Source organism: Pyrgilauda ruficollis, unplaced genomic scaffold (assembly GCF_017590135.1).
Source record: "Pyrgilauda ruficollis isolate IOZ18807 unplaced genomic scaffold, ASM1759013v1 scaffold3, whole genome shotgun sequence".
Classification (NCBI taxonomy): Eukaryota; Metazoa; Chordata; class Aves; order Passeriformes; family Passeridae; genus Pyrgilauda; species Pyrgilauda ruficollis.
This window is the reverse complement of record NW_024524377.1, coordinates 4,927,575-5,504,290: the sequence shown is the minus strand read 5'-3', so window position 1 is coordinate 5,504,290 and position 576,716 is coordinate 4,927,575. Positions and strand designations below refer to the sequence as shown.

The following is a 576,716-nucleotide window of genomic DNA, read 5'->3' as shown; positions in this document are numbered from 1 at the left end:
CATTGTGATATCTCGTCCTGACAATAAGCTGCAGGGAAAGTACAGTCAGTATTTGACAGGAATGAAAGAGAGAAAGCAGGCTGAGTTTCATCTGTGCAGGAAGTTTCAAAGGCAATCCCATAAACTCTCTTCAGCAGTGCTGGAGCCTAACAATACCAGCGGCTGGAAATGCTCATCACTTTGCAGAAACCCCTAGCTCCAGGTGCAGTTCCCACTAAACCACATCAGAAGAACAGCAGCTTTAACAGCTCTGACAATAGTGTCACTGGCCAAGCGTCCCTGTGCTGTAGGGTTGGGGGTGAGCCTGAAGTGAAAACCAGAAACTTTCGGGCAGAAATAGAAAGCAGCATGTAACTGGGACCCCCTACTGAGCACAGCAGCCCCATGGGTGGCCACCACACTGCCCAGCCACACTCATTAATGGCCCAGGGAGGGCAAATTCAGATGCAGCAGGAAAAATTTCAAGGGCTTGGCAGCCTGGATAACAGAGAGTGAAATGTCCATTTGCCAAATCCACTGAGAGGCCACTAGCACTTCACTTTCAATATTTCTGAAGCTTGGATTAATCTGACTCCCAGACTAGATATTTTGAACTATGAAGATAGTTTTAATATTGGTTCTTTTTGTATTGTCCTATCCCAATTACTACTTGCAACTGCATGGAAATCTCCCAGAAATTTTGCAAACGACTGATGGTTTGAAAATATCTGAGATATTTTATCCACAGAGATGCCCCTTATACTGGAGGAAATGAGAACCTTGCATTAAACACTTGGGAAATATTCATTATTCATGCAATCAACACCCAGTCTTGGTCTCTGTTTATATACTTTGTCAAAAACTTTTCCACTCCCCTTACAAGTATCAGAGCCTGCCTTTTTGATGCTAAAGTTTCACATCCTTACTGAAATTCAGGCTTCCAGCAGCTTAGAGCCCCCCTGCACCAGAACCAAGTATTAAATCTATGCTGAGATCAAAAAGCAGTTGGTGTTATTCTGAAATATTCAATCTCTTTCCCCAGATCCCTTACATAGTTATCCACATAAAGCAAACATGCAAGCCTGGTACTTTATTTTCACACCGATATTTCTCACAGAATGGTTTTCCCTCATGCAGGAAAATTTTTACCCCTGAGAAAATTTATATTCTGGAGCTTCTGAAAGTGGGTGCTTAGGCAGAGGCACCCGCACCCTCAGCTGGTTCAGAAAGCAGAGCATAAGCCACGTAAAGCAGCACTAACAAGCACAAGAATTTGCCTTGCTTGGGGCACTTCAGAGTGCTTGGGGAGAATTGTAGTTGCAGCTGACCCCATGTAATACACAGAAAAAGATCATTCCCCCTGAAAGCATCTCTGACTCTGCTGACTGCAGAGATCCCAGTGCAATTACCTTTCTAACCTGGATGCCTCAAGCAGGGTAAATCCATACTCCTTTTGTGTAGTCTTAGCACTAAAATGCCTTGAATTGCTGCTGTTTTCCCTTAACCTTCATCCCCTTCCCCTGTGTTGCCACATGTCTGCAGAAGGCATCTGGTCCTTCTCATTCAGTCCTCTAAAAACGAAACTTTATATTGATATCATTTGTTTCTGACCTTCCAGAAAGTAAAAAACAGAAAAGTAACACAGGTTTCAAATTCAGAATAGATAGAATAAGTAGCTACAAATATTTTCTTTATGAATGGCAAATAATGACATAGAGAACACCAAAATACATTTTTTGAGATATTTCCTAGCTGGAGGGAGAAATAAATTAAAATGTGCAATAAAAATTTTATAGCAGTTAGTGATTTCACTTTGGAAAACCTGCTAGGAGAAAAGTTAATGGCATAATAAATTCTTTTTTTTGGGTGAGAAATGATTATTTGGAGTATTTAAGCTTTGACAATTTCTTGTAAATCTAATCAGTCAGCTAGCAATTAATAATATTAAATTGCTTTATGTCTTTCATGCTGTACCAAGGCAGAGCACTGAATGCTCAAGTTTCTCTTACAGGTAGGTTCACATCAGCTGCATGCACACAGAAGAAAAGATTCTGAAATGTGTTAAATAACTATCAGCAGAAACTCAGGGCAAGGGATCAGAGGGCACAAGATTTCTCCCAGTGTGGTTGGAAGACTATTTTATTTTGGATTCTGCCCAGTGTATCTTTAGTATTTCATTTTAACTCCAAGGAAGAAGCAGGAAATTTGGGTCTGACAAGTCTCAAATCAACACTCAAACCCCTGACATACTGTGTTTTTATCTATTACGCTTTTGATCCTTGAAGAGACTGAAATCTGTTTGAACCAAATTATTTTTCAGCACTGTGGATGACACTACAATTTTTAGCCACAAACTCAGTTCAAATGAGGAACGAGGAGCTGCCAAAACGTCAAAGCCAGGGAGCTGGAGATGGCTTTGGTACTTTTGTTAATTTGGATCCAAGATGATATACAGGACCACAGGGCACAAAAAAGAGTTTGTGCTTGAAATAAACATTGAAAAGATAAGTGGGATAACCAGAGTTCAAACACAAAATTCAAAGTGTCCATTCCATCACACACCCCACCTTCAGAGTTTTGCTTTAAAACTGAACTCAACCAGAGTTTAATGGCAAGAGATGATGTGAAGCTGCATCAGTAGCTGGCAGCCTGAAGAGAAAATTCATAGCACCACTGCACAAGAAAAGAGGCAGAGCTGAGCTGGTGAGACTTAAAATTTATATTTGTCCATTATAATACTTTTTCTAAGTTATTACATATCCCTAAGAAAAATGAATGTGCTACAGTGGGTTTATTTAAACCTCAGTGGAGTTTGAAGTTATTTGTATTTGTCTTTGAGCAATTTCATCTATTGCTCTTCATGTCTCCAGTCAGCAGACACATAAGCCAAAATCCTTTTACAAAATCAAGTAGCTTTTCGTCTTAAAATGTTAATTATCACAAAGTCTTTGTGAAGCTGATAAGCATCACTACCCTCCATTCCTCAAAGGAGACAGGCAGCAGCAAAGCAGCTTTCCTGAAACCACAGAGAAACCATTCCAGAGCCCGAAATGTGATTTAACTTCTGTGCTTTCCTAAATGAGCAGTGGCAGGGACAGTGCCTTCGTGATGAGTGTCACTGGACACTATGTCAGCAAACACTTTAAATCAATCTTTTGAAAGTCTGCAGAAGTGAAAAAACATCCTCATGGCAGAGCCACTGCAGGAGCTTGCCCCATGCAATTCCACAGATACTTAGCTCAGGCAAAACTTTCTCCAGGCTCATCCCTACAGGCACATGTGGAGGCAACGGATCAGCCCAAGGCAGAAACTGCAGGAAAATGTTAGTAATAATATGATTCCAAGAAAGGCAGAGCAGATCTTCACCTCTGCACATGATCTAACATCACATATGTGAGGGAGCAGGAATCCTGTGCTCCCCTCACTCATTTGGTTTCAGTCCTTCTCTCCCAGCTGGAGCAAAACCTGTTCTCATCACAGCAGTTCCCTTTACTTCCCGTTTGATGTATTTGTTGGGATTCTTATTAGGCCATGGAGAAAAGGCATCAGAATAAATGAATTCCATTTTTCAGGAGCTCTTTTGAAGAACTAGCCCTTAACCATAATTTCCTTTCTTCAATTAAGCAGAAGGTTTATGACATTTGGTGCAGCCTGGGTGTTCCTCAGGACAGAGCCTTTATCTGCCTGTCCACAGGAACTTGTGGAACAAGCTCCATATCCTTGGCCAAAGCTTTTCACATCTCACCACAATATAAATCCTGCTCTAAGCACAAAGTACATCACTTTTATCAGAAGTCTCTCACTTCAAAGGGAAACTGCAGTGGAACAGAGCATTAAACAGATCCATGGGGCTCATAAGCATTTATAAGCCTCCTAAAAGCAAAACTCTTACAGTTCATCTTCTCAGTAAAAAAAAAGACTCTTTTTTTTTTTTTTTTTTTTTTTTTTTTTTTTTTTTTACTGCCCTCCCCCAGCCCAAACCTCAGCACGGAGGGCAGGGACTCTCTCAGCCCTGAGCCTCCAGGCAGCCACACCTCGGGCTGTCCCCACTGCTGCACACAGCTCCCTGCGCAGAGGACATGGAGCTGGGAGATTTCACTGGCTGTGGGCTCTCCACAAATGCTTATTATGGGATAATTAATGACAAGCACTGATTGTCACTCTTCCTTTGCTGTGAAGTGCAATGTGCTGGTCCTGCATGAACAAGCTGTGTAAGGTTGGCAAAGCCAGAGGGTCAGGGCCAAACACAACCAAAACCCATCACATGGCACAGCAGGCACATAGTGAAGCATCACACACTCCCTCACACTCCATCCCTCCTTATTCCCTTGGTTTTTGTCTTTTCCTTTAAAAAATGAATACAATTAGGCTTTTAAAATTTCATATTACAAGTGAGGAATTTGATAGTGAAGAATGTGGTTCATGCAAAACTCAGGGTATTTATTCCTTCAAAAATAATGTGTGAAAATTTCCACTCGATTAGTGCTGCCAGTATAAATTGTTTTCACTAGAAATGATGTGATAAAATGTTACACAGCAGGTGGGAGCTCCATTACTAAATGCCCAGAAGGAAATCAGATGGATTTTTTTTTTTTGTCTGCTGAGAATTGACCATTATTGTAATTGAATAACTTTTTTTTTAAAAGAGGTACTGAGCAAAGTTTTCATGACCTTAATTGCTTCACATAACTTCCCACATCACATGCTATTGTTGTTCATATCCTAAGTGTCACTTGATATTCATGACAATTCATAAAGACTATCATTTGTGATAATTGATGTCATTAATATACAATCTTTGAAGGCCTTTCTGTAATCATTAGCTAAACCATACAGGATGTAAAATCAATGATCTGAACTATGTCATTAATAATAATAAGTTAGGTGTGAGTGAGTTTTTCCACAAAATACAAATTCTTTAGGTTATTTAATTTCTGTTATCACTCTAGAGAAACAGTAACCTTGACATAAACCAAAGTTTCCATATGACCCAAGACATTTATGTAATGCCAGCTCCTTTTTTCCTTAAGTTGGAGAAAAGTTGAAATTATTTTCTATACACTGTGTAAAACATTAGTCACAGATAAATTAAGATTTCACAGCGGAAATGCTGAGGGCAAAATCTGCTCTAGTGTAATTACTTAAATAAAGTGTCTGAGTACTGAAAAAAATTCTGTGGTCTGAGAGAGAATGAAACTAGTAAAATTTTGCCACTAACTTCATGGATATTGCAGTATTTCCCTAATTTCCTCCTCTTTTCCATAAAACTCTGGGGGACTTTGCACCCTGCCTGCTGTTCTCTGCAGAAGGTTCAAACATCAAGGAGAAATAGTAGAAAGGAAATCATGCAACATCCTCATTTGTTTTGCTGTCTCTTCTAGTACCCTTTCTCCCATAAATCAAATCACAGATGGGCTTTACCTGTTTTCCATACTCTCACTTGGCAGGGAGGAAAGAGATCACTGATTCACCGGGTTTAACTCCAGCTACCAACAGTGGGAAGGGGACTCCTTCCCAGGGCTGTACCTGGGTCTCATAGAGGTGAGACACCACAGATGCTGCCCAAAGCAGCACCAAAAGGCAGCCCAGGACATCACACCTGCTAAATGCCCCTCATGAGCTGCCTGACCTCCACTCTGAAGCTGGTTCAGAGCTTCTTCTTTAAACAGAATCTGGTTTGGGTTTTTTTTTTTTTTTTGGGGTTTTTTTTGCACCTGAGAGAATAGATGCACCCAGAAGGCAGAGGTTTCCTGGCTAAATACTGCCTGGAAGTATAAAAAGAGCGTAAGTGCTATTTTCTCCTGTGAACGCTGAGCCTGTTGAGCTGTCCTGCCCTGGGTCACGCCGGTGTTTTAGGTTTCAGCTGAGGAGGGCAGTGTGTCATCAGCGCACCCAGAGCCAGCAGCACACATCGGGCACACAGAGCCAGCACAGCTCACAGCTCCTGGGGAAGCACAGCACAGGAGGACATGGAAACTTCACCCTGAGCAGCAGCAAGCAGCAGTTACAGGGCATGGTCCTGGGAGAGGTGTTCTCCAGGAGACACTCTAGGGAAGGTGATCTGTCTTAGGGAGACCTCTCTGGGCACCCTTCTGCCTGCCCAAGGCTGGATCCATCAGCCCAGCCCTTGTGGGTGCAGCAGGAAGGAAAGCAGCTCTGAGAAAGCAAAGGGAAAACTCTGACTCTGCCCTATCTTAGCAGGAGGTGCTAACATGTCCCAGTCAAGGGTGCAGAGTATTCTTGGCAGTCATTTTATCCCCATCCATATATTACATGCAGATCCCAAGCTCTGATTTCTAATGCCTCTTCTCCTCTTGACTGAAAACTCCCCAGAATGACAGCTTTATAAGAAAGATGTTGCTGAAGACAAGATCTGACTGACAACATCTTTACAAATGAGGGGCTGTCAGGCAGAATGCATCTTGATTTGTGGATTTGCAGAGAAAAATGTTTAAAATGTTTACTCCTAAACTCAGCAGATTTGCAACAAAGAAATGAAAAGATATTAAATCCTAGGAAAGTTTAGTGCAATTTTATGAGAACTACTTTAAAGAATATTACCTCATTACACAAATAAGAGTTTGCTGTTTAAGACTGAATAATTACCAGTGGCAAAAGCAGCAGTGCGGCTGAGAATGCCTGAAAAATCACTGACATCAACACCAGTGACAGAGAATGTGTCTGCTTTTGCCTTGGAGGAATACACTAGTAAAGCCCATTTTTGGGCTTTTTTATATTTTTGTTGTTCAGTTGCTTCAGAATACTAAAATTTGTCCAGGGAAGCTTCTCCTGAAGAAATGCAGTTTCTCAACAGAAAGTTTGTGTTTCAGAACAGTTTCTAATGAAAGAAACAGTTGTTCATGGAAATCTGGCCTTTGCCATGGGTTTATTACATCACCAGGGGCGCGGGGATTTCTCTTTGCAGTTCCCCATCCATTAAAGTATTACTCCTGAGCATTTCCCCTGCCCCATGTGCCCCAGGGGGGCCCCTTGCTGCCTCCTGGGCTTTCATGCACACTCCCAGAGCTGGACACTCGCCAGCACAGGGTGACAGAGGGACGCTGAGGCTGAAATTGGGGCGCTTGAATTTCCGTATTTCATTTCCTTCAACACGGTGCAGAGTTTGTGTTTCCATCAGAGATCAAGATAACTTGATCAGGCTATTTTTATTGTGTAATACATTTTTCATTGCTGCATGATTCCCTCTTCTTGCCTTGAACTGAACCACAATGAGTTATCTCCCTGTTTTCAATCATCAATTCTTTGGGGAAAAAGAAAACAAGGCAATCACACAGCAGGGACAAGAGCATCTTTTTTTATATATATATAATAAAGATCTTCTGCATGTTTTTCTGTGAGACTGGTTTTATTCTCGTCCCTTAGTGAGAAGCAGAGGAACATTCTCAGGAGGCTGAAGTGGCATTTGGGCACCTATCAAATTTGGATTTCACTAAAACTCATTTCCTCGCAGTCTCCTTGAATTAATTCTGGTGGCTGACACATGACTGTCCCCACTCACTACAAAGTCCATTTCAAACCTCATAGAAACTGCATTCCTGGATCCTTCTTGAAAGCATAATTGTGTTCATTCTAAATTTAATTATTTTAATTGCCAGCCAAAAGAACTTTCTTTCATTACACTCACATAAAGCTTATCATTTCCCCCCTCCTACAGTCACTAACCAACTTGCATAAAAGAAAATACATTAAATTGATTTTCTTCCATAAGAAATGCATCAAGGAATGGAGAGGATTGATTTCCCTCCATAGGAAACAAGACATAAATGTTTTTAATCCAGGTGCTGCATTCAGTTACCATGTACAGTATGAAAAACTGGGCCATAAAAATGAAATTAAACGCATAATAGCATGGGAAAATCTTCCCTCATATTATCTTAAAGTATCCATTTTTTTGGCAGGACACAAAATAAACCTTTAAGCATTACCTACACACATCTATTTTCTAGTGGGTTCTAGTACTTATTTATGCACCTTTCTGGGATGCTTTTTGGAAAGGACCATGTTTCATCATCTCTCTCTAATTTCAGTGAGCAGACTTGCAATGCAATGTACTCACTAAATTTGAGTAAGAGTGACAAATCTCACCCTGTGCTGTGGCAGACTGCACTCTTCCATCAAGTATCAATCTCATGAAGATTTATAACTGAGGATATAATTCACAGCCTCCTTTAAAGTTTGGATCTCAAGGCTGTACCATCCTTGATGTTAAAATCATCCATGCAGATTTTACAGGTCAAAGCTGTAATTACATAAAATTTTCATAAATCTTGTGGCCTGTATAAGGCAAAAAGAAGGCAAAGTTAGAAATACCAAATTCAAATATTGCAGTTTCCAGCTCAACTATTCATTAAATCTTGGACTTATCCTTAATGAAAATGCATTAGTTATTATGTCCTTCTGAGATCATTTTCATGGACATGCTGTTGTTGAACAGAAGGATTTCCCCATATTTTCTGTTCAAAAATAATTCCCAGCAGCTTTTCTCTTCTGCACTGCAGGCACAAGAGGACAACCCAGTGTTCTATGATCTGCATGCCCACAGGATGTGCTGAGTGCTATACAAGGGGTGTTGTGTGTTCATGCAGACAGGATCCATGTGCCATCACACCCTCACTCTGGGCAGGCAGCAGGAGCCAGGGATATGCAGCAAGAATGGCCTGTGCACCCATGTTCCCAGTAAAGGAGGGATATTCACTTGCTGCTGACTGGTTCACTTCTGAGCCTTCTGTTGCCCTGAACACAGCATTTACATTTCTCTTTCTCTTCAAGCCCATTTCCCTGGTTAATAAACCCTAGATCTTCTTTGATCAGTATTTAGTAAAAGCCATGCAGATGTGATCTTTTTGATTGGCATTTTCTATATCTGTAAACAAAATATCAGTAAGAGGTTGGCTCTGTTCTCTCTGCCAGAGAGGGACCCTGTTATTGACCTGGATGTTAGGCTGCCATTTTACTGAAAGACTGATTATCTTTGTGTCTAAATTGGCAGAGAATATCAATAAGAAACTTCCTGTGTTAGCATAGATGCAGGCAGGTCCTCTTTCCAGGGTAGCGTGTTGACCAACAGCAGTCATGATTTCCTTCATGGCTCTTTAATAGTCATTTTCTGCCATTATAAAATAGAGATCATTATAAAATAGAGATCAGTTTTAGATCAATAGTTCTGAAGTCATACACATGCAGTGCCATAACTGAAACTGGAGATCAAATGCAATTTCTAGGGTCCCAGTTTTAATTGTCCAACAAAATATGCAATCCTAATTTTTCTAATTGTCTTGTGCCATTAGTCTACCAGAAGTGCCCACAGGTCACTGTCTCTGGTTTTGATTTCAGAGAGTGACAGAACCACAGAATTGTCAGGTTGGAAGGGAGCACAGTGGATCATCTGGTCCAACTTCCATGCTCAAGCAAGGTCAACCCAGAGCACATTGCCTGGGATTGCTTGCTTTAGCTGTGCATTTACCATATCTAAGTTGTGCAGATGGCGGGAAGAAAAAGCCGCACCAAGGTCAGAAGTAATCTTTGAGCTCTGGTGTAAAGAGAACCAGAAATGTTGGTGACAATTCATGTGTAGCTAGTTTGTGCTCCCTGTATCAGTGTGCGACTCCCAAATATGCAGATAGCTGGGCAGGCTCTGCAAAGCTTTTCCTCATTCTTATAGCCCCTAGACTAGTTTTACTACCTTGCCCAGAGTTTTAATCATCTGCCTTTCTAACGTTTTCTCAAAGATTTTGACCGCCTTTGCATTTTTTACCAGAGCTCAAATGGGCTCCTTGACAGACTTTAATGACAGCTACTCAAGAGGTGGTGGTTGAGTCTGCTACAAGAGTACTGCTCCCATTTGATGTTCATTTATAGACCAAAGGGTAAATAAATCCACAAGATGCATTCAGGGAGGCACTGTCATCCACGCTGGTGAAATATTCCAATCTCATGCTGGAAGATTTCCACACTTATATTGGCAAGATCTCCCATAAAAGAGAAGAACTACTCTGAAAATAAGAAAATGCCTTTTGCCTAAGATTTTTTATGTCCCTAGGTCTACAGGGATACACAAGATCCAGCCACAGTTCCAAAACTTGCTCCTTCTTTCTAGTTAATGGTTTGTTTCTGCGGGCAGAAAGCCAGACCCAGGGCATTTGTCAGACCACAGTACATTAAGACATCTTTCACCTGTCTGTGCTGCTGGCCAGGAGACGCTGCATGTCTCCCTGAGCTCAGTTCAAAGGAACAGACTAATTTCTTTAATTGATTCCTAATCTGAAAGATGCCTTCCTAGGAGTAATGAAGGGAAACAGTGCTTACGCCACACCTGCTTGGTTTATGGTCTCCTATTCAATATCTCCACAGAAAGAAAATGTAACAACACTTGAATTCTCTTGCCAATGAGACATGGATGATAAATTCTCTATTCCTGCAAGAATTTCAACACATCAGTGAGAATCAAACAGTTAAAGCTGAATTCACAAGAGGAGGGAGTTACACCACTGGAAAGCAAAAAGAATTGCAAAATGCTTGCAGACTTCACCCCTCCTGTTGTGGTTGATGCCCAGCATGGTCCCATTCCTGTCACACAGCAGAAGCAGTAGCTTGTAGTTTGTATAAGCCCCTGTAGACTAGAATTCCATTTATCAGATAGTGTCTCACTCCTTTGTTAGACACATTCCTGTCTGTGCAACAGTGCAACATTTTAACTGGACATGTAGCTATTGATACCCAGGACAGGAAGGCAGGACACAAAGGAATGAGACTTTCTGGATGCTCCTCATTCTCCAGTGTCTTTTCAGAAAGTGCCCTTATCCTAACCTTCAAGTTATCAGTGGCTTTGCTTATCCTAGAGATTTCCCATAGCAGCAGGATTAAGGTTATGGTCAAAATGTGCTTTGCAGGTGACAAGACACCTCATGTCACACAGGCTCTCTGACCAAGCGGCAGCACTTCCTCACTGACCTGAGCAAGATATTTCACTGCATAAAAGCCTCTCTGTCAAATAGAGGCCAAGAATAAGGTTTTGGCCATCATTTTTGTGTATATAACATAGGGACTACAGAGCAAAACCACATGCAAAACTTACAATGAGCTGTTTAATGGTAAAATATCATTGCACTGTTGAGAACAATTCCTGGTAAAGCTGTCACGAGCTGCTGTCAGCTTGTCTGTGTGATCTATTAATCTGTTACTGCTGCAAATGTGACCCTTATTTCCTTGTTTTTCACATGTGGCATCTTGTTATAAACTTTGTCCAATCTGTCAGCAAAACAGTAATTATCTTCAGTTATTCACTGTGGCATAAAAGGTCCTGACCCTCTGATGAGGATCTCCAGCCATGGCTCACTTTTAAATAAATGTAAATTCAAAGAACTTAAAGCCATTAAGAAGAAAGACAAAGTTTGCTTATTTTGCTATGGGTACTTATACTGCCTGTGTTCATTTCTAGAAATAACATTACTGCTTTATAGTTCAGAGGAGGCTGTAAATTAACCAGCACTGCACTGGATATACGCACAGTTACCATTTGCCATTGCCAACCATGTATAGATTTCCAATAAACAGGTCTCATTCATTGCAAAAATTAGATAATTGAAACTATCTATTTGCTTCAAGGCTGTGGTCTCAGAGGTGATGCTTCTGTGTTGCCACGACAAGAGGGAGACAGCAGCCATAATTCACTTCTACAATACTCTTTGCCCATTTTTTTGGTAACTAATAAACACATTTTATGAAATACTGGAGATTATGAGTTGACTTCTGCCCACAGCTCTTCTGACTGAGGAGCTCCCCTTTTCCCCCTTTTACCATCCCTTACCTCAGTAGAAGAATTTGAAAATGGTAAGAGAATAGAATCTTGTCAGAAACTGCAATCTCAAACTACTCTATTATCTTTTCCATGCTGCAGATTGTTAACTGTTGATTATTATATAGAATCTGAAATAAATGCATTTGTGTTGGTGAGAAATATATAGCAAACACTGCCAAACAAATTTTCAATCAGCCCTTTCCATTGAAGAGTAACTTAGCTACTGAATACTAATTAAGTATCTTTGCCTGTCTGATTAAAATCTTAGGGTTGAAAACGTGTATTTTGTGTTAGACTGCAGTAAAGTAGAAGAGGTAGAGAAAGGTTCAGCTCATGTAAAATGCTTGCATCACCATCAAGAAATAAATAGCCTTAAGTGTATATCTCCACATTAAACAGAAAAAAAAAATCAGAAATGAGAAGTTTCCCATTTACAAAATGTCTCTGATTTTCTCATAATAATTTTCATCCAATGCTACAACATATTAAGTGACTTCTTGTTACAGTAAAAGTCCACTCAGTAATTTTAACAAACCCATATTCATCATGAGGAAATGTGGGATGGACTTGCACTTGGAACTTTGTTAATTTTTTTTCAGGACAGTGATTGAGATTACATGTTCCCTAACTGAAAATCAGTCAAATATATCCCCTGATAATTCAGGGAGTTGGTGAGTGGATGATCCATCATCTATTTCCCAGGCACAGAGCTATTCCTGAGCCACTGCACCTTGTCATCTGACAGACTGCTGCTCACATCCCTGTGAGGCAGTTTATAAAATCTTATGGAGTCACTTTTCTACTTCATGAAACAATGTGGAGATATCAGACATTATTTATACCACATATCACTAGCTTGAAACCAAAATAAATCTGCAACAAAATTACATCTGCATTTTTCTCAGAAAAATTAAAACAGAGCTGGTCAGGAATATATAAGGGAAAACTCTTCTCTTGTTTTAATGCATGAATTGCTGGCAGCTGGATGTGTCTTGTATTTGTAAACCAAGGAGCAGAAGTAACTGGTTTGTGTTCCTGTGCTACCTGAGCCTTTTCCCACATCCTCGGGAAGCTCCATAATCACAGAGATAACAGAAATTTTGGATTGGATGTTTGGCTCAACCATTTTCACATAAAGGAGAGTTTCAGCCTAATGCAGAAATGCCTTCAGAAGTATTAGATTCCCTCAGATTTCTGTGTCTTGAGAAGCAGTTTTCTTGTACTATGGTGAGAAAATGAGTTTAAACCCCAACATCTTTGCTGAGCTGGTTTTTTTCTGGTGTTCCCACAAGCAGCCTTTTCTCAGCACTGGTTACATAACCAGAGCTTTGCAGGAAAAACATGCCAAAACCAAGCAAAATGGCAGGAGGCAAGTGTGGAGAAGACTGAATTTTGTCCCTTCTAGTGAAGGACCTGCTGCTGAGGCACCCCTAAGAGAAGCTCACCTCCACTGCACTCAGAGGGAACAGAATTTTATGCAATCTGTTAATAAATATGGCTGCTTCAAAGGAATACTTTACCTATAATCATTTCTAGTCCCAAAGGAAGAGGCTAAATGAGGGTAATGCTGGCAACTGCCCAGGCTAAAAGGGCAATATCACTCAAGAGATGTCATCAACAGCTACAGGAGGAATATTTGACTGAGTAACTCAGAAGCATCAAGGCCTTTACCCTTAAAATTATGCTATACTTCATATATCATTTCCAGCCATGTTCTGCATCATTCCCTTCATGACTGAAAATGATCTTTTTATTCTTACTAACAATGTTTAAACCAAGATGTACCTGCAGGGAAATACCTGATTGCTCTGCGAGAGAGCACTTCAAATATTGAAATTGGCAAGTCCTTTATCCATAAGCCAAGAGATATGTTGCACTTGTTGCAACTGAAATATGCAATACTGAAAAAGAAGGATATGACTATAATTTATGGAGAGAGTATTCAGTAAACAGTGTGATTCAAGTTGTTTGTATGTGCTTCTTTAAATAGCCATTCTTCTGCATGAAAAACTCTGAGCTCAAACAGAACAAATGAAGAACTGGAATTCAAGTTGGTGTTTTATTCCATATAATGACCATTCAAATAGAAAAATCTCTACTGATTGCATTCATTTATGGGCCTTGGTAAGCATAAGAAAGTATTTTAGCTAATTTATGAAGATTAGAATAGTCATGACTTATAGGAAACAATTTATACAAGCAGTGCTAAAATATACTTTTAGATTAGGAAAGAGCTAAAATTCTGGCAGTGGCCAAATTAGCAAAGAGAAGACACACAATAGTATTGATTAAAATTTGCATAATATCTGCTTAATTAAAAAAGCCGTGTTATATATTGCAGCCAATAGATTAATCCACTTTTCAACAAGTTTTAAAAGAATAACGTAATTGTAGATCAGAAATATTTTTTCCTACAAGCAATTTAGCCAAATAAGGGGCTAAAATGTAAAATATTTTTTCCATTAGTTTTAGGTAATTGAAATGCAAAGTGCTAAGCACTTAATCTTTCCAGGCAGGAAAAGCTGCCTGCTGTCAGATTTTATTAAGTCTTTTTGCTGCTCTTTGTATAGTCAATAACAAGTGTCTAAACCCAGGAAATGATGTAGAGGTTGTGTTCAAAGGTAAGGATATGATAAGGTGGTGTTTGCATTCAGGATAATATGAAAAAGTCCAACATGTACACAAGAAGATTATTCTCCATGTCAACTAATTAGCATGTTTATTGGAAGCATTAATTATTCTGACAACCAAAGAGATTTTTAAGTGTGTTAACTCTTCATGTGCTCATTTCTACATGCCTTTCTAGGAAGACTCTTTATATGTTTATATTAATAAAGTTAAAAGTTCTTTCTAATATGTGCTAGTAAGTAAAAATAAATTCTACCAGGAATAAATGAGTTTCAAAACAAATCCAAGACAAATAAAATTCTGACAAAAATTAGAAAATCCTTGTCGCCTTCCAGGATGTGGCCTCCCATTTGAGCTCATGATGCTATCTGTGCCTTAGAAAAACCATTTATATTTAAACCTACAGCTGAAAACACAGTGGCTTACAAGATCTCAGATATCAAAGCAACCACTAAACACAGGTGCAGGTCCATGCCCACTTGACAAATAAACAATGCAACTTCCTGATGTGTCCCAAAAGGCAGCTCCTGGAAACCCAAAATCCCACTTGCAGTCTGGTTGCAGTTCCTCTCTCACAGAGATGGGGTCCTGCAGCATCTCCTGTACTTTGGCTCTGGGGCTGGGACCTGCTTCCAAAAGCCTCCTGCCAAAACCTGTGCTGCCACAAAGCACAGCTGGGATTGAAAAAAGTGATGGGGAGGGTTTGGGAGCTGAAGAAAAGCTAAGGTCTGAGCAGATAAATAAAAGCATTGTCAGGTTTGATGATGGAATCCCAATGCAACACTTAAGAGTTTGGTGTCAGATCTGTTCATAAATTAAATAATTTGGCATGTAGCTTTTCTGCTTAGCTATATGCATTGCCACTGCATTGCCAGGACCACACTCTCCCACCAGCCTCTTCCCCAGTGCCATTCTTGCAAACACTGAAATTTTTAGAGGCAAATAATTATTTTCACTGTTCCCAAAAGCACTGTTCAGAGCCATATTTTCCCATCTCAATCTCACAAATCTGTTCTCTGCAGAAGGAAAAAGGAATTCTTTATGTTTTTCTAGTCTTTGTAGTGTGCCAGTACACAGCTTTTTGAGAGCAACACAAATATGCCCTATTTTCTCCTATCTTTCTTCTTTCCCATTATTTTCTTTCAACTTTCTTTGCAATTTTTCTTTCTTTCATTTCCTCTAGTGTTATTTTCCCTGCCTACCTTTCTTGTACTTTAACCATCCTATTCTCAGTTCCATCTCTTTACACCCATATCTGAGTCAATCTTTCTTTCCTGACTTCTCCTCACTTTCCCTTGCCACTTCTCTCATCTCCAGCTTTTCCCTTCACCTTTATCTCTGCACTGAGGCCTTTCAGTACACACTGCACACCTCCCTCTGCTACATACATGCATCAGATTATCTGCTATTGAATGCATATGCAATGAAAACTGGGTGTTTATCAATAGCTCAGTTTCTGACCACTGAGGATTTTTTTGCATCACATTTAGTGTTTTTTCTTAATATTTCTTCCTGTTACTTCTGTGTCTACATTACAAAAAGCAAGAGAGGGACCTTTGTCTATAACATACTGAAAAACCTCATATCTAGGGCCATCATGTAGCCTTTCTTTTTCTCCTATCAGCTTCTCCTGGTTTTCTCTTTCTTTGACAAACTAAATAGATACAGATCTAATTACCAGTATCTCAGGCCATCATTAGCAAAGTAGACACAGAGTGAATTGAATATCCCTTCAGGGAGATCATTACTTGAACAATTCCACAAAACCCTTTAATATGCCTTGCTTTGAAACTGCACCTCCAAGCATTTTGTGAGAACTCAGTAATACACTTGTGAGGCTGAAAAATTTGGGGTACCAACAGAGAATTCAAGAATCTGCATACAAAATTTAAAAAAAAACAAACCTAAATCAAGATATAACCCAGAGAACAGCAAAGTGGCTGTGGGTGAGCTGATAATAGTTTCTATCAAGAAACAAAATCTGACAGAGGTACGCAGCTCTGCACTTCAAAGCAGCTCCAGACCTGGCACAAGGTGAACAGCACTCCAGTGACTTTAGTTATCTGTAAAAAGCTACAACTCAAGTGCCATAGTTTTATAACTGTTTAGGGATATAGGAACAAACGTAACTTTAGTTAACTACTAGAGACTTATCTGCCCTTCTAGGTGTATCAAAATCTACATTATTTAGATATAATGATATTATATCTAATATTAAATCTGATAGTAAATCTACCAGTGTCACATACTGAATACAGAAAGCATTGGTTATGACATTGTATGGTTTTCAGACATGTTCCAAACACAATTTTTTGTGATAGCAAAATCAGTCCAAAAGGAAAAAATAACTGAAACAAGTGGTTTTAAAAAAGAGGAACAAAGTTTAAGAAGATGATAAGTGAAAATCTCATAGAATAACAAACAGAGAACTTGCTGGTAGATTTCTTACTATTATGATTGATTTACTTTATTTTTAGCACTAAAATATACCTTTTGTATGAGACAACTGTTAAATGTGAGACACACAGCAGGTTCCTTCCCATGGGAAGAAAGGAGGATCCAAGCCAACAGTGGAGAACTTCAGCCAAAATACTATTTCACAAAATACTAGAAAAATCAAAGGATAAAATAAATTGCTTAAAAAAATTACTGGATTGATATTTAAAACTGCTGAGCTTCTGCAAGTCCCCTTTAAGTCACAGGGAGCTAAAACCATTGACCACCATTGTGGAGAAGTGGCAGGACCAATAACAAGCCAGGCTTACCAAAGAGATTTCATAAGCTAATGATGTGAAATAAGAGCTCTCACTTGAGCTTAGTGGCAAAAGAAAATAATACAGCTTAACAAGAAAGCTCTCAGAATCCATGATACAAACATTTACCATTTTTTTGAGTGTTTTCTTTTTACAGACGACTCATTTTCTCTGTCATGTTTCTGATAAGGAAAGCATTTCAATGACAAGTACAGGATTATAAGCAAACCAAACCTGTACAAACAAATCAGTATTCAAGAGAAATTTTAGTGAGAATATATATGTGTCAAAGCTTGCCTCAGTGTTTTACTTTTAGCTTTGTTTTTTTTCAAGAATGTACTGAAAATAAAGAGGGAAAAAAGCCTCTTCAGAGTCCTTTGACACTGACATGCTTAGAGTTACAAAAATAAGGGAGCATCATATAATTTTCTACTGGATGGTACCATCCAAGGTGTCTGAACATCTCTTTGCACCCAGGTTATAATATTTTCACTTTTCTGGATATCTCTCAGCACAGATTTAGTGAAGAAGAAACTGCTAAAATCTTTGGGCACAGTGAAGTAATAGTTAAGTATTTCAGTGCTGTCTGAAATTAAATCCAAGACAACTGCTTTGAAAATCCTTGTAGCCTTGGAAAGAGTAAAAATTATATCAGGAGCATTCATCAATGTGTTCAATTTCTTTTAATGCCACATAGGCCACTGCAAATGATTGTGTGTTTTGTCATTGGATGCATTGAGAACATCTGACTATTGAGATGCCATTAAATTAGAACTATTCACGTTGAAAAGTGTCTCAAATTGGCCTTTATTTTTAGTAAGGAGAAAGAAATGTTTTTGTTCCTTCCTGTAATTTGTCAGAGCCACAAAAATCTATTACATGGCTTGACACATTTTTGAACAGTAATTTCTGAAAGAACTCATAAGAGAAAGATGAATCCACATTTCAAGACATAGAGGCATTTCTGTGAAATATTGTGCAGATCATCCTCTGTACATGCAAAATTAAGTGAACATTTGGCTTGCTGCTATACAAATGATTTGTACCACTTTTCCACTGTTTCCCATTCCCAGACCCCTTGGAAGAACCCTCGAGGGGAGAGGAGGATTTGCTGCTACCAGCCACAGGTTCTCCAGAAAACCTACCCAGGTCACCCTCCTCCAAATACTCTGGGGGATGCCTGGAAAGGGAGAGATCAGGCAGCCTCAGGTACAAGATAGAGTTTTCAGAAATGACTCTCTGACTGCAGAAAATCCTGGGAAAATGAGGACTGAGTCACTTGCTGACCAACAGATTAGAAATCTTCACCTTCAGTGAAGCAGTGTAAGGCACCTGAACTGAGGGGAATGATCCCTCTAAGCACTCTGTATGCCCTGGATCAGTATTTTTCACGTCAACAATTAAAAAGAAAGAGAAACACATTCCAGCAAGCTGGCAGCACTAACCTGGCTTCAGTGGTGAGCACCCAGGCACAACACATGGGTCTGTGAAACTGATTGAAAGAGCTCCATCTCCAGTACACATCAAAACCTCCATGGGAAAACCTTAATTCAGCTGGAGCCTGATAATTTTTTGACCACTTTTCTGATAGGTCTGAAATATATTGAATAGGGAGAGAACCAGGGAAATTTTTAATGTGCCACAGTTGTTGTCTGCTGTTACATTTTCTAAGGTATAAAGTTGGGTTTCTATGTTATAAAGCAGGGTGATCTAGGCCTCACCCATTATTTTATCACCACCTTCCACATCTCCAAGAATTTCAAATGTTCAAGGTAAACTCACCTTGGGTATATGATGTTTTTCAAGCCCTGAATGCTCCTGATTTTCTTCCTTCCAAGTACAGGCTGATTTTCTTGCACCAAACTTACTATGTTGACCATGACTCCAGTGTTTGTCATCACAGTATCACTCACTTCACACTCCAGTGGTGATGCTGTGCAGTCATACCACAGTAGGAAAGGTCAAAATCTGACCACTCTGTGTTAAAGAGGTTTTACTTTCCCTTCTCCCTTTCTGGTTAGCTAAATACATGTTTCCAGTGTAGTTAGGAGGAGTCCAATAAAATTTAACACTCTAAATTTCAGTGGAAAGTATGATTCATAATGTAATATAGTCCTAAAACTCTTCTTTTTTTTCCTTCTCATTTGCAGTTCTCTGAAGTCCCCTTCACCTTTGGTTTCCAAAACACCATGTAAATACAGGAAATTCAACTAAGGTCCTCCACAGATTAACATGGGTTTTATGGTGCCATTTTCTTTTTCGTAAGGATATCTTCAACTTAGACAACTGCAAGAGGGAAGAAAACAATGAGGAATTAAAACATTAATGCAGTAAATCATCTTTTCTCCTCGGAAGGAGGAACACAGTATTTTTCTGTGATGTCTCCACTAACTTTTACTGTTTTCTCACCTCAGGTCCTCTTCATCTAGTTCAAGGTCAAGTGGGACCAAAATCCAAAGCAGAACTTCCTCAAATGGCTCTTGCACTTGGGCTAGAATTTCTGGCTGAGTTAGGAAACATATTTTAGAGGAAAATACCTACAGGAAGAAGAAGGAAGTTTTGCTTATAAACAGTTTAGCTCAATGGGGCCTCTGATCTCCAATGAAGCCTTGAGTGCTTTGTCATGCAATTAAGAAGCTAATTATCCTCATGCAGACATGTCATTTTTAGGACACTGAGCCTTTCTCCAATGATGTGATAATTTCTCTTTTCAGATTAAGATGTAAACACTTTCATGGATATAAATATTTGTACAAAAGAATTGCTTTTATGTAAACACTTCACTGGTGAAAGTCACAGAAACCTATTGATGCACAACATTTAGCACATATTTCCAGTGCTAGTCAGGTGTTTGTTACATCTTGAGCGCACAAACCAGGGGTAATGAGGAGCATTCTGATTTTGATCCTTTTATATTCTGTGATGTGTCTTGTCTGCTTTATTCACATATCAAACACCAGTCACTGTACTATAGAGAAGCTGCTAAGCTGCAGAAACAGGCTGTAATGAGCTTTTCAAGCACCTGATGTGGAAAAACAGAATACTTGTTTATATATTCTGGGAAGTTTTGGAAATGTGAGTTAAACATGCAGTATCCATAAGATGCAGAACATTTTATTTTACAACACCAGCAATTACAACAGTGTGAGAATTTTTACTTTACTTTGTATCATGGCAACTAATGAAGCCATTACTTTTTTCTGAATTCAGCTCACTAATAGTTTCAGTGGAAAACTTATTCAAAACACTTCACCAGAGACATCCCTAATGTTCTGCCAGTAAATAACATATTTCATTTATAAACCTGTTTTCCGTCCCACTTGGCTGGTCCTTTAGAAGCCTGTCAATAGACCAGGGAAATCCAATTTTCGAACTCAGCTAAATCTCATTTTCAAAAGTGACTTCAGTGCTCAGAGCTTGTCCTCACTTCAGTCAAAGATATGATTGTAATTCAGATAGGCATCTCAGCACCAAATAACTGTGCAAGGTATGATCCTGATACTCCTGACACAGCACAAGGGCCACATGGGAGGACTTGCAGTAAATCCTGGATGGGTTTGTGACCCCTGCCTGGGCTGCCATGGTTATATTGCTATTTCTGCTCTAACACTGTCTTTGGTCTCACTGTGCAAGTTGGTGTCTGAGTTCAGCCGTTCAGACAGGGTGTCCACGTGCATGATTTTACATTGATATGTTTTATCTCATGCTTGCAGTGGGCTAGAAGTTTTTACATAGCTATGACCCCATGGAAAGTCAATAAAATCTGACTTCTAGGCCCATTTTAAAAACATTAAACAAAAAACATTAGCACAATCTTAATTTCAAACATATTTCATAATGTACATTTAAAAACTGGACAGCTTAAAATAGTACTATTGTGTAAAAGGCAGGAAGAATTCAACTAATCACTCAACAATGCTAAATCAAACACACTTCTAGCACATATGGAGAATATTTTGCCTTTTAGTAGGGGTGTTAAGCACTGAGCTGAGCTGAGCTGCCTTGCAAAAGCCACTGCAATGCAAGGTAACCCCCTCACAGCTGGTGGGTTTAGTGCCTCTGGGTAAAGCTTGACCTGGTTCACTAAGTCCTGAATATGAGTAGGTGTTAATACTTGCAGCAATTTGTAGAAGGGAAAAGAGCATATAGGATACAAATCACACTTCATTTTATTTAGCGAAATATTTAAACCCTTGAGGCTCCAGTGGGAGTGCCAAGGAAATTTTTTCTCATTTAGCAACTGCAAAGTTTTAAAGAAATCTAAAATTTTATATGAAGAAATAATAAGTCATGAGGGAAAAAAAAATCTGCAACTTGCATAGTTTTATCTGGAGCATGTTAGCAATTCAAAAAGAGCTTGTTGCACATACAAGACCACAAGAATGAGCAAATGCAACTGCTTGGAAGAATTGTGTAAATAAATAGATCTCACAAAAAGCCATCTCATGGCATTTTCTGTACTTGGCAAAGAATATTCAGCCAATTAAGCCATTGAAATTGACTTCTGATTTAATTACTTGAATTTCTGACTCTCAGAACATTCACTCCTACACACAGTAAAATGACCTTATGACTGAGCATTAAGACAGAATGGTATCACATCTAAAAAAAGCTGTAGCACTTTACCATGCTAGGGACTGCTTTCTGGAATGAGAAAACAGTAAAATAACGAAGTTGTTTGGGGAATACTCACTGATAATACATACAGCCAACTTCTTCTCTTCTGCCAGGCTTTAAATTACACTGTCTAGGTGTTACATGTTCCCACATTTTTAAATACATTTTCTCCCAGCTTTGTTTCTAAAACTCACTGTAAGTCAGCTGCTTCCCTAGCTTAGTATTAGTATTTTTAGAGTTTAATTATGTGCATGTGAATGACTTATTACTGTAGGATTGCTCATAAGTACAGGTTGACACTTAGGATTCTTCCCAAGTTTATGAAATAACTTGATTTCAACTCCAAAATGTTCAATATACTGCCAATTTTAAAACTTGTACATCCTCTTATCTGAGGTGTTTGACACAAGCAATCAATTCTAGCATTTTCTTTTATATATGTATATATATTCTACAAAGCAATAAGGAAAGGTCAAACTGGTGACTATTAAAGCTTCTATTAAGAAATGTCATGAGGTTATTACATTTTAATCACTGTACAAAAGAAGTACCTCTCAGAAAATCCTTTTCCAATCAAGGAAAATTTGCAATTCTCAAACAAGGGAAAACTTCACATAAGTCTAGTAGTTATAAAACTTCATCTGCTTTGATCTTTTCAGGAAGAAGGTGTTATGGGAAAGTGTGTTCCCCTCTATTCTGTTTGATAGCCCCAGTCTTGGCAGAAGCTCTTATATTTTCTTTGGATCCATTTCAATATGCTGAAAATCTCCCTCCATGGAGAAAACTTCATCACTTCATTCAGCCTTTTAAGAATAAATATGTCAACATGCAGTATATTGTAATGAGCTAAAGGGAAGCACAAAAGCAGCTGAAGGTTTGAAAATATTGTGTTGAAGTTGTTCATTGTGGTATTGAACCAGAAAAGGCTGGACTATTCTAACTCCCAGTGTCTTTCCCCCTAAAATCTAAACATTAGCTCTTAACAAAGGGCATAAGACCTTACTCAAGGCCTTATGACTTGGCTCAGGGCTTTGAACACGAAAAACCTGGCTGAGGCACACTGTTCTTAGATTATTGAAACTTTGGGGTCACAGTCTGCCGTTAATATGTGATGCTTGCTTTGATTTTTATGATCAGAGGGGATATATTCATTTATACTCCTTTGACTGTCTTAGAAATAGCATCAGAATTGCCAAGAGAATTAGGTCAGACTTCTTTGGGAAAACTCAGTGCCCATTATAAGAATGACAAGAAACAGAATACTGTCCAGTGAATCCTATTCAACGTAAATTGAGAGGAACAACATGCTGAAATGATACTCAGCATTGTGTCTGAACTCTACAGCATCAAATTATAAAATAAAGTTAACTTCTCTTAGTGTTCACCTTTGATGTGCCTCATTCATGACAAAGGGAGTTCAACACAAGGACAATTTAGATGCAATCCAGACACCAGGGATGCAAACTAACAGCTTTTGCAACTGGCAGTTTTCTACAGAGACTTCTAAGAGAGTCAGTGTTACCTTCAGTGAACATGTTTTGGTATCTAAAGCGTTCAAATTTCCATGGGTTTCAGCTGTGAACACTTCCAGTTTGGAAGTTCCACCAAACTGACCCGTGAAGACTCTGGAGAGCCCTACAAGCTCTGAAACGCTGATGTAAACTGCTTACAGCAAAGTCCTGAACAGAGAACTGCTTTGCAGCTATCTGCAGGGTTACATTTGTAGCTGCTTTGGCTATAGGACCCCTCTTCCTACAGAGGGGTCCTGTGCTGGACATCCTGCAAAGCAGAGAGGAGTGAGACGCACCAAGGTCTGTGCTGCGAACACCAAGGCCAGAGAAGGAAAGGGAGAAAGAAGGAGCTCCAGGCTCTGGAGCTGGAATTTCCCTGCAGCCTGTGGTGAGGACTGCCCTGGAGCAGATATCTACACTTCCCATGGAGAACCCCAGGCCAGAGCAGGTGTTCCTGAGAGGTACTGCACCCCAGCTCCAGATTAAATTAATTTTCCACAAATTGAGTCTGTTGGCTCATGTCAGTAATTGGTGAGTGATACCCCCATTTTTATTTGAGCCCAGGAGCATTTTTATCCTATCTTCTCCCTGGCCATCTGAGGAGGGACAGTAGAAAAGCAGCTGAGAGGAGTTTGACAGCCAGCCAAGGTACCAAGCCACCACAACTCTATCCCAGCTAATTCAGATCTTTGATTTTTGAGGACACCATGCTCCCTAAATATAACAAGAACACCCTGTGTGCATTCCTGGATGCTTTCTTTTTTAAAGGGAGACTGAAAGAGGAGTTAGAATGTGTCAGGTAGAGTAATGGGACTAAGCCTTGGAAATAAATTATTAAAAGATTTGTAGTTTTTATGGTCTTGCCCTCCGAGGAGGATAATTCTTCTGTTTCATTGAATAGTCAATATGTTGCTTTCCAGAAGTGTTTATGCGTTAGCATTTCAGAATGATGTAAATAAAATGTAAAGAAAATGGGAGTTGAGACCTGCTTTTTCTGATAACCAACAATTTGTTTCAGCATTTAGGAAGGCTGCAACATATCATGTGGAGCCAAATACTTCTGAATCTGACAGCTACTTCCCACTAATTTCTTTAGTTTGCTTTTAGAAGCTTCAGAATTCACCTAGCAATTCTTTCACTGGGCAGACTTTCTCTGACCTTAAAGACCTGGAGTACATTAAACTGCAAAAAGCACCTATTTACAAAGTAAATGTATTTTCACTTACTCAAAAGGGACAAGAATCAGAATGTACAGTCTGATGGGAACCATGGAAAGATAGCAGGAAATCTAATGAAACAAGGTGGAGGTAAAGAAAGAACTGTTAATTTGAAATTTCAAGGCTTTGTGTATGCAGAAGAATAATTGTAATGGAAAGTCCAAAAGATTATTTAACATTTATTTTAAGGTGTATGGAACAGAGACAAAAATGTAAGAGACACTTTTACTGAACCTGTAAAGTACCAAGTCCAACTCTCCCTTCAACCATTGCCCAAAAAATCTTGTCCTGGGGACACAAGGACAACAAAACTTTGCAAATGTCTTCTATCTAAAAGTTGTAATGTCAGCCTCTTCATCAAATTTCATTCCAATAATTATGGAACACATGAGCTGAGAATTGCCATGTATGGAACACAGTTGGAGCAGCATAACAAAGGGGTTGTGTTTCTCACTCAGAGTATGACCAGCACTGCCACATGCCTGCTCCTTCCCCAAAATTTAAATGAGACACTCGGGTCATTCCAAGTGGCTTCTCATGTTCCCTGTCCTAGCTGCAGTTCCCAAAGAGCAAGGCAAGGAAGTGAGCAAGGAGGAAGACAAGAAGGGCATGCAGAGCTTGTCCTGGAGCCCTGCCCAGCTGCAAAACTCAGGTTCTGACCAAGGTGAGGATGTCCTGCTAAAAAGCCAGTGAAGTCAGTGGGTGCCACAAAGAGCATTTCTGTCTTAGAGAAGTGGGGGTTTGGGGGAGGGGAAGGTGTTTGTTTTGCTTTGTTGCCTTTTTTATGAATTCCCTTCATTCTGCTGTCCCATTCTTTCTTCTTATCTCTGGAATTCATGTAGCCTGTTTCACAGTGCTGTTGCTGGTGGAAAAAGGGAAAAATCTGGAATGGAAATGGTTCAATTTGCTTCTGCTGGGATGTTTATTATTTTCACATGACATTAGTCCAGTGGTGGACTGTACAATACAGCCGAGCAAAATACAAAAATTTTCTAATTGTGAATTAGCTACCACTGGAAAGACTGGAGTCTGTTACCCAAATAATTATATTTTTTAATATTATTTAAAAAAACCTGAATGAAAATTCATAGTATTTTATACATTTGCAATACTTACACTAGTATGGAGTAATTTTCATCTTCAAATTGAACATTATTTTAAGATAAAATGGCCATTTTGACATTTAGAAAACAATACAAAAATTAATCTGAAAAGCCAAAAGCCTGGATGTACAGCAGGACACTGATTTTCTTCAATTCACAGCTAAGAACTCCAATTTCTTTATGATAGTGAAATTGTCATGAACAATATTTGCGTTGTTTTATTCTACAATATTTCAACCAGAAATAACTTCAGTTTTTTATTAACTGCAAGACTGAGTCCTATTCATCAGTTAGGCAGGTGTATTGCCTGATAATGCAATAAGCTTTCCTGGATGTATGAGTTGTTTTATTTCTTTTATACCAGCAATCAGCCATTTCTTTTATACCAAGAGCATAATAAAAACAAAAGGCTTATTTCTTTCTTACTGGTAGGAGAGTTATAAATTATCATCCATCAGCAATAACTGTTGCCATTTAATAAAAAAATAAACCTTTCCTAAATCTCTCATGGAATATAATAGATAAGAATAAACAATGATATTAAAGTTGGTGCCAAAATGAAGGATTGCTGCAAGTGAGGGTGTGCAGTGAAGTTTATACAGATAACACAGTCTGGCAACCAAAAGGAACTAATTCAGTTGTAATAAAACAGATAATCCAAACTTTTCTGAAATCTAAATAATCATAAATTGTAATAATCCTAACTTGTTGTTCAAGTATTTCAAAGACAAAAAATTAGTCAGAAACACAAACTAATTTAAAAACAACAACAACAATCAAGGCAGAATGTTCTAAATATTTCACCTGCAAAGTACCTATAAGATCACCTGAGGATCTTCAATGAAAAGTTCCTCTTTCAGTCCTGTCCTGCTTAGCTCAGACCATCAGTCCAAAGTTGGTGGTTTTTTCTAGATTTTCTATAACTAAATATCAGCTTTAAATAACCAACATGGAGATTGCTACTTCAGAAACTCTAGAGATCTTGTAGCCAGATATGCACCGTATTTTTAAAATTGCATTCCAGATGAAAAATTACCGTCTTGTGTAGCTGAAAAAAATCAACAAGTCTGAAAAGCCCGGTTTTCAAACACAGTGAGCAAGCACTATTGGATGTGAACCTCTCTGCAGGACACAGCTTGCATTTAGATGGAGTGACCACATGCTTCATCAAGAAAACCTGCACAGAATCTCTAGGAATAGGCAGAAGAAAAACAATGAAAGGTGTTAACCAAAATCACAGTTTCTCCTCTTGCTCCAGTCATGTTGCCCATTTCAATGCTCTATCCTGGCACAGAACACCCCTCAGCTTCTCTCAGCTAAAGCACTTTTGTGCATTATTTAACCACTTTCAAATTTTAACAAATTCTAAATGACAAGCACCATATTTTTTTGCCATATTTGTTTGCAATGCATGGTGAGTCTATAAATATCTCCCATTCTCTCACCACTCTTATTCTCTGCTCACACAACACAGTGCACAGTATGTATTCCTGTGGAGGGCACTTCTAACACCTCAGCTGCAGAGCCCTCTCCCAGGTGCTCACTCTGTGCCTCACACTCAGAGGCTGCAGCAGGACACAGTGATCAGCAGCTCAATAAATCAGCAATATCAGTGTATGAAGTGGAGATCATGTTCCTGAAAAAACTGATTTGTGGATAGAGTTATTGTCTTCCCACCTGTTGTCCTGAGAAGATGATCAGTCATCTTCCATCTTTCATCTGGGCAAAAATTCTCTTTCCCATTTGCACAATGGCCATTTGGTGACTGGATCATCACTGCTGTCCTTCTGGAGAAAGGAAGACACTTCTCCAGTTGAAGCAGGGCAGAGAGGGAAGCACAACCCCATGGGAAGCTCCTTCACCTTGGGATGGAGGAAGCAGAGTGTAAAATGAGACAATGCTGAGGAGCACTCACCAGATGAATGCTGCCTGCCCCAGAAACCCTATCCAGGTGTACAGCTGCAAGCTGATGTTGGAAGGACAGTACTCACAGCTTCCTATAAACCCTGAAACTCAATACTGGCTTCTTTAAATTTAGATATGTTAACTACAAGGAAGATAAATTATGACCTAGCAATAAAATTCATAGGGTTGTCTTTTTTTTTTTTTTTTTGCTTAAAGTTTGAAAATGGAAAATATCATTCCATTATCTCTTTCCTTGATATATAACCTTTATAAATCACTGGCACTCTATTAGTCTACACTGGGAAACCAATTTATATGAGCAAATAATGATGTGATTCCCTTCCTTTTTATTTCCACACACACCTTACCAACCTGGGGCTAAGGAGGATGCAGTTATGGGACTCCACAGAGTGGAGAATAAACACACATGGATCAGAGGGGATGGCAGAAGAGGAAACACAGGGCATTCTACAGCAGAGAAGCAGGCTCACAGGGCATGGATTAATATCCACTCATTTCCAGGCACCAGCCAGGATGGAGCATTAGAACAAGCCATCTGTGAGAAAGGGTTGCATGACAAAATTTTAATAGGAGAGAAAATTCTTTACTTCCTATCCCTAATCACTCAATATGGATTAGTGTTAAATTTTGGGAAGTCACATCTCACTTCACTGGCAAAAGTTCTCTTACTGACAGTTGTCCCTTCCAGCCATTCTGAAATAACTTTTTTCTCTCATTCCTTCTTTCGCATTCTCCTTCTCTACTCTCAGTCTCTGGCAGCCCAAGTACACATCAGCTCTGTCCCTTTGCCCTTTAGGATTCATCCTAAGGGGGAAGTTATGCTGGAGGCTCATTCCTGAGATTTCATCAGAGCCCAGGGATAGCCCAGGGTCTCATATGAGCACCTCCAAATACGAGCACCCATATGAGCACCATTCTTTGACATGGATGGCCAAAGAAAAATTTTTAGGGAAAAATAACCTTACTGCAAATATATTTTAAGGACCAGGTACATTTGATCTCTGCAAAAAGGGTCAAAACTTCTTTCCTAAGGGGCCTTTCAAGAAACAGTGTAATGTACAAAAGAATCAACTGGTATTAAGAAGAGGGGAAATTGATTGCAAACATTTGTAGAAAAATGAATTCAGCAAGACATCCAGGGTAACGTTATAGGCTTTAGCATTTGGGCATGAAAAGCCATCCTTCATGAACTCATTCATTGCACATCCTAAGAAAATCATGACTTTTTTACTGGAGATGGAGAAGGGAGAGAATTTGTTAAATAGCCTCTGAAAATGATGCTGTATGCTTCAAAGATTAACAACATAAAACTTCCTTCATATGAACTGCAGCAATTCCTCTGTGTTTTAATAGTTTAACAAATATACTTAGGAATATTACAATAAAGAGAAAGCAATAAGGCAATTATTTACTACCCACAAAAAGCTGTGAAACTATTTATTCGATATACCATCTAAATTACACATTAGGTTAACAGGTTGTAAATGATAATCTAGCACAAACCTCAAATGATGGCTTTTGCTTCCCAGAGTGATAACATTATTCCCAGCTAGAAGGGAATAAAAATACAAATTATTTTTTCATTGTGACCGTGAAAACTTTCCAGTTACAATTCACATGCGGTTCAATATTTTATGCACAAGTGAAGAAAGCAAGCAACATTTACATGACAGAGTTATCAGTCTTTTTTTTATATTGCAGCTGTTTGGAAAGCCACAGGGCAAAGGCATTTATATATGAGATAAGCTCAGTCTGTAGAACAAATTAATGCTGGATTGTGCATTAAATGCCCTGTCTTTGGACAGCTAATTAGCTTTGTGCTGCTCAATTAAGCTTTGAAAGGACATGTTGTGTTTCTTGATGGAAGAGCAAACATTTCCAGACTATTTCACATTCTCAGTGTTTTCTGTTTCTATGACTGAGAAGTCCAAGAAGAAAAAGCAAATCCAGCAGCCTTACCAAAAGGTATCAAAGGCTAACCTACAAAGAAGGCAACAAAGTTATTTTCAATAGTCCTAAAAAACTTTGATTTTATGTCAAACAGCTTAAAAATGTAAGCTGGCTTGGAATAGGAAGGAAGTATAAATCCGTGTCTTCAATGCTTCTTAAACTAGAAAAGTAGCCGGACCTCTCCAAGGAGAGGAGAGAAACCATGTATAACAACTCCCAATGATTTGTTAATATTGCCTCTTTATTGAGTTAGTCAGAATTTTCCACCTTTTTTCTTCCTGGCTAGTATCCTAAGCATGAGCATTGAGCAAGAAACACTCAAGTGTCTTTGGTTTCCTCAGTCTGTCGGATGAAGGAGACATTAAAGTCTTAAGTCTGATGTTTCTCTCGTTATCCAAACCCTTTGACACTTAAGCAGTGAGGCAAAACCTTCCAAGACCAGGTTTCTCACAAGAACTTCAATACTTGATCTTTTCTTTTTCCTGCTGGTAGTAACTAGAGAGCTGACTTCTGCCTTCTCTTTTTCTGCTTCCCAGCCTTAGAGTACAAAAGCCTGGTTAAATTGCCATGGAGAGGGGGTAAAACTAAAGGAGATTCCAGGAAAGGAGTGATGGTTTTCAAATCTAAGCCCATGGTTGTTCAGGTGCATTGAGCTCTAGCAGTGGGATATCTTGTAGGGTTGGCAATCAAATTCTCTTTCCCAGTCAAATTTTCATTGCTCTACACATTAATCTACTGTTGAGCTGCAAGTGGCACATGCAGAGTATTTATTCAATGTCAGCCAATAACAAACAAAAGGAAAAAACCTGTCATTAAATGCTGCCTTTGGCATTGTGAACTTCAAGGATCAGTTTCTTATCAGATTTCTGTATTGGGGTATTTTCTTCAGCTTGAATCTTAAAGATAAGAGCATTTACACTTTGGATTGTGAAGTAAACAGACATCAGAAATTTCTGTCACAGATCATTGATGAACACACTAACAAAGAGGGTAAAAAATCAGAAAATTCTGAAGCTATTAAAAGGTTTTCATCTTCAGTTGCCAGCATTATTTATTGTACTTTTCCAAGAAAATTCTGACTTTCAGAAACTGCACCTCAGAGGCAGATGTGGAAATCCATCCCAAGGAAGGACTGTCATCTACCAACCTGCAGGAGTGAGTATATATTTTGCATGATAATATACATTTGTGTTTATATATATCTACATGCATAAGTATTACATATAGTGTTAAAGTGGGCCCACACAAACCTGCATATTATCCTGGCACCTCAGAAAGGTTCCCTTATCAGAAACAGATGGAACAGCTGTGCATCAAGACTTTTTTTTTATAGCTCTATTTTTAAAGGTTTTTACTTCCAAAGCCCCAATTTAGTATACAATGCTATACAAGTATATAAATACATGTATTCTGCACATAAAAATATGACATGTACACTCATCTGTAAGACCATTACAGAAAAACCCTTTTAAATATGAGCACATTTTGTGCTTTATTTTTTTGCTTCAATCTGTTTTCTCTGGAGAAAACATTCAGTATTCCCGCTCTTGCAATTCCTGTTTGTGAAGGAAAGAAAAATTCTTCATGGTTAAGCAGGAAAGTCTTTGAAATCAGAAGTTAAATCCACAGGTAGCAATACTGAGAAAGCAGTACTTTTTATGAGCTCAAATGAAAACTTATCTAGAAGTCACAAGGAAACATTAACACTAATTTAGAAATCGTTCTCAAAGTGATGTTTGGAATTTGTTGTACAGCAATTGCTTACAGATATTCCAGTAGAGACAACCTTTAAAATTTAAGATGAATGTGCCTTTAAGGGCTTCATTAAGGCATTCCTCAAATGTTAACATGAATTAGCTCATGATGCTTCTCTTGGAGGAAGAAAACGAAATGGCAGCAGGTGCAGCTGGAAGGCACAACTTCCCACAAGGATGGAAAACTTCAGTGCACAAACAGACCTAAGAAACCTGTTCTCCACATAGAGAAACCAGCCTGAGTGCATCACTGCCTGGCACTGAAAACAGCTCTCCCATAAATATACTATTACTTCCCCAAAACCATATTTTCAGTTTAGAAACCTGAGATATTTTTCAGGTGTCAGTAGCAAAACCAACCACTTCTTTATTTAAATATCAAAAAAGAGAAAAAACCCCAACATTTTTAATCACTGCTCTTCTATGAGCTGCACCTCTGTGACAATCAAAGGTTCAGCATCCTCAAAGCCAGACAGAATTTTTAGATTTGCAGTTATGCCTGCTTGCACAATGTTTAAAATGTTCAAAGCACACAAGTGGTCTTGAAAATCTTAACAGTTATAGCTACTAAGAAAATATCTTCAATTCCTTGGTTACTCTCATTTTCCATCTTTTTTTTTTCCTTTATTTTAAAGACAGAGTTAGTTTTATTTCTGCCTGTTTTTTTCCCTCAACATTCATACTTCCACATTTAATTAAGCAGACTGCAAACTCGGAACACACTTTGGATATGCCAGGCCTCATACACCTGTATATAAGACAGAAGTGCTTCCTCTAGAAAGCTGTCAGAGAAACAACATTGGTCTGAGCTGTATTTAATGTTCACGGAGTCAATCTGATGCTCTGTTGAGAGTGAGGAATTAGCAAGAGCCCACCATGAAAGGAAGAGAGCTTGCTTTGTTCTGAGTCCAAGAAAACCAGCATCACCACTTCCTAGATTGTATATGAATCCTGCCCCACTTTGTTTTTCAAAACCTTTAATATCATGGGTTTGAACCACAGAGAGTTCAAAATGCACCAGACTAGATCTGCTGATTAAATAAATTATTAAATATTATGCTGTATTACCCCTGCAAATTCTGCAGTGCTAGTTCCCAAACTAACCCCCTGAAGCCAGCACAGAGGGAAGCAGTAGGTCCTTGAGGCATTGGTTTCTAAGACTTTGTATAAACCAAAGTCACATGAAGGAAACCAACAGGCCCAGAAAGGAAAAGCAGGTGGAAGAGTTAAACAGAAAATGCACAATAACTGAAACCAAACAATGTGTTCTGGGAGAAACAGGAAACAAACCTTTTATGTAACAGGAGAAACAACAGCAGGTGAAATTCTTCTTCCAGAAGTGTTTGTCAGCCTCCAAACACGTGGCCAGCCTGGCTAAGGGCACCCCTAGGGCAGCAGAGACGTCCCTGTGCCCTGCAGACAGCAGGAGAGCCTCAGTGATTCCTGTAACTGAGCCTGGACCAGTGGTTCCTGCAGCTGAGCTGGGCTGAGAGCAGAACTGCTGCTCTCCTTTCCTCCCTCCCAGCAAAGCCCCCTTGGAGCTCAGAAACCACCCTCGATGGGAAGCACAGGGCTCGGGGTAAGTGCTGAAAGACATTTCCACCTCAGCAGCCTGTGAACAAAGATTCATGTCAGCAGAACCCCAGATAAAAGCTTGACTGTGTTGAATGCCAGAAATATTCCTTATTTCCCCTTTCATTATGAAAAATTATTTTATCTTGACTTTTCAGAAATACAGCATGATTGCTCTCTCAATTAACTTACTGTTCTGTTTTCCATTAGTACATACAGAATAACTATAACCCATCATACTGTCCCAGGGCTTTTTTCAAAGATGCTGATTTACAACAGAAAAGGGATTTTGTGTTTCTTGCCAGTTATAAAATTGCTAAGGTAAAGCCAGGAAGCAGACATGTTAGCATTCATTTCATCTCCAGCTCCTTCTATTTCCCCAAGAAGGCAGCAGGCAGTTCAACATAAAAGAAAGTTATTAAAAATTCCACACCCTTGAAGCAATCTTCATGAAACTGATACAAAATTCAATTTTCAAATTGCTTAATACAGCCTTCTCTTGACTAACACAGTTATCCTAACTTAAGGACCTTTTAAACTAATGACCTGGAAGGAATAGAAACTATTTCATTTGAAGCTGTGCAAAATTTGAGGAAATGCTCTGTACTCTGATTTTTTGCATCTCTTAGTACCATTAGTAGTCCCTGAGCATCCTTCTCTGCCATGGAAACTTACAGGAAAGAACAGGGTGATTCATAATGCAACACAAGTGATTAAGTACATTTCAACTCAGAAATATTAATAAGTTGCTGGTCATATATTTAAAACAAAGTCATGAATACATAATGTCTTACAAGTTTCATTCAAATATTACAGTAGTTTAAATAATGAAAGTTTACTTAACTAAACCACCTAGGAGCAGAACATATAATAAATTAATTTTGGACTTTGTTTTTGAATTTGAGTTATGATAATTTAGATCTTATAGACCTTTTTCAAACACAACACTTGAATAAAAAAACTTTTAAAACAACTTTAGTGGCATGAATCTACATTAAAAACTAGATTCCTAAATTTGTCTAGCCTAGTGAATATCAGTTATACCACTAAGAAGATTTCCTGAAAGTTTCTTAAAAGTTTCCCTACATAAGACAGTAGACATAAATCAGTCTGCAGTAGCCTAAGAATCGCACAGAAGTTGAACATTTGTTTCTGTCAGCCCCTTTAGAGGAAGTGGCCCAGATTTCTAAAGGCTTTGTGCAGAGCAGCCATGCAGAGGTGCAGAGATCTGTCCTGTGAGGTGCTGGGTGATGACACAGACCCGAGTGGCACCTGCAGCCCCCTGCTCCCAATCCCAGCTCATTCCTGGCACAGCCCTGAGCAAACAGGAGTGCAGACCTCCAGCTAAACCAGCACCTTATCAGCTGCTGGTGTATTCCACAGTCTTCACTGGCCCACAGAGTCAATAAAATAATTCCCTCCAGCCAGACTTTCCCTCAGCAGAGAGACACCAACTCTGCAGATGGTGCTTGGACAAGTGTGAGTGACAATCCGTGCTCCTGACCTGCAGCTTAATGGGATGGTTTCACATCCCCCCAGTTTTCCTGACACTCAGATCCTGCTGTAGCACTTGCCGACAGAGTTTAAATGCCTGCACCCTGACAGGGGGATGGCCTGTTTTGTGAGGAAGCATGAGCAGTTTAAGACAAACATGAGAAAAGGTAATATTTTGCAGCAGAGTGCTCCCACAGTTCCCATCAAAGCCTCTGCGCTTCTCACAGGACTGAATCCTCCTTCTACACACCATGACTATTTCTTTTGAACTTCTGCTGGGGTTTAGCTCTGATTTGAGAGCAAGATTGTGTATTGATTAGCAAGAGAAAGAGAAAAATCTGGCTTTGAAACAGTTCTTTTGAAGATATTTTCTTCCAGCTTCATGTAAATATCCAATGAATTTGGGAAATATTTGCAATGGCATTCAGGTAGCAGGAAAAAATCTTGACACATGTGGAAGTTTCTGGTCTGATATACTGAGTGCTGCAGAGATTTGGATGAGTGGGTATCCACTTGGATGAGCGAGTACCCACTTGGACTCACATGCTATCTCCAAAAGGTACTTTTTAAAGCCAATTATCTGATCAAAATTAATTTGTATTAAACAACTGCAGAAATTCGTTTCTTTCAAGTACTTGCTTTTATAAATTGCAGATGCAGCTTCATTATCTGATGAAGTCCAGTGCATGTTGTCAAATCCATGAAGTGGCACACTCACACAGTAACTGAGCACATATTTGTGAATAGCATTCATGACATCTTAAATTTTAATGTGAACCATAGGGACATAAGCTAATATCTGGAGAACTTTTGAGATTTCTGAAGACGGATGCTTTGATTATTTGGGCTTAAGAGCACTGTATGTGTACACTGTATGTGTACAACCAAGCCTCTGTCACACCTGGGAAAAAAGATCCAGCAGCTCACATAGACACAGTAACACCACTTCAGAGCCTGACAAACAAATGAGAGGAAAAAGTCTTAACCCCACTTGACAGAGAACTTAATCCCAAGCAAGGTGCAGGAGGCAAATCTCCCCCAGAGCAGGGAACTGAGTCAGCTCCTTGTGAAGCCCCGTCCAGTACGGGCTCAGCAGTAACACTGTCCTGGCTCCAAGTGCCCCTTGGTGCCACATGGATATCCCATTGGAGAAGTGCTTATTGTTGACCTCTGCCTGCTGCTTGTAAAGTCAATGGCAAAGCTCCTACTGGAGGCAATGCCAGCACAGGCAGCCGAGGGGAAGAGGCTTTTTAGTCATTCCCCATAATATGCACAGTGAGAAAACAACTTTACTTGCACCATTGGTTTGAACAAAGCATTATCATGCTTTGAGCACACCTATTTTCTGGTGAGCTACAGTGGTTGTTAGAGCATAAGCACAATCTGCCATCACATAATAAAGTCAACACATTACGCTTAAATTGGATGGAGTCATTTACTCAGTAGTAACAGGGACTGAGAAGCAAAACATAGCTCCTCATTTTCTTTAATCTATAACCAGATGCTTTCACTGCAGGGATAAAGGGTATATGCCTCACTCACCTCTTATTTGTCTTTGTGTTTTGCCAGGTAATTTAAGAAACATTTACAAAAAAACCCCACTGTTTTCAGAGATTGAGTCATTCAGTAATGCAGCTGCTTGCAGGGGAGTCAATCTGCACAGGAGTGCAGGAGGAGCTCCAACAACTTTTGCAAAGCTGCAAAATCTCTGGATAGAGAAAGCAACAACCCAAAAGATAAAAGAACTCCTTTTCCAGAAGAAATGCCTCGGTGATGCAAAATACAGCTTCATTTAGTGCACTGGCAAAGACTCCAAAATGTTTTGAGATTTTATTGTAGGAAGAGAAAATTAAGTGTATAAGAAATTCATTATTTTCAGCAAGCTTTTTCCCAAATTAAATCTCAGTATGTATTTAATGTATTTTCTGGATGCATTTCATTCTAAATGAAACTTTATAACCTTTTAACCACACCTTACTAATTCCCCCTTGCTGTCTTGATTAGCACTAATCAGATGAAACATTTGACTGGATAAATATTGTAATGGTTTTTCTTCAGTTGCAAACATGCACTGTTGGTACCATTGTGCCAACATCAAACACAACTTCCAAACATGGAACTGCTGTCCAATTCCATCTTCCCAATAAACTATGGATGATTTTAGAAAATAAATTTTAACCATTGACAAACCTGATTCATTACCAAATGTAATAAGTATTTCCATAAATTCTATGGCATAATTCATCTGAATCTCATAATTATGTTTTTCCCCTCCCAGTGTTAGTGGAAGGGCTTGTTTTCCAGCAACAGCAAATACTGCTCCACAGTGCAGGCAATGCAAAAACACAGACACCAACGTGAGAATATCTATCATTAGAAGAGTAGAAATTCAGCATAAGCTGCTTCTTTTAAAAAGCTGCCGTTGTTTAAAGTTTCATCTTCATCTATAATTTTATCTCTTTCATATCTTTCACTCCTCTTTCTCTTCAAGATATATTTTGAACACAATTCTATTGTATTATACATCCCTGAGCAATCTGTTCAATTTTTGCATTACCAATTCTTTGAATAGACTGAGTTAATAAAAGCTTTTACTCTGTTTACTTCTATCTACTTCAAAACAGATACATCTAAAAGCTTTCTTTTTTTTTTTTTTTTTTTTTTTTTTTGAGTCAATGTAGTTATAAGCAGTATTCTGGGTATTTTTATCTATATAATTTATTTCAATAAACATATTTACACAATATTCTTCTACCTTCACTAAGGCAATTTCTTCTAAATGCATATTTCTATGTAACAGAAAGAAAACCCTACAGACAGCTCATATGACATTCTCTGGGTATATGGCACAAGATTGTACCAGTAAAAATCATCCTTTAAAAGCAGTGTCAGGTTCCACAAAGCAAAGATGTTCCTTCCAATTGCACTGGGCCTCTCATCATCACCATCATCACTGGAGGGAAAAAATGGCACTGAGACACTGTGTGGGAGCTGCTGTACACACATGATGTCCATATGTTAAACATGACTGAGACGCATGATACTGGGAATGCAAACCAAACTTAAGCTCTAATTTTGAAATTGAGAAAATCTTCCTAACAAGTCTAGAACTGACTGCTCCAACTGCAAATAAGGACACTTAATTTTTTTTCTTACTTTTGCAAGTTACAAAAGAACTGAAATACGCTCAGTGTATCATGAAGCATATGTTGCTCCATGTTACACATGGAAAATCATTAAATAATGCCTTTACAGGGATAGCAAATACTGTAGTCTAATTTCAAGGTGAAATGTCTCCAACTAACTTGAAATACAGAACAAAAATTGGAATGACCAAGTCATACCTCATTAATTGTCTTGAATAAAAATTAGTTAGTAGTTCAAAGAAAGGGCCTGGAAGTTTGTGACATGCCTTTCTCTCTAAATTTTTGAAGAAAATCCACCTGCGTTTAGAATTAGCAATTACAATAAACTGATTTCGTTTTCCAAGAGATAGTGGCAAAGAGATAATAGTGGCAGTATTGCCTTCCAAACTAACAAAATGGTGCAGATAGCCTTGATATCAATTACTGCCTTTGCAGTAATTAAGACTTCTTGTCATTGTGGAAGAGGCTCATGTAATGTTCCAGAGCCAGTTAAGACCCAACAAGGTCAGTGTAGTCACTCCAATCTCTCCTCCCTCTGGTCTGTGGTGACTTTTCAGATTTTCAACATTCCACTTCAGTGCCTAAAGTCCTATGGGAGGCATCCAGACCAAGCACTGCAGTAGTTTTTTACTGTGCTACAAAGTGCTTCTGTAAAACCTGCCTTGGTCTGTGACAAAATTTGACATGCTTGAGTGAATGCACAGCAAGAAATGGGGGAACATAATCTCCAATTTCCCACTCTGGGGAACCTCCTCCATTACCAGGACCACAATCAAAGGAGACTAAATTTGCCAAAAATATTCCTTTTAACAGAAAGTCCATGTCCCAAATACCTGACTAAGCCCTAGGTCCAAAGTGTTTCTCTAAACACAAATAAGAGAAATGGGGTAATGGTACTTCATAATTATGTACAAAATATCTTCTTTGAGTGTATACAACCCTGTGAAATCTGACAAAAACTTGTTCTTTAACATTAGCTCTGTGATTTACTGGGGAGAATTCTTTTCTGGAAAAAGTTATTATGTGTTTTCTCATTTTTAATTCCTGTATGATTGTTGACAGAACTTTCATGGACATTTACCTGCAATAACCAGTTACTGTAAGAGGCAGGTCAAGAGAAAAGGTGGGGTCTTACAACTCTGCTCTTAGTACAGTGGAGACAAGGAAGTAGGGACACCAAAATTTTCTCTCTACCCATCCCCATTGCCTCCTACATGGGTAGTGCAGGAACTTGCTCATCCCACTGTGGTTTCCTGCTTGTAGCACATAATGTGAGAGGAGTAATAGCCCAGGCCAACTTGCCAGTCCAGTGGTAGCTGCCCTTTGTACCCACCAGAGGCTGGGAATGCCCAGAAGCTGCCTGGGGCTGAGCAGCCACAGCTACACAGCCTTCTTGCAAGGCTGCAAATGTGCAAAGGCAACATCAGGATTTCTTTATTCCAGCACTTGCCAAAATTATGTTTTGGATGCTTAGCAAATCTAGGCTCAAGCATTCACCCCCAGTCAGAGACAAAACCTCTTGTTTTTCAGAGTATCCTCTGCCACTCAGGCAGTGTCATTCTTATTCCTTTGCCATTGTCCCATGCTGACATTGCTGTGATAACACAACTCAGTCTTCTTCGCAAACTAAATATTCCTGCACATCTCTCTTATTATCCCTCTAAATGAAAGCACCAAAGTAAATATGAGTTAAGATTAGGCTGAGTGTACTCTGGTTTTAATTAAGAATATTGTAGAAGTTTTAGTGAGATCCAGTGCTTTCCTTACCCTTATTAATCCACTTAATAGCTTTTCCATGGCACAGACAGGCTGCTAGATGACCTTATCCTGGTAATAAGGGAGATCAGGCCCTGCCCATTTCTAAAGGACAAGTTTAAAAAATGCCTCCCGAGCTTCTGGTATGGTCTCAGTTGCTGCTGGAAAATCAAGTATCTACCACAGCCAAGGCAACTTTCTCCCAGCTGAGGTCACCTGAAGGCCTGGCACCTCTTCTCACAAAGGAAGACCAAGTAAAATAAACACATAGGCTTTTAGCATCTTAAAACCAGTCTATATTAAATCCTGGAGGACTGACCTTGGAGAACTTGGTAGCCCACATGATAAGCAGTATGAATCTGTTTCCTTCTGGTTCCCAAATGACTCAAGATTTTGGTTTTATCAAAGCCCTAGCTTACCCTCACACCTCTCTATTTCCTGGCAGCACAACTGCTGGGGCTGCAGTTGAGCTCATCAACTGAGCATTTTCAGTATGAAAAAAGCCAAATGTTCTCCTTTAGAGTCCTTGACATTTGAAATTTATATTTACTCACTCCCTTATGAACCAGAGACGAATAAACCTTCAAGGCACTCTTGGCCACTTGGCACTTTAAGGCCAAATGTAGATTTACACCACTGCCCTAAGACAGACTAGAGTGGAGGGAAGCTGAACAGCAATTTTGGGAACTATTTTGATGCATTTGTAGAGAGCTATTTGATTTAGGGTAGGATTTAAGAAGAATTAATAAAGGTCTGGTCTTTATTGAATTTCAGAGATTTTTCCAAGACATGCATGGTGTTGGATTTTTTATAAAGTAATCCAAATAAATGCATAAAATATTGATCTTGCCCAGCAAGGCCAAAATAATGCAGATGTTAAAGTTCCTTGCTCTCCATGCACATCAAAATCAGTAAAAACTAAAGCAAAACACTACAATTAAATGTATAGGTTTGTGTCTTTCATACCAATATCCCTCAGGTCCTGAAGTCCTGCAAACATTTTCCCCAGCTCTGCTGCACAGGGATATGCATTATTTATGCACTGTGCGTACTTAAAAAAGGCAAGCTCTTTGCCATTCTCAGGTAGTCTCAGAATAACACATAAAAGTACTGGGTTGCTCAGAGCAGCCCTAACTCAAGCTCTACAGAGGTTCTTCACTTGCCACTCTCTAACAAACTATAACCCAGGGATGTGCTGGGAATGCAGCTGCTGGAAAGGCCGTGGCAGGAGTGAGCAGCTTCTCAAGCTCTGCTCTCAGCAGACAGTGGTGGCCCAAGACACACAGTCCTGCCACAGTGAATAATCAGAGTGTGGCTGAACACTCAAAGACATTTTAATCCCTCTCCCTAGGCTGCACTTTCTGTACTTTTCCTCCTATACACTACAAAATCCTGCCTGTGGTTTGCTAAATACCTGGAAGTAAAGCAGGATAAGAAGCACTGCAGAATGTGGAGTGTTATAGCTCCACACGTGTCAGACAGAAGAGATGCAATCCCTTTTAGTGACCCAGCATAACCAAGGCTGACAGGAAAACAGGTTACCTTCACTCATCCTCACCAGCTAAGTGCTGCCAGTGCTAACGCTGCACACAAGCCCTTCCCAGTGTGGCTGACCCTGGCTCTGGTCCCTTGGGCTGGCTGCTCTCCAAACAGAGAGCCATGTTTGTCAGAACGTGAGTCAGCATGGGCTAAAGCCTTTAGCAGAAGGACAGGACGGGCTGGGGAAAAGCCCCTTCCATACTCAAGCAGCTTCAGACATGGGGACAATCTCATGCCTGACTGAGCTGGTGTCACCCAGGGGATGGGATCAACATGGTTCTGGCATTTGGCAGGTAGCAAGGGCAGTCTGAAAAAACAGCTGGCACATCTGGAAACAGGGACAGCATTCAGGTGGATCCACCCTAGGTATGATGGAATGATGTGGTGGTTTCAATTCAAAACAGGGTGGAAACACCAATTTCGTGTAGTGGTAACCCAAGTGCTTCCTCCTCCTTGGTTAGGTAACAAAGGAAGTGTTCAGGACTGTAATATTTTTCCCTGCTCCCACACTGCAGTTCACGTGTGTGGAGATTGAGAGACATGGACCATGCTGTGCAAGCAAAGCCAGTTTATTACACTGGTCACTAGCATTTATAGCTGTCTAAGTTCCGTGCAAAATTTTCCACTCAGACCCCTTTGCCCCTGTTCCTGTAGCAACACAATCTTTTCAGGTATCAAGTCCTTGTTACATCTTCTTTCATCAGAGCAGTTAGAGTGACCAGACATGAGGTCTTCACTTTTGTTCTTGCCTTGAGTTCATCCCTCCCACAGCTTCCACTGTACCAGGAACAAGAGGTTGGCAGCACTACCCAGCTCAGCTTCTGTAGCTGTCTGATCTTCCACACACATGGAGTGCACTGAATAAAGATTTTCCATGAGATTGGGAAAGGCTTATCTCTATCAGGCTGGTATTAATTAAGAATATTGTAGAAGTTGTAGTAAGATCCAACCACTAGTTTTTCTTCACATTTTATATTCCCAGGACAGATACTGTTTGTGATCTTGTTTGCATGTTACTACACATTTTTATTACAGTTGTTTTATTTGTTGTATATCTTAATTAGGGCTGTCAAGCATTTTCTGAATTTACTGCTTTTAAACACTTGGTTTCATGAGTTACTTTTGCCCCCTGGTTATTGCTGGAAGACAGAGGATTACTAACTACTATGTAATTTTATGTAAAATTAAATGCAATAGAAGTTTGAAAATATAGAATAACCAGTTATGCAGCCATAGCTTGATTCTTGTTAGCCTGCAGCAATTTCACTTAAAACTTGTGCCATCAAGTTGCCTATTACTTGCTTTTTAAAAATAAAATACAAACCATCTTTCCAGAGAGGTGATTGAAACCACATATTAAAAATGCAAGTCGTAGTGCCTTCAGGATACACCGTTTCTCAAAAGGCCTTTGCTCAGTTAATCAGACATAAAGGGCTTGGCAGTATTACAATCTGTATGTTGGTGTCAAGGACATCACCCATGTGTCACCTCTGTAATCAACCCAATTTGCTAAGCTCTCAAGTTCCTTGCCACAGCCTTTAGATGGAAATAAAGCTCACTTGTTAATCACAAAGATAATGGATTTTGCAGTAATTGACAGTGACAGAAGTAAAAACAAGTTGACTTGGGTAAACAAAGAACTACCAAAAGCCTCAGCAGCAGCCAGCTATGATCTGCATTTCTGAATAACAAAAGCTGTCCAAATAATGCCTAAAGTCAGAGGCAGTGGGAGATGTGTGTACTTCCCAGTATTTCCATATGCATCCTATGCCACATGCAACATACAGCAGCAGGAATCCTGTCCCGCAAGTTAAGACCTGGTAAGATCAGGTTGGGACAGAGTGAAAAGCAAGTTGTCCAGAACACCACTGCTAAAGTGCCCTCTCCTCAAATGTCTGTATTTGGAATATTCAGCTACTCAATGCACTACTCTTTTATCATAACTTAAGGTATTCATATCTCTCTAAAGGTGAAGGAGGAAAAGCATTTTCAGTTAGAGTTGTGTTCCATAAAACTGTAGTAATAATTTAGGTCAACACTATTTAAATTGTAAATGCTGATGGTTCAGAAATGTAAAGGCCAGAATTTACAAGCAAAACTTATCTAGAAAAAAGCTTAATAATGGTCATTTTTATTTGCACCCTGCTGTCACTCCAGTGGGTTCAGTCCAACAACAGATCTCTGTTTTGATATCCATCCCTATTTTAGGATTATTAAAAAAGTACCCAATTCATCATAACATTTCAGAAAAACATATCAATTTCAGAGATAGCAGCTCCCTGGTTATGGATCACGGATTTAAAGGACTACTGGGAGAATAGGATGAGGAAATTTACTTTGGAAAGATTGTACATTCTGACTTAGCAATGAAATACAGTCATCAGAAAGCAGGATGTGCTTGGTAATAAGTGTGGATTTCCAGCCTTATAGTTGGCCTGGGAGGTGGGGAAGGTGCTTACTGTTTCCAGACATAACTTTTCCTTTGTCAGCCTGCCACACAGCATTGCTGCATTGTGAAAACAAGATTGCATTTATACTGTAGTTATCAGAAGACTTCATTTAGTTTGGCTTCTCTGGGCACCCACAGGAGGCAGAGGATTTCACATGCACTTTGCAGAAGACCAAATTGAGTCATTGTGAAATCAGCCTTCTAAACTTCAGGAAATAAGTGAAATTACAAGACCCCATATGCCATATTAGAGCTCCTTAATATACTGGAGTTCCTAATACCACAGCAGAAAATATTCTGGACAGTGCTCAGTTTCACAGCACATGTCATACAGCTAGACATGACAAATCACTCATTCTTTTGCAATATCAGTGATGTATTTCTCAAAACATGTTCCAGGTACAAAGGAAAAATTAACACATTGACAGACATCATTAACACTGATACTGTGCTACCAGTCCATTACCCCTCACATTTCTGAATCTTCCACATTTAAGAGGTTCTCTGTAACAAATATGGGAAGTTTTATTAGTGTTCTAACCTTTCCTAGGTTTCTTTTTTCTTCATAACTTTTTCCACTAGAAGTGTTGTGGACAACACATTGGCAGCTCTGACACACTGCAAAGCACTTGTGCTCACTTCACAACATTTGTCACATGCCCTCACTGGTCCAATGTCTCACAAGCTGCCCTTATACATATTATATGCACAATATGAATTCTGAGGACCTGTTGTCAAAGCATTATAAAAACCCTTTAGAGCCAAGTTCTTTAAACATTTATGGCTAACTGCTATTCAAGTCAAGTGCACTGTTTGTATTACCAAATGTCATATCTAATTCCCTGTTATGAACCCTTGAAATAAAATTATGTGATAATTACACAATCTGTTTGAAACCTGACAAATATATTCCCAGTACAAATGATTTATGAAGATAATGCGTTGCTATAGCGTCATGGTACTTCTTAATGGAAGCAGTAAAGCTGTTTCCTATGCTCCGATAACCACAGTGATTTCTTACACAACTACTGATTAAGCAATAGATAATGTAGGCATTTTGGAAAATATACACACCACAGATTTATTTCAGGCTGCTCAGAAGTTATGGCCTGCCTATCTAAATGGCCTGTTAGCAAGGTATGAACTTCAGTTGGGCTGTTTTACTCGCTCCTACCCAATTTAGTGCCACTGCATTAGATTTATGTTTAGAGCAATGCACAGTTTAGTCTCTTTTTGTAAGAACTGCTGTTAATCAGAAAATTAATGACTTGGCTGGTGTGGTGTGAGACATTAGTAATGCCAACCCTGCTCTCCTGGAAGGGACTCTGGGCTGGTATCTGGTGAGCAGGAAACTCCCCCATGTGGGAAAGGCTCATGGCCCTGCTGCTCTGAGGGCACCACCAGTGACAGTGACTGAGGCACAGCCTCAGTGCAGGCCTGTGGCATTTCCTGTGTGTCCTCCCCTTGCTCCTCTTCCTTCCACCAAGAGGAACAAGGGATGCTCAAGAGGGAAAGCAATTCAATACATTAGCAACTGCATATTACATTACTTTCCTATCTCCTTTTCCCACCAAATGAGAAGTCCATTCTCAACTGTTTCATCATCATTATAATTAGTATGTATGGCAGATGATCAAATTAATTGTTTCTTGGGTTCAAATCTAGTACTGGTAAGATGTTAACAATTTAAATGAGACCATCAATTTTCTACACATTTCTGCAGAGAGTTTAGTAATTGCTTTAGCTTTGTTCATTCTGCCAATCCATGCTTCAGAACACTGATTTCATTAATGAGCAGCTAAACATGACTGCCCTGCTGATGATTTGTTCCCATGCTACCTGGGAAATGTCATTTGAAATGGTCTAAGCTCAGTAAAAGGGCACGGAAAAAATTTAAGTGGCAGCACTTTGTTTTACTCCAAATTGCTACAAGTAGAAGAAAAATTGCATCTTACACAGCCATTTCCAAAAGCATATCCAGAAATGATTGGTGCAACTTGCAAAATCATGTCTGGTGTGAAGATGAAAACTCTCACGATAAAGATTTTTCTGAGCTTTAATTATCAGAAATGTATATTCTTCAAGAACATCAGTGCTAGAATTATAGTCTATAATTAAGAAGGACCTCTAATCTGGTTTATTCTTGTCTTCACTCTAATTTTTCAGTAACACAACATCCATACAGCATGAACATTTAATGCCAAGTGGACATGATGAAAGTAAGACTGAAAAAAATGTATCCTTTCTTCCTTAGCACCATTCAGTATTTTTCTGTGCTTAGCTGAGAGCTTCTGGTTTTGTGCTTTCAGGTAGGCAGAGGACTATCAGTTAAGGGAGCAGAATAGTGTTGCAGACACGTTTCTTGCTAATTTAATGAATATGTATCCCTATCAATGTAAACCTTTTGGATCTTTTGTTATGTGAGTTTATACATGCTCAGGACAGCAGAAGGGAAGCCAAGTACTCCACTGCAAAAATCAATTCACTGAAATCCTGGGAAGGTTTGTGATTTAACTGGGATTTGCTTCAGTACCACCCCTGCTACTGACTGGGGTTAGATCTCTTCACATAAAAGGTTGACCTTTTCAGTTCCCTGTTGCCTGCAAATGACCAAGAAGTCTGCTAACACTGCTAAAAATTGTTGTAAGACCATTTTTATCATCAACAATTGATGGCTTTTTCTTAGACTTTGTTGTGATTCAACAATTTCAGCTGAAACATTCATAAGCAAAATATGTCCAAGGATTAGAATATGGATAAAGGTATAAGTAACTGAAAGGATGGTCCTAAGGAAAAAAGCAAACATACAACCAGGCACTGTTACCTGTACTGCCAAAGCAAGGATTAGCCCTAAGAGAAGCATCAGCAAATTACTGTCCTCATGAATAATTTTAAGGCAGTTATTTAAATTAGAAGTAGAGCAGGTGTTAGATACTAATGTGTTTTGCAAAGTAATTACATTAGTTGTATGCAATGTAATTGCAAATGAGTGCAACAGGCATTGAAGTAGGGGGGAGATAAGAGTAACAAGGGTAAAAGCCTGCAACTACACAGGTGAACTCCATGCATTTATGGAGGAGGTAGAAATGGGAACTTTCATTAGTTCTGGTGGGCTTGTGGTATACCATGGCCAAGCAGAGTTACCAGAGTGCAGCAGAAAGGATGATGCCAACTATGCACCAGTTTTCTGCTCTCCACAGCATTTAAAAGAGCAGTTTGAAAAATGCAAACAGATTTTTCAGCATCTCTGCAGTATTGCCATCAGGGAATAAAGTTCAGTGATATTTTGAGGCACTCATAGATGTGAGAAGGGAACCACAAAGAGTTTGATTTGATTCAACTGCTGCCTGCCTGCTTCCCTTTCCACTGCTTTTCATGCGCATGCTGGACATCTCCCCCTTCACCCCAGCTCAGCTTGTTGATGGCAAGGTTGCATGTGTCCCAAGAGAGGAGCTGGCTCACCAGAAGGCCACTCTGCAACCTGCCTGCAGGACAAGGCAGGTCCATCAATAACTCTGGGCAGCTTAGGAGAGCAGAGAGATGGACCCACTGAGCAGTTGTAGGCAACATGTGAAATGTGTGAGAATATCCCCAGCAGAAAGTGGTTGTTGGGAGGAAAGGGTCTGAGGGAGCCAAGATTAACTTCACAGGAATGCAAAAAAATGCATTTTAGGCTGGGGAAACAGACTGAGGTGGTTTGAGGCTGAGACAGGCCAGAGAGCAGGGAAGGAAGGAGAGGAGGTTTTCAAAAATCCCATATACTGTGTATAATATCAGGGCACTCTGTAGAAAGCAGGGTGAAAAGTATTGAAGACCATTACAATTTAGCAATATGGTTTAAATTCACAGGATCAAAGGCAAATCTCCTGGCGAGGATTTCCTGAGTACATCACACCTAAGAAACTCAAGATGAACATTGCCACCAGCAGAGAACCAGTGCCCAGAACACCAACCCTTCATGACGTTCCCTGCACATTTGGGGTGCTTCTCCACAGCCAGACACTTCTCCTGGCCTTTCCTTCACAGACACCTCACAGGCACCTCGCACTCACAGAGTGCTTCAGCTGCAATCAGAGCTCCAGGGACCAAAACCCAAGTCCCAAGGGTTCCCTGGTAAATCCCTGGTTCAGGCCACAGACCAGCACAAATGCTCTGAAATTCTGCATCCATCCAAGACAAGCCACAATCCCAGGTCTGTTCTAGCTTCACATGGAATAGCATGGTTTCTGTGAAGCTTGGTTTTTCTAACTGGAACAAAATGTTCTAAAGGCTGGAGAAGGAACAGCTTTGTTACAAGGAAGAAGCTGGGGGGGATTTTTTAATGCAGACAATTGACCTGTAGATAACCGTTCTTAAAATCAGAGCAAGGGAAAAGATTTTTCTCCACATTTTGTAGCTATCAGCGTCCAAAAAACAAAACATTTGACTTCTGAGTGGTTTTGGTTGTTTTTTTTTAATTCTCCAAGAATCTTGATGTGATGATTAGATCAATTCCTGTCCATTAGAATTTGAAATGAATCTGTTTTGCAACCAGTGAGTGCCCTTCTAGTATTTCACTGAGCATTTTTGATAGATGGGTGATTTTAAATAGAACAAAAATGTATCTGATAACGATGTCATTATGCTTTTTCTGATTTAATCAGAATATTTGTACCATATAAGTCCATTAGAATATCAATGAGATGATTCATATCACACTTCTTCAGGGAAATAACAAGCATTTTTAAAAATTTTCTACTTCCAGCAGTGAGACTTTGTCCTCACAACCATCCACTTTGCACAAAGCTTTGGTGTGTTCATGGTGCATCTCTGCAGCCTTGTGATCAATGCTTTCAATGTTTTTTTTCAAAAAGGTGCCATCCTTTAGAAGGTGTCATATGAAGAAAAACATTTTACCTTTAACAGGTATTCACAATTCAGGTGAATGCCTTGAGGCAAGTGAGTAAAGGTACATCTAACAGAGCTTCTAGGGAAAATCTCCTGTTTCTCAGTCACATAAGGAGGGCCAGGAGCAGGCAAGGGCCAGGAGCAAGGCACTGTCAGTGCTGCAGGACAACAGAGCCATGCCCACCAGGAGTCCCCCAGGTATTAATGGCAGTGTCTGAGGACAGGTTGTTTATGCCCATTTACTAAATACAAGCTACACCTACTTTTGGGGCTTTTAGTGTCCCAACCCAGAAAACTGTGGGGCCATTCCTCTTCCCAGCTCCAATAGATGACCCCATGACCCCAATATAATCCAATGATACAAATCTGCTGCTGGGCTTTCCCACCTTCTTATCCCTGACCTCTGTTAATGAGGTGTAGAAATCAAAGATGCAACTGAGCACATTCATGAAAATTCATCTTTATCTCAAGCCCCTTTATTGCCAGGCACAAAAAACCACTGTGAGAAATAAAAGACCTTGAGTCAAGCACAGTCCAGCAGTGGTTAAAACATTGGTGTCTTATCAACACTCTTTTAATCATCAATTCAAAGCTCAGAACCATACAGGCTCCCATGAAGTAAAGTGACTTTTTGGGTAAATGAGGCATTAGCAAGATGCTCATAACTAACTGCTGTTTTTCAGGCAGTTTTCAATCAAAATTTTTAGTCTACATGTTTTATTTCACATCCCTACCCATACAGACCATTATAACAAGCCATTGACATCATTAAACTTTAGCACATATTTCTAATTACATCCTAAATATCTAAATGTCTAAAAAATGTCCTGAGTTTCAGTCAGGCTCTACATGTTAGTATATATGATATGAAGATACGTCTCACTAGGTAAGACACTTGAAGGAAGGACTTGGGAAATAAAAATTTCAGCTTCAGCTCATCACAGATTTCAACCCAATCCAGGCTAGAAACCATGACAAACCTGAGGATAACAGAGCAATGAAACTTGCAAATGGCCCTTTAGAAATAGGTGTAAAAACCTCAGTGTTACGGTGGTTTTAAGTTTCACGGATACTTATTTTTAAATTAGAATTGTTTTTTGCTTCTTTGTCAAGTATGAGTTTAATTTTCATGTTTGGCTGGAGTTAATAAGGAAATAAGAACATTTTCCTTGCTCCTCCATGTTATTCAGCCCTGCTGAATCTCACATACAGAGGGATTGGTGAAAGTTTCAGAGGCAGTAAAGCTCATTTAACTATTCGTGAACACAATATAGAGGGGAAAAGCACACAACAAGGACCCCAATCCCCCATTCCTGGTGATGGGTGTCATGTCTGAAATCTGCATTCCTGAGCTCATGCACTTGGGCTTCCCCCACCCAAGGCACCCGAATGTGTTTCAGCTCAGCACTGAGCTACTCAACATCCATTTTACACCTGTGAAAGCCAGATCAGGTAAAGATTAGTTTTTCATCCATTTCCATGTCTTAGGCTGTAAAACACTCCTCTGTTTTTCACATCCCTCCCATGACAACTGAAGTAGCACCAGCCCATCTGGAGGTTCTGAGTGCATTGAAACATTAACGTTTTGATGAAAGGCCTGTTCCCCCTCTGATGGATATTTCCCTTCCAATCATTCTCTTTTTCCAACTGCAATTCCACCAAAGCTGCATTTCCTCTAAGTTGTTATTTATTGCTCGACAACTACTCACATAACAACAGGTGAGTTATTGGCTGATACCAAACACAACCTTCTCTGTCAGTTGTGCAACCTGCACAAAGCATTCCAGGAGTAAGGCAGGAGAGCAGAGGAGGAGATACTGCGTGGCACATGAGCACATCAAGTCCAAATGCACAACTCCTCCTAAGAAACCAGTTCACAGCCAGGAGAATTGGTCTTGGGGGATTGTTTTCTGGAGGCCTGAAAAGCCCTCTCAGTGTTGAGGGACCTTTCAGAAAGAATTCCTCCCCTAAGCATTTTTAGACTTAAAACCTGCTTTCAGGAAAAAAAATTGTCACATGAAAAGTTTCATGAAGTCAAACTCTTTTTCTTCCTATGGATGGATCAACCTTAATTGCAAGACAAGGCCTTCAGAAACCCACAAGTTGTGAAGACATCAAATAAACTATGCTGACAAGATTTAGTTAAAATTCTCTATGCTTTTACTAAATATAAACTTACCTTTCCTCCACATTTCTGAGTATCACTTAAGACCAGTTGCTCTTGTAAGCCAGGTTTCAGGCTCTCAGCTATCCTTTTTATTTACATAGGCCAGGTGATAAGAATCAGTGAGATTCCAATCAATCTAATTCAAGAGATATAGTCTGCAAGATTGCTATCTCTACATGCTGCACAACTCTAAACTCACAAAGCATTATCCAAAGTAGCTCAATAAAACTCTCTGCTCCAGGCACAGCAATGGTCAAAAAAATCTAATCAAACAATTGGATGCCTAGAAAACATGATAGAAAATAGTGAAATTATAATAATGTCTTCAGATCACTATTACTTATTCAGAATGTAAATAAAGACTGCGCACAAGAGCGGCAAAGGTGAAGTTATAAACTTCAATTCTTACTGCTTCTACAGAAGGGCATAGGGCTTGCAGAAAAATGGCAAATTGGTAGTGCCCTGATTTTAAAACCACTTGGTCCCCTCATTACAGCAATCAGTGTGAATGTACGTGAGGAACACGAACCCGAGGCTCTGTCAGCATCTGCACGCTCTACTCCTGCTCTCAATCTTACAGCCAGAACACTTTATGGCTCAAGCTGTCTGAAATAGATACTGTGGACAGCAGCACAAATGCTGAATTTGTCAAGAGAGCTGACACTGCATTCAGCACATCTGTAATTGCAATCTGGCCCCTAGCAGAAGTAATTCCAAGCAACCACTTAGGAACAATATTTTTTCTCTCCCCTCCCTTTCTGTTTTTAAATAAACTCAGAGAAAGTCTCTGAGATGACTCAGTGCTTCTCATTCCTGCATCCTGCGGACTGGGAACTAACCTCTGTGTGCACGTGCACCCACACAGCAGTGGAAAATCCAAACAGCTGCTGGATAAGTGGGGTCCTCTCAATCTCTTCTGAAGAATATTCACTTGGTGAATAACTTCAGAAGGAAAAGTCTTTTCCTGCAGCAATGTGGTAAACTCCTCTTCCCGCTGCAATCCCATTAGCATCCCACCTTCCCAGGACTGCTGCAGCACCAGAAAAACCCTAACTGCTTGACAGCCAGAAGGAGCTACAGAGACTCTCAGGGAGTGCTGATACCTAGGCCATCACTTTCATTAAAATCACAAAATAAAAGCATTTACAGCTAAATTTATCTACAGTCTCTGAAAGCACAAAGAGGAAATGACAGAAGGTTTTTCTCTCTAGAAATGCTTTTAGATGAATACACCATTTTCACTGAAGGAAGAACAGTCTTACAGAGAAAACTGCTTTTGCTATCACACCCAGTTAGCACAAAATGCACATTTATCTGTTAAGATATGGTCAAGAGGGAATTTTGGTATGGGTAACATAATCACCACGTTACTGATAGAAAGGCAATTCAAGGCTGTTAAAGCTCACAGCAGGTGCCTGCGAGCTCCCAGTATGTGCTTAAATCCTGCAGTGCTCAGTGGCAGGTAGAGGTGTTTGCAGAATTGACATCCTCAGAGTAATGGCATTCAGATGGTAGCAGGCCTGAAACACTCCTATTCATTTTAAAATAGCATATGTAAAACTTTGGGTACCTTAAACATGAAATCTGTGCTTCCCTTAAGCAAATGAAATCATAATTTATAGCTTTCACATCTAGATTCACGGACTCTAAAACTTGATTTTATTATTATGCATCTTCACACTGGTTTCTGTTCAAAACTTAGTTTAGCACCCCTCTGCACAGGACCAGAAATGAAGCTAAAGCAAAAGCTTGATCAAAGCTGAAGATGCTTTGTAGATAGTGTCAAGAACACTTAGAGAAAGAAAACATTTAAGAAAAAGTTGCCCAGCTAAAGAAAACAAAAAGGTATAAGCTAGTAAGCTGTTACCAACTATATGATTTTCTATTTGAATGGCATTTGTTTTCTCCAGCTGTAGGAAACAAATTGCTGCCCTGGTCTCTGCTGAACTGGAGCTACACTGCAGGCACTCAGAACTAAAACTCCTTTTACCACAGTTGCCACAATACCATAGGAAAAAACCCTAATATTTTTAAGGGAATAGTTTTGACAACATTTTTGTTTTTAAACAAATATTGTAAGTTTTTAAAATACAGAAATCAGTGGCTGTTAAAATGATTTTCACAATAGCAATTCCAATGCCAAGAAATAATTATGGCTTTAATAAAACACTTCCTATTTTACTGGAAATGTCCAGACTGATGATAAATGGTTACACTACTCAGTCTGGATGCTAGACCACATCCAACATTAGAAAAAGTTATGAGTTTAATTAAACTAGCTGTGATAACAAGCAATCTCCTTCCATATAATGGTACCATCTTCCCCATGAAAAAACAGGAAATATCTGAAAGGGTTGATTCTGTACAATTATTAAATAAATTAAGGCTCAAATTTTCCCACAGGCAAATTTGAATTTTAAAAGAGTTAATTTCAACCTTTCAGCCATATTTTTCCCACAGACAATTTAACTGTGCATCTTTTATAATCATGGACAAGCATATTTGGCTGACAAAGATATTCTTGAATTTTTCATGGCCTTTTATTTTTTTTTTGGGAATATGGACTATCATCAGTAAGAAACACTCCAGTTTGTTCAAGTTGTGAAGAAGTTGAGCAAGCTTAAAGTAATTGCCTCTGCCAAGACAATCAAGCTTTTCTATAACATAGAGATCCACCTGAAAGAAGGGGTAGAGTGAAAAATGTCACTTTTGGCCCTGGGGATGATCAGGGCCTCACCCTGAGGGGCAGCTGGGGAAGGAGACCCTGAGATCCCCTCAGGCCCTAGTGTGGCTGTGAAAGAAATGTTCCTTCTCTAAACTCAGTTCCTAGAGAAAAGGGAGGATGTGAATCACCAAATAATTAAATATACTGGAGGAAAAAGTAAAAAACATAATAAAAATTTACTTACAGCACAGGACGGGGAGGTGGGGGCCTGTGGGGCCTTGCTCCTGGCAGCCGCCGGCTGTCGGCTCTCTCGCTCACCCCTCACTCTCTATTTCTGTGTGTTTAGGAATAAAGGGTCAAATGTTTTAGTCAAGCCTTGGACTGGGTGTTTGTGTGCAAGTGCTGCCTGTGAGGGCTCCTCTGTGAGGAGATTCCCACAGGAATTCTCTGCCACAGCCCCACGGCTGGGCACAGCGACACCACTCTCAGTAATGCCACCCACAGCAGCGCCACTCTCAGCAGTGCCACCCTCAGTAATGCCACCCTCAGCAACGCCATCCTCAGCAATGCCATCCTCAGCAACACCACCCTCAGCCCTGCCACCGACACCCCCAGAAAATCACATTTCAGAAAGCAGTTTTGTGGTGAAACTGAGGAGCACATCCCTTGTAGTGTTTCAGTGGACTGGGGATCTTTTCTCACATCAGCAGCCCTGGCAGATTTTTAGGGAATTCAGTGCTGTTAAATAATGCATTTCTGAGATCAGGGTCAAGAAACAGCTCGTGCCACAAACTGGCCAAGTTTAATCAGAGATATTCATCAGAGACAGCTATGGCCATGGAGGCTGAATTATTCCTCTCTAAACATCTTGAGCTCAGATCAGGACTTTTGCCGAATCTTTGCCTGGCTCACAGAGTAGGGCTGATTTCCAGGCAAACCTTGCCAGAATCCTTAGATCTGAGCCAGATCTGCCACAAGGCAGATTTCCTCTGAAAAGGAATGCTCTCTCCAAGTCCCATCAGCTTTTCCCATCAGCTTTTTTTTTTTTTTTAATTTCTGCCCTATACTCTGGAAAATGGCCTTCCAGCACTGCAAATTAGAAAGTCCCACAAGTGCTGAACGGATTTGGGCTCCAACAGCTTCCAAATTCTTGCTGCAGAAGTGGAATTGAGGATAGAAAAGAGCATCCTTTATTTGGATGTTTGGATCTTCTCCTCAAATTTCCGGTTGAAAGTTTGCTCTTGGAATTGAAACCACATATCAAACCCACACAGGCAGAAAAAACCCTGGCAAATGTCTGCCTAATCTGCCCTTTAAACCTCAGCAATGGAAATCCTACAGCCTTTTTCACTGTGGTTCAAAAGAGAGAGACATGGAAGAAGAAAATCCTTGCCTATGGCTCCTTCACCAAGGGAGAGTGGCAGATTAGCTAGTTCCCATTCTGAGAAGTGCTGATTCGGGCTGCATTTTAACACACCATGATGTGTTTTGAGAATCCTCATAGAATCAGAGTGTCCTTGTGCTTAGCTAGCCCAGAACTACAAACATCTTATAATGCCTGTCCTGCTCGTTGCAAGTACAGTACTTCTTCCTTTACCTGTCATAGTCATGGAAACAGTTTCTTTCTCTGCACATTTTTTTTTTAGCTACATTTTAGGCCTGAGGTGTTTCAATGGTGCTCTCCTCTTCAGGACACAGCTACAGCACATCACTCTTTTCTCATATATCTCACTTTTGATAGCCCTGTACTGCCTGGACAGATCCACTTCATGTTACAGAGACCAGTGGCATGAACACCAGTGACCCTTCCTGGAGTGCTGTACACAAATCACTTCAAACATTTCAAATGCCACACTGCTCCTTACATATTGCAGTATCAGGAGGGAAGAGATGTGCAAGAGTGTAATGTTCATGATTCTCCTGATAGCTGGAGGATAATTGTGTGTGATTCAAAGGTCCTTTTTGTAAACATCATTTGTCACCGGCATTCCACTTTTTATAACAATTCATTTTAGAATTTCAGGCCACTAAAAAGCTGACAGTTCAACTTCCAACCCAATCTCCACAGCACAATACTTTGCTTTCAAATTCTTTAATAAACAGCAAAGCCTTTGGAATACCTTTTCTTTGTAGATTTGTTTTCCTTGTGAAAATCTTACCAGTTATTGGAGAGAATCAGAATGTACTGTCCTTATTACCTTTTCCTGCTTCACCTCCCCAAGAACACTTTCATGATCGTGATTTTTAAAAAGTGTCTTTCACCATCCTTTCCTCAGTAAGTGCTGTGCTGATCAGGTCAAAGCCGCACAATTCTTTTTCCCTGCTTTCTCTGCTTCTCTGTCCAAAGTCGTATCCAGGTTTCTTCTGGAACCTCTGCCTGTGTCCCTGAGCAGTCTGTTCCCTCCCATAAAGTGTCTCATCATGTCCAGTCTTCCCTTCAGACAAGGTTATTTGCTGTTGTTGAGGTCTCAGCCATGTGATGATTACCTTGGCCCCTATAACTGGCATCCTCATCCTTCATTCCTTTCATCTCCAGCCAGGGACTTTAAAATGGTTTTATTGCTCATCACTTTCTGGACCTCGAAGTAGTTATACAGCTCCCTCCTTCCCTGTGCTGTACATTGTCATGTTCACATGACCACCCCTCTTCCTGTCATGTCTTTTTTCAAGGATCAGCTTTTCACTCACAAATCTCATTTACTATTTACCAATTTTACAACCAAAGATACTCTTCCTATCATTTATAATTCAGACCATCTTTTCATTTTCACATCATCTTTTTTCCACAGGTTGAACCACTCTACTCTAGATAATTGATGGAAGGGGGCAGGTTCTCATAAATAAGTTGTTTAGCAAAATGCAAATAATCACAGTGGTTTGGAACCAAAAGAACTTAATTTAATACTTCCTGGCTTTTGAATGTTAATGAAGTATAGAAAACATGTATATGTATAGAAAGTGACTTGTACCAAAAGAACTTAATTTAATACTTCCTGGCTTTTGAATGTTAATGGAGTAAGTATAGAAAACATGTATATGTATAAAAAGTGACTTGTGTGTATGTATAGAGATAAACAGAGCTATAAATTTACAGATTCAAAAACTTGTTCAATATCAGTCTCTATACTGTTCTTTTCCTTTGGCTTTATTACAGATGAACTTTCTTTAGATCAAAGTCTAGCTTCCTGGAAGCATGTTTTCATAATTTATTAGTTACAGAAAACAAAATCCAAAAATACTGCAAAACGCCATATGCTTATCCCATGGCAGTTATTTTGAATACATAAGAACAGATGCTGCTGACCTTGTGGCAGTAGAACGCCCACTCAATGAGGTTACATTTTTGCTCAGGGAAGAATAGCAGGTTTCAGTCCGCAGTGGTATTTGGTTTGATTTTTAGAGATTGTTTTCTGCAGAGTTTTACAGTGAAGATGATTTCCACAATGCAAAGCTATGCAAACATTTTAATCAGCTTGCAGGTGGACACATCTCAATCACAGAAAATGTTTAATTAAGACTAAGAAAGCATCATGCAATGCCAAGAGCATTGAATGTTTTAAGGGAAGCGGGACAGTGAAGAAAGGCAAAAAACAAGAAATTCATTTTTAAGCTGCTGTAACACCTTCTTCATTTTGACTACATAGAAAATAGTTTCAGAAATCATGTTTTGTAATCGAAGAATTTATTCTCATGCTATGGCCCACCCCGATGCTGTAAATAGAAAGACTCCAAGTCTCATATGCAGCTGAAACCTCATACACACTAGTGGCTACTTAGATCAAATAACCCAAAAGCCAATGCTCAGTGCTGCTAATGGGGCTCTGCATGACTGAGACTCTGCAGGAGCCCAAAAGCCTCCAGGAGCTGCTCCCCAGCTCTGCAGAGCACTTGCACACAGGTACCCCTGGCCACGCAGCTGGAACTGCTGCCACATCTCACTTGGTTCCAAAAAAATGAGCGCACACCAGAAGCTCATCAAAAAAATGAGCCTCCCTTGAAAGTCACATGAATTACCAGGGTCTGGATGCTTTGCATGACCAGGGTGAGGTCTGCAAACACTACAGGATCTGCAGGACCAGGATGAGATCTATAATTGCTACAGGAGTCAGCCAGATTGAACAGCTGAGAATGTCAGGGTATTTGAATAGGAGGAGATTTTTCTCATCATTTGATAGGAAATCTCTCTTCTCGGTAACTGCAGGCATTATGTTGGGGCTTGGCAAACTGTTTGTGTCTTGGCCTGGACCAGAGAACAGAAACAAAATCCTGGCAAGGACTGGAAGGCAGCATCAGCTCAAGCCACATTCGAGGAGTTAATGAACTCCAGGAGTGAAGCTCTTAAAGGAATGAATATCCCCAAATTAATAAAATTTTTCATTTCATTAGGAAGTGAATACTCTTTATTTTTACTCTACATCATTGAAACCATAAAGACAGCCCCTATGGAAATGGAAGATTCATCTGAAAAACTGATTTCATCTTTATCCATTATCTTTCTAAATGCAGCATCTTAGTGCCTGTGCTTTGAGTGTTCTCCAGAGAGCCAATGGGATTTCTTAATGGACTCTGTGCCAGGCTCTGTGTAGCTTCACCTAACAATATAAATGTAGCAATTCTGCTGAGGAATGATGGAATGAAGAATGATTGTCAGTTATAGCCTTGTATGTGGGAATCTCTGTTTTTCAGTGCATTTGTGTGCATTTCCTGCCAGAGAGAATTTCAGTCCAAATTTCTGTGCAATATTTAAAACATAATTGTGTTTAACAAACCCAGAAAAAAGTGGCAAGCAATGCAACAGTGAGAAAAAGCCCAGACTTGTTTCCAAACAATTCCCGGGCTTGCTGAGCCAGGCAGCTCTCAAGAACTGTGCTCAAGGGTGCGTCCAGCAGGATGGGATGCCATGGGGAGCCACAGAGCAGCTACAGGAGGTGTGAGGGGCCTTGCAGGGTTGGGAGGGACCTGTGGAGATCACTCAGTCTAACCCACCCTGCGCAAGCAGGGCCACCTGGAGCAGGGGATGCAGGAACTTGTCCAGGTGGGTTTGGAACACTCCCAGAGAGGGAGACTCCACACCCTCCCTGAGTGCTCTGCCACTTCTAAGGTAAAGAAGTTCTTCCTCATGCTGAGGTGAAACTTCTTGGCCATTGCTCGTCATCCTGTCCCTGGCACCACTGAAAGGATTCTGGCACCATTTTGTTCAGCTGAAGACGCCCACTCTGGGCTGAAGACAACTGGTCACAATTTGAAACACTGGGAGACTGTTAATCAGCTACATCATTTTATATTTTTTTCCAGTAATTAATCATCCTTACTGCCAAAAACTGTGCTAGATTTCTCATTTGAATGTATTTGGCTTCAGCATTCTGTTATTCCTTTTTATTATACCTTTCTTTAACCTGAGCCACTTAATTGTATAAACCACTACTCTTTCCCGGTGGATTTCCAGGGTAATCAAGTTACCTCTCCATTTCCTTTTTGATGATTTAAAAAATTTAAACTCCTTAATGCTGCCACTTTCAGATGGAGCCTAAACCAACTCTGCAGACTGAAATCCTGTGTACAGTCTTTTTTTTCTGTATCCCCAATAGTGTTCTTCAACATCCTTTTTAAAATATCAGTCTCATTAAAACCAGATTAAAATGCATTTTGCCCAAATAAGCCCTGCCTCCCAAGTGATCTGCATGACTTTAATAAGATTTCCCCTTCCCCATGTTAGTTCTTACTTTGTACCAGTCACGGGTTTGCAATCCAAGTTGTTATATTTGCTTTGGTGGAGTGCAGCAGTGTCAGGGGGGCTCCTCTCTGACCCCAGAGCCACCTGGGGCAGGTGGCAGCTCCTGTAATGTTGTAAATGTAATTGTTGCACTCTAATCAGATCTCAGCATTTTTCCCAGCTGATTCTGCCAAATGCAGACCTGTCCCTCCCGTGGCAGTGAGCTGGGCTGTCCCTGACCCGCAGGGTGCAGCTGGCTGGACCAGGGGAACTGTGGCCCCTGCACCCCTCTGGACCAGCTCCAGCCATCCCTCCTCTCTCACAAGTGTAGTGCAATGTCTTCACTCTCCTCTACATTTGTTGAGGCTTTTTCTCTGCAGGCAGCATGATAAGTAAAACAAGCAAGGCAGGCAACCCAGGCTTTTGCTGATGTCTGGTGCAGTCAGAGCTCCCACTGCTGTGTTCCAGCACCCATTTGCCCACGGGGAGGTGTGAAATGAGCAATTGTGAAGCTGAGACCAACTTCAGCTGCTCAACATTTTACAAAGCTCCTTTTTTGAACCACCATATGTGCCATATTTTTTTCCTCACAGAACTTCTACATGTGCCTTATCTTTTTTTTTCTTTCCAGTAGTGTTGGTAAGACCAGCCTTTTCAAAACAAAAGGCTTGTAAAATACTTCCTTGATTAATTCTAGTAGCTTAAATAACATTGTTCTTTACAACCAGGTGCTCTTTGCAGGAGGGGTGGCAGCAAAAGCACTGCTCTCTGCCACCTGTCTTTCACCCCTACCACCTCGTGCAACCCATCCCACTGCACCAGAGCCGTGGGCTTTGCAGAGCCAGCGGTGGCCACAGCCACAAGCCTGACCTTCTGGACTTCAACTACATAAAAGTGATGTGGATTCCACACCCTGATGTCTGTGGGTCTGCAGACACAATCCCACCGTTGTTGGTATGTATAATTCAATGGAGTTTTGATTGTCTCTGGGGGAATTAAGGAAAATGGGGTTACAATGAAAGATCTGTTTGCATTTTCAAAATGTGCCTTGTGAAATCCCTCACAAGATTCACCTTAATGCATTTCCTGAGTCAGAAGTGAGTAATGTGATTTAGCTTCTACATTTTATGGGATCTGAAGCTGTAGAATTAGAAAACAGAGACAAAATGAATAATAAAAATAAAACAAGTGCCAGAGAGACACAATTGCCATTCTAAGCAGAAGGCAGCTCCCGTAAATGGGAGTGTCAGGTAGAACCTGCTGGGCTTCCTTAGGGAAATAACAGGACAGCATCTTTCCATCACTGAACTCATCTGGGAAACAGCCTCTGTACGAAGTTCTCTAGAGCTGCTTGTTTCTCATGTTGTCTCATGTTAGGTCAGCCATTACTCAGGGACTTGCCACCGATTATAATCTGGCAAATAAAGCTTTGTGTGTGCCAATCCAGGAGTGAATACGGCAAGAGTGAAAATGGGCAGCGGTGGCTAGTTTCTGGTTTGGGTATCTTAGAGCAAGCCCTGGCAGGTGCTGGGTTTGTCCCTGCCCTGGGCTGGCCGCTGTCATTGCTGTCATTGCTGTCATTGCTGTCATTGCGGTGATCGCTGTCCGCGGCTCCATCGCTCCCCCGGCCAGAGCACAGCACCAGGGGCTGCACAAACAGCCAGCCCAGACCAAGCAATGTTAAAGCACATCTCTGCAGCACCCTGCAGCATGAACACATTTAAACTCTCTTCCTTCCCTTCTCTCCCCCTCCAACTACCCATCTGCAATGATTTTGCCTTTCTATTTGCTAATGAAGCCGAAGCGCCCGGGAGCAGCAGCTTTAATGCCGGATGAAACTCCCCTCCCTGGAGTGCCGAGTGTGCGACACCGCAGGGGGAGAGCTGCATGTCGGGTTGGTCTTTCTGTGAGGTACCTGTGCAGCGAACTTGACATCCTCATCTAGATAGATAATATATTTCCTTTTCCCTATCACTTAGCAGTGCAAGTCTGAACATTTTTAGTCTTTCAAATACGAATGAAACAAATGTTTTTAACAGTTTGCAAACGTCTTGCTGACTTTATTCCTTTTCTTTTCTGTCTGGTACTCACCAGAATCGATTTTTAATTGAAATCACTCCACCTCTAGGTCAGCCTGAAAGGTGCAACCATTACATTTCTGTCTTCTCAAGTTTGGAACATATTTTTCATTTTGCAGCTATAGAAATTAGCTCTCTTTGCTTCCAAAAGAGCAGCAGTTACAAGAAATGCACAACTTGAGCAGCCAAAAACCAAAAAGAGGCAATAAACCAAGTCCTGTCAGAAAGCCTGGGGAGTGCACAGGTGCCCCACTGCTGTGTTTTGGGGCAGCTCATTTGTTCATAGCTAATTGGGCCAAAACGCAGGGAGCCCCCTGGGACTGGGAACATATCTGGGCTGAGGGGGAAACAGTCTGTAAAGGTGCAGCCACACAGCAGAGACACCAATTTGCTGTAATTTCCCTTTGGATGCAATGATCAGATTCATACTTTAATGTGTTTTGGCAGGTACCACTTCTGGGGTTTTTAAGGTTTGTTTTGTTGGATTTTTTCATCCAGTTAATTTTCCATGAAAATCTGATTTCCATTTGGGATGAAAATTTACATTTCTTATCAGTTATACTGAACTGATGAACTTAGAGTTTGCCATTTATTTTATTTTTCAATGTGGCCAGAGCTCTGCCTCTCCAAATACTGTGGGCTTTGTCCTGTCTAGCTTCCATTTAATTTTCTGCCTTTGTGCATGCTGTTCACCTTTCACATTTTGGAAATTGCTTTAGATGCAAATACGTGCATTTGTGACTCCTCACTCAAGATTTTAGAAGTTACTAGAAAATTCAAAGTAACATACAACAGATCTGAGCCTCTGCTGCTGATTCGCATAATTGGTTTTAGGGATTTTGGGTTTTCCATTTTCTTCTTTTATTAACAGATGTTCTCTTCCATTTTAAAGGGCTTGAAAATGTTAATTGTTTAAAATATCAAGTCTGATCATTCTTTATCCTCTCTGTGTTTTTCAGCTTTTTCTTTCTGCAAGATCACCAAGCAGCACTCAGCACATTTAATTCACTCTGCAGACCTCAGTTACAGATTAGAAGACTCATTCCCTTCACACAGCACACTAGGATTTACAGAAATAAAAGTAAGCAGAAAACACTGGACTTTGTAAACAGGGTCATAGACACAAAAACAATTTACCTGGCTTGGAAAGTTTAAAAGGAGCAGCTGGGCTTCAGGAAATGGCTATGTCCTTGCTTTTAGCATGGCTCAAACAGGAATATGTTGATTTAGTTTTGTCAGGAACATGGAAGGATGAGAGAAGTCCACCTGTCTGGTATTTCCAGTGGTCCAAACCATGCACACAAAGAGGTACATCTCAGGTTTGCTACGGCAACTTTCTTCATTTGTGGTCCCATTTTGCTGCCCTTGAGCCCCACATTGTCACTGACTCAGAATATTTTGGATGGGCTGTAGGGAACATTGTCTGAGTTTTGTTTCATTATTAAATACACATTTGTGCTTGAGCTTCCTGTAGGTTTCTAGGCAGGTGGGCACTTCCAAGCTTAGTGACCACCTGGTCCTGGCTCCAAAACGTGCCTCCAACAACAAAGTCCAAAGCCCCAGGGCACTTTGTCTAACATAGAGTGATGGGCAGGTATCTGCTTTTGAAAAAGGAAAACATCTTCATTCCCCAGTTACCCTTTCCAGACCCATTCACAAGGGCCAGAGCACAGCAAAGGAGAGTCCTCAGGGTAGCAGCTACAAAGACATCAGCTTCTTCTCTAAATATTCAGAAATCATATGAAGAATTACTCTGGCCATTGAAAACCGCTGAAGGTGGTCCAGTGATCAGGCAGCAGCAATGATGCATTGCCTCTGTTTCCCCCTGCTGTCTTTCCTGCTCCTTGGACAAGTCTGTCACACACTGTTGGAAATTGAAGGGGGTTTTCTTACCCCTGTGGGCCCGATTTTTTGGTCTCAGATAAAGGTTTTGCAAGACTTTCATGGAAAGCACTAGAGAAATTCAACATCCTGTCGGAGCAGGGGCACAGGCTGACTGAGGAGATGACACACAGCCCCAGGGCTGCCTCAGGGAAGGGTTTCTTGTGCCCTCATTCCTGTTTCTATCCATCTTGCAGCTCCAGCAAAGAGCTCTGGATAAACACAACTTGGGCCTTTAATAGTGTACAGCTTACAGAGAACAAGACAGCAATCTTGTGTGTCTTCTCCTTTTCAAAGGGTGCTTCTCTGTTTCCCCCATCAAGGCAAGGGCCAGAGGCAGGTTTAACACTTCCCTGGCTGACAGCAGGAGGGCTTGGTGATGAAGAGGGGAGCACAAAGGTCCTGGGGACAGCCAGAGGGACATCAGACAGGGAGAGGAGATGGCACAGAGAGGCTTGAACCTGCCCCCTTCTGTTCTGTCAGTAATTCACCACTCCTGTTTCAGAGCAAACAGATCCACCACATGATGCACAGGCGAGTTGTTATCTCAGGAGGCTGCTCCACCCAGCAAGGATGCCAAGGGCTCCCTGCAGTTGCCTGAAGTGCCACCTGAGGGGTGACTTGAGGATATCAGAAGGGTATCTGAGACCTCCTTGAGGCAGATGTGAAGCGTAGCAAGGTGCCCATGGGGATCTCAAATGGCACCAGATCCCTGTGTTTATCAGCTGCCTTGCAGGCCCCTGCACCACTGGACTGTGAGATGGGAGCACAGCTGCCAAAAATGCACATTTCGTACTTTAACATCATTCCAAAGTCATGTTGGGTTACAAATTACAGATCCAAGTGCTGACTTTGCCTGTCACAATTCCCAGCAAGACACTTCAGCTGGGCCAATTAAGACTCAGTCTGGTAACTTTCTGTAAGTTGTTTCTTTTAGGATTTCAGCAATGGGCCTGGCTGCCAAGTGACATTTCTGATCACTTTGTTCTAAGCTGAGGCAGCCTCTGATGATCCAAGCCACCCTGTGAAGACATGAGCAGTAATCCCTTCAAAGACAAAACTCTCCTTTTCCTCTGAAATGCCGTTGGCAGTTTGTTCCTTTCTGAAGGAAAGCAGCAAGTCCTACAACATGATATATAGTTTATTGCTATTAATTTTCGGGCGTGTTATTTCTGAGCATATCCTATCTCTTTAAGTTTTTTATTAGCTGGAATAATTTTCCTATTTAAGGGAATTTGCCTGTAGAATTGTGGGGTTTTCTTTCTTAATTAAACTCCAAGTGAATGTCACTGTTGATTTTCCCGATATCCATTTGCTCAGTACAAATAAGTGGAACAAATGTCCTGTCAGCATTTTCCTACTGCAACAATATACGCACAGATTCCTCACAAGCTCATTCCTGTGAGGATGGGAGATATCCACAAGAGGATATGTCTGAGTGACTGAAGCCAGAAGCCTTCACAAGCTGTCCCAAATCACCAGCACTGTGCTCACTCAGTGCAGTGCTGGGAAGGAGGCAGATGAAAAGGAGAAGAGGAATTACCTAAGACCTGTGGTCACAGTTCAGGTCTTCCTTGAGCAAAGATTTCTCTTCATGCATAGTTTTCTATATCACCTTCTCAAATAATTGGGAAAGACCAATGAAACTGCTTAGAGGAGAGCCCCGGAAGCAGAGCAAGAATAATTAAAATGCCATGCCCTGCACCTAGGTCAGCCCACACAACAGGCACTGGAGTCAAAGGCTACAGTCACTGCTTGGGATTTTCTGGATGTATTTTATATGTCGGGGGTGGGGGGGGGGGGGGGGGGGGGGGGGGGGTGGTTCAGAGAGATTTCCAAATTCTGGAGGTGATCAGCTATGAAGTTTAAATCTGCTTCATATTTGGAATAGGCCATAACAATATACTGCTTTATAGATAATTCTGCATAACATTGTTTTTCTATCTCATTCTGTCAGCTGCAGCATCTCTCTCCATTCTTACCACAGCCCAAGAAATCCTCACATTAAATCTTCCCCCACCAGTCTTGTCTGTCACATCTACACCAACCTACATGTTATTGTCTCTTTAATTCTGCTAGGCAGGACTTCATCATGCCTTACACCATCCTACACATGGTTCTCATACTATCCTCTAATTTTATTTCACATCCTTTATTTTGTATTTCCAGGCACTTGCCATTTCTCTTAGTCCTGTTTTTTTACATTATTCTCCTGACCTCCTATTTTTCATATGAACACATTTCACTTTCTGCTTTCCCCAATTCTGATCAGTTTTCATTTATTTTGCTGGCAAGGCTTTGGTGTCAATTAACCAATTAATTCTTGCTGTCACCATATGCTTTTAATATGGATTAGGTGACTATGGACTTTTGATAACCTGAGCCCTAATTTCCAGCAATTTTAAGGGAGGACAAGTAGCTCAGGGCTGACCTACCTGTTTGGGAGCCCAGATGTCTTCAAAGGATGGCTGTACTGGACCAGACAGCAAAAATCTGCAGTATCTCACATGAGGAAAAGAGAGAAAAGAGGAAACGTCTCATGTTTATTACAGCAGTAATGATATCACAGTGGGGGTGTGTTGCCTTATTCCAGATTTATAGCTAGGATCTGTAAATGTCCCAGGGCTCAGCATGCAATCCCAAAGACACTCTATTTGCATGTACTCCACATTCAATAAATAAAAAATGAAAGTGTCAGAGACACATTTTAAAACACTCTGTTATTAAGCAGTTGCCAGCAGATCTTGTGCTTTTTGGTCATTACTCTCCCACAAGCCCTCCCTGGATGTTGTGATGAGCTGGAGATGTTCAAGCTTTACTGCCAGGCTGAGAACCAAAGCAAAGGGGGAAAAAAAGGAGGAGGGAAAAGTTATGTTTAAATCTGTATCTTAAGATAAAATCCTGTCTGCAGACAGCCCAGGCTGGCAGAAGGAGTGATGACTAAGCCCCATGTCCTTCTGTGAGCAGCCACTTCGCTGACAACTTCAGCCAGCAGCCCTACACACCAAGGGACACTGATGGGCCATGAAATTTGAGTCTGTGTCAACGATCTGTTTAACTTCCCATCCTTCACTCCAGTTCCAGAGACAGACATCATTCATAAAGGACAGGTTTTGCAGTTACCAACTAGAAACAAAAGCAGTGTAAACACAAAGGTCAATTTTTTACCAATCCACTCTTTTTCTGCAGATTCAGGATCTGAGAGGTGATTAAAGCCACACAAGATTATTACTTGGAATGAAAGCATGAAGGTATTCCTTTCCTCTGAGGTGCAAAGCATGCAGAGGGAAGAGTGAGACCTTCAAGATCTCTGAGCAGGGCCCTCTTTCACACCTCCACCTCTTTCCAAGCTGTCTGTTCCCTCCCCGGCCCACTTAGCTCACACCTCTAGTGAGGGAGATACAGGACTGCCATTCCTGCAGCACATCCCTTCTTCCCCAAATCCCTGTGTGAGTGGGCAGACCATCAGATCTCACTCCTACATGACCCCAGCAAAACTGAAGCTTAACTTTCATCTTGGCTGCCAGCCTGGAGGAAAAAAACAGTGTCTTGAGAGAGGTCCCTGCATCCTCACCAACGTCCTCCCCATGGTTACCTGTCCCCTGAAGGTGTCCACTCTCAGCACCTGTCCTCTACTTGGCTGTCCCCTTTTTCTGCTCATTTCTCCCTTTCCAGAACCTTCTGTTTTCACTTCTGGGCATCACACAGGCTCATGTCAACAGCATAACCCCAGGATATATGGTGTATTTAACCACTGCAGTCAGCTCCCTTAATTTCACCCTCTAGAACATAACCTTTTTTTTCTTTCCAGCACAAGGCAACTCATTGCCATGCAATCACCTCTTAAAGATTAATAACTTTATAGCTGTTCCACCCTTGCAAAGGCAAAATTTTAATTTACTTTTCTCAAGCAGGACTTTTCCTACTCCATTATATTGTCACTTACCCACTGCCAAAGCTTTACATACTGCATGACGTGAAAGAAAGTCACAGGGAATAAAATAATTTGTGCTGCAATGTACCTCAGCCATTTGGTAGTTAATCTGAATTATTTTTGGTTTTGGGCTGGAGGAGGTGGAAGGGTGAGTTCCACCTCAATGAGAGCTGGGTGTTTCTTGCCCCAGATGTTCTGCCAATGCTTGCAGATATTTCCCCACTAAGTTCCACACCTGGCCCCTACACAGGTGACAATGAACACAAGCTGAGGTCGCTCACCTCCCCCACCAGCTCTGCCAGGTTTGGTGACTTGGTTGAGATCTTGTTCTTTACCCAGTGCCTTAAAGCCATGGCCCCCAAAGTGAAGGTGTCTGGTGGATCCTACCATATGCAAAACTACCTGTGCCCACATTAACATTTTCCTGAATTACTGTTTGGTCATCCCAAAAAAAGCAGCATCACAGAAGACACTGAAAGTTTGAAATTCGCTGGCTTGGACTTTTTGATTATTATTCTGCTTCCTCTGTGAGAGATGAACTGTACTCCCAGTCTTGTGTTCTCTATTTGCAGGTGATTTTGACTTAACTGCACTATTGATCCCAAGATGGATAGGAAGCCCAGCAGCTTAAGCCCTGTCCCTGAAGGTGTGAAAGCTTCATTAGATTTATGAAATCTCCAGGGTATACTGGGGCTCTGCAGTCTACCTAGCAAAAATGTTTTACATTTTACTCACATTCCCATGATTTGTATTCCTGGTTGAATTATTATTTTTATTATTATTATTTGGCCTCAAGATTTCTCCTCTAGCTCAACTGCACAAGAAATGTAGTCAATTAGTAGGTGGGGAGGCGAGCAGTCCATTCCCCATGAGTCTCAGATATCCCATCTCCTACCACTATCTTCTCCCCTTCACATCCTTTTTATCAGGCAGGACAGATTTTTCTCTGAGGGAACTAATGAGGCTTTATGATTTCCTCTTGTTTTCACCTGGGATAAACAAGAACATCTTTAGAAAGGGTCAGATAAAACCAAGAAGCAATTGCCTTACAGGTATGTCCCAGTTTTGGCTGGGATAGAGTAATTTTTTTTTCATGGTAAGGCGTGTGTTTTGTATTTTTTTTGTGGAACCAGTGCTGATAACTCAGGGATGCTTTCCTTTTCCCTGGGCAGTGCATTCACAGGGCTCAGGCCTTTTCTGCTCCTCATCCTGCCCCACCAACGAGGAGACTGGGAGTACACAGGGAGTTGGGAGGGACAGGACAGCTGAGCCCAACTGAGCCAAGGGATATCCCAGACATGTATCTTGGTTTGAAAAGACAGCTGTCAAGGAAGGCAGGAGTCCACCTTGAAATGGAAAATGTAAATCCCCTCCCTCCAAATTATTATAATTTTAAATTAAGGGGCTCTCAGGCAAAGATATGAGAATAGAAATAACAGTTCTTTACTAGGAAAATTAATGTGCATTAATACACCAAAAAAACCCAAAAAACAACACTGACAGATTCAGAATATAACCTGTTGGTCAAGGTGTAGGTACTAGTTTGATTAAATGGTGGCTGCAATCCTTCTGGACAGGTGTGGTACTGTTGAAGACATGATCCTGCAGAAAGGAGCAGTTCTCCTCCTAAGGTCTGGTGGTGGTGCACATGGGTCCAGTCTTCCTCTGAGAATCCAGTGGGAAAAGGCTGCTGGGGCGTTCCAAATCTCAGATTCTATCCAGGTAGGAATGCTTGGCTCCTCCCCCTGGGCAGAGCACCTTGCAATGGGATGATGGAATTTTATCAGTCATGCAGTGACACTCACTGGCACACGAACAGAAGAGATCTCCTGGAAGGAGGATGAATCTTGGGAAGAGATAAAGAAAATTGCCCCACCTGGTTTTAGCAGCTGGCTCATTAACAGAAGATAACTGCCCCATCTGGTTTTAACAGGTGGTGATAGAACAACACTTTTGGTTATATCTTGCATTGCAACCTAAGACCACAGGGCATCAAGCTCAGCAAACAGATCTGGGGGAAGGAGGAGGAAGGGGAGGATATTTGAAGGAGTGGTGTTTGCCTTCTCAAGTCTCCTCCTCTGTGTGTGATGGAGCCTGGCTTTCCTGGCGATGGCTGAACACCCTCCTGCCCACGGGAAGTGGAGAATGAATTCCCTGGTTTGATTTTCTTGAGGGAACAGCTTTTGTTTCACCTATTGAGCTGTCTTTATCTCAGCCCACTACTTTTTTCACTTCCACTCTTCCAATTCCCTCCCTCATCCCATTCTGTGGGAGTGAGTGAGCAGCTGAGTGGGGCTGAGTTGTCACCTGGGGTTAAACCACAACAAGATGCAAATGAAACCTGGCATCCCCTTCTGACTCAGAGCAGGAACATCACCCAGCCGTGGGGACAGAGCCCTGAGGCAGCACACTGCACACCAGCTCCATGGCTAAAGTGGCACTGGGGCACCAAGGGGACCACTTAGGGACAGAATTTTTTAATAACTTCCCTCACCATGTGTCATGGGGAGTTAGTGGCAGATCCCTGACATTTGTAGAACAGACTAATTCAGAGGCTGAGAAGTCCAGAGAGGATAATGAAGTTAGACAGGTATTATCTAAATGAGAGAAGAAAAAGGCCACCTTGTGTATATATAGAAAATACAATCCAAAATGTGGACTTTTTATTCAGGAAGAGAATGAAGCTTTGAAAGCAACAAAACAGAAGTAGCCCAAGAACAGACAATAAATCTGGTGAGTGTAAGGTGAGCAGAAACTGGTAAATATAATCAAAATGTGACCATGGCTCAGGGCTGTTCCCTGCAATTGCCACAGGTTCTGCTGCTCCAGAGGGAATAGAGGCAGGCAGTACACTGGATACACTGGCATGATTGGTAGGAGGACAGCAAGGACTGCTGAGGATCAGGAAGAAGGAGACATGACAGCTACACACTTGAGGATTTTGCAAAATGGCAACATCCAAAGAAATGCAAGCAGGTTTCAATAGAGCTGTGTGTGGAGAGAATGTGAATCAGCCTGCTGGAAGAGCAGGGAACCCTCCCTGACAGCCAGATCCAGCTGCCTGTGAAGTGCCACAGATTCCAGAGGCAGGATGGGAGCATCCTGCACCCAGCCTGGACCAGCACAAGACAACTTTCCCCAGACCCTGGTAGCCAGCCACAGCCACAGTCCTGGCCCAGCCACCTCCTCTGGGCTGCCCCAGAAAAAACCTCCCACCCCAGCAAGGCATTGCTGCTCTAGCAGTTTCCCACTTAACTAAAGATAAAATAGAAACATTCCTGAGTGATCTTTTCTGCAGTTTTGGTGAAGCTTCAGCATTACAAACAGGAATGACATCTTTTTATGCCCTTCTAGCTTTTGTGCGTAGCAAGAAAACACACTTTTCTTCCCATGAAATAGTGACTGTTCTCACCATTAGATGGCTGTTTGGATTTTTGTTACATTTTCTACTTGCAAAAACCCTTGGACATGGGCATTATTTTAAGCTAGCTCTAGCAATGTTGAAGTCATAACAAAAATGGAGCTTTAAAAGACCCTTTATAGCTCTGATTTTCCTCACTTCTGCCAGGAGAGCATCCACATTTTTACTTCCTTGTTCAAGGCAGTATTACTGAGGATATAATACACTTATGGTATATTTTTAAAAAGATATTTCACAAACAACCTGCCCAGATTACAAGCAGTACCCCTTTTTTACAGGTGTATTTTTGGCTGTACCTGGTGGTAGCCTGGGATCACAGGGATTGCCACCCAGCCAGGGCATTCGGATGTGACAAGCAAAACTCCTGTGCCATTATCAGCCCTCGATGGGCTGCAACCTCATGAACAAAATCCTTTGTGCTCTCTTAAAGTCTCTTTGCTAAATGGTGGCAGTGCACCAGTCTGGAGCAGGCAGCAGGTTTGGTTTGTTTTGTTGGGTGGGGAGTTCCCCCACTTCCTCTGACAGAAGAACCAGGGGATGCACGAAGTGTCACTGTAATTAAAACCCCACTGTGCTGAAAAACAATTGCACCAGGCAGCCCTGTGCCAAACAAGTGCTTTGAGCTCCCAGGCTCCACACACAGTCCTGGCTGACCTTTACAGAGCATTTCTGCTGTGCCATTAATTTTCACAGGTCCCTTAGGTGGGCAGTTCAGAGAGTCTTCCCTCGCTTTGCACGCTGCAGTTCCAGGGTTATGGCATTTTCAGACACACCAGCCAAAGACCCAGGCAGGCTTATTTTATTTAATGGGTATTTTTATATACCCTTTAATCAAATATTTGGCTGCTGCAATCATCTTGGCTAATGAATGTGAGCAGGATCCCTCTGTGTTCAATGCCTGGGTCCTTCTCTTCATTTCACACCCACATCACACCATTCCTCCCCTAATATAGGGGCATGGGTATAGGGCATCTTGTCAGAATCTAATTTATAACTTCTAAGCATTACTGGAATCTGTTTCTTCCTCTTGAACTAGAATCCGAAACAGTGAATTAGTTTCCTATAAGATAGGCCACCTAAATGATTAAACCTGTGACCATGTTGCTAATTTAAATACGCTGTTTTTAAAAGCTATTGAAAAAGGTCCACTAGTCAAAACCATTTTTCAAGATCTTTATTTAAAAGCAGAGCCCTCATAAAAAACACCTCTGAATGCAACCACTTAAACATATTTTAAGCTGTCCAAGAGTTACTTGGGCAGATTTACCAATGTCTGTGCATTACAGATAATGAAGGCAAACACTGCAGTGACAAAGGGAGGCCAGACAGCGTAAGGTCCTGCTTTCAGAAATCACATCCCAAGTAGCAGTCGCTGCCCCAGAAGAGCTCCCAGTAATTACAGCCCACAAGAAGCATAATGGGATGTAACACAGAGCAGTTTATGAAGTTCAAAGTGCACCTGTGGTGCATCCCGATTCTACAAACAACCACGACAAACATTATATAGCTTTCCTTTGGGGATGAGTGAAAATTACACACAGAGGGACTGGAAATCTATTAAGCCATTCAGCAGGTAATAATTCCTGCCAAATCAGGCAGTAATGTTAGCTGCTTATTAGCTCTATTAGGTACCCGCAGACAGAAGGCATCCGGCACCGTTCTGTGGCACAGCATTAGCCCTTGATTTGTTTCAGGCCACTTGTATTTGTCACCCTCCCCCTCAGGAAGCCAAAGCCACCACCTGGCGTCAGTTAGCTGGAGGCTTCCCTCTGTAAATTGATCTTTGTGAATTAAGGCAGCAGAAGCTGTGGGCTGAATTACACCCAGCTGCGTGCAGGGTTGTTTTAAGAGGAGATTGTGTTTTCAGCTCTTTTCAGCTCAGGTGAGCCAAGGAAGTGATGAGCAAGTTTTGCTGCTCCAGTAAATCATACACTGAAGGCTTTGTGGTTTTCCCCAAAACACAGCAGCACACAGACCAAGGGCTCTAGCAGCACTATTCCCACCTGTACCCAACATCAGACTTAACAACAAAATGATCAGTGCTCCTGCAAGAAAAGAGGAGAGAGAAAATGCATCAACAGATATTTAATAGGCATAAAGTGTAACAATTTGATTAGTTATGTGACTCCTTGACCAATTGTTGGGTAATAATCTTGGAGAGCAATCTAATTTAAATTTCTTTTTACTGTTATTATATTACAGCTGCTAAGAACAAGAGCCTGTGAGTCCTTCCCCTCCTTTTTTCCTGACTGCCTTCACCTTTTTACTGTGGAGCTGCTTATCCAAAACCCCACTGGAGCACACAGGCAGTAACCCCTGGGGCAAAGGGCTCCACACTGCAGGGGTACCATCCCCACTGGTGTTCAGAGAGCTCAGGCACCTCAGGGCCATAAGTGACCCATCCCTCTGTCATGTAACTTACTCAAAAAACACACCAGATTTTAATTATCACATTATTTCCATGTAATACCTAAAAATCATGGCAGAGGGGCACCATATAAAAATATCCAGTAAGTCACTCAAGACTTGCACTCATCATATAAAGACCTGGCTGTTAAATGGTCTTTCCTATCACATTTTAATTGTTTAATTTTAAAGGGCAGATTTGGAGTTTTCTGAGCCACTTCTGTCTAAAGTCTAATAATATCCATGACAGCTTCACAGTGTGTGATCCAGCTGTGAATGAGTAAAATGCCTTTTCAATATTGCCTGTGCACATCAATATAAAGACAATATTGAAAAGTCAGTTGTGTTTACCAAGTTAACGTGCACATTCTACCTGCTCACTTAGGCCAGTGCACTGTGTCAGTGGCAAGCCAAGGCTGTTAAGGCAAATACAAATACTATAAAAACTGAATTAAGTTTTTCTATATCTTTGCAGTTGCCTCTTATTTTATATTCTCCTGCTCCTTTTTTTATTCCCTATGTGAAGCTGAGCACCATCCCCCTGCTGAAATGCTGACACCTCCAGTCATAACTTCACTGCAGCAGAAAACCCTCAGGAAGATGAGTCTGGATCCTGCTGCCAGAGCCTGGGCGAGGGGTGGAAGGTGATGGAGGTCTCCAGGCTGGGCCATGGTGCTGCCCAAAAGCTCCAGGCTTGAAGCAAGGAATCTCCCAGCCCTGCAGCTCCGTTCTTCTGCTTCTTCACCAGGTATGGATTGTTTATCATGTATTGGAGAAGTGCCTTTCCTCATCCACCACCCCAGACAGTGAGAGGAGCCCCTGTACCATCGTTACCTTCCTCTTTGTGTCCAGATATTTGTCCTGCCTTAGGAATGTCCAGTCCCTCTCTCTTCTCCTCTGCTGCTCAAACACACCCAAAATGAAGTATGTGAAGTTATCCTTATGCTGAACAACGGGAAAAAAAACCTCAAATGGTATTTGGGGTGAATCAGGGCTTAAATGCAGAGAAATTTAAATCCTGCATTGTCATTAATACCCACGAAGAGGAAAATATTTTTTTTTTCTTTGGGCTGCTCAAACACACCCAAAATGAAGTATGTGAAGTTATCCTTATGCTGAACAATGGGAAAAAAAAACCTCAAATGGTATTTGAGGTGAATCACAGCTTAAATGCAGAGAGACAATTTAAATCCTGCCTTGTCATTAATACCCATGAAGAGGAATTTTTTTTTTCCTTTGGCAAAGATAGCAAACAAAGCAGCAAAGAGACTTATATCACTTTTCTGGCTTTGGCTGCAGCAGCAGGTGGGAGGGGTCGCACATCTGAGGAGACTCAGGGGATGCACCAGGGGATGATTCACAGCAGCCCTACATCCCACAGTCCTGCAGCAGCAGCACCTCCTCCTCTGCCAGGATCAGGGCTGAGCAGCTGCCAGCACTGCCCACCAGGAGAGGAAAACCCTGCAGATAGGATCAGACTGGTGCAAATATTTTCTGGCAAGAAAATTTCACATTTCCAGTGTGTTTTGAATGAAACTTTTAAAAGCAATTTCTTATGCCAATGAATTTCCCCTCAGATGTTTTTATTTAAGCTACTCTGACCTGCTTGAGTTTCTGCAGAGCAAGAACTCTGAAAATGAATAAATTGCTACACAGCTATGTATTTAACAAAAATTCCATTTCTGTGACCAACAGCCTGTGTACCCAGCAAGAGGCATGCATGTGGTCACAAAAGCTGTCAGGGAAGATGCTTGGATGGGCTAAGGAGCAGGCAAAGAAAGCTGCCCCTTCTTCCCAGCCCAGCTCTGGATGCCCACCTGCAATGATCTGCAGGATTCAGCGCTGTGCAAGCTCTCTGTCCAGGTTCTTAACCTTGCTCTAAATGCTGGAGCCAGCCACATTTCTCATTTAAAGGATAATTAACCTTCCAAGTGAAAGTCAGGGCTCCAGGCTGCACGGAGGTGCTGCAAGAAGGAAAACCATGGAGACCCCAGCTGCTGGTCTGTCCGTTCAAACCCCACCTCTTGCCCTACACAAGGTGTGTTTTATCTGTCCCTCTGTACACCCATTTATAACATGGTTAAACTCTTAGGGGATTGGAAAATTAGTGTGCTATTTGGTTTCCTGTCTGTTGGAGGCTGGAAAAGCAGCTGCTGCAATTCTCATCAGGGGCTAGGGGATTGGAAAATTAGTGTGCTATTTGGTTTCCCTGTCTCTTGGAGGCTGGAAAATTCTCATCAGGGTTAGAGTGGGTCACAGCACTGGGCCCTGACAGCCATCACCTGCAGAAAGCAGCTAACCACTGCTATCCAGCAGGTTCCTCAGCTGGGAGGAGGTGGGAGCAGGCATGAAGGGGAAGGCTGTGTCCAGGCAGCACACCTGAACCATGACCACGGTCTGGACACCACCACCATGGCACAGAGTCCCCCAGTCCCCATGCCATCTCTGGCTTCCCAGCCTGGTGCTCAGCTCTGCTGCCATTGCCACAGCAAACACACCCCATTCATTAGGGGAATTATGGACATAATGGAATAAGGAAAAAAGAAAAAGAGAACAGCAGTTGCAGAGCGCTGCAAAATGAGACATTGACCCCACAGGTCAGAGAGCATTGTCTCCTGCCCTCTCTTTGATCATTAGTTTTGATCTACTTAGCTCTGTAGGGCACAGACAACATATGAGAAACCTTTCCAGAGTACAACAGGAGGAGGATGGGGAGCAAGGGACCAGAGGTATTTGGTGGGCAGTATTTGTGCCAGCGAAGACCTGCCATCACCACACAGATTCCCAGCACAGGTGCTCAGAGGCTTTTCCACATCCATGCAGTGAGGAGCTGAAGCATCAATTGACCAAGTCCACCACCAGAACAACCCCAGGAACCTCAATTTCACCTGGCAAAACACACGGGCTGTGCTGTGGGATGCACCTCCCATTCCCCTGCCCCATAACCCATGCTCAGCCCCTCTGGCTCAGCCCCTGATGCATCAGGCACTGTCTCTCCTTTACCTTGCAGACAGCTCCATGTTTATCTGACTTGGACAGGTTTTAGCAGCTGCCAGGGTTCTGCAGGGCACGCAGGGGTAAGAGAGTGAAAGGACGTGAGTTAGAGGTGACTGCCCAAGCAGAACAAAATCATCCCCTCCCTCAGGGTGTTTTACAGCTGAGGAAAGGTGTATCTGCCCCTTTTGAGCTCATTGTCAGCTTGCACATTGGGCAGATAAACCACGTTAGACATTTTGTAGGTCAGATGAGTTAATGGAGGTGAAAGAGGAGCAGAAGGTTGGCAGGTCATGACTTCATGAAATCAGTGCATTAGCAATAATTAGACAAGTTCTTCTATACAGGTCAGATGAGTTAATGGAGGTGAAAGAGGAGCAGAAGGTTGGCAGGTCATGACTTCATGAAATCAAAGTGCATTAGCAATAATTAGAGGAGTTCCTCTATAAATACTCATAGCTCTGCAAAATACAAAAGGCACACACAGCTGCTGCCCAGCTCCAGCCCAGGACCACTTCCAGGGTGTCTGCTTGGGCTGAACACTGTGATTACACCAAAGCAGCCTGGTTGTGGCTCAGCTCCCCAAAACAATGTAAAAACTTTCCTCTTCCCCAAATTAACCTTCAGGTAACAGCGCAATTTGCTCAGAAATGCCTGGTAAGCCATACTGAGGGCAGTGCTGAGACATCTGTGCAGGATCACCACAGCAGGGTAAGATTATCATTACCCACACTTGTGGGGGACAAGCTCAGCACATTAGAAAACCAATCTCTCTCAGGACCACGACAAGCAGAGCTCTCCCTGCCTTTATCTCTGCCTATGGGTTGGGTGCATGCTCCTGCCATCTCCTGTGCACTCCCTACAACCAGGAGCAAGGAAAGGTTGAGGTAATTCAGAACTGAATTGCAATGAGAGTGCAGAAATCTCCCCGCAGTTATCCCTGAAGGGGTGTCACATCCTGCAAGTGACATCAATTCCCTTTCAGTGCCCCTCCAGGACTCCCTGTGCTGAGGGACTCGGTCCTGCTCAGCACCCACAGGCGAGCTCACACCACTCCTGGCTGGAGCAGCTGCAGGGAGACATGGATTCCTTGGCTCCAGATAGAAAGTTAAGGCTCTAATCCTCCTACCTTGCCGTGACTACAAGGCACCAGCCTTTCCGGGAAGGTTTGCCATCAGATGCTTTCAGTCAGCTGCGTTTTCCCAGGCAGGTTGTGCTGAGGGGTTTTCCAGGCTGCAGCCGCTCAGGATGTCTTGTAGGAAAATGCCATCGTGTGGCCAAGCGTGAAACCCTGCCTGCACACTCCTGCCGGGCAAAGCCTCTCTCAACTAAAATACACACTGCAATAAGGCAAATTGCAGCAATATTATTGCAAATGCGCAATTGCAATAAAAATATTGCAAACGCGCTGCAATAAGGCCAATTCCCCCTCCCCTCCCCACAGTGCTTCAGCTGCAAGTCTGCATTACAACAGATTCGTGCATGTTCCTGATTTTCTGGGTTCATTGGGAGATGGAACAGTTGCTTCATATTTGTTATTATTGTTTGGGGCACAACTTTTAGTATTTTTTCACCATTAACACAGTCTGGCTAAATCAGAGCTGGGAAACTGGAGAAGAAAATAAAACCAACCCACAAGTAAAAACCACCTTTGGGGGTTGCATCTCAGAGCAGTCCCTGCTGACAGAGCCTTTGCCACGTCAGCCTTGGGCTCTGCAACAAGTCAGGGATGGGGAGATCCAAACAAGACCAGGGGTAAATTTCCCATACAGTTGAATAGCCAGGGAATTTAGCTGGGAAGGACAGATGTATTTAAACCCCTGCTCCAGGTAAAGTTCATTTATTTTAAAAAATTGGAACAATTCCAAGATGGTAAAAGAGATTAGTCCTGGGTGTTCATGTTGGTCAACTTCTGGGCTTTCATGAATGGCTCCTTCTGTGCCAGACTACCTTTTAAACAAAACATCTTTCTTGATCTTTGAATTCATGAAAAGAAGAAAAAAAACCCAAGCTTATTTCTCAGCTGTATCAGTGTTACATTCTTCATACCAAGCACTACATTTTCAGCTCCTATAAACTAATTGCTGCTGTGCTCTCTGGGCCTCCCTCCAGCATGAAATGCATTTATACTAAAAATATATATTCATATATATTATACTGTAGCTTTGGGGGGAAAACCTACAGCCACAGTGCTTTCTACTGCCCAGACACAGAGGGGGGCATTGCTTCTCATGGAGACGAGGGACACCTGCAGCCAGCACGGGCCAAGCTCAGGCCCCCTTTGGCAACCCAGCTTCTGATAAAAATGCTGAGAGGAAAAAGACATCTGCAACATCCACACGAGAGCTGGGAATCTCTGTCCTGTTTAAAATAGGAAACTTACAGGCATGTACTCACAGAACAGGGGACTGGCACTTGGAGCTGATTATTCCAGCACTTTGCCTCTGTGGGGGAAATAAATTTAAAAAAGAAACAAAACAACAAAAACTAAGTGACACTAACAATGCATTTCTCTTAATTTTACTGCCACAGGAGTTTCAGCCTCACAGAGAACACCAGTTATCAGGCAGGGAGGCTGCACAGCACCAGCCCACAGCTGGCAGGAGCTCAGCCAGCCCAGAGTCACCTCCAGGCAGCTTTTCAAGTGGTAACTCATCCATCCCAACAATACCTCACATTTGGTACAAACATTTGCACAAAATGAAGAGATGAGCCTAAACTTACTTGGCAGTGACCTTTGATTTATTCCAAGCTCAGCTGCGTGAAACTACCAGCTTTTAAGCCAATTAAACCTGGAGTCCTACCTCATCTACTGGAATAAAATCAAACTCCTGGAGAAGGATAAAGTAAGCCAAGTTTGGGCAGGCCAGACTGCAGCTGTTCAGTGCTTTTTGCTATTTTCTGTGCACAACCAGCACTGCTCCCAACCATCCTGCAGGCAGCAGGACAGTAGAAGTGTAAGTCTCCTTTATAGAGACCATATACTGTAAAATCAGTAAGTTGGAAATGAGCACCTCAGCTTGCAGCAGATGGGGGACAGCTCCTGTATCTTTTGAGATTTCCTTCTTGAAGAAGGTCCAGCCTGCCTGGATTCCTCTGCCCTTCAGGATGGTTTCCTAAGGGATCCTGTCAGCCAGTGTCATATATAGGACACAAAGCTATGCTGTGACATCAATCCCATTAAATCCTCCTACATGGGTTTAAAACTGCCTTCATGTAACCACCTCAGTAACAAGCATTTGGAGAAAAAAATGTCATTTCATTCCGTGTGGGTTTTTTTAAACACTTGCCTTTGCAATGAACCTTTTGGATGCTTTAAGCCCAACCCCACACAGAACAATGGGAAAATCCACATTTCAAGACTACAGAGGGTTTTCCTGGAATTGCCTGTGTTCCACATTGTACAGTGTGTGCTTTACACAATCCCTGGGGTGACTGACCCACAGGCGGGGCTCAGCCCTGCACCACTCACCAGCAGACCTGATTTGGATCTGGTGTTACAGGTGCAGAACACTGATGTGAGCCATTTCCAGACAGTTATTCCCATTGTACAAGACCAAATTTACCATTATGTTAGGTGTGTTTAAGTATTGATGACTCTCCCTGCAGTCCATGTCATTAACAGGAGTGGCTCATACTTTTTTTAGTTCTTTTAACACACTCAAAATCAGCTGTGGCTGTGTAACTTCCCCAAAAGTACATCTACAGTATTTAAAAAAAAAAAAATCTCCCAGTTACTTCATTCTATGAGAAAATTAACATAATTTTAGATCACGGCAACCAAAAAAAAAAAAGAAAAAATCAATGATTATGTAAGGGTATGGTTGCCTTCTATTCTCTTCTTCACAAACAAGAAGCTTAGAGCAGCTTCCCTGGGCCTCAGGAAGATGAACCCAGAATTGGTGTAACACTCCAGGTCTCCCTACAGCTGTGTGTGACAGGAAGAGGAATTCACTCCCTCTCTTTGCACTTGCTCAGTTATGTCTGTGTGTGTCAGGAATTTAAGTTTTTCAAGTGAATTTTTAAGACTTTTTTTCTAGAGAGGAAAAAGATCCTTGCTTTATCTTCACACCACTGCAGTGTATCAAAATATCCTGTCACTAGAGTATGATACAGTGGCAGAACCAGGACTGCTGGAAAAGCATAACTCTAACTTCATTTTTCATATATTTGTCCTATTGGTCTTCCTTAGCACATGAATCAGTCTATAGTTATGACTCAAATGGAGTTTAAAAGTGACTTATAAAAAACTGAAATACTGCATCACTGTTAGGGAGATGTCACTAACGGTTTTGTAACAAAATTGTTCAAAATTTTGTTGTTTGCATCATGTTCTGTTTGATTCCAGCATGTAAATTTTTTACAATGCTTGCTGTAAAAACACTTTCCCACATTTATCCTTGTTTTGGAGTCACATTTACCAAGTTTTGAAGCTCTGGCAATAGATAAGCTTCTCTGATGAAAATGTGAGGCACCTCTGCAACTCAGAAGAAACCGGGCTATCTCCCTCTTGTGGTTTTCCATGCAAACAGCCTCAACTCCCTCTGTGGGCTCAGAAGTGCCTAAAGAAGTGTTTTCTCTCAAATATCAACAAATTGTAAGCAATTCCAGTCACTACAGAAAGTGTTCTTCCTAGAAAGAATGAGAAAGAGATTGTTTTCACTTTATTTTTATCTACATGGTATTTTCTTGCAGAAAAACCACAGAGATTGAAAACGCAGTGCTGACTCCTGAATAGCACCACCTGCAAGAAAGTGGGGGGAAAAAAGTTACAGAACAAAGTAGATGAACAAACCCAACAGTGGAGGAGCTGTCAGGCTTCTCTAGGTAAGTGCTAGCTAGCTGAACACACAAACTGCAGCTCTAAAATGCTCACACTTGAGTTACACAAAGCACATTACATCTCTACCTCACAGACCAACCTCACTCCTCAAAAGCCACAGCGGATATGTAGGGACCCATGCTCAGAACTTCCCATGTCATGAGATTAACAAGTCTGACACCAACATAAAAAGAAATTTTGTGCCTTTATTGGAATGGTGTTAGGCTTTAAATACACCAAATTTTGATAACCTGATTATTTGGTTTAATTAGAAATGACACTACAGAACTGCAATACTGGTCCAACAGTCTTGTCTTTACTTCTTTTTTTTTTTTTCTTTTAAAGCAAGAGATAGTATGAAAATGCACCAAGTAATCAGAAAGCACTAGCAGGCATTGGTTAATCCAAGATAGTAGCTTCTTAGTTCCAAAAGCACTCGCATTGTATGGAACCCAGGATTTAGACTGGTCATGATTTGCAAGAGCTAGTTGCACGAGTCATGACTTTTTTCTTTTTTTTTTAATTTACTTTCAAGTTGGTCACTGGTAAATTTTTTTCCTCAAATATTACAGTTTCTTTTATTCATATTTTTCCTCAAAGTATAAAAAAGTATGAAATATAAACAAGCTCCTGTATTGCACCCATGAAGGGGTACAATGGAAGCATTAGAGAGCTGACTATCTACACACCATCAAATCCCATCAAATCTTGGATAATTCATTAATATACAAAATATCAGGGCACAGAAAGAACTAAAATCCACTTTTTTTTTGTTTTGTTACGCACAGGTTCAAATAATCAATCTAAAGAAAAAACGTGATCATTTTGGCTTTCCACTACATCCGCATGTTGAGACACTTATTAAAATGATCCTGCTTAATTGTGTTTGGTCTTTTTCTTATTGTCAAGTCATGTTTGTTATCTTAATACCAGCCATCAGACAAACAAGTAATCAGAAAGACTTTTCCTCCTCCCCACTTCCCCAACCCTGACCCCTGCAGGGTCAGCTTTAAGACATGACTCCAAACACAGGGTTGTGACGACAGATGCTAGGGCCAATCTCTTCATAATCTTTTTTGGTATGGCATACTTGGTAGAATTCAGGCTGTAAAGGGAAGGGAAAAAACATTAATGTATGGTATAGGCATCTTATTTTAAGAATATTAACTTTTATGTAGTCAGTGGTAAAAAACAAAGCACAGAAATCCTAAAATTAACTTACATCATGCGTGGCTAAACACCAATGCAAAGAATATATTCTGCCACAAAACTAACATTGCACTATTTAACAACTCACACAAAGCTTTCATTGAGCTTTGTTTTGCTCTTCAAAGTCTTTAAAGTCTAATGCAAAAACGGGGAAGATATATTTACCACCTGAAGCCTATCAGAAATTCCCCAATCACATTTAATATACAGTGAAGGTGAGATGAGAGCTCCAAAAGCCCAGTCAGAATGGCTCAAACATGCCCAGCTTTGCAGCTAAACTCACTGTGGAAGCCAGCATTGATCCTCCAAACCAGACTGCATATCTCTGCATATGGTGTGTAATGACTTGGACATCAATGGGCTTCGGCTGCAGAAAAGAGGAAAGAAAAGCAACACATTAAAAGTCACTTCTGCTGGTAAGAAACAGATCTAGTTTTAAAGGAGTATATATACCAAGCTTAATTTTAATAAATGAATATTTTCATAAATGTTGTGCATGTAAATTTACATTTATGGCACCAGACTTCCCCTTGTACAATGAAGAGTAAGAAACAGCTCCTGCTTATGGATAAGTTACCTCCTTTATCAGACAGGGATACTTTCATTCACACCCATTTTTTCACACTATGTTCTGATTAATTTCTTGATGGACTATTTATGCATTTATAAGCACTGACCCATACTACCTAAACTTTTTTAAAAACACACACTTTAGGAAGGTAATTTCCAAGTTTCATGTGATTATTCTAACAAAGCATCAGTTGCAGATTGGAAGTTTATCCAGGATCAATACAGTCAGTCATGCTTTTCTGAACTGCAGCACTCATTCCAGTCAGCCATTCCCTTTTCCCCCCATAGGCACACAAGCAATTCCTTACTGTGCCAATCAAAACTGCCAGTGTAAAAGTTTCACAATTCATTTTTTCAGCCCAATCTGCAGAAATTTGAAACAGTATCTAAAAATGTTCTGTAACACCTTTGCAAAACTCCAGCCAGTGATTCTTTGCCATGCCTGGTACTTAGAATAGAAGAAGAATCACACCCCATTTCCTTACTCAGATTCTGCCTCCTTACAAAGGGGTCCAAGTCTAGTGAAGAAAACAGACATTAAATGATGCTTCTTGGGCCACAGAATTGTGTATTACTGAAATTTAAGAGTTCTCTACACAAGATATTATAAAGCTCTGCTGGGATTTTAAAGGATTGTTTGAGCTCACCTAGCTAGATTGCTACTACAAAATAAATGAGGAAAATCAATTTCCTTTAAAAGGAAAAGAAAACACTTTTTTTTTTCTCTGCTGGTCTTTTCTTCATGCAGAGACAAGAGAAAGATGCAACAGTTAGGTCAGAGGTCTGCAGTGGAAAGAGCACAAATTAAGGATGATGCAGTTTAGTAAAAACATGAAGTCCCTTTTAGGATAGTAAGATAATTGAGGTGGGAAGGGACCACATCATGCCTCTAGACTAGCCTGCTGAAGGCAGGGTAAGCTACAAAGCCAGAGGAAGGTATTCAGGGTTTTATCCAGCTGAACCTCAGTATCAGTAATCTCCCCACATGTACTGAGGCACTATCAGGCATCCAAAGCCCTCCCTTCTCTAATCAAGGCTCATTCCTCACAGGACACGTGCTCCTGACTCTCCTGGTGGCTCAACAATGAGCTCAATTCATTTCTCTTATCTTCAAGCTCAAGAGACTGAGCACAATGAGCTGCAACTGATCAATAAACACCAAGCACAAAGACAGCTGGAGTGGCCTACTGCTGGTATGTGACCAGTGTAATGGATGAACCTCTGAAAAGCCTCTATAAGAACACCAAATAAGATAAAGACATTTCAACAAAGACCACGGTCGTTGCAAGATGTTATTTGCACATTTTCCAGGTAACAGATGCTTGTTAGGTGCAGGAGCTGCACAAACCAACCTTCAGTCTGCCACCACTAAGTTCTTCACTAAGTTTCAGCCTGGCATCGACAGTCCTTTTCAAGTCTCGCTGTAAACGGCGCCCGAAGTCCCTGAACATGGTTGAGCCTCCAGAGAGGACAATATTCTGTTTTTAATAAAAAAATTTGTTAGCCATGTCTGAAAATGCAAGTCTTCACACTACCCAGTTCCTAAATTCTAACTATCTAAATACAGTTTTAAAAGTTAGTTAGCAGGTATGCTTTCACTGTAAATTACCTAGCATACAAGCATGACACAACATGAACTCACCAAGAGTTTGCCACATTAAAATTGTCTTTAAAATCCATTTATATCTTATTACATCTCACCATTTTTGCTCAGTTTTTTGTTTCCCTAATGAAAAAGCGCATTCTGAAAATGTCTAAGTGAACAACAAACCCTTCTTCATATCGGATTCATTTCTAGGAAAATGGTTAATTATGCTCATTTGGGATTGGTTTTTAAGATTTTCAAACATGTACCTTGATAAAAATCACAATTCTTCTAAAACCCATATATAAAACATAAACATTATAGCTACTGACCTTATATAGAGGACGTCTAACATCAATGGGACAATTCTGAATAACTTCATCTACTACTTCTGAGATTGGTTGTGTGAAATCAGGATTAGCAAACTGCAATCAGGAATAAAATCAAGTCAAGTCACTGTGAAGGACCACACATTGCAAAGGAAAAGAGGGAAAGAGGAAAATAAGGAAAGAACCATTATGTTATACTGGAGGTGTCATGAAAACCAATAATGGAAACAGTTGTGAAATTTTTTTGCTGCCATTTTAGGTGCTTTGTGTATCAACCTGGATTTGTACCAAGATTAACAGCAATCAAGAAGCAAAGCACACTGACTTACAACAACAGCCGGTATCTATTTATGAATATGAAGAAAAATAAGTAAAGATAACCACTTCTTTACAATTTTGCAAATAGGATTTCTCTCCTATCATCTAAAACAAAGTCTAGACAATTCAAGTCAACTTACCTCAGGATGGAAGAAAATCTCTGGCCCCAGGAATCTCTCGTAACCAACATCAATGGTAAATTCTTTCTTTGAGATAGCATTAATTCCAGTATATTGTTTAATCCACTTTGTACCATCTGTGTCATACTTGTTAAATTCTTTTACTAAGTCAGGGCAAACATAACTAAAGCGCTCCTGAAAATTGAATAGATACAGTTAGAACTAGCTAAAGTATAGAAAACTGGTAAGAAATTTTTAAAAATATAGTAATTTAAACTTTTAAGAATAAGTATTAAATTGGCAGATAAAGAATAGGCCTTAAAACAGCTGAACTGACGTTTACTGTACACAGGTAGATAATGGCTCTGCTACTACAGATCATTTCTGTGCAGTACTGAAGACTCTGGCTGAGCTAAATTACTTTCCTTCTGCTTTTCCCCTAAACTTCCAAGATCGTAAGAAATTAATTCTGAAATACATTGAAGAACTGCCAGAGAAACAAAACTGAAGTGTACTTTAAGCTGAATGTCTTTCAGAATAGCTTTGTTCTCTATGTAATGTGTATTACAAAAAAGAACACATTAATATTCAGAAAGAACACAAGAGCAATTACAGCTCTTTATATGACACATCCAGCCAACAGTATTTCCTACAGAACACTGCAATAATAATAGCAACAGGATAATAACAACAATAATGATAATGGAAGAGAAGAGAAAGGGGAGACAACAGGTGAAGAGTGAAATTCCAGGCCAGACTGAGCGAGTATAACCCAACTGTAAACCCTGTTATTTCATGTTATTACATTAACACACTTTTACATTACTTACAATCAGAGCCCCGTTGCTCAGAAGTACAATTACTTTCCGACAGTCTTGTACTTTAAAACCAGATACCAAGTTGTGATATAAAAGAACTTTAAGATCTGCAATGTTCACATTACCTTCACTGCTTTAGCTGTTTCCAAGGATTGTTCAGGAGGAATTCCTACTTCTCTCTCCCTCAGCAACTGCTGAATGAAGTATGTGATATCTCTGCCAGCAATTGGAATGTGTTTGATACAGCTGCCAATCACATATCCTTCAGCCTGTACACAAAATTAATGGGACAAAGGTACTGATAAGAACTATTTTCACCAAAGCTCAGAGGGAGAAAGGCATGGAGTCTAAATTCCTACTTACTACCTGTGATTCTCAGGCTAACGCTCTTGAAAACTGGCTCAGTTAATTACCACAAATCCAATTCTTCACAGTATAGTCTTACTTTACTTTGCATGGCATTGGTTCATAATTCTTACAAGGTTAGAAGGAACAGAAAGGTCACTAGTACATAAGGCAGACAAATCACTATACTCACTATTCCTTGGCCTTTATTTTCTCTTCAAAATGAGGTTACTCTTACCAAAAAGGTCAAGGAACCTTTTTTGGTGAAATATTATTTTAGAATAACTGATGTGGCCCTGCAGTCACAGCCACTGATGTAAGACGTTACAATCCACATGAACCAAAATTAATTTTCTGAAAGCAGGGAGAAAATGCATCATTTCAGGACATTAATTGAGGCTGCTCAGAACATCAGACTGGCCCATCCTCATCCATCAACCTACCCTTACAAGTCACACTCATCCTGGGGACCAGTATCAATGCATTAAAAACATCTGGTCTAAACAAAGAAGCCAAGTGTACAAGGTTGGCCTTCAGCCCTATCAGACCTCCTAAATCCAAAGAGATATCACAATCATAAAATGCTTGAATTTTCCTGTCTCATGTTCATACAAAAATGTCTTACTAACACAGAAAATAGTGTCATTTTAAAAAAAAATACCTACCACTACTTCACTATAGAGAAGTGTTTGTTAATTCCTTTTTATCTCTTTTATAACAGAAATGGTAGAACATTGTGGATAATTTGTTCAAGATGTTTAAAAATTTCAGAAGTAAATGACATTCTGCAAAAGAGGTTCATGCTTCAAATGATATAGACTACCTACTCTTATTTCAACTAAAAAAAAATCTAACCCACAAATCAGGAAAAGTTCAACTCTTTTAAACAATAATTGTCAACTACTAAGTAAAAATTTAAAAGTTTACCTATAGAAGGTCTGAGATGTCAATTGTTTCCTAAGTCTTATTAAAAATACACTAACTTGGATGAACAGTATGAACAAAAATTTAGCCACTATATTCCCCCAAAGTTAGTAAAATTGCTACATGACAGTGCGTGTTAGACCACCATCAATGCTACTGATTTAAAAAATTGATGTTACTGTGGCATGATAAAGCTTTGTACAGATTTTTGTCTTAAAAACTGTAATCTAACTTCATTCTAAAAATACAAATATATCTGGTACATAGACAAGAATTTAATTCCCCCAGGGAAGATGGGCAATAGTTTGACAGTAAGGAAAATTACTGCAACTCTAGGTGTTCATTATTTAACAAAACATCACATAATCATCCAAGTTTCTGCTTTAGCAACTTGATGTATTGGAACAGATATTTAACACTAAACAACCCTAGGGGTTGTTTTCTTCCAGTCAAGCAGGAACTTTGCCTTTGCTTGTATGGCTGAAGCACTACTAAATACTGGGGACAGATGAAGAAAAACTATAAACAATACTACATCTGCCCTCTAATACTTTGTATTATTTCTACTTTATATATAACAGACTGAGCTAAATGAAAATAAGAAGTCAAACTTTTTGTACTGACTAATGTAAAGAGCCTATTCATTCTTACCAGCAAGCCAAAATGCAAATGTGCTAAAGCAATTTCACTCATCACTTAGCATGGCCTTGGCAATTCACCTTTTAAGGTAAGTCACTGAGACAATTAGCCCTGCCAAACTCAGGGTTACAGAGAAGTTCAAGAGTTTCTGCACTACAAAATTAACCAAAACTCACACCCACAGCCCTGGGAATTATCTGACATTTTTGAAGACTCCTGTCTATAATTCAGTGTGTGTAGGTGGACACTTCAGAGAACTTAGAGGACAAGTAATTCTCCACTGAAGCTGTGGTGTAGCTCTGAGACACACTTACCACAGGAATAACATGAGTGACACCATCTCCACTGTCTATAACTGTGCCAGTCAGTGTTCGCTCTCCTACTTGCCTCGATGTCCAAGATGCAGCTAAGGCAAGGACAGCCTTGGAAAAAAACCACACTAAAATCAAATACTGGCAAAACATCTACCTGCAGACCTCATTTTCCACCACTCCTCCCAAGGACAGACTGGCACCCCCATGGTAATTTACAGCATGGAAACTGATTTAATAATATTATATATGTCTATACAACAGCTTAGAAAAAAGAGGCTGCAAAATGTAATTTATGACACTTGCCTGGTATTTTTTCAGCCATGCTCAAACATAGTTTTTCATTACTTCATAATGAAAGGGATTCAGTTCTTGGATTAATAGAGTTATTATGATGTGGTGTGGTTTTTTTATTTACTTATGATGCAACAGATATCATACTCTGCTGCTCAAAAGCCTGCAGAGGTAACAGAGGAACAGTATCCAGTAACCACCCACAGAATCAAAGCATGTCAAACATGCAGTGCTGGAACTGCCAACCAGAAGGACATAAACATAATCCAAACACCACTTACACAGTTTTTTCACAGTGAAATTAGTTTTAGCCCAAGGAAAAATACTGCAGCTGTGACTTTCAACAGCCCACCCCTTACCTGAACAGCAATATATAGCCCTGGAACGTTGAAAGACTCAAACATGATTTCAGCAGTATATTCTCTATTTTCTGGAGTATTTAATGGAGGCTCAGCTTGTGAGACAAAAAAAAAAAAAAAAAAAAAAACCACACACACAAAAAATAAAAAATGTTTAACTTACATTCAAACCAAACATTTGACTTTAAAAAAAAAGAACCACCAACTCCTAAGTTTTAAGATGAATCATTCAACAACAATAGCATATAAAAATAGTAATGGACCAAGGGTGCTTTGAAGAATTTATGCAAATTGCATTAAAAGAAAGAAAAACAAAAGGGCAATAAAAACTACATCAGTTACTGCTTAAGAATTTACATCCAAGACCCCCTCTGTGGGTTGGTTAGCACATTACAACTTTTGATTTCACTTGAAAGAATCAAGGACTATCAAAATATGTCAAAGGATGCAGTTTAGCACATTCAAAGACATTTTTTAGATTTCTCAGTGAAAAGAGCTGTTTTCCTTCAGAAGGCAGCAGTGTAACACAAGTTGATATGCTCAGCTATAGGAATGTACTCAAGTGAGAAAAGCCGAACATAAACCGTACCACAATAGTGTCCTACAGCTTTCATTGAAATATCAAACATACTCAAGGCTCTACTCTGAAGGAGAGTTTTAGATAATGCTACAGAATACTTGAGAAAATAAAACATCATTCTTCCATTGCAGCAACTGTGTAACAGGATAGTAAAAAGAGGAAGGAATCAGATTCCTCACAAAGGTGTTGGGACAAGGAGCCAGGGACACAACTCAACTTGGGAAATCCTAAGTAGGTATTAGAAAGAAAAAAGGTAATTTAAAGGGGGTCAAATGCTGGAAAGGGGCCCAAGTTGTAATGGCATTTTGATCCTTGGAAATAGTCACAGCTTGGCTGGACACAGCCTTGAGCAACTGGACCTAATTATTGCTTCAAGAAGATGGAGGCATTTAAACAGGCATGGCCAACACCCCTAATTCCAAACTTGGTCTGTAAATATCACACTAAACCAAACTGCCTATTTCTATGATCCTAAATAAAATACTAAGGAATAGCAGATGCTTCAGAGTAACATTGACCTTAATTGAGAGCTAATCAGCCCAAATATGACAATCAACCCCTCCAGTTTCACAGAAAATAAAAGACAGAAATTTACTCTCTAGATACTTCATCCAGATGGCAGTACTGTAAAAACAAAATAATTGCAATTATGCAAAGTCAAAACACAAGTATTGTTTTTATCTCAAACATATAAACTTGAGATTATTGAATCCAGTGGAAAAGGAAAATAAAGTGATGAATCAGACAATTTGGAGGGAAATGACAAGAGAACAGAAAAATGTTTCCTGTTCATACACGCTGGCATTTTTAGAAAATTAAAGAACCTGGATGGCTTAAGGCAGGTCAAGAAAGCTCCAGGTAATTTATTTACTTTTGCTTTCAGAACATGCATATTTACATTTAAGAATTTACATAAAACAACACATTGTTATTCATCGTACAGAATTTCTCAAGCAAGGCATAAATTTACCTACCAAAAGAAAATAATGGTCCTCAGGTTCTGCCCTTAAATACTTAAAGATTACTTGCTCCATAAACCTCTCCATCAAGTCCCAGTCTTCAACTATACCATGGCGGATAGGCCACTGTTGGAGAAAAATATCAAATTATAATTGGAAACAAAAAGAAAAAAAAGAAACAAACCCCAGAACCAAATAAAAAAATCTGTTTTCAACTGCATTAAAAGTATATGATCTACATAGGCAATAAACCTCGATTTAGGCTTCCCCTATTCCTATATGACACCTATTCAAAATTCTGATTCCAACCCTGAGTAGCAGAGACAAAACATTGCATTTTTCCCAGTACAGCAGAATGGTGGCACTGGGATAAACCAAAAGTTCCCCCAGCCCAGTGTCCCACTCGGATGCTGCTGACAGAAGCTGCCAAGGAACAAGGGAATGTGGCATTTCCATTTAACACCCTCTCAGCCTCCTTTCACTTATGAAGGAATATATATATATATAAAACAGTGTTTTGCAAATTCCCACAGGCTCCCCAAGGTCAACAAAACTTATACCAAAGCTTATTTTCTATTTAAACAGAATTAATAAATAAATAATATTTAAGTTATTCTTAAAAAAGCATTCTTAACATTATATTTACTGTACACGTGATGCTTGCTAAACAGGACTGAAAAATGATTTTTAAAATTTTTCTTAATACCTTGGTTGCATAAGTTGGTTTTTCTATTGCTTCGTCCCCAATGAAGAAGTCTAAATCATCCACACCTTTCAAAACCCTCCTTTGTGCTTGATCCACCACTTTTGCTGATTCTTTGATAGCAATACCTTCAACAGAGAACACAAACATTATTTTAGGTCATATATCCTACAGTAAAAAAAGAAAACCTACACTGGAAAAACAGACACACTGATCACAATCATCCTTTGTTTCAAGTGTAATTCAGAAAAGCTACATAGAACACAGATAATTTGACTTCCAGTCATGGGTAAGCATGGTAAGGACTTAAAACGTAACATAGTAACAGACTTAAATACAAATTTAATTGTTAAACACCCAACATGCAATCAGAAAGATAAAATATACTCTGAAACACTAAAATAGGATATCCCTACACATCTCTTTTTATTCAACAAACATGTCGTTTTCCGAACACTCCAATAACAACAACCATTTTAAGTATTATTATTAGTGTTATTCTTTTTTAAAGAATCACTCCCCAACCATCAGGGCTGCAGCTCCAGCAATATCTGCTGTATTTTTTCAAATCTTTAAAATAGAATCCTTTACACAGATGAGGAAATTCATATATCCAAGCAGCATTAATCCAGCCTCAACTGTCCTAAGGCTGTGCTCCAAAAGCTTTTTCAACAGCAGAAGTTATTTTTCTAGTTCTCAGCTTCAGCAAGAAGTTATGTTTGCTCACAACTAAGATTTAAAGTTATGAAAACAGCTGCAGTCTCAAGCCCAGCAGCCAGGGCAGCACAGCTACAGGACCTGGAAATCAGCAGCTGGCTAAGGGGTAAAGCACCCCAAGCTCACGGATCCTCCTCCCTTCCCACGCTGAGCAACACAGGCAGAGCCAGAGGAACCAACAAGCTGCGTGTTGTGAAAGTCTGAACAGGATGGAACAGAAGTCATTATTTTGAGCTCTTCAGGAAGAAAACTGAATCATACTGCAACTTCTGTAGCTGCTTACAGGAGGGCAGAGAGGAAGCAGAAGGCTGGGGGAAGCCAAACAGAAGGGGGGCAGATGGGAAGCAGAAGCTAAAATCACAGGGAAGGAAATGTCGCAAGGCAGGTGCTTGCTGCAAGTGAAGAGAGGAACCTTGACAAATATTTTCAGGTGATTGTTACAAAGCTCACACATCTGGGGGAATTATTCCGTCCAGATGTGTCTTATCCTCAAGAACTTTCAAGTAAAATCCACCACTTGCCACAGGATTATACCAACTTTCAAACCCAACTGTTTTTACCCTGTTACAAGCCTAAAACAAGATGGGAGGTTTCCAATATTTTGCTTCCCTCGAGGCCAGCTTGTTCAGCCCTGCTTTTGAAACATAGAAACTAGGAGTAAACAACCTGAATCACATCCTGAAAATACAAACAAGAAAATAAATCTTGCTGAAACCTCAGCTGATGTGCCTGAGGATGGGCAGCACCCCAGCAATATTCGAAGCACTTGCCTTTGGTTTGCTTGGCACAAGAATTAAGAGCTTTTAGGGGGGAAAAAAACAACATCCTTGCATTGAATCAATTTTTGTGCTGACACTACTCAAGCCAGTTTTTTCTTTTAGAAATGAAGTAAAAGCCAGCAGCTATCACAGATAAACTGAAATAATGAAAAATCGAGGGAACTACTGGGTAATGGAAAGAAGGTGACTCCCATTTTAACAAACAGCAGGAAAAACCTGCTTAAGTGAATAAAAATCAAACAAAATTAATGATCTAAGATCTAAAAAGCAGCCAGGGAAGAAAGTAGTGAACCCAAGCCGCATCAAAAAATTGGCTCAGTATATTCTCATTTACTTCATTTTCATGTAAGCATTTATCATCCCTACAGAAGCATATTCAGAATAAAATCAAGAACACCTCATAAGGAGATAAAAATTTGTTAAGAGCAGGAGTGAATAAGATAAGCTACAAGTGAACAAGGCACAAGGAATGCTGCTCAGACCTGTTTAACAGCAAACATTAATTTTAGAGAATCAAACTGATAAAATGCCACTGCTGGAAGTTCAAGGAGAAACCAAACCATTCTTCCACAGGGAGTAACATTAAGGAAATTATAGACACCAAAGTGCTTTTTCATAACATTTTACTTTGAAACTAGGTACTGCTGTACCCTATTTTTGTTTATTTAATGTGGATTAACCCAGTGCTATTTTTTTTTCACTCCAGGCAGAGGATTAACACAAACTCATGCCGTTACTGTAATTATCTGGTTTGGACTGCAGCACAAATGAGAAAAATGCCTTTTTTATTGAGAGAATTGCAGTCAAGGGTCATTTCAGCTGCAGGAGCATCTAGACTGAGCATCCTTATTTCCATACCCCACACTGCATCAAAAGGCCATCAAAAAAACCTCATTTCATCTCTTTCTCTTCAACTTTAATAGCATCCCTGCTGGACAAATTTCTCTGCTTAATGATCTGACAGGTCATTTCATTTCCAATGTTTAAAATATCATCTTTCTTCTTTTTTGGAAGAAGAAAGTGGTTTTCAAATGAAATAGCCAAATCTAAAGATGCAGAAAAAGCATGTAAACACTTTGTTTCTGAAATTAAATAACCACTTACCCATTTATATTTCAACAAGTGCTACAAAGTTTAAAGACCACTGTAAGCATTTTTTCAATTTTTAGAAACTTTTAGTATCTAATCTTAAACTCGCTTTTGTGTGAAAAGCAAAACTGCAGTGTTTTATATGACACTGAAATAAACTTAATGAAGTTAATTTGGAAAACCAAATCTAAGAAATACTTATTAGAAGTCAAAATAGAAGATACAGAATGAACTCTCTGAATGCATTCCCCTGTTCTCATACAATTAGCCTTATCTTTCCATGAAAATTACTTTTTGAAGCATGTTTCCTTGGAAAATCAGCACAGAGCCTGAACTTCCAAGTTTATTTCACAGCGACTGTGCTGAAGTAGTATTACTCTTCCTTTGTATTTGCAAGGAAAACTGGGTGTGCTAATTATTCCTTTTCACCAGGATGTAATCCATGATTACTTTGGCACAGATGAACAATGAGGAACTGCCAAGTGGTGTGGGAGGTCAAAAGGTGAAGCATTTCTAAGGGAAGCTGAGTGAGCTCCGCTCTCTGGAGCAGAACTGTATCTCTTCAAGTGGGAGAAACAGTTCAGGAGCCAGGGAGCAAATAAATAAGATGTGCTACGTGGGGGGAAAAACTGACATGGTTTCTTGTTACATTTGCAAAATGCAGTAAATTAACATAGCTGTAATACTGACAACTTCCAGGCAAGCAGAACATTTTAAACCCTAGAGATATTAAATCATATTTAATTTTAATTTTTTTCCAGTTATAATCAACTCAACGTTTTACTACATAAATCACTAAACGGGGAAAAAACCTCCTAAAAGGTAAATGTAGCCATGCTACTGGATTTTTACATTATTTCAATGTCCAAAAAAAATCAGCTTCAACTATTAGTATCCTTTTTTAGTAAATGTATCTTTCTAAACTGAGTATCTGTAGCAAAACAAAAAAGCCACAGTATTATTCTGTGTCATCACTCAGAGATCAAGTAATTCTCTTTTAATATTGTTTTTTTCTGTTTGGTTTTTTTTTTTTGGCTGGTTGGTTTTTTATGGCATGTTTACAGAATGCTTTAGCATTGATACACAAGTAACAAATACTTACATGAAGGGATAATGAACTGGGGCTCAGTATTACCCGCATATCCAAGCTTTGTATACCTGTTGAGACAAAAAACATTTGGTTGCAATATTTAATACCACAAATAACAAAGATACCTGCTTTTTTAATGAACAGACCCCTCTTCCCACATCAGAAGGACACCACACTGATTCTTCTATAAAAATAAATAAGGCAAAGTAAGAATTTCTCTCTTTTAAAGCATAAAACAATGCTCCCTGCCACAGATCAAGCATCACTGCTAACTTCCACTCCAACAACATTTTACTAAGGAACACAAAGCATGTAATTCAATCTCTCAATGTTTAGGAGTGGAATTTTTGTTCCTCCCTGCTCAGCAGCGAGCACCTCCATTGAAATATTTTCATATAGCTAATGCTAGTGGTAGAAGTGTTTTTGTAATAGGGGGAAAAGCTGCCCGGCCCATGGACTGCCAGCAGGGCATGAGGCAGGCTGGTCATCCTCATGTCACAAGCAGCTGACAATGCCAAGTCCTAGCAAAAGCCATTCCATTTCACAAATGGAAAACAGTGTCAAAATGTGTCCTATAAGGGTACAGAAAGCAAGGGGAAAATAACTACATGCCTTCACCCAGTCTCCAGAATGTGCTATGGATATATGCATTATCTTCATTATCACAATGCAAGAAAACTGAAGAAATTCACAAGTATTCATGAACAATAACTTCAAAACTCTGGGCACCAAAACCAGCTGCTAGAAATGCTGTCACTAAAGCAGCACAGGCAAATTCTAAACCATGCAGACCAAAATGCACAGCTCCAGCTCAAGAGTTAGAGCTTACCCACATGTTTTTAACAAACACAGACGTGACAAAGTTCTCATTTTATTTGAGTGCAGCTGCACTGAATTAGCACCATCAGCAAAGGCATGAAGGCTGTAGTAGCACCTCTACAGCTTTCAGCACTCTGACGTAAAGCTGGAAGATCTTAGGAGGTGTAAGGCAGCAGTAACTCTCCCAAAGCATAAATTCATGGCAGTGGCACAGGAGGAGGCTGGGCTGCGCAGGCTGGGAGGGGAGTGCTGCTGCAGCAGCTCTGGGTGCCGGCTCACACAGCAGCGAGCAGCAACACCTACACAATTTCCATCACTGATGCTAACTGCACCCATCAGCGCCGGCCAAGAGACCAGATCCTCACAGGGAAGGTGGGTTCCTCTCTGAACAACAAAGTGTGAGCACAGGACCTCATCTAACACCACAAATACTTTGCAGGAGATGTATTTTCAAAGCTGTAAACCAAATCTTGTGTGTAACACACTGTAACAGTTGTGAGTAACCATGCACAGAAACTTGACTTCATACCAATCAACAGGAATGTTTCGTGACAAAGAAAACTTTGCAGGCAGAAGATGACAACGAAAAAAGCAACTAGATATCAGAAAGAACTTCACACCTCATGCAGACATTAGCCCTCATTATGTGCCTCAACTCAGGACACACAACTTGGATTTTGCTCACTGAAGTTTGATTTTCTTCTTAAAGATCTACTTCCCAAAAGAAATACCAAGAATTTCACAAACTGATGCTTCTTTAACCTATCACCCAGAGTACAACTGTCCACTGTATTTATAGTGTTTTAAGAGGCTTTTAGTGCCACAATAACTAAGTAATTTAGTAAATTTTAGTAAACCAGCAAATACTGACTCACTCCCTCTACCTTCCCCTGCAAACCAGAACTGTGGCATGGAGGTTTTAGAGCTAAATCCACACAAGAACTTTGGAGCATGAATGCTGCGTAAACCTACAACTAGATTAGAAGTGTTTTTTAACAGTTAAAAAAGTTAAAACTGTTTGATTATTAAACTCAGTATTTCAAAGAAAGCAGAAGCTCAACTGTTGCAGGTAACTGGCAGCTTAGTTGCTTGTGGGTGGGAGTTTGCCCAGCACACACACAGCCAGCAAGACTGAAAGAAAAATAATCTCATGAAAGATGCATTTTACATAAAAAGAGCGTATTCAGACATAAAATCAGCATATATAAAAATACTATGGCCTACTCAGCAAGAAGTGTACTGATTGAGGGGAAAAAAAAAGTACTGCATTTTTAGACTTCCAAGAAAAGAAAGGGGAAAAAAACCTGCATGATGTCTCTGAGAATTAGAGCATTGTACCAGCAAGTCTCCAGTGCAGTGTCCTACACAACACTTCACACCTCTCATGTACAAGACTTCCTTGCATCCCTGGAACTCCAGCATTGCTGGCACATGGGCCAGGCATGGGCCCACTGCTGCCCTGGGAGCCTCAGGCCCACAGCACAGCCAGGGACCACTGCACAACACATTACACAAGCACTAAACCTGATTTTCATAACTAAATGCATATAGGGATACTCTTTAGTTAAAATGGAGTCTAAAAATGTGATAGGTGAGGCAAAAAGCTATGGTAAAACTGAATGAAAGTCAAAAATCTTAAATAATAAATGCACTATCTAGTCACCATGGGGTTCTTTACTAATTAACTTTTACAGATATGAGACTTTATTCAGACTGAACAGACAGACTGTCACTTGAAACATTTAAATCACATGAAAAGAAGGATACTATAGGCAATCCAGATTCCACAAGTATACAGTCTCCATAAGGAGTTCCAACATAGCAACATGTGTCTGACTAATCAATGATTCACAGAGGAACAAGGCACACCCCAGCTTCTCCAGGACAGGAATTACTGCTGCTACAGAACAAGAATCCTGATAGTAGAGATACCATAAGGCAGTACCAACACTGGATTTTCTATAAATCACCCCTGGTCTTGCTACTCAGAACTCTAGAGTGGCAGAAGGGACTTGCATGGAGACAGGCAGGCACATTCCATTAATGAGACGTGGACTCAGCCTTCCCAGACTTCCCACATGGAATTTTGGGGCATTCAGCAGTAAGGGCACACAAGAGTGTAATGGTATAAACTGATTTCTATTAAAATCTGTAACACAGAACTGATTTACAAAATCCCAAAGGTGAAAGCCTGGATTGTTCGGGTGTTTCCCTCCTATTTCTCTGTGTTCATCTCCCTGAAGTGTTTCTGTAGGCCAAATAGCTCATTAAAAAAAAAAAAAATAGGAAGAAACAGGCAAAAAAATTTGTTGGAAAATCATGGCCTTTAACTTTAGTTCAGAAAATCAGCTACAGTGTATTAAAGAGCAGTACACATTCTCTACACATAAATGCATGTCTGTATATGGAGAACCATATACACCCCCTCCCACACACTCTCTCAGCATACAGTGTATATATATATATACAGACACATATATATTTACATTTTTGTAATGGACATTCACAGCCCAAACAGCTTTGGGAGAGCAAGTAATGAAGGTTCCTTCTAAGTTAACTCTACTAACCCCTCACCTATTAGTGAAGAAATATCTTGAGCATGTGATCACCCTCAAAAACTCACATCCTGAAACTGCACAGCAGCTCTGCACTCTCTGCCCAAAAGCTCCCTGGAAGGACAGCCAAAGGGCTTCCCACAATGTTCTCAGGAGCACTAATGGGATTTCTTACATGTGCTCTCTCACCTAGAATAGATGTTTCTGAGGCCATGACACAAAAGCAATGTCACTGGAAGGTTACTTGTGCATTAGTCACACGGACAAATTTAAAGCCAAGAGGAAACAGTGCTGAGGGTAAGAACTTGTAACAAGGATGTCATTACCAGAACCTCCATCTGCAAACCACAAACTATGACCACACGCCTTTGCCACCTGCTTTCCTGTTCACAACAGAAGTCATCCTCCCAAGTTATACACCCTAGTTCAAGCACAACTGCAATTCTAACAAAAGTGAGGAAGAGGGGGACAACTGCTTCATGGGCAATGCAGCTGTCCAGCTGCTCCTGAAGTACCACAGAGCTGGGGGGGTCCCACACAAATTGGGTCATTTCTCTGACAGCTCCACACAAATACAGGAGTTAACTGAGCACAAGCAGACAAGAGCACTCGAGGACAAGCATCACCTGATCTCCAACTCCTACAGCGAATCTGGGTTGCAGCCTATTCCTCAGCTGCTCTTAATGACCTGGGCTAACAGAAATGTCATGCATTCAAAATGCACATACAAACATAAGTAAGATGTACTGGCAATGTTGGTCCCACTGGAAAGATACAAAGCAACATGAAAAACAAACAAAAGAAAAAAGAAACATTTTTCTGTGGGAAAAGTAAAGCAAGTGGGAGTAAAAAACCCAAAACTGAAGGAAATCAAAACGTGCTGGTTTTAGCTTCAAGGTTCATCATTAGCAAAACAAGGGCATTTTGTTCAGAGAGCTATTTTTTTCCTGCTGTTCAAACTGCTCTCTTCATGATGGTTCTGAATTACTGTTCACCATCGGAGCCACAGTCCTGTGCAAGTTCTCCCTCCAAATATCTGTACCTCACCCTGCAGATGCAATGGGTTTCCCAGGCACCACAGCCTGGACAGTACACACGTGTAACTGCTAAAATTCTGCTTTGGTGCGTGCCACAGCCCATACATCAAGCTCATCAAACATACCTCAACTCCTATGCAGAACACATCCAAGTGGTGATGCTCCAAGGAAGTCTAACATCCAGTGATTAGGCTTTACACAGTTAAATGCATTTATTCTTAAATGCAAGCTGATACTGCCTTTTTGCAAGGTGTCACACTTGCTCAGGCAGCAGCAGATCTCTGCTCCATATCCCCTTCCATGCAAATGGGTCTGGAGCCAATCTCCCATTTCTCTTGAGAGCTTCTTCCCTTGTGTTTATGAATTCTCCTAAGGCAGGAGTGCTCTGCATTTCTTTACTGAAACTATGTGGAAAAAAGATTCCAGGAAACAATGGCCAAAGACAAAAGCAAGAGGATCGCAACACTCATCATTCAACACTCGTTCATTGCTGGCTAAATGACCTTAACTCAAAAAATGATAATCAAGAAAAGCAGGGTATAGAAGGCACTAGAGAAAAGCTCAGGCTGTGGAGATTCTAAGGAGAACATGCACTGGTAATATATTCAAAAGGGCACAAAATAAATCTCATGGCAAAAACTCCAAGTTTTTAAACAGAATGGAAAGGGATTCTGCTCTTCAACACCAGCTCCTTACACATGGTCTGTCCATCAAAGACGTTATCAAAAAGGGCTTTCTTGTTTTAACTGGCATAGACAGGGATTAGAAGATAGATACCATGTTTTTACTGTCTGATGTCTTCTGTTGACAGCTGCCTTAAAAACAAGTGGAACATTTCTCAAACATGGATGAATTCCTTGTCTTCACACACAGAGCCTCATGTAACTGAAAAGCCTGAATAAGCCCTTCTGTTTTTATTTGTTGCTTTTCTTCTATGATCCTTCTTGTATCAGGACTGTTCTCCCATCCAGATGGGACTGAACTTCATATGGGAAGTATTTACTTTTCAAATCTTGTAAAGAGAAATTATGAGAAAATTCCAGTGAAAGAGGAAAGCTGTCTTTGCCCTTTAAAAAAGATCCCAGCTCTAGCATCAGGTGCAAATTGGTCAAGCAGCAGCAGAAGTCCCTGGAGGACTGATTACATTAGGAAAATGGGACTTGTATTAATAAATTAGTTTACTATCTCTTTTTAAATGTCCTTGATAAAACATAAGACAGCAAGATTTTGAAATTAGTCAAGTTTTCCATATTTTACATCTTTAGGTAATAGTTTACTATTCACATATTACTAGTTTACATTTTTAAATAGCAGCTGCTTCTGTCAAATTTTAAAACATTTTTGATCAACAAGTGTTTTAAGTAATTAGTAGTGGAAACCAAAGAATTTGCTCTATAAATGGAAAAAACCCACAAGATTAGAAGCATTCTCAGGTAAAGAAAACTTTCTTAAATTGTAGATAAGTCAAATGAAGGGATGGTAAAAGGGAGTATAGTATTTCAGTGACATATGGGACCTCCAGGTAACAGAGGTGTTAAAAATTTCACAGTCTACAAACTTGACCTTGGAATTAACTGTACTACTGTGTGTTTGAAACTATTATTTTACAGTATTTCCCTCCAAAAATATCAGCCCACTCAAGCAAGTGCCTTCACCTTGGCAACAAATACTTCTGTGCCACACACTGAAACTATCACAGTAAAACAAACCATAAGAAAATTGGTGCGCAATTTAATAAATGAGCTTAAAAGCAGCTTGAAAGAGAAGTGCTTCTAGCAAAGGTTTATCTCCTAAATAGATAAAAACTACCTTTCAAAAAAGGTGATTTATCTCCAAAGTCATCTATATTTTTGGGTGGAAATTTATCCAGTGCTGCTTTATCTCCAAAGGCATCTATATGTTTTGGTGGAAATTTATCCAGTGCTGCTTTTCATCAGCAGCTACCTTTACAACTCAGAGCACAGACAACTGTACTGCTTGCTAGTAAAATGCAGCTAAAATGGGGAGTGAAAACCACAAAGACGTGGCTGCACAGAGCCAGACCAGAATGACCAAGAGGAACATGGGGACAAAAGCAGCCTGTGCTGCACAGCACTCAGAATAAATTACACAAGCACTTCAACCCAGGTCTCCAGGTGACATTTTTAACACCAGTCTGGAGAACAGAGGAAGCTACTGCATTGTGCTGCTTCTAACTTTACTAACATTTGGATTGAGTAGAAGAGCAACAACTTTCAATTTTGCTTTATGTTTACTACCACCAAATCTTTGAAAATCAACCAACCCACCAAAAATGAACAATGTTGGTAAGCTGACTCTGGAAAAGTTCTCCTGAAAATAAAGAGGAAGAAAATATTCATTTATGTCCAAAAAAGTGGCTTATAATTGAGCCACGAAAAGCAGACTTGAAACCAGCCCATACTTAAGTGTTTTCAACTAACAAAATCCAAATTCTGGCATCCTGATGATACTACCACCTAAATTTGTAGTCTTTGTCAATTTTATCTGTATTTGTAAACCCATTTCTAATATTTATGCTGGCACATACTTTAACACAAAAGTTAAAGCTTTTCTCTGACTGCATTTTCCCCAAAATAAGAAGAGCAAATCGCTTTGGATATTATCTTTGTATAATGAGAGTAGAATAGTTTGTGTTGGCAAAGGCAAAATGCTCCCTTTCTACTCACTGCTTCCTTTGAGACTTCTAGACTAATTCATTTTAACAAGTGTCTTAACAGTGCCTCTGTGTTACACCACACCCACACAGCACTCACCTATACTGATAGGCTTTTTAATAAATTTGTATTCCATTTTTCCAGGCTTTCTGAGCATTTTTCACAGCCTGCCTACTCCATGCAGTATTTCCAAATACTGAGGAAAGAATGCCCAAAAGTTTGGCAGTCTTACATGAATAATTACTTAACAGTGTAAGTTATTTAGTATGAGGGGGAGATTTATTTGGCAACTTTCTACATCATTTACCCAAAATAAGCTGAACATCAGGAGTTGGACTCAATTACCTTTGTGGGTCCTTTCCAACTATATTCTAATACACTATGACTGCACAGACATTTATCGGAAAGAAAAAAACCCAAGAAAATAAATTAATTCCATATATTTTTCAGCAGATAAAGCAAAGAGGGATCAACTGAATGAACACATACATAACCTGCAAGTAAACAAAATCCTGCACTTGAAGAAATTAAACAGGTGAAATCCAAATCTTATGATGCAGAAAAAGCCTGACTTGAAAGTTTCTTCCAGCAAATGTAATAAGGGGCTAAAACTGTACAGTTCTTCCACATTTAAAAAATAAAAAAAAAGGAAAAAAGTTGAGCTTTTGTGCTTGCTGTTTGCACAGTTTCAGCACTTGAGAGCTCCAGCTTTGACCCAAGAGCTGTGCAGAGGGCAGGATGAGACTGAATGGCCTGGGAGAGCAGGGAAGGCAGGCAGGAGCACTCAGCAAGCACCACGGGATTGCCCCAGAATTCCCAATCTGCCCCACTACCACTTCAGCCTTTCAGCAGGTAACCAAATGCTCCATCAAGAGCAGACTTGCACTAAAGCACCAGATTACATATTTATCATGTTACATGACACTTGTAATAAAAGATTGTTTCGATTAGAAACAGTTGCTCGTAGAAAGAAAACTCAGCTGTGGACAAAAACACACCAGTAAATCTTGTTTAATATAAAAAGCAGATCTCATTTAAAAGGATCACAGAGATTCTGCAGGCTGACAGTAAATATGCAAGCAGTTGTATTGTGAAAGCTCCTGCAGATGATAAACAATGTTCTGTATCTAAGGCAAGTCATGACAAAAAAAATACTGATACTGAAAACCTAGATAATAGGTATGGTGATAAGAATTACAATCTGGATTCATCCATTGATAACATTTATTTATCAAAATAAACTATCAACCTCCTGTCTGCATCTTGCTCTCTACAGCCTGAGCATGCCAAAACACATCCTGTGAACAGCTGCAAACATTTGCACTGACCACAAGAGAATAATAAAGAGAAAAAGGAAATCCCAGAAAAAATTAAAACCGTACATTCATCTAGAGTTTTTCCGTCTAGTCTTAAAAATGCAAACCCATGATCAGAACAAAAATAAAAAGATATGAATCATATTATACCCTACATTAAGTCAGTGGCTAAAATTATGGATAAAATTATTATTTTTTCAATCTTGGATATAACTGAATAAACAAAACTCAGCAATACATCACTAGTAGCACTTGGAAAGGACTGATGCTTCATTCTGATGGTTAAATAATCATGCTATGGGCACTAACAAGTTTGCAATCCAATTGGTATTTTTAAACATCTACCCAAGGATGATTTCTATTAGACTGGTACACCTAAATGTATTTTAGTTCAGTGACCAAAACCAAAAATTAAAGATTAAAGCAATAGAGATTCCTTTTCTTACACAGAGCAGAAAAGAACCTGGAATTTCCTTGGGGACAAACTCAAGTATGTTTTTGGTTATTTTACCTTCAAAATTAACCTTGTCTCCCTAAAGTCTTCTAATTTTGGACTAGCATTCATATAAAGTTCTTTTAAAAGAAGTTTGTTTGAAATTGTTAAAACCTTTTAGCATGTCCCAAAGAAAGTCTGCAATGATGAAACTACATGTTGAGACATTATGTTGAAACTTTCCAATTGCATGAACTAACAGACCTACTGCAAATTTCTTAGATGTGCCTATAAAACAATACAGAGCATGGATTACTACTCAGAACTGGTGCAACATTTCTGAGCTCATAAAAACTGTATTTTCAATTAATTTAGACAAGTAAATATCCCTAGGAGTCATGCAGTCAACACACTTGCTGGGCAGAAAGTCCAAGCCAGGTACTAAAGAGACCAAGGGACAAGAAGGGAACCTGCCCATCCCAAGTACACCTCAAACCCTGCCCAAGCAGGAGCCCTGCAGTTTACACAAGGAGGTTCATTAATCGTTAACTTTACAGATCCAGCCCAGGGATGCAAGTGGGTTTGTCCTCTACCCTGAAATGCCACTGCCCCTTTTCCTCTGTATCGAGCACAAGTGAGACACAGGAAAAGAGGAGCAGAAACTGAAGGATTGCAAGGTGCCATGTATCTTGAATAGCTTCTGGAATGCACTAAATAAAATTTTTTAAAAGTGTGTGTCAGTAGAAATATATGTACTCCTAACTGAACTCCTATTATTCCTAATTATATTGCATACTCTGAGCCATTTGGTGTTGCAACACTGTGATGTATTAGAATCATCCAAGAGACACCACAGGTCATCATCAGCCTTCAAAGTGTCCTTGCAAAGGTTTCTTAAATGTATTAAATCAATTCTTCACCTAGTACAATTCCTTCTTCCACGTGAAGGATGAGACATTTTCCCCTCCCTCCCTAACCACACTTCAGCCACTGGCAAGCAAAAGATACTCTTAAAACCCTGGAAGAGGATTTTTTCCAAATGCCATCAAGGAAATATTTTTTCCATGCTTTCCATATTGAAAAATTACTTCTGGGATGACACAACACAGAGAAAATTCAGCCCAAAAGAGTAAATTTTCATGAAGACTGAAGCCCATAGAAGATTGTGACAAGATATCTAGTTGAAGTATAAACTGCAGAAATATCATGGTGCTGAAATCTTTATACTAAACATAAGTTAGGCTTGGAAAAACCTGCAGAAATAAACCATGTCTGGAACATTAGGAAAAAAAAATAATTTCAAGGCACAGTACAAGATACTAAAAAGTTCAAGAGCTCAAAAGAGACTGTTACTTCCCCCTACCTTGATTTTACAGCACTGGATTTCTCACCTCACAGATTTTGCTGTCTATGGAAGATTATTGCTTTTCATGGATCTTGTACTCATTTACACACTCAGGTCAAAACCCAGAAGAGAAACAGAACCACATTATCCTGTCATACCTTATCACATCAGAAGACAATGAAGCCATGAACACTTTGCTCTCCTTAAGAGCTACAGAGGTGTTGCATGAAGATTAACAAGAGCAGTAGGGTTTGTAGAGAATTTCCCCAAAGCAAAGCTCACTCCAGCCAGCTTCTGCTTCTCTAAGATTCAGTGTGCATAAATTTACTCTTCCTTCATTCACAGCACTGGTTAGAGAGACCAAATAGCCAAGAAACTCCCAGAGATATATGTGACTCATTCCAAATAACAGCTTGCAACTCCACATCAAGAAACCCTGGAAATCCTGAGCAGCCTCAATCCTCCTGGCTCTCAGCTCAGCAGGAACCCAGACTGCCAAGAGGTGTCCAAGAAATCCTGAGTTCCCATCAAGAACAGGAAATCTTTCTCCAGTCAACCCTAAAACCTTTAATTCACCCCTAGTACGCAAGAAAGAAGTTAAAAAAATACATCACTTTTTACAACCTGTGCATGGGAAATAAAAAGCTTGGCATAGGAGGAGGCAGAAAACAAGATCCATGACAACAGGTTGGATTTTTCCACACAATCACATAACCAATTTACTCAAGAAAAAGGTTACCAATAGACATGACCCTCCCAACAAAAGACTCTTGGGTACATTAGAGAAGCTGGCCACCACTGACACTCAAGTATCAAATGGATCTACCTGGCAGCCACTGAAAAATGGCACACAAACCTGCAGAAAACAAAGCTCAGGTATAGAAAATACAAGTAATATTCTGTAAATCCCTTTCAGTGCTATAATTAAGTTCTCATTTTAGAAGTGCAGTAGTTGCACAGCTACTTACAGCAGCTCAGCTGAAGAGTCATTAATTTGAACACTTGCAATTATCTGCCATCCCAAATGAGCTAATTCAGTGTTATACAAGTCACACTGAAGGAAAAAAGTGCATTCACACAGAAAGACACAGTTAAAATCTACTTGTCAACCTAATCAAGCTAAATTCCAAAGTGGCGTAGGAAGAGCTTTTAATCATGACTTGCAGGCAGTGCTGTGCTCGCCTGTAGAAGAGGCAGCAAGAACAATTCAAATACCCAAAAGGCACAGAGCAAAAGACAGCAGCCTACTGTGATTAAAAAATGACTAAGAGCCTTTTCCTTTCTTTGGTACATTGCTCACATACTTTATGGGAAGAACTCCATCTCATTTTTCTATTTTTAATTTTTGTTTTAAAATGCATGTATTTCTTAGATACACCAAAGTATGAAGTAGATCTCATTCACAGCATATCTATTGGCTTCAGGAAAATCAAAAATTTGCCAGTGTTCAAAGGATATAAACAGAACAGCACATAGGTGCTTAGCTTATTGCTCATGGACCTGATGCCTGTCTCTCGTGGAAAGGAGAGAAAGAGAGTGGCTCTCAGCAGCCAAGTGAAGTAAAATTCACTACTAACATGGACAAAAACTTCCTGACAATAAGGTCCTAAGGTGTTGTTCTACAGATTACCCAACAAAACAACAAAATACTTAAAACCAAACTAGACAAGGCTATCAGTTATAGAAATAAGTAATACTGGGGTTAGCAGTTATGTTAAACTAACTGGACTTTTCAGATTTTTCATATCATGCACAATTACTGGACAATTAAAAGGACAGTGCTTCAGACAAGCAGCTTCTAAAACCACAAGTATTTACTTGCTCTTACTAGCTATCAATTACCTTATTTTCTAGGTATCAAGTTTGCTTAAGCAAAGAATGCAAATTTGAGGGTACAAATGTAACACTGGAAGAATTTCAGCTGCATCTGATTGCCATGTCACTGATTAAACCCATTTCCCAGCTCCAGCTGTATGACACGTACTCAGATGACCCCTAAAAAGTTTGACTGAGCTGTTAAAACCTCAAGCAATAGTCATCATATTATCTCCCCAATCTCTTCTGTGTTTTTTGTCCCTTTATGCTTTGAAAGAAGTCCTTATCATTTGTATAATCTGATGCTGAAAAGCACAACTCTGCTGCCTTTCTCATCCCTCTGTCTTAGCCAGCAAAAATGCACACACATATTCAAAAAAAACCTAACCAAATTTACCACTCAGATAAACAAACTGAACTGTGGCTACAAGCACAAGACGTAGAAAGACACTCTTCAATACCACTTCTACACCTGCCCTTTTGCTGATTGAGGTAAATTCTCCTGACATTACAACCTATCAACCCTTTCCTCTAAAAAAAGCCTATTTAGTGGAAAACCAGTGCACATTTAAAGTCTGTTCTAAGCAAGGCAGCTCCTTTCACCCTGTCTGTTTTCAGCTGTATTTTCAAAACCTCTTTTCCTCTTTCTGGGGGCTATATTTAATTTGTCTGCTTTCTGTTATTTTGGCAGACAGGACAGAACACTGAAACCTCAGCTGATCTGGGCTGACACAGTTTGTGCTCTCACACAAAAAGTGAGATGGACTGGGAGGGCTATACCAAATAAAAAAAAAATCAAAGCCAAGAGCATGATCATGCTATCAAAACCCACTGCACTATTACCCACCTGTTTCTTATTCACCTAAACGATCATGTTTTTCGTTTGTAAATTCACCACTTTATATTTCTGTCTACTGAAATTATTGAATTCAAACCACCCCAACAATCTGTAACCTTTACAGTGCTACAAATCTTTGCCTCACTTTCTTGAAGCAGAATTTTACAGAAGAATAACCTTGGATAATGAAATGCACCTGAAATGAAAAGCCTGGAGAGTAAAATAGGATGGGCTGCATTAAAAAAATATATGGTGCATAATAAAACAGCATTTTAGAACATTTTTTAAAGATTTGTTGGGAAATAAATATAATAGGAGCAAGACTTGGATTACATTACATATTCAAGAACATTACAGAGTACACCACCTGAAGAGAAGTTGATTAATGGTGTACTTGCACACACATCTTCCCCAGGAACATTTGCTTTAACACTCATGTCCCTTGGTGCACCTCTCACATCAACACGACAAAATTATTTCTTACACTGCTCTGAGCTTGCATGCTGCTCCTGCGGGGCACTGCTGAAAGCCTTAAGCAAATTTCTAATCCAGTGGTCACAACCTGTACTTTACAAACCTATAAAGACATAATTATTGCCTTTAATGGGACTACCAGTGATACACAAACATGTGGGATGGGAAAAAGCCTCTGGTGGCATGTGGAAGAGCAGTTAGAGATCTTTTGCTCTGAAAGACAAAACAGCACATACACACATGTTAAACTCACATATACTTCTACTACACTCAGCTAAACACCCTCATTTCCACTGTGCTCACTTTCCTCCATCCCACAGAACTCAAGGTTTTAATTCTGCTTTCACTACAGGAGTGACTTTTTCATACAACTGTTAAGACATGCAGGTATCAGACACCCACATACATATACCTGCTCTTCCTAAAGACTGATTTATCAATGTCCTACACCAAACAGATTCTCTTGAGGGGATGATGAGCACGTGCTTTCAGAAACAACTGCTTAGGTTGCAGAAGAACACACACTTTCAAGAAAGCACGATAAATATCTGCATCTACAGAGCACTCACTGAAAATTTCCTTTATTTCTAGCAAGAGGGATGAGAAGTGAAACAAAAGTAAGAAACGAGTTAAAGAAGCAGCATGCCGTCAGTGGCAGCTGAAGAGCTCTGAAAACACAGCAGTGCCTTCCCTTCCCGTGAAAAACTGAGGCCCGACGGAGACGTTTCCTCTTTGCGACGGCCCCGCAGCCCGCGGGTCACAGCGCGATCCGCACTTCCCTGCGAGCGGCACGGCGGAGCCCGCCCGGCCCCGCTGCCCGCGGCACCTCCGGGGCTGCCGCCCTGCCCCAGCCCCCGGAGCCAGCCCGGCTCCCCGGGCCTCCTCCCGCACCGCTCCTGGTGCTGCGGAGCACTGGCACCGCGTTCCCTCCACCGCCTGGCAGCTGCTGAACGAAAAGAAGCGTTTCCAAAGCGGATTTGGTTCAGGTTTGACACTGAAAACTGCCTTATAAGGTATAAAAGCCCGAAAGCAGGAAGAGGCTTTGACAAAACTAAGGAAGTTCCTCTGCGCCTGCTCGATGGAAGGGGAGGGGTTTTTTTCTTCCACAGAGAGAAGTAACACAGAATAAATGACATTATCCGCACATTAAAACAAAAAATAAATACACACGATCCCCCCAGACGGCACCGGGCAGAGCGGCGACTCCCCCGAGCCGGGGCATCCCAGGGGCCCGGGGCAGCCGCGGGAGCCGCGTCCCCGCTCGCCTCCCCCGGCCCCGGCCGCCGCACAAGGTCCGCACCCCGGCCCGGGACCGATGGGGGCGGCCCCGACCGGCCCGAGAGCAGCGAGCGGGGCCGCGCCGGGACACGGCTCCTGCCGGGCGGAGAGCGAAGGACGGGGAAGGGAAGGCGGCAGGATGCTCCTCCCGGCCCAGCCCGGCCCGGTCCATCCCTCCCAGCACCGGCCCCGCGGCGGCTCGGGCGCTGCTGCCCGGCCCGGCAGCGCGACCCCCGCCGCCATCTGCAGCAGCATCGGCGGCGGAACCCGCCCGGCCCCGCCCCGGGCGGCCCCGAGCTGTCAGCGGCCGTGTCTCACCCCGTGCCGCAGTCCACCACGCAGGCCGGGAGCCGCCCTGCCATGCTGGTCGGTAGCGGCGGTGCTGGGGACGGCGGGCAGCCCTGGGCTCCGGCGGGGCTCGACGGGCTGCGCTCGGCGGCACCGAGGGACTTCCGCAGGGCGGGCGCTGCCTCCGCCCCCGCCCGCTCGCTCGCTGCCCGGCGAGCCCAAGATGGCTGACCCGCCCCGCCCCGTGACGTGCGGTGGCGCGGCCTCGCTCGCCGGGCGGAGCGGCCGAGCGCCCTCAGGGCGGCGGGAGCTGCTCGGTCACTGGTTGTCGTGGATATAGCACGGGGTCAGTCGGGCTGGAGAGCGCCCCCGAGGTCACCGGGTTCGACCAGTGGCCGCACAGCACCGTGTCAAACAGAGCATGTGCCACGTCCGGCCTTTCCTTAAACCCTTCCAGGGACGTGGCTCCACCACCCCCACGGGCAATCACAGAACTGTTAGGGTTGGAAGGGACCTGTGGAGATCATTTGGTCCATCCCCCATGCCCAGGCAGGGTCACCTGGAGCAGTGACACAGGAATGCATCCAGGTGGGCTCGGAATGTCTCCAGTGTGCGAGACTCCACACCCTCCCCAGGCAGCTGTTGCAGGGCTCTGCCACCTTCGATGTAAAGAAACTCTTCCTCAGGCTGAGGTGAAACTGGCCAGTGCTCTTCATCCTGTTGCTGGCACCACTGAAACGAGTCTGGCACCATCCTCTTGGCACCCGTCTTTGAGATATTTATATGCATTAATGAGATCCCCTCTCAGTCTTCTCCAGGCTAAACAGGCCCAGATCCCACAGTCCCTCCTTCCTTGTAAGAGAGAAGCAACAGACTCCCCCCATCATCTTTGTCCCAAAGAGGGCAGGAGACAATGCACTGTTGGGGTCAGATATTCAGGTGGACAAAATATAGTCTGTATTATTCTCTTTCTCTCTTTTTCTGCCTTCCACAACCCTTCAGGCTTTGAAGGACAGAGTGCTGAGCACACCAGGTCTGGCCCAGTCCTTGCCCTGTAGTGTACTGCAGCCACACACTACTTTTTGTTTGTTTTCAAAGTAGCTTCGTGTTTTAACAGTTCTCATATTGGCTATTTCAGGTATTTTCAGTCCTTTGCTTGCTGCTCCTGCCTTGGCAATGAGAAGATGTGAGCTTCATGGTATAATCGGATGTCAAGCTGTGAACAAATTTGGAAGTTGATCAGAATGAGTAATTGTCAGTGGATACTAATGGATCTTAATGGCTCTAATAAGCATCACCAGGGGTCTGCGCCCCACAGTCCTTGTCCCAAAGAACTGGAGACCCAGTTAAGCTAGCTCTGGCCCTTCAGATTTTGTCTGAGCTAAGCTGTCGGTCTGTGCTGTCCTCACCTTGCTTGCTGCCTTATTAGACTTGCCTTGTCCCTCTGGTAGCCTCCACACTGCTTCTAGTCCTGGTTTGACATCCTGACTTCACCTTGGAGCTGTGTGGCTGCAGGTGGCCCTGTGTCCCTTAGGGAACCCTCCAAGTATTGTCACAGCGGTCTTGCTTCCTTCTTCAAGCATGTTCTTCTCACCTGGTTTCAGCTATCTCTAATTAATGCCGTTATTCTGTTCTTTCTCATAATTAATAGCCTCTTAGCCCTTTTTCACTGGAGGGATAGACTAGGGTCAGTGCCAAAGCAAAGGAAGGACTCGGTAGATGCCCTTCAGGATGAGATAGGAGAGAGCAAAACCATCCCTTTCAGTAGCAGCAGCCAGGCAGTTCGTTTGGGAAGTTCAAGTCACCATCTGGCTTCTGTGGGCTGCCAGATCTTCCTGAGGAACATAAGCAAGGAAAGGAGATATTGAGAATATTAACATTTTTATTTTAATGTCAAAGCAAATTTTTACTAGAACATTATGAGACATTTTACAGATAATGAAAGGGATTTCTGCAGGATATTGTGTAGCTTGTGAGCTGTGCTGAGCTAGAATATTAAAGATGAGTATCTCTGAAAGCTTTTCAGAGAAAGTGCAAATAGCCCTTTCCTTTGTATGTGCTGCTGTGTGTGCATAGGTAAATATTTATCTAAAACAAATACAGTTAGGATATAAACTATCATGTGGACTTTTCACTCTCCTCTCAGTTTTATTACGTGGTAGTCAGGGTTATACATGCAGCGGGTTCAACTGGCTGCATCTGGCAGATGGAATCACGGAATGAGAGAGCAGCTTTGGGCTCCAGCTGCTGGAGTTAAAGTATCCTCCCAGAGGAGCACAAAATAAGGTCCAAAAACCTGGGGCATGTGGAAAGGATGGAGCTGGCAGGTCCTGTCCAGGCCATCCAGCACAGAGGGGATCAGGACCAGAGTTAATTTACCCAGCTGCAGTGAGATTTAAACAGAACAATCATTAGTGTTCCATTGCTGGCCAGCCTTTATTATCTAATATTTCCAAATAATGCTCTTGATTAGTCTTATTAACCTTAATAGCAAAGCCAAAGGGCAGAGAGTAGAACTGTAGGCTGTGATAGTGTGCTGGAGACTTTCTGCTAGCAGAAGCATCATTTCACTATAAAACTTTAAATCACACCCAAAAGCACTTAGTGTAATGCACTCTATAGAAAATATCCCGTTGCTGAATTTATCTTTTCCTCCCTGTGAGTACAAGTGTTTTCTGGGAAATGGCGGCACTGAGCAGAACAAAAGGGTTGAGCAGAACAAAAAAGTGCTTCAGGTCATACGGAAAGTGAAACAACTCTGTTAAGCAACTCCTTTGCAATCTCTTGCTATCAGTGTGTGTTCTTCCTGAGTCTGCATGAAGAATGGCATTGAAAAAGAGCAGTGCTGGTGCATTTTAATGTACTGAATTACAGTGGAATTTACATTTGAAGACCAAAAAGCATAGGATTTCTCTCAGTATCAAGGTGCCAAATGAATCACAGTTTTGCAAGGGAAGGGGTTGAAAGACCCTGGCCATGAGATCTCATGTTTCCTTTTATTAGCCTTGCCAGATGCAGTTTTCAGATGGCTGTGGACTCAGGCACCAGCCCAATAAAATAAAGGGGCAAGATTTCTCTTTAAGCAATATTATCTCACATTGTTGGACCATAAACACAAGTTTGATATATTAACTCATCCAAATTCAAATAGATCAATCTGGGTTTCAATACTGGCTACTGTATAGACCTTTTGTAGTTTTATGCATTGGCATCTAGATTATCTTGGTGGATATTTTTAGCACAGAAGTCTTGTGCTTAAATTACAAAATTGAGCTTATAAAGCTGAAATTCAGATAGATCCAGCAGGACTGCTGTGCTGATTGGCATATTTCTTTCATGGAAATATTTTCCAACCTTTACATCCAACCTTTTGGTACAAGAGCAGTAGAAAAGCCTACAGTCTGTTTTCATGGTGTAATTTTCTGAATCTTTTCATCCTTATTTGGCCAGAAGTCAGTTCCTGTTTTATGAAAAGCTTTTCATTGTTTCAGGGTGTACCAGAAACAACATTTTTAATGTGTAGAAGAAATGTCTTAGTATATTCTCAATCTTACCAATGGAATGGGAGTGAACAAAAGCCTGAATTGCCTTTATCTGGTGCCATCCGTGGAAGTGTTCAAAAAGCATGTGGATGTGGAACTTGTGGACATGGTTTAGCTGTGGGCATGGTGGTGCTGGGCTGGTCTTAGAGGTCTTTTCCAACCTTTATGATTCTGTGAAATCCTATACAGCACACATAATCCAGCAACAGCATCCTTCAATGATGCACCAAGTCCAGCATTTGTAAACGCAGTTGGATTGCAGGTGATCTTCTCCTAAACATCCATGATAACAGAAGTAATTACCACTGCAGAGCATCCTCCTTCTGTTGCCATCTGCCTCCAGGGAGTTTACAATGTAAACACAGAGCAAGGGAATGCAGATGAATACAAATGGATAAGGAATGAGAGGATTAAAGTCAGGAGGAAAGTATTTCTATTAATCAACAGGTAAACAGAGATGCAGTCTAACAGATTCAGATGGAAGGAATTTGCAGACAGTTTTCTGCAAGTGTTACACAAGTCAGTCGTGGGCCTCCAGAGTTTTCCAAGATGTTTTGTATGGTTTACCAGCTACAGCAATGCTAAGTGTTAAAATTTCACACAAGTACCTCAGTCTGAAGAGGTGTGTACCTAGACAAAAGCATTACAAATCCCTTGCTGAGCTGTGTGGGAAGCTTTTCAGCATCCTGCTCGCTCTGGATCGTTTTCATGCAGTTAATGGCCTGCCCTTGAACATGCAGAAAGAACAACACTGTGAATCCATATATAGATCCAGGCCTGGGAAGTGCAGTAAAGTGCAAGTGGGGAAAAAAAAAAAAAAAAAAAAAAAAAAAAAAAAAAAAAAAAAAAAAAAAAAAAAAAAAAAAAAAAAAGGAAGTTCCAGGGGTAGAAGGATTTTGGAAATGCCCAGGAAGGCTGAGAATCTGATGCCTGGATCAGCATGTTGCCATTCAGATTGGTATAAACTGAATTTAAAAGGCACCTTAATATCCAGTGTATCACACTGAAGAGCCCTTAAGCCCAGCTAAACATGACAATAAAAGCTAGAGAAACAGCCAAGACAAATCATGTCTAGGTTATCTGTTGGACAATATTGCTTTATTGTTAAGTATTTATTACACAGTACACTGCTTAATCACTTAACCATCATGTTCTGAGTATTTTAATATAAATAAGTTCTCCAGTAGTTGAGAGAATACTACAGAGAGCTAAAAATACCCAAAACATTTTATCTACCCAGATAAAGGATGTGTGTAGATTTCCTCCAAGAAGGGCCACAAGCAAGATTACAGTGTTATTGGTTGATTTTGGCATAGCTATAGCAACAGCCATATGGGAGGCATGTAATTTCATGGAGCTGCACATGGTGAAGTCATGGCAAATTACCAGGAACTCATTTGATGTGGCTGCTCTCCAAGAGTACAACGTAGATCAACTAAAACCATTAACTTTCAAAATATAATTAGTCCATATTTTTTTCTAAATGAAGGATGGGAAAAAACCCAGCTATAGTTCTTGGTACACTGAAACAAGGTGTGTAAGGAAGAGAGAAACTTATAAACTGGGGCTTGTTTATGTCCTTGGACTATAATGATGATAACATCACTATTGCTTGTTTTATTTGGTAGGAATAACGGCAAATTGTGTATCAAAAGACAAAGCTAGAAAAAGAATTTGTCTGAAAATATGATGCCTTAAGAACTTGATGTTCTGGGCTGAGGCAAAATCTGCAGAAATTGAGGGAAACTGCATTCCTATTTACAGCTTGCTTTTCCATTCAAAATTGGTTATCTGCATGCTGTTATTCTGTTCTTTCTCATAGCATCTTAATCCTTTATATTGCCACTGTAAGTGAACTAGCAGAAGGATGGCAGCAGAATCCCTACAACTGCAAAGCAGGGCACAAACCTCTGCCCTGGAGTTGCATCTGTACTGCACAGGCTCCACACAATCACACCTGGGAGCCAAGGAATAGCAGTGCATAGTTTGCCCATGATCAGAAAATCTGGGCTTCCTTGTGTAATAGAAACATTCTGATGTGTTCTCACTTGCACCTATTTACTTCCTTGGCTGGAACAAATGTGGATTGCTGCCTTTTTCGTGTGACTTATGCACTTCAACTGAACTGAGAACCTGAATCAATCACAGCTGTGCATGCCTGACCTGCATCAGCTTCCACTCTCACTGTGTCATGAACATTAATTTGGGTAAAAGCCATGATAACTCGAAAATCTGTGCAAAACCACCGTTTTTAATTTAGTAGTCCTTTATTTTTTTTTTTAATATGTCAGCAGTGTGCTAAATAAAACCAAATAAAACCAGTGTGTCACCAGTTTGCAGTTTAGCAGGTGTTTAACTGTTATGTGAGCTTTTCAGCAGAGCACAGAAGCCCACAAGGGTAAAACTGAGCCTTAAAACAGTGGCAAGTACCAGATCAAGAAAAACTGAACTGGAAAAGAGGATCAAAGTAAATGTAGTGGGTCATTTCACAAGAGAAGTAGCATGTAGAATCATAGAGAGTGCAATGGCACCATGGGTTTTTTTGCTACCCAACCATTTGAAACTGCAAGTAATTGAATGTGTGACAGGTAAACAAATGGGTTTCTGTTCTGAGACATTTTTCTGGCTTTCACCATTGCTTATCAACTTCTGAGAGGGTTTGGCTGCTAATATTTGACTTCTCATTCTTAATGGCTTTTCATAAGAGGATTGTTTAGAAACACTCATATTTTATGTGTTTGTATTTCTCCTTGGTGTGTGACTTTTGATAAAAATATATTCTCTTCAGCTGACCCAAACTGTTGACTCCTCAGATTAGCTTTCAGAAGACAATAGATGTGATAAGGTCATTATATCACATCTGTAGTTATTGTGCCACATTACTCTTATTGTATTTGCTTCAAGACAGTGAAGGGAGGATAGGAGGGCTAGGAGGAGAATTTGGAACTCACATGGACACGTGTCCTTCTCTGAATGTAGCAGGGTGCTGCTTGAATATATGGTATCAGTCAGCTGGATATTATAGCATCTACAGCTCTAGCAGAGAAGCATGGATAAGCACTCTCCAGTTGTCTCTAGACAAAATGGGACATAATTAAAAATACTCCTTCTGATGGGTTAATTTGTTTGGCTGCCTTCTTTCTAGCAGGATGGGGAATGTTCTTTCACAGAATAGGGAACGTTCCCTCCACCAGAGCTGGGGGAAGGCAGTGAACAGCTCGTGCAGCATCTTTTCCAATTATCACAGCTATCTGCAGTCCAAGCTTCTTATTAAGATGTATGATTTATTTAGAAACAATATACAATACCACTTAAGTTAGTCAGCAGTGGAACACTTTAAAAATACTGTGTTCTTCGATAAGTGTATAACTCAATCTATTTCTAGTGACAATGCTGCTTGCATACAAAATGGAAACAATTTCAAAGCATTATTTCTGAATGCTGGGTGCCTCCATACAGGGTTTATTGTTTCTGTTTGGCAGTATATAAAGAAACTGTTAACTCATTTCTGTAAAATTGCTTGTCCTGCTCAAAGACCGTAGGAAATTTTCCTGAAATAATACCTTAATGAATCACCAAAAAGTATAAAAGCTGATTTGCGGTTCTGCAGTGCTGTGTCTGACATTGATCATGTGGATGTCTTTGAAGAAGGCCACAGCCAATTTTTAATGATGTGGTCTTCACATGTCCAGTATCAAAAATATATCCAAACTAACACATTGTATCCAAGTGTTTCTCTCACACTGCTGCTTTAAAAAACAGTATTAAAAGCAAACATTCTGGTAAATTATGCTAATGATATGTAAATTGGATGAAATCTTCTAGACAAACAGATTACATTAATTATGTTAGTCCTTACTGTGAGAATAGGGGCATTAAAATCTCTGTTTGGAGCACTACATGCCTGTTCAATTTGGTGTGCCATCCTAACAAGCCAACAGACTTGACCTTTGTGAACAATACACTTTGAAACCTTTTGTTCTAAAAATAATGCACCAGCAAAGCCCCAAACCGGTAGCTCTATCCATGCAATTCCTCACCTGATAAAATTTCATTTTTGGTGCAGTTTAAGAGCATCTGCACTGAGAAGACCAGTGGTGTTAAATTTAGAAGATGTGAAAAACAAAACTTTCCCTCCTGTGTTTTCTTGCAGAACAGCTTCCAGTTTAATCCATTTGTGGGCTCTCTCTACAGAACCCACATATACTCAGGAGGTCTCCCTTGCTAATGGGGTAAGAATCCACGTGTGACACTGATTCCTTTGCTTCAGGCCCTTCCCAGAGAATCCCTGCCCTCTCTGGAGCATTATGCATTCCCAGCAAGGGATCAGTTCCCTATTGCCATATTGGGCAATGCTTCCATTCCCTTTGAATACCACCTTATGTTGCAATGTGCCTCCCTGAATCATTGTGATTATTCACCCAGGAATGTGCAAAAGCACAAATGTAAAAATCTGCTCCGTGTTCTGAACATGCGGGGTCACATTATCAGCAGCTCCATCTGGTTAGATTTGTGCTGAGAGAACTGCTTGACTTGACCTTTAGAAGAGTTGCTTTCATAGGGATATTCAGTGTAAATAAAATTCACTTTTGGCTCTCTGTTAAGGCCTGTTTGGTGTTTTTGGCTCACATCTCCAGCAGGACAGGTATTCATGCTCACACATGCATTTCTGCTAGCCCTGGGGTTCAAATGGCTCTGTGGTTGTCAACATGCATGAAGACTACACCTGCAGTCCACTCCTACATATGATTTCTCTCAATGGCATGGTAATTCACTAATTCAGAACACTTCCAAAAGGTTTACTTTCCATTTACTTTTTGGTTTGCTTGAATAGGTTTTCAAATGGTTTTTTAAATTGTCTTTTTTTTATAGCAATTAATGATCACAACTCATCTACCAAAAATAATTGAGTGATAGTAATGTAATAATTTTCAGTCTGGGAAATCCCATTGCCAATTAAGCTTCCTGTTTTCTTTCCTGTTATAAATCAGCAGAGTAAAGAGACTGAAGTTAGTGATGGCAAGTTCCCCAAACAAGTTGTTTTACTCATCTGTAATTTTATTACTAGCTAATATTTGCAAGTAATGTTCAGTAGGAAATAGAAAAAGCTCTCAGTTCCAATTAATTTTCTACAGCTATTAAAAGGAATGGTTGATAAAAAATTACAAAAATTATTGTGGTTTTTTCTGCTATTACATCTGCAGAGTAGCATTTTCCTGCAAGTACCAGTAGTTCTCAGAGTGAACAGCATAGATTTTATTCAAAATAATAAATTTTTAAGCACTAAGATTTCTTAGAGCCTTGTCATCAGGTAAAACATTAAGAAAACAGCCATGTAACAGCTCAGCAAGGTCAAAAGCACAAAATGTTTGTAAATACACAAAAAGGGACTTAGAACAGATTGGAAATTGTAACTTTTAACAGTCTAACTATATTTCATGTATTCATATGAATGTTTTCATTTCAGCCTCTCAAGAACTGGACCAGAAGGAGGGGAAGGCAGCGAGGATAATTGAGCAATAAAATCACTCCCTCAGTCACAAGAGGCTTCTTGCAAAGCTGGACTTAGGATGCGAGAACACCTCAAAGATAGCTGAGGACAAATATAAGACAGTTAAATCTCAAATAATGCAGAGAAGGTGAATTGGAACAAGAATTACTAGTTGTGTGACAAGGTCATTATCCAGTGGCCTAAACCCAAGCAAAACAAATTTTCTGTTCTGTCACAAGACTCTGCCTCAGTAAATCCATAACAGCTCTGGCATTCCTGGGTTCATGAAAGGGATTTGCCAAATTCATGGGTCCATCAGAGCTATTAAATGCATTGGCTGAATTACATCCTTCCAGGTAAGGATGCTGGTACCCATTTGTTTCTTAAAACTAGAAGGATGTGCCATGGAAACAAATACCAAAGCAGAGGTTGATCAAAACTGACTTTGTCACTTTGAATTTTTAATACAGTTTCTTCTGCTGCTTTGCCTTGTTCATCAACATGAACATTTTTTTCATCAAAGATTTGTTCCAAATCCTTTTGAAGGACATATTTCTCTAAAATAAGTAAATTCAATTCCTTTGTAGAGCTCTGAGACCAACATAGTATTAAATTTCATTCTTGGGATCTGATCTATTTCTTCCAAATCAGCTTTTATGTTCTTGTAAGTAGAACATATATGAGCAGAAACTAGATTCAAATTTTCTTGATAAGTGCAATTTAGAAGGTTTGCATGTTATGTGGATGTTTTATCTTATGAAAATATTACAGTGATGCTGGGAAATAGATAGAATTTTACTTTGCCTACAAAAATGCATGTAACTAAAATATTCACAGCAGGAAAAATAAATATGCAGTATGTGTACACTTTCAAGATACATATTGTTTTATTACATGTGTTTACTAAAATCTAATTCCTGAAAAAGTCTCAGTAAAAACAAAAGACAAATCATTCTTATAATAGTTTCATTCGTAGAAGACACATGATCATCACATGAATTTTACAATAGGAAACAAATTACTTAATCAAGAGCTAAAAATACAGAAGTCCTGTGATATTTTTAAGTGCAATAAGTACAAACTTCTGGGCTTTTGACAATGCTGACCTGTTTCTCTCAAAATTCCCCAGGAACCACAGTGTAAGTGCTTCATCTTGTGATGAAGAAATCTTGGTACTCCACCTGAAGGACAACAGTGCCCAGTCAAAATGCTTAAAATCAGAACCTTAACAAGGTGGATTTAACTGTGCTGCATATTGAGGTGCAAACTGCTGCATTGCCTCCTAAAGAAGAAAACTCATACACATGAGAGGCCACATGGAGCTACACCCAGAAAGCTGCTCCTAATTCAGGTGGGATTTCATGTGCTTTCCACTGTCAAAGGAGACTAAAGCATAAAAAGAGAGAAAATCTGCATATCACAGATATTTTGTCATCACTACTGCTGATCACTGTGGGAAAGCATTTTCCAGGGGCAGCAAACCAAGTTTTTTCTCTTAATCAGGTAAGATAGAAGAGCCTGGGAATCTCAACCTTCCCTGCTGCCTTATATATTTTCCCCATTCAAAAGCAGCAGGGTTTTTTTTAATATAAAACATTCCCCCCATTTCAATATAAATTATGTATAATATTTTTCAATATATTATTTAGTAAAGGCATTATTAGATATAGGAAAGTATTACATGCAGTTTCTCTGTCACAGTACTGTAGTCATAACTCTTTGGTTTTCTCTTCAAGTTTTGCTGCTGATGAACTGACTGACCTTGGATAAGCTGTGTAAGTTTACTGAGTCTCTGTATAAACACTAAACAAAGATCTGCTAGACCCAAGAATATTAGAGGCTGTGAGATGCATACAGGTTTTTTCTGTTACTTTGTATATATTTTTCAACTCTGAATTCCACAGAATACACCATTTCAAGAGGACTGCTTTTTCCTGAAGCTTTGTCTAAGAAATTCAGTTTACCTAAAATCTCTTTAGACAGTTGTAAAGTCACAATTCCATGTGAAAGCACCGTGTCGCACATTTTGGCAATTTCATTTTGGCCAGAAGAACAAATCAATACTTTATTTATAATATACACTCAGAGTACATCAAAAAAGGACAGTTTGAACTAAGAGTATAATTCACTGCATGTCCTTGTGCCATTTATGCTATAAATGCTTCGGGGTAGGGATTGTATCTTACTGCTTGTAACAACCAGTTTTATGGGGCATCAGACTTGTTGGATATCTCTTAGTGCTACTGTATGCAAATTAAAATACAGCTGGATTATGAAATTCAGGCTCACAAAAAAAGCCCAGAGCAGTTTCACACTAAAAGTTCTTCAAGTTTGGTTGTGGTTTTTTGTTTGTTTGTTTTTAAAGAAGTAACTTTTGTTTATCTACAGGAAATGACTCAAGCCCAACAGTAAAACTCACCCAGATATATGATGAGAAGCTATCACGTTTTTATAAGGGAGAGAATGGATTTTTTCAATCACTAACCTATAGGAAGGGTGAAATATCATGTTTGATTTCAACAGTTTGTAAGTGTGAGTAGCATTTAAAATAATTTCACAGCTATATCATGTATATCCCCTAAGAACAATTAAACACCCTTTTATTCATGTGTATACATTGCTTACTATTGTTTCCTAACAGTTTTTGCTGTAAAATTTCCAAAATATGTAATAGCTAAATTTTGCCAAAAGCTTTATTTCTGTTAGCAAGTGAAAACTGAATAATCTGCAAGATGTGACATACACCTAGTTGTCTTTAGGTTGGTACTGTGAGCTTAATTCTTAAATAGTAATCAACACTGACTACAGAGACTACTAACATATTTCCTGCAAAATCAAACCAAACAGGACTGGAATCTCATCTTGCAATTTTATCTAAGCCTATGAAAGTTCATTGAATTCAATATTTTTGATAGACTTCGTCTAGCATTTCCTTTTGCAGCTTGTTGGTCACTAACATACACATCTTGAAATTTTGCTTTAATTTACCTTGTATATCTAGACAATATCACTTTTTTATGCTCTTCAGTGTATTGATAGTGAATCAGACAACTATTAAAAAAATTTAATTAGTTGCCACTACTTTCAGGTCCTGTGAAATTTCGTATCACAGAGTGTAAAGATTATGGCAGCTATGAAACTAAGATTCTACCACCTCACTGCGTTTTAGGACATTTCTCAAGGGTCTTGCACACTTCGGCTTTGCTTCTTCCCCTTTTTTTTCTTTTTCTTTTGACAGACTAGTTTCGAGCTCCATCCCACTTCTCCATCTCTAGTTCTTCACTCCGTGCTCTCTTCCTCTGCCTTCTCTGTTCCTGCATATTTTAGTTTTTTGTGGATATTTTTTTGCGGGTGATTTTTTTTTTTTTTCTTGACTTGCTTATCTTACAGTTTTGGAAGAGGCTGTATAAGTGCCCGTGCCTCCGGAGCAAGCTCTGCTCCATCAGAGCTGTTCTGCCATTCCCTCCTTGGAGACGGTCGATCTCCTGGAGCGGGAGCCGCGGGGGGATGGCCCCGCTGCTGCCGGGCCCCCGCTGTGCCGAGCGCTCCCTCCGCGTCCCCGTTCCCCCGGGCAGGAGCCGGGAGCGGCCCCGGAGCCCTGCCCAGAGCGGGGCTTCCCGCCGGGACACGGCGCCGAGCGGGCACCGCAGCGCAGCCTTGGGGACGGGATGGGAACGGGGATGGGAACGGGGATACGGATAAGGACAAGGAAAGGGGAAGGGATTTGGCCTGGGATGGACATGGGGGCTGATAGGCTTGGGGTCGGTCATGGGGATGGGGATAGGGATGGAGACGGAGATGCGGACAGGGATCGGAATGGGGGCGGGCACGGGGACAGGGATAGGGATGGGGATGGAGACGGAGATGGGGACAGGGATGGTGATGTGGTGGGAACGGGGATGTGGACGGGGATGGTGACGGTGGCGGGAACAGGGATGAGGATGATGACGATGAGTGTGGTGGGGACAGGGATGTGGATGATGATGATGACGGTAGTGGGGACAGGGAAGTGGACGGGGATGGCGGTGGGGACAGGGATGTGGACGGAGACGGTTGTGGGACGGCGGCGGGGCCGGGGATGTGGACGGGGACGGCGGCGGGGCCGGGGATGTGGCCGGGGATGGCGGTGGGGCCGGGGATGTGGACGGGGACGGCGGCGGGGCCGGGATGTCTCCGCCGCCCTTCCCGGTGCCGCTCTCCCCCGCAGCCCCTCCCGCAGCCGGGCAGGGGGCGGGCAGCAGGACAGGGGTGTGGAGCTGCTGGCCGAGCGGGTCGATGGGGCCGGCCCGCGGGCGGGGCGGTCGCTCGCTCGCGGGCTCGGGGATGGATTGCGGGTGTCCGGCGCGGGCGGGCGGTGCCGCCGCCGGACGGAGCGCGGGGGGCGCCGGGCCCGGCGCGGCCTCAGGTACCGGGAACGGGAGCGGGGCCGGGAGCGGGCGGGTCCTGCCGCTGCCGGAGGTACCGCGGGCGAGAGGCCCCGCAGGGCTGAGCGGGGCCGAGCTCGGGAGGGAACTTTGTCCCTTCGTGCGGGCGGGGGGGCCGTGCCCGCCCGGGCCGGGGCTGTGCGAGTGCCCTGCGTCCCGCCGCCCCTCGGCCCCGGCCGCCCGTGACAGCGGTGTGGGGAACGCGCTCTCCGCTCCCCGCCCCGGGGGAGCTCCCCTGAGCGGGCTGGGGCTGCGTGGAGCTGTCCCCAGAGCGAGCCTGCAGCCGCGGTAGTGCGGGCAGCGCGACCGGGGAAGTGCCGGTGCCCCTGTGCTCGGCCCTGCGGGGCCGCGCCTCCGCTGCCGTGCCCGGGTCTGTGCGCTCGCTGCAGGAAAGACTTTGAGGCGCTGGAGCGTGTCCGGAGAAGGGCAGCGGAGCTGCTGAGGGGCGTGGAGCACAGGTCCACACTGCAAGCAGTGTCAGAGGGAGCTGAGGGAGTTTAGCCTGGAGTAAAGGAGGCTTTGGGGAGAGCTTGTTGCTCTGCACAGCTCCCTGACAGGAGCCAGGCGGGGTCGAGCTCCCAGGCAGCAGTGACAGGACAGGAGCGCACAGTGTTAAACTGTGCCAGGGGAGGTTCAGGTTGGAATTTCTGTATAGAGGGGGTGGTTAAATAATGAAATGGGCTGCCCGGGGGGTGGTGGAGTTGCCATCCCTGGAGGTGTTTAAGGAAAGCCTGTGCCATGGTCTGGTTGACATGGTGATGTTTGGTCATGGGTTGGATTCGATGATCTCAGAGCTCTTTTCCCACCTAACTGATTCAGTGATTCTGAGCTGGCACCATTGTCCTGCCGTGCTGGGGCTGTGAGGGGTACGTGCTTCCCCTGCTTGGGCAGCAGCTCCCGTTCCTTTCCCCCTGTTCTAGCTGTGAGTTTCTAGTCATCCTTCCTCCCCCGAGGTCCCCAGGGCTTGAGCCATGTATCTTTTCTCTTAGGCATTCACTTTTCTCTGAGTGCATTAAGACGACTTACTCATTTCCTTCTCTTCCTGCTACTTTTCCCCAAAGATATCTGTGGGCAGGAAGGAGACCCCTGCTCACTCCATGTGCTGTGATTTCGTGGATTTCTACCTTGCCTGGAAGACTCAGCTTCCAGCTGCCAGGGTGTCTCCCTGCAATCTGCCCTGCTGGTTCTTATCAGGAATCTGTGTCTGTATATCCAGTGACAAAGCACGATATGTTTAGTCCTTGCACTAGACAAGATTAGATCTGCAGCATGTGAAATGGATGTCATTTGTAATCCTTAGCTGATGTTAAATGTGGAGCTACTGGTGGCTGGGATTGCTTTGTACGTGGTGAAGCTTAGAGAGGCCTTGGCAGCTTGACATGGAGTTTTTTCTCCTAGTGTTGTTGGACAGGAATAACAAGGAGGTCAGTGTTGGTTCTGCTTGTCAGCTTTCACTCTGCCGACCTGAAACTGGGGTGTTTCTTCAGTCAGACTTCAAGTCCAGCAGGGTCACAGCCTTGCTGGGGGTGCTGCAGGACTAACTGAGGGCTGAGTGCTTGGATAGGCTGGTAGCTGGTAAGGACTCTGAGATAGAAAACAGATTAATACTCTGCACTACTAGTTCTATATAGGAAGATTTGTTTGAAGAGTTGTTTCATGAATTTTGAGTAAGTGCTGAATAGGAAGCTTTCATTTCATTCATGAAAGCATTCAAACATTCTTGTTCTTTTTATTCCTTAAATACCCATATCCAGCTGTGCCATGACAGTTTGACAGCATGACTGTTACATACCACCAGATTCCTAAAACATACCTTTGATTAAGCTAAATTCTCTTATTTTGGTAGTAAAATTAATGTATTTTCTGTGCAGACTTTGGTCTTGTGTAACTTCCTATGCAGATGCGAGCAGTGGTCTCTACTTGCAGAACACAGTACTGATATGGAAGACTTGGTTGCTTTTTTGGATCTTTTGCTTTGCTATATTCTAAGATTCTACAGGAAATGTTCTCTGAGTAAAAATGACAGGGCTGCAGTGAATGTAATAGTCATGTTGCATAAGGCTCACTTTTCCATCTCTTCTCAATATCCTTGCCTTTGCTGTGGTCTCATGGTACCCTTTGGAGGTTGAGTGGATGTCAGATTTGTGTTAGATTAATGTTGCTTTAATGTAGGCTTACAGATTGTGACATATAAATGTAAATCATTTCACTTTCAGGTTTTTTTTCTGGTTAAAGTGAAAGCAGTGGGTCTCTGTTTCTCTTATCTCAAAAGTAATCCAACATGAAACAAGAATCAGCTGATGACAGAACATGTTAAAAGGGGGAGGAGGTTGTATCCCAGAACTTGTAATGTTGGAGCAGCTGGTATAACTGGAAAAACTAAACCCGTTTACTTTGCCTGCAAGCCTTATCTTGATATGTTGTCTTTCACATTGTATATGAAATAATCTTGAGTAAATACAAGGAAGAATTTCCAGTTGACTTGCTTGCACCATGGCTTGTGACTGAGACGCTGTTCTGTGGCTTTTGGCATTCTTGCTATGTCCTTTTTTTCTATTTTTTGGTGGTGGAAGGGAGAGACAGGCTGCGTGTTTTCCTCCTGGAGCAGCCAGAACAGCAATACTTCTGTTTTGCAATGATTTGGCAATTCTTTGGCCTATAATGTTCTCTTCCCTAATTGTCAGTGCAGTAAAAGTTTGAGAATTTCACATGATTTTCTCTTCTTGGGCGGAGCTTGTAATGTGGAAATAATCTGCACAAAGAAATATTTGATGCTGTCCCAATAAGCTTGCACATGAAGTATCAATGGTGCAGTTTTATTTCCTGCCCTCAGAAGCTTCTTGTTGCATATTCAGAAGAGGAGAGTTGGATAGGCTGCTGAGCCTGTTGTCTTCAGTGCAGTCAGCTGTGTGAATGTACACTGTAGACTACACAGTGAGACTGCTTTTTATATATTTTGATATCATAAATTGAAGTGGTGGCTCTTCTTACGTGATCTAGGGTACTGGAGTGTTTTAAAATCAAAGTACAGTGTCATGATAAGAAAATTTTTAATGTTTGTTTTTCAGAAGATCTTCATGTAACTGGCTGAAAAATGGTTCTGCAAGATGACAGCACCAACTCTAAGACTGTTGGAATGGTAAATAAATTTTAAAAAGGAGACTTTAAAAGGTGTCAGTGTTGTTTGCTGAAAATTGTAATGATATTAAGAGAAGTCTTAAATTAATATTCTTTTAAATGTCAGATTTGAGCTTGTATGTTTAAAGTTACACTATGTGGAAAGCATATTTATTTCCTAATAATGGAAACAAAGGGCAAACATGTTTAAGTTTCTCTTCTATTAATAGAGTAGAATATGATATTTACTTTTAAACCATAATTTTAATTGCAGTCTCTGTGTATGCTGGTGGCTTAAATTTATCATAACTTTTTGCACTTGATAAATTAAATATTCTGTAAGAGTAAAGCCCTGCAATAATAATGCCAAGCTTGTGGCTGTAATCCCTGGGCCATTCACTTAAGACTTGGACTTTATGATCCTTGTGGGTTCCTTCCAACTCAAAATATTCTGTGATTTTGTGAGTAATTGCCTTGATGTGCAGAATCTACAGTGAGCATTGTCTTTGTGGAATAGAAGATGGATAATCATGTGCTTTTGTCTAAAGAAATGCATCTTCCAGTTTTTTGGGTCATCTTAAGCAGTTATGATCATGTGGTAAACTGTGGAAAAGGCTTGAACTTGCTGTGTGTAAATGTTGAGTTCAGTGGGGGCTTGTGGGATCCCTCTTAATGAGTTACCTCTTAATCAAAGAGGTGAAAAGCATGAATTTAGCTATTGCTCCCTGTTAACAGTGTACAGACTCTCAGCCATGCTTGACAGGTGATCAAAAGCTAATTTTGGGTAAGCATTTAATTCTGCCCTTGCTGCCACTTCTGTTGAGTATGCTAATTTGAGACTCCTAAGCATAGTGTGTGACTCCTGTTGATTCAGGATATCCCTAAAACAGAGCTTAGCAACATTTCACATTAATAATAATAATAATAAACATTCCATCACTTCCAGGCAATAAAAGTTATGGCTCTATTTTGTATAATGTTTCTTTTCCTGTATAACAGTGGATTTTATTGAATGTGTTTATAGGATCTGAGTTTAAAAATTATAAATAAGTTTTATGTAAGATGGATGTTTTGTTTTAATACAATAATAATGCTGTATCCATTTAAGGAAAGATACTGGGCTTTCACAAGACATAACATTGAGGTGCCTTATCTTTTGAGATTATTTTAAGGTCAACAAGCCTGTATGTTCTTCCATTACCTTCCTAGTTCTAATGTTTAAGTTCTTTCCTTAGGAATGTGCACTGAAGAAATAGTGCCTTTCTCTGCACAGCTTAGAAAATCAGAATTTAACATCATCAGGTTCTTGTTTCTCATGTGAACCTCCTATAGTCAGTTAATAAGGAAGGGGTTGTGTTCTTTGGCATATCAAAAGTAGGTAAGGATTCTGTTTTCTTGCAAGTCAGGGCTGCCCTGCTGGCATTTTTGATGCAGGCCAATTCTTAAGGTTTTAGATCTGTATGTCCCCAACACTTAGGACTTGAGCTGCAGAAGACACTTGTAGAACTTGAAATTTTAGACAGCATTTTGCAAAGATAAATGCTTAATATACCTATGCGCATGATGTTTCACACTTTGCTTTTTTTGGTTTTTTTTTAGGAGACTATCTTCACTTTGACATGAAGTGTGAAGTTTGTTAGTCACCACTTTTGTTTCTTTTTTACAGTTATTGTGGAAGGTAATATGAGAAAAGTCTTGTTCTTGTGTGTTCACTTCTATCAGAGCATATTACCCTCAATGTACAGAAGCCAAACGTAAACGTGTGGAATTGTATTTCATTCCAAGTTTATGAGTATTGTTAATAAGTGGAACAATGTCTAAAACTTCTCAGAGTAGTAGTTTCAATCTGTCTTTGCGTTTTTGCATTTTGTGTGATGTTTTACAGGGTTTTAATTTTGTCCTAAAACTTAGGATTTAGGTTTCAGTAGGCTTTTGAATTTCTCCTGAACTTTACAAGCATTTAAGTATTGCTGCTCGGTAGCTTTTTTAGCCAACTCTTAGCTTGAAGGTGATGGTGCTGCACTTCGTAGTTACCTTTTCTTGTTAAGCTTTTTGTCTTGTTAGGGAAGGATCAAGCAAATGCTAGATTAGGCACACAGAAATGTTAAACAGATACTTGGTAGTCAGATGAGAAAGTAATAGCTGCTCTTACTGCAACATATAAAAAATTTCAACTTCCAAGGCATAATTATTGGCTCTTTATTTAGAATTTTAGCATCTGCTTATCAAAGTTACAGAAGAAATGGTGTAAAATTCGCATAGACTGAATGACTTTATGTGTAACCTCTTATCTAAGAAGTGCTGGATGTTCCATCATCCTTTACTTTGCTCCTGTTGAAGAATTTTAAAGCAAAGGATTTGTTCAAGCCTAAAGTAGAGAAGCTGAGTACAAGATTAAACAGCTGCAGAACGTGAATGTTATCTGTGCATGATCTCTGTTCACAGAGTGTGCTTTGAAGCAGCCTGTGGTGAGAACAGCAGAGCTGTAGGTGTGAGGGAACATCTGATGTGGAGATGTCCAGTTGATCAGGCTGCTGCCATTCCCTCCTGTCTCCCCAGCTACCTCTCCCCTCCTGCCTGCAGCACAGACCTGGTGGAAGACTGCAGTGCTTTCTGTTTCTAGGAAAATTTCCCACTGTCCATGAGTTGTGCTATAGCCTGACAGGAATGAGATTTCTTCCTTCCAACTTGTCTGAACTGTTCCATGCCCAGCTTCCACATTAGCTGCATATTATGCAAACACACAAGCAATTTTTAGGCTATATATAATATAACTTCATGTAATGGCTTGTAGGCTTTTAGTCATAATAAAATGAAGGCAAAGTTTATAGAGTATAATATGTAGTATTTGTTAAACCAATTTCTAAAAACTGAAAAAACCTTTAAGCTTTCAAGCTTGAAAACCTTTATGGTAGTTTCTTCAAGTTTAAGATAATACATTTATTTGCTCTCTCTTTGAGAACTAATGTTTTCTCCTTTATTCTGTATCAAGTAGAAACTATAATTCCTTGCTGAGTCTTTCATAACTTTGCCTCTCTCTACTTAAAGATTTCTGCTTTCTTTGTCAGGCTTTATGGTAGTTTCTTCAAGTTTAAGATAATACATTTATTTGCTCTCTCTTTGAGAACTAATGTTTTCTCCTTTATTCTGTATCAAGTAGAAACTATAATTCCTTGCTGAGTCTTTCATAACTTTGCTCTCTCTACTTAAAGATTTCTGCTGTCTTTGTCAGTCCCACCATTTTATCAGAAAAGCAGAGTAATTATCCAGAGCTGATGCCCACACATGGAATATATTGGCATAGATCTAGTGGTATAATTATACTTCAGGAACTCTGCCTGTTCATTTTTCTTTTGAAAGAAGCCCTTTGAGAAATGGAGGAAAAAGTGTCAAGATTTGAACATGGCAGAGACTGTATAGAATATGAGTCAATGCAGAAAGCAGTGCTGTGATCTCCAGTGTGCTTGTGCATATCTGGGCATTTAAATCCTTAATCTGAGGAACAGGCTACTCTGGAAAAAAGGAATGTACCTTCCTCATTCACTGAGGACATTATTGCACTGTCTCTTTCATAAATCATTTGTAAATAATGAAAAGAAAGCAAGTATTTGTATGTTGACACGTGGAAAAAACAAAGTTCAATTTAAACTTAGCAGACCATATTAGCAAAGCAGATGACCTCTATTTACTGTGAAAGTCAGAAGCTGCTCTCTAAAGATGACTTAGATTGCAGTTCCTTGAACAGTTCTCTCAGATGGTGCTTGAGTTTATGGTATACTGTGCCATCTGTAGTTAATGAACTCTTAATAAATTGGTTCTTAAAATATATACATAAATAAATGAAAGTTAATGATAGAAATACTACATACATGTCTGGCTAACATAATGGATTCTAGTACAAGAATGAGCCATCAGTCTTTGTCAATTGTATTTTAAGCTTTTTAGTAATATAATTGAAAGTTTTCCTAAATTTAGGCCTTCCATAAATTTAGGCCATCCAATGGGCAACTGTAAAGCTGTGTCACAAATCTGAATTCCTTTGCAGTAGCATTAATGAATTTTTGATAGATTTTTCACTAGAATTGGTTTGTGCCTATATTTCATAAATTACCAAATAGGTATATAATTTTTTTAATACAACTACATGTTCAGTCTACTTTTTAAAGTTTACAATTAATTATTCTATTTTTTTTCTTGAATCACTTCTTGTTGTAAGGGTTTATAATTTACCCAAATGTTTTCCTATGTCTTCTGAAACATTTGTTGCATGCCTCTAAGTTTAAACATGTTTCTGACATTTGTCACAACACGTTAATCTAATTTATACTGTTTGCAGAACTTGTAGTGTAAATTCCAAATTGTGTTTTACCTACTTTTTTCTTACTTCATTCCTAAAGCAGATGATAAATTTTTGCAAAGTCAAGATTTACTTTCTAATTGTCCCTAATATCTCTGAAAATTTCCTGCCTGATCTGTCTAAGGTCTGCTTTTTGACAACACAGCTTTGTGTGTCCTTGCATATCAGGTCCTGTTCATATGTATGAAACAGTTGCACAATGTTTATTTTTTTTGTGTGTTACTGTAAGCTTTTGTGTTTTATTTCTGTGTCCCCCTTGCCCAGGTTCCAAATGGTGTGGGTTTTTATCATGAACCGGATGAGCTCCCAGAGCAGCTCATCTGCTCAGCGCAGGCGAATGGCTCTAGGAATTGTCATTCTCCTCCTGGTTGATGTCATCTGGGTGGCCTCTTCAGAACTCACTTCTGTGAGTATTGTTCCACACATTTTAAAGAGAAAATAAATGAGAAAATGCAGCAGAAACATAGTTATCAAACACTTGGTGCTTCACCAGCCTGAATCCACTAAATCTTACAGATAATTTCAATTCAGTGCCTGTTTCTTTTGAAGCAGAAGGTGTTACTGACGACTTTAAAATTAAACAGCATAAACTCATCACTGTGTACTGTAATCAGGGAGTTCATTTTGTTATTGCTGTATTGATTAAAATGCCCATATGGTTCCCAAAAATTTGTAAATGAGCTGTAACATGGCTGGCTGATTATGTAGTGAATTGTAGTTCAGAACATCCAGAAATTCAGGATGAAGGGGCTGAAGTCATAGAGTTAAACCCTGTAATTTCATCTAGTGCATATATTAACTATATTGAAACTGTCATGGTATTTATTTCATGTTAAGTTTTAGGACTTAAACCAGAGCTTTAGCAATGGAAATGAAGTATTTAATAAATTCCTAAATTCAGTTTTTTGAACTGGCATTATGTTGTATATCAGTTTTGAAACTAAGTATATACAAATGTTTGTCCTTATCATGTGATTTTAATAAAATATTTTTTGGAATGAGATGGTGGAGTCACTTTTGATACTGAAATGTTATTTAGCCAAAGTAATCCTCTCTAATTTATGATTAATGTTATTGCTTATAAAAGTGGTCTTCAATTTAGAAAATATTTGTATGTAAATGTATTTTCAGTGCTGTTTGAGTTTAGTAGCATATAAATGTGTTGCTTAATGAGATACAAGTAAAAAGTAGTTTTCCTTCTGTGGCATTGTTTCTTACAAAAACTCTCCTTTTTGTTGGCATTGGAGGTAGTTTGGGAGAGGGTTCCCTCAGAACGGGTAGGGCCACTTGGTTCCTTTGGTCATCCATTGCCAATACTCACAACTCTGGTATTTTGGGAACCAGACTGTTCTGGACTGTGTATTTACACCTGATCATTCATTTTGTGAACTTTTACCTATTTGGTAATTTTGGATACTGCAATTATTTTCTTTCCACAGTATGTTTTTACAAGGTACAACAAACCCTTTTTCAGTACATTTGCAAAAACATCCATGTTTGTTCTATACCTCTTGGGATTTATTGTTTGGAAGCCATGGAGGCAGCAATGTACTCGTGGGTTTCGTGGAAGGCATGCAGCTTTTGTAAGTATTGTAACTCTGTAGATGTTGTGATATTTGTCTAAGTTTGTACAGAAAAAAACCCCTTAAAATAGAGACTAGAGAAGAGCAAAGGTTGCATATTTGACATATAAACTGAATCATGCCACAGGAAGACATGGCAGCCATAACCATTGTCATGTGAAAGGATGAGGGCAAGAAAAAGCAATTTGAGATGTGTAAGGAGTTGTAAGAAATGCTCTGCTGGGCCAGACCATTGGTCCCTACAGCCTGGTTTTGTATCCTGGGCAATTGCAGAGGATAATTCCTCTTAACAAGAGCTTATGGAAGTCACTGTTGGCTCTTGGTTTCCTTTAACTTCCCCAACATCTGCAACCAATGGAATCAGAACTTGAACTTTGTAGCTGTTTTTTAGCACTGACTCTTTTTGTCTCTGGCACAACTATGAACTGTTTGCTGACTGCTTTGAGGGGCTTAAAGTTACATTTAGTAAGGGTGGTAGAATTATGTTTTTGTTATTGTTAATGTTGTTTTATATGGCTTTTATGTATGAGTGACCTTCTGATGCCCATTCCAGAGTTAGGCATAGTTTGTGCTACAACCTAAAATTGTTGTTATATGACAGAAATACTGGGTTTTTTTCCAAGAGATGCTGGGAAGAGCAGTTGTTCTGTGCCAGTGTTTCAAGATGCTGAACAGCAGCACTCAGGAAGCAGGAAGGCATTTGGCCTGATACTAATACCACATAAAAAAAAACCAGAAAATGTGATCCAAGAACATGCTGCTAATCAACATGTCTTTATAGAAAATAGCTTATGTGAAAGAAACTGACTTAAATTTTCTGGATATGTTAGACTTCACTGATAGTGACAGTTGCAGGCATAACATATTTAAAGTGTTACATGACTTTTATCTGAATTTTTTTTTAAGGAAAGACAAAGCACAAAGAACAACTGAAAAAATATCTTTTAAAAATAAATTCTTGAGTTAAACACATAGAGTGTTTAAAGTTGACTGATATCTTGATACAAATTTTCCTAGATCAGCCTTTAATACCAAGTGTTTGTGTGTAATATGGCATATGTTAGACTTGATGTTGTTCAGAATCTTCATAAGATAATTTGGGAATAAACAGAACTTAGTTTCTTTGCTAACAATAATGAAATATGAACTGGAAAGCAATGACTAAGAGTGCCCAGTCCGTCACATGTGGCACTCATGACACTGCTACTGGAATCCCATTATTTTTCCCTTTCAAAAGAACAGTGCACACAGTATTGTAATATGCTGTTAGAAAATTCCTTTCCCCTTCAAGGGGAAAATATTAAATAAATATTTAAAATATATTAAATAAATATAGGTTAAATATTCAACTCTGTAATTATCGCAAGTGCCTTTAAAGTGTCTTGTGTTTATTAGTCTGGACAACACACCCATTTATATGGTTTTATTTCAACGATTGCTTGGAGAAACACTCACACCTTACTGTTAAGTTCTCTTCCACATTAGAGGCTTTCTTTAACAGGTTTGCTACCATCATGGTAGAACAGCAAGCTGCAGGTCAGGAAATATGGGTTTGGTAAGGTGCAGAAAGGAGGAGGGAAAGGAACTTTGCCTCAATAAAATGAAGAAAGAAGCATCTTGTTGTTAACAGATGCACAATCATTTAGTGGTCATTGTGTCCCTAAGACTGAATTTTGCAGGTTTTCTGTACCTAAGACCCTTATCCTGCATTCATACCTGGGTAGTTGAATTCAGTGGTGTTCAAGAGGTACAAGGAAGTACTGAAATTTACTGAACTTGTAAGCCCTCTTGGTATTGAGGAGGAAGGCTGAGAGGAGAGAGGGAATTGTGACAGAATGATGGAAAAAGTAATAAAAAAACTTACTCTTCAAAAATTTCAGTTAATAACAACTTTGCCGTGGTAGTTTATTACATGAAAATTTCTGTAATTAGTTTGCAGATGCTGAAGGTTATTTTGCTGCTTGTACAACAGATACCACTGTGAACAGTTCTCTGGTAAGTGCCTTAATTTATAAAGGTCGATGCTTTACAATAACGTGGCACAACTGTCTTCACTTACTGTTTATAAAATATGGCAGTTTTAAATGCAGTAGGTTTTGTCAAAGGGGATTGGTAACTTACATGCTTATATGTTACTAATGAGTACTGCAAATAATGGTATTGCTTACTCTGAGAAATGTGGATTCTCAGCTCAATAAAGCACTTAATTGAATGCTTCTGTAGTAGTTTGTCAAAGAAATATTATCTTCTACAGAGAAAACCTTTACATAGTCAACTCAGTACCAAGTCTGTAATAGAGTGGGGGAAGGAATTGAGTATTGCAAATTACTGTATGGGTATTTTATACAGAATTACTTGAAGAGACATTTTTTTCAGATGTATTGTTCATTTAATTTTTTGGGAATTTTAAACTTTTTCTATCTGTGCTTAAGAATAAAATCTTCTTGACCTTCTCTGTTCATTAAGACCACGTGACTCTAGAAAATTGGGCAATTTTGCATTAATTTAAACATCCACCAAAATTTTTATCCTTAACAAGCCTAATGAAAATCCAGCTACCAGATCTTTTTAATGACTTCACTTTTACAGTTTATCAATTTAATCTAAACAAGTAGCTTAAGACTTGTCTTGTTAGCAGAAGTTTTAGTTGCTTGAAATACTTGTAAGTGCCTTATGTATTGTAGATATTTCTCAAAGTTTTTTGATGTTTAGGTCTAGGGAAGAAAATAAGGGCTTTTAGGGTCATGGGAAGAAAATGAGTACATGACTTTCTACATACAGTCTGTATTTCATTTTTCTAATTTGGACAGAAGCTATAGCTAATAAAATATCTGTAATATTGATGACTTATTTTGTAATTTTAAATCAGTAGGCTGGCCATAAGTTTTGTGTTCATGAGGATGCACACCAAAGGGTACAGGTCTCTTTTAGTAATGTGTTTTACCAATATGTGTAACATACAGGATGTATGAATCTACATGAATTTACAAGTTTATCCACTGTGTGCAGACCTGCTTTAAGTCTGATTCTCTTGCTATTCGCCAAGTTTTTCTTTATTTAGTTTTCTAATTTGCTAAATAAATTCTACTGGTAATAATTTAAATATCCTGCTTAACTATATTTTTACTTATACTGATTCATTGCAGAGTGAACCTTTATATGTTCCTGTAAAGTTTCATGATTTGCCAACTGAAAAAAATGGCAGTAATAGTAGTGATGCAGAGAAAAGTGAGTAAAGCCTTCTGGAATGCTGTAATGTTAGCTCTTTGGTGAAGGAGTTACTTTCCTTTCTGTTTTGTATAACTGCTGTCATGTTGCAGGATGTGCTTCCCCTTCCTCCCCTCTTTTTTTTTTTTTTTCCTTTTTCTCCTTTCTGAAATCTCTTATTGCATGAATTGCAGTCTCATATATTTACTTTCAGGTAGAGAAAACATAGGCCTGTCGTTCAGTTTACCTTTCTTGGTCACTACAGATGCAGCCTATGTTTATCTCAAGGGACCAACTGGGTTCAGTACTTGTGATTCTTTCCTTCTGGGCTTGTAAGACCAGCAGCAGTGGGTCAGCCTCTGGAAAAACAAGCTATTGTCCTTTTTAGAGCAGGAGCAAAGCAGTCAAAGTAAGAATTTTAACAGTCTATGTGCATTCTGGTTTTATTTAAGCCTCACTATCTTGTGATAGTACGTGAAACAGACCTAACTGTCCCAGACAATTTTGGAAAGGTTGCCTTCAGAACATCCAGTTAGCCAATCCTCAGCAAAAGAGTTCCTGCTTATCAAAGGGAAGCTCTCTTAATTTCTCCATGGTACACATTAGGAACCACTTTGGTAGGCTCTGCTTCCTGTGCAGCATCACTTCAGAATTGTTCCAGCTGCAGCTTTCCCTTTACTTTTTTTTAGGAAATTAGGTATTGTTTTGCATTCATTTAAGCTGATATTTGCCTGTAGTGTTTAGTGTAATGTTTTCTTTATGGAGGAAGCTAATGATACTAAAATAACCATCTAAATAAAACCAGATCCTAGTTTGCAAGATTAGTTAGAGAGTGGATTTCAAAGAGCAAGTGACTCTATGGTCTTTGCTAAGCTCTGAGGTCTGTTGGAATTTATTCTTCTATATGAAACATTGTCCTTGCAGTTAGGTATAATTGTGTGCAGGTGTTGGCTGTTTGGCTGTTGGACAATTAAGGAAAATCTTATATATATAGTGTTTTTTTAAGGTGGAATAATTCCTGTCTAAAACTGTGTTGTTACTTTTTGTTGATATTTTTGACAGGGAGCAGGGGTGGTGCTTTTCAGTGAGTTTTTCCTGTTGGACAACTTACTGATTGAAAACAGTAATTGTGCTTTGTCTTATTAGTGGCCTCCTGAATAGCAAAATATTAGTTTAATAAATCATGATGGCATGTCTTCTAATTGGATAAGAACCTGTTATTTGTGCAGTATTTTAATCAATGGTGTGTTACAATATCATCGTTTTATTTGCATATTGTGTTGGCTCCAAAACTTTAATTATAGTATGAATATTTTTCTTTTTTAAATTTTTTTTTCTGTTTTTTCTGCCTCTCAAGCACCCAAGAAGCCTCGTGTGAGGTTCAGTAACATCATGGAGATCCGGCAGCTGCCATCAAGCCATGCTTTGGAGGCAAAGCTGTCCCGCATGTCATATCCAACAGTGAAGGAGCAGGAATCCATCTTAAAAACTGTGGGAAAACTCACTGCAAGCCAAGTAGCAAAAATTAGCTTTTTCTTTTGCTTTGTGGTATGTGCTCCATTCTTTCAGAAAACTTGAGTAAAGATGCATTTCAAACTTGTGTAATAATAGTGAATAAGTATTGAGACGACTTGTATTCTTTAAACCTTATTTTATAAATGTACTATAAGAAGTAAAATTTTCCTTGTGCAAGATTTAATTATGGATTTGCTGGTACATGCTGTTGCTGCATCGTGCCTCAATTCTGGAGGGAGAGAGAGATTCCAGTGGCAGGATTTTTGAGACAGAAAAATATAGAGGGCAGATCAGTGATGCTTTCTCTAGAAGCACCTTTACTGATACTGCCAAATGGATTCTGTGTAGTGTGGACTCATCGTGGCTTTTCCTCAGGAAGTAGAGCTATTTAAGCATTATTGTTATTATTATTATCATCAACAATAATAGTACAACTGATGGATGTACCAGAAAATAGTGGCGTAATTTTTTCTGGGATAGTGTCCTCATGTCCAAAACAAATCCTGTTTATTCTGTTCATGGATGCTATACTGGCATGTACATGTATTTCTTCTTGGACTTTATGATAATCTTTCTACATAAGACTAGAGAGTGGTTACTTCCCTTAGAATATATCTGAGATCTTACTAGTGACATCTCAGTCAAGAAGTGAGAAAACATTTTTGCCATTTTATTCCTTTATGGAGGAATTAAGAAGCATTTTTTAGGCATTGAATGTAAGAGATGCTTGTTTTTAACAGTGGAGATGTGTGCTGGTTTTAAGTACTCTAAAAAAACCTCATTAGGCTGACTAATGTCACATCCATTACTGAAATTCTTTGCAGCCCTTGTGCAGTTATCACCTTGAAGCACTCCAAAACAAGTTTAAAGTACCTTTAGTTACTACAGACTAGCTATTATAATGTCATTTTAATTCTTTTTAAGTTCTGAAGTATGGTATTTCATTATTAAACATGTGGTTGGATGTTGGTTGGTTGAATGTGGTTGGTTTGAAGCAGTTCTAAGTTTGCTGCTGTGTTTTAATGTGTCTTCCACTTTAATAGAAGTTAGAAGTCTCTTTAAGCTAAAAATCTAGTTCTGATTTTATTTTTTATATAAATGGAGGATTTGTTTTGTTTTGTTTTTTTAAAGTAGAATTTTATTGCACTGAGAAACCTAAGCTGTGTTAACCATATAATAACAAAATTATTTTTCTTTTTCCCCAGTGGTTCTTGGCAAATTTCTCATACCAAGAAGCTCTGTCAGATACCCAAGTTGCCATAGTTAATATCTTGTCATCAACCTCTGGTAAGTTTTATTTACACCACCAGATGTGTGTTACAAGGCTGTTTGTAACATAGAAATCTTATTACAATGGATTTGTGTAACATTTTTACCTGTGGATTTGACCTAAAGGCATTGAATATGTATGTTTAGAAAATTCATTTTGTATTTGCAGAGGTTTTTTAAAGTACTTTCATATTTCTGCTTTATGTGTGTGTACTTTTGCAGCTACATCTGTACATTAAAGAAATATATTTGGAGTATAATAGCTTTGAAGCTGTGTAGTTTTCTGAGCAAAATACTGGCAAAACTTGGTTGTATAAACTCCTCTGAATTTCTCTTGCAGGGCTTTTTACTTTAATCTTAGCTGCAGTCTTTCCCAGTAACAGTGGAGATCGGTTTACCCTGTCCAAATTATTAGCTGTTATTTTAAGGTAAGATAATGGGAGGGAACATTTGGTTCAAAATTCCCTGGTACAGTGAGAGGACAACTGTACTTGCTGTACCTGTGCTATCTGTGACAATAAATGGTACCCATCACTTTTTAAAAATCCTTGTTTCACGGATGAATTGTGCAACTGAATTAAGGATTCTTAAATGCTTCATATCATGAACCATTTCCAAATCTCATTCTCCTGTAGAAAATTAGATTAATTTCTGTTGGAAATAGATTAACTTATTTTCTTGTTGTTTATTTGTGGTTTGTTTTATTTTTGTGTAATGGTGAAAAAGTTTGACACTCGTTGTCAGCCTGTTTCATTAAATGCCTTGTGCATTGTTCTGGGAAGTTAAAAGTGGGGTTGGTTGGTTTTAACTTGGGATCATGCCTTAGCAGTTGAGAACTCGTTTTGACATTCCAGAAGTGTGTTTTGGTTAACTAAAAATGCCTAAAGATAGAGCTATATTTGTTTTTCTCTTTTTTTAATCTGTTTTTGTAAAGAAATTCCTGAATTCAAGCAATGTTTTGCATTTCTTCTTTTTTTTTTTTGCTAGCATTGGTGGTGTGGTACTTGTTAACCTTTCTGGATCTGAAAAATCCGCTGGAAAAGATACAATAGGTATTTACTTACGGGTTTTAATCCTGGAATATGTAGTAATCAGTACCATCTTCTGACAGTACTAAGTAGTCATGTAGCAAGCTCGATATCTCTTATTCATGTAACATTTCAAACAATCTGGCTTTTTAATTTCAACTTCTAAAATTTGCCATTTATGATAATTTTCCACCCTCTGTGTATATTGGGAAAGTATTTATATTGTAGAGCTTTCTCCATTTTCCCATGTTTTTCATTTAGTAATGGATTCTGTCATCAACAGAGGTTTAGGAGAGTTGATCCTACTGTGCATAACATGTTTGGCATATCTCAAGGGAGTATTTTTTCCATTTTTCCAGGTTCCATTTGGTCTCTTGTAGGAGCAATGCTGTATGCTGTCTACATAGTCATGATAAAAAGGAAAGTAGATAGAGAAGATAAACTTGACATACCAATGTTCTTTGGTAAGACCAAAAGTAACTCTGTTGAAAGTTTTAATTCAATGTGTGATTATATGATATGCTTTCAGGCACTGAACTCTGAGTGGCAAAGGGGCTTAGAAAAGCCAAGGAAGTAGAGAAAAAGCCTCTTATTCCCATGGTTATGAATCCTTTAGAGACTGCTTGTGTGAATTTTTTCTTGTTTAGAGCCTTAACAAGAAGAACTTCCCTGTAGGTATGCAGACAGCACCACTGACTTAATGAAATTCCTAAGTTTCATTTTCTTTTAAATTTCAAACCTGTAAATATCTGATGCAAATTTAGTTTGTGAATTTCAGGTTGAACTTCTTACATTTGTTTCCTTTGAAAGATTTAAAATATTACTTCCTGGCTGCTTTTTTATGTGCATATTGTCAAAATAGCTGATTTTAGCTGAGATTTTGGTTATATTGAAGAAAATTTATTATGATGTACTTAATACTGTTTTTATATCCAGGTTTTGTAGGACTGTTTAATCTGTTGCTGCTGTGGCCAGGGTTCTTCCTGCTTCACTATACTGGGTTTGAAGCATTTGAGTTTCCCAATAAACTGATATGGATGTGCATTGTCATAAATGGCCTTATTGGAACAGTTTTGTCAGAGTTCCTCTGGCTGTGGTATGTACTCCATACATTGAATATATTTCACATGAATTATCTTTCCTATGTTGAGATGTAAAATTGTCTAGGTTGGGCTTTGTGCCCTTTTCTTTTTTCTTTTTTTCCTGTCCACATGTGCAGTTTTAGCCTTGTGTCACAATGTCCTGTTAAGACAACAACTAAATTTAAAAAGTAGCTGATGTGTGCTTGTAGTAATTAAAATCCTGTGTGCTTAGCTTATTGCAGAATTAACATTTGAGACAAAAAGACTTTGTGCTACAGAGTTGCAGTAGCAAAAGAGTATGAATTCTGTTGTAACAGTTCTGTGGCAGTACTGCAACAAAAGATCAAGGTGGAGTAGATGGAGCTCCACAAAAACCTTTTGGTTTTTTTAGGGGGTATGGATTTTTTGTTTGTTTTTTCAAGTCTAAGGTTATGTATGAATTTTAATATTTTTTTGTTTATTGGCAAACTTTTGTACCAGTCCTAGGTATAAATGCATTGTAGCATATGTTTCTTTGCAATTGAACTTGTTTGTTGATAGAATATTTTTGTGATGTTAATGCCATCCTGAAAGATTAAACTGCTGCTCAGTATCAGTTTAAGTGTAATTTTAATGTAGGCAAAATAACAAACAAATACATAAACCCCAAAAACCTCTAACATTGTCTCTTTCCCAAAATCAAGTATTAGCATAGGGTTAAGTACATGGGTGTGCACAGACATTTTTACTTACATGATATTTGTTTAATTACTCAGAATGATGTCCCAGTCAATTTAAGAGCAAGTTTTACTTCCAGTTCCTTTTCCCTAGAGTTTTGGACTGGGACTAATTACAGAGTTTGTGCTGATATCATTCTTTACCAGTCCAGTGTGCCACTAGTATAGTCTTCTTTACTTTTTTTGGAACTAAATATCATTTAACCTACTTGTTTACTCCACCCAAGCACATATTACCAACTAAATAATGTAGGGATAGATATGACTTTGGTTTTTTTTTTAACCTGCTGATAAATTTTTATGGGATTCTGTACCATTTATGCATTTACAGTTTTCTGTGGAGAGGTTGCTTGTAATTCAGAAGCAGTCTCTTATGCTCTAGAGAATCAGGGTATGGAAACAAAATGCAGATTTTTCTAGATGAAGTTAGTACATGTGAAATAGGGAAATTTCCATCATCTCAAAAAATTGATATGGGAATTAAACTGCAACCCAGAAGACATCCATTCCCTAGTTAAGAATTCTATGCACTGTCACAGATTTAGGATGGAGTGTGATGGTGTGAGTTAATTTTTGATTATTAAACAGTAATTAACAGTTCATCAAATGTCTTCCTCTTTGATGTATTACTTTGGTTGTCTTTTAACTTTTAAGTAAGGCCTCATTATTATAATTATTATTTATTGTCATTAAACTGTATAATTGTTATGATTTTATTGTCTTTTAGGGGCTGCTTTCTTACCTCATCACTGATAGGCACACTTGCCCTAAGCCTTACAATACCTCTGTCCATAATAGCTGACATGTGCATGCAAAAGGTAAGGTACTACTAAGTTTTGATAATTGCTTACAGAATTTCTTCTAATTAAATTCTTTTAGGCTTGTATTTGTTTCATTGGTACAATAAATTAGTCAAGTTTTGCACTTGGAATGTTTCCAGCCAAAAAGAAGCTTTGCTGTTCAATGCTTTTGCAAGCAAAGTGTAAATTGTAATGAGCACCTTTGGACTTCTGAAACTTTGTGCATGTAAAGATGAAGTAAAAAAAACCCAAACACAACTTGTATTTAGCGTTTGCTTCATGTCAGTGTGGATTTTGGAAAATAAGTCAGAAAAATAAAAGGATAAATATAAGAAAAGTCAAAAAGAGTCAGACCCTAATTAAATACTTTTGTAATGAACATGTGATAGGCATTATATTTTGTGTTCGTCTTACCTGCATATTCCAGCATGGAAATAAAGCAAACACTGCAGTGGGTCCAACAATAATAAAACTTTTGTTGGTAAGACAGTTGTATTTGTATTGCTCTTAAAGTATCCACAATACACATTTGAGACATAAATTGTTATGGGATGGTAAATAACTTGTGGTAACTAAATGAAACAAGGAATAAAACATCTGTAGACTCCTCCCCCAAAATCCACTTTCATGAGGTCAATACATGTGAGCTAATGCTGGTAGTAAAAAATAAGAATTTTCTATGTAGGTTTGTGTGTCAGTACACATTTTAGATATACACAGATGTGTGGGTGTGTGCAAATGCATTGGTAGAGGTGTATATATATAGTTACATATATCAATGTAGGAAAATTTTAGGTTGTCTTCTGAAGTGATTCATCTAAACATTTATCTGGGATGCACTGAAAAATGGACTATACTTTTCTGATTCCCAGTAAACAGCCTAATCTCTAGACTGTTTATTCTGAATAAACACAGAGTCCAGATCTTGTAAAATTAATTTAATCTTCATGTATTAATGCAATGTGGAGGCATTTCAAGTAGCAGAAACATCTCCCAAGCTCTGTTGGATGACTTTCAGCTGACATTGGTAACAAAAGGGCAGATTACTTTAACTCACGTTGTGGGAAGTAAATCCTTTCTGTCTTACATTTTAGAAAATAAATTACTAGTATTAGAAGCACAAGTGAGGGACCCTGATTAAAGGCAAAGTGCTGCAGACTTTGAGGATTTTTGCACAGGAGTATTTGTGCAAGTCTGTACTAAGCCAAGCCCTGTGCTCGCTGAAGTCTCAGGTGTCCACATCTCAGATGATCTGACAGAAATTTTAGCTGCTCTGCCTCTAGCCAGCCTTGTTTTTACTTAAAAGAACCCTGCACAAGAATGCCACTGGCATGGCTAATAATTATGGAATCCTAGAATGTGGTGAGTTGGAATGGGACCCGTCAGGATCACCCAGTGCAACTCCTGGCCCTGCACAGGACACCCCAAGAATCACACCATGTAGTGTAAAGATTAAAATACAAATACATTCAGCATTCATATGACTGTCAAATGGGATGGTAGTTATACAATATTCATAATTACTAACTTTCTGGGTATTTATTTTTCTTTAATTTTCTAACATAAATCTGAATCTTAGGAAATTACAACCAGGTTTGTAATGACTAAATCCTTTTGGCAACTTACGTGTTCTGAATTCCGTTAGAAATCAATTGTGAAACAGGGCTTAACAATTGCAGTTGAGATCTTTGAGGAGGATCATCAGTGCCAGGTGCCAAAGCTGAATTTGTGTTCTCCAAAGTCTTCAGTTTTGGATCTTTTCTCCACACGGGGGGGCTGTGCCCACGGCTCATGGCTCTGTCATCCTGAGAGGCAGGTCCCAGGCTTCCTGTCCTTGTGTCCTTGGTTTGGAGTTACAGAGCCATGGAATGGTTTGGGTTGGAGTGGGCTTTAAAGATCATTGCTTTCCAACCCATGGAATGTTTAGGAGACTTTCTTCTTGGTACCAGAAACACAATTAACAAACCTAAACCTGAGACTGTTTGAAAATAGCAGTCTTCATTCAGCTCCCAGTGCAAACAGAATATTCCACTCTTAAGAATGGATCAGTGGGACAGGTTATGCAGTTCTTAGAAGAACCAATAACTGTAGAAATTGTACAAAATAACTCACACTGTTTAAAATAACTCAAACTGTATCTCAAACTTAGAATAATAATCATTCCAAATATACAGCTATACAGCATGTCAACTCTTTTTTAAGTTATCTAGTGAATGATGTTTGTGTTTCAATTCCAGGTGCAGTTTTCCTGGTTATTTTTTGCAGGAGCAGTACCTGTATTTTTTTCATTTTTCATTGCAACTCTCTTGTGTCACTATAACAACTGGGATCCAGTAATGGTGGGAATCAGAAGAATTTTTGCCTTTATTTGTAGAAAACATCGAATTCAGAGGTAGGGCAGTCACAAACTATAATCCTGTCTCTTTAGCCTTTCCAATATCCTATAATCCTATAGTATTTTATAAGCCACAATACTCATGCTCTGTTTATTTTCACCTGATTTTATATGCAGGTGTACTAATTTCTTAATAGCAGTAGTTGCCAATCCATTCATACAATTAACTTATTCAATGCTCGGAAAATGGAAAGATGTGAAGTCTGTTTACCTTTTAAAAGAAGTTTTCTAGTGGTTGTCACAATTTTTTCCCTTAATGCATCTGTAATAATTTCTGTACCCAGCACATGCAGTGAAAATTGTGCAAATTTGAGTACACTTGATAAATTTAAGGGGTCTTTGTATGGTTTTAATGGCTAAAATTAAAACAGCTGCATACTATGTTGGCTTCATAACAACCAATTTAATATTACTGTATGACCTTAAATAAATGTCTTTCTTTTAAGAATGCCTGAAGAAAGTGAGCAGTGTGAAAGCCTCATCCCTATGCATAGTGTTTCACAGGATGGAGATGGCTGCTGTTCGTAGACAAAAGGTAAACCTTTAATAAACCTCAAACAATGCACAGAAAGGTGAGGATTGGTTTTTGTGGTGGCATTTGTGTTATGCAAGGACACTTTAAAGAGCATGCAGTCAGTCTTGTTCTGTATTGATGGGCAGAGTTTTGAAGTGTATCTCCAAAGTTATTATTACTACTTGTTGCCAAGCATTATTCTCACAGTTCTTGGTCAATGGTTTTGAAATGTAGTTTTTTACTAAAGAGTATTACGAAGTTCATCCAAAACTGGATGTGATTCAATACACCAGAAGAGCCATACAACTTCTTGGCATGGGTGGTGTGTTTGGAAGACACCTGAAGTAATTAATTCGCTCTTTAGTGCTGTTGGGGTCTCATTTTGGGCTGCTGCAGCTCATGAAAAACACCAGCCATTCAGGGAAGTTTAAAGAACACTAGACTTTATCATTACTGGTCCAGAAAGTGGAAAGGAGCCCTTGTGTTTGTGGATGACAAGAATTAAGTTGGTAAATTCCATGAAATATTAGACTAAATATTTCTCATGGTAAGTATAGGGAAAGTAGACTAGACTAGCTAAAGAGTTTGCAAAACATCCCACTTTTAATAGGAGGTTGCACAAATACTAAAAGGAACATTACATGTTTGTCAGTACCGGCCTGGAGCATTAAAGCAGACAAAGTTTAGAACTCTCCTAGCTCTGTGCTGCAGGGTTTTCAATAATGTGTGCAGAATTACTTGAGAACTTTATTTTTTATTTTCCAGTGTTGCTTTAATCTAATAATGAATTAAAAATATTGTAACCAAAACAGTAATTGTGGTGTCTTAAGACATGGGGTTATTTCCTTTGTTAGTAACATGGAAACAAATACTTATGGTAATTCCTCTTTGTAATCCTGAGTGATGCACCCCTGATAATTTTTTTCTTCTTCTTCTTAGTTTAAAAATGGAATGATGCCCAGCGAAGAGACAATCTTCTGGAAAACTCCCTAAGGAATCATATTTCAGTGCCTATTCTGAATTTGTAGTAAAAATAAGAAGTTTCAGTTCTTTTGAAACTCTAAACTTTTTCTCTTTCTTGCTTTCATCTGATTTTATAAATGAATAGATCTCTTCATGCCTGTCACCATGGGAGTCTTAGTCCATCTGAGCAACCAACCTGCCTTATAACACTTGAGCTGGTGACATTACTTGACAAAATCAAGAAAGCAAATGCTGTTAAGTGATTTCTTTCTTTTTTTAAGTCACAATTTTGTTAAATGCTGGACAATATTATTTTTAAAAGATACTTTAAAATGAGTTCTGTAAATAAGTTTGCAGGTCATCAAATCTTACAGGCTTTCAGATGAAAAGCTAAATAGATATGTTACCTGTAGTAGGTACAAATTAAATTTTTTATGTTGTATAAACTATTTGCATATTAATAGATGAAAATAGAAAAATAATTTATTAAGTGCATTCCTATAATTACTGAGGCAGGATCTTTGTACGGTCCTGGAACACTACATAGATAATGTCTTAGGCCATTTTGAGTAGCCTTGTAATGGCAATGGGTGCTGATGTTTAAAAATCAAAAAAATTGCCCAACAATCAGGAATGCCTAAAATTTCGGTGAATGGTAAAGTATTTCTAATTACAATACATTTGGGTATACATTCTTATACATGGTTTAAAACAGACTGGTTCTGTAACCCACTCTCAATCCCAGTTGTCTCTCAGACATGAAAATTTTCAGGTGTAGCTGCCACATTGTGAAAGAGATCAAATTAATTGTGAAAGTTTTCAGTCGGTGGTTTGGCACTACACTAATCTGCTAAGCAATATGAAGAGGAAAGGTGTTTGCATTGATTTTTCTTTCCCCCAAGCTGTATTAATAAATTTATTCTAAAACTGATAATTATCTTCCTTCCGCTGCAGTGTTTAATCCTTTTGAATCCAGAGAAGCTATTATAATTATATTCAGGAATATTTTAAATTAGTCAATGCCATTTTTCAGCTTCTGGCCTATAAGACACTTAGATCAAAGTTAATTTTGGCTTTTGATGGATTTGAGTTTTTTTATAATGAATATAAGATGTATTTTAGCCAGGAGTATTTTCTTCCACGTAACAAAGTTATTAATAATGTAGGGTATTTCTACTGTCCTTCTACACAAATACAGAAGGATGACATAGCAGAAATGCTTGTTCATGTTTTGGCACTCAGTAATGACCCTCCCAAAAGCAATTTTGGTGTTTTGGTAATAAAACTATTACTTAAGAGGTAATGCAGGAAAGCAACATGCTTAAGCTCTACATTTATAGAAGAATTCAAGCCAGCAGCTGGAATTTAATATAAGAAATATGTGTAGAGTAGGAAGACAAAATGAACCTGGGGCTATTCTGTTCACGTATTTTACCTTTATCAAGTTGTTCCTTCTTTCTTTTTAATACTGGATTGCACTACAGACTTTGGTGATCTGAGGCATGCCTTTAAGATGAGATAGTAAGTCATTTTTGGACCCTAAATAGGAATTTAAAAAATCCAAAAACAACCACAACAAAATCACAAACCCAAAAGAGACAAGAAAGTCAATTAAATGTCTCAGTTTAATTTCCAAACCCCACAAGCAGAGCGGTCGCAAATGCAGTATGTTGAACTAATTTTATTTTGGTAGCATTTTCAGGCAGTTTTTGATCAATGGAGTTTCCTTGGGTTTTGGATTTGTCCTTCAAAATTATGACAAAATTAGAGGATGTTTGCTTTAACATTTTTTCAAGAAGTATTATTAATGCCTGCTCACAGTAAAAAAAAAGTCTCTTTTCAGTTAGTGAAATGTTTCAATGAGATGCTGCAGAATATTTGATACCAGGCATTAACTCCAAATTTGAATCAGCTGGGACTTGTGGCATCAGTGCATTAAGCCTGGGAAAACTGAGTTTGCTTTCAGATGGGCAATGACAGTATTTGTAGCAAAATTTTCTAGGACTGTTTTTTGCAATTGGTCATGCAAACAGGATTGGATCTGTAATGTCAAATATGCAGTTGCTATTTATATTTGCCCTTATGTTCATGGCTTAAAGATCATCATAGCCTCCCATGTATATGACTGTTAATTTTCATTATTCATTAGTTTAAGAGGTTAAGAAAAGAAGTAGTAAGAGAATATTCTTCTGTCTCTGACCCCAGGAATGTTGAAGAACATTCAGTACATTCATAGTCAGGGCTTTCCAAATGTTTTTCACAAAAATGTGTTATTTTTTTTTAATAAGATATGAAATATTTTTATCTTGTGGCACTAGGTAGCTTAAGCTGTGTTTTTGCATTAAATTACAATTCTTTAAATAGTAGGAACAAAACAAACTGTCCTTGCTGAAAGGATTTTTAAACAGTGGTGCCCCTGTAGTTACAGGAAACGTGTTACACTTTTAATTACAGAAGCTATGACATATAACATTGTTCCTGCATTTAATAGAATGTGATGGAGTTTTTTCTACAAAACCTTGTGATTTTTAGTACAATGATATTTTATAAATATAAATGTCTGATTTGAAATGTAAATTGCATAGCTCTTTAATGGATGCTTGGTAAATGCACAAGAGATTTAGCTTTGATTCTCAGGTACCTCTGATGCAATGGAGACGTGCTGGGTTTTTCTTCCCTGTGACACAACTGGAATGTGAAGGAGTTCTCTCATGAATACTTTACCTCTGTGTGGTAGGGTATATAGTCATTGCTCTTACCGTTTCAATTTGGGAATGGCTTCATTCTTACTTCTTGTAGGAACCACATATGCTTTAGAAAAATAATGTTGAGCATTTCTCTGATTGTCACTCAGTGGTTAAGGAACAGTGATTTCCCAGGCCTGCAAAATGGGGAATGAATGCTACGTGTTGCTCTGTCAAACAGTTGAATTCATTCCTGTAATCCTTTGAGACAACAAACAATTTCTTCTGTGTGTAGTTGAGGTTTTGGGGCTGTTTGGTTTTTATATATGAAGGAAATTATGATAATTTGCCAAAAGCTACAGAGCATGCCTTTGCTTTTAGGGTTTTGGTGAGTCTTGCCTAGTTTGATAAGCAGTGTGCTGCACTTCAAAGGCAGGAAAGGATTTCAGTTTTTCTGGCCACTTTGTGTTGGGGTTCAGTCGTACTGAAAATGTGTTCCCTGCAAGGGGCTGCTGCAGATACAGTGCTGGTTCAGCAAGGGATGGAAATGCCACTTCTGTAACAAAGTCTGGGGCACATCAGTGCTCCTGAAGGCACTGAGGGTTGCTCTTTGGCTTTCCCGGTCTTTATTGTGTCCTGCTCATTGGCTTCTGGCCTCTGGGAATGCCTGTAGGGGCTGTAGGACAGGACTGGGCTGCAGGGTCTGCACACAGACTCAGAAGCTGGAGGCTGAGGCACAGCCTGGGTCCCTGTGGGTATCTGTGGACAATGGGTGTTGAGCAGGGCTGTTGTTCACCCAGGGAACTGCAGGGGATTCTTGGTCTATTCATGGCAGACCTCCTTGGAATGTACTAACAAAAACAGGAGGGCTTGCAAATTGCTTTTCTTGGTGTGTGCTGCTGTATTTTGTCATTCCTGTCACAATAGTCCTGCCTAGGTACTGCTATTCACAGCTGTGATGGCTTTAAATAAGGTGGCAAAATGATTTCTTTGTAATTCTTGGTTCCATTTTTCTTAATCTTGAGTGTTGTCTTTTCTATTCCCTACTGAAGATCCTCCTGTCTTAGGGAAATTATGTTACTGAGCTATCAGAGGACAGGGAAAACCAGTTAAATTTTGGGGATAGGCTGAGTTTGTGGACACACTTTGAATTTCATATGGAAATATGCCTCAGAAAGGCAGAGTGTAAAGAGAAGAACTGGCATGCTCAAAAATCAACAAATTCATGTTAATATCACAGTGTTGGCTTATATGTCTAACTGAAGGATGGTACTTTGAATCAGTTTCCTTTACTTGGCATAAGTTTTGAGTTAGTTACCATTTCTGTTCTGGGCTGTCACATGTAGCCTGTGATTTAATAGTTATAGCTCCACTAGCATTTATGTGATTCATAAACTGTTGTTACGCATTTTTTCCCTGTCTAATCCACAATTTCATTAATGTTGTATTTTGTTTTACGTGATCATTTCAGGGCATGATTTCTCAGGGAAATATGGATGATACCATATGTTGTGAGAGCCAATAACTAATTCCTGCTTTTAAAATCACTACAAACATTTCCAGGTTTCACTCAAAACATTTCACATCATGTAACTTCCATGCTGAATTTCCTTAGGCTTATCAGGTAAATCATGATGAGAATGTTAAGAGCATTTAAAGATGTCAATAAAATTTACTCTGCCCAACACTTTGTTACTCTTTGGAGAAACGTCCATTCTAAGGTGATGAAATGTGTGTGATTTTCTACTTAATTGTCCTCTTTGCCATAGAAATTAATAGTTACTCTGCTGATTTTGAAGCTGCATTTCTGGCATGACAGTGACATTAACTTTCAGGGTTAGGCAGTGCTGTAATAATACATAATCTGATTCTGGGATAGATCAGTATAAATCTCTAACATAAATATATTAATTTATATAATTAAATTTTTTAAAAGTCTCATCACTTTGGGGGATTTTTTTGTTTGTTTTTCCAGTAAAGTTACTTTGGCCAGAATGGGACCTGATCCAAAGCCCACAAGAGTCATAGACAGCATTAATAAAGTAAAACTTTATTGAAAAGAACTCTGCAGTCAGGTTGACCTTTATGCCTTTGCAGTATTTCTGCTTGCAGCATGTGTTTGGAGTGGTTTGCTTTAAGACCTCAGTAATATAAATGGAGGGTTTTAGTGCTGGTAAAGATGGTAAACACACTACTGTTGCTGGTCACAAAAGATATTTCCACATAGCCAGTATGCAGCTTAATTATTTAGAAGGTGAATTTGTCTTGGTAAGTGACTTTTGTTCAAAATCAGCAGCATGAGAAATATTAACCCCTGCACTTTGCTGTGTACTTCTTTTGTCCATAGTGAGAACATGTGATCATAGTCATCAGCCTTGAGCATCAGCTTCCTCTTGATGATTTCTGCTTTGACATTTCCATTTCCATGCCCTGTTGCATTCATTGCAAAGTGAATTTCCTCTCTAGGTAAAGCCAGTGTAATTGTATTTTGACTGCCCTAGTCCTCTGTGGTGTTAGAAATCTGACAGGAAACGTAAATCTGACATGTGATGTGACTACTTATAGATCTGTGTTCTCACTCTTGTCATTACATCTGGTGTTAGTAGGTAACCAGACTTTTTCTGGATATGCCTGTCATGATGTGGAATGCATCCAGAATTCCGTCTGGCTTTCACTTCCTACTTTTAAAAAGCATAAAGGGCTTTTCTCTGGGGATTTTTGTAGAAAGCAGCTGTTTAGTTCTACAAGTTCAGAGTCCTTTAACTGCATCTCAGTTTATGAAGTTACATCCAATATTCCCTTTCTTTTATTAATCAACTCTGAAGGTTTTTTCAGGAAAGATGCACAAACTTTCTTTATGTTCCACAAAGAAATATGACTGGATACTGAAATGGTCTTAGAAATAAAGAATCAGGGCTGTTTATTTTATAGTTCTTCACATAGGTTCCTTTTTTACCCACTTTTAAAAATTTATTTAAGAAATCCAACCAAATAAAACCAGTCAAAGCCCCATACTGATCAAGCTGAGGGGAATTAGCCATTTAGCACAGAACTGATTTTATTATATGCAAATGACTGTATTTTTATCAGTGATGCCAGTCAATGTGTTACTGATGTGGCCAGTCCACAAGTCTTCCTTGTCTGTGTCACAGGTGATGCTTCTCTTCTACCTAAATCTGACCTCTTGCATACCAATTAAGTTAGTTCTACTGCCAGAATGAGTAATTTCTAAAATATTTTAGAGTCTACTTTTTCCTCTTGCTAGGGGAACAGCAGAGGCTTTCCAACCACTGTCACTTTCCTATTGAAGAAAAAGAAGAAAAAACCTAAAAAAAAATTAAGACAGAAATGTTAATTGAAAATCAAGAATATTAAGAAAATAGGAAGCATATGCTGTAAAATAATTGGGGTGATTTCTTGCATAGCTAAATTCCACATAGGCAGTAGTTTATTGGATTTATCTCTGGCTGGGTATGTTAAATAATCATTTTGTATTGAAGCTGAAGGCTTAAATTAAACCCTGTGATTGTTAAAAAAAAAAAAAAAAAACAAAACAAAAAAGCATGGAAAACAATTGTATTTGGAGACTTAGGAGGTATTTTTTGTTTGTGGTTTGGTTTTTTTGAAGTCCATCCAGCGCAGTTACAAAGGAATGCTCTGTCAGTTGGCACTCATGAGAGGCTGTTTACACAAGGCTACGTGGAAAGTGCAGCCAGGTGTTAGAGTTGACATTACCTGAATGGAATTAGAGAAATGTACTCTGAGGTACAACTTCAGCATTGTAGAGCTGAAGGGGCGTTTGTTATGACTTAAAATTCGTGTAAGGTCTCTTTGGAGTAGATATTAGTAAAACAAAATTGTTTTTGAAACTTTGAGTTGTGAAACTCCTGACATCTGAGTGGGTGCACAAAACCAGTCGTAGTTTTGGTGGTTGTTCTGGTATTGCATTTTGTACTGACTTCCAGGGAATTCTCAGTTACACTTTTAAAGGGGAAGCTGCTTTAACTGAAGAGCTTTCACCTGAAGAAAACTTTTTTTCCCTGAAGTCTGTACAGTTTGCTGATAATTCTGGGAGATGTTCTGGGAGCACAGCAAGTTCCAGATATCCAAGTATCTATGAAACATCTTTATGCATCATCTTCTAACCATTTTCCTTAGTGAAAGCAGAACCTGAATTGCTGATGTGTATTGCATTTGCACTTGAAAACCTGATTTCAGAGTGTGTTAAACCTTGATCTATTTTTGATAAAAAAGAAATGTAGCATTTTAATCTAATTTCCATTTAATGGCAAGGATATTCATGCAGAGAAAAACATACATCAGGGTCTGATGCAGTGATTTTTAAGCCAAGAAAACAGCAGGATGGCAGTGGTAAATCTGAAATGGAGATGCATATCTCTTCAGAAACTCTGGTTTCCTCCTGCCCTCTTTATACCAAATTGTGTCTCCATTATTCCAGGATAATGCAGCTGAAGCAAGAACCAGAGGTTTTACCCTTTGTTCTCTAAAAGTGAACACTGGCTTTTGCCTGGGGTGTCTTTGTCCTGTCACTTCATTTTCTGATGGGAGGTCAGTTAAAAAAATATAGAATAAGTATTTTTAATTAAAATCAGATTTAAGCTATTAATTATTTTGAAATTCTCTATATTAGTAGAGATCTAATGAATGAAAATTGAAGTCCTATATTGCAAATACTGTGCTTATATATTTTTAACAAAACCAATATATATGAATATTTGAAACATGCATGAAGAAGGTGGAAATTGGAAGATTGTTTTTATGTTAAAAGGTTTATAAATTGAAATTCTTGATATCCAGTACCAAAACCCTATAAAAGGGCTAATGAAAAGAAAATGTAATGTATTCTGATTAACAGCCTGTGTAATACAATCAATGGGTGTGATGTTTTTGTTCTGTATTATATTTATTATATGTAAGTAAACAATAAAGATTATAAATCTTATTTTCTTAACAGGAATTGGTATTTGGTTGGGGTTACTGCTTAATGTGTTTTACATCATCAGTTAAGAAAAAATGGCCACTGGGGCTGGGGTTAAAGTGAGTTTTGGGATTGCTTGTGTTACCTGAAGTCAGCCAGGATGTGCAAGGTTGTAATTTGGTGTCAGCTTGGTGTGAGTGCAGCTTTTGACTGGGGCAGGGCTGATTTTCTTCCCCACGGCTGGTTTGGGTCTGTGCTGAGCACGGGGGGATAATGCAGAGACGTTTCTGCTGCTGCTGCTGAGCAGGGCTTGCACAGAGCCGGGGCCTTGCTGCTTTTCCTGCTGCTGCTCTGGGGTGGAGTTTGGGGTGCACGGGAGGGGACCCAGCTGGGAAGGGGGACCAGGGGACATTCCAGACCATGGGACGGCATGCTCAGTACCCAAAGTGAGGAAGTGCCACTGTTGGGAGGGATACACGACATACACACTTGTGTAGAGACAGCAATGGCTGCTTCTTTATTACAAGTTGTTCTTAAGTTTTTATACCCTTAACAAAGCGTGATCTTAAGTCATTAGCTACATCAAAAGAGCTCATTATATTCATTGGACAAAGCAACGGCTTATTGTGTTTTATTGGTATAAAGTAGTTAATGTCAATAATTAATTGGTGAGAATTTACAAGAAATTATTAAGGCACATACACTGCTCACTAAGGCATGTATCTTCTAACTGCCAGTACCTTTTATGTGTTTATTTTATCGGTTTCCATGCTAATGGCTTTGCTTTCTTCTTTGTTACAGATAAACTCGTATTTTATCAATCTCTGCTGCTGCTGCTCAGTTTGGCTTGCAGACTGGCTGTTAAGCCCGTCTATAGGAAGGAAGAAGAGGGGACATTGGGAGTGATGGTGTCTGTCCCCCCAAGTCCCGGTTCACTGGCAGGGCCCTGCTCTCCCGGCGATGGCCGAACTCCTGCCGTGCCGTGGGAGCCGGGAATTCCCGCCCGGTTTGTGCTTGCTGCCCCGCTTGGCTTTCCCTGTTTTCCTGCCTTTATCCCAGCCACGGGACTTCTCGCTTTTACCCTCCCCGATGCGGCTCTGGGGCTGCGTGGGGCTGGGTTGTTCGCTGCGGTTAAACCCCCACAGTGGATAATTTACGCGGTCAAACAGCGATTTTTGGTGTGTTTTGGCGGCCGCAGGTGGGTTTTATCTGAGAGCACCCGAATGGCAAAATGCGCCGAGCTGTGAGCAGCAGGGGGAGCTCCGGCCGTGCCCATCCCGCGGCTCCGGCTCGCAATTATCGTGTAAGTGGTGAAAAGATAATTAATTTACCTGTTTATCATCCCTGATTCCCGCAGTTAACCAGGGCTAGACATTGACCTTTCTTCTTGCAGCTGAACTTTCAGCGTCTTTAATAATTAAAACCTCGGGGATGATAGGCATTTGCCTAAATACTTCATCAAAAATAATTAAAAAAAAAATTGCACCGTAGGCTTTTCTGAGTTTTCTGGATTAACTACAGCTGAATTCTTCTTTACCGAGATTCTAAATATTACCGCACAGCTATAGCAAGAAGCAGTTTTTTGCACTAGAACAATGGGATACTTACTTTGCCACTAACTAATTAAGGAGTTAATCTCATATTCCCTGACAAGCAACAGGAATTCTGGAGCTCAAATGAAGAATTTGAAGCAACTTTACTTAGAAAGTTTCTATATACTTTCAAAGACAAGTTGGCAGAACAATCCTGTTCTTTTTCTAGTGTCCTTACTGATGGCTAGAATCCCAGTCATTGTGTGATTCCTCCCTTTTAAGTCGTAGAGATAAAGTAAAATGTGGAATAATTTTTGGCAGGTTCTGCCAAAAAACCCTAAAATGCATCACTTTCTTAGGCTCTGTCAGTACTTGATGACTTGTGCTGAGGGGACAGCTGGCTGCATAAATGACTGGGGCAGGTGATGACAGAAGCACAGGGAGTAGGTTTTGCAGTGGAGGCTTTGAAAGAGATGTGGGGGAGCCCAGGAGTTGTTTCCTGGGGAAACGACTGAGGTGAGAACTTGTTTTGTGGTTTGGATTTTTTTTGTTGTTGTTTTGTGGGTATTTGTTCGTTTGTTTTTCCTTATCCACAGTGTGAATCGATGTATTGTTATTCTGTTAGGCTGTTAAGATCTAAACTGCCCTCTGTGATATCCTGCCACCCGGTACTTCTCTGTATACAAAGGAATCAGTCAGGCTCTCTGGATTGCTTTCAGTCTTTAGGATGCAATTTGTTGACACATTATCTTGTTCTACTCTGTATGCTCTTCAGTTTTAGGAGACACATTTCATACATGAAACTGCCACTTGCCAGAAGCTCAGTGTCACTTGCTACAAGGTGATGTTTAAAGCTTCTGAGAAGGATGATTTAAACCCCATTTTCAGACTTCTTTTTCTATCAACAGTATGCATGTGGGAGACATTCTTGGGTTTTATTTATATCTGCAACACAAGTATATTCAGTTTATATTGATTTTCAAAAACTTGGACAAAACTTAAGGTTTCCAAAGAAACAATAGTTTACTACCTCAATGTGAGCTCTTCTTCCTCTTTCCCCCTCACTTTCTCCTCCTCTTGCCTACAGCCACTACTTCAAGATCATGTGAAAGAAAAGCCAGTTCTAGTTTGTGGCTTTGCAAGCTTTCAGGACTTTTTTTGGCAGTGTTACCTAATGTGTTATAATTTGCTGGGAGATTAAAATCTTCATATCATAAAGATTCCTTAATTATCTAAATAGGCTTTTCTTTGTGGGAGTCTTCCAGTGTTGGGGCATTTTCTAGCCTTCTTTGATTTAGCTGCTGGGGTCCTGCTGCTAATGGTGATAGAAAACTCTTGACTACATTGCAGAGTGTGCATTTACACAGCACTAGAGAAGCTGCATAAACATAAAGGAACATTCTGTCTATCTGTAATAGTGCTCCTACTTAGAAGCTCATCTGCCAGTAGATCTACTTTTTTTTCTTTTTTTTTTTTTTAATCTCTTTGGAAGAAAAAAAAAAAAGTTTAGTTATAAGCAGATGGCTTTTGTGGCTGTGGTATTGCAGGCAAACAGGAAAGTGAACCCATGAGAGGTTTCTGACCATGGAACACGTGGTGGTCTTAGAGCAAAGGGAGATAAAGAGGAAATCTGATGCAAGGACTATGATGGATGGGGGTGGGTCTCGTGCACACCTCTCCCCAAGTCCTCCTTGCCTTTTTATTTATTTCCCTCCTCACAGAGGAATGTACAGCAACTTTTCATTAATTGAGAGGTGTCATTAGTTCATAGTATAAATATTTAAAATATTATGGATATGTGTTAGTAATTTAGCACATGTCTTTTGTTAAAAACACATTTTGACAAAAGTGCTGAGACTGACTTCTACCTCCCCTTTCACTGTGAGGTAAAAGCTGATACAGCTCCATCTGTCACTCTTTTGCATGTGATGTTTTCCCCAGTGCTCAAAAATGGAGTTGGATTCATTACTCTTCCTACAGGAATGTGTTTGCCATAGTGAGTTTCAAGTGTAGGAAGAGAAGCTCCTGGAAAATGAGTTCCTAGGCTAAAACAGTGTCTCATTGAAATATTTTTCTCAAGGAAATGGTGATGGACTAAGCCAGTGTCCTCTCTGAGGTGCAAAGGGACAATCAGGACCAGCCTAACCTAGAGAAGAAAAGAACAAAAGGATGATCTGTCAGGAGCTGATGGAGAGCTATGGAAGGGAATGAGCAGCCCCTTGGAATTAGATGCATAATGGATTTCCAGTAAATGAGATGTACCTGAGCTCTTGCAAAAGGAGTCAGCCCTAGCTGAAATTATTCCTCTCCTTGTCTGCTCCTTTTGTACTCAAGGGTAGGGTAAGATGGTGAGTTCTTGTTAAAGCTTCAAGACAGAGCAATTTTGTGAGACCTTCAACTGTTCTGTGAATAGTGGATGAATCACCTTCAGATTGTCATGGATTAAAAGTTTGAAAACACCCAAAAACTGAAGTGTTTCATTATTGAAAAAAACACTAATTTGCTTTTAGGGGTCTAAATGATATAAAGGTTTGGTGACACATCAGGTCTGTCATGAAATAATAGTAATTTCATATTGGCATCCTGACAAAGTAATTCCTCAAAACACTTAGTAAATGTTTTTAATGATGTATCTCTGCTTTCTGGCTCTGGTCTGCCATTATACTTGCCAACCTACCTCCTCCCTTTGCAGATGATTTCTAAAACTGACACATTTATGTCTCCCTTTGTAAATTCTTCATTTTTTCCCCCTTTTTTCCCCCCCTCCTCTCACGGGTTTAAAAAAAGACAGTTCAATTCTAAATTGTTTGAAAAATTGGCAGCAGAGTCACCCTAGCAGAATAGCAAAGAGGCACAAGTACAGAGGAGTTGAGAATCCTGGTTTTGTGAATTTCTCTTCACATACTAGGCTATTTAAATCTAAAGTGTATGTTGGCCTTGAAGTGTATCTTCAAGAGAACTCTTTAACAAAGCTGCTTGTTCCACATAACAATATTTTGTTATATGTTTAGAAAACACTGTGCTTCTTGCTTGGCTTGGCTTTTCAGGAGAGGATGATAGTTTCAAGGTAAAGGTTGCTGGGTGTAAACTGAAAACAGAATGAACTATCAGGGAAACTGTAGACTCCAACAGTCAATTCCATCGTGTCCTTCTGAATCTGACCTGTTCCAAGGACCCAATCTTTTATGTGCTGCTTTGGGTGTTGTGAGTACACACAATATTGATCTACTTGGGAAAGTTCCTTCACCTTCCAGTGGTTTGAGTTTTCTCCCTCCTAAAATCATGGTAATGATTACAATTTCTTTTTTAGGAGGTGAAAACAAGACAACAAATTGTTGGCACAGTTGCTTCAGGGCCTGGACAGAAAGCTGTAGTTCCCAGTAAGAACTACAGTTCCTATTAAGAATTACTGCCTCAGTTCTTAAGGAAGCAATAGCTACAGCTTTCAGCCCAGGCCCTGCAGCAATTATTGCCATCTTATCTCCCATATTCCCTTAAATCTCCCTAATTCCTCCTGCCCTGCCTGTGCCACTTGAGCAGTCAGTTCACTTCCCAAAGTCCTTAACCAGTCCCCACTAAAGGTGCCAGCACTGAGAGATCAGTGCTGGGCCAGGACCTTTATTGTGGATGCCACCAGAGAGACACCAATGAAGATGAACTATTTGTTACATTTTTAAAGGAAATCTTCTAACAGTTTGAAAAAGAGTGTGTGGATTGCTCCAAACACCTAAAAATCTTTTTTTCTTTAATGTAACAAATGTCAGTTTGCCTCAATTGCTGCTGCTGAAGAAGCTGTGCCTGTATCAAAGGGTGCAGAGCCATCATAATGGAGATGTAGAAATGTTAGAAACTGTGGCTGAGATTCAGTATTTGAGGAACTGGCCCAGGCTCCCCAAAATTCACATCTGTAGGAGACCAGGGAAAGGACAAAGCCAAGAAGGAGAGAGGAGTAAGAAAAGAGTTAGTAAGAAGGTGGTGAAGGTTGTGCAAGTCCTCTCTCTCCATCTCCAGTTGTCCCCTTTAAGGTAGTTATCAGTAATTCCCAAAACTCTGGAAGATCAAACCTTTTCCATGTTTACTGTTCTCTGAGCTATTCCTTCTTTCAGCAGTGAAATAATTTTTATGTTCTGTCCCCTTAGACCAGGCATACCTTGCAGCATTGAAACACCCAAGAGATGTTTGCATATTTATTTTTCTGTCTTATAAAAATCTGTACATAGTGAAAAACATTTTGAAAACATCCTGCTAGAGATAATTTCATTACTCTCCACCCACAATCTATTGAGTCTGAACATTTACTTCCTCTGAGCCACCTCGCTGCCTCTAAACCTATTCATGGACCTCTAAAAATGCTTTTCCTGCATTCTGCAAATCCACCAAATTCAGGTTAGGTAGGAGAAAATTCTTCTACTGGTAAATGGGCTCTGCTGGTTAGTGGTACTCTGGTGTGCTTTTTCTTGGTTTTTAATCACCTGGTACTCCCACAAACCTACTGTGTTTTGCTTTTTCCCGTCTTTATATGCACCAAGTTACTCCTTGGAGATAGACTGGCTTCCAGAAACTGGGAGTCTGAAATGTGTGTCTGTTACAAAAAGTATACATACTTACATGTAAATTGTAACCCTCTGAAGAAAGATCTAAAACATTACCCCTTGCCCACATGTTCACTGTCCCACTGAGATGAGCTTTCTCTGTGCTTTATGGGCTTTAAATAAAGGGTGTCCCTTTCCCCCTTTTTAATTTGCTGCTGTATTGGAAGGGGTTTTTACCTTCCTTTGCAGACAAAGCAGCCTTTTGGAGAATTCAGGAGAGCTAAAACATCTCAGCAGGTGTGGTGTGAAACTGGGCTTGCTGTGAACACTGACTTACAACTTTTAGCTCGGAGGCATCCCACCGAGTCTCTGTTCAGGTGAACAAAATCCCACTTCTGAGACTGTTACAGGCTGGATCATCAACTGGGAGTCAAAGGCATGGCCCCATTTATTTGGATGGAGCTGTGCTAATTTACATCAATGAAAAAACCTGATTTTAATGGATAATCTGCAGTTAATCCCTACAGTGGGTAAATAACTGTCTCTAAATGCCATCCTTAGGGTGCTTATTTTCTGTTTAATTGATTTTGTAACTTTTCTGTAGATTTTTTGGTAGCAAATTGAAATGGATGTGACTAGAAGAGAGATACACCTGAGGCTTGTTACAGTAAAAGTGAGAGCAGGAACAACAGGAATGTCTTGCTCCTTGCTGATTGCATGAGCCAATGTGGATGACATGAATGAATTCTTTATATTTAATGCAACTTCTTTGTTGTCCCTCACCCTAAGAGCATTGCAGAGTTTTAAATTTTGTCTTTCCACTTCTCTCTTCGTTACTCTTCCGTTCTTCTCTGCACTGTACTTGGAATGGAGTTTTTAAATATTATGTCCAAAATTGTTTAGTCTTGGAATGATATTAATGTTATTACTAATAGTGACTAAAGTGCAGATCTTGATTTCATGGCTAGGTGCTGGTTATACATTTCTGGGTGGATTTTAACAAATTATGCCAAGAGAACAGAAGGGCAGACTGTCCTTGACCCTGTAATATTGATTTTCCTGAAGAGAGTTCTAGTCTCTAGTCTTGTCATTAGTCTTGATCCTTTTGCAAAGTACATCCTTGCTGCAATTTTCCATCTGCAGAACATCCTTTTAAGAATCAGTTATGTACACTGCAATAATTATTTACTCTTAATTAGTGTGATAGTTTTATTCATGGCTTCCTTTACTGGTCATCTGTTCTGCTATTTCAAATCCAGGTCTGGCAAAATTTCTTTGCCTGCAGTTGCTTGAGAGGAAGATTATACAACTAATTGAACTGCCTGGCTGTGGTCCATGGCCTGTGAATGCCCATCTTGCTCAAACAGCTGTATAGAATTTTCCAGACCAGCAGGCTGGTCTGGCATGCAGAGTCAAGTTTTATTCACCCAGTATGATTATCACTCATCCCAAGTAAAGAGAAGGTGAAGACACCTTCTGGGAAGGATGCTTCAAGAATTAGGAAGCTGATGCACTCTTCAGGGGCTTAATTATCAACGAGAGATCATGTTGTCAAATATAAACTGTATAAGTTATCTAATAGTAATATGGACAATTATTAAAATATCCAAATTATTAAAATATCCAGCCAATTGCACAATTAAAGCAGGAAGCTGAAGCTGATAGCTCCCACAATATCTGGTGTTCAGCTCAGTATTGCTCCTTAGTCTTACAGACATGGCCAGGGAGAAAGGGAGAGGATGCACATATTGCAATAATGGATCACCACACTGCAGTGTGTCATTCAAACTCACTTTAGGAAATAGGTTCAGGTGTGTAAGGTGCAATAACAAATAATCACATGTAATATTTACCGATGTTGAAAGACTTAAATGCACAGAATTTACAATTCTGCCTGGCATAATAGAAACTAAGCAAAATCATTATGGCAAAACCAGACTCCAGTGGGGGTATTTGTAGAGTTATCCCATACAGCCCTTAACTGCTAAAACCTGCCATCCTTTCTAATCCCCTCAGGCACTTAGTTCAGAGGAGCTCTTGCTGAATTCACACAGTTTTAGGGCTGTGTTCATCTCCTGGCTGACTTTGTACTATGTCCTCCTTTGCGAGCGCCTCCTCCTGCTGCTGCCCTCCCCAGGCACTCTCCAGGCTGTCCCCCTCTCCTGTCCCCTCAGCCCCTGGTGCCCTTGGCCCTTTCTGAGTGCCCCAGGAGTCACTGCTGGCCGAGCTGTGTGTGCGGCACAGAGGGAGCCCCGCAGCCCAGACACCAGCAGCAGGCAGCACAGCTCTGCGCTGTGCTCTGGGCTCTGTCTCTGGAGGATTTGGAGTCACCAGCTGTGCAGAGGGAGCCCTGGCAACTGTGCCTCAGGTGTCTGATGGCAGCAGGGCCAGGTGAGCACCAGGATCTCCTGTCAGGGGTCCTCAGGTGTGGGTGGGGTGTGGGTTCACAGCACAGTGTGGAGTGATGAGGCTGGGAAACCCATCAGATCAGCTCTCTTACTTTATTCTTTCCTCACAAAGGAGTGTCTCACCCTGTGTCTTTCCATAACCTTGTCCTCCAGTTGTCACTTCCCATGGGTTCTCATGGACACAGTGCTTTGCTGTTGCCCAAGTGACATGAAGTCTCTGGGAGCTGCCAAAATATGCCCTTGAAATCATAATCTTACTAACATAAGCTCATATTGGTGCTCTTTCATGCTGATCTACTTATGTGGTCTCCAGAGGCTGCTTTAACATTGACTTTGGTTCATCTGAACATTGCAGTGTGCCCTCCATAGGTGCCTGCTAAATTTGTCTTACCCCTGGCTTTAGCAGGGACAGAGCTGACCCCTGTGCCCCAAAACATGATCATGTAGACAAGGTCAGGAAAACGCTGCAGAGATTTCTGCTTTGGGTGCTTTGGCAGGCTGGGAGCTGCTCTGCTCCCACACATCCTGCAGTGCCTGGGCCATGGAGCAGCTCCTTGGCAGCTCCTCCTGCGGCTGGAGGTGGCAGGTTCCTTGGGAAACCTGAGAATTCACCCCCAGCACCTCCTGCTGTGCTGCTGACAGTTTTCTTGTCTTGGCCACGTGTTGGGTTGGGATTGTCCCTGTGCTGGGAAGACTTTGAGGCTCAGGCTGAAAGCTGCAGGTTGAGAGGTCGGCTCTGTCCCTGTCCAGCCTGAGCTGGGTTTGGGCAGTGACTCCTCAGGGGGTTCAGCTGCTTGCAGGGGTGTAGGAGGAAAGGTGTTGCCTCCACTCCTTCCCCAGCAATCAGCCTGAGCTTCCGTGAGCACAGGCAAATGGGTGACAGATCTGTCTGTCCTCTGCAGCTGCTCCTGCTGTCTGACTGTCTGGGCAGAGCTCCTGCCCAAAATCCTGCCTTTTTGGAGCAGCAGACAAGGTCTTCTTGTCTGCTGTGCTCTCTGATTTGAAATTCTGTGCACTGAATTTTAAAATTCAAAACCTTTATTGTCCTTTCTTGCAGGACATGGTGTTTTGCAAGCCAGGCCTGAGGTGATGGAATGTGATAGCACTTTGTGATTTTTGATGGAATAGGTGCACTCTGAAAGTGAAACAAACCTAATGGCTCCATGTTCCTAGTTTTCCAAGAGACCTTGGTTCTTTTGTATAAGCACAGCAAATTTTTACTCCCATAAAAAAATTTAAGATGTAGAATGGGGAGCTAAATAACCTGAAATATAAAGTATTAAATTAAAAAAAAAAATCAAACCAACAATAACATATGTAGTCAGTTCTATCCATCACATATGATAGTCTTTCAGATAGTACTAGTAGTAGTATAAACTGCTCTTCTGTATAATAAAGTAAGTAAATTCAAACAGCCAAAGTTGCTGTTTCCCCAAAAATTATCTTTTTTGAGAACTAAATAAAACATATAGAAAATAACAGGGGACAAAAAATTCCTTGTCTAGAGGTAATTTTTGCTTGCAGCCTGACAGCTGAAGAATTACGGCGACAGAAGATACCCTGAGCCACTCTGAGACTGCAAGTCTGCATGAGAGCCAGGCTGCTTTAAACTGCTGCTTTTGGAGCTCCTCTGCTGCCCTCAGCCCCCAAAGCCACTGGCTTAGCTGCCTAAGCCAGGTTCTCTTGGGAGAAAAGGGATAACAGTAAGGAGCAGTTTACAGAAGGAAAAGGAAACTTATCAGGGCCAGGATGCTATCAGGAATTACAGATCTTGCCTGGTGGTGTGTAGGAGTCTCAAGCTGATGGAGATAGTATTTCAGATTGCTTTATCTTTGCTTCTGTGTCTGGTCAGGATTTCTGCAAATGTGAGCTTGATGAGATCTGGGTGTTGTCCCACTATCTTGGGAGCCCTTGAGGAAGGCAAGTCAGGAGAAGCAGCAAATTGTTTTGATTTCTCCTTTATATGGGTGCCTGAAAAGATTGAACACAGTTACCCCAAAGTGATAGGTAAATAACCAACCACCACATCTAAATATTTATGAAGGATCTGGTTTTAGTCTCAGCATATCTTCTTTCACTGATTTTCTAGTTGATTCTTCTTTTGTTTTTTACTCATGATCAGAACACCCTTCTCTGTAATAGTTATTTGTTTGTATAAATTTAGACCAAATAATATTTTTGTAGTAAAAATTTGATGCTTTTATCATCACTGGCAGCTGACCCTTTGTGAGCTTTTTTCCTGTGCAAGAGCTATGTTGTTCAGGATCCCTTGAGGCCTGGTTGTGCAATTTTACCAAGAATGAAATTATGACCTCACTGAAGCCAGCAGGAAAACACCTTTTTTGGTGATGGAGATTAAAAAAAAAAAAAAACACTTTTGGGGAAATGCTGGACATCCATAAATATAAGTGCATCTATTATGTCTCTTTTTATACATCACTTTTAGATCTAAGATGCTCTCCACTAAAAGAGGCTAAAATACCTGTTATGTTCTCCTGGGATTTCTCCCTTTCCAGCTCCCATCATAGGGCCTTTTAGTAAGTTTTGGGATCTGTGGAAATTTCTGACTCCTGGAAGTGCTTTTACTTTTAATTTAAGACTTTGAAGTCTTAAATTTCTTACACTTTGTAATGTATTCTGCAGATAGACCATAAGAATTGTCAGGCACCCAATAATAAACACAAACCTGTACTTACTGTGGATGTCATACAAATAAATTAGCATGCACTTTTCATTCTCAAAGAGTGGGAACACAGCTTTCCTATATTTCTAAGATTTTTGCAAAATTTCATGATGGTCTTAATTATTCAGTACCTATTATGAGCCTCCAAGATGGGAATGAGAGCTGTGTTTCCTAGAAATGAAACATGGAAGTGTTCTCCAAGCTATTTTAATGCTAATTCTTCTTCACTTTTTCAGAGCCTGAGCTTTAAACACCACAACTGCGAAAAGATCAGACCGAAGTGGGAAATGTATTTTGGCCATAAACATGAAATTGTGAATTGGCATTTAATTGTGGGAAGTGATTCTGTAGTAGGTCGTTTTAGATCTTTCAATTGGTGTGAGTCAGAGAGCTTTTATGGCAACAAAATTGCACAGTAGGCTTTAATTGTGCATAATTATTGCACTGCATGGTGCAGATACTATACTGTAGGCATTCAGCTGCATTCTGTTAGATGCTTTTATTGAAATCTCTGAAGAAGTGTACCTGATGTTATTTAATATATGTTTGTTTAATGTGCTTGTGCTCTTTTTTGTCTTAGAAAAATGAAAAAATAATTATAATAGAAAATATTTCCTCCCTTCCCCCCATTTTCCAGGTGACTAATTATACTGTATGGGATACCTGTGGGCATCTGCTGAAATTAACTGGAGTCTTATTTCTGATTTCAGCTGCAAGAATCTTGCATAAGGTCTTTGGGTTTAGGAGTGTAACTTTAAATAATACAGACTAGGACAGGGTTCAGGGATTTTACATCCATCTGCACATTCTAAAGGCTGAATGATACTTGGTAGGCTTTCATCTTGTTACTTCTGTAATCTGCAGCTGTTTCCAATTTGATTATTTTTCTTCCTTGAGTGTTTTATGTCTGCTGGATCTGACAAATGCACCCACCTACAGCATGGCCTGTGCCTCGGGATTAGGAAAATTTTATTTCCTCCTCTACAAGTAAGTAAAACATTTTTATCACTAAGGACCTAGTGATTTGTGAAATCCTGTTGTACTTTCTTATTTCTCCTGCTGAGCTTTTAAGTTGTCAGCAGTGATCTGATTGTTTCCCACCGTTTCACCAACAATGGAGCCCAGGCCAGCACTCTGTTGCTCTCCTGAATTCAGTATCACAGCTCCCAGCCATCAAAAGGGCTTTGTGATGTTTCTAGGATGTCACATTTCTATGGAAAAAAAACAGCTTTGGGTTTGGAGCTTGGGTTTTTGGGGGATGAAAAAATAGAGTCTGATATTATTGTCATTATTCTGCCACAAGATTCTGCAGTTCTCCCGCCTCTCCAGGGATGAAAGTACCGTGGAACAAACAGTAGCTCCGGCAGATCCTTTTCCTGTCTGTGCTGATGAAGTTGCCATTGCTATAATGTAGATAACAAACCTCACAATAGCCCTCTTTCTTGTTAGCATCTTCCAGCACAGCAGCTTCTGGCCTCAAAGAGCAAGGGCCAGGAAGAATGAATGTTGATTGCACCACTGCAAAGCCTTTGATTCTTCTTGTTTGTATAGTAGGAGTGAAGTAGCAGGAAGAAACTCCATTTTTTTTTTTTAATGACTATCCTGTAGCCAAGACAATCTGAAGAATATTGTTTAAGGTGGGGTTAAGCCAGGAAGGGATTTTTCCCCTCTTCCAGGCTATTTCCTACAGTTATTCCTGGTGATCTATGCAATTCACAAAGAGCATGTTAAAAATTCTCTAAGAGTCTTACAGCTCTTTTCATAAGAGTGTGCATTCAGGAACCATTCACAATCACTGGCATCCCACCTACTCTGAATTTTACCAGGGAAGTGAACTTTAATCATTTCTGCTTCACTACTTGCATGAGTGGGAAATAACTGTACAAACACCATATCCTGTCTGACATCTGCCTTCCCACAGCCCAGAGGGCAGAGAACAGACACCTCTGTGGGAGCTGAGGGGTAACTGCTGATAGGAACTGTGAAAAGAAACATTTAAACACAATTTAAGCCCTTTCTCTTCTTCATAGGCCCTACCTGTTAAGTGGGGTCTGAACCTCAGTTAAATAAAGTGATTTTACAACATGGCAGGTTTAAATGTTTGTTTACTTCAAAATCCTTTGCACATCCAGAGATAATCAAGTCTTTGATAATGTGCCATAGAACTGTATCCACTGTAATGCTTCAGTCTTTTTTGTTTAGATTTTTCCTGTTTTGTATTTTTTTAGAGGTTGTTATTTTTAATTTTCTTTGTTTTCCTTGCTTCCTCCTTGCAGGAGGAAGAATGAGCAACAATAAAAGGAAAGAAATTCTCACTGATTATCTTACTGCCTTAAATGACAATTTGGATGTAGTCCCAGACTGTACATCTGCCCCTCTAATGTACATCTGAAATGATATTAATACCAAACCAGACATCTGTGTGCTGGATGTGTTCAGCTGCTTGGGAGAGTGCTGCTGCTGCATCTGCAGAGAGCAGCCTGAGCTCCTCCTGTGCTCAGCAAGGACCGGCACCAGGGAAGAGCAGCCCTGGTGCCCCAGCTCTCCACGGGGTTCAGAAAGCTCTGAAAATGGCATTTCACCCTTCAGTGTCCATCCTGCTTTCTCTAACTCCTGCAATGAGCTCCAGCTCATATCCAGAGGCAGGTTATGCTGTGGAATTACAGTGGCAATGGAAGAGAAAAGGTTTTCTCAGTCTGTTGTTAACTGGACAGACACCAGCACAGAGCTCCTGATGGGGTGGGCAAGGGCAGCCTTTCTGTGCAGGCTTGAGGCCTGAAATGGAGAAAACTGCAATGCCCTGGCTGTCCCAGCTACTCAGGCATCCTCCCCTGAGTGGCCTTATGGTTAAATTAACTAATTAATTAAACACTTGCACCTGCAAAAAGAGTGGAACATTTTTTCATCTCAGGTGAAGCTACAGGCCAGGCTAGGAGAGTAAAAAGGTCAGGACAGGGAAGAGGTTTTGCCATCCTTGTTTACTCATATACACATATTTATATTTTTGTATTTTGCTAATAATTCTAACTTTAAACTAGTCCCAGAGTGGAAATACCCATTTGCACTTGACATCTTTTGTGAAAGAGCTTCATTTACAATGTAGAAAGATGACTGATACTCAATAGGTCCCTTCTTCCAGGTTCCTTTTCCAAGGGCATCATTTATAGGTTGCCAGGTAACCATAAGTCTCTGACTTTTAAATAATACTTCATAGAGGTACAAAAACCAAGATTTTTTTTTCCAGAGCTGAAATGGCAAGAGCTATCTGAAATGAACAGTAGCCTTAGAAAACATGCATGGAGCTGACTGATATATACACACCAAAATGTGGAAAAAGCCATTTGTCAAACTCTTCTGTGGCCCTGTGGATCCAATCCCAAGCACAGACAGTGTGCATTTTCCTAACTGGTTATTAAATTGAATCTGCATATCCTTACTTAAGATCATATTGGTGTTCAATAGGTAAATAGTGTCCTTCATCACCTCCAGGAAAAGCAGGTGTCTGCTGCTCCCAGTCTGCTTCTGCTTCTCCACCGAGCTGGCTACAGTTTCTGCAATGTGGGAGAGAGGAATAAAAGAGATAAGAGTAATTAAAATTGTCAGCATTAACATAAGAAGCCAAATGTCCCTAGAGGACAGTGCCAGCTCTTCCTTTCTGCTTCTGCTTTAATCTGAGAGGAAGCTGAGTGCTGTGGAATGGCCAGGATCACTCCTGGAGCTGGAAGAAAGAGCTCAGTGATGGGTCTGCCACTTTTTCAGCCCTCTACAAGGCTGAGGCTCAGTCACCACCTAGGTAAGGTACCTTATTCTAAGAGTGTAACTCACTATAAGCCAGACCTAAACCTATGCCTATGACTGCCCTGTGCTAACCAGACCAGATGCAGTGATTTTGGTTTAACCCCTTGTTACCAAGGCACCCCAGTCCTGCCTGTGGGGCAGGAGAGCCCAGGCTGGGACTGGAGCCTGGGGAACAGGGTGGATCTCAAAAGCTTTTGGTGCTGCCAAGGGTGGAATCGACTTTCACAGCAGTTAAAGGAAGCTGTGACAATGTGGCCTGAAAAGCAGGAAGGTCATTGCTCCAACACTCCTCCTGCCCTAGCTGGCTTCCTGGTGAATCTTGCTCAAGAGCAGCTTTAGTCTGTGTCTTGCAGCGAGTCCAAGGGGCAGGGGATTGCCTCAGGTGATTGCCTCTGGTTCTTGCCTCTCTGATGTTTAGTGACAGGGCAGCAGCTCCAGCCCAGCCCTGTTGGCAGGGAGCTGCCTGGGCCAGGAGCTTGTGTCACAGGGTTTGCTGTTTGTCCCAGCGTGGCGGGGAATTTCAGTTCTTGCATGACTAGCTTTGAGTCTAAAATCTCCACACAACTTTCGTTTCCCCTTAAAGGCTGGCTTTTGAAGGTTGTCTTTTTCACAGTATTTTTACCTCTGAGGCCATTGAGGAATATCTTACTCAAACATTCAAGCCAAATGAGTTCTATTTCCAGACCTTCATCACGGCAGCAACGCGTTAGAACAACTTAATAAAATGTTTATACCAATGTCTGAAGTTCACAGTAATCTGAGAGTGTGCAATGACATCCCTAGGATAAACTGTACAGCTCAGCACTGAAACATGACCACAGTACAAAGATTGTTTGGAAATCTACTGTTAGACAAGAAATCCAGCTTTGCAATTTTGGCTTCAGAATTTATACTGACACTTCTTTATCATAAATGAAACACTTACATGGCATCCTTTTGGGCATTAGAGAATACTTCAGGATCAGAATTGGTGCTGAAAACACAGTCCACGTACCACTAAAACCAGACAGACTTTTCCTAGCAGTGTGCTCATGGTAACTTTTCTGATAAGGTAAAACTGATAACACATTTATTGTGTGATTTGCTAAGTCTGTGCTTCTGATGAAGAGCTCTGGAATTGCAGCATAAAGACTGCAGGCCTATTGCAGCAGAACATCAAAGTCTTAATCCTTTATTGCTGCAAAAGCAAACAACAGTCCTTATGAGCAGCCTAAGCCAGGACAACAGAGCTCAGAGAAGAATCCCTCCCCTTGTGCCTCAGTGTGTGTTTATTTATACAGACCTTGCTGGACTAGGAGGACTTTAGTAACACAAAGTAGAAATCTGGCATCTACAGCCTGCTTTTCTCTCTTTGCATTCCTACTAAACCCCAGGAAAACAGATTCACACATGCCCAAGTCGCAAAAAGCCTCCAGCACAGCTAACACACCAGTTTGCTCAAATTGCAAATGGAAGTGATTCATCTTTGCCACGCACTGGCTCCCTACTGTTAGGTCAGGAATAGTAAGGAGATGTGGGGGAACTGGAAGGCTCACCTCAGCAGCTTTCTTCATTCATAATTCACTTGGGGTTGGACCCAAACCTGTTGAAGAACTATTGCAGTTGCTTGCAGTAGGATTGTGGTATCCAGCCATTTGCTATGCAGGTAGATCATTGTAAATTTACTTTTCAGCAGAGCTTAGAAATTAAATACAGCCATGTGATACAATGGAATATTCCAGTCAAATCACAGCCTAATCCTTCACACCACACAAGTGTTAGGCTGTTTCCAGGTGAAGACAGCAAAATTGTCTGTAGTGATTCAGAAATGTTCAATGAAGTTTCTTGGTTGATATCACAGCAGGAAGATTTAAACAAAGCAGCAGACCTGGTTGTCTTGCACTCTACAAAACTGAAAAGAGGATTTTTTAAATGGCATCCACTGGCCTTGTGGTGCTCTTTTAAACTGATGAAATGTGGAGTAAAATATCTACTGTAATAGCATTTTCCAAAGATTTCAAAAACTTGACATGGGTAAGAAACTACACCCTCATCCTTATGTTGGCAAAATAATGGAAAAGTTAATAAGGAATTCAAATGATAGGGATTCAAGTAGACAGAGAAATATAACAAATGTTAATCAGCAGAGTTTTTCTGAAAAATATAGTTTAACAGGAAGCCTGATTTTGAATGAGATTACACATGCATTGATAATGGCTGTTGTATAGATATTGATAATATTTTTCTTATTGTTGAAAAATCTTGCATTCTGCAGCTTCATTGAAACATGCATTGAAAATGAGCTATCAGATCTCAAAAATGAGATATCATTGGCAATTATTCCAGAACTCTTAAACTGCTCCAGGGAGGTTGGCTGGGGGAACATTAAACAAAATGCAGCAGATCGACTGATGAGCTCGGGCTAATCACGGGCTGGAGCTGGGCATCCCCTCTGGGAAACAGGAAAACCTGGATCTATTTCAGACAGTTCAAACAGCATCTGAAACTACTGAACATTTTCATCAATGATCCAGCTGCAAGCACACAGATTAAAGCCTGGGGCAGTGGTCAGCATGAGGGCAGGGTATCCCAGTTTGCTCTACAGTTTATTCAATAAATCGGAGCCCATGCACAAAGTGCAACCAAAAGACAACCTGCAAGGGATGTTTCTGTAGAAGGGAGAATTCCCTGGAAAACAGCAGCTTGAAAGATGTTCTAGGAGATTAATTGAGACTCAGTGCCATTTGCCAAGGCGTTTCTGTAGCAGAAAGGATGAGGAGGAGGAAGAATGAAGCATTAGCTGAGAAATATCTGATAGGAATGGGAAGGTATCTCCCAGGTGTCCCACCCTGGTGTGGCCAAAGGCAGTAATGCCTTTCATGGGAAACCCTGACCTGGGAGGTGTAAAAGGCTGGATTCCAGGTGGAAAACAAACAAACATGACCAGGGCAGATATCTTGGTATAAGGAAGAAATAATCAGGAAGACCACACACAGGTGACAGTACATGGGTGACTGGAAGAGACTGTAAGTCCCTTCTTACGGCCTGTTTGACTTAAATTAGAGCCACAACAAGAGGTAGAGTCTGCAGGCAGGAATCAAACGAGTGCAAATAAGAAACTGTACTCACATTTTAAGGAACCACAAAAAAAAAATAAAAGATGATGCCTCCATCTCGAGGTCTCTGAGTGAAGAAGGGCACAGATATCTCAGCCAAACAGAAGCAAATGTGCTCACTGTGGGGGGACTGGGGGATTGTCATGGGATCTGACCAGCCTGTTCCCTTCTGGTCTTCAATGTAATGAGCCTAAGAGTGAAAAAGCACAGCTTTTATTGAAGGCAGTTAATTTTTGCCTAAAGAAGTTCTGCAGCATAATTCCAGGTTTTTGAAAATTGAACAAAGTTCTTGGTTCTGAATACAAATCTTGCCTTACAGTGTTGCTGTTTGCACACATCACAGAGTTCTTGAGCTATTTAATCCTCATTAGCGAAGCATTATTAATCCACAACACTGAAGGACAGAAGGTATAATTTAGAGAAATCCTTATGGGAAGGATCTCATAGGAGATAAAAAGGAATTAAAGTGTTTCCATGTAACTAGTAACACAAATCATGGCATTCCAATGCAGTTATTCTATTAATGTTGTAAATCTAAAATTCTGCACAAGAGTTTTGGGTTCCTATGGGTGCTATAAGGTTAGGGAATAAAGTTCCTTTTTAACCTGTGTTATATCTAACCCAGGTCTGTGGGATTCCCATCTTGTTTGCTCCTTGAGGCTTTCCAGTAGTGTAATGTGTTAGAGAACAGAACTGTTCAGCTTACTATCCTGGGATTATTTTCTTTTATACTCACTACCAGTTTAACCTGTCAAAAACAATTATTAAGCAATTTGTAACATAGTAGAGATGTAAATGGTCTCAAAAAGCATACGACTGAAAAAAAGAGCAACGTCTTGCTGGAGCTTGCATACTGTAGAAATCAGTAATAACTTGTTTCCCAAGGGTTGGACTACTTGAAAATATTTTGGAAGGTTAGAATAGTCGGGAATTATCAGTCTGGATAAAAGGGGGAAGAGCTTTACAGCCACCTGCTCAGGGAGAGGGAAATCTCCATGCTCATGGGAGGTGCTTCCTTCTGCTTCACACAGAGCAAAGAGGAGCAGTTCCCTCTTTGGGACACATCCCAAGTTCCCTGGGAAGGATGTGACACCCTCCATTTGAGAAGCTGGGTCTGTCATTTCTCACAGCTTCCAGGAAAGAGCTGCAATGCCTTGGAAACAGCAGTCTCCACAAGTGATGCTGCAATCAGAGAGGGAATGAAGCAATGGTGCTTTACACAGCACAGACAATGGGTGTGATACTCTATTCCAAAATGTTTCGGAGTGGGAGGCAAATTATCTCTGCCAGTAACAAAGGAAGCAAATAAAGGAGCTTGTATTTTCACTTAACAGAGCAAAATGGCTGTTTGGATCACAGGTAGTGGTTCCTCAGCTCCTTCTCACTGAATTCCTCACACAGTGGAGTTAAAGATGTAAAGTACTTAGATTTCAGACTGACATTTATATTTATGGTAGCACTACATAACTTGCAGAGCAGCAGTCCCCAGTCTGGGGCTTCCTACAAGCCCTGCAGTCAGGCTTGACCTCAGCCTTGGTGGAAGGAGACTTTGTCAATTCAGGGCCAAAAGAGGAGAGAGAAGCCTCAGCAGGCAGGAGTTTCTCACTGCATGGCTGTGGAGCCTGATCTAAATAAGAGAACAATTATCCTCTGGCACTCGCCAAGCCTCAGTCCTGTCTTGGTTTGCTCCCTCCTCATTTCCTTTCCTTTGCCAAGCTGTGTACATGTAGCCATGGAGGAGAGGAGGATGTTCATGAACCTGCACTCTCCTGCCCACTCCAGGTCTCCTGTGTGGAAGGTGCCCTTCAGCTCTGTCTCTCTAAGTGTATTCCTGGGTGCAGATCCTCTACCACGAATTTGTTTTGGAGACCAGTGCTGAGAATTGAAGTGGGGCCTGTTCTAAGTCCTGTGCAGCCTCCAGAGCTGCAGTGGAGCTGCAGTGGAGCTGTAGAGTTCCTGAGTCAGTCATCCACCTGCAGAGATCCAGGCAAGTCTCACACAGAGCTTGCAAATGCATTTTTAAACTTTGCTTATGTAGACAAGCAGATAAAACCCAAGACCAAGTCTAATCTTGCAAACACTTACACACTAAACATTGTCTAGAAGACCTTCCTGACTTATCGTCCCTTTAGGATTTTGGTTGATGTTTGACAGTTCCAGGTTTCTTTTTTTGCCCTAGAAAGCCTTTCCTTCCTATAGATAATACACAAGTTTGAGTTAAAACTTTATGTTTTTACAAATTCCAGTTCCTTCTTTCTGGGTAGCATCTGGAGAGACTATCTGTGGACTGTGGACAGTGTCTCCTCATAATTCTATTCCTTATCAAATGTTTATTTAGGAGGAAACCAGGCAAGTCCATTCTGGAAGAGTTATTTCCTTTGACCTAGACCTGAGTCCTTTATCCATCTGAATGGATGGCCTGTAATGACTCTTGAGCAATCTGTATTGCTAGCTGGCTTCTGCATGCAGTGATTCTTCCTGATGGCTCTTAAATCAAAGAGAAGTTAAGACTGGGAGCTACAATAACAAAGAAAAGTCACCCAACAGTTGGGCAATCAAAGAAACATTCACAAAATGTGTGGGATATGTCAGCTGATGCACTCACAAAGATTTTTACCTGCTGCCTCCATGCTGTGCTTGTGCTGGGAGCCTTTTTTGTCAACAGAGAAAAGAGAGACTCCCAGGGCAACAGGAACATTTTGAACATTTTCTTTAGGATGGCATCAATCAGGTCTTGGTTCCTGTGAGGAAGATCTTCAGTGCCAACAGGCAGTCCTGGGGTGACAGAGTCAGGTGCCACAACAGGCCTTGTGGCAGCAGGTTGGCACTTCCAGCTGTTCAAAGCATGTTTTCTTAGGAGGAATAGTATGGCATGGAGCAAAGATAGAAACTATTGTCAACAGGGGTGGGGATGAGGGGGAGAGAATTAGAGTTTCAGAGAGCAAAGAGAAAGAAAGGCTTCACTAAAATATTTTCACGTTAACTTGATAATTCATGCTTCAAAATTTATATAAAAGCACTCAGTTCGCTACAGACAAAGGTGTTTTTGTATTTTTCCCAAGCAGAAGAGCTCTACTTACCTGGTGTGTGGAGTCATAACAATTTATTGATCTTAGGTATGTCCTGTTGTGCTTAAACAACCACTTGCAGAGAACACAGGACCACATAAACGCAGGTGAAATAAACAGTTTGGGATCCCCTTTCCTGTTTTCCCTGTTCATCTTCAAGATTTAGATCTGTAGGACAGTGAGCAGCCACTTCCCATGTCATTGTTGAATAGAAGCATTTCCAGAGTAAAGGAAGTTACACAGATAAAGTGAGCATAAGTGCATGCCCAAAGCATAAATGAAGAGCCACACACAGACACTGTGCAGGGCCACCAGAAATAAGCACTGCAAGCAATACAAACCTTAACTCTGAGGTAAAGTGTGTGCTCTAAATTTAGATAACTCACTTGCACGTTTGTTTGTTTTATATTTTCCTTGCTTGACTTGCATTTCTCAATATAGTGCTAAATTGCCAAACAGTCCCATTACACTGTTAATATTTGCCTCTGCATTTCAATGACAGCTAAAATGCACTGAAGAAAAAATGCAATCCTCCATGTGTCAACACTGAGCTGGTGGTGATAGAATAACCTGGAGCCAAATTCACCTAATGTTTTTGCTGAGAACAAGAACTGAAGCCCTGCATTCTGGCCAAATTTAATCTCTGTAAGAATTTACGTTTTACTTAGAAACCTATGTGTGGCATCTCCTAGGTGCATAAATTACTGTATAATATTAATTTTTCTGCTGTATCCAGTGGTTGTTGCTACCTGTTGTAGCCCAGATCACAGCAACAGGTGAAACACTCTGCCTTTTTTTTCTTAAAAACTATTTAAAATTGAATTTGTTGATGTTTCTGTCAGGGAATGAACTACATAATGGTAAAACACAAGATCCTTAAAATGACAAGTTGGATATTTTGAATTATATGTATTGTGAATGAGAAGGAGCAGGGTGGCAGGACTGCCCTTGCTGTGCTGATGTACTGCTAGGATTCCTTAGAATCAGGTAAAAAAGCTGTCACTGATTTACTTCAGGCTAAACCTCATCAGCTGAGTTCTGAAAAGAGGCAAAATTATTCCATAATAGCTCAGCTGGGCACGTGAGTGCAAGTCCTGACAGTGACAAAATGGCAAGCACAAGGAGCAAGCAAGGAGATAATTTTTGCTTTTTTTTTTTTTTTCAATGATAAGGCTCAGTATTTCTGTAAAGAGAGAGTGCAAGTCCTGACAGTGACAAAATGGCAAGCACAAGGAGCAAGCAAGGAGATAATTTTTGCTTTTTTTTTTTTTTCAATGATAAGGCTTAGTGTTTCTGTAAAAACAGTCTCCTGTTTTTTCAGGAGACTGGGATTAAACCATCAACATTTTAAAGAAGATTCTCCATTGGTTTGGTAGAGAAAAAAGAAGCATGAGCTCTGAACTGCAGTGTTTTGGTACCTGCATGTGACAATAATTTCCATGGATTATCAACCTTGCAGATTTTTAAAAAAAATGATGGAGAATTCAGGGTGTGAGACACATTTTTCCAGAACTTCTCTCTGTCTTGTCACTTTCAGCAATGAGCCACATTTAGAGAAGGAAATCTCAAGATTTTTTCTAGGGCAGTAGCATAGCAGCATCTAAAAGTGTGAACCTCTGTTAAAAGTTGAACTGCAAAAGTAAACTGCACAGAAGAGTTTCACTTAAAATGTGGCATAAGGAAATGAGTATGCTCTTAAAAAGGAGCTTTGAATTGTATTTTGCAGCCATTAACATTTATTTGGACAAGGTGGCAGTTTAGAAGCTCCACAGAGAAGAATGGGATTTGATTCAGTGTGCTGGAGATTGTGCCCCAAAAGACTGAGATTTGTTGAACCAAATGTTGTGGATTGGTGCCACTGTGCTTCAGACAGAGGGAAGTCTGACTGATATTTCAGGATTTGAGTTCAACGCAGTTGATTTGTGATTACTGGGACCTGGGCTTAGTGCATGTATTCATTTTGGTTGTAAGTTACAGCTCCTTTGTCAGGCCTGGGATATAAATAAACTCATTTCCTTTGGTGCTTCATGCCCAAAGGATGCAAAAAGGACCCTCTCATTTCAGATTTACCTGCATTTTCCAGCCTGTCTAATCAGCTGCTCTCCATCTGGGGCCAGGACTGGTGGCCTCTCCTCAGCCTCCAACACCTCCTGCTGTGTCAAGGGACAGAGAAGGGCATCTCTTCCCTTACTCCAAGAATGGAACATTGACCCTTTCACTTCCTTGCCAGGCAAAGTGCTCTTCCACCTAATGACAGCAAAGCACAGACCTCCTGGTGCCTTTGGTTTACTTCAGACAGCATTGCAATTGAGTGAAGGCTTTGAACAGCTTTAATGCCTTTAATTTACCAGGGAGATCAGACAGCAGGTGGTGCATTGTTCAACAGTTCCAGATATGACTGTGTTATGTGTTTTGGTGCTGTACTCTTTAATTACCATGAATTAACATCAGTTAAAAGCACCAGAACAGCCAGTGAAGACCCGTGGAAGTGCATTTCTTGCTCAGCAGTCCAGGGGCTGCAGGTCATGTGAGGGAGTTAGCAGGAATCCAGTGTATTGATGAGGAGGCTCAGGTGTTGCACAGATTTTCTGTATCTTGGAGAAACCATTTATTCTCACTGTGCCCAGTTTCTTCTCATGTTGCTTGCCAATTTGTAAAATACACTGCAAGCAGAGAAGTGCTTCCATCTATTTATTTAGATGGAATTATTTGGAGCAGAGATCTTTTTCACTGTGTATCCTGGAAGCACTCTTGAAATCCCATCTCTATCCTCCAAATAAGCAAACACTCACAATACACTGCTCCAAGAGGATGGCATTACAGCAGGTAGCACTGCACTTGGCTGAATAAAAGGTGCCAGCTTTCCACGTGCCACCTTTGTAGAGGTAATCTACTTCCATTAGAATTCATTATGGATGTCCAGGTTACGTGGAAGATCCACTGCCCATCTCACATAACCCAGTCTCTTATGCTGCCAGAAGAAAAGGAGCCAAACAGTTAACAGCACAATGGTCATTAAACTGTTTCACCCAAACCCAAACTCACAGGGAAATTAATAAGAAATAAATTTCACAAAAAGATTGTATTTATTTATATTATTAACCATCAAAATAATCTTCCAAAGGAGAAAAATATTATTCAAGAATAGCTCACCAGAAGAATAGAAAGGGATCTTAAGGGTAAAGAGGCTTCTTAGATTCCAGAAAACAGAAAGAAGCCACAAGTTATCTGAGAGCTGTCTTTAATTATTTAAATTTCTAATGAAAAATCATTTACAAAGCCAACATGGACTGTCTTAAGCAAATTGATTTCTTAAAACATTTAAAATCACTCGGACATTTCACTTTTGTCTGTGTTGCTTCTTCCTTTCCTTTCCTGCAGCACTCTCCCCTCTGCCTGTGCAGATCAGAGTAGCTGTCACTGCAGAACAGCAATCTCATTTTGTTTACTTTGTGTTTCAAAGGGAATCGAACAAGCCCAGGATTCACTTTCTCTAAACAAATACTGGCAAGACAAAGGTATCACAGCTATTCTGGGGACAAGAGGTTCGCTGAGATGGGAAATGGTAAAGACTGGCAAGAAAAAAAACAGTCGATGTGTTTTTATCTGAAAAAAAAAGTTAATCCTTTTCACAGCCTCATTTTCTTTGCTTTTGAGATAGCTCTCCTTTTTCATTTAGGTTTTATAGTTTTTAAGCTAAGGGAAGCAAGAAACCGAGATATTTCCTTTGTTCCTGTCAAGTAGCTTGAACAGTTCGAGAACAGAAACCAGTCGGAGCAGTGTGATTAGCGTAGCCAATTAAGGTGGATTTGCATATTCACAACGCAGCCATCGAGAAATAATTCTGCAGAGGTAACGGGAGTGTGGCAGTGCCTGTGTGCCAGCCGGAGCAGCCTGGCTCTGTGCTGGGCGGTACTTGAGCAGCAACCAGGGTGATGCTGATGCTGCAGCAGCCCGGCGCAGCAGGGCAGGGAAGGGCTCTGGGCAGGCAGGAGCAGCCTGGCCCTGCACGCTGGAAAGGGTTAATCTGCAACCCGCTTACCCAAATGCAACAGCATCTGCCCAGCGGGTTTGTTTTTCCGACATTCATTCCAGCTAGGATTTTTTTGCTACCTGACAGTTTTTACCTCTCCAGGGGTTTGGGATGCCTGGTCCACGGGCACGGTGCGGGGCAAGGCGGTGGGTGAGCTTTGCAAGGTGCACAAGGGGAGCTTCACACAGTGGATAGATGGCAAAGCCCTGCTTTCTTTGCCCCAAAAGGCTGTTCACCATGGTGGTGTCCAAGGACCAGGCAAGAAAGCAAAACAGCCCTCTGAGAAACCTTGTACACTCTGCTGGGTAACAAACTGGGGCTGGCCATCACCGCAGCTTTGTTATCTCTGAAGGTGAAAAATCGCCTTTTGCACAACAGCAACAACAATCTGTGCTCCATCTCAGTGATTCTCTGTGCTCCGTTCTCAGTGACCTCTTACCAACAACTGCATCACTACAAACATTTGTGTGAGCATGGAGTGGCTGAGTGAGTGGCACGCAGAGCCAGCTGCAGCCCGAGCCCACGGGATCCGCATCCCCAGGAGGCTCAACTCTCTCACCAAGGGGCTGACAAGTGATTTTGGCAGTGTGCAGCATCCATGGGTGCTGATTTGGGAAGGAAATACAGTGGATTCTGTCCTTAATGCTCTTGCCTCCTCCTCCTCAGCAGCTGAAGTCGTGGTGTGCAATTGCAACAGATGAAGTCACTCCCTGGAGTGTTCTCCCAGGTACAACTCCAGATTCACCTTCAAACCTGCTATGGGAAAGGCAACAACACAGAAATTAACTCATGGTATTCACTACTACAAAATATCAAGGAAACTTAATGAAATGCCTAAGGTGGGACCATTACAAAAATCCTAAATTTATAAACTGGTATCACATCCACCAGGGTAAAGACTGTGAGCGCTGAACCTCCATGCCACAAAGAGGCATTAAGAATATTTAGTTGTGGAGAAATGCCTCTCTCCAGGAAGATATATCTTTCTGTAATCACCCACAATAGGCATTTTACTCTGCAATACTCACTCCTGGTTTATCTAGTCCAGTAACCCATGGAGGATTTTTTGATTTTTAATGGTCTCCATCTCTGATTATCCACAATTGTCTCTTTCCTTCCTATCCCCTTTGTGGCACCAGCTCTTTATTAGAAACTTAATAAACTTTTTGTATGTTCTAAAGATAATATTGAAAACGTAAAATTGTGTTCTGCATTTTATAATTGGTGTGGAAAAAAAGGGGGAGATCTAATCCTATTGGCCCTTCTCTTTTGCTCTCTCTCTCTCCCTTTTCCCTTTTGATGGCAAGCAGCAAATTTTAATTAGCTTCATTTCCACAATTCAGTCATGCATATGTAATCTTTGTTCACACTTTTATAAAGTAAAATTAAGTAAAAGAAATGGGGTAATAATAGAAAGCTTGTCTGAGCAGAACAAATGTGAATTATCAAACGTAAGGAAAGATGGCTGGGACTACACAGCTTGAAGTTCTGCCAGGCTTGAGGTGATTTTTTGGAAACAGAAGTGCATAAATGATGCATAGAAACAGGTGCTGATTATCCTGTTTGGGGCATCTTTTTGTTCATTGTGTACTTGGGCTGCTGAGGTACAGTGATAACCACTGGATGTGAGGAGACTTTTAATAAAAATTTCCTAATGTTTCTCTTTTATCATGAGCTGCAAGTGTCACATGAGCTTGTCTAGTTAATAAAAATCACTTTGTGAGCCCACTGCTCTTAGATTTGGCACTGGAGCAGATCACTGTACTGGGCCCCTCTCTATTACAGCTGCAAAAACTGTACTGTCATTTTGCATTGTAATTTAAAAGTTTCCTAATCTATATACACACCCTCTAATTAAATGTTTCCAGGAGTTACCTCGGGAGCCTTCAGTGCTATGGTTTGAAAATAAAACTAAAGACAGCATTAAATTCTTTCCCCCTGGGGTGAGACCCAGGAGGAGGAAGAACGTTTGCATCCTTGCTACTCCAGATTATTTGAAAGCATTGGCACAACTGGGATTACTGACTTGGTTATTTCTGTTATCTTACATGAGGAGATGGAAATTTGAAGAGAAACAATCCACGTGTCTAAATCTAGAACTCATCTTATTTTATAACTTCCAAGAAGCCTCTTTAGAGTCTGTCTAAGCAGTTATTTTAAGAAGCTACCTGTTCGTTAGCAGCAGCTGAAAACCAGAACCTCCTGTTGATGTAAATCAGTCTGTGGCTGCACAGGCTCTATAACCAGCACGGCAGATGCGAGGGCTTCATTAAAGGAAATGTGAAGTAGTGAAGCATGTGGGCAGTAACACACACAGCAGTGAAGTCTGAAGCCCAGGCAATGTTAAACTCATGAGGAGATACTTTCTCTTCAGCACCACTCACACACTCAGCCTGACAACCAAACCACAGTTTTGGGAGAAACACTTCTTCCTGTGAAAGGAAGTGACTTTCAGATAAGAGGGGCTTGCTTTTTTTATTTTTTTTCCCTCTCTCGAAACCTGCTGTGCTGTCAGTGACTAAGGATAGCCAAGATTTTGGTTAATGGTTAACAGAGTTAACCACACAGACTCTGACTTCTGCTGGGGCCAGCACCAAAAGCTGCTTTGCGTGCTGGGGAACAGGCGAGCGTGGAAAGCAGAGCAGCTCACACAGTGAAGGGCTGGAGAACAGAGGCTTCACCCTGTGGAGAAAGGAGGAGGAAAATCCGAAAAGAGCAAGAGGTGTTTGCCATAAAGAAAGGTAAGAGCTGAAACATTTTCCTGTTTAACTTACTGACTCAGAGGCTGTTGCTCACAAACCAACAAACCCCACAGGTGTGGCTGGTTGAGACACACTCGTTGGACCTGACTGCTCGGACATGTGTGGCTCGGGGAGAGGGGCAAGGTGAGGAAGGATCTGTTTGCTGTGAGCCTGAAACTTGGAGAGGCAAGGAGAGCACCTCCTCCACCCTGGGACTGCTCATGGCAGGAGAGACACCCGCTTCAGACTGTTCTCCTCTCATTGACCACAGCCACGTCCCGGAGTTTGAGGTGGCTCTGTGGGTCAAGATCACCTTGGCCTTAATCTACATCTGCATCTTTGTCGCGGGCCTCTTGGGCAACAGCATCACCATCAAAGTCACCAGGATCCTGCAGAGGAAAGGCTACCTGCAGAAGGAGGTCACTGACCACATGGTGAGCCTGGCCTGCTCCGACCTGCTGGTCATCCTGCTGGGCATGCCCGTGGAGTTCTTCAGTGCCATCTGGAGCCCCTTTTCCACCCCCAATGGCAACATTGCCTGCAAGCTCTACTACTTCCTCTTCGAGGCCTGCAGCTATGCCACCGTGCTGCACGTGGCCACGCTCAGCTTTGAGAGGTACGTGGCCATCTGCCACCCCTTCCGCTTCAAGGCCGTGTCCGGACCCCGCACGGTGAAGCTGCTCATCGCCTTTGTCTGGGGCACATCTCTCATCGTGGCTCTGCCCCTGCTCTTTGCCATGGGCACAGAGTACCCCCTGGAGATCATCGAGGGCTACCAGGGAACGAGTTCCTGTGTCAAACCTACTCCCAGGCACTACATTCCCGAGCTGAAGCACAACATGACCATCTGCACCTGCCTCTCCTCCAAGTGGACTCTGTTTCAAGCCAGCATCTTCAGCGCCTTCGCTGTGTACATCGTCGTGCTGGGCTCTGTCACCTTCATGTGCCACAGCATGATGAAAGCCCTGATGATCCACAAGAAGGGGACTGTGGCAGTGCAGGGTGGGCCAAAGCACCAGGAGCAGTACCTGAGGAAGAGTGAAAGTTCGGAGGGCAAGAGCTCCAGGAGACAGATCACTTTATTCCTGGGTAAGAGCCATGTCCTTCTCTGCCTCCCCTCCCTCCCCTACCCCCTTTCCACTTGGGAAGAAAGCCCAGAAACTTCAGGTTTTTTCTCACCAAGCTCTCCCAAAGGGTTTGAAAGTGGTACAAAATGAGGGATAATACTTTTGGTTGCGATGATACATTTCAAGAATCCTGATGTTTCTGTGTGTTTTTGGCTCTTTTTGTCATTAGAACAGGTGGGAGGGAAAAAGAAGGAAAAAATCCGCTTACTGTCTGCTATTTCTGTTGGATTTTATTACATGCCTACATGCAGCAATATGGGTGACAGGCTGTTGCAGCTTGACCTTTGGGGTAGCAATAGGCAACAGTTGCCTGGATATAAAGTAGCTCTACTTGGATGTTTTCCCACTAAATTACAAATATGAGTGTATTTAGTAAGGCTGCTGATGGGAGGGAGGGAAGACTGTCTTGCAAGATCTCAAGCTTGTCTCTCTCTGGAGGTATTTCCCTGCTAATTCAGGATGCTCCTTGGAGAGTTCTCAGCCTCAGCAGTTGTGGCTGTGTTGCATTTCAGCATTAAGGAGGCTGGACTGGAGAGCTGATTTGGTCTCACAAATTGCCATTGCCCTCTTTGAATTTTTTTTCCTCTGGTTTTATTTGAAGGCCTGTAACCCTGAAATTATGTTTGATTCTGATCTCTCTCGCCACATTCATCAGACAAAAAACTAATCGAGCTGTCATTCCACCAGCTTGGAATCTTTCTGGGCAGTGATCCATGCAGTCTCCACGTTTGTTGATAGTCTTACAGGCACCCTTAATCATGTCCTGGCTGCATTACTGTTAGTTCCTGTTTTGTTGGGTCGCTTATTATGATGCTGGATATAATAAATGAACCATCTAGGGTAGGAATGCACAGTAAACCAGTATTTCTGTGTTGCTTTTTGGTGCTCTGACTGATATGGCAGAGAGGGACTTGAAATTTGTGCATCTGTCCACTTCTACAACTTTAAGTAGATTATATTTTGTATTACTTTTTTCTCCTTTTTAGTATCGTTTTTTTCCCCTGAGGATCCTCTCCTTCCTCATCTAATCCTGCTTTTGCCATGGTCTGTGTCAGGCCATGAAGTGAAGAAATCATCTCCTCTCACAAGTGTGGAGAGGCCCCATCTGTGGTTTGTTAAGAGCTCTCTGTCCCTCACTCCAGTGTCAGGATGGATTTCTGGGGTTCAGGCTCAGCAGTGGAGCTGAACACTCCTGTGGCACAAAGCAGAAAAAGGGATCTGCTCTTGAAGTGCTGCCTGGGGGATCCTTAGATATGTGTGGATCTCCCTCCCCTTGAACATTACCACAGCAGCATTAAAGCCAAACCTAAGACCCAAATCCTGGCTAGGTTGAGAGGGGAAGGTAAATTGCCCTGACTTTTCCTCCCCTTCTTGATTATTCTTCCTGGTACTCCAGCATAGAATAGGAGATGCAGTGCTGCTTGCAAAAGTGCTGAATAAATGAAAGCAACTGGTTTGCCACCCTGTGTATCTGACACTTCCACTGTACTCTCAGTTTCTGGAGGCAGGAGATACTTGTGTGAATTCCCCAAAATTACTTCAGTGGCAAGACTCTTAATACAAGTCTTGCTAATTTACTTGGCTTGAGGAATAAATTAATATACTGAGGAGGAAGAAACTCTGGCATGCATTTCTGAGAACAATGCAAAGCAATTTAATTTGGAGATTTCATAACAGTGATGCTTTAGGGCAGTTTTAACCCAGAAGAAATGAACATATAAATTGTTTACAAATTGCTAAATTTAAATATTGTGATTTAGAAGTCCTCTTTGTTTTTCATTTAACAGATGGGTCAAATTAAAACCAATACTTGCACATTCACAGCATATTTCACTTTTAATGTGAAATGTAAATGACAGTGTATAGCATCGCGTCTTTGTACATCTAACAGCAATAAAAACAATTCAGCATTTTCTTCTGGTTGTTAAAAGTGATAAGTTCTATAAAACAGAGATTAAAATCATAAATCTGACTATGAGAAAAAGCTAAGTAGAGGATGACACCAGGAGGAACTAATGGTTTTTTAGTGTCATGTTATTGCGTGGCACTCGAGAACATTGATGGAAATTAATTGTAAATGTGGAAAGTGAAAGATTACTTGCCAGAGATGGCATTGATGCTTGCAGGAGGGGCTCTAGATGGGGTGACACCATTGCAGAAATTGGGTAGCTGAAATGTGTCTGAAAACACCTGGCTCTTTCATGAAATGCAAGCTTTTAACAGTGATTAAAACCTCTTGACCCACCCTGACAGGGATCAATTTAGTCTTTGTGGCTACCTGATCTTGTCTTTCTCCTATGGCCACCCAAATGGTGACAAGGTGCCACTGGGGACCTCTTGCTGCTCCAACACCTGAGCTAAGGCCCCTGAACTGTGGCAGAGAGCTCACAAGAAAGGGTAGATTTGGAGGGCATATATCTTATAATTATAAATGTTACAAGTGGATTGCAGCAAACACCGAAAGGGAATGTAAAGGAGGGATTCTGTAAAAATCAGCTCCAACTAGTGCAATAATTATAAATACTACAAAAAGAATACATCCATAGCTGAAAGTTAAGAATCTTTAGAAAAGTAAGTTAAGAATCTTTAGGAAAGTAAGTTAAGAGTCTTTAGGAAGTGCTGGAACTGGGAGAGGGGAGCAGTATGGGACGAGCCTCCACATGAGCTGCTGGAGGGAAAGCACCACCAGCAGAGCCCGGTCACTGGCCATGGCTACACCAACCTGGTCATTGCCCAGAAGCACATCTGTACAAAACCAGCTGTGTGGTTTGTTATCACACTGGGCCTGACTACAACAAAGTGAGTTCTGATGATCCCAGCTGAAAATGGGGTCGGCTCTAAAGCTTCAGTTTGAGCTTCTGCTAAAAGCCTTGATCATTTTGCATAAAGCAGCCTCAAGCCTACCACAGTACAGACATTGAAATAAGAGTCCATTTGTGCTGCTACATCCTCTTTCTTTGTATTATACACTTCCAACTGACCCTTTGGAGCAGCACTCCTCTGTTTCCACAGACCTGCTGAGTGGGGCTGCTGGGCTTGGTGGGTGCTTTGCCAGTTGACATCTGGGCAGCATTTTTTTTAATCTCCCATCTATGATGAAACATCTGTCCTTCCTGAGATGTTCCATCCAGAAAAGAGAAATATCCAAGTGATCTGGCAGCTATGGAAGTGTTGGTGGAGGTGCATTAAAGCAGTGCTGTAGCTGCATCAGTCTGCAGGAGCCAGAGCTGGTGCTGTACCTGCCCAGCTGGAGGCCCTGTTGGTACCATCCAGCACCATCAGCTCCTCTGGGACATGTGAGGCAGGAAATTCCCACTGCTCTTTCTTTCCCACCTCTACAGAACTGCAACTTTTCTGCTTTGGGACCATCTGATGTAGGATGAATTTTGCCTGGACAGCAGATATCCTAGAGCACTTTTAATAAACAGGCAAGGGAATTTGTTATAACCTACAGCAGTGCCTTCATCTGAGAAAGGCAGTGTAGTGGTGGTTTAAAAATTTTTTTTTAATGTGGTGTAATATGCTTAAATGTGTAAAATACACTGAGTGTCAACCTGAAGGCAGTGGCTGTGGTGTTTTCTGAGATGTGGGTGTGGTACAGACAGCTTCAGGGCAGGTCTGCTTTACAGGGCAACAGCAGCCAGAGGCTTTACTGACACTGGTGAGAGCCATGGAATGAAAGAGTGTCCCTCTCTCTAAGTGGAAGAAAAAAAAAGAAAAAGAAAAAGAAAAAGAAAAAGAAAAAGAAAAAGAAAAAGAAAAAGAAAAAGGGCAGAAGGGAAGGGCTGGAAAAGCTAGGCAGGAGGAAGTCAGACCTGAGCAAGGCCATGGCACTTTTTGGTGGCTGTTGTTGAAGCAATGCCAGGCTATTCTATAACAGCACCAAAGCCTCTGTAAACACCATGACCAGCTTTACTGAGCCATTAGCTGAATCTAGATGAAACCTTGACTCAGAGCTTCAAAGGATCTCTTAGAACTTCAGATGGAGCACCATTTTTCTTCCCATATACTGCTGGTGGCAGTTTAATGCTCTGCTCAGAATAAAGGTATTATGTGTAGGAATAGCCTCTCCAAAGATCACTGAAGAAGTGTACTTTGTAAGGCACTTGGCAAATTTCAGGAGGCAAATTACTTCAGAGTACTTCAAGTAGTCTTGAAAAATGCATGGTTGTCATCTAGATATGACTCAGGCACAGGGTAATTTGACAATAGACTTCTGTTACAGGAAAATTAGATGCTTCTTCATAGGCTGGAATTTGGCTGGGTTTTTCCCTACTGAAAAAGCTAAAGGTTAGGGATAGAACAAAAATGAAAAGAATAACCTAATTTATGAGATTCCAGAACACAGCTCCAGCCCACGTTCTTTAAATGCAGCTTCATTCACCTCTCTTGGTTCTTTTCTTTAATCATTCCATTGAGCTGCCTTTCTTCAGGCATCTTGTTGCAGACATGTCTGAAGATGAGTACACTGGATATGACTTTAATCTCTTTGTGTTTTGTATGGTCATTCCATCCATATGTTTTCCTGAGCAGGGCTTTGAATTCCACAAGTGCTCAGTGCACTGAAATGGGTGGACAGACCAACAGACAGGGCCTGACCACTCTGGTGTATGGGGCATCCACCCCCTGTAACTAGTAAGCTTTTTCTTTTAGGTCCTGATTCTTGGAAAAGTGATAAAAGCAAATTATTTTCCTGCTGGTGTTGGGTAAAATTTGTCTTCCTCTTCTCTGCAAAAGCATTAACCTGGTGTCAGTGGCAAAACCAATCAGTGCTGTTGAATGCTGGTAGCACAAAACTGAAGCTCAGCTATTCAACAAGTGACAATGGAAAGGCTGCATTGAGGGATGATGGCTTCTCAGGGCAATTGTGTACAAATAAGCTCCTCTGAAGAGAAGGGAAGTTTCTGTCAGTTAAAAAAAAAAAAAAAAAACACCAGGAAAAAAACCCCCACAGTAAAATAGACCCAATGCAAACTTCCAAAATCCAGACATCTGTATGTTCAGGTTTCCCACACAGCAATTTAAAAAGCAACATGGGGAGAGCCCAGCATAATTTTCCTCCCTATTGTACAGAAAGCAATTTATCTACTCCTGCTTTTAACTGGACTCATGTAATAGAAGATTGTGCTTTCAGCATAAGTGGACAGTTCCTTTCCTCCTACACTGAGGGATGGCAAAACAACACCAAGAGAAATAGAATTGAAGAATAGGGACTAATTGAGGCCAGCACCCCCAAGGTATTTAAGATTTTTGTAGTTTTAATGGAAAAATCAATGTGTGATTACACTTTACATTAGAGTACTTAAAAATTGCTTCAGCATGAAAAGTCTGCAGGTTTGAAAACAACCTCACCCTGCAAATACTGTAGTCAGAGGAGCAGATTCACCACTAATGTAATTCACATAATTCCCCTTATATGATAACTTGGCAGAGAGGATCTCTGGGGACACCTGAGTGCTGGTTTTGCCTGGGAAGCCCATGAGGACAAAAAGTGCTTTACTGGTGCTTTGTTAGAGTTGTGGCCACGCTTCTGTCTTTCACCTGATGCCTACAAGGAAGCTGGGATTCCACTGGTCTGAAGCTGGGATTCCACCTGGTCTGAAGCTGGGATTCCACCTGGTCTGAAGTTGGGATTTCACCTGGTCTGTAGGGACTTAACAGCTTTTGATTCTTTATGCTTCAGCATCTGTGTTGCCCAGATAATAAGTGCCCAACTAAGATTCCTGAAGTAATTCTGCCCTAAACTTACAGCTGCCCAGAGTCTTTAAGCCTCATTAAGGACCATTACCCGTGTTGGCCTTAATATTATTAATCTCTCTCTCTTTCTCTTACAAGCTATGGTTAATAAACCTAGTGGCCCTTGGTTCTTTTGGCACTCCTAGGTAAATGCTAAGAGAAGGAATCAGGGAAGTTCAGGCAACATCCCTCACTGTGCAAACTGAGCCAAGAAACAGGCAGGGGACTGCTGCCTTTGGAGTTGAGGACAGGCTGTGCCACCTCAGCTTCTGAAAAATACACTCTGTATCATGGCAAACTCCCCAAGACATGTTTTCTTACAAGTAGAAGCCTTGGGAAATGTCTTTTTCTTCAGAGTGGATAAGAAACCAGGAAGATTTATTTATCTCTAAGTGGAGTAACACAGATGTTGCTACAGCCATGAAGTGGATTGACTTCTACTGCCCTTATTCTTTGGTCAAGAGAATACTGTCTTAAGTATTAATTTCCTAGTTTCTCTCTGTTTTCTTGCTCTCTCTTCTGAGCAAGATGCTATCTCAAATGTAGATGGCTCTTGCAACTCCCCAGTTCCAGTAGGTAGGAGTTGTTTGTGGGAAGTTCACAGATAATTTATTGGAATCTTCACCTGTGAAAGCTAAATGCATTATCTAATCCTCTGTTGTTTCATATTCAAATTATACCACAGTTCCTGTAATTAAATCTTTTGTTTTCCTATCTGATGTTAGGGCCATTATCTTTTAACAATGATTGCAAGCCTCTGAATTTTAATGGGAAAGAACTTTAATATCTGTGCATTTGTTCGCGAAGCTTTCAATTTTGTGATTTATTATCTTAATGACACAGAGTGTCACACTGAGTGCACCCTCAGCACATCTGCAGGTGACACCAAGCTGACTGCTGTGGTTGACACACCTGGAGGACAGGATGCCTTCCAAAGGGACAAGTGTCCAAGGCCAGGTTAGACAGGGCTTGGAGCAGCCTGGTCTGATGGAATGTGTGCCTATCCATGGCAGGGGGTTGAAGCAAGATGAGCTTGACAGTCCCTTCCAGCCCAAATCATTCCATGATTCTGTGATTATCCCACATAACTTGGTTTACTGGAGGCAACATTTGTGTAAGAAACTGAGAACTGACCAGTATCTTAAAGATTTCTTCCCTTTCATTGTAGCAGGTGAGTTCCTAAACCATTGAAGATAAACAGACAAGATCTCAAATTCTATTTGGCACAATGTGCTGTAGCAGTTTTCCAGCCTTTTTTGAGGGTATCATAAGCTTATACTGCTTAGGTGAGAAAGCAGTTATCCTTCTGATCTCTGCTATTCATGGATGGTTAATATCAAGGCCAGAATATTATGGATTAAATTAGTCTGCCAAGAACCTTTTAATCTTATGAATTGTGACTTTCAAGGAAAGGTGAAACTGAGAAAGAGGTCTGGTACTGTGATGAGCTGACTTTTCCATATTTCCTCTTAAGCTGTCTGTAAGCTTCTCACTGTTGAATTAATTCCCTCTTAAAAGCACCCAGCATTTTTGTTCTTATCAATTTTTAGAATAAGGAATTTAAGTTGAAATGCAGATATGAGGTTTGAGTTGGGGATCCACCAGCAGGTGGATGTTGTTCCAGAAACATGCAGGGAGAGTTCTGTGAGTGCTCAGAAAGCACTTTACAACCACCTGCAAACAGGGGCACATGTGTAACAATTACCAGGAAACTAAACTTTAATCATCAGTATAAAAACAACAGGGGTTCATTAGAGGAGATAACATTTCTTAGCCATCCATCCTTGTCCTCAGTGTAAATGGCTTTTTTCCCCCTTGTTTGATTAGGCAGCATCTGCTCCAATCTCTAGCTGAACCTTGCAAAAGAGCTCAACCCCTTTCAGAGCGTAGTGTAAATATTCTGTCCCTGCTCATGCAGCATTTCTGCAAATCCACCTTGATTTGCTCCTCCATATATTATTGCCAGCTTGCTTTTTGTTCAGTGTAATGATTGTCTTACACAGCTAAATGAGCAGCCACTTCATGCCCAGACTTTTTGTGGTATGTCAGGTATGGTGCTGCTGAAGATGATTTTGATTTGAAGAAATATTAGAAGACTTTCTTGATTGCTCCTTCATACCCAAATCCCTGGAGTTCAGTATATACCTATGCCTTCTATTAGAGTGCTGTAACTGCAATTGTTATAGTCCTTTTACCCTAAGGCACAAAATTTAAATTGTGAAGCTCGCTGTTGTGGAAGCCAGATGTAAAAATGAGATCCTAAAAGAGGTTAAATATAACCTTGAAGGATAGTGCTGACAAGAACAAGATATAATCTCCACTCTAGAAACTCCTGATACTGCTGGCTACCAAGACCTTGTGTGAACAGAACAGGAAAATCCCTGGTTCCTTCTCCTGCAGATTTCTATGTGGGATCATCACAGAGAGAAATTAATGGGCAGATGAGTCCTAGGTCTGTCCCAGTATGTCTGCTTTCAATATGAAACTTTCTGTATATGCAAAACCAGGCGTGTAATCTGCCTGCCTTCAGCCAGGAACAGGAACATGAGCTTTTTAAGATGGTCGAACAAAATTTTTTAGTAGACAAGAGAAAAAAAAGAAACTGAAATCCTCTCCCTCAAATTTTGGTTATTTCTCCCCTCATCTTTCTGCCCCTAAAATGTAAACTTTTCCAGAAAAAAAGGTGTTAGTTTCTGGGTGTGTTACTTACCTCTGTTATGTGTATACCAAAATGTGTTTTGTTTGATAAACTCTAGTACTTGCTGATGCTGTAATTCCTGTGCCTCACATTGTCTCTCTCTCCAATGAAGACAACATTTGAGCTCCCTGAGTTTGAAAAGAACGCTGACATTTGTCCCATAAAGACACTGAGAATTAAGGTCCTCACCAGCTGAATCTCTTAGTAATGCTTAAAGATATGTATAGAGAAGAATTCTTAAATGTGCTGAGACTGAACTAAAAATCAGAATAAAACTTTGTAGGTAGCTAAAAGCTGCAGTATGTCAGCACCAGAGTACACAGATATTCAAACAGCCTTTCTTGTGAGCACAACTGCTAACATGTCGGGTTTTAACCATGAGATAAGAACCAGCACTGTGTGATGAAGGTCAAACAGAAGTCAAAAGCAAAGCACGCTGGTGCTTGCCCTTGTCCTTCAGACAGTGAAATTGCTAAAAGCCTTCTGACTTTCTGTCACAGGTTTACTCAACAGACCTTTCTGATTGCTTGAAAGAAATGCTTGTCTAAAATGGGTGAAATGGGTTGTCACAGGTGTTCATAAGATGGTGTTTAAGGGGTTGTTTTGTCTTGAAAGCCAAAATACCTAAGCCTTAGTGGTAGTAATGATGGCATCAGCTTTTGCCAAAGTGTGTAAAAGCATATATTGGCATTTTCAGACATACACAAACTTTTGAAATCTTAGATGATGATTCTAGAGGAGTAACTTAGCTACAGAAGTTTAATGGTTTAGAATAGATTTATTTTTAAACTTGAACTTTTGAAAAAATGCAATGTGTAACTACCCATATTGAGGTTGGAGGAAAAGAAGCTACCAAGGTGGCTGGAGAATGGAGAGACAGATCTTTCACAGAAGCTAAAAAGAGGTTGCATTCTTTAATGTAGCAATCAGAAGAGTACAGCTGGCTTATCTGTAAGTACAGGGGGGCAGTGAGTGCCAAGGAAAGAGGAAGATCTGGTTTGTACCCTGGTTTGAAAACCTTGCAAGAGGGATTCAGAAACAGCTGAGTGCAGAGTGACTCTGGGCACAATCAGCCTGATCTCACTGTGCAGTGGGTTAAGCCTGGCAGGCTAAGCATGCTCAGACACTGCCCAAGGAGCCCAGCCTGTTGAAGTCAGGTTGTGTCAAGCAGTTTGTAATTGCCTACAGCTGCAGAGCAAGAATGTTCCCTCCAGCCTGCACACCCCCCTCTTCAGCTTAGAGACTGGAGTCTGAAAGCTGTAGTACCCTTCATTAAGTCCACATTTAAAGAGCTTTAAATGCATGCTGACTATAGATTTGCTATAAAAAGAACCAACCAAAAAAATAGCAATAGAAGAGCAAAATGAGAAAGTTCTTCTGAAACTGCTGGTCTGGTGGGCACAAAGAGCCATCCCCTCTCAGCTGGAGCAGTGTCTGTGCAGGTTTGTGACTGTATTCCTCTTCTTGCCTCCAGTGCTTCCCTTGTGCCCTTTCTTGGAAATTTTTCCCCACCTGGTGCACTTGGAGGCAGCCTTGGGAACTCATTGTTTGAAGTTAATGTCTGGAGACTGAAGCTTTCCATTGGCTGGATTCCCTTCCCTTTCCCTGCCTCCTGCTCATACACACGTCTACTGAATTCTAAAAAGCTTTTTGATAGCGACTTGGAATTCAAATGTCCCCTTTCTATTTGTCTCCTGATCCAAGCCAACATCTGAATGCATTCTTTTCTATTACTAAAAACATATTGACAATTTAGGAAACATTGTCCTACAGTGCAAACACTCTGATATTACAAAATACTGCCATGTTCTCTGCATTGATCTAAATGAGAGCATTGGCACAAGAACTAATAGGTCTATAGGGGCCATGAATGAGTACAGACAGAAATGAGAAAATTTCTAATCATGAGAAGGACATGGCCAGGGACAGTTTTCCAAACAGAGACTGAGCCTGAACTCATTCAGTTTCTGGGGTACGGAATGTGATCATTTCTGCAGGTCTGTGGTGTGGTTGCCTGTGCTGGGAGTGGAGACACATTCTGGCCATAAAGCCAAGGACTCTGCTGGTTTGGAAGGAAAAGGTTGGAATGGAAAAGTCATGTTCGGTGCTCCTTGGTGTGGCCTGATTGACTCTGTATCCTCCTTTGAGAGACTGCTGAACTTGCAAGGTCTGGCAAGCCTAAGCAAGCTGAACATTTCAGATATCTTCCAAATACCTTTTGCCAAAAGGAAACTTTGAGAAAGGTGGCCTGGGACCACACAAGTCCCCCTTGGTGCACATCCAGATCTCTGCCTGTCGGTGAAGGAACCATTTCCTGCATGTTCTGGTCTCTGAACCAGGGGTAAGATATCCCTGTGCTGCTCCTCCTCTTGCTGCCCAGCTGCACTGTGCCAGGCTGCCCTGGTGCCCTCCTCCAAGCCCACGTGGCTGTCAGCCTCCCTGTGCCTGACGACTACCACTCAAAACCCTGCCTCTGAGCCCCTATCTCCACCAGAGAATTGCTTTAACCTTATCAAATGGAGGTGAAATTTGAAATGACTTAATGTTTATTTGCTGACAGGCAGGAATGTCCTCTAAATTGACTGTCATAGCTGGAACACAATGCTGTAGGACAAACTCACAAGCTCCTTCTGGCCTTCAATGAAACAATGTTAAGTTTGGGAAGTGGGGATATAATTTTGGCCCCCGTGGATATTAGGATAGCGTTCTCATTTTGAAGTTTTATACAATGAAGCTATATTTGATATTTGCATAATTCAAATAGATGAAATCCTCAAACAGGCACAGAAGACTAGATTTCATTAACTTGGGATGCAGCCATCCCCATCTTTCATGCAAATGGAAAATACCTTTCCTGTAAGTATGCTTTAAAGATTCATTTCTTTCTCTAATCAAGTGGTGAAATCCTACCCGTGGGAACCAGAATTGATTTCTTTTCCCTTCAGACTCGATATCATAGACCTTATTTGTGTTAAGTCCTGTCATGAAATTGAGGGTTAACCCTTCTGTGTGCTGCCAATCAGTTCCATGTGTTCCTGTTTTCTTCTCTGACATGCTGAAAATGCACATGGTGCAGTTGTCCTGCAAATGTAGCCGCCAGCTCAGGGAAGTTCTGCCTCTTGTCAGCAAGGATCTATTTCCACTGAATCCCTGACCTTGAGAGCTCGTTTTTAAATTTCCTCCTGGGCCTTGAATGCTGTAATTGATTACGGTTGTTTTGGTTTTAGTCTTTAACAATCAAGGTGAAGAATTGCTCCTGAATTTGTTAAGATGTCAGGAGGAAGGCAGCTTGCCCACACTGCGTGGCCAGTGTCAGGGAGCCACAGTGGGCCCCTGCAAGCCTGCCATGAAACACTGATCTTTCTGCTTGGCAGTGGAAATCACACAGGAATGCTCTGTTCTTGGAGCTGGCACTTGTGCCAGGGACCTCTTGGGGTATGAGACAGCTCCTCTGCATTAATTCAATTTAATAGGCATCAGTGGAAATTAGAGGTATTTGATGTTGGTCCAAGTAGTTTTAGGGAATAGTCCTTCTCATTATGTAGTCTGAGTCCCTGCTGGGACTCCTGTCCATGGCAGTGCTTAGGTGAATTTCCCTTTCTCCTTGCTACTGAATTTCCTGTATTTCTTTGTATGCTATTTTCTGGTTCACCTTCTTGGTAATAAAGCCCTGCATTTTATTTTCTGTCTTTCAGATATATCACTTTTCACTTGAATTGTCTTCTATTACTTGAAACTGATAGCCTGACCCCTTGGCCACTGGGCTTCATCCATAGCAGGATGCTCTGCTACATTATAATGAAAACTGCCTTAAAAATAACAAAAAAACCCCAAAATCTGAACCAAATGAAACCAAACGAATCAACCAAAACACAGGACCCCTCCACCCCCCCAAATTAAGAACCACAAAGACAAGAGGAAAATATGTATTTTTCTATTACATCTCTTGATGCTTCATTTTCTCATTCCCTTTGCCTTAGAACACAAAGCAGTCATTGGGAAGGGTTTCTTCTCACTCTGAAAGTGAATTTATGGTGTGTTCCTGTTTCTCCTGCCCACTAGCCTGTCCTGCAGAAGAAAGCAGTTGGTCAGAACGGAATGGCTCAAGAGAAGCCAAGATGACCTGAGTTTTCCCCTTATTGAAGGAATATTTTACTCTCTGATTGGCACTGATTAGCAAACACTCCCTTAAGTCTGTACATGTTGTGGTATTTGACCTTGGCATGCCTTAGGGTTCATGTGGCAACAAAATGTGACTTTTTGGCACCAGGGAGTGCTGAAATAGTCTGTGTCTTCAGATACCCCAGATGTGAGTATATGAACATATTTACATAATGTATTGCATATTTACATAATTTGACTCATTAGGAGTAGCCATTCTCACCAATTCCCTTGCCCTGTCTCAGGGCACGTTGCTCTCACTGAGCAGGAGGGTGGGTTTTTGGCTTGTTTGGTTTAGTCTTTAAGCAGAATCAGGCACCTTTTGGGAAGAGACCTGTCCAGCAAAAGCCCCAAGAGCCCAGGGAGTGGGGCAAACACGAGGCTTGCCAGTGTTCACTGGAGAGCATCACACTGAATTCAGTAGGGCTGAAAGCATTTCAGACTTTGGGTGACAAAAACCTTGCTGACTGAACTCTGCTGAACTCTGCTTTCAGGTCATTTCAGGTCAGGAATAATTGCCATCTTTACATCATGATTTTCAAATTCTTTATCCCTTGAAGCAGCACTGAGAAAACCAAGTGTCCCTAGGGTTCAAATCTTCTTTATTTAATTTTCCTGCTATTTTAATGTATCGATGGTTCTGATCATTTTTGCTCAATGTGGTTTTGAGGAGAAAATTCTGAGGCATGAAAAAATCTGTTTAAAGTGAAACATCATGCTTTTGATTCAAAGACTGATGTTCTATGGGAGGAATAGAAACAAAAGTCTCATGATAACCCTTCTGCTTTCCTGAAATAGAAAACCTGCCTAGTTAATGAATATAAATGAATGTATATTCACTTCCTTTTTTTTGAGGTTACTAAAGCTGATTAGCATTAGGGTACCACAATTTATTTAAAGCAGTTGAGTAATTATTCTGCTTTCTATCCTATGAACATGCAACTTATTTATTACTAAAAGTTTGGGGGCTTTTTAAGCATATCCTTGAAATAACATTGAGGACATATCTTTGTCATCATCTGAGTTTTAAATTAAGTTTTTTACAACAAGTAATTCTGGTATACAGGCAAAGAAGAAAAACTGGTCAATGCTATAGATATTCAATAGCCCGTGATGCATCGTCTTACAGGAAAGGACCTAAAATCCTTAGGCACGAAATAATGTATTGACAATTTGTGTTTACACAAGTAGAATTCAATATTCAGCATAATTAAATTAGAAATTGATAGCTCGAGCAAAACAAAACAGTTTTTCATATAAAATTTAACACGGGTGAAGCCACTTGGCTTTATAGTGACACCAGCTGGATCAGGGTGCTTTGGCTGGCAGTTATTGTCCAGCAGATCATCATGAAGTGACTTGTATGCTTTAGCCTTACCTGTTATGTTGGGCTAATGAGAATTTATTCCCCACTTGCCTGCAGAGGCTGTGCTGTTAGCAATGCCAAGCAGGTTAGGTTGCTCTCTCTAGGTCTATCCTTGCAAAAACTGCATCTTTTCTCTCCAACCACCCGTCCTCAGGGTGTGGAAAGAGGCAGAAAGGTGAGGTGACTCTGGCTGCAGTTGGAGGTGTTCAGGAGCTGTGAGGGTGTGGAGATTTTTCAGGCTTGTTCCTTGTTGTGCCTTCTTTAATAAGCTGGCTGTTGGACAGAAATACCTTTAACCTGGATAGAAGTTACTCACTAGGTTTACGTAATTTAAGGTATAACTGGAGTATTCTTTGGGCTGGGAGCACTTTATTTCCTCATGCTTGGTAGCTGTCCCTAAAGGCATGTAAAATTTTGTGTGGAGGAAAATAAACAATGAGATTCTTAAACACAATATTATTATTTTAAATGTAGTACCACCATTTAGTTAGTTAAATTAGTTTAGTTTAGTTAATCACTGAACTGATTAACTATCACTTCAGTGCAAAAATTCTATTTTGGGATTAATGACTAAAGGTAAAACAAATGAAACTGTTGATGTGAGCACCTAGCAGAGCAGAGTTTCAGTGTCAGGTTTACCTTCCCACAGGAACACACACACACAGCTTCTCATTAGTATTTGCAAGTTCTATGTAATACCCGGGGAGGAACATACACCACTTAAAAGCTGGGGGAAAATAAAAAAAGAATGTGCTCTGAAACGTCTCTGCTGATGCACTTGAACCTCATCTAAGGAGTATTATGGGACAGAAGAAGAAAAATTCTGCAGCTGGTGAACTTTATGGCAAAGTTGCATTTCATCCTCAGACCAGTTGTAAAAAGACAAGCTAAAATAAATCTTCTACATTCTGCAGGTGTGCAGAAAATTCATGAATAAAATTTAAATCTGCAAGCAACCTATTATGCCATAATAACAAGTTTAAAAAAATTCAAAGCACCTGTATGCTCCTCATTTAGAACCACCAGCTTCAGAGAACAATGACATCGGGCAGCCTCTCCTGAATTAGCAGGAGCAGTACTGAGTTATATAAATGTGAGTACTTCAGTGATGTAACTGAAGTTTATTTATCACAAAACAGTGTTTTGGAGCCCAGTCTGAGACCAGGGGCTGTCTATGCACTGTGCAGACAGGAACAAATAATTTCTGTGTCAAAATGAACAAAATCTACACAGAGCCAGAAAGAATGGTGAGAAGGAAATTTGACATATAAAGCTGATCTCCTCTAACGTTTATTAACAGAGCAGTTACATTTTAAGTGCATGTACCAAATATTTTGAAACTAGATAAGAAATGTTTATGTACAATAGAAAAGTGGCCCAGCTGCTTCTGAGAACCAGTGGCTCCATGACAACTGCGTAGCAAGTTTTAGCATTCCCTGAAAATGCACATGCAAGAATCTTCATTGTAACAACAATTATTTATGTTTGAAGAGTTCATGATTACCAGGAGCTCCAACATGTGTTGTTTTTAAGATGTTGATCATGGGTTACTGGATGAAAATGAGCTGCAGTAAGCTGTCAAAGGCAGATGGATTTGAGTAGCAAGAAATGCTGCTGGTAGACATTCATTGTCAGCCACCTCTGATGCTGGTGTTGGAAGATGAAGAGGATTATTTGCAGCAGCTTGTAGCTGCTCAGAGGAAAAATAACTTCTGTGTATTTGCAGATTAGACCAGACAAAGGCTTTGCTTCTCTGAAGAAAACTCCTTAATAGAACTTGCGCTGAGGCTCTGAAGTGCAGCCCGTTTGTATTTTTCCCTTGGCAGTGTTACAAAACCTCATCTCCCTGATCTGCATTTGAAGAGTCTTCATTTTTATCTCTTTTAGATATGGGACTTTTCCACTTTAAGCACTTCCTCTCTTTCATTTGAGCATGGAGCTGTTGGGAGGCTTTCTTTTTTCCATCTTGAGCCCAACTGTTTGCTTTATGGAGTCCCTGGTTTGTCATTGATGGGCAGTCGTATTTCCAGATGGACTGACTGCAGCTCTCCTGGGCGAGTCTGTTTTGTCTGACTGTGTCTTGGAGTAACACAGGGAGAGCCTGCAGCTTTGTTTGTTCATAGAGCTGCACATTCTGACACACTGGAACATTAAACTTGATGCATTTAGGAGGGTAAACATCCCGTGGCACATGGAGTGTAGGCCTTATGGAATCATAGAGTATCCTGAGCTGGATAATTTCTAATGTGCAGTTTCATGTGCAAAGGAACGTGATGGAATTAAGAGAGTGTAGAAACCACCCAGTTTAATTCAGGCACACCTCTCTCCACAGGTACAGCCACCTCTGGGAGTGATGTGTCACTTTAATGCTTGCTGCAGATATTTTGAACCTTTGAAAAGGCCGTCATCTGATGCTAATAGTGCAGGTTTTCTGAGCCCATGATATCCATATGTGAAGAAATTAAGCTGAAACCTCTCTCTCCTTTCCCCTCCTTTCTCTGTCTCCCACCAATATGCCAGTTCTGGGTCAATCAGCATGAACAAACACGTGGGATCTCTAAATGGGATAAAGGCATGCAGTTTACTCATGGCACTTGATTTGAGTCCAAAAATTAGTAATTAAACCGTTTTTGAAGACTGGTCTTCCTTTTTCCCTACCTGCACTCTATTTCTCCCCAGCTGGCTGAACAGCAGTGTATGGGTATGTACCTGAGATAATACAGGGAATTTCTTTGAAGTCTTCCTTGCCTTTAATTTAATAGTTTATTTGTGGAAAATGTGATTATATTGGCTGTGATTTCATAGAATTGTGGAATGTTTTGGGTTGTAATGGACCTTAAAGACAATCTCTCTTCAACTGTCTGCTATGGGCAGGGATACCCAGCATTAAACCAGGTTACAAAGAAAACCAAAATGCTTTGATTTTCTTTGTGCTTCTCCAGAATTGCTCCAAGAACTCCACATCATTCTGATTCTGGGGCCACAGAGCTCCAAGGGGGGTCCCAGGGGAGTGGAGTAGAGGGGCAGGATCACCTCCCTCACCCTGCTGCTCATGTTCCTTTTGATACAGCCCAGGATGTGGTTTGGGCTTTCTGGGACGGAAGTTCACATTTTGGGTAATTTTGAGCTTCTCATCAGCCAACTGACAGCCAACTCAATTTGACAGAGGTTGTTTTCCCCTTGGATGCTCATAAGACCAAAAGTGACTGCCACCACTTTATGCTTCAAAGACAGCATCCTCTTTGTAGCTTATAAAGCTCCATAAGCCAGGAATGTATTATGTGCATAAAATCTATGACTCTCTCTTACATCCCAGCCATAACAGGGTTTTTATGGCTCTTGTGCTCTTCCTCCAGCAGGCAGGACAGTTTCAGCAGGCTGAAAAAGCCCCAGGTCTGTTGACCAGAGGTGTGTGCACAGTGTGATTGAGGAAGGGCGAATATTGTCAGCACTCTGGTTTTGGAGCCCAGCCTAAGAGGAATTTTTAATTCTCTGGTTAGAGAAAGAGGTGCCAGCTTCATAAAGCTGTATTACTTCTAAAGGGTTACAGATGAAGATAATCTGAAACACAGTAAGTATTAAAGCATTGGACAGGAGAGGATTTTCTTTATGGGAAATAGCCCATCCACAGCATAGTAAAGATTTTATTCCTTTCATAAGTCTGGATCCTGAGTTCAACTAAAGCTTTTACAACCTCAGAGTTTTATCCTGCTGTCCAGCTGCCTCTGTTTCTTTTGGAGAACCAGTGAAGATTTTTCTTTTTAAAACACTTTTTCCATGCCTCACCACCACACACCAAAGTGTATGCATATATTTTGCTTACAGTATGGCCAGGCTTATTTTTTATTTAACTTGCTTGTAACTAGGGTTCTGAAATTATAGCTACTTTTAGCCCTTCACAGTTATGGAACAGCAGTTTTCTCACTGCTCAGTAGTAGCAAACTCTTTTCTTCCTCCTTCACCCAAAATAAAAGTAAATAGGATTAAATTTAATTCCCCCAGCCCCTACCTTAAGTTGTTCTGTCCCAATGACACCATCACTACAATTATATTTAACAATATAAGTTTTGCTCTTTACACCTGTGAAATAAACATGTTTCCTAGCAATAACTTTGCTAAATTTGTACCCCTTATACTCAGGGACTCTGCCCTCAGGTTCTCTGTGATTTTGCTATAGAAAAATTGAATGACAGCTTCAAATGGTTTAGCTGGAAAAAGAAGTACATTCCCAGTATCTTTTTCTTTTCTTTTAAAAAGCAGCAGAAATTATTTCAGTGGCACACAAAAAGATTTGTGTTGCAGAATAGCTGGAAAGCAGGTTTCCCTCCATTTGTATTCATGACAGCTTCTATATATTCAGCTATCAAAACCTATTATGAAGGGCTGTATTGTGGTGTAGATAGATTTTTATGCTTGTCATAATACAGATCTATAGGTAAATTTGTCAATGATTCACTGTCATATTGCTCTATTTCTTACAGAAAATATTCTTAATGATACCAAGCTATATATCTTTACCACATAAGAATGAATTTGTTTGGTTGCTCGGTTTTGAGAAGAATGTTTTAAATTAACAGGGGTTTTTCAGTTTGGAGCAAATTTAGAAACACCACATTTAAACCAAAAGTAATTTGCTGGGCTAGTTACTTTCTACATCCTGTTTTTTTAATAAGGTATGCACGGTCCAACAAGCTTCTTCCTATGACTTCCAGTGCTAGATTTTCCTTCTTCCCATTTATACCTGACTTGTACAAACCATGTAAGCAGCTTATTCTGGGATGGACTTTAACAGATTGATTTAAAAGTGGCCCTCCTTGATTCTTATTTAAGCTCTAGGCTTGAGCTCAAGGGCTGTCCTTAAAACCCAAAAAAGAAAAAAAAAATCTCTTTCTGTTTTTGGTAGAAAATCTCCAGGGGAAAGAAGTAATTTCTTCCATTTCTTCAGTGTTTTAGTTCTCATCCTGTCCTTCCTCCTGTGTTTCTCTATTCCCTGTTACTATCTGAAGTGGGGCTGAGTGTGGGGTGACCACGAATTTATAGAGAAGAAGCAGGAAGGAAAGGGATGGGAGGTGGGGAAGGAGTTTCTTTCCTCATCAAACAAGAGGTATTTATACCAACCATTTTGTTGTTTATTTATTTTGGTCACAAAGATTGGTCACAAAATAGTTCATCACTTGGGAAAAGGAAGCCTCAAGTATGTCAAGAAGATAAAGCCAAAAGGTATTTTCTCATCTGCAGAATCAACAGTGGAGGTGTGCCCTGCTCCTCCCACCCCATAAACAGCAAACACATCTAGGGCAGGGAGAAGGGAGAACTGAGGGCCCAGTTTTGGGACTCTCAGGGTTGTGGCACATCGGTGGTGACACATTTTAACTCCCACAAATACACAATAATGTCATTTCTCTGGTACCTGTGGGGTACCAGAAATCACTGCTGTGTTATCCTTGAGCTCTGACTAATTTCCTCTCCAAACATAAAAATTACATCAACCATTGACTGAGTGACAAACTCGGGGATGCCAAGAGGGAAAAGGCTGAAAGATGTCACACCCTCACAAGGAAAAGCCTGTGAGAGTGCTGGTGGTGCCCCAAGGACACCAGGAAACCTGAGTGTGTGCCAGCGGGGCAGCTCAGCCAGCACAGGCACTCACTGAGTGCTCTTTTGTCCTTGGCACGCCCAGAAAGTGCCTCTGTGGAGAGGGGAGATGAAGGAGAAGTTTTCCCAGCACTGGGGCAGGGTGACCTTCCAGTGCAGTGTCAGCCCTGGTTTCAACCAACACCTCTTGGTGCGCCTGAACCGAGCTGAGCTCTGGCGGCTGGCGCTGCCTGCCCCTCAGCAGGAGGCACCTGGGCAGCTTTGGCACCGGGGACTGGAGCTGCTCTCAGCCTGCTGCTTCTGTGACACTTCTGTGAGATCTCTGTGTCCATTTCTGGGTCCATTCCCCCCTCCTGATCACCCTCTTTGCAGGCTCCATCACTGCTTCTGGTCTAGGCTATGAGCACAGGCAAAAAAAACCCTACAAATTAGCTAATTTCTGAGCTAATTTCACAATCCATAGTTTCCCTGCTGAAGGTTTTGTGCTCTGAAGGAAAAGATACTAATCCAATCAGAGGAGCCTTTCTGATTCCATTTATCTGGGATTTTTCTGTGTTTCTTTTCCCAAATTGCCCTGCAGGTTAAACTACTACTCCACGTCCTCTGTTGTTCAGCTCCAAGTACAGCTCACATTATAGCAACAGCATTCAAGATGAACCCAAATTAGGTCTGTGTCTGCAAGGGAGACAAAATAAAAAGAGCTAACTAGTTTAATTACTCCCCATTCAGATGTAATTCAGTTGCATTGCACTAAGAAAAATAAACACTGCTGGGATGTTACGAGACAATTAGTAAGATAATGGAAAATAGTTAATACCCCTCATGTCTGTGAAAGAATGTTCTCCCCTCTGCTTCAGAGTAGCCTTGAATGTGTTTTCTGAATTGTATTTTCAAGCAAGAATATCTTCTCCCTCGGGAAATACTTACAAAATCCTGTCAGAGGACAAAATGGTTATTTACATTTTGGAAATCACAGAGTTCAAAGAAATCCCCTTGGTCCTGGGCCAGGCACCGGGTGCAGATGCAGGTGCTGTGAGGATGCCCCTCTGCTGGGAATGAGGAGTGACTGCTGTGCTTTCTCACTGGGCAGGTTTGGTTGTGCCCTGTGTGTCCTTGCAGGCCCATCCAAATGAATCCTTGGCCGCAGCAGCCATTCAAAATATTTCACTCAAAATGTGAGTGAAATAACATAACAAACATAAACAAACAAAACAAACAAACATAAAATAGTATATTTGTTTTTTATGTTCAAGATTGAGGTTTTCCCTCTTCCACTGCCACAGCAAAGTTAGAACAGTGAGTTTGGCAGTAACTTGCCAGCTTATCTTCCCAGCACATCCTGCCAGCCATAAATGCATTTGCCCTTGGCATCAGGGTCTGAGACTCAGGCTTTGATCCCAGCTCCTCTGTGGCCTCACTGAGTGACCTTCTTCAAGCTGTGCCTTCTCCCTGTGCCTCAGACACTTCCATGCCATCGTGATAATAATTTCAGACTTTTTGTAAGTGTGTTTTAGTTGCTCCAGTAGAGTCAATGACCCTGGATTTTGCCACTGTGTGAATCACCAGCTGCCAGCACCCATGGGCACAGCAGGGTGAGCCCGAGCACTTGTGTGGGCATTAATGCAGATTTCTTCATTTCTCATGGTTTGAAGTCCTTCCCTTGAGGTTAGGAGTTTGGGGATTTTTTTAGTCTCTTAGATGTGGAATTCCTATTAAAAGTCAACTGCCCTGCGCAACTCGATAAAAAAAAAAAAATCCAGTTTAATGTGAGATTAGTTTAGGCTTTTGTACTTGGTTTCCTTGGGACTCTAATGGCAGTCTGAAAAAGAAAATCACCCCTGAGAATGTCTGGGTTTCACATAAATGTAATCCAATTACCCCAGCCTAGGCCATGCAGAACTATTTGGTCTGAGGTATCCATCAATCTAGGAGAAGTACAATACACTGAGCTGAAAAGAAGGCAGATTGGGCATATTTCTTAATAGCATAACACAATGCAATTGCCAAAGGAAAGGCAGATGCTTCTGTCCCACATTACACAGAGCCTGGACTGAGTGATTTGGGAGGGAGGCGGGAGAGAGCGAAGTCCTTGCAGGAAGGGATTTTAGAGGTATCTTCCCTGGAGGCCACTTTTGTAAAGGCATACCATCTGGTGCATTCAAAATGCAAAAAGATTTGTTCTTCAGAAGTCTGAGCCAGGGATGAAAGTCCATCCCTGCCAGGGATGGCTTAGCAGTATCCAGAGAGGAGGATGAGTTTTATCACAAACAACGAGAGTCTCCTTTTCCTCCGCCCTTAACCTCTAATTCAAACATCAAACAGACTGATCTGACTGTAGCTGCTGCCTTCTGTAGTGGAAGTTTCTGATGTCCTTGCTTACTGTGAACTGAGCAATGAACTGTTTCATTACTATTTCTGCTTTGCTTCCAGGCACCTTCGTTTTACACAGAGGTCAGAAAGGGCTTAAATGCAAACGCTGACATTATCCCAGGCAAAGCCTGAGCCGGGGCTGCCTGCTCCTCCCTCCCTCGAATGCCTCCAGCAGCAGCCAGCCTGAGTTCTGGGCTGCAGGAGCTTGTGGCTGCTCAATTTTGGCACCTCCCAGCAACGATTGAGTCTCCTTGCAGAATTAAGCAGTTTCTGCCCCATGCCTCGCAGGGTGGATTGCAAATTTCCCGTTGGAGGAACGGGTGGATGTTTAGTTTGCCTTGGAGACCTCGGTGCATCACTGTCACCACTGCAGCTCTGCAGAGCCTGGGGGCCTGCAGGAGGCACCTGCTGGCTCATCCCCTGTTGCTCTTATTTTGTTTCTTCTCCTCCCGTTGACAGGAATAAGATGGGCAAGTCAGAAGCTGTGGCCAGTGTTAGAAAGTGTAGTCACACCCAGGTAAGCCCTTAACCAAGAAAACATCACAAAACTAGCGACAAAAGCTCTTATGCAAGAGCTCTTCAGGGCTTACGGTGCCCTTGGTGCCCCCACTGGGTGGGCTCAGGCTGGGCACAAACCGTCCAACAGATGTGCTGAATAAGTGCAAGCTAGGATTTTACAACAAAAGATGGCATAATCACTGAATAAGAAGACATTAGTGCTTCATGCCTGAATACTGGGAATGTGATCAAAATCCACTGCTCCTGGCATATCTCATGGCTGCAGGCTGAGTTTCCCTCTGGAAGCTGGGAGCCATAAGACAGCAATCTTGAATACTGAGAAATTATGCTAATCTTTAGCTATTAGTGCCATGTATATCTTTGCCTGCATGAAAGCAACAAAACCAGCACTGTGGGCTGCACGTGCTGCAGCTCAGCAGAGCAGATGCTGCTGGGCTCCCAGGTGCTGTGTGCACAGGGATGTTGTCCCCATGGACTGCACACCCACAGGTGGTTCTGGCAGCCCTGCTCCTCGCTGTGCATGTCTGCAGAGCTTTGAACTTGGCTTTATTTTGTTAAATTTAACATGCAGCCGATCGATGTGCTGCTGGTGAGATCCAAGCGCTGTCAAACCTCTTTCAGATGTGGCTTTTTGGTCTAATCAGGTGTAAAAGAAAAACTAGCTTTAATCAATTACTTTATTAAAAAACATGTCTTATATTGGTTTTTCTCACACTAGGAGAAAAATCCTGTCTGCCAGCTAGAAGGAGCCTTTACAACCTCCTCTTCCACAGGTACTTCTGCAGGAGAAAAACTCATAGGAAACAACTTCTACTCTATTCCTTTTAATTTCTCCTGCTCTTCCTCCAGATTTGTGAATAGACTTTCCCATGTCTTTGAAGCTTAATAGCTTTAACCTCATTCCAGTCTTCCTTCAATTTGGGCACCTGATGTGTAATATCATGGACCTCAGGAAGCAGTAACTCACTGGAAAGTTATTTGGGCATCTTCCTGATGCCCTGCAGTTAATGGGTGCTTCAGCCTTGAGGAGGCAGGCGGAGACCCAGTGGTGATACTTTGCTTTGTGTCCCCTTTATTTGCTCCTTATTGATCTCTGAAATGCATTTGCTGCACTGTCATTGGGTTCTAACAGCTCCCACATTAAATGTGCTTTTGTCACTAGTTTTGTGATGTTTTCTTGGTTAAGGACTACACCTTCTGACACTGGCCACAGCTTCTGGCTTGCCCATCTTATTCCTGTCAATGGAAGGAGAAGGGACAGCATCTGTTTTCTTTCTATGATAACTTATGTGATCAGGAAAATTAATTAAAAATAAATATATTACAGAGAGGCAGAAATAACAGAGCCCTTGCATTGTCCTTTGTGTGGCCATGGTAGGGCTGGCTGTTATGAACAAACCAAATCACTTAAACTGGGGCTTTCTCCTGGTGGGTCTTCCTTTCCTACATTCTCTGTTCTTTTTCTTGCTTGGAGAATCTTTGTGGACTTGATAGAGCTTGAGAGCTGAGGAAAGCTTATTCAAATATGACTTTTATGGTCGGGTTAAAGGGTGCTCTTTGCTTTCTCCATGTCTCTGTTCCCCTTCACCTGCCTCACCTGACAGAGCACGGTGTCAGCGAGGCCAAAGGAGCGTACTCACTATCACACTTGGAAAAATGTATTAAAACCCTCTGAAAACCTATTAAAGCTCAGGTTCGAAGCAGTGTTATTCTTCAACTGCCTATTCCTTCTAAGCTGTTTTCTAACCATCGATGTTGTAAATATCTCTGACCCAGAGGAGAGTTTCAGGTGGAAGCCAGAGCAAAACAAAAAATGTGGCTAAATTTAAAAGTCTTCCAGGGAAAAAAAATGTGTTGACCATTACAGAAAATGCCAAAGCATCATTAAATGCTGTAAATATCCCATTAATAAAACACAATTATTTAGAGTGGATGGCCTTCATTTGCCTTGCTGGGGGAAGGACATGTGATTTAAAACTTTCTTTTCCCTCTGTCACCTTGACTAAGGAGGACCTGGCGGATTAATGGTGAGCTGGTGAAGGGGAGAAAAGGAGAGAGAGGCTGTTGCTAGAATAAATTACCCTGAGCTTCCCACTTTAGAAGTCAGCACTGCTGCTCTTCCTTTTGCAGCACCCTTTCCTCCTTAGCACTAAGAAACCCTCCAGAGGTTCATTGAGGGCTCAGCTCCAAGAGTAATCTGCTTTTTACTCCTTTTTTTCCCCAGCCTCCTTTTGAGTGATATGAGGTCATTGAGTCATTTCAGCTGTGAGGGTCAAACTTCCCTTTTGTCTCTGGGGGTGCAACACTTCCAGAAGCCAGTGAAGTGTTGTTGGCGATAAGCAGGAGAGGTGTATGATGTTGTTGTGAGCAAATGCCAAGGCTGTAGTGATAAAGCTTCCCTTCTGTCTCATTCCTCCCTGGAAATGCTTGAGACAGGCAGGACATTTAAAGTGCGTGAGTAATTGAAGGCACTGAGCTTTTACTCGGTTCTGCCTCAATCAGTGGTCTCAAGCATATAGTCTCCTGCAATTATGTATGGCTCCATGCTTGATTTTATGGTTCTGCTACCATAAACTTGTGCTGGAGCTTTCTCAGGCATTAGAAAATTTGAAATGTGCAGATCATTAGAGGAAGTATTGAACCATTTGCTTGTAGAACAGACATAGATTAACTGGGAACGGATCAGTGTGCTTTTATCACAGAGCATCAATAGTAAGACTGAATCTTTGGGATAAAGGAAAAAAAATAATTGTTTGCATTTGCAAGGAGATGAAGGGCAGCTTGAGAGAGCATGGTGTGAGAGGTACAGCAGCCTGCATCCTCTAAACTGGAGGGAATATTTGAAAGCAGAGTTCAGTCCAAGTTTATGTGAAATTTCAGAAATACTCACTGAGGCAGTGCATTGGGAAAAGAAGCTGGCACTGAGCTGCTCTTTCCCTCTCACCTGCCCAGGCCCTGGTGACTTGCTCTCTGTCACCAAGTCTCTACCAAGGCCCAGTTTGGCGCAGGGAAGGAGTTTCCCTCCCCTCCTTCCTCTGTGCTGTAATGGCAGCAGGGATCAATTCAGAGGGAGAGTCCTCCAGCCCGTGTTTATTGAGCGGGTCAGATCAGGAGATTGTAGTGGTTCATTCTGCCTTTCTAATCTAATAACCTGCTTTTATCCAGTTACCCTCTGGACTTTATTTTGAGCTACTATTCGATCAGAGAGCAAACAAATGATAGAAACCCTCAATGACAGCATGCCAGAGGAAATGCTACAAAACCAGAATTAATTGGAAATATATATTCCAAGAGTGAGATATGGACCTTTTTTCTAATAGACTTAGACTTGGATATTATTACTGAAATACTGGCAAATTCACACATCAATGTAAATTGTCTCGCTGCATCTGTCAACAGGCACCTAAAGCAGTAATAAAGGCAGAATAGCTCCTCATAAATATCCAATATCCTAATTATCAGAGCTTGACTTAACCAATGGCAGGGTAATAAAAAATGAGATTTTTGGATCTTTTGCCATGACAAATGCATACTTTAGTCTTTGAAGACCGACTGCAGTGTCACAACTTTTGTGGCAAATAGAGCATGAAGCATATTGTCAAAAATATGGTTAGGGAATATGAAGCCACTAAATATTTTACCTTCCTGGCAATGTACTAGGAAAAAAGTATAAACCTTAAATCTATCAGGTTCCTCCTCCCATCTCCCAAACTGTTTTAATAATATAGAAATTCGAGTTCCAAGAGAAAAGCAATACATCCATTTTCCGGTGTGCTTTGATATAGTGAGTATTGTGAATTTTGTAGTGTTTGCACTGGGGTTTAAAATGTCATCAGCGTATATCTCAGAGCATTGTTTAGCAGTCTCATGTTATGAACACCCGATTTTTCCCTCTCTACTGATCAGTCACAATGGGCTGGTTGGGTGCAAACCCCTTCTGCCTGCGTGTGCCAGGGGTGCTGAGAGATGGGGGCCAGGAGGGGTCCCAGGGAGGGACAATCTGCTGTCAGAAAGTGACATCCCCCAGGGCAGGGTGAGGCCTCTGCACGCTGTCACCGAGTAAGCATTACACTTTGAAGGGAGATGGATGGAAGGACTCTAGCAGTAATGGGATCCATCCCATTTTTTTTCCTCACGTGGCCATTGCTGTGGTGGAGAACCCATGGCTGCTCAGTAAACTGGTGACAGTCAGTACTAAAACACCAAATCTATACTGAGCACCTGGATATGTGGTGTAGTTCACATTTAAGTTTACTTAATTTTTTAAAACAAGGCACCTTTTTTCATGGTAATCAGGATATCATCCTACGTGACAAGGATTCACTGTGCCCTTAGGACTGAGTGCTGACCCTTGTGAAAAAGTGCTGATGAGAAAGTCTCTGGGTCATAAAATAGTTTCTGCTGTTCATTCCTAGATAAGGGGAAATGGGCACATGTGTGCAGAGCTGTGTCATGTGAGGGCTCCAGTTACACAGCTGAAATCCCAAACTTTCTGCTCTCCAAGAGAACAGGATTTTTGTTACACCAGTGATACGGGGACAAAATATTTCAGGGTGCTAAGCAAATTCCTGCTTTATAAGTAGAAATCTTTAGACATAAATGCTTCCTTTTCTCTCCTTGCTTTCCTTGGAACAGCCAAATGGAAGTTTCCCAGCCTCACCCCACCTGTGGCTGCAGTCCCAGGCTGTGTCAGTGTGATGGGGAGGAGGGTGGCCTTCCTCCTGAGGTGATCATCCCCCTTACAGTCTCAGTGCAAAGTGTTTCACTCAAAGTGTCAAAATCCTGTGCATCCAATCATTTCTTGGGGAGATTTGGAAGCAGGAATACACCACATACAGATCTTTCTGGTGAACTCTGACCTTCTGGTGTAGAAATTTAAGTGCTCTGTATGATGGTGGTGGCATAAAAATGCTGCATTCACTACACCCTACATGGTCTGAAACAAAAAGGACTTTATAGTTATGTTTTGACAACAGTGCTTTTTGGGAAGCTTTGTAACAGGGAGTGTTACTTTTTGATGAAAAAAGCTTACAGATGAATGTGCATGAAGTAGGAGAGCCCAATTTTTCACAACTTAGGGAAAAAAGCCTCCTTCTCCTAACACATCACTCATGCTCCAAGTGCATTCACCTCTCTATTTTAAAGCACGGAATGCACAACAGGCAGGACAGCACTGAGAGTACATCCTTTAGAAAGGATAGTCTGTCATCTTGTCTCTGGCTTTATACTCCCTGTTGAACAAATCTGCCAACATGACACTGGATACTGATGAGCAATTTGTATGGTTATAAAAATATTGGCAGTGCTCCATTGTTTTGCTATTTAATTCTTAATTTACATTTTTAATGTGCTGTGTCCTCATTCATATTATAGGTTTTACTCTTCTGTGTACATCTATAATAGAATGATTTTTTTTCCCAAAAAATTAATTATGAATACTAAAGAGCTGTTACAATTGCACCATGTTTGAATTAAGGACTGTGCCTGTCTTTTAAGATATGCTTCCTTAGGAATGGAGTACTTTTGCAAGGGAAAATGAAGTAGGTACAGAATAGGTGTAATTTCAAGTGTTCTGCCTGAGCTACAGATTGTGTCCAGTACTCAGACTGGCAAAAAAAAAGTGTAATAAATGATGAGGACTGAAGACCCAAACTCTGAATGGCCTGTCTCAATGTATTTATTAGTTTTCCCTCCCTCCCTCCTCCTCATCCCCAGTTTTTGATGAGGAGGATGATGTGGATTTTTCCCAGCCCAAGGAAATAAAGGGCTTAGCAACAGTACCTTCACTCTCTGTATCCAAGCAATGTTTTTAAATTGCTGTGTCCAGTAAAACTTTTTTACTGGACTATGATTTGTGCTGGAACTGAACTGCTGGTAAATGGTTTGGTTTCCTCCTCCAGTACAGCTTTCCCACAGAAAAGTATCCTAATATGTGTGTATTTCTGTGCTGTGTTCCCACAACACATGGGCTGTTAGAGGAGGCAGGGAAATGCCAAATCTGCTGGTTGGAGCTGGGGCTGAGCAGTGGAAGGTTGGACCCCCTTCTCCTGTCCTACCCTGTCCTGCCCTCGGGAGCTGGGCTGCAGAGGCACCACTTGGAAGGGTGGAAAGCCTGGAAAAAGCCTGGAAAAGCAGAGGTGCAAGCTGCACAGAGAGAACTGTCTGCAGGCATTTCACTCCATCAAACAGACTGCCATTGCCAGTGATTAATGGCTTATGGAATAGCAATACAGTGAAATCATTGACAGTACGTTTAAAGTATAGTTTAAGGACTCTGAACCCAGAGAAATAACAGCAATCAAGTTTATGTGGCACAGGCTGATAAACCTGCTGCTGTGAGGAGCAAAACACGGGAAGAGAAAATGAGTTTGCACAGAACACCTCAGTGATCCTGTACCAGTGCTGTGCTTTGCCCTCAAAAACAGTGGGAAGGCTTCTTATTCCCAATGCTTTGCTCCAGCAGAAAGTTTTGCAGTTGCCATGAAACCTGGAAACTTTACGGCCCCTTTCAGGAGTGCCACCTTCCCTAGTGGGGACAGTGTGTGTGCCGGGGTGAGCACAGGGAGCAGCCCCAGAAGGTGCAGCAGAAGCAATCTGTGCTGTGTCATCACAGAGGGACTTGCAGGAACACGTGGAGGAATTCACCAAGAGCAGGAATTAGATTGGAAACAAGTTTTTACATACATGTGCAGACCCAGGCATTTTTATGGACTCCTAAAGTTGGGGTTGAGATAAAAGGGCTATAGGAATGGAAACTAGGTTATCCAGTGGAATTAAGACTGCATCCTGGGCAACCTTTCCTGGATCACTGGAGATCTGTGATGTACATCTTGGACTCTGTATGCTCATTGTATGGATTAATATTCTTAACTAATTGTTTAATGCTTTGCTTTCTTTTACAATGAGTAGTCACAATACTGCTAAAAATAAAACTATGTGTGGTTTATGTCCAGATTTGGACTTCCTCTCTTTTGGACTTCTCTTCTTCTTTCTCTTTCAGCTTTTTGAAGGCATTGGTGGGGACAGAACTGGGGGATCCCCTAACTCATAAGTCAGAGGAGTTTGCCATCTTGATGGCACTTTATTCTTATGGTTTTGTTCTAAACTTCTGTTTATGAAAAGACAAAAAGCCATTAACCAAGAGAAATTACTCAAGCCCAATGGAAGCCTGTTCTCTGCTACGTGATCTCACATAGTCATATTTTGCCCAGAAACATTAATAGATTGTTTTGGAATTTTTGAAAAGTGCCTCTTTCCTCTTGACAGCTGTGGAAGAGCACAGTGGGAGAAGAGCTCTCTGCAGAGCAGCTGCTTTAGGGCATTCCCAGGACTGGGATGGGGGCATTTCCATCCCACAAGGTGCTGTGGGCCCCCCTCCTTCCCAGCTGAGGGTTCTCCAGAGGCAGGTGGGTAAGGGAGCAGAGAAAGGGGAGGAGGCACAGAGCCTGTAAGGGGAGAGGTCCAGGGTGGGCAAGAGGCAGCAGCTCCTCCCCAGGCATCCTCCTGGAAGGCAGCCAGGGCTGCAGGGGGATCAGTGGGAATGGTTTATACCTGCTGCTTGTGCTTCCTCCAAGGAAATGGGTTGGAAATACCACCCTCGGCTCCCTGGACAAACACACTTTAGCTTCCTCAGAGCTGCATAGGGTGTAATAAACTCTTACTGCAGGGAGTCTACCCAGTGCTTTAGTTTTAATTCAAAAGATGTCTTTAATCTTCCTGTTGCTTTGTGTAAGTTGTAAATTACACAACCCTGCAGAAAATTATATGTAAAGTAGGATTATGATTCTCATTTTTATTTTGAAGCTGGCTCTGCATGGTAAAAACCGATTCTCACGGTCACTTAATTTTTCATTTACTCTCTGATTTGCATTTTGTGTATTAAATTCCTTCAAATCTAGGCGGATTATTGCAGTGTGGATATTCCAAATTTATTTACAAGCAAACTAGCTAAACAGATGCTGTAGACATGCACTATAAATGACCAAAACTGTTGGGCTGACATGCCAGAGGCTGTTCCTGTGCATGTGCTGTGCAGAGCCAGAGCTGCTGCAGGGCACCAGGGTGCTCAGTGCTACTGACAGACCACAGCAAGCGGCATCCCCACATCCCTCAGGGAGCTGGGCAGGGCTCAGGGAAGGTCAGGAGTCAGAATTTGAAGCAAAATTTTATGGAGAAGCTATACAGGGAGTGAAGAGAGCACAGCAACCCAGGGAGCATCTCAGAAACTTGAAATTGGCTGTAACACCTGCTGGTGGGGGCTGTGCTGGGACAGGGCAGTGGCTCGATAATGTTTAAACTTAATTTTGGTTCTTACTGAGCTCTGTATTTCTCTGCAGTTCATCCTCATGTTTACTCCTTTGGAGTTTGCAGTGGCCCTGCTGGGGGAAGGAGGATGTGCTGGGTGAGCTGAGGGGCAGAGGGCTTCCCTGAGGGGTGAGCCTGAGGTGGGAGTGGGAACAGGACACCAAAATTAGGGGAAGAAAAATTGAAATTCCTGAGAGGACATTGTCCCTGATGCTCCAAGATCCCTGCAGGCAGCAGTGTGTGGTTTGAGTGCTGCCCTGGCCAGCAGACACATCCCTGTGGAAAGCTCAGCCTCTCCCTGCTGTTGCTTTCCAGTGAGCATTGGAGTTACAGCACTAATGGGATCGTTTGTTTAAAATGAGCATAAAAACTCTCCATCACCAGGTACTGTGCAGTGACATTCAATTGCCAGCTCCGTGGGACTGCAGACAGAGCTGTTGAGTGTATCTTGAATGTTTCCTGATTATTAGGGATTTCTTTTTTCACCCTCCCCCATAGGTTGAAGGTTTTGTATTTAGTCTTTCCCTTTTCCCCCCGCCTTTTCTTTCTTCCTTTTTCACCTCTCCTTCCACCCTCCCCTTCTCTTTCTCTCTCTTTCTAATTTAAGCTAAATTGGTTCAGCTGTTTTTGATTTATGCAAGCATGGGGAAAATATGTTTTTCCCATAACTTCAGAATAAAATATGTGCACACTCATAAGCCTAAGCTGGCTGGAGCTAGCAATGTCAAATTAGCTTGTTTATAGCTCTCACTGGGGAGTTCCAAGTTTTTGGAGAAAATTGGTTCTGTGCTTTTGAGTTCTGAATGCTCTGGAAGTCAGCGCTTTCATGTACACACATTAGGTGGGGTTTGTTTGATTTTTCTTCTCCTTCCCCTGATGCTTTTAACCTGAATCAGCCTTTAAGCATGCATTGCTAGGAGACTCTTACATTCTGTTGAAGTGCTAAAGCACTTTGGTCACACATGGGTGCAGAGAGTAGCACGCTTTTCTTCCTTCTAAATAAATGTGTATAAGAACCAAAATGCAGAGGGGAATCTTGAATAATGCAAGCCTAGTGTTTCTAATGCAGTGTTAACCATGGGAAATGGTGAGTTTTCAGAAGGTTTGGACTTGTTTCAAAGACCTCTACCACAGTGTTTACAGCAGCTGCTAAATGTTGTTATGCTCTGTAGCACACGGTATCAAACAGGTGCACAGTAACCTGTAAGTGCTTTCAATGCAGTGATGCATTCCACCCTGTTGTGCCTGCATGATTTTGGGGAAACCCTGTGGGTACCAGCCCCCTGCCTGTCCCTGGGGCTGAATTTGTCCCTGCAGCAGCAGCAGCAGCTGTGGCCTCAGCAGCCTGGCCACAGCTCAGACCCTGCTGTTGGTACATATCCTGCTTTGGACAAGTATTGGCTGATGTTAACTCTGGGAGGGCTAAAAATAAGCAAATTAACCTAACTATAAATCCCCCATGCAGGTTTTTAGCATTTCCTGGCCTCCTTGCTTGCAAAGAGCTTTGCTGGGGTGAAGACCTGGTTCCTCCTGAGGCTGTGCTCTGCCCCTCCCAGCCAGCACTGCCTCTTCCAGAGGGATGACTGGACTTCAGGAGAACAATCTTCTGAATCTTAGCATCTCCTTATTTATGTCTGCACACATTATTTCCTCCTTCCTCTGTTTAAGCTGATCCCTGTCTGTGCTCCAGTGCAAGCAGGAGGTGGTACAAAATTTGATAGGGACCCCTAATGGCACAAAACAACTCAGAGCTGTTTTCACCAGAGAGGTGGCAAGCAAAGGAGCTGAAGGCTTTCTCTCTCTTCCTCACCTCACTACTCTGTGCCAGACACTGAGTGGAAGCCCTGATGCCTGGCCCTGCCCCTCTGCTCCCCAAAGGAAGGGGTGAGGAAAGAGGGGAGAATCACAGCTGGTAGAGGAAAAGGAATGCCAGGCTTGAGGCAGCTGATGAAAACCCCTGTAAGTGCAAAGACACATCCCAGGGAGGATGGGGCTCAGGATTTGAGGGGAACAGAGGGCATGCAACGGATGCTGGACAGCACAGCATGTCCCTGTCCATGCACACTTCAGCACCTGCTCCCAATCCCTGGGGAAACATCTTTATTCTGCAGAGTTTAACTCAAGTGACGGCATTTGCATGTCCAGAAAGTAATTTAATTTTGTGCTGTGTTAACGTGCTGCATCTCTAATGTGAAATCTGAGAGTTGAACTTTGGCTTGGAAAGATGTTTCTTGAAGTTGTGCTGGGTGTATTTGTCGTTATCACATAACAGCAGTTTTTGGTAGCACATAAACATCACCTGCTTCTGTGCAAAGTGACAAAGGACAGGTTTAGATTAGATATGAGGGAGAAGTTCTTCACTGGGAAGGGATGAGGCAGAGGCACAGGTTGCCCAGAGAGGCTGGGGATGCCCCATCCCTGGCTTCAAGGCCAGGTTTGATGGGACTTGGAGCACCCTGGTCTAGAGAAAGGTGCCCGCAGCAGGGGATTTGGAACACGATGATCTTTAAGGTCCTTTCCAACCCAAACCATCCTGTGATTCTGTGAAATGCATCCAAAATCACTCTCTATCATCGTTAACATTTATCATTGCTAATGAAATTACTTACTTAATCATTTTAACCTTGATGCTACCCTGGATAAAAGACCTACGATGTATCTGAAAGGAATAACTACGCATTTGATACAGTTGAAAAGATAGCACTAATTTATTTTAGTCTGATTTATGATTAGTGCTGCACTGTATGACGCACTCTGTGCTGCTCTGTACATCATTTAGGGCCCACAGGATAAATAATTGTTGTGCTCACCATCCCAGAAGCCGTGTGTGTGATGGCTTGATTTGAGTTTCCAAAAAATATGGGTGTGCTCCCACCATGGGAGATGCTGAGCCATGAAAGGCTGAGGGTGGAGAGAAGAAACCAAGGAATGCCAGGTTTCAGCTCCATCAGAACCACAGAAAAGGCTAAATCAGGATTTTACAGTTATTTTCTTTCAAGAGAAGTCACCTCCAGAATCTTTCCCTGTTGGCCACCAGAGTGAGAGCCCAGGGACAAGATTTCCCCAATAAAGGTGCTCAGGTTTAAAAGCTGCCTTTTTGCATTTGTGCTGGGCAGTGGTGATGGTGAAATGAGATACGCTGCATTATTTTTGGCTCTTAATTTCAATTTAGGATGGCTTTTTCAGCCATACCTTAATCACGTAGTGCATCTCTAATCTACAGAGAGGACTGGATCATTAGGATAATTAGCAGCCATTAGGAATATAGGATAATATCACTATAAAGCTGTGCAGATGTTCTGTATTTTTCAGGTCTCTGTCAAAGGAGGAAATTTAACATATGTCAAGTCCTATCTGTGATGTCTGCTTTATTCCTGTAGCATACAGGAAGCTTGGAGGGATTCATTAAGCCAGATTCAAAATATCTTTTCCTTCCTTGTTTTCAAGTAAAAAAATGTGTTTTCTTCTAAAAAATCAGTAATTTTTCTCTTGCTCCATTACCTCCTCCCAGCATTTGGACTCAGAGGTATAAAACCATGAGCTCTTGGCTGTTGTTATCTCTCACTGAATTTCAACTTGCCTTTTTGTCTCTTGCATTTATTCAGCCTGTGGTCATCAGTCCTGAATTACACAAGCCTGTCTAACCTGTCATATTTTACTCCAGGGAATGGCAGGGATGGCTCTGTGCAGCTGCTCCCCTGTGTGGTACCTGTGACACTGGGACTGGCCTTGTACACCCACACCTCCAGGCTGGGACAGCCGTCCCCACCACATGGTCACATTTTCAGTGAGAGTAATACCTGCATGACCCCTGATAGTTCTGAATAAATCTAGGTGCTGGGGATTTCATTCAGCACATTCAATGCAATTCTTGTTGGTTTTTTAAAAAGAATCATAGCTGCTTTGTCATGTTACAATACATAATTTCAGATTGCACTGTGTGGATTTTGCCTCCTTCTCTCAAAGGTATATTTTAAGGTTGTTGTCATTTTAGATAGCACCTCTGAAATAGATTTCCAGATGATTTGAATGGACACCAAAAGGTATTTTAAGTCTTAATGTTAGATTTAGTTCATATCTTTCACTCACTCTATCTCTGGCTTGAAAGATACTTTCAAAATGCAGAGCTCTCGTCCTATATCCCCATGATTGGCACAAAGATTTCATAATCTCTTTTGTCTTTATGGCAGTTCCATTTGTAGCAATTTAAGCATCAGTCTCCAGTGAGCCTGAGTAAAGAAATTTATTTAATATGAGCCAGCTAAATATAATTTCCCATTTCTTTGATCTCCACTATTTTAATTTGCTTCTTATCAGGTACCTGTAGGGCTAATAGATACAGTTGATAGTGTGCTGCTTACAGACAGATCTCATTCAAGCTCCATGGATTATTGTTGGTGAGATATTGCAATATTCCTCTCATTATGGCTGTGGTGGTGCAGGTTAGAGATGTTGTTGCTAACAAACAACCTGCAGCTGTTTTGGGTGAGGGTTTTGCTTCTGAATCTTCTTCCAGAAACTTCTGTGAAATGTAAGGAAAGGATTGGATGAACATCTAGAGCAAGTGCCTGTTGAGTAACACCAAGGGTGCCTCAGTCACCTTCACGTGGGTCTGGGGGTATTTGTGCTGTGTAGTCTCAGCTGTGAATTCAGACAGAGCATCCCTTCTTGAGCAGAGGAGATGAGGTAAGAACTGTGTGTGCCCATCAGGTATCCCAGCTGCCTGCTCTCACATGCCTGTCTCCTCAGCCAGGGCCACCTTTGCAAGCAAATTGCCTCCTGAAATGTCTTTCCTGGAGGCAGCTGGAGAAGAGGGGAGCACTGAAGCCTCCAGCTTTGCTTTTCTTTTGCTGCATCACGTGTTACTAAGAGCAGCAAGAAGCAAATAGTGCTTCAAAATCCCAGGAGGAAAGCACAGGAGGAGCAAGTGTGAAGAGCAGGATGGAAGGGCCAGGCTCAATCAATGTTTTTGTGGTATTGCCAGCACCCACTGGAGATTCAGCTGCCTGCCTGACTCACCCTTTGAGGATGAGTGTTGAGAACTGGTGAGGGTAGCTCAGTGCCTGTGTCCTCCTCACCCATGCAAGCCACCTGAGCAGGCCTTTGTAGAAGGAAAAAGCAGCTGCTCTTTCGTGCTGTGGATTTTGGTGCTTTTGTTCTGCAGTCTGGTAAGGACCTCGGTGCTCGTGAAGTAGAGATCAGGTGTGCACGTGCACAAGTACATTACACTAATTAGAGCCAATTTGAAAACCAAACTCTTCTGCACTATTTAAAACACAATAAACAGCTTTGCTCCCTAAGTGTTAATCATCTCCTGCTGTTCAGCCTCTGAAGCTAAACCCCTCTATTCACTTCAAAACACTCTCAGTAACCAAGTGTGACATTGTGAAAAGGATTTTGAGGACTTCAGTCTGGGAAATAGCAGATGTGTTTAGGAGAATTAAATCACCGAGGTCTTTGGAACTACAAAGAAACTGCAGGCAAGAGAAGGAGAAGAAATGAAAAAAACCACAACCCTAGTCCATGTAAGTGGACATGCTCTAAAATTAGCAGGAGGCGAGGGAGAGGAGGTCTGTGCGTGCTCTGAAGAGTGTCTGCAGCTCCTGCAGCTCCTGCAGCAGGGGATGAGGATGCTGCTGTGGCCTGGGACCCTCCCTGGGGTGAGGCTTGCAGGTGATATCCAGAGGCACAGGGAGCCATCCAGTCTCTCCCAGCCCTCTCAGCCACTCTGGAGCTCAGATTCTGCCACGCCATCAGCGCTGGGAGATGGAGTGTGTTATTAAGCTGAACCTAGGCATAAAGAAAGGGCTGAGAAATTGCTGCAATCGCTGACCCATGCATTTATTATAATTGAGTCCATTAGCCTTAATTTTATAATTTCTACATTAGCTCTTCAGGTTTACAAATGGCCTTAATTGCTTCATGGAGGGAGTTGGGCTTTAACAAAGCTAAATGCCTGAAAACTGTATCAGTTACATCAGAATCACTGGGTTCGTTTGTAACATAATGCCTCCAATTTAGATCAAGCAAATTGTTTAGAAAATGCATTGTTGAAGCATCAAAGTTACTTAAAGTGATTCTAGCTAGGAAGAAAAAACCCCAAACCTCAACTGGAAGTTTTCCCAGGCAGATTCCTCCCTATGCATGCTAAGCATTGATTTTAAGAACTATTTTAGTGCTTACAAAAGGTGTTAGCATGCAAACATCAAACCTGATATTATCTCTCTTGACTAAGAGTAGATTCTCTGTATCAAAGTTCTCATCCAGAATTTGGGGGTCATTCTCTGGAATTTTCATGGCAGTCTGTGAAGTTCAATATTGATATTATAATCTTTGTTGTAGCTTTCTTTTGGAGCTGATGGAAGGATGTTTCAGTTTCTATTCCCACATCCTGGCTGATGAGGGACGTCTAGATGGGACATGTTTAATCTAGAGGTGCATATTACAGGTTTTGGAAAACATGTTCTTAGGGGACATTGCTGGAAAGTACCAAATGCCTAATCTTTATTTATTTGTACAAATCTAGAGGACAGTTCCTCCAGTCCAATCAGAGATGTGAAGTGGTTCCAGAGGGCTGATGGGCTCTGCCTAGTGGAGACAGCTGTAAGGAAGTAGACAATGAAACCTCAGTTGTCTTTCAGCTCGTATTGTTGTGGGCTTTTTTGGTTTTGGTTTTTTGTTTTTAAATGCATAGAAATGCAAAAAGAAACCCCATCACTTTTAAAACCTTACTTTTCTTTTGAGTACATTACTGAGAGTTGGATTCAGTCCAGCTGGCACATTGCCTCAAACGGTTGTTGCTGGTGTCCATCTCCCAACAGGAATCTTTTCTGATTTTTTTCCTCATTATTGAGAAATGCCAGGCTCTGACACTGAAATGCCTTTGATGTTAATAGCTGCAAGGTGAATATTTTCCCTGCAATTTTGCTGTTTGGCCTCCTGCACAGGTAGCATTTCCTGAAGGCACTGTGGAGTTCACCAACAGTGTGCAGGGTGAGCTGCTGTGCTCATAAAATTCCTGCTGTGGTCAACTTCTTAGAGCGAGTTGTTAAGACTGAAATTTTACTTCTGAATGCTTTTATTCAAAGTAGGAAGGGACATGAATTAGAAGTTGTAGTTGTCTTATCTTTATCTAGAGGAAATAAATTGAGGGGAATAGAAAAACAAGGCTTGAAAAGTAATTTATTCAAAAGAAAAGAGAATTTTGCATATTTGGGGCTATTAATATGCAGCAGTAGTGTCTGTGCTTGAGAAGAAAGTGAACACAGTGACTTCAGCAGACAGCTCTGGTGCAGCACGTGACACTATGGTGTGTTTGATTGTCAGTAGTACCCCGTGACAGACGTGGAATTGGGACAGGAAGACCAAGTGACACATGTTTTTATGTGAACATTCCTTTTCAGACCTGGGTGCTTGATTGAAGCTTAGAAACTGAACTCAGTTCTAAAGCAGGCAGCAACATGAGGTGTAGCTGGATTAAAAGCCTTTTTGCCTTCTACCTTCTATTTCAAAATATCAGTGCTTTTCTCCTCTTCTGCACTAGGATGAGCTCTCTCCACATCCCCTCCCTTCTTACTCCCCTAAAAGAAACCCTCCTCTATGAATAATTTGATGTTGGGGGTATTGTTGAAGACAAACAGCAGAGGCTGTGACCTAGTCTGAACTCTCACATTATTGGCTATTTTGAGGTTGAGTCTCTCTGGCTACATCAGAAATTTCCCCTGTGACTGGACAATCTTTTCCTGGAGAAAGTTTCCTTTAAAACTATTCACATATTTCTATAAAAACTTACATTGAATGTATGCATTTGCCAAGGTCAGGAGAGGAGAAAACAGACCTCAGATAGAGAATCCTATGGAGTTCTGGTCCCTGTGGGGCCTAGGTTATTTTCAGAGAATGTGGATCTGTTTAATGTGATTTTTTTTATTATTATACTTTAAACAACTTATTTTGTTGCTTACTCAGTTAGCTACAAGTCTGAAATACCACTTTTTTTCCCCCCCAGAAATGGGAAAAAAGAAAAACCCAAATCCAGACCACCTCAGACAATGAATGTGTGGATATCAGACAATATTTCATAGAGTGGTGATTTTAAAGGTGTCACCCATGAATTGTAGCGTTCATGTGCAGGTGAGCTCTGCTGCCCTTCACATTTATGGGGCTGCATTACTAAAAACAGGGGGAGTGGAGGGAATCTTGCCAGGAGTACTGTCTCTGCTGTCACTGTACCAATTTCCACTGTCTAATCTTTCACCTCCACAGCCTCCATGAGAGGCTGCAGTCCCCTGAGGTGCAGCACAGCAGCTATTTCCCAGTGTGTGAGGATGTGGCCCAAACCCATTAAATCTTTCAGCTCAGTTTTTTCCTGTTTATCTGCTGGCCTGGAGGTTATAGCATAAATTTGTCCTAAGGCCACTGAAGGCCTCTTCAGTTACAAGCAGTGGAAGGAGTCAAAGAGTCCATTTAAACTGTGCATGACCCTTTTGTCTTGGTCACTGACTTCATCAAGCTTGGCTTTATTTTTGTAAAAGAGTGCAATGGTAGAAACTATAAATATTAAAGATTTAGAGAAAAGGGAAAGTGACAGAACACAAAGGGTTTCATTGAGGATGTGTAAAGACCAGAAAGGCAGTTTCCTCCTTTTTCCTTTTTTTTTCCCCTTTTCCCAGCAGGGAAATGAGCAATAAGAGTGAAGTTAGGTGGACTTCTTGAGGTTTTATAGTACTTCTCCGTGGAGTAAAAAACACATGCAGAATTACAGGAATCTCTGGGAGAGAAATGAATATAGGTGATAGTCGTGACAGGGCTGAAAACAGCCTGTTTGATTTGCAAGCAGTGGCAGTGCAGATGGTAATGCTCAGATTGGATGCTTTGATGGGATGATTTGTGCTGCATCCTTTGATGTCTGATAACAATCAACACCCTTTTATATCTAATAATACAGAAGCATCAGCCACAAGCTGTGATTGAATCCCGGTAAACAGGAGCCACAGGGCCAAGTCCATCCTCCTCCTCCTCCTCCTCCTCCTCCTGCAGCTCTCCTGCCCTGCTGGATCTCATCTGCCTAGTTTGTGTAGAAACTCAGCTTGGGAAGGTTTGTGTGTGGGTTTAGTTTCCCCACGGCAGTGCTGTGAGCTGGAAACCCCACAATTAACTGAGGGAACATCGTATCCCAGCCAGTCCTAGATCCACTGCACCACCAGGCCGAGGAGAAATGGTTTTACTGCAGTTCTTGATTTTTCCAAGTTCCCTTCACTGAGACCTGGAAAAATCTGGCACTGTGGTTTTTGAGGCACCAAGGGTTAGGTGTTCTTTGGTACTCACCTCCCTAAGAGGATTTTGAGTGAAAGGAAGAGCCCCATCCTGGATGCTGAAGGAAATGAGTCCCTGCATATGAGCCCAGTTAATTCCAGATTGGAGAGTCAAGGTGAACCCATGTGTGATGTCCCTTGGTGTCTCACCATGCCAGCTGAGCTTTGCAGCTCCTGTGCATTGAGTGATAGAGGCTTGAGAGGCCTTTACTTGCAGCTCTCCCAGGACTTTTTGGATAAAAGTCTGACAGACACAATCTTTGGGAATTAAAATTTTGGTTTTAAATGGAGCACTTGGTTCTTATACTGAGAAAATAGAGGGGTCCAAGACAAATATCTCTTCCAGAAACCCATGACTTGTAGAAGGTAGAATTGCAGATGAGCTTCCTAGAGCCTCAGGGGTTTCCTTCAGGCTTCTGAGCAATGAAGCAAACGTAATACAAGATGAGTGTTCCCAAGAAACTGTAAAAATGGTCACTTTTTGCAGCAGTGGGCTTTTCTCTGGAGTGTGGTAGTGACTTTGGGGGATTCAATAAACCAACCCCCATGGAAATGATGTCAGGGTGGACACAGTGATGGTTACACCAGAGCATCAGGACTGCCTCCATACTTATCCCAGCATAATGAAAGTGGAGAGGGGATGTGAACTGCTGTCTATAAATACATCAGAGAAGTAAACATCAGGGAGAGAAGGGAAAGGAGCTGGTTCAGCTAGAGGACAGTGCTGGCACGAGAACAAATTGGTAATAAACCGGCTGTGAATAAATTTGAGATGGAAATTAGAAGCAGCTTTCTAATCAGTTAAAAGGTGAGGTTCTGGAAAAGCCTTTCACTGCGATTTTGGGGGCAAAACCCTACCTATTTTGCAGATGGATCTTAATCAATGTATTAATGTGATTGTATGATGTGGTTGTCTCTGATATCAAGGGACAGGGCTCCTTGACCTGCACATCCCTTTAGTGCTGTGTTCCTCCATGTTATATTTAGTAATTCCTTCTGAATTGCCAATGTGCACTGAGCACAGAGAAATGCTGCATTCTTCTGATGCAATGCTATTTTTCAAAGAGCATATCAGACTGTAAAGGCACAGGGATGAGGACAGTGCTGGGTACCCTTTTATTTAACCTACTTTGAAATGAAACCCGGGTGCTAAACGGCTTTAGTCACTCAGAGGATATTGGCCATATCTCTCCACACTCCATTGCTAATTTAATTTCTGAAACTTGTGCTTCCAAAAAATATTGGCTGCTTAGGACTGGAAGTGGTAGAGGATATATAATATTCAAGGTTGCTCTATGATTAAGGACAGCAAGCTGCCATCACATACTCTAGGTGTTAGAAGAGCCTTGTCCACAAAAAGATCATTACTCTTCTACTTCCCATGGTGGTAGACACTTCAAGCAATAGAGAGAGCAATTTCTTACTTAAAAATTGGTATACTGGTTTTCCCTCTAGCACCTGGAACCGCCACTCTTGGATCCCTCCCTTCTGATGGGCTCTTTGACAATTGCAATGGAAAAAGGAGTTGGCTGGTAAAAAAAGCCCCAGACCCCTCTCCCTAGTTTTCTACTTGGGAATGTGAGTTTTAAAATGAATCCTCTGAGTCTGACTGAGTGTGATTGGCACCTGCCATGGATACAGTGAGGAGAGAAAAGACCTCAGTTCCCAACAGGAGAAAACCAACACCTTGCAAAAAGCTATTCTTTTCCCTTATTCATCATCTCTCAGACTTCTCAACAATAGCTAAATAACAGGAAACAAATTCTGTATTCTGAGGCTGCTTTCTGAAATGCCAAAAAGCAAATCAACAGCCTGGCTCTTCCTAGGGTAAGAAGTCTCAGAATTTAAGTCAGGCTATGATGAATATATCATAATGCTGAAATTCCAGCAATGATTACTGTGTAAACATTATAAACAACTATTCTGAGGGAGTCATTTTTTTTGTATTGTACAGAGTGCTTTGGTTGTGACTGTCAGCAGAGCCTAATACTGATCCCAAACCTCATTTTTATTTTAAAAAAAGGTGTAATAAGCAGATCAAAGAATGTGAGAGAAGAAAGAACTCTAAATAGAACCACACACAGGTTTAGAAAATATCCTCTGCACGGAGGATTTGCAGTTATGAAATGCAATTTGTTTGTGTAGGTTTTAAAGGATTCTGTGCAGCTTATTGACTTTTTTGTGTAACAAAGCATTTTGCATTTGATCACTGAATTCTGCTTTGCACCCCGGGGTGGTGGGAACACAGCGTGGCAAAGATCAGCCGGTGCTGGCAGGCGTGAAAGTGCGGGGGCAACGCTCCTACCAGTCAGATCTATTTTGTGTCTCCAGTTGATAATTGCCTCAAATTTTGACAGAGCTGTGATACATCAGGTTTGTGACACGTCTGCCAATTGCCTCTGTAGCATACACAGTGCAAGGGCTCTGCTCAGGTCAGGGGTTGCTGGGCTGGGGCTGTGCTGGCAGAGCATTCTGAATTAGCACTCCCATCAGCAGGAAGGAACAGTAATCTGCTGCAATGACTGGGGATTAGCCCCAGATTTCTATATGTTCTAGTCCCTTTAACCAAATTGTCATTTTTTGATGTTGGACTCTGTTTTCCTTCTAGCCACGGGGACGTGTTAGGAGGGAAAACCCAAATTAAATTGTTTTGCAGGACTTTAAATTTGGAGTACAGTTCCATCTGATGCTCTTATTCTCTGAACTGTAAGAATGACTTCACAAAATGTAGTTTGTTGAGTATAATATGCAAATGCTTTTTTGTTTTTGTTTTTTTAAGTCTCTGTTTTTCTAGCAGAAGAAAGGAAGTGCAGACTGATGCATGCTTAGGACCCAAAATGGAAAGTAATCTCTCAAACCATAAACATATCTTTTAATGTAGGCACATCTCATTTCATTACCTGCCAGAACAAATTAATGTGTTTGAGCATCTCTGTTTGGTGATGCTGATACTACTCTTGAGTCCTTCAGTATCTACTCTGTGCCCTTTGCAGCCTGGTGCTCCAACGACAGCAAACTGAGCTTGTGTAAGAGCCCAGCTGAGGGATTTTGACACAAGAAGTTATTTCTGAAAAACACAATGCTGAACTAATCTACCATGGAGCAGTCTCCTGCTGCAATGAACTTCCCTGTCCCTTGGCAGAGGCTCCTTAGGAAAAGGGAGAGAGAGGGTTTCAAAGCATTGCTTTGAGGGTGCTGCAGGGAGAGGTGCTGCTGCAGGATGGGGTAGGGAGAGGCACCACTGGGACCACAGCTCTGCTCTGCCCCACATCTGTAAATTCCCCAGTAAGGAGCCCATCCCAGAAAACTGTATTGGGTTTTTGATTTTCAGAGGGAGAGTGAGCAGAGAGGGGCTAAGATTTAACGTGGGCACAGGCCCCTGGAAATAAATGCTCAAGGATGACCAGCAAATGCTGTAAAGTATCTCTCCTTGGAGGCACAATCCTCTGGGTTGCTGTTGCTGTAGTTAAACCCACTTCCTTGGAGTATATGAATCCTGTTCTCATTTCAATGGTAAAAAGTGGCAGTATTACAAATGTGCAGCCCTGAAGCTCACAGCAGCCCTGGATGTATAATACCAGGTGCCATTTTGTAGGTATAATGATGAATTTTAAAAAGGAATGTAAGCAGCCGAATACTGCAGGAATTTCTGTAGGGATTTGAAAGATTTCTGGAGTAAGCTGAGTTTGGATTTGCAGATGGTAAGTGTGAGGAGATGCCTGGGACAGAGCAGGAATAGCTAATGAAAGCCAAGAAGAGTGGAAGGAAGCCAGAGGACAGGTGGGCTCCAAGGTCTCATTTGCTGCTGAGGAGTCAGTGTTGAGGAGGAGCAGAGTGCAAACTCTGTGCCAGCTTGGCATCCCCTCTCTCACCTGGTGGAAGGGAGAAGCACAGGGGAGAGGGGCAAGCTGCTCCATCTCAGCACCCCAGTACAAAGGTGTGTTGAGCTCTTGGGATGGATGCACACACAGCAGAGCAAGGTTTGCTGGGGCTGAAGAAGAAATGAGCACAGTGTGTGCTGCATGATGAGAGCTGGGGTCACAGGCAGTCAGGGAGGGTGAAGCTCAGGATGACCAGCCCTGCTGCAGGCAGGACAGACAGGAGGCTGAGCTACGGGCCAGGGAGATGGGCACTGAGGCAGCAGGTCTGGAAAAGATCAGGAAAAGGAGTGGTGGTGAGAGGGGGACTTCAATTTTTGCTCCATCCAAACTGCTCACAAGCTGACAGCTGGACATCCAGGTCGGGATCAGGGAGACAGGCTGAGCCTCTCACTGGGACTTACTGAGACAGGTCGGTGTTGGAGAGGCAGATCTGAGTTGTCAGCATGGAAATGGCAGCTAAATTTGTGCTGGCAGCAGAAGGGGGACCAAGCACCAATCTATTCACCAATCTGTGTGGTCCTAGAGGAAGGAGAGTGAAGAATTGTTCTGGTGATTAAATGAAGCAGGAAAAAAAATCCAAGAGGCTGACCTAATTGGGGGTGGGGAGCATTTTCCATTTTGCAAAACTTTGTAGGATTGAAAATATTAATTTTGCAATTTTGCATGCTTCAGATAACCAACAGCTTCACACTTGACATGAGGATACAGAATCCAAAAGGAGTGTGCAAACCTGAAAATACACCACCAAAGAGCCCTTTTCCATCATCAGCAAAAACAATATGGCACTGATAGAAGGGCTGTGGACAGAACTTCAAAACAGAACTGCAGAACAAATGTTTTCAGCTGATTTGTTGACACCAGCTCCTGTGATTGTTTATCTTCAGCTCACTCATGCCAGGGTGCCTGCAGCAAGCAAGCTTGGCAGGCTGCTTATGCCCTCTGGAGATTTTCTTTTCATATAGTGGGATCTGGAAAAGTGGAGGAGGAAAATACCGTGCTTGGTGAAACTCCCAACCATTACCCTATTGCAAATACTGCAGTCGAACATCAAAGCCTGTGGATGCATTACCAGGGAGGCAAGGATCACAGAGTTCTGCCAGACTGAACAGCAGCTGCATGCAAGCAGCCAGGCTGCTCCTCACAGAGCTCTGAGGTAAAAACCAGAGAAATGCCCCTGCAGTGACAGGAGGTACATTTGTCACCATTCTGTCGTGAGGAGGCTTTTAGCAGTGGTGTGTTGAGCTTGCAGCCCTTCAAGCCCTCCCAAAGCTTGTCTTGCTTAGGTCATGTCCCCCCACACCTGTACCCTGAGATCCTGCTGTGTTTGGCAGGGGAAGGACGGTGGGGAGCTGCAGTGTGCTGGGCTTCTCTGTGGGGTGTCGGGGTGCTCAACCCGTGCTGCACTCCCCCAGCAGAGATCCAGGGTGGAGGAGAGCACACAGCGAGGCAGGAGTGCTCCAGTGTCTCTGCAAAGTCCCACCAGCATTCCCAGACAAACAGGGCACATGGGTGGCCAGGCACCTGGGCTAGCAGGGCTGTGCCAGGACTGCTGGCTGAGCTGTGACTTCCTGATGCTGGGGTCCCCAAATCTGATGGGTGGAAAACACCATCGAAGGTGGGAAAACAGAGACCAAGACTGGCCAGAGGCTGCAAGCGAGTTTTAGGCCAAATCTCGTGTCTTTAGAGCATCGTTATCTTCTCAAAGCTATTTCTTAGAGGAAGGAATTCACAGAAACCCAGATGTTTGCATGCAAATCAGTCTGTCCCAGGAAATCAACAGGAAATAACAGATTTGCGTAGTGTTTTTCCTTCTGACTCTGTTTTTCTGTGCTGGCATGATTGTCTGGAAGGGCTGCAAAGTGCTCAGGTCTCCCTTGCCACAAAACCCAGCACGGTTGCCATATAATTAAACAGACTTGCAGCAAAAATGTTGCCAAATTACCTTGTGATCATTTGGTTTACAGAAGAGGGAGAGGACAAAAACCTGTGTACAGCAGTCACTTGAGCAGTGGTAAGAATTGTGGGTACAAGCAGAAAATGAATGAAACTTTCATTATAAACCTAATGGCTGCATAGCTAGAAGATTGCAGGGTTTTTTCTATAACAATGCCAACTGCTGTCTTTATTTACAGTATCTTAATTTTTCTATACCTCTTGTAATGTTCTCTTTTATAAAGACACATACGAGGCTCCCAGCAGCATTAGTTCAGGGACTGCTTTTTATATTTCTCATATGCAGTTGAAGACTGCCATGGAAACAATTCCTGGTCTAATTGGAGAACTTTTTTTTTTTTTTTAATAACTTTCTCCTGGGTCCTCAGTTATTTTTATTTTTTAAATATTTTCAAGTGTAGGAGAAATTTTTATAGAAAGTAGCAGCAATTGACTTTTGGAATGCAGTTTTAATTAAATAACAGAAACAATATCTTCTGCAGTACTAACAAACTATATTATCAAAGTCATAAAAGTGAAAGAAACAATTTATTGATGACAAAATAGAGGGAAGAGTGAGCAGGAAGACAGGTAATGAAAGGCAAGTAAGGGTTTGGCAGCCCTCTACAGGGCAGAGTGGAGCTGGCAAAAGTCCAGCTGGAGAGTACTCCCTAATTAACCTCAATTCTCGCGTTCAAATTCAAGCTGGATGGCGACATGACATTTCCCGTGCGTTCCCTTTGCCGAAAGGCTCCCGAGCAGCGATTTGGCACCGAATGGCGAGCGCGCAAAAAAAAAAAAAAAATAAATAAAGATAAACAAACCAAACTGCCACAAACCATTTCGCTTTTCAAGACTGCGGGATGTGCTCTTAATGCCCCTGTCGGAGCTGGGCGCTCAGCTGCGGGAAGTTCATTAAGGCGCTCATTAGCGCTGCGGGATTGAGTGGCGCAGCTTCTCCCGGGGAGCAGCAGCAGCCGGGGCTCCGGCAGATGTTCACAGCGCTGATGTCCCAGCATTTGCTGCTGCTGCTGCTGCTCCAGGAGGGAGACGCTAAAGTATCTGCGCCGACAGTAAAATATCTGCGCTTAAAAAGGAGGAAAAAAAAAAATACCAGTGCGATATAAAATAAAGCTATCAGCTCGGAATGTTTACAGTCGGTATTTATAGATTAGCGCAGTAAGTTGGAAAATCAAACACTGCTATGCACACACCAAGACCCATCCAATGAATTATTCAGGGGGAGCTGTTGTAAAGTGCTCTGCTGACAAGGAAAGCAAAGGAATGTCTCAGCGAGTGGCTCTGCCCCTCTGACCTGCCGGCCTGGCACCATCGGTAGCCCTGGCTGGCAGGAACACACTTTTCCACGGGCTCTCTGGGCACAAAGAAGGGGCAGCTGCACCTCGGGGCTCTGCTGGAAACCCCGAGAAAAGTCAGATAAATTGGCAACTTCTCCGAGAGCCAAGGGATGGATGAGCCCGGCTGCTCCGCCCCAAAACACACCGGGGTGGCTCCGCAGGGGCAGGTGTGGGAGGAATTTCGGGCGTTTGCTGCCCTGAAAGAAATGGCCAAAGTCAGCAGGAAAAGCAGCCTGTTCGTGTTTCAGCAGTGCTGGAGGCTTTGCAGGTTTGTGCATGTGTGTTGAATCCAGCTTGCCGGCAATTTCTGCATTTCCACCATGCAAGGTGAAACTGGGACCTGAGCTGATAGGAATGTTTAAATTTTCACCTGTTAGGCTGCTTTGTGTCCTTTTCCTGTGGCTTTAGGAGGTCCAGGTTTTTTCTGACTGGCTGGTGCCAGAAGAGTTTCTCTGCTCCTGTTTCCCACTCACTAAAATCACATCAATGTGGCATTAGCAAATTGTGCCTTTTTGGGACAGCTCTGCCACAGTAAATGCTCGTGGTGGTAGTAATGCTTGTGTAGTTCAAAAAGGAGTGTTGATTTTTAGTAAAAAGTTTTTGTATATGGTACTTTGTAAATGTAACTAAATTCTGGTCTGAAAGCTGGTCTCAGTGCCTCAGGACACTCATCATACTCAGATACTGTGTAATGGTCACCTCTCCACACATAAATAAGTGATATATTAATTTTGTATGAACTGCTTAAAGTTAAAATAGGTTTTCAGTCTCTTTGCCTGGTTGCAGTATTACCACCAGGCTTCTCTTATTCACATGGGATAAATCTTCACTTCTGGCCTTCAGTGCATGGTGGAACTTGTGAATTTTTCATGCTATTTACTGTGGGCTTGTTTTCCTGCTCATGGTCTCTGTTAAATACTGATACATTTTAAATTATTTTTTTAATCTGATAAAGCTTTAAGCTAATTTTATTAGAGCTAATAAGCAATTCACCCCTTAAAAGTGTGTTTTCAGATCTTTTATCTGGAATGCCTATCTCCATTGCAAATGCTGCTTTCTGCCGAGGCTTTGCACACCAAGATGATGTACAGCACAGCTGAGTGACTCCAGAATTGTAGACTTGAGAAGCGTTTGGTCCAGCACTGGGCAGTTTTTCCCCCCTCCATATCTTTGTATTTCACATTAGAATGTGTCATTGTTCTGTGTCGGTATCACGGTGTCACTGTGTACACACAGTCCTTTATTGCTGTAAGTGAAAGGTGCCCTTGAGGTCGTGGTGTGGTGACAAAATGCAAGCTTCCCTGCGGGATGTCAGGAGGACTGGAGGGAGAGGGGTGTGGAAAGCCTCAGCTCCTTCCTTTCATAAATTCACTCCTGGTCTGAGCATCACTTCACTTCCAACCTGTCAGGAGAGGGTTTGGCCAGAGGCAACCCTGACTGAGCCAACAGCAAATTCCCCGGCGACAGGGATGTGCTTTTACTGGCACCGGCTGAATGAGTTTGTTTAATGAAATTCACGGGGGCTTTCCTACTTACTTAACAAGGTAAAAGGCTCAGATCTCCCTCATCAGTCTTGCATGGACAATTCACCTCGTGCCACGGCTGCAAGCCCAGTTTGTGTGCATTTTCTTACAAAGAAGTGATATTATACATTTTCTTTTCTGTGCTCTGTAATTGCTAAGTTAAAACAAGGTCCAGGACTCCTTCTTGTGCCCCTGGAGCATTGGGAATATTCACCAGGGTGTATCGGGTGTGTGCTGACCTTTGCTCCTGAGGGGACCTGCCCAGGGGTTGGGGTGGCAAAGAGGGGCTGGGCTGGGTTCCCTGCCCCACCCTACACACACACAGCTCTGCCACAAACACCCTCTGACTGTGGCATGTCAGGAATTTCCTGCTGCTTCTGACACATCCTGGGACCCTGCATCCAAAGAGCATCATTGTGGAGCCGATTTTTACTGTGGAATCAAATCCCTTGGAAACTACTTTCTAATGGAAATGATAATGCAACTTTAATTATAACTGTGCTGCTCGGTTCCCTGAGCGTACACATCCCATTAGATGGTTTCTGTTAAGATAGTGACATCTTTCAAGTTAATTTCCAAGCATATTAAAAAAAAAAAAAAAAAAAGATGCTATTACCTGTGACGTTACAACTGTTGGTATTTTTTCTGAGTTTATTGAAATTTCATTAATTAGAGATGTGACCAGAGAGCAATGTAGTTCCTTGGGTTGTAGAATTGAACAGAAATACTTGCATGAGCCAGAAACATATTTTCGGATGAATTTTTATGTGTAAGTTGTAAGAAATTTTTCAGTACAGCAGAAGGGCTTGTACAGATCGCTGTTTGGGCAGCATGCAATCCAGGTTTTTATTCAGGTGATTAAGCATATTGTTCCCATGTGACTAGTAAAGGAAAAATACAGTGCAGTCTTTCCTCACTTACATCTGTATCATCATCTTATGCAATAATTTTGCAAAAAAGTGTATTTAACATATTTTTAACAGATGAGCCATTCCATTAGCTTCAGTTGCAGGCTCTGTGGGTAGGACTTGGCATTATTGCAACCTAGAAACATGCAGCTGGAACTAGATCACATTAACCTTTTTATGAATGAGATTATTTGTAGGGCAACTACAATCCCCAGTTCCTTTCTGCATGAGAAACTGAGCAGTTTAATGGTTTGTGGGCTGAATGCAGATCACTGGGTGTCATTATTTGTGTGACAAATAATGCAGGACAGTTCCAGGTGCTGGAATCTGATCTTTCCAAGCTTGTGCTCGGTGCCCACTGGTGACACCTTCTCCTTGGTGCTTTGGATATTGCAGGGGTGTGAGCGTGGAGCTGGCAGAGAGCAGGCAGGGGGGGATTCTTCTCTTCAGCCACAGCCCTTTGGGGGGTAAGCAGCTCAGGTGAGGTGGCCAGCAGTGATAAAAGAGCTCTGAGACAGACAGCTCTGTGCACTGCTGCTGGGCCGTGAGCAGGCAGGGCAGCCCAAGGCACTGTCTGCTCCCAGCACGTCTGTCTGTCCAGGGAGGTGCACGGTGGACTCTGGGCTTCAGAACACGAGTCTTTGTCCTTTTCTAGGTGGACTTGAAAAAGAATAGCAATAATGCTAATAATGAAGTCTTTCTGATGCTGCTAGCTGAGAGGGACAAGAGGGGCCTTTGCAGCATTACAACGCTGGAAAGTTCCAGACTTTTCACTGTTGATTTTTGAAAAGGGGAAGAAAAAAGGCACTCCAGTGCAGGGGAGTGTAAGAAAGTACAATGTTCTTAGTTTAAAATAGCCCCAGAAAGCAATTACTCTTCTTGTGGGAAGTGCAGCATTCCCGGGCACTTCTTAAGGCTGTCCTGCAGGTACAAATGTGCCTTTTAAAGTTTAACCTGCTCCGTGAATCCTGCTGGGAACCCTGTTTTCTTTCCTTGGCTTTGTTGCTGTATCTCCAGCTTGTCTGTGTGAGCGAGGCCAGACTGCAATAAAGAAAAGTTGACTTTACAACTCAGAACAAAACCTCCTTCCCTGTGCAATGCAAGGGGCTTGCTTTTCAGAGATAAGGTCAGCACCTTTGGCTCCAGCACTGCCTCTGAGCTAATGGTTATCATATCCCAGATGCAGAACCAGGGGAATGAGCATGGTGCCAGTAGGAGAAGACATGGGAGGGATGTGCTGCCTTTGCCATGACATCAGCTGTGAGCTGAGGCCAGCTCTGTTATTCAGTGCCCACAGCAGCCTCAGTGTTACTTTGAGCGCTATCCCTCTGCTTTCACTGCAGGATTTTGTTCCAGCCATTAATTTGTGTAAGATCTGGGGTGAGGAGAAACAAGGGAATGTAATTCAGCCCAAATACCTTGCTGTGGGGTCAGGCTTTTGTTCCTTGCTGCTAAGGAAAGTGACAGAGGACTGGACACACGAGCTGTGGAACACGGCAGTGTTTCCAGGTGTGTATTACCTGTTCAGTGTGTACTAAACCTAGCACATGAACAGTCCAGATCTTCTGTGTTAGGGAAAAAAAAAAAGTAAAAAAAAAAGAATAGAAGGAAAGAAAAAAGAGAGAAAGGGAAAAAAAAAATCTGTCTATAATGCTTATGAGAACATTTTAACATTTGGAATAGCCAACGTGTGCAGGTCATGTTCATCATCATCCTAATCAGCACTTTCCTTAATGAGCTAATTGGTGGCAACACGAAGTGGCTGTATGAATTTGGTGCAGCAGGCTGCTGCACAGTGGCTGCAACTGCTGAAACCATCCCAGGGCACAGCAGCCCATCCTCTCGAGGTCTCAGAGCCCTGCTCTGCTCCCTGTCTGTCATCCTGGGCTCCTGCAGCTCCAGGAGTGCTTTTCCCCCCTGAGGAGCACTCAGGGCACCATTGTGGCCTGGCTCCTTGCTGCCCCAGGCCCAGAAACCAGCAGCTGGCTCCCCTCAGTGCCTCTCATCTGCACAAGCAGCATAAAAGTCAGTGTGCTGTCCTTTTAGACAGAAAAAATATCTCCGTGCCTGACAGTCCGTGCACAATGGATTTTATGTCTGCACCGTCTCAGGAGTGGGGGGTTTTGTCATCTCCGTTGTTCCTCTGTGCAGAGGGAGATCCTGGGAGAGCAGAGATTCCCGGGAAGACCAGGAATTTGGGGAGAAGGGGCAGCTGCAGGGTCACGCTGGGGTGCAGCGGAGGTGCAAAGCAGATTGGCACACACCAGGTTCCTTCTGGCATTGCTTGTGCAGAGCCAAACCAGGAGAGGAACCGTGTCTGAACAGCACCAGGTGGGTCAGGAAGGAGAGGCACTAAATCAGAGAGGCTCAGAAGGGAAGAGATGCAAATTCCCCCTGCCTGCACGCGGGAGTTGCTGCAGCAGGGACTGTCCCATGCACTGGGGCAGCATGCAGGGCCAGAGGGGAATGGGGCAGGAGCTGGAGCACTGCCAGGAGGATAGGTGGCTGGCTCTGTGGGCTTTCAGAGCCCTTGATCCTCCCCTGTCACCCTTGCAGGGGTGACAGGCTGCAGGGGGGATGTCCCTGTGCAGTGCAGTCCCTGGCACAGAGCCTGTCCTGTGCTCCGTCCCCACACAGGCTTCCCTCTGGGAACACAGACTGATCCTGAATGAAAGCACTTTGTTACTTTATATATATTGGAGGACTTATCATTTAATAATTTTGTCCTTAACATGGTGCCGTTCATCTCTATTCATGATCTCTGGATTTCAAATGAACATGCCCTGTGGAGCACGAATTTACATGGAAATTCTTATAAATCTGGGGGGAAGTGCACTTTGTGTCTGCAGTTCAAATTTCTAGACCAGAAACTTTCTTCAAACATCAATCTGTTCAATTCCAGTAAAAAAAATGATTACCATGGCAGATGAATTTTGTTTTAAATTAGACTCTAAGGCCCAAGCTTTAGGATGGAGTCAGCCCAAGGTCTCAGTACCTGATGTTGTGAGCCTAAATCCACATTTCCACATTTACCCCTCCATAAGTCCCCCCATGTCCTGTCCTGCCCCACACACAGGCACCAGCTTTAAAAATGGCTTGGCACCAGCAGCATTCCTCCTCTTCAGGGAACAGCCTGAAACACAGAAAATCTCTGCAAAACAAAGTGCACATTTTATTATATAACCTCTAAATTGCAATTTGGAAAACAAACAGCTGCTTTTCTGGCTCCCTAAAGCCATTGTGAAGAGAGATATACTTTTTCTTACCAAGCCATCTACTGTTATCTGCAGTGTTTTTGTTTTCAGCTGGGGTGATAGTGTGGGATTAAAGGAGAAGAATTCCAGCCTATAGGTTAGGGAGTAAGCAGGGCAGAGCCACCCAGCTTTCCAGGGAGGCTCCATAGAGCAGGAACCTGATTTTAGGAGTACTGTGAAAGTGAAACCTGATGAACTGGAAGGACAACCAGATTACAGCGCAGGCAGGGCCAAGATTTTGAATGGAAAGTGTGTATTGGTGCACAAACAGATAAAAATAACAAAAGCCTCTTTATTTGAGGGCTTGCAGAGGAGTAATATCTTTCTAAGGTATGCTTTTATAAGCATTAAACAGTTTTTGGCACTTGTAATAATCACAAGGTCCAAAAAAATGAAGGTAGAAAATTGCCTTTTTCTGGGAAAGAGCAGTGTTAATATTGAAATCATTAAAGAAGCCAAACAGTGTGAAGGGCATCTTTATTCCCCTTTGGCATATCATGACTTCACTTCGATCAATGCAAGCTGCATCTCCACGGTTTTCTTTGTCTAAACCAGGTTTGATCAACTCAATTGCACAAATTTCTCCAGGCTCCTTCAGCAGTGAGGATGTGTGCCCTAGGCTGGTCACTGGCAACCTGTCCTTAGCCACATGATCTTTGTGATGAAGAAATAAGATTTAGAAATGAGATTTTCAGATGAAGAAATATCATTCAGATCTCGGTGGATCAGCAAAAGGAGGTGGTTGTGAATTGCTGCCTGTCCCTGGAGCTGCTGGGGCTGTTCCAGCCACTGGCACGGGGTGCCTGCTCCTTCACTGGCAAAATGTGGGAGCTTCACTCTTTGGAGAGGACGTCCATAAAGAAAGGACTGATGGGAGTTCTTTTAGTGATTGTGGGCTGAGCAGGCTGGGCAGCCCCGGGCAGGAGGGAGTGTCAGGGGCTGCTGTGAGCTGGGGCAGCAGCACCAGGCAAGAGACAGGTGGGTCTGTAACGGGGGCAAGAGGCACAAAACAGGCACAAAACCCCACCTGATTTTACGTGGGGGAGGTAGAGAGGAGGTTCAGCTTGGTTTTAATCTCCTCCTTGAACTGCTGGCTCTTCCTTTCCCTCGTTAATTCCTCTCCCCAGTGGGAGCGGGGTGCCTCTGTCCGGGTGGCCGTGCCGGAGGGGCAGCAGGGAAGGACACAGGAGACATAAAAACACTCTGGCATGCACACAGAGCAAATCAGGGTGTTAAACAAAACCTCTGCTCCCAGCTGGCTGCTGTTTCAAAGGAAAACATTTCAAACGCTGGGAGAGATGGTGCAGTTAGCCAGTGAGGCAATTACATGGCTGTAAGCTGCAGAAACTCTTTCAATGTGGCACATATTAAACCTTTCAGAGGTAGTGCTTTGATTTTTAATTTTACGCTGTTGGCAGGCAATCAGGGTCTTTAATAGTATGGGGGCCAGAGGGAAAATGTTTCAAAACAGCAAGGATCTTATCATAGTGTGCAATTAATGAATAATTATTAAAAACCAGAAATAGCTGGAAGAGCAGGCAAGAGCTGGCAATGCAATTCTCTGGTTTCAGGCCTATAATGAAATCTCAAGAGAGAGAAGTATGATATGAAGCTTTGTGCAATTAAAGCTGGGATTTTTCCCCCCTAGTTGAAAGATCAGTGATCTTGAAAAATACACCTGTCACTTGGGTTTGTTTTCCAGTCTTTTAATTGCTGTGGTAAAGTATTAACATACTACAAATATGGATACACTCTTCTGCAAACTATGGATTTTTGGGGTTCTTTCTCTCAAGCAGTAAGATTTTATTTTTTTTTTTAAGAAAAGTTTGAAAGGAAGATTTGTAGCCTAGTCTGAATGTGTTAATCAAGGCAAAGGGCTGAAGTAATGCTCTGCCATTGCTCTGGCTGGTAAATTTGTCCAGGAAGACAGCAGAGATGAGAAGAAAAGATTCCATGAGGACATCCACATCCGTTTGACACTCTGCCTCGGGACAGTGCTTCTCTGTGACGCTGAGGAAATCTTTTAACACCTGTAGCATCTTCCTATTTCAAATCCATTTAAAAAAAAGCAACCAAAAGGTGCAGCAGCTATCACTATGTGTTACAACTGGCCTTGTTTTTCTAATCAAAAGTGAGCTTAGAGTTTGCATTTTCACTTGAGCACTATAGGACCTTCCTGCTTGGAAGTGCGAACAACTGCTTTGCTTTTAAAGCTGTGTAACAAATCTAATATTTAAACGCGCAACACTCATGTTTTGGCACTGGAATCCATTAGCCTGTGGCACAGCAAGAGGGCTCTGCCATGCAGGCTCAAAGATGCATTTGCTTGAGCAGCCTCTTCTGAGTGCTGAGCCGCATTTGCTCACTGCTGTTTCATTATACGTGAATTAAACACAGCAAAAGTTATTTACAGCTATCAGGCATTGCTACACACAGTGCTGAGAGGGGTTTTTCCATGAGCTGTGAGCTAGAGCAGCTTGAATTGTGTGTGTGTGAGTGAGTGAGTGTTTCCTGGCTGCTCTCATCCCGCACTGCTGTCCCTGGTGTCACCCCGTGGGATTGGCACCCTGCAGGAGTGTAAGACTGGCACCCCCTGAGCAGTGCCTGCGCTCTGCTGCCTGACTGCTATTGACAAAAACAGACTGCCAGCGACTCCGAGCCGTGCTGAAAGGGGGAAAAAAGCTCTCTTGGTTCCTTGGAAGGCTTTCTGGCTTGAGCACGCTTTTGCATATTTATTGAGACACTTTGATTGCCACGGAGCATGGCAGCTCTAAAGAACTTCACGAGCTAGAAAGGGCTTCTTGAGAAACAATTAGATTTCCCAGACACATTGCACTGGGAACCAATGGCACTCTGTCAGGGGGGATGCCAAGTTGGCTGGTGCAGGCAAGTGAAACCCAGCACAAATGAGAGGTGGCATTTTCTTAAAACTGTTTCTCAGAGACAGAAGTCGATCCTCAGCACCGAGACTGGTTCCTTCCTTTGTGCTGGCGTTCTGTTTTCTGGCTTCAGGGTTTTATTGTGCTTTGGTTTTCTCCCAGCTCTGATGCTCCTTTGTTTCTGCAGGATGTTGTTAGCATGGTGTAAGTGTGTGAGAGAGACCCCCAGACCCCTGTCCTGGCTGGGGGGCAGGAACTTCCCAGGAGACGTGGGAGAGGGGATCCTTGCTGAGCTCTGCCAGCCAGCGGTGCAGGAAGCTGCTGCTCTGAATGGACAGCTGCAGACATTGGAAAATGGCTCTTTTTTGGAGCAGAGGTTTTGCAGTCCCTGTCCCTATTCCCAGGCAGGGTGGGTGGGTGCAGCAGGGTCCCAGCCAGTGCTGGATGCCCACTAGGGCTGAGGTACCAAGCAGGAGTGATGTGTGCTCCCATCCTCACATCGCTCAGTGCCAGCAGCTCCTCCTCATCCCAGGGAAATGCTCCGAGTCCTTTTGTTCCTGAAACACCTCCTGAAGGCAGCGGCTTTGTTTGCTCCTTTTCCCCCTAAAGCACGGAGGCAGACTGTGCACCAGTGGAGTTTGTTACGGTGTTGTACCTGCCTTTGGCTGCTGCCGATGGATAATCTTGCTGGATCTGCTCTAATGCAGTGCCAGCTCAGCAAGCTACAAGGAGCTCTTGGGTAAAGTGCTCTCCATTTTGAGACCATTGTTGGCAGCTTATCACTTGATTTATCTCCTATTTCCAGATGTGGAAATAAAGGTAAACTGTCACTGTAAATCACTAATTCAAGCAGAGTGAGTGAGCAGTGCACGGTTTGCATATTTCAATAACAATTAGGAAAAAAAATCCCTTGTTCTCTACAAATGTACAATGCAAATCCTTTCTCTTAGTGCTTCAGATGGGTAAAATGTTCTTTTGAGTCCCACATGTCTAACACTGCTGCTCATCTTGTTACAACAGAGTTTTAATTTTGTCCCTGGGACCAGATTGGGAAGGAGCTTTTTTTTAAACCCAACCCAGTATGTGTCTCAATCTGGGAAAGAATCCCTGCCTACTGCAGGCACATACACCAGCACTGACACCTCTTAACCCAGCTTTGAGCCTGCTGACCATACTTACTCATTTTATAATTAAAAAAGGCCTTTTGTCCTTGGTAATTGTGTAACTGCCCTTTTATGTCCCAGTAGTCCTAGATGAGGTTGAGCTGTGTGTCTTCCCTAAAGGTGTTCTCGTTTGACTCTTGCTCAAAACCCGCTTCCAACTACGATTTGTGCTTGTGCATGACTAGACCTTCTCCTCTACCCACCCTGATTTCCTTAAGCTACCTCCATGAAAAACAGGCTCATTTACTGGATCAGTGGGAATAACATTTTCTTGTGGCATGTCGCTTCAAAAAAATAAGACATTCTTGATACGATCACTGCCTTCAACCCTCCCCTCTTCCCATCCCCTCTCCCTTCTTCCATTACCCTTTACACTCCTGCTGCACTGCTGGATGGCTGCACATCCAGCACTTGCATCCTGTCCCTCCCTCTGCTCTTCATCTTGCCAGCCTAAATTGCTCCAGCAACCTCCTAATTTTGATCTGCAATCATTTTGCCCCAGTGGCTCATGGCAGTGCACAAACCAAGCACTCCCTTTCCTTTCAGGCAGGGCTGGCTCCTGGTGTGCTGATCTCAAAGTAACTCTGGAGCCGAGAGCTTTGTCAGGAGCCAGGTGCACCAAAAGGCAGATTAAAAATTAAAGCTGGAAGACAGAACATCCCTCTTAAGACACCATCCAGTGTTTTTTTCTTTCAGCACTGGCCAGGTGCTGTTTAAACATGAAGTTATAAAACCTCTATCCCATTATAAAAAAAAAAAAATATATCCTTTAGGAAAACAAACCAACAAACAACACCACCATCTTTTGATTTATTGGTGTGATATTTTTTTTTCCAAACAGGATTTCTGGCAGGTCCTTCTAACGTGGATAAAAAAAATGCATTGTACATAGGACTTTCTTGTTCAGATCAATTGGCTAAATTTTCATTTAGTTTCAAAGTGGTTCATTTTGTTGAGGCTTCATTTTGTGCAAACTTGCAACTCAAGAGGTTTCCTGTAGCTTAGAGAGATTGCTTTTGAATTGGTACATTATTCAGCCATGAATTGTTTCTTTAGTATATGAGCAGCTGAATGGGGCTTTTATTACAAATATGAATTTCAGTGCAGAACAACTACTATTTTTGCCAAAAAAGGAATGTAAACTTAAGCACAGGTCTTCATACTATGCTGAGATGCTTTTCCACACTGTGTCCATTGAGGTTTTTTTTTAAATACTTAGCAAAAAAATTCCATAGGGCACGTTCATATGATTGACTGCAAACAAGATTTAAAAAATAATACAGTTTAATGTAGAAATGTGGCTACAGCAGTGAGAATTGAAACACTTTTCCTATTATCTGGAGGTGCAAGTAAGTACATTTTGGTTTTTGTGATCAGCTGCTAATTAAACAGGTTTTCAGCTGCATTCAGCCCCTGATCCTGTTGTGAAGTTCCCAGTGAGTGTAGCAGGATTTCTGCAATCACAGAGGTAATGAGGTGGCTCAGGGTAGCAGAGCAAGTGCAATCCCAGTGTTATGCACCAGCCTTTTAAAATATGGTTTTCCTCTGTGTTGTTTCTTGTTGTTTACCAGAGTACATGATTGCTTTTACCTACCTGGAATTAGTTTCCATCTCTGCAGGATTTTTTGTCCAATAAATTAACTTGGGTGTATGGAAAGCAGTAGGACAGAAGTGCCTGGGTTTTGAAGATGCTGCCTCTGGATTTAGGGAGTCGCTGTAGATGGAATATTCTTGTAGCAAATCAGGTGACATTATTTACTTGGTGCTTGGGGTAAATTGGAGGCCTTTGTGTTCCAGCTGCCTTAGCAAAGAGGTGGAGGAGCCCATCAGTGCCCCAAAGCAGATCCCATGCTCTGTTTCACTCTAACAGGCTTTGAAGAGTTTTCCCTGACTGCAGAGGTGGGAGGCAGGGTTTGGAAGGGTCACCCACCTCACAGCTACCCAGGGAGCACCAAGTCCTGGCTCTTGGCTCTCTGACTTTGAGGAGAGAAGAGACCATTTTTGCTCTGGCGTTGTAGGAAAGAGCTGCTTGTCCTTTGATCTGTGACTTATTGGTTAAAGAAGTTTCTTGCCATATGGGAAGATGATTTATACATTTTGGGTTAATCTCTTGAATACTTTGAGAAAATTTAGCTCTATTCTTGGGAGTTAGGGTTTCACTCATTAGTTGGTAGAAACCTTACAAAGTTCAAAAGAAGGTATTTGAAAATGTCTTCCCAAGATGTCTTAGTTGGTAGGTCTCAGTAGAAAAACTTATTTCAAAGGAAAAGACCATTCTGGAAGGAGGACCAGAAATGAAAGTCCAGTGGCTATAGCTGTGTTAGGAGGGGCAGAGCAGCTACTAAATTATGTAGCAATGTCAGAAGCAATAGGATTATCTATTTCTGTCATGGTCTGGGTCAAACTGAAGACGAACAGTTGAACTTAAAGTGCTATGTAAATGCATAGGAAAGTTCTCAAATGCTTATAATCACCCTTTCAGTTGCTGTGGATTCTGATATTTAATGATCTTCTTTCTCTCTTTCACAGTCATATTTTTATTATATGTGAAAGGGTTACTGTAGAAGTCTTTTCTCATGGGTCCTGTGTGTCCACACTTGGAACCAGCTGCATGTGGCTAGAGGAAGAAATATATTTTGTAATCTACAGTAGGGTAGATTTAGTCCTTTGTAGAATCCTCTGTATCCTCACTATGTTCCAGAAAACACCATATTTATCACTGGATTCCAGAATTTATGTTAAAAATGGCATAATAGAATGCATTTCTACATCTTGATTCTTGTTATGTGTTTATAGAGTTTCCTTCAAAAAGCACCATTTCATTCCTTCATTTTCTGGAAGAGAGGGATAGAGCAAGCTGTTGGATACTTAAAGCTCAAGCTTAATTAGTTTTCTTGGGTCTGCAGTAATATCTTATGGCTCTTAGTGTTTCTTGGAAAGGTGCTACAAAAGATAGGGAGAGCTGCATGCTCCAGTTCCACCTGGAATGCTCTCATTAACTGTGGATTCACCCCAAGGAAATATATGAGAGTTAAAAAGCCAGCAAAATGTACCCTGTGGAGCTTGGATAAAAGAAAGGAGCATGCAGTGGTGTTTTTTCCAAACTTTAAATCATGATAAGGGGGGCTATTTCAAATAGATTACAGGCAGCAAAATGAGCTGACATCTTTTGCCATAGCTGAGCTACAGGGCTGAGGCTGGGTTTGTGGGGGAGAGGAAGAAGCACTGGCTGACATCTGCTGTGAGCTGCCCACCTGAGACATTTTGGAGGTCCCCAGCAGCTTCTGGAAGCAAAATGCAAATACCACAGCACAGACAGCAGGCTCTCAATCCAGATGGTGGCTGTGTGCTGGGCAAATCCATGTCCAGGTGTTTACCTGAATGCCATTTGCAGAGCACATTTGCCTTCTAACCTGGCATGGGAAACTTTGAATTAGGCTGCTGCCAAGGCTGTGTTGGGGGGAAGAATGCTCTTTATCTTTCATATGTATTCCTTGAAAATGCTTGAGAAAGGAGGTTTTGACAGGTTTGCATTCATTACAGTTCTCTGGACAGCTCCAAAATGTAAATAAAAGGAGATTCAGGTGTTAGCAGAGAAGAAACTTTGCTGCAATCAAAATACTACAGCTCCCTGAGTAGCCTTCTGGAGGGAAGCTGCAAACAAGCCATGTTTGCCTGGGATATTTTTCTTACAGTGATTTCAAGGAGCTTCGCCACTGCCCAGGGGTTTGATCCAAATAATCAAAGGTTAGGCCTAATTTAGAAAAGAAAGCTGCCTTGTTGCTTAGCATTTGCTTTGTTTCCCCCACTGACATGCTAGCCAGGACACAATTGAGAGTCAGACTGGAATTCAGCCCTGCAGGGCTGGGATTGCCACTGGAGATGGCTGAATCAGAGATTCCTCCTCTCCCCATCCTTTCCAAAGGTTCCTGTCTGCCACCACCACCCAGCTCATTTCCTCAGCCTCCTGCAGGTTATGATAATCACTGTTCTCAGGGACAGAGGAGAACAAAGAAGTGGCCTTCAGTCCGAAAGCTGAGCTGTCAGCCCCATGCCAGTGGTGCCACAGCTGCCTTGTGAATTTCTGCTCTCCCGTTCCCTGGCTCCTGCTTCCTGTTGCAGATTTTGGTTGGTGGAATTTGGATGACTACACGTGATTTTGATGGCAATTTGCTTTGGTTTCTCTTCTCACTTAGGCTGCTGAACATAAACTCCAATTGCATTTGTTTTTTAGAGCAGCTGGCAAGCATGATCGTGCTGCCATTTGTGCATCAATAATTTCATTTTCATCTCACTTGCTAAAATAGAGAAAGTTTTATTCATTTGCAGGTTTTTCGTACGAAAATCTGACTTGTGTATTGATAGTACATCTCTCATTTAGAGAGAGCTTTGCTGATCCCCCCATGATCATCAGTTCCATATAAAATATATTTAAAGCTTGTCTTTCTGGCAGAGCTCACTGAAGTATCTGATGTATCTGCAGAGCTAATAGAGCATCGTTCTGTATTTGTATTCTGCAGTTGATTGTTCAATGATTTCTCCTGCTGAATTGCAATAGATGAGCTGTTTAATGTTGCAACGGCTCATTTTGTAATGTAAAAACAAAAAACCTCTCAATTCCAAATTGTGTTTGCTAGTTAGAATGCAGAATTTAAATGAGATTTATATGGAAGATGTATTTCCCCCATTGTTTCGCCAGTGCAGAAGGAAAACAGGTCTTCAGTCTTTCTAAAAGAAAATCAAAGCAACCATGGTAAGAATTTGTTTTGCAAGGAAGAAGCATCAATAAAAACTAAACTTCTTCCCTTCTACACATTTCAGTCCATATTAGTGATTTTTAAAAATACTTTCTGAGTTCAAAAATAACAATTTCCAATAAGCATGTCTTTCCTGACAGCTGAAATGTTAAAATTTCAAAGTGAGCACTTTATATTTATTTTACCCTGTTATGTCTTCTGCTGCTGAGTCAATGAATATTTCCACAACATTCTTGATCTTCTTTTCACCAAAGTAGCCCTGATTTTAAAGGGGCTTTTATCTTTTACTGGCAAATTGTGCTTGTGAAGGGCAATGAATTGCTCAAAAGCAGATTTTGAGCTGGATTTTGTCTTTTGTTGACAAACTGCATGAGATGGGCACCTGAACGAAGAGTCAGCTCTCACTTCGAATGCCAAGTTGGTATTTATTGTCTGTGTATGATTGTTTACCCACCTCAGTGAGGGAAAGCACCCAAGAGGGCAAGGGAGCATTGGAAATTCTGCTTTTGGGGGCAGCCTTGGCTCTGTGCAGATGTGGGGTCCCAGGCAAAGGGCTGTGGGGTGTTGGTGAGTGACCTGAAAGACGAACCTGTTCTCAGGGCATGCAGTTTTATTAGAGATTACAGCATCATCTCTGTGTTGTGCACATTTAGGACTGAATTATAGCTGATGAGGAGTTTGATGTTGTAAGATTGGTGCTGAAGAGCAGGATAAACCTCCAGTGCCGGGTCCATCCTGGAGCCATTGGACGTGGGGGAAGCTTCTGGCAGCTTCTCACAGAAGCCACCTCTGCAGCCACCCACTGCCAAACCCTTGATGTGCAAATCCAACACAGAGCACTAAAACTGACATGATTCCTTCTGGTACTCCATGAGCATGTCTGGTTTTTAAAAGCATATCAAGACTTTAATAATTATTTCGCAAAACGTCTGCTGACGTTCAGTAACGATACTCCTGTCGTGAAACCTTTTGGGGTGTTTTTAGGCTTTTTCTGGTGTTTGTACTGCAAAATGACAGTATTTAAAAATATTTGAGAAGCAAAAATTGACCCTGCTAGGAACTGAAGATAATTGTCAGACATTTTAAATTGCTAAGAAGTAAAACTGTTAACACTTGTGTCCTCACTAATTATGTTCTGCATATCTGTGTTCCCCTGGCAACTTCTGGTGCCTCTGGTTCCACTCTAACTAAGGGCTGTGGGCTGTTAGATGATGGTGCAAAGTAAAAATAGCTTATTCTTCTAAAGAGCAATGATTGCCATTGCTTGTGGAGAAGTGTGTGATGGTATCCCCCTAAGTTATGTTCCAGTGCTGCAGCAAATATTTTGCTGTAGTGCCCTGCAACTCCCAGATGTGTGGATCAGTGATACACAGACCTGAAAATTTGTTTCAGCTCCTCTTGTAATCTTCCTGTTTAATGGCAGTGTTCGTGTTTCTCAACCCAATGTGCTATTATCAGCTGCAGAGAGCTGAAGTACAATGGACACTGAAGCATCATCAGCACCTCTGCAAGGAAGCTCTGGTGTTCTTCTGGCAGGTTCCTTCAGCACTGGCTTCTATTAAAGGTCAGGTTTCTGGAAACACAAAATTGGCCTTGCTCTTTGCCAGTCAGGCACTGTTGGGATGTTGCTGTGCTTCAGCCAGCCCAGAGCAGCTCTCTGTTGCCAGTCAAGAGAAGAAATGTGTGTGGCAGGGCAGGGAGAACCTGAATGGGGCAAACTGTTGGGTGATGCTGGGGTTTCAGGCAGAGAGAGGGATTGTGGGGATGTTTTTGTATCCCTGGTTTGGCTCCATGACACCACACTTGGCCAGAAGCTCTGAGAAGCCAGCTTGGTCTCAGTGATCTCATGGTGCCCTTAGGGGGATTTAAGGCAGGGAAGTTTGTCCAATCCAAGTGAGATTTTGGATTCTGCAGCATCTGCTGGGCCTCAGCAATGATTTACATGGTCACCTGTGAAATGAAGTGTCAAAAGCAGCAGCAGGTGATTTTCTGGTGCCATGGGGCAAATACTTGTGTGCAATTCTTCTTCATGTGCCTGACAACTCCAGTTACCTACAGAAGCTTTAAATAATATAAAAGGTAGACTCCCTGTGTTGTCACTGCCCCACACCTGAACACATCGCTGTTCTGAGCAGAGATTGACCCCTTACAGGAAGAATTTGTGCATCACTTCAGCATTTGGGATTTAGTGAGACTCTTAATGGTGGCTTCAGTTGGAAGAGACACAACCTTATGTGCAACAGAACAGCAATATATTTTTTAAAATCTTGCAGGTTTGGTTCATTTATTGCCCCAAGAGGCAGCTGGTTTTTCCTCAGTGCCTTTCACTTGTTGCACCAGTTCTTGGAACAGCGCTGTCCTGTCACCCAAGCGTGCTCGCTAATGAGACGTGGCCTCGTTGCACAGCACCCTTGGAGCTGGAGGAGAATAATGAGCATGAGATGGACCCAAATGCCTTTGAAGGCTGTGGGACTTGCTGGTCCATTGCTTTTTTGCTGGAAGCTGTTGATGGGATGTACATGGAGCTGGTTTCCAGCCGTTTCTCCCAGGCCATATGCTTAATCCTTCCAGCAGTATTCACCGCAATAACGAGTTTGTTGCTGGCCTCTGTTCAGTCCAAGCCCATTCTGAGAAGGGCTGTGGGGTGCTTGCCAGAGCCTCTCTGTGAACACTTAGAGATTTTCCTGCCTGTGCTGGTGACAAAGATGCTGTCTCACTCTCTCCTTTGCCCCTGGTTCCCCTGCAGAGCCAGCAGGGGCAGGGGGTTGACCTCAGTTTTGCTCTGCTTGTGGCACCCGTGTGTGGTCTGTCAGTGAGGTGGCTCCACAGCAAAGGCAGCGAGTTGCTGATGTGCAGCCATGAGCAAATCCCTGTTCTCTCAGGGGGCTGCCCACAGCAGCCAGCCCAGATCCGGTGTCAGAGCCCACAGGGAGCCTGAGGGTCTCCCTGGTGTTTAGAAAAACTGAACAGGAAATCCCTGGGAGACAGACACTGGCCATGTCTTCTCATTTTTTCTCCCTGTAGTTACTGCCTGAGTAGGGCTAGTTCACTTATTGCCTTCTTCTCTTACAGAGAAGGATTTATGAGAGTCAGTTCTGTGATTGTGAAAGTTGAGGATAAAAAAAAAAAAGAAGAGAGAGTTGCTGAATAACTTGAGCTTATAGAAAATGCGTGCAGCAATGCATGTATTGACTTGTTTCAGTGAATATCAAAATTTATTGTCCCTTGAACTAAATATTGATATGGACAAAGCAATATCAATATTTATCTCTCAGGTTAATACATTTTATATTCGCCTCAACCTACATCAATATATGCTTATTATTACGATAATATTTGTCCTTCAGCAGAAGAAACTTGTATGTGTTTGAGAGGGGCAAGGGAGAAGTTTGTATTAGTATTCTTTTCCTGTTTTTAATCTTTGTTAGAAGTTTATCCTGCCCATGGAGCACAGTGCAGCCCTCATTCAAGCAAAACCCTTACTGATGGTTGTGGCATTGTGCACTGAATACAGATTGGCTGGTGGGGTTTTGGGAAATGGGAGATTAATGGTCATGAGTATGCTGGTAAGGGCAGTGAAACCACCCCTTCTGTTTCAGAGCCTTGGTGGTGCTCCCTGCAGTGGCTCTGTGCCCAGGAGCTGCCTCACTGCCCACAGTGACAGGGACACAGAGCAGGGGACACGAGGGACGAGGCTGATCTGAGACCCAGCTGTGAATCTCTGCCTAGACAAGGATGCTGAAGTGTTGGACAGGGCACACAGCTGGATCAGATGGCAGGTTTATCTCACGCCCGTGTGACAAGTGTGAGTGTGTCTGCGGGCCAGCTGGAGCTGGATTTGTGGGCACTCTGGTGCCACAGAGAACTCAGCAGCCTGCTTGGGCCTTCTGCAGTTGTGTGTGGGCAAGAGATGTGTGGCCATTTCTCTGTGACTGGAGGATTATCCCTCAGATCTATCCCCTTCCCTTTTTTCCCTTATTCTGGATCTTAGAGAGCAGGGTAGAGGTTTCCTAGAGATGATGACAGGCTGTACAAGAAGGATGCAGGCATGACAGCACTGAATATCACAAGACTAATTTAGGATACACAAAGGCCTTCTAGCACATGATTTGTGCTATACAGACCCTTTTATGTGGAGATACCAGCTCTGGCAAAAACGCTGCAATTTCCACAGAAGCCTTGAAGAGACACTGCGGTTCCTCTGTGGAGCTTGCTTTTAAACTTTCTGCCCTTAAAAGCAAGGGAGATGATGGGGGAGGCAATGATGGGGCTGGGAGCAGAAGTAGAAGGTGTGTTCCTGTTTCCCACCCTCCTGTACACCCTTCTACTCATCAGCAGCCCATTGCTGTTGGTCAGAGACAGAGAGGGGGTCAGTCACTTTTTGGACAGCGGCTGACACCAGGAACTCACCAGGAGCTGTTAAAAGCTGCAGGCTTGGGTCTGAAATTCTATCCAGCTGCTGGAGGAGCAGAGAAACTGCTCCAAACTCTTCCCTGTCCAAAGAAGGAGCAGGAGGAGATCCTTGAGACTGGAGAGCATGGAAGACAGTCCCCTGCTTGGGGTGCTCCAGCCAGCCTGCCTCAGTTTCCCACGCCGAGGCAGAGCAGCCTGCGGTGCTGAGGGGCAGCTGCCATTCAGGCATCACTGCCTGCTTTCCTTGCTGCACTTACAGGCCAGACTTGCAGCAGTGTAAGTAACAGCTGTTTGTAAGCTGACATTTCAATGACAATTGTCAGGAGACAACAAGCATATGGCAGCGGACTCCTCACGTGCAGGGAGCTGCAGCAGCAGAGGCACCGAGCAGCTGCAGATGCTGGAAGACAGCACTGCATTGATCTGCAGCTGGGAAGGTCATCTCAGTGATTGAAGGCTGCATGCCCTGACTCTTCTTGGAAGCTAGAAAGACAATAAACTAGTGCCTTATGTCCTTAATTCTAACTTAAAGCAAGATTTTTGGTCCTGGTTAAAAGAAATGTAACACAAATACAAGCCAAAACCCCACCTCCAGAAAGTAGCATTCTTAATTAGTACTTCTGCCTTTGCTTTTTCTCCCTTCTCCTGAGTTATTAGTGGCTGATACTGAGACCATTGAGACCCTGATTAGTGGGAAGGTATCTTTGCACATTTTCAAAGCCTGTAGCAGAATCCAGTAGGGACCAAGTGCTTTTCTTGTAATTGGCATTGCTTTGTGATGGTAAACTTAATAATTAAAGGTTGTCTTTCTTCCTCTCTTGGGACTTCTTGGCACTTCTGATGCACTGTTTGAAGACTTTGTGACTAAGCATTAGTGTCATGTCGTGCCTTTGAGTACAGTCAGGCCAAGTACACAAAAGTGAAACCAACACACAAAAAAGCTCTTCCTGTGAACCAAGTGCATTTCTGCCTGCACTTGACTCACAGCTCAGTAACCATATGCTTATATTCCACTGACAATTGCCATTTAAATGTCAGTTTACAAGCAGGTGCTGAGAACCCGCCTTTGTGTCATTAATCAGATGCCAGAGAGGCAAACTTTGAGGTCTGCCTGTGCTTTGGGCTGGCTGGGACAGAGCAGCAGCAGAGTCTGGCAGACCTAGACCCAGCAGGATGGTCAGGGTTAAGTGCACAGGCAAAGGACTGTACCTGAGGTCACCAACAGCCTCAGCTAAGGGGCTGTGGCAGCCAAAGAAAAGCTGTTCTTGGCACTGTCTGGTAGCAGTTATGATCTTGTTGACAATTTCAGGCTTTTTGGGATGGCTGACAGCAGCCAGGATAGTGGCAAAGCACCGGCTTTTAAAAGGAGACAGATTTAAGTGCTTAGGTACAGAAAAAAAAGACAAAAATCTGTTTAACAGAAGAACAAGGGAAAGTACAGAAAAAGAAGCCCTCTCTACCAGACATCTGCACATATTTAAAATCTTTCCCAATAAAGTTCATAACGAATTTAATTCAGTCCCCTATGGCCCAGAGGAATTTTCTGAGTAATAAAAAAGTATTGCTAAGGGATAGATGACTGCCAAACTCCTATTCTCTGCCAGCAATGAATATTTATACTATTGGCACTTAAATGCTAGGTTTATTTTACTACATAAATGATCCTTTGTCACATATTAAGAATTAATACTGTGAGATTGACTTTTGGGAAGTTAGAATAATGATTCCCAAATTTAAAGTGTTGTTAAATTTGTATGCTTTGTTTGTAAAGAGGCTTGGGCTGGGTTTTTTTTTCAGATTCAAACAGTAGTAGAATGTGGTAATTCCTATTTTGGGATAAATTGTTTTGTGGCTTGTTTATGGTTTAACTTTATAATGTAGTTTTAGTCAAGGACCTTTTCATGTCTTTTGTTTTGTTTTGTTTGTTACCTTGAAATATCTAAATCAATGTTAAATGAATTCTAAGCTCCTGCTCTTACTTAAAGGTTGAGATGGTCTTACAGAAGGTAACACAAGGGCTCCTGGCTTCTACTGGCATTTTTCTAATGCCATTCTGATGATTAAACTGGAATAATTCAAATGTGAGTTGAAAATTTCAAGCACCAGTGATGCAGGTTGCAAAACCACAGCATTACTTTGTTTATAAACATTGTTATTCCATGGAAGATAAAGCTCTGCTCTGTGTCGCTTCTGTGCAGTGGTCAGGAAAACGGTGAAAAAGCAGAGCTACTGATCTTTCTAAGAGGGAGTGGAAGGCAAAGTTGGACATGAGCTGAAATGTGAAGAATTATTCCCATCAGGCAGCAAGCTCACAGGAAAAATACATTATTGCTGGTGTAAGATTCAGTGTGGTTTCCATTCTAGCTGGTTAAGGCTGCATAAGCACCTCTGGCACAGCAGCACAACACAAACTCCTGGAGCCCGAGCCCAGGCTCAGCCTGACAGCAGCAGAGTTGAGCTCAGAGGCTTCCCGAGGCTCTTCTGCTGTGCTTCCCTTTACTCCACACTGCCATGCCAAGTGTGAACGTTGGAAAAAAATATTGTGAGTCTGTCAGCATGTTTATTTGCATGGTGCATCTCCTTTGAATCAACAGGCATCTTCTCAATGTGTGAAAATGAACAATTAGTCATCCCTGGGAAACAAGAGTTTTGCAGATGTCCCTCCTGCTCCCCAAGAAACAAACCTCTCTGTGCTGCACAAGGGCACAAGCAGCTCATTTTTCACTTGCTGTACACACTACCAGATATTCACTTCTCCAGAACAAAAGCGTCTGAAAAATATAAGGGGGTATCTTAAGCACTTGGCAGTTTGAATTAAAAAGAAAGGTCAATGCCAAGGAATTCAGATAGAAGCAAAAAAATTCATCAGACATCTCAGAGTAGTGCAGTTGGGCTTTAAAAATGAATGCACACATTGTTTGCTCAGTTTTTCACAGCAGCATTCATAATTTAGGAAACTATTAATCAGCATGATGAAGCATCCTGTTTCTAACCAAGAACAAAAAAAAATAATTGTACAATACAGCTTATTTTCTTCTCAATTGGAAGAGATCTTCTGGTAAAATTTGATGAGAATTCCACAGATTTGGGCTTGTGAACTCTGTGTTTAAGTTGCACCAGAGAAAAAGCCCCAGTGAAACAATAGAATCTTTCCACTGTCTTTTGTAAGATTCATCACAAGTCACTGCTCAAGGGGCCTTATTTTCTTTTGGCCCATGCCAGGACTGACACCTATAGTTGTTGAGCTGACAGCAGGAAAAGAGCAATGAAGGCCTCAAACATTTGCAGGATTAATACAAAATTCAGATCACAGAGGCACAGCAGGTACTGAACAGTGAGGGAAGGTGGCAGGGGAAAAGCAGGGGCAGGAAGGGGACTGTGGGACTGAGAGCAAAGAAACAGTGGCTGGGGAGAGTTCTGGTAGGCAAAGAACTGAAAATGGCAAAGGTTTTGGCGATGGATTTACTACTGGCCTGCCAACAGCAGCCCTCCAGGGCTCTTAAGCCAGTGCTGTAGGTTTAAGATCTGCTAGTTCCCTATCCCAACAAAGTTATTGTGACAGAAGTGATTACAGAAGCAAGGGATCCAAAGGACAGCTTTTATTTGGTAGCTCATTCAGGGAGATAATAAATTCGTCAAAGTAATTATCCCTTTTATGAAGAAAAAAATTAAATTTCTTTTTTTAAAAGGCATTTCATACCTTTCGTTTGCTTGGGGGTGAGAACCTGGACAGAGCCTGATGAAGCTCTGGCGGTTTCAAAGTTATGAAACTTTCTTGTATTTCCTGCCTCCCTTCCCTGCTACATTCACATCCGCCTGCTAGTGAAACATGCTTTTCCTGGCTTCAAAACCCCGCTATTTCCAAATGGCATTGCTACAGTGACCTCTCCAGTGGGGGCAATCCGACTCAGCCCAGAGAAGTAAGAATTAAACAGCTTCTGTGCTGCTGTAGGGAGCAGAGGTCAGGCACTGGATGAGGTTAACAAGGTGACACACAGGATGAGAACTGCCCCACCAGGACACTCCTTGCCCCAGGCTGCAGCTTCTGCTCCCTCCAAAGTTCGTGTAAGGCACAGCTCCTGCACAGAGAGAAGCAGAGAGGGGACAGCAAACTGGAGGCTGCCCTGTGAGCCAGCACTGCTCGGCGCCGGGGGAGCAGCAGGAGGAGTGACTTTTTGTACCTGGCATGTCACACAAGGTGTGTGTGTGTGTGTGTGCGCAGGATTCCAGCGCTGGCACACAGGAGAAACAGAGGATGCCATGAGGTGCCTTGCTCCTGCTCCATGTCCTGCCTGGGAACAGCCAGCTCCAGTCACTGACAGGTTCCTGCACCCTGCGGAACACGCTCCATGCAGGCAGAATTGTCAGACATCCAACACTTCAGCCACCCCTTTTTAATGCCATTAGTGATGCAGCAACATGTATTTATATTTACATATAAATACAAAATGGTCAGATACCACATTTTAAAGCGTAATTTACAATCTGAAACTGCTTACACTTTCATGACTAGGCTTGGGTTTTTCTCATTTACATTCATCATTTAATTCCACTGGAATTTGATTTTTAAGAAAGCCCAACGTATCTTAATTACCGTAAAAAGATCCATACACATTTTACTTAAAAATAGCTTCTGTAAGAGGAAATCTACCAAAAATAACACGAAATATATTATTATGCATACATTTTCTTTTTTGTAAAGTACAAACAAGAATCTGATCTCTTCTGGGTATTGCCTGATCTAATATGGCTATAGGTTCTATTTATTGTGTTTGTTTTTCAAAGTAAAGGGAAAGACAGAAGAAATGTAAGAGCAGAAACCAAACTAAAACCATATTCTTTCCGAAGACACGTATGATCAGAGAAAGAACACTTTGAAAAGCAATAAATGACACCAGGTACAAAGAAACACCATCCAAGCACTGTGCAGTGTTTTGTCTGAGCATGTGCCGCAATGACCTTGTAACAGTTATTAAAAACAACAAACAAAAAAATGCTACCGGCAGAAAAAGCTGTCAAGCAAAACACTGAAAAATTGGTACCATTTCCTAACAAGTAAGTGCAGAACTGATAGTACTTTTTGTGTCTTCCCCCACGTATGCAGACCTCTTTCTTGCTCTCTCTGCCCGCAGGACTGATCGTCGCCACTCTGGCGGTTTGCTGGATGCCAAACCAGGTCAGGAGGATCATGGCCGCTGCCAAACCAAAGCAGGACTGGACCGTCCCCTACTTCAGAGCCTACATCACCCTCCTCCCCATCGCCGACATCTTCTTCTACCTCAGCTCGGTGGTGAACCCGCTGCTGTACAACATCTCCTCCCAGCAGTTCCGCAGCGTGTTCCTGCAGGTGCTGTGCTGCCGCCTCACCCTGCAGCACGCCAACAGGGAGAGGTTCCTCCGGGCCAACCAGAGCTCCGCGGCGCGGAGCAGCCGCTCCCTGCGCCCGCTGCTCTTCGTGTCCTCCAGGCGCGGGTCTTCCGCCAAGAGCAACGCCAAAGTTTTCCTGAGCACCTTCCAGAAGGAGCCCACGCCCAGCTGCAGCCCGCAGGAGACGGGTCCTGCACCCCCAGATCCCAGCCTGGAAGCGGCGCCCCTTGAAACCAGCTCAGAGCCCAGTCAGGGTGCACAGAACGGCTTTTGTGAACATCAAGTGTGACTTCCTAAGGCAAAGTTAATGCTTAGCAATGAGCTGAAAGACATGGCAATTGAAATGACCCAGGAAAGTGACAACATCGCAAAAGGAATAACACGGATGGATTTGTTTCCAGTTATGCAAAAGGAACAGGAGGTCTGTATCCTGCTGGGATTTTTAAGTGCACACTGGAAATTCAATCTGCTAACTGAACTCATTAGCTGACAAAAATATCAGCCCCTCTTCTCCACACAGCCACTGAACTTCCCTTGCTCTTGACAGGGATTTGGAAACAAACAGAAAATAATTGCAGCGTCTTTGAAGAAAGAAGGATGCAGAACAAATTGTGTCAGGGAAAAAACCAAACAAACAAACCAACTTGCTTGAAGTTTAGCAGTACAAAAACAACAGAGCAAATTTAAGGAGCAGAAGAGTGGTTGTCATGTGTGCCCTGGGCACCACAGCAGAATTCCCCCTCTTCTTGGGCCGGGGTCCATTGCAGAGGGGAGTGTTGCAGCAGCTGATGCAGACGGAGTTGACCTTGCCAGGGGAGCAGAAGGACTGGTAGCCGGCGGAGGCGATCAGACACGCGGCCGAGGAGGCGCAGGACTTGCGGTACATGATTCCTGTGACACACAACAAAGGTTACTGCGTTTGAGGGGAACGCTTCACAGCAGGATTCCTGCTCAGAAGCAGCTGCAAACCCAGCTCACATCCCCAAAGCACTGCTGGTGCTCAGGGCAGACCCCTCAGCAGTGACAGCACCAACAGCCCTGCGCTGCCGGGGCGCCACGGTCGCTCCGCCTGGGATTTCTCTGTAGTTCGATCCTGGTTGGAACCAAAAATATTACAGACTTAATTTGCATAATGCATATCAAATGATGCATTTTATAGCTGGAATTCTTCATCTTTCAGAATAAACTGTTTGAATAGCTATAACTGAAATGCAATTAGTGAGAAAATTAGTTTTGTTTCTATTGCTGAACATGTCTGAGTTAAGGTGTCTAAGTAATTACAGCTTTCTAGGCTCTTAATTTGTCTTTTGAGAATTTTTTTTCCTTTTCTTGTTCCTTTGCCACACACAGACAGGTAACTAGGAGTAAAAAGAGGATGATTATCAGCAAAACTTTCATCCTCCTCCCTCCCCTTTAAATTTTTTTTTTTGAAGAAGAATTAGAAGTACTTTTCCAGGTAATCTCAGTTCTTGCTTATCTTTGAAGTTTAATACCCTCAGTAACAAAAATTTCCATTTCTATAGAAACGTCTTTCTTGAGTTGAAAGTCTTCCCTTTTTGAATGTAATTTAAGGTAATTTTAATTAATAAGCTAATTTCTAATTTCTCAGATTGTTTTTAACTGAAAAAGTACATTCTGACGCATATACTTTTAGCTGCTATTTTAACATGGTTTATAAAGGCTTTGAAATACACAGTTGTATTTTCTTCTGTCACAGTGGAAAATGGTTATGGCAGTTCCCCATGCCATTACTCCAAAATTTTCCTGCAAGTGATACAGTAGAAATTTTGTCTTAGAAAAACACACACATAATAGAAATAGATAATGGATGCTCGCCTGCTTGTAGTTACAAACAGTAGTAGGGATATTCCTAAGTATGATAAAATCACTATTCTTTTTAAATACCAGATTTTCAAAAAGTTTTTAGTTTTTTCCTCCTGAAAAGCAAGGGAACAGGATTCCCTCAGAGAATGGTGCCTTTGCAACCTGTGGCATGGTCCCAAAATGTCTTTAAACGCACAGTGATTGAGACTTTTTTTGGAGGGATTGAGGAGGGAATATGACCCTGGTGCTGGATGTACAGTGCCTGCGGATATTTATTCAGTCCCCAGAGACTTAATAACCACTACAGCACCTCCAAAGTCCAGGGGAAATCTCTGTCATTTGGCATCAGCCACTGCACCTCTGAGTGCTGACAGTAGCAGCAGAACACCCTTTCTTTGGGCTGTGCTCAGAAAGAAGGATTTGCTGTCTTCAGAGACTTTTAATTAAAGCAATTCTTTTATACTGTCACAACACTGCTGCCATCCCAACAGTGCAGGGGTTTCCTGGTTTTGTGTTCTCCCCCTGCAAATCTCAACTCTGAAATGTGTTTTTAGGCTATCTATCTCGTTGAACTTATGAAGAGAAGCCCTCAAGTGAGTGTTAAATCTTCCTCTGTCTCCAGTGAGCTTCAATCAATCAACACAGCAGGTAGAGCCTTTTCTCAAGAAGGAAGAGGAGCTGTGGGCTGTTCTCCCTGTAACAGCAAAGGCACACAGATCAAGCAATGCAGTCTTTATTACTACAGTTTGCAAAAAGAGGGGAGTTCTGTCTCTGCTGACAAACCACTGCTGTCAAGGAGCCTCAGTGGTGCTGCCACTGATCAGCTTTACAATACCAAAATCTCAGCTGATGTTCCCCAAAAAGACCTGGTGCTTTGGCCATGTTCCTCCTGCAGTCTTCCCAGAGCAGAGGCAGATATGACCCTTCCCATGGCTACAATTAATGCTTTTCCTTCCCCTTCTCTCTTGAGAAAGGACTCCTATATTCAGTTAAACCAGGCACAATGGCCTGATCTCACATCTCCCCATCACAGATTATTTCCCTGAGCAACAAACACCCACCACACTCAGCCATTCCTCAGTCTTCCATATGAACAGCAGTGAATGTGACCTTCCCCTCAAAGACCAAGCCTCTGAAAAGCTTTTGACTCTGGCAGATTTCCTTTTCCCATCATTTTATGGATCACTCTCTTCCTGCTGTTTGCTTTTCACAGGTTTCCTGCAAAGCTCTGTTCACAACTTGAACTAGTGATTTATTAGTTTGGATAATTTATAGTGTGGAAATACCACACTTTGCACTTCTCCCATTGATTAGGAGACTAGAACTGTTCATTGCTGTGAGCAATTAGATGATGCCCTCTGAGGCATGGTTTTCACCAGACAACTCTAGGAAACCTCTCGTGCAAAAAAATCAAAGTCCTGCAGCTTAACTCCACACGTTTCCAACAGATCTGTTCTTCAGGATCAATCCCATGGAACAATCCTGAGCTCCTTTTGAAGTCAAAACACAGTATTTCAGCAGAGACTGAAATTTTACTACTCAGAGTTCCATAAACAGATGGCCCTTGTTCACACCTAAACAGGAAGAATAATCTGACTAGTAGCAAAATCCTCTTGTAACACTTCTCCAGTGGCTTTTCAGTAAATGCCTTACAATAGGAAATTTCACACCCAAATGATTGTTTATTCCCATTCCCTGTTCTAGTCATCTAAATTTTAGAGAGATTTTTTACTTAAAAAACTCAGCATTTCCATCAGGTTTTTAACAGCTCCTTTGCTAACAACATGCCCTTCACATCCAAGATTTTTTCCCTTTGAGTACTGATAGAGTCTCTTGATCTCACAAACCAGCTGCTGTCACACTAAGTGCTTTTTAAAAAGCATCAGGTATGAAGCAAACTTGCTCAGAATAGAAAGGCTGTGCTCTCTCTCTCTCTGGTTCTGCAGTATCTTGACAGGAAGACACAATGCAAACAGGCACAGAAGTTGGTGGGAAAAGAGGGGATGTTATCACTGCAGGTGTGACATTTTTAAAACACTTGTGCTGAGACTTCACTTACTCCTAAACCTTCTTCCTATCACAATTCTGGTAGGAAATACATGAGTACAACTGACTTTCGTGATCTGATGGCAGGGACACCATCTCCTCACTCCAGCAAACAGTTCAATGGCCCCCAGTAACTTCAGCTCACCCCCTGAGCTCAGCCAGGTCAGCAGCCTCCTCTCTGAGTGAAATCCTGAGATCTCTCCTCAAACTCCTCCTTTGCAGCATTGCTGAGCCAGTTCCAAAACGATCCCCAAGATCTCCCTGAATCATTTGCCACCAGCAGGCTGAACTGCAGACAGTTCTTCAAAGTGGTTATCTGCCTCATAAGACTCATACCACACACATAACTGCTAATTACTGGGTATTCTTGCCTGAGCAATCAGCCCGATGCCTTCATTAACATATCACCCACAAAAATAATTGCAAACCTTTCTGGAAGCTTTTCTTCTACCTCAGATTGTTCTGAGTCACTGGCTAAGCAAGAAAACTTCACTTTTTACACTCTGCTTTTGCTGGGATGGGGTCATTCCCAGCTACGCACCCTCAACAATTAAAACTAGTGATCAATTAGCCTATTTACGACTACTCAATTAGTATATTTGTTGCCCAATTACTTGATGGATGAATACAGAGTAATTTGTCCTTTTTCAGGGATTCAGCAGACCCCCAACAACAGTTTAGTTATTATAAGGATGTTTTACTGTAAAGGACCTACTACTGATTTTCCATGATTTTGGCTTCAAGGTTTGTGGGATGCAGATCAAGAAACTTCAAGAAAAGAGGGGACACAGCTGTGTGATAACGAGATTATATCCCACACTCTCTCCTGTCACATATACCTACAACAGGCATGTTTGTTTACAGGGTTTTTTTTAAAGCAGATTTGGGCTTAAATTTGGCATTGAAATTTTATTTCCAGACTAAGCAACTTGCCCATGGTTATGCCTCTCTCTGCCCCACAAGTCATCACATATTTAGACAGTGTCAAGGCCCAAACTTTTATTTCTGCCTTATTCCTTGCAATGAAGGGTGGGTGTAAATCTTTAGGCTTTTCTATAGTTCTTGCTTGCAATATTTATTTTCTCAGTTGGATCCAGTCTAATCCTGTGCATCTGCACCCTGGCACTGTTTTGTCCACACAAGTGCATTCTGTCTTGATTTTAACAAACTATTTGAGCAATAATTTATTCAAATCCAAAAGTGAGTGTTCTTTCCTCTACCCTGTCTGCACAGCCCAGTGCATTTCTCTTGATAACAGCTTAACTTGTTACTAGGACAACCAAAAAAGGTGACATCACACCTACTTCTTACACTGTGTTTGTGCAGATGGCACCAGAAGATCCAAGGTTTTTTCTCTTACTGATTGAAAAGAACCCTATTAGACACCTCTGAGTCTTCCGTTCTAGGAGGTGCAGACAAAAAAGGTGCTGTGTAAGCATGACTCTCCAACTTTTAAGAGCCAAGCACCATCCAAGCAGTGTGCAACTTCAGTTTGCACCTGTACTCTCAGGAGTGTCCTTCAGCAAAATGCAGAGCCAAGACAGGCAACCAGGGTTATCACCTCTGAGATCAGTGACCTAATTTCAAAAAAAAGCCACCTTCCCACTCCTATGATGACCCAACTGAATTTCTTTCTGCAAAGGCACAGCTCAGCAGGAAATCACAGCCCTGTCCTTCACCCCAGGACCTGGTGGCCACAAACCCCTGCTCTCTAAGCTTGCCTCAGTCAAGTGGGCAGTGTCACTGTGCCCAACACCGAGCTTTCCAAGCCACACGTTCTCTGATCTTGTGGGCTGTCACTGACACTCCACTTTTTTAAAGAAAGCTTTTTATAAACAGTTTTATTTGTGTATTTTCTATTTTATATGTATATAACCAATTTCACAGGCACAGGTGTGAAAGTCAGCCTGGTGCAGCTCACTCCACAAACAGTGCTTCAGCAAAACCCCCTGCACGTGCTCTGAGCAAAGCTGCCACATGAATCTTCTGGAGCTTAGAAAGAACTCTGTGTCCAGCTAGGGCCCAGCACTGAGGCATCCTTGAGCCTTCTCAAGGCTGCACCAGGTGCTGGAAGCAAAAAAAGAGCTGTAGAGAAGTTTTGTATCTTAAAGTAAGTGGCTGAGAAAGCCAGCAGGTAATCAAGACAAGTTTGAGGCGTACACTTACAATTTTGACAGAACCTCCACTCAGCTCTTTTAGATTGGGTGTTTAAACCTTGCCCATCTCTTCTAAGCAAAAGGTAGGAAATTGGCCAGCAGTGGATAATTCACAGTGTAGCACACAGAACTCAGGAGAAGCCCCCCAAGACTTGTCCTAGCTCTTGTATTAGCATAAATTGCACAGGATCTGTTTGGGTGTTCTCTTAATGTTGTTGCTCATAGAAAAAAGTTGATGACTGTGCTTATGTACCAATATTCCTTTATTTGAATATCCTGCATCGTTCCAACTGTCTTATTTCACCAAAACTTTCAGTTTTCTGCTCTTGATGAATCTGTGAATTTTCCCTTTCATTGTGCATAGACTTGATGTGTGCTCTGCTGAGCCACACTTGCTTTGTGATTTCATTCATATATTTAATTCTGTATTTTTTTTCCTTAAACTGTCCCTAGCTTACCCTGCACTCAAGCAAAATTCAGCACCCAGTAGGACTTACAAAAGCTCTTTTCTGATGTCTGCCAGGAAATAAAATGAGAACTTATACTTGTGCAAGAATAACATGTAAACAGGCGAACATCACCTTCTGTGGAACTTAAAATATAAATGTGATTACTTTTGCATTTCACTGTATCAGTAATGCTACAAAAATTTGGTTCAGTCTATACACAAATAGGTGTGCAAATTATGTTTTGTAATTTCCGTATTAGGTTTTATGCCCATCTCTTTATGGCTTCAGTGGTTCTGCTATGATAATTATCGGTTCCTCAGCTAGTACCTGTTCACATACATCAAACAGTGACAGACTCCAGAGGTCCTATTGTGATTTGCTCTTTTCTAGAGAAAGTGATTATAAATATTCTATCTAATAAGGTCCTAAAGATCGTAGAAAGTGGCTGAATATTGAAGAGCAATCAATCATTCATTGAGTTTGTGCTTCCCCAAAAAATTGCAGTTTTAGTAAGATCATGTTTTTATTGGTTTAAAGTATGAATTAAGCTTCCTCAGCACACAGACTTTCAGCTGTGGCTTTAAGTTCATTGTTACAAAAAACCCTCCCAAAAACCCAAAACCCCAAACAATTTGAGCAAATGTAAAATATAATCATATCCAACCATGTCCTGTTAAGTTTCACTTCACACTAATTCTTCTTATCCTTGTGAACTCCAGAGAGAAAGTTGACGAGACAAGTGGTTCAAATAATTTGCACCTTGCTAGAAATTGTATCACAAAATTTTCTAATCACCTTGTAAACAGCTACTTAAATACTGTGAGTTACCACGGTTGGTGTTTTCCAGACCAAAAACAACACCAAGGAACTACAAGTATGTGACTTGAAATCTGTTGCAAAGCTATGCACACACTTCCTGATTTTTAATCTTCTGTTTTAGGACTGCAGCTATTTCATCCTGGTCCTCCCTTTGATGCATTCCATAGACAAAACAAAAGCATATTCATGCCTTTAGGTTCTTAGAGAGTATACAAGTCTATTAAAAATAAAACAAACCCAGCCCTCTCTGCCCCCCTGCAAAATGGAAATAAACCACCTGGTTCACTTAGCATATTGCCATCACGATTGTGTATGAAAACCTAATATCATCACAAATCCTCCATACATTTGGCACTTTTAAAATGTCGCACATTTTTTCAGAAACTAACAGGAAGCTTTTGACAATGGAAGTCTGGCCTCATCACTCTCCTTGACTCTGACCCTGACATGACACCTTGCAGAAATGAAGTCAGCTCAGGAGAAAACTGGACAATTGCCGGCTGACAGAGGACAAGGGTTTAGATTACCCTGATATCTTTTTGTAAGTTGTGCCTTCTAATTCTGGTGCTGGAAACGTGACTCAAAATGGTGTTGTTAACAACAAAAATCAAATCACAAAAAAGTCTTTGTCACTGCTTGCAAAGCTGAAACATGGCATTAAAATGCTTAAAAATGCATAGGCTGGGAAAGTGAAGTACAGCTGCTAATGGTGGTGTTATCAAATATTTTTTAAAGCCACAGGAGGCTGCAAATGAGAGATCAAAGCTCAGCTTTCACCTGCATGTCTAATAATTCTTTGGTTTCCTACTGTTCTCATTCATTTCCCTGCTCACCAACGTGGATGTACAGTCAAGCACTCAGCACACAAACTTCCCAACAAAGCTGGCTCACAGTCTTCCATCCTCTCCTCTTAGCTGATACAAAGGAATCAAGATCTAAATGTTCTTTACCATCAAGACCTAAAGATACTTCATCTTGTAGAGGCAGAGGTGAACTTGGACTCATTGTTCACAATTCTGTATGAGGATTTTTCTTGACAACCCTTACATTCTGAGATGAAGGGAAGCCACAAGCCTTTCACCTTTACAAATGTTAAAGTCACAGAAATAATTTTACATGTGAATAGTCTGGCTGCATCCCTAATTAATGTCCTTACCAATTTCACTGGCATGGCTCAGATGTTGGCACTTGCATGCCAGAACTTTGGAAATTCATTCCACTCTTAAATCTTTAGCTATTTTTATGCTCAGGATTTTACAGCCTCTTCCACTTAGGAGTAGGATTTTCCTGGTTTTATATGGCTTTTTCCAGTTTCAAAGACTTACTGGTAAGCTGGCAAAATCCAGTTTTGTCAAGTTTCCCAAAAAAACCCCATCCAGACTACAAAGGAAAAATGGAAATGAAAACTGTTTGGATTAATTAAACTTACTTGCCAATGTTTTGATAAGGTCATCGGGAGCTAAGAGGAGTGACAGGGTCAGGCTTCAAAAGGGTTTGGAAACACAAACTCATTTGTGTGTGAAATGCAATAGGAAACTCTCAGGGGAGGTTTAAGAGACACAAGGCTGTGGGCACTGTATCATCACAAAATTCATTTGTATATCTTCCATACAAGCCTGAGAAATAAGATAACATAAAAAGCTATTGTCCACGTCCTGTGAAAGATGAAACTCGCTGGACCAGATACCCCATCTTCCTTAAAATAATTCAGCCTTCATCACTCCTGCACTCGCATCTTTGTCATGGCTTTCAAGTCATAAACTGCTTGAACTGTTAACTCCACTGCTGCTTTTCTTTATTGAAAGGCAGTCAGAACAGCAGCTGCTGAACACTCTCATAGCTTCTCCTTAGCTGACACACTCAAGTCAGTGCATTCCATAAGTGGCTGGAAGTTTTCTGAGAAACCCAAAGATTGGAAAAAATTTACAAGTGAGGAAATGGCTTTGACATTTGCGAAAAAGTGTTTCTGAATGGAAATGTATCCACAGATCCAAGTTTTCAACATACAGTACAAATAAACAATGTCCATTGCAGGTCTTCTATTCAATATCAAAAGTGAACTGTGCTTCCAATATCAACATTATGTCTTCATTTCACTGGTAGCACAATATGTGATGTTTTAGGTACCAACTGTCCCATGCAAAATTTTTATTTATCTTTAAATTATCTTTTAAAATTGCCAATAAAGATTTGTTCTATGCTTTGCTTTGATTAAAAAACAAACAAACTCCTCCCCCAACACCAACAAATTCTCTTATGTTGATATCCTTTGACCAAAAAGTGTAGAGGAAAAAAAAAAAAAAAACTAACAAATCAACCACCAATTTAGTAGATGTTTCTTACTGTTGCTAAATGGATACTGGGGATGCAACATCTTCCTATAAAGCTTTAATGCCTACAGTAATTCTGGCAACATTTAGCTTTGTTTACTGTTTTAATCACTTTGTCAATAATTCCCCCTTGATAGAAATATGCAATTAATATTAGTACTAATGGATTCTATACATGAACACAGAATAAAGTATGTGGTTCTGTAATCCTTGCAAACATGAACAACTCAGTCATGGCAAAACCAAGTAATAATTACAGGTAAAGAATTTACCATATCCCAACTCATCATGCAACACAGCCACTGATAAAACAAATTATGGGAAAACCAATACTGGAAAGAGTTCAAAGAAATAGATAAAGTTCTGATTCAACACTGAGATGCTGATCTTGCTCATGGTGTTTCCATGCACTACTTTTAAGCACACAATCACTGCAATTTCTTTAACTACACTGCAGAGTTATAGGCCAATTAAATACATTAAAAGGACCATAGTAAACCAAACAGACAAGCAAAATTTCTTATTGCAGATTATTACAATAATCTGATTGCTTCCCAAGTTGCTTGCAAAAGGAAAAATCCTTGATATTTTACTGGCATTGCTACAGTGAATAATTTTTTTTCCTTGCAAAAGTTAGTAAAAGTATGTTCACAAGTAGATTAGAACAGACAGTGTATTGTTCCAAACATGCTCGTGGGCAGGTTTACTTGCAGAGAGCTCCAAGAAACTGAGACTGGCTACCTCTCTGGGCTGGCTGTCTCATCCCTCCTGCTTTATCCCTCACTGATGTGTTCACATTGCAAGGTTCATTTTGCCTGAAGTAGGTTTTAGGTCAGCCTTTATGCTCAGATAACTCTTCCCCTCAGTAAAAGGCAAGACTACCATTACCAGTATGTTTTCTATGATATATAATATATGTAAAAGCATAAACACACTATACACTCATCTATAGATCACCAAGATGTTTCACTTGATCCCAACATACTGTGGGATTTCTTTGTTGCTACATATATTCTAAAAATGAAGGAGCACTGACATGTCTAATTTAAAAATCTGTAGACTGGAAAGAGAGGGGCAAGTGGGAGCAGGGAATCCACCACAGGTATTTCCACAAGGTATCTGCAAGTAGAATTGTGGTAAGAACTTTGATCCTTTGTCAAACATTCAATTTACACAGTCTTAAAACACCTGCTTATCCAGTTGAAGAATGCACTAGAAACTTATCCTTTACATCAATTTCTGTGGGATAAAAAATTTTGTGGTCTTGAGTGCCACTTTCCATTCTCATCACTCCTCCCTCTAAAAGAAGGCTTTTTTTTTTTTTTTTTAGATTTAATTAACAGATTAATTAGTAAGATTCTTTATCACAGGGAAAATACTGTCTTGTCCTGTATCTCCCACTGGAACAGAATTCCAACAATCATTAAACTTTTTCTGGCAAAAATTTTAAATACAACTCAGCCTTAAGAGAGAAAAATATTTTGCCATTTGCTGCTCAGTTCTCAATTCGCTTTAAGCTGTCCAAAGGAGCAAATGTCTACCTGATACAACAAACAGCTGAGATCAGATGCCTGGTGATCTTACTCAGAACAGAAGTTACTAACACCTGCTTTCCTAGCTGCTCACATCAGAGGAGCAGCCTCTGCTCAGGCTCTGGTTAGGACCACGCCTGGCTGCTGTTATTTCTCACCTGGAGCTGGGACAATGCTCTGAGAGAACCCAGTGACAACTGGAGCACTGAATGTGGAGAAACTGAGGAGGAGTTAGCTGTGAGCAGGCATAAGGAGCTTTGCACAAGGTAAATGGGGAGAGCAGCCCAGGGCTGCCATTTGCCACCGTGGTGCCTCTGGGACAGGGATTTTAATCCAGAAACGAAGCTGAGCCACAGAGCTGCCGTGGCACAGCTCCTGAGCACAGCAAACACTGGAGGAGAAGAGTCCCTGGGCACAGGCTGGGGCTGAGCCCCTGCCAGCAAGACTCCGAGTGGTGCCTGTGCAGAAGGGTGGCTCCCTCAGAGGGATGGTCACCCACTGCCACCCTGAGCTCTGCCTCAGAACACTGCGCTGGAGTTTAAATAAAGTTTGAGATAACTTGGGGCACTTGTCTCACTGACACAGCTGTGTTTTGGTAATGACAAAAATGGGTTAATCTATAAAAATTGCACTCCTTTGACTGTATTTAGTCAAGAGGAAAGAACTCTAATTATGAGACTGTGCTGTCAAATGAATGCAAATTTGCGTCTTTCATTTTCTGGGTTAAAAGCTCAAACTCAACTCTGTTACAAATTAAAATCAATACTTGAAACATTTCAGCTTTTAGTAATAAGCAACAACCAAAAGAATCAGGTTATGAAATATACTGGTAGAAGTAAAATGAATTATTAAATAAAACTTGGGAGAGTAAAGCATTTATATTGCACACATTTAAATATCAATTAGAAATAAAACCAATAAAGGATGATGAACTGAATCATCTCTGTTTTACAACCAATGCTCTCTAAAATTGACTGAGGGTAACAGAAACTAAGTTTGCAATGTAAATTTCATTCAGTTTGAAATAGGTTAAAATTTTAATTTGTTAACTGGCTGAAATTTACAATCTCTGAACTTAAAATTAATAAGAAATGCATTTATAGAAGTAAATGTAATAAAACAGTGGCAACCTGCTATGCAGAGCAAGGTAGTAACCTCCTAAAGGAAAAAAATCCAGGGATCTAATCAGAAAAAACATAAAATTGCACAGAAAAAACCCCCACCAAGCAGTTTAAGAGCTGCTTATTTACTGTATTGCAACCCATTTTTTCACAGGAGTAATGGCAAGTTATGCATCAATGAAAAGAGTTCAAATCTGACTTTTTTGTCTGTGTCTACTACCACATCTAGAGCCCTCCAAATCACCACAACATCCTGTCTAACCTCATGAAAGTGCTACAGAAGCTGTGGTGTGGAGATAGCAAAGCCTTCAAGCAGTCATTTAGAGATACTCAAGATTTTAAAGGTACCTTGCAAGCTGTAACTATCTCACACCCTCACCACCCTTCTCAAGTAAACTTGAAATAAAATACTCCAGCAAAAAAAAAAAAAAAAAAAACTTAAGAGAGACTAATCTTCCTTTAAACAGCTTAAAACCAACTTTTTTTCCCCTACACTGGACAGGTTCTAAGTATTTCATGGCAGTGGTCACTGTGGATGGTGCTACCCAGGATGAAAGAGTGTCAGCAGTTCAGCTATTTTTGGTGCCTAACAATTATTATTTATCAGGACTGGTTACACAGGGACCTGAAATCACCAGCACAGGTGGGACCAGCTGACTGAGGAGGAAGAGGAGTTTGCTCAGCCCAGGAAGCATTGCTGCTGTTCAGGATGGATGACTGCACACGTTTGCACACAGAGGCATCCTGCTGCTCCTGGAGGACTTGCTGGGGAAGGACAGACTGTGACTCAGTCTATATTAACAGCAAAACCCCAAAGCTGTGAGATGGGCATCCCAGAGAGCAGCATCCCCTTCAGGCAGGGTTCTGAAGCCCCAGGCTGCCCTCTGCTCCCCAGGCTTGGCACAGGGGGCACATCCAGGCTGGGGCTGCTCCTCATCCATTCCAATGCCTGACACCCTCTCAGCTGCCTGCAGTGGGAGCAGGAGGCTCCATGAGCTCCAGCTCCCTTCCTGCCATCTCACACTGCCCCAGAGTCCCTAAGAGAGCTCCTGTCTTCTGCTCGTGTAGAGAGCTACAGAGGAGCTTACACACAGCAGTGTAAGGCTAAATCCCAAATGCCTTCCACGATGCTGAACAAACCCCAGCCATTTATAGAACAGCCCAAAAGACAACAGAGGCAAGGTGCAGAATCACAGCTGATTTCCTCTTGGACCCATTGATGTCCTAATATGCGAACTTAAATACTAATTTCAGTAAGGGGGAAAAAAAATCTTAAAAATTGGTATGACAAATCCATTTGTGCCCTTCTCTTCCCCCCTAAATTCCCCCCCACTTTTTAAAAAGAAAACTCTTTCTCCCTTTTACTTGATGGTTGCTTTAGTGGATGAAAGCAAAGATCACTACTACACTTTCCTTCCCTTAAGATGAATCTTCAGAGTATATAAATTGCTTGAGTAAATAAAAGAAAGGAGGGAATTACTAATTTAATGCTCTTCTATCTCTTGGGGAAAAAGCCCATGTAATTAACTGTAATGAGATTAAACTAACTTGTTGTTATTAATTTCCCAGTGCTGGGAAACTATATCAGAGACCCATAAGACTGTGTATTAAGCAGCTTTATCAACATTTGCCTTGCATCCTTCAGTTTGTACACCAGTTTTTAAAGGAAAATGCTTAACTTCATTGAGTTGCAAAGCCGCTCAGAAGTATAAGACATTAAATCCAGTCCCTTCAGGTAGGGACACAAGATTCATATGAAGCTGAACACCATAAATGGGTGGAGCCAAAAGCAACAAATGCTGCCTAAACCAGATAAACAGAAGAATAATTATTAAATTCTTACCAAAACTTTTTTCCATTACTTCTTTCTGACACATATCTTGAACATTCACTGTACAATTCACGATGAACTCCGGAGAGGAGCAGTCATTATTTAGCTGGAACTCCTCACACTGGTAACACTGTATTTGCAAACCCGAACCTGGAACAGATAGGGATTTGTTTAAAACCATAGAATGCTTTCTTTTGGAAAGGAATTTATAGATCATCTCATTCCAAGCCCCTGCCATGGGCAGGGACACAATCTGCTCAGCCGGGTGCCCCATCTAAATAATGCCCTTAAATAATAGCCACAGTATTAAAAAACCAAAACAAAACAAAAACCAAACACCGAAGAAAACCAAACAACCGACACGTGCCAGAAATCTTCCTAATCTTTCCCCCTTCGCATTCGGCTGTTCTCGGCTACTCAACAGCTCAGAGTGTCCCTTTGACAAATATAAAGTAAAACAAGCGTGCCGCCCGCTCAGCTGAGCTGATGCTCCTTTCGCTTCTCCGCTTCGGTGCTGGAGACGCCGCCGCCAGGAGGCGACGGCCACCGGTACCGGCACCGGCATCGACATCGGCACCGACATCGGCACCGGCACCGGCACCGGCAGAGCCCCGCAGCCGCTGCCCATCGCCCGCCCCGCGGCTCCCCTCGGCACAGCGGGCTGAAAGCCGCCCGCGCCCCGCAGAGAGCAACCCGGCTCGTAGATACGCTCTTATCTGTACCGAAGGGTTTACTTAGCTACTAATTAATTACAAATGATTTAATTACTATTTTGCCATGCACAATTAAAGCGGCGGAGCATCCCCCGCCGGCGGAGCATCCCTCCTTTATCATGCAAACGAGGCGCTCCGCGCGGCTCGCCAGCAGCGTTCCCGGCCGTTCCCGCACCCTCGTCCCGCGGCGGGGACCCCGGCCCGTGCCCGCCCTCCGCTGGGAGCGCTGCGGCGGCGGGAGCGCCCGCTGGCACCGACCCACTGCCCGCCGAGGCAGCGGGCGGCATCCGCCGGGAGCACCGCGCCGCTCCTCGCCTCGCCCCGCTGGAGACAGCGGCGGGGGCTCTGCGGGCCGCGGGCAGGACGGGGGTTCCGCCGCCCCGTTCCTTTTTACGCCCAGTAGCCGCTCCGTCGAGGGGCTACGAGGGGACGGAAGCTCCCAGCGCCGCGCTGGCCGCGGGCACCCCCGGGCGAGCGGCGCGGAGCCCTTACCTGGAGCCAGGCACAATCCCCAGAAAGTTGCAGCGAGGAGGAAGAGCCGCATCCTCCCGGAGCCGCGGCCGCCGGGCTGGCGTGCAGGCGCGAAGGGGCATCAGAAGCCGAGATGCAGCGGAGGCGCCGCGCACTTGTGCCGCTTCCCCGCCGCCTCCGCTGCGGAGCGGCGCCCCGGGAGCCGGCGGCGGAGCCCGCCCTGCCCAGCCCCGCGCCGCGCTCCAGCCTCGCCGGAGTTGAGCGCTGAGACTGGAAGAAACTGTAGGAGAAGCGAGGGCTGGGGGGCGGCTCCCCCCTCCCTCCCCCAGCACCATGTGATGCCGGCGGAGCGGGGCGGGGATCCCCGCCAGCCGCCCCGCACCTCGCCGGGAGCGCCTCGGGGACGGGCGAAGTTCAGCGAGGGAGGGGAGCCGCCGCAGCTCCGGCTCCGTCTCGCACGGCGCTGCCGAGGGGCCCCGCGACCCTCTGCCCGCCGCGGCTGCTCATCACATCACATCACATCACATCCCCGCCCGGCTCCTCGGCTCCTCATCTCGGGCACAGACCCCGCGCCGTGCGCGACTCGCCCGGTCCCTGCCGTGTCCCCGCCCGGCCGAGCCCACAGGTGGCAGCCGGGGACTGACGGGCCGCGCCCGCTGCCAGGCGCCGCTCGCCTCCCACGACCGCCCCGCAGCACCCACGACCCCGGGAGGGACCGAGGGGAGGCGCGGCCCCGCCATTCCCTCCTCCCAGCCCTCTAAAAGGGAATTCCAGCGTAATAAAACGCGGGGGAAAGGGCGCGGTGGCCGCGTTCGCGCCGGAGCGGCGCTCAGACCTTGCCGCCCCCGCGGACACGCGGCGGGATGGGCTGAGGCGGGGGAAGCGGGATGAGGCGGCAGGAGGGGAGGGATGGGATGGGATGGGAGAGATGGGATGGGGCGGGATAAGGCGACGAGAGCCGTCGAGGGCTGGGCAGCGCCCGTGGGGAGGGCAGGGCGGGGGCAGCCCGGGGTGCTGCCCCCGCATCGTCCCTGTGGGACCGTCTCTGTGCGTCGCCCCCTTTGCCAGTGATCGTTTCACAGCTCTGCTCCAAGGAAGAGTTAATTAAGGTAAAATCGCCGTTTAACAGCCCCGTGTCACTTCTCCGAACACTGCCCGCCCGTGCGCTGTCCCGGAGCGGGGGCGGCTCACTGGGTACCTCCTGACCCCAGCCCAAGCTGTCACAGCATCCCCTTCCCAAAACCCCCCAGCAGGCACCGTTAGGCAAGAGAAGTTTTATTTACGAAAGATGTTTCAATGAAAATTTCTTAAAAGTTGAAAAAGACGATGCAAGTTTATGGCAGAAATGAATTAAAATATAACAATTTGCACAAAATAGTAACACTGATCATACAATATTTCAAAGATTAACAAGCATGTGCTAAAGAAACTGTAGAGTCTAGAAATACCCCAAATATATCTAGTTTACAATTGCTGTACAAAAAGCAGTTATAAATACTTCACATCTAGAAAAAATACACAGAACCTTTGCAATAGACTCTCCCTTACATATAAACAACCTTTGTAGAAAAAAACAAAAACACCCAATACAGCCCAATCCCCCTGCTCCAAGATATGTTTGAACTAGTACTGGTTAGCACCAACATCTTAGTGTGTCACAAACAGGAGTTGTTGTGTTTTCTTAAAAAACAATTTTAGCATTCAGAATTTGCTTAAGACCAAACAGAGACTAGAAAAGATAACACAGTATGGTACATTTATAATTTGATGGGAAATGAGTACAGTACAGAGGAGGTGGAAGTTGAAAAGCCACGTTGCAGTCAGAAGTGCAGGGTGGTTTATGTGGTTCTCATTCCTACAGGACTCCTGTTTGTGTCAGCAGTGAATTGCTTTGACCCTGATCTTTCAAACAGTTATGTGCATGATTGATGAAGCCAATGCCAGCAGTATCAGGCCTTTTAATCTATTCATTTTCTTGCCATGTCAAAAGTCAAAACCCTTTTGAAATAAGACACCTGTTGTGAAGTTGTACTAACTGAAATGCATGTTTCCCTAGAATACCTGTATGGAATTGCACTAAAAAGAAAAAATAAAATATGTTTTCTAAAAGGGAGTATGCGAGAGTTTATTAAAGACAATCTGGCAGGCTCAAGTTTATGGTAATGCAGTGTTTCTACAGACAGTCTTAAGACTATGACAATTATAACTCTTTAAAAAAAATCTACTAGCTTTTCTTGTTAATATACACACCAATTTGTTTAAGTTAGTAATCTGCCATTACAGGAGCATAGCACCAATTTAATATTTATTGCTGTCGTGTATCCCTACAAATATATTTTCCCAAGGTATTTACAACTGTACAAATATTCACAAAAGTGCAAAATTAAGACTTTATTCTGTGTATTCGTTGTGTTGGGTGTGTTGAGTCCCCTGCACCACTGTGATGCTGCCCTGCCTTATTGCTGTGTGCTGGGAGGTCAGAACACCCTGACATGAGCACAGCGAGCTCGAGGGGGAATTGCCAAGCACAGTCTCCTCTCTCCTCACTCCATGCTCACCTTCAGCTCCACTCCGTGCTGCAGCCTGCTGGAAGTGTCCCTAAACGTCATTGGAGCCTTGGCTGGCACAGGAGGAGAAGCTGTCGTACAGGGAATCACTCAGGGATTCCAAATTGTCCACATCCTGCCGACCCGAGCTGTTCAAGGAAGCTGCTTCTTTCTTTCCATTCTCTTCCTTCTGTCCTTCAACCTTGTTCAGACAGTTCTTCTCTTTTTCTAATAAAAGTGCATTATTGCTGTTAAATTTATTGAGAGACTCCAGGGAAATTTTAGATACTCTGTGCTGGGAATCTTCTTTTGTTTCTTCAGTTTGCTTCAGTTTCTGTAAAAGTGAGAGAAATATTGGAAGCATATTCCTTTAAAAGTTTCCTATTGTACACCATTAATTGCCATCTTTCTAAAGTTCACAGGGTGAGAGAAAATAGATTGTTAGATGCTTAAATAACTGTTATGATTAAATAGAACATTAGTGTCCATTTTAGGATAAATCATAACTTTAATGATTCTGCTAAGACAAATAGGACTCCATTTATGTAACACTCAAGTGCTATTAATGTCCTAAGTAGCAGACCCTGGCTACACATGAGTTAAACATCTCCAGCATCCTCACAGGAATTCAGATCTTCTCCTGCATTAATACTTTGGGGGGTATGTTTAAACAGGTATTTGTTTAAGTAGAGTTAAAAAAAAAAAAAAAAGGTGCAGAGGAGAAAACAGCATTTTCCGTAAATTAAGGATGCAAAAGAAACTTGCTAGGGAATAGCCTCACATTTTGCATGTATAAGCCTATCGATTTCCACAAACCCAAACCCTCTCTAATAGACAAGAAAGCAACAAGAGAGGAAATTGCACTGAACTGGGCCCATCCCCACAGACCAGAATCAATCAGATATTGGCCAGGCCTTCTCACAGAAGTGGTGTAATTCTGTGGGAACACTGGACAATGTATTAGCACTTGATATTGAAAACACACAGTAGGATTGTACCAGAGTCATTTTATCCCTTTGTTAGCTACTGGTATTTGCAATCAGAGATCTGTCCAAGGAATCATTAGGGAACTGTGTAGGGAGCAGCTCAATAAAAATGACCTGCTGTTCATATACAGAGTGTTTCAAAATCTGTGTAACTAACTCTCTTACAGATCGTATTACCAGAGATATATGGGATAGCATTCAACGTTTTACAATCAACATTCAATAACCTCCTGGGCAGATAAGATTCAAGCACTCTGAGATATGCCATCAGCGTGCAAAGCCATTCCTCATTTTTGGTACTGCCATCAGATGGCAAAGACAGAATCAGTAAATTACTGTAAATCCAAGGCATCAACATTTTTGTTTAGCTAGAAAATGAGATGGCATTTTAAGCACACTGAAGATACAGCTTGGGCAGATGTGTGGATGCTGTGGGTCATTACATGTGCAGTTGTAAAGGGTCCTTAGAATTTTCTGCAAATTCAAGCTCCAAGTCAGTGAAATGTTGTGCACACTGTGCTGCTTCTCCTTGGAAATCTTTGGTGAGAGGAAGACAAATTGTTACAGTTTGATTGCTTGTTTTGATGGCTAGTTAGATAAAAATTGAAATGCCACTGCAAAGACTGTTTTTGCTCTGATCTTGTCACATTTCATAAGATGACAATGCATGGATTAGATTACTATTTTGAGAAAATGTTTCGAACAAACTTAAGCAAAGCAACAGGAGATCCTAAAGTCATAGCAAATGAACATTTTCTGTTTGGTGCATTAATTAAACTTGAGTCTAAAAGGTTTTAGGGAATGTTGTGTTGGATTCTAATTTTAGATGACAGTTAAAACTAAGGTCTTCAATATCTGTAATTAAAATGTTTTCTGAGATAGAGGAATACAACCCTTGGTAATGGGAATGAACACAAATTTAGGACCCTACAATAGAAATTTTTCACAATTTCACCATAAAATTTTCTTCCCTCTGCCCTCACTTGAAATACTGAAAAAGCTGTTTCACTTCTCTGTAGGCCAGATGAGAAAATCCTCAGCATGGCATCAATAACACACATTAGCACTTTTTGCTTTTCACAGTGCTAAGCCTAAAATACTTTATTATATGGCAGACTAAATGATGTTTCTTTGTCTTTAATTTTCCCACTTCACAGCTTTTCTTTAGATAAATGGAATGTGACGAGTTAGCACAGACTTGGGACTGCAGGACTCAATACTGGACTTAGTAAGGCCTGTGATAAAACTCTTATTGATTCAAATGGAGCCAATTTCAGCTCCTGGGCTGGAGGAGCACCTGGAGAACCTGCAGGACAGAGCAGTCTGGGTGAAGCATCACAATCAGAGGAGGATTTTGGCTATCCTACTGAAGGATGGATTTACACCTCAGAACAGACCAGACTGAATTCATTGGTATATTCTGCAAATATGTAGTATCAATAGTTTTTTTATACCCTTCAATCACAACCTAGGCTACAATCCTACATTAATCACACCCTAGTTTCTCATTTATTTTATAAATTACATTAGAGAAACCGCAGGGAACAAAAGTACTCTAAAATTTTTAAGGAAAGACATTGAATCAAGTGAAATTGAACTGAACTGAAGCCCATCAGTAAAACCTGTTGGCAAAAGATCCTGAGTAGTGAACAGTACATCTACAATACATCAGGGCTTAAAGGGAAAACTAATTCTAACAGTGGTAGCAAAATTTATTACCAAAACAAGAAATAATTCAGAAATAAGTTATGGGTATTTTTTGGACATAGAATTGTCCTTTTTAGGTGTCCTCATGTCCAGTTACATCCTTCTGTAAAAAATCCTGAAACATCCTTTCTTTAACACATAGAAGAAAACACATCAGCAAAAATAAAACTTTAGGCAGAGATATTAATGTAAGAATCTGCACAATCAACAAATCATTTTCTCTCAGAATAACACAATTATGTACATTCCTAGAGCTGAAAAGTCATTGGCCATTTCTTTAACCTTGTTGTGTGTCAGAACAGAAATGTTAAGAATTTTTTCTCTAGTTACTATAGATACAACTTGTAAAAAATTACCAAAGAGTGTTTATTTAGATTCATCCTTAAATAAGTTTCTTATTATTCATGGCAGTCCTAAAAGCTGCTAGATGATTCAAAAGGCAAAAGCAAAACAACTATTGCTAGAATTTGATTGATAAATGGTGTATGTTGTTACGTAGTATCTTTGGGGTTTTTTATGTAGATTTGCTATTGACTGCAGCTGAGTCACAGCTATAACAAAGAACAAGGGTTAGCCCAAAGATGTTAGCATTGTTTATTTTAAAGTAATTAGTTCATTAATGCATTTGAGAGTCACACTGAAGTGACTCAGCAGCTGCTTCTGCAGAGTGGAACGTGAGGTGGGTGTGTTCTACACCCAGAAGAGCTGGGTGAGATTTGGTAAGAAATGCAGGGAGCACCTAACCTCTGAGCCATGTTTTCCACTCAGATCTCTCCCGTGTCAGGAGTGGCTTTCTGTGTATTGAACAGGTGGTTTTGTCACCACAGTGAAGAGAAAGGCTCCATCATTTGCTCAGTGCTGCTACAAGAGCTAAGGTGGGACCAGCAGCCCGTGCTTGCTCTCACACAGGATCCTTCTCAGCAGCAATGCTTGAAACCATTTCAGCCCTTAAGTGCTGACTTTGCTGCTGGCTGTTCTGATCTGTTCTGTGAACAAGCTGAGTGCTGCATTTGGTGTGGACGCTATATGTTTTCCTAAGTATTAATTAAGGGAAAAGACAAAAACATGTAGTCAGAGATTTTGGTCTACAAGAGACAGATAATGGAGAAAAAGGAAAAAAAGGCTCAATGCAGACAAAAACTAGTTTTCACATTGCCTCTGTAACAGCTCTGGCCCATCACCCTAAAGCAAATCAATGGTTAGCTTCTTTTACTTATCCTAAGTGTATTTTTGTATGGAAAATCTGTACCATTATGCCTTAGGGTATGGGGAGCATTTGTTGTTCTACTCCACTGTATAGGTGGAGAGCTTCCCACAGCTGGAGCTTCTTACCTGCCCAGTATGGGGTGCCTTGCACCACCTGGGAGCAGAGACCAGTTGTCAGAAGAGGAGAAACTCTTCCTGACATACACAGACATTCATCACGAGCCACATCACTTTGAAATAAACCCATGAGTCATGAATCAAAATAATGTTTCCTTGCTGGCAACATCCTAAAGGGAATAACTAAAACCCATTAGTGATGTAATAAAATCTGGCATGTCACTTCAAGCACAGCAAATTAGGAAAACAAAACTAGCCTGCAGTTACACTGATACATTATAAATAGGTGTTATTCCTACATTAATACATCAAATTAGATTTTCTACAAACTGTAAAAATGAGAGGTTACATGTGGGTAGAATGCCTTTTCAGAGCTGTGTGATCAAGGAGCAGGAAGAGCTGCAGCCCTCCTGAACAGCACAAGGATTCCTCAGGTGTAGTGGCAAGGAGGAGCAGGGAAGGGTGGGCTGGTTCACAGGCACAGGGGACCCCACACTCGTGTGCAGGAAGGAAAGCAGCAGCAAGGCCATTTCTTGAATGTGGTAACACACAGAAGCTTTGGTTATCTGGAGGTCAGGCTATGCTTATGAGTCCCACCAGAGCCCAGAAATAGCAATGAGCCACTCTGCAGGATAAATGTATTTTCCAGCTGTCTAAGTTTAGTTAACCAGCACTTTAAAGAGCTCAGAATCAGTTACAAAAAGGAACAAAACGAACTTTATTTATGTCTCTCATGCATTGGGCAATTTAGTTTTTAGATTAACACAAAAGCAAGAAGGGCATTGCTTCAAGTGAAGTATAACTGCAAAACACTATTGGGTAAAAACAACAAAATTGCTATGAGAATTAAACATAGATCAGCAAAATCAATACTTAATTGTATAACTCAAGGTCTTTCGTTTCAGATCTGATCTCTAATAGAAGATACAAAGTGTGTTCCCTTTTGGTTTTTTTTTAGTTATTGCTCATAACTTTATTGCAAGGGAAAACAGTTTTCTAGATTTTACTTTTTAAAAATTGCTTGTTACTTTGTCTGCATATGCTCAGGGTAAACTTGATCCCAGGAGCCACTATTTCTTATTTTAAATTCACAGTTCTTCCAATTTAGCTATCCTCTAACTCCTGTAACTGCTTTGTATTTACAACACAACGTGTCTAAGTGGGATATGCTGTTGCAGCACCATAGGCTGCTCATACATAACCTGTTTAGTGGGACAATTTTAACACCTTCACAGCTCCCTGTAGAGCAAGGAGATACAGGGCAGTTTTCTGACCAGAGATGTACTGGTCTCATCAGAAGCAACTTCCCACTGAATTCTCTGGTGTGACACGGCCGTTTGCAGTAGAAGGTGTCACGTGAAAAGGGCTGGGCAGTGGCTGTCTGTCCTCCAGCCAGGACAGAATGCCATACAGGCTCTCTGAGCAAAGTGAACAGTCTCCAGATCTCACTGAACATCAGGGGAACAAGTAACACTCTGCAGTGAAAATAGTTACCCAGCCACATCCAGCAAACTACAAAGGTGAAAGCTGTAACTGCGTGACCTCTGCTGCATTACAGCTGAGCTAAAAATGGGATGTTTGAATCTCTTTCTCTTTAAAGCATAACTTTAAATAATAAGCCTTGCTCTCCATTGTACATTGTCAGAAGCTTTCATCTATTTTCTGGACTGACAGTAAAATAATTTCTGAAATAATGAATCATTTTTCTTTTTTCTACTTGAGCAGAAATCCCAAAATTATTTTGCTGTAGCAGATAATGACATTCTCAGAGACACACATCAGATTTCCATGATGAACAATAAGTGCCAGCTTCTTTTGTGTTAAAAAATGCATTGCTAGGAAGCATTTTTAAGTTAATTAGTATGTTAGATAGGAAAGCCAGATATACACTGGTATGCCAGCTTCTTTTGTGTTAAAAAATGCATTGCTAGGAAGCATTTTTAAGTTAATTAGTATGTTCAGCAGCTGATAGGAAAGCCAGATATACACTGGTGTGTATCATCCCCTGATGGCATTATGGGTAATGCAACCATGACTATGTAATCAAAGTTTTCCTACTGTATTTCAGAGCACAAAAATCTACAAATAGATTTCAGTATCACAAGGAAAGCGTTTCTCATGATCCTGAATTGTGAGTGAATTACCTTAGAGGAAAAGCATCTGCTTAGCACAAACTGTGTGTGATCCATAGCTGCAGATGTGGACAAAACAGCTATTGCCTCATGAACTGAGGAGTTGAAACTTATGTTGTCTATAGCTTCAATTCTTGTGTGGTTTAAAAGGAGATAAAAGAATTTCGTTTAGTGAGCTGGGCCTTATGGTTTGAAAAGCAGCATTTTCATAAAATGATGAGATGCATCAGTACATTCAGCATTCTAATGCCAAGATTACCATGCTCATACATGATTATTTCCTTGACATGACAAGACTGTTTGACCTGATTAGGTTTATACCAACCCTCTTTGAACTTGGGCATAATTTAATAAACCGGGATGTTGAGGTCTGAGTTCCCAGGCTTTCTGCCTTTGTTCAGGTACAAACTGAATGGCAAAAATGTTGTTTTCTCGTAGTGCCTCAGAATGGCCACTGCCTGCATCAACCCTGCATGGACAAAGTTTATTTAAAAAGGAATAAGAAAATACAATTCTAAGTGGCAATACCTTGGAAAGCGATAATGGTGCTGGTGCTCAGCCAAGCGTGTTGAGGCGATGTATTAAAAAGAAAAGCAATTAAACACCAGGACTTTCTCCAGAAGGCAAAGCACAGCCTCACTCTGCTCACATTGGCAGAATCACCAATTTTGCTTCTCACAGAGGGAATCTACCCACTAAAAGCAATGCTTAGTGCAATCAGAAGCTCACCACAAGGCATTAAGAAAGAAATATCCATGGTGAGAAAGGAAGCTGTTACTCAGTTTTTAGAACCTGATGGACTGAAAAATGAACAAGAGATGCATAGGATTCACTTAACTTCTCAGAGATCCTTTTAGCTTTACTTGTAGAGGGAGTTAAATAGCAAAATTTTTCTGATTTTCTAGTGATTGAAAAAAATGGCAGTGAAAAAAAGTTATACTGAAAGGTAAGATTGGTGATAAAGGTACTGAACTTGACTTAACCATTTGAAGGTCAATACTCTTCCTTGACAGAATTATATGAAGGGTTATGTTGTCAGTGATAACCAAATGGTACTGGAACTATGCAGTCCTAAATAACTTCACTGTTTCAGTCTTCATCAGGCTGTATTTCACCTGACAGAATTTAAATATACAGAGGATTGTCCTACTGAATGAAAGTAGTTATCCTTTCCTTGATGAAAGTATGGCTGATTGCTTCAATAAAGAAGGGGCTTTGTACAAAAAAGGGGCTACAATTTTATCCTAGAATAGAGGTTTGGTTGATGTTTTTTTTTTAATTGGGATACTTACACAGACCTGAATCCAGGAGGGGGAAAAGTACAGTTCAAAGTTTTTTTTGTTTTTTTTTTTAAATCCAGTACCAAATGCATTTCTTAAAGATACAGGCTCTATCTCCCATCTGACTGATGAGAAAAAATCCTCTCAAACTTGGTAAATGCAGGATTGTACTTATATAACATATAATCTCACTGACATTTTCAGTAATCAGAGTAATTTTTTCAGTATGGCTGAATTCAGACTACTGTTCCTGAGTATTAGCTGCGTTCTTACCTGTCCTCATCTTCCACCTTTGGTTTTTTTGAATGAGACAATTCATTTTGGTAGTTACAAAGACACTTATTCCCCACCTCTCTAGTGATGCCTCAGCTCCTGGCCTGTAATGTCTGCATGTCATTCACCCAGAATACTGGAACTGGAAAAATGGAATTGCACTCCAAGACTGTACTGCAAAAGGGAACTGCAAGTGACTGGGATTTTCCTCACTAGTAATCCTGTCTTTTGTGCACTGGACTAGATTCATAGCCTGTGACCATCCAGCTGACCTGTGGGTAAAAAGACAGAAGCAGTAGAAAGAGAATCATGGAATAACAGGACTGTTTAGGTTGGAAAAGATCTTTAAGATCATTGAGTGCAACCACTGAAGGAGCAAGATTATGTGGCAGGATCAAGAGGAAATCAGCAGGATGACAAAACCATGTAGGAATAATTCTCCCAGATATGAAGACTGGCTTGTTGTGGGCATTAAGAGGGCTGTGTGTCTGGGGGAGAGTTCAGTGAGCTGAACCTCTGCTGGAAGACCTGCAGAGGAAGGAAAGGGAATGTCCCTTCTTCCAAGTTCTCAGAATGATTCAGGGAGGTAGTTTAAACAAAGTTCCACAGCAAATAGGTTTTTTTCTTTTTTTTTTTTACTTTTAGCCTCTGAGGAGGAAGGAAATTTGGGAAGAGACAAACAATCTTTCCAGATCCATCAGTTCTCCTCCGTGTGACCAGAACGCTCAGCTGCGAGCCTTCATGTCCACAGTGCACACACATCAGAACTAAAGCTCTCACCAGGAATACAGAAGTCAAAATTTTAGAATTTGGAAACAGGGTCTTCATTGTTACAAAAATCTGAATTAGCTTGCTTAAACCCCAGTCCAACAACATAGTTTATTTTATGAGCCTGAAGCTGACATTTCCCTTTCACTACAGATGTTAATCAACCCTACATAACAGAGATTTTTTACCTCTAATTCTAAATAAAACCCACTGCCCTTTCCTTCCCCTTCTGTGACACCTGGCTTCTAAAAGGTACTAAGTAAAGAAACCCACTAGGTGTGCCCCCCTAAGTGAGGGTTAGGGGCTGGGGCTGGGCAGTCCTGCACTGGGATAAGTGCTCCTGGAGGAGCAGGGGAAGAGGGCAGAGCACAGGTTGCCTTCCCAGGAAATCTGTAGCAGCCTGAACCACATGCATACTGTTTTCTGACTCTGTGCAATGAGACTAGAGAAGTTCCTTTGTAATCAGAGAAAAGTGGGACAGGATAGATGCAAATAATGATGCTGGTTACGTGACTGTGCTTGCCACTTCTCCAGCTGATGTTATGAGCTGAGTTCCAGCACTGATTCAAGCAAAGCATGAACTGCAGATGGAAACCTATGTTTTAAGTTCATCTGCTAACAAATCCTACATAACAGTTACAGTCATCTACATGGACCTTCTAAATTTATGCAAACAATTTATCTCTGCTGTAGGGCAGAGTATTTCAGGGACAGCAGCACAACACGCACAAAAACCCAAGACAGAACTTCAGGCGCAGGCTGCAGAACCAAATTAAAGTAGAAGGATAAATCCTCTCGCAATTTTTAGTTCATTTCAGTACAGCAAGTTGTGTCAATAAAAAGCCCATAGTATAAGTCAGCTAGAAAATAAATGCTATGAAGGATGTTCCATTTTATGTTGCTGGAATTTGATTAGTGATTAGTCCTGGTGGTTAAACCACATGGGAGCAGTAATCAAGGGCTCTCTACTGCAGTTCTGCAACAACAGGAAAACTGTTGGCTCATGTCCTATTCCATGATGGGATATTAACCTAAAATCTAATTAATATATGAATGAATTACATTTCTAGAAACATACTATATTATAATCAATTTTAAGTGAGTTCCTAACAGGAGATAAGATGAAGAAAAAGCTGTAGAATTACCAGAGGCTGATAAATTCTGTTTACTGTGACTGATGATTTTTATGGAGGATAATTTTACAATCCATCAAACTTTTGTCAGTTCAAGAATCATGCTGCCAAACGTATGCAGTAAATTAATTTTTAAATTTACATATTTATTAAAAATCTTATTGAAAACAGCAGGAAGTAAGCCTTGTTTGAATAATAAAATAACTTGTTATTCTACTGGAAAGAAAACAAAAACCCCCAACCTTCTATTAAGATGATTTTATAGCAAGACATTAATTATAAACAACTACATGAATTAGTTAACCAAACACTGTATTAAATAGCCAACCCAAAAATTAATCAAGAGTTTAGAAAACCCTTTGGAAGATAATCAGGTAAAAAATGCAATTTAAAAGCTAAGAAATTCGTGGCTGAGTTTCAGATGTGCTGGAGGACAGGTTTTCCCACCCAGGCCTGTTGGCTGGAGCTCCAGGATCCCTGGGGAGCTGCTGGTGCCTGCCTGTGGCTGAAGGTGCTGAGGAGGAAGGGATGATGCAATGCTCCCATGAACATGACCTCAGGGAGGTGCCCATGGGATGTGGGATCTTTGCTCCCTTCCCTGCAGTTTCCTTTGGCTGCTCCTGACACTGGGGCCAGCCATTCACACTCTTACAGCACCCACTTTGTGTGTACAAAATGCACGCTGGGGCACGTGCAGGGAATGGGCAATTCATGTCTGAAATGCTGATGGCAGGTGATAGTCTTTTTAACTCTAAAGGATGCTCAAAACCAAACAATGTTTCTCTATTATTAGAAGAATTAAGAATTAGAATTATTAGAAATAATCACAATTAAGCAGAGCAATGCTGGGCACCAAGAGACCACTGCTACAGATGCAGATGGAAGCTGCTACAGCCAGAAGATTTATAGATGTTGAACTTGCCTCTTCACTGAATTAAAGCAGTGATATCCATTTTGATTAACATGCATCTCATCTGGCTGTGATCCGAGGGGAATTTTAGGTAATTTATGGATTTAGATGTGTTTACTTCATCTTTTAGAAATGAGTACATCTGTTTCTGGTCATGAGAAGCTCTCTCCTGCTTGGTGGCCCAGCCAGGCACACAGAAAGTCTCCCGCTGGGAGCTGGCAGGAGGCATCAATGGCTGCAAACTCTCTGGGAAGGCCACAGCCTCAAAACAGAAATCTCAAGGACAACCGCTGGACAGAGCTTTGCCTTTCCTGCTTTCCAGCTTCCCTGGACACCAGCAAAGCTCAGGTTAAGCACCTAACAGGACCTGAAAGGGAGGTCACTGTTTGTGCTGAGCCCACCTGGGCTGTAAAAGGCCCTTCCTGGGTTGTGAGGTGATATTTTGGCAAGGCTTTTGAGGATTTTTCAGAGAAAGAAGGCACAGTGAAAAGATATATTGGGAACCCTGATTCTGTGGGTTCTGACCCCCCCTTGTCTGGCTGTGAGAAAACCTCTCTTGGGTATAACTGAAGAAGGAATTTGTTGTGAAGAAGCAGCACAGGCTCCTGCTCCCACAGTGGGCTTCCTGCAGGGAAAGAATAGGGTTTTTTTTGCATTGATTGATTTCACTGCAATTTCTGTAGAAAAAGAGAAGTGTGTGAAGTGATAGCTGCCATGTGACTGGATCTGTTGCACAAATGCTTTAGGGGATTTATTGACTTTAGCAGTGCAGAAGTGTTACTGCAGTATCAATGCTGCAACTGCAGCGAGGCACTGGTGATACAGAACATGTTCCTATGCCTAAACCACAGATTGTAATATTGTTAATATAATAGGCCACTAGGAGGACTAAAATACAAGTGGAATTCTTGCAGCCACACTGTACAGCTAACACACACTCATGTTTTGAATGCCCAAAGATGACCCAAACAGAAAATCAGGATGAAAATACAGAACAAAGCAGTTGCCAGGCCTGACTAGTAAATGAATAATCTGAAAAAGTGTTACTGAAAATAAGCAGGCATTTAATACTTATTAAAATACAAAAAATCCCCCCTCTTTTAAGTGTTAGTTTCTTCAATATCTTAGATTATTCAGGATTCAAATACTCATAACAATAGAATAAAAATTTCCTCCATGCACAGGCATGGTTACAGCAGGACTGCTGAAGGTGGTAGAGTTCTGCCCATGCAAAACTCCTTGCAGGATCAGGGTGTGAATTTGCTTCTGACATTCAGAAAATTCCTCATCAGAGGAGCAATGTGTTTATGGCTAGCCCTTGTAATGCAAGATTCCATCTTGAGCAAGAATGCTTGATGAGAATATTAAGTGATAATGATTATTTGCTTAGTGCTGCTATGGGGCCTTCAAAGCTCTCAAGGCAGCCTGCTAACAGTACTAGATTAAATTCCAAATGCAGCTGGAAGGTATTATTTATATTCTTTATTTAAAAAAATGGGGAATTTAATAGCAAGAGAGGCTTAGCAATTGGCTCGGCAATTTGGACATCATCCCTATCTCCACAGTCCTGCGCTCCTGTCTGTTAAGCTTTTTGAATGTATTTGAATATTTTTTTTATTTGCAGGCAAAAATTTCTCCATAGAAAGGCAGAGGCCTCACAGAGGTTCTCACTAGGGAGCATCTGAAATACTCTTCAACATACAGAACCTGGCATTTAATCCACTGAACGTGGTAGTTAATCAAATGTTTTGCACTGACTTTAGTGGAGTTTGGATAAGAATCTTGATGCATTAGAGAAATAAATTATTTAACTTACTGAGTTCCCCTAGAAACAAAATATTGAGCTGCAAACAAAGCTAACAAACACCAAATGGGATGCCATCTGCTGCAATGAACAGAACATGACCAGTTCCCCCCATGCTTGAGATTTCTCCAAAATACAATTTGAAATACGTTTGTTAAACTCCCAACTGTCTCACAGAATTGGATTAGCAAAATTCTAGTTGGTTAGCAAATTCTAGAGCCACCAGCAGCAGCAAAGCAGGCTATGATGCATCAATTGGAGTGGTTGATTTCACTCCTATTGTAGTGCCCCGTGTAAACCCCCAGGGTTTTGTGCTGTCCAGAGCCTGTGGAACCTATGGAGATCTTTGTCTTCATGTTCTGTATCCTGGGGCCTATGGACTCTGCAGTGGTTTCTCCCCCTGAGTAAATATGAATGGTAATTATCCACATCGTGCTGCATTCATAAATCGGGATTTTTCTATCCTTTGACATCCGGACTCCATGACTACCAGAGAAACAGGATATGGAGGCAAAAGTTCTACTTCCCACAGATGTCTCTGCCAGGAATGGCACGAGATAGCTGAAATCCCAAGTCCCTGCTTTGTATGAAAGTTTTTGGCTGTGGAGGAGAGAGAGTGGGCTCCCCAACACTTTCACAGGAACAGAAGGACAGCGCTGAGCTAAAAGCAGAGCTTGTGACGCCTGTGGGTGACATCAGCCTTAGCTCCCTTTCCTCTTCCCAAGCACAATAATTGGGCAGCCAGGCAGCTTCCATGGAATGGGAGGGAGAAACCCAGCAGGATTTGCCTTGTAGAACAAGACAAGAAGATAAATGTCCTCATACCTAAATTTCCTGCCCAGCCAGACACTTCATCTTCTCCTATCACCACAAGTGATGAAACTGCACAAACAAACAGAAGCTCCAAAGACAATTTAGTTTTCAGCAGTCAGTCAGGAAGGCTCCAACCCTCACATCACACAGCTTCTAAATGGTGGCTGCTGTCCTTGGCTTGCTCTGCTGCCTCTCTTTTCAACACCATGCCACTAATGATGTCATCTTGGATTTTCTGAGACCCCAATGAAGGAAGGAAATGATGAATCTGACTCCATGTTCTTAGAAGGCTAATTTATTGTTTTATGATATTATATTATATTATATTAAAGAATGCTATACTAAAACTATACTAAACTATACTAAAGAGTACAGAAGGGATAGAGACAGAAAGCTAGAAAGATACTAATCAAAAACTCGTGACTCTCTCCTCAGAGAGACCGACAGAGCTTGGCCCCTGATTGGCCAATAAGTAAAAACAATTCACATGAAACCAATGAAACAATCTCCAACCACATTCCAAAGCAGCAAAACACAGGAGAAGCAAATGAGATAATTATTGTTTTCCTTTTTCTCTGAGGCTTCTCAGCTTCCCAGGAGAGAAATCCTGGGCAAGGGAATTTTCCAGAAAATATGATAGTGACAATGTCATAACACAGCTTCCATGTTTTCACCATGGATTTTATTTGTAGAAATGCTGTATTACAAATGTTGAGCTCTCTGTACCCTGGCTTGCCATAATGTTTCTAGGAAGCATTAAAAGATAGGATGATGTTCCTATGATAGTGATAGTAAAAATATTCTGTAAAATGACACAAATGAAAGTTTTAGCTTTTTCCAGTTGCTCATACACTAATGTTGCAGAAAATGCAATAAAGAAATAGATTTTAAAAGATGAAGAATTTCATTATGATATGATCTTAATGGGAGCACAGTAGGACCAGATTAGAAATGCACAGTATTTGGCCTTCCTTTTAACTTGGGGGAAATGTCTGCTGACGTTCCATGTCATTGCCCACAGAAGCAGGATGTTACAGGCCAAAATTCTGCCAGTTAGAGGGAGAACATCGAAACCAATTTTCAAGCATGTCTATAAATTCCATGATTTTCACAGGATGCAAATAACATGGATTGGTCAGAGACATCAGCAAGAGCTACAGATTTGTAGCACCTTTGAAAACTGGGCAGCTGAAGTGTCTAAATATCCATTTAGGCACAGCCATTAAGAAAAGAAGCTTGAAGAAACCCTGACCTTTATTTTTACTGATTAGTTACAGGCCATAAAAAAGGCTCCTCTTGGTCTATGCAGAGAAAAATAATTCTTGCAAGAGCAACCAGCAAACATGTGCTGTCTGCTCTGCTACTTCTGCTCCTCAGTTTCAGGCATTGTCTGAAAAGCTTTTACATTTCAAATCTGCTTTTTGTCTTATTATATGTGTTACCAACAAGTTTCCCAATCTGGTAACTTTGTTTTGTTAGAAGAAATATCATAGACTATTACTGCATAGTTAACATTTTAATTTTATAATCCACAGCAACACACCCTATTCATATTTAATTTCTTCTTTTCCACCCACTTCTGCTTTATTCTTCATCCTCCCAAACCCATGTGAGACCTTGTTTTACAGTTTGCTTTACAGAGCATTCAGTAACCCATAGGATATGTGCATATGTAATAGGATGTCAGAAAAATCACTTTAAAGTGTTTGACTGGCAATTTTTTACATAATAATCACTTGGGGTTTGATTTGCTGAGATTAACACTAGAGTAGCTAAGAGAAGTTCTTCAGGCTACAATTTTGTACAGTAGGTAGAATTTTTAGTGACCTCTATTAATGAGGAGGCAAAGGATGGAGATTGAGAGGAGGTGGCACTAATGGGAGCAGAGGCATCAGGTTGTGTCTCAGTCACTGAGGGATTGACGAGCAGCTCAGGCTGCCAGGACTCTGACATGTGCTATGAAAACTTTTATCACTCTTAGCCTTTGTGAGGGATAATTAGACATTTGAATTATGTAACTACATCTTGTGAATTTCCCAATGTTCCCTGTGTCACTTTTTGCTACTAAATCTGCTAAATACCATGTTTTTTCCTCCTATCAGATACAAACACTACTTTTCATTAAATTAATATGAATCCTGCAAAAGCCTGAAATTCATGTATTGGGGCCTAAAAATATAGTAAGAGATAAAATATTACACTTTGGGACCTGCTATAAAGAAGAAAGTTTAAACTTGCAAGAAATATTTACCAATATTTTTCTTAAGGTTATAGAGAGTCCATGTGTCATACTGCACAAAATTTAGTATAACTTCTCATTTCAATAAAAGTCAAATCACTTTTGGGAAAGGAAAACAGCTAGTGGAACAAACTATAAACACCAAAGAATTATTTCAATATGTTTTTTGTCAATATTTGACATAAAATACCATGTTGATTAGGATATTATTGTCATCTGCATATGGAAAGAAAAAGCATCCTCTTAAAAATAGAAATAATTTGCCAACATATTCTCAGTATATTGCCACAATTCCTGCTACCATCATCTGTAATTTATTCCTCATGTACTCTCCTCGGTACAGAACTCTCACACTAAAAGATCAGTCATTTTCCACCCTTCTCTGTGTGATGTTGGAGTGCTTTATTCAAAACACATCACTGTTATAGATGGGGAAGGCAAGCTTCAGCTGGAAAAACAATTCACAAAAATATTACAGCCTTATTCATCTCATTTAACACTGCTAATCACATGGTCCTCTTGGAATCAAAATATTTTCCAGGTTCAGAAAACAAACAGCTCACTGAACACACCTCTGTGCCTTACTGCTCTTATCTTGATTGAGTCAGTCCGATGTTTATTGGATCCAATCTATTTTTCAGCTTTTTCTTTTATTACTAATATCATTACAACAATTATACCATCTCACATGCTTACTAATATTTATCATTTGTCGCTGTTAATGTGTCCTGAATTCTATTTTGGCCCACAGTATTATTATAATATTCCTATTCCACAGCGAGAGAAATGAAACCTGCAGCACTATTTCCAAAGATGGGGGACTGAAGAATGTCTGGTTACAAATGGCAGAAACATGAGTGCACTTTGGGCCATGCTGCAAATCACATCAGCTCCATCTGTCAAACCTCTGAAAAACAGCCCAGAACATTTTCCACTCGGGGAAATCACTAGCAAATTATACTTTTATTCTGTATGTACTTTTGGTTCTTATTAGACTAAAGGATCTTCCTGCTTCCACCTAAGAGCCCCTGTGCCTATGAAATCCAGATGTAATCTCCAGTTATAAAGGCAAATGGACACTGGAGTGCTGGGGATGTGTCTGCAGTGAGCAGGGACCGAATGTGTCGGGGTCTTACCCACATCCTGCTAACTGCAGCTACTCAGCCCTGCTGAGACATGACCTGGGGTAGCCAGACCATCAGAGCTGTGACAGGGCAGAGTCCCTGTAAATGCACAGCTCTGCACAGCTGCTCTGTGCTGCTCTGCACAGCTCTGCACAGCTGATCTGTGCTGTTCTGGGCACTTGCACGTGAGCAGCTTTGGGCCGACCCTCAGGGACTCTGGCAAATGAGCTGCAGGGCTTTTTGTGACATGTGGGCCAGTGTGTAGCGTGGTTATGCAGCTCCCACATGCTGAAAAGACAAGCCTCTCTCTGTAATTTGAAATTACTTGCTGTGATGGTGGGATATGGGGTTTCTGCTCCAGTGATCAAGTTTTTCCACTAAGAAAGGGCAAAGTTCTCCCCTCCTTACAGTGCCAAAGGGGTTCAGTGAGCACAAGGCTCCAGCTGTGGCCACAGAACATCTTGGCTTTAAATCACAAGCCCAGACATCTGCACCTGGCAGCTGACTAGCCACACAGATCACTGTGTGCTGTGAGTGAAAGGGGAGTTCAGCACTTGGTGACACTGTGCCAGAGGCACTGGAACTGCACCTACCTGCCCAGCAATGCCTGAAGCCCTTGGCTTTCCTGTTTCCACTTCACATCTTCTCTCAGACTCACATCCAAACCATTCTTCTGCTAGCCTTGCACACCATGTGTTTTAAATGCCACACAGCCTGCTCTCCGATGCCAAAGACTTTCTGTCCCTCACTGATACCTAAATACTCTTAAAACTACGTGCTAAAAGATATTTGAGTTAAAATGTCGCCACCTACCCATCCCCATAAATACACGAGCCAAACATAAAATAGCCTTTATACCAGCTGGAGGGCTAGTCAGAATGGGCTTTGGTGGCACAGTACTGAGGCCATTAATGCCAGAAGCAGAACTGCTTCAGCAGATAGCAGCTTCCAGGTTTTTTTTAGGGTTATCTTTTCCCTAAAAATGTCCCTTGCATACCATTAAAAAAGTTATTTTCTCTGGTGGACGCTGCATTCCAAATGTTTTCTCTTGCCAAAGCCTTTTAAAAACTTAAGGAAGTTATGGAGAATGCTATCAACCTCCTTGCTGAACCACTCTCCATTGCATAATTTTTTACTAAAACTCTCAGCAGCATAAGAAACCTCAGCAGTTTCACCTAGAAGGCACAGGGAGAGAAATGAGTCTCCTATAACTGCAGCTTTTTACTGCTGCCAAGCCAGTTCCTCAGGCTGGCTGTAAGGATGTTCTTCCACACCACACAACATTTCTCTTAAGTGATGTGTGTCAAGTGAGGCTTTGGTCCCAGAAGACTGCCTAGCTAGGCTTCAAATTGCTTGTTTTACTGTCTCTTCACTTTATTTTTTGGGGGCAACTTTGATGGCAAGGTATTAGAAACAATAAAGACCTCATTGGGAATATAAGGCTTGGAAGCAGATCTTAGATTGTGAACTTCTCCTGTGGAGGGTAAAAACCATGCAGATATGAGTGATTTGTTGATGTCTGCAGATGTCTTAGCCTATTTATAATTTAACATGAGCAAATCAGACTTCAGGTTAGAAAAAATACATTTAATTCTGCATTATTCCCATGGGTGGTATGGTCAAATCTGCTTTCTTATCAGACCATGCTCCTGTGGTTTTTGTCACTTAGGTTGTCAAATACTCCTATATAATTCCCCTGACAATGGGTTTTACTTCAACTCAGGCAATTACTCAGGCAGTCCCTGCTTTGATGGCACAAGTATTGCATCACTCATCGGAGAATCAAACCCCAGTGATTACACAGAAAGGAAATCTTGCAGCCCCAAGCCTGTCAGAGGGAAAATCCTATTGAGGCAATTTTGACAAAATGGGGAAATGTGCAGCTCAAAGGTCCCCCATGAGGCCATGCACCACATGGTGGTGCTGAGTATTAATACCACCAAATGTTTACAATAATAGATCACCTCTCTGAACATATGCAAATATTTTACATATTCATTCCTTACTTGAAAGAAAAGCAAAGATCTTAAAACACCAAAGATGGATGAATGAGACTGCAGACTTCTTTCCCATCTACAGTTTGTACAATGCCAATTTCTTCCTTAATATCCCAGGTTCATCAGGGCGAGGAAAACAAATGAAGCTGATTCCCTCCCCACCTCATCATCTTCCTCTCTCGTAAGCCTGATCAGAAAAACAGCAAAGAGGAGATGAGGTTTCTGTGCTTGATATGATGTAAACTAAATTATGCAATTAGTACACAGAAAACTACTGTCACCTAATTTCTGTATTTGATCCTGCCCATTACATTATTTTTCTTACTGAAAAGGGACCTCTTTGACCGTGAATTGCTTTCTGGTATAATAATGTCCAAGAGCTGCTTCAAACTCTGTATTTGCAGAAACACACACACTGTACAAAACAAGCCAAGACGGAAGTCCTCAGCAACATTTCGTGCCTCCTTCTGGTTGTAACATGACATAGATGCTGGATGCATGGATTGTATACTGAAGGAAAAAAAAAATTGGGATATTGAGTGACTACAAGAAAATGGACCAGGATTACATGAGGTGCAGTGCAAAGGGCCAAAAGATGCCCAAATTAACCTCACAGATGCTGCAAAATCAGGAGAAAAAATCATGGAGGAAGACAGAACTTGGAGGGGAAGATACAAGTGATGTGGCAAGAATACTGAAAAAAAAAATCTTTGAGGGGGAGATATGAGTGCCATGTTGCTGTCACCAATTTCCAGACAGCAGAACAGATCCTGCTGGCCCAGCAAAATATCACCCAGGGCTGCCCCAGCTGCTGATATTCATGTTATATGAAAGTAAAAGGAAAGCAGTTATTTAGTGCTCTCCAGAGTGTGCCCTGAGATGTGGTTTCACTTTCTCAAATACAGATGATAACTACAATGGCCGACTTTTATTAAGTTTCCAACAGAGGAATGTTTGGGGCTATGTTCATATTTTTAACTTTAGGTTGAAAGTCTGGTGTTCAGGATAAGGCAGTTGCTGGTCAGGGGAAAGGAAGAAAGTAGATCCCCAGGGCAATACCTCCTTTCCTGTTTAAAGTCTTAGGATATATCTCTTCCCAAGTGCTAATTCGACCAAAATCATTATCTTAAGCTTTTTGACATGTGATAAGCAGAATCCCTCCCTAAGCACATCTGATAAAGTGGAAAAAATTAATTCTCTGTGAATGCAGGGTGCACATGGTCTCCTTAGAATTACTCCAGATACTTAAACATGGAGAGTCCTTTTTAAAAGAGACTTAATTCAAGAGCCAAAGAGCTTCTCTCTTTCAGAGACAGGAAAGCACCTTCAGACAGGGTCTGAAAGGACCCAAATCAGGCACACAACATTTTCTGGCACATTCTCCAAATCTGCCTGAAGAGGTGAATAGTACCCAGTGCGCTGCCAGTTCATACCCCAGCTCAAGTCTTACTGCTCTCTGTAGGAGATGAGACACAAGGAGAAGTAGCTCAGGCCTTTCTTTATTTCCCCCTCACTTTCTTTAGTGTAGCCTGCAGAGGTGTCTGGGCTGCTCTAAGTGATGCTGTAATTCAGCAAGGCTGGAACACCCTCTCTACTATCAGCTTAATGCTTGGAGATCCTGGAGGATGGCAAGTGTGGTGCAATTACCAGACTTAGCCTTGTTTCTAGTGCTTTAGTGGGTATTCTCTCTGCTAATAGGAGAATGTGAGCACAACAGGTCAATCATACAGCATTAACTCCCAATCAGCTTACTCAGCTGTAAAATCCTTCAGTTTATCTGGGAATGCCGCCAGGTCAGTCCTATTTGTAAGTGCAGCCTAAACAGCAGCAACATCTCTAATTTTTCCTTGGCCTGTATTTGCCAGCTCTTTCTAATGTCTACTTGAATTTCCAGGCACGGGGGTTTGATCTCATTCATGAATCATCTGTTCCACACACCCAAACCCTGCATGGTGGATGTGGCCAGAACTCACACTGCACAGAGAAAACTCTTTTGTTACATGAGTCCCCCAGTTCAAGTGCCCATGCAATTAACAATTGTGCCTGAAATGTCAGATTTCTTATGTATCTCGTCACAACTGGGGGAAAACAAGAGGAATTAGAAACTTCTGATGGGTACCAATTCCTTCCATAAGAGATCTTTTCTTTAAAGTTCTCAAGTCATGTTTGAAATCCCAAGCAAGCCTTGATGGTGACTTAAATTGAGTAATAGGGACAAAAGAGAGCAAGAAGGGCTGTATTACAGAGTAAAAGCATGCGATGGTTGGTTAAGGATGGAGAAGTAAACATATTTTTCATAATTCTTTGGGACCATAAGGATGATTAAGTAATAAAATCTTTGACCAACTCAGTTACTTCTCCTAATGGTTCCTGTTAGATTATAAAATATGTTAATAAACAATGGGCCTGGGGAAGGGAAATCCATCTTGTTTCCTGAATTCTTGTAAGAAAAAAGTCACTTGAGCTTTTAAAGTCTAGACAGTAAATTAACTGATGAAATGTGAAATAATTTTTTCACTGCATAAACATGGTCATGATGTTGGCAAAGTGCTCAGGGCACTCCCAGTGTGCAAGGAATAGGAGCATCTGTTTAATGTAGGGCTCAGTGAAGTTTCACTGACAAGGTGTCTCCCAGGGGCTGCCTACAGTGGACTGCAGATCAGAAAATGAATGTTTCTTGTTTGGAAAATCCTGCATGAGGAAAATACTCCACTGTTGTTAATTTAAGTGAAAGTTTTCTGCTGATGATTCAATGCGTTTCATTCCTTTCTTTGAAATTGTGATTTGCTTTTCTCATCCAAAATTCTGCAGTATGCCAAAGGATGACACAATTTCAGAATATGTTTTTCAGGTCAAAATAAAAGTAATGTAAAATTGGTCTTAATGCCAAGAGAATTTAAGCAGAATTCTGTTTAAGACTGTAACAATAAGTATTTTTCCTTTCAATGTCTAAAAGCACTTTTTAGTTCCTTAAACTGTCCCTGCAGTGTCCCTTCATCACAGTAATAGCCCATCAGTTGTTTCTCTTCAGAAACTCCTGTACAGTACTTTTTTTGCTGATGAAACCTGCTGTGTATAAACTTTGGAGGCAAGGCTGGTGAATGCATTGGTTGGGAAGGAGACAAATCAAATGCCAAGTCTGGGCTAAGAGAGCTTCCTGACTGCCTCATTAGAGCCCCCAGTCTGCACCACTGCCATCCTGCAGCTGTACAGCCCATTTTAATTGGGCTCAGACACTGTCTCGGCACACTTGCTCTTCAGACAAGCACTGTAAACTCATTTTGCCCATCATGACACTTTTTTGACACACATCTTTTGTTTGGTTTTTTCAAGGCTTGACAAACGCCACTTGGGAATTAAATTCTAAGTCTGCACGATTTCCTTTTTCAAAACACCAAATATTCTGCATGAAGGATGCATTATTCTTCCCCCCAAATTTATACACCTAGATTTTTTTTTAAAATTTGTCGGCCATAAAGTGCTTCTACCTCTGCTGTCCCCCTCTTTTTGTGGGTAATGTTGCAGATCACACAGCTCTGATTTAAACAGACTCTAGATCTTCTTCTCTTGGACAAACTACAGCTTGGAAAAAATTTGCTGTGCTGTTTCAAACAAGGAGTTCAGGGCAACCTGCTTTTCATGGTTACTTCCTCTCATTTGTCATTCTGAAAAGTTTAATACTAATAGGCAAATCTCTAGTGCTTTATTGAGCTTTTGCTGTTCAGGGAGAGGCAATGCTGTTTGGAGAGCTATTTCAGACCCTTAAAAAGTAAATTCAAGAGCTCCCCAACATAATGCATGAAAAATGCTGGTGCTGGCTGAGCTACACCTGATGCCTTTTGGTTAAATGATGGAGTTTTACAGGATCCTAAGGCCTGTTCAATGGCTTTCTTTAGGTTTTGAGGCTGATTGGGCACATTGCAGAGACATCATATATAAGGAATACATGAAAATAACTAATTAAAAGTAGATGCAACTCTGAGTCACTTTTCTATACTGGAACCAAATCTAATTGCTCTGTTAATAGCAAAAGACCTTGGCCTTCAGAAGGCAGAACTGATTATGTATTTTTTTCATATATACACACACATATATATATATGCACACATATATAATTCATCTCCTACACATAATTAAGCTATGAATTTCTGGATGTTCAAGATGAGGAATTAAGTGGATGCTCAAATTATTTTCCTGCATGTATCCTTCTTAACACCCTTTTGCTGCCTTTTTGCCTTTTTTTTCCTTCCCAACTATGAAGTCAGATTATTTGAAATTGTTCTTTCTAACATGACCCACATATATTAAAATGGAATCATATTCTGGGTTGGTTGGGAAATGAGGCACATACATTTCAGGATTTTTCTTTTGAAGTTTGTGGTGAATTTAATATTCAGTTAAGTAGGACTTTGATGCCAACAGAGTTGGAATAAACAGGGCTGCTGCCATTTTGTTCTTCGTATTCCTTCTGCATATTTGGCCCAGATTCCTGAAAGCTCTAAGACTCTAACTTTGGCTAATCACCTCTGAAGTTGCAAGGCACAGTCATTTCCTAAAACTGAAAATGGGTCTGGGAAGAGATGAAAATTCTTTTTCATTTATGCACGACACCAATAAATTTTAAACCAGCATAATTCCTTATTTTTTGCTACCACCTTTGTTTATAGTGTAACACTCCCAAAATGTGCTGAGTGGTACACACAGAAATAAAAGAGCTTGTGTCTAAAAAGAAGAGCTGGGGAAACAGACTGAACATGGAAGTAAAATGATTACACTGGATCATGACTGAGTGTCTATTTTCAAAGAAATTAGCTTGTTAGATCAAAGGAGAGAGGAAAGGGAGTGAAATGATGAGAGGAGAAGGCATGAGAACAGAGGAGGAAAACAACAGGTTGAAAAGTTCCTCTTCAGGGTGCTGAGACTGTGTGATGTCAGTTCAATACTTCTAGACACAGAAAAGGAAGAGGATTCACATGAAGTAAGAGGAGAAAACAAATTTCTTTCTGTTTAGCATTAAAGTCAACCCACCAGCTCAGGACTGATCTTCATCAAAATAATGTTTCAAACCATCAAATCTGACACCAAGATCTCAGAAGAAACAAGAAGACAGGCGATTTCCATAGCACAATTTCATTTGAGTTTTCAGGAATACTTCTCCAGAGTTTTAAGTAATTTAATCCATGTTGTTCTATACAAACTATCTAATTATATGTGAAGGAGCAGCCTTAAAAGATAAATTCTGTGTTTACTTGCTAGCTTTAAATTTCAACTCCTCACTAATGGTGGAGTACAAGCACTAGCCTGTCCCCACTTGTCAATTTTGTAAGTCTAATTCTGTGACAGGTGAGCATTCAAATGTAACATTCTGTTCTAAAAATATTCAGATCTTTACTCTTCTGCAGGTCATGTTTTTTCCAAGTCTGCCTGGTTTTAGTAATCAATCGACACACTCAGGAAAAAAACAAAAGGGAAGTAAAAATAATAATGAGCAAAATGAAAAATAATATAAAAATTACAGTAACTCACACTTGGGCTCTCCTTGGTCTTGCTGTCTTTACTGGAAGCTCCACTCAGCTGCTCAATTAAACTGTAATGTGCTAATTGTTCAGGTCCATCCTCTCCAAAGTGGCCATAGAGACTGTGTTGGTATAAATCCAAAATTGACATTGGGTTCCCCAAAAACGACCTTCTCTGACTTTGTTTTTCCTGCATAGCTGCAAGAGATGTAACAAATAATATCATTATGACAGTCTACATAGATTTTAATGTAATTTTACAATTTTTCAATGAATTTAAATTGTTTTATCTGAAATATAATGCCATAGAAACATTAAAAATACTACCTTCTAATTCTCCAATGCATATACAGGGGCCTGTTCACACTTAATGTTTGAGCTGGAGGAGATAGTATGAGACAGACAGAACTAATTTCCTTTCTTTTCAAATTATAGACAAGGTGGTTAATTTGGGGGATCTTCCCACTTAATTATGTGCAGCAAGATTTTGTTCTTCTCTTTTAATAGACTCACATGGCAGATGTGCTAAGTTCCTTTAGCATACCCTTCAGTATGGTACAATAATCTGTACTTGAGAGTTTTTTCCTTTTCACTACATTTTAAGGAATACAACGGCATAAAAAACATATAAGTAAGGTAAGAAGGTGGTGCTTGCTTTAGATCCTGCTGTAGCACAACAACATTAGGAATAAAGCCCTGGTTTCTGAAGTCCAAGGCTGAAAACTCATTCAGAAGAACAAAATAATACCAGGGGAAATTTCTGCAGCTTCATGAAAGCACACAGGAGACAGATGTTTATGTGAACATTAAGTTCTTTCCTGACACTTCTTGTTCCACAAACTTCAACTCTGCCTTTTAACCTACAGCCTTAGGAGAAGGTCTGCCTCCAATGCCTCTAACAGAATCACACCAGGGTAGAACCAATTTATGATATTGAGATCAAAACACTTTCATGGTTGGAACAGAAGGATCTGGAATGTTTGGCATACTCCCTATTGCTTCACTGACCTTCTCTGTAACATTGGGCAATGCACTGGGAATCTCATGCTAAGCCCATTAAATCAACAAAAGTCTTATCATTGACTTTTAATAGCCTTTGCATTGGGCACCCAGTCTTTCTGTTCCCTGCTCATAAATGGAAAATGATAATCACTCCAACATTATAATTGTGCAGCCAGTGAGTTTGGGGATTCAGCTAATAAATGCAATTATCTATTCATATAAAAATATTCTCTGTGGATTGGTTTGCTGGAGCCCCTGCCCCAGCCTCATGTGGCTGTTTTGAGGTTATATCAATTGTGTGCATAAAGACACTGAGACCTTTGAACACAGAATGGGATAAAGCATGGTTGTTAATTCCATGTGAGAACAGCATTTACACAGCACAGGACAGAAACCCCGACTATGAGGAATGAGCACAGCAGAAATACTTTTGCAATAATGTGTCATAATCTTCTATTTGTCTCAATCACAATTACGTATTTTATTCTCTTACTGGCTCAAAAGGGAGGCAAATACACAAAATTAATGGATCTTTATGTAAGATAGTCATCCCATGTCATGCTTAGATATCATTAGACTTGGAATCTGCTGCCATTTAAAGCAACTGCTAACACACGATGAAAATAGGGTGGGGTTTTTTTTGCAAATTGTGATGAATGCAGGGAAAAAAAAAGCTTCTGTACTTCTTTAAAAACCCCCACATTTATTGCATTAAAATATGCTTTGTAAAAAGCAAAATCTGTAAAAATAAGTGTTTATGGGCTGACTAAAATGACTTGCATTTTCTACAGATTAAACCCACAAAGCTGCAGCACTAATGTAAATAAATGGTCCTAGCTTCCTATTCTGCTCTCTCCCATGGAATCACAAGCAATGGATTAGCTGTGAAAATGCCAAATGTTGGAGACACTGAAGAGCACAGCATCCAGCACCCGTGCTGCTCTCCGTGCCATCGTCACCTGGAGATTGTGCTGCAGGTGCTGATCTCTGCCAGGCCAGGCCTGGGGCTGCTCAGGGCACCAGCTCCAGGCTGGTGCCAGCACCTTGCACTGGCCAGAATTCCCCACCTGCAGGGATCTGTGGGCTGCAAGGACAAGGACAGAGCCGCCCTCCCCTCGCCGCCCCCGGGCACACATCTGCTCGGGAAGGTGGCTCCGAGCACAGCAGGCTGGTGATGGAGACAAGGCAGCAATTTCCCAGGTTATTAAACACACAGAAAACTATTATCTCGAGAACTTCACTTAATGTATTTTTATCTAGTGGAATTCAGTAAATTTCGAATTGCCATCAATTCTCACTAAAAGCTTTCTTACTTGAAAGCTGCAATATATACAGAGAGGAAAATGAGAGAGAGTTCACTGTGGTACCATAACCAACATCACCTTGACACAGAGGTTGGGAAACTGTGGCCTTCATCACTGCATTATTTCAACTGGCTGTATAACAAAAAAGAAAAAAAAAAAAAAAGAAAACTATATTTCTAGTCACTTTTCAATTTTGTAATAATGTAATTACTTTTATTTGCACCACAGAGATTTATGTATAAAAACCTACAAGTTAAGCCCCCATTAGCAAAAACTGTGGAAGAAGGGAAAAAGAATTTACACATAATAAAAAGAAAAAGGTAATAAAAAGTTAATGGAAAATTAGACTGAAGAAAGATTTGGGGTTAGAAAGTAAAATCTAGACAGAAAGTTCAATGAAGGACACCATCTGCTGCTGAGTCAGTGTGGGGATGAGGGACATACATCTTTATGTACCAATTTTCAATTACCTTGTCTGTTGCTCTTTGTTAACTCCACAAGAGTCTCCTCTGCAGTTCTGAAATAAGTGGTTTTGTACTCTGGCTCTGGCTCACTGTCAGTGCTGCTCGCTGAGTACATGCACACCCTTAGAGCTGTGTCCTACACAAAGAAGGGTATGGCAGCAAGTCAGAAAATGCAAATATGTCAAAATAATGCTGAAGATAGTATTGGGAGTAGCACATTTTATATTCATCATGCAGTATAAACAGGTAGCTCAACTGGGAAAGTGTGCATTACCAGTCTAACCCCTTCAAGCAAGTAATCATCAGTCTGACACGGGGGAAATAATCCATTCTTGTCCTGCTAGTCTGTCCACACAGTCCACATTCTTGTCCACTCATCAGTCTGACACGGGGGAAATAATCCATTCTTGTCCTGCTAGATCCCCTGAGACAGTCTGGCAGAAACAATCCATATTTTAACTTTTTTTCCCCCACTGTGACATTGTTTTCGATTCCACCAACATTTTTGGATAATTTTATCCACCAAGTTCAATTTTGGTAGTTCTCAAGTATGTTTAATACAGTCTATTTGTAACATGCAAAATTGTCACATCACAAATAGTTTGCTGCAAGCAACTCTAGAGAGAGTTAGGATGACCAGTAGACAATACACCATTTCCACACCAGTAAATCTTAGTTTTTTCCTAAATTCATGTCTCTTGTCCTGATACTTATACTGCAGTACTGGAGAGCTGTTAGTTCCCAGGTGATTCCCGTGCCAGCTCTTTCCAGGAAGCAGCATTATTGATTTTTTTTTCTGGGAATACAGAGGAACACTGACAGCTCTGGACAGCTTCTAATCATGGAAGGCCTGAAGGCTCAAACCATTCAGGAGCAGCAGCTCAGTACAATAAACCCCACAAACCAGGCAGGGGGAAGCCAGGCCTGATAGTGTTGGGGTGATAGCATGTACAAATACCACCTACTACCCCTACTCTGGCGGCTCTAGTGAGATTTTAATTCTGTTTCTCTAATAGGGATAATAATTTCCCCATCTTTCCATCCATGCTGCAGTTTTTTAACTGATGCAGAAGGACATTCTTTTGTTAGGAATCACACACTTGTGGAGAGGGAAGCAGAGTTGAGGATACCCGCATGCAGCCAGGAATGCCCAGCATTAGAGATTGCAAGTCAGCTGTAGTCCCAAAACCACATAGAAACATGTTAGAAGAGTATTTTCCTGTTCACAGTACTTCCATAGCACCTCTCAAAGTCTCATACAACACAGCCATACTGACAAGGAAACCTAGTCCTGGGGAAAAAAAACAATCTCTATCTCATGAACAGCAACAAACAAGATCAACTTTTCTAGAAGAGAATGGAGTAAAATGTCTCAATTTCCTTTTCTAAAAGGTCTCCTTTTCCTTTTCTTTTTCTTTAGAAAAGGAAACAAAGGTTCTTTGTCCTCCTTTAGAACCAGGAGGACAAAGACCCTTTAGGTGCTGTATTATTATCACTGATAAATAATGAGACAGCGAATGAAGGGTAAGGAAGTAAATGCAGCTGTTAGATTGTTAGTTACTCTTCACACCATATTAAAACACTGGCCATTAAAACACTGATACCTCTACATTGGCCACAGCACCCATCTCATTTAAGAGATGCCACTACTCATTTTATACCTTTGGTTTAGTAGTTTTCTTGGGGGTCCACTCCGGAAGAACTTCTCTATTTTCCACAGTCTCTTCAGCGTGTTCTAATGAGGCAGAGGTCACAGAACTTGCTTCATGTTCACTTTGCTTTGCAAGGTTAATTATTCCTGAATTAAGGGAGATATTATTTAAATTCTAGGTCTCATCAGCATCTTCATGATAGTGTGTCAATTATAATTCAGTAAAAGCTGAGGGCAAATTGTGATACTTTCATTATGTCCAATAATATTTTACTACTCAAAGGAAGAACTTACTAACTTACTGGAATATTTCTAACTAAAGTAGCAGAATTTCATCCAAATCCTTTTCCAGTTAACGAGAGAAGAGGAAGGCATGAATTTAAATCTCTTCATTAGTTATGAAATATATATACCCTTTCAACAAAGAAACAACATTCAGTAACTACTTCTAGGCATTTCAGGATCTTCTCCTCTGCTATTTAATGTTCTTACAGAACAATCTTTTAATATAAATATAATTGGAAGTACCTTTCTAGCAGAAAGCCAGCTTTTTTATTTGCTATATTTGCACTATGCAAAATCGAAACATCAAAGAAGATATATGGTGCATATGAAATAAAGTGATAATTGTAATTTGGATGAGAAAGTGAGGGAGAGGAGAATTGAATGAAGATAGTCTAGTAAAGAATGAGCTGACCCCATCATCTGATGTATACTACTTTTTTGTAACATCTCTTCATGACAATTTAATTAAGATACAAACCCTACAAGGTTGGTGCAGTGAATATTAGCATTAAGATCAGAACAATCTTACTGCTACTGACTTCTTATGAAGCAATTCAATGCTTGCAGTTTCTGTTCAATTTGTTATAATGACAGTGTTTAATCATGGGCTCTACTCTATAACACACTGCTGAATTGAGGTCACACATGTGGCCATTCAAGCATGCAGCACGTAATCTATAACTAAGATTTCTCTTCTGAATCCTTCTCAGCTGTATCATCAATTAACACTACAATTATTTTAGAAATACTAAGTATTAAAATATATTTTATTTAGCTTTGATTTGAAACAAGCAAGGGAGTCTGCAATAAAGCATACCATGTGTGTTTGCAGTCTATTATACCACTACAATACTGCACTGGGAATATTGCTAAATCAACTGAGTTCTGAGATGTTTAATTAGAAACCTTCTGTTATGCATCCTATGGCCATATAAGAGAGGCTTCTTTCCTCCTAGGTTCAATATATGTCAGCTCATTAGCAGAATATACATTTGATGGCCTTAAACTAAGCTCAAACTTGATATTTAGCCTTACATGCTAATTACACAGAATCTCTCTTATAAAGGGATACAAATTTATACAAGTTAAATACTCACAACTTCTACAGGAGCAATAACTGGACTGACACAGTGCTAATCACCATAACCCCAATAAATGAGTGACATTGCATTTGGTCAAGATAAAACAATACCCTTCTCTATTAAGCTAATCACTTTTACTGTGCTTTCTGCTGTATCTGTTGTGCTGACTATGAAAATTTCCCCATTGTTAATGCTACATGATTTTTAATGCTATTAACATATACATTAATAACTCCAAAGCCTTCCAAAACCAAATATAAACAGTCAATGTTTGTTTATAAAAAATGCACAGACTTCAATGGAACTATTTAATAATACAGAGTTACTTTCTGGAGCTTTGATGGATTGCCAGTCCTTTTATACCTTTGTCAGCTCTTCCTTTATAACTTAAACACACACATAGCTCATAAGTGAAAGTCAGGTACTTTATGTTCATATACAGAAATGTGTTTGTATGATGTAGTAACTAATGAGAACCTTGTATGAGGTCAAGGCTGTATATTCAGTGGGACAGAATTTATGCATTGAGGCCAAATGAGTCTTTAGCTCAAATCCAGTATCAAAAGCAAGTCTTTATGAATTTATCTTTTCTATGTCACAACATGGCTGTGCTTTATACTTTGTACAGTGTGATCCTGAATACTGCTGAACATCCGTATTCTTTGTCAAGTCAACTTCCAAGGTTGTCATATGGGTTTTTTTTCTTCAAGTACTGTTTCTTGAGAAAAGGCTTTAAGTACTAAACTAATTTTTCTTTCTCAGATAAGTATTTTGTATAACAAAATTTCCATATGGCTCAGGCCACAAAGTTGTTAACCTTACGCATTCATAAAGAGAGTATCTTCTGCTCCGCATTTAACATTTCTGTTACCAATTGCCATTATTACAGGATTCCTGCTAATCAAAACAGAGGCCGAGGCAGAAATAATGTGATTTTCAGTGTAATTGACATTTTACCTGAGGAAGCTGGTTTGGGAAGGCGACTTTGGAAAGGTCGTATCCCTTTGGCAGTCATGGCCGGATCAGATGTTGAGTGACTAATTACACTTTCCACAGGCTCCTGGCTCTTAGCTGCTGAAGGCACTTCTCGCTCAAGAGTTTTGGCTTTTACTGAAGGAGCTGAAAGAGGAACTTGCTCAGATGCTGCAAAGATTCCCGTTTCCAAGGGTGACTCTTGCTTAGAAATGTGTCTGCCCGTCGATCGGTTCCCCGAGTCAGGGAGGGGGAAGGTTCCAATCCCGCTGTCCAGCGTCCTCATCTGGCAGCAAGACTCTAAGGCACAGGAAATTGGTGTGATGGGATGGAACTAAAGGCATTTAAAGCCAGGGAAAGGATCTAGGGGGAAAAAAGGGCACCTTCAAGGGAAGGGAAACGTTTTGCACTTTGTGAGTGTGCTGTTACCTGTCACTGGAATGCTTTTGACATTTTGTCTAACTGAATACAAGGAAATCCCTGTTGAGATGCAATGAAATTAAACAAGTGCCAAAACATTGACACTGGCCTGCTTTGGAGCAACAGTGCGATAATGGATAAGTGGGGCAGGTCCTGGAAAGCAATTACAGATAAAATTTTAAAATAATTTCATTTGAAAGCCCACAGAATGTCTAGAGAGTGCCAGTGTGAGGGATGGAGTAGTGCAATATATTCCTTCCAACATAAACCCACTCTCCGTGAAGGTTTGGCCTCTCCACACCTGTGTTTTGCTAATTGTTTCTCACACAAGAAGGCATTCATCAAAATGTGTGATATATTCTTACACAAAATTAAGATTTACAGAATTTCTTAGAGATACCCATCTCTCAGAGCACCCTGAAAATCTTGGACAGAAACAACCCTGCCTTTGTTTACCTTGTCACACATGGTCTGCACATCCCAGTTTGGGTAAGTGTCCAAAATGCCAGGCACCTTTAATACTTTTTTTTGGAAGCACTGTGGTCCCACACAGCCCTCCAGCTCATTCATCCTATTGGAAAGATCCTGTACAAACCATGGAACAGGGAAAGGTGCAAATGTAGCTGTGTGCTCACTGCTATTTGAGCAACCAGGATGTACAGGCAACCCCCCTGCCCTCTCATTCCCTACCAGTTTCCAGAGACTTCCCTTTTGTTTCTGTAAGGGGCAAACAATGCTGTAGAGCCTGTGATGGCAAGGTCCTTCTGAGAGCTATAAACACCAAGGAGGGAACTTCAGCACTAATGGTTGGAAAATGAGCATAATTTAGGTTAAATGTCTGGAAACATCCCTTGACAGCAAGATCTTAAGTCTGTGGCAGACAATCCCAAAGGAAGCAGAGGAATTTCCTTTGCTTTGAACAATTTAAGGCTTCACTTGACTAAAGATATACTGCACTGAACAATTGTACTCTAGCAGGAGATGCAGAACATGGCTCAATATATCTTCTCCATCTCTATTTTTTGTGTTTCTGAGTATTTTTTTTATGATATGTCCAATTGTTATTTAAGTCTGTTGTAGTTGGCAGTTCTCTTTCAAGTAATTTTCATTATTTTTTTCCTCTGCAGTGTTTCTAATACTCTCAAAAATTTGGAAATATTTCTCCCCTATGGGTTTTGCCTATTTGTTTTTGAACTAAGAACATTACCATAGTCATTCTTGTTAAATATCTCAACGGGCTTTTCTTAACAAGGAAGAAACTACTTACAGACAAATTAAATATGTATTTCTATTTCATAGTTCTTGAGAAAGGAGAAGCAGCCTATATTTTTGTGGTTCTCTTTGCCTTATCCTCATCACTCAGGATCAAAGAAAGACTGAAAGTCCTACTGAGCACCTGAACCTTACAGGGCCTGGCTGAGCTGCAGCAGCAAATTCTCTGTGCATTGTCTTTTAAAAGGGCAGTAAGTGCTAATGTGTAATAATGATTTTTGAAGTTGCTGAAGGTTTCCAAGGAAGCATGAAGAAAAAAAAAAGATAATTATATTTGGTTCTGCTGCATCAAAAGGAGGTATCCCATCTACTGAACCCTCTGATCTCAGCTATGCTCACTCTAACTTTTTGTTTGTTTGTTTTTGAATAACAAAATACCTAGATAGAAGTGTGAGTGTGGAAAAGCAATTTAAAATGCCAGACATTGCTCTTGTCATTTTCTGAAAATAATCAAGCTGAAACAGCATGTTAGCTCGTGGACAGGCAATTCTTCAACTAAGGACTATTGGTGAGAGAGTTAGAAAATAAAGGGAAATATGGAATAAAAAAGGATTTCTGTTATCTCCCTTTCAACCAAATGACATCTGAGCACCCCTGGTTGTGTTGGAGAGGCAGAGAGACAGGGAGTAAACTGAAAACATAAAAACCACAGAAGTCTGAGGAGCCTCCCCTCTCCTGTCTGTATGGTCACTGTGAGACCTGATTTGGAACCCATTTCCACAGGGACTCTGAAGGATCTTTCAGTGTTGTTTCCTTTCTTACCATTCTCTAAGAAATGAAAAAGTCATTCCCTCTGAATTATTACAGGAAATTTAAGTAGGGTCAAAATGTATATCAAAAAGCAAAGCTACAGCCTTGGCTAAGGAGAAGTGGAAGATGGAAACTTTTATCTTCTGAGGACGTTTCTTAAAATGACATATGGGTTTCTCTTGCCCACTATTGCCTTGTGTACATCTAGGAATGGACCATGGAAACAATGGCAGAGAATCAAAAGAAATGAATACTGAGGGCCAGATTTCCAGAATATACAGTCTCCTGCTGTATCCAAAATAATTGGGAGAGTGATGAAGGAGCACACCAGTGGTATCACATTCAATTAAAAGGAAAATAGTTTTAATCAATTATATTCTTCCTCCAGAGAGACTTTATCCATGATAAAGGAAATATACCAGGTGGAAAACAGATTTTCAAAGCAGCTCACACAGCTCAATTTTTAGTTCTGAAAAACCACAAAAGGGTCTGGTTTTCAAAGTGCTCAATGCTTGGCAGCTCCTGTTGTGACACTTGGAGACAGATTTTTAGAAAATTCTGTGACTCAGCTATGTTGAATATAAACCTCAAAAACCTAGTCCAAAATCCAGAGGAAACACCAAAATTCTTAGTGGATTTTTATTTTTCATTACTAAAAGTAACTAATTCACCCCTAAATCTATATAATACAAACAAAAAAAAAGTATCTTTCAGAACAATTTATATTACTGAAAGAACAAATACACATTAGCTTATGTTTTTTAAAATTTTTTGTGAAGCAACTGCAAAATAAAAAGTACTTTATACATCCCAGTGACAGCTTTCATACAGCTTCATAGCCCATCTGATTTCATCAGCTGCACTGACACTTCAAATTACTGTTATCAGCAAGAGCTGCACAAGACTACATAATGAAAATATGTAAAAGTTAAATCTCTGGTGCTGTGACAGTACCACTCAGTAGATGAAAAATGACTCCATGAAACATTAAAGTCTGGAAAGAGTTATATATGAGCTTAATTACTTTTGCTTGAGAATTCTTCCTGGCATACCAGCCAAATTCCTTGCCTGTTTCTGATTTTTTTTTTCCTCCACTTTCTCTGCCAGGGAAGAAAGAAGCTCACAGAATGGTATTGGCTTTATAGTGGACCCAGATAGATTCATCATCAGCCATTTCTCTGAATAATCAAAAGCCTGAAATAACCCCTCCCCTCCCTCTCATCATGGGGATTTGAGTCTGGACCTAAAATAAAGTCCCTGGAAGTCCTACTGTAGAGGAACAATTCAAAACTGAAAACAGAAACAAGGAAGAATTTCTATTTCCTGGAGGTCAAGAAACTCTTGACTGCATGGGAACCTCTTGATGACAGGGTATTGTAAGAGTTCAGTGGACAATTTGAGGAAGACCTTTAATGTTAAGAAGCCTCTTAACCAGAGGAAAAAAAGGAGTTAACATTGCATAGAAAGTTTTCTGAAAGTTTTCTGAACTACTTCTCAATAATTTTCAAATTTAATATTTTCACATGCAAGATGATCCTGCAGTTCATGTGCTCCATCAGCTGGACACCACTGAAATTTGTGCAGCTTTGCAATATTGCATCATCACAGGGGCTTCACCAACATTTCCTGGTGTCAGTAGATCACCAAGGTCTCTTCAACACAGGGTCAGCACCCAAATTAGAGACAGAATAAAAAGGATTTGTGGAAACTCTGCACCTGAGGGTCTGCACAAGAGTAGGAAAGGGACCTACGCTCAGGCTGGCAGGTATCAGGAATTCTAGAAATCAGATCAGCACAGGGGAAAACAAGTCTAGCAGCTCATTCTGTAGGGTTTTTTTACATTTTCCTCTGAAATGCAAAAATTAAAGAGTTAGAAGTAAACATATCCCACTGATAAGAACTGACAGCTTAGAAGTAATTGAAGTATTTTAGGGCATTCTCCTGAGCGTAGATAATTTAAAAATGCATCTTAAATACCAGCAACAAATCATTAAACCTAATTATTCTTCAACTTTTTTTTTTTTTTTTTTTTTTCTTCTGTAACACTTGCCACAAAGATATCAGAAACACATCACCTCTTTCTCAGAAAGCATCCTTGGTACCATTCATTGGAGACTGGAAGAGAATACCCAGGGAAGCTGAGTGCTGACCCTGCTTTTGTGTTCCTTCAGAAGTGCTGCTCTGAGTCACTGTGAGGCTGAAAGGAGCTCTCCCTCTGAACTGGTTTATGCTGTTTCCCTTCTCTGCTCCTCTTTTCATACAATGCATGCGAAAGGAAAATCAATTTGGGGAGAAAAAATAAAAGGAAGCATAGAACAGCTCCTGTGAAGGGAATTGCTTCCAGCACAACATAAGAAATGTGGGTCCAGCCCTGATTAAGTTCTACACTGATGGTTGCAAATAGGGTATTAAAATAAGCAGCGGAGCAAAATCCATCCCACTTTTAGATCAGGGATATGTTAGTCTTTCTAATGTCAAACCTATGGTTGAGTCCTAGCACATAATGAAGAGGTTTCATGAATTTCATAAAAGAGAATACATAAGGTGGTGACATATCTTTTAAACAAAGCTTCTGATTACACTTTTCTTCAATAATGTGAAAACATGCTTTTGCTAAGGGGGATATAATGCCACATGTTATTGCAAACAAACCTTTAACTGAATAACTTGGGAGTGTTTCATAATGTTTCCTCAGGTAAAGTAAAGATTCACATTCTAATAAAGTCTTTTTATGTTGCATCCTAAATGAGTTTCACAGATGCTCAGTCTATTCACAAATCACATACAAGTCCTGTTTTACATAGGGACTGTTACACTGCAGAGAAGTCTATAAAATAACTCCTGGTTATTTTGACCACCTATTTAAAAAAAAAAAGTGAGTTTTCTATGATTCTTGAACAATCCATAAAAATCTTTACAGAAACCACAAGATGCCAAGTTTTGCCCACAGAGCTAAAGTAAGGCATCAATCAGCAGTTCTATTGAACAGGTATTTGTGAATAAATACAGCATCACACAAAATAGTCAGGCAATTCACCTACTAAGAATTAGGCATAACAAGAGGAGGCATTTCTGGATGGTGGCACAGAGGAAAGGCCTTACAGGTTGGAGGGGAAATAATTACAGGTCCTACTGTGCTGTAACTGCAGTTCTGCCTCTCTACCCACTCGTGCCACGAGTGACAGAAGGCAGCTGCTGCTTGGGGGGATTGAGATTTCCAGAAGCAGCTCAATAACCTCAGCCATTCCCCACCACGGTGTACTCATCAAACACACTGATGGCTACCAGATGCAATTACTGCAAACAGACCCTATTTCTACTTCAAATGACACATAAAGAGTTTCTGTTTGGAGGCTTTATGTTACTTAACTTCGATGGCCAATCTATCTTAACATTAAAAATAAACATCAACAAAGAGGACAAATGTATTTTATGTCAGAAAGATCACAGGTAGTTCTGCTTGCATCAGGCTTTCTAGGCATAATACTAGTAGCACAGGGACATATTTTCTTTAAAAGAAGCATCCCACCTCATGGAAATTGTGGAATCCTCCCCTGTGTTCACCACTACAGCTGGTTTGAGATATTCCTCACATAAATTTTCAAGTTTTGGCCTACAAAACTGCACATGATTGACAGAAATTTCAGCTGAAGTCTTTAAGTATCCACCAGAATTCTCCACAGAAAGCAGGCATTTTCAGGAAAAAAATATCAGTCAAAAATAGCTCTGTATCAAGAACAGTTTCGCTGGGAAATTTCCAGCAAGCTGTTTTCAGAAGTACAGACTCAAGCCTTGACAGGTTTTGAGAGGTAAATAACACTGAATAGGCCTTCTTTAAGGAGGATCCAGGACATTAAAAATGGAAGGACATAGTTCCCATCAGTAACAGAATAAACAAATTCTAACAAATTACCTTTCTTTGCAGTAGAAAGTTCAAGAGTTTCCACTAAGCTGTCACGGGGAACCAGATAACATCTACTGGCTTTCTTCTGGAACACAAAGGGAGTATAGTTTTTCCTAGCATTTTGAAACATGCCAAATTAAAAATTAATAGATTTTTTTTATTGTTCTTTTTTTTTTCTTTTCAGAAGAATATTTCAAATGTTGATAGGTCCCTGCAAAATTCTTTCAAAAGTTAATAAACATCTTTAAGCTACATGTGGCATTGGCAGGAAGAAGTTAAACTACAGATGGCAAAACAGATCTCTTTATTTGCACATCCTTCTCTTCATCTGCAATGCTAAAGCAACCACAAAAAAAAGAGAAAATATATTTCTGCCAAATCGATGTCAATTTAAAGTAGATTATTCCTTCTGGGTTTACACTATAATTTGATCCAGCTGATCAAAGATGAGTGCATTATTATTTTCTATCTAGATCTGAGGTACAATCAGTGTGCAAAATTAAAAAGCCCAAAGGCTATCCAAGGTAAAACTAGAAAAGACCCAACTTTTCACAGCCCTGCACTCCCATGGGCACTGCACTGGTGGCATGGGATTATCTCCAACATATATTAAAGAAGGATAAATTGGAGGACTGTGCTGTGTATTCTCAAATTATGGAACTCCATTCATGGCTACTTGAGTCTTGGATTACAATTTATGCCTATTTATAATAACAATAAACTAAATAAACACAGACTTTACCAACTTATTCAGTGGTTTTTCTATTTTCTTCCTAGTCATGCTTTATTTTGCAAAACCCACAAACTTCAATATGTCATTTATCCAATAAATTGTCAGCTGTCTTCACAGTTTTCCATGACCACAATCCCATCTGAAGTGTATTTTCTGCATTGAAACTGAGATAATTGCTGCCTCATTTTAATTCTAGTCCCATCTCAAATTATATTTCCACTAGTAAGTCAAGATTAGCTTTAATTATTAGAGAATACTAATGATCTTGTACTCCAATTTAGCAGTTATCTATGGACTTTTTTTTTCCCAACAAATGCTTTCTATCATCCTCCAGGCATGCTTGTAATGGGGGCAAGCTACGTGGAACAGTGTTGTTAAAGAGGACAAAATGAGCTGGAGAAGGAACTTGGATAATTTTTTGAATTTTCTACTCCACATCTCTAAGTTTCTATTAAATACAAAGGTGTAAGTGCAGTTTTCCAGCTGGGAAAGTCTTACAGCCAATGGCACCTGGAATTATCTCTCTTGTATTATGCTCTTATATTTTCCTTCTAAAAATCTACTCACTGTTCTCAGGAGACAGGATATTAGGAATAGATACTATTTTAGTCCTACTAGAAAAGATATATTGAGACTTATAACTCATTTGAAGAGCAGCTTGAAGCTCTGTGTAAAAGGTAATTAAATGAAGACTGGGTGCAGCCTGGCTGTCAATGAGGCCAGCCTAGAAATTCTTTGTGGAGCTATTCCTCTTTTCTGGTTCTATATCTCCCTTTGGCTTTATATTGCCAATCAGCCTTACAACTTTGCCACTATCTCTGAGAAAGTTACAGATGAGTAAGAGCTGAGAAGAAGGAGAAGTCCTCACATCTCAAGCAGGGTGTGAATCCACGGTAAGCAACAGGTCTGCTGCCATGCAGGAACGGAGCTTTCCCAGGCTTTTTCACTGAGCACAGCCTTCTGTTTCTCTCAGAACCCTGAAATGTGAGGGTTGGGAGCCAGCAATTGCACAGCGTCAGGAACACCTTCCTGGGGATGGCTCATTCAAGGTATGGATGGATGCTCCCCTTCTAACAGGAAAGACACATCCCAGCTCTCAGAAGTCCTGCCTGTAAACAGCAAAGCCCAAGACAGGATGGTTTGTAATCTACCCAGGTGCTAAGAGCTGCCTCAGCCATGCCCTTTCCATGTCACCACAGGCCTTTATCTCTCTTGCTTTATGTCCCAGTTCTTCACATGAAAACACAGAGCTAATCCCACTTCTCCATCCCTGGAGTGCTGCCATGAGGATAAAGGACATGGATGTTTGGCAGTCAGAGCATAGCCAACCTGCAATCCCTGCCATGAATAATGCTTGTGCACAGATACCTCCACTCAGCTTTTCTGGAGGTTCTTCAGGAATTAACAGCAAGCTGCAAAGTACTTCCAAGAAGCAAAAAGACTGGGGTTTTGCTGGTAGTATTAGAGGCAGCTGGTTTATTTTAAGAATAACTGCATTAAAGCACAGTTAGAGAAGTGAAGAGGTCACACTTAGCAGCTCAGAGACATGGGCTGCACTTGGTGCCCAGGGGAGCATTTGGATGTTCCATGTTCCATGTGTTCACTGATGACTGGGCTGGAGGCATTTAAGGATAACAGGATGGAAGCACTGATTTACTTGCTGTTAAGCAACTCTCTTATAAATTGGAGTTTGGTTTTACTCACAGTGAGATACTTTCTTTGATTTTCTATTCCCAACAGATAGGACTAGGGATAGTGCTTTAAGCAAAAATGCTGTCTCTGGTAAACATGGACCAGTTTCTAAGTGCATAGAAAGCTCTGGGTTTTGCAAATGCACTAGAGAACACACTATATTTATTCTGGAACATCACTGCTTTTTGTTTGTTAGTACAAAAAAATACTGAAATTAAAGCCACATGAATATTAAATAAAGCTTTAAATAATTTATTTTTAGTTTTGGCCGACAGATGGCTTTACTTAAGGGTACTGCTAACAATCACTTAAAATATACATGCACACCTGAACTAAAAACTGATTTTATTTCTTAATTAATGAAAACTTATTAATAGAGTGAAAACAGCACAAAGCTTTAAGTAACTTTTAGGTGCACTATAATCCTTCCATTCTGGTAGCTAAGTTTCGTTCCAAACCAGCTGTGGAACTAACTGCAGGCAAGCAGGAGCTGGTAAGAAACCATCACAATTTGAAGCCAGAAGAATGAATTCAGATTTTTTTTTCAGGAATTCTGTTTTTTGCAAAAAAATGCATGCCACATCATGTGGTGCTACAAAAAACACCATTAGGATGACAGCTTTGAAACAACATACTGCACCTCTGCTTGTTAAAGACAGGAAGTAAAGAAATTATTCACTGTAAATATATTGATTGATTTCCTTTTCTTTTCCTAACAGTGAATTGTCCAAACACTGAAAAATTGAGTTAATCTAGTATTAAAAACTATGCACTAATTGTATAGGTATTATTTCTCTCTTAGAGTGATTTTTTTTGAAGAGTCTGTTTTTGTATGATCTCCAATGATGACTAATTGCATAATCATATGTCAACAATTCAGGTGTCAGACTGAAGACATGAATCAAAGCTCAAACTCAATTAAAAACAGCAAAAAAAAAAAAATAGCAATAGGCATCCTATCATCAGAGTGAGAATCTGGAAGGGCATATGCCAATACAGCTCAAACTTAACTGATAATTCAGGTAAAAATGTATTTTTCATGAAAGTTATACTAGATTTCATTGTAGAAAAGGAGCATGAAGTCCCTGTGAGCACAGATGAAACATGTTTAAAATAACACATCCTCACTAGAAATGCTTTTCAGTTTGCTCAGTTGTACTTCAGCTATATGAATTAATGGGAAATGAATGACTGAAGTTTCATACACACATCCACAGATGGCCCTTGCCAGGAGCAAAACACCATATAAAGTAAAAAAGTTTCAAACAGAAGGACTCACACTGCTATAGAGAATACCAATGTGTGCTATCCTGTAAGAGGCAGGATAATCAGGCATAGTCCTGATTTGAGTGATAAAATGAATATAGATTGGGCTAGACTGTAAAATACTGTAAATCAACACAGCAGCACTAACTTCAGAGTGGCAGAACCTGGCCATCCTGTTTAATTGACATTTTAAGCCTGAATGAGACCAGCAGATTCTCAGTATCTTGAATAATAATTAGACTGTATCCTATATATAATGCATAAAGAGACACACTTCTCATTCTAGTGATAAAATTTGGTATTTCTGGGAGAGTAGATGTAATGACAAAGAAGCAAATTAACAGCAAATCACTGTGGCTAATAAGGAAGTGTTGAGCCAAAATATTAATTCTCTCCACAGAGCGAAGACAAGCTAGACAGTAGGCAGCAGCAGAGCTGTAGAAGAATTGGCAATTAGACAAATGCTATGTGTATTATCTTTAAAGTACAAAGAAATGATTTGTCTTTGCCAGACTGTGAAGAAGGTAAGCTGACATAAATTAGAAGACATTAATGGATGTTAGTTTCTTATTATTCACATTGGCAAGGTTCTCCATCATCTTCATGAAAATACAAGTATCATCTAGAAAAATGCATGGAAGTTTCACTCTGTTATCTACTCTTGCTCCTCTAGACCATTACTTCAAAGTCAACCCCTGCAGCAATGCCCAAATGCCAAACAAGTCAAGAACAGAGCACAGCTGACACTATTCATCCTGTTTCTAGTGCTCCAAACACACATAATGCCACTCCTCTCTCAGCTGTCTGTTCTGCAGTGTAGCTTGTTCACCTTCTCACCCATAAAAAAACACACACAAAACAGCAGGCATTTATTTTGATAAAGATCCACTGAGAATGTGCAGAGCAACTCAGTAGGAGGAAAGGATATTTACTCAGCTTTATGCACCAGGGTGAGTATTTGTGATGAGCAAGACCTGGCGTGGTAATTAAGGCTGCTGCACACTGCCCTGGAAGGCCACTCAACAGCAGGACCACACCACATCTTCAGCAACACAAATATCGCAGCACAGCAACATGGGACTGCTAAATGTTCTGTAAAGTCTCCCAAAGAGATGGCACACTGGTCAGGGACAGATGTAGAACAATATCCTTGAAGATTTAAAAAACTTGACTGATGAGGTCCCTGAGCAGGACTTCCAGCCTTAGGGGATGTTTCTACACACAGGACAGTCAATTGTTCTTGCAATGCCCACTAGTTTTTAAACCAGATTTCCCATCAGTGATGAATCATTTTAGCTGTTCTGGTTCAGAAAAGTAAGTAAACAACAGCCACAGGTCATTTCAATGGTGTTGAAGGATCAGAAAATGAAGATTTTGGAGTACAAAAGGGGAAGAATAGTGCTTGATAATCGCATGGAAATGCAAATGCTTTGGGGATGTTACATGGAGGCAGCAAATGGCAGAAATTTAGAGAGACTGACTGAGGTATTCTGGTAAGTCAAAATACAAATGGAACTGCTTTTTATCCAATGATCTCAGGTCTCTTTGTGCACTTTCAAATGTGCCTCCTGTCTGTACAGTGACACCATGGTAGATAAGATTGTGATGGTCTCTCCCATCCTTCAGGACACTCATGGTGTTACAGTTTGAGGCTTTTTTTGCTTTGTTTTGATTTTTTTTTTTAATGAACAAGTTTGGATCCCAACATTGCTAGGGGCAAGAAATTATTTTACTGTTTATCAATTAATCATTGTTCTAGCAATTGGGAACCTAGCCCTTTGGATTAACAGCCAAGCTGGACGCTAGTTAGATATGGCAAGTGAGCAGATTTTTAAGTTGCCTTCTATGCTGTCTACGCTGAACTCCCATTTCAAGGCTCAAGCACACTTGCTAAGCAATTCATCCAGCACCTACAGATCTAACACCAACCTCTCACCTTCCACATGCACACAGGGCTTGGGAAAACTGCTTGGTATGATGTGCAAATAAATCCTTGCATACTTGTACCATTGCTCATATAGGGGGTTCATGAAAAATCTAATACCTTATCACAACTTGTATCAAAATGGAACATTTTTCAGATGTGAAATAGGAACAGACCCAGGCTGGAAATGGATTTAGTGATAACTCGTTTTGCTTGATTTTTATATACAGCAAGCTCACGTGTAGACTTCTAGACATTCCACAGCTTTGCTGAGTGGTGATGGGGAAGATAAAGCAAACAATTTCCCTTTATCTGAAAATGTGTAAATGAATGATTCAACTGCTATATCAGTTATGATTGCTAAATGGTTCTTAACTTCTATCAATGGCCTGATGAAAGGAATTAATGCTGAAAATGATAAATTGCTTTCTCAGGCATTGAGACTTCATGACAAGGGAGGGTTTCTTTTGAGGTGAGAAGACACCATATCAGTTGAATATTGTTCTTCATTACATGCTCCGGAGGCACCCAATGATTTGCTGAGCATTTAAGCAAATTGTGGGTTATCTCTTTGCCTCTCCACAGTGATGTGGATCACCTCTCTTTACTGAATGCACAGGCTATAACACAATAAATTGCTCACCACCTCTCCTCTCTCACTTATCCTGTTACATTTACCTCAGTAATCCACTACAGACCTCATGTAATCTGTCTCTAGGTTTTGAGGGTTCCTTAATGTAAATATGCTTGCTCAAATACATCAGACCTAATGGACATGCTTTAGGATGATGCATGTCACATTTAATGTATTTACCACATTAATCAGGCTTGTTTCCTTCACATCTATATCAGTTCCCCAAGAATGAGAAAACATTAATTTAATAGCTGTTTACTTAGTACCCCAGTAAAAACACCCAGTTTTAGTAGTTTGCATAATGGTGGACAAAACCAAATGATTGGTTTGGCAGAGGAGGGTGTTCAGTATTTTTTTTTTCTCATTGGAAACTTGGTACAAGTTTATTACAAGCAGAGGGACTGCTATTGTTTTCAGCAAACTTTGGAGTAAGACAATAGATAATTTATATAACTAAGCACTAAGAGCATGTACATTAAATGGCACATTCAGAAATGAAATATGAAACATAATTTCTCAGTTCCAGTGATCAGATCTAGATTTCAGAAAGAAACCAAGAGAAAAAAAAAAAGAAAAAAAAAAGAAAAAAAAGACAGATGGCACTGGAACAAGGATCTGTTGGTTAGAAATAGTTATTGGTATGGATACAGAAAGGCTCTGAATGGCAGTCTGGATTTGTGCTTGTCCACACAAGCAGTACCACACAAGCAGTGACCACTGGTTTCAAATGATGCAGGTGAACAAACATGAGGAGAAAGGTGAGAAAAGGAAATGGATCTCTGTGTGGAAAAAACATACATAAGAACCAGGAAGAAAAGAGGAGCAGAAAAAAAATTATCTGGAGCACGAGAAAGAACGCAGGCCCTTGTCATAGAAAAGTATGTTCATGAAGTGTGTTTTCTTATAATCATATATATAAGCTCATAATATGGCTACTGGGTGTTGAATAAAACAATATCAGAATACAAAAGCTAAGGTTAACATCTTTAGTATTTGATATATCAATACAAATAATTGTAATGCTGACATTTCATTTTAAGTCAAACCCTCCTCTGTCTGCAAAGTTACATGTTCTTTGCTATCAATATATCTGCAAAATTGCTATCAAGGAGCTGGCAGCTTATCTATAAAACTTGCTGTGAAGGATTTTCCTGGTTTCTACTGAAAATGGGCTTTGATCACTTTGCTGCATATAAAGCTTAAAAGAGGGTACTTTTAAAAGACAATGCAACGTACAAAATACTCACTATACTTCCTCTCTGGAACATGAAGCATCTAAGGGATTCAGCCAAATGCTCCCTAAAGAAGACAAATCTCAAAAAAGTTTCTTAAAAAAAAAATAAAATTAAAAAATAAAAAAAGTTTCTTCCTTTTTCTGACCAGATTGCCTTTAAATTACACTGCAAAACCCTTCTGAAAGGTTGTTCTTGGAAAGCAGAAAAAATGATGATCAAACCTGCCATAAGGCAGATGATTATCAAGAACTTTAATGGATTTGAGCGCTGGGCTACAGCAGAGCTACAAAAGAATCCTTTGACCTCAGTGTGTGTTTTTGTTCTGGCACAAAGCACCAAAGTCTACAGTGCACTTTTAATGTTGCTTTAATAGTGTGCAAGCCCAACCTTCTACCAAGCTAGAGACTTTCAAAACCCTTTTAAGTCTCTGAAGACATTTGCTCTGTATTATCTACAAGTTTCCCATTTAACACTGGATGAATCCATTTAGAGCAACTGACCTGGACCTCTAATGAAAATTTGACAAATATTAGTTCCAAGTCCTTCAAAGTTTCAAGAATTGGCTACATTTATCTTCATAATCTTTCCCCAGCTCTGAATTTCAGTTGGAATTCTCCAAACAAACAACAGGGGTCAATGCACAGTCAGATAATTTGTTTCCAGGAACTGTGAATCTTTCTGCTGTGGATTCTAACCCCAGCCTGCCTCAGGGATTTAACATAACTTCAGTAGGAAGTGCCTTGTGCTTCCAGTGGAGCAGGCAGTACCAATAACACCCAGATGGATTTTGGATTGCTACAACCAATTCTCCTGTTATCGAGTATTTGCTCTCTAGAGAACCCACAAGAAACTTCAGGTCTATTCAGATTGTTAAAATCTATTTTATCTTACCAGTGATTTTATTTTGATTAAAAAAATCTACTTGCAGTGCTGCCCCTGATATCCAAACTCAACAGGCTTTTATTATACAATGAATCTGGCCTTTTAGCTCAAATCAGTGACACATTAAATATAACATTTGAAACCAGAAGCTTTCCGGTTCAATAAAACAATTCCTTCAGATGAACTGCCCATGCTCCCACTGAATTTCAGTGCTTTAGACCAGAAGAGTTTTATTCACTTATGTTGCTAAGGATGAAATGCCTGTTGGAAACCCACAATGGTAAATAAACACATTCACACATTGAAATATCTGTGACAAAAAAAGAAACCTCTTTCTTTTTACTGAAACCTGAGTGTAAATTTAAGAACAGACTTGAAACTTTCTCAGACACTTCTCATCAGCCTAAATAAGCTGAGGCTGTGTTCTGTGTGAAGTTTGAGAATATCATTAGCAAAAAGCTTATTCCATGCTGACTTGCTCTTCCAGCAAAATTTCACCCATTTGGGCTAACAGAAATGGAAACTGGACCCAGAAAAATTATTATCGTGCAACTTTCAAACTGGGGTTTGATAAATCACCAAAGTGCTGCTGTCTGAGAAAATGGCACATTCAGTCTTTCCCTTCAGCCTCAGCAGAGGTTCATAACAACACTGAAGAATGATATGATTAATTACAACTAAATTTCCTGTTCATTACAGATACATTCCCAAAAAGAAAACAGCCTGTTAATTTTTGTATACTCAAAAATACTGTTGCTGCATACCCTGGTATTCCCATATGAAGCTGTCTGCAAGAACGAATTCTTCAGCAATTAGCATTTGTTTGCATGTGCCATGGATTTTTAACTTTTCCCTTGAAGCTGTTTATCAATGAAAATTCTGAATGCATTTTAATTAATACAATCACACTTTTCCAGGAATAGCTGCTAATTTGAAACAGCAGTTGAAATGTGAAATATTGAACTTTTTAAGAAATGCTTTGTTCCTCTCAAGATGTCTAATTATTACATTCTGTATGCAAAGGTGTCATCTGTAACTGTCTTGTAAGTTTTTGGGTCATTGTGACAATGGGGAAATTCAAGACAAATAATGACACTTCTACTCCCTTGGGAGGAACAGAATTTTTTTTCTTTGTAAAATGAAGGTGCTTTTTTTAATCTTTACATGGGAACAATACTGTCAGGAGCTTGACACATCATCTGTGCATTCAATAAAGGAATTTTAGTTATAGGAACACTTGAAGACCCTGCTGTACCTGTCTGAGCTGGGGAGTTTGCCATGACATGAAGAGGAAGTCAACCTTTTCATCATGTACATTTTCTCTTAGGTACTTTAGCATTTTCCACTTCATCCCTCTTCCAAAACACAACTTCTTTATTGCAAAGGGCTTGAGGGAAGAGATGAGGATGACTGGACTTCAAAGGGATACTCAGGGGTACTCAGGTCTGCTGTCTGTGGGAAGCATCTCTGCTTCCTCTCTGACACCACAGCAAAGGCATCAGGGGTGTAACACGTTTTAAAAAAACTTTCAAAATAGTTTAAATATATTTTGAAGAACAATATAGCACAGTATAATGACTGCTTCATATGGAAATGATCCCGTGTTCCTGAGATATAAGTATATGAGGAGGGAAATTGTATGTAACTGGGCACTCTTTCTTTCCTTCAACTGAGCAAATCTGAAGAGCCAGCAAAATACTTCAATTGGTTTAGATCAGCAACTGACAATTAAAAACCTAGCAACTGGTATTTTTCACGTTTTTTGATTCATACCCAGGAGTATCTCTCTGTTAGAACGTGATGAACCAGAATTGTCTCTCATGACACCTACCTAGAGGACTGTTATTAGTACCTTGTTTGCTGGTTAACTGGGCAGGACTGCTGTCAGTTTAGTTATTTTAGTGACAGCTACAGAAACACACGCTTTTCCTGCTGCATAAAAAACATTTTCCCTGCTAAATGATAGCTTTCCTACCATACATTCAGCTCTAAGTCTGTTTTCATAAAACCCAGTAGAATAAATGCATTAAAATACAGAAAAAAAAAACCCAAAAAACCACAGCAAACTTTGTTTTCTGGGGAAACAAGGGGAAAGGGCCTTTAGCTGATGGAGAGTGGATTCAGGAATTAGTAAGAAATTGTTTATTTGTAAGGGTGGTGAGGCCATGGAACAGGTTAGTGAGAGAAGCTGTGGCTGCATAGAGTTTCAGCAGGGAAAAAAAATCAGTATCTTTCTATGAAAACTTTTGTATCAGAAAAATGCCAGAACCTCTATCAAGGAATTTTAAAAGCATGTGACAACCTGCTCCATAACCACTATGTCCTGACAGAGACTCGGATTTGGTGCCTGTAGGAGGAGCAAAATATTAATTCTCTCAAAAGCCATCAGAATTATCTATTACAGGATGCAATAACAAATAAAATATCAAAATAAACAATATATATAGGCCTCAGCCACAACCACCAATTACACTGATGAACAACAAGGATACTCTGGAGTCTTTTTATGAAAAGGACTGCCAAAACTCTGCAAATATTTGTTTGGTGGTGGTTTTGGTTATTTTTTTTTTCTTTTTCGGTATAGATTGAAAAATTGAAACATTTCACATTATTCAAAGTAAAAGCTTTGAGAATTTTTGGTATGGAGGCAAAGTAATTATTTCAGAATGAGGAAAAATAATTTTGAACAATCTTAGGTGAGGTATTCTCTCCTGTTTCTAGTAACACAAAAGAAATCCTTTATGTACAGCATGAGAGGCATGAATTTCTGTTTGAGAATTTCTGCTAGTGTCTACCCACTGACAGAATGCCCTCAGAGTCTTGCACTGCACAAAGCTCTTGTTATTCAGCTGTTGTCATGGAGGCAGGTGATGGCTGAGCTCTCAGAGAGGGAAGAGTTTAGGGATCTTTCCTTCAGGTAACACAGCCAGAGTTTATTTGTCTGAATTTGGGACTGAAAGGGCTGTACAAGCAATGAAGCATGCAAACATTTTCCTACTGCCCCCAAAAGAAATGTGTTTTGACATGATACCTCTGCTTGGACTTGCTGGGTTGGCAGTACCAGTGAAATGAAAGAGATTCTGGCAAGAAAAAATGGAGTCAGATTTTAACTTTTTAATGAAATTTTTTATTGCAGCCTCTATCTGCAAAGGGAACTTGCTAAAGGTGAATTTTCCTTGTTCAGTCAGTTGTTTATATTGGTGACACTCTGCTCTAATACAAACCTCAGGTTTCTGTTTTGTCCTCCATTGCCTATTGGATATTTTTACATGTACTAAAATTAAAAATTAGTACGTGTCAGTCACGAGGCAGGGTGGAAGAGGTGCTACTTCTACAGCAAAGGCAACTTTATTATCAATAACAGCTTTAAGGTCTTTTGAACAGACACCTGTTTGCTGTTCCTTGTGGTTTAGTTTATCACAGCAATTATTCTGCTATTTAAATTTTATTCTGAACTTTACTAGTTCAAGGCCAGATGACAGAGCTACAGTATGTCAGTATTATTCCCACTGAAAGTGCCATGCACAACAGCCCTTATGTTAAGCCACTGTGTGTAACCCACTGTTCTTGGAGGCTGAAATGATCTTTCATAACCCAAGGCCCTCCAATCAAACATTGCATTGACCCACAATTGTAATGGTGTGTACTCATCTCATGCATTTTATGAAATCTGGCTATTTAGAAGCTAAATGAAGGCTAAAGCAGACATAAGGGGGCAAACAAACAAAATAATGAGAATTAAACATGTCTTTTTTGCAAGTGACAGCAACAAAATCCAGTGTAAAATATAATTTTGTACCTATCACATGACTCTGACATGTAGTCCTTGTCATGGTGTCCTCCTCTTCTTCTTGCAGGTTTTCTGTGACTACTTTAGCCTGTACACAGTGCAACAACAAAAGTGAAGAACATCTGTGACTCTGTTTATGTTGCTTCATGACAACTACAGAATGTTTTGCAGAAATAAATCAGAGTAAAGTTACATGGCAGCCAAGAGTGGAATATATAACCTGTCTTAGTCTATGAATGATATCTGATGATAACAACTTTAATTTCATTCAAAATCACAACATGCAACAATGAAAAATACCCTTGGAAGATGCACTTCTTCAAAATAAAAACTTAATATATGGTGTGGTGTCTCTAGCTCAGTTTGCAAACACTGAACTTTGGTGTTTTTATTCCCAACTCTGTCTAAAAGCATTTATTATCTAGACAGAGAGAAAAAAATCATTTAAGAATGCAGTGCACTCTAAGAGCCTGTGTGTGGTATTCAAGTTTGTGTTATTCAAATCCCTGAGATATTATGGGTTTTTTTCAAGACGTATCCTTGCCCTGTCATTCTGCACTCCTATTTCCCAGGTGTACAGATAATCTGAGTCCCTCCCTAGCACAGTGAAATCTCCCTCCATCACGTGCCATCAGTGGCCACAATTCAGTTTCAAGGACATATTTTTATGCTCCATAAATCAAACAGGAATAAAGATACTTCCAGGGTGATGAGAGGAAGAAAGGCAGCACCACAGAAAAAATTGCTTTCAATATCTCAGGGATCTTAAATTATTTGCTAATCACTCTCTGCTGTTTTAAACTGCTTACAGCACGCTCACAGTAACAAGAGCACATTTTGTAATCTAAACCGCTGGAATTTATCATCATTTGCATGACATATCTTTGATCACAGTGTAAATCCTGCTTGCTCTGGATTACACAAGTAGTCCTGTTGACCTCTCATGAACAGCCTAAGTATAACACCAAAGACTTGCTCTCCAGATTTTTAAAAGTGCATTTATCATCTCTTAATCCCAGGGATTTGATTACATCTTTTCTTTCTTACTAAATGCCTCTCTCCAGGCTATGGAAATGAGGAGGGGAGTGTTCATTTGGCACCCAGTTCCAGGTGGAACAGTTTCTCACATTCGCACAGTGCGTGGCCAAGTGCTGCTGTGACATTTCACAATGTTAGGACAGATCCCTGGGTGCTCCCCAAACACACAGACTGAGCACACAGAGTGCCACACAAAACTCCTGGTGCCTTGGGTTTGGTGCCACACTTCCACCTCACAAAGTGAAACCCGTGGCTGTTCTAAATCACACAGGGCTGTAATAAAATCACAAAGATGAAATGAAGCAGTGCAGCACAAAAATGATTGTATCTCACCTTAAACTCCAGCCAAGGACATGAAAAAGTACTGGAGAACATGGAATATCCTTGGTGTAGGCTGAAGTGTTATGTATTTCTGCTGGCTGGCCTTTAGAGCAAAGTGCTTTTTTGATGAACACTAACGGGAAGTGTATCCCTCTGAAGGTGAATGCACAAGGCCACCACTGGTGGAACACTGCATTTTCCATAAATTCAGTGGCAGTCCAGCAATAACATTCTTTGCATGAACAGAAATCAGAGGTAATTGGTGCATATGTTATGGCGTAATAGTGCCTCAAGCTTTTACCTGGCACATCGTAAGAAAAGTGATTTAATCATCAAAAATTAAATAGCTTTTAAAGGAAAAAAATCTTGCTAGAAAATTAATGTTAGAAACTGTTCTGGCCAGGATTTAAAGCAGCAGTATATATCTGATAAGCAGTTTGGAAATACAGCAGCTTCTGCACTGAACTGTATGACTGAGTGCACTTTGCATTGTTCAGAAAAGAAAAGAAATCTTCCTGGCTTAGGGCTTTTAAAAAGATTTATGCTGTTTTCCCCAAAAGCATTAATTTTGTCTTTTTATGAGGGGAAAAAAGTGCACAACAGGCCATCCTACTGCATGTGACTGTTTTCAGGCACAGCTATCTCCCAGCCTTTTGCAATCTCCTTCAAAGTAAGCAGACACCAAAGAATAGCTGGGAATGATAGTAATAAGATTCATGAACTGCGAATTTAAAGACTTTGCATTGGTTTTCTTTTAGAAGTTTGGAGGACAAGACGAAATACCACATATTGAGGAATCTTAAGGTATATCTCTTTCATAAATTAGCATTAATAACTGTAAGCACATTTAAAATCTTGTTATTCTGGATATCATCAGTCTTTTGGCACTAGGTATTTCTTTTAGGAATTAAGTGTCACAGGAAACACAATATGAAACTCAAAAAAATGAAACATATAAATGTAACTTAATCTTCAAAAACCACACAAAAACACTGTTTCCCTGCTAACAAAAGAGTGTATGGCGTAGCAGAAGTAATGCCTTTTCACCATGAACAACATGTCCTTAAAAACTAAATAGTATAATTAGCATTTTTCCATTATTTATGTACATTAAGAACAACCTTTGTAGTTCCTTCACAAATTAAGTGTGTTTCTTTAAGATATACTTCAAAGACTATTATTGCAGCATTTAGAAAGACTTCACAAAATGACACACAAAAAGCACAGCAAATTATTGCAGCATTAGAAAATAATAAGTTAGAAAGAAATTGTAGAAGCAATGTGTCGAGTTTTTGTACTTCTGTACAGTGAAGAAAGCTGTCAGGACCATTTTAAATGTGGCATAGTTAAACTGAGTGGCTCTGATAAGGGGCTCTGCTCTGCTATCTAAGTTCTAGATCAGTTGGATTGAATTTCCTGCATATTGCACATTTCCAGACTTTCATTCTCTCTCTTTCCTTTCAGTGACACTACAAGGACAGCCTTAGATATGCTTATAATTTGTGGTTTTATAATGCAGGAGACATCTACATTTTCAAAGGAGAGATGATACCAGAGGAGTCAGGAGGAAAGTTTTCAAACACATTCATTTTGCATATGTTCCCTGTAAGGTTTTTAAAAAAAATGACCTTGCAGATGTTCTCAGCAAAGACGTCAGTATTAAAGTAAAAAAAAAGAAAAAAAAATTTCCTGAATTTGAAACTATGTCTGGAATGTCTTGAAACTATGTATGGAATGCCTTGACCTCAAGCATCCTCAACATCAGCCCTAAGCTAAGAGTTTTTTCGTTTCCCATTACAAAGCTTTTTGCAATGTTCCCAGAGAATGTGTATTTCAGATTCCCCCAGTTGTATGTGCTGCACTTCAGTAACTCAGTTCTATCAGAACAACAAAAGCAACAGCCTCAGCTTCAGAGTAAGTATTATATTTGGCACAAGTTTCCAGGCTGTTTGTTAAAATTGTGGTGATGGTTAATAATAATAATCATAATAATATGGACAAGGCAGCTATCTCAGGAATGAGGAAAGAATGCTATAGGGTTAAAGCATTTCACTTCTCCTTGTGCTGGACTTTAAAACATCATGGGGAAGGTCCTTGCTAGGCAAGACATTGCTCATTAAATTCTAAAGTTAATTAAAAGAAGCTTCACCAGGAAGGGCACCCCTTCAGCCTGACTTTAGGTTACAATCCTGGACTCCGTGGGAACGCTTCTCAATGCAGCAAAGTCAGTCCAGAACCAGACTCTAGCAGCTAACAGAAAACAGGGTAACTTTTCTTCTATGTTACAACATTCCTCCCCTCTGAGTAAATTAAATTATCAGGTACAGTTAGTACCTTATTAAAATATAAAACTAACTACAGGCCATTAACAGGGAGATTTTTAATGGCACAAAGTGAGATGCAGGTCCAATGTATGTTTTTTCTTTTGAACATTCCCTCTTAAGTGACAAATATTCCCAAATGTGGTCAAATGATTTGCCTTTTCCACAGCAGCAGTGTACTTTTTAGGCTTAATGACTTCTATAATGTTGAGAGGAATGTTCAATACTGGCATGCAATTTTAAGGGAAAGGGGAAAAAATAAAATAAAAAAATGGTCCTATCATTTCACTCTACTACAGTATGATTATAGCATCATTGTGCATGTATCTTCACAGGAATTGAATTGCCAGCAGAAACAGTAGAATCTTCATGACTATCTGTATAATGTGGCCTATAGCCAAGCTGCCAACTTTTGTATTAATTCACAATCCTCTAGCTACACAATATCCTTCTATCTTATATATAAACAGTTATTATCCTGTTTGCCTGCAATGGCAATAAGAAACACATCCAGAAGTTAAAAAGAAGGTAATAATGTTTTCATGTATTGAAGCACTTACCAGGGTCTGATTCTGCATTTCCATATCAGCTTTTGTGTTGCTGTTTTTCCTGTGGTTTCCTTGAGAGCTGATAGAGTTGCTGTGAAGAGAGGAGCCCTGGGAGCTGCCCTTCGACACACTCCTGTAGGAAACATTATTTGATCCACTTTCTGTCTGCTGAGCTACTTTCTTATCAACTCTGCAGGTAGAGAGTGATTCCTCTGATAAATTGCATTGCCCTTCTTCAATCACTCTACTTTCCCATTCCTTTAATGTTTAAAGTAACCTCTCTGTATCTTTCTGTCTCTAGACCTTTGAGTGATAAATGTTTCTAACTAGCCTTGATCAAACCTGTCACTTGCAATTTCAGGTAGTATATCAATTTAGCCTTTCACAGGTGATGATTTATATTATATTTGGGACTGCTGTGGGGCAAACGTGAAAACATAATATACCCATTGCTAAGTTCTTCTGTGACCAAAGGTTGTGAGAGCTGGAAAGGTAATTAATTCTGACAAGTTACCAAATATGTGTTTTCTGGTTACAGTACAGGAAGATGGAATACATTAAAACATGTACCTAATTACCCTCTATATTTACACACCATCTGCCTAGATTCTTGACTTCTGGAATAATTTGAATTATCAGCTTCGATGTAACTCGTCTATCTTTAATTTCAAAGACCAATGGTTTGGTTAAAGGAACATGAACAAAATTATCATCCCATTGTTAATGTTTGGTTTTTTTTTCCTGTAGAAATTAAAGTCCCAACTGTGAACCTACTGTTTGCTACTGTGCATTCTTAGCACGAAAATAACATGCACTAAACATCTGGGCATCTGTAAAGCTACATGGATATCAACACATCCCAAATTGTGTTCTGGAGTTTTACCTGTTTAAAAGCTCTCTCATGAAGCTGTCTTTTGGTGAGTAGGCAGCTGTGGTAGAACCTGTGACTTGTTCACACTCAATCTCACCAGGAGAGTCTTGGGAAGGCTTCACAATTTTGCTCTCCATGGCTAAAATGTCACCATTGTCAGCTTTCCTGTTGATTTGATTTTCTATTTCACAGTGGTGCTCAGTTTTCTTCTTTTCTTTTCTTCTCTCTAATTTTGCCTGCTTAATTCCAAATCCTGAAACTTTTGTATCCCTTTTTTCCACCTTAGTTTTAGGAACATCAGTCTTCCTGCTACTCAGTGCTGGGAGCTTACTCTTTCGGAAGCCAAACCAACTGGCTATAGAAGGCCCAGTCTTTTGCTTAGTCTCCACAGTGGGGGATTTGGTTTGTCCCTGACCCTTTTGCACATTTTCTTGAATGCATAACATGACTTTCTCCTCTATTGTAGGTTGCAGAGATGGTGAACTCAAAAGATCATTAACATTCTCAGAGGTTTCTGCTAATTTTAAAGACATTTGCTGTCTTCGTGACCTTGTTGCTTCCAGTTTATGAGGACACTTTACTCCATCAAAGCTTTGGAAGGACAAAATTTGTTTGGAAGATACAGTAGCTGAGGCTTCTAACTCCAGTTCTGCTGGCAGAACACTTTTTTTACCTAGAGCTTCATGCTTAAAGCTTTCGGTGCTTTTCTCACTCTGCACAGATAGACTGCGTGCCTCTTTCTGAGAAAATGGTTTGCTTCCATCACATTTTGAAGTGCTGTGAAACTGGTCTGCTTTTTGAGATGGTCTGAAGGGTAATTTGCTTGGGCTTCCATGCTGGCTATTGCAACTGCTCATATTTCCAAGAGAGCCTTGTCTAGGACAAGAATTTTCTGTGGATTTAGTAGTATGTAAAAGAGCCTCTGGTGCCACTGCTGTCCCGGGAGCAGCCTTGATCTGAAGCCCTTCCATGGCTGAGTTCTGCCTCGTTAGAGAATTCCCTCTGTCAGAAGTGTTTGTAATAATCTGAGTCCGTACTTTCCCGAGACCTTCAGTCACAGGGGCAGATGGCTTCTCCCCTGTGTGAACACTGAAACTCTGACTCCGAGCTTTCGCTCCGTTCATGCCCAGAGCTGGCTTCAAGTGCGACTTGTTGCCAGAAGAAACAGACCTCTTAACTAATTTGTTTTCTAATCCATCTCCTCTGTCTACCACCAAGTTGCAGCTTTCATGTGAATGAGCTGATGCCGTATCCATACTAAGTCCCACAGCACAATTATTTTTCACTTCAGAATCGGATCTGGAGTCCTTTAATTCCGCATCCGTTGCACCTTTGGCGCTTACGCACACCGACTCACTTTGCTTGTACTTACTGGAACTCCCATTACTTTTGGAAGCTGCATTTATACTGTCCTTTTCCTGCTTCCCTGGAACAGTAGAGCTCTTGCGGAGAAGCTGGGGAGATTTGACAAACAATTTCAGTCCTACAGGGAGACGGGTTTTCATTCCTCTCTCATTAGAGTTTTGAGAGGCGTGTGCAGCATCGCCGGCATGAAACAGCGTTGACGGGAGATTGTTTACCTGAGATAGCAGAGGCTCACTTGTGCTCGTCGTGTGACACTGAGGAGTTGTGGGGAGAATGTTTGGCATCTTTTGTAGCTGATCCAGCCCACTGTCACTGGAAATATTGTTTTTGCTGGAATAGGTGTCTTGTGAAGGAGTTGTTTCCAGTGATGGACAGCCTAGTGAAAAGGACCTGGCTGTTTGAAAATCTGTGCTGGAATACTCACGATTCCTATGGAGACCCACCTGATTAGGATTTTTTGGGCAGGCTTGCTTTGTGGAAACTTTGGAAAGTCCTTGGCATGCACTGTGGGATTGCTGAGATGTGCATTTATTTTGCATAATTCCTTCTGCATTTTCTTGAAGGTAAGATAATTCAATTTTGGCCCCAGAAGATACATTTTTTGCTTGCATTTCATGACTAGATTGATTATGAAAACCAGAGTTCACAGTTCCTTTTAATGGAGATGATTTCAGTGCATTTTTTGCTGTTTCAGTGGGACCAGCTCCTCCTAACTTTACTGCTCGAGGTGGAGAATTAGCATAATTAGGCCGAATCAACAGGGATGTTGTCCTGCCTGGAGGAAGGGGTGGGGATGGAGACCGGGCTTCCACAGTAGCTAAATCACAATGAAAGTCTCTGGTTGGAGGTTCCCCATAGCTACTGGGCTCTATAAGGTGCTGAGGCAACAATGGTGATGCTGGACTCTGACTCTTTGGATGCTTTGACCCATCTCCTCTGCCAGGACGTTTCAAGTCAGGCAGGGCATGGGCAGGGGGCTTTGGAACCTGAAACTCGACTTTTGAATCAAAATGACGAGGTGGGCTTTGAGCCTTTTTGAATCTTGAAAGCTTTACAGGTGGCAGAGCAGGTGATTTCTCAAGGGCTGTAGGGCCCACTGACAGAGCTCCAGGTGCCTCCCCACTCTCAGTCATCAGAGTTTTCTGGGGAGAAAATTTACCTCTGCTGGGTATTTTAGTTACATGTGGCTTTTGATTGATTCCTGCATGCACAGTGGAGCTTGAATTGGCCTTGCATGATGCATCATACACTGGCTTCACTAGTTTCTGTCGTGAAGCATTTTGCTGTGTCACCCTTCCACAGCGTGAAAATTCACCACAGGTCAGGGGGACAGCTGTATTTTTATTCCCTGTATTATCTTCAAGAGTATTTTTCCCAGTTTCATCTTCCTGTCTTTCTGAAGCAGTGTAGTTTCTAGCATTGGGTCCTGGCTGCAAATCAGTTCTTCCCTGAGGTATAAGTTCAGTGTATTCCGCACTGGACGTAGTTTGTGGCTGGTTGATTGAAATCTCATTTCTTGTTACAGTGACAACTCCAGTTTGATGTGAGCTGAATTCAATTGGCTCACCATCCTTAGCATCGTATATTACCGTAATGCACTCTTCAGAAGAGGTCTTCTTTATAACCTTTTGTTGTTTAATGAAATTACATGGCTTCGGCCTAATGTCTGGGTGAACAGGTATCTGGTTCTCTTCTTTGTCAGTAGATACAAACTGAGAATTCTCTGTGACTTTGAGCAAGTCAGAGGTCTTTGTGTACTTCTCAGGAAAGGGAGTGGCTAATAAATCTGAGGGACTTTTCTCATCGCTGCTTTCTATATGCAATTCATCCAAGACTTCATTGTCATCAGTGTCTGAAAGCTGAATATTAAAGTCCTTCCAGCCCATATTAGAATGGCTTTGATTTAACTGTAACTCAGGCAGCTTTGCTCTGGTGCATGATTTTACTTCTGCCTGAAAGCCACTGACAAAACTAGTCAATTTCTCAGGTCTTTCCTTTGAATTAAAAAATGAACTTCTTTCTGGCAAATGTTTCCTGTTAGGATCCCAGTCAAAGAGACTGTCAGAAATGCTATGAGTTAATTTATTACAATAGGTCCTGCAGTCTTTGCTTGGAACTTCCTGCAGCAACAGTAAGGATGAAGAGTCATCATCTGCATCATCATGGGAATCTGAATCATAAGAGAAAGTTTTGTTGTGTTCAATGCAAACACTTCCCATTTCCACTGGCTTACAGTGAGTCTGTTCATTATGGCCGCCACACTTAATTCCAGGGGAATATATTCCTTCGTTGGAGTTCATGCAATCTTTGTAACCCCATTTTGATATTACTGAAGGTGATTCAAGTAGTATTTTTTGCTCCTGCAGTTTTTTGAGCCCTTCTAAGATATGGTTTTCCTTGATACGAGTGGGAGGTAGATCATCTGCAGGACTTGAGAGGTTGCTTGGGAGCGAAGAACCAATGCTTATTCTCTTATCCCATCTCACAGATGACTGTCAAAAGAAAATAAAAATCACTTGTGTTACTCACAAGTGCTGTCAATAAAAGTGTTACCATTTTGGTAAAGAGATAGAAGAGTTGCATAAGGGCATTCCATTCCATTCTTTTCTATTTAAAGCAAAGTTCTTTTTTAATACAGGATTTTACAGTGGTGTGAAGGCTGCAGTGCATTAAAAACCTGTAGGAAGAACAATGTGAATGGAAGGATTAAGATAAAGAAGAAGAGCAGTTTGGACTATGAAAGGAAGAATAAATGTCTGAACAAATGAGGAGACTGTAAGTAAGCTGGAGTGATAAAGGAATCACTAAAAAAATTAAATGGTGGGGTAACAGTTTAGTGACAGCTGCTTTCAATATAAAAGCGAGAGGAAAGTAAAAAAACTTCTGAAACAGGCAGCTTTTCAATTAATCTTGTTTCAGATTAACTTAAAGTAATACATGAAGAAAATTAATTTGATTTACCCTTTTGCTTGTCTTTCCATCATTCCAAGTGTAGGAGGAACCACTGGAATATTCACTGCAAGCACTTGAGAGGGAGAGTTCACTGCTACTGCAGCTGCTCCGAGGGTACAGGCGGCTAGAGCCTGTCATATTTAATTGACTCTGGCATTTCAAGACAGGTATGCTGGATTTCACATTCTGCTGGCATTCCTAAAATATGAGAAGAAATTGGAGTATCTTATGGGGAGAAAATGATCATTTAACTTCTCCTTGATTAAGAATGGCAAAGAAAAAGCAAGTAAGCCACTTACACCTTCCTCTCATGCAATTTAGCATCTGGTGAATTTAATACAGAGAAATAAATTTAAAATTGCTAACAATTTCGTTTGTCAGGGGAAAAAATCCACAATCCTCAGTGTTTACTCTCTTTGTTCTTGGACTAGTATAGTATTCTGCTCTTCTTATTGTAAAGATTATTCTGAGTCTATTTGAATTATGCTTCATACATAAGCAGCGTGCGCCGGTAAGATACAGAAAACAAAGTTATAAGAATACAAGTACATCTTGACAACTGCATTATAGCCCCACAATGTAACAGATGAGGCTGCACAGCCTGGACAAGGTAAATTAATTTAGTATCCTGAGCAGAATGTCCACTGAGAATGGAATCTCTCCATTACAGTCTAATTTTGGTTTCCTATCTAGTTCAAAGCTTTGTCTAAGAAACTCTCTGACGTAGGACAATCCATCTTCGTGTCGCTCGCAGACAGCTGAAGCCTCTTGCTTATGCAATTTATTGACACTTTATGGCTGCCTTTAGTACTTGTGTAGTTATCGCCCCTTTCCAAATGCAATTTCAGCTGACTGTGACTAAGTGCCAGCTTTGAGGAAGAGAGTAATGAAGAGTAGATAGCACTTTAGGTAAAATATTAAACCTCTGTAGGAGTAGCTAGGATGCCTTTAATTTGTTTTCAAACTAATATTCTTGAGCCTAACAGCGTTGAAGCTTCTTTAGTGTTAAGTGCTTGCACTATTCTCCAGTTTCCTTACAGAATCAGACATCATTTTAATTACCAGGAACACCAGACATGACTACATGAAAAGAGGTTGTAATGAGGTGGGGGTCAGTCTCTTCTCCCAAGCAGAAACTGATAGGACAAGAGGAAACAGCTTCAAGTTGTGCCAGGGGATGTTGAGATTGGATATTAGGAAAAATTCCTTCATTAAAAGAGTTGTCAAGCAATGGAGCAGAGAAGTGGTTGAGTCACCATCCCTGGAGGGATTTAAAAGCTGTCTAGATGTGGCACCTGGGGACATAGTTTAGTGTTGGTATTGATCTCAAGGGACCTTTCCACCCAGTGGTGGGTGAGAGGTTGGATTTGATGATCTTAAGTATAGGTCTTTTCCATCCAAAGTGAATCTATGATTCTGTGCCTTTGTTTCATAAAACTTCCCCTTGGATTTCATTAAGGCAAACTGAAACAATATTTATTGATTTTTGTATGTAGATACATTTAAAATTAATTTTGCTTAAATGAAGAATTTACACTTAGGAAGAAACAAGAAATCTAAAGTTATTGAATCCATTAAAAAATTATCAAGGCAGTGTGTGCCCTAGACCCAGCTTCTTCATGGAAATCTTTGGAACAACACTCAGTTTGTAGGCACTTCTCATGTACTGACATGTTTGTTGGCCTTCTGCTAATTTCTTCCATTTATTCCCCCATGTTCCTCCCATTTATTACTACTGGGGTTGAACCTTTTTTCAGCTGAATGGGAGAGAGCAGAACTTTTACTGCTGAGGAGTTCATCAGTACAGCTGTTCATCGCTCAGCTGACATCATAATGTTCAACTTTTGACAAACCTAACTACAGGGAAAATCATTATTCTTCGTCACAGGCAAAACCTATGAATGGGAAAATCATTTAGAGGTACCAAGAGCACATTTCACCTCTGGGAATTATTGGTACATGTTCTCCTTGGAAGCCAAATGGATGCAGGAGGAGCAGCCTTTAAATCCAGCGGCTCTGGGAAGAATACCTCTTTCAGCATCACAGGCAGGCTGATGCCTGTGTTTTTGGCTCTGAAGCGGATTTTGCTGTTTTGTTGAGACAAATGAGTCTTTATTTCTGACATTGCGGTTCCCCTGGGAGACCCCCTGCCATCAGCCTGCTCAGCTGTGGCAGTGTCACTCCTGGGGAGGGGGATTGCACAGAGGCCAAGGGCAGCAGCTGCTTGTTCTGGCTATTCCTCTGCATTTTGGCTCTGGCATTGGGAAAACACATCATGTGGAATTCTGCCCTTTATACTGGGCTGTGTCCCAGCCATCACAGCATTCAAGGGAAGGATGCCTGTAAATCATCTCCTGTAAGAATCTCCTGCAGGAGGAAAGAGATCACAGCACAGAGACAAGTATTGCCTTCCTGTCATCTTCAGCTTGTCTGAAAGCCTCTCCAACCTCTCACTTTGTTTCCTTTGCACCTAAGAGAGGAGAAAGGCATTTGGTCCTACTGTTACAGCAATGGGAAAAAATGGAGCTATCCAAGCAAAGCAAAAGAAGAGTATATTACTGCAATCATCTTTAAGAGAGGAGAAAATGTGCAAAAAATATCATGTCACTCCAGATTATGAAGTAGGGTATCTACTCAATTTCTAGATAGCATTCAGATCACTTAAGAGAGTGGAGTTTTCCCCTTCAATTTGCCTTTATTCTCTAAATTATTCAAGAAAGTACTTTGAATAGCATGTTTATGATGCATTAATTAAATACATTTAACTTGCATATGGGTCTATTAACTGACATGGTAAAATTTTAATTTTTGTAATCATGACTTTTTAGTCATTACCTTTAATGAAATTAGAGTAAAAAGGCTTGAATGTAATATTACAGTTTAAAAATGTAATTTTCACTAGAAATCAAAGAAAATTGAAATAATCAGACCATAAAAGACACAAAACTCTATATTAGAGCAACTTAACCTCAAGGCTTAATTCAATATAATGCAAAATGTTGTTAGCATTTTTGTGAACCTTTGAAACAATGCCTTTTCATTAAAGTATGTATTACAAGGGAGATTACATTTTTGTTGACACTCCTATACTTCAAGATCAAAGGCACAAGCAGGTTCAATGTTCTGTTCTTGTACTCTTTGTTTCCCTGTATATGATTTTTGTTTTTTAAGCTACTTTTCTCTTTGACAATGAAACATGAAAGCCACACTGTTGAACGTTTTGCCAAATAAGCACAAAGCTCATTCCATCTGAAAAAAAAAAAAAAAAAGCAGAGCCCATGAATTTTTAAAAGTTCATACATAATATATCATAAAAGTGGGATGAATAATACGGGGCACAGGCTTTAATAAAAAGCTCCTTGACCATTTCTCAGAGATTCTGAGATGTAATCAATACCCAAAAAGGTGTGTGTGGGACACTGCTAAGATTTACGCCTTTTTTGCACACAGTGACACTATCTGCTCACTATATCAACCGAGGACACAATATTGAATTTCAGAGAACAGAAGGAAGTAAAAGCATTGTTATCTGCCTCAACAGTGTTTCAATTCAGAGATCAGCTTTATGGCTCTTCCCTGACACCAGACTTCAGAGGAGAAAAGGAGGTTCCAGATGAGGGGAGCAAGGGCAGCACAAACACTTACGAGCATCTGAGCATCAGCACTTCGAGCTTGCACCAGGCTTCGGTTTCGTTCTACTTCTGAAAGCAAATCCCCAGATGAGAGGTCCAAGATGCGTGAATGGAGTTTCTGGGGGGGCAGAAGGGAAGGAGCAAAGCATGAGCATTTCTCAGATATTCAGCGGATCAGCATTTTTAAAATTCCAACCTCTGCTGTTAAATTTCAAGGGAAATGAAGAGCCTGAGGTAAAAGAGGATTTGTTCTAATTTGAAATGTTGCTCTTTTTGCTTACTTTGTCCAAGACTTCCTGTCTGGAGGACAGATCATCCTTCATCCAAAACAAACTCTACTTTTTCTTCTAGTCACTGCTTTGCAACTTATCATTACTTCACACACAACAATAACAAATGAACACGAGTCCCACCATTATCCACAGAGTTTGACAGGTTTCAGGAAAAAAAGCATAAAAATGAACTAAAAAATTAACATTTATAAATCAATCAACACGTTAATGTTGTTTTATTTACGAGCTGTTATACCTTGCGTGAATGATTGCAAAAGTGACCCTATTTTTAACCAGCATTGATCTGCTGAAGGCCTCTTCTGCACACATTTTAACTCAAAGTCATTAATGTCATCTGTTAGGAACAATTAATGTGAATAGAAAATAATTGCATCGGGGAACTGGGGACTCAGAGGATTTTGTGCATTAATATTCACATGCTGTTCGATTATATACACAGTTTTCTCAGTTTTGCTTGGAAGGATGGCTAAGCTTGTGCCTTTCCCTCCGTGTTCACCTGTACACTAATTCTAGGGCTTTCAATCTGCATTAAGTCTGGTTTGCTTTAATTGCAGTTTCAATAAAATCCATGATTTATGTGAATGCCTCAGCCAATGACTTAAAAAAAAAAATCTGCAGTCTTGTTAGTCCTGGGCCAGCACACCATGTAACAGGCAGTATGGATCTGACTCAGGCTCCATTGAAATCAATGCAAATGGACTAAAAAAAAAAAAACCCAAGAAATAAGGACTTTGGATCAGGTTCTTTTCACTTTCCCATTAATTCTCTAGGCTTGCAACCTAAGAGACCACATCTGCGCCCTCAGCCTGGAGGAACAAATGGGGCAGACCCTGGCAGGTGCTTTGCCAGAGGACTCTGTGAGGAATGCAAACCACAGAGATTTGTCGAGGCTGTGTGAGTGCCTCATCACCCTGTCCATCCAAAAAGACTGGCCAAAGAGGGAAAAAGAGTCTGTAGCCAGAAGAGCCTTCACACCGTGTAATAGTAGCTCTCTGCAGGGCCCTGAAATACAAGTCACACAGTATCTTACACCCAGCTACTCCCCAGCCTGCTCTCTGGGTACCCACTGCAGAAATTAATCTGCCAGAGAACAAAGCAGGCAGCCATTCCTACAGCCTCTGTTATCTGCATGCTCTGCTTCAGGCTTCTATTCCAGACAACCTAGGAAATTTAAAAAAAAAAATTCTAATTATGAATTTGGGAGTCATTTCTCAAGAGTTACTTATTCATCCAGGTTTTTTAAAGAGGTACTGTCATTGCAAAGAGGTTATGGAAAATATTTTCAGTGATCCATATTCTGTATAAATATGTGTTATCCAAAATATTGTTGAATAGATTAAATAAAATGCTGCAAGCACTCAGTATCCAAGATACTTTTCATTACAAATATTAACTACATCCAGGCTATGTGCTTTTAACATCAGTGGTGTCTGGTTATTCAGCATGCACCATTCAAAGTTCTACCACTGGTATTACTGTCAGGTGTTTGTTAAAGATTTAAACTCCAGGTAAAATGTCTGCCCAAAGTCACAGATTCACTGACTTTGTACATTTGTTCCTCTTGACAATAATTCCAACTGCATCGCTGAGCCACCAGAGAATCCCACTGTTTTCAGAACCAGAGTTACTAGTGCTAGGAACAAGTGGTTTGCAGACAAATTAATTACCTTCTCCAGGGAAACCAGTCACCTGAGATATTTTAGTGGAAGTTAGAATAGTCAGATCTGTGCTTTGGAGATGATGACTGGGGACAGCTGAGATGGATGAACATTTATAGGTGAAAATGTATCTTCCCAGAAAAAAAGAATCCTAGAAATAGTGCTAGAAATTGTAAAAGGAATTTTACAATTGTAATACTGTCTTCCCATTTTTCCACTTTCCCATTTTATTACTTAAATGGGAACATATAAACATTTCAATAAGGGAAACAAAATATTCCCCTACAACGTCATCCAATGAAATTTAGTGGTACTTACAGAATACAGAATCTGTGTCAGACATAAGAGCAGAGATCAGTCAGAACAGGCAGAAATCAGAAACAATTTTTGACCAGTGATCAATCACAGCCCAGCTGGAAACAGCTCAGGGTTCTGGGGGTCCCTCCCCAGTGGCTCAGTGGGCTGGGCTGCACAGGGGTCACACTGTGTTTGAGTCACCTTTGCCGCTGTTAAACTCTCTAAAACTGCAGTACCAAAGGCAAATCAGCACACTAAAATGATTAACAAAGAAGGAAAGTGTGTTCTCAAGATGTATAATGTGATTATATTTCTGTATCAAATGAGATCATCACATTGGGAATATTCCTCCCCACACATATGCAAATAAACTAACAGAGGTGGCCAGAACAATGACTAGCATTAACAAACAGCATAATAAAGTTTGAGGTCATTAATTAAATATAATCACACAGCACTGAAGCAAGTCATCCAATTACAAAAGAAAAGCATATGAAAAAATGTTTCTCTTTAATTTATTTTTCTTTTTCCTTCTCCATTGTCTAATTAAAGAATGGGGAAAACTCTAGCATTTGTTAGAAAAACTCATTAATGATGCATTTAAAATCAAGTAACAGATTGTGCTAACTATGTATCTTGATTCTGATTTCTTCTCAGATACACCAAATGTACTGTGTCCTTTATGGTTATTTTCAGATGACAGTCACATAACTAGATCAAGGAGTTACTGCTGCCTTGAAAATTGTACAGTATTAAAATCACTGTTGATGCTATCATGACACAATGCAACAAAAGGCAGGCCACTGCACAGAATGACTTCCATGGAAGAGATCACATCAGCTTAAATGAATACTTAACTACGAAACTCAGGAGTTGCAACTACAAATCCAAGCTATCTGCCCCATTTGTTGGTGCCCAATATAATGACAAAGGGAAAATGAGCAATACTTAGAGGTGATGGGGACTGCCTGGACCCCTCTGGAATCAGAAAAGCATCAGGATCACTGGGCTGCAGACCTGAAAATCCACATGGAGCTGAATACAGCATGGACTGGGCCAAGTTCCTTGGAAATTACCCTGTACTGAGTACTACAGGGCAGGTGTGGACTGAAAAGTTGGTTACATCTTAGTTTGACTGGACCCATGTCTCTCCAGAAAGGGGGTGCTGAGAGGCCAGGGCAGAACAGAGAGTTCTTCTCTGCAGGTGCCTGTGACCAACAGCAGCAAAACTCCTCCTTCACCCGAGAGATTGATGAAGAAAAGGCAGTGCCCTTTGCGGTTCAAGGCCAAGATTAACTCCTGTAACCCACATGAAAAATAAAAACAAAGTAATTTATAATTTAGGTGGAAACCTATTATATCAAGTGCAATAGGAAACACAATTATCTGGCAGGCAGATAACCAATCCATCAACCAGCAGCCCAGATCCCCTCCCCCAGCAGCATTCTTATTAAGACTTTCTAGGAAGATAAAAGAAAGCTACTACCTGCTGGCAGAAGGCAATATTACAGAGACTCCCCTACCCATTGTGCCTCTTGACTCTATCTCTGCAGAATATCTATCAGTTCCCATCTCCTTTTTAAACATCTAATGGTCTGCAGCATTGCCAGAACAATTTTCAATGAATTATGCCAAAGAGTACACAGCTCTCCAATATTGGATGAGTTAATTGCTAATAAATCAATTGGCTTTGCTTTTCTCACATGAGCCAAAGTCTATCATTCACAAAATTCTCTCTCTAGATACCAAGGAGACATTTTCATCCTGCTGCTCCGTGCCAGAGCTGTAAATGTTTGTTTGGTGTGTGTGGCCCTCTCCTGTCTTTGCTGTTTTTCAGGGCAGCACAAACCTGAACAGGCACATTCTGGCCTGCTTCCCTCTATAGCCCAGCCACTGAAATTGGGCTGGCAGGGAAAACCTTCTCATTTCCATTGCACCACAAAGGCAGTAGGCCATAGAAGGAAAAATATTATCAGGCAAAATATTGATGTATTATTCGTTTATGTAGAAGCATACTCTTTCATTAAACAAAATACTGATTTTTGTAGTCCTTAGATACATTTCAGAGGGGAGGTTCAGCTGGAGATGAGAACATCCTTCACCTATCCCACCAAAAGTTACCTAGAGTAGAATATGCACTGTTCAAAAAACAAAGTGTGAACTTCTTATCCACTAAATATTCCAGAATTAAGGAGAAAATTAAGTATAGTTAAGCAAAAAATATGATAAAATCTCCAAAAATAGAAATCAACTTTTCGTTTAGAGAAATAAGACTTTGGAAAATATATTCTTTTGACATATGGAAATTCTGCCTTCTAAAGAGAGTAGAACACATGGTTATCAACAAAAAGCAGCCAAATATGAAGCAAAAGTGAAAGCTGCAAGAAGATGCTTCCAGTTTTTTAATTCTAATAATCACCAATATAGGAAATATACTTGCAACTGAACACTGTGTACACACAGAAATGCCTGATGTGTTATTGCACATAATTGATATCACAAAACCAAAAGTATAATAATTATTTTCAGCTCTGGAAGTTATCTGTTTAATAGAAAATTCAGAATTATTTCCTACTATTCACTTCCTATAAGCAGAACTTCATGGCTAACACTGTTTAGTAAAGGAAAACCAGGTCTAGTGAATGGTATCCTTGTCCATGGCAGGGAGGTTGGAAACAGATGAGCTTTTAGGTCACTTCCAACACAAAGCAGTCCACAATTCTATGAAAATTATTCTTTCTCTTAATGTTGGGCCATGTTTAACCATTTACAGGATGGGGGCTAAAACTGGAGTGAAAAACTAACACCCTTTGACTGTTTAAAATGCAAAGCAATTAGATGTGCATCACTTTAGGTCTCTAAAAGCTATAAATAAAGCCCTGCACAGGCAGGAACATCCCACTTCTGATTGCAAATGCACCACATTCAGCTAGTTTTTCTATTTCTCTGTTGCTACAGGGTATTTTTGGTGGGAGGAATGGGTTAACACACAGTAGGATAACTCTTACAGTGGTCTGAGCAAACAGTTGGAGACTTTTATTGATCCTACCCTCAGCTCTTTAAAATACAGGAAACAATCACAAACATGCAGTACTGCTCAGTGGTGATAGGAGGATGTGTTGTACATAAGTGAATATTAAAGGATTAAAATGCATTTCAGTAAGCTAAATGAGTTCTTAGTACAAAATTAAAAAAAAAAAAGGAAGTTTTCAGCTAGCCTTTAAATTTCAAGTGTGTGGATCTAAATTTTCCATTAATCTAATCAAAATACTTTCATGGAAGTTCTAATTTGGTATTTTCCATCTGTTTTTGTTGTTTTTCCCTCCTACTAGGCAAACTTTTCTAAGAAGCCTTTACAGAAGATGCTAGACTTTAAATCCAACTCTAGAATTAACAGGGGTTTGTCAGTTTGCTGGCAAATCCTCTGGGTGAGTTTATTGAGAATAAGGCAACATCCAAGACAAAGTACAAGGATATGATACTAGAAACATTTGTATGGAAGATTAGGGTGCTAAAACAACATCAGAAAATCCTGCTAACAAGGCAATTCCAGCACAGAAAGTAAAACAAAGTTTGATTTGAGTCATCTGCTGTTTCCAACTTGCAGCTCTCTATTACTATTGAGAGATCCAGAGATGACAAAACTCAGTGAATTAGACACAAAGCTAACTCCAAAGGCTGGAAACTTATATTCTAGGGTATGAATTGGGAGGCATTAAGCAGGCATTTGATGTACAAACACCAATAGCATAATCTCTCTGTATTCTTCAGAGAGTTGACAACATTAATGTAAGGCTAAAATTACTCCTGTTCCAAATCCTTAGTTTTATTAATTTTTATAAACTGCCTTAAATAAAAGTTACATTGAAAGACACAAAGTAATCCCCTCTGATCCCAGTTTGCATTTTATATGTCTAGCAGTGTTTTCAAGCTCTGAGATTCCAAAGTGTTAGTTCTCATTTTAATAGCACTATGGTAGGAGTCTGTAAATATTGCAGTAATATGAAAATGAGCTAATTTAATTTCTTAGGAAAATGCATGTATAAAGTTCCCTGTGGTTTGTAATTACTGTAAAGTCAACAGTTTACATCAATGACCCAGTAATCAGCTACTCAGAACGTGAATAATTAATGAAAAAATGTTTTCAAAGAGCTTGCAAATGGAAGACTCCTTGGAGTATGGTGAAACAGCCGTGCTGTGAGAATAGTGATGTGCAGGAGATGAGACTTTTATTAAGTACATATTTGTATTTTATCTCTTATTTTTCTAAATGTCTTCCCATTGATGTAACACTACTCAGTATGCCAATTCCACTGTGCTAAATGAGGGCCAGCACCACGTAGGTGCTGTGAATTATGGCAACACCAAAGAGTGAAGGGCACATTCTGCACATCCTGACACCTGCTGTTGTTACACTGTCCACAAACAAAACCATTTTGTTTTTAACACTCCAGCGTTGCCAGAAAGAACAACTTTATACTGAATTTATACTTTATACTTGGAAACAACTTTATAGTGAATTCCTGAAACAGTGAAGAACTATACCATTAATCTTTTCTGGAATGTCCTGCACATGCTATCTATGCTTCAGCAATAAAAAGGTGGGCTGGTTTTTATTATGTCACTGTATTTAAGAAATGCTTTAATATAAAAACACTGTTACTTCTGCAACAGTTGTATTATCAATTCTTATATGAATAAAAGATACTCACTAATTTCAACATTTCATACAAAGACAGCCAGTGATATTCCTGGTAGCACAACATAACATTGGTCATTGCCTTTGCGATTCCTACAGTTTAAAATCCATTTTCACATTCAGTTTCTGACTATGCCCCAAAATAATCTAAAGGAATTAGGCAGACCTCAGTGAGATCTTCTTATTGACATTTATGTTGATCAATGTTGGCTCTACCAGAATTGGAATCTACAGATCAATTCCCTTATTAGATTCGTTCTCAGTGCTGCCATGATCATTTTATCACAGAAGCTGCTGCCATCAGATGCTGCTTTATCACTTTATAATGGGATAAGCTGAAGCTTTCCTCTGGCATAAAGCTGGAAATGATAACTGTCTGAAGTCTTTTTCTTTCACAGATTTTCAAAAATGTCCTAGTTAAATGCATAGGTCTGTTTTAAACGCTATTTTCAACTGAATTTACCTAAGCAGCAATAATTTTTGTCCACAAGAAAATTCCAGTTCTCAAGGTGTTAAACAAACCCCAGTGCTAACACTGGAAACTGCCTTATTAATCACTTTCTTCTTGCTGAGGCTACGAGCCAGACGACAGAAGAAAAGAGGCTCAGAATGAAGCTATGACAGAAAAATAAAACTGGTCTCAGGAGCAGTAGGAGTTTTATATGGACACACAAACACACGTGCAAGCACTCCAAAATAGCACACACAATACATACACAAGGTTTGTCACAAGTGTTTTATCTGGTTTTGAAAATATGCAGGGACATGGTATTTTTAGTGAGAGTGGTGTTACAGCTCCTGTTGAGAGAGGAGTTCATCACATTAATTTAAATCTCCGATAAAATAAATTAGCTTTTTTATTGCCAGGTTGAACTACAGGGCTATGATTGTTATGTATTGCTACAATCTAAGTCTTAATGGCATTTTAGCCCTGTGGTGGTCAAACAGAAACCATTTCAAACCTTCTAAAGGCTATTAAAACATGTGCAGATGTCTGGAAAATTAATACTATTATCTAACACTAACCTTTTGCCTGTAGGAGGAAAAGAAGAGAGAAGACTCAGGGAAGATGTTTTAGATCAATACATGGCAACCCAGGAGGGCAAGCTCCGTTTCACAGGGAAGTTCATTGGCTGTGAACGGGGGATTCAAGTGATCAGATTCATCCTTATTTGGATTTCACTGAAATCATTCATTTATTCAAAAAAAAACCACCCCAAAACTTAAAAGAGATGAGTATTGTTTTTACAATCCTTCCTCACTGCTGTTTCCCAAGGTCCAGCAATTTAGGCATTGGAAAGGTTCATTCATTTAAATGACAAGAGCATGAATTTGTCAAGGTTAATGTTGAACAAGCCATATTTTCCTTGCCTCAGTATTATGCATAGAAAGTTAACTCCATTCCTCCACTTGTTTTTCTTTTTCTTTTCTTTTTTTTTTTTTTTTTTTTTTTTTTTTTTGGTGTGTGTGGGTAATACTGTTGAAATGTCATGTAGATTGAAAGGAGTTTAAAAGTAGGAGGAGAGTTGCAAGAGCTACTTTTATTGTTAGTTAAAGCCTTTTACATACATATTTTCTCTCCAACACTAATGCATTGTTTTTGTCTCTGACAGAATAATTTCTAATAAGAAGAGAGGTTTTTCTTGAATACCTGGATACAAGGTACTTGATTCTATTCCTTTTCCTCAAAGCACTTACTTAAAAGTATGATTTAGAAAGAATAAGTGGGTAGATTCCCAGCTGGTAGGAATTATTGCCTTCACTTCTACTGAGAAAATAATTTCCACCAGAAATTACCCAAACTTCTACTTCCCAAACTTCTACTGCTTTTCATAAATAAAAATTCTAGATGGTCATAAGTGTGCATTTCCCATGGTATTTCATTCTTGAAAGTCCCAAATCTGACCACAGGGCCTCCAGATGGCACTTCAAGTTCTTCTAGGTTTATCCTATACACACCAAAATCTCAGGGCTTGTGTAGGACACAGCACAACTCTGGAGACCTGATGCTCTCAACAAACCTTGGCTGTAGCCTTCTGGAATCCCACCAACCTACTCTAGAGGGATGAGAAACCTTGGAATGATCTCAGCATCAGCTGGCCCTGCAGGCCAAGCGAGGCTGAAGCCCAGGTGAGGAGGGAGAGCTGGTGCTGGTACCAGCAAGGAGGGGGCACGGATGGCCTGAGGACACAGCCCTGCACTGCCCGTGCTCATCTGCACCTCCCTCGTGTTGCCCCAGCCAGCAGGAACACCAGGAGATGGAAAATGCCAGTCTCAGCTCCTGGCAGAAAAGGCACCATACCCTCCAAGCATTATTTAGGACCTGATCTGGCATTGGGAGGGCTAGGGCTAGGTCTGGCATAGGATGGCATGGAAAAATCCCCTCTCCCACCCTGCAGCCAGAGGCAGCCTGGCCCAGGTTGGGAGTTTTGCCCCTGGCTCAGGTGGCTGAGGGCTGCAAACCCTCTCAGCAGCTGTCTCTGCTCAGGAGAAGCTGGGCCAGCCAACTCCTGACTAGGAACGTGTGCCCTTGTGAATCGATCGTTTTCTCACTGTGGATAAAACAGGGCTTAAGGAGGTATTATATAGGAATTTCTAAAGGGATCAGCTCCCATTTTGGCAGTAGCTAGATTTTTATAAGAGCTCAGCACAATGCCTGAGCACTTGAAAGTCTGGTCCCATGTGAATGAAGGACCTGAAGACCTAAATGAAAGGTTAAATCCATTTGTTATTCCCCCAGGAACAAGTAGCAGGTGAAGACTGGTGGCAGGGCAGAGTACACCCATATTTCTAATTATTGTCAAGATCTCCTAGGGATCATTTAGTCAAATAAATCTAAGTGAGCCTCTGAAACACAATGCTAATCTCTGATTCATGCTCACACTTGCAGTATCTATAATTCATAATAATTGTGCCTAGATCTGTGACTGTGCCTGCAGCTACTGTACAGGAAAAGTACACAAGGCTTATTTAGAGAAAAACAGTTAATAGTAAATAACAGAAACTTAAAAAAAAAAAAAAGAATGAGCATTTCTGCTTTTAAAATATAACTAAATATAAAAGTTTAGGATCAAAACACTACAAAATTAAATAGCTCATTTCTGAAATTGTATACCAGAAAGATGAGCTGAAAGGTGGGAGTATATTTGAGATTTTTAAAGCACTGCTATTAATTCATGATGCCATTGCTTTGGCAGTCTGTTTTCCATACTTCTAATGCAGTAAGATGGAGTTTAATTCATAATGTGGAAGATGCCCTTGTGATGCACACAGGACACAGACAAATCACTGCCCCTTCCTGCACCCAGACATTGCTCAGTGACTAATGGAACACAGCCTGCCCACATCTAGAGAAAGGAAGGAGCAGGATGAAGGGATGAAGTCTAAAGATGCTAAAAATACAGAAAAACTCCAGGCTGTCAATATCACATTGTTAAAGATTTAATGACAAAGGTAACTTTTCCTTTCAGCTCGTCCTTATCAAGAGAGATTATAGATGGTAATTTAAGAGTTAAGGCACTAATGGACTCTTCAGTTTCACTGAGCACCTCGTGCTGATTTTATCTTGCAATACAGTATTTCACATTCTCAGCGAATCAACAGAGATTTAGTCAATAGTGCCACGGCCTTTGGATGAGAATTTGAATCTTACCAGTATCCAAACCATCATTAAAGAAGATAGGTCATTTGGGAAACAAAGGAGAGCATTAGTAAAATTCAATACTAAAAGATGGGGTTGGTTCCTTAGATGTTTTATGATTCATCATGAGCAACATTTTATTCTAATTATCAACCCTTTATTCTATGTGCAGTATCTGTAAGAATATACAAAAAATATAAAGTATATCAGAGGAAAATTATTTTTTTCCATAACAGATGGCAACAGAAAATACCTATTGAGTAACCTTATGTGCTTCAACCCACTTAGCATAATGTTAGTTTGTTTCATTTGATGGAATGTGTAATTTTACATTACTAGCAATTCACACTGGCCTGATATAATCTGAACAGTTTAAACGTTATGAAGCAGAGCACTTATTGGCACACCTACTTCTCAGTAAAAAGAACCATGATTCTGTATTGCTTCACATCTTCAAAGTGCCACTGCACTTAAATAACAGTAACAAAAACACAGTAATAAAGTAAAATATAAATGAGGTTTTATATGTATTGAATGTAATAACAGATGAAATTCATCCTTTATCTATTATTTGTTTTGTATATGCTTTTGCACAGCTATCCTTTCTTTAAATCTCCAAGTTTTAAGAAAATAAAAATTAACTACATACTTAGCTCCATTAGCACAAAAAAAGAAAATCATAGATCTGTAATAATAAAGGTTATAATTCTGTAGTGCTTTAGAATTTCAACAGAGTCCCACTTTACCACAAGACAGAGCCCTTTAAATCTTTGAATTAATTTTATACATTCTTTTGGTATTCCATTTGAGAGTTACAGAGTGTGAAATATGTACCATGATGAGAAAACAATTACCCTGCACACCTGTTGCATGAGCACACTGCATTTAGGCAGGGCTTGCAGAGGATACTATTTTATTCCAGCGTGAAATCCAGAAGAGGGGAGGCTTTAAAAGCTGACCTGATGATATGAACTTGCACTTTTATATGTAACACATGGCTTGTAGGTACCACATCACAAACTGTGATAAGATAAGAACAAATCCATCCTAATTTTTGCTGTCAGAATGTCCATGATAAAATTTTTTTCCATTTAGAAAGGAAATCTGAATGAGTGACTCTTGGCTTAAATAGAACTATATATTCAAATAAATAAATTGCAATCTGCAAAACCAGAAACACATCAGACCACACATGGATGTGTTGGTCACATAAAACAGAAGCACATGAGTAACTCAGAGTTTTCACTAAGTTCACAACCAGTCTCTAAGCAGCCTCAATACTTACACTTGACAATTTAGGCAGGGATTCACATGGAAAGTTGCTAATAAATTTTGTTAATATATTTAACAAACAGAGCAGCCACAATTTAAGCATTACTGTAGGGTAAATATAACTGCATGGGATAAAAAAAAAGCATGTCTTTTTAATGTTTATTAAGAGTGAAGCACAGGGCAGGTTTGGAAAGGAATACACCCTTTCCTGTTGTTTTTTTTTCCTATAAATTTTAAAATTTATTCCCATATGGAATATACACAATCAAGGAAAAAAACATGAACAATATTCTTGTACTTAATTACTCTGTCCACATACTTGCTTAGGGTTTCAAATGCCAGATTGGATTCCTGCCATCATGTGGCTCATCACTGATAATAAAAATCTATGCATAGAATAAAGAAAAACTGTTGGTTCACTCAGTGTCAGTTGCTTATTTTTCTTTGTCTAAAAACTGACAGTAAAATCTCACTTTTGTTGCCCAGGCCTGTCACATCAGCATAGCCCCACCATTCTCCTGACACGTGCTTACTCTGAAATACTCTCTTTGCTCTTGAGTAATGCCTTTATGTGTCTTCAAAACTTAAAAAATATTGCTCTCCTCAGTCAAAATCATTCATAAATACTTCACCGAGGATCACTTGTGGCTTTCCTGAAGATTATTTGCCCATTTGATTTGCTGGTTTTGCAATAGCTGTAGCAATTTATTTTCATCAGGGTATTGAAAATGGCTCATTTTTAGACTCAGTAGCTGAAATTTATCTATTGAAAATTGTATCACAGAATGTCATGTTTGTGTTGATGTGGAAAACCTTCCATTGGTTTTCTGTGGAACCTCTCCAGGCTGGTTAAAATACTTGGACAGAGGAATGCTGAGCAGCTGGGGGTAATTTTCTCTTAAATGCATTATTATTCCCATCAGAACTACATGCCCTGGGAGCTTAAGTTAATGTTTTGATTTTGTTTGAGAGCAAATTGGTGAGAATTGAATTGCTGAAGTAAGGGACAACAGTCTGACAAGAAGGTAAATCACCAAAACACAAATTACTGATGGAGCAGGCCGATCAGGTCGGTTGATCTGAGTTCCTCATACTAAAATATTGTTCTCCACTGACCCTCTCACTGCGCTTTGCTTCAGTCTGATCTGTTGTGAGGGATCTTGCCCTACCTCTACTCTCATTTCAGCATCTCTAACAAACATTTTTGTGTTCTTTTATCAGCCTGCCTATCTGGGAGCCCCTTCCATGCACCTGCATGTCAGATACACCACCGAATTCTTTTAGGTATTGTGCTGCTGCTGTGCATTCAAAACCAGAAATCATATGGTTTAGGGAGATTAGGTCTAGTTTTTCCATAAGGGGGATGTTTCCTTTCTTTCCCTCATCAGTGACTTTTTGGTCATCCATTTATCTAACCAATTGGCTCTCCTAAATATTTTATCTCTGTAATATTTCTCCAGCATATATTTCGAGCTACAAACAGGGCAAGTAATAAATATGGTTTATAATCTATCATTACATGTTGATGATTTAAGCTGAGATGAAATATAGACTTTCAAAGTTTTATATTTCTGTCTTCTCGGATATTATTGGTGAGTGAGGACATGGAACAAATAGTAAGTAGCTAACAGTTTACTGAGATAATGCAAGATTGGAAATAATGACATCACCATCCTCACATGAAGAATGTTCTTTAATTTGTTCTTAAAAGTCTCAAAGAAACTTGAGTATTCCATACTAGATTACTGTCTTGATTCCTGATATACAGAAGCATTCTTACAATTTCTCATGGCTGCAAGGTTGGAGGCTCATGAAGATCCTGGGGTAGGATCTTCAGTACAGTAACTGTGCACTTTGGTAGCCTTGACCTGGAGGAATTAATCCAGCAGGGCAACAGCCTGAAATCTTTTGAGAACCATAAAAAGAGTAAAATCCAATCTTACACTTAAAAGGGGTTCTGCTAGCAATGTAATTCTTGGATAAAGGTTAATGTACTAGTTTAAACTTAATATATCTCAAACATGCTTTACATTTATGTGATCACCTTCTTCTCTGTTGATACAGCCCTGGAGATTGTCTTAACTTGCAAGAAGTATTTAATTACTGCTGAAGAAATTAGCAGATCTGGAATTAATTTCTCCTTCAAGCCACCAGTCCTGATTTCTGAGTAAGGAAATATTCACTACAGAGGCTGCCACACCTTATTTATGTTGATGTGTTTGCAGAGGAGAAAAGGACAGAGTTTGTTCTGGAGCTGGAACTTTTCTGAAGATTTGCAGAAAGGAGTGCCCTGACAATCTGATGGATACAGAGGAATAAATGTGAAATAAGCAAATAAGCAGGTCAGCTGCAGGACTTTCACAACTTCAAAAACAATTTGCTGATTTGGTATCAAGTCTGCTTGCTCCCTCGAGAGCCTGCAGGCACCCGACTTCTGTGAGAAGGAAATTCTACTGCTCCCCAGCATATAACAATCCACTTACAGAAATGTACCTTGGAATGCTGACAAACTGTTCCCTAACAGTGTGTGACCACCTACTCTCTGAAACACTTAAATATTACACAGATCTCGTTGCTGCAAAGCAAAGCAACTCCACTTTTAACCTCCTGCATTCAGACTTCATCATGCTCAAGGATGTCTGCACCAGAGGTCAGGCTCTGAGCCCAGACATTCCATCTCCTTTTGGCAGCTCTTAGGGCAATTAAGTGCCCTCTTCTTCTTTCCATATATAATAATGTCTTTGGTGCAATTTACCCCTTCCTGCTAAGCTGTGCAAGGTTCCATCACAGCCCGTGCAGCCACACTCTGTCTTGTACATCAGGGCAGAGCTGTCAGGTTATTAAAAGGGCTCATACCAATGCAGTCATCACAAAGTAATTATTATTTGCCTTGATCACCTGAGAATTCAACACTCTGTGCTGTAGAATTTTAGGCAAAATTTTAGGTGTGAAATTAAACAGTGGATGGTCCATGAGTATTAAATGTAAATAATTCAGCCAGAGAAACACAAGAAGAAAATAAATGCTTCAGGAGACCTCCCTGCCTGGTTCTGGGGTTGATAAAGCAGAACTTTTATGATGGAAATAAAATGGCAATGAAAATATAGTTTAAGATCAGGGATATTGTAAATCTTATTATTAGAAATATTATCTTATACTTTCCCAACTATGAAAATTTTATTACTTATTTAATCAAATAAATCAACTCAATAAATTTTGCTACTTGCCACTTTTTCATCCCTTTTCACTGAAAAATCCTGCACGGTTTATAAAAATCCCTGTGACAACAACTTTCGGGGTGAAAAGTGAAAGCAGGACTTCTCCCATGGGAACAATTAATCTAGCAAATATCTCAAATTTATGTAAACAGAGTTATATGATATAAAAAAGTTTTTAGAAAGGGATATTTATGAAGGCAACCTGTGATCCCTGTCTTATTCCTTTCCGCATCCTCCTGTAAATCACTTCCACAGATTTCTCTCTTCACTTGTAATTGGTTTTCCTCTACTCAGTTTTAAATCTTTGACTATTATCCCCAGCTCTTTGTCCCACTTGCAAATGAAGTACAAGGTGTGTCACTAAAATGGAGTTCCTGGGTTTCTTTCCCAGCCCCTCTTGCTATGACAGGCAGAATTTAATATCTTTTTAGCAACCACATTAACAGAGGAAAATGAAGGCTGCTTTGGTAGGATCTGCTTTTTGTGCTAGGTTTTAACTATAACTATTGCTCTTTCTCAGATGGTGCTGACACTTTTCCAAGGGTTCATCATTTTAAAAAAGCTGTTTCAGAGTATTATAAAATAACAATAATGAAAAAAAAAGGTAATCAGCCATCTCCTTATTTATCTATTCAAGTACTGCCTCTGTAAATCACACACTTCAACTACAAAGAATGCCCCCAGAAAGAGAGAGTAGCTCTTAAAACTGTCTACAGTATCAGAGGTGAAGAGAAAAATGCCTGAATTATCTTTTTATCCTCCTAAAATTTTGCATCAGAGCCTGCATTACTTATCTTTTCCTGACAGAAGTGACACAGAATCTGTGCCACTCCCTGCAGGCAGTAAGCACATCAAAATTTCTGGGAGCAGAAAACTTTCATGGCAACACACACAATCACAAACTCAACACATATTGCCTCAAAAACACTATTAGGCCCTTCAGCTTCATAAGCACTTACACTTTTTTAAATGCATGAAAAAGTAACACTTTTAGCACCTTTTCTACAGTGCAGGATTCCTGAGGCAGTCATGGAAACTGTACTACGCAAATTTATTTTTTTTTAAATTGGTAGCAAAATGAGTGTTTCTTTTGAACCGTGTGAGAAGCATGAGCAAAACCAATATGGTGCAGTTGGTGTGGTGCGCAGGCCAAATTTAAAATACTTGGACCAATCCATTCACTAGAAAACAAATGTGAATGATCTGATATCTAAGACATATCAATCATGTATTATCTGCTTGCAAACATGCATACAAAAACCTAGGGCAATGGTGAAATCTACACTTACCTTTAAATTTTGTTTTAAAAAAAGAAATCTATACTTCTGTTCAAATTTGAGAAGTCAAAATGTTTACAGTTTAAAAATAAGCTTACTCTGTAATACAAGAGTCTCCTCATGTCAAATATGGAATAATTTTATGCTAAAATATAATGAAGTCACAGAGATTGATATGCAGAAAAAGTAGCTAACAATACTTATTTTTAGCTCATGCCCTCTACCATGTAATTCTTCAAAATTTGTAGCTTTACTGAGTGTGCCTAGTCCTAGGATGAGATCAGCATTAAATAAAATTTAACTGTATTGTATCAGAGAGTGCAGGAAAGGTGAAAACACCCCATGCCCCCACCCCCAGTTAGCAGATTTGTCCATTCCCTTGATTGGGAACATGATCTAACAGGAATGTCCTTAAGCACATATTTATAACTTTTCTATAGAGTGACGCATTTAAACCAATATTTACCTCCTGCTGTAAATCTGGGCTGTGTGCACTTCCAAGAAGACATAATGCAAACTTTTCTTTAATTTTATGCAGGCACACAAAAGTATTTGCTCAATTTCAGTCATAAGAAAACATCCTTCTTCAGATGCTGTATCTCAGGCAGCAAGATCACAGACTACACACCATTTATTCGAGTCTGGAGTATAATTAGAGGATAATTAAAATTCTGGAAAGTCACATATTTCCTGTTTGGTTTGGATTTTTTTTTTTTTTTTTTTTTTTATTGTTTTTTTTTTTTTTTTTTTTTTTTTTTTTTTTTTTTTTTTTTTTTTTTTTTGGGTAAAAAGGGACATATGAAGAGTCTTAGCAGAAGTTCTTCCTTTTCTAACATACACTGCAACTTGTTCTCTGGGCTTTTTTCACCTTTAAAAGTGAAAAAAACCTTTTTTGGTTAGTGAGTTAAAACCTTTTGATAGCAAGAGAACAGACATAGCAGCAAATTTTGCTCCAGGGAGATCTGGACTTTCTGAATGAACTTAATTCCCTTTTGTCCTCAGCCAATAATGACAAATCAAGCAAAAAGGGGGAAAAAGAAAATCTACGTACATTTGTTCCTGCCAAACTGTGCAAGAACAATGATGTAAAATAATCTGAATCCCTAAGGAAAATGTGTTAGATCATTTGGTTCTTTCTTCCACCTGGTGCAGGCTCATCTCTTTCAGCTTTTTTTCAGAGCTGCTGTGCAATCCAATCTCAAGGATCTCAAGTCAAAGTGTTGATCCCACTTTTCAGATGCTATCCAACATTTCTGTAGCATTCCCAGAATAACCTGGTTTTATTGTTGCCACACAAGGAATTGGGAAGAGGAACTGCATCTGTAATAATGCACGTGCAGCATGGACTTCTGTGCAATCAAACCCCAAGCTGACAGCACCTGGATTCAGACCTTTTGGACACAGGAAAAAGAAAGAAAAAACGACCCCAAACCAGGAAGAAGGAGCAGTTGATGAGACTGTCAAAAGCAGAAGTGAGCAATGAAGATCCATGCTGTGGTGGATGTGTCAAAACTGTGAATGGGTAAAGATAAATCAGATAAATTAAAGATAAATGGATAAAGATAACCCCTCCTTACAGGGGTCTTTGAAGGATGAACTAGGAAAGGAAGCAGGGGATAAGAGCCAGGAAACCAGGATAGAAGAGATCTTGACCTAGCAACACTCAAAACAACACAAAATCACGAGAGGAACAAGAGCCTGAGGAAAACTCAAGAGCCCGGATCCCTGTGATGGTGACCTGGCACCACCTTGCCTGTGCTTTAGAGTTCCTCAGTAAGTAGAGTATTTGACCTCAGTGTGCAGATTCCCTTGCCTTTAACATCAGCTGTGAGCCCGCTGCTTCTACAGAAAACCCAGCCCTCCCTGAGGAGAGTCAGGAGCCTCAGCTCTTGGGCAACACTGCAAGGGACACATTTTCCTCTGAGTTACTGAGGCAGAGCAGTGAGGGTTTCAGATACACATTTAATATCAGTTATGTGGCTGACATGACCTGCAAGTTCTAATTAGTCCTCATTTGCTGTTCTCCCAGCTCATGGTCAGATTTGCTGGAACTTCTGCAAAGCAATTCTTCTACAAAAGGATGACAAAGAGATGGGTTCATTCACAATAACAGACATTGCCAAATGAAGAAGGATACTGGAACATCTCTTAGTATTCCAGAATGGCAAATGAGTGAGACGTGGCTCAATTGGTTTCTCAGCTATATCCTCCCATAAAACATTGGCAAAAAAAAATCACTCTAAGCCTGTGAAGATGTACTTAAATGCTTGCAAGTTAGCTGAAACCAGGACAGTATCACATATGGCAAAAGTTAAATAAATGGGCTGTCTTCTCACAGGAAATTACACTGTTCACCATCAAGCAGGATGTTAAGGAATACGAGCTTCTCCCCTGCAGAGGGATAATGAACCCATATCATTCCATTTATCATAGCGAAGAATCATCTCAAAAAGTAAGTTACTCTGCAGGTGCGCTCCTCTCTCCAGATTTCCATGCAATATCAGAGCTCACTGGCACACATTTTCAGTTTCAATGGGATCAGAGTACAGATAACAGTTATTCTTCTAATATATTAAATCTATCAACTGTCATTTCCCACTTACTGACATAGCCTTGAAAAGAAGAGAAGTATTTTATAATTTTAAGAAATATAAAGCTCATAGCTTGCTTCCTACAAAGGCCATTTCCTACCTGAAGGAGGAGGTCAGAAGCTGGTTTGACTTTCTGCTGGAAAAGCACACTTAAAGTTCGATTCTGTTGTTCAAGATCAAAAACTCTCATTTTCAGCTTTATACATTCCTCCCTCAGACCCTGCAGCACAAGGGAAAACAGTTAGATTAGAAAGCAGGTAACAGAAGCACGTAAAAACTCTAATGATATTAAGAAGAAATAAACACACAACTTTTAAAGTAGTATAAATCAGAAAAATGTGCTACTTCATTTTCTCTGGTTGTTTGATCATCAATTATAACATTAAAGAAAATCTTGTCATGAAGAACAGTAGCTACCTGGCACCTCCTTTCAGAGTTTTCTGTTGGCATAAAAATTACTTTACTAGCAATGTGCTCCATCTTGCAGCTGACAAAAAGCATAAAGCAGCAATTAATAGATGGATGTTGTAATAAGCATGAGCTAAGTAAAATGCATAAGCTACACCAAACCAGGCAGAAGTTCAAAGTGGCACTGTGCCTTCAAGGTACTCCTCCAAAGTCTGAGCCCTTCCTTGCTTTTTCTGGAACAACCAAGTCAGCATTGCTGTGCCTGATGTGGATGGGCTGTGTCTTCCCAGACACCCCAGATGTGCCCAGGTGGGCAAGAAGGCCAGTGGCATCCTGGCTGAAGGAAAATAGTGTGGCCAGCAGGACCAGGGATTTTCCCTCTGAGCCAGACACTTGAGCCACACCTCAAGTGCTGTGTTCAGTTCAGGGCCCCTCACTAAAGACAGACACTGAGGAGCTGCAGTGAGTGCAGAGAAGGGCAGTGGAGCTGGGGAAGGGTCTGGGCCACAAACCTGATGAGGAGCAGCTGAGGGTGTTTAGCTTTGAAAAAAAAAAGAGACTTTTTTCACTCTCGACAGCTCCCTCAAAGGGTGTTCTAGCCAGATGGGCACTGGTCTCTTCTCCAAAGCAGCAACTGATAGGACAAGAGGAAATGACCTCTGGAATGGCCTCCAGAAGAGCTTTAGGTTGTATATTAGGAAAAATTTCTTATGGAAAGGGTTGTCAAGCATTGGAACAGGTGGTGGAGTCATCATCCCTGGAGGGATTTAAAAGCTGTGTAGATGTGGCACTTGGGGACATGGTTTGGTGGGCTTGGCAGCACTGGGTTAATGGTTGAACTTGTTGATCTTAAGGGTCCTTTCCAATACAAGAAATTCTATGATTCTCTGATTCTATTGACCATTAGAAGCAGAGGTGAAATGTAAAACCAGTCAAGCCAATAATCTCTTTTAGATACATCTAAAAGATGTATCTATCTATCTATCTATCTATCTATCTATCTATCTATCTATCTATCTATGTCTATATATTCAGTGTAAAACCTGCTTTTCCTGGTCACCTGAAGGAACACAGGATTCTGTTAGAGAGAGGATTTTGGAGACAGTGCAGAATCTGACATGAGTTTTTCAGCAATATTTTGTGCAGCTGCCCATTTTGAGTAAGAGAGCTTCACAAACCAGGAAAACTAGTCTCCTAATAAAAATTACATGTAAAAATAATAAGCTGCAGCCAAATCTCAGTTTCTTTGTTTGTTTTTAATTTACAACTCCAAAATACTTACCATTATTTAAATTTAGGACATTTGCTGCCCTGTGGTATTGCCTAGCTCATATTACTTTCCACCATATGAAGGTGGAGAAATAGGCGTCAGCAAGCCCCATATGCTGTCCTGTCAATACCATTAGCAACATCATGACCTGGCTTGATGAGAAAACAAGTCAGAGGGGGAAATTGTGTTCAGATGTAGCTTAAATTCTTGCCTACAGTTGCTCTAGTCTCTGCTGTAACCAGCACTGAGGTTACAAGAGGTGAACACACAATAAAATATGTTCATCTTGAGACTCCCAGAAAACTGTAAACATCTTTTTATGCATATGTATCACATTTTATGAATACTGGATGAATGCAGTTGTTCTCTCCTGATGGTTTTATAACATTTGTTTTAGGCGGCTGTCAAGTGGCTGTTCAGTTGAAATTGCAAGAGCCTTCTAACACAGCCCTCAAAAAATCTTGAGGCTGATGATTTCTAAAGCCCTGAAGCTTTGTTTCCTGTCAGTGAGACCTCTTATCCTTGGTCTTACACAAGAATCTCTATTAGTAATGGAGACTGCAAGCATCAAGACCCATCATTATCTGTCTTTCACAAATCAGAGAATTTAAAGCTGAGCCTTGGCTGTTATAACAGTGCTTAACATTTCAAGACTACTAAGGGCACTGAACAGGAAAAAATATTCACAGAAACTAGCAGTGTAGAAAAAAATTAAATCTTAGCAAGGCCTCTGCCCAAAACCTTCCTATCTTACAGTTTTAAAACCATAAGATTTATGTTTCAAACTTCAGAATTTCTGTAAAAAAGTGAAATATAAGATAGTAGATTACCCACCCAGATGCTATAAACCCTGCCAGTGGTAATGCCACACATAGCCCAGAGGAGAAATGAGGCACATAAAAGTAGCAGTAGTATGGTAAAATAAAGTCCGAGTTTAGAAACTTGCAGTCCTAAAATTACCAATTAATACAACTATCAAATGTCTGAAGCATATAATTCCTCTCCTGTGGGCAAAACAACTAGCTATTAAGGTAGCAATCTCCCAAATATTTAAAGTACTCCTAGGGTTTCAGTATAGTGATATCTGAGCAGCTCTGTGGTCTTGCTTTATCTCTTCAGTGTGAACCAGACCCACTCTTCTCCAAAATAAAATCCAATGGCCTCAGTAGAGGTTCCAGAAAAACACTGCTCTCCCTCTGAACATGCTTCTTTCTGTCTTAATTAACAATTAATTCACTTCTTTTTTATTTAATTGATGAAAATGGAGAAATGGCGTTCATATAGAACCCAGAGTACAAAGAGTAATCTCCCGAAGACACTCCTATGGAGGAGATTACATTGCAAGAAGTAGATACACAGGTCACAAAATTATTCAATTGAATGGTTTAGCTCAAATTTCAAGCTGCTGATCCAGATCTTAGATGGAAAAAACAATTTTAAAAATCCAGTTCTCAGCAGTCAAATCAGCTCATGTTATATGACAAGTCTTTGGATGGAAGGAGAAAGAATGGATGCTTTCAGTATTATAGCATACAGGTTTGCCTCAGGTAATTTTTTTGGATATCTGACTTCTTTAATTTCCTAGAGGCAAAATTTTGTATTAGTAAGTGGTAGAAATCCATAGAATTTTGCTACATAAAATTGTGAAATTATGCTGCGTGGCTAACTCAGCACAAATTCAATTTAACATAGTTTCTCCAGTCACATCAAAAAAGTCTCTCATCTTAGAGAAATTCTATATGTATTGTAACAAATTACATACTTGAAAAGTGAACGTTTAAGACTGTAATTCCATTTCAAGGATTCAGTGACATTGACAAATCGCTCAAGCTTTGCTCACTCAATTTGTGTCACCAGAATCTCTCAGTGGGATCCCAGTCTTTCCACATCCCGGCAAGCACGCAGTGCTTTACTCCTTACATTACAGCATGTACTTAATTTAAGTGAAAATTAGTCCTTGAGGGATGATTTCAAATTCACAGCAAAGCCCACGCAGTGTGTGCTACTGTACAAAACCACTTTCCTCCCTTTTGTGAAAGCTCTCAGCTTTCCTCCGTGTCTTGCTCTGCTCCTGACGGGTGTTATCTCTCTGTGGCATGACTGACTCTGCCTTACTGCTCAGCTGCATGATGGTAGATTTATCTGTTTACCAGCCACTATTTGGGTTCTGATATCTACCCTTTTGGGACTGGTGAGAGGAGTGCAATTTCCTCTTTATTGTACACTATTGTGTTCCTGTCTTTTCTTATAAAAGGACTTGTATGAACGGTGTCAGGAGTACTATACAGTTAATATTCATTAGCATTTAGAAAAGTACCCTCTTTCCTCTTTCTATGGATATTAAATTAGCTGTTATTACTCAGTAATAGGTAAGCAGCTGTTAAGTCCCATCAACCCTAAGTAAATCACTTTATTAAATGTATTTGGATCTGGTTTTATTGTATCCTTAGGAACTCCTTGGTTCCTATGGGTTTGGAAGGATTAATTACTGAGGAAGTATGTAGTCATCAAAATGTCTGACACCTTTGCAAAGGAAATCAGCAAGCTCCTCTCTCCATTTGGGAAACCATCAAAATATTCCCAAACTAGAGATTAATATATTGAGATCAACCCTCTGGTGAGTATTCCACCACATACAGTTTTATAATACAAAATGTGTATGGGGTTTTTGTGTATATTAACATGAAAAAAATACCTCCATTCCCATTTAAACTGTATTGAAACACATATTTGGGATTTTTTTAGAAAATACCTCAAGTTATATTTCTAGCAGGTGTCACAGGAACAGCTCTGCAGTTCTCTGATGATGCACAGACCCTACTCCTACGTGTAAACAGAGAAACCCAGCACAGACAGCAGCAGGGTAAACTTCCCTGGATGTTGTGGCTTGCACAAATCACATCTGAGCTGCAACTTCCAACTGCTGGAAGGCAATATTCCTCTTCCAGAGTAAAAACCTTTGTTGCGCATCTAAACATCATGGGATGAGCAATGATATTTTCAATCCAGCCTATCCCCTCTGCCCCCACTCTTCCCTTTGCAGGGAGCATTCTGAATGATGTGCTGCTGGGCAGAATGATGCCCATAAAGGGAGGCTTTGGAGCTGGTCCTCAAAAACTGTTCACATCTAGAACACTTTTGTGCATGTGGCAAGAGTTTTTTTGATTATTTTAACTTTGCGTTTCATGCTGCATTTTAAGAACATTATTACTTGTCCTGTCATTAAGTGTAGACAAGACAGTTTATATTCTCCTTTGCACTATCTGCTTTAAAACACTGCATTTATGTGTCTTTCCGAATCATCTTTTTACAACTAAATGATCCAAAGCATTTTAATAATGCCACATCCATCAAGTGGTCTAGACCTCACAAAGAATCATTCCATGAATATTGAAATGCTCACAGCTTATTCTTAGAGAACTTTATATTTTGTTTGTCTTTCCCTCTTTCTCTCCCTGACAAAATGAAATCATGGAATCATGTTTAACTTAAAGACCACTTCAGAAAATTGGAATTTCAGACATGACTTCATGCAGAACAGAGCTCTGTAGAAGCCACAGTTAATCTTTCCTTTGTGCCAGGTTTGCAATTATCCTACAAGTATTTTTCCTGTGCAGTACCTCCCCTGCTTACTAAATGTGGGAATATAGTTTAAAAATGTATACTATTTAAGAATATATACATATCTCTCAAATAAACAATGAATTTTTGCAAGCTTTAAGTTACACTCTGAAAATCACAACTTACCTTTTGAGTAAGTAGAGCCTGAACAACCTGATTAGCCACCTGAAAGAGAAAAAGTAAACAAATTTACATATGTTATCATGTGTGTGTATGCAGAACAACCTTCTTTTGTGGCCTGTCCTGGTCTCAGCTAGGGCAGGGTTAATTTCCACTCAGTTGTTATCATGTGTGTGTATGCAGAACAACCTTCTTTTGTGGCCTGTCCACTCAGCAGCTGTTACCTGTGCTTTGGATTCAGAATGAGAATGGTGTTGATAACACACTGATGTTCTGGTTTTTTGCTAAGTTGTCTTTATCCTAAGTCAAGGACCATATTTTTATCTTGTCTCATGCTCTACAGTGAGGATGTTCACAAAAGAAACTGGGAGGAAGCATTGCTGGGACAGGTGACTCAAACTGGGAAATTCCACGCCACAGAACATTATGTGCTATAAACTGGGGCAGTTGCCAGGAAGGAAACTGTTCTTATCTCAACATACAAGCATTATGCTGATTCTTTTCCCCATTCTATTGGATCTGAGCCAGCAGCTGTGTGGTGCTTCGTCTCCATCTGGGCTTAAAACCATGACAGTCCTTTTTTGTCACTCAGTGTGAGGCCCAAAGGGTTAAGGACAGATCCAACCAGAGTGAGTTAAAAGATTGTTATAAATATATACTGTATGGGTTTCACAGTTGCCAGTGGCTTTATACTCCACCTCCCATCTACAACCATCACCATTTCTAGCATTTTCATCATTTTAATCAGATAATACCGGTAAGAATACATGAAATTCACATCAACCACTTCTGTGCTGGTCTTCATTACAAGCAAATGTGCACTGTATCAATTGCAGTGTGATGTGAGGGGCATTTGGCTAACTTCTGTCATATCTTCTTTGCAGCAGATGAAACTCCCTCAGTTCTAGATGCAGTTTGTGTGCATCAGCATGGATTGACTGCATTCACTGGAGCAGACTTTTACCAGCCAAGGATGGAGGCCTGAATGTTTTCATGAAGTTTAATTGTTTCTTGATTAAATATTGACAAAACGGTGCATCTATCATGACAAGCAGGAACCATGAAGTGCCACCAAAAATTAAAGTACCTACTGTCATCGAAATGTGGTTGGAAGGCATTCACCCCACACAGCACAATTGACTTGAATGAGATTACACACCATTGATTAGCAGAACTGTACATTCAACAGGGAATTTATGAAGTTATTTCTTTTATACATCCTTTCTAATTTATATTTACCAGGAAGGATAGGGGGAGTGAGGTGGAAGAAGGAGGGAGAGAAAGAAAGACTGAGATAAGATTTTCTGGTGGTGCTAAGTTGAAGGTTCCACACCATGTATGCACATGTTATCACACAATGTGCTGACTTATCAGTTTTACTCCTACATTTAAGCAGAGCAAATAGAGATGTCTCTCTTAGAAAAAAAAGAGATTTTTAATTTGGTTTTGGTTTACAGAATTTACAGTAAAATTTATGCAGGTATCACTAAATAATCTGCATTGATTCTTGTTACTCTTGGCAAATTAAATAAAACCCCCACCACCACTGATGTAAACTCGGTGGGGAGCAAAGAGCTGCAGCAGCTAATTCACTTCTGTAAATAATTTACTTTTGCTAGATACAAAAGCTACATTTTGTTCCTACTCATAAAATTGCCTAGTATCAATTTTTTTTTTCCCAAACTGGTCCCTAACTTCAGGCAGCCTGTGGAACAACGCTCCAAAAGAACAGCTCTCTACATGATTTAACAGAAGACACAGACTAATATTAGAACAGTAATAACCAACAGAAGTAAACATGCTAGGGTTTGAAAGCCCATGTGCCTCGCCCTGCAGGCTCTCGGGCTCTCCATCCGACACTGCTCCTTCTGGCAGGTACTTTAAGGTCTGTTTGCTCTACCTGAAAATTGAACAAACCACAGCGAATACATTATTTCTTTACTTTCTGACACGGAGTTACTTTAGCAAGGAAGAACTAAAAGGTTCTTTGAAGTGTGCACTAGTCACTCACAACAGCATAGCCTACAAAATGACTCCTACAGCTCTACATATTGTACAGAGGAGTGTAAATGGCATAATATTCCAAATGGGGAAAAAAACTGAACCTGCTGATGCATTTATGACAAACTTTCCAGCTTTTGGGTGAAGATAGGTATCTAAATGGAAGTACCTGCCAGTGATCCATAGCTCCCATGGAACTCAATAAGAAAGATATGTAACCAGCTTCTCCAGAAAAATGTGGCTATTTTTTTTCCTATTATCTAGCAACTTGGCAAACTGTGTTGTTATTACCATTCAAGATTTTCAGGTCTGTATTTTTGGTATTCAGCAAGAACAGAGGTGGGAAGCCTTTAGTGAAATGTTCTGCAGTTACTAAAATTAATTTAGCACTCAATAAGTGGAATCATAGCCAAATGTTTGCATTTCAAATGAGGTTGCCATTCTACTCCTACAGCATATGGAAATAAGCTGCTAAACTCAACAGTCTACTTCATTTTAACTTACAGGTATCAGGAGACACCATGGATGTGAATGAACAACATAAACCAACTCCACAAAACTGATAGTCACAACTACCAAAAACTGTGGTAACTGAGATCATTGAAGGCAGAGGAATTGACTTCTGAGACACAGAAAATGTGAAGTTCTCACTTGTATGAGACATAACTGTGCCTCAATCCCAGTAAAAATCCGGCTGTAAAAGTACTTGACCTGTGATAACTGCAGTTAATCAAGGTGAAGCAAGGAATAGAACAGAGCTGGCTGGTTCCTTGGTCTGCTGTTCTGCAGTAGGTGACATTCCTTGCTTTCACACTACCTGCCTCTCCTTTGAACTTAACAGCCAGGATCTTTAGGTGATGATTCCTTTTCTGGATTGCAATAAAAGAGATAAAAGATCCAGCTTCACTTTTTCCTTAGGCAATTATGTTTACAAATATATGTCATAAAGTGGTCTTAATAGACAAGGTATAAAAAGAATGAATCAAAGAAAAGAGACCCTAATGCAACATCTGTTATGCCTTTTACAAGTACTGAGATTTTACACAGCTGCCTTTAATGTATAATTCCATATGCACAAAGACATTTCAAGTGTACTAAAATAAAAGATTTATCTTTTATTCAAATCTTAAAAACAGAATGCCTTTTTTAAGATAACTCTGCATTTTTGATTAGTTAATTCTTAAAACATCAGCAAAAATATCAACTACCCCAAGTTGCATAATTTCCTGCATGTGAATACGGTGAAGCTTTGACAGAAATCTCAGTTGGCACAGTGATGTGAATAACCATGACATTGCCACCTACCAGTAAACTGACAGCTGAATTCCACAATAGGAAACTGAGATTAAGCATGTTAACCTCAAAGCCCAAAGGTACAGGAAGACAATACTGGGTTTTGCATTAAATTTTTCAGAAACAGAAAGACACATTTATGGAGTATGTCTGAATTTAAATAAGCTCTTTTCTTATTTATCAAGTACTGGAACATTTCAATGACACCTTTTTCCAAATACAGTTCCAAGTTTTTAAATTTACACTTCAGAGATGAAAAATTATTTTAAAATCAGTGAATAATTGTTAAAATTCATAAAGAACTCTGCTCAGCTTGACCCATATGCTTTTCAGATTTAATCTCTCTGAACATTTGAGTTTCACTGGATTTTACCATGAAAATTATTAAAGAGCATGCATTTTTATGTCACAGTTGCAGGCATTTATACAATATTAAATGTAGGGCATTATATGAATAAAAAATATGTAAAATAACTGATTTAAAAAAAAAAAGAAAAATGAGGGAAAATAATGGCAAGCACAACTTTAAAAACTCAGCTCTGGTATCTCTTTGCTACAGAGAGACAGAAAAATCACAGTATCTATTTTTACTTCCTTCATATTCAGCTTAATGGTCACCAACACCTGAGCAGAGAGCACACTGTGCATTGCAAGTGTCACTTGGCTGTGACCCTGGGGGCCCAGGCAGGTCACACTGCCAGGGTGGCCAGGTTAAATGGTGCCTGAGTGCCCTGAGCAGAGTCTGCCTGTGCCCAGGGGAGAGGAGCTGCAATCCGAGGCTGCTGAGTGATGAGTGAGAGGTGGCAGCATTCTCTCAATAGTTATCAAATGATGTTCCCAGCCTTCAGTTCCTCTGATTCTGATTTTTTACTGCCTGTCAAGCCTCCCAGACATGTAACAGCCAGGAGGGCCAGGTGGAGGCTTGGGGGGAAGCACTCCTTGTGCATCAGCCCAGGAGAAGTTCATTGCACTCACAACTCATTTGACTACAGAGGCAAAATGTAAAAAAATTAAAATCATGGCTGTAGTAGGAGCTCACGTGTTTCAGTGGCAGCCTCAGCTGTCTCAGGCTGGGCTGTGATCACAGCCCTGTGCTCCCAGGAACAGCTCTGCTCCTCACTCCAAACCTGCCAGGTGCCCCTGAGGCAAAGTGGGGCTGCAGCACACACAGAGACACGGCTGCTCCTGAAACACATCTGCTCCTAAAAACACTGAAAGGTTCTGAGAGCCAGACTAGGGAAGGGCTGAAGAAATTCTCACTTTCAACAAGAGGGGCTGGTGTAAGAATGAAGTATGATTAGAGCAACCATAAGACTTAAAGCCCTTAAGAAAATAAATTTTCCAGTGGAAATATTTTAAAATATTTTTAATATTTTAAAAAATCTTCATTAAAAGCCTTTTATTTGCTTAAGATCTCCAATAATCCTGTCTGGAAAGGATTTTTTGTTATTAACTAATTAAACTTCTGTCTCATCTCCTATTCTCTTTACTGTTACTCTCAAAAAAGAGGATGAGGATGTGTGATTTCTTGTGCAGCTCCACCAAAGGAACATTCTCAGGTGGACACTGACCCGGGACTCCTGCAAAATCTGCAACTATTAAATGAGGGTTTCTTGCCTCAGTCATGGGCATCAACTTCTTCACCCCAGTGCCCAGAAGGCATTAGGTCCAAGCTTGTGTCAGCTGAAACAACGCCTCTGCCAAAGCATTGTGAAACACACTAAAAAAGAATAAGATGAACAAAAAAAAAACCAAAAAGCAAAACAGAGAAGCCCAAACCCACAGGTGGTGAGAAGCATTTTCTGCTGGAAAAGTTGACACGGTGAGAGAAGATGGATACAGCTGTGATAATACAGAACTGAAAACAGCTAACATAATGTTGAAGATAATAAAGTTCAGAGCATAGTTTGATTTAATTATATGATCTTTAAACTGAAACAGTGTGTGAAAAACAATCCTGGGTCACAAATGCAGCATCTTACTTCAAACAGGATAAAAGCATGTTTTCTGTCCTTATAACCTGCATGGAGTGTTTTGCTGAAATAGACAGTTACGGTGCTTCACTCATTTCCAAAACTAATTACGTAAGCAGATTTTGTCCTAGACAATCAGAAAATAATTTTAATTTAGGCTCTGTAATTTAAAATGAAGTTAGCAATTATATGGTAATTTCATCCTTATCACCAAGATATCCATGCATGGTTTGAGTGTGCACTGAGGGCGACTCAGGCCACTGCAGACAAAGGCTCTGCTGGACCCCAGAGCCCCAGGATGGGCAGAGCATGACCCAGGGGGAAGGTGCAGCTGCACATTCCCTGACAAAAATCTGCCAAGGTGGCAAAAGAGAGGATTTGCTGGGAAAAATCTGAACTAAACTGCAGGTTTTGTGTACCAGAGCTGTATTGCTCAGGCTCCTAATACTTCAGCAAATGCCAATTAAAAATTTAAAAAGCTGCAGTGAAGACTGGAATTGTCATCTGCCCGGGGTGGTTTGCTTGCTCATGCACTCTTTTCTCCAAGGTACAGCTGGGCTTCTTGTTTTGTTTGCATGTCAGCTAATTACTTATGCCATGACACATCCTCATTATGGAACGGGTAAATTATTTCAACCAAGCAACTCTTGGAGCCACTAAGAGCTTTCAAACTGCTCTGAACTCTGAGGCACGTTGGAGAGCCTTATTGGGAGGAACAAGTGAGCATCAGTACTTGTGTGGAGAAAGCTCCATGCAACAGGAGACACTAGGCACTTCTGGAATGAAGGCATTGCTGGAGTACTCAGACAATAAGTGAGGGGTGAATTATATTCCTGCTGTAACTGGAAGCTCTGATCAAGCCAGCAGCTAGGAAAAAAAACAGCATTAAAAGCTGTGCATGTAACCCTAAGGGGAGCTGAGAGACTAAATCCTGGGGTTATGGAATGTATCACATGGGAAAGTTGAGGGATTCCTGATCAACACGTGTTTCACTTGACAGAAAAGGAGTGCACAGCACCTAACAGGCAAATTATAATTTCCTCCTCCTCATGAAAGCAAGCCAGTCCTATGCTTTTGTCACATGGATATCGACTTTTCAGTGAAGAGCTGTGGTCAAACCAGGATTTACAGCAGAGGTCACAGGGAACAACACCTTTGACTGCCAGACACATGTTCTTGGAATTAATTAGAATGAGGTAATACAAAAATTGCAGAACAATGTCAACCTTCTAAGAGAGGCAGAGATTAATTTGTATTAATTTAATTATAGTAGCAGGTAAGAACAACCTTTTTATCTACCTTACCTCATCGAGACATCTTTCATACTGTTCTCTCTGATTTTCATTTTCCAGAGCCAGCGCTGAATTCTCTGCCTACAGTAAAAGGGAATAAGTAATAAATATGTAAATTTAGCAAAGGATATATTCCACCACATGACAATTTATAAAAATTCTCAGGGGGCTTACCTACTGTACTTCTTCAAGATCCAGAATAAAATACATCATACAATTTACTTTGCTGCAGGTTGGTGCTTTGAGTAAAACCAGAAGTGACATTCATTTATGAGATTATTCACACCCTGCATTACAATTGAGAAGAATATCATAGCAGATATCCCATGTATGTCCACCATCTCACCTTGTCAGGTGCAATAGAGTTGGTAATGAAACACTATAAAAGATATTGACACATCTTCTTCTCTTCCTCTCCCTTTTCTGTTTAGAGGGAACTTTTTACTTAAGAACCACTTGGACACAAGCAGAGGCAGCCACTATCACAGGGAAACAAAAGCCAACCTCATGTAAGCTCTTAACTGTGGCAGCCCCTCTCAAGCCTGGTTCTGCAGTGGGGAACCCCACAGGCATAGATCATTCCACAGCTAATTGGTGAATTATTACATCCTTTAACTGACCCTAATAAACTTAATAGTCTTTACTTACAAAAAAAATCTGATTATTTCAAGAGCGAGAGATATTTTGCTACTTCTCTTTGCTACATCTCAAAGTCTTGAAGTCAGACTTTTTTTCTCCCACATATGTAACTTTAAATATGATAAAAATTCCTGTGCAATAGGGCCTTTCATCTGTCTTTAGTTTTCATTACGCTCACATTTTTGCATAGTGAAAACTTAAAAATAGCACAATCTGGTAAGTAAATCACAGTAAACTAAAGTATTTTTCTCTATATATCTATTTGACTTTAAGAATTCTTACTGTATGGGAAGAGGAAAATCTCTAAAGTGTGATGCAGTTTCATCAGAGCAAGTTTCAACTAGTCTTCTCTTAAAGACTGAGAAAGTAAAACAACATATATAAAAATATATGAGTGAAAACTGGCTCTAGAAATCTCTCTGCCTCCCATGCATAACTTCCCATCACATAACCATAACGCCAAAATCAATACATTCCCATAATTACAACTATTATGCAATTTACAGTACTTGCATTACTTTAACCTTCTGTCAACCTATAAAACTTAAAAAAGTGCTGTTTCAATGGAATTGTGGTTACACAAAACAACAGTGATAAATACAGTTAGCATTTGTAGTTTTAGAGGAAAATTAATGTAATGTGCTGTATGGAAAGACTCAGTGAAAGATGCACAGTTGCCTCTTCCTTCTTGAAAAAAGTCAATGAATCAACAAAATAAGAATCCCAAAGTCTATTAAATTGATTCATTAATAAAAATTTCAAATTCAGCTGAATCATAAAAGTAAGGCTAGGAAGCAAAAGCAGATGTACACTATTATCCAGCATCTTGAAAGAGATTGAAGAGTGAAAGTGTGGTAAGAAACAAGGGCATATAGAGTTTACTTATTTAAAAGTCTAAATAAGCAAGTGTAGAGAATCTGTGCTTTATCTCCAGGGTACAATTAAAGCCAGCAAAGGTGGTAAAATGCTCTGCATCATATTTTCACAATGTCACCTATGAATGGGTTCAACATAAGGCTATAAAAAGTCTATGGGTGATCCTGCAGAGAGCACCGTGGGATGAGGCAGCAAAAGTGGCAGATGCAGAAGGAGCAAAGGAGAAGAAGAAGCTGCAAAAGCAGCAGTAAAAAATCAGAAGCTGGAGGGTAAAGAGTCCTCCAGACTGAAGAGGCCATAGTTTGCTTTTACAGACATATTCTTGCAGATTGATTGATAAAATAAAGAGAGCTTTGTTACATAAAAATATTCCTGAGTTAAAGATTTTCAGACATTTTCTCTATGAATACCCCCCTAAAATGCCACCCAAAAGAAATTCTTACTGTTTTGAAGCAATCACTAAAGGATTTTTCTGCTCAGACTTTCACTCACACATATTGATATATTTATGGATTTTATTTTTAATTTTCATTTTTATTAACATAAAAATAGATTGTATGATTTTATTCTAAAATTGTTTGGGCAGACTGCTTACATACAGAAATCTGTAAAACAACTACAGCACATTCTTGTACTATATGAAATATACAGAGAGCTCCCTATGCTTCTCTTACTCCATGTTTTGGAATGCTGTAAAATGGAATGCTACATCTTCCTGGATCTCTTCACTGAACCTCTGATTTCAGCAAGCTATTCCATTACAAACAGGCTACCAAAATTAGGAAATCTAAACCTGGCAGCATCATAAATAAATGCTACATTTCAGCTCTTATCAATCCACAGTGGAAACATCTGTATAATAAAACCTGTTCTCACACCACTGGTTTTAAAATTGTAGTGAAAGGATGTAATGCAGTCAATGTTAGCTTGACTTTTGTGCTTCTTGATTGCCAAGCAAATCATGCCTATTTATTTGGCATTTTTGAAATGAGCAATAGACTGGAAGGGAACACTTGACTGACTTTGCTTTAGAATCTGTGCCAGCTCCCACATCATGAGAAAACCAGTACTTGATATATTAAATCACTCTACAGTGCAACCAAATACTTGATAATAATCCTCATTCCCAGAAAGTGTTCATTTGGAAAATTTGTAATAGCACTTAAAGTCTCAAAACCCTGCCTCCTAATCCAAACCTTCATTTATTTAACAGAAATCACTGGGTTTTGATGTTATTATAAGGCTGCTCAATTTTTGCTCCAAAGGATCCGCCTTCGTCTCATATTGTATATTGTGGGTATCCTTTGCCAGTTAAGCAGAGTACATCTCCTTGAAGGAAACTGCTATTAAATTTCCATTTTTATTTTCAGCCTACACTTGGAGAAGGCTCAGCTGCAGGAAGGAGCCCCCCTCTCTTCTCACATCTGGAAAGCTTTTGCACACCTGCAGGCACCTGGGGCAGCGACAGTTCTGACCCCAGTTCTAATCCCACCCAAGACCTGGCAGGGGACAGAGCAGGGAAAACTGAGCTTGCTGAGAACAAGCAGCTGAGAGTCCTGAGAACAGCACTTTCTCAGATAGCCCCTGATTTCTGTAGTGATTCCTAGTTTAGGCATAGCTGTCCTCTAGGAATTTATGTATATTTTGTGTCACACATAGAAATGAACAATGATTCTCTGTTCCTCAGCCTTGCCAACACTAAAAGTGATGCAGCCCAGCAAAGATGGAGCACTCAGTGCCTGCCACCAGCACCTCAGACACACACACTGTTTTTTGGGGGACAGCTCACAAAGCACAGCAGCATTCAGTCAGCCAAAAGTAACTGTGGCACAACGTACCGCTAAATGCAACATCAGTACCTGCTGCTTTTGGATCTTTACAGACTCAAGGATCCCAAAATGTCAAAATAGATGTCCCTCCCACTTCTGATTTGGGAGAAAGTGTTTTGCACTAGAGTCTCTCCCAACACTGGAAAATTTAAAGATGACTTGGATAATGTTAAGCCACCTTCAATTTCCTGGATTAGAGACAACATGGTTCTGAATTGTGAGATGGAGTTTGAAAGGTAAAACTTCAGACTACTTTAACAAAACAGGCTGCCTTGGTACCATTGCTAACACAGAGTCATTATGAAAGACTGTCAATTGATTTTAATTCCTTCCTCAGGACGAAAAAGCATAGCCCCGGTAATGATAAAACTTCTTTGAGTCAGCTAAATTCTCTCTCTCCCATAGATATTTTCTCCTGTGGGGCAGCTGTTTGCACAGTTTCAAAGTTAATAAAAAGCTACACACCTGGTGCTTCAACAGACAATCCTCTGCACTTTTATAATGACAATGAAATTATTAAAACTATTAATTAACTATTAAAATTAATTGATTTTTCTACTAGAATGCACAAATAAAAGAGAAGCATGACTAAAAGAGAATTATGTACAATATAGTTTTCCTTACTCAACCTTTGTCTCAGAGTTGAGACAAAACAAAAGGATGGGAGGGGGAAGAAAGAAGAAAGCAGGGAGTGATCTGCATTTTGCACTAAGGGAAGAGGAGATCATAGAACCATAGGCTGGTTTGGATCAGAAAGGACCTTTAAAGATCATCCAGTCATGGGCAGGAGATGCGGGTCTAAAGGTTGTATGTCTAGTTAGCAGCTCAGCATGGTCTGAAGGTATCATCAATAAAGGTCAAGAGGAACAAAGTTATGACAGTGAACTTTAAAATCCCTGGCAGAATGCTACCCCACAGTTAGCATGTGCACTCCTTTGTTATTCATACTAAACCGTTTGTCCATTTATAGAAAGCCTTATTGATTTACACAGAGATTCATTTGTCATGCCCAGTGCAGTGTATTAAGAGCTGTCCAAGCACTTCAAATGTACTCAGCAATATTTCCCTGCCTCCAGCCTCTGATTTTGTACACTTCTGTGGTCACAGCTTCCTACAGCACATGAGAGGTCAAACCCTGTTGTTGGCAAAGTAAGAAGTGATGCTGCTGCATTTTTTCCTTAGGTCCTTGGAGCATTTTTGGTAAGCTGTTGTTGTAGGAAGAGTTTACCATTTGAATCACCCCTGTGTCTTTGGTCACAGGGAACTTTTTGCATGTTTCTGTCCCTGCTATGCAGAGAATTTGTCCTTCGAAAGACTAATCCAACAAATTGTCAGCGAAAAGTTTAAGACCATACTTATGCTGGTCAGAAGAGCTGAAAATTACATTTTTGCTTTTAAATCAATGTAATTGTAGCAACAAAAGCCTTAATTTAATTCTATCACTACAACAGCATTTCCACTGGCCACCTTCCAGTGCCTTTTATATTAGTAAAGACAGCTCTTTGCTGGGAGTAAAAGAACTGCACCTCAAGGCCACCTGTCAACATTTGGATGTTTCCATCTTGTTTTTTATACTTTTTCCACAACAGATCAAAGCTTGGGCAACCACGGAGCATCTCCCAGCCGAACAGCTCTGCTCCCTGGCCCTACATCCTCAAGACACTGAGACTGGGCAGTGCTACCTACTGATGAAATAATCAGGGAATTTAGTGGAAAAATACTTAAATAAAGTGCTTTTTTATTTAAATGTCCCAGCCTTAACTATTTCTTCTGGATCGTAGAGATGGGAGAAAAATAGCAAAACACCAAAAAGAACAAATCAGTGATATGATGACAGCTAAGCTTCTCACCGTTGCTTCAAAACACTCAGCCTTATCAGCAGCATCATTTTCTATTTTATTTTTTAATGGCCTGTTATATTTAACCCCACTTAAAACATTTGACATATTTTATCTGAAGTACTCAGCCAGTGTTTAATTCCTATTCACTTAAAATATGGCATGGAAGTAATACATATGTGATGTTAAATAATAAAACACAGAACCATACAAGTGTCAGTTATAATTCTGTCTATAAAAAGACCCTTACTGGGCAGCACTGGTGGGGGTCATTCTTGCAGTTCACAACTTCAACAATGTTTTTTTAAAATTCTTTACTGTTACAAAACTGCATTAAATATCAAAAGCAGTGTATCTCCCAGGACATGCTCTGCTAGAGCTGTGCTACCCATGGGTTTGTAGACTCATACTTCTAATGTATGCTAGAAATCAGAAGATATTTATTCAACATCAGGAAACGAACCACTTAAGGTTAGAAAAAACCCCTTGGGTTTAAATGTTGTGAACAAAAAGCAGCCCAAGGTCTGTGCAGCTTCCTATGATGCCTCACCAATTATTGATGAGCAGATTCATGTTTTTAAACATGAACGTACAGCAGAAATTATGTAACAGTTTTAAAATTTGTGTTGATTCCATGCTGTCAAAGATCAGAACACAGAACTTGCTCATTTATCTGCAGATTTTTAGCATTTTGCAGAGAGACTCCCACCCACAGTCCTGGATGGGGCTCATAACCACAGAAAGCTTTTCCTGTCTGCTGAGCATTTCCCAGTTCACACCAGATGAAACAATGGGTGTCCAACCTAAATGAGAAAGCCTCCCTTTGGAAAGAAGAGTGCAAACTAGAATTTATTCCTCCAAATTTACTTATATTGGATAAATGTACAAATGTACAAAATGTAGAGCCGAATCCAACACACCAGATGAAACAATGGGTGTCCAACCTAAATGAGAAAGCCTCCCTTTGGAAAGAAGAGTGCAAACTAGAATTTATTCCTCCAAATTTACCTATATTGGATAAATGTACAAACTTCTAGAGCCGAATCCAACCAACCAGAATCAAATGAGATTCACACACTGCTGATGAGACTGTGTTCTAAAAACGACTACAGCAAAACTCATATTCCAGGGAATTCCTCTATGAAATACCCTTTTTTTTTCACCCCCCAGAATTTGGGGCTGGAAATTTTCAACTGGTCCAAAAATGGCAATATTTGTCTTTTTATTCTTTTGGTTAACTCTAAAGTAACTAAGAATGACAAGCCTTTAAAACCTTCAACATTTTCCCTTCTGACACCACAGAAATGTTTGGAGTTGACATTTTAAGAAGGTTAGGAATAGATCTAGCAAAACAGACGGCATTATAAGCACAGGCTTATCTTCAAGCAAATAATCACCTAGGCTACTGCTAACAGATATATCAATAATAGAGTTGTATGTTTACCTGCATGCAAATGGTAGAAAACAGCAAATTCTACCAGTATTTACAGAGATAATAATAGACTCCCAACATTTCCACTGGTAAAGTACTTTCAATACAGGCCTTTGTACAAATGGGTTAAAACTATGAAGGATACCTTTTTTCCCCCCAAAAAAAATTCTTCCAAATGATCCCATATAAAACATTTTTTGAGCATGAGGAGTAAAAGAGATCTGAAGAAGCAGAGACAGCCAGCATACAACTGTATTTCCTAAAGACTGGTCTATATAACACATGTACACTTGATAAAGCATAGAAGAACAAGCATGGAGAGCCAAAAGCCCCACCAAGATTCCCATCCCATTCTTTCTTCTCCCACCTTCTTGTTTTAAGTCATTTGTTCCCTTATGGAATTGCTCCCCTTAAGAACTGCGTGCATTTCACTCTGACAGACTTACTGTGCTTCACTGTGTAATATTCACAGGCAGTCATTTCTTCTATCAAAGAAATAAAAATCCCTGGTCCATGAAAAAAGGTCTGAGATCCTGAAATTGTAAGTCAAACTAAAATTTTTATAATTAACACAGACAGATAAAGGGAAGTGGTGAGGACTTGATTAATCCAAAATGACATTTTGTGTTTAATATTAACTTGTATGTGACACATACCTAAATATCTTTGCATGGAAAACTCTTACAGGAGCCAATTATATCAGATTTGGTCAGTTGCATTTGTTGCATTTTTTCTTGCCAAGCAAAATTCTAACTCTTTGACACAGTAATTATTTGAAATTAGTAAAGATTAGTTGAAAACCATTGACTATCTGTTAACCCAGCACTGAAGCTCAATAAAAAACAGTTGGTGCAGTCATTTTCAAAGAAGATAGTTGCTTTGCTTTGCAAGGAAACATTTTGGAGAAGACTTATCAAATTTAGGAGTGACATTGAAACCAATAGCTAAATTTTGGCTTTGAATCCTTCTGAAATTATACATATGGCAACCACTTTTAAAAAAAGTTTTCAAAAGGTAGTTTTTTGTTTTTTTTTTTTTTTAAATTTCAGATCTTGAAGAAAACTCATGTATTTAAGAGAGTTTTTCAAGCAATAAGAGAAGCCACTTCAGAATTTACTGGAAATGAGTTATCCTTCAAAGCTGGGCAATTTTGACCATGAGCTCAGTGACACTGTGACAGTTTTGTACTTGCTGTGATTTCATTATCCACACCTGAGCAGCACACAAAGCTTCAAGGTTCATCTAATGGGGAGGTTGAAAAGAATAGGGCATTTCAGATCTGTGTAGGAAAATTAATGTTTGGGCCACTTCATCCCAGCAGAAAACGCTCTTATTTTCCCCCTCTTGTCTCTGAGACATTCAGAGAAAATATGGAAATACTACTGCTGATTCTTGGCACTGGGAAGTGGACGTGAAAAAAAAAAAAGACCAGGGGACAAACTGCCTTCACAGGTAGAAAACCTTGAAATTAAGTATCAGGAAAACAAGGATTACATAAAGAATATTCAGGATTTTTTTTTAATGTCTAGAAATTCTATCTATCAAGACCAGCTCTTCTCCTCTAAAGTAGCTTTTCTATGTTTTTTTTCTAATAACATTGGACTGAAAATAAAATATAATTTCACAGGTCAGTGCAAAAAAAATTGCTTTAATGCCTGAACTGGTGCTTCCAGGCTGCTCAATGCACCTGAACTGAAGGGCTGCTATTAGATTATAGTAAACAGTAAAAATTTGGAGCTCAATTTAGCACCATCTTCAAGGGACAGCAACACCAACCTCCTCCCTACCTACCCATTCCACTCCCCCAAGGAAATTACACAACTGAGTTTGCTCATGGGAGCGGATGATAGAAACAAAATATTCAGACTTTACTGTCTTCCTTCTTTTTGTCCCCTCATTTAATGCATAACCTACAACACAAATGTATCCCACACCCAATTATTTTGGATCTTACTGGAAGGTAAAACAACAGATGTTTTGCTCTGACTTCAGAGAAAGTGGATGCTGAATATTTATCAATAAATATTTTTTTCCTAATTATTTATTCTAAGTTATCCTAGTTCAAACATTATGAAATTATGAAATAAAATGTTTTAAACTGACAGTCTGGAAAATACTGATTCTATTCACTTGAATGCCACGTTCACTGGTTGGGTGATGTGAAATTCATACCAGTTCTCTGCTATGCAAGTGAGAAAATCTTTTTTTTTCTTTTTCCAAAGAACATGTATGAGTTTTTCTGAAATGGAAAAAATAAAATACACAACTGGTTTTCCACTTTAAAAAACATCCCTTGAGCTTCTTTTAATTTGAATTCTGAGAAAAATAATGGCTTTTCTTTGTTGTACTATGGAATAGATTTAAAAATTATGTGATGATGTAATTGATACTGCCACAAAGTATTTTTAAACATAATAAAATATGTTATTGTCCTCCTCCTATGCTGCATCATTTTACTTTATTCCTTTAAAGACTTCAAGTTAAAAGCTCTCGACCACAATGAGCTATTAATGTCGCCTGTTTCACAGCTCCCAGCATAAATTTATAACAAGTTTTTCTGTTTTAACTACATGGGAGCACTGAGTTATTCCTGAAGGCGATGTTTCCTGCAATTCCACTCTCTTCATCAGAAGTCACCCATAAGTCAAGCTCCCCAGGTATTTCAGAATGAACTTCTCTTGATGGCTTCAGTTATTTCTGTCCCTCCCAGCTAAGGAGCTGTGAAGCCAAGTGGAGCAGGACAGGCACTGGTGCTGTGCTATGGAGAGCATCAAATGCCACATAACGTGCAGCAATTGTTTTTGTAGCCACTAGCCAACTCCTAATAACTGAATCACAAAATTACTGCTCATTTCTTGCTAGCTGAAATGAAAGTCTATTTGCAAACATCACCCTGTTTCTCCTGAGAGCTCAGAACGTTTTTCTCTTTTGTTCTTACAGTCACACAGCAAGAATTGGCAATGCCCCTTGCCCCACACAGCAACACGTGGCTTCTGCACTGACATTTGTTAAATTGAAAGTTCTGATTCATTTAATTTTTAATCTTTTAGAGTGAATTTGCAGAGTAGTTGTATTTGGCTGAGAAGAACAACAGCTCAGGTCTCAAATTCTGCCTTTTAAAAGATTCAGCACATTAGAGGTTTTTTTGGTTTGTTTTTTTTGCCCTATCAGACTGTGCTCACTTACAGAAGAAGGGACAAGGACCCCATGGAAACTGTGTGATGTGGCAGCATCAGACTGTGACCCTAACAAGTTACAGGAAATGTCTCCTACTGAGCTGACTGACATCAGGTCCATCCATTGGCCTTTTTTTGGCATGGCTGAGCTGTGAGTGTCCTCATCCCCAGTGGTTTTTCTGATCATCACACTGAGCAGGCTACAGCTCACACCGTGGTGTGGCCTTGGATGCAATGGACTGGGTTGCTCACACAGGAAATGGGAACAGGATCTCCAGCTGCTGCTGGGCTCACCTGGAGTCAGAGTGACTCCCCAAAATGCACACAGCACCAGTCTGAGGATCTGCTCCTCTTACACCATTCCCAAGGCAGACACACAATTATAACAGGATATCTTCCAATATTAATAGGGAAGCCCTAAGGAATTCAACTGCCAGGACAAAAATGTATCCCACAGTACCAAAATAAAAGAGAAGCCTGTTGGGAACTTTTTACTGCACACAAGAGAGATGTGCCAGAGGAATTTTTCTACTTGGATATTTTTATAGCTTTGTACGTTATGAAAAAAGAAAACAAAAAACCTGTACAGAAATATATACATTCAAGGCAGCTACATGGAATCAAATTCTATTGTAATTATACATTATTAAGTGCAACTGTGTCATATTAAAGCCTTTCTCAATTATTAACTTAACCTTGCTCTTCAGCATATAAAATTTTGTCTCAGATTTTGTTCTTTGTACTTATATTTGCTGGCAAACTACATTCGAGGAGGTCCAAGAAATGCCTTAGACCACAATTTTTGGAGAATGTGTCAAACCAGAAGTCCATAAAAAAAACAAGGTTTGGCTGAAAATAGCAGTCTCATATGGCACACACTTCAGGTCAAAGTTGATGGGGTTCAGGGGTGCCCCAGTAAGAAGCTCAGGTGTGAAAAGCACAGCAGAGCCCAGCCCTGATCTGCAGAATGAGCCAAATTGACACCACACATAATTAAACACAGCTCAAGTGCAGCCACTGGAACTGCACCCACCTTCACATGTCTGAATTTGATAGCCAAATAAAATAACATTAGTATCAAATATGAGGAAATGTTGCTGTTATCTTAATCCAAGCTCCCATTCAAGAGCAGGATCAGTGATGAATCAATTGGCCTAAAGGGAAAATGCAGAGAAAAGAACAAAAATAAATCAATGTATGAAATACTATGCAATGCCATATATACCTAGAACTGATCACATTACTGCTCTGTCAGATTGGCCTGCAATTGGGAAATATTCCTGCCTGGCAGATGTCACCAGCGAGGAAAATCACTTGCTCAAAAAAGAGAATCAATATTCATCTCTTATTTCTGTTCAATGTCTTTGTGAAAAATGCAGGTTCTGCCTAATACTGGCAAAGTTATTTTTTACAATGAACTAAGAATATCTATTTTTATTCATCTGAATGGTTAAAATTTTGAATAGTTACCCTGGGGTCACTGCAAAGGGCAAAATATTTGAGAAAAAGAGTATAAAGACAACCATTACTGGAATGGAAAAAACCTATATTGTGCCACAGCAAGAGGAGTCAAGAGGAAGACTGTCCCTAAAAGTGAAGTTACATCAACACTATCTGCAAAGATCTGCTGAAGCTGGCTCAGGTTGCTCCTGCATTGTTCTACTGGGGCCAATACCCTGGTTCTCAGGAAGAGCTAATTAGCTCAAATGAAAGCTGTTCCACGCAATTACACTGCTTCTGCTACCTGAACTACTTTGCATGGCAGGGCATTATATAAAAAGAAGATGCTGTTTATAAAGCTTGCAACAGAGCCTTTTTCTCTGTTTCACACCTCCTACCTTAATTGAATCAAATTTATGCATGTATGTGTGTAACAGTAATCTCTGCACAGCACTGGGGAGACACTACAATGTGTTACAAAATCCTTTTTATTAGATACAGATCAGACTTAAGTTACAGAAAGCACACTCATTGTTATTTAATAAAAAGAATATTATAATAAAATGGTCATTATTGGTAACAGCAGCTGAAGTATAAAGACATCAAATAGGACTGAAGGAAATTACCAAAGAGGGTGCAACAGACCTTTCTCTGACACATCTAAGGTCTGAATGAGCAAACTCTGTAAGGTTCAAAAGATGAAAACAGAGGAGCTATAGGAGGCAATTAAGGAGAAACTTCAGCTGTCTTCAGCCCCATGACCTCAATGCTGAGAAGCCTCCACTCATTTCCAGATCACCATTAACTGTTAAGACAAATGCTAACTAAGTCTTGCAGCAGGACAGATGCAATAGAAGAAAATACTCTAACTTCTGTTCAAACACACAGCAGCCTCACATAATGCATGACCCTCACACCCGTTTCTCAGCTGATCTGAAACTGTTGCTGCAATAACTTTACAGAGGATTTTGTCTAGCAAAGTAGCCAATGTGTAAGTACTTAGAGTTTAATGAAAAACTGAAGGAAAAATACAGGTATTACTTGCTTCCTCTATTTAAAATAACTTTTTCCTGAAGAACTTAAACGTTAAGACGCAGAACATTTAAAATCAGAAGGGTTTTTCTGGAGAAACATACCATTTGACTGAAGACAAGAAAGAAACCTGCAGGCTTGTTAAAGGGAAACAGCTGTAATCACCAACTGAGCACTTCTAAATAATTTCCAAGTATTGGCCTTGTCTGAGTACAAATACCCAGAAGAGGAATAGGAAAACCCATGAATCATAAAGATGAAGAGTGCTGTCACCACAGGTGATGGAAGGCCAGCGGGGATCCCAGGTATTCCTGCGGGAAGGGAAGAAGCTCTGCCCTCTAGATGGCATTATGTGCCTGTAGATCCCAGCTGGAGCTGGGCAGCCCTGCCAGGCAAGGTGACCATAACTCCACCTGCACAGGAAACATGGGCCCAGAGGTCAGGAAGGGAAGATCACCTTCCCTTCTGTGTGGGAAGGTGAGAACTGCACATTCCTGAGGGCAGAGCAGGGACACAGACCTGTTTTTCCCACGTGGGAAGCAGAGGAATGGTGCTCAGCCTAAGGTGAAAAAAAATGGAACATTTGACCCGATATGGGGAAAGGCAATTTAACTGGAAGGGGTGGGAAATATGTGAAAACATAATAAAAATCAAAAACAAACAGAAAAAAATTAGATTGTCCTTATGAACGAACACAACTCTCCTTGACATTTAATAGCTCCTGAAAGAGACAGCTGTACACTAAAATGTGCATGTAGCTATCCATATCCATGCACACGAGGCTATAATGCATCCATGTGTAGCTTTTCTGACTATACACTGAAATTTAACACTCAGTGATAATCAGGTATCTACAGAGCCATCAGAAAAAATCAGTTTCAGGCATAATGGACCAATGTCAGACTATTCCACATTCGATTTATCTATCCCCTCTATATATTTATAACTAATCTTAAAGTCTGTGCTTGTCACCATGACAGATTAAGCAGACTTAAAAATAACCATTTGGGTATTTTCTGCTGTGGACTATCAAATTAGCTGCATAATAAAGCCAGTGAATATCGAATTTCAAGAGTATGTTAACAACACAGATTTCACATGTGCAGTTAAGCATTTCCCAACACAGAAGCCAACCCTTACAAGCTAGAATTCAGCACAGTGCCCCTAATTCCAGTGTATGAGTGTAAATACACCTGCCCAGAATCCCTTCTATAATCTCCAATGCTGTATTTCTACAAGATGAACAAAAAAGAAATCGCTGTCAAATTAGGAAAAAGTGCATCACCATGAGATGTCAATACTGTTTAAGCATTTTCAAGATTAGTAAGGAGAAATTAAAAGAGAAATTATTTTACTATGTTGTAAGTAAAGAGTTGTAAGGGATTCAGCTCAAACAGCTGAGGTAAATGAATTGGGATTTCCTATGCAGCCAGTGGAGAACATCCACAAAATACTGGGATTTCAAAAATAATGTTAGCTTGAAATGAACTGCAACTATTTATTTAGTTTATGAACTGTAGAACTGTCATTACTGTCAGCCAAATTGCATGCATTAGTATGTAAATTAAAAATACAGGGCGTGATTCTAAAAATCTCTGTCACATAGAAGCTTTCCTCTGAAACAATGCCACTGCGAGTAATGAGCAGGCTCGCAGGAAGGGCTTGTGGAGAGCCAGGCCCAGAGTGCACAGCTGAGAGAACCTATTTAAATAAATTACTGAGTCTCACTCTCTGAAATAATGGATGTGTGGGGATAAACACAGCCACCTATGTCTATAACACAGCATTGGAAAACTTGGTTCCATTCCACGGGGAGAGTGGATTCTCAATTGTAGCACACGCCTGATTGCTGAAAAAGGTAAGTTACAGTAAATGCTGATTATCTGCAAGAAGGCACCACACTTGGAAAGAAGGGTACTGAAGAACTATCATTAGATTATAAAAGGCAGACAGAAATAGCAGGTTCCTTCACTGCAACCTAGCAAGCACTGTGTGCAGAATACAGTTAACATTCATTACAATACAGAAAATCTGACAGGTTTAATGAAACCGAGATGATTTTCCTTGACTTCTGTGACTTACCTTTTCTTCACTGACTACACCTATTCCTCAGACCTTCTGGCACCAAATCATTATTCTTGTGGCCATATTCAATACTCTGAACTATTTAAAGACTGCTCTTATGTCAGCCAGAGCTGAGTATCACAGAGAAAGCTCTAAGAGCCATTAGACTGGAACTTGGAAAGTCCTAGAAAACAATTAATTTATTACCTGCTTTTTACAGAAAATACATGTAATTTCATTTGGCTGTGGTATAATGAACATTAAATGCTTATCTAAGATCTCACTTGTTTCAATAAAATTTCCAGATCTCAAGATATTGTCTTGAGGATTCTATAGGATACCTATGATTTTTAAAACAACATGCCCCAAAGCTGAGGAAAAAAATGTTCAAAAATAGTTCGCTGTAGGTGAACTAAAGGATATGCTAAACAGCACCCTGATTAAAATATTAATGTGAAATAACAAACATTGCATATAAGACATATGCATATATTGCATTTTCTCCCCCCTGCAAGATGTTGGATTCACTGTCCTGGAAAAGAGCATTTTATCTAATTCTGCCTTGAGAAGGAGGAAATCAGGAACAGAACAAGTTCCTCACTCCTTTGCTATGTGCCTTGCACGTCACTGGGATACACTGATGTGTGTCATGAGCACTGAAGCTGCAAAGTAACTTTCATTAAAACCTGTTTACTGCATGAGCAGGCTAAAGGAGAAAAATTCTGATATGCAGCAAAATTCACAAGTAGTTGATGGGGTATGACACAATGACAAGCTTAAAACAATTAAATGCTGGTCTAAGACACAGCAGAACAAGAATAGGAGCTGACACATACTCTGTTGTGCACTAGGTTGAATTAGCTTGTTTCAATATTTTAGTGCTTTGTGGGTATGTCAGAGTACAAAACAGAGCTGATCTGGAAGATTTTACCTTTTCAACATGTGATAAACCCTCAGAAGTTCTGCATGTTGTGACCCAAAACGTTTAACTTCTGAACCACTGCCATGGTGTGTCATAGGAGATGCAATTCCATATTCTTTTATTTTCCCTTAGACTCAATCAGAAAAGAAAACAATACTGTTTTTAACTCAGACTAAAATTCCCAGGAGGTACCACGGTTGATTTCAGCAAGTATTTTAAGCTTTTGTTGAACTGAATAGTGAGAAAAATGCAGATAAGCATGGCCTTCTCTTGGACCATGGAGACAATGACTTAATGTACAGTATTTTTTATCAAGGCACTCTCCCATTTCAGGAGATGGAACTGTTTGGTGAACAGTGGATCAGAAATCTGTCTCTAATGATGGCAGGAAATGGTTGCAGCAATTGACAGAGTAAATCTGAACAGCTCTTCTTACATCCAGTGGGCTGAGCTATTTTCAACACCCCTGTTGTAAATTCATATCCCTACTAGATCATCTTGATTTTTCTATGCCAAAAGAGAAATTGCCACGAATTTCAACTGGCTTAGGGGAAAAAAAAAATAAAAGGAGAGAGAAAAATAGAAAGATAAATATTTTACACGTCTGCAGGAAATACATCCTCTTCTCTTAAATACTCACCACATTCTAACTGAATTGAACTGTCTGCTCAAGAGAGGTTTCTATTAGTCCTCATCCATATGAGAATTTATTTCCAGTAACAGAATTTATTTCCAGTAACATCCCAACAGATAACTCTGTGCCAACTGCGGAGCCTCACAGCCTCGTGGGATGGCTGGAAAAGCCACGGTGCAAGAGGTGAGCTGGCAGGAGGGGCACAAACAGCTGGGAAGGACGAGCTTTTGAGGCCTTCAGCCAGAGCAGGGGAGGACAGACAGCAGGAGGAAAGCACCCCATGGCACAAAGGCAAGGAGAAACAGGTAGCAGCCATGAGATTTGCTTCCCAAAGACCAGCTGAGCCACTAGAGCAGATGAGCTCAAGCATCAACATTCAGATTGATAGTACTTTTTCGGTTTTAATTTAAAATTTACTCAGTTATTGGAAAGCTGAAACAGTTTGCCAGTACTATTATCTGGAAAGAGCTGGAATAAACTGGGCTGGTTTTGAAAGCAGTGATGCAATTCTGTGCTGATTCATTATCAGCCACTGTGTAAGGTGGGAAATAACTTTCCCTGCCTCATTGTCTGATCCCTTGCTATGAAAAACAAAAGAGTTCTTAGGCACAGTTCAGAAAACAAATTATAAAAGTCTCCTACTGAAAAGATTTAAAAGTAAAATCATCCAATAATTAGAATTAAGTAGGTTGGTCTTTGGTGACAAATCAGCATAATGGATCTGGTTGTGTGGATAGCCAAGGCACTGGGCTAAGAGGAGGCTTCTGGCTGAATCAGATTAAACACATTGGCTGGAACAAGACTGCTTGCTACAGAATTTTTAGAATGCTGCTACAAAATATTTCAAAGTATCATGATTTTTCTATGCATGTAAGTCAAGTGATTCACATTTCCTATACCCCAGTGAATCAGCTGACTTTCAATAAACAAGAAGTCTTTCCTCACAGATATTTTCAGAAACTCAGGCTCTTTGCCTCTGCATATGGTGTGTTTCTTTCCATGGAAAAGAAAATAATTATTAGTTTTCTTACCATTTTACCTTGCAGAACATGGAAAATCATTTAAATAAAAATAAGGAAGATAAAATAATGAGCAAAATAAAAACCAGCAGCATCTCATTCAAAGTTATCCTTTCAATCCACCCAGAGGAATTATGTACCCTTCTCATATTTCTATTTTATAGTTCATAGTTCATTGCTATAATGTCTTTCTTCCTCTGCAGAGTAGTAAAAACATAATATCAGATATACTTGACATACTTCCTCATTTGTTTAATGGTGATGATAAAAGGGAAATTACTCCTCTAATATATTTGAACACTTTGCTTATTATCCTGAGTGAGTTTTCTCCCAAAGCTCAATTTATTAAAACAAAACACATCTTTCTGTGATGAACTGCAAAGGGTAAGAGCACAAAATTCTTTAATTAAAATCAGAGTGGTTTCATGATTCTACCCCAGCAGATCCTGCTTCTACTGCAGCTTGGTTTACTGAAACTTTCACTGAGTCTCACTCACCTGCGAGCAATGAGATTTTCACACATGAATTGGGCTTTTCATTCAATAACTCCAAGGTTACTATCTAATGCTACCCCAGCGGTTTGCTGAAAAATGCAAGGTTGGGAGCAGCCCTCAATCAGTATTTTTGAGGCCAAAAGAACTCGTGCCCATTGCAGATGGGGCAGCAGACACTTCGCAAACCAGGGGAACCTCCTCTTTGTTGCCCATGTTTATTTAATTTTGAATGCAAATACTGTGGCTTTAACAAGGTGTTAGCTGTGCCCTGTCCCAGTCACCTCATGAACAGCCAAAAGCAAATACTTTCTAAGCAAGTTGCGCTACTGCAATTGGAAAGAAGGATGCCCAAAAGAGCTGGAACATTTCACAGAGTCAGACACAGTTAATTCATACTGAATTACCCTTCCTGCATAAATGTCTGTGCAAATGACAGACTTTAATAAGCCTTCAAAGCTGACACAGTATTTATCACTGATTAAATTTTTAAAATCAAAGTAACTATAGCTTTTACAGACATGTTTAGATTAAGACTGACATTAATGCTGTATATCAGTTTAAATCACTTGCAATTATGCAGGTGCTTGGTGCTTGCATTTCAGTCATTTGAGGCTAAATTGGGGCAGAGAACCCAGAGCTCCACAGTGGATAACAAAGCTTTGGGACACTCGTTATGTCTTTACAGACACTGTTTGTCTAATACAGAATATTCTTAAAGCTTCCCTCTGTGGACTGTAAATGTATAAATTGTTCTTGCTGGAAAAAGAAACAGTAGACAATCTTGAAATGAAAATCCATATAACACCTAACATACCCAGGAGAGCAAATTAAGGCTTTGTGAAAAATCTCTAACTTGTGTCTATGTGACTTTGGAAATATAATATTATTGTTTTACCGTAATTGTGAAAATGGTGCAAAAATCTGGAATTGCTGTATGGGGGTTGATGCATATCCAGAATAAATTATATTTTTTGGTATATTTCCGCCTACAATTAAAAAAAAATTAAATTATTCTGGTGATGAAAGCAGAATTTAAAAAAGGAAATTCCACCATGGAGTTCATATGTTATTCACCATATTTCATTAATATTTCATTTTTTGCAGCACTCCAGATACAAAGAGAAGATATCAGAGAATGTTTTTTTTCTTTGTAAGAGCTAGGAGGCATTTGATCATAACTACTGAAGTAAATTAAATGGCATTTCAAGAGCAGCCAGCTAAAAATGCTGAAGGCATAAAGGAATTTTGATATCCAGGAAATCACAATTAATTTCAACTATGTAAAATGGGACACAAGATGGTGTGAACCATTTTTTATTTGTCATCTGTTCCATTTGATTAGAAACGTATGGTATTTATCAGTCAGTAAACTGGAAATAGAATTTGCTGTATATGATAACGGATGTAAAAAAATTATAGGCAAAAGGAGCAATGGGAGAATATGCGTGGATATCTCTTATCAAAGTATATGATAGCTTTCACTTGGGCTGACTACAAAGATACTTTATTGTACTCATTTGTACTGTTCAGTGAGAAAATTTCTAGGATAAACAGTAGTTAATAAAACATAAAAGGTATTACTGAAATTTATTTGGCAATACAATTGACAGCAAAAAAAAGAAGACATTTTAAATACCACTCCCATGATATGGAAGCTATTTAAAGAGTTTCCTGTGAAAATGAAGCCTTGCCCCTTTCCTTATTCTTCAACTCCCTTCTCCAGATCCAGCTGACCAGGATGGCTACAGGCTATTTCCCATCCACAGAAACCACCATGTACCTCACATCTACAATGTCAGTAGCCCAGGAAGGGCAGAAACAATTTACTCTTTGTATAGAACAGGAATTATTTTCCCATACATTCCAAACAAAATAAACTAAATAATCTGTTATATTGTACATGTATGTGGAGGAGCTACCCATTTATCCCTGAGCTGGTGGATAACATTTCTCTTTTGGTACTTCATTCACTGCAAAATTAGCTCAGATTTACCCAACTTTTTGTGTGAGCAGCCAAGAGAAGGTATTAACCAGAACAAAAAATACCTGCTGGATCTAAACTTCTGTAGAATAGAAACTCCACACCACTTGTGCAGGCTTTTCCTTAGATGTGCACTGTCAAATACATTTACATACATGTGTATGAAAGTAAATTTATAATATATGTGCCAAGCAACAGGCCAGTGAACACAGGAAGAGGATGAAATAATTCTACAATGCCCTAAAAGACCAGCTTGTCATGTGCTACCATTGAGTAACAAACAAACTAATAGGAAGAGATATCAAAAGTTTTCTTACCAGCAATGATATTAATGAAATTATATTAATAGGCATTAATGGATTAAGTGACACATTCTGACTATTACTTTTAACAGCTTATGTTTATAGGCAGTGTTCAGATTCTAGAGGACAGATGGATGACCAATTCTAGTAAGCACTTTATTAGCCCTTCTGATTTCATTAATTCAGTAATATCTAATAATGTAAAGTAAGATTAAAGATCCTGACACGCACAGCACAAAAAACTAACAAACAGTAATTTTTTGTTCCTTTCTAGATAGACTAATAAAATATTTAGAATAATTAGTCTGAAAATAGTAAAGAATTAGAACAGCTAATTGCATATAACTTTTTAAAAGTCTCTTAATTAATAAACCCTACAGTCTTTGACACTACAATTTATATTCTTCAAGAGAAAAATACAGCAAAAATACATAATGTTAAACAACATGCAGTCAACAACACTTTGTTTTGATTATATTGGATCACAATTAATGTTGGCCCTGGAGCTCATCTTTCTCCTTTGATAGCTCCTTACACTCCTTATGAGGATTAATCCCTGAAGAATTGGCATTCTCTAACATGTGGTTTTGAGCGAGGCACTGCACAACACTGACACCAGTGAGGAGAGGTCTCCATGCCCTTCCTGAACCAGATCCTGCCTGTCCTTGGTGCTACATTTTAAATCTGGGCAATCTGCCACACCTCCCTACCAACTGAGGACATAGAGAACTGCAAATGCCATGCAGACTGGTTGAGAATGAGGCAAAGCAAACAGAAATCATGCATATTTTAGAAATAAAAGACCACAAGGAACCTACAGTCATTCTCCATCAACAGATAAAGCAAGACTGTATTAAACTGCACACTTTTTTTGGAGTTTTACTATCTTAAACACTTAGTAGCATGTGGTTTTTATCCCCTGGGTGAAATTATTTATTTAATATTACATGTGTTTATTTTACAAACAGTCTAAGACTTTAAAGTAAAATTAAAGAAACTGCCCACACCTTTGAGATTTCAGATCCTGTACTTAGATCCAAACAGGACTGGTTGTAGCTGTTCATATTTTACTTTTAACAAAGTCCTCAAGAAGAAAAACCCAGAGTCTTAATCTATCAGAGCACAACTCATCCCAAAAATTATCATGTAAAGAGGCTTTCACACTTAAACAAAAATGTATAGGGCCAGTGATAAATCTATTGTCCACCAACACCTTACACAGGCAAAATGTCACTCAGATCATTCTAAGGCATTCAGTTACCCATACCTATAGTGCTACATAGATGCTTGAAGAGAAGGAATAAACACTAGAAAGGTAAAAAATACACTTTGTAGCAGTTAAAAATTAGATTAAAATATGCAGTCTCATTTTTTCATAGACATTGAAACCCATGCTTCCATCAAGGAGCACAAAATAAGTTCATGTATGTTGTGGTTAAAGTTTTAATCACAATATACACCTTGTCCACGGCTGTCTTAGAAAACTTTGAAACTTCTCCTCTAGTTAGAAGCTATCACAAAGTGCACTATTTTGCAGATCCTAATTTTCCAGAAATGTACTCAAAATGTAGAGTGTGCAGTTCTCCGTGAGGTCTACAAGGAAATAGATTTTCCACAGCCTGGCAGTAAAAAGGCCTGAGCTCTCCCAAGCAAGCAGTCCAGCAATTAAAAATTGAGCAATAAACTACACTGGAGCAAAACTAGTTTTATGATAGTTGTTAAACCACCTATATTAGTCTTGCAATATTAATAATTGAAACAAAACGAGTAAAAGCAATTTTTCATATTAAATGGTCTCAAAGGAATTAAAATAATGTATTAAATTCCTTTTAAAGATATGTGATGCTCAGCATTAGAGAGGGATCCTTTTAGTGGTTCTAAGCTTCTTGTTCACCCTTGGTAAATGAATTGTGAAAAAAATACCCCATAACATGAAATCAGGTGAACTGTGAAAGATTAGATTAATACCACAGGGTGATTCAGTGCCAATAAATGAATGAGGCAGGGGGAAGGGTGGTCTTTTATGTGTGAAACTCTTGTGCTTCTTACCTCCAGAGCTTTCAAACGCTCCAAGAGCAATTTTGTTTTTTCCTTTTCCTCCTCAGTGTTGCTGCTTTCACTTCTTGGATCTTCATCTGCCTGTGTGCGAATTTTTTCCATGCCTTCTTTACATCTCCTACTGTCTTCTGACAGCTTTTCCTGCAATGATTTTTTAAAAATGTCATTACTCACAGGTGCAAATGAAGTCAACTATGCAAATATCTCCAGTTCTCCCTTGTATATGAATGAAAAAAAGGCAGAGGAAGTTGCTAGTGACATGATTAAAGTACTAAATAAGTGGAGTCATGAAGGCTCTGTGACACATGCTATGCCAGTTCTGCAAGTGTATGCACAACTTAACTGCTACTTCTACTTCAGATTTTTAAAACTCAGAACTGTCATTTCTTTAATAACTTCCATTTTCTTCTTTAAAAGTTGCAAGGAACATCGAACACACCAGCTTTCAGTGGCAGCTTTTCGCCACCAAGAGATAAAGCAGTTTATTGAGGAAAAGCTAACATATGTTCACGCCTAATGTCTTTCACCTTTCTTCATCTAGAGCTAATATTTGAATTATTAAATAATGGGCTGAGAATCAAGCTGCTCCCAGATGAATACTGATTTAAGATCTGCTCTGCCATATAACTGGAGGGAATGGAACTGACCACAAAACTTTCAGAAGTGCCCCAGTCTATTTCCAGGCAGTCAGCCTGAGTTGTTACTCAGCAGCTGCTGAGCGACTGCTGAGTTTTACCAGAGCTCTGTAGAAATCATAGGATTGAACAGTGAATCCTGCTAACTTCAATAATTATCTGTCCAAGCTCTCTGTCCACAGAGAGAGTGAGGCAGAGAAAGAAAACACCAAGACTACAAGCAGGCAATGTAAAACATTGCCCAAAGTGACAAGGCAAGCATAAGGGGGAAAAAGAGAGCTCCACAGATGTTGAGAGTGACCCATCATCAGAGCACAACACAGGAGGGACTGGCTCTACCTTGCAAACCACCTTCTCTGCCTGCATGAGCAGATGCAGTCTGACAACTCACAAGCAGCTTGAGAATGGAAAATGTGAGGTAAATCAACATTAAATACTGGGTGTCAAAACAAATCTAGAGAATTCATTCAATGAGCTTCAAGTCTTCTTCATGTGCCTTTCTGATAATTATGTACAAAAGCTCAGACATTCATGATCTTTGTTACCCCATAACTGAGATGCTTTGCCCGTAACTACTACACAACATGCATGCTAAGCATAAAAGTGTGCATCTTCATGAAGAACTGATCCTGTTTGAAAAACATGCAAATACAACTGTTTGAGAGTTAATAGCAAGGCATTATCTTAACTAAACCCCATATAGGTAACTGAATTAAAAATCAGCAGTCTGGATCACATTCACAACAATGTCTTTTTAAAATATTAACTAGTTTAGAAATTGACTATTACTATGTTAAAACTTTAATCAAGAATTAGTTTTATATGATATGGGCTTAATTACTAAACACCCTTACACAAACCATGAAGCAAATATCTCATTCTGAGCCCTAAAATACAGATGTCAAAGAGCCATTCCATCAGGTTTCTAGCATTACTGCTACCCTGATCACAAAGGAAACATAAATATAGTACTTGGGCTTTGTTTTTTTGTTCTTGCTACTCATGGATGCAACAATCAAGTATCTGTAAAAGAGCCACTAAACCATTTTTGCTTCAAGTTGCCCTAAGGAGTGCATTGAGATAAAACACTTCAATGAACTCAGGGGAAAGAAATGACAAAGGTATATCTCTGATGCAATTCAAATACAAACTATTATTTTTAGGAGGGGATGTGACATGAATTGGATGTGGCTAACAATAGAAGAAAACATAAACATATGCACAGGGTCACCTTTCCTGCACAAACTCAGGGCAGCAATTTCAAAGGACAAGTAGAAGAAAGCACAGGTTATGACATTTCATTACAGAATGTGGAATAATGCAGCTTCTCACAGAGTAAATTCCAGCCACATAAAAAAAGTAACCTGTTCATCTTCTAATTACAAAATTAGATTAACTTTGCACACTAGTGGCATAATCAGAACACACATCCTATTTCACTCTGATGTGTATTTGAATACCTCATGACACTCACTGCTGTTACCCCTGCCTGAGTGTTGAAGTACAGCTCACATAGTTCCAAAAGTAGTTTACTACTGAGCAATAATAAATGAGTTCCAGCATTTCAGCCATGGAAAAGGTGCAGAACAGAGGAAAAACTTCTAACCTTAGAAACTGTGCTTAGACGTGCCATGGGCTGAGGGCACTGCCCCATCACATTCATCAGTTCCAGACGGGTGATGTCCAGTGAGGGCAGAGTGGAAAATCCACACTCCACAAAGCAAATAGGGATTTGTAAAGCACCCTTTGTGCTGAAAGTCAAATCCCTAAAAAGAGAGGGTGACAAAGGCTTTGGGAATGACAGAAACCTCTTGAGTGTGCAAAATCTGTTAATATCAAAGGCAGCTGAGTGCTGGAGAGGAGGAAGGGGCAGAGATGTGCCAGAGGAAATGCACATCTCCTGGGGGATGTTGGACAAATCCTGCAGAGGGCTCCGGAGTGAGCATGCTGAAGGCAGCAAACAATGGGCTAAAGCAGCTTACTCCTTTTTTCCCCCTGAAGTCCTACACTTGTGTTATCTCAAATAAAGAGCATCTTTTGCCACTCCTGAGCAGTCTCTGCTCATGCCCCACATATTGCGGTCACAGGCAGGCTGTGTTCAAACTGAACAACAAAATCCTCCCCAGGTGCAAAGTCCAGCAAAGGTTTAATTTCTGGGAAAAGGTAACAGTTGGAAATGGTGTTCTGGAAGTAAAACAGCTTAAAAAAAAAAAAAAAGAGGAAAGAAAAAAGCAAAAGCAATAACTCCACTCTGAGTCTCCCAGACCAATGAGTTTAAGATACATGTTTGTACCGTGAGAGGATGCAAACACAGCAGCCTGATGAGAATTCTGCAGTAAAGGCTCATCTACTTCTCTAATTCTCTGTGTCAACAAAGACAAAATAAAAATATTAAAAATTCAACTCTTACTGAAACTAGGATTATGCTGCTCACTGTAGACCCATTCCTACAGAAATAAATGAGAAACTTACAATGGAATCCAACATTGTGTAAGCTTTTCAGGCTGGTTTAAACATTGCTCTTCTGAAACCAACAGCATTTTGCAAATCATAAATGACATCCTGCCCTGACCATTATTTCTAAGTATTCAGTTTGCTCCATAAATCAAACAAGCAGTCCAGTGAGGATGAACCCTTTGATGAAACACCAAGGGGCCCATGGCCAATAGAAAACAAGGGATGGAAACAGTCCCTGCAGCCCAGGAATGGCAAGCTCCCCAGGATCAATGGAAAGATATAAATCACTAAAGACACTGATCTATTGAGCTGTACAATGCAGTGGCCTGACTGAGACTTATCAGAAAGCTGGATTTCAGTTAGCTCTTAGGAAAGAGCAGTACAATATTCCTTCTTTCCACTAATAAATAAAGTAAGAACAATAAATTAAGACAGTAGGAAATCCAGCTGAAATTGCAAACGATAACTTACTGGAATCTGTGGAATGTAAAGCAAATTTTCTCTCTTCTCTCTTCCATCCACCTTTCAGAATATTGAACAAGAAAGTGTTTTCACTGTTGATAAACAGGGAGTAGCTACAGTGATAGAAAAGATCATAGAGAAGCTTTCAGAAGATAAGAGAACAAACTGCCTTTTTCAGAAATTACCTCTTTCTTCATCCCAAGAAAGGCAAAAGGCTGCTAACACTAACAATTAGTCATTTGGATGTCTTTCCTCTAAGAACTGTCACCTTTTCAAGGAAGAGTGTTGAAGGGATACTTAGCCAGCTATTTCTTAGCTATTATTTCAGAAATTATGTTACTTTAGAAGTTTTATTGGTAGTACCATCAGCCCTTTCTTCTTTCTAAGATGCTTTCTAGGAATAACATTACACACATACACACATGGAAAAGGAGAGGAAAAAAAAGAGAGCTCACTTAAAAATATTTCAATTTGCAGCTATAAAATTTCAAACCAAGAAGAGTAAATGGCAGATGACGCAAAGAAAAAAAAATAGCTGGCATAGATTATTCTAGAATTTCTTTTTTACAGTGAAAATTATGATTAGGCACTGGACAAGTGGCTATAATAATACAAGATAGCATAATTTAATACTGATATAACTGGATCTGGGATCTAGAGCACTGATTATAAACAAGCAATCTTTCACAAGCACATGTGACAAAAATCTGATTGAACCAAACAAGAATTAAAAAAGATCAACATCTTTGAAAGGCTGATTTTCCCAGTGAGTGTTGGATGACATGAACTGCTTGTCTGGAAAGTGATAAGTAATAATTAGAAATTACATCTTTGCTTGTAGAAGCTAAAGATCACTTTCCTGTGATAAGCACAGGTCCTTCAGAGAAGTGAAGTTTTTCAGATGCAATGCAGTAAGGATCCCTCAGATACAAAAGATCTCTATTTCAATTTTGGGTGTCAGATTGTGACGCCTGAGTGGGTTCTTCTTTTCTGAATTCCTTTTAATTCTTCAGCTCTGAAATTTATTAGAGACAAAGGCTTTACAATAGTAGAAAATTAAAATTCTTCTGAGAGTCATGCCTGCAATTTTCCAAAACCACATTTTAATCACACATTAATCGACCAAGAATAAAAATATACATAGGATATATAATTAAACAGTGCTTATGATTGCTCATAACCACTTAACTGAGGAAAAAAAAATCAAAAATATTCACAATGTAGCTATTAATTGTTCTTTAGAGAGGCAGTGGCAACAGGCATCCAAGAATCCAAACTATGCTGATAACCTCAAAACACTTTAGTGCTTTCTGTGGTGTCCCAGAGCTTCCACAAGACCTTCTAAATAAGATATTACTGAACAGTTATTTTAGATTTCAGTGACTGAATGTGGTGATCTGAGCACACTACATTACACTCTAACACTCTACAATCAAGGCAGATCTCCCTCCAAACTCAAGCTGCAATTTTTAATCCGTACACAGAATTATTTGTGTCTGCACTGCTTTGGGCTGGGGTACAGCTCTTTTTTCTCTCAGTAGCTGTTGCGTGGTTTGGATTTGTGCTGCAAACAGTGTTGACAACACCAAGGTATTTCATTACAGCTGAGCAGTGCCTACATGGACCCGAGGGTTTTTGTGCTCCTCACGGCACAGCGAGGGGCTGGGGGTGCACAGGGAGCTGGGAGGGGACGCAGCAGGGACAGCTGACCCCAAGTGACCCAAGGGATGTCCCAGAGCAGATGGCATCCTGCTCAGCAGTACACAGGCAGGGGTCCACTGCCCAGGGACTGCTGGACATCACACAGTGGGGAGTGAGCAGCTGTTTACATTTGCATCACTTCTCTTTCTTGGGATTTATTTCTCTTTGTTATTTTGCTTTCCATTACAATTTGTTGTTGTTTTGTTATAACATTTCGATTACTAAACTATTATTTTCTCAACCCATAAGCAGTGGCAGGGCAGTGTCTTGGAGCTCCCGTGTTCCTGGCTCCTTCTCAAAATGAAAAGCTTTACTTACATTGATTAGCAAAGTTACCAGGAAAAAAGTTGCAGGAAAAAAGAATCTTTCTAAGAAGCTGCTCCTTCTTCTTATATCTAGATAAGGTAATAGGAGAATAATATTCAGCATGATTTTTCATGCAGATATATGAGCTGTCTCACTTTTAGTCTCCTGATTTTCTTCTCCACATCCTGCTGGAGAAGAAAACTGGGGCTTGGTTGCCAGCTGCAGTCAAACCACAACAGTGTATTAATAAATTGTGATAGCTTTTCCTTGCAAGACCATTCCACAGTCTTGATGCATTCTCAGATTATGTGTTTTCAGCACTGTTTCCAGTGCAGACCCCCTAGTGCTCAACACTATTCACTGTGAGCACTATAAAATAAGAATTTCTAGACTGTTGATGAAGATAAAAGCTGTAGATGAGGGTTTATTTGTACTTTCATTAAAAAAGCAGCCTCAAGCTATGCACAAATAGCTCAGTCTGACTGCACAAGCTGAAAAAAGGCAGAAATTCCTCCAAGCACTACAGACTTAACATTCCAACAAGTTTAAATTTGTTTTCCAGTGTCACCTTGCTCCTCTTTCTCCCCCACCATGACCTCTATTTCCTAAATACACTATTTGAAAATTCACAGTATCTTCTGATATGCTTTGTAAGCGATTTCATTTAGCAAAACCTGAGATGTGTAAAGGACACATATGTTAAGTCTAAGGTGAAGTAAGTGTGTCCTGTAGGATTCTCAGTACAGGAGTAACCACAGATATCTCTGTGATCTGAATATATTTTTTCCATATGCAACTTAAAAAAAACCCCAAACTTCTTTATTTCCAAATGGGAATCCAATTAAACACAATAACCCAGGCCTTAAAAAAAACACAAACCAAATAATAAATCAGCAAACAAGTTACAACAATATTTAAAAATAATTTCATGAAACTAAAATTATATGCAGTTGAAATTATCTTTGAGTATAAGGCTACAAATATGACTTCTGTTCTACCTTCCTTGCTTTTATCTATGTATTCAGCTGTTTTCTCTCGCTTTCTTTTCTCCCAGTGGAAGGAGAGATTAAAACATAGCTTTGCTTTAAACAGCACATCAGTAAGTGTAATAATAATATATTTTTGTTTAGCTAACAGCTTTTGTTGAGAACAAGCTGACCAAAATTGAAGGAAAACAAAGGAATGCAACATATCACAAAAGTTTACAGAAACATCCCAAATTGTTCATGATTTAACACTACCCTTGTCAGAAAAAAATATTAGATTCTTCTTTTTCATCTCTGGATTTCACTTACAAAGTAAGCAGAGCGAGCAGCAGCGTTCCCTAGATTAAACACTTGTGATGGATAAGAGAGCAAGTTCATACTTTATGTTTCTGATATGTGCCTCCCTCCACCCGTGTATCAATCTAAATGTTCTCCACATTATTCTCCACTCAGAACACTCCCCACCAGTACAAGCCATCATCCCTGCTGAACAGCTCTGCAGCAGCATTAATAAATTTCCCAATGATGCTTTTATTGGCCGCTCCATGCATCAAAACCGTATTTCTTTTGAAAAAGTTCAGATGGGAAAGGAATGTAAGAGCAGAAAACCTTCAGAGTGCACTTGAGGATGGAGTGTGCCCCTCAGATCAGCAGGAGATGGAATTCCTCATCCCCAGGCCCCAGTGCCAGCTCCTGTCCCTAGTGAATGGATATTCCCTGACCAAGAGCCACCTCTGGCACTGCCAGAGCAGGAATCAGGACTGACCCTTCTGCCAGGCCAGGTTTCAGGCTCAGCAGTGGCAGGGCAGTGCCCAGCAGCACTGGTGCTCCTGGTTCCTCCTCAAAATGAAAACCTTCAGTCACATTGATTAGCAAAGTTACCAGAAGGAAAAAAAAGAACCTTTCTAAGAAGCTGTTCCTTCTTCATATATATAAGGTAATAGGAGAATAAATAATATTCAACGTGATTTTTCATGCAGATATTCTCTTAGAAATTGGTTCATTATAGTACCATACTTAAAGTAATAATCTTTCCTTCCAGGAAACCTGTATGTAGCATTTAAACTTTTGTGAAGGGGTTTGCAGGTATTACAGTAACTGCACTTGACTAAAGCTACAGTGTTAAAATACCTTCCTTTGACTGGTGTATAAATAAGATAAACTATTCTGAAATTCAAATTCAGCAAATTTTATGTAACAGCAATTCAGACAAAAAAAAATTCCTCTGGATTTTAGTTGCTAGAAATAAGCCAATTTTCCTTCCACAGTACTTTGGAATGAGATCAGTGTATTAACTGACTAGTTCTCACCATAAGCACAATTGCAGAAGCTGACCTAAGAAGTTACCTGTGGGATTAGGAAGAAAAAAATCTGCTATATTATTCCATTACCAGGTAATTTTTTTTCTAAGCACCAGGGAACAGTTTCATGTCTCCCAGCCATGTAAGGAAAACTTCTGAAAGAAAATCAGAATTCATCTTCATGCAAAAATAGGCTGTAGGAACAATCACTCCAGATTAGATCAAAACTTCAACTTTTCAAATACATTAGTGGAATTCAGATTAACTATTTTAAATTTTCCTGATCAGAAGAACACTTTCTTTCCAAAATAAAATTACTAGTGTACTGCTGAGTGCTTTTGTTAAAATAATTTTCAAAGACAAAATGATTGTGAATTCAGCACATTCAGAATCACCCTTTTTTTGCCTTAGAAAATAAGCAAAATTTTAGATTTTTTTTCAACTTTTTAAAATTTAATAACTAGTGCTGCTTTCTGCTGGTTGGAAAATATCAAGGAAATAATGTCAAAATGCAGAATGAACAGCATCTTTTATGGAGATGGGGAAGTAGGGAGAGAGTAATCCACTTGACCATGTATAAATTCATTCGTTTGGGAAGAGTGAAACATTCATGTTCAGGCAACGGGTGACTTTTGTGGATTCATTCCCAAAGTTAGAACAAAAAGAAAGATAAAGCAAAAAATAGAAACGCTATACAGAAGGGGGAAATGTAAACTAGAATTATAGTCAGTATCATACAATATCGTACCATCAAATCGGTCAATCTTGGCCTCTTGATACTGTAGGTATCTAGAGGATGTGTGATGGATTAAAGTGGTAGTGTAATGGCACCTGTACACTGTGAAAATGTAGATCTGTATCTGGAGACCTCATCTAACCCTTCATCAGACTTGGTACTTCAAGGACTGGCATTGCATTCTCAACCTCTGATGGCAAGAAAGATGGTCAGAGTCAGGCAAAAACTGTGGGTGACTGGATATAATCAAACACGTGGATAACTCTTGTGTAAATACAGGACATCCTTGTTTTGCTTTCTCTTTAATTTGCTAGTGCTTTGTGTTTTGAGATGTAGCCAAGGCCAGCTTGGTGGGCATTGGAACAACCTGTCCAGTGGAAGGTTTTTCCTGCCCATGGCAGGGGGGTGGCATGAGATGATCTTTAAGGTCCCTTCCAACAAAAAATGTTGTGACTGCATGATTCTGAGAAGGAAAGAACAGCTTGTTTTCTGACAAACAGGCACACAAATGGCACATTTCACTTATGAGGCCTTGTTGTGTTAAACCAATTCCATTGCTGTGTTTCAGTATCACAAAAGGGGAAAACTCTTTGCAACAAAACTGAAATTTTGAAAAGTATCTCAGAAGCACCATCACCTTCTTTTGAAAGTAGAGAATCCAACCTCATTTTTGTTAAATATTTACCAAAATCATTGCATAGTGGTGCAAATCTACAAAAAGCCATAAGGTATTACATTGCTACAGAGCTAGCCCTGGATTTCTCTGCATGAAAAAGCAGCAAATGCTTGTGTCCTTGACATCCCAGGATTTCCAGTAGAGCTCCCAAGAGTGAGGATGGCTCCTCTCTGCCCTTCTTTGTGAGACACAAATCTGCTAATATTTGCCTAGTAATGTACTCCCCAGCAGCTTAGGAGGCTTGGCTCATGCAGTCCCCTGTGGGCACTTCCACTCCAGAGACAGACGTTTAAGGACACATATCCTCTTTCTGCACTAGAAGTTAGCATTAAAAATCCCACGTGGATTTTAGCTGGGGAATTCAATTAGTGCCTTTTTTTCAATACATGGCCATGCCCCTATCTATAAAATGTTACATATCAATGGCCTGAACAATAAGCTTGTATAATTTTGTGTTGAGATAAAATTATATTGCCAATGGTTACAGTTTTTCCTCTCGTGAAAGAGCTGTTGACACCAACGGCTGTGCAAATTAGAAGTGACAGCCACAACAACTGTTCCACATTTGAGTAACACAAAAGCATGCAGACAAAAAATGGGGTTGATGTGGCCAACAATGCCACCTGAAGTGTGCCTGTATCACTTGTGTGTGTTTTTACCTCCCCAATGTGACTGAACCATGTCTGTCCTGAGCTTCAGTGCTCATATGCGCAATTTCAGAATGATGTTATATTGTGAACTTACAAGAAATTCTCTTCCTCATCTATTTCAATCACTGTACACTGACATAAAGTCAAAATGAGTTAAAAACCCCTTTAAGTCTTTGAATTATCTGTAATCATGGAAGACTGTACTTAAAGTATCCAGCATTGTGATCAAGCAGGAAACTTTTTTGATATCCAAATCTCAAGGGTAAACTCAGGAAGGAGAGTCTGTGGGGTGCTGCCTTTAAAGTCTGGGGTTCAAGAACTGCACACAGTTATTTCTGGGGAATACATGAGCTCTTGTGTTTGGCCTTTCATGATCTTATTTTTAGGTGGTCAATGGCTCTTGGAAACACCATAAAGCTAATGCATAGTAGAGTCTTTTAGTCAAATAAAATTTAAAGTAGGAAATATGATGGTTAAGGCTATTCCAATAACATACATTCTTGTCTACATTTATGCAAGCATTCATTATAATTTTTCCCTTTATTATTATGTAAAATGACAACAAAGAAGAATTTTATTTACAATCCTGCTTCTTAATTCATTTATCCAAAAGAAATCACATAACTCATCTTTAAGTCCATCAAATTAAAATCCCATAGGGCATCTAGCTCTATGGAAAGAGTTAGAATATTTTGCTTTAAGTAAGAATTAGGCAAGACCTAACAAAATATTGCAATAACACTTCATGCTTTAGGCCCCACCTTCTTATTGTTATTATTCTAACATTATCACTATGCAACATTTAAAGTTCATTAGCAAGAATATTTATTCTGGAGTCAGGCATATTGGTGTTATAATAAGAACTCAATTTCAGACATCCCAGAACAATAATTAGATTTGTTAAAAAAACCATATAGAGACTGTTCAATAGATCAAAAGCATTTATTGTGCAGAGTTATCTTTTATGATATTCAGATATTTACTTCAACAAACTTCACACACTAAAACTAAGTCACCACTGTGCCAGAGAATATGGGACATATGTTGGTAAGTCACACTAGAAATCACCTCATTTGTCCCCATTTGTTATGAAACACAGAGTTTTGAATCTGGACTAAAATCCCTTACTCTACTGAACCAACTGATCATACAGTTTTGATGATATCACACTAATCACAGAGAAAATGTGAGGTTCAGGACATGTTCCCTAAGGTAACTGATTGTAGAGGATGGCTTTCAGAAACATGTTAGTAGTTACACATTCAATAAGGTTTCTGTATGCATATGAATACAACATATAAAATTTCATTTATACTTTTTTCACAAATACAGGTTGATAATACAATTATCATGTCCCCAAAAACCTGAATACATCAGTGCTTTTAAGGAACATTACCTGGGTTTTACATTTGGTGTTTTTAAGGAACATTACCTGGGTTTTACATTTCAGGTTCTATTCCTATTTGTGAATTATGCTCATAAATATATCAAAAAACTGCCTCAGTACATTTGAGGAATACAAATGAAATGTCTTTGTTGCAATATTGATGTATCTTGCTGAATTTGGACACAGCACTTGTTTAAGATTCATCATCTGTTTAAATGGTATGTTTGTCCATGATTTCCACACAACTGGTTTCAGTAACATATTATTGATTCATAGAAAGCTTCATTAATATGTTTCTCAATGTTAAAATGCTTTGTAAACATTTCAGACCAGAGATTCTTTGCCAAGTACCTGTTTTGAGGAGCCTTTCAGGTATGAGCTGTGGCTGTGACTCGTGGTCACTACCCAGCTTTCACTGTGTGACTGTAACAAACACACACCCAGTGAACCCATCCCTGACCTACGTGGCAGGGAGCCATCCCAGGCCATGGCAATGCAGCTATTCCTCAAAATTCCTGGAATAAAAAAAGCCATTTGTTCACGTTTTTTCATAAAAGTGAACAAAAGGGATCTGAGGATGGATGACTCAAAAAGACCCCACAACATTCACAAGACAACAAAAATGTTCCGTGTTTCTGACCTGTTTTACCAGTCACAGACTGGTGTATGATGCAGCAGCCTAGCTATTCCTCCAGGAGAGGAAAACCCATTGCTTCTGAGTCATGGATTAGGAGAGGAAATTCATAAGCAAAGAAGATTGCATACCGGCAATATTCAAGAAATGAAAATGGCTAAAAAACAAGCGGAGTTTGTTACCATGAGTGAAAATGTTCCCAGGAACAAGAAGAGAATACAAAGGGAAGGAAGGTGTTATGCATTAAAATAATCCCAGAGACGCAGGAATATGGGTGTTCTAAGGCCCTGGGACAGAAACAGCTTCACTCTGAAAGAAAGCAAAGCTCCAGTTTGAGGAATGTGCCCAGAGTACCACCCATCAAATTCAAACAAAACCTTGAGTCCAGAAAGAAGGGAACAAAAGGGGTCCATTTGCTATATGGAGGGGGTGTTTGCTAGAGCTGAAGGAAAATGAAGAAGTGTTCTTGAATCTGGGCACAACTGCCTTGCTCTTTTGCTGATCAGAAAATAAACCCAGGTGATTTTACACAAAGCACACCACAGTGCCCACTCTCCTGCCTGGCTGAGAACAATGAATATCTCTATCAGTGTGGCCCAGAAGGAGAAGAAAACCCAAGACCATACCCAAATTCTGTCTTTTTTTTTTTTTTCCTCCAAAAATTAAGAAACAAATAAAGAGAGTGAAAAAACTACACAGAAATATACAAGCACCGAAATTGGAATGACTGGTTTATCTTCCCTCTAGGAAAGGGGCACACAAAATCTCAAATTTCAAAGACCACATAGCTAATTTTTTTCCAGTTTAGTGCTCAAAAGAAAAATAAAGAACCCGCAAACCTTCAGTTCCATGTAACAAAACTGCAGTATTTTTTTGCTTTTCTTCTTGAGAGTTCAAAAACAAAACCCAAATAAGCTGAAACCTAATTGTGGTACCACCTTACTGGAGTTTCCACAGTAAGACAGCACAGAGAAAAGCAGATAATAAAATCATCCCAGATGTCTGTTATGAATAGACAGGGGCAGACAAGCAATCCACCTTGAGGAGAGACTGACATCAAGCCCACTTCAGTAAAACCACTGTGTGGTGACAGCAGTGAGCAGACGTATGGATTTAAACCCATAAAGAAATAAGAGAAGGGAACCGAGTTTCAATTTTGCACCCCAAAAAGACAGTGCATAAAATAGAGATGCCTTTGTCAACATTTTCTAAAAGAACTATGTTCTATTATAACTTCAACAAAAAAATTTAATTTGATCTGAAATTAAATTTTACAGGCTACCATTCTAACAAGAAAATTTGATTACATTGAAGGTTAAATTAAAAGATTCCTTTCTCTTCAACCCAAGCTTAAAATGAAAATTTAATTACAGTGATAAATACTCTTTAATATACATTTTTGTTTAGCTATACTGCTGTATTTTTGATCCATCAGCTGTAAGAATGAACTAATATAACTCAAACTTTTGAAAAGTGTTTTATCTGATGGATCACTGCCTGGTATAGACTTTAATATATTATTTCAGTATTTTGTAAGAATGCTTATTCTGTTTAAAAAGATACAGCACAGGACTGACTTCATTAAGTGATATTTTTAAGAATTCCTGTGCCTGATATTTGATTAACTGAGACATATCTCACTCCAGTTTCCAGACTCTTAAATTAAAAGGTTTTCCACCACCTTAGGTTCACTGTTTCCAGAATGCAACAGTGTGTTAGGAAAATGTAAAACTCTTCTGTCTATTTAGACCTGGTTCCCTTTGAAAAACCTCCAAAATCTTCCTCTCCGAAACTCTGTCCTGAGACTCTCTCTGCCCCTAGTGAGGGTGATAAAACACACCTGCCACAAGCAGGGATATGAAACTGTGAAGCTCGAGAGGGATCCCCACACCCAATAAGAACATGAGTGTAAAATTATCCATCACAATCTGAAGGTCAAGTTGTCAAAAACACCTATGTTTACTAAAGATGCTGAAACATATGACTTAAAATATTAAGTGCTTTAATAAAGGCTCCAAAACTAGTTTCTTTGTCCTCTGTGAACTATGAGGAGCAACAACAGCAGATAACACAAGGACAATAAAAGTGAAAAACATTAAACTCTGCTGAGAGAACACCTGGGAAAATGTAGGTTGAACCAACTATCACTTACAAGTATCCATAATTAATAAACAAATAGAGGAAACAATGCCAGATATTTGTTTCAGTAGTGGGGTTTTTGTTTTAAAGAACTTTTCTATCACAAAAAAAGCAGGTAATAAATCAGTAATACCTGATATACCTTCATGATATTGACAGTTCCTTCTCCATGCTGGCCTGGGGATCCTTGGCTCTGCAGCAGATTTCTCACTGTCTCCTCCATTCTAGAGAATAAAAATATTTATAAAAGTCAACCGCATGGAAAAAATTTCAGAGTTGCATTCAGTGTTTTTGTTCTTTACAAGAGCCTAATGCATCCATGGCTACCATGAAATTAATATTTAAAGACAATCCTAGCCTTATAATGTTCTCATGCTCCATGTTATGAATAACACATTAAGGGCACTCTTTTATCTTTTGAATATGCACAGTAATTAGTTGTATTGTTTAAATCCTACTAAAACCAAATGTGTGCAAAAGACATCACCTTGTTAACAGTGCAAACACCACCACGATAAGATTATCGCCATTTAGGAGCAGTCAGGTGGAAAACCCCCCACACAGCTGTGCTCTGAGCCAACAGTGGGGTCTGTGCTGCTCAGACAGGCTGTCCATGGCATCTCTGCTATCACTGTCTGTGGCATGGGGCAGCCTGTGCCACTGCCTTGGTGGCAAATCCTATTTACAGAATTGATAGGGGCACAGCAGCTGAACACTTTCACCCTTCTCTGCCCTTTCAAACAGGGTACCCCATCAAAAGTCATCTTTGATCTACACACATGCATCAAGAATGTTAAACTGATGATAACACCAATCCTGCTGAATGGAGCCTGCTCAGAAAAAGGAGTTCTGCTCCTTCCCACAATAGGAAAAAGGGAAGCCACCTATGAAACATTGGTCCCACTCAAGGTGGATCAGAAATTAAATCCTATGGGCTTAGGAGATGTCACAAGGCTGATCACAAACAGCAGGGCTGGTTTCAGCTGTGGGTAAGAGGAGGAAAAGGATCAAAACCAGAGGAGCAGTGATGGACACGACAACAAAGACACTGGGTTTCACAGCCAAAAATGGTGAAAATTTCAGACAAGGTCCTCACACTTCTCCCCACACCCAATGTCCTCCACAGATTCTCATCCCTGTACAGCCTCTCCTTCAGCTGTGTTGCAACAGCTTTTATCGCTCCCTTTCATATTTTCTGCTCCTTTCCTTTCAAGCAGTCTCAGTCCCTTGAGATAGTTGGAAAAACAGCCCAGATGGAATAGGGGCTGGAGAAGGGAAAACTGCTGTGGCACAGGCATAAGGGTGATGCAAAAGCAGGAGAGAGAAATACCTTAACTCATACTGCCAGATACACTGTATATTGAAACAGTGACCTTGAAGAAGGTGCCAGTATTCCTGGGCATATCAGACCAGGAACTGCCTGCTGTTGTTTATTTCTACTGTGTTTAGAGAAACATGACTTTTGTGTAGCACTCTTTCCAAATGAAACTGAGCAGAATTATTTGCAGCATATCTTTTTTATATTTGTTTATTTCTAAGGTAACAATCCAGTGAGACAGAAAATATTAGCTAACTGTTCTGGCCAAAGGCCAATAGCATTATCTTTTATATGAGCCTCATAGTCTTTCTGTTCTTTCAGTCTTATGAGAATGAATGGCACTGGCTAATTAAGCAACAATGTGATGTTATTCCAGGTTTTCTCCTTTCAAGTCAGCCCACTACACAACTTTTCAAGAAGCTGACACTGGGTGCTCATTCTACTCAGATGAACACTGACATTCTACTTATTCCTGTGATTTTTTTTGTCATTGATGTGCAGACTTCTACACTGCCAGAATGCCCACAGAATAGTTTGACCATCTGTTGACCAAATGTGCATAAAATCAAGCCAGCTCTAATCTCTAATGCAGACAGTGGTTCAGTTTTTCAGTTGCAGATTGGAACCATTTCTGCTCATAGGCTGACCTTAATCAGATGCCTTTTACATGAAAGAACAAATCATTTTGGTTCACACCATAAATTCCTGTGCAGTCTTCACTGAATGATTTCATTTCTTAACATGCCCACCATTTCATTTTTAAATTAATGGTGTAATAACATTCTTAATTATTGTGTTTATCTATGCAAATGCAGTTCCAGTGCTAGTCCTCCACAACATTCTTCCAAATTAATAAACAAACAAAAATGGGAGAAAGAATAGATTCAACCAACACTAAATCACAGTTTTTCAATTTAGACCTAAGGGTATTAATGAAAATAAAGTCTAGTTGCATATTACTATGATCACTTAAACCAGCTCAGGAAAATTATGAATTCTTAAATTCAATAGGTCCTTTAATCTTCAAACTCAGATAATCTATTTTGGACCACAGGCCTGCCTTGTTGAACAGCCTTACAGGGGCAGGCGAGCACTCAGCTTCTTGTGGCAATCAGAAACACCTTCCATCAGCACCCAGATTTCTAAGCAACAGGGTAATTTTTGCAACATGACCAAGAGCTCAGTTAAAGACAATTGAAACTTCTGTGGTTTTGCTGTTTGCAGCTACTATAAAAGTCTGTAAGAGCTGACAGCTTCTAAGTTGAACCACAGACATAAGAAACTGTGTGGTCACATCACTATCAAACCAGCCCTGGGAGGATATTACATGGCTATTGGGTAGCCATGGAATATCTGAAAAAGAAGAAAAACCTAGGAGAAAACAGAGAGGTGAATTATGCTTGCAGTCAGAATCACTGCAAAGCTCTGATGGCCAGTGCTCCTGCAGTTTGTGAGCTTCTACTTCTTCACTCACATCCCTGGTGTTCATTTTTAGGACCAATATGGCACAGGAGGATAATCGAGATTTGTTTCTCATGAATGAGAGGTTTTGATGCATGAATTAATGGCACCTTAATTGAAAAGCTATTGTTATCTTATGATCTATAAAACTCTCCTCAGTGACAACACATGCCAGAGCAATTTATTACAAATCCTATTTACAGAATGCAAAAATAATGGAGCCTCAATAAATTCAGCTTGGGGTCCCATGTTTTGCTCCCTGAACAAGGCCACCAAAGGGTATGAAAATTTTGGAAGTGAAGCAGAAAAATTATGAGCTTTATGAAAGGCTATTTCTACATACTGACCTATATTTTTCCTCCTTCTGGTAACCACAAAAGGTTATTTGCTCTTGGTTTGGATTCTAATATCTCAGCTGGACCCAATCCAACATCTAGCACTTCCAGATTATTTTTAGGATAGTTATCCCCACACGTGCATTCTGCCTTCTTGCTGGACTGCTTTGCCAAGGATTCTCTGTATCTTATGTAACTAGCAAGCTGTTAAAATCTGAAAAATCAGCGTCTAAAGCTCATCACTTCTGAGTCTACATTCTTCAAGCACTATTTAAGAACATTTATTTTCCCCTTTCTTTTGTATTTTATTTACTGTCTATTCACCTGAAGCATCTTGCATAGTGCCACTAAATTTTCTGTTACATCTGTCATTTGAATTGTCATTTTCTTAAAACTCAAATCTTCCTCTCCACTTCTATTTTTTTAATAAATTAGGGGGATTTTTTTAAAGCAGAAAATAAATAAAAACCATGTTCAAAACAAGCTCCTTAAGTTTCCTGACAAAATGCCAGCTTAGTGTAAGGGAACAGATCTCCACCAGACCTAACCTAAGGATAAATTTCTCAAAGCACAAAAAAGAAGAAATGAGGCATTCAGAAATCAGAATCTGTTCTTGAAATATAAGAATTTAAGTAACATAAAATATTAATGTTACTGTGGAAAGCACTGTCAAGATTCCATCTGGAAGATATTTACAATTACAACCACAAGTGTTCAGGAGTGGCTCATCCAGAGAGGATTCCACAAAAGGGATTGCTCTGAAGCTGTTGAAATGACAGAGTGTGCCACAAGAAGAGACTAAACAACTTGCTAAACTTAAGAGACAGAGGGTTTAAGCAGCCAGGTATGACTTACACAAGAGAATCAGTGGGAAAAAAGCAAAGTGTGAAAGAAAACTACATCAACCTAAGGCAGATGATTGAAAAACAAGTTCTATTTCATGGTTATAAATACATTTAGGCTGAAATGAGGATGTTTTTAATAATTGAAAAAGCAAGACTCTGAACCAGCCTACCAGGTAGAGTAACAGGATGAGAAATACAAACAGTTTCAAGCCACAATTGGTTCATTTACGAAATTAATTACACATCATGTCAAGAGCTGAGGACTTGAATTTATAATCCACAGGTTCTTGCTGCTGTTCCTCCTGAACCAAAATCATTCCTACACTTAAAATATGCAATTTGTCCTGTGCTGTTGAGAGAATACCAGGAAATAAATCCAATTGCAATGGACAGTAATTTATTTTCTTGGTTTTTTTGTGGGGTTTTTTTTTTTTCCCCCCCGATTGTGTTTCTGGGCAAGGGGGAGACAGGAACCTATGGAAAGGAGGAAACGTCATTCCCTGCCCAGGGAGCAGCCCACAGCACGCAGATCTCATGTGCCCCAGGCTGCAGAGGAAGCTTCCTCGGTATTTTTGCTGGAGACTTGCTTTTAATGCTTCTCACTGTCATGGTTCTGACAGCTCTGCTGCCTCCCTCTCCCTCCTGGCCCTGCTGGTGCCAGAGCACAGCTTCAACCAGGCCAGGCTGAGCAGACCCTGCTGAGGTTGATGCATCAGTACTGAACAATTAAACTCCTAAATTCCCTACCAGTTTTCTCAGGACCATCACTTCCACAGGCAGGCACGTCCTTTGTGCCATCCCACAGCAATGTCACGGTCGGAAATCCTGCTTTGTGCCTCTGCCATAAACCAACACTCTCCCTAACCCAGGCTCTGCTCAGCCATGTCCCACACAGCAGCTTTCCCTCCAAAGGAGAGGCAGCACGGAGCTGTTCAGCACTAGAAGGTCGATGACAGATTCAACCCTTCCCCCTTGACCTATTTCCTTCCAGATTTCCACAGGCTGGCACTGCCTTTTGCTAGGTGCTATCACCTTCCCTTCTCATCATCCTCAAGCTCATGTGACTTTACTTGGTGGTTACTTCAAATGGATGTCACAAGAATTCCTTCAGCTTGATTCTGATGTAGTCTTCCAGAGATGTATCCAAAGGTTTCTACAGAATCCCACTGCAGCTGTTGAGTTTTATATTTCAGCTTTTTCTTTCTCATGTCATGTAAGGTGCAGGATAATTTTTTAGTCTTAGAGAAAAATATCAACAACAGATCTTTCTCTAGCTTCAGCTTGTTACTTCAGTGCAGTTAAAATTCCCAGGAGGATTTTTTTTCCAGCTCTTATCTATGAAAGAGTGAAGCTTCCTGTCTCTCTCCTATTTAAGTCTCCTGACTTCTCTTTTTAGCTATAGATTTCCTGGAGATGTGGTCTGGGTTTTAGCTCCTTGAGCTGTCTCAGCCCTTCCTAGCACCTGTTCACAAAGGAACAGGTTCCTGTGTGGGTTCTCAGCTCTTTTAGTTCCTGTTCACCTGGTAAAAATACCAGCTGGACTTTGGTTGTCTCTTTGGAGACTGCCTTCTGTCTGGCATTGTGACAGAACTCTGTGCCTCTGCCCAAGCTTCCCAGCTCCCCCTCCAATCTCATAAAGCAACCAAACAAAGAGCTTCTCTCAGATCACAGATAAATCTGTTTCCCTACTTATCAGTAATTTTGAACTTCAGGTTTGGGCTTACCTGTATCTCAACTTCCCTCAACACTCCATTCAAAGCTTTGCAATGGATCAGGTTAAACAGGGAAAACATCAAAGTGGCTTTACAAGATGTAACAGGGAAAAAAAAAAAAGCTCATCACCAGCAGTTCCTGTTCACTGCATCCTTGCAGGAATGTCTCTCCTTCTGCATGGTTTCAATTAAATTAGTGGCTGTCTGAGCTGCAGAGGCTGCTTGCTCCCCTCTGTCTTCAGGAATTCCCATTAGGAGCAGACACAGCTGCCTGCTCTCCTCAGCTCTGCCCCTGATCTGCAGGCTCCTCTCCAGACTCTGCAGGGTCCTGCAGCCCCACTGAGAGCCCCATGTGTGAGCCAGGGTGGTCCCCAGGATGAGCCAGCCCATGGTGGTCCCCAGTTCTGCTGTCCCCTGTGCCCCTCCCGAGGAGCCCCTGCAGCCAGCTGTGAGCCCATGGCTTCAAGGGCTGGGGCCCAGGAGACAAACACAACCTTCTACAAAGAAGTTAGATATGGAAATGGATTAAAAAGAGAGAGAGAAGTGCATATGGGTATGTGATAAACTTAAAAAGAGAACTGACAGATGGGAAATGCTGGGGCTTTAAACCCCAAGGGGTTTTCAGTTCTGCTTAGGATACAGCACTGGTACAAGCCTGATAGCAGTGAGCTGGGCAAAGCAGAACGCTCAATATCCCCATTTAATATTTCAGTTGGAAAATAAAGTAATAACATCCTTCATAACAGCAGCAGAAAGACACACACATAATGTATAATTTATATTTATTCTTTCTCTTCATCAGCACAGGTGCTTATCAATCCAGAAATATCCAGGCAAATCCCTCTCCTGCAGCACCATCACCACCCTTTCCCCACCACAGGCCCTGGGGCATTTGCTGGTGGCAAATCCAAACTGCACAACCCATGCTCTTTTCACATATTCATACAAACCCCTCTTTCCAAAACACACTCAAAGCATATTTGACATCCAGAGGGCACTCTGAGGATGAGGAGCATCACAAGTGTCTTGTGCATGATGAAGGCAATGACTGCATGGCCATGCTGGGGTGAAGCAGCCTTGAGCTCGGTCACAGGAGCAGAGGAGGATCCTTCCCAAAGCAGAAAACCCAGTCAGGTCCCCTGGACCATGCCAACACCCCAAATCACACAGAAGTGAAAGGCTGAGCACAACTTTTACTGTGCTGAACCACTGGCCATTGATCCCAGTGGAAATTTTCAAGGTATCCTTAAAATAACATGAATGTTTTGAGCACCAGATAAGTAGGGTAGGATTTTGAAAGACCTCAGCATTGGCACAGCACTGCTCCCACACAAGTCTGAATTCTGTTGTCACGCAATGGCAGGCCTGACATTTCTCTGAAACTGCTCTACCTACCATCTGAGCCAGGAAATGTTGGAAGTGTTTCCATTGTCTCTCTCAGTCATATGGATTTCACTCATCAAACTTCTATCTACAGCAAAAGGCTTCTGAACAGTAATAGAAATCAGTGATAATGTTTATTTCTGTGTTGACAGATAGACAAATGCCATATGGAGTGCATGGGTGTCTTCCATCACCAGCCCTGTATATGATTTTATGAGTTACAGGCATGGAGGAAGAAAATCCAGCCCAAGACTAAGCCTTGCAGAAAAACTGCTCACCAGCAATTGAAAGGATTTTTCAAGTGGAAGGATTTTTCCCTCCTACAGGTCTCCAGTAGCATATTTGGGACCTTAGGGCAGGAGATATTTTCACTAACTGCAAGTGGATAGAACCAGGCACACACAAAAAGTTAATGATTGTGTCATCTTAAACATTTGTTCGTAAGTTCAAACTATATTCATGCTGGAGGCACCAGAAATAGTCACAACTAAAAGCTTCAGAAAAAATTACAGGCAATTATACAAACAGACTGCAAATATTTCCAATTTCAAATAATGGCAGGGGTTTACTTTTTTCCTTTTTTTCTACATTTTACTCAAATATATGTTTTTCCATATTTGCAAATGTGTAACTGGATGGAAAGCTGTATCTAACAGTTCCTCCAAATACTCATATTTCATTTTGCACACCAGGACCCTGATGCAGACCAACCACTATTGTTTTAAGCTACTTACAGAATTGTGCAGCCACTCAAAAGTAAAAAGCTCTTGTTCAATTCTGAGTCACAGCTTCAAGGAGGTTCCAAGGCTACGCTCACGCAGGTGCAAAAATTTATGCATTATGTCACAATGCTATTTGTGAATTTATGGACTTTGAAAAGCTAACTACCAATGGAATCAATGGGACTCTAAACAAAAAGAAAAAAAAAAAGAAAAATTCAAGAAACCGTTCCTAGTTTGGTTCAATAACCTAAATTTCACATCAAAATCAAATTCACATGATGGTTCCAGCCCCTTCCTGACATTGTACACCCAACTGCAAAGGCCCAAACTCCTGCACAAGACCCAGCTATGAGAGGAAATTTCCCACTTTGAACTTAGACTCCCACAAAATGGGTCACCTCTGATGTTCACAAAGAAATGCCCTGGCTCCCAACCATGAGATTTGCTTAAAAGTAATTTTAAAGAGAAAATAGGCAGTCTTAATAAAAGTTCTTTTGAATTTTTGGACTTCAGCCTTTCCAAATTTCAGCTCAAAAAGACTACAGTAAAGAAAGTAAAAAATGGAGATTTTCTCATCAGATGTAATTTCCTGTAAACCTCTAAATAAGATCAGCAAAGATGGGTGAAATGTATAGGAATACTCCAAGCAATGTTTGTGCTACAAATAATGATATAATATTTCAGTTTCAAGGGGGATAATGTGCTGCTGTAGGTATATCTAAAATCTATCTTTCCTTTCCTTTCCTCAGCAGAGAGCTTGCTTTGGATCTTCAGGTAAATTCCAAACACAGGGTAGGAGGCACTTCTGGGCTGACCAGCTGTGATCAGGAGCAGCTGATGCCCTCATGTCCCCTCTGTGTGACTGGGATCAGCTCACATGACAAACCCTCCATATTACACTCTCCAAATTACCAAGTTATGGAGTGAAAATTATATAAACGAAATTCTTTCAACATATTTTGCCTCAAAGTAGATCCAAAGTGACTGCCAGGACAGTGAATGCCAGGTATCTTCTGAGCATAAGGAATGCCTTCTTCCAGGCAGATTTCCTGCAGCACTGCCAGGAACAACAGATTCCTATTCCAGTGGTGCCCGACTCAAAGGGAGTTTATCCTCCTGCAGGACAGATGCAGTAAGCAGCAATATAGATCTGCTGCTAAAGAAACCTCAGATGTACAAATAATTACTCTTGCAGTCTAATTTTCAGGTGGTTAGAAACCACCCACAAGAGCAGGTCATGTCAGAGATGTCAGAACAAAAGTCTTGTGGCTTTAGATTTCCAAACCACAGCAGCAGAGCAAACCAGCCTAAACAAGTAATATATGGCCAGAATAATGGTCTCCAAGGGCTTAATTACCTGTGTCATTAGGTAGTGGTAGCCTCTCTAAAATTATATTGACAGCTTTTCTACAACCAAGCAGTTGATAATGAGGCAATAAAAATACATGACAGTGCACACAGAAGAGTGCTGCAGTAGTGTCATAAACAGCACCATCAGCTTTGATACCAACAAACAAGAGCTGCACGAAACTAATTGTGAGCTGGTCACAAAAAAATCAAGGACATGTATTTTGTCATTAGTAACTTTTCATGTTCTCCCTTTCTGTATAAGTGCAAGCCTGTCAAAAGCAAAAGAAGATAAGAAAAAGAAGGGAAAAAGAATAATATCAAGATATAAATGAAATGCAAGAGGAAAAAAGTAAAAGTTGCATTAAAACAAACAAAAAAGAACAGTTTTCCAGTTTTGTGCCTCCAAGTTAAGTTCCATAAAGCACTCTACCATCTTTCCAAACACAGTATTCTGTCACAGCCACTATCCTTTGCATGATATAAAAGGAGTACACAGCTTCCAAATGCCAAATTTGACACTACTGAAGCTCTTCTCTTTAAATTGGATTATCCTGGAGATGAACAGGGTAAATGCAGGGGAACATTTCTGTATGTAGGATTTGCACTGAAATGCACAGAAATATTCACTGCATGGATGTGCTTCCACAACTGCCTGCTCCCATTTGAAGAAAGAAAGGAGAGAATTGAGAGGAAGAGAACAATACAAGACATGAGGATCAGAAATAAAGACAACATAGCGTAAAAGACGTAAGAGAAGTTTGAGAACAACAAAAAAATACATGAAAAATTTAAGAAGAAGTAAGAAGATAAAAAGAAGAGTGTAACAAAAAAGTTAAATGTAAAGAGATGAGAAGTGAAAAGATGTCTAGACATCTCTAAGGTGCAAATGTTTAACCATTTGTACTGTATTGGTATTTCTTTTGTGAAACAGGAGATCATTTAAGAAGGGCTTAGAGAAGGATTTTCAGTCCAGCTACAGAGAATCACAACATCACTCCCTCCTCCCCGCTCAAGCACTCATTCTTTAATCATTTATCTTCAGCACAGCACGGGATCCATTTTCAAACAGCTCTGCAGGATTTTAGCCACACGGCTCCCATTGTGTTTAATGGGAATCCTGTGGGCACAGCTCTGTATGAGGCTTTCAAAATGTACACCAAAAATCTCTAAATAATGCACTAGTTGAACATTACCCTGTTTACTTCTCACAGGACATGACTATAATGAAACAAAGGTTAGGTCATTTGTAAAAGCAGTATTTATTGCAAAGCTCATTAATGTTTCCTATAGGGATTTTTTTTTTTCTGCTGTAAAAATATTTAGCATAACTGTTTAGGATTCTTTTTTTTCATAACATCTAAAGCAGAGAACAAAATCAACTCAAAACTCATTTGCTCCAGAAAGGAAGATCCAGCAGTTAACTACGCTTCAAGAAGCCTCTTTTCAAGACTTCCCAGTGATAGGATACCTCAGTGGCTTTGTTTCAGATTTTCCCTCCGAAAATTGAGTTAACAGTTTCTATTTCATAACAGCTTTATGATGATTATAAATACCAGTGAAGCACTAATCAAAGATTCATCAGAAAAAAGCCTCAATATGAGCTCCCTTCTCTCCCCTCAAGAGGAAGGCTGTTTCCACAATCAGGTCTGACATAACTTGAAAGCTTTGAGAAATGCAAATCTTTGCCATCCAGCTCTATAAAGACAAGGGCTTCATTTCTGTGCTTTCACCTTTCACAAGCAGCATTCAGAACAGATCCAAGATACAACTTTAATCAACTTTCATGCACCCAAACAGCAGAGCATATTCCATCATCCCTTGCAATAAAAGCCACACAAAGTTTCAGGGACTTCCATTCCAAGGGACACATCCTCAGCCTTTTGAACATGTGCTAGGTGGAACAGCTCTGCTGCACAGAAAAGGCTGATATATTCACTAGGTAAAAGTTTAACCAAGGAACAGCAAACAGAACATATTTAGTACCTATTTCCAGCTCCAGAATTTAATATTAGATGTAATATTAACATCACTAGTTTACTACAAACTGTCACCTTACACATGCAATTCATGCTACTCAAAAATGTAAGATCACCACAGGAATAAACACATTTATGTTAAAATACCTCAAAATCTGACTCAGCAAATAAAATTCTCATGTTAAGAACTAGATTAGCACTCTTTTTCCTGGATATACAAGAACTGATACCAGATATGGCAGTCTAATATGAAAACCTTAAGAAATAGCTGTAAAAAATAAGGTTCAGCATTTTGCAAGATTCTGAATTTATGTCAGAGGAATTTACAAAAATTAGATGACTCTAGAAACGACTGTGTCTCCCAGTTTCAAACTATACCAGCATGAATTATTGCAAAATTACCTAACTTTGAGCAGAAGTCATTCCATGGAACTCAAGAGTTCATTCCATAGAGTCAGGGCCTTTGTGACTTAACTGAACAGACAGGCTGTACTTTAGCTAGCCTGGTGGAAACAAAGCCTCACAAGCCTGCCTTGCTAAGAAATTATTTAGTGGTTCTCCTGAGGGACTTCTTTTCCCCTCTAAGCAAAACTCAACACAAAGAAAAAAATCCCTTTGAATCCTTAATTAAATATTATAAAAAGTTGAAAGAAAACTATCATTATCTTAGAGCACACTATTACCATGCCAGAGACTGATTTCTAGCAAACCAGATTAGATATCTATGACCAGGAGGTGAAAAGGGCAATAACAACAAAAATAGTCACAGTGATACAGGAAAGAGAGGCTGGGCTGGACGAGTTGGGAATGAATGTCAAGACTGAACAAACAGCACCTCACAGCGCCAAGCTTCAAATATTCTATTTGTTCTCCAGAAAGGAAGGACCATTTGCCTTCATCATGAGCAAAAAATGCTGCAGAGGGCAAGACCTCTTGTGCATGACAGGGGAATTGCCATAATGGGAGAAGGTTTTTCAGGTCCTTTTACATCCATAGCTGGGCAGGTGGAAAAGCTGGAATTTCAGGCAGTTACACAAAAGCAATCCAACCTGTGGACATGGGAAACATCTCAGACTCCTGCTTGCTCTGTTAATTTAAGCTCTCTTTTATGACACAATTATAATAATTCACTCAGGTTTCAATGTTCTCTAGTTATAAGGAAAAAGAGATTTTTATGGCAGATGTGACCTGGAGAGGCCAAGGTGGGCTCAGGGAACAGAACCCAGGATGGGTCAGACCTCCCAAGGGGGGCTGCACCCAGGGAAACAGATCTTGCCAGCCAAAAGGAGGCAAAGGGAAGAATAGAGCAAGTGGGCAAAAATCCCATCACTGCAAAAAGCCACATCCAGAGCAGTGGCTGTAGAGTGGGACAATCTGCCCCCACAGCAGAGACAATCCTGACACAAACGCAAGCAATGTCATCTTGCAGAACATCCAATGCTGGCATTGAGTGTAAAATTAAACTAAAATGAAACTGAATTACTTTAAATCACCCACATTCACTTTATTTTCAAAATAACTGCTATAATAGCAATTTGTAAACTATCCATATTTGTCTGTTCTATTTTGTCTGTTCATATTTGTCTGTATTAGCGTGTTCTAAACAGCATTTTTATTTCAAGATTGTTATAAAATAAGGATGCTGACAATCTTTTTATTAGCACAGTGCTAGCCCAGTATTTTTATACCTTTGTTAAGCTCATTGCTAATGATTTACTTCAAAGTAATTTCAGAATACTACAATAAAGTGTAATAGATTTCGTTAATCTTCATGATGTCAAACCCTAATTCATTGCTGAAGCCACTAAACACACAGCATGCTCTGAGAAATTGCTTGGCTGCAAATGGCACGAACTAAACCTGCTAAGAAAACAAACTTGCTCTTTGGAAATGTAAAAATTATAAAACCAACAGTATTTGGCATTGCTGAAGGACTATGGTAATTCATTTTACAATAAAGGCCACGTTCTTCTTCACACAAGCTTTTTTGTTTTGATATTTACACTGATGCATCTTCAAATGCAAAACAGCCTTATGGGAGGAAGAGAAACAAATCCTTAACTGGTGGGGTGATCACTTACACTGTTTGACTCCTAACACTGTTTGTTAAAGGCAAATCTTTTAGAATTTGAGAAAATACATCTTGATTTTAATAGATTATATCCACAACTCTTTGAACAAATGGAAAGCGTCTCGATTTTTAATTCATTTGGGAACAAGTCTTTCAGTCTCTTACTGATGAAAAATTAAAGCAAGAGAAAAAAGCTATTGTTAGCTTAAAACATAAGCAATCAACTTGTTTTACTATTGAGTATTATTTATAATTTATCAGAGGCTGTTGTCAAGAGAGTTGTTCCAAGCACCTGCTTACAAACATTATCAAAACACATACAAACTGGAGGAATTTAAATGTTAGCATTAAGGGCTGAAAAATGGTTAATAGACCTAAGAGATGGTGTATTAACAGTAATCTGAAGAGAGAATGTACCTCCAGCACAAACATGCTTTTAATAAACAACAGTTTTCAATTGTGAATATAAAAATCCCATTTTCCTGTATTTGGTAGAATACCTGACAGTATTAAAGCCTTAATGTTGGACAACTGAAAAAAAAAAAAACCAAAAAAAAAACCATCCAAAATCATTTGGTGCTTCCTACATTCTGTGTTTTGTCCTAAAACTTTCTCCTTTTTGGTAAAAATAAAAGATACAGGAAAAGTGGATAACTTGCCCAGAGTCAGTCAGCCAGAAGGGTTCAAACTTCCCTTCAGATTTCAGTGACAGCAATGCCTGGATGAGTTAATAATTTAGTCAGAACAAAACCCAGCATCCCAGTTCAGTCCTTTGTTACCAATCCACACCAAGTATATTCTGCCTCCTGCTTTCTTCAATAATGTAAAGGCATTGTTTTACATCTGAGTGCTTTATTTAGACAAAATACAAACTCCCTGGTTTGGTTTAAACTTTGCTCTGTAATCCCAATATTTAAAATCCAATTATTCTCCAATAAATTAATACAGAATCACCAACTATGATTGTTTGGGAGAAAAAAAGATTATCATCCACTTCTGAACTGGGCTTTGAAAATTTATAATCAGTGTGGATATAATATGACTGTTTCATGATGTAATATTGTAGTGAGTTGAAAATACTTGCATTTTAAATACAAGAAAAAAAATTCATAAAGATATTTCATTTGGCAGTAGAAATGAACAGGTTACCTTCAGAGGCCAAACATACATATGGGAAACCATATATAAAATCTGTTTAAAAAAATTATTACCCGTTCTATATGAATGTCTAGTAATATATGAATGTGAAAGTATTATAAATGTGCAAGTCTGATTTTAAAGAAAAATAGTCTTAAAATTGCAATCTATTCAAGTTATTGAAGTTGAACTTAAACTTTGCTAGAAGACAGCCAGTTCCAACTGTTAATTATTTTGAAAATACCATGGGGAAAAATGTATCAATGTCTATTTTTTCACTCATGTTTACTTTGGGATGAAAAATTTTGCTTGAGGTTTTCAAGCCATGCAGACTGCACAGATTATACTGAATTACAACACTCATGCTTTATTAAAACTCTCAAGTATATATACTAATGAATGTCATCTCATATAAAATTTATATATTTCTGCCCACACATTGCATAAAATTGAGATAAAATGCCAAATGTATAAACGATTGATAGCTAAAGTTTTATGAACTACAAACACAAGGTCAGTAGTGCTTCACTTCTGCAAGATAAATTTGACATCTGGACAGCGCTGTGAATCACAACCAGAACTGCAATGGCCAGGGAATATAAACTCCCTATTAAAAAAATAAACACAAAATACAGCAAATCACTCTTGCATGGACTTCTCAAAACACTGCACTACCAGAGGCAAATGCTTCTTTCAGCTACTGCTGAAACTGTTCCATCCTCCAAAGAAGCATGAAATCCTCCTCTGAGCCAAGGCCTTTCCATAGAATTTCCAATCCCATTTGTATACAGACTTTTTATGTGACCTAGTAATATGAATAAGTAGGAGTTCACTCAGTGATGTCCACTTCTGTCACTTTTCTTTTCTTCAGCAGGTACCTGTGCTCAGCAGCATAAGACACGCCTTTCTGTGGCAGTGTAAAATAATTCCGTCACCCATGGCATGTATCAAAACTGACAGAAAAACTCATTCAGAAAAAAATTGACTTAAAATGAAAATCAGTTGAATTCCACTAGATATATTTAATTTTTTGTTTTACTTTTTTTGTTGAACATGTCTGCATTGAGATCTTTGACAGAGAAAGCCACTCGTTATTGTTTTTAATATAATTGCTTAATTCAGGCTACCCCCTAGAACGCAAATCTTAGAAAAGCTCAGATCACATCCTCAACTTCCTTCAATGGGAAAAAGTTCAAAGCCAGAGCTGGATGATTGAATGGGTCCAGTTTGGTGGCATTTGAGCAGAGTTAGGAGATGGTGGGTTGTGCTTTCATTTTGTTTTGCTTTTTCTAAAGAATCTTTTCATTTTACCTTTGCTACTATCAAGTTTCATTATCATTTTGACTGAATTTTATTTACACCACTACACATGCACGTAACCAGTGTGGCTCCAGGGCTTCCTCCTTGGTGCCTTATTTTTAAATCTCTGCAGAAGCAAGCTCAGTCCTGTACTAGACTATGTCCAGTGCTCATGCTGCCACAGACATGATAGGCAGCTTTAATTCACTCAAATCTGGAGCCAGCCCAAATTTTTGCATGAACTTAATATTCAATTAAGGAAAAAATAGCAAAGAAAGGAATTCTCATGAATATGATTTCAAAAATTCTGCTGGACAGTTTTCCTTAAATATTTTGGCTACTTCTATTTCAACAATTAAGAAAATGATATCTCAGAGAATTAGCATTACTTTTACAAGGACTTATTGCTGCACTTTCTTTTTATCTGTGTTACTAACAGCATATTCACCACTATAAAAGCAAGACTGGGGACCTTAATGCCATGTTTCTTCTAATTTTAGAACCAGATAATGCACACATATGTTACTTAGGAGCACTTAATAAAAATCTATTAATAGACTTCAGTAACATATTCTCCAGGAAATGCTCTGATGGCCTATTCTGCATTATCCTAAAGTTTTACTTTGATTATCACTTTGTTGATCACTGTATTATTATGGGTCCAGTTCAATAACCAGTGGAGTACAAATTTTCAACGTTTACACATTCACACCAATTTAATAAACTATTCACAACAGTTTAACAGTAATTTGCAACTTCTTAAACAGAGAGCCTTCTTTAACCTCTGACTTGTTCTGTTCCATATGCTCCATTTTGAACAGAAATCTGCAGATATTACCCATAAAGGAACACTGCAGAAGTGATGACCAATACAAAAATGCACTAGGAAGGCGATTCCTTTTCTTCTCTGTTCAGCTTTCACTTATAACAGCAAATACTGATTTATTGAACAGTAAGAGAAAACATACTAAAAATGTTTAGGATCTCAAATGCAAGAGGAAAAAACTGCCTGATTTTGGTGCATCCCAGTCTGCAGTCACAGGTTCTCCACAACCTTCCCCAGGCCCACTGCACACAAACATCCTCAGAAAAGGATCTGGAATTAAGTGGATCTTGCCAAAAGCTATGATAAAAGTTGACATAAGCACTCCAGAAACACTTCCAATATCATTTATTTTCCAAAACTCACAATTAACAGAGACGTAACAACTACAAACTGCAAGCGGTTTTAAAATTACTGAAACCTTTTGTATCTACCTTCCCTGTGGGGAATATAATCAAATAAATACTCGTGTAATTACATAGGACTCATATTCAATTTAATTCAATTATTTGGAACGTGGGCACAGTGCAGGACAGCCCCATTAAGATGGCTCAGCAGTTTGTTTTCAAATGGGACCCGTAAGTCAACATTTACAATGAGCCATCACAAAGGCTGCCCATCCACTCCAAGGGCTCAGAATAATCAGTTATTACAGCCAATTCAAAACACTGCAGAACTGGGAATAAAACTGGTGCAGTTGTATGGCAGGAAGATTTGATCTTCCAAGCAAGAGAAAAACACTGTTGGAAATTTCGGTTTCTTTTCCTATCTCCTACTTGTCATTCAGAATAGCACAGTACCTTGTGGGGATGCTATCCCCACTGTTTTCCTCAAAAAAATGAATTTTAAGTTCTCTGCATTGCTACAAGAAGCAGAGTACTGCAATAAAGGAGAAAAAGATGTTTTGACCTCAACATCAACAGGTTGACTTTGGTATACTGCCTATCTGCAATACATTAAACAGCAGTGTCTTTCTATTTTACCCTAGCAAGAATACAATCAAATGTTGTTCACAACAAAAGTCTTCATGCACGTTTGTTATATTTTCCTCTTCTCCCCTTCCAGATCTTCCTCTTCCTATCTTAAACACTCTGTCTCTTTTGATAATTCTTTTAACACAGGAACAAACTGCTACAGAATAAACAGCAAGTGTTTGTGACACGTTAATGTGATTAAGGGAAAATTTTCAGCACATATATAGATTTTTTTGCACTTAATCTTGGTACCTGAAGAAGCAAAATATGCTTCTTTTTTTTCCACTACTAGGGATATTTTTGGAACACCACAATCATTACCCTATTAAATCTGCTGGTTCAGTGACAGCAATTGTAATGAGACCTGAGGCACGAGCAGGAGCCCACTGTAGAAAAGCACATCTATGAAGTCAGACACAGCTAAATCCTGGGGTTCAGTGGCAGTCAGCACACAGCTTTTTCCAGTCCAAGGAAACAACTGAAAAAGGAATCAGCAATATCTGGAAACCTTGTTTTTAATCCTGATTTAAACACAGTGTTAGTAACACCAACTTTTTAATGGGAATTCTCTCTCAGAGAAGCATCACAGCACTGCCCATGTGTTGTGCTTCCCTAAATTAGTTGCAACAGACGCTTCCCAAAAAATTATTCCAAAAGCTATGATAAAAGTTGACATAAGCACTCCAGAAACACTTCCAATATCATTTATTTTCCAAAACTCACAATTAACTGAGACGTAACAACTACAAACTGCAAGCGGTTTTAAAATTACTGAAACCTTTTGTATCTACCTTCCCTGTGGGGAATATAATCAAATAAATACTCGTGTAATTACATAGGACTCATATTCAATTTAATTCAATTATTTGGAACGTGGGCACAGTGCAGGACAGCCCCATTAAGATGGCTCAGCAGTTTGTTTTCAAATGGGACCCGTAAGTCAACATTTACAATGAGCCATCACAAAGGCTGCCCATCCACTCCAAGGGCTCAGAATAATCAGTTATTACAGCCAATTCAAAACACTGCAGAACTGGGAATAAAACTGGTGCAGTTGTATGGCAGGAAGATTTGATCTTCCAAGCAAGAGAAAAACACTGTTGGAAATTTCGGTTTCTTTTCCTATCTCCTACTTGTCATTCAGAATAGCACAGTACCTTGTGGGGATGCTATCCCCACTGTTTTCCTCAAAAAAATGAATTTTAAGTTCTCTGCATTGCTACAAGAAGCAGAGTACTGCAATAAAGGAGAAAAAGATGTTTTGACCTCAACATCAACAGGTTGACTTTGGTATACTGCCTATCTGCAATACATTAAACAGCAGTGTCTTTCTATTTTACCCTAGCAAGAATACAATCAAATGTTGTTCACAACAAAAGTCTTCATGCACGTTTGTTATATTTTCCTCTTCTCCCCTTCCACATCTTCCTCTCCCTATCTTAAACACTCTGTTTGTCTCTTTTGGTAATTCTTTTAACACAGGAAAAAACTGCTACAGAATAAACAGCAAGTGTTTGTGACACGTTAATGTGATTAAGGGAAAATTTTCAGCACATATATAGATTTTTTTGCACTTAATCTTGGTACCTGAAGAAGCAAAATATGCTTCTTTTTTTTCCACTACTAGGGATATTTTTGGAACACCACAATCATTACCCTATTAAATCTGCTGGTTCAGTGACAGCAATTGTAATGAGACCTGAGGCACGAGCAGGAGCCCACTGTAGAAAAGCACATCTGTGAAGTCAGACACAGCTAAATCCTGGGGTTCAGTGGCAGTCAGCACACAGCTCTTTCCAGTCCAAGGAAACAACTGAAAAAGGAATCAGCAATATCTGGAAACCTTGTTTTTAATCCTGATTTAAACACAGTGTTAGTAACACCAACTTTTTAATGGGAATTCTCTCTCAGAGAAGCATCACAGCACTGCCCATGTGTTGTGCTTCCCTAAATTAGTTGCAACAGACGCTTCCCAAAAAATTATTCATCTGTTCATTTATTCAGCTATAAGGAAATTTCACTTTAAAAAAAAAAACAAAGAAAAACCCAAGTTATTTAATTTCCATATTAATATTCACATAGCAGTAAGACAAAACCATCCCAGAATACTTCACTCTTAGCTGGTCACCAGCTCCTCCAAATCATCAATGCCCACATGCTGTATAACCCAGATCCTAGATCTCAGTTTGGCCAGCTCTTGTCTGGAAGCTCTCAGCTCATTTTCCTGTCCTCAATTTTCACTTTTTATTAGTTGAGTCATTGGCTGGGAGCCATTACTGAAGTTCTATTTTTGCCATTTCCTGCTGAAGTGTCAGGGAGGCATTTGGTTTTCACAAGAGTGGCTGCCCTGCATGGAAAAGACACTGGGAGAGGTGAGGAAACTGTGAGGGTCTGACTGAGCTCAGTAGGACACAACCAGGCTGATGCTGCAAGAGATGTAACCTCACTACCAAGGCAAGTATCTTGCAACAGCAATAACTTCTACTTAAAAGAAGAGGAAAGTGATATGAGTTTATGTCTTTGAACTTACAAGAATTTTAAAAAAAAGTATTTTAGAAAGGCAACATAGTTACAGCAATTTCTCCACTGCTTATGGGCAGAAATTCAGACATTGCATCTTCCCCAATGACATGGGGAGTTATGTGGAACAGTAACAGATCACAAATTCAAAAAATGTTCCTAGATCTCCATCACTGTTACACACCAAAATTTTGTTATACTTTTAGAAAGCAACACACGGCCAAGTAGAAACACAACAGCTTTAATTCTGTTTGATGGTTATGTGTACCCAAGTAATGTTTTTGTGAATGTCTAACATTATCCCCTGTAACAAACTCTAAGAAAATAAGGAGATGTTAACCAAGTCCCTGCCTCAAGAATACTCTAACATACATAGTTAATAAGGTTCAGTGGGTGAGCAGGAATACTTATCCTCTCACTGCAATCTCTTGTTACTATTCATGTCATTACTTAGCTGTAGGTCACTCAAATTCATTTTGCCAGGGTAATATTATGACCTTGCAGGTATTTGATACTAAAACAAAAAGGTTAATTGTGCATTCTGTCAGGACCATGTGGCATCAGGCCATGACCATCAATTGCCTGGTAAATCTTATCTCAGTTTTCTTTGCTATTTAAACTCTCCCTGGCTGAATGGTAATTTTTCATTGTCTAAGGGTAGGTTTCAAAAAAAAAAATTCAAGTTCTTTTGCTCATACCTTGGTTTAACATTCTAGAAGTCCTCATTTTGCTAATGCTTTGTATAATCGTACAGATTACTAATTTCCTAATAATTTAACACTATTTGCTTTTGTAGTCTAAATGTATTATGAGACTAGTTTCCCTTAGTACATGGCTACAATTGAATGAATAAAACATCTTAATAAGCCATAATAATATGAACTTAGAAAAAGGTATTCCTTGCTATCAGTGGTCATGACAGAATGAGGCTTGTACACAATAATACAGGTGGCTGGAACACTGTAGCAATTTTTTTTTTTACACCTTTGGCCAAATTCAACTCATAGAGAAGAAAGTTCAGCCATGCCAAGGACAATTTAGAACCTCATCATTAAGATCATTGTGAGCTGGATTCATAAGTGAGTTTGTGCACCCGAGACAGAGCTGAGTGTGATTTTAGAAGGGAGGGGAGCAGCACTAGAGTCATCAAACTCTGGTGGGTGCGCTTTGAATACCATTATCACCTCTGCCAAGGCCTTTGTCTTAAATCATAGTCACAACAACCACACGGTGTGGGGAGAGAAAGGCGATGTTGACCTTTTGTGCCGCAGCTCTGTAGTTGGAACCTGGCTGGCCACGGCCCCTGTGAAGAATGACAAGAATAGTCTCAAAATTACCAGCTGCAGCAGAGAAATGGGGAAATTTTTTGCCAGTGACTGCACAGTTACACACACCCAAGCAAAAGGAACTAATTCTAGAAGGACAGCAGCTTTAGGGGAAAAGAGAATACTCTCATGAGGAGGCCATTCATGTGCCACTTGGGGCCACCCTCCTGAAGGAGGGCAGAGCAGCCAGACAGCCTCACCTGAAGTGTCTTGCAGCTCTGACCCAGGTGCTGCTTTCACTGAGGGGTCAGAAGATAGCATCCCTACACCATCATTTCTTCTTCCACACAGTTAAAAGACAAATTCTGAGCAGTTCACCTGTGGCACTCGTTTACACACATGAGCTCTATGAGATGACACAGTCTGACCCTGAGCTCTGGCTGCTTTCTCACTCGGCATGAAGACCTTTTTAATCACCCTTCAGAAGCACCTTTCTCATAGTGGAAACTTGTGCACCTAATTTTGGGGGTTTTGTTCCCTCTGCAGGTACATTTTTATTTCACTGGAAATTCCTTTACTTTTTTATATTAAATTCCAACTATACAACAGACCTACAAAGCCCAGAGAAAGTGGAACTACTGCCTGTCTTCCTTAAAGACAGCAAACACTTTCTTACTCCATTTAATGTGATACTGCACATGCAGGAGCAGCCAGGCAAAGATATTAATATTATCACTCTGTTCCAGTAATTAATAGCAACTCCCCTCACAGCTCTGATAAGCTGGGAAACACATTTCATTTCTTTTCTTTTCCTGCTCATGAAATACTAATGGAAGAGGAATGCTTACAGGACTCTTGCAGTGACCTTGTATTAGGACTGCAGCTCCTTCAGACTGACCCAGAGACACCACGGAGCCATTATGAGTTTCCAGCAGTAAATGGGATGGGACACTCACTAAAAATTTAGAGAGCATGCAGCTCAGTGAGGCATTTCAGTTCTATCACAACACATTATTAATGCCAATTATGGCAAGAAAGATGCTAATGTGAGGTTCTTCAGAGAGTAGGCAAAAACCACTGATCAGTTCTGGAGATAAGGTTTGTCTGAGTTACCAGTTTGCACGCCCAAGCACACATTGATCTGTTGAAATTTTGCAACCTGTTTCTTTCCCTGTCACTTTCAGAGGTTCCTAGAGCTTTTAAAATGGAAAACTAGGCTCAACCTTCTCTCTCCAGAAGAAGAAATAGCTAATAAATAGGATAAAGGCTCAACATTACTATTGTAGATATATTTTCATATGTAATTAGCGTAGCTTTTCCTCTTCTCTTACCCTTGTATGGAAGAACAGCACACAAATCCATGTGGAGCTTGGAGAGGGGTGTGGAACAGGCAAGATGGTTGTGCTAAGACCCTGCTGGCTGGAGAGATACTAACAAAGTAAAGCAAAAGTTTCCAAAAAGCAAAAGGAGAGTGTGTGTGTGGAGAGCAAGGTTTATCTACGACACCAAAAGGCAAAAACCTCTCTTTAGACGCTGGCAGAACTCGTGGAAAGAAATACACTTGTCAAGTGCTAGATCTGCACGTCCCCAGAAGACAGGACATGAAATTTTGGGGTATCTTGAGAAAATTGTCACTAGCCCAATACACATGAAAATCACATAATAAAGTAATAAAGCTCAGTAGTACATGTTCAGTAGTAAAATCAAGTTAATAAAGTAGAATTTTGTTTTATGTTGGTCTATTAAACAGCATCATATGAAATGATGCGCTTAAGACTAAAGTTCTCCCAGGAGTGTATTTTTATGCTTTGTTCAGTTTGTTTAAGCATGTAGATGCTGTTCATCAGTATGCAACTTAAAGGATGAACAAAAATAAAAACAAGGATCTTAAAAGGGAAAGCAAAGTAAAAATTTAAGAAAAAAATTAAGATATTACCAAAGAACATGCCAACTAAAAACACACTTGACTGCCACTTGTTCTCTTGCTGTTTATTTTGCCTGGTATTTCTGCTATATGGGAGCCATCACTAGCAAATTAACCACATCAGATTTCTAAGAGGATAAAGTGTCCTCTTCCAACAAAAGCAAAGAGAAGTTCTCATTAAAAAGCAAAACAAGACAATAGGGTTTGACTTGCTGCCTATATACGTATATTGCCATTCCATGAACAGACCCAGTGGCAGAGACATTGGGCCTGAACTACAACGAGCAAATCCAGGTTACTGGAAGAGATCTTACTTCAATACATTGCTATCATAAGGATATGAGATCAAAAAGCTGCTGTAAACCTTTTAAATGACCAGTAAGATTTGAGTAAAAGTAATTCTTGCAAATTTAATTATACAAGTGTAACCAGCCAAGAACTTGCACAAGACAAACATGAAACTCTGCTGAAATCAATGGGAGGATTTTCACAACAGAAAAAAAAAGAAAAATATCAGATATTTAGTACTGATATCAGGCTCATGTGCAAAATCACAAGAAGTATTTGAGATATGATTTTTTTTGTACAGGGCAAAGCTTTTGCTTAAGAACTCCTAACAAAATGACATCAGGCAGCAAATTAAATGTTAACCATGCGTTAACATAACTTACTCCAACATCAGCTGCCACATTCATCCTCAGCTGGAAGACATCTACTTTCCCCACTTGCAACTTCCTCTCTTCAGCCATAGCCACAGGGACTGTTACAATCTATATTCACATATGTCTTTCAGCACAAAGACAGGATTCTGAAGTATTATGAAAGGTTGGTTTATGTGCATGTTAATATATGCCCATGAATTATGTAAGAGAAAAGAGAGCCAAAAAATTTATCACAGAATATCTACCTACCTCTATTCACATTCTGTCTAACAGTGTGGCTTCACAGGAGAGAGGTGACAGCCACAATTCACATATTTTAGGTTTTCACTGCTCTTAAGTAGCTTCACATCTTTTTGCAGCATGTCTGTTGGTAAAAGAGGTTTGTCCTCCACTACAGGGGGATTTTCAATCTAGCTAATTACTTATCAGATCCATAAGAGCAAAACCTCAAATAAAAAGCTTCTTGTGAAATGTGGGATAGCAGTATTTCTCGTTAAGAATCTTCATTTATTTTTCTCCAGTGGTGCTGTGATTCTATCGTTCATTTCCTTTATCAACAAATACCTCCCCTGTGTGTTTCTTCTTAGAAGCTATAAATGAAGCAAATTCCATTTTTAATTTCACATGGTTTCAGTAACAGATGCAGGCATGTATCTGTCTTTGGACAAGTGGATAATCCTCCACAAAATCTGAGTATGTCAGGACCCTGCCCATCTACACTTCACTAATCCTAAACCTCACAGTTTAGAATCACAGGTAGAATATTTAACTGTAGAACTGCAACAAAGGCTTCTTGCCTTTCTCTATATTGGCAGGAAACTTGATGAAAAACTTTATAGCAGTAACATAAAAAATTTTTACTTTTTTCACTCATAAGAGGAAATTGAGAATTATATGCACAAACTGTATTGTCAAACTTTTTCTTTTTTTTTCCTCATGTGCATATTTCAGCAATTAGAAGTTACAGGTGTCATATACCCAGGCATGGAAAAAAATATGATATTTGACATTTGGTTTTGGTTTGTGGGTTTTACCCTTTCAATTAAAATACTTCTCCAAAGACGTCTCTACTAGCTATGCCTTTTAGAGTCATAGAAGCAGACTTCCTGAATAACTGGGAAAGATTTTGTATGACTAATTGGATAAATTTGGATTTCCCCTATATAGTCTCCTCATTTTTGGAGCTGAAACATAACATCAGTTGTGTTTTGACAGAGGCTTATGGTCAATGAAGAATCTCCTGAGCACAGTGCTGCAGTATGCAATGCTTAAACACCAGATTTTATACATGGTAACTCCCCTTCAAGAACAAAGGATATTAATGATATTAAGCACAAGAAAATTAATCATTGAGAGAATTAGGTTTAGAAATGAGTAATTTTTATGCGGGCTTAAATAATGATTGAGATAACAGACTGCAAAAAAATGAAATGCAAACTTAAAACACCAAAACCCAGAAAATTCATAAAACAGCCTTAGAATGGTGGTATCAAAAACTGTCCTATTTATATATCCTTGAGTTGTAAATACAGATAAGTTCTTTTAAGTCTGACATGTGAAAGCTTAACACATGAGAGCTCACACTGAAGAAAACAAGCTTACATAGTGATTCCTGTCAGAAACCATTAACTTCACCTGCCAAAAAAGCCACTGTTGTTACTGAAACAATCCCCAGGAATACAGTTCACCAGTTATAAAGAAGGCTGCACACTTAGCACAGAACTTCTCTGTTAGGACTTTCAGCAGTGCTGAGACACACAGAAATGCCTGTAGAGAAATATTCCCATTTTACTGCTGCGTTACACGAAGTGGGTGGAACGTACCCGTGTCAGCAGCACTGTTAGAGATGCTCTGTGACCAAAATTGCCTTTATTACTAAATTAACTGCACAAGTTGAACCTGCCTAAAAAAGGGAAAGAAACTTCAGCCTGTCTAAACAAACTTCTCACCCTCTAACAGCATAACATGTGCAAGACATAAATAAATGATGTAAACTATTTTCAATATCCCTAGATATTCTGTATGATCAAAGTTTGGTATGGTTTGTGGCTTTTAAAAAAATTTTTGCTAATAGAATCATCTCAGAAAGCTGTTTAACCTAGCAAGACAAAGAAAGAAAACACCTCAAACCTCTGCATCAATCTTTTTTCCCAGAGTACTGGCAGTAGACTGAAAGGAGGATAAAGAGACAAGTGTTCACAAAAATGGGTGGAAAACATTCCTGCTGCAATCACCAGAAAAATACAAACAGAGATAGATAGATAGATAGATAGATAGATAGATAGATAGATAGATAGATAGATAGATAGATAGATAGATAGATAGATAGATAGATAGATAGATAGATAGATAGATAGATAGATAGATAGATAGATAGATAGATAGATAGATAGATAGATAGATAGACAGACAGACAGTCTTCAGTTGGCTGATGTAACCAGAAAGAAATCCTGTAGTTCACAGCCCATTGCAATCGAACTGATCTATACAAACAAGCAGTCTACAAAACATTAGATTGGCCTAAAAATTAATTACACCCAGCAGGAAGACTTTGATTCATCCAGATTAGTTACTAAAATGCCCACAGGGGGCAGATATAATCTTTCCTTAGAAATGAATTAAAGATCCGATTCCAAGTGTCATGCTTTGAACATATAATCAATACTCCCATTACTAAAATTTCCACTGTGAACTTCCTTAAAATGATATCAGCCAGCATAATTTTGAAAAAATCTGAAAGAAGAGCTGACAAGAGGAAAGCCTACAGTTATACACAACAAAGGCACTCAGTTCACCTCAGTGGATGTAACCAACTCCATTGCAGCATGCCCACATTTTGCAGCCGCCTCTTAGGAATTACATGCCATGGGAGCACACTGAAGCTCCAACAGGCATAGCAAGGTGTATCACCTGCAAGTGAGAACACTTACTTCATGAGCTTATTTTGTTCTACAATAAAAGACTCCACAAGGAGTCTTCAAAGATGTTTAAGTCACTGCTTTTGCAACATCAATGCACAACAAATTTGACAAACAAATGGACAACATGCAATGCACCACTTTAAAAATTATACTTTTTTTAAAAATTCAGCTATTTATGTCTTTTTCATGAGGCATCCATCCAAAAGGTGCTAAAGAAGCCAAATAAGTAAATTTATAATGATGACTTCATATCTGACCCTGAATATAGTTTCAATTAGTATTGCAATTTAGGCCTTATGGTATATTGGTGCTAGAAATTTAACCTGCTTGAAAAAGAAAAAAAAATACAAACCAACAGATTTTCTGTTTACAGAGATAGCACTGCAGTGTATCAAGAACTTCTCATTTTCTAGTAATCCTTCCATACATTTTAAAAACCTGTGCACTGTCTCATCCTATACACCAAGGGTCTTTCTTGATATCAAAGCTTAAAAACTCAGGGACTTAACTGCATAAAAAGAATTCTGCAATTCTATTCTACTCCTGTGATGACTAAACTGAGAAACTTATACAGTGGAAACTAGAAGTTAAAAAAGAAAGAAGAAAAAAGATGCCTAATACTGGGTTTATGAATAAGGTTTTCCTCCAACTGTTTACAGCTATGCTCTCTTTCATCTTTGTTCTAAATGCTAGTCTTTAATAGAGAAATATGTAATTAAGCAGCAAAAACTCTAAAAAAAATGCAAATAACTATAAGAGCAAAAACATCTTAAAATTATAAGAGAGATGGTTAATGACAACTGTAAATTTGTCTCCAAAGAAGACAAACCTTCAAAGATCCAGCCTGACATGCACATGAGATGGATGTGGTCTATGTACAGTCAGTTCTCAGAGGTCATTGCCATTACAAGTTTTTAAACTATAGAAATTTAAAAATTGAACTAAAATGGTGAGCAAGGAGAAGACAGAAGATGGCTAAAACTTAATGGAGGTTAGTTTTTAAGTCAACAATAGCATTATCACAACTTGTAAATGAGATTAAGAAAGCTGTCAGAACACTTTTGCTGCAGCGGAACTAGCCCATGATAAATCTATGAAATTATTATAATAAAAGTACCTAAATCATGGGTAAATTAAATTTGTGGCTTGCATAAATCAGACATTGCTACATATCACAGTTATATGCTTCCCATGGCATGAAAAATGATGAGATTTCACATAAAACACTGAAAGAAGGAACAGTTCTTCTGACCAACATTCCAAATCCTCCAAAGGGGGTCTAAAGACCTCTTTAAATTGATTGCACACAAGTATGAACTCCAACTATCAGTATATAATCAGCTTCATGAATTTTACTGTATCATTCATCTTAAATTCCCTCAGACTTAACACAATCAATAAGAAAACTTCTCCAGAAATATGCAATACCTGCAAACAGCCTCTGTTAGCATGAAATTAAAGTCAGGCTCCAGTGAACAGGCTGTGCTGGGCACACTCCTCTTGTGCACGTTCCGGAACATTGCCAGTTCCTTTTTCTGACTTGGACAAATGACTTCTCACAAAGGGCTACTCAGGAACTGAGCTGCTCTTTAAAAAAGCATTAACATGGCCCCACACTGAGCAGAGACTCTTCTGCATGAAGCCTTCATTACTCATACATTTCAAATCTGTTGCATTAGCACACGGGACATCAGAACCTCTCATTCTGTCTGGTGCTCTGTTCCAAAGTCAGCAGAGCTCCTGTTCCCACTTGCTGCTGGGGAAATCAGGCTTTGTCTTCACCACATGTTAGCCAGTGTCTGACCTACATCAGGAAGAAGAATGAATCTTCCACTAATCCACATCCTAATAGCCAGACTTTCTTAAACCCCAAACAGGAAAGCCAGGCATGTGACAAGAAGCATTATTCCTGCCCCCACCTTTCATTAATATTCTTGTTCTTCAACTTTTTTTCATATCCTTATTTTCCTCTTTGCAAAAATACATCAGAGTAAATTAATGACATTTATAATAATCTACTCTGTTCAGAAATTAAAAAGATATGATCTGCCATTACTCTGTTTATCAGAAAGTGAGGTATCTCTGTTGTAGTATTTAATACAATAAACCTTTTAAATGAGCTTTAAAGAACTCAATCAGAATGTGCTTGCAGTAAGTAATATTCTGTACTGGACCTGCAAGTTGTTTATTTACCATAGCATCATCTATGCCACACTGAATTTTGAAACACAAACAGTGAATTGATTTTTTTTTTTTCCCCTCTCCAAAGGTTCTTCATCCAATTTGGAAGCCTGCGGACTTAGACCAGGTAAGCAGAGCTTTCATCTTCTCGATTTGAGAGAAAACTGGTGCTGACTGAAAACTTCACTACACTGGACAGGCACCTTTGGAAATGTGTGTCAGGTATTTTTCAATTTAGGGTCTTCAGAAAATGTATTTGTAAAAGTTCTTATATAATCAGTAGCATACTGGTGGTTAGACCATGGAGCTTGGAAATTCAGATACAAAAACATTTTCCTGACATCCAACGCTGTTCTCTCCCATTTATCCCATTTTCCATGTACAGTTTTAATATTTTTTAGTATTTTTAAATATTAGTTCAATGCTGCTTTATAACCTTGATCAACTGCTACTTCCCTTTGATTTTCAGGCAAGCACTCAATGCCTAATGAAGGACTCAATCCTATAACACACCTTACGAAGTTCACCAGAGTCAAGATTGGGATCTTTTTTCTCAGGTGTGACATTGCTTTACTGAAAGAAAAAATATTTACTTTGCAAAATACTGTGAATTCTACAGATGAGAAATCTCATGTATAAAAATTTACATATACGTATGACAAACAAATTTGGTTTCCTTTACTTGTAGTTTCTTTGGCTGGCTCCACAGGATACATGAAGACAGGGACTGAAATCCTCATCTCAGAAATTGGGTTATTTGGCTCTCAACCACCCAGAGCAGCTGCTGGTGAGGCCCCAGGGACACCTCCTGCATCACAAACCCACGCAAGGGAGGCCCTCAGTCAATGCTGTAATGAAATCAAGACTTTTCCCTCTCAACCCTGCACTCCACTCATAAAAAAGGTGGCAAAAATGAAGCCTTCTGTTCTGTCATCCCCCCTCAAAAATAAACACACAGATTTATCAGGTGGCCTGTTTATGAGGTTATTTTCTTAAAGGAGAAAAGCTGTTTCTACCCACATTCTACTGCGGAATTTAGTTTTCTTGTAAAACTCCTGGGGAAGCACTTCTGTCCCTGTTTGGAACACCTCAAACCTAAAAGAACCCTCATAAGCCCCAAAATCCTGAAATAAATGTTTCAAATGTGCTTTTTAAAATAACATTTAAAATTCCTGACAAGAAGCACTGCAGTATTTCCTTCCTCACTAAGCACAAGTTACTTGAATTTACCATTCTTGATTCTGGAAAGGGAGACAAGACAAAAGGAGCTGTCACTTTTCCTGCTCAGTTCCTTCAGCACTGGCTGCTGTGGATCTATTTTAATGGGAGTTAGTTGGCTGGGTCAGAGCAAAGGCACACACTTTCTGTGCTATAATCACTGCCACTGCCCACAGATGCCATTTCATCTCACAACTGCACAATTTTGATTAGTCACACCAGATTCAGGTGGACTGTGCTCTTTTGTTACTCACTCATCATTAGGAACACAACACCAAAGCACATGCTGGATTGTTCCAGACGTCCACAAGGCAGATTTTATGTAAGCATCCATGTACAACTACTTGAAAGGCATCAGGTCTGATGATCAGCCACTGAGTATGGGGTTAGAAATAATGGGGTCAGTAGCCACTTGAAACCTTTCTATGGCTTCCATTAAATGCAATCTGTCTGTGAAAGACTCGACATCTGTTTAGAGTTCATTTGTGTTTTTTCATTCTTAGTTTTTTTTTTTTCCACCTGGTATATGGACCAGTTTTTCAGTTACCAAGGTTTTCTTTCACTGTTTAAATACTTCCCCTCCTATTTCTTAATTCCATATAAAATTTCACAGCAGTACTAGCCAGTGAATTGTTCAGAATTTGTCTGTTTGTTTATCTTTGAAACGCCACTATTTTCATTTAGAAGACAACAGAGAAACAAATCCCAAGAGATTTTGAATCATGTTCATAATCTTCTTTTAAAGCCAACTGATTTAGGAACAGAAAAATAAAGGGTGAAACATACTTACACAAATATTTCTTCAAGTCAGGACCAGAAAATATTAAGCTAGGAATACTCTGAATTATTAGATCATATTGTTTATTACAGTTGTACCAGCTTATCATTGGTCATGTCTTGTGTTACAGATCTCTATTTCCATGGATGAGGAGGGCAATGAAGCCATTATTACAATTTATTAATTTTTTTTTCAAATGTAGATTTTAAATTTCAGAAAGTGAAATTATCTCTCCTCGAAAGCACTGCTTCTCTTCCCAACATGCTTTGTTGAATGTCATTTCTGCAGGATATGCATCCTTTCCATCCAAAGCAGTGCTACAGCTCAAATAAACAATGAGCTGGTGTCAATCCTGATCAGCAGCTCTGCAGTGAGGAGCTCCCTGCAGTCCAGGGACTATTCCTTGGGGGAGCAGGGAATGGAGGATACACTGATGCAGACATCAGTTCTGGTGCTGTGTTACTCAATGAACACTCACACATCAGCTACCACCCCAATCTGGATTTACCCTGAAATATTTTGGTGGGAGAAGGAGAGTTGTTTTTCTTTTTAATTGATCTCTGCAGCTCCAAAGGCTATTAGCTAACTGCAAAACCTGCACCTGTCTTGGAAAACTATAACAAAGCAGGTAAATTAAACAAACTCTCAGAATACCTAAAATAAATGTGCTCTTGTGATTTCTGTTACTGGTATGTATACACAACACACAACAGCAGATGCACTTAGAGGTTTAACTAGAAAGTTTGAATACAAAACATTGAGAAATAAAAGATTATACCCATATGGGGTTTTGTTTGGTTTTTTTTTTTGTTTTTTTTTTTTTTTTTTTTTGTTTAATCTCAATGCATTTACGAAATCAAGAGCAATACCACTTACAGAATAACCAACAATGTTCTGGGTTTGTCTGTGTAGCAGAAATAAGCACAAGAATTGGCTGGCACTCTTTAAGCATTAAATTAATCTCAATACTGCAGACAAATTTCTGTTAGAATTACATAAGAATATACAGAGACTAAACAAGATGCTTAAAATAAAATATATTCTTATCTACTACATTTATGAGATTAAAAAACCACTGGCCCACTTCAACTTAAGCATCAGAATGAAATCACATCCTCAAAGGAATTAGTTAAACAGTCCTAATCCTTCATCTTCTAAATCCAGCACTAACTCTCAGACTTTATACTGTTTAATCTGAACAGTGAAGGGGACCATCATCTAGTTCTCTGAACAACATGATGATTAACCCTTCAAAAAGAGAATCAAGGCACTGACCAAAGATTCAAGATGAAGCTTCCAAGATTCCAACACTGCATCAGTACATTTAATCAGAAACATGACTAATCACACGAGCCTTCCCAAACAGCACAAACTCAGCAAATATCAGTCTGTTTGAATGCAAGAATTAGAAAAATGGCCATTCACAAACTCTGCTGGGTGTCAGTCAGTACATATTTGTAAAGAGAACCTGATGTAAGAGCAAAAACTGAGCAGAATTAATGTGTGCTACAAATAGGAGGAGCTCAGTACAGAACAGGTGTGCAACAGCTGGACACAAATATTCCACAGTGGGCATGGGGAAATCATGGAAGGAGTATTGCCACAATTGCTCCTCATAAGGTAAAGTTTCTTGGCCTAATTTTAGGCACAAAAATTTCTGGGCAACAAATACCTATCAAATAAATAGACCAAGTCAAGGAAATACACAAAGTGAACTAAATTACCTGGTTATAGTATGAATTACAAATTGTTCTCCACCACAGGCATGTTGGTCTGTATTTGTAACTAGATTAATATCCACATTAAAATGCCAGTTTATTGTAAACAGAGACTGTATCTTTTAGATTCAAAATATTATTAACTGCTCAATAACCTTCATAAATGGGGGGAGGATGAAGAACCTAGACAAAATAATGAAGCAGTGAATTTTTCTCATTGCACAGTATTTCATTTCATTAGGACTCCACCAATGCCAATACTGTTCCATAGCATGTGCCAACCTAATGATAAAAGGTTATTTCAAATTTTCATATACTCCAGATGGCAATGATTCAGAAAGAATCTCACTCTTTATTTCAGCAGGATTAGGAAACCTCTTATGACAGCCTCAATTGACATTTCTCATCCTGCCAGCACTACAATGGATCTTGGTGCCTCTGTTTCACGTTGCAGTTGCCAGTATAATTGTACTATTACACACTGGTTGAAGATACACATATAGCACTGCAATAAACACTAAATATGTCACAAAATATGCAGCACAGGGCTCACAGTGAAATGCAGGCAAGTCTGGAACAGGAAAATATTGTTCATTATTTTGCAACGCTATAAACTTCAGCTCACTGAAACCCAGACTACTTTAAATATTTTCACAAGGACACTCACTACAGTACAAAACTATTATACACTAAAATTGTCAACAAATACTTCAGAAACAAATCCAAATGGCCTGTTTGAAACTCAGTATTTTTTTAACATTCTGCAGTAAATTCACACCAACCTAAGAAACCCTCCCACTATACACTGCTGCCTAGGCTTAGACAAAAGAAGCTCTTTTCTCAGTGAACGGCTGAGACTATGAAGTAAGAACAGAATTTGAGAGACATTTGCCTCTTAAGGAAGACATTGACAGCCGGATTGTTCTGTGTTTTTTTCTCTGCACAGTTTGAGAATAAAAGCCTAGCAGCAGACATTTGCAGTACTTGAGAAGATCAAGAAATACTTTGCCTTTAACAGAATTCATAAGATGAGATTCACTTGTACTCAACAAGCCAATGGGAGGGATCTCCACTGTAGACCACTTTTAACACAAACACCCTTTGATGTGCTGCAATTGTAACTGTAATTAAATCAATCAAGTCCCTGGTTTTTAAATCTACTGATTACCTTGCTCTGCCTTACAAAGTAGTAGTGTTGGCCAGAACTTTCTGTTTTGTTACTGATTTTTCCAGTAAAAAGCAATATACACAAGGGCATTGTTACTTGCTTATAATCCATATGTGACCTATAAAGTATCTGCTTTCTCATGGTTAGTAGACACAAACTGGAAGGAATCTTCCAGATGAAGACAAACAGTGCACAGCAATAAAAGCACAATCAACTAATTGCCTACAAAAAGGCTTTAGGATGAAGGTTGAAACCTACAGCTAAAGACAGAAAAATGTTTCCTTCTGATTAGGTGAGGCAGTGTCTCAACTTGTGCCACAGTCATTCAATTAAAAGAGTGCAGCTTGCAGACACTGATAAGGATACTACAGTTTAAAAATCTAATCTGTATTCCTAGAGAATGAAGGCTCAGTTCAAAACACAGACCTGGCTTGGATTTCCAGTTCTGGCATGATGCACGCCTTTCTCTGCTGTGTAGTGACATGGAAAAATGGACAATTAAATCCCACAAGTATCAAAGAACAGAAACACTTGCAGAAAAAGGAATGTCAAGTTCTGAAATGCAGCACAGCCTCCTCTGTGAAAATAAGACTACAGAAATCCCTGCTCCTTGCAGTATTACGTCTCATGATCTCACATCTCCACCTAACTACTTTTCTCATGACAAATGCAGCTCTTCCCTCGCATGCCACTTCTTCCTTCCTATCTGGAGTGGTGGTGAAAACCAAGAAGAGTAAAATCCCTTATCTTCCTAGAATGCAATTGAATTGGGATTCAGTTATCATGGAACAGAATGAAGCAAAAGAAAAATCTTCTCTAAGGTAAAATGTAAACTAAGAGTGTGCAACAACATCCTAAAGAGCTAAAAGTGATTTCTACAATGTGCCTTGTTCTGAAATGGATCTGCAATTTCTCTGCATCCTTTTGCAGCATATCCTTAATTATCTGGTTGTCACAAGAGGAGCTCATTGTTTGATGCAAAACAATATTCTACTGACATCCTTTTGACAATGTTTTCAGGATAACCTATCTGTAGTTATTACACTGCATGATTAGAAGATGGATGTTTTCTGAAATACATATTTAATTAATGCTATTTAACACACAGCTTGACTGAAGGGTAGTAATGCCCAGTTGGTAAAATTTGAGATTATGAGGCGGGCACTACACACAGAATTAAAGGCACATTAAACTGAAACAATCATTCAAATCAATCTACATTTGCTTACAGTATCTGCAAACTGAAGCACGCATTATGACCAAAGATAATCACATTAAAATTTTTGGCAATGCTCTACAATAGAAGCTATCTGAAATAGAAGACAGTAATTGTTACTAAATTGTGACAGAATCCAGTAGAGTTAAGAGTTGTAACAATATCAGTTATGTATGTTCAGGATGATTAATGATACTGCAAACTATCAAGATTGTAGCAATTAACCCTTTACAGGCAAAGCCCACAGTAATTACTGAGATCCCTTTCTGCCATCAGCCAGACATACCCAACTCTTATTGTTACAGTTTTAGTGCAATTACCAGGCAACTTTCAGGAGCTGGTGGGGATCTGGTCCACCAATTTTCCTTATTTGCTTGAATCATGTCAAATGACTAAATTGTTATTTTTGTCCTTCATTCTTAAGAATGAAGGAAATGCCTGTTTTTTTCCAAGGGACATTCCTCTGCTAAGTCTAGATCTAAACCTGGGGAGAATCTGAAGAGACCTCACAGCTGTCCCTGCTGATACTGATGGACTAAAACCAAGCATCTTTTCTATTTTAAATCCCATTTTTTTTTCCTCTATGTGATAAATGTCAAGAAAATGAACAAGCAACATCCATGCAGCTGAAACAAACCCCTTATGCCTTCCAGAGATAAATCCCTGAGGACAGGATTGTAGAGTAACTATGAAAATGTAGTATCAGAGTAAGGCATAAATATGAACTAGGTCTATAAGCCAATAAATACAAGGAAAAAAAATCCATCCTGTTTTCTTAATGTTTATCACATACCCTGAAAAGCAAAACTGCACAAAAGTGTGCATCTAGTACAATAGCTTTTCTGCTTTAACTATAGTCACTGCAACCTTTAATAATTATATTTGAAATGTGTGCATAGAGGCAAACATACCCAAAATGTTTTGGTAAAATAATAAGATTAAAAATAAATTTTTAAGTTGGCCTGTCCAAATTTGAGCACTGAAAAACAAATGAGCTGCTGCACAATCTGTTACATTAGAACAATACTGTGAAATAATTACAAGTTCTAAGATACAATGAAAATTACCATAATAATTCTCCTGTGAAACAATCCAATCTATGCAGACTACGAATTGCTACTAGGTTGAAAAAATGTATTACCACCTCAAGTCAGGCAGATAAATAATTCTATTTTCATTACTTAGTGGAGATACTTAAAAGGTTACATAGAGCAGGTGAAAAACTGATTATATTTGCAAATAATGTATTGGTCACATTCAAGGAGCAGCTCTTTACTAGCATTAGAAAGCCAGCTATGCAAACTGGCAGTAAAGATATGATCCTACAGAAGTTTCTCACTGAGGAGAGCAGAAGTCCCAATCTGTAGAGCCCATCTTTGGGTACAACAGCTGGCATCCAGACTGGGACATCTTTGTGCCTGTTTTCCTGTACCACTTCCTTTAGTTTTGTGATTCTCCTCCCTGCCTCACATACACCTGAAAACCAGAAAATCTTGCTTTAAATCGAGACAAAACAAAGCATTCCTCTATTATTCTACCCAGAGAGACAACATTAAGGATTTCATGATCTTCTCCTCTTTCTCACAAATCTGTATCTTTCTACTATTTAAGGTGCCAAACTCCCCAAAAGTACTTGGAATACTCTTTTCCTTCTGCCCTTAATAAGAGGTGAATCATAGAATAGTTTGGGTTGGAAAGGACCTTAGAAATCATCCAATTCCAACTCTCCCACCATGGACAGGGATGCCACCCACTAGATCAGATTCACAGAAGTCACCCCAGAATCTTAAAAAGGATGAGCACTTTTCAGGATCAGATTTTATCTGCTTGCAATTAAAATGGGAGTGTAGGTTCCCTGGTTTAGTTTGATATAAAACTGTAATGGTAAAACAAGACTCAGTCAACCAATGAACCTTTGAAGATTCCAATCATGTTCATAAAAAAGAAGTATAACTATGAAAATCATTTGACTTCATGTCAGCTTTTTAATCATATTATTCACTCATGGTTTAATTTGCTCTGTACCTACCACCATCAATGCACACCACTGCCCATTAGTGTTACATTTGCAGTTTACAAGTTTTATAGTACAGAAAAATTACTAATACAAGCCACCTCAAGCATCGAACAGGAAAACAACCATAAAAATTGTGATCATAAAGTCACGTTTCTCTCTGACCCATTAGTAAAGAGGAACAGTCTATAATCTGCAAATTTCATATTGAGCATGGGTTTTCAATCATTTGACAAAAGAAACCACAAGTCTGAGAGGATCAGTAAACTAAAATGGGATGAATCCCACTGGATTGGGTAGCAATTAAAGCTAATCATGAAATCAGAGGATCAGTCTTATTTATATTGATTTTAAATGTGTGTGTCTTTCTGTCTCCCCAGGGAAAATACTCACTCTGAAGAAATCAAAGTGTGGACGTCGCGTGTGTGACTTAGTGGAGCATAGGAAAGACCGCAGGCTGTGCAATGGAGGTTTGAAAACTGTCCCATAATCTCTTTATCAGGAAGGAGTCATTAATAAAAAGTGCCATTGTACAACATGAGGACAAGAAGTCAAAGAAAGATGGAATCATTGGGTTGGTGTAGGAAAAAGCTCTACTGGACAATCCTGTAGCTCACACCAGACTGATGCTTTTAAAAATACAAACAGCCTTTTATTTTAGCAGAGTCATCCATGACAAAGCCTAAGAGAACACTTGTTCTTTGCTGGCCTTTTTCTCACCTGTTCTTACCTTGTTTAAATCAAATCAACTTATGGGGATGTAATTTCTATTTGCAGATTTATTTGAATTACTTGGTTCACAAAGGTAAATTAAAACAGTTTCAAAGGTGACTCTCCACAATATTATCCCACTGTAAAGATTTAAGGCCTTTATCACCACACTGTCTGAGTATTTCTTCCATTTCCTTTTTAATATTCTTTGCTATACAGACATTATGAAACAGATAATTTTTTAAAAGACAAAAGGTACACAAACAAACTGAAGTAGGGAATTGTCCATGTTCAGATTCAGAAAGATAGATCTGATTTTTACATGAATAAACTAGACTTCCAAGACTTCTGTCCCAATGAAACAGGAAGCAGAATATCATTTCATGTCTGAGAAATCAGTACAAGGCAATAGATGAAAACTTGCAAAAATATGAGTAGGATGTATCCTGTGAGCACATAGACAAACACAAGCCAGACACAGGATTTCCTGAGCACACAGATCACCATGCTTTTGCCTCTGGAAGATAAAATTACCAATTTCCCTGGTCCCCATGCAAGAAGCTTTCAGCAGCTAAGGGCTGTCACGACAAAAACACCACCACCTGATTTACCAGTGCACTGGGTACTGAAATAGGGCTGGCTCTTCGTGTAGCCTCAGTGCCTTCAGAGTCCACAGAAAATGGAGAACTGCAGGTTCCTCCCTGTGCATCTTGAATAACACCTGGAGCAAAGCAATCCTTTTCTCTCTGAAAGTGCTACACAAGTCAATATACTTCATGCAATAAAATCTGCTATAATTTCTGGTCCTGGCAGGAGTTCTGTGTTTCAAGTTTACCCTGGTTCTTCAGCTGCTCTGCGCAGTCATTCTGAGCTCATTGCTTTTGTTTTTTCTCAGCTTCAGTATGAAAATATTATTTCAACCTGATGGTTTCTAATACGAGAATGAGAATTTTGTTTTTGAAGAAAACTTGAGCCACCACACTCACTGAAGGTATTTCTCATGTGCATGTACTTCCAAAACCATCATACTCATACACAGAACTAAAGAGTGGAAAAAATTGTGCCTGGTATCAAAAAGAAAAAAATTTCCATTTTGCCTTTTATTGGTCAAACAACAGGAAACCAGCATACTTAGTACAAAGCAGCCCAGAAACCGAGTGGGGTCAAACTCCATAAAAACTCCTCTTTGGCAATCTCCTCTTTGGGCTTAGTTTCATGAGTTTAGTAAAGCCATTCCTTTATTTTCTGTCAGATGAAAACTATTCACACAAAAGCTCCTGGATCTTAGAATGGTTCTTGACAGTTCTGAGTAACTGTTATAGATGAAATGTGTACCTAAGAGTTGTAGATGCACGTAAATAAAAATACTAATGTACTCACCCCAACAGTGTTAACCTAAAAGAAACTTCATTCTTTAACTCTGTCAATTCTAATCCAAAGTTAAGATCAATACAACACCCTAAGCAGTAGGGCAGAGCCCCAGCAAAGCAGCACTCACACCATGTCCTGAGGCTTGTAGAGTTCAGCAGCTTCCCCCACAACCCTGACACCCACCCTGCTGCTCAGGGGACGAGGTGGAAGAGTCAAGAGTGAAGGAATGAAGTTGAGCCTGGGAAGAAGGTATGGGTGGGAATAAATGTTTTTAGTTTTGTCATTGTTTTTTACTACCCTACACTATATTTAATTATCAATAAATTAAATTAATCTTTAACAAGTTAAATCTTTCCCCTTCATAGTAACTGTTGAGCGATCTCCTCTCCTTAATCCTTGAGGGCTTTTTTGCAATTCTTTGCTCTCCCAGCCCTCTGGAAGACAGTGAGTGAGGGAGTGGCTGGGTGGGGACCTGGCAGCCACTCAGGGTCAACCTTCCCCATGTTTGGCAATGCCCATCTTGCAGTCAGCAGCAAGGCAGGAGCAGGAGAACAGGAGAGACACACCAAACATGAAGAACTCACTTGTGTGTGACACTCATTCACCTGTTCTCCTCCTTGTGACATTTCATACAGTATCAGCTCATAAAATCCAGTGGTACCTAAAACCATAGGGCAGGATGACAAGGTCAGCCTTTGATAGAGACTCCATCTCTGGGCCAACCTGTCCCCTACAATAACCCTACACACAGGCCACGCAGGGAGACTGACAGAAGGTCACTGCAGAGCTACACAAAGGAGAATTCCAGGCAACTTCCTTTGTAATCTCTCTCTGAGAAAAGGAGTGAACTCCCACATGGCATGTTACTCACCCCTGCTATGACAGAATCAAAGGAATGCCATCCATAGCTGCCAGGAAAGCATTTTAATCTCCCCAGAAATTAGATTCAAATGTTATTAATGATTGACATTAGGCAAAGTGACCAAACACAGGGCCAGCTGAGCTGGTGTGGACTTCCCAGACGTGGCCTCAGCTGGACGTGGGTTACCAGCCATGGCAGTAAGGCCACAGAGGTGTAAGCAGGTGTGACCTCTAGACTGAGCAAACCTTGGAAATGACAATGTCATGACTCCACATCAACATGCTGATGCAATGCATAATAATGTCCTTATCACAGCTGTAAGGAAAACAGTTATCATTCCCACTCACCTATTGACAACACAGAGTGGAGCTAGTGGAATTACAATAATTGGAAAATGTATGAAAGATGTGCCTAAACCTACAACTCCGCTGTTCTTTTATGCCAAGTGTTGTAGCAGTCATTTTTTCCCTTGTCAGAAGCAACAGGCTTAACCCTACAGTCAATATTAAAGGGAGGGGAATATACAGTCTAATGAGAATTGCACTCATCCCGTTCACAGGGCCCTGGCAGATCAAACAAGGACCATTTCCTACTTTTCCAATAACATCTAAAAGCCTGAGGCAATTTTCCAGTCACAGACATTGGTACCAATAAACAACACAACTTTAACTGAAATAGTTTTTGAAATTTACCCAAAAGGGATTTTGAGATTTGATAAGAGGCTCTTCAATTACTGTTTCCAGATACACTTCATAATAGTATTCATTGAACTTGTTTCATTCAGACCAAAACAGTGATCAAAGCAACTTAAGTAAAGCTACCTCTTTTACTGGTTTAACATTTAATCACAGTTTAGAGTCACCTGAACTGTATGCATTCCACAGACAACAAGTTCTATTGCTTACTGATGTAGAGCAGGGAAATGCAATCAATTTATATTGTGTCTATTAGTGTGCTTTTTACAATGATCCCATAAATCACACCTACTGCTGTGGGCAGAGTTGCTGCATTTCTGTTCCTACTGTTGTAGGAAAATGCTGAAAGCAGGAAAAGCACAGCTGAAACCAACAACAAGGAGGTAAATGAGACACTGTGCAACAACAGAAATGGGAAACTCAGACTGCATGGCACTGTCTTGGAAGAAACTGGGCTGGTTTCTTTTATAGGATAGGTCTCTGTGCATTTGAGAACTGTGCAGCTATACAATGCCATGCCAAAAAGAGCCTTATGGAATTTAACAGCTGCAGCGAAGCAACAGATCTCAGTGGGTTTAAGAAAGAAAACATCAAGTATTTCAACTCAAGGTGAGATTATAGTAAGGCAATGTAAAGATAACAGCATCCAACTACACAGTAAAAACCCAACTTTAGTATTACATATTTTTCCTGCAAGGTTTCTCCACACCTCAAACATATTTCATCTCCAATAAAATTAAAACGCAGATTTAAAACTACATGGACACGTTACAATTCTGGAAAAGAAACTTCAGTTTAAAAGCTCTTTCAGCAGGTATCACATATTTATCAAACTAACTACTGTGTCACATTAAGGCTCTGGCAGATTTATGCAGGTGTTAAGAAAGAGAACTTCGATTTATTTCAGACTCCTAGGCTGAAATATTGCTTACTTGGTAACAACAGAAACTTCATTCAATAAGAAACCCCTCACCTTCTCAAGTCCTCCATCTCAAACCTTATGCTTATATAACAGATTAAAGTTTCCCCACAATTTCATTTAGGAATAGGGAGCATTGCTCTCCTGATTACAAAGGTCAACTTACAGATTATCACCAACTATTATATTTCATTCTTTCCATCATGCAAAGAAAATAGTTTGAAATGCAAAGAAATATATGTAGAAATGTCTAGGTAAATCCCCTCAGTTCAGGAATTACACATACTTAAAAGATTTATGCCGTAGTATATGTTCTTACATTGATCTATCCACATCTGAGAAATAATGTCTGAGTCCAAAATATTATTCTCTAGTCATCTTCTTCTCTTGGTTTTAACACTTCCTCACATCATCATTTGTCTTGTCCTGTTTAATTGTACCCAAATTAAGCAAAAGTTGCAAATCCTTCGAACAACACAATCTCTGGGCAGCACGAGATTATCCAGCTTCCAGTTCCATTATTTGTTCAAACAGGATAAGAAAAAAATACACTCATTTAGAGAAAAAGTCTGTTTGTGTAAGCAAATATCTTTATATTATACTAAAAATCAGCAAAAATAACCTTTAATATTCATCATAACAAACAAGTTTTAAAATAAAACAAAATATTTAGGTGACACATTCTCTTCCAAGCATCTGGCCTACCCTAAAATAAAACCACAGCCTGCTGAGGCTAGCAGGAGTTTTCCTCACTGGAATAACATGGCTAACCAAGTTGCCATTAATGAAAAATGGTATTTAAGTTTGCCTTCAAACTGTTTAGCCAATGTGCAGACAGCCTTAAAAAGAACATAATGCTGATTTAGGGGGCCTTCACCTTTATCTAAATCAGAGGGACAGACAAAGAGACAAACAACTTTAATTCAAAGAACTTGTGTCCCTCTGCTTCTCGATAGACCCAAGCACGCTCGACTGCAAACAGAAGTGAAAGAAAAAGAATGGATTAATTTGAAGATAGTGGACTTCAGGGATCCTGACTAATAAAATAGTTTTTCTTTTCAGAAAAATAGTAGAAATGAATCAGACTACTGCAATTCCACAGGAATAATGAAGAGCTCTCTTGAAAAGATCTGAATATGCATCTGTTAAAATTTTATGAAAGTACTGGGAGCATCACTCTGGAGACTGGCTCCCCTCACCCCTTCTTTTCTTAACCATGGCTCCATCACCTTCAAAGTTAATTTCACAGGTTTCTAGTCACTGCAGCAATAACACTGTTCTAAAATCGGGACCTCAGGAAATTCTTCCTTAAACAAAGATTAATATAAAACAGAGCAAAATATTCTAACCAGGAATACTCAATGGGTGGATTTAGTTTGTATATATTACTCCAGGAGTCTCATCAGAATATGTAAAATTGAAACCAAGGATCAATGAAGAGGAACAACAGAAAACTAAAAAATAGCCTTAGCATTTTTAGTGGAGAATTTCAGAATTAACTGAATACTTAATGATTTAAATAGTTTTTTTTGAATTCTGCAGAGAATTAATGCAAATTTTTCCAAACACAAAATAACAGAGGAGAACAAATTTTATTATTGCTATCAATGGTTTTTGCAGTGTTGCCTAGAAACCCAGATTCAAATCAGAGGAGCAGCATGGCAAACACTGAGGAAATAAGAAAAAAAAACCCACAAAAATGCCCAAAGCAGAAAACTCTAAAACCCCCAAGAAACCTAACAAAAAAAAAAAAAAAAAACAAAAAAAAAACCACAAAAACAAAAACTTCCAGGTTTTTTTTCACCTTATTAAACTGAACTTGAACTTTTAACAATTCAGTGGCCTAAGGGAAGTAGTTAATATTCAGTCCTGATGGAAAATATACATGAAATTCCATTGTCTCTTTTGATTTTTGGATTGTTTTGTTTCTGTGCAAAAACAATTACATTACAAAAACAATGAAAAAAATTTGTTTGCTGTACAAGATCTCATCATGCATCATGAAAACAATAACTCAAATCCTTACTACTATGATACAAATGGTTTGTGTTAATCTGTTCTAAGCTGTTCTCTTGGAAATGGAGCTCTGCTCTAGCCCAAAGCTTTGGCCCAGGCAATGCAGGAAATGATTTGAAGCAGGTCCAAGCAGGATGAGCTTGCCCAAAGCTGCCAAAAGGCTTCACTTTTTCTTCCTCTCTTTATTCAGATTGATCAAACCCATTCTTGCTTACAAGACACTAACAGCCACATACTGACTTACCAGTGGCATACACTTCTTGAGAAGTGAAGTCCTACACTTAGAGAATTATTGGGAATTCTAGCAAATGCAAAATCCCTAGAAATGAAAATTTTCACCGCCCCATAAAATGAGAGCATAAACCTTTTAAGTATTCCAACAATCATTCAAGAGCCTGTCATGTTTATGGAATTTCCCAGGGAGAGCAGATTTTGGCTCAGATTAGATCCATTCAAGTTATCAACAGGTCTGGACAAAGTCTCTGCACCAAAGGACGTTTTTTTGTCCCATATTTTGAATGCAGTTGACTGGTGCTACGTACCTGGAAAACTGCTCCTGCAGCCCCCGCATCTGGGCTCTGCTCCGCTCCGACTCCAGCGTCACCTCCCGTAATCTTTTCTCACTCTCAAGTCTCAAATGCCTTTCTTCCTCCAACTCATGTATCAGCTTCTCACGCTGAAATGCCATAAAAATTTACTCATTAATTTTACGCAAACCATACTTTTAGGAAAAATTGAGATTTAATTTGGGAAAAATCATCATAAAATCAAAATAATTACCCTACTAAACCAGTGCTATATTTTTGTGAGCAATGTTACAGAGGGGGAAGAAGTTTTTTCAGAATATCCCATCACACTGAGCTACCCTTCCTCAGCTCACTCATGGATGTCAGCATATTGAAAACAAACACCCACCCCCTCCTTCAAAGTGCTTTTCCTTTGCCTCCATTCAAAATAAATACAAAAAATTATATTTGAGATCTGTGACCCATCTTGTCTGAATGCAGACACAGGAAGAATGAAACAAATCAAGAGGTCAACTTGTCACCCATCCCCAAATGTTTCAAGCTCACAAGGAGGAAATGAACCTGATTCTACAGCCACTGGTTTTCTTGTTTTGGCTGAGAGGAGGAACCCTACCAGTAGAAGAGAGTTTATTTGAATTTACTTAGTGAAATACTATGATAACAAATATGTTTTTAAAAACTGAGTACAAATCAAACCAATGCAAGAGCAATAAAAGTGTCATTAACATTACTAACAGCTCTCAAAGGCAATGGGTTTTGCTAATTTTTAAAATGTAGGACCCAAAAACCCAACCTACCTGGATAAATCTACATAAGTCATGTAGGTCATGGCCTAACCCTTTTTTTTTTTTTTTAATCATCATAAAAGGGTACCTAAATATTTTAAAATCTTATTTCAATAGTGGTTAAATATGACTTAAGAGGAGCAGAAAAATTAACCTAAAATTATTTAAAATGTTACTGCAATTAAAAAAATGTATTTACAGGCTTTTATATGTGACCTCTGTTAAACAGAAATGAAGTGAAATTAAATTTTATCCTTGTGAATTTAAATGAGAAAACAAATCAATAAAACCCCTAAGGATTTTACATGGCACTACATTATTCTCTGTCAGTGATGGGGTTCTCATGTCTAGGAACAGCTCAGGTCACTGTGAAGCTACAGCGGGTTCCCCACCCATCTGCTTTGTGCCTACGGTGCAGGGAGATTTGCAGCCTGTCAGACAGCCTGATGTAATTCCATGGCTGACCTAAATTTTCATGGCATACCTGCAAAAACGTATATAAAAATTATCCATACAGTTTCATTAGTAAATAACAGAGGTATCTTAGAGATAAGCCATTAAATGGGAGAGACAGGCTATTTGTACAAATCTCACAGCTATAAATCTTACTGGATAATAATTTACAATAGCAGTAACCAGGGGACCTAAAATATGAACATTGCCAAGTGGAAAACGGATCTTAAAGACAGTGATAAATAAGCAGATGCCACAAAGGGAGGCTGCAAAGGTTTAAATGAAATATCTATATGCTTGTGAAAAAATAGGGGGAATTACTCAGAGAACAGAGGGGTTCTGTCTGGTTGGCCATATGTAATACCAGCAAAATGGAAAACTGCACAAGAAGAAACAAATTACTGGCAAAAAAAATACATTGTTCTAACTGAATTACCTAATCATTGTCCTTAGTGTTACACAGCCATGCCCTGCCAGGTGCTGAGTAATCCTTAGTTTCTGCCACAGGAGGAAGAGCAGAGAGTTCAGCACCAGGCAGAAGACAGCAATTGGCTCACAGAGGATAATTCAGGCTGATGATATGGGAGGAATATTCACAGCAGTCAGTATTGCTCCAGCTTAGATCCCACCAATGCCAACTTCAAAATGATCCTGCTCCAGGAGCTCCTGCTGAATGCTGACAGCATCTTCTCTTGCAGGGAAGCTTCACTGCTGCTAAAGGGGTATCCAGGACCTCCCAAGTCAGTGGGTAACAAGGAAAAGAACATAAAAGGAATACATAACTAACTACCACCTAGGACTTAAGAAAAACTTTCAGAAGATACTGGTGTCTACAGAGACTGAGCTTAAAACCAAATATGCAGCTGTTCCTACAGGAACTGAGAAGCCACCTTGGAAAAAGCTCAATGCTACTATGAACACCTGAGTAACCAAGCTGACCCAAGGCTGTGCCTGAGCTACCTGACACAGTAAAGCTAAACTACAAGAAGGGACTGCAAAGCAGAGATCCAGCCACACCTTCAAGCCTTAGTCAGCATCACAACAGCCACAATGATCTCTATTGTGATACCGCATTGTCACAGCACATGCCACAGACAAGACAGCCACAATACACAGAGCATCATCATACAATTTCAGAAGGCTTTAAGTATTCACCCAAACACAGTAACACCATACCACATCAGAAAGCTTCAAGCATCTGCCCTTCTTGTTCTTGAGCCCAGCTTTTTATACCCCTCATGTTCATGCATTGCACCCGTGTGCCCTCTGCTCCCTTTGTGGTTGGCCAGTGCCCCTGGGCACTCCATGGCTCATTGCTGTCAGTGCTGCTCAGCTGCTCATCCCACTGGGGATGAGGCTGGGCCACAGCCCTATTCCCAGTTACCAAAAAGTGTGTGCCTACACAGCAACTACCTCTGCATGTCTGCTATGCTGACCACGCTCTGGTCCCCAAATAAATCTTCCCACATTATGCACAAAGCCAGATCTCCACAGGTAGGACAGACAAAAAGTGACGCTGTAAAAAGCAGACGAGTCTTCTATTCTCCTGTCCTGCAGAAGGACTGTGCTGTACCTACAGCCTGTGCTGTGCCTACGCTCCTGCTCCTCACAAACCCTCACCTTCTGGAAGAGAACTGCATAGACAGCACAGATTCACAAACCCAGACTTCTCCCTACAGGTCAAAGAGCTGTGCAAGCTATTTCTAAGCTTCATTTACCTCTTGCTGATAGGTCAGAGAATGCTGTTGCTGCCATTTACTCCTTCTGTTCATGTGGGGAAGGCTGTGTGATAACACACATCCTACACAAAGAGATCAGCAAATCCACATGGGGGCTTTTTTTTAAGAAAGAACATAGAAATTACCTTAAGAAAAGTACTCTTAAATGAGCAACACATGTGCATTACAAGAACAATATCATTTCAGGAATGAAATCCCTAAACATTAGGAACTTCTGGAATGAGCTAAATGTCCAGTTCCAATTCAGCCACCTCATGGGCAAGAATGACAACACATTGTTAATTATATGAGCTCGTACTGTTGCTGTACAAAACTCCTGCTCCTTTCAGGTTTAGGGATGAATAAAAGAGTCACAAGGCTACAAGACCAGAAACAACAGCAGTGACCTATGGCCCTGAAATTCTGAGTTCTGTTCCTAGCTACCAAAACCCTCCTGTATGAATGGGGCCAAGACTTGCCCACAGGACATCTGCACGGCAACAACACCATCAGCCTTCACTGCCGGGATTCTTCACAGGAAGTTGTTGGCAACCTTGCAGCACTTCTGCCATTTCTTGCAGGCAGAAAGCAGATCTGCTTTCAGCCAGATCACAGACAATAAATACTGTGAAGTGGGGAGAAAAAGGTGTAAGAGACCACCCACACTTGGCAAGTTTTCAGTCTGCAGGACACAAAACACTAAAGTATACTACACATAGAAAGTAGCCCCCAACAGTAGTGACCTTATCCACAGAAAAGAGAACTAGATTTTTATTCAAACCCAGAAAATCCATAATGAAGTGTCAGAAGAGAGAAGTGAGCCTAACATACAGAAAGGCCAGGATTAAAAAGAGATTTTTGTAGATTTTTTTTGTCTCCTGGAAGAAGAAAAAATATCCCTGAACTTTGCAGGAATTTTGTGCTGACATAATGCACTTTATAAGCTCCTCTGTGCTAACCCCACTTTATTCCTGTGCAAAAAAAAAGGTGTGTGAGAAGAAATAAACTGAACTGGTTAAAGGTTTTATAGTAAATATAAGCTTAATAGAAAGTAATAGAATTAGCATGCTATGTGAAGAAAAGGTTGAATAAAAAAAGCGTCATGCGAAATGCTTCAGTTCATTTTAACACAAGAAAAATCATTGCCATCTTCCAATGAAGTCATGAATTCCCACTTGCCTCTTCCTCTTTAATTGCAGATTCTTCTCTGCACAAGCTCTGCTCAAACTATTTTTCTCTACTTCCTCTCCTTGCCTTCTGCAGCACAGCTGTACCCTTCCCTTCTTAGAAGCATAACCTTTACTTGATTCTTGCTTCCCCTTTTCAGCCTCCCCAGAGAGCCTGACTTTCATCACAGCACCCAGTCAAATTCCTGATAACTTTCCAAACAGGCAAAAAATTCATGTGAACAAACTAGAGTGAAAGACACTGTTAGCAAACTCTACTGATACTTTTGTGCAAGTCCTGGAATATTTTAGCACGGAAGAAAGTTTCACGGGCTGCTCAATATGCTCCTGAGCCAGAGCCTGCACTTCAGCAAGCTCCTTCTTGTGTAGCTGTGGAAATGTTCGTGTCAAAATGTTTCATTCCTCACTCAGGCAGGGACATGCACCTCATGTTAAGTCATCTTTTAAAAGTTAAGGAAGGAATCCAATCTGAGCTTCTCGTGATCAAAACAAAACACATGAAAACTATTTATAACTAGATTGGAAGGAATGCGTGTGTTTGACTGAAAAATGTGATTTGTTCCTCAGCACTCCATGAAGAGACCAAGAGGCACCATTTATTCTCAGAGTTACTGGATAATAGCTGTGCTCACAGTCTAAGGATTAACCCTGTGTAGCCATACAAGTGTCTGCCAAGAGGGGCTCAACCATTTGTGTCTCCCTTAATTACCCTGGGATGTGCCCAAATGTCAGCACCCAGTTCTTTCACGTTCTACCAAAGTGCAAATGTCTGGTGTGTTGAGTGAGGAAGTGTGAGTGTGGATGGGGCAGGTGGCAGCCTGGAAGGCAAACATGCACATGGTGCTGTGGGGTGAGGGATGCACAACAGGTCCTTCGCTTCTGAGCAGCCTGACCCCAGCACACAGAGGGGATGTGTGGCACGGCAGGGTTTGGCACAGAAATGCTGATGTCTTCCCTTTTTTTCATTTCAGGGTTATTTCATTGTTAACTATAAATCTCAGCATGGATGACACTAAAGCCTTCTATGTCAGGGACTTGGAGTTTTACCTCCTATACCTGTTACTGTTGGTAAATTCATCAAATGTCTCATCAGAATGGCAGGAACAACTTCATGAAAATACTTCTCAGAGAAGTACTTGCTGATTTCTCCTCATTAGGGTCAAGCATTTCAGTAACTAAGCAGATTTCTCATTCCAAAGCTCTCCATTTCCCTATATTTATTTTGGTGTATGAACGTTTTTGTAATTTTTTGTCCCCTACATCCTGCTGAGGATGGGAAGCAGAAGCACCAAGCTGACCCAAGGCTGAGGTCAGCCTAGCACATCACAGCATTTTCTTTTTTAACTTGTTAATTTATCTTTCTCATACAAAACCATACAATCATAATGAAAAATTTTAGCTATACATTAAAGAAAAACATGTCTGTGTGTCAAGATTTAAAACTAAAGGACTGCAAGTGAAGAATTAGAGGTGTGGGGTACCACACACACCATGCATTGCTGTCCATCAGGGACAGCCCAACACTTCCATGAGGAACTGCTCCCTCCCCCTTCTGTTTAGCTTATCCTTGTGTCTTATGAAAAGCAGCTATTCAGAACAGCTAGATATAACCTGACTGATTAGCTCAATATCAAAAATGTCTTGAAAGGGATACACATGAAATCTCATCATTAAGGTTATATTATAAGTAGGGGAAAGAGCTACTGATTAAGTAGAAATAAGAATCCTCTAGTCTTGAATTTGTTCTTTGCTTCCCCTGTGCATCATAAGAAAGGGTTTACTACGGTGCTGCTAATTATGCAAACATGGGACCAATATTTTGTCAAAAAAAGTCTACATGAGAATATTTAGCACAGGCTTAATGTTGCCCAAAATCAGGCTAATAACCTGCACATTAAATTTTTAACAACTACTTTAAAGCATTTGCTAAAGAGGGTCACAATTTCTGTGTAATTAATATTGATTACAAACAGATACTTTGCAATGAATTTAAATGATGGGAAGAAAAGATTAAAATATTTTTTGGTTTAGAATTTGAAGTACCATTAAGTCATTGCAAACCCAAACTGAGTTTTTATGTATTTATTTTTAATGCATTTTCTGATGCTGTTCCTCTGACACCTTGCCATAAAAGTCCTAATTTAACAGACTCATAGCGTGGTTTACAACACAACATCCCACGAGCCAGAGAGAATGCAGACACAGAGTAGACAACAAAGACAACTGAACGAAGCAAACAAATAGCAGCTACTAGAAATACACTAAAATTAGTATTTCTAGCAAAGTCATTGCCCAATACTTTTATGAATAAATATGCACATTCAAAGTATTCAAGCCCACTATTTTATCACCCTTGTATGCCCTTTTGAAAGACTGCTGCAGGCAGGAGCCATAGAACAGCCTGGGACAAGAGATGAGAGAGGGATGGTGAAGCAGTTCCATTTTTCAATAATCAATTATGAAATATTAATTGAAATAGAAACTGCGATTTGCAACTTGGTCTCCCAGTTGGTTTAACAAAGCATCGTTCTTTCTGATGCAATGAATCTTTAATTCTCCCAACAAAATGCCTGGTGATCAAATGGTATTTGTTCAAGTGCCACAAAATATTCCTGAGTCCCAGCTGCTCATGGCCCAAGCAGTTGGGGAAAGGGAAATACAAATGTTCTGTGTTACAGGTATTTTGTAAGAGCTTGTGTTTGGGCCTTGAAAATCAAACAGATCAAGGTGGTTCTCCCTCATCTCTCTTACACAGAAGGTGGGTGGAATCTCTTTGCTGAGATTTTCCCCTCTCTCCAGAGGCAGGTGGACCTGCTTCTCCTTCTGCAAAGCCCAGTGCTCTTCCCCCAAACTCCTCACATGCAACACACAGGATATTACAGTCCCCTAGCTGAACCTATTTCACTCACAAATGACAGGAAAGAAATGTGATTAAAAACCAGAGAGCATATACCATTTTTTATTTCATCATGAATTGCACTGGATACTGTATTTTTGCTCAAATTAAAATGAGTCAAACTTCAGTGTCCTTTGTTTGCCACTCATCGATCCCTGTTAAACCAAATGTTTCTCATTCTGTAATCAATACTTCTCTGCAAAAATAAACCCAGGCACTGACAAACAACTTTGCAGAACATCGCAGCATTCCTTGTAGCGGACTTTGTCAGCATGAAAAAACATTCCCCCAAAGAATGGGGAGAAAAGAAGAGCACTGCTTATTGTGCTTATTACAATTTTTACAAGCTGCTTAAAGCTGAATTATTTTACTGAAGAAAGACTGATTAAATTAATCAGCTATTGAAGGCAGGGCTTTCCAACAGTGGCAGTTAATATGCCTTTGTCCCTCATTACCTTTTCCAGCTACACTGGGAATACTGACAAATACACTTACACATCTAAAGCCTTCCCAGGGATGAAGTTGCAGGTGTATTTAAAGCACAGTGAAGCACTGAAGTGAAAACAGCAATAACATAAACATTGGAGGGTTCATGGAAGGAGAAGTAGCTTTACTTCCACGTCTCTTCAAAATAAGAAAGTTAATGGTGAGGTTGTGTGACTGCTTTGCAATTAAAAATAATTTTTTCATTTCACCTTTCACCTGACAGGTTTGCACTACAGAGGCTAAGGAACACATTGCCTCAGTTTATATTAAATCTCTACTTTTTTCCCCTATTATTTTATGATGTAACCATTTTCCTTAAACTTATTCCTGCTACAGCTTTGCAACAGTAAGATATAAATAGCATAAAAAGCAGTATCCTAATTTTAGGCTGGTATCTTCTAGCTTTTTCATACCAGTAAGAAAAAATGATGGCTCTTGAGAACAGCGTTCTGCTCCAAAAGTGACAGGCTGCCCAAAAAAACCAGAGGAAAATCTAACTGACATTAAATAATTTGTTTGAGAATTTTCTAAAAATGCCTCAAAACCTGTTAAAATTAAATAATTTGAAGCAAATAATTAATTTTCCACAATGAAATTTCTATATGCTAGAACATCTGTCTCTTTGACTTCATCTCAGACTAGCACAGGTGTCCCATGACTTTCAGATGTAAACCTCAAGCTTTTCTTACCTTTAAGATGAATAGCAAAACAGAAAATGCTCATTATTATCATTATTATTAGTGATATTTTGGTGACAGCAATGTACATACTTCATATTGTTGGGTGATAAGGCTGCTCCAGAGCCATTCAAGGAAATTAGAAACTGTTTCTTGGTGTAGTTACTCCTACTGAACAAAATAAGATGCTAGATTTCATTGTGCACTAGCTCAAAATTGCCACCATGTGGAGGGACAGCAACTTAATTTAGCATTATTTATACTGCATTGATATGGTTTTAATTGCATCTGTGCGACAGAGTAACTGCTGTGCTGAAGCTCCTTTATCATTGCAAGCCTACAATTAATCTGAATTAGGCAGGCTATTACACCAGCAGTACTGTATATATAGTTGCAGTTGTGATAACATTTATTTTACAAGGAAAAAAAAATTAAATAGCTCATAAAACCTTTTGGCTGAGAGCTGGATAGTGAGCACCACTGCCTGCCCATCCCTCCAGGACCTGTGATGAACAGCCACTGCTCCAAAAGGGAGCTCTGACTGCCCAGCAGCTCTTTGATTCTGTGAAACACCCAATGACAGGCCGCCAAATACCAGAGAAAGCTTGGGAAAAGAAATTAAACCGCAAAAAATGCCCCTCATAGTCTTTGAGGAATTAGCAGCCTGAAGTGAACTCTGTCCTGGGGACACAGCTGCAGACACAGCCCCTGGGAGCAGCGGTGCACAGGCAGGCTCCACGCAGGTGGAACACCTGCAGCCAGCATTCTCTCAGCTCCTTCAAGCTCATCTCAGTCATATCTGCACTGTTGAATGGAGGCAAGTAATACATCTTTTGAAAATCTTTTCTCCCTAATAAAACTATTGTTATTTATTCAGATTCACAATTGCTAGCCCAATTTTGAAGACTTGCTTCAGTTCTTAGCATAACTCATTTCTCCATTTGAAACATTATTTTCTTAACAGTTTGAAGGGTGTAGAGAGAATATTATTAGTGAACCTGAACTCCCACATAGTCAGGTCATGATTATTTTTTTTAATTAGTAATCTTTAAATGATAACACTTTAAAAATGAATTTGAAAATGTAATTGAGCTTCTAATAGCTTCTACAGACAGCAATTAAAGAAATCTCATTTCTCTAAATTAAACATAATGAAATGTTTTTCAGGTTCAAATAAAAACTTGCAAACCGTGTTAAGATAGATATAATCCATATGAATACCTAATATTCAAAAGTGTGAAGTAAAAATCTCTGTCAATACCAAAATTAGAAAGAGTGGCACTGCTAAGCAATACAAGGGAAAATTGTAATTTTTAAAAAAGGGTAATTATAATTTCAACCCCTTTACTACATGCTTTGTTTGTAAGGAGACTTGCCTTACATTAAAATTTCTAACTGCACATTAAGCTGTTTAGTTTTTTTATACAGGGTATATACAATATCTTCTTATTAGAAATGAAGTTTTATAACCAAGGTAACTTGTTTACACAGAGCCTTGTCTATTTCAGCTGCAAACAAGCAAAAATCCCCAGTCTCTGTTTATGTTTCCCACCTGTTTGATTCCAGAAGTTTTATAATAATGGTGTTTGAACCATAAAACAGCACAAAGGAGTGTGTGTAGAGAACAATTGGCAAGAGGCAACCCACCTGGGCCAGCAAAGTGCCAGTGGTTTGATTCAGTGTCAGTTCTTTAATTCTTCAGTTTTCCATCAGATCTGCAATTCTCAAACATTCCCTGAAGGGATATCAAAGCAGCAACGCAGAAAACAGAAGGTAAAATGCTGTCTGGCAAAACAAAAACTCCAGCTCACAGGAACAGAACTGAGGTTTTGGAACTTGAGTTTATCCTAAGAACAAAACTGTACCTGTGAATAAATAAAGCTGGCCCCAAAACATGAACTATAACACAGGTATAGCCTGCATTTGCACATCTAAATGCTCACACACTGAGTTCAGAGCTGAACGTTCTACTGGTGACAGACTGCAGGCTTCTCAGCCACTTTCCATGGATTTATTTGAACAAACAGGCCATGGAATGAGCTCCCCACTCAAAAAGATGAGAAATAAATGAACTCAAAGACAAGAAATAAATGATCCAAGAAGGATCCAGGTTCAAGAACATGCCTGGTCTCATGGAACATTGTCTATATTTGGCAGGCAGAAACTCCCTCTTGGATCAGAAGTCTTGCAGCGAGGGCCAGAAGATTTGTGTGAAGTTCTCTCAAGTACATTACAAGTTCTTTGGACTTTTTGTGACCTACAGCAACAGCTGTGCTCTGTGTAGGTGCAAAACATGAGCCTCAGGCCACATGATTTAGGGTAATTTCCACACCTGCACTTGCTGAGATTACATTTAATTTTTGATGTGGCACTGGTTTCTTTCATAGCTAAGTAACAGGTATTTGCTGTCAGTTTGAAATTTCAGCCTAGACACAGACTTCAGGAGGAAGGAGTGAAGAGAATCCTCGAGGTCTGAAAACCAGGGTATCCCACAGCTAAATTTACAAAAGTGTTTTTAAAAAGTCATGTATCTTCCACATCCTGTCTTCATTGTCTGGAGTATCTACAGAAGATAATTCCATGAATTGTGGCAAACAGTGGTCAGCTCAGACTCAGAAGACTTATTTAAATTTCTTTTAACCAAGTTTATTTTGATAAGCCACTATGTAAACATTACCACAGCACAGTAGTTTTTGCATACTTGCAAATGGCTATGAAGGCCAGACAGTGGGGGAGAGAAGTGAATTGAAGGCCATGAATTCATAGACATGCTGGACTTTGATTTCTCAAACACTGATGCCTGTCCATTTAAAAGAACTTGTTACAGTGGAAGCTGACTTAGGCAGGTCATGGAGTACAGATGACATTATTGAGAGATGGAACTAGAAACAAGTTTCAACAAGTTTCAAAATGTAGCTTTGCAAAAATACTAGATATTTTAGAGAATTAGAACTGTGAAAGATGCATAGTAGCAGGACCACATGGGGTAAAAATATAGGTGATTGGTCTTAGAAGTAATAGCATTGTGTGGCAAAAGCTAATTGGCTGAAAAACATTTACAATGTATTGTAATCAGGAAATAGGTTGGCTTCTGATGGAATGGCATTGAGTTTTACACCTCTTATGTCTCACCCTTCATCGAGACCGATAATGGAATAAAATCTTTTAAAACACTTCTCAACTGCCCCACAGAATAATGCCCAGCAGAAATAAAACACCATTTGTGAAAGAGGAGAAGAGAAGGGACAGGTAAAAAAGTCACAGAAAGGTGACGTGTCACTGATGCTATGCTTGCACACCTGGGATGGATTTTAACCTATGGAATCCACATGAAGAATGCAGTATTGCTGCTCCACTCCATGTGGAGGGAACACAGAGCCAGGGCAGGAGCCCAAGGAGGGCTCAGCCACCAGGCAGATCCAGCTGTGCTGGTAGCCAAGTCCCTGCCCCTGACTCATCCCTCCTGATGAACAGCTGCACGCCACCAGCCTCTCCAGCCAGCAGAGAATTGCTCAGCACAGGAACAAGGCTAGGCTTAGCTGAGCCCCCAGCAGGGCTTTGAAGTAAGCTGGGATGAAGCAGAAGAAGGAGCAGCAGCATAATCCCAGCCCACTCGGCCGGGGTGGCAGGGTGGGCTCTTTGTGACCCCCAGCAGGGACACAGCCACATCCTAAGTGCCTCCTGCTTATCTGCAGTGCCTGTGTGCCTGCCTCCTCTGTCACTGACCAATGTGGCCTTTAGATGATAGAAATGGTTTCTTTTCCAAAGGATGAATGTTCCCAGAACAAACAGGCACGGGGCTGAACCGAGCGTTTCCCGCTTGGATCTGCGCTAGTGAGATAGGAGTTAAGGCAGCAGGATAAAACCAGGAAAAAACACTTCTGAGAGTTTTATTTGGCTTGAACTGATTGGTCAGTGGAGCTCTGGTGCTCCAGGGAGCTCTGGGATTTACTCACAGGCTAAGGATAGTGTGTGTTTTTTTGCCCTGATGCTGGGGAGTGTTAAGGCTTCTTCACTTTCTGCACTTCTCATTTATGTATTTGTATTTCCCGCTAGTAAATAGGATGTCAAGGAGTTAATTGAAATAGATCTAAGTTTAAAGAAAATTTATGAGGCTGAGAGAAGTAGAACTTAACCATGCCAGTCATGAGATGTGGCTCAGAACAGTCAGCAGTGCCATCAGACCCCCACAGATCTGGGAGAAAACAATAATTTCATTTTCACACACACTCTTCTATTTGCCTTTCTCAGCTGACACATTCAACACCTCTGGCATCACTACTTTGCTGCCACCTTTCCATACAGCGTTTCTTTTCCTCAGGCTCTTTACAGCCTTCCTCATGAACATGTCAGATTTTATTACAGTTTTTCTGTGTCCACTTGTAGAGTCAATTTATGGTTGGTAAGGAACTGCAAAAAAAAGGTGCCTTATTTATTCAGCTGTTCCTTGCATTGATTCCAGAGTCCTACTGCTTTCATTTTCTGACAAATGTGTCTGTTTTCCATATTTACCCCTCTAGCACTGCAGGCACTGCCACAGGCAGCAGGGAAATGCTGTGGTTTTTCTGTTAGCTGGCACATCTTCTATGGTATTTTTAACAGAGCTGCCACTACAAAATCTTTATAAGTGCTGACAACACACACACTCAAAAGAACTGACTCAACTTTCAAAGGCCAGCCTGAGTTTGAAAGTCTGGTACCTGGAGAACAGGAGAAAAAATAAAAAAACCCAAGCAATTTTTCATGCAGTTTTTAATCCATTTGCTGGTAAAAATGAAATAACTAGAAGACTTTGTCTCCACCTGATATAATTTTGCACTATCACTTTTCAGTAATAGGTCCATTTGAATTTCTGTTTGTTTTTCCAGAGACCAAATTCAGCTCAACACTAAGTGCCAGCCTTTAGAGGCTCTACTCCTTTAGTCTCCTTTCTTACTAGAATAAGTAAGTAGCCTGGACACACTTGTACAGCTGAAGGTCAGAAACAGATATAAAAACTCTGACACTTACTTCTCTGGTCTTCATTACCACATTAATCTTTTCATGCAGGATATATCTGTTTTATTGGATTTAACCCTAATTTATCATCATCTATTAACTGCACATAGTCATATACACATCTCATTTAAGACATAAAATAACAATCTGGCTTTTTTCAACTTAATAGTGAGTGTTGACAATTTGCAGTGTTAGCTAGATATTCCTGAAGAGAAAAAAAGTAAATGTGTTTCCTTTTCTACAGAAAAAAACTAACTACTAGAACCAAGTAATGCAGCTCTACCCTCTTCTGCCACTTCCACCTTCAGCACATAGTTGAAAAAAATCAGCAGCTATTAGACTGAGCAGAAGTTCTGCTCCTGGACAATAAAACACATAATCACATAGTTAAAACTCAGGACTTTGCATGAACATTTTCTACCATGTAGGACACTGAAACAGGAGTCAGGAGAGTCATTCTGAATTTTTTAGTCCGTTTTTGCCAGCACACGAAATTTTCACATCATTTCCACATGTAGCTCCCTTGTTTTCACTGGGGCAGAAGCTTTAAAAGCAGGAGAGAGACCCCTTTGCCCTGAATCAGGGCAGCTCAGTGAGGCTTTAGAGGTTTCCTGAATCCCAGCCATGCCAGTTTGGGTATGAAGGAGTATGAAGAGTGGGTTAGCAAACTCTTTGTAATTATATAGTCTTTCAGTTTTGGCAAGAAATAAATTCTGCTGCACATTTACAGAACAGGAAATATGCACTTCCCCAGTGCTTCTGGGGACTCCTGCAATATATTACTAAAACAAACAACTCCTGTCACTCACTCAAGCCATCAAGTTTGACATCAAATTCAATACAGGAGAATTATGAACAAACTTGTCGAAATGGGGCTGAGAAGAACCACCCACACTGCAAATGATCTCGCAAGCAGAGCTGGGTTCCTGGGAACCAGGTGCACAAGGGCTTGGTTCAGCTTCAGCTCTGTGGGTTTATGGGGACCAATGCCACGGAGCACTGCTGCTCCTGCTCCTGCTCCTGCTCCTGCCCAGGCATCGAGCTGTAAAAGCCAGTGGTAACATGGAGAGAGCAAAACTAAGAAAAGTTTCTCCTTCCTGTCTCCCTTTACACATTAAACACATTTCCAGAGCTGATATTCTTGTTTCTTGTGGTTCACAAGAGTATTTCTGCTCACCTGCTCATGTTCCTTCTCAAGCTCTTCCTTCTGATGTGTGTTAGATCACTTGCAGTCTTCACACCTTCACTTCCACTTATCTCCTCCCACCTTCTTGTGAACAGGTTTCCCTTATCCACTGATGGAAGATACAAGCACTGGAAACCTGCCTTTAGACTATGAGAGCTGGCAACTCTCAAAGGCTAGTTTTAGTATGAAAATGATTTTCAACTTCTCACTCAGTGCATGTATTTTCTGACGATATCTCCTACATCACAGGTTTTCCCTTTTTAGGTGGTTAATTATGAATGACATCAGGAAGCAGTACATAACTCAAGATTTCCAACGCGCACCTGGAAATTCTGACCTGCTCCTCTAGAGACACCCATGGAAAAAGCTTCTTAAATGGAAAACTGTGCCAGCCACTGCCACAGGGCACTTTTTAATACTTACCACCAGGAAGAGGATGTTCCCAAGAGATAATGATTTTTCCCCAACACTCAGAAAGTATTTCTGAATAAGCAATGTCACCAGGGATGCCAATCACAATGTGCATCATAAAGATGTAATTACACAATGACAGTGGTGTGAACGGCACACACTGAGCCAAATCCCCTCTCACTATTCATTCCAAGCCCCTGGGCTGTGCCTGTTCATGGCACACCAACACTCCAGGATCCAAGCATCAGCCAGCACTATTTAGAAGACCCTGCCTCTTCCCCATAGAGTTCACTACCACACAGGCAAACAGACAAACAGCAGAAGGGTCAGAACAAAGCTTGTTTTGCAAATTAGATCAGAAATTTAATATTTTCCAAGATTATAAAGGATTTAGGAGGCAAAGGTAATTACAGGCCTTGTAGGACACCAAAGTTAAAGTAAATGACCATTAATGAATGTAGTGAAGAAGGGTTTTAAGCACCTGATTATTTACAGTCACACAGCAAGGTACTGCAAGGAAGGCACAACTTTTCCATGTAGTTTGGAGAAGGAAGAAAAGCCACTTCAGAGCCAGGTAAGGCCCTGCACCAGGCCTGGCACTTTCATTAATTTTCAGACTAACTACAGAGTGCATCATGCCAAGTGGTATGGAAATAACATAATCCAAACATCACAGTCATTCCCACAGTCTAGACAGTCTCCTCTTGCAGGACATGCAAGCAAGTCTGATCACCAGCTCCAGACTTGGAAAAGTGTGTCATGAGGTCTTCATTATGAAAGATCCCGTAGAATATCAAAATATGCCTTATCACAATGCAATGGACACGGAGCCAAAACAAACAGAAAGTATGGAAAAGCAAATTCCTGACAAAGCAAAAGCTGAATGAAAGTTTATGAGAACTGGACTTTGGAGAGAAAGAACAGGAAGAATCACAGTTGCCCAAATTATGTGAATCTGTACAAAGCTAAATAGATTTAGTACAAGAAGACATTGCTTTCTTACTACATTTTAATATTTCTTTTAAATCTTGGAGAGAAGTTGCAGAGAGATGTGATTATGCTCTGCCAAGAGAAAATCAACAACAAAGCTCATGGGACTTAATGGCACAAAGAATATTGTCCAAAATATAAAGTCCAAATCTTTTTTCAGATGAGCTGTAAATAGTTTTCCTGTCTGCTTGCAAAATGTTCAGTGGTCAGAAATGGCCCAAGAATTTTCCCCAGTTTCTGCTATCTCTCTTTTATTCACCCTCAGCAGATTATTTTCTATATACCTATGTTGTGTCACTGCCCAGAGGGAGCTGACAAGCCAGCAGAACCTTACCCTGCCCTCCTGGTGCTGTGGAGCAGCTATGGATCAGGGCTCCATAGGCTGGATGCTGAACAAAGACTTGTTGCAGCAGGGAGTTTGCACTCTCACATGCAGTTTAAAGCACTGCTTGAGCTGACTCGTTCCAAGGGTCAGCACTGACTTCACAGAAGCTCCAAGAACACTGCATGAATTTAAATAATTGGGAAATTATTAGAAGCAGCACAACTGAGAGACTCTTGGTATATATATTTTGTCCTTCCTTGTACAGGAACTTTCTCTTCCTCCTGGTAACCTTTTCTGCCCCATGCAGGGAAAAAAAAAATCAAAACCTTTAATTTAAAAAAAAAAAAGCTTAAAAAGAATTCTTAAGAAGATAAATTAATGGATTTTTCTCTGTTCCTCAAATTAACAACAGAAACACACTTTTACAGAAGCAATCACTGGTATTATAAATTCTACAGTAATAGTTTAAGTACTGGCCACCAAAAACTAAACCAAACAAACCAAGCCCAACAAAAATCTAGCAACTTGTTTTATTTCATGTAACACACTAATTTCCCCAGGTACTTCAAGAACAAAGTTGCAACACCAAGTATACCACAGCAGTTTCACTACTATTAATCTGTATCAATTTACCTTCCTAGTTTGCATAAAATTAAAACTGTTGGCCCAGTGCACACATTCACCTTTCCTCTTCCTCATCCTTAGATGTTGTGACTAATTCAGCTCTACCTGAGATCCCTTTTTTGCATGAGCTAAAACCAGACCAGAAATGTTCTGCCTTTTCAGCTGGCAGATTGGTGGCCCTATTCAGGTCACCCTTGCAAAAATATTAATCCAGCGAGTGTGTGGCTTACTTGAGTCAACTCCTGCCATTGCCTGGAGGAGCTCAGGATTGCAGAGCTTAACCTTTGATATGAAAATGTCTGCAATTCACTGTTATTAGTGCATGGGCACATCACTCCCATTAGGCAGTGAGGTATTGCCTAGAGCAGGATCCATCTGCTTCCAGTCATAAAGCAGGATTTGCTTCACGCTGGAGCCAACTGCCACTCCAATACTCCGTACACCCATGGATGCTATGAGACTGCCCGTGCCCTTTCTGCACTTGCACATCCCCTGCCTTTGTTATCTAGAAATGGCAATTTCTACTGGAGGGCACTTTAGCCAACATGACATGCTTTCTACAGATTGCCTCTGTTGTACTTTCAGACCTTATATAAATGTATTTTGATGTCGTATTTTTTTTTTTTTCTCCCTTGTTCAGTGATTTTTACATAACTCTGTTTGACTTTTTTTTTCACGTTGACTAAATACTTGCTGAAGAGAGAGACACCACTTCGGTGAGTTCCAGCTGAAGGGGAAAAGCTTATTTCTGCTCCTCTGGATACAGTGCTGGTCTTTCCGTGCCGGTGATCACGGCAAAAGCCACGGACGCTGCGGGCGGATGGAGCATCGCTGCCTTTGGAGCGGCGAGTTCCCAGCGCAGCCCGGGAATTCCAGGGGCGCCTTTCCCGTGGCTGCAGCGCCCTCTCCTGGCGGGACCGGGGAGCGCCAATTGCTGGCAATCCACGGCAATCCACGGCAATCCCTGGCAGTCCCTGGCAATCCGTGGCAATCCCTTGCAGTCCCTGGCAATCCACGGCAATCTCTGGCAATCCCTGGCAGTCCCTGGCAATCCGCAGCAATCTGCGGCAATCCCTGGCAATCTCTGGCAATGTGCAGAAATCCCTGGCAATCCCTGGCAATTCCTCGCCACCTCGGAGCCTGCTCCATCAACAGTGCTCTGGAACACATCCCCCGCCCCAGAACGACCTTTGCTTTGAACAGCAGCCTGTTCTGAGCACAGGCAATCGGGTTCTGTTGGAAAATGACTGCTGAAAGTGTCAGCACCTTAAATCATAGAGAACACCTAAATTCATAATACCTTTAAAATACAGAATTTCAAAGTATCCATGTATTTGCACATTACAAGCAAACAACAAAAGGTACCCAGGTGTTGCCACATTCTTTTCATAGAGAAAAGCAAGGCACAATTGTTCCCAAGAATATTTCTGGGATTCGCATTCTCTGAGCCTCAAAAAGGGAAAACACAATTCTTATCACTTGCTGTGCCTGTGTTGTGCCAAAGTAGAATGCAATATGGAGATTGTTTATCCACAGTGAGGATGTTTGGTTTCCTTGGCCTATTAGGGCCAAGAGTGTGTGTGTGTGTTGGACTGTCACGAGAGAGTCACGGGACAGTCACAAGAGTCAGATGATGAGTGTAGTTCTGTGCAGTTCTGTGCAGAGTGAGTGCATGGCAGATTCAGTTTAGATGAAATGTATATAGGCTAGTATAATAAAGTAATTAATTAGCCTTCTAATAAGATGGAGTCAGATGCATCATTCTCTCTCCCTCTCCAACATCGGAGTTGCCTTTGATTTGTAATACCCAGGACATAAGGTTTTATTTTAAAACCACTGAAGATAAAACTGCAAAGTTGTGAATGAGGACGTTTGGCCTAATGAAGTATGAAAAACTAATGAGGTCCAGCAGCATTAAACCAGGCTTGTAAAGAATTTCGATAATCATTATTGACGCTAAAACTGCTACTAATGTCACCGAGTTTCCATGAGGGCTGTATGATGAAGTTTCTGAGAAAAAGGAGCCAGACAGCAGGGCTATCTGTGCATAAATACACAGCTTCACAGAGAGGGCAGCACAAGGGTCAGATTGCTTTTTTCTGGCTTAGGATATTTTGTATTCAATGACACATTTCAAAACAGCTACTTTGCCTCTCTCTCTCTGCTACTACTTTCTAATTAAAGCACAGATGATGCTTTCCTAGAACATAAGGACCTAGAAGGTGGGAAAGAACATTTAGCCTTTCATACCTCATCTTTAACACTTCATTTATTGCTAAATATCCTCTATTTTTAAATGACCCGGGTGCTTCTGCATCAGCAGCCTTCCCCACGGCTGGAGGGGACGGCAGGATTCATCACGCCGGTGACAGCGAGCGCCTCTGCGCTTGTGGCAGGACATTGTGCTGCCATCTGCAACACCCTGGCTCGAGAGCAACCTGAGCATTCCCCTCCTCCCTAAAAGCCTGGCACGCAGTGCAGATGTTGGGAGCTGGGGCTCTGAGCACGCTGACCCTGCAGCTGGTTAATGGGGCAGCAGCAACGTCAGCTGTGGAGCTGACCACAGTGCCAGGGGGGTGACCTGAGTCTCAGTGCCCTGGAAGAGCTGAGCACCAGGAGAGGTAAATGCAGCTCCCAGGAGAGGCACAATTTCCTACAATCACTGCCTCTCTAACTGTGCATTTTCAGCTTCCTACAAGGAATTAAAAAAAAAATATTTTGCTTTCTATCTTCATTTCACTCAGCTCAACACAGCACCATCAAGCTGGGGTATGGTCTCTTTCTTCTCAACAAAAACTAGCATCCATGCTAAAAGCCTGAACTGGAGTAAAGAGCAAACGACTGAAAATACATACAAACCCCTGGGTAGTCTGGGAAAGCAGAGAACACAGTCAAACTCTCAACTGACTTTAATGCAATTTCAGTCAAGACCTTTTCTGCACTTCAACACATCCATATCCATGTGAACGGTCCAGTTTGGCAGTGCTTGATGAGAAGAGGCAGATCTTCTCAAAGCTGATTACCATTTACGTTTCAATCTGGCGACAAGAGTGGCTTGCACTTCTCATGGTTTTTGAAGAGACTGTTACATGTATCTAAATCCACTACATCTAAGAAAGTTGTAACAAGCAGAAGTGACTCAGTTCCTTATAATAATGGGACATGTTACTGACTCTGCAAGTTTTTTTAAGCCTTTTTTATTTCTTCCACTCTTTATTTAAAAACCTGCAGTCTCCACTGTTTTACTGCAAAAACTGTTTGTAAAGCAAGAATTGTGCTGATCACATCAAAACTCATTAATATAACTTGTTTTTCCATTATTAGCACCATCTGATCCTGTTGAAAGCCTTAACCACGGCTTTAATTTTTCCACAGAGAGCTTTAAATTAATTAGTGGTTTACATGCTAACAAAGAATCTGATACATTCATAAATCAATCTAATGCAGAAGGATTACCGGAGGGTGGAAACCTATTCAGTGGGGAGCTCACATTCACTTAACGTGGTGTGTTTTCAACAAAAGGGTGCAGGTGTGGAATAGACGGGTACCAGGAAGAGCCCATGATAATCACTTTGCATCACTTAAAGGCGCAGCAGGACACATGGTAAATCAGAGCCTAGGGCCCACCCTAAGTGAAACACATGTAGATATAAAAGGCAGTAGCAGCCCACTTTAACCTTCACAGCTAAATTGCCAGAGTGGTACAATTTCTTTTATGTAGGTTACAGGCCACTGAACTAATGGAAAACAGAGTTGCACTAAAGGACTTGGACGGAAGAACAAACCAACAACACTGTATAGCACAGATACAAATAAAGGTATTAAATAAAAAATGTAACTTTTTTCTCGGTAATAACTTTATTCAAGTTATCAAAACATCATGTAATTGTATATACTTTTGGTTCATTTAGGCTTTTAAACTATTTTCTGCTAAAACAACACTCTGCCACAAGAACTCTACTGTTTCTCATCCTGAGTTTTTAAGTTTTTCTAAGCCTTCTGTTGTTTACATTCTTGTAACAAACTTTCTCACACACTTTATGTAAATAATTTATTGTTTTGCATTCTTTTATGGAGGAAGAGAAATTTGATGGACTGTTGGTTTGTCCAGTGTCACTGGAGAGGTGGCACTGTCACCCTCCAATCCACTGTCACTTTTGGAAATCTATAAATATTACAGTCAGAAATTAATAGTGCTCTTTTTATCTCAGGAAAGCTGCGTGTCCATGTTGTGTTATTTTGTATCCTATAGCGACACTGTTAAAGTGTGGCAACACTTTTCTCATATTTTTCCTAACCTGGCACTGTTCACTATTAAGAAAATTTCACAATGAACACTTTTCCTGGTCATGTTTTCTGTCCAAAGGTGCAAATTCATGCACTTCAAAGATATAAAAAATACTTTGATGACTAATGTGGCTTTCAGTCTTCAGTATGCTTTGAAATAAACTTGTGATTTGCTTTGAAAGCTGCTTATTTTAAAAATGGGATCTCTGTCACTACAGACACCTGCACAGTCCCCATCAAATGCAGTGAGAAGTGTACACAGATTAACTGATCATCTCAATTTCCTTTACAAAAGTCATCCTTGATGAGTCAGAAGAGACATGACTAAGAAAATTGTGAACATGCACACTATGAAATAAAAGACCATGAGTGACAGGAAGAGCCAAACAATCCTGGGTCAGTGCTGCTGTTACTTTCAAGGCATGGATTTGCAGTAATTCCACGTTTTGATAGTGAAAAATCAATATTTACTGATGGTGGTTCATAAAATAAAGAAACTTGAGCAATTGTCAGGTATTCAGCCTGAATTATTCAGTTCACAATTAAAGTAAATCATAAATCCACATCATCCAATATATGAGATATCAGATTTTCCATACAAACATGTGGAAAAAACATATTACAAGATTACTTGTATGGTTTTGGTGATAAACATTTGTCCTGAAATGAAGTGTCTTCATTTCATCTTCTGTAGTATCTTCCAGTAACAAATCAGTCAGGAAAACCGTAACTCTGGGACATACCAAAAACGCAATTATTTGGGGAGCACTGTGGGTCCCATACACTGGTACCACAAAGCACACACCAACTGATCTTCAGCCTCAGGAAAACCTCTCCTTGTGTACATCCTTTCCATCATCACTCACCAGATGTTTACAGATGCACAGACCCATTTTGTGAGCAAAGCCACCCCAGTGTAAGCAGCTTCTACAGCACATGCTTTGTGTTTATTAGTCCCTGGTTTTATGTACGTGTCCACCTTGCAGTGGTTCCTGGGTGCTGGGTGAACTCAAGTGGGAAGGACAGGGAAAACCCACAGCACCATGTCCTTCCAGCCCGCCCAGGGACAGGGCACATGTTCCCTGCTCCCTGACTCTGCTCACCCTTACAGTGAGCCTTACAAACACCCTTCCAAACACACACCCTTATGTGTTTTACATAAACTGGTCAGTTCTTACCCTCCTGACCTATCCGTGACAGCAAAACCCAAACAATTGTTTTTTTAAAGAAGCAGAAAATGCTAGCGGGTATTACATGAGGTGCCAACCTGCCAAAGGCTTGTGTGATGCCCTGCATGGCTCCCAGGATGCAGGGCAGCTCCCGTGCTCCCTGCCTTGCCCCACACTGCAAGAAATGCCCTCCATGAGACCGAGCGAGGCACTGGAGGTGCCACTAAAGGCGCCACGTGCTGTCACCTGCGCCCTTCCCAAATGAAGGAGCTGGTTCCAAGAAAACCTCCATGCCAATCTAACCAGCACAACAAACAAAAAGAAAATGGGAGCGAGTACAGGTGATTAGCTAATTAGCGATTAAATAAAGCCGTGGCCTGTCGCTGGCAGGGAGGCTGCGGGGATGCCATTGCTTTGATCCCGAGCTGCAGCCGTGACAGCACAGCCAGGCCCTGGGGCGCCCTGGGGCTGGCTGGTGGCCCTGCCCAGCCTGCTGGCCCCAGGGGATGTCCATCACTCCAAAAAGAGCAGCACATGGGCCTGGTGGCCTGCTGGCCCCGGGGGATGTCCATCACTCCAAAAAGAGCAGCACATGGGCCTGGTGGCCTGCTGGCCCCGGGGGATGTCCATCACTCCAAAAAGAGCAGCACATGGGCTGGGCACCCCGCGGGCCGGCTGCTGGCAGCCAGTGCTGCTCAGGAGGGAACCAAGGGCTTGCCAAGGGCTTGCTCGCCCAGAATCCCTCGCCAAAATTTCGCTACGAGCGTTTGTAAAGTGTTTGCTCCAAAGCCAGGATGCGCAGCCGGCTCCTCGCCCTGGGAACGCGGCTCCACGACTTTCTTAATCCCTGGCCTCCCCTGGGCTCAAATGCTCCAGCCCTTGGACCCTTGCTGCTCTCACACTGCTCACAGCCCCACAAGTTCATTAATGTTAATTAATGACTGCTGTGTTTCATATTAAAATCACCAGCTCTGAGACACAAAGAACTTTCCATACATCAACTGCTTCAAAGCAATCGTCTCTACAGGCGTGCTGGCTCTCGGCTCTAGTTCAGGATAATTGTGCATATTACCCCTCAGGGAAGAGGGAAAAAACTACCCAGTATTTACCTTGGGGGAAGACTGCACCCCTGGAGAGCTACCTGTCAGCTCCTAATGGGTTACAACACTTGGCCTCTCAGCAAATTATACAAAATTACACCCTGGTTAGCAGAGAGAAGTGATCCACAAACCCATAGTGAAAGGCATAAGAGGTGTTTGACAGGCAAGAGAAGAGACCACAATGTGGGTGCACATACCAAAAGCCTTACAGCTCTAGAAGGTTAATCGGTATTGCTCATTTCATATAGCCTTGGATTATCCCACTAAGTATATTTTACACTCAATATATTATATTACTGCTATGCCTCCAAGGGAATGCTAGTTAAAAAAAAAAAAAAAAAAAAAAAAAAAAAAAAGGAAATATTTCAAATAGAGTAAACAGCTCTTCCCAGATTTTGACATTTATTTACACTGAAAACTAAAATGCAATTGCAAATCCAGTGCCTGATCTTTGCCATTCTTCCTCAGGCAAAATTCCTCCTGGAGGCAGCAGGAGTTTTATCTCAGTCACAGACTCTTGGAATGCAACTTTACCTGATAAAACTTTGTACCTCAGTTCCTCCAGGACTTCTGTGCCCATTCTCACACATTATCCACAGGCAAGGCTTCCCAACTGCTTAAACCCCATCTCAAAGTCTCCTTGTGGCCAGCCCAGCCACGCTGCAGACCCCAAGGGAAGGATGGTGGTGTTGGGATGGGAGAGGGCAGTGGGTCCCAAAATTGGGCACATCTGGGGCCACGGTGAGAGCAATAAACCAGAGCTGCTTCTCCCACCTGTCACTTAGGTCCCTCCAAACCTCATCTCACTGTGTCAATCACTAAAGGTTTATAAATGGCACTCGCTGGAGGCAGATGGGATTTTATGGACCCTGCATCACACAGTTCACAGAGCATCCCCTCCCCAGAGACCTGCTACAGCTGCTCCCGACTAAGTTAAACAAACTTGGGACCACCAAAGTCTCACAGCCAACTGTGCAACTCACTCAGATCAGTGGCACTTCCACGTATGTTCAAGGGGATAGCTTGGGTTTTAAGGTTTTTGAACAAGTCGGATTTATCCCATGGAAGCTTAAGACATTTTATCTGAAGACAGGGACAAACAAACTCCTTAACAGATGGAAACAGTTCCTCAGATATTAAGTAATTAAGCACACTCAGCACATGTTGGCTCCCAAAGAAAATTGTTTTGAAGAGATAAGGCACTCTATAAATTGAGGTTTGTGGTCAACTAAAAATCTGACATTTCATCTTTTGCTCACAAGGCTAATCTCATGAATTGGTACACGAAAAATGAAGATACAAGGAGCATTACATGATTTACAAAATTATCAGATTGAGGGGTTTTTCTAAGCTTCCATGCTTGTGTTCTTTCACTTTTCTGTGGTTGGCTAAGATTTAACAGGCAAGTAAATCTACTGCTTTTTGATCTGAAATTGCCTTTCTGTGCTTGCCTTGCTTCTAATTCCAGTGAGGAACGGAAGCAGCTTTTCTCTCCCATGGCTTTTCCAAGGAAGGCAAGCTTTGAGTTTCCTTACATTATGAACACATAAATTGGCAACCCTTTGTTGTGTCCAGGACAGCCTGGATGCTCTGGTGACCACCTTCATCCAGACCAAAGGTGCCTGAGTAAGACAAGGATTGCAAAGCAGTGAGCAGGCACAGCTTACCATGGCTCCTTCGCTCTTACTCTGGGCAACTTCCCGCTGCAGCCGAGCCACACACAGCTTCTCCCTGAGGAAAGAAAAGCCTGTGAGTAGCAGTTCATCCTCCCCTGGCTCCCCCATCGGGGCAGCATTCCTGCACATCGCTGGGGTAACCCCGGCAGGCCCCGCTCACCTCCCTGGGCTCCCCTGCAGTATTTGGTGGTTGTGTTATTATTTCATTTCCTGGCAGTTTGACAGAGCTGTCAATAAATCAGCTGAATCCAAACATCATTTGTTTCATTCAAACAACAAAGTAGCTCATCATGCCAGTGATATGGAAACAGACTGTGCAAATCAGATTGTGTTATTTATTTTCCTATGGCCCTGCACATCAGCTTTATTCTGCACCATATTAACACATGCCAGAAGGCTGCTGCATCATCAATAAGTATATGCATAAAATTGAAATTAAAACCAACTATTCTATATATAAACACATTGTGATGCATTTTGCAACTACTGAATTATTAGTTTTTTGGTTTTTTTTTTTTAATTAGCCTTTTTTCATATAAAATCCTTATACTAATGTTTGGCTCGACTCAACTAATAATTAATTTGCTTAAGGATTTGGCAACCATAACACATTTTCAAGCCCACTGAAAAGTTCTAAGAAATAAATGAAAAGTAGCAATTAGCATACATAGAAAAGGAAAGATAATTTCCCATTGTATGTCTTGGGGAAACTCCATCCCCCAAAAACTTGCAAAGGTGCCCAGCCAGGGCAGAAGTAGGACCCAGGCTCTGAAAATGCTCTTATCATTGACTGTGTCACTCTCATCCAGCAGAAAAACTGACTGCCCTATGGTATTTCATTCCCAACCTTGCAGAAAAAAAAAAGTAGCCTTTAAACCATTTCTCAGGAACCATTCCTGATGAGGAAAATCTACACGTGCCTGCCTAATTCCTGTGGAATGACAGCGCTCCTGTCGCTCAGCCACAGCTCAGAGTATGCTCAGAGTATGGGTCACTGCACCAGGGCCCCTCTTCATTTCAGCAGAAGATGTGGTGTTTAAGCTGAGTCTCTCTACTGGTCACTGAGCAACCCACGTGCTCGATGCACCCCTCAGCATTCCCCACCCAGCCAACAATCGTGGGTATCAGATTAGCACCAGGCATTGCCAAAATCCTGATCTGTAAACAGAAATGTAGAAATTGTGTTTGTGTTCTCCAGCGTGATATCAAGACCTTCTTTGACACGTGAAAAATTATGGAAAATTGAGAAGTGGCATTAATCCAGCATCGAGAGCCTTAACACAGGTGTCCTAAACTCATCTTCTAAAAGACACATACCTCTCCCCCCTTTCCTTGCTCAGATACTATCACAGGCACATTATAAAACTGGTTAATCCTATTTTTAGGATTTAGTTCATCTGCTGGAAATAGCCCCTTGCATTTTTGCACTGCTTCAGTGCCCTAATATGTTCTAGTGGAAAAAGAAAGTATTCCCTTTGAGGGGGTTTTGACCTTTTAATTGCAAAACAAATGCCTAAAGATATTTTATGAGAAAATATGCGAGGGGTGGGGGAAAATAAACAAACTCCCCCACAAACCACTCCTCCATGCACTTCCTGCCAGTGGTCTGCAGAGATTTATTTAGCTATGTCTCCTGCATCAGGAATACTCCTATTCCCTCACTCCATGTTACCTGCAACACGGAATTGCTTAAACATTTCTGGAATTTTATTGGAATAAATTTCACTCAAGGTCCATCCTCCATCAATGCCAGGTCTCCCTGTCTGGGTGAAGATCCTGGCTGACATTCCCAAAGGGTTTTCTTAGCAATTTTCCCAGTGAAGGACAGCAAAGACTGTCACTCTCTAACTTTTTTTACAGCATTGCTGCTGTTAGGAACAGAACCACTTTTAAATAGCAGAAAATGAAAAAGAAACCTGAATATTATGTAGAAAAGGGGGGAAAAAATTGCCACAGTGGGTACAGAAGAGCCAACTTTACCAACAGTGTCTACAAATAGTCAGCTTTGAGGCAAGCAAACTTTGTGCTCGTGCTTCCTCCCTCCCACCTGCACTCCCCAGGTGAAGGAGCTGTGGACTCACAGCCAGACCATGCAGATGGTTACCCTCCTCTGGGCAGGATGAGTGGCAGAAGCTCAGCGTGCCTGGGGACCACAGGCATCCCTGAGGCTGTTCCAGGGAGCTCTGTCAGGGATGCACTTGGCCCATTGCCCGCGGTGAGCCATTTCCCACCAGCTCCATACAAACACGCCGGTGTGCAGGGCAACGAAGGTGCTCAGACTTCCTGTACAAGCCAACAGCATTTAAAACTAATTTGCAGTGTTGGAAGTTTCCATATGAGATAGATGACAGGAAAAAACAAGGACCTTCATGTCTAAGGATGACCAAATAAACCCTCTAGTTATTATACACCATCTCAGTCAGTTAAGGCAGCACCTTCAGTGACTACTCTCAGCCCCCATTTTTAACATGGTGTTACGACTAAATAAACAATTTACTATGATTTGAGTTGTAAAAACCATAAGGTTTTAGCTGTTTTAGCCTTTCAGATGTTTCAAATGCAAAGAACATTTGACATGCAGCTTCAAAGCTAATCTCGTTTTTTTAATCTTAGCTTTTAAATAGGAAAAAACAGTAGCATCACTTTGTTGCTATATGGTTTTATTTATTTTTAATCAAGCATGTTTCATCCCTATAGCATGTTTAATTAACAAAGTTAATTAGCAACTACAGCCAACCTGCAAGGAAACAAAATCTTCTCTGGGGATTAAAAAAATTAAAACATGTTCACTGAGGAGGTCTCATGTTCTCTTTTGAAAAACCTCCAAATGATAAAAGGTTTACAAAAATGCTCTTTGAAAGCACAGTTTATGCTCTTAGGTTTGAATATTTGTATTGTAAGTGGCAAAATTCCCAGCCAAGGACTTTGCAAAGAAATAATTAAAGAAGCCAAACAAGGATTCAATTATATCCTTTCCAGATGGAACCAAGCACAAAAGCAGTCAGTGTGTGCATGGACGAAAGATACATTTCAAATCTCAGTATCACTGGTAGATATTGCAGTAGCTTGCTCTAAAAAACAACAGTTTGAGGAAAGCCCATTTAGTCCAAGAAAAACATAAATGTGCTAAATAATTCTGCATATTCAGAACTCTTCTTAGACTAAAATTTCTTCTTCACTCTCCTTTCCCACCAGGTTCGACTGATTCAACTGCCAGACAAAAGAAGCCCTGTATCAGGTGACAGTAAGAGCTCAGGGCTCCACCACAGAGCTGCACTGCTCCAGCTTCTCCCCATCCACCAGGACACAGGCAGGGAAGTCAATTCAGGCAACGAGCCTCTACCTAATTATCAGAATTATCTCCTGATTCTGAACAAACGCTGATACTCCTCCTGATGTGGTAACACAACTCCTCAGATCAAGCACCACAATAAAAGCCACACTGGATCCATGAAAGGCTCCATTTTTCTCCGTTGTTCTTTTTGTATTGCTTCTGTACATTGATACAATAAACCCAAAAACTCTAGCAGTGTACTTCAGCTTCCCAAACTTTGGTCTTCATTTCTGTTTGGAAACCTCAGATTCAGAAACTGCCAGATATAGGACTTTGCACCTCCATCTAACAAAGAAAGATATTACTTAAATTAGCTTCTGAACAAAGTAAAATGGTGCTGCAATATATCCATTTGCCAAGACCCAAGCTGTACAGAACTAGGATGTATTTTCAGTGGTAAATAGTAATTTTACTTTTTTAATGATAATAGTAAGTGAAGAACATTTGATAAAATGTAATGAAGAACACAGTCAAGACTCAACAAGAACGGGAAATATTTTAAAATCATCATCTGAAATTTAAGCTCATGCTTCAGCAAACCTTAAGCCCCACGATCCCCTGGGAGAGGGGCTCCATCCACCCTGACATTGTCCTTTCCTGTCCTGATCAGCCCCACAACATTCCAGCATGCATTGACAGCTCTTACATTTTCAACAAGTGTCAACATTTACAAAGATTTCCAACTTTTCCTATTTTCTAAGTAAATTATTACTTCTCTGCACAACAAGATTCAATAGGTATGAAGCTCCCAAGTTACTAATTTGTTTCTCTACCCACCTTTTTTTATTCAAGAACAGGAATGTGTTTTCTTCATGTTTCATCCTGTCTTGGAATTTTTCACTCTGAAGCAGTTTCATTTAGAAGCATCGTGCAGTACAAAGTGAAGCTCACCTTTCTTTATCACTTTATAACTTTCACTATTTGAAAAGCCATAAAATCTCCACTGACAAAGTCAAGCTTTGAAAATACAATGAACATTTGTTTTATTGTTGGTGACTGTGGCCAAGTACAATGGCCAAGCCATACTCCAGCGAGTCCTTCCATACCTTCTGGAGGCTATTTTGGAGCAGAGAAATCCCAACCAAGTTTCCACTTTACACTATTGCTGTGAGATTCAGAACATGAATAAATACTTTTTCTGATGGAGAAAAAGCAAACAGAAGACTGACAGAGACTCAGAACCCGAATTTGCAAAGCTTCCTTGTACCTTGGAACCACTCCTTGTCTACCACTTATCAAAATATCATCTATATAACTATTCCCCCTCTATATCATTATTTGTAGCCACAGCACTGAAAAAAAAAAAAAACCAGTTAAGGAGGTCTAGACCTCTTCTGAACATTGAAATGGTTTTTAACCTTGCTTATGCAGAAAAGCCATCAAGTGAAGAGAAAAAGCTTTATAAATAACTTTATGAATAATTTTCATTAGCAACTGCAAAATAATTAGAATGACAAGAAATAGAGCCATCAAGCAAGACATGGGTGTGGTGTCAACCATCACAATCAATACAGTTTCTTGACTGAGAAAAAAATATTAAGAAAAAGGGTTTTTTTCCTCCATTATACACATATTGAGTTGGAGGATAAAAGATTAATGTCTGTGTGATACAATGCCAAATCATTGAGATAATTATGAATTATACCAAGCAATCATTTTACACATCTCCTGGAACATCTCACTTTATGACCATTATTCATAAGATTATGCATTCAACTGCAATTCTTTTTTCAGATATGTTCTTCTGAAGCCTTTCTTTTGGTCTGAGATTCCAGACCAAAGAAGATGAAAATGAGTTTTTCTAGAAAGACAAAAATGGAGGGAAAGCCCCACATTTTTTAACCATCTCTAGAATCTGCAGAGTAGTGAGAGATACACACTTCTTTTAACAAACAGCCCAAACACAGAGCAGTAAATTGCAGCAGGCAAGGGAGACGCACCTGGCTATCAACTTGAATACAACCTCCTCAAGTACGAAACATCAAAAAAGTGCCAAGAAACATCAAGTAAACAGCACCAGAATACTGAATTCTGAAATACATGTAAAGTACAAGTTTTCACATTATAAATTAAAGAGTCCATGCATTATGCAAACCTTGCATTTACCAAAAAGCAAAGTTAAGGTTTTAGCAGGGCCAAATTTTGCACAGATTTGCTCCCTGTTTAAATCTTTTGATTCAATATATTCCAGTGAAACACTAAAACTCACTGCTAAAAATAAATGGGCACTGGATCCATCACACAAAATTTGTTATTATTAAAAGTGATACATTAACTATAAACCTAATTGCTTCTGTTCTGAAATCTACACTCTAAAGTATAGAGCAAAAGCAATTTGACAAATTCACACTTCTGTAGTTTGGAGTTTTCTGACATAAGTGACTGATTTATCAATTTTAATATTATATAAACAGAAATATTTATATCTAATGCTGTATTATTTCTGCCAATAAGTTGCAATCCAAGAAGCATACAGTGGGAACTTGTACAATTAGGCAAGCTGCCAAGTTCTCAAAGAATTATCATCACTAAAAACCTCAGCATTCAAAAAGGAAAAAAAAAGAAGGAAAGAAATAATAGAAGTCAGTATGGAATATTAATTCAGCAAAAAAAAACTTTACATCACAATATAGGCAGCTGTCGCACAGAGATCCCCATTCTTTTCTAAGGGAATTACTGCTTGCTCTTTTTCTCAGGTGCTACTTTTAAAAATTATTTTACACTAATGAAATTATGTTTAATCAAAGTCCTTAAATGATACCAAATTTCTTCCTGAGAATCCTTTCACAGCACAAGGCCTTCAGTTTCCACTTTTCTAATTAAAACAGATTGTAGTGTTTATCTGCTTTTTGATGACATCTTCAGAGCCACCACATTGTTCTTATGACTTTCTTCAGTACATGTGAGTGTGAAAAGCAAACTGTCCCTCTGGTACATGACTAATTCACCTGATCCTCCCTCAGCAGTACATGGTCCAGCAGCTCCAGTTCTTGAAGTGGGATGATAAGACCATACAGGCTCTCTTTGCTGGAAGTACCAAAGTTGGTGACATTGGGCTGTTCAGTAGTGCTGACGTGTGCCTGGTGACACATCAGCCACCGACACAAGGAAGGTGCTGTGAAGCAGATGCTGCTTCTAGATGAGGCAGATTTTTATTTCTGTGACTTAGTGACACTGAAAGCCACAGCAGAGATGCGAATGGAGAAGTTCTGCCCATAGAGCTATCAAAAGATTTTTTTTTTTTTTTAATGCACATTCAAGAAAGAAGAGACAGAGCAAGGACCAGATAGGAACCACTCTGCAAAAGGGCACCTCTCCCATCTTGCCTGCCCTGAGCACATCGTTCAGCACCTCTGCTCTACTCCAGATTTCAAACCTGCCTACAGCTGCAGGTCATGCACAGAATTCCTGTCAGGGCAAGCAAAGCTGTTCCTCCTCAGTGCCATTGCTCTTAGCAGTGTCTCCCAGCTTGTGAGTATGTAAATTCTCATCTCTCTGCTGTTCAGTTTTAATCTGGGTCAAGCCTTTCTCTAGACTAGATAGAGTCTCAGTCCTTGTGTTTCTAGTTGGGGTGTTATGGATAGTTGGCAGTATGAGATCCTTACAGCATACAGATTGATACCATTTTTATTGTATGGTTTACTTATGTTTTGGGCTTTTTTCTTAAGTAACTATTTGGAATCCAGAAGATATCTATCTCCTGCTATATGATGAATTCTTCGGTTTGTGACCCAAACCCCTTCAGCCATTTCTAACAGAAGTGAATTATTTTTTTTCACTGAGCCTGGATACAAGACGACCTTGGAAAATGAAAACAAAGGAAGAAACAAGCAATCAAGGTTTTCTTTTTGCAAAGGACTCGGAAGTTGAGCTAACAAATTCCCCCAATCACTTTTCCTCATATATATTTTTTCTCTGGAGATTTGTCACATGGAGATGATGTGCTGTGGAAATTCTTTTCAAAGGACATGCATTTCCCTAAGGGCTTTTTAATGAGAATTTATTGCTCATGAAAGATTCAGGATTGGCAGCACTTCAGTCTTCAGTTAATGATCTTTTGTTTATTAACATAAAATGCATCACACTTAACAGGAATGTAACTTTCCCAACCAATGCATCAAAGCACGGAAGAATTCTCACTCCTTCCATCTTACCCCCTGAGGCTGTCTGAGAGGGTGTTAGCTGAAATTTATATGGTTGTCCTCTATGAAAATGAAGTCAGAACTCTTGTTTCACATAAAGCTGAAAATCATGGAAACATTTTTTCATAAACTAACAGCAAGAAATGTCAGTACACTACTGTGATTTTTCACAGTGCCTATTCCTTCCACACAAACCTTTTACCAGAACCAGAAAGCATTTGCTTAGTCCTAATCCAAATTACTTTTACATTCTGTGGGTAACATTCATGCAAAGTACTGATTCCACATCCTGGTAGTAAATTACTATCTTTAGAAAATCAACAAATTCCTAAAGAGTGATGAAGACTATAGGCAACTGGGTCTGTAAACCAGAGATCCCAGAAACACACCCCTAAGCGACCTCATGTATATTAAGGAAATAAAGACAGAAATACATTTTTACACACACACCAAAAAAATCCATCTTCATTGTGTTGGATACTAAGCTCAACTAAACTTTTAGATCCTACTGCTTTCTTCATAACTAGCTTTCCTTTGGCTCTGCCCAAGAGATACACCCAGTTCTCATTTGTTTGTGAGAATGCTCAGAAAGATTTTCCTCCCTGCTCTCTACAAAGCTTTTCACTTTTGCTGTTACAGTTCAAAGAAGATACCTCATTTTGCTTCATTACTGGTTGACCTGTTACCTCTGTTTTCCACTCCTTTGTTCCCAGATCATCACAACAATTCCTAGCATCCTTTGTAATCACTTTTTAAAGGAAGGTGTTACACAGTGTGATGTGTTTCTATCCATGCAGAAAGCCCACAGCATGAGGACTTATGGTTTTCTTAATAGGCTGCATTTCTATGTCTTTTTTCTCTCCGAGCTATATTTACTGCAAACTCTATAACCTTCTGGATGTCACTCATGTCCTCTTCTAACTGAATACTGAAATACCTTGTAAAAACCATGTGATAAGAAACAAGACCAAAGTGATTTTTATGCTTTGCTCACTTTGCTCACAACCGTCTCCCCTGACTTTCTTTGTGTTTACAGAATTGTTCAATACTTACATCTTTTGGTATAAATCACTAACAGATCTGCAATGACTCACAGAGAAATTACAACAAAGGAACAAACCTGGTCAGAAAGAGTAATTTTCTTTACTTATTGTTTTCTTTTTATTTTTTCTTGTAATCTCATTTTGCACCCTCAAGAATACTGTTCTTCTAAGACCCAGAAACACTACTCAGTCAGGGGGACAGGTTTCTGCTGGGAACTGTCTACATTTTAAGGCCACAGGAGCTGAAACTCAGATCAACTACCCCTGGAGTAGTGTTCTCTGTTGTAACCCATCCCTGCTCTCCTCTACCAACCCACCTGAGATACAAGAGAATTTGTTCTCACATAATTTTACAGAAAATTAAATAATCTGAACAGTGAGATTACACTTTTGGATACAGCACTTTTGATACAGCCCCTGCAGGTGCCTTCCAATAGGATTCTCAGCAAGTGACAGATGAAATAAATGAAATAATTATTTTCTGAGAGCATTTCTTAAATGTCTACATCAAACATATTAAAGATTTACCAACAGGCAATAATTGCCACTTAGTGTTCAGTTTCAGGAATGTGATCCTGTTTATTGAATACAAAGACTTCAAAAGAGAAAGAAATTCAGACTATCGTACAAATTTCTGGGATTTGGATAAGCTACAGTTTTGTGAAGAGAAAAACAGATGAAAGCTAATAAGAAGGCTTTTTTTTTTTAATTTAAAGGGATGCTGTAACACAAACTTCCTTGGAAAAAGTTATAAACTGCTGGACTTTCCACTGTCCTCCCCCAGACTAAGGAACGTGTTTCACTGTGCCTTAAACAAAATAATGTTCTCTACACCACATCTCACCATGCCAGAAAGAAAACAAGCAGTATGCTGAAAATCACTTTGAAGTATCCTTCAGTATCCCAACACATAAATTCATATTCATGCAGCCTCATAGCAATAAAATCAGTTCCATGCTAATGATATAATTGTTTCGTCTATCATTCTGTCTATAAAAGAAGACTAGATAAAGTCAAAGGCAGTGGCCTCTGGCTGATTACGTGTTTTGACAAATTAGATGATTAACTGAAACCTCACATCCAAGCTTTGCTGTCTCAGTAGACCTAAAAGAGGAGAAAAAAAAAGCTTTGCTTTTGGAAGGACGTGGCTCTACAGGGAGCTCAGCCCAGCCTGAGAGTGCTCCTCAAAGAGCAGTGTTAGCACTGAGCACAGAGCCCAGCACACAGCCTAATTCCAACAGAGAAATTACAGCTGTCACTTTAAATAATGGAAGCAGCATATGGCAATATATGCAAAATGCTTTCCAACATGTTCAAGTAGAAATGGAGAAACTAAGTTATCAATGACAGTTTTACCACATAATATACCAGTGTAACACTTAACAACACTGAAAATGAAATCCAGACATATCAATGGGGCAATGGCTGTATTTATGAAGGTGTTTAAATTCACATACTGTCAAATCACAACTAGGAATAAAACAGGGAAGACTGAATAGCAACAGGCAAAAAGATCCACTTGTGTTGTTCAAGTCATTTTACTGAGCTCAGTTAAAAAAACTCAACATGTGGTACCCCGAATTTGGCTCAGTACATCTCAAGCCCTGCTCTCTGAATATTAAATGACAAAACATTATCAGGTGAAAGCTCAGTACTGTCTGTCCTTCCAGCTAGTAGCTCAAAAAAGCTGGGCCAGAACTGTTACTTAGAACTTTTTCAGTTATTTGTGGTGTGACTGAAAATGCTATTACAACAGAGTGTACTGTCATCCTTTTACAAGTAAACACAATCTTAAAAAAAAGGCTTTCTGTTTAGAACCTGAATTAGGGAAGCAAACACCTTCAAGAAACCCCAGACAAATGAAACCCTCCTGGGGCATTTTAAATAATTTTCCCCAAAGACAGCAGCCAGCTCTGCTCTGTGAAGAGGCCAGCTTCTCAGAGCTCAAACAGCATCAACTTCAATGGAAGTTGAACTTCAACAAACAAAACAGGTAATTTAAAAGATATGGATGAATAAGGATTAAGATGTGTTAGTGTTTAGGCATTTCCAAACATATTACATGTATATTAAGAAATACTAACTGTCTGAAGTATTAAAATGGAAATGCTTTCAGCAGTTCAAATGTCAACCAGACACTTAGGCAATTCCACATTTCTCCAGTTTCAGCAAAAACAAAAGCATGTTTTGAAATCATTTGATGTTTGAATAAAGTTCTTTGCCATTTTCCACAGCAGATGCATTGTATCTGGGTAATGAACTGTGCTCTGAAATAACTTATTACAGTCATCACCACAGCCAGCTACATCACCTTTGGCAGAAAGCAAAATAAAAATCACACAGAGCTCACATAGCATCACCACAAGGATTACTTCATTTACAGAATCAGGAAAATCTCCATTTCAAATCAAGGTATTGATTATTTCAGAATTTAATCATGCAGTCAAAAGCTGTAACAAGAAAATAAATCCAATAAAGGGCATTTTCCAATTAAGTAAGTGACCCTAATCTTGATTTTAAATTTCTTTGATATTAGAGATCATAAAGTAGAACTACACTTTAAGTATCCAGGTTGTTACAGTAGGAATTAAAACAGACACATATAAAATAGGTAATTAATTTTATAGGTAAATCTCCCTCATGATGGCCATGCCTTTAGTACATAAGATCAAAACAGCTGAGAGAAAATTCATAAATCGGTACCTTGAGGTCTTTCTGCTTAAACCTAAGCTTACATTAATTTCCTTACCTTATCTTAATAATAAAAGGCTCAGAATGAGGCTGCAACAAGCACCTACTTTAACATCCACTCCCAATAACCAGCAGTTGTCTCAGGGAAAACCAACAGGAGCAAACTCCTCCATTCCCTGGGTTCATTAGCAAAATTGTTATTGTGGCTTTTCACAGTGATTTATAAGAGTGCATAAAGAGCTGAAAGCACCTGTCTGTACAGAATATATGTTACTAATGGTCTAAGGTGTTATACAAGTGGTCAGAGCTGCTCTGAACTCAGGGGATCAATATGTGAGAGATGTTTGGGTTCACTTTCCTCCCCAAAAGCCCCCAAAGCAAAATAGAATTGCTTCTCCTTTTTCACCAGGCTGCAAGAACCAGCAGACTTTGATATGCTGAGACACTTCCATGTTGACATATTTTCCTTAACAAGATATTGTCTTAATTAGTTTCATCTGCCATTTGGAGGTTATCTAGAAGACAAGTTAAGGATTTTTTTAGTGAAGCAGAAAAAGCCCATATGTTTTTAGGTTGCATATCTTTCCCTATTATACCTGCTCATTACTGCACATCCCACAAAAACAGTTTTCACAGCTGACACTGAAAGCTGTTATCATCTAATTCCACATGGAAATGAAATGCTAGGATATCTTTCTGCACAAAATACCCACATATTCATCCCTTCATTAAACTGTTTTGGTGAGAAGGCATGACCCAGACACAGAAGCATTGCCTTACCCTTACCAAAGCCTTTACCCTACAAAGTGAAGCCAGCACCAGCAGCACTTCCCTGGCCTCTGTCTGCAAAGCTCTTGGCATCAACACAACGTCCCAGTGTGTTAGATGGGAATAAAGCCACATACTAAATTCAAAATTATTTTAGTTAGCATACTGCTGCTTGCTTTCCAGTCTCAGATGAAGATAAGGAAAGGATAAATTCTCAAGGTATATGAGGTCTATCAACAGGTACTTTCCCCCAGCACTGTCTTGTGAAACCATTATGAAAAACTGTACCTACACACAGACAGTGCTTCTGTATGCATCTATAAAAGCTATGGCTTTGTTTAAAAATCCTGAGCTTCCAATTTCCCACAGCTGCAAGTGACAGATAGAGAAAACAATTTATTTTCTAGATAGATGGGGAATAATTTCTCTTTTTCCCTATACACAGATCATAGTCTACAAGGTTTCCCAAAGACATACTTTCTTTAAAAGCACCAATATTTTTGGAGCATTACTTGCAACAATACCAATCAACTTTTCTGCTACGAGGAAAGTGTTTCTCAATGCAGACAAGTACTGATAGTGAAACGTATTACTGAAGAAGAGTATTTAAGACCACTAGAAAATGATGCCCATCATACCAAGCAGTAATTTAACACTTTAAACAGGCAGCCAGATGGCTGGTTTCAGTCAGCCCATTTCCACAGACATGTATTTAATCAGCTGAGTTACCCCAGACAAACAAGCAGCATGGATTCCTAAGAGCAGGACAATGATGGAGTGGGTTAACTGGAGCTGGAGATCAGCAGGGTTTAGAAATTACTTCAGGCTGGGGCTCACCAGCCCTTGGCAGGCCAGAGGCTCAGCCCCGCTCCCTGGGCCAGCAGGACAACTCAGGCACCTGCTGGAAGCCCCAGGGCTCAGCAGGACCTGCAGGAATTCCTCCAGGGCCAGCCACAATCCCCCAGATGGGCTTTTAATGACAGAACCTCTGCTCCACCGCCTCCTGCCATCCTGGAGGACACGCATCCCTCTGCCAGGGCCCAGCTGGCCAGCCAAAAACCACTCGGGGAGAGATCTGCTGCAAAGGGAACGGAATAAAACCCTGTCCTGTGTCCCTGCCACAGAGCAAAATTCTCTGTGACTCTTCAGACTTATTGATCTCCTCTTCAGTAGAGATCTCCAGCCATTGTCATGCTCTAATTTTCATTTAGATTATAAATCTGCTCCTTTCTCAATGGTCAGAGAATTTTCCCAGGAATTCCCTGGCCAACCACCCAACAGTCCCACTAAAGGCCAGAGCCATGCTTTAACCTATTTATTAACTGTACCCCGCAATGCCCATCCTCTCTATAGCTGCATTAATTCTCTCCCAGATCCTCTCCTGCTGTATTTCCACAAAGCACTCTGCTTTTCACTCGGGTTTTAACACGGCTCAAGCCAATGAGTTCTCACCAGTTCTAATACATGTGTTTTGGTGCTGGTTCTCCTAAGCAAACTTGGTTTGATCCTGAAGTCAATGATTATGGGCAGAGTCATTCAGGAACATGTGTATACGGTCCCTGGACATCATAGAAGAGGACAAACCTGGGGAGAGCCAACATTACAGTCTCTGAAGAGGTTAAAGCAGCAGGATCAGTAATTGCAACGAGATGAAAGAGCCCCTCCTGTTATTTTACACAAAATGAAAAAAGGTGTCATAAATTTTCACAGATATTACCATCTGAGTACTCAAACACTTATTTTTACCTCAGCACTCTACAGGAAATGTGCAGTTTGAGGTGGTAATAGGACCACATTTAATGACTCCCAGAACCAGCCCAACTCTGAAACAACGTGCCTTGAGCCTCACTGCAGAGAGAAATGAAGACATTACCCAGGCCAAACAGAAGAAATAATCTCATATTCAATGCTCACTGTTACACACCATACTTCTCTACAATTTACTGCCCTTTTTATGCTCTTCTATGTACAGAAACATATAACTCGGTCTTTATTTTAAACTAGGCAAAGTTTGAGAGCTTTCCTGAGAGGCAAGGATTTTGTTTTTAATTTCATTTTTAAAAGGAATTAAAAATCTAGATCATAACATCCAACAACAAACAACGGTGGAAGTCAGTGCCAGGCTTGCTTATTCTCAGAAATAAAGTTGAGCAGTCTCAGGACCTTGTCATTTGAGCATAGATTGCATTTTGGCATATCAGATGCTGCAGTAATGGGATTTTGTAAATCTGAAATGCATTCATATTGTGTACATAAAGAAATCTCTTGATGTTTTACTCAGTTCAATGCTCTTTTTCATCATATGTACCAACCCGTGCCCCCCGCGTTCAACAGCTAATAACCAATACATCTGATGAAAATTAATTGTCTTGACAGCTTGCATAAAAACTATAAAGGTGCAAAGGAAAAATGCTGTGGCAGCATTTTCTTTCTCTGTAGGACAGTAGCTATGGAAACTATCTTCAGAGGCCAACTGGCCGCCATCCCAGTGCAACAAAAAAAAAAAAAAAAAAAAATCAAAATGCTACTTTTAGAGGGTTAGTCAGTGGCACCAGTCATAATTATCAACATCTACGATGTGGCTGCACATTAGCCACAACAAAATATTGGTTGATGTTGTTGGGAGCAAAGGTGATATCATACCACTATTACAGACCTGGATAACACAGAGCCTTATAAACTGTCCTCATACTGATTATGATAACCTGTCAAAAAATTGCATAAAAACATGTAAAAATAGCTGTCTAAAATATCCATGTGAAAACCATCCAATCTTTTAACAGAAAATATTTTATTACTTATTATGATAGAAAAGCTCAGGTAAATACTTGCAGATGAAGAGGAAATCTCTAATGTTATTGAACTGTCACATTTCACTAACTGAAACCTCTCCTGTCTGAAGGGCTTTATCCCATATAGCTAGCCTGAACAAAAGCTGTGATTTCTAATACAGTCTGACAAAATAACTTTTTATGAATGTTGAGAGATTATGAAGGATTTTTTCCTAAAAAGATAAGACACAAAGGAGCCAGAGGTTCATTATTGCAAATGCATGTGGCAACTTTCACTGCCAGCCACAGAAGAGTTCCTGTGGAAATGTAGTCACAGGTGATTGATGACACCCAAACCTTTGAAAAAATATGTCTTCCATCCAGAACAGTACTCAAAAAGTAGAAAGATTTCAGTCAATAAGAAACTTACTTATAAAGAAGAAAGCTGCAGTATACATACACCTCAGGTATATACACAATTCCACCATTGCAGAGGTTGGTATTTCTCTAAACCACACGATTTTGTGACTCTATGGCATTCTCTAGTGGGTAATTTCTCTCCCTGGGATAGTGGGATACCTTTCTCCAGTTTCTCTGCAAACTGACACCAGCAGCTCTTTTTTAAATGGCTTATGGAGACTACCCAGGAAGGGCAGAGTTAGAGCAGGTTCATTCCAGTCAAGAGCCAAATTCTCCCCAGTGCCACACTGTACTGGCTGGGTCTGCTGGAGGCTGTGGAAATGGTACCTCTTGAGGCATCTCACTTGAAACCTTGGGACCTTGACATGCACTACAAAGCCAAACACGAGTGTGGCTGAGGCACTGGGCTGTCAGCCTGTTATCCTGTAACCTCTGAGCAGCCACAAATCAATGCTGGCCTCATTCAAAAAAGTCTGTGCCTATGGGCAGAAAATAACTAAAAACTAAAGCATGTACGAAAATACAGGACATTTAGGCAACTTTAAAATTCAATTTAGCTCACAGATTCAATTGCTGTTATCCACCTATGTCTGCAGCCCCATCCTGCTGCCTCCACTGAGGAGCTGTGATCCATCTCCTCCCCAGCTCACCAGGATCGGCCTGTAAGAGCTGGGACCCAGGCAGGCAGGCTGGATTCACAGCAGGCTGTGCTGCTGCAGACCCATTTTGCCTGCTAAAGATCCTCTAACCCAACTACTCCACTTACTCCAAATGGAAGCAAAGTAGGTGATTTTCAGGCTTTTAAACCAATGTGAATTACTATAAATAACAAGTAGGTCAAGACCATGTTTTTTTCTCTTGCATTTTCTCTTGCTCACAACAAATGATCCAATTCTGACCCCTGCAGGTCCCTCATCAGGGTGGTACAGCCTCCCCTTTGGGTTGACTGGGTGAGGTGGCACAGGTCCCCAGTGACAGCCCCAGGGAAAACCCAAACATTATTTTCCAGTCACCCTGCTCTGTCTCCTTGTAACCTTAGTCACAACCTTCAACAATCCTGAAACTGTATGATTTTCCACAGATGAGTTTTTTTCTCTTATAGAGGAAAGAAGGTGTCTAACCTGTATTTTTTGCAGATCCAACAATACATGCCTGTTCCTTATTTTTAATAAATTAGGAGTGTTGAGCAGCTTTCTCTATAAAGCAGCAGATGGAGTCTCTTAGAAATACTTATTTACTTACACTACCTGTTAGACAGTCAAAGAAATAAATTAAGACCTTCAATGCAGTCTTAATCCAAACTATTTCACTGACTGACTGAGCGCCTCACAATTTGGAAAAGGAGCTTTCATACATCCTATCCAGACCTCACTGATGAGATAATTTGTAACAGCACTGTAAAAGAAAAACAACAACACGACAACAGAAAGGGGCAAGTTTTCTGCAGGCAGAGGGAAATTCACTACTGCTTTAAGTGGGAAGGGAAACCCAGCTGTTGGACTGTGATTTCATCCTGTCATGTAGGAGCTCTGCATTTGACATATTGATTGGGGTAACTGGAGGGAAGAGGATCATGCCATGCCTAGATCTCCCCAGTGCCATCGATAAATCCATGGCTGGCTGGAACTGTGGGTTATATTTTAGATTTAACAACAGCTCTCATTAGTTCACCTGTTACCTTTGCATGGTTATATCAGCAGGAAATTGCAGCAAAACAGACCAGAACTATTTATCACATGCCTCACACTTGGTTTGATCCAGCTACTACTAAACAAACCAAGTTATGGTTCAGCTAACTTGGATCTGAGTCAAAAAGACATGGTCCATGCTGCCACCAGAAAAGAGGAGATTAACAGAACTGAAAGGAGGGACAATAGGGTTTGTGTGCCAAAAGCCTGAATCTTTTCCTGTGTTAATCCCATCAGAGACACCCATGACTGAAAAGCTTGTCTTGCCTACCGTCCTTAAGACTATCACAGCTACACTCTGCTGAGTGAAGATGTTAAGGAGATTAATCCAGACTCTAATAATATTTATCCAAGTATTGCTAAAAATATCTCTCTTAGAAAAGCCTTTACATGACAAGGGAGAGATAAACTCACATATTGATACATCCCAAACTATCCAACCTCCATCCTTGCACAAAACCCAGAATCAGACAAGAAAATGCTCAATAAATAATAAAGCATGTTTTCATTACTCTAGGTAGTAAATCCACCAGGGACCACTACCACCATTTAACAGTGCACACTACGCCAATAAGTTAAGAGCATTGGCTTTTAACAAAAAAATATACACGTATTTATGAAAAATCTGATTTTTTCTTTGACACACGTAACTCTACCCTAGAAAACAAGTCTCAGCATCTGCTAATGCCACACTTACTCTCCTACAGTTTCACCCCTCACTGAAATGTATGCTGTTGGAGATCTTAATATCTTTCTCCACACCTTCTTTCACACTTCACAACACCTGTATCACGAATCTTGAGACTGAACAGGTTGTTCCACTCCATTTTTTTTTTATTCTTTAGTTCTGACACTTTCCTAACTCATCTTTTCAAACTTAATAGAATATCCCCTTGCAGTTAAGTATTTTCTGCCTTTGATTAATTTGTGCAAACCTGCAATTCTCTTCCTGAACACAACTTCATCATTTTCTTTCAAGGGGAAGCAAATCAAAATTCAAGAAGGTAACTTCCTTCCTCCTCACCTGCCAAGATCATGTTGATGCCTCAGTCCCTCCTCTCACCTGATCTCCTTACTCTTCCTTAGAGTTCTGCTGTCCCTGGTTCCAGTTCCTTGCCATACAGGTCTATTACAGTCTTTCCTGGCTTAAAAACAACAACCATCCTTGACTTCATTCTCTGAACATTGAGCAACTACACTGCCACTCATCCTCATCTTTTCTCCACATCTTTCCTATCAAAATACCAGAAGTGGTGTTTGACCCTCTGAGAAGTTGCAACCTCAGGAACCAACCCCTAACTCCTCATCAGGAAGCCGAGAAACCTCCTCCTCCTCCTCCTCCTCTCAAATCAGGAGCTGCTTTACATGGAGTCCAGAATAGGAAACATTGGGATGTGCTGGGATTTCCTGGGTTTCAGGTATGGAGTTTGGGCAGAAGCAGCCCAAGGTTACCAGGAGACATCAGTGTTTGTAGGCTCCTGTTACCCACCAGTCACATTTGGACCTGTAAGACACAGTGCCAGACACAGAGGCTCAGCAGTTTTGAAACAACTCTTCAGATATCCAACCTAGTGAGAATGGCAGGCTTTGAGAACAAATAGAACCCCTGACATCAAAACAAATCTATTCTTGCTCTCTGACTAACAATTCCTCATTTTTCTTTGTACCCTGCAGTCCAACTCTCTCATCATGTGCTGAGCGGTGTTTCACACATACAATGTCAAGTTTGGGATACAGACATTCTTTGTGATCATGTTTTAAGACATTAGGTGCATTTGCACTGCCAATTTAATGTGAAGAGGGGCATTTTCTCAGTGAAAACTTGATGTGTGTTGATACTTAAGGTTTTGGGTCCACTGTGCATGATAGCATGCCTTGATTTCCTCCTGCAGCTGTGCTCCAGGACAACACCCTGAGCACCCCAGATATAACACAGATACAAGGCCTCCAGCAGCTGACTCCTTCCTGCACGCCCAGGACAAGCAGCTGGTGCAACCTCCTGGGCCAGCTGGGAGATGAAGTGGAGGTGTGGTCCTGGACCCACCAGGGATCACAGCAACTAATCAAGTTTTTTCTCATTTGTGCCATGTCGGTTGGTAATACCAATGCTCCTTGTCTGGGCTCTACTACAGTGCCATGGCAAATGTAAATTAAGTTATTTAACAAGAGTGAACATTAAAAAAAAATAAATCAAACCATAGCCACATACTACAACACTGAAATTGTTCATTTCCATTAGGTAAGATTGAAAATTGATAACTTACTCATCTCAGTAGGAGTAAAGCCAGTGTTACTTGCGAGAGAGCCCTGCAGCAAAACTCCGAGCAAACTGTCCTCAGTTATGAACTACAAACACCCATCTAGAGCTTAGATACCAGAGGCATTCCCAGCAGTCTTCCCTACTACCACATGTGCTATTTACATGAAAAAATATTTTTATATGCTTGAAGGTTGGCACGTCAGATTCCCATTAACACCACCAGGAATGACTGCAATTCAATCTCATGTTCGGTAGCCACCAGGAATCACTTTATTGCAGATGCCAAGAAGGCCAGGACACAACACATGGTTACTGTGGCTCCACTGGTAGCTCTGGTCCTCTCCTAAACTCAACAGAAAGATGCATTTATTGCCCTGGGTTTGGCCCACATTCCCCTCTGACCACATGTCACACAGGTGTGTTCTTAGTCAGGACACTGCTGCCCTTCAGGGTGCAGTAAGTCACTGAGCTCATCATTTTACACATGCCAGCTGGCTCCTGTGCCTGAGACTAGGAACATCCACTGGAATGCAGACATACACAGTGGGCATGGAGAAGAGGTACACAGGCAGCCAATTAAAAGAAGGGGAGAGAAAGGGAAAGAAATGGAAGAAAAATCTGTAAAGATCAATGTCTTTTGCCACAGAAATGACTATTTATGGCAATGAAACCTGAAATTATAATTTGAAATGCTTAAAGCATATAGCTCATCTTCAGAATAAAAAAAACCCACTCAGAATAAGGATGTGGTAAATTCAGGCACAAATTATTTCATCATCATCAACTATACAATGGGATAAGGATTTTAGCTTCCTGTAGTGGCTTAGATCAAGAGCATGGGTAAAACCTTGGCACAGAGAAGAACTGAGAGGATTCAAGTGGACATAATGAGAGAGCAGCTGCATTGTCTATTTAGAACAACACAGGCCATCAGGAGCCAAGAGCCTTTTTAGAGGGGTTTATACACAAAGCAAGGGAAGTTATTAGAAGGTGGAAAAAAGATGTACATGGATAGCAACTGGTATATGTTTGGCTCAGACACTTGGAACCACATGAATTTCAGAGAAATCCTATAAAGAGAGACAGGGAAAAGAAGAACATTTCTTTTTGTTCTTTCACAGCACTGCTGAGAACTTTGTTTCTGTAATATATCACACTTTTTTTCCCCACATATTGGTTTTTTCTTGGTGATCTTACTTTCATTCTAATTATTCTGAGGAATAATTTACGTTTCAGATGCCAACCATCAGTGCACACACCACAGCAAGATGCAGAAGTACTTGATTTTCCTTTATGAGCCATTAATTTCTGCACTTTAAAGATTCTTTCTGAAAAAAAAAGCACCTTCCTATTTTCATTTCAAATGATAAGTACAGAAGAAAAATAAATTCTCAAAGTAACAGACAACTTGAGGGTTTCTGACATAAGCCTTGCTGCATAGCTATTTCTTAAGGTTTAAATCATTTGAATATATCAAAATTATATGTATACTCTTTAAAATTCCATTCACATCAGCTTGAGACTGTAACCATCACCTAATGTTCTAATACTATCAATTCCTTCATCATTCCTAGGAGTTTCCATTATATGACATGTAAATATCAAATAGTTAGAACCAAGAAACAGAATTTTGCTGTAATAATCCCTCCAGACCTTCTTCAGAATGAAAGCATAAACACAAATCCTACCATCAGCCTTCTGGTTGATGTTTTTACACAAATATTATTGAAATTGCCATTTCATTCTCTCCTTTCTGAGCAGTGGAAATTCTGCATCACTGCTCTGATAACTTCAACTTGACCATGGTGCAGTTTCAGTTGGAAAAAGAGGTTTAAACATCCACAGAAACATCAGCCAAGAGCAGAAACACCATGCCTGTGTCTTAATACCAGTCCCAGGTCAGTTCCATCACTTGATGGGATTATGTTTTAGCTAAATCTAACAGCAGCTCTTGAATTGCACTTCCTGAGAACTGGAGCAAAGCAAAAGGGGAATGGGTTTGGGGGTTTTTTTACAGCACCTCTTTGCAAGCTACAAGTGAACAGAAACACACACACTTAGCTTTGCATGCAGAGTAGCCTATCTATTTCAATGCTGTAACTCCAAGGTTAAGCAGGTGTCTAACTGGTGGCAAAATCAGGGTCTTAAAAGGAAAATTAATTAGTGTAAGAAGTGGATTTATGCACAACACCTGGCTGCTGCTGCTGCTGGGCTTATCTATGTAGGGATTTATCTGGTGGAGACAAGCAGTGTGTAGCAATAACGCTCTACAACTGTTGTAACCAACCCCACATGGCACAGAAGAAGAGTTAACCATTAATAATTATTTCAGAGAGGGAAGTTCTTTGCTAAAGAAAGAGGGCGACATGAAGTACTACAAAGCATACATTAATACTTCAGCAAGAAAAATTTGTCAATAAGTGCAATAAACTGCCAAAAAAAAAAAAAAAAGCTTACATGCAATAAACTGCAAAAATGCAGATGAAAAAAAACTGAAGTGAGAAAAAAATTCCTAGGAAATGCTCTAAAAAAGAGACCAGACTGAAACAGCCAAAAAGTACATACAGTAACATGCAATATTTCTGAGCTAAAATACATAATCTTTCTGTGATGTTCAGTGAAAGGGAAAAGTACATGAGAGATGCTGAAACCACTGTGAATGTTTTATATTTTTGTTTTTCCATCAGAGCTCTGCACTGACCATCCAATCCATCCTCCCTGATGAGCACACCCCCGAGGTGGGGGGACACACCACATGGCTCACTTTAACTCTGTAAATTAAAGAGCTGAGCTGTGACACGAGTGGGACTGCTCCACCAACACAGGCAACCTCCAGGTCCAAGGATTGGTGGGAATGGGGATTACTGCAGCTGCCCTGGGAGCAGGCAGGGCTTCAGACAGGGACAGCCCAGACCCTTCAGCCTCGTAGCCCAGACCCTTCAGCCACCAGAATCCAGCGGGTCACAACGAGCTCAGCGAGCGCTCTAACCTGGATGGCTCAAAATTTTATTGGAGCCTTTGTAACACAAGTGTACTTTTCCATACTGCTTCCCTCCACGGCACAGCAAATTTCAGGTTCTAAAAGAAACATGTAAATCCACAGAAGCAGAAACCTGATGACATTTTTATTCTTGCTATTGGCAAGCCCCATGTAATGCCAGTGGCGTTAATGCCAATGTTCACTAGCAAAAAGAACTAAGGAACTAAATTCAACCAAGGGCACTCACTGCTTTGTGCTGAAAGGGAATTCTGTATTTAGCTTATATGATTTGTTTCCTCTCTTAACAAGAAGTGGAAAAGCATTTGTGGTATTCATGGAAAAAAAAAATTATTTTTGGTTCACCACCAATGGCCAGCATAAAAATGCACAGAAAAAAAAAATCCTCAGCATTCTGATTCTGATTACTGCCTAGTTATTCCCCAACCACACTTAAAACTCTAGACTGCCCATTCCAGCATTTCAGTGCAATTTTTATTGACCTACTAACCTGTAACTCTGGGAAGCCTGGAGCTAAGAATGCAATAATGGCTAACAAATACAAGTCTCCAAACAGAGTGTAATAACCTTAAGTAAACTACTGCCAAGCAAAAGTCCTGCAGATCAAACAGTTCCCACGAAGCCTTATGCTATTAACTAGCAAAAGAGTCCCATGATATCTCCATAGTCATGCACAATAACAGAGCACTGTGCTTCTGTTTACTTACATAGCTTATCTGCAATCCAGTAATGTATACAGCCAGCCCCTCCAATGTAAATCACTTCTCTATTTCATGATATTTCCCTTGTTAAAAATTTGCTAGCTTCCTAATGATAAACAGGGGGTTTATCTGGAATATCTGTTTTCAAGGGATGGGCAGTGGACACTTACAAAACTATTTCAATAAGGGACTCTGTATGGTTACATTGAGAAAAAGAATTGTAAACATGCAAACTAAAGTTTGCAACAATATGGTATTTATGTGGCTCTGCATTTTTCCTGCTGCAAGGCCCACTCACACATTCCACCTTATTTCCGTCATTCCCTGGGCAACCCCACCTCAGGAGATGGATAGTGGAACTATCATCCTATCACAGCTAAAAAGAAGAATCTACAGCCAAAAGGCTCATGGTCAGCAGTCGGTCACACAACACCCTGTGTTTACCTCACACCCTACTGCTTTGTGCACTTCAACTCATTTCAGAAAGATCTCTACCTAATAGACTTCTTCCATGGGGACAGTCTGCACCCAGCCATCACTGCAATGTGGACGGGTCAAGACTTAAACAATCAGAAATAAAATGAAAACAGAAATAAAACTCATTAGAATGCTTCTTCAAGAGGCATAGAGCGGGAACAAAATCTGCTGCCTCTGAAGCAACAGGACTCGAATGCACACCCGCGGGCTCCTTGCCCGCGGATCAGGGCGGAAAAGGCAGGAAAAAAGCGTGTTGCCCTTCTCCCCCGGGCCGAGGAGGAGCTGAGCCCCGCGGCGGGGCCGGGCGCGCAGGGGGCGGTGCGGGCTCCGGCCGGCCCGGTGCAGCCCGCTCGCTCCTCGCGGCGCTCGGGCGCGCAGGGACCCGGCCTCCTGGGGCGGGCGGGCGGGCGGCTGCCCGGGGTGGCACTTTCGGCGGGGCGGGGAGCGCGGCGGCCGGGCCCCTCCGCCCCCGGCCCCGCGGAGGAGCGGGGCTGTCAGATCCAGCCCATCTGCCGCGATCGCAATCGGTCGCAAGTGAATGGCTCCGGCAAATCTGCGGCGGCAGCAGGGGCTCGCCGCGGCGGGGGGGTGGGGGAGGCCGGGCCATTGTCTGCGGCGGCCCCCGGGTGCCCCCGGGCTGGGGGGCCGGGCGGGGGCTGCCCGGGGCCGGGGTGTCCGGGAGCCTCCGCTTGGCCGCACCGCGGCCGGGCAGCGCTGCCTCTCCGGCGGGGCCGCTGCCCGCGGGCTTGCACACCATGGGGAAAGCCCTCCTTCCGCACGGCCCGAGTGGAATGCTCGGCTCGAGCTGATGCCATCCCAGCTATCCTGGAAAGTTTGGAGACAGGGCACGCGGCGTGGCGGAGCCGCCGGGATGAGCGGGATGCGCCAATGGACAGCGGCTGTGCCCATAGGGCTGTGTGTGACACACAGGTGAAAGAGTTCTGACGGATGGAGACTCACAGGCATGCTCGGCACGCTTTTACACCTCGTAGCGTCTGAAAAACCAGTTCCAAAAGAATCGCTAAAAGCTTTGGCATCTGCTAATCCAAAAATAGCGAGTAAAATTTTTCCTTGGTTAGAAGAAAATCTAACTGCTATGTGAGCCATTTGTAGATACATGGTGTGTGTAAGAGAACATAAGATGTGGTACATGTGAGAGAACCTAAGTGAATAGTGAGCAAGAGTTCGGCAGGATTTCCCAGTTTAATGAGAGAAAGTGAGAGATCATGGAAACAGGGTGAGAAAAACTGGCATAATGCAAATGAGAGGCAGTGGGTGCTCTGGAGTGAAGAGACTGCAGGAACCAGGGTGCAAAGTAAATCCTCATCTATGGTGCTGAGACAAGAAGTAAAAGGTAGAGCTCTATCTGTGAATCAAAGAAAAGTACTGAAGAAGCAGAACTTCAAAAATGAAAGTGGCAGGAGTTTTTCTGGATTTTGAATTTGGAGGTTTCTTAGCAGAGGAGCTCAGAAGAACAAATCATTGGATAATGCTCAGATTTTACTTAACAGATTAGCTGTGGCTGGAGACAGTGCAGTAAGTTGCAGAAGGAATCTTTTCCTGTGGTGATACAGAAAACAGTCTTTGCAGCTAAGTGTGTTGCTGTGGTGTCTTGAGTAAATCCATAGCCAGATCTGTTAATGCAGGTTTTCTTCCAAGTTGTCATTTCCTTTTTCCACTGTGGAATGAGAACCTCCAAAATTACTTGAATCTGTCAAACTTGTAAGTTTGTCCTTTCCAGGACACAGGCAGCTTGCTCTCTCCTAATGAGACACAATTGTTCATTTTCTGAGGGCTGATCTAGGGTCCTGGGCTAGTCAAAGATCTTGGGTTGAATTAACTGTGATGGGGTGAAGCACTGTGAATCACAGTAGATGATACAGTGATGTTCTTAAATACTGCAAAACTCTTTGACAGAAAGCTGCAAAGCAGAATGGGACAGGAACTAAGCATCATGGCAGACAAGAGGTCCTCTCCAAATCCAGTAGAATTTGGGGTCTCCAAAGAGATTCCTATTCTCCATTCAAGCATGATTTCATAATTTTAACCATGATCCTGTCTGCTGATGTGTTTTAACTGCTTTGTAGTGTCAGAAAACACCTTGAGCAACTCTTGTAAGAGTCAGTTTGCCTACTGAGTAGAAGATATGTTAATTTTATGTTTAAATAGAAAAAAAAATCCCAATAAAATGTAATCACACTATAATGCCTGTTGCTTGAATAGACAACCTAAACCTCCTATCCATACTCCTTTTTAATTAAGTGATTGAGACTGCAAATACAGTGTGGTTTTTGAGACCTGGCTAACATATGAGTGGCTGCACTGGATCTGTCCAGAAAGTCTGTGTTATTCGGTGTCATTTCACTGGCAAACCCCAAATATTCAGGGGAAGATCCATCACTTCACCTTGCTCCAACCCCTTGGGAGCTCAGGAATCTCCCGACCAAGCTTTCCCTCTGTGTGTTCAGTACATCCCTTCCATGGCTGTCCAGCCCCTAACTGAACCCACATACACTTCTAAAATCCATGGTACCATGCTGATGTTCTGATCCTTGTGTACATGAAAAGTCTTCCTTTCATTTGTTTTTCAGTGTGCTGCCTGTTTTCATCATAATCATGGTACCTTCCTAGGTGTGGTACTGCAAATCTTAAAATATTATCCTGGTTAGGGTCAAGTCTTTCTATGAAGTCTGTGAATTATTGCATACAAAGTTTCTATTTGAAGACCACATTTATCTTTTCATGATTCTCCTTTCCTGAATTCCTAGTGAAAACATGGAGTGGTTTCACCAAATCTGCTGGATTAACAGCAGCTAAAGGGATAAAAAAATTAAAAATATTGCCAGTTTGTTAATTATTTTCAGGCCTAAGCTTACATTCATTGAAATCAAAAGTGACAGACTTGGTCTCTTACTCTGTAACTGGAAGTGATTTAGAGTTGAAAAGAACCAACATTTATCTACAACTTAAAGCTATAATTACAACTTGAAAGTGTTTTTATGCATATCAAGCTGCACTGTATCTGACTGCTGAGATACTGTTCTTCTATGTCTCTTCAAGATTAGTAGTATCTCAGTTTCATACACAGCAACAAGTATATGTTACAAATCATTATTTCTTGTCCCTAGGCTTGCACAATTTTGTCTAGCATAGGCATTTACAAGATAATACACCAGTCTTTAAACAAAATTCATGACTTGGCTCACCATTGCTTCTGAGAGATACAAAAAACTGCAGTGCTCATACTTCAAAACACTAAAATTAAGTAGATGATATCATTAGCTCAATACATTGCTGCTAGCCATAGTTTTAAATTAACCATCCTAATAACTGGCATGGGCAAATGCACGATTTGGGGAATTTTTTTTTCATTTTCTCAAGAGACCAAGCTACCATTGGAGGGACAGATACTTCCTAAAATGATTTCTGATTCTCAGCTGGCATAATGTGCATGTATGTGGAGGTGATAACACCTCTGCTCACTGCTGCATTCTGCAGCTCTTCCAAATGGGAGAGACCCAGGAAACAACAGGAATATTGGCAGGTTGGAAGTGACATATTTTCACAGTAGTCAATAATGCCAAAAGAACCTTTAAGACAGTCTCTGCTTCACAGAGAAACTTCATACTCAAAAACCTGGGAGGGGGAAGAAACCCCCCAAAATGCAGTTATTAAACTTCACTCACTTCTTGTCCTTCTATTAATAGTTATATATTTGCTTACACAGGACTGAGGCTGTGTATGGGTGATGTAATACCAGCTTTTCAGATGTTCTACCACAAGGTTACACCAGCAGTGTTCTGGGGCTCTGTTAAACATGAGCAGGGTAGAAATCATGTGAACTGAGGTCATTAATGGAAACAGTTGCTCTTTCAGCCTGACACAGGACACTGTTCAGTGAGACCTGGGGCAGTGCTGCCCTTTTGAGGACTTCAATTCAGCTCTGGGGACCATTGCCTGCACGCCCGGGAAAACTGCCACGCCAGGCTCTTGCACAAAAAGCTGTGCAACAGGAGTGACAGGGACACACAAGGAGTGCCCTGTGCTGGCAGGAAAAATCAGTCACTGGAGGAGAGGTGGCAGAACAAACTGCTCCCCAATAACCACGCTGGAATTTCCCAGTGCAGCAGAGCTACAGGAAGGCAGGCAGTCTGCCTGGTGCTGATGTGTGTTAGCATCAGCTCCTGCTGCTAATGGGGACATTCAAACCAAAAAGGATTCCATAAAAGTTTTCTCTGGATCTCAGTGGAATTAGAATTTAGAGTCTTTTTGGGAATTCTGAGTATCTTTTGAATTGGCTGAATGAAGGGTCAGGTGCTGCCACTTGCACATTTCCACATTGCAGAACAGAAGTGAAGTCATGACTTTACTGTCACAGCAAGGACACAGCATTTGGCCATTTTTTCAAAAATGTACAACTGTTATTAAAGGAAATGAGAGGAATTGAGAGTGTTTACAACCTCTGGTGTGTTTTTGGACCAATTAATCCCAGGGCACTTCAGGAAGATACATACTTCCTTGGCATTTGAAGTCTCCCAGTCATGAGGAGTGGAAGATCATAAACATTCAGGAAGTAGAAACTACAACATACATACTTATGACTTTCAAAAGGGCTTCAGAGGCTTTTGGCTTACCTGGCAGAGGACTAAGAATCTACTGAATGAAGAACAAGAAAGAATTTATTACAGCACTATCAAGAACTGAACTGGGAAGAATTTGTAAGGTAGTACCAAACTTCCTCAGTACCGGGGAGTAGGAGCACGTGCTGATTCTGGCAGGGTGTGGAAGCAGATCAGCTTCTCCCACCTGCTATTTAAGGTGCTACATAAATGACAGCAGACTGAATAACCTGCAAAAGCTGGCATCTCCTTACTGCAAAGCATTTGGTGGAGCTCAGTCTGGGGTTTTTATTTTTTGTTTATTTGAGTTATACTTTCTGAATTCTGCTTAGCTAATCAGGTGGTAATAAAATTAAGAGCCCTGCATTTTGCAAGCTTTTATTAAATTTTGAAAATCTCAGGGGAGTATCTACATAAGCAAGAGTTAGCAATTTGTGAGCTATGCAGATTTAAGTAAGAAAAAACTATTCATGTCTTTAATATGTGATGAATGCTGCTTTATATTTGAAATCTTGTCCCCAGTGGAACCTATTACAATAATGTTTATACAGGTTTATGCTATAAATGCATGATATTTTCCCTACAGCACAATGTGTTGGAATTTACTCCTGATTTTTGAAAAAGTGTGAATGGGTGATATCCCAGAATCTGAATTGCTATAGGCACAATTATGCCCTTTTATTAACAAATGAAGCAATGAAAAATATAATTTTTAACATAAAAAGGACTTTGTACAGCAGGCAGAATTGATAGAAAATGCACCCTGAATCTCCTGCTCCACATGGGAACTGGAAAACAGCCAAATCCTACAGAATTCAGGGAAACTGGATCTTCAAGTGCCAGTGTCACACAAAGCCTGGACAGAGGTGCTGACTGTCATGGAAAAAAGCAGGAAGATGACAGTGATGGATCAGCACACAATTAAATAGCAGGAAGAAGTGGTGTCACAGCAGTATTTTGGCTGCACAGGTGTCCTGCTTTCAATTCAAGCAATATTTGTCTTGTAACAGGCCCGTCCACATGACACAGGGTCTACATCCAAGGTTTTCTCTATGTGAAAAACCCAACGGTTTCTTCAGCACAGAAACATCCATGTGCTTTAAAATGAACTGCCTGAAGAGAACAGGACAGAGCCCTTCTCTTCTGCTCCCCTTGCCACTGCCAAGCCCCTGAGAGAGGACATAATTTACTTTACGCTGTGGCGTGACAAGGGCCAAGGACAGGAGTTGGAGAGGAGACATCCAAAGAAAGGTCACCTCTTCCACACCTCATCATGTATTAACACAAGAAAACCCTCTCCCATCACACAGCATGGGATAAGATTGCCACCAACTGTGTTTTAGACCACAGAGTTTTTTAAAGATTCAAGCAGGGATGTTGGAACTTCATCCCTCAGCCTGAGCAGCACACAGTGCTGTGACTGAACACAGCAAAAGTCTGGCTTACACATGGATCTCTTGTACAAGCTCCATTAATTTTCTTTGTTAAAAGGGAATTATAATATTTCTTGTTGCATCCTTGGGGCTGAAGAGGTGAAAACCATTTCACACTTTGTGTGGAACAATGAAGCCCTGTTCTCACTTGAGGTCTTAAACTCTTGCTTTAATATAATTTGGGGAGAAAAAAAAGGTTGAGCATTAAAGAATAAAATAGGAATGCTTAACTTGGTTATTTAGGTTCTCTTTCACACGTGAAACTCTTTTACAAGAAAAGGTGCTAACCTGATTTGCATAACTTCATATACAATTTCTCCTTGACCTTTCCTACACCTGCCATCAGCAGTGCCATATTTGTATACTTCATCAGTGAAACAGATCAGTAAGGTACCATTCCTTTAAAAATAGCAAATTCATGAATTTTCTTTTTCTATCTTAAACCCACCATGCCATCTAAAACCCTATCTCATAGCCTGTGACTGTGCAGTACTCATTTCTATAATACATTTTGACACCCTGGTTTTATAAGTGCCGGAATTCTCAGTAGTTGCCTCGATGTAAATCTATAGGTTTTCCTCTGCCAAATAGGAGCAGGGATCTGTGTAAAGATAAGTTGTTCAGTCTTAGAGAAGACTTCAGGGAAATGCCACTATTACTCATTGAAATTATTCTTTGTTCTGTGAATAAAGCCAATAACATAATTGGGATTATCTGAAGAGTGAAATATGATCCAATTTGACTAAGCGTGGCTGTGTGCAGACATTAGTGGAAGAGTAAATTCAGCACCAAATAATAAAACGAGAGTACAGCCAGTTTCCTTTTGGAAACGTTTGATTTCTAAAGAAGAGCGAGGTAATCTCAGAGCACCAACACCCAATAATTGCATATTCCTTTCTTTGGCTCCGTCTGTGGGTGTGATCTCGGTTTCCCCTCTGGCTGCTGGGTCAGGAGCAGCTGCCCTGAGGTTTCCCTGCAGGGCTGGGCTGGGGTCGGTGCTGTTCCCCCATGCAGTGCTGCAGCAGTTGTGCAGCGCCCGGTGCTGCTACCTGGGCCAGGCTGCACTGCAGGGGACAGACAAAGTCCTGCCACTCGCACTTAGCGTCAGACAAAACCACTTCAAAGCAGATTTTTTTTTTTTCCCCTACCCCTAAATAGCCACTACAGTAATATGTATATCTGCATACACAAAAGAGTTTGTTCTTCGGAAAAATCTTAAACAAATGCAGAACCATGCCAGGATTATACATTTCATTTCCCAGCATACAAATGAGGAACTAATTTAGTCTGGGCTGTTCATGCATTTTGCTTTTAACAAACATCCATATGCCAAATAGACCTTCCACATACTTCCCTGCTGGAGTTTTTTTTCCTTTCAACTTGGTAGGGAACATTTGTGATCCTTATTCTACCAAATATATCTAAAGAATATATTTTGCTCAAGGCCTTCTATTTTATAATTTAAGAGAAGCAAAATCAATTCATGGCTCTGGCAGTCTCACTATTATGACAAGTATACATCTGTGCAAAACTACCCCAATCCCTAATTAATTACAGAATGTTATTAACATTTTATAATTTAGCATTGGTAAATTTATTTAATTTTATAAACACAGCCGTATGAAGTTACTTTTTATGGACCACTTTTTCATCTTTTGCATGCAGTTCTGAAATCTGGGTAGTTTAGCATAGATACAGAGATGTTTGCTTGTATCAAAATTATTTTCTGTTCAGATGGTTCTGAGTCCTTTATGTAATGACTTCAATACTGAGGCTTGACACTTCACTCCTGACTCATGCAGCACTGATGAGCAGTGTTAATGGGAGTTTTTTCCAATTAGAGGAAACAGGCTGAGAGTCATGTTCTTTAAAATTAATACTTTTATGAATATATAATGCCAATCATATTTCTCATTTAACAGGGCACATCAAGTTGAGTTTAATTTTAAGTCAGCTTAGTAAATACTTCACAAAAATATGCCTTGTTGGAGTTAAAATGGCTCATTGCTGAAAGAGATTTATTTATTGATCTGGTAAAGAGCTGCACATAAAATTGCTATCAACTTTAATCAGATGAGGACAATTATTTTATATGACTAATTAGTGGAACTAATAAAAAATCTGAGCAGGTATAAACTTCTGTGAAGCATTTATATTTGTTTGCGAGACAGTGATCAGTCTTGATTTAAACATTGAGATAAATCCTCAAATAAGCACTGTTTCCACTGCAACTTCAACAAGAGTTCTAGCAGCTAGCCAGCCTTTCCCTGTGCTTACACATTCAGTATTTATAGTGGACTTACGTAGTCCATCAGGTTCATTTGTAATCTTTAAACTATCCTCTCTTACTTTTCTATTACCCTATTAAAAATACAATCTAAAAGGCAAACAGTAAAAAACTTACTTTTCTCTATATTCACTATACAGATTGCTCTCACCCAATCTGGTCCTGAAGAAACATCTTTTACAACTGTGGTGTGGCACGGACATGGTACTGGGGAGCCAGAGGAAGCAAGGGGTTCTTATTCACAGAAAACAGAATGACAGTGCTTTTTGTGGCTGTAACCACATCTGCACTGCCCGCTGAACCATCCACATCTATGCTCAGCCAAAGAAAAGCACTTTTGGCCAAAAAAATTGGTAGCCTCATGTGCATATTTAAACACCAATCCTCTATAGAAATGCTCATCTGAAGCAGTACAGTGAGTTCTGTAATACAACTTTGTAGCTTTATATGGTTTTTATCTACATTTTTGTGTGTTTTTTTCACATATGAGGTCACAAATCAGAAACCTCAGCTTTAGAGAAATGTGTATGTTATGACATTAGTTGGAAGAATCTAAATTAGTACCTGGTGACTGAATGACTCCTAATTGCCAAACTCAGTTCTACTCTACCTCATTCAAATACTAAGGAAATGAGAAGGAATCAATGTTTGCATGTGTTTTACAAGTTTATCATATGCATTTAGCAGTGCTGTAGAGATGTAGGGAAATAACCCCAAGAAAACACCACCCCAGCAAACACCAAAGGCTGAGGAAGAGACAAGAGGCAGGCTTTAGTGGCTAATAGCACTAAACACCTTTTTCCTGGCTTTGTGTGTTGCCAAGATGGTATGACCAGACAGGTGGATCAAGAAGCAAAGTAGAAAACCTCATGCTCTTACCACACCTCACCACACCACACCAACCTCTAATCATAGACTACAAACAACAATTTTGGAAGATAATTCATTCCAAATGCAGTCTATAACCCACATTAGCATCACAGACCAGAGGCAATGTTTGTTATGAGAACTTCCAGAATGGATTAAAATGGGAGTTTGGCCCCAGGACCTGGCTGCTTACACCTTCATTCCCCTCAGGCCAAGTTACTAAGCCCTGGCAAGAAAAAGATGCTTGTGTGGAGCATGACCTTATTTAGTTGGGGTAGCACTTGATTTTTTTTCTCAGCCTTCATTACTGTAATATCATACACAGGGTTTTTCCTTTGTGTGCCATGCAATTTATTCCCCTAAGATTAGTCTTTTTCTAGTCAAGCAGTTTAAAGCTAATCACAGTTGTTATTTTAATCTGTGCTCACCATTAAGAATTCTCACTGAGCTATTTTGCTTGTTAGCAATTAAGGCTTCCCAATGGAAGTTCATGATTACAGCAAAGGCAACCTGTTTAATACTTGGCACCTCTTTAGTACACAGGCATTAAAACCAGGAGCACAGAAGCATGCTAATGCTGCTGATGAAAGCAGAGCAGATCTATTTAACAAACTCTGTTTTGAATATACAGCGTAGGAGGAATGCAATGAAATCCTCATGTGCAGTTCTGGTCCCTCCCCTCTGTGTTTTGCAGTACTGTAATAAGGTGGGGAAGTGCGGTTTGACCTTCATTAACTTATTACATATTAGTCATGTCTGAACTGCAGCATGTCCTCAGGCTTTCACCAAGGCAGACTGAAGTGTTGGTCCCAGTTCCAGTAGCAGGACTAATAAAATTCCCTGGAAAGCTCTCAAGACCAGGATCTGACCTTTGCTTATTCAGGCAAGCATCCTATGCTGAATTATGACTTTTTTCTTCTGTTAAGAGAATCAGTAATTGCTGCCACTGATCGGTGTGTCAAGACTTAAAAATTATGATCTACCATCAAGTCAATTAGCAAAAACTGCAGGAGCAAATTTTTGCTTCTCATGTTGATTGTCCACGTGATTCTCCCATAAAAAATTATATATTAGCTGAACTAAAGCATTAAATGATTAGGTATAAAATAACATTGCAGGGGGATTGCACTCCCCTGACCCAATTCTGTCCTGTTTAAAGCTATTTTCAGACAGGATAGGGCAGAGAAATCCAAAATAATATTTTCTTTTTTTTTTTTTTTATTATCCGATACATGGAGATGCACAACCACTACTGCACATCACCTCCAATGGTAAATGTTGATGATTTACATTGATGGGGATCAAATTTGCCTCACATTGGGTAAATGTTGAGCTCCAACTTGAGAAATAGGGGAACCACTGACAAGTCAAATATGCTATCAGTAATGTGAAAATAACTACTGCAAAATGTCCAGTATAAGAAAAGCTGTTAATAATATCTGCATCTTCACAAACTACTGAGGTACCTTCCCTCATTCTAGTCAAGTTTTAAGGACAAGGAATCTGAAGCTGGGTTAGAGGTCTGCTTTAGTGGAGAGCCATAAAACGTGACCTAACCATTGCCAGTCCTCCTGGGACAGCAATTACAGCGATAAATGTTCCACAGCAGATGCTAATGCCGTGTGTAAACAGTTGTCCTCTAAACTGAAAAGAAATTTTGGCCCCACATGTCTTTCAGAGTCCCATTGTACACGTGGAGATGTAAAGGAAATGTAAAATTGATATGCACACCATGGCATTGGGTTTAGTCTCCTCTGCCTTGGCCTGAGCACTATAAATCTGTGCTGGCTGTGAGTGAGGCTGGAGGAGCCAAATGGGCAGAATTTGTGTGTGTCAGATTTATGGGCTCACCCCAGGTACCATGGGGGTTATCGGTCAAAGTCAGGTTCAGCACCCACTGACCCACTGGGCTCAGATCATGGAGTCACAAATCAAGAGCATAATGAAGGTTGAGGAGAGGGCTCTGCTGATTTATTAGGACATCTGTCTGGCTGTAGACAGCCCAGCACTGCCCCTGTGTAGTGCCAGCTATTAGCATAATCCTCACCACGAAACTTCTCAGAGATTTAAAAGAGAGGAATAAAGTGTTCAAAGAAGGCTGGCTGAACCAGAAGGGTTTTTCTTGTAGTGCTCATTACCAGTCTTAACTTTTTATGCCAACACACCATAAAAATAATAATAAAAATAAATAATGTTAAAAATAAATTGATGGTTTTGATTTTTCAAAACCACTGAATTTTCAGAGTATGTCTGTCTGTTTATAATAAAGTCTCTACCCCTGCTAATTTTCAAGTACTTTTTAATATTTTAATTTTTTATTCTTAATTTATATTTAACCACAGTAGTGTAATCTGCATAATGTTATCACCTTCATTCTTACAAAGTTAGTCTCCTGAACTCTGTAATGTTAAATGAAAACTTCAATTTTTTGTGCCAATTATATTTGGCTGCTTTTTAAGAAAAGGGCGAATTAAGCACAAACTTTAGGAGTTTGGCTATAATTAAGAGTCAATATCATAATGCTGTAGGCTGTAAATGCTGTGATACTACTTTATAGTAGTATATGTCAAGAAGTTTGTGAGGTGCAGAACTAATACTGGCATGTGCAAAGTTGCTCTTTTTTTGTACATGAGAGGCATTCACCTGAAAAAGCAGACAGATCATTATTTCTCACTTGCTCAGAACTAAGGTGAAATAGGTTTCAGTCTATGAACATTAAATTATTCCCTGAAGATACTTTTATATTTGACTGTGTTTTAAAAGACTGTCACTGTTCATATGTCTTCAGAAAAAAAAAGTTAAATATTGCATTAAAAAAATTGCTGTGAATGTTGAAGGAATTTTATCAGTGCTATTATTCCATTTCCTTTGTATTAAATGTTATGTTAGATAGGATTTGAGCAGTTACCAAATTTGCTGTAGGCAGCGTAGAAACACCCACCAGCATGTGGCTGCTTTGCTTAAACCAGGGTGCAGTCTGGGCAACATGAACAGAGAAGAGATAGAAAATCCAGACTATCAAGAGCACTGCAAAATTGTAAACCTGTGTTTATTTTAGTTTCAAAACTCTCGGTTGGTCATGCTGCTGTCATGGTATTTTGGCTAGATTTTGTGTACCATTCAATGAAAACACTTATATTCAAAGATATAAGACAATTTCTGAAATTCAGTCCAGTTGAAAGAATCTGAAGTAGAGTTATCACCCACTGCCTAGAAACTGTAATATGAATAAACCTGTGCATGCCCTGATTAACAAAGGCATGATTCCATTTGTGTGTGCTGCCCTGCTTATTTCATGAGCTAAGATTTGCTAGTCTGCAAAGAATTTAAAAATGGAGAAACTGAATAGCCAATCATTCATTTGAACTCAGAAATGGAAACTATGGATTGCAGTATCCTTTCCAAAATAGCAACATAAATAAACATGCGTGGCACAGTACTTGCCTCCATAAATTCCAGCGTTGTTCTTCCAGCTGAGTCACTAAATGCTCTATGTATTTGTTGGAGTCCATATATTCCTAAATGAAAAATTATTACAATATTAGTTTTTCAATGTTCAAAGTATTTGTAAAATTTTGAGTAAAAACCAGAGTCAGTTTGTGGAGTGCACTTTGATTTTGCTCCCAGTTATCCCATGTACATAGGGATGTACACAGTGATGTAAAAATCTAGATTAAATTCACATGTGGATTCATATTACATGAACAGGGCAGTAGCCTAATGCACTGCACACTTCAGAGATTATTTCAGGGGAAGACAAGAGGCACTGAGGATACACAAGCAGCACAAACAAAATAGTGTACATATACATTCATATCCATATTCCAAGCCCAGAATAATCTTCCCGTGATCCAGACTGAAAAATAACTGCCCAGCAGTGCAGTCATTGGTTTTGGTGCACATTTTGTTTACTTTAGATATTAATCAAAGTGAACTGAATATTTAACTCAAATATTTATTTTAGGGACAGTATGAAAAATACTATAGCATGTACCCTATTTGAAAATGAAGCTATAACTCAGCCCCTATATTATTTTCCAGTCCAACTTTTGCAGATGCAATAACTTGAAATATCAGCTCTATGAAAGCTCCTGTACTTGTGTCTAGACAGAACTTCTGATAAATAATCTTGACCAGATGAAAAATTTGGATTTTTTCCTATTGAAGCTTATTTTTTAACTCAATGCAAAGAGATGATGTTTATTCTCAGCAGAGAAATCTGTCAGTAATAGAAATACACCACCTCATTTCCAGGAGGAAGGCAACATCAGTGTTATTTATATCAAATATTTCAGAATGAGCCCACAGAATAAGGTGATATGATATATTTGGATGACAGCAAAGCAGTACCAACACAGTCACATTACTATTATTCTGAAAGTCTATCAGTAATAATATAACTGTCGTGAAATATCTCACCAAAGCAAAAATATGTCTTAAACCTCATACTTCAGGAAATTGCAAGTATTGGAGTAAAGAATCCATCTTCACTTTCTGGAGACAAAAGCTCCATTTTTTATAGCTCCACTGTTTCACCTTTGGATTCATCACAGAACCACTTTGTGAGGTTCCTATTCATATTAGAAGTTGTCTCTTTACTATTATTATTTCTTTTGTGTACAAATATGGATTTTTGTTGCAAAGTAGTTGGTTCTCCTAAGCCATTTATCTTCATGACCACGCATATGAGACAGCCAGTACAGGGACTGTACATCATTGTGTCTCCTCAAGGTGAAGATAAATGTTAGCTGATTTTAATGATCATAATTTATATATAAATGTACATTTTTATTTTGCAGGACTGAAATTGTTCCAAGTGATTCTATGTTTCTGTCCACAGTAATTATTTTCTTGTTCAGAGATAGAGGGAGAGAGGGAGGGAGAATGGTCCTGCAAAGGCACAAAGAAAGATCCCTGGCACAGCCAGGAAGCAAGAGTAGGACTCAGCTCCCAAGGAGCCTCTGCAAAAGCATCTCAACCATATCCTGTTCAAACTGCATGGCTTGAAAAACTTTGGGTATTGTAAAATTTTCCATTAGACTCTGTGGTTGCCCCAAGTTTAAATTCCATTCTAACTGCTGTAAATAGAAGCATCATATAGCTGTTTCTTTCAGAACACATTAAATCATGGAAATCCTGAGAAACACCATGAACTTCAGTGGCAATTAAGCTGGAAGCTTCTTCTAAGCTAATTCTAGTGAAATCATTCTGCAATACACATATATTAGAGTTCAAAAAATATATACTGTACAAATATATAATGATGATTAATTGCAGTACCAAGTTCTTTAAAACAAGTTGCCTATTTTAGTTTATATTTTTTACTACAATGAATCTGGCATAAATTAGTATTAATACCTTTACATCTTTTTAATGTAATATTAAACAATATTCCTGATTTATTCATCACTGCACTTTGCCCTACAGGCAAAGATGGGATCAGCAGTTTTATTTTGCATAAATTCTACCATGATAATATAAAAAAACTCAGTCTGAAGCAATTTTCTTAAAAGTGTTTTTTTGGAAATAAGGACAATGGGGAAAAAGAAAGACTTGTGTTTATCCTATATGATTGCTGCCTTAATGTTAAGGTTTTCCTGTGACAGATCAGAAATATTATTCTGTTTCTCTTTAAAAACCAGCAGCCTGGGAGTATGTAATCTTGTCAGTGTGCAAAAAAAAATCAGCCATGATTTGATGGTGGTTAGCAGCACCTCCTTTCTGCTGGCACATTCATGTGCCAGCTGTGTCTGCAGCAAGCCATCTGCTTCAGACAAGGCCTCTGTCCCTAAGCCCAGGTTTCTGCTCTCTTCTCTTATCAACTGTCCCAATAAGACGAATTCTGCCATCCCTGGATCAGGACCCAGTGTTATCATTTTGTCAGTGTGAAGCAAATAGCAAACAGTCACTTGAGATTTAGAGCAACTTCGTGATTTAGAACAGCTTGGCACATTCAGTGACAGCAGAAAATGTGAGTAAAAACCCCAAAGTAATCACAGTGGTTTATGGTTGGACTCAGTGACCTTAAAGGTCTTTTCCAACCTAAATGATTCTCTGACTTTATGTTCAACAAGACGATGTATACAGTTCATTAAAGCACTTCACAGTGCCCAATAGATCACACCTAGAGGGGAAATACAAGTATTTTGTGGCTTCCTTGGAGCTCTGTCCTATGAATGCTTGTGCCATGCAGGCTCTGAGTAGCACAGAAAATTGTGGAGTCTGAAAGATTACGTGGAGCCTTGTTTTCTGATGTAAGGATAAAAATCATTTAGGCAGACATGATGGTACTCAGATACTAATGAGAAGACCAATCAAATGGGAGAGAAAGGCTGTAAAAGCACAGGTGCCTCAGGGTTTCAAAAGGGAGTCACAATTCTTCCTGGTCCCCCTAAAACAATGGACACTGAGCACCTGCAGAACAGGAGGGGGTAAAGCTGTGTAAGGGCAAGTCAGTATTTCTGAAGTGACACAGCATATTTAATCTGAAGTTGTAGACTCCAAATTATTTATGTACATTTGATACTGTTACATAGCAATTGTGCTGATGGTAGAATTGCCATCCATGCTGTTGTCCACACCTGGACTAGACCTTAGCAGCCTGCACTGCTGGCTCTGCTTGGAGTCCCCCTCCTACCTCCAGCCATTCCTCACTACTTGCAGGATTACTGAGAAGATCAAGATTTAAACAAATAAACAAAAAAATTAAATTATTTTCAGAATAATGAGTGAAACCTGTCCTTTTTCTTCTGAATTAGTTACCTTGCAGCCATGAGAAATTCACTCTTCAATCTATCCTACTGTGATGGCAGTGTTTTAAGGAAAAAGCCTTCTGTATGTGTTTAAATGCAGTAGAAAATCTTTCTAACAGCTGCATGTATTCTAGCATGCAGGAGGAGATGGCATACAAATGTCACATACCAGCTCATCTAATTTAGAGAGCATTAGAGAATTGCTTTACCCAGATTATTGCTGATTTGAGTTGAAGCACAAGCCTAGAAACATACTTAAATATGGGGGGTTTTTTGACAGAACTAAATATCTCACTTTGCAATGCTTAATTGTTTTGCTAGTTTTTTTTGGGTTTTATTTTTCTTTTCTTTGTTAGCTGTATGGCTGTCAGGAAAAAACAGGGAAGAGAAAGGAAATGAAGTGCCTCCACTGAGGCCCGGGATCCACTGCTCGGTATTTTGGTTGGTTACTTGGGTATTTGTTCTGGCATATCCCTGTTGTTGTACTGGGCAGGGTATCAAAAATTATCCAGCACACAGAACATTTTCCCATCCATTGTTACAGAGCAAACCCTTCAAGCAACCTTAGGCTCCCAGCACAGGAGTCCCTCGCTGGAAGCTGGAGGTGATAAATTCAAGCTAAAGGAATAGCACGTAGTCCCTGCCTCTCTTAAGGAACTTGCACAGCTTGGTATCAAAGAGAGTTTAATGAGCTTAGTGAGATGTGAAAAGGATTAAGGATACCAGCAAATCACTTGATTACGTACTTAATTCAATAGGGCCACTCAGGAGCTGAAGGCTGCCCTGGGCAGCAGGGCCAGGGGTGGCACTGGCCTCTGGAAGAGGTTTTACAGCAGCTCCTGTAAAACCTCCAGAGAGAGGTTTTATAAGAGCCAGAGAGAAGTTTGATAAGAAGATCCATGTTTACCCCTGAAGAATTTTCTAGCAAGGTCATTGACGTAGAAACCAAGAAAGGAAGGAGGATAAACAAGAGAAACCTGCAACTGTCTATTCCAATGAGCACTTTGTTTGTCTTTCCTGACCAATGAGTAAAGTGTAAACTTATGAGTTTTATAAGAATGTATACAAAGCATGCACGCTATAATAAAAACATGCCTTGAAGCCTTCTGACAATGGGGTATTGTGACCATCTCAACAGTGACACTGGCCCCTCCTGCAGCACGGACACCCCAGCTCCCCCAAACCCACACACCTCAGCCAGGCACATGGGGACACGGCCACTGTTCCCCTGCCAGCACTCTCCTGTCCTGAACAAGCTCCCAGCAAAGTGCCTCGTGCACAACTGAGGTGCCTGAGCCGTGCAGAAAACAGGAAAGTGGGACAGAGATTAGGCTCACACTCAGGTTCCTGCAGGCCAGTTTTGAAGCAGGGCTGGGGGGTAAACTTTATATTCAGCCCTGCACAGCCCAAAGCTTTCCATTTTCGCCTGGCACATCTAATTGCACTCCTGGTTTGGTTGGAACAAACTCTGTGCACACAGCCCTAGCCCACTCTTCCACAACACTTCCCCTGGATTCCCCAAATATTTGTATTTGGAAGCAGGCAGGATTCGGGCTCCTGGGCTCCACAGAGGAAAACGTTGGTCCCTGGGGAGCAGAAAAAGACCGAGTGAACAAGCACACAGACAAGTTCTTCCAAGAGTCTGGAGCCGTCCAGCCCTGGAGACAGGGAGCTCCATGGAGAGCCCACAATCATCTGCTGCAGTTCAGGAAGTCACACTTTCACAGGGAAAGGTTATTAGAAATTTAACAACAACAAAGCTGTCTGCAGCTAAACAGCAGACTGTTGCAATTAGGAAATGATGTTAGCAAAGCAACAAGGGGGACATCTAAGCTGTTACACTGAGTGTGGAGACATGAGTAATTTTTGAAGGCTCTTGGAAGAGTGCCCTGGGGTAAAGTTTTAAATCTAGGGAGAGTGACTTCAGAGAATATTATAACTTTTGTAAAATATTTATTTTTTGTTTTCATCCTGCTGCATAAACCTTTGATAGAAAATAGACTTTTTTCCAGCAGCCTAAGAGGACACACATATATATTTATATATATATATATATATGTGTATTCTTATCTAGACAATGTTTTTCATATCCAAAAGCAATAGCAATGAGAACTGAGTGAGCTTTCTGCTGCACACTAAAAAGAAATCAGGTATTAAAAAAAAAACAAACCTAAAACCATTTAGGATTAGTATTTTTTCACTGCTTTCAATACCATACCTGGCTAGATTACTCACTTTTGGTCCTAAGTAACAGTGAAAGCTAAACCATGTAGCTTAGAGAAAATAATATCTTTTAAAACTGCCATTATTGCTGATTTAATTGTCAATATTTTAATTGTCAGGTTTATTAACAACTGGCATGAAAGTGTACATTGAGAGCCTCTGCAATGGAGCAGGAGTCTGGCAAGAGCCCTTGTGCACATTACACCGTTATGGAAAAAGCAGTAATGAATATTTTAATAAATATATTGAGCAAATTTCTTAATTGTTCAAAATCACTTAAGCTTCAGTGAACAGTTCATATTACATCTCAGCTGCAGTGACTAAAACTGATTTCCCAATTCATCTGAAGACAGTTGTTTTCATAAAAAATCAGCTGGGTTTTCCTCCTGCTGCTGCTTGGCTTCCACCCTATTAACCAGCACCATCCACAGACACAGCAGAGTTTAGTAAAGCCTGAAACAGCACAAGCTCATTGGCTGATAGGCAGATTCTGCACCCTGTGCTCTCTGAGGACAGGGATGCAGGGATAGCTCTCAGATGAACGCTATCCAGATCTGCAGCTGGCACACAGAGCCCTGCTGCATTTGGGTTTTGCCAGTGTGTCCCTAAGGGAGTTCAGTCCCTGGATAACAGCGTGGGTACTCTGCCACTCAGTGACACTGATGCTGGAGCTCTTTCCCCACAGGGAAGAGAATGGGGAGAGAGAATGCTGCAGTTTTATGCTTTTTCCCATCAGCTTATAAACCTTCTGTTTTCCAGTAAGACAATTTCTAGGAGCAAATCTCCTGTCTCATGTGCAGGAGAAATGTATGGGCCAGTATTCTGCAAGAGCTCTTCCCTGGCCTAGTGGACCAGTAGACCAAAAGCTGGAAGGTGAGGAACAGATTTGGCAGGAACCACTACCCCCAGTCAGATTTCCAGGTGCTTGGCTGGTTTGGGTAGTTGCAAACAAACGAATATTTTTCCTATGCAAATAGCAGGCTATGGAAATTATGTCATTTCTGTTAAATATTAAGCAAATCATCCATTTAGCTGAGAAGAGAAGGAAACTGGACATTTTGTCCAGCAGGCAAATCAATGCTGCTTTTAGCTGATTTTCTTCCCCTGAAAGTATAAATCAGTAAAAAAAAAGGATGCTATCATAGTGGGAAAGTTTGCACTTACATCCTCTAAGTTGTGGAGCTTGTAACTCCCATGAGCAAAGTCACTGAGCAATACATCCCTACAGCATTGACACATGGATGTGCTTATTTGGATATGGAACCAAAACAGTCTCCATAAAGGCCAAATCTCCATGGATACCCTCCTATCCCAAGGTTCTTGTGGCTGGGTAGGGCCTGACCCTGAGTGACAGAGCAGGAATTGCAGCAGATGCAGGTGATGGTGCAGAGTATGGACTGCACTCATCAGTGCTTATCCCAGAGGAAGGAAACCACCAAGAAGCCTTTGAGCTTCTAACCTACCAAAAAAGTCAACAAAACCACTGGACCAACTAAAGTTTTCAGCAGAAAATGGGAAAATTTTGCCTTTTGGACAGGAAGAGGAATGAATATGGACAAGCAGGTTGTGTCAGAGCACTCTGGCTGCGTCTCCTGGGCAGGTTTGGGGTTGCTCTCCCATTTACGGCAGTTTATGGAAAGTTCTTGTCCTCACTGAGTATAAAATCCCTCTGTACAGGGAAATACAAAATGAACAGAGAAAGTGAAGCTTAGCATAATGCTACATGTAAGAGCTCCTGGCTGCTGAAAGTTATTGATGACCATGTGTAAATTAAGGAGGTGTCAGAGAGATACAAATTTTTACAGCCCAGAATTCCACTAATGAAAAGGTGACAGTGTCATTGAAGGCAACAGGAGTTTGCTGTTTAGCTAAAACAGACAATTTGCTATTTAGCTAAAACAGACATCCAGAGTTTAGAAAAAAATAGTAGGAAGATGTGCAGATTTTATGAGTTTTCTGCTACACAGTGTGTATATTTACATGAAATAATTAGCTGTAGTCTTGTTTATGTCAAATCCAATTTACATTAATAAACTTCACCCAGCAAACACTCTGATGCTGTAAGAAAATGCCCAGAAATGTTAGCAGCCTTAAAAATGCAGAGTAAACACTGGAGCATTTAATTAATCAATTCCTGACATTACCAAGTAATTACAATGTCTGAATCATTCCTTGAATGTTTTTTATGAATATAAATCAACCACAACACATGGAAGAACTGCTGGTGGGAGGCATTTGACTTACGCAGACATATGGCACTTGCACATGACTCCCACTGTCTAAAGAAGACAAGGAGTTACAACAAGGATAGAAAAACATTCATAGGATCTATTGCAGAGTTGGGAAAATTTAATTCTGAGGTTATTAGGGATGTTTGGGATTCACAGATAAAGATGCTTCATTCTCAGAATGCATCAGACTTTCAAACTCACTTGGAATAACCACTGCCATCTATTCAACCACAAACACCTCAGGACCTGAAGTTTTCTTTACCATTTTCTGTAATTGCTTTCTTATCACTTGTCCTCATATTTCTTCTGGCAGCTTCTGATGAGGAACAAGCCTATCTTCATATGGTTTCATTTCTACTAAAAACAAATAAATTCAATTCTACTAATAAACAAACAGTGGATGCTCATTCCTTCAGTCATTATAAGTCAACAACAAAAATTATAAAGTATACACTATATATAATCATAGAATGGCCTGGTTTGAAGAGCACCTTGAAGACCATCAAGTTCTAACACCCCTGCCATGGACAGGGACATCTTTCATCACCAGGTTGCTCCAAGCTCCATCCAAACTTGTCTTGGACACTTCCAGGGATGGGGCAGCCACAGCTTCTCTGGGAAACCTGTGCCAGGGCCTCCTAACCTCAAATCTCAACCCTCTCTCAGTTTGAATCCACTTCCCCTTGTCCTGTCACTCCATGCTCTTGTAAGAAGTCCATCTCTGTCTTTCTTGTGGGCTCCATTCCCATATATAAAATATCTCAAAGTAAGGTTAAAAATTGTTACAGGCACATCAATCTGATGATGCTGAAATATGTCCAAACATCAGTGGACAAAACAAGGTGAGGAAAAGTTCTGAGGATCTCCAGATTCTGACCCCCACTCTAAGGACAAGGGTAACTTGAGCTTTAGCAAACCCCAAATTACCAGCCCTTCAGGGTTTGTACGGATGGAGAACAGAGAATCTGGAGATGAGCAGACGATGTACGGCACCACAGGCTGGGGCCTCTTTTCCAGACAGATTTCACTTGCTTTTTCCAACCACCCCTCTTTTGTCCACCTGCCACCGTGCTCTGCTCTAACCACAAACATTTTCACACAGAGAAGGGAACTGGTTATAGCACATTTGAAAATTAATCTCCATGTCAACAGCTCTGTTTCCAATGTCTCGTCTCTGCATATCTATAGTCAAGAAAAGATTGTCTCTGAGTTAATAATGTGGCATTGTTCAAAAAATCTCAGAAGCAGCTTCCAGCACTCCACCCCTTCCTGGTATGCTGAATTTAGTGTGACTACTTACATCCATCTATCTCATCTGCATGATACATAAACAAAAACACACAGAAAAATGAAGGAGCGTGCAAATAAATATGTGCTCCTAAACATTCCCTGTTCATTTTTCACTCTTTGCACAGAGAAAAAAGAAATTAATCTGAAGCTAACACAAAATTATACCTCTACATTTTCACAGTTTATTATAAACAAAGCAGGAGCTGTGCTCATAGGGAGCTTTGTCAACTCTGCCTGAAACACATTTATTGTCACTACCAGGACTTGCATCACGTTCAGCTTTGGGTATTGACTGATTGTAGGACACAATTGAGTCTAGGCATGGATCAGTTGTAAACTGCTGCCCAAATCACACTTTTTCTTCAACCTTTCAAGTCCAACTCATGGACTTATTTCCACAAGATATCCAAGAAAATAAAAGCATGCATTAAATGTAACAGGACTGGCCCTGCTAGTAGGTATTTGAAGGCAGGAAAATTTTTAAAAAACACATCTGCATTCAATTTATTTTCTTGTATATAACTATTCAGTTCCATATGGGAGGAAGGTGGACTGTTCTGCAAAGCAGATTTCTCGTGAGGAGCTCACAGTCCCCGTGCAGGACAGGCAGGCAGCACAATGGGACCTGACTTTCTGGGTCAGGGGATTAATCATAAGAAGTTTGGCATTTCCTAAGTGGTATGTAGGCTAGACAGCATCATGTGATCCTGGCTGGAGATAAACTTTTAGTGTATCAGGGATTTAGTGAAAGTGGATTTAGTGGAAGGAAAATGTTTCTCTTTAATGGTAAGCTATATGCAGAGGGTTCAGTAAAGTCCCAGAAAGGAAAAAAGAACGGGAACATTTGTGTCAGCAAACAGCACACAGGCATTCACTTACGTTGCGTAGGCCTGTTAAATACCTAAGCCAAAGCAGTGCCTTTAGTTACAGACACTAATTCCAAGTCAAATCTGTGTGGAACAGAAAGCACAAAAGCACTGCAAGGACAATTTCTTGTTGGGCTGCAACTCCAGCCATGTCATCCCCACGAATGCTGTAAAAACTCACAGCCATGGGTACCAGTCTGGGATGGTGGCAGTTTGCACCCCATGGGCAGACCTGTGGGCTAAGTGGGAGATGCCCAATGACAGCAGGAGAGCTCCTGGGGTGCATTTCCTGGGGTGAATTTGGATGCCAGTTGTTGAATTTAATGTGTAGGGGTAACTGAGACTAATACAAAGCCTTTCATGAAATAGGAATTGGTAGGTTTTCCCCTTAATTTAAGATTCAAAGAAAAACTCCCTCTTCAAATCCTGTATACTACAGTTGTATTAATAACCATTATTATTATCTTGTGCTTTTATAAGTGATGTGATGCACTATTATGTTCTATCTCCTGAACACTTGTGACTCCATTATGCCATGCCTGGTAGATGCTAAACAAACATAATAATGCTGCTCAATTTAACAAGAATCTATTTCCTTTTCATAAAAATTAAAGTGAAACTTTAATTTCATTCAGCATTATAGAATTCTCAGGTACAATGCAGTACCAGTGAAATCAGAGCTGTAATTTACCTCCTGGTTAATGCTAATAATTTTTCTGCAACTGAATACTGCTGCACTGAATTGCAGATCCATCTCAAATGTTATATGCCTAAAGATATTAGTTACAGTTATTGCAGAGCATTCTGTTTATTCAAATCTGGCTGAAACAAACACAAACTGTAGCATGAAACGCTGGAAAATATTTGCTTAGATAAATATTCATTGTCGGCTGCTAGGCGGGATATATAGACACAATTCAGATTACATGACAGCTTTTTGTTTTACACACCATCTTGCCAGTTAGCATTCAAAAATGTAACATTAAAAATGCCTTTAACTTTATGTGTGCTATACAAAGTGATCTACTTAGCTGTCCATTTTTCATACACATGAATCTTTAATCCACAGGAAGCTTAATAGGAATTAAAAGTGGAAATATAAGCATAAATCTTTATATTTCTGGTAATACAATCTTGTCGTTAACTGAAGCTTACTGGAAAGGTTCTTTGTGATATTTAACTGAATTACATTTTAAAGACCTTTATAATCATCAACTGGGAAATCTATGGCAACCAGTGATGAGTCCTGCTAGTCTACCCACTACTCTACTGCCAAATTTGTGATGTTTCGCAGTGTTTCTACCTTGGGAACCAGAGGCAGGGACACAATTTCCTGCAGAAGCCTTGGCTCTCATTGTTCTGAGGCCGAGAGAGCAAATAAAAAAACCTACCACGTATCAATCCTGTACCTAAAAGCATTTTTTTCACATGAAGGTGACATCCCATTTCCAGTGTGTAAGGGTGTTATGGGCCAGCTTCAACTGGAATCATGCTGACCTTGAGGGAATTAACCAAGACCACGTCAGTCCAAAATGATCATAGACAGGATGCTGAAAGTAATCAGGTTTCACTCTCTACTGTTAATGGATGATTTTTAGAGTAATTGGACCAAAAGATTTTCAAACACTGGTTTAAAAAAGTTTCATTTGGGGACAGTAATTATTGTACACAAACACTCTGGAATGTACTGGCCTCTTGCTATTTTCTAGCGTTTGTTAAGCATCTCACGTTTTTGAGTATTCAAAACTAGTGGCAATAATTGATGTACAACAGAAAGGATGAAATTCTGTGTCTGAACTGTGTAGATGCTCCATGCATGACTCACAGACAATTTATTGTATGACTTTCACAAGAGCTAATGATTTAGATTCATTTCCTAAGCCTTAGGATGTTTACATGCATAATCTAGATCAGAAATATTGACCTCACATTAAATCAGAGGAGAAAAAAACCCAAAACAACAGCTTCAAGAAACTTCAGCAGTTAGGAGAGGTTCCAGTCCAGAAAGTGCTCCTTTCCCTTTCAAATCTGCATCATCTACACCAACATGCCCTTCATAGCTGTTATTTTTGAAAGGGTTGATTAGTGTTGAAGGCTCTGCCTTGCCCCACAGCTCAGGCAGGGCAGGTCTCCCAGATGCCCAGTTCCCATCAGAAGTCACAGTGGTAGGAATTTCTCATGTCTCACTCCTCACATAAAGAGAGACCCACCAGGTAAGTGTGGTTTTCACGTGTTACAGACATCCAGAATCATAAAACTGAGCTGCTGCCCCCACTGGGTCGTGCCCGTGTAATGTTGTGTGGCTTTGCTGTGAGAAGTGCTGAGCATCTGCAGGTCTCCTTGATGCTGCAGAATTAAACTTATTCAGGAGAGAAAAACCAATTTCAAAACTTTAGATACAGTCCTTAATCATTCATTTAAAAAGCATTTCCATAGCCATCAACTTGACAGTATCTAAATGAAAAGACTCAGAAAATCTCTTGTTTTCTAACAGGAAATGTGTTCAGGGATAGACATTTCACATGTATAGAGAAATTTACAATAATCATGTCCTGATGACAAGTCTAGAAAAGGATTTACATCTAATAGGAATGATCTAATTTATCTTTCATACAGTAATACCCAGTGGCTATTGTGAACATTTTATTATGAAGGAAATCAAAGACAACACAAGAAAATTAATGTTTTAAGGGAAAGTCGTATGGTCCATTTAACTCTTCTTTTGGCTGTCCACATAATGCAATGAGTTAATTTTCTTCTTTTCATATGCTTGAATAATAGAAATAACACTTTTCATAAATCATCTACAAAAGCTTTAAGAAGAAAAGCAAGCTAGTCGGTATAAAGTTTTTAAATTACTTTTATATAAAGGGGTACTTCTGCAATTTTTCTCTTGAAGAAGAAGTCCTTAAACTGAAAACCAACCTTTCTCCTCTTCTCCTTTCCAAATTTTTTTTTTTAGTTTAGACCAAACACCTCACTACACAACAGTAATATCACGTTTGTATGGGACTCAGTGGATATCTTGTCACAAACAAGTGTCCTACAGTCACTGCTTGGACGTGGACACAGTGGCACACTGTGACAGCAGTGCCAGAGCTCTTAGCAAGAAGGTGCCTTAACACTTCATGGTTGAAGACTTGTAGGGAAGCACCCAAAAGTTTTGCAGGTGAGCAGAGCCATTTCTCTTGTCTCACCTCCTTCCAGGTACCTTTTATGACTGAGTCTTGTAAAAGAAAACTGTTCCACCCAAAGGTTTTTGTGTAGCAGTGGTGGGATAGAGCCTCAAAGGAAAGGTCTCCATGCGTCTGGGATGTGAGCTGACATTCTGATCAGTTCTCCTGCTGTAGCCTCTCCTGATAAGGATGCTGGGGTAGGATTTCAGACAATGCTTAACCCTGCAGTGTTTACCTAAGCAAACAAATCTCAGGGCTCGGTATGGCCTGGATCTTTCAGTCCAGCCACTTTTGCCTGTTGTGAAAGGAGAAGCACAAATCACAAAGTAAAAAAACAACACAGTTTTGGATGGAGCATTTAAACAGCTGAAGTCCTAGATAGGCACCTGATGAGGTTTTAATGAGAATGTTCTCATTCTGCTTCCTTGGAGATTTCTGAAATGCCTCTAGACTTTTTGGTAAATTTTAAAAACTGTCTCCCCATTCCTTCCTGTGTATCCCACTGCTTTGCTTCTCATTTTCTGAGAGGAGAAGGGCAAGGGAGCCAAGCTTATAAATTCCTTTCCTTGCATTCATACTGAATAAGGTGAAGAAAAATTCCCTCTGTACATATTTGAAAGACTCAATCACTTGTGTGGATAGCAGAATTCCCCCTTATATTACTTTGCATTCATGCATCACATGCCTGGGGCCAGAAGGACATGCTGAATATGAGAGTATCTGTCTAGCCACAAAGTAAATATGGTGCACAGGAGGATTAAGACAAGGCAAACGAGTCTGCTGTTTCAGACTGCAAAATTTTCAGGCTCTCTTGCAATGCCAAAAGAACTTAAGAAGTTCACAGAGATTATTGGACTGATCTGCATACTGGGAAAACTGAGCCACTGAACAAGTCCCATTCTGAGAGTCACCCTGGCAGGACCATGGGTGAAAACAAGACAAGCTCAGTCCTTCTGGTCCTTGAGCCTGGTTACATCCTAACCTGGTTACATCCTAACCTGATTACATTCAAAGCATGCCAGGTGTGGTTCTGCATTACACACACACATGTACAAAACCAGCTAATTCAAAAAGTGTTTATTTAGTTCAGTTCCTGTGACTGAATCTTACAGCCTTGGAACCTGGAGAGGCCCTTTCCATAAGGGAGTCACAAAATCAGCTCCAGAGACATCACAGGCACAAGTGATTTTTTGCTGCTTTGGCAGATTACATTTCCTGTGCCAATATGTATCAGCTGATGAGTCTCAAACCATATTGAATTCTTTTATCTTCAAATTTTGCTGAAAAAGACCTTTAGATTATTTGTCTCCTAAAATGCTCCTGATTAAAGCTCTGCTTTCAAATCCAATACTTAGTTATTAATCATGGCAGAGTTTTCTGCTTTCCACAAGTCAATAATTATGCATTTAGCCATGATTAGTGCTACATGGGGAAAACCATTGTTTTAAAAAAGGCAGTATTCAATTCTTAGCCAATAGAATATATAATAAATGCAGCCTGGAGTTGGAATAACGTGGAGATGTACTGTTCTCCTGGGACATCTGAGGATTTCCTACACATCTGATTTTTAATTTATGGCACTAATATGCTCTAACTGCTTTATCTGAAAAAGGCATGAGGCACATATTAATATCCGTCAAGAGGAAATTCTTGAACGTGACTGCAAACTCGGAAGTATTTACTAACCTATAATCTATACAAGAACACTAATTTGTGATTATTTTTATATCATTATGACAAATGATAAAGCCTTGGGAAAGTTTTCTCGTGAATACAAGAACACTAATTTGTGATTATTTTTATATCATTATAACAAATGATTATTTGTATGCCCTTAAAGCCTTTGGAAAATTTTCTAGTGGATAGCACTGCAACCCCAGTGACACCTGAGCACAATTCTAAGCTGGATTTCACCATTTCTGCCACCAATTTACACCATTCTTCTCATCACCATGTATCAGCCCCCAGAGAGGCAGTCAGATGTGAAGCCCAGCTACCCTGCTGTCCCTGCCTTGGCAACCCAAGGCCAGAGGAAAACCTCAGTCTAACAAGGCTGCAGGGAGGACTGAGTTTGAAAATGAAGTCCAAGTTTAGGGAATGCAAATGACAGGGAAAGGGATGCAGTGTTCTACCAATATCAGGTATTCAGTAAGAGAAGTGTAGTGTTATTGCTATTAATTAGCATGATAAGATGATGGAGCAGTATGTGTCTGCATTGCTAAACATGAAGAGCAGCATCAAAGCCCTTTCTGAGCCCACTCCCTCCCTGGACCAGCCCAGGGGGCTGCTCCCTGTCCTCACACCACCCAAGGCACACAGAAATGCTCCCTGCTCAGTCAAGGTGTGCTACACACAGCAAGGAAAAGGAACAAGAAAGAGTTCCCACCATTCTCTGAAATATAAAAATTTCAGGTAATTATTATCATTATTAAATGAAAAAAATATAGGACTTGTGGCTCCTGAACAATAAACATAGACCTGTCATTTAATGTTTTAATTTTGTGCACTTAGAGGTCCTCGCTTGCCTGCAAACATGTTTTCCAAGACACAACTGGTGACATTTCCCACCTTCTCATCTATTTTCCTCCTGTTGCTCATGTTATGACTAAAAGCAGCAGGCTTATATTTTTCTCAGTGGGAAATATGTCACCTGCTGTCGAAAGAAAAGCAATTATTGTGTCCTCGCTAAATCTTCGGCCTATTTGTGTAGAGCTTTAGAGCTTAAAAATATAAACATCCTGCTCTGTGCCAGTGTAAGTGGTTAGACACTCAGAATCCCAGCTGGGATCCCCCTGGATGTCACCTTCAGTGCCTGCTAAGCACAGGGAAAGATGCCAAACCCGAGTGCCTTTCCCATAACTGTGTCTGATCACTGGAAATTAAAAGTGAACAATGTGCTCCCAGCTCCAGCACAGGACACCTCAAAACATGATGTTCTCCCTCTCCCCCCTTACTCCAGGAGTCACTTAATACTTTTCAGCTTTATTGAAACAAGATTTATGTCTGCTCTACATTTGAGCAGTTGTTTTCACTCCTTTTGAGTGTTTTTATGTGGCTGTAAACCTGTCTGACAAAGGGACAGGTATTTTATTTGCACAATGTCAGATGCTTTTTCTCTGTGCAATCTCCAGTTATCAAACAGAAAAAGTCTCACAATCAAAATGGGAAATAAAACCACTGGACTTTTACATTTCAGCTGGCCAAAAGCAATGAAGGAAACAAACTCACAGACTGTATATATATATACATATACACATGAAAGGATGTAGAGGTCTATGCTAAGAGACAGTAGTTCTTAATATTCAAAGTTTACTTCTCATGAGTCTGTTGCTATTTTAAAATTATTTTTTTCCACAGAAGTGAAGAAAACATATATAATCACTTGAAAGGAAAAGGGCAGAGTTATGACTAAATTTAAGAAAAAAAATTAATCTTCCACTAATTCTGAAAGGAAGTTTCTAACAGTACTGATCAGTATCCTAAGATTTAGGGAAGAGGATCTTAAATCAGTTGTAGGGAAAGGATCAGCAACCTCAGCTCTGGACATTATTTCAGGAATTAAAAAAAAGGGTTCTCAATTTTTACTACAGAATGATCCCAGCCAATAATAATAACAACAGTCAAGAAGAATTATTTTCCCTAACATAAATTAAACAGTTACTTAACATTTGAAATAGGGATCATCTACAAACACATTTAGGAGGCACTGTCTATACAGCTGTGGGATTTTAGAAGAAAACACACCTTTATACATCTTTTTATTTCTAACAAAGCATGCAATTGCAAGCAGCAAAGCCATTTTTTCAAATGAAAAATACGAAAATACTAGAAGAGAACCCTCAATTTATAGGCGTTTTCTAAGTATCTGTCTTATGTTAACCATGTTGGATAGGTCACAAAGGTCTGGAATCTCTTTACTCAGGTAATGATTATACCCATAATAAACTTTTGCCATCTTCTGTATCTTAACAAAAACACACAAATTTTCAATGAATGAACATCAGGAAAATGTAACCCTGTGCAAGCTTGCACTGAAGAGAGAGATTGAGATTACATTTTCACATATATATATCAAGTATTCCCAAAATAAGTGACCTTAGTTCTGACCACCTTCCCCACTCAGACCCAGTGTGCAGGCAGCCCCTGCAGCAGCACTCAGAAACAGTCACCTACCATTGCTGTTGCAATGCCTTTAGTGGTGTAGATAAGAACACTGTTTACTTGATAGTGTTTGGCAGGATTCAGAAAGGACCTGAATCCTTCTCCAGTTCTGAAGGCTGCAGGTGACATGTATTACACAGTGTACAACATCCATAGTAGGCTGAAATTTAGCATTTAATTCTATATATACATTAAAAAATGCAAGGAAAACTGTGTGAAGAAAACTAGATTTGTGCTGCTTGTTAAAATAAAAAATTCCCAAATTCTATTTGCAGTGTTTTATATCATGGACAGCCTTTCCTCATTTTTGTTTTACCACAAGTGTACATGGTGTTGCATGAACATTCAGTGTATACTTTCCCAAATACACTAGTTCTTGCTGGCTAAAAATTTATCTGAGGTGAAGAAGGAACATTGCAGAACAGCCTAAATGTTTTCCTTCATGTGATCTGCTAAAAACAAGGGCTTTTCGTTTTTAATGAGATTGAAACACTCTGCAGAGGTAACAGTTCAAAATTGCAGCCTATGAACTAAATTGGCATTTAACAGCTTGACCTATAAAATCTTTCCTAAGCTCTGATACAGCATATGGTCTTTGCTGAGATGTACCAAAAGATTCAGTGATAATGTACATGCAAGTCTTCTTCCATTCCAAATAATTTTGGATGTGAGTAGCTAAAATCTATAGCATATGGATGTGTTTTTATTTCATTTCATCTCATTTCATTTTTGATATTCTGTTTCTCTTTTCTTAAAACTCTAGAAAAGCTGACTTTTAATTCCAGAGTCAGTATTACACCCACTTTGATCAGTGAATCACAGGCCTTTCAGTCTGTCCTGTGAAAGTCCATGAAGTTCACTATGGCTTTTGAAATGCACTTTGTATCCTCAGTTTCTAACTTTTTATGGCCTTCTAATGTTGAGTCACAAGAAGTATCACGCTCATATCTACAACAGATTTGTACTGAGACTACAGAAGAGAAATACTGTATTTCCCTTCCTTTGTCAGCTGTGAATGAAAGAGGTAGCAGACCTCTAATCCTTTCTCTGTGGGCAGATGGCCGTTTGATGTATGTACTCATCTACAAACAAAATTCAGAAATTCATTTGGCTTTATCTTCATTCATTATGTATTATTGGTCTGCCTTCATTTAACATCAAAAGTGCAAGTAAGAGGACTGCCATTCTTTGTGTTAATTGTTCGGCTGATTAGTCATGAATAATAACACTTAGAATGTATACAGCTCTTTACATCTCTAAATTACCTTATAAATCTTGGTCCATCAAAAAATCTGAGACTTTTTACCAGAACTTACTTTCTAATAATTATTTTCCAAAAGGAAAAAAGCCAGAGTTATTTGTTAAATATTTAGTGGTCTGAGGTACCAATGCAATGGAGTGCATGATCTTTGATGAGGTTTTGCATTTCACTCTCATGTCATAAATGCTTCTCTTCTACATATGTGGAAACAAGCAGGCTACAAAGGAGATGAGAAATGAAAGAGTAGGGAAGCATAATGCCAGTGAAGATTAATTTATTGGAGGATTTCATACCACACCTCCTGTTGCCTGACTGCCCAGAACAGGGTAAATATGGAACAAACTTCACCTGCATGGCAGGTGGTTCTATCAAGGGCTAACTTCCCCCACTCTTGAGGGCGAAGTCAAGCCGTAGATAAATTGCATCCTTGTGGTTCTCCATACTCCATTCTGCTTGCCAAGAACCTGTGCTGGTGTTTGGCAAGTTTTTGATAACCAATTCAGGATAATTGTCTCCCAAGTCAATGTACCCTTGTCCCAACTCATGGAACCTACTGCAGCAGTTTTCATTGCATAATTAATGTTAAATAACCCAAAGAAATGGTCGTAAGTAATGAGAGCAGGGACTCAAATGAGAGCACTTAAAAAGTAATAGATGTCAACAGAATTTCCACATACCAAGAAAATAATTCCACAGAAAATAATTCCACAGAAAGCTGGAGTGACATATCTCAGTGGCTGTGCAATCCACAGGTGTCCCCTGTGCATGCAGGTGCACAGCTGGCAGCCTGAGTACATTTTATGCCTGACACTGAGTATCAAGAACTTTACACTTGCATCATTTCATGTAAATGAAAAAGTTTATATCACCTCAGTGTATTTTGTAGCAATTTTTAAGCAGGGAGTTTATCCAAGATGTTGTAAACACAAGTTTCTATTTAAATGAACTTATTCTTCTTTAGGCAGAGCAAAATGATTAGAGATTTTTTGCCTAAATGAAGACAGTTTATGTACAGGATTGTATGAGAATAGATTTTGCTGGAAAAAAAATAGGATTGTCCTGAAAGAGATCACTATGTCCCAGGGCAGTGAGTGAAAATATGTTCATGAAAGGATCCCAGCCCTTTCTGTAGGGAACTACACGCACCTTCATGCCAAGAACAGATGCACAGAGAGAGAATAAAGTGGCCAAAGCCTGTTTCAGTGCTGAGCCTCCCCAGTCACTAGAGCTGCCTTCCATGCACGTGCTGGCTCTATGTGTTGTGACGCATGTCAGGGCCAGCTGCGCTCCTGCCAGCTCACATTAAATACCAGTGACTCCACAGCTATTCTCTGCCTCTGCCCTGCATAAGAAAGCTGACTGTGAAAATCTGTTTTCCATGGGACAGCTCACTTGAGTGTTACTTATTGTTACCTGCCAGGCTGAAAATTCAAAAAGTGAAAAAAAAAATAATCTTCATATCAGTTGTACAACCAATGTTTTAACGATCATGAACCCTATAAACAATTACAGACTTTGAAATGTGCTCTTTAAGTAAGGCAATTAAAAGCAATGGTCCAGTGTCAATGATGGCTTCTAGGGGCTAAATGAAACAAATAAAGCTTTTAAAACAAGTGGGTGCTTAACCTCAAACCTTCACATGATGTTGGGTGTTACTTAGAACATTTCTGTTAGTTTACAAGTGACAATGTTATTGCAGTAAAATTTTTATCATTGACTGTCCAGGAGTCAACTCCAGTGATGTAAGGCAAAATTCAGCCTCATACCTGCCACTGTCACTCACTCTATTCACTGTAAGGGTACCCAGCCACTGTCAGTAACATGGTTGAAACAGCAAGACCAGTAGTAATAATCATGCAGTTCGTCTGGACCATAAACACTTCAAAATTTTTACTTTACCAAAAGCGTTTTGATTACATAAAAGTGGTTTCCATTTAAAATAACTATGCATTTCATCCTTATTATATTTAAAGTGAATGCATTATATCCTTAACAACACAGAAAAGGCTATAAATTAATGAAGAGCCCATTTCAGCCACCTTGACATGATTAGTCTGTAGCACAAACTGTGCAATGCATCAATTGCATTATGATTTGCTGGAGAGCCTGGTATGTTACAGAAATGACTGATATTTAGGCTCCTGTGCAATTGTTTTACTTCATTTAAAAACTGGTCCCCTGGGCTTTTGCTTAATAAAAACCACATACATTGCTCTAGTTGTAAGTCATAAATAAGCCTGGTCTTGGGTCAGGGCTAGCAGGAGATCCTGGGCTCCAGAGGCAAGGAAGGAATGCCAACGACACTTGACATCCTGCAGTTTTTGAGCATGACTTCATGGGGCTGGGTGGGTGGGTTGGTGTGATTGCAAACACTTGAACAAATTTCACTGGGAGCCCTGGGAGCTCCTTAGGAGGTAATAAAGTGCAGGCATTCAGAAAGAAACACTGAAGGCAGATCATCAGGGTCCCAGGAGGGACTTTAAATTGCTCAGGAGAACCCCATTACAAGTGAGCACACCCTGCACAGCTGACCTCTACGGGAAGGCTTTTAATCTTGGGCTGTCCCCAGACTTCCAAGTAGAATAACCTGACAGTCTTCCATCTTCCTACATTCCCAAAGTATTATGTGCCAGATGATCTCTTCCCAGTTCTTCAGAGTAAAAAACATTGGAGATCACCATCTTTATGAAGAGAGAACAGAGCTGATGAACTCAGGGTCCTCTCATTTCAGTGGTACTGGTCTTGAAGAATATAAGTTTTACTGCAGGATTTTGGGAAATACCTGAGTCCCTTAAACAACCATTCAATTTCTCTCAGGGTTTATGTTTAAAAGGCAGATTGAATACAGGTGAATTTTACCTTTTATCCAAGCATTTAACATCTTCTGCTCATGACAGTGCACTACTGTCTCTTTCCAGCAGGACAAGGACAGGGTAGATGGGAATGCAGCACTGGATCTGCACTGCTGCCATCGAGGGAGCTGGGGCTGGCAAGGAGGAGGTGATCTTTTCCTGTAAAATGCCATTTCTATAAGCTCTGTCACTGCCAGTGGTGTGGGGTAAGTTTAGGCTTTAGGCAGGAGGTGTCTGAACTCCTGGCTTCATCCAGCTCTTTCTCTGAAGGCTTGAGATTTTGGGAAGCTCAAACAGGCTTCAGATTTAAGGAAAGAAGTAGGACCTTTCATAAAATAAGAGGGGAAATCACAGAGACCAGCATTTGCCTGAGCATTATCTCAATCCCCTGCTGTCAGCTCCAGAAGCAAAGTCTATTATTATACCTCTGCTGCTGCCTTGAACGTGTTTCTACAGTATAAATGAAAAGATTCTTATTATCTGCCTACAATGGTGATTGAAAACTTTGCACTTTGTGGGAACAGCTCACTGCTCTCAATTGCCTCATCATTGATTTTCTCCAGACCATGCCTCTCCTGTCACATCACAGACAGAAAGCCTCCTTCCACAGAGTTGGTCCAGATGCAATGAATTTTACTGCTGCTGCAACTCCCTTTATCCCAGTGGAAATTTGCAGAGATGGAGCCAATGGAAAATCCTGTTACCCTCTCCTTGCCAGCTCTGCCATATGCTTCCTGCAACCCATCCCACTGCATTCACTCTGAGGGCTTGATTTCTCATCAGGAAGGTAAAAACCCATCACAGAGGGCAGAGCAGAGAGAGGATGAGACAAGGGGAGTCCCTCCATGGATGGCAATCAGCCGTGTCAGAACTGCTCACCCGCTCAGGCAGAGGTGCTGAGCACGCAGCTGAACAGGTGTCAGTAGAAAACCAAGAGTGAGACAACATGAAGAGCTCACAGGATAAATGTGATTACATTTTTAAAAGCCATTAAGAGCATGAACTCTCTCTCTTTATATAAAAAGTAAAATATTTCACTCCATCCCGCCTAGGCTCAGAATTTTTTTTCCCACAGATATGGCAAAATTAGAAACACATTTTCAGAGAAGGCCTAAATCCCAAACAGTTGTGTGGCCTTCAGAAAGACAGCTCTGCCCCTACAGCCTTCTCATTTTTGTCTGAGCAGCCGTCTGCTTGGCCAATTAGATGTCTGACTATTAAAAATCCAATCTCGAGGAAAATGCTGTGAATCATGCAGGGTGGCTGCACAGTTTTTCCCTCTCTCCCAGAGCAAAATGCACACACTGACACCAACCCATCTGCCTTATGACAGAAATATACAGCTTTTGGTTCCTCTGTCTATCAAGCTCAGCCCAAACTCTGCTTTCCTCCAAGTTGAAGTGCAGTGATAATAAGAGCATGACAAATTGATCATCTGCTGTGGCCAGTCCTTTGATACTGCTCTATGAGCAGTTGGAATTTGTTGGGAACAAATTAAAGCTGAGATTAAATGAAATCTGGACTTTAAAGATCAAATTGAATTGCTTGCTGCATCTACAATAACTGAGTGGTTCCTGCCTGGTAAATGTGGTCTGTAGTTTTCTTTAGCAGCATCCACAAAATAGCTAAAATCAATTATAAAGATGATAAACTCACATAAATTAGTTACAGTTAATCAACATAAGAAAGGTTTGCATTGTACTGTAATCAGTAATTACCAGTTATTTCAGGTTCTCTCTTGTGACTGTTACTTTTTTGTGACATCTGTGTGTGGTTAAGTCAGTTCATCACAGGGCAATACAATTCCTCAGAAGTGTCTCAGTGACCTTCCTTTCTAGGCTTAAACATTATCTCTTGGCCCTTTTGTGCCTAATAAAATAAAGTTAATTTCAAAATTATATTTTTAAGTAAAACATTTATTTCAAAAAGCTGCCTTAAAAACATCCATTGGTATTAAAGGGAGCTGAGTAGACAGGCTTGAGCCTATGCCACAGCAATAGAGTGGTTTAGCAAATGCTATTGACTGTGGGCTTTTGTGACTGCTTAGGATTGCTTTCCTTTTATCTTTCATTTTTTTTTTAAATTCTATGTCACAATGAGTGCATGTGTGAACTCAGGTACCTGGGACAGGCCCCCCCACCTTTTCTCACACAGCTTTTGCATATTAACCCACCACCATCCTCTGAATTTAATTTGGTACCAACATGAACCTTCCTTGCACCTTCAGTTAATACACTTAGTGGAAAGCAGAATCCTGCATGCTACAATATTCAGCAGACCAGAGTGTTCCTTTAAACACTGTCTAATTTCCTCCTCTCCTCTTTCTCCTCTTCCATCCAGGTAAATTTCAAAGAATTCTGAAATAGTTGGAGTTTATAAAAATATGTACCAAGACACCCAAGGTAAACCAGCATGGAAATGTACTTGAAAAATGCCTTCTTATTTGGCAGACCTGCTGAAAAGCTCTGTAACTATTTTCCTTTTAAGGTGGTCATAATATTTGAAAAATAGCAAAATTCCTGTATGCTTTTTTGAGTTCTGACATAAAATGATGGGAAACACTATACCTGCATCATGTTTAAGCACTCTGTGGAACACAATGCAGCATCAACACAAAGCCAAATACAAAAAATAGAAAGGATTTTTTCATTAATATAATCCTCAAAAAGACAAACATAAAGATGTCCTTGGATGAAAACGGCAATATTTTGCCTATCCTCAGCTTTGCCAGCTCATTCTAAAGTGTTTTAGTAATGTCCATGAATGATTATGAATGTTGTCTTAGATGGTTGCCCATTGCCCTGAAGAAAATGTTTATGACCTGAATAGATTAATTATATTCTCCCCTTAAATATCATTCCTTCAGGACTAGTTATTGTTGAGTTTAAATGTGCCACTTTATATGCAAATAAAATGGACTGAGAGTGGAATAAGAAGTTCAGCATATATCTACTGACAAATCATCTTATTATGTTTTATATTAGCAGACAGAACATCTTGTGGTAGGAAATGTTAATAGACCTCAACAGGATGCAGTGCTTGCTTTCTTGTTTCTAGAAAATCTTAGTCAAACTTTCAATTATTTTCTTGTAGTCACCTTTGCTTCATTTGAAAATGATTTTAATTGTATTGTAAGAAAAAAACAGATATATTGAATGCAAGAAAAAATTGAAATCTCATTAATACCTAACATTAATAAACCAATTGAATAGCAGTGACATAAATTAAAAACAGAAGATAATATAATCTTGATTGCTCTATTAAGGAGGATTGTTTAGAACTAATTCACATTAGTGCAAGTCAGTGGACTCAGAACCCAAAGACTCCTTGCTTAGATTTAGCAGAGCTCATCATTGGCCAGCCAAGGCCATTCCACTCTGAACTGCACCCTTCACTCCTACAAACCTTGTGCTTCTCAGGAGGAGGCGGAATCACAACAGACAGGCTTTTGCCCTAATTTGTTCCTGAGGTGCCCAAAACGATGGCCCCCTGCCTGCCATCAACCAGGAAGGACAGTGAGGATATTTACCAGCTCTTGGAAGACAAGAGTTTTGGTTTTTAAATAAAGGAAAGATCCAGGAGATCTGAAAAGGAAAAGATGATATCTCTAGAAGGTACAAGGGCAGAGAGATATCTTAGGAGTTTCATGTAATTTTAAAAATTATTCCAATTAAAAATTATTAATGTCTCAGGAGGAAAAAAACTGGTGGGTTAGGAATGATGGTCAGTTCTTGGTCTTTCTTTTCTCATCTATGAACAAAATTGGGAGTCTTCAAAAAGGCACATTAGCAAAACCAAAACCACCACTAGCAAGACCAAACCTATCTCTCTTATCCATGGGATCTGGTACTTGAGGAAGATAGACTTGAATTGAAGTTGCATAAAATATTGAAAGTAAGACGTTATCCATTCCTATGGCTTAAATTTGTTCTGGATCAAAATAAATCTCTGAATTTGAATAAAGCGCATAACATTAGGTGAATACAAATAGCTGAGTGAAATGTTATGGATTGGTTTAATATATCTTCTCCTGTATTTTCAGCTCAACTTTTAATTAATGTAATTATATCAGTGTTTTTGTGGCATTAGTCAAAATCAGCTGGAGACAACCTGACTGAGTTCAAAAGAGCCAGGTTAAATGTGGTGCTCTGGATCAGGCCATGATAATTAAAAGAAAATCACCATCAGAATGATTTAATCATGGGTACGTCTTGACACAGAATTATTGCCCTTGAAGTGTGAATTTAATTATTGAATCTGCTGCTGGGTATCCTTGAATACCATTGAAGCTCAAAATACTCAGGGCCTCTGAGATGCCCCCACTTCTGAGATGGACAGGCTCCAACAATGAGATCATTGGATTCATCAGCACGGGAACACATAAGCAGAATATATAATCTGTGTGTTGCATTTACACTGCTAATGTTCTCACAGGTGGGTTGGCTGTTAATTTAGGATTGTGTACAAAGTACCAGGGGCATTGGGAGAAATAAAAAACACTGCATGAGGCATAAAAAAAAATTTAAAAATGTTCTCCCATTTTCTCCCTAAATCCTTGTGCAGTTTTGAAAACAAAAGCTGTGCAAGTCCTTCTTCCACAGAAATCTGTTCATGTGGAAGATATTGGCAACCTTTGAGTTCCAAAGAACAGATAGATAACAAATAGATTGATTGATTGATCGCCTGATTGATTGATAGATTAGACATAGATTTTATAAATGTAGATAAATAAATAAGGATGATGACTAAACTGCCCATAATATTTTTTAAATCCTTTTAATAAATCTGTACAAATACACTGAAAAAAATGTGGGAAAAAAAACCTCAACAACCAAGCCCTGCTACATTTATCTCATGCATGCCAATTCACAACTCAGAGACCATTTTTATAGCTGTAATAATCTGATGAAAGTGGGATAAAACTGCTGCTGGCATTCCTCAAACAGTTGTGGCACTATCAGGAACTTCTATATTATGAGGAGATATTTGAGCCCATCATCTCCAGTTTCCAGATAATATACTGACTTAATCACCACTCTCCAAAATACAAAGTAGGCAATCTTTCTGTCTTTTGTTCATTTTTTACATCTGAGAACAGTTGTGTTTCAGTCCTCTATACATAATATACTCCCACATCTGTCTCACACTATATAACTATTCTTTACAATTCTTGCCACACTTATTTTTGTTACTACACTGAAATCTTGTGCATAATTATGTGTGGTTGCTATGGAGATTATGTGTGATTTGTCATGAGGAAAATCTATTGTGTTTGAGATAATTCTGCACAATAGTGACCGCTGAATCTTTCCTCTCCACCACCCCAGGGATTAGGAGAAAGTACCTGCCAGGATGTCACAAACCAAACAGGTTTTATAAACAGAGAAGTTTGGGCACTGCACAGAGGACAAGGTTGCTCCCTCTTTTAGGCAGATGGATATGAACTGGTGCAGGGTGATGTACATATTTTGAAAAATGCATCAGAGGTATTTTTAAAGCGTCTATTTTGCTGAAAATGCTTCCAGCTAATGTTCATGGTTTCCCTTGACGGAGATCTGATACAGTATAAATTCAAACAAGTTACAATTGTGTGGACAGCACTTTGAAAATTATGTAGACAACAGTTCTTTGAAACTTAACTTCTCCATCCTTAGCTCTGTGTCCTTTTCAGAGCTGGGCAAGCTCACTGTGGTTGATCACTGCACATCTGTCACAAGCAATTCAGCCCATCCAGCTTGGATAACAATAACCAGGGGCTAACACAGCTTTCAGCCAAGGTCATGGGTTAGCCCTTCCCCACACCAGCAAGCAACTGCCCTCCTTGCCCAGCCTTGGACTGTCCCAGGAAACACACGTATTTGCATAACAAGTGGACAAGAAGAGAGGAACAAGCCAAACTTTTCCACCATGGAAGATCGAACTAAAGAAATCACAGGGGTTTGGTAGGAAAATCCCTCCTGTTTCAGGCGGAGCCAGAGTACAAACCCAGCAAGTTTCAGGGAGCAAAGAAACATACTCATAGAAACAAGATGTTCATAAGGAAACTGCAATTCAAGTAGCTGTTTTAGAAAAGCCTGTTCATGTGACAGCTCCAAAATAAAATGTAAAGCCTTGGACAGTCACAGATCTGCAGGTCAGGTCATCATCGTGTGGCTGCCACTAAGTTGGTGCAGGTGAGATGTCCTTTACTACCCTGGTAATGCTGGATGGAAAGGGAGGGACAAAAACTACAGAGGCAGAAAAATAATTAGATCTTTAAAAACTTCAAAACATTCATCATCCTCTGCCACTCTTTCATTCCTCATAAGTGACCCTCATCAATTTTACTACCTTTCTACAGATCACCTTGTAAATTTTATTTTTATGCAATTACTGATGAATGTTTGCTGGCCTAAGCAATTCTCAAATCACCAGTAATAGAAGAAAAACATTAAGATGCAGCTTGTAACAGAAGGACAAACACACCCTGAGGTGTATGTATCTATGCAGAGCAACTGCTGGCTTCCTCACATAATCTTGTATTAACCTACTGCTCAGGACTGCTGCCTGTGAGCACAGGAATATATCAGAAATGGAGACTCTTTATTTAAAACCTGACTTTCAGTAAGAAATTATTACAGCCAAGCCTTTGGAAAAAAATATCCATATGGCAACCTTTCACTCAGTGGTTTACACTTCAGAAGCAACAGGACTTTGGAGGATTCTTTCACATCTCCCAGCCCCTGCACTGCCCCCTTGCCATCCAGCCTGGCTGGGGTTTGCAGCACTTTGGCTGCTGTCCCACCATGCTCTGAAGGGGTAGTCTGCTTCAAAAGCCGCATAAATTGATTGCTCTGACTCTATTGAAAAAAAATATAAAAATCCAAGCTTGCTCTGGTGGTTCATAATGTTGCCAGAACCCTCGAAGGAATTTACAGCCTCATTATGCACTACTGGGAATACATTATTTTCTATATTGCTGATGTTACAATGGTGTTAAATAATAGAGCTTTTTAGTGTTTGAAAAGCTCTTCTACAGCACCTTTTGAATGTAGTTGATAAAATACAGCCAGGTAAAGCCCATTATTGACTTTAACCAAGCTTTGTTTTTTTGTTTTTTTTGTTTTTTTTTTTTTTTTTTTTTTTTTTTTTGTGTGTGGTTGGAATTAACACAAAAGTCTGAAAGAGTTCTTTTAAAGTAAGAATAAATGAGAGAAAATGAAGGAATGATGGTTGAAAACTCAACTATGTTGCTCAGGCATACAGGTTTTGAAATGCTGCATACAAGAAAATTGTGCAACTCATTGCCTCCCAGATATATGCCAAAATTGTTCTCCAAAAGAAAGGGTGAGTAGAGGTGATCTGGAAAGGGCTTTTAATCTGTGTGATAAATTGCCAAATGCCATTACATTTAATGAGTCTCATCAATGCAGTGCTGGAATAGCAGGAATAAATAAATAAATAAATAAAGCCCTATCAAAAAAGTAGCACAAACAATTGCATGAATTAATAATAAGTATCCCATTAATGCATGCATAATTTAGAGAAGTTAATGAAGCCAATTTAAAGTTTTACTAATGTATATTTGATTCTGTGAAGTCTAATTTTCTAAAGAGGTTTTAATGCTCCCTTTTGCTATTTCTTCCTTCGACCTGCCCCCATTTAAGAATTTCTTCCTTCGACCTGCCCCCATTTAAGAAATGAGCTCTTCCAGAAAAAAAAAAATGAAAGTTAATGGAAAATTGTATTTTCTGCAGGATTTTAGAACTGTATTGTGAATCTCTCATTCCTGTAAAATACTCAGTGGTTCAAATACACAAACCTATAAGAAGCACAGAGCTATCATTACATCTGTACCGATGGAGAAACATGACTCTGCAGCCCTTGGAACCTGCTAGAAGAATCTACTGTTTCCAGTACTAAGATCCTATTACTGTCATTTATTGGAATAAAAAAATCCTTGAGGAAAAGCTTCATATTTGGCCAAACATTAAAGAAGAATTCAAAGGGGAACCATCATGTATATACATATCTTCAGAATATTTTTACACATTAGCACGTTCATGCAGGCAAACAGATCCATCTTGATCCGCAATGGAGAAATGAGGGAATGAGTTTGAATTCTCCTACACTTCTTTCTAAGCAGCAGATACTATTTGTGCATTTCCAAGTAATTCCTGGTAACTTGATGGTTAAAAGAGTAAGTTTGTGAGTAGATAATTAAAAGAGTAAGTTATGAGCACAAAATAAAGTTATGAAGCAAGAGGCATCTACAGATGATTAGAAATAACGAAACTCAAGTCATGGGTAGTTCTACAGTGGGGAAATAAGAAAAATGTGTTGATTGGCATCAACATCTGTTTGCAGAAAATGTTTGTTGTCATTTTCAGGTACTGGCTGTGGCCCATCCACTTTCTCACTGCTCTTTAAGTTCATTTGGTGGAGTAGTTTCCAGGTTAAAGTGAGAGGGCCAGCCTCACCCTCTGCTCTTCTAGGGAAGCTGCTGTCCAGGCTCCAAAGTTTGTTCCAGGCTGAGTGAGGACAGAAAGGCAGATGCCTCCAGGATAAAACAGAAATCAGCAGGTGGGTAATGAGAGGACCTTGAAGGATCCATTTTCTCTGTGAAGTGCTTGCTCCTTGTCTACAAATAATATTTTCACACTGATTGTTTACAGCTGATTCTGGGGCTGTCAGAAATGAGAGGTCTCACTCCAGCCCTGGGAGCAGTGGGCTTTTTATGAAGGGTCTGAACTGTGGCAGTGTGGGGAATGTTCCTGCACATTGCCTTTAATAACTCTGCTATTTAAGGTGCATTTATAACCTCAGTTTTCCACTCATCTCTGATGAGTTAATTCAGGTTTTTTGGGCCATCCTCTTGGTGTGTCTCACTAGACAGCACACCTGCTTTTGGTTCTGGAGCAGTTTTACCTGTGAAATATTTTGCAAATTGCACGAGATTTTTTTTATTTATCTCTTGTTAAGTAAACTCGGGTTTGAAGAAAAAAAAAAATTAAATTTGGAGTGCCAAAGATTTACAGTAGCTACACTGCAAGAGTGCCAGAGCTGAGTGCAGAGGGCAACGTGTTATCCTGCAAGGAATTGGCTTCATGATCTGACTCTGCAGAAATGACATTTAAAAGCCCCTGGTGAAGTCTGTTTTAAGTTGCAGTGCAAGTGGCAGTGATGTTAGCAGCTGACATCAATCACAGACCCACTCTTTAACTAGGAGAGAACTCACAGATTCATGAATTCTCTAAAAGGCACAGAGCAACAATATTGGTTGCTGATCTCTCCTCCTCCTCCAGAGGTATACTCAGTTATATTTGAAATTCGTCCAGTCAAGAAGCATATTAGATCTCTTCCTTTGGCTGTGCAGAAAATGGTAATTATTTCCCATGAGAGATATTTAAGAAAATATAAGACGTGAGAAATTGCTGATGGGCATCCCATATATGGCAAAGTCTGGAACTTAATACCTACATTTACATTTCCAGTGTCCAGCATTTCCAATTAGCTACTTTTGTGGAGGTTTTCTGCCAGATGACAAGAGTTCATGTTGCACTTACAGCTCTATCATAGCTCAGTGTAAGCCAGGGTACAGCACTCTAGTATTGTTTCACGTCTCTAAAATAACTACCCCTGATTGTCTCTATTCAAACCCAGTTCCCTAAAAACTGAATACTCCTTCCCAAAGAGTCATAACACTGTTTGCCTTGTCCAGCTGCTAACCAAATAACACAGCTCTACTTATCCTCTAAGTTGAAATTTAATTTAAAAGGAGTCAGACCCATCCCAACTCTCCTCCTTTATTTCAGCAATATTCTCCTCACTCAGTTGCTTGCAAAAGCATAAGCTCATTATGTGCCGTCCAACACTCATCACAAGATTATCGTGTATTAATTTTCAAACCTAATATTGCATTTCTTACTTGTGATAAAGTTTCTCAGAACAGAGAGACACCAATTACTTTGGAGTGGCAATTTGTAAAGGAGATTAGTGTGGCAAAGTGGATCTGAAGAGTTTGTTTCTAATTATTTCCCTAATGGAGCCTTACAGGAAATTCTAATAGGAAGTTCCAATAATCAAGCAATTTATGCCAAAATAAGCTGTAATATTCTCCACCTTCAGACACTATATTTATTCCATTAAGGTCTATAGACACTGTGAATAACACAAGAGTTCTAAAGTAACAATGAGCAATAATTTAATATACAATTTATAAAGTGCACATATCATGTGCTTGCCTTCAGATTCTGTTTAATTTTGCCTTATACCTAAAGGAGTTTTATCACATTAGCTGCACTGCATTGCGGATCTGTGATCAATTCTAAGCATTATTTCACAACTCAGTGCTTTGAGCACAATAAGGAGGAGCTAAATGTTTTGGCTATCATATTGCATATGCATAACAGTCAACCTGGAAATGAGCACAGCTTTTAATAACATCTTGTAACTTTTAGTTTGTTCATGACAGAACAAACTCTCTGGGATACATTATCTTCCCTCAGTACCAGCTTCCCAAGACTCAAAGTGACAGCAAAGAAAACTGCACGTGTCACACAGGCTCAGCCAAGGCCCTACACCACACATGCACCCTACTTTCAAAATATGCAGGCACCCACTACCTCTATTTCCAACTGAATTATGCAAAGCTCTAACACAGCAACCCAAAAATGAACATTAGAACTCCACTGAACTCATCACATGCTCACCACATGGGGTTTTGATCATCCTTTTGTGTTCCTGCTTCACAGAGGTACATTTATATCAAACAAAATTATCTCTGGGAATGGCAACTTTGCAAGACTGGCATTTTCAAAGCAAGGCTCATGAAGCTGCAGTGTGACACCAAGCACCTGGTGACAGGCAGCCCTGTTATCCTGGAGGTGACAGCCCTGCTGATTCCTGCCTGGCACTTCCCAGAGATGAGGATCTGAGGGGAGTGATCTCATTGATGAGAGCACATTAAATATTTTCTAACCAAACTGAGATTTTTTGCTAGTCAGGACTGTGGTCTTCTTCTTGGATCAATGTCACCAGGAGAGAAAGTATTGCCACAGTTCAGTCTTTTGGGTTAATTGAGAAAAATTAATAGATTACATTTATTATTCACTTGCAAGGCATGATAATTTTATCTTCAGTGATGCAACCCAGATTGCTTCATCACAGCAAGCAGAAAGAACAAAAGAGAAAATGAACAAACCGCTGAGGCTCATTAGTATCTCCTATTCACATCCCATACATGCACATATGCCCACTGACAGGTAGGAACAAGAAAACCAACCAGCTGAAGTTTTTCTTCCCTAAATTGCAATCTACGTGGTCCACTCCATCAGGTTATCCAAGAAACTTAGGGCACATAGGAGGAGAAATAATAAAGCATCCATTTTATCTTTCCCTTCTCATTCTACAGGACAAATAGCCCAATTTACTGTGTGTCCATTTGTGTACTCAATTGAGCCAGCAGAGTAGGTTACATATGGAATGGAATTACTGATGTAAATCTAAACCTGAAAATCTGACCATCAATTCTGGAAACAATTGATATTTTCTTTATTTTAGATTCTTTTTACTTTACATGACTTCTGGGGGGAAAAAAATTGTATTTCCCACAGTAAAATGTAGCTTTTCTCTTTTTTGGGATGCAGCTGTTTGGAAGCTGTTTGGGATGCAGGTGTTTGGAAAGAGAAGAGATCTCAAAGGTGTCAGGAGCCAGTCAATTGATGGCTTTTAAATATGAGGGGCTGAGACTTTGCACTGATCTGTCTGTTCAACAGAGAGTCAGCAAAGGGAGCAGAGGGCCAGGGTGATGCCCACAATCACATAGTGATGCTGTGTGGACTGGCACTCCACTTGTAGATTTTTCAGCCTGTCCAGCTTCCTTCCTGTATGTAGTGTTCTGCAATAATCAATATTATGAATAATGGATGTTCAGACCACCTAGGCCAGCTGTACTGTCCAGTAGCTTTGGTGGCAGCGTATCCACTGCTTGGAGATGAAGCTCAAAAATGAGCTGCTAGAAAGCACTCCCCACAAGGGCACAAAGCAGCCCTGCTCAGCGGAGTGCAATTAAAAGAAGAGGTGGTGGTGCTGTTGCAGAAAGCATCAATTGTGCATTCATCAGTCCTGCAGCAGTCCCTTCAGCCCTGCCAAGGCTCCCTCTGTGTGCCAGGGCTGCAGTGCAGGAATGCTCACAACCATTACTCACAAACAACAAGTTAGGAACTAACCAAGAGAATTCAACCAAGCTTGGTTGAATTCTCCTTTTGATATAAGTTCAACCATGATTGAATTTGCTCACACACAAAGCTGAAGGGCTAATAAACATACTGGAGAGAAGAACATTGTAGTGACCTATAATATCAGGACACATGGAAATGTGCAACTATTCCATGCTTTGGAGTGAATAAGCAGAGATAATTAGTGTAAAGGGGTGCTGAGGAAATTTTGATAGGTTACACAGAAGTCTGGTGATATTGTTCTGGTATTCCACACAAGTGTGCCCTAACTGTATTGTCATTGCCAGGAAGTGAGATTTTAGGACAAAAAGGCAAAGGAAAAAAGAAAAACAAACAACCAACCACAAAAACCTACAGGAAAAGGTGAAAGAATTTCAGTAGGGCTTTTCACCTTCTTCTGTTTGTAGACTGACACCTGATTTGTGAGGGGAAATGGCCCAGATTTGACCTGTTGCTTTATTTTAATGCCTTGTGGCCATCACCACAACTGGTAGGTGCAATATGTAATCCAAGCATGTCATAAAAAATTGAGAGGAGCTGAAACACAGAACCTTGCCCAGTGCTTCCTGAAGGTGGGCAAGAACTTTACAAGAAGTTGAGAAATTGAAAATTGTTGATTTTCTGTAGTTCAGAGAAAAGTTTGAGGGTTTTTATCATGGAGTTCTCTTGCAATAAATTCAACCTTACACTGCTGAAAGGATGTCAAATCTTGGTTTTCAGCAAGAATTCAAGAACTACCTACTGACTGCTTGTTTTATTTATTTAACCTTCATAGGAAAACGTGTAGGGCTGAAACTTTTGCAGTTGTGACTACAAAGGAGCATCATTCATGAGTTTTCTCTATCTGACACCAGTACAAAGGGCATGGAGCATCATAGATGTTAGACAGTGAGAAAGAGACTGAGCTGATTTTAAAATTATTTCTCTCCATTTCGTTGTCGAGACAGAGAAATAATTTCCTTCCCCTTTCACATACTGAAAATATGTTTTCATAAGAGTTTTCAGCAGCTAATCCACATTTTATTACTCTCTTCACTAAATCTGAGGAAACATGTATCTTATTTTAGTGAAAATTCATTGTAGATTATGGTTGCTTGAAAGTTATGTGATGAAATCCAACACCAGACACAGTGCTGGAGATTTTCCACTTCATTTCAAATGAAAGATGTGCCAAGCTCACAAATGTCCCTATAAAGACAGCCCAGGAATTGCAGGACACTATAGCATCTGAGCTTTGTTTGTCACAAATAATGAAAACCCCAAGCCAATCAAAATTTTGTTCACATAAAAATCCAAACAACATTTGGAAAAAAGCTCTGTCACACTTCTGATTAGTCTGCCTGCTTTCTCAGAGCACCTTTTCAAAGAACAGCCAAAGTAATGTGCCTCCTCTCTCCTACACCAAAATGAGTTGGACAAAACCTGCACACATCTTTTTTAAGAGAGCATTACGTGGTTATTCAGTGTACCTGCATACTTGGTCACATTAATTCAGATTAAATAAGCAATATGTAAATTCAGTGGAGCTGTTGTGCTGCTCTGGAGATCACATCTTTTGTGCAGACAACAACACATTCCAGGAGCTTCTCACTGTAGCTTTTGCTTAAGACAGGCCCCCCTATGACAATTCATCTGCAAATCAGTTCAGTCTAATTAATTCACTCTAGAAAATAATCTACCAAGCCTGACTCAGTAATACAGACTACAGCTGCCTGCTTGTGTATCAAATACTGCTCGAAAAGGTGACGAGATGACTCAGTGGGTGCCTCCACAGGATGTCATCAGTAGAGTACTGACACAGATATGCTGCAGGTACTCTGCTGACATTCATCTACAGTAGGAGGAAGGAGAATCCATTCATCAGGGAGTAGCTTATTTTTATAAAAGACAGTCTAATTCTGTACCCTCTCCTTATCCAGGTTAGAACAGATCAGTGAACTGATAAACATGGCCAGGACATCCAGGTGTGCCTTTCTTTGCCAGATCAAAACCTGCATGCTCTAAAACCTTAGCTATGCCCTTTCTTGAGTGAAGACAAGCTCAACAGATATCAGGAAGTCACTGCCCATGAGTTGTAACTCTTGGTAGTATGTAAATGTGCCTATTTTAAAGATGGATTGATACATCCCTTGCTATAACAAAAAAAAAAAAAATTGTTATAATGAATGAAAATGGTAGCCCTGTAAAGGCACATTTCAAAACAGTCTGTGGTACAAAAGAGTTCCTTTGTCACTACCTAGATATTCCACCAAATCAAGCTGTGTGTATTTAATCTGAATTGGTACATGTTATTCATTATTACAGTCACATAACACCGGGTATTTAATTCCTCCACTGGGTGACTGAAGAACTGCCACAGTCAGTGCTGCACTGAGGATCTATGGCCACCCAACCAAAGCAGAACATTCTACTGGTGGGACAATTTAAACACATGGCAGTGGGCACCTGGGTGTCCAAGCCCTCTGGTCTAAGCAATCTGAAGCTGCAAGAGCTGAATCCCTGGATGCAGATAAGACAATTCCTCATTAGGTAACTTGTAAGCTATCACTTGTCCTTCACGTTAGAAAAACTGCAAATTATTGCAGGCCAAAAAAAAAATTCAAGAACTGCAAAATACTGAGAGTGTAATACAAGCTGTGAGGAGAAATATGACAAGTAGTAATTGTTCTTCAGTGTGGAAACTCTGATTTCTGAGAATATGTCACAATTCTGTTAGCTCAGAATCTTGAATCTTATTTTGTTTTTGCAAAGACAGGACACACAGGCCCTTACAGTGAGGCCTTTGACCTCAGCCAGGGTAAATCCACTGCTAAATGACTTTCAAACCAAGAAACAGCAAACCAAAACCAGAAATTGTGATTTTCATTTTAGTCTGCTGTCCTTTGTGAGCTTGATATTACTTGAGAGTTTGTTTCACATCCTTTCGAGGGTTCTCTTGGTAAAAATCCAAACAAGTTTCTCTAAAGCACGCAAGGATGCAGGCTTCCAGGAGTGCTCCATGTGCAGAGCTTCTCACTGGGACGGGCAGGGCAGAAGGGTCACATTCAGTGCTTCCATCCCACGCTGACCTTCCTTCCCAGGAGAACTCATGTCCACTGACACACTGCACTCATCTGTGCCCTCTCCATCTCGTTCCTTCCAATTCTCTTCGGAAGTTTTGTCACTTCCTGGTAGTTCACTGTGTTGTGCTGTTTTTACTATTTTGTTTATATTTAAACTTCCTCTTCTTTATAATTCCCTGGATATATTTACATTCACACCAAAGTGTAGTCCCTCCCTCCTCCCCTGGTGCAGAGCAGCACCCTAGGAAGATCTGGAGGGCTTCCTGACACAGGGGGAGCAGCTCATTGCCCTTCTATTTTAAACTCGAGGTTTGTTAGTTATCTCCAAGATAACATCAGATGCTGACTTACATGGATCAAGGAGCAAAATCCAATTCTCCTTCATTAAAAGGAGAACTATTCTGCCTGCAGACAATATACAGTAAACATAAATTTGAGAGCTAATGAATGATATCTCAAGGACTTGAGCTTTAGCAGGGAGCATTACTAGAGATCTGTTATGCAAGTCATTTCTGTCGTTGCTGAATCCTGGATAAACAGAGGCTTTAAACCCTGGAAAAGCGTCAAGGGTTTTATAAAGCTGCCCCCATTTGTTTACTCCTGAAGCAGAGTTTGAAAGAGTCTAACAGAGTATATGTGTGTAGGTTACTCTGCAGAGTGGGGGACCAGAAAACATGTGACTATTTGCAGAATTAAGAGGGAACCAAGGAAAATATTAATGAAATATGAAACAATGTAATTAACATGCCATGTTATTTTCTGGTCCTAAACCAGCAGTATCTTCAACTTCACATCCTCCTCTGCACAGATCCACTTGTGGCCTTAGTTCTGCTCACTGGAGATTCTGAGCACAGCTTCGTGCACAGCACAGACAGAGTAACCAGTGCCAACAGTCTGTCTGCCAGAATGCATTCTGATTTTTAAACATGGTTTGTCTCATTTAATTCCAAGCTATGACCACAAAAAGTAACTGAAAACTGTTAATCAGAGTGTAAAGAAAGCAGAGATTAATGTCAGGCGAGAACAGAAAACCCTGGTGATGCCAGTGGGATTTTCTATCCCTGGTCTGTCTTTGCACAGTATATAACTGACTATGTAAGATGTCTTAAACACAGAGCTTTGGCAAATAAAAGACTTTCCACTTATAATTTTCCCACTCTCCCTTCTCCTTGTAGTTAATTATCCTATAAAAGGAAGATTTATTAAGGCATGTTCCAATAAATGCTGTGCATTAGCTATAGCCATATATATCTTTAACATTCCAATTGAAGTTCTGTACTTCACACAAATCTTTATTGCAGGACCCCTACTCCACAGTTTTCCAATTGTTCCCTCACTGCAATCCATGAGGCATTTGCCAAAGTTAAAACTTACAGGTGAGCCCACAAACTACCAAACTCTCCAGAATCTTCAGTCTGACAATAATTTGCTGCGCAACACTGTTGTCTTGGCAGAACCTAAGCTGGAGGATGCTCTGCTGCACAGGGTGGACCATAGTCCTTGCTTTAGACAACAACTGAATTTTAAAAACCCTCCAGAGATGAGTTAGTATCCATTACATACTGGCAGAAATTAATAAATATTTTGCCAAACAAGTTTGTTTGATTATTGCAGGGGGAATCACTGTCCAGAGGCAGCTCTGGACTCTTGGTGAGTGTCTGGATGGTGCTTGCCTGCAGCCCTGAGTTGGGCACCTGACATTAGAGCAGGCACCTCTGCTCCCTGCAGCCCCTGGGAGCACCTCCCTTATTCTGGGAAGGCTCCAAATACACCAGAAAGGCAGCACCCACCCCTGGGGTGCCAGGCTTTGGGCTCCATTGCCATGGAGCTTTTATGGGCCCCAGCCTGAAATACCCTCCTGGAGAATGGAGCAGAATTCACCCAACAGTTTCCCCTGCCCTCATGAATCCCTGTAGGATCTCTTGGCTGCAGTCTTGGTTCAGGGAGCAACAGGAGCTGAACAAGGCATTTCCCAACTAAGACATGAAACCCTGCTGGGCTTTTCATGAGGGTCAGGTTTGCAGCCCAGGAGCCAGCAGGGCAAACATACATCATCCTAGGTGGTGGCAGAAAGGTGACATTGAGTGCTGAGAGCCAGCTGAAAGGTACAGCTCCATCTCAGCCTCTGATTTACCCTGGCCCAGCAGAAGCACTGGGAAGCACTGCACAGCACAGCAAACTTTTCCTTATCTTGACTTTTATCTCAGGTGGGCAGGTTCAGAGAACTAAGGGGGAAAAAAACCAAACCAGCCACCTGAGAGATTTTCCTCAGGATTATAAAATTCTACTTAAGATTTCCAACAAAGCCATCAAAAGTATGGGTTAAGATGAAGTCCTTGTCACCAAGCATGACAGACTATTAAAACATTACACAATGAAGCATAAACAACAATGTGCTTCATTTATCCATTTACTTTACAGTCAGCTGAAAGAGTATTTAGGTCATTACATTTAAAATGCCATTGCATTAACTCATCTCTCAAACAACACAATACCCAGATATTAGCAGATCTGATGGTTTTCCTAATACCTCCCTGGAAAGATATGGAAGTTCTGATTAGGATGACAAAATATTTCACAGAAATACACACAGCTCCTTGTGTTGGTAACTGATGGGGGGGACAGTGAAATTGGGCAAAGAGTTTTTGTTGATGTCAGAAATGTAACTTCAGGATGTCAAATTTTAAAAACACTCCCACAGAACTGCAGCCAAATCTTTGAAAAAAAGAGCATAAAGTATTGAACAGCATGAGAGGTAAAAGAGAACAGATGCCAAGTGTGAAAGTGAGGTGTCTGAAGCAGGAGCTGGAAGTGCAGTGCAGTCCCTGCTGCTACACCCAGAAACGCAGCAGGGTCTGGGTACAACTGCTGGCATTGGGAACAGGGGGGAAGTTACATTGCAAGGGCAGAAAACCCAAAGTTCTTGAGAACACATTTTATAAAACAGCAACAAATCCAGGATTAGATGCATGTCAGGGCTGGAGCAGAAAATAATTCAGAGGAGATTTCCCTGTCTGCATTACACTTGTCTGCTTTTGAGCATTGTTCCAGCAAACATGCCAGCAAAGGGCTTTTTCTCCTAGTTAAAAAATGTTTTAAATTAGGGGGTTCCTTTACCTAGATCATGTCTCTCTACCTGACCTATTTCCTCTAGACTTCCAAGTTCCTGTAGAACAGACTTGTACCTCACACTACTTCAGTTTACTGCGTACAAAAGTGAAAACCACTGCTACTGGTAGAAGGAATTAGAAAATTAATAACATTGGTATCAAATTCCATAAATACATGTACATATACTATGTGAAGCAAAAATTCAGGTTTGAGAAATAAAAAAGTAACATACTTAAGTGCAGGTAAAGCTGAGCACACACAGGACACGGAGCACCACTGTTCCTGAAGGCACCAGCTGTGTCACAGGGTCACATCCAGCAGGAATCCAGCAGAATCCTTAAGACACTTTGCCAGCTACCAAAACACATTTAAAATCCTGTCTCCAGCCTCCAGAAGCAGTTACAGGGAATATCCACCTTTTAGCAGATGCATTCACTGAGTGTCTTTTTTCCTTCTGTTTTTCCTTTAATTCCTTCTATCAGTTTTCTGTATGTGCCTTATTAAACTCTGGCATTGATTAGTAATTATTTTGCCAAACAGATGTTTGTTTGTTTGTTTAAAACTAACTAGATTGATTTTTGTGCCTGTGGCTGTATACTATAAATAACTCCTCTGCTTTTTGAATACCTAGGAATTAAAAAGAGAAGCTCAGTAAGGAGTGGATGGGGCTGGAAATGCCTGCAGTGCTCACCTGACCATCAGCACGTTCAAATGCCACAGGGAGAAAAACAAACCCTTTGAGCCAACTGGACCTTAGAGCAGAATATCTGAAGGCTTCAGCTGGCCTGTCATCCTGTGTGCAATCCAGGCTTTTCTTTTCCCACATGTCTGGCAGTTTGCAGAGGAACCATATGGAATCCCAGCAAACTGCATATGGGAAGGACATGAGTATCCAGGGTGAGCACAGGGAAGGGTCAGGCAGGCTTTGCCTGTTGTTTGTGACAACAGTTGTACCTGTAAGATGCTGCTTGATTGTTTCCCATGAACTAGACCATAATTCACAATGTCATTCCTCACTTTCATACAGAACATAAAGAGTCCTTAGTACAAGCTAAGATTTATTTACAAATAATAAATGAATAAATAAAATCTCCCATAATTTTTATTTTTAGAATTTTTTTTACTATACACTGCTGAAACACTGCATTTCTGCCCTTGATTCTAAAAACACATAGCTATTTCCAGAGTATATTCTCCTATTAATATCCTTTGAATGCATTCAACATATTCCACATAATATGTCTTTAAAAATATCATTTTATATCATAACTTGGAGCCTGAGGAGTGGATTACACAGACAAATGAACACAGTAGATAAAGAAGTTTGAGAAGGATTCAAGTCACATTTCAAATCCAAAATCTCTAAATTGGATTTTAAAGCCCCAGTCTCAGGGAGGAGCTGCCAAGCAATTTCAATTCTGTCCTAGGCAGGGCCAAGGATCAGAACACAACCCAAAGAAAATGTAAGTTGCAAGATTCTTTCTTCAAAATTCAGTCTGAATTGAAAGTATATCCTACAGAGAGATATTATCATTAGGGAGAACTGCACAGTGCTGGAATATCAAGTGCAGCAACAGGATCACTGTTGTATTACTGCCAAAGAACCATCCCTGTTTATTGATGGGAAGGTGACTGGTTCTGAACGAGGATCACACACTGCCTTAATGGACAATTCTGTGTTTCTTTCCATGGCAAAATTCCTTTCCTGCTGAAGGGAACTTCACCAAAAACACAAAATATAACTAAACAACTGTTTTCTGTAGCATATGCAAGGAGAGCTTGATGAACCTCCTCATTCTTTCCCAAGTGTGATTACATTATACTGCCTGATTATGCTGAGTGGTTATTAATCACTTTTAAAGCCAATTTGTGAACTTGGCTTAGAAGTCTATTCTTACATCTTTGCTATCCTCTTTGCTTTTTATTTATATTGATAACAAAATGCCACAAAAACCATTACCAAACCAGATGTTGTATTCCTTTTCAAACTAACATGAAAACTCAGCTACCTTGCTTCATGGAGGAGACTTTACATGCCACTTTTTTCCAGCCATTTAATCACATGGCAAAATTTCTTCCCCTTAAGCTTCTGTTTCCATAGTTAAACAAAACCAGACACCAAAAGAAGCAACTTCTAATTTTGAAAATCCCCTTTCTCCTGCCAAACATTTGGTTTAGCTCAATCACACAGAGTAGCTGCAGGGTTTTCACTGCATAAATAGGAGTATGACATTAAGTGACAATGCACTGAAAAATAATGTAAGTCTAATCATTCAAAGTTAAGCTTCCTCCACAATACAACACTATTCTTACAAGTTTCTGAGATGCAAATTAAAAGTACTTCTGAATTGGTTCAAACTGTTCCCCTCCATAGGCACATATTTCCTCCAACTACAGTGAAACAAACAGGAGAATTAAATCAACTTCATTATATTTATTTTATTCTGTAACCTCTGGGCCAGATTCAATAAAAGCTCTATCTGATTTTAGTCAGTGTGACAGAACATTAAAAAGACATGCTATTTATTTAATTTAGCACTCACTACTTTTTTGAGCAACGAAAGATAACTTCCTGCTGATTCTTGTTTACTATGACTTATGCATGGGAATTGTGCTTTAAATAGCTGAAGTCCTTAAGATGTCAAAATCTGGAACTTGGGTTGGAATGCGCACAGATCTTATTAATTAACAAGGCCTGGGAAAACAAATGGGATAGAGAAAATATATTTGGTCCCTGGATTCAGCATGAGAACGAAGTCTGCATTCAGACTCAAAGCCAAATCAGAGCTAACGCTCAAGTATGCATGGAATGAGGTCCCTAGCAGTGCTTACTGTGAGATTCCTGCACTCACTGACACAAATCTCCTGATATTTCCTTCATTTCTAGCAAACTCAGAGCAAACTCTTGATTCCTTTGTTTATTTAATCACCTTTATTTAGAAACAGAGATTTGGACCCCACTCCTGCAAATTTGAATCATTTATCTAAAATGATCAGGCTCTATTTGGGAAGAATGTTCTCTCTCTCACAGAATTGTTTGTAGACCAGATACCATTCCACTATGCGCTACATGTAATAATCTCAGTTCCTTATATTGGATTGGATTCCTAGCTCCATTTTTCCTTTCTGAAAAACTGTATTCAGTTATGATGCCTCTCCATGTGCAGAATTCCCTCCAGGATTAAAGAGGCTGATGTCACCGCTGTGCAATTCTGGGTTAAGCCGCAGTAACTCCCCTGATCTCAATAAAGCTGCAGCAGCAGAAAACCCCAGTACTGCAAAAGTGAGTCACATCCAGGCAGCTCTGCATGTGGAAGGGTGCTGGATGTGCCCAAAGAGTAATCAATGAAAGCTTTTCATTTCTTACCAAATGCTGGCTGCACTACTCTTCAGAACAGGAATTCAGCATGCCAAGGTACACTTGGAAAACTCATGCAAAGCAAAAATCAGAGAACTGATTTCAGTGTTAGTGATCCATACACACTGGGACCCAAAGGTATTTGAGATACCAAAGGTTATCGTGTTGTAAGGAGGCAAAATTGATTGAATATTCCTGATTAGATGAAGCCACAGTATACTAATCCTTAATCAAATAGTGTCACATATGGCTTTCTTCTCTGTTTGGTACCTTGGCTATAGCACTATGGGCCAGGATCCAAGTTTTTTATCAAGAACGTGCTTGTGATTTCTGTCTAAGAGCACAACCAGGGTTCAGCATGGCTCCCAGTGTTTGCAAAGCCAGGCCATGTCCATTGCACATCAGTTTGTGTATAAATGTTAGGCTTTCCTCCTTCCACAACTCCCTTTCCCTGCAATACTTCATACAGAGGGACTGCAAACAAGAAAGAGTGCAGGGACTTTCCCAGCTTTAGAAGCAAAGCCATAAAATTTAATGTGCCCAGCATAGTTCTATTTAAAGCACTGGTAAATGAGCCAACAAACTACTGTCCATGAGCATTACATCACGTGCTGCCACATTTCTCTGAGGCTATATAAAGCTGTAATATGTTCACTAATGAATTGTATGGTATGCTCAGGCCATATGGCTCCCCGGAACTGCACAGAACAATGCTGCAGTTATGGGGGTACAGAACAATCACTTTCTGACATGTACATCATCATGTTTTTATGAAATGTCTCCCAGGGAGACCACATGCTAAAATAAAGTCAATATTTTATTGTTCACTCTCTCCTGTGCTTGTTACAATTTGCTTTATGCTTTATTTGTTTATAAAACCATTTGTGCTATTAACCCAACCATATTTTTTATTTTCCTCCGTGCCCTAATTTCACTGCTGCTAGGGCAATACAGAGGAGATGATTGGCTCCAGTTTTTTTGTTCACAAGTTCCAGCTGCTGACTAATTATCTTGTTGGAAAAGCAAATATGGCTGTTTCTCATATCTACACTACATTTTCTTATTTCCAAATATGAAGTCACAGGAATCTAAGGCAGTTAATGTGTCAGGTTTTATTTACATAGCTCTTCAGTTATCATGTGGAGCAGCATCTCTGCTCAACATTTTGGATTATAGGAGGATTTTTGTCGAAAGACAAAATGCTATGGAATGGGTTAAAGTATGTATATAAATTTAAACAAACACAAATAAAAAGCAGAACACTAGGGCTATCTCTGTGCATTATGGTAAATGAAGCCATAATCTCCTAATACCCCTGGCAATGAGGTCTCTCCATTAGCTAATAGCTGGTTTAAAACATTCTTATAATAATTCTACCAACTAAATAAACATTTTAAAATAAACACACATACACACATGCATAACCATTCTGATTTACAAAGCAGAAAATGCAATGCACGGCATTATGTTCCACTGTCTATTTCTCAGTCATTAAATTTTCAGTAGTGTAAGCCAGCATGCAACTGTGTGACCCACAATAATACCCCCTTGAAGTTAAAGAAGCTTTGAGGTCCCCACCCTGCTTCCTCACAAGGTGGGAGCTTCCTGGGAAAGCAAACCTACCTGTAACAACTGAAGGAATGATAAACCATGCAGGGCATTGGGCTGGGCTGGATCTTTTGGATTCCTGCAGCCATCCATTGTGGGTATGAAAATGCTGGCTGTGCTCAATCAGAAAAGCAGAAGTGTGTTCTCTTCAGCACCAGCGCTGCTGCCTTTCTGCTTCTTGTCAATATTTAACTAGTTTGTCAAGTTGGATTATATCTCCTGTCCTAAATCCTACTCCTTTAATTCAAACTAAGTGGGTGTGCTTCCAAGGCAGCTTCTTAGTCATGTATTGATATCTTATCAAAGTCATTTGTTTGGCCTGGAAAGTTTCTTCCTGGATGCATTTTCATATATAGGTAATGTAGTTGCCAAACCAATGCACCAGAGAAACCACCATGGTGAACAAACAGCCATGATTTCTGTGTTCCACAGCAACACCCACAGAAAACAAGGGCTTTGTTAGATTTTCAGCACCTCTTGATCACTCTTGGATGCAGAATGAGAACATCACTCCCAATAATCGGAGGAATTCCAATATATACACACTTTTCAACAAACTAGTATAAAATAATGTGTTTTTTCAGCAGAGGTTTTAAGCAGAGGTTGAAGGAAGTGCTTCCTTAGGGCTGATCTCACCCTCAGATGTGGCTGCAGCTGCCTTTTCCCTGCAGCTACTCCAGCACAGCCAGAGCTGGTTTTGCTGTCTGCAAACAAACCAGTTCAGTTGGACTTGCTGCAGATGCAGCCACCCACTACTGTGAACAGGCTCGTATGAATTCATGTTTTGCACCACTTATGTACATTTATTTGCACGTTAAGGGTGTCTCTTAGGCACAGGCAACCTGCCAACAATGTTCTCAATGGAACACAATTTTGCTTTCCAAATTAAGAGGTACTAATAATTCCAAGCAGCAAAAACAATGATGCAAAACCTGTATAGTGCTTCAAGCTACAGTAGTTAACATTAAAAAGTCAATTATCACCAGTTCACTGCAACATTTTGTCTCAGAATGTAGATTTTTAAAAAGAATGTTACAATGTCTTAGTTTGGTGTTTTCTTGTTTGGAAGGTTTTTGGGGAGTAGGTTGGGGCAGGGAATGCTGACTTTTAAGAATAAACTTTGCTCTTTCTAAAAGGACACAGAATAGAAAAAGGCTACAGGTTTCAAAACAACAGATACAAATATTCCTCACAGATCTCTTTTTCCCTGTCCTCCCTCTAAACTTTTGTACAAGAAAAGAAAAAGAAAAAATAAATAAAAAGAAAAGTATATTTGGAGCCAAAGAAACCAGTTGAACCAAATGGTGGGAGATTCACACCACTTGCAAGGAGCAGTAGAGGTACAAGAAGTGGACTCTACCTAGTTGTGTTCCCCAGCTGAACTTCTGGAATTTTGTGGCTGCTGGGCAACTTTTCCCATGTCTTTGGTAATATAGATTGTTTACATCCGTGTAACATTGTTTAAAGTAACCTAGTCATTATTAATGACTAATTCAGATCTGAAAATATCTCTGTATACATGGATGTACACAGTGAGTTCCCATAATAAGTTATCAGATCCAGATCAGTGTGTCATTCTGCCTGACACAAAGGCTAATGAAGAATTGGGAAGATTTCCTGCCATTCTCTAACCTGTGGGCTGGGCCAGGCTTCACCACACACAAGCACAGGAGGCACTCAGTGTTGCTTAGCTCCATTCCCATAGCTCTGTCTCCAAGAGAACAAGCTCTCTGTTTCAGGATCAGTGTGCAGGGTCTTGTCCAGCCTGACATGATTTCAGATCACCAAAAGCTGGCAGAAGCTCACATCTGCCTCTCAGCCTGATGGGCACGAACCCTCAGGGGACAGTTATCAGCCAGGGAAATCATATGTGCGATGGTTATTCCAGATAGAAAAGGATTCTTAACCTATATATACAATCTCTTGAGCAACTTAACTCCCCACCCCCTTCCTCTGTGCTCTCTGAAACCCTCAGCCTGCCCTGGAATAGATGCTGAGCCTCAAACAGTCAGAAGCGATTTTGTAGTCTGAAATCCAAACCACGCACAATTGGCCTCTGAAACTAGTGGAACAAATGCTACTCTCTTGCAGCAAGATATTTTGGTCTTTGATAAATATTAGCTGACATGCAATAGTCATAGCCAAAGCAGCTGACCCATATTTCATAACTAGTGGAAGTTTTCCCTGACACTATCATTAGATAGTGCTCTCAGCTGCTGGGGGCTGTGAGCTGGATCCCGCTGCAGAACTCCTGCTCAGACCCAGTACAAGATCACCAAGCACAAGACTACTGCCTGTGGCCTGGAGAGGAGCAAATGCATTGGAGATCCCTTGACAGGAGATTTTAATGTGGCTCTTAACATTCTTTTAATTGGTTAAAAAGGGAAAAAGTGGAAGCATTCAAATTATGCCTTATTAATTGTTATTTTTCACTGGGGAAACTCTGCAGACTCACCTCTGTCAGCACAATCATGGGGAGGGAGCAGGTACTGGGTAAGGGGAGTTTTGTCACAGGGGTATTGTGTGACAGAGCTCATCTGGCTGCAGGGATTACAAGATAACACACAGACATTGGTCATGAGGTCACCTTTGGTGTGACTGAGTTGTTGCTTTCAAAAAACTATCATTGGATGTAACTTCAGGGAAAATTTAATAACTGAAATCTGCAGGTCTCAACAAGATTGCTAGACATCAGAAAGTCTTTAGAAAAGACTACATTCTTGAGCTTAGAATGGGGGGGGGTTTGCTCTGAAGCTGAAATCTTTAATGTTTTCAGGATTGAGTTCAAGTTCGGGTGTTTTCTGCTTTTTTGAAAACAAATAGATTCAAAGTTTGAAAACATAAAGAGGAGTGCAGAAAACCTGAGAATAATCACAATCTGCCTAATATTTTAAGTAATATAAAATACCATGAGCCTTGGAAGAAAACGCTACAAACCTGGTACAGGAAAACCCTTGTTTACTTAGTGCAACTCTGACTCCTTATCCTTTATTTATTTATTTAAGTATTGCACGAATTTCCCCAGCCAAGCTGTTCAGGTTGCCAACATGAATAGCTTTCCACATCTGCTGCCAACTGATGTCTCCCCTGATGGTATTCAGAGCTGAAGAGCAAAAATTTCACATAGAGCAGAATTAGCTCTTTAATAAATGGGTCTGTGGAGCACTTCAGCACAGAATAAAGCAGCTGTTTCAGTGGTCATGGGGCTTCTGGCACTTGTCTCCAAAACTTGCCTGTGCCACAGCTCACCAAGGAGTTACCTGCTGCTTCCATCACAAGTTTCCATTTTTGCATTCTTAAATAATATTTTAAGTGAATTAGGGACCTTGAAGGGTATATTTATGTTGCTCAAATTCTGCATTGTTTGGGGACTGAGACTAAATTCCAACCTTTAGATCTCAGTGAAAATTTGTCATGCTTTTCTTGAAACCCACTTAAGGTCATTCAGGACTTTGCATATGCAAAAGGGAACATTTCCTGGTATACACTGCAACAAATGGAACTCACAGATTCACTTCTGAATCTCAGACATGTCAGCTGAGGTCTCACTGTCTCACAGGGACCACTGAGCTGATTCTGTCAAACCCCCATTGCCTCCAGTGGAAATCTGTCCACAATTAAATTAAAAAAAAAAAAAAAAAAAAAAAAAAACAAAAAAAAACCACCCAACCAAAAAAAAAAAACAAAAAAAAACCACCAACTGTCTTGGTAGGTGCCACATTTGTGTGCCAGGAATTGTTGTGTGGGATTGTAAAAGGTGCTTACTTTTGGCCTCTGTTCCCAGTGAAATCAGTCAGTGATTAAACTTCCACTGACCTCAGCAGGAACAGATTTAAATTCATATTAAGCATTTTAAGATCCAAGTATGCAGGTTTTACATATCAGACAGCATACATTTCCAAGCACTGTTATAAACCTTTTTCTCCATCACATGTATTGGCAATACATTTTTTGCAGTAGATGTTAGAAGAGACTGAAGGAATGCAACTGTTTTTCAGCGTCACTTATATAAATTGAGTATAGTGCCACAGGCTGAATGAGAAGATACAATTTTTTATAAGCTCATAATGTTTTCCTTTGCCTTAGAATGTCTTAGAATTGTTCATTAAAATTTGAACAGTGTTCAGCACACAGCATCTGACATAACTGCCATGCCACCATTGCCATGTCTGCCCCATCACACAACAAACCAGACATGACTTTTTAATGAGAAACAATAAAAAATGTTCATCAATTATTAAAGTTTTCTTTTCAGTACGTATGGCTGAAAAAACACATAAATGAAAATATCACTTACACTGACTACATGTCACGTACACTAAATATTTTGGTTTTCTTATAGTAGGCCCAGCCACCCCAATATCTTGTTTAGAGCATTGTGTGCCAACAATACTTCACTTTTTTAGGCATGAAGGAATTCAAAACCTTCACTACTGTGCAACACACAGCTATGGCCTTGGGCTGAAAAATAAATACTGGCTTTTCACAGAATGCGGTAAGCAGTTCAGCCTTTCCAGAAATAAATTCTTTCTCCATATCCTCTATTTGGATCTTTTCAGAAAGAAACAAAGGGTCTCTGAAACATTAAATATTTTTGAATGTGGCACTGTTAATAAAAATGATGGCACACAATGCGGAGAGGGTAATTAGTCCTGCAGCCCAGCATTCCCTCCCATGAGTGGGAACACTCTCCCTGTGCAGCTCCCAGTGACCTGAAGGTCATCCCTCTGTACAAGGACATTTGCTACAAGGTCACTAAGCTTTTTTTAAGCTAAAGAGAAAACAAGGAAACTGCTTTGCTCTTCTGCCAACTTCTCTTCAGAGCATCACCATGTCCCTTCCAAAATTTTGCTGCCTCCTGCCCCAAACTACAACCTGAGGAGTGGAAACTTCTTTTATTCTTTGACCTTCATTGCCTTCCATGAGAAGGCAACTTAACTTTCTCGAGTCAGAAAAGACCCTCCTTTGACCTTACCTTCAGTTTTTCTTCATTCATGGATGCCAAGGGAGAATGAAGAGGAAATGTGCTGTTCCCTTCTCCCCCGCCTCTCTCCCTCTTTCCCAGGAGCAGCCACAGCAGCTCTTGCAAAATCTTATCTCCTCAGTGCCTCACCCTATACATCCTATAGTTCCCTTATCTTGCCTGAGATAACAGCCCAGCTAATGCAGTGGGTATTGGCTCATTTTGGGGTTCTGTAGTGGGTCTGAGGTGAGTGTGTCACCCAAGAGCTACAAACACCATTTCCCATGCTATCCATATATTGAAATGCTGGAAAATCTAACATCCAAATATTGGCAAGCCAAGCTTGGCTCAGTGTGAGACTGAAAGAGATCACAGCTCAGGGAAGGATGGCTTCAGGCCATAAATGCAAATAGCTGTGCTATTAACAACATGTTATACTCATAAAATTTAAATCAAACATTGGTCAGCTGAAGGTCATTAAAGAAAGAAAGTGCCTTAGTTCTCCTTTAGGCTGCTCTGAAAGGCTGATACTCACCAGCAGGAGGTACGGAGGACTAAGAGGAAACCACACAGATTTAAAATACTTCATTTTGAAGAAAGGAAAATGGATTTGCTGAGTATTATGGTGAGCCCAATCGATGCAAGCAAAGCAGTAACAGACTATAAATTATCAGAAACAACAACAACAACAAATCTTTGTTGATTGGAGTGACTGTTGTCAATACACTTACCCAGCAACCAGAGAGAGCACTTGCAGCACAAGCATTGTAAAAGGGCCAAACTTTCTAGAGTGCTCTGGATCCCTTGCAAGCTTTTGTAAGCTGAGTTCAAGAAATGTGAAACGCCTTACAGTCAAAGGGCTGCCTGCTGACTGTGAATAGTCACCTTTGACAAGAGCTGGAGGGGAGGTGGAGGTTGTTTCTGCAAGGCTTCAACTCCTTGAGGCAGCAGAGGAGGCTCTGCAGTACCTCATGCAGGTACCCTCAGCTATGTGATGTATCAGGTCACTGGGGGATGAAACAGCTTCTGAATAAACAGATCTGCTAAACTGGGCCGTTGTCTCCCGCATGAACCAAAACAGGCTTGCTGGCAGTACAAATACCAATCTTTTTCTCATCTCCACTGCTGGATGAGTAGAAACTTGCTGGATTTAAATAAAACAGAGAAAAAGATATTTAATCCGTGACAAAATTGCCTGTGACCAAGGTATGCCTTCTGTATCAATAATTAAGACACAAGATTAAGACCTGGTAAATTAGTTTAACATGACAAGCTAGCAAAACAAACTCAGGGAGGCTGAACCTCTTGGTCAGAGCTGAAAATCACCATGATAGCTAGAGAAAATGAAATGATGATGTGCACTTGAATAGCTGGAGGACAAAGTAATTTCTTTGGAAGGTGTTTGAGGTTGTGACTCCTTCAAAGTTTATCAGGGAAATAATATTCCTTTGTAGCTACCAAACAGTAGGAAAGATCATAAAAGTCCAAAACTGGCCAACTGAGAAGCATCTATTACACCTGGCCCCAGGGAAGGATGGAAAAATGTACGAAAGTCTGAAGAGAAAACTGTCTCTATGCAGAAATTACTAAATTCAGTACATTCACATAAATACTCACGTTTATATTTATGAACAGTTTCTATTTATGCACATATTGCTATGGCACTATCTTTTTTGGCTTCTTTGTAAAGTTAAAAGGAAAGCAAAATAGTACTGGTTTTGTCTGAGAAGTTTTTCTGATGCCGACTTTATTTATTTGTTTATTGCCAAGAAGCAGCCTAAAGGATGTGTAAAGTATCTGTTGTGACACACAGCACTTTCTTACTAGATCAAATCTAGGTCTCCACAGACAGCAGACAAGAGCACAAAAGGGGAAGTGCAGATGAACTCACACTAGAATTAGGGAAAGAAAGGATTTAAAGCTAAAGGATTTGAAGGAAAACATCCATTATGTTATACTTCACGTTCACCATTAGGCTGCCCTTGGGAGGGAGGGAATCAAGATGCTGTAAAACAGGGTTTTAAATGGGCTTCTCGGGACTTGAGGAACCACTAGACCTCCATTAGACAGACTTGACAGGTCTCCCTGTTAGCATATCCAATATATAAAAATAAAACCAGCTCCAGCTGGCAGACTGTTGTTACTATGGCAGCATAGATCAAGACCACTCAGAACTCTTTGAAGACTTTGAAACTAAACTATTTTCTAAAACTACAGGAAGCACACGTCACAGATATGGCATCATTCCTAGCTTGGAGCTGGGTAGTGACAGCTGCCTTTTCTCTGCTCTCTGCTTGCTTTCCTGGGGAGGCACATGAGTATCTGGGACTCTCAGGACTCAGCAAACATAAAACATTTGTATCCCTGTACAAAGCAAAGGTCTGAGCAACAAGGCACACATGACAAATCTCAAATGTTTTGTAAAACAGTTTTGCAATTTTTGGCATAGTAATGTTAATTATCACTATTCCTCATTCTGTCCATGTAGATATACAGTAGAAAACTGATGATTCAGTCCTGTTCTCCTAAATTTGAATCCTTTTTTATGGGGTACCTCAGCTTCTATTGTTGTCTTCCTTTTTGGGAGACTCTACTCTAATTTCCTGCAAATCTCTAGAGAACACTTGCAGCACTACTGCTTCCACCATGTCAAGAAATGGGTGTTGGAATATTGCTTTGTAAAGTCAGAGAAAAGGGCTGATTTGAAAGTGATTCATGACTGAGAGCTACAGAAGCTTTGAGGATGGAATATGCTGTTTTACACAAAAAGTGTTCCCTGCTTAGGCTCTCTTGTTGCTTTATCAGATTGCAAAGGGTTTTTCCAATGGGCAAAAGCAGAAGGGGCAGATTGAGCTCAGGGAATTGGTTTTAAATAAGGCTGTACTGTCTTAATCTCTTGTTTCTAGAAGAAAATCCAACAGAAGAGAGATAAATCCACAGCAATAAAAATACATGCATTATACCAGTATTGGAAAGGCATATATTTATTTTGAACGCCCTTAGCAAGCTTAATATGAACTGACTTTAATAAAGGAAATATTTGCCTTCTTGTTGATCACTCATGTATGGACTCACATCCTTTGCTTTGCACATTTCAGCCTTGGAAATTAAGCAGGAATATCTCTTTTTCTGTGTGTTTTTAAACATCAGGTTCTTTGCAACACCCAAAATGCAGCCACATAAGGCAAAGCCTGATATTGCACCACCTTCCCCTGCAGGTCCTACCACTAACTAATAAATATTTAAGAGCAGCAGCACCTGAGATCAGAAGGAAACTGTGTTTCTTCCAGTTCTCCAGTAGGGAGCCCACAGAAGAGCATGGAGCAAACACCTACTTTTCCTGTAGGTCACTGGGCAAGCTGGAAGGGCATTGTGCAGGGGAATGGGAATTGAGTAGAGGCAGTCAAGGGCAGTGAGGAGAAGGGATGCAGTTAACTGGCTGCCTCCTGGATTCTGAACCATACAAATCTGAGTTTCAGGAGCATCCTCTGGGTTCAGCAAACACATTTCAGTGCATTCACAGTTTGTCAGGATGGTAACACAGGGTTCAAACAGGGAGATTTGTTTGTAAGTAAATTCTTGTCCTACTACTACAGCTGTGTCAAGCTTGATGCCAGCTGGCACTGGAAGCTGTTCTGCTGCCAAAATTTGCTGTCTCCAAAGCAAATGGGAACGAGCCAGCATCCTGTGGATCTCAACTGTAAGTAGCCATCCAAGACAGAATATAAGATGAGCTTGTAGAAGGGACTGGTGATCTCCATAGGAACAGTCAGCTCAGACACACAGAGAGTGAAAAAGAGAGAGGGAGGTTATCCCTACTGCATAAACAGTTCATTTTTGTCTCCTGACTAATATTTAGGATCAGATTCTCCACTGGGATAAATTAGAGCATCTTTAGCTCTGTGTTTGAAAAATTCTTGACATCATTGTATAAACCATATTATTTGAAATGATAAATCTGTTTTCTTTGCCTTACAGTTTAAGAGCCTCCAGGCTATTGTTTTCCAGGCTTTTTCCAACATCAGAGAGGCAAGACACTTAGTCACACTTCATCTTCGTGCAAATGGAGACTGCATGTAGTTCCCCAAGTCTGGGTTACAGGGAATGAAAGGAAAATCTTTACCCAGCACCACAAGGCAAGTAACAAAACCATAAGAAATAGTGGCTGCAAAGTCTCTCCATCTCCAGTTCACATCAGTGGAAGAAGTGGTTTTGTGGCAGCTAAAGACCCAGCCCTCAGTCTAAATATTGACTCAGTGTTTGGCCTCCTGGACTAAACAGGAATTTTCATGAGGCATTTCCCAAACCAGTTGAGTTTGGAGAGCCTGAAGGCCTCCATTTCAACCTTTATGTGACCAAATTTGAGAGCTCTATTTGAGACTGCTGCAGAATACAGTCAAAAGGTTTCCTAGCTGCTTTAAAATTTTGTTTTTAAAATCTGGTTTTTATGTATGCTTGATGCAGCACATACCCACTATTAAGTATTCTCCACAAATGCAAGAAAAAAATATTCCCTGTAGTCATACCTAAAGCTGGACAAAATATTTAAGAATCATTTCCTCTCAAAAAACCAGTCATTTATCTGATTCAGGAAATGGAAATCAATCTTTACTGCTATGCTTGAAGTGAGAATTGTCTTCAACTCTTCTGAGATCTTTGTGTTTTATTTGACTAACTAAGTATGTTTTATAGGAACATAGGAAGAAAGGGGAAATCACAAACATTTGAATGTTTGTCAAATTCTTTTAAAAATATGGCAATATTTGCAAGATTTGTATATTTTAAACATTAAAATAGTAACAGGATTTTTCTGTAACCAAGGAGAAAGCATCAAATATCTTCTGCACTGTATAAGATCAATCTTACTTCAGGACTACAAGAACAGTAAAGTATAAATCTTTACTTAAGAATTTAATTTCTTCAATCCATTTTCATCTCTACAGTCACCAAAAATCTGAATTGTCTTTGAAACATGTTCTTTCTTAATCCTGATACTCTACTTCAGCATACAGACTCTGCTGCAAATTTTGGAAAAATCTTATCCTGAGCAATTGCCCTTTTTTCTCTGACACTGAGCTTGTTGGCTCTGAATTGCTTCTCTGGGTTGAACTCTGCTCCTTTGCAGGCTCTGTCAGTGATATGTTGCTACATACACTGATTTAGATCTCATCAATGTACCATCCTCTGCTCTCATCATGTCTCAGGAACTGCTGTAGCCAAGGTAAAAGGTCTTGGTTAATTACTTGCTTCCTTAAAGGATATTTGGAAGATCACAGAAGACAGGTATGTTATTGTTAGCTATAATACTGCTTGCTCATTCAAAGGCCATCAAAACCTCCTCAGATCAAAGTTCCTCACTGAGAATTCACACTATGCTGTATCCTAATGAGTACAGACTGGGATCACGAGTCCTCAGGGCTCAGAAAAAAGAATTCCCTCTTTTAATCTGTAACCTTTTATTGTTGCTGTTTTCCTTGACTACTTAACTCTGGCCTTAAGTGCTCTTGTGCACCAAATTCCAGCCTCCATTTACTAAGGGGTTACCCCACCAAAAGGACAAAAGCTACATTAGCCCCAGGTTTGACAGCAGACACATATCTTGAGATTTTTTTTTTCCAATAGAAGATAAAAAATGCATTTTTCTGCTCCCATTTCCAATTTGCTACATCTGCCTATGATGGGGTCCTTTCTGTTCACTCAGCAGTGACAGCAGTGAAAGTAAGAGTGTGTCAGCCCCTCCTTCAATGCCCAGATTCTGGACACAGCCTAATGGACATTGCCGGTGGGGACACACTCAGAGGGTGTTGCCATCTGTGCTAAGGGAAATTGCCTACATCAAATGGATGGGGAAAAATGTGTGTCATGAAGAGGAGAAGAAAAATTTATCTGTTTTGCAAGGCTATCAAGGATTTCAATAAAGGGCAGTAGATGCATTGCCTTTGATTAGCTCATAAACACCCTTATTGCCATTCTGGGGAAATGAAGTTCTACTTAACAGACTCTGCTCTTTCTCACAGAGATGGGAGGAATTTATCTCTGACGGCTCCTCACTGAAAGCAAGCCATCATTCACATCCCAAGAAATACTAGGATAATGAAAAGTGCCATACACCGTGCAGATGCTTCCCCCAATTTCTCTTTGGAAGCTTATTAATTATCAGAACTTTCTGAGAGGTTTGTAAATCACGGGAAGAATCTGCTTAAATAATCTATGAATGTGTGATAATGCTCATTTTTTTCAGAGTTTGGAAAAACAAGTCCATGGGCAATCCCATTCCCACAGCAGCACTCTCTTTTGGTCTCCTGAGTGTGTGAGGATCCCCAGGCTGTAACCATGACACCCTTTCTTGTGTTTCCTATTAAATAATACAAAGCATCAGTGATCATTTACATGGATTCAGCTAAAGGTCTTTATTTTATAATACCTGTGTCCTTTTAAGCCACTTGTTTGCATTTATCTCAGGAGATGTGCTAACTTCTAAGAAAAACACACAAAGGAAACAAATGCCTGGAGAAGAGCCACAAGACAAGAAAAGGATGAGGTCTGCTTGAGAAAGGGATCAGGCAAGCCCACACCTAAAATAAAGAGAAAAAAGCTGCAGGCTGTGCCTTCCTGCAGCTCCTCCTGCCCACGAGCCCATGCCAAGCCACCACAGGGGAAGGAGCAGCTTTAGAGGGCTCCCCACCTTCCACTTTCCACCCAAATCCAGCTGGGGACACGCAGGTGCACAGAGATGAAGTTCATAGATTTGTGAACCAGCTGGAAAGATTACAGTCCAATAATTTCACAGGCAGCTTGGTTGGAGACAGCCCAGAGGGCTCATTCACTTAGGGGGAAAAAAAAAGAGCAGGGCTGACTTCTGCAACACAAGTATTTACACAGGCAGATCACAAATCCAGTGGGTTTAGCTGCTCAGTCACGGGGAATGACTTGGTAAGGCCAGAACAAAAAAACAACACTTGGGAAGAGCTTAATTTCATTGTCTGAAGGTTCCTCTGCTGGGTTCAACCAGCCCTGCCCTCGGCTTGTTTAGGCAGCTTTTCTTGGTAACAAAAGGGTTTCACACTCCAGCATCCATGAGAGATACAATTTTCAGATGCACTGACATGACGCAGCCTTGGCACTGGCCTCGCTGTGTGCAGAGTGAATGTAATTAGGTTCTGGTCACTGGGCTGTGGGCAAACACCAGCTTCCAGCCCACACAGTAATTAATGACAGCACAATGACATCCAAAATCGACACACTTCACGCTGGGGAAGGGGGATGTTTGGAGGTTAGAACATTATGGTCTGTGAGTTTTAGAGAATCTTGTGATACTACGCTGAACACCACAAATACCCAGAATGTGCATTCCAAACTGAGCAGCTGCAAAAAAAAAGCACAATTCTCCTTTTTGTACAGTACCAACAAGTGTTCAGAGAGTAGCTCACCCTATTTTTAGGTTTTTCATACATTCATCTCTATCCCTATCTCTTCTGCACCACTTCCTGAGCTTTGCTAATTAGTGCATTGAGCCATACATGTGGATATATAAATATAGCTTAGATAGAAAGACCTTGTGGGTTTGAGTTTTAAAAATATCCCTAAAAATAGATGGCAATTGTGTCTAATAGGGAGCACACTTCTTCATATTTCCTTCCTTGCCTTCATTTTGTAAGTACAATATAAACAATTATTTTACTATCATAAATAATTCGAGTAATTCCACAAGATATCAGTAATGTCAATCAGATTTCTTCCCATCAATGAAAATTTCCTGTTTTTTACTACGCTTTGGGAAAAAAACTCTCAGCCTTGATGCATCAGGAGTTGAAAATATATCTTTTCTCATTCACAACCTTTGGAGTCCAACTCATATACTGTGAGCCCAAAGTCACAGGTTTGTACTTCCTGAAATTTGCATCCTCATTTCCAAGTGCCATCCTGCAATTCATGCAGGGCTGGACAACCTGTGGTACTTGTTAAGAAAGCACCATAAGGGAAGTTGACTGAGCCCCTAAGTGACATACGTCCTCACATCACTAGCCCTGAAAAATATGTAATCCATATTAAATAAAGCCCTGAGCCATTTGCAATAATATTTTCTCGGATTTAAAAGGTCATTAGAAGGAGAGAAAAGGTTGAGGGAGAACTTTTTGCAATGGATAAGAATAACACAGCACAGATGTAACATTTCTGGTGGATGATCCAGCGGGTCTTTGCAAACATTAATTAAGCCTCACATTTTCCTTATGAGATAGGTAAACACTGTGGCTCCCTTGCTCTCTGATCTGTAAAACAAGGCCAATAAAAGACTTGTGACTCATAAGACATCAGAAGAGCCAAGAGCAAAATTAAAAAAGACTTCACAGCCAGCCCACATTCTAGCAATGTGAATTAATTCAGTCAGTGATGGGATCCTGCACTCTGCCCAGGCGGGGTCAGGTCCTGTTTCCCTCCCTTGCCAGCTACAGCAGAGTCCTGGATGTTCTGACTTCCAGTTTTGCATAACTATAAATAATCTGCTACGTCTCATTCTTCCAGGCTCCAGTCATCTGTAATTTCCAATATGACTTCTTTCCTCCTCCTCCTCTACTGCACTGCTTTGATGCTTAACCCCTTAGTGCTTTTCTTTGCAGTGTGGTATTATAAGAAACCTCAGTAGAAAGGGAAGTTGTGAGCCAAATGATGAACGTGTTCAGCATAGTCCACAGCTGTGAGAAATTGAATGATAACAAAAGCCAGCAGGAAAGTGTTTAAATTCTCCCTTCTGTCCTCAGATCTGAAAAGCAGCAGGGTGTAAGTGGCTCACGGACATTGTACCTCTCATCTTCACCATGGGATGAATTTCACTTAAACAGCACAGTCATATCCCACAGCTTTTCTCTCCATTCCTACCTATTTTCAGTTCTGAGATAGATCCAACAGAAACTGCACCTGATAATAAATATTAAACCACACTTGTGTTAGCTTCCAAACACAGCTGTGCACCTACAGATTCAAAGTGCTGCACCGGACAGGTGGACTCAGAGAGGAATACATTGACTCAAGATGAAAACATAAACAAAAGAAGAATCAAGCTCTGTTCTCCAAATTTTCTGTTCTGTTAGGCTTTATATATTGTATCAAACAGGCAACCAAATTATCTCTTTCCATAGTTGGTCAAATACGTTCAAAACTCTGTCCTGGAAAGCACTTGGGAAATGAATGCACCAAGTTGTTTAGGACAGAAGTTTCAACCAAGAAGTGCAAGTTCATGATCAGAATCATTGTTTCGAATTACATATCCAATTATTAAATCTGAGGTCACATTTGCCTAATTTATTGAGAAAAAAATATGTTATTTTTAACTCTTTGGGCCAACAGTTCTTCAGGAAAGAATTCCACTTTGTTCTCTTTCAAAGACTAAAAAAAAAATTGCTGGAAAATTTTTAAATGCAGCTTTTTTCCCTGTTGCAGAGATATATATATTTGTCAGCTCTGAAATTCGATTTATTGTAGAGGCTGTCAAAAGAATCAAATTGATGGTGGAAAAGAGTGACGAAATAGATATGAATCTTTCACCTGAGTATCAGGACACAATGAGCTCTACAAGCATCACTGCTTTATTTTCACAACTAGATGCATTAAAATTTATCAGTATTTGTCATTTATTGAAATAGTGTGTTAATATCTACATTTCAAGCATGGAATGCCCATTTGATTCTACACAAATTCAGTGTGCACTGCTGAGGGCAAAAGAAGGTCAAGTCACCTCCTGACTTGTGCATGAAAGTCCTGCACCATAAATGAGATGAGAAAGGAAGGACCACCTTTAGGCAGGTGATCCAGCAAGTCTCTTGATCTGGATCCCCACAGTTAATTCCTCTGCATCAATATTTCAAATGCATCAGACTCAGGGGAAAACACACTTGCCAAAAACAACAGTTTGGCTTAAAATCAAAACCTGTAACGTATTAAGTGCCAATGTTCTTGGAATGCTTCCTGGTTTTATGATACAACCTGCAGTTCAAGTGCTATCATGTAACCAGGATAAGAAGATATTTAAAAAATAAAGGCATAATATGCATGGTACCAGATGGATTGTGGCTTAAGAATATAAATAAATGCAGAGTCAAGTCACTGCTCATAAAGCATTATTTCAGTAATCTGAAAGAATGACCTACAGAAAGGGCTGGTTTGTATGTGACAATAAATACACTCATAAAAAATTGAAAAGCTCACAGGTTTCTTTAAAACTGAGAGCATCGGAAATCCTGAGCTATACCAGGCCAAGCAGCTTCCAGTTTATTCAGACATAACGTGTTCTGGGACCTGAGGAAGTGTCTTTTAGTACAGTGCTGGCCAAGCTGAACTTGCTTTTTCAGTTGAATATTCACTGAATATTACATTTTACTCGAGGTTTTCTTGTAGTGATGTGACAGTTCATCACAGCTGCCTACAACTGTCAGCATCTCATTTCTCCAGACAGCGAGGCCAGAAATTCATTCCAACAGCCTGAGTGAAATGATAGAAAGCATAACAGCCAGAATGCTGCAGACATCCCATGCTTGGGAACCCAAGTGTGGTTTGGACAAAAGTTATGAACTGAGGAGATGCCACTGGAGCTGCCAATTTGAGTGAGCCTGAAATAAGTGATTCCTGAATGGGTCTCTCCCTCCCTTTGTGTGGAAGCTTCCTCACTTTGCACAGAATAATTAATTAGGCAGAAAGATTTTTTTGTTCTGTAGTGGGAGATTTAGATTCCTATTCCTGTACCAGTGGACAGTCAATTATTTATACAAAGTAGAAAAGAGTCAACAAAAGGGACTGTGAATGCCCCATGCAACATAATGACCTATTGCTCAGAGGCTGCAATGCTCTCAAGGCAGAGGAGAGAACTGAACCTCATAAAAGCAGGACAAAATCATCTCCTTCTCCCTCAATAACAGAGGTCTTTTGCTGTTTGGCTTTTTTTTTTTTTTTTTTTTTTTCCTGAAATGAGAAGGAAAATTTGACCCAAATTCACAAGCAGTTTCCAGGCAACTGAACTTTGCCAGAACATGTAACGTAGCTCTGAGATGCTACGTGCCACCCTGGTGGAAAAACTTAATGGATGGCAGAGGTACAGGAATGACAGCCAGCACCTTCTGAAAGGCAGGGGGGAAGAGTTCCCTGCCACTAAAGAAACACTGAATACTGATCATCAGGATGTACTGTTGCCTCCAAAGGATGATTATCCAGATCTTGAAAGTGATGGGAATCCTTCTCCTCATCATCTAGAATCTTGTTTCCATTTCTGCTGTATGAAATTACTAGTAATCCTTCTTGCTAGGATTTTGATATAGGAGGGCAGCTTAGTGATGAACTGTAAAATGTGGGTTTGGGGCAGGAGGATAAGCAGCGATTTCAGCATAGGAGTTAACCTTTTTGTTTTCTTTTTTAAATACATGGTGCATTAAATATGTATTTTAAAGGTTTTTGAAGGAGAGCAGTATCTTTTGGCTATTAATGACACATTTCTCTGAAGAGTGAGGAAGACCTGGGAAATAGTAAGAATGTCTTTTGACACCTCTTCAAGCACAGTGGTGAGTTGAGCTTTACACTAATGGTGGGTCAGAAGGCCATGTCAGCTCTTCACAAGAGGCTTGAGAGGTAAATTTCCAAAAATACATTAGGGAAAGGACCACAAAGTTCACTTGACAAGTGAGCAGACAAGAAAATTAGTCTCTTCTTTCAACAGACTTAAAATAGTGGTGTTTACATCCAACCTGCTTAACAGATTCTATGATTCTGGGGTAATAGATTACTGAAGAAAAGCAGAGTTGGCCTTCATTGTATGCTCTGACCAGCTTAGGGGAAGCACTTCCAGTCAAGTTGTCACATTTCACTTTCTTACTGGGTGCTCACTATCATACATGCTGAGAGTTTGCTCAATGGCTCAGCCATCAGAGCAGCTCCTCAGGATTTTGAGTGAGATGGCTCCTCTTGGAAGGGAGACTCTCAGAGTGCTGACAAATTCTGAGACAAGCCTTGCAGTTTTATCCAGAGGTTCAATGCCACAGCAGAAAGAAGAAGCCTAGAATTGTTCAATTTTAATCAATTTATTTAGTAAAAGATTTCTATCCATATCTAGTTCTGGATAAAGCCATGTTAATTAGCCCTTGAGATAAAAATATGCCAAATACCACCAGCAGTCTTCCTTATTCTTCCTAGAGAGATGTGAATGCAGACAGAGATACTTAAGAGGATAACTGCACCCTGGCTCTTTGTTCTCTGAAGAAATCCCCTGCTTGAGCTTCTGCTTCCTTCTTGCACTCAGCAAACCAGCAGAGCAGCTCATTGCAGAACTGGGTAGAACCATAAATAAATGGTGCAATTTATTTTGTTTGTCTCATTCTTGTTTTAGTTATTGCTAGTTGTCCCATCCCCAAACTGTATTCTTTGTCTTGAAGAAACAGACATCTGGAGAGGTACCATAATCAGTGATTATCTACTGTGCCATGTGCACATGAACAAGATATTTTAATAACTCTGCTAACCTATCATATTACTCCAATCATAAATAAAATCATGTGGGGGAAAATCAGATAAATATATAAGCTGATCAAAGTCAGGCAAAAGAACTATACTCTTTCAGTTTTTCCTAGAAATGCAGAACATATTTTACAATAAAATAGTAATGAAAATAATTATATACTGTTTTGAATAAAAACATTTCAGAAAAAAAATGTTTCTTCAAATTTATTTTTTTCTTTGTGGATTGAATGATCTTATTCCACATTAATACTATTAAGCACCCATTCTTGTTTTAGTTCTTCTACTGACACTGGTAAAATGCATCACTCTTGAGATGCACATTGTCTAACACTGTCAGTTTTGTACTTTTATTGCCCCTGCCATTCAGCATGCAGGGCACAGGAGAGAAGGAGATCTCCTCTCTTCAATTAAATATACAGCTATTTATTTCTTTTGCAGTCAGTATTTTCTTTATGATCTCTCAGATAAAGATGTGGGAAACAGTTTGTGTCCGGATTTGCAAGGCAAAACAAAGCACAGTGTGACTACTGCCGAGTCTTACATTCTTCTGTGTGTCACAGTGAGTGAACTGAATTACGGTTCATTAACTCCAAATCCAGTTTCTCATTCATGTACCCAACAGTGTGGTATCAAATCATCTCTCATAACTTCAGCACGATGCTCTTAAATCAATGTGAACTTCTTTTTTATCAGCATAACCTATAGTTCTTGCATTTTTCAGGATGTTTATAAATGGAAACATGGCACATAATAATTAATGTTTTCAGAAGACAGTTTTGAAGAGCAATAAATTGGGATTATCAAATCTCTTCCCTGAGGACAAAGACAGTCTGATTGAGTGCTTCCAAAAGTTCCTGTTCAATATCTTTAGCAGAAAATGCCCTGCTGTGCCTGCCCTCTGGTTATTAGTTTCACCTGTAAACAGTTCACTGCCACTGCTGACTTCACTAAACATCTTCTTTGTACTTCAATCTGCATTTTATGTGAATTCTGGAGCTATTAGCCACTAATATCAACAGCATTGCACAGTCTAGGAACATTTATTGGTCCCCTGCTTAGTTTAATGTTTCTGCCTTAGTACCGTAATATTATTAATAGTCACAAAGTACAATAAAAGAAAATTAAGTGTTTATTTTGTTTAGGCTTTCGCCACTTTACCTACAGCCTTTTTCCATTACATTTGCACATAAATGAGCATACACTACATTTTTTTAGTGCATCTAAAAGTCAGGGTTTAAGTCCCCTAATCATATTCTATTTTCAGTCATCTTTCAGGCTGCTCTATTTTTTATTGCAAGTGCAAGTATATTATGGTAAATCTATACATATATTTTATAGAAATTGATAGCATGCACTTAGTAGCTAGTCATCTTGCTAACGGACTTCATTTGCATATTTTTTCTCTCTCTTTTAAAATAAATATTTTGAAAAAAACATTTTGTCTTCAGTAGAGGCATGACATAGTCTGCTGAACATGCTCACATCACACACATTCCAAAATAGCCTGTTTGCTTCTTGTGGTGCTTCTTTATTGTTCCCCTCAGTTTCATAGTTATAAAACCAAAACTGAGGTTTTGATGCCTATTAGGATCAGCACTGATTCAGATGTATTTCAAACTGATGTGCATGCAATCCAGACACAGCCACCTTCCAAGAGACAATGAAATTCTGAAGTGTCCACTTTCCCCAGGAACACTGGCCTCCACAGACAATGCGCTGCTAAAAAATGATCCAAGTCATATCTGGCCACAAGAATAGAAATGAAAGTGCTTCCCATGGACATCCACAATTATGCATGAGAATAGCATTAACTGCATTCCTTCCAGACCAGCTCGAGTACATATTCCTCTTAAAGGAAGTAGAGGGTGGATAAAATTAAAGATTACACGGTTAACGAGTATGCAAAACTGCAGCTGCAAAGAGCCTCTTTCTGTGGGGCAGGCTTTGTGCAGCACCCTGGTGGGCACAGCCTGGGCTGCTCCTCTCCCACTGCATGGCAAAGGCTGCCGAGGCTGAAGGGCCAATCTGAGAGGTACCAGTGAAAGAGAGAATAAAATAACACTTCCTTGGATGAAAATTTAACCAGCTCCATAATCTCTTTAGTAGAGAGACATCAATTGTTTTCCCCATCCAGATAATTTAGCTCCTCACGACTGTCCCAGCCAGTTCTGCAGAACTTGCACAGCCCCATACAATGGCAGCATGAACTACCTCAGTCACAGGAAATTTGGTTGTGAAAGTGCAGCTCTAGAAAAGCCTGAAGGGCCCAGATTTCCCAAATGGTCCTTGGAGAGGCCTTCTGCCAGCCTGGCACAAGTGTCTGCTATTAATTTGTGGCAGATTCAGCTCCCTGTGATTAAAGTGATTAAAGCTTAACACTTCTAAACAGCTTAATGAAAGACAGGAGGTGGCTTACATTTTTTCTGTCTCTAATTTTCCAGTATTGGGCTTAGATTATATGCCAGGAGTCCCTGCACCATAGGAAAAGTATTAGGTTCTCTATTCTTTCACTAGGAATCCAGATTAAGAGCTGCAAATTCCTGCTCCCTGCAGACTGAAATGCAATTCTGAAATGTATGCATTTGTTGGGCTATGTTCATTTGTACACATAGCTAATTATAAAGTAATTAGTATTATCTCTATACATCTAAACAGGCAAGCAAAGGGAGACAGAACCATTTATTATAGTGACAAAGGGAATCAGCATTTTCTTATCATGAAAATGCAAGTTATCTTGTTTTCTTGTACATCAGTGTAATTAATCACTGTGTTTAGCATTCATAGATAATAACACCCAGTATCTGCTTTGATGAGATACAAACAAGCATATTATGAATCACTTCACATACAGACCATCCTAATTGCCAAAATTACTGTCTCCATGTCTGTTGTTCCTGTAGCAGCAGTTAACAGAATGAAATGCCTCAAACACCCCCATGCTTTGACAGCCAGCTTAGCTGCTGTGCTAATATGGTGTTTGGGATTCTTATTATGAAGCCATATTCTTCCTTCACTTATAATTTCATCAAGCCAGAGAAGTCCAGGGGTGGTCACTGTGTGATGTGGGGCATAAGCAAGGACATAATCAAACTTTCTATAGTGGGTGACTGAGAGAGTGAAAAACACTGTCAAATTCACTAATTCACTGATCCCACCTAAATAAACCTCTTCACTGAATGGAAAACAAAAGGGAAAACTTAGTTTTATCTTTAACTGAGTAATAAAATAAAATTTAAAAATAAAAGTACTGTTATCAGTTAATTGAGATTGTCTTCAATTATATAAATACAACTGACTAACCTTTAAGGCTTTTCATTAATCAGGGTTCATCAATTCTAATCATCTGACACTCAAACACTCCAATTGCCATGCCAATGTAATTACAAGTTGCCAATTCTGCTGGCAAAGTTCTCAGGTTACAAATACAGTTATCAATGCAGGATAAGTAATATCGTGCCACACTGATTTCACTTTCCTGAAGCATTAATGCTAAACTGGTGACAGATTTTATTAATTAAGTCAATCTTCAAATATGTACTCAGTCATTATTTTTGGTTCAGAATCAGAAGCAGCCACTGGTTCCTAATCCCACATGATATTTTATCACAATTAATAAACACAATTGGAGTTATGGTAGAGTTAATCTTCATCTTCAATCAAAATAATTAAAGTTTAATCTTCTAAGGGTAATTTGTTTGACCCCATCCTACCAAAAACATTCTGCTCTACAGATTGTGACTGAGGGCAGAAGGACAGTCAGAGTGTAAGGAACCAATTCAGCAGTTGCTTTAGAGCACCTTTCATGCTGCACTTACATTTAAATGCGAAGTGTAAAGACTGCTCATCACTACAAGATGATTTTCTAGTTAAATAATATATTTGCTGCCTACAAAATGTGCATAAATTCATTTGAACAGCATATAATACTATCTGTTAGTAACTGAAGAGCATTCTACAAGCTTATGCAGCTACAGATATCCAAGCAATGGCCAAACATTACACACTGGAAAAGTTTCATCGGCTTCCATCAGGCTGATTACAGAGTACAATTATCTTCTCAATCAATTGTTGCTGTTCACTTCCAGAATTGCTACAGGATACTTAGGAATAAGTTTTCAAAAAGAGATATCCCCTTTCCTCCTTGCATTCAGCATTCTTTATCTTTTTTTTTTAAATAGATCAAGGAACAAGAATCATAGAAAATCTTTTACCATATGATAAAAACACCTTAGAGCAATGTGATTTGTGACAGAGCACAGTCTGATTTTCAAGTATCAGAAAAGGAAAGAATATCCAAACTGGGTTAGATCAAGAGCTCTGAAACTGCCCAACAGAAGCTGACGAAGTGAAAGTGTTAAGAGGATGCCAAGCATATTGTCGTGCTTTCACAGAACACTTTCAGACAGTTTTAGTCTCAATTTCTTCTCCAGTAATTGCTAAATTCAATTTTCTTTCTTGAGTGCTACTGAAAACTGAGCTGACATTTTCATTAAACTATCTATAGTAACTATAATGCCTCATCCGTGAACAGTAGTACTTAGTTCCCATCTGAATATATTGAACATATTGAACACTTATCTAATCACCAGCCCCTACAGCAATCATAAGTTTAAAAATTAAAATACAGTTATTAAATATAGCTGAGCAGTAAATATATCCAATGGTCTCCTGGATGCTTTCAGACATTTGAAAGCAAAAAGACAGAGATATTCTAAGGATTTTGAGGATTTAGTTTTGGTTTCTGAGGTTGGTAGCTTTTTATCCACCAAAATCATACAAGGGGCATTAGAATTATTAACTCATGGGTAATCCTTGGCTTTTTGACTCTGTGTCATAAACACTTATAAGATAACCAAAAGGAAAGTTAAAAAAAAATAATTAAGGCGTGACTTGCTAAAAATATTGTTGGTCATGAGCGTTGACATTAGGAGTTGCCTCCCTGCTCTGCTTGCAGAATTCCTTTTAACAGATCTGTCAGATTGTGCCCATATTGAAAGAAATAACAATAATACTAATTTACTTCTATCTTGTAAGAGTTGCTAAGCAAACTCATACTGAAAATTAACATCAGCACTGCAGCTTGCCAAGAGTAAACATGTAGTTGAAAGTGGGCAAGGTTTTTGGTTTTTTTAATTTTCATAAATAAATTACTATAGTTATGACAGAGGCATCTACCTATACTAGCTTGAGGCTGTATCAGCTCAGGTCTTATCTTACAATGAATCACTTTGAGTATTTTTTGACCTAGTGCCAGTTCTGCTCAGAATATTTGTACAACTATGCTGGAGTCAGTAAAGCCTTGAACGTGCAGGCGGAAGCACATGCTTTAATGTGTACTGCAAACAGGCTGCTGATGTCTGTGACAAAAGACACAATGAATAAAAAGTGAAATATAGATAAGGGTTTGTAGGAGGAGAGCCTAGAGAAACTGCTTTCACCTCACAGATTTTTGGTATTCCCTATAAATGTACATTCCCACATGCATTTTGAGAGCATTTGACATTTGTAAACCTCATTGTCCAGGAACAAAGTGTGAAAGCTGCGCTGACTTAGCGGGAGTTCATGGCACAAGTGCATGGTAAATTCAAGAATGCAAGCCTCAAATACAGACTCACTCTCTTTCCACATGACCACCAAGCTGATGCACATGTGAAAAGCCCCCAGAGAGTCATATTGGCCCTCTGATGTTTCACATTCTCAGTGGGGCTGTCAGAAGTGCACAATGGCAACGCCAGACACTGAATTTGTCAGCACTGGAGAGGAAATCAGAAGCAATTAGGCAGCAATATTGGTTAAAAGTGACTCAGTTCTTAGAACCATTTCTTCCCACAGCACATATTTAATGACAAATTCTGGAAACTCCATTTACTTTTCACTCAGCTTAACAGGCACTCACCCTCTGGAGTGCCTGGGAATTGTTTTTGAAAGGGGGTTCAACAACAATGTCAACTTTTGGCCCGAAGTCAGCTGGAAACAAGCCACAAGCTAGACACAGATGGCCCATAGGATACGCTTCCAAAGACCTTGACAAACTTAAAATTAAAATTTAATTATGTCTGTTCAGCTTGATTTATAATAATTGTCAATATCTGTGGTTTGAAATAACACGTTTTACAACATGATCAGTTAGAGAAAATATTTTCCTAATGACTAATGGGAGGAAGAGTCTGCATTGAGTCCAAGAATTATATTATCAATCTTATTTATTATTTTTTTAAACCATAACACAAAAACATTGAGGAGACACTGATCTGAAACTGGGGTGAAAGGATGAAGAATAATATGTTTTCCTGGTTCTGCAGCAGTCAGATTTAGAAGTCTATTCCTGCAGACACGAGAGCAGCTGAGGTCCCAGGAGTTCACAGAGATAATTAACGACATTTGATATGCTCACAAATTTTGAAGAGTCCCTAGAGCCATAAAAATTGTATTGGCCAATTACTTTTTTTCAATAATTGTGTGCCAAGAGTTGATAATTTATACATTTGGACAAAGATTGTTGTGATATCCTTCACAAGTTCTCCACAATTATTTTATACCACAGCAAGGCTCGTTAAAATATTCAGTTCTTTTCTTTCCTGTAGAGTTCACTTGCAAAAATGGGCTTTCAAGCTTATCAGGTTTTGGGCAATATTTCTGAAATAAACTGCCTTGACTTAAAAAATAGCAGGCAAAACAAACTCTCTTTCTCAGCTGGTGTCAGTGTTTCTTGCCTTCAAGCAATGGCCACCAGCAGAACCACAGGCTCAAGCTGTGGCTGTGCCAGGAATTTGCTAAATCAATATTTCAAGTTGCTCAGAAATCATCTGCTTTCCTACTTTGATTCTATTTACAAAGAAATTATCGAATATGGTTTTAAACAAGAGGAGTAAAAGGGTAGATTAAAAGAGCACCTCAATTCATGTGAAATAAGAACTGTTAAGCTAGAGTGAAGAACAGATCCCAATAATGCCAGCAGAGGAGTGTTTAGAGGTCATGAACCACAGAAAATTGCAGCTACTGTCCCTGCAATGAATAAATGGCTCACCAGAAACAAATCCCATCAGTTGCAACTATTGTATTCACAGGTTAGTGTAAGAGATGATGCAGATCCTCAGTGTTTGGGGTTTTTTCCCATATAGAAAATAAACAAAACTAATACACATTTCTGGCTCAATTTTTTTACAAATTGACCCAGAAATAACATCTGCCATGGGTCTGTGAATTCCTGGCCATTGCTTTATTCATTCTGACCAGCAGTCAGTTCAGCTGAAAAGATATTATAAGCTCTCCAATTTTGTATTCTTTTTAGAGGTTGGCTCCTGTAATTTCTCCTCCCTAATAAGCTATTTGTTTTCCATGGCACCAATTGAATGAAATGTTTTTCTTCATACATGAAATCTTGCCTAATTTACAGCATTCTCCCATTTGGCCTACAAATTAAAATTACTGTTGCCTTTCTTTTAAGTAAGTGGATAAACCCCTGAAATTTGTGTATAATGGAATAAAGGACAGGACTTTGCAGCTTTTCTGCATTCTACCCCTCTAACACACAGTTCCTAAACCTTGTGGTTTCCTCACACAAGTCCTGCACTTTTTTACAAACACAGCTCCAGAAACTCTGTATATTATCTGGAAGTCTGTGTATTAGATCTATTGATTATCTCACACCCTGTCCTACTGCAAAGCTCCTCCTTTAAGAATTACAGTACATTATTCTATAATAATATTTTTCCTCTCACCCAGGCAGCAGAAACATGAGGAGCTGATGAGAACCTCGGTGAGAGTTCACTGAAAGCCACAGGAGGGTGAAGTCTATGGCTCAGCTCAGCTCCAGACTCCTCACTGAAGTCTGATTCTCTGCAAATAATGCAGTTTTACCATGTTTTTTGACAGCCTCTTCTCAAGTCAGAACCCCAGCTCCTGTCCACATTTGTGCAGCTCTGGCAGCTGTGATGGGCTGCATGGGGGTGGAATTCTGCACAGAACCTGTCCTCCCAGAGAGCAGCATCACTAAATCTGAGCACAGCCTCTTCTACAGCCTCCCAAGCCATGAAGAACCCCCATGGTTTCCAGTCTGCAAGCCAAATCAGTGTTTAGGAGGCTGAGCAGGAAAGGCTTAACCAGCAGTTCAAGGAAAATGAAACTGTTGCTCCAGAGGAAGAAATCTTTATGCAGTGAAAGTATTAAATACTATTAAATACTATTAAATATGGTAGTTCCACTGAGCAATTTGGGGGAAGGGAGATTTGGAGAATTGTGGGCAGGGGATGACACACTTTGTGTTCCCTGTGTGTGATCTTAGGATAGGTGACAAAAGCAGGGCATTCAGCATTGCATTTTCTAGACCTGAGATAATTCCATGAATCCTGCATATCACCCATTATCACAGGGAAGCTTTGTGAGAATTATCTTTTAAAGTAGGAGTTTTCTACAGCATTGTATCTTTAAATGTATGTTCTCACAGTCCAAGGCTTAATAATTCAAGAGTAAGTTTAATCCTCTGTAAAAATGATACACCAGAAGCTACTATTTGAATACAAATAAGATTTTGTATGAAACAAATCCCACAGGAAGGAGAGTAATTAGCAGATAGTTTGCATTCATTTGATAAAAGAATAAAATTGTAGGCTTGATTGAAATAAAATCTAAGAGAGAAAAATTTGTTTAGAAAACACATTTTACCTTCTCTTCAAAAATAGAGATTTAAAATATCTTCAACTGCTTGACATCTCCCAAACAAAGATGATGTTGTAATAGAACAATGGTCTCAGGATCTGTATCCAGAGCAGAAAATAAGTTATAAAAAAATAAGGGTTTCTCAAATGTGTGTTAATTTGAGATTTTTTTAAACTACAAGTCAAAAGCATCTTTCCAACCAAACAATTCTTCTATGAGCAATAATGAGCTTTTTACAAAATAATTTTCTAGTGAAACAGAAAGAAGTAGGTTTGCTGCATTTCATGTTACTTCTTTCCATTCTGTACCAGACAACAGAAATGATAAAATTTGTATCAGGTACAGAAGGGGCCATAGCATTGCTGCCTCCTGCAGAGACAGGAAAAGGAACTTGAGTGCAGAACCTGGGCCAAAGCCAGGAGCGGCATCCCCTGACACAGTCTGGTTCTGAAATGCAGAATCTTTCTATAGAATGGGAGACAAAATAAGATCTAAACCAAACTGAATTTAAAAGAGAGGGATTCGTTTGGATTATTTGAATAGTGAAGGTGAACATGGTGTGTGCTGTGCTGGCACTGAATTTATTAATAGAGTCTAAAGCCAGAGGAGCTGAGATCCCAAGGACAGCTTCCCCCTAAGGTACAATATCTTTGCAAAATCCATTTCCTTTTCTTTGAAGGAATACCCCTCAAAGAAGGTATCCCTGTGTGATATCCCTGTGTATCCCTGTGGGATACTCAGCTACAAGAGATGAAACTGGAAAGTTCTGACAAAGCCCAGTGGAAAGCCAACACAACACAAGGGCTTCTGTGGTATTTTGGGGGACTGAGTTTATCAGTCAAGGAAGGAGCCAACATCATGACTGCTGCCTTGAGCCCGTGAATCCCTGAGAGGATTTCAGAGCACAGAGAGCAGCAGCATGTCACTGCATTGGCACAGCACACTCGAGCAGGAGCAAGACTTCTCCTGGCCTTGAAGGGTCCAGGCCAGATTTAGCCTCCCAGGTTATTGGCCTGGCATCAGGCTGTCAGCTGCACAGCCTCTGATGGCAGCCTGTGCT

The 576,716-nt window shown here is 40.3% G+C and overlaps 5 protein-coding genes across 8 annotated transcripts; 2 read left to right on the top strand and 3 right to left on the bottom strand.

The window, feature by feature from the left end:
- Window positions 1-80,365: 80,365 nt before the first annotated feature.
- Window positions 80,366-109,020, bottom strand: ACTR3 (actin related protein 3). Of its 2 annotated transcripts, XM_041473294.1 has the most exons (13): window positions 108,820-109,020; window positions 93,929-93,984; window positions 90,245-90,369; window positions 89,554-89,664; window position 89,175; window positions 88,000-88,094; window positions 87,350-87,457; window positions 85,253-85,396; window positions 84,331-84,504; window positions 83,876-83,968; window positions 83,311-83,436; window positions 81,672-81,755; window positions 80,366-81,284 (listed from the first exon to the last, which is right to left on the bottom strand). In XM_041473294.1, exons 1-13 carry the CDS (start codon window positions 108,861-108,863, stop codon window positions 81,189-81,191), a joined length of 1,257 nt encoding a protein of 418 aa, XP_041329228.1. In that variant the 5' UTR covers window positions 108,864-109,020; the 3' UTR covers window positions 80,366-81,188. The 2 variants fall into 2 exon arrangements, with proteins under 2 accessions (XP_041329228.1, XP_041329227.1); XM_041473293.1 differs by lacking the exons at window position 89,175; window positions 90,245-90,369; window positions 93,929-93,984; window positions 108,820-109,020.
- Window positions 109,021-122,170: 13,150 nt separating this feature from the next.
- SLC35F5 (solute carrier family 35 member F5) lies at window positions 122,171-152,439 on the top strand. 3 transcript variants are annotated; one of them, XM_041472945.1, is made up of 17 exons: window positions 122,171-122,227; window positions 125,315-125,385; window positions 126,963-127,041; window positions 129,985-130,126; window positions 131,160-131,303; window positions 133,236-133,298; window positions 134,450-134,531; window positions 135,868-136,058; window positions 137,231-137,312; window positions 137,635-137,722; window positions 138,282-138,346; window positions 138,682-138,786; window positions 139,259-139,418; window positions 140,848-140,938; window positions 143,158-143,312; window positions 143,762-143,850; window positions 144,769-152,439. In XM_041472945.1, exons 4-16 carry the CDS (start codon window positions 129,992-129,994, stop codon window positions 143,841-143,843), a joined length of 1,443 nt encoding a protein of 480 aa, XP_041328879.1. In that variant the 5' UTR covers window positions 122,171-122,227; window positions 125,315-125,385; window positions 126,963-127,041; window positions 129,985-129,991; the 3' UTR covers window positions 143,844-143,850; window positions 144,769-152,439. The 3 variants fall into 3 exon arrangements, with proteins under 3 accessions (XP_041328879.1, XP_041328878.1, XP_041328880.1); XM_041472944.1 differs by having other exon boundaries at window positions 122,174-122,227; window positions 125,318-125,385; XM_041472946.1 differs by having other exon boundaries at window positions 122,220-122,280.
- Window positions 152,440-180,526: 28,087 nt separating this feature from the next.
- Window positions 180,527-253,216, top strand: GPR39 (G protein-coupled receptor 39). Its single transcript, XM_041473370.1, has 2 exons — window positions 180,527-181,394; window positions 252,693-253,216. The coding sequence occupies exons 1-2, from the start codon at window positions 180,527-180,529 to the stop codon at window positions 253,214-253,216; spliced, it is 1,392 nt and encodes a 463-aa protein (XP_041329304.1).
- A 366-nt stretch (window positions 253,217-253,582) lies between these two features.
- Window positions 253,583-268,377, bottom strand: LYPD1 (LY6/PLAUR domain containing 1). The gene is made up of 3 exons (XM_041473437.1): window positions 268,241-268,377; window positions 267,048-267,185; window positions 253,583-253,818 (listed from the first exon to the last, which is right to left on the bottom strand). Exons 1-3 carry the CDS (start codon window positions 268,290-268,292, stop codon window positions 253,583-253,585), a joined length of 426 nt encoding a protein of 141 aa, XP_041329371.1. The 5' UTR covers window positions 268,293-268,377.
- Window positions 268,378-270,759: 2,382 nt separating this feature from the next.
- On the bottom strand, window positions 270,760-513,666 carry NCKAP5 (NCK associated protein 5). The gene is made up of 20 exons (XM_041473262.1): window positions 513,502-513,666; window positions 506,532-506,576; window positions 504,809-504,886; window positions 468,861-468,920; window positions 443,917-444,050; window positions 399,943-400,033; window positions 385,731-385,880; window positions 364,016-364,084; window positions 357,451-357,489; window positions 352,126-352,245; window positions 333,094-333,198; window positions 329,458-329,646; window positions 325,144-328,988; window positions 324,273-324,450; window positions 320,042-320,120; window positions 301,516-301,830; window positions 299,202-299,338; window positions 297,547-297,676; window positions 294,781-294,968; window positions 270,760-271,099 (listed from the first exon to the last, which is right to left on the bottom strand). The coding sequence occupies exons 1-20, from the start codon at window positions 513,664-513,666 to the stop codon at window positions 270,818-270,820; spliced, it is 6,399 nt and encodes a 2,132-aa protein (XP_041329196.1). The 3' UTR covers window positions 270,760-270,817.
- Window positions 513,667-576,716: the final 63,050 nt, after the last annotated feature.

Bases quoted from the DNA above. Each gene is read 5' to 3' on its own strand.
- ACTR3 (XM_041473294.1), bottom strand. From the start codon at position 108,863: ATGGCAGGGCGGCTCCCGGCCTGCGTGGTGGACTGCGGCACGGG. The intron at 89,665-90,244 runs GTATTAAGAAAA...TTTCTCCAACAG, and splicing joins AACCAACTTATGCAACCAAG to TGGCCTATCCGCCATGGTAT. The intron at 81,285-81,671 runs GTGAGTTTAGCT...TTCCCTTTACAG, and splicing joins GATCAATGCTGGCTTCCACA to CCTGAATTCTACCAAGTATG.
- SLC35F5 (XM_041472945.1), top strand. From the start codon at position 129,992: ATGGTGTGGGTTTTTATCATGAACCGGATGAGCTCCCAGAGCAGCTCA. The intron at 130,127-131,159 runs GTGAGTATTGTT...TTCTTTCCACAG, and splicing joins CCTCTTCAGAACTCACTTCT to TATGTTTTTACAAGGTACAA. The intron at 134,532-135,867 runs GTGAGTAAAGCC...CTGCCTCTCAAG, and splicing joins TAGTAGTGATGCAGAGAAAA to CACCCAAGAAGCCTCGTGTG.
- NCKAP5 (XM_041473262.1), bottom strand. From the start codon at position 513,666: ATGTTTGTGGTTAGAGCAGAGCACGGTGGCAGGTGGACAAAAGAGGGG. The intron at 357,490-364,015 runs GTAAGGTAGATA...TTTCTCTTTCAG, and splicing joins ATGAAAGATGTCTCGATGAG to GTGGCTAATCAGGTTGTTCA. The intron at 297,677-299,201 runs GTATAAAATGAG...TTCTTTGTGTAG, and splicing joins AGAAAACTACTAAACCAAAG to GACACAGCTCTAAGGGTGTG.
- LYPD1 (XM_041473437.1), bottom strand. From the start codon at position 268,292: ATGCGGCTCTTCCTCCTCGCTGCAACTTTCTGGGGATTGTGCCTGGCT. The intron at 267,186-268,240 runs GTAAGGGCTCCG...TATCTGTTCCAG, and splicing joins GGGATTGTGCCTGGCTCCAG to GTTCGGGTTTGCAAATACAG. The intron at 253,819-267,047 runs GTAAGAATTTAA...TGTGTGTCACAG, and splicing joins AGTAATGGAAAAAAGTTTTG to GAATCATGTACCGCAAGTCC.
- GPR39 (XM_041473370.1), top strand. From the start codon at position 180,527: ATGGCAGGAGAGACACCCGCTTCAGACTGTTCTCCTCTCATTGACCAC. The intron at 181,395-252,692 runs GTAAGAGCCATG...CTCTGCCCGCAG, and splicing joins ACAGATCACTTTATTCCTGG to GACTGATCGTCGCCACTCTG.